Source organism: Sturnus vulgaris, chromosome 20 (genome assembly GCF_052056855.1).
Source record: "Sturnus vulgaris isolate bStuVul1 chromosome 20, bStuVul1.hap1, whole genome shotgun sequence".
Classification (NCBI taxonomy): Eukaryota; Metazoa; Chordata; class Aves; order Passeriformes; family Sturnidae; genus Sturnus; species Sturnus vulgaris.
Window position 1 is genome coordinate 8,497,650 of NC_142262.1, and position 572,865 is coordinate 9,070,514.

General features: G+C 43.4%; 13 protein-coding genes, 5 long non-coding RNA genes and 4 other non-coding genes across 38 annotated transcripts; 12 read left to right on the forward strand and 10 right to left on the reverse strand.

Moving 5' to 3' along the window:
* The first annotated feature begins 904 nt into the window (after positions 1-904).
* LOC106858414 (urotensin-2 receptor-like) lies at positions 905-22,367 on the forward strand. The gene is made up of 2 exons (XM_014885054.2): positions 905-2,061; positions 17,722-22,367. Exon 1 carries the CDS (start codon positions 905-907, stop codon positions 2,009-2,011), a length of 1,107 nt encoding a protein of 368 aa, XP_014740540.1. The 3' UTR covers positions 2,012-2,061; positions 17,722-22,367.
* Positions 10,982-17,412, reverse strand: LOC148221581 (uncharacterized). The gene is made up of 3 exons (XR_015807856.1): positions 17,378-17,412; positions 13,954-14,016; positions 10,982-11,082 (listed from the first exon to the last, which is right to left on the reverse strand). It is a non-coding gene; the product is annotated as an uncharacterized LOC148221581 (long non-coding RNA).
* A 95-nt stretch (positions 22,368-22,462) lies between the features above and the next one.
* OGFOD3 (2-oxoglutarate and iron dependent oxygenase domain containing 3) lies at positions 22,463-55,685 on the reverse strand. Its single transcript, XM_088176759.1, has 9 exons — positions 55,558-55,685; positions 54,946-55,229; positions 50,386-50,461; positions 49,756-49,798; positions 43,511-43,575; positions 42,875-42,931; positions 39,402-39,555; positions 33,467-33,590; positions 22,463-23,798 (listed from the first exon to the last, which is right to left on the reverse strand). Exons 1-9 carry the CDS (start codon positions 55,650-55,652, stop codon positions 23,656-23,658), a joined length of 1,041 nt encoding a protein of 346 aa, XP_088032885.1. The 5' UTR covers positions 55,653-55,685; the 3' UTR covers positions 22,463-23,655.
* Positions 55,686-55,724: 39 nt separating this feature from the next.
* On the forward strand, positions 55,725-65,266 carry HEXD (hexosaminidase D). Of its 3 annotated transcripts, none has more exons than XM_014885053.2 (12): positions 55,725-55,961; positions 56,238-56,347; positions 56,437-56,524; positions 57,213-57,377; positions 58,469-58,652; positions 59,924-59,995; positions 60,707-60,902; positions 61,621-61,703; positions 62,472-62,550; positions 62,630-62,731; positions 63,243-63,332; positions 64,172-65,266. In XM_014885053.2, the coding sequence occupies exons 1-12, from the start codon at positions 55,896-55,898 to the stop codon at positions 64,338-64,340; spliced, it is 1,404 nt and encodes a 467-aa protein (XP_014740539.2). In that variant the 5' UTR covers positions 55,725-55,895; the 3' UTR covers positions 64,341-65,266. The 3 variants fall into 3 exon arrangements, with proteins under 3 accessions (XP_014740539.2, XP_088032686.1, XP_088032687.1); XM_088176560.1 differs by having other exon boundaries at positions 60,712-60,877; XM_088176561.1 differs by lacking the exon at positions 61,621-61,703 and having other exon boundaries at positions 60,707-60,877.
* Positions 65,267-65,512: 246 nt separating this feature from the next.
* On the reverse strand, positions 65,513-77,430 carry CYBC1 (cytochrome b-245 chaperone 1). 2 transcript variants are annotated; one of them, XM_014885051.2, is made up of 7 exons: positions 77,323-77,430; positions 75,043-75,173; positions 73,900-73,941; positions 72,562-72,635; positions 71,561-71,657; positions 70,170-70,314; positions 65,513-69,671 (listed from the first exon to the last, which is right to left on the reverse strand). In XM_014885051.2, exons 2-7 carry the CDS (start codon positions 75,125-75,127, stop codon positions 69,542-69,544), a joined length of 573 nt encoding a protein of 190 aa, XP_014740537.1. In that variant the 5' UTR covers positions 75,128-75,173; positions 77,323-77,430; the 3' UTR covers positions 65,513-69,541. The 2 variants fall into 2 exon arrangements, with proteins under 2 accessions (XP_014740537.1, XP_014740538.1); XM_014885052.2 differs by having other exon boundaries at positions 69,578-69,671; positions 70,154-70,314; positions 77,323-77,428.
* Positions 77,431-77,451: 21 nt separating this feature from the next.
* NARF (nuclear prelamin A recognition factor) lies at positions 77,452-100,574 on the forward strand. 3 transcript variants are annotated; one of them, XM_088176562.1, is made up of 12 exons: positions 77,452-77,542; positions 83,532-83,584; positions 84,092-84,172; positions 85,038-85,181; positions 86,781-86,913; positions 88,457-88,591; positions 92,854-92,972; positions 93,824-93,953; positions 94,600-94,672; positions 97,042-97,179; positions 97,726-97,883; positions 98,438-100,574. In XM_088176562.1, the coding sequence occupies exons 2-12, from the start codon at positions 83,558-83,560 to the stop codon at positions 98,677-98,679; spliced, it is 1,380 nt and encodes a 459-aa protein (XP_088032688.1). In that variant the 5' UTR covers positions 77,452-77,542; positions 83,532-83,557; the 3' UTR covers positions 98,680-100,574. The 3 variants fall into 3 exon arrangements, with proteins under 3 accessions (XP_088032688.1, XP_014740548.2, XP_014740547.2); XM_014885062.2 differs by having other exon boundaries at positions 77,466-77,534; XM_014885061.2 differs by lacking the exon at positions 77,452-77,542 and adding an exon at positions 82,969-83,013.
* Positions 100,575-100,844: 270 nt separating this feature from the next.
* Positions 100,845-105,967, reverse strand: LOC148221582 (uncharacterized). The gene is made up of 3 exons (XM_088176563.1): positions 105,456-105,967; positions 105,292-105,388; positions 100,845-104,495 (listed from the first exon to the last, which is right to left on the reverse strand). The coding sequence occupies exons 1-3, from the start codon at positions 105,629-105,631 to the stop codon at positions 104,430-104,432; spliced, it is 339 nt and encodes a 112-aa protein (XP_088032689.1). The 5' UTR covers positions 105,632-105,967; the 3' UTR covers positions 100,845-104,429.
* On the reverse strand, positions 102,949-103,020 carry TRNAQ-UUG (transfer RNA glutamine (anticodon UUG)). Its single transcript has one exon. It is a non-coding gene; the product is annotated as a tRNA-Gln (tRNA).
* On the reverse strand, positions 103,931-104,002 carry TRNAQ-CUG (transfer RNA glutamine (anticodon CUG)). Its single transcript has one exon. It is a non-coding gene; the product is annotated as a tRNA-Gln (tRNA).
* TRNAM-CAU (transfer RNA methionine (anticodon CAU)) lies at positions 104,930-105,001 on the reverse strand. Its single transcript has one exon. It is a non-coding gene; the product is annotated as a tRNA-Met (tRNA).
* LOC148221586 (U6 spliceosomal RNA) lies at positions 105,834-105,940 on the forward strand. The gene has a single exon (XR_015807867.1). It is a non-coding gene; the product is annotated as a U6 spliceosomal RNA (small nuclear RNA).
* A 5,372-nt stretch (positions 105,968-111,339) lies between the features above and the next one.
* On the forward strand, positions 111,340-129,401 carry LOC106858411 (uncharacterized). 8 transcript variants are annotated; one of them, XR_015807829.1, is made up of 6 exons: positions 111,340-111,563; positions 112,290-112,489; positions 112,578-112,703; positions 112,901-114,126; positions 116,810-127,416; positions 128,275-129,401. It is a non-coding gene; the product is annotated as an uncharacterized LOC106858411 (long non-coding RNA). The 8 variants fall into 8 exon arrangements; XR_015807830.1 differs by lacking the exon at positions 128,275-129,401 and having other exon boundaries at positions 111,363-111,563; positions 116,810-122,002; positions 122,279-123,239; XR_015807832.1 differs by lacking the exon at positions 128,275-129,401 and having other exon boundaries at positions 111,378-111,563; positions 116,810-116,914; positions 117,525-123,239.
* A 3,410-nt stretch (positions 129,402-132,811) lies between these two features.
* FOXK2 (forkhead box K2) lies at positions 132,812-178,379 on the forward strand. The gene is made up of 9 exons (XM_014885027.2): positions 132,812-133,170; positions 164,075-164,269; positions 166,931-167,078; positions 167,520-167,666; positions 170,404-170,597; positions 171,390-171,565; positions 172,503-172,799; positions 173,182-173,391; positions 176,448-178,379. Exons 1-9 carry the CDS (start codon positions 132,827-132,829, stop codon positions 176,642-176,644), a joined length of 1,908 nt encoding a protein of 635 aa, XP_014740513.2. The 5' UTR covers positions 132,812-132,826; the 3' UTR covers positions 176,645-178,379.
* Positions 178,380-180,579: 2,200 nt separating this feature from the next.
* Positions 180,580-199,237, reverse strand: WDR45B (WD repeat domain 45B). 4 transcript variants are annotated; one of them, XM_088176451.1, is made up of 10 exons: positions 199,081-199,237; positions 190,263-190,337; positions 188,444-188,545; positions 187,740-187,827; positions 187,117-187,211; positions 185,594-185,784; positions 183,699-183,784; positions 182,960-183,061; positions 182,339-182,460; positions 180,580-182,060 (listed from the first exon to the last, which is right to left on the reverse strand). In XM_088176451.1, exons 2-10 carry the CDS (start codon positions 190,318-190,320, stop codon positions 181,954-181,956), a joined length of 951 nt encoding a protein of 316 aa, XP_088032577.1. In that variant the 5' UTR covers positions 190,321-190,337; positions 199,081-199,237; the 3' UTR covers positions 180,580-181,953. The 4 variants fall into 4 exon arrangements, with proteins under 4 accessions (XP_088032577.1, XP_088032578.1, XP_014740532.1 ...); XM_088176452.1 differs by lacking the exon at positions 199,081-199,237 and adding an exon at positions 195,632-195,681; XM_014885046.2 differs by lacking the exon at positions 199,081-199,237 and adding an exon at positions 194,748-195,084.
* LOC148221587 (uncharacterized) lies at positions 195,119-196,864 on the forward strand. The gene is made up of 2 exons (XR_015807781.1): positions 195,119-195,303; positions 196,041-196,864. It is a non-coding gene; the product is annotated as an uncharacterized LOC148221587 (long non-coding RNA).
* On the forward strand, positions 199,178-206,531 carry FN3K (fructosamine 3 kinase). Its single transcript, XM_014885049.2, has 6 exons — positions 199,178-199,318; positions 200,293-200,444; positions 201,690-201,781; positions 202,628-202,710; positions 203,524-203,646; positions 204,424-206,531. The coding sequence occupies exons 1-6, from the start codon at positions 199,178-199,180 to the stop codon at positions 204,760-204,762; spliced, it is 930 nt and encodes a 309-aa protein (XP_014740535.1). The 3' UTR covers positions 204,763-206,531.
* Positions 206,532-207,500: 969 nt separating this feature from the next.
* TBCD (tubulin folding cofactor D) lies at positions 207,501-322,502 on the forward strand. The gene is made up of 40 exons (XM_014885041.2): positions 207,501-207,550; positions 207,772-207,971; positions 210,720-210,770; positions 210,968-211,065; positions 211,568-211,669; positions 212,655-212,801; positions 213,636-213,691; positions 217,269-217,401; positions 224,667-224,712; positions 227,347-227,479; positions 228,632-228,774; positions 229,584-229,644; positions 230,129-230,203; positions 233,230-233,324; positions 255,494-255,650; positions 264,518-264,575; positions 268,937-268,966; positions 272,244-272,329; positions 275,753-275,833; positions 276,554-276,627; positions 277,473-277,590; positions 278,415-278,475; positions 279,780-279,802; positions 286,709-286,740; positions 288,786-288,848; positions 289,272-289,348; positions 291,519-291,600; positions 295,272-295,390; positions 295,799-295,890; positions 296,673-296,813; positions 301,290-301,373; positions 302,704-302,862; positions 303,575-303,713; positions 309,372-309,493; positions 310,340-310,417; positions 315,888-315,977; positions 316,339-316,426; positions 318,208-318,317; positions 320,697-320,781; positions 322,156-322,502. Exons 2-40 carry the CDS (start codon positions 207,788-207,790, stop codon positions 322,165-322,167), a joined length of 3,585 nt encoding a protein of 1,194 aa, XP_014740527.2. The 5' UTR covers positions 207,501-207,550; positions 207,772-207,787; the 3' UTR covers positions 322,168-322,502.
* ZNF750 (zinc finger protein 750) lies at positions 235,773-239,056 on the reverse strand. The gene is made up of 2 exons (XM_014885042.2): positions 237,636-239,056; positions 235,773-237,246 (listed from the first exon to the last, which is right to left on the reverse strand). Exons 1-2 carry the CDS (start codon positions 239,054-239,056, stop codon positions 236,529-236,531), a joined length of 2,139 nt encoding a protein of 712 aa, XP_014740528.2. The 3' UTR covers positions 235,773-236,528.
* Positions 319,123-425,335, reverse strand: QTGAL (queuosine-tRNA galactosyltransferase). 2 transcript variants are annotated; one of them, XM_014885043.2, is made up of 14 exons: positions 423,557-423,676; positions 422,358-422,478; positions 421,801-421,917; positions 421,586-421,685; positions 416,533-416,597; positions 408,341-408,406; positions 395,863-395,958; positions 353,104-353,199; positions 344,413-344,537; positions 336,567-336,702; positions 327,688-327,756; positions 326,447-326,521; positions 323,884-323,970; positions 319,123-321,066 (listed from the first exon to the last, which is right to left on the reverse strand). In XM_014885043.2, the coding sequence occupies exons 2-13, from the start codon at positions 422,373-422,375 to the stop codon at positions 323,890-323,892; spliced, it is 1,044 nt and encodes a 347-aa protein (XP_014740529.2). In that variant the 5' UTR covers positions 422,376-422,478; positions 423,557-423,676; the 3' UTR covers positions 319,123-321,066; positions 323,884-323,889. The 2 variants fall into 2 exon arrangements, with proteins under 2 accessions (XP_014740529.2, XP_088032579.1); XM_088176453.1 differs by lacking the exons at positions 422,358-422,478; positions 423,557-423,676 and adding an exon at positions 425,248-425,335.
* A 16,986-nt stretch (positions 425,336-442,321) lies between these two features.
* Positions 442,322-467,064, forward strand: METRNL (meteorin like, glial cell differentiation regulator). Its single transcript, XM_014885063.2, has 4 exons — positions 442,322-442,628; positions 448,248-448,636; positions 465,418-465,477; positions 466,110-467,064. The coding sequence occupies exons 1-4, from the start codon at positions 442,516-442,518 to the stop codon at positions 466,424-466,426; spliced, it is 879 nt and encodes a 292-aa protein (XP_014740549.1). The 5' UTR covers positions 442,322-442,515; the 3' UTR covers positions 466,427-467,064.
* A 69,068-nt stretch (positions 467,065-536,132) lies between these two features.
* On the forward strand, positions 536,133-550,704 carry LOC148221588 (uncharacterized). Its single transcript, XR_015807740.1, has 4 exons — positions 536,133-536,305; positions 538,053-538,118; positions 543,062-543,236; positions 550,595-550,704. It is a non-coding gene; the product is annotated as an uncharacterized LOC148221588 (long non-coding RNA).
* Positions 550,705-566,432: 15,728 nt separating this feature from the next.
* On the forward strand, positions 566,433-570,041 carry LOC148221589 (uncharacterized). Its single transcript, XR_015807782.1, has 3 exons — positions 566,433-566,995; positions 569,243-569,476; positions 569,581-570,041. It is a non-coding gene; the product is annotated as an uncharacterized LOC148221589 (long non-coding RNA).
* Positions 570,042-572,865: the final 2,824 nt, after the last annotated feature.

Genomic DNA, 572,865 nt, shown 5'->3' on the forward strand with positions numbered 1-572,865 from the left:
AATTCCAAATATGAGCAATTTGCAGGGAGAAAGGAAGCTGTTTCAGCTCGGGTTCGCTATCCACCTCCAGCTCAGCCTCTCTCCGAGCGCATCTGGAGCGCTCTGCGCGGGGCACCTGCGGAGCGCGGCTGCCGCTGGCTCTCCCCGCTCTGCCTGATCACCTGAAGCACAGCGCCGAGCCCCATCGCCAGCGGTGCCACCGCGGGAGGGAAGAGCCAAATTCCAGCCGAGTAGCCAGGAAAACTTTTCAGGCAGCTCCCGGAGGCTGAGGCTGCCCGGCGGGGCTCGTTCCGCGGGGGGCGCGGGGAGAGCTCCGGACACGCTCCCGGCTCGGGGAGCCCCGGTCCCGGCGGGGAGAGCCCGATCCTCAGAAGGGAGAGCCCGCTTCCCGGCAGGGAGAGCCCCGTTCTCAGTTCGGGGAGCCTCATTCACGGCTCGGGGAGCTCCATTTCTGGCTCGAGGTGCCCCATTCCCGGAGGGCAGAGCCCCGTTCCCGGCTCGGGGAGCCCCATTCCCGGAGGGCAGAGCCCCGTTCCCGGCTCAGGGAGCCCCGTTCCCGGCTCGGGGAGCCCCATTCCCGGAGAGCAGAGCCCCATTCCCGGCTCGGGGCACCGCTCTCCCCAGGGTCCCCGCTCGGGCTGAGCGCTGCCGGCTGCTCTCGCCCCGCGCCCCGGAGCGCTACCGGTCCCGGACGGCACGGCCGGGCCCGCACGGGCGGGGCTCGGGGGGTCCCCGCGGTCGCTGCGGGAGCCGAGCGGGGCAGCCCCGGCGGGGCGGGGGCGGCCCTTCCTTCCCCCGAGGGCAGCCCGGTACCGCCCTGCCTCCCGCGGGGGGCGGAGCGGCCGCCGCCGGGGCCGGGAGCTCCGGGGCCGGTGCGACCGTGCCGGGGCCGCCGCCGCCGCCCATGGAGCCCAACGGGACGGCGGCGGCGGGGGGAGACAACGGGACGGTGGCGGCGGCGGCGAGCGGCGGGGGTGCCCCCGGGGGAGGCCCCCTGCTCATCCCCTCGGCCTTCGGGACGGTGCTGTCGGTGATGTACGTGGCCGGGGTGGCCGGCAATGTCTACACGCTGGTGGTGATGTGCCACTCGGCGCGCTGCGCCGCCCCCATGTACAGCTCCATCGTCAGCCTGGCCCTGGCCGACCTGCTCTACCTCTCCACCATCCCCTTCATCGTCTGCACCTACCTGGCTCAGGACTGGTACTTCGGGGACCTGGGGTGCCGCATCCTGCTCAGCCTGGACCTGCTCACCATGCACGCCAGCATCTTCACCCTCACCCTCATGTGCACCGAGCGCTACCTGGCCGTCACCCGGCCCCTGGACACCCTGAAGCGGTCGCGGGGCTACCGGAAGGTCACGGCGGGGGCCGTCTGGTCCGTGTCGCTGCTGCTCACGCTGCCCATGATGCTGATGGTCACGCTGACCGAGGGGGGCAAGGCGGAGGGCAAGGTGAAGAGGATGTGTGCGCCCACCTGGAGCGTGGATGCCTACCGGACCTACCTGACCGTGCTCTTCAGCACCAGCATCATGGCCCCGGGCATCATCATCGGCTTCCTCTACACGCGCCTGGCCAGGACCTACCTGGAGTCCCAGAGGAACCCCCCCCACAAGGAGAAGAGCAAGCGATCCCCCCGGCAGAAGGTCCTCATCATGATTTTCAGCATCGTGCTGGTCTTCTGGGCCTGCTTCCTGCCCTTTTGGATCTGGCAGCTGGTGCGCCTGTACAGCAGCTCCCTGCAGCTCACCACCCAAACCCAGAAGTGCATTAACTACCTGGTGACCTGCCTGACCTACAGCAACAGCTGCATCAACCCCTTCCTCTACACCCTGCTCACCAAAAACTACCGGGAGTACCTGCGCAACAGGCACCGCAACTTCTACAGGTTCACGTCGTCCTTCCGCAAGAGGGGCTCCAACCTGCAGTGCTCCTGGGGCCGCTCCATGTCCTCCAGCAACCAGTACGACTACAGCTCGGAGGCGCTGGGCATGGCCACGCTCAAGGACAAGTGAGGAACAGGAGGCGCTCCCAGCACTCAGAACCAGCAGAGCGTCCGGCCAAGGTAGGGCTTTGGGACCCCCTAGCCCTGAAGGGTTCCAAAAACTCCTTTCTAGCCAGGGGCAAGAAGCCGTGTGAATCCAAATGCTGCGAGATGAGTCTGAATTTCCATCTGGCCGAGGGCTTGGGGGGGTCCTGCCGGGAGCCAGCAGCCCTTCGGGACAACTCCTGCAGGGTTTGGGGTGCAGAAGATGAGGTGGATGCTCTGTTCAGTGCTGTCACAAGCTGCTTTCATGCTTGGCTGAGTTTCGGCTCCAGCTCCGCACACCGATCCTCCCGTGTGGTTTCTCAGCGCTGCCTTGGGGCTACAGCTGGGTCAGAGCTGCAGAAATCTGAAATTGGCCCTGGTATCACTTAACTGAGCTGTCAGCCTTGGGCTCGCCCTGTGTGTTACCAATGTCTGGTTCTGGAGCGTGTAAAGAGACTTTTAAGCCCTTTTTCCTATTTCTTGTTACATTACGGTGCACTACGGTTCTATCAAGCTTAAAGTCTCTATTTTAAAATTCATTGCAGCAGCACTTTGAACTCCAAGCATTCAAAAACCACCAGGTAAGCTGTCAGAAACCACAGGATTACCTAAAAAAAAAAAAAAAACTTGTAATTTTTAAAAGTTTCTACCTAAGGTGGTTTGAAATTGCCAATGATTTTTTTTAAGGTTTGTTTTTTCTTAAAAGTCAACAGAGCTTGACAAACCTGAAAATTTACCTTGGAAGAAATAAAAAATTATTTATAATCCTATCACTCAAAGACCTGAGGCTCTAAGAAAAATGACTGAATCCTATATCATGAAACTCATTATAAAAGATACAATTTTTTTCATGACATTTGATCAAAACCGTTTTGCCTCAATGTATTCTGCTCATTTTCTCCCTGCTTGGCATCTCACAGTAAACCTTCACCACAGATCCTGGAGATGCCTGTAAGCACTTAAACAATTGTAAAGTGTCAGTTTATAAATAAACGCTTCTTAAAAATGGACCCTGCTCAGGTTTCCCCTTGCCTGGTCTCTTCCCCCAGCTCAGGGGGGTGGATTTATCAGGGCAGATGCTGCAGTTTCCAGCTGTGGGGATGAAGTTGGGGGTCAATATTCTTCTTTCTTGTTCTGGGACAGACTCTGGGGGTAAGAAAAGCACGGTATGAGTTTCACAAACTCTTGTCATCAGCTGGTGATGCCCAGGGAGTTCAGAAGCAGCAGCGGTGGAAGGAACTGGCATTTCCACGTTTTTATTACTTATTCCAACCCCATCTGCCTGAGCAGAGTCCCACTCCAGCCCTGCAGAGCTGCATTCCCATGTCCTTGGGTGATCCTCTGGTGTCCCACACCAACCTTCAGAGTGTGCTTGTGCTCCAGCAGAGACACAAAGTGCCACCAGCACAGACAGCGCTGAGAGCAGAGAACAGGCACAGGGACACAAAGTGCCACCAGCACAGACAGCGCTGAGAGCAGAGAACAGGCACAGGGACACAAAGTGCCACCAGCACAGACAGAAGTGAGAGCAGAGAACAGGCACAGAGATATGCTGGGTTTGTGCACTCAGCTAACTGAGGAATTCATGAGCTGGATGAAGGTGTTTCTGTGCTGGAGCCAGCATTCTCTTGGGATGCTTTCTGGGGAGCCAGGGAATGAGTAACTCACCTTGCCCATATTACTTTTAACCACAGGAGAGTCTTTGAAACACCAGTGATCACTTTGTCATATTCCAGTGTTGCCAGACTCCAAGCTGGGCATCATAATATTCCTAATGTTGTCCATTCCTTCTGGAGCAGGGGGACTAACACACAATTTATGTTGGGAATTGGCAGGGAGAGCAGGATTCAGCAGACTTTCAGAACAACTTTTCAGAAATTAATTGATTTTTAAATTATTAATTCTAAACTTGTTGTTACTTTTCCTTTCATTCCCATTTCTTAGGCTGGAGGTCGCTCCCATATAGGAATTCAAAAGATAAGACTGAACTCAGAAGGCATTTTGGGAAGGCTGGAGTATGAATGTCATGTGCAAAGGGTGTCTGGACAGAAGTCCTAGCAGAGTCAGGCATGACTGCGTCCCATGAGCTGGACAGGGATCAAAAAGAGTTTTAGGGACCTTGCTTTGTACTTAAAAAAAAAAAAATAAAAGCTGAACAGCCTAAACCCACAGTTATTAATAAGAGGGGGAAGCTGAAAAGGAGTTCTGCATAGAAAAAAAAAGAGTGAAAATGCAGAGCAGATGGGCTCTTCAGTTGTCAGCTAATGTGGGGATAAGCAAACAGAAGGGGCTCATTTGGGAAACACTTCCCAAGACACCTCTCAGCCCCCTGAAGGATTCTGTTACTCTGCTGTGTCACCAGCAGTGTGTAGTGGCTCTGCTTTCTGTGCCACTTGGTGGGAGCATTCAGCATCAGAGGGCTGGTGGAGGGGCATCCAGATGGAAGGCAAAAGGCTGGATATTTCAAAAACAGAGTGCCCAGCTGATTGTCCCCCTCTACTCCCCCCTGGTGAACCCAGCCTGCAGTGCTGCTTCCAAATGTGGGGTCTCCAACATCAGAGGGATGTGGAGCTGCTGGAGAGAGTCCAGAGGAGGACACAGAGATGCTCCAAGGGCTGGAGCCCCTCTGCCCTGGAGCCAGGCTGGCAGAGCTGGGGGTGCTCACCTGGAGAAGAGAAGGCTCCAGAGAGAGCTCAGAGCTCCTTCCAGGGCCTGAAGGGGCTCCAGGAGAGCTGGGGAGGGACTGGGGACAAGGGATGGAGGGACAGGACAAGGGAGAATAGCTTCCCACTGCCACAGGGCAGGGCTAGATGGGATATTTGGATTAAATTCTTCCCTGTGAGGTTGGTGAGGTGCTGGCACAGGTTGCCCAGAGAAGCTGTTGCTATTCCATCTCTGGACGTGTTCCAGACAAGGTTGGAAGGGGCTTGGAGCACCCTGGGGTAGTGGAAGGTGTCCCTGCCCATGGCAGGGGTGGAACTGGATGATCTTCAAGGCCCCTTCCAACCCAACCCATTCTGTGACTGCTCCTTTAGGCACTGCTCAGGTTTCTCAGCCGGGCTGGGCTTTATCCCAGCTCCATCCCAGCACTGCTCCTCTCTCCCCAGGCCCTGATAATCCCAGCCAAGGTCACTCCAAGCAGAGATGCTGTGAATTGGTGCCTGGGCCCAGGAGAGGCTGTGTCACACCCAGAAGAGCCCAGCAGTCAGAAGCTGCTGTGTGTGATCAGTGACAGCTCTGTGCAGACCTGCACAAACAGCACTCCCGGGGGCAGAGCTCCATTTAAAAGATGCATCACATAAACAGCATCCCTCTTGCTGTTCCCTCAGACCAGTTAAACTGCCAAAAGTCAGTAGCTTTGATCCACTTCACCAATATCCTGCTGGAGCAGAGGTTTTAGCTGAGTTCTTGCTGTCTATAACTGGGCAAGCCTCGACTCCTCTTGGGGTGCCCATGGTTTGGGAATGGGGGGTCTGTCCTCATGGGTTTTCATTTAACAACAAAAGCAAATTAATCTGGCAGCTCAGCCGGGAAGGGAATTGCTGCTGCCTGTCTGGAGCACAGAGCCCTGCCTGGGGCTGACACAACCTTCAGGTTCCCTGTGAGGGGTGGCTTTACCTGCTGCTCACCCAGAGGGTTTTGGGGAGGGTGTTGGTTTGGGGTTGGGATCTCAGCATTCCCAAGAACACCTACCTGCTGAAAAGCAGCTCAGGCTGTTTCCTACATGAGGGAGAGTTGTTACCTGTCCTCAGCACTGACAAGGAAGAGTTGGGATTCCCAAAGCCATGAGATTAAAAATATCTCGTGTGTCCCCAGGCACAGAGCTTACAGAAGTGTGTGAAAATTGACATAACTAGAATCTGAATGATGGGACTTTGCAAATTATATGATTGGTGTCACTTCAGGTAAATCTGAAGTATCTCAGGCCAGGGCCAAGTAACAACAGGGAAGTCAGTGGGGCTGTAACTGAAAAACAACATGTGGAGTGTTCCTTGAAAACTATTTTACTTTGGCTATTTTGCATTCCAGGAAATAAAGTTTTGTGTACCCTGGGGTCACTTGTCATACCTAAATCATTGTAATCCTGTGGTCCTTAATGCTTTGGGTGTATTTCATTATAACTGAAATGTTGCTGCAGATTCAGTGACACAGTTACCTCTTCAGAAACATGGGAAATGGGAATTTTAGGAAAGGCAGCATCCTTTTTCTTTTTGGGCCAGAGTGTGTCACTGCAAAACTCCATACATGCTGTACAAGAAAGAAAATAATTTAATCACTAGAGATTTTTTTTTCCAATGCCCCTTAGGATTTAGGGGTTTATAACAAAAAAACCCAACCCAGACTGGGAAAGCAAAGCAGTTTCATCCTGAGTGGTCTCTCCTTTATGGTGGGATCTCCTCAGATGGGAGCTGCTGCAGCAATGGCAATTTTTCCACTTTTACTTGAAAAGACAAAGACCACTCCTTTGTGGGGCAAATGAGAATTGTTGTTTTCATCAGGCACAGGAGGATCCATCTGAACCTTATGGAATTTTTCCAGGCCTTTACCTTCAGTCACTTTTTTTTAAATCATCTTTCTCTTCACTTTCAAAAAATAAATTTGCAATAAAAGCTCTAAAGCCCCACATTACAATTCCCTCATGAGTGCAAGCAAATTGTTTTAACTCCTATTTCAGCAGTCAGGTTTGGTGCTTGGAGAGTGACTGAACACCAGGGGAGCCACCAAAACAGAGGAGACTTGATGAGCATTTTGCACCTTGAGCTGCAAGATGCACAGTGAGATTAAGTGTGGGGAACGGGCAGGATGACAGAATTCATAATCTATTATAATCTATTATAATCTATTCATAATCTATTCTCAATCTATTCATAATCTATTCATAATCACCAGGATGATGGGAGAAGAAAGCACTTAAAGCTCATATCAGAGCCCAGCCCTCAAGCCCTGGGTGCAGAGAATGTAGAGAAATCCTCAGAGCAGCCCCAGGAAATCAGGAATCTTTGCCTGAAGTTTGTCTGGTTTGGGGACACTCGGCTTCTCTGTCGCATTTCAGAGTCCCTCTGGTGGCAGCAGAGCTCCCATCCCGAGGTCTCAGGAAGAAAATTTGCTTTTTATTTCTAGGCTTTATAAAGAGAGGTTGCCCCAAATCACAGCACAGCATAACTATATAAGAGCATTTTATTCCTTGAAATTAGAACATTACTTCAGCATCTAGAGGGGGAGAGGAGAGGAGAGGAGAGGAGAGGAGAGGAGAGGAGAGGAGAGGAGAGGAGAGGAGAGGAGAGGAGAGGAGAGGAGAGGAGAGGAGAGGAGAGGAGAGGAGAGGAGAGGAGAGGAGAGGAGAGGAGAGGAGAGGAGAGGAGAGGAGAGGAGAGGAGAGGAGAGGAGAGGAGAGGAGAGGAGAGGAGAGGAGAGGAGAGGAGAGGAGAGGAGAGGAGAGGAGAGGAGAGGAGAGGAGAGGAGAGGAGAGGAGAGGAGAGGAGAGGAGAGGAGAGGAGAGGAGAGGAGAGGAGAGGAGAGAAAGAAGAGAAGAGAAGAGAAGAGAAGAGAAGAGAAGAGAAGAGAAGAGAAGAGAAGAGAAGAGAAGAGAAGAGAAGAGAAGAGAAGAGAAGAGAAGAGAAGAGAAGAGAAGAAGCCACTTCCAAGAGTTAACTTTTCTCCCCTGTGTTCCTTCCTATGCCAAACCCAGACTAACTTCATTCCTGTCATTTTGCACAGCACCCTCCCAGCCAGCACCCACAGAAACACCCAGAGCTGGTGACTAACTCCAGTTGAGCCCAGCTGGGGTTTTTCTGCCTGATAATATTGGGGTTTGCTGTTAGTCTCTAGTTTTTCTAGGGAATAGAGAGACGTTGAGTTAATCAGTGTGGTTTATGAGAAATAAATTGCTTTGTCTTCAAAACAGTAGCCACAGTTTTGCAAGGTGTAAGTACCCTGTAAAGTTATTGTTATTACCATGATACAAGTTTTTTGCCCTTGTTTGGGAATGTGTCTAAAGCACAGCAGGGAGAAAGGATGGCAAAGTGTTGGGAGGGGTTGGATGGTTCGGGCTGAGCTTTGTGAAGGCAGATGGAGGAACTCCTCCCAGCCAAAGCTCTGGGATGCAACAAGCCTCTGTCAGACACCCAACACTGAAAAAAATTATTAATATAATAATATTGTACTACATATAGATATATTAAAATTTTAAATGGGACATATATCAAAATGGATTTTTTTAATCATAAATATTTCTGCTCAGTCATGCAGCTTTCTGCTCACACTGAGTTTCTGGTGTGGTATATATCATCTTTTGGGGAGAACTAATTTCAGTTTAATAAATGTGAATGGTCAAAACTGAGCTTTGTGATCTGTGGTCACAACTGGAGTCATCTCTCCCCTAAAGAAAATGTTCCCAATGGAATTTACCAAAGCAAAACTGCTGCATCATTTTATTTTGGTCACCCTCCCAAGAAAGGGAGAATTAAAAAAGGAAAGGGAGAAATGAATCCTGTAGAAGTCTTCTGGCATTTGTGCTCTGCTTTTCTAGTTGTCTCAATTTATAATACAAATTTTAATTTAAATGAAACATTTTGGTGAGCACTAGAAATGCTTCTACAGTGAGAGACGGGGTGAAAAGTTTAAAAGCATTCATAAAAACATTTTTTTAAAAGGCTGAACTTCAGTACTGTGGAAGATCCCACCCAGTCCCCTCCATTGAGATATGTGGAAGGAAAGTAGTAAATAAATTTGTGCACAATCAAACCACCAGCAGTACCAGCCACGCTTGGCAGAGGGAACAGTTCTAAAACCAAAGCCGTGCTAGTGCTGCAGAAGTCAAATCTGTCAAGTTTGTTCCAGCTTGTTTTGGCCAATCTCTCTCTGAGATGCTGTCAGTCTTTCCTTGTGCATTCCTGGTAGGATCTTGAATTCAGCTCCTGACTTCTTAACTAGAACCAAACATGATTCCATCCAAACAAAGCAGGGGAGATTCCTGAAGCTAAATGTGGTGTGTCCATAAACACAGCCTGGTAGAGACAGTTCATCTGTGTGCTCCTGCAAACTCACAGCCTTCTACCTCTGTTATTCTTTTAAATATCAGCTTGACATTTGAGAAGCACAAGGCTGCCTCTTGCAAGAAGCCTCTCAGGGAAAGGCACTACACAGAAATTATTCTCGGGTACATGGAGCCCATCTTTCAAAAACCTGCAAGCATGGAGCAGGTAAATGAATGTGGTAATGCTAAAAGGGGAGAGACAGCAGCACCCTGACCTGTGCAGAGAGGACACCCCAGCCTCTGGGACATGCAGGTGCCAGCAGGCAAGCTGGGCATGGCAGGAGGCAGCACCAGCTCCTGTGCCAGGCTCCCACAGCCTCCTCCTTTTGGGGAGCACAGGCTGGCAGCCAGCCCCCAGCACTGCACTGCTCAAAATCCCAGTCACCCCACAGGTTTAAATCGAGTTTCTCCTTTTTCTTTGTAACAGATGAGGTTTTTTCCTTCATTTAACACCTTGGAAGGCAATATTTTACAGAAATGGCATTATTGTAAAATCAGCTGGAGCCCCACATTTTGCAAGCAGCTTCCTGTCCCTGGGCAGTGTCCAGGTCAAGGGTTGGTAGCAGGAATACTGGAGGAGTCTGCAGCCCTGCCTGCCCTGTGCATTTATTTACCTTCCTTCACCTCATCTGCTGCTGGGGACTCTGAGGCTTCTGCCACAAAAGCAGGAGTGGTGTTGATAACTCAAGCAGGCTTAGAACAAGACAGTGAATAAAAGCCAGGATTCACCAGGGTTGGATGTTGGAGCTGAGCAGAGGAATTCACTGGAACAAGGGCAGCTCAGAAGTCCTGGATCCTCCTAGAAAATGACCTCGGGGGAGATCACTTGGTCTTGTGCTGCTGTTCCTTGCCTAGAAAATAGCAATGCTATTTCCAGTGTCTGTGCAGGTGTTTTAAGGTGTCACTGTTGTGTGTGACAGGTGTTGAGGTCTCTGGATGAGAGATGCTGTGTATGAAGGGGAAAAGGTCACCTTGTAGGGATAATTTAGGATTCAGGGTAGCTGTTCATGGTCAGACAGAGGAAATGTGTGTGGGCCAGAACCTCTCTGCTTTTATGGCAGTGAAGATGCTCCTTCATCCCCAGCCTTGGCAGCTGTGCCCTGCTGGGATCACAGCTGAAATGAGTCCCCTGATAAAAACACTTCAGTGCATCAGTCCCGCCTCTAAAGCCCTTCCTAAGTGAGAAAGGATAGGAGCAGATGGGTGGGGAAGCAAAATCCCTTCTTTACCTGCCGGGAGCCTCGTGCCCACCTTATGGGCTGGGAGCACTGGGAGCACTGGGATCACTGGGGGTAAGGGCAGAGCCTGCACAAAGAGCACCTTACCCTGCAGAGGAGGCTGGACAGAAAGATTTATCCCTACACTCATTACTGACTGCTGAACACAACAGAACCTCCCTGTCATTTTGCTGTTGGCATCCTTTTAGAATGATTAAATCTGTCGAGGAACCTCTGCCTGCCTGAGGCACAGCACAATTAATTCTCAACAACAGAAGCAGAGGAAATAATAACCAGCTAACTTTGCTTGGCTGCTTTCATGTGTTGGGCTTTTTAATGCAAAGGTGAGTTTATTATGGAAAATGGCCCTCAAACTTTAAAGCATTGCTTCAATCCCTGCAGCAGCTTCTTTCAGACCAGATGAGAAAGTGAAGCCCCACATCCTATGGTCAGTGTTAAAGCTCCTTGCAGATCTTGTTTAAGTGGGGAGGGATGGGGACAGGGCTGGAGCATCACTTGGGCTTTTACCTCCATCCATATAAGAGAATATTTTCTCTCCTGAGCACTGTGTGCTTGTGGGTATTTGGTAACTATCTCTGTTATTCAGAAAAAAAACAACAACCAAGTTTTGGGTTTAGCCCAATAAAAGACAAGAAAGATCTTTAATTCTATAACTTCATGGTATGGGGAAGGTGTTTGTATCCCCCAATTCCATTTCTTGTGTTCACAGTCCCAGAGGGGCCCGTGGAAGCAGCACCAGAGGGCTCTCAGGTGTGGGGAGAAGGGTTTTGACAGCCACACTCCCTGCAAAACACAGACATGAAACCCTCGATTGTCACCCTGAATTACTCATTAATGAGAGCCCCGAGAAACGGCCTCAGGCTGACAGGAGCCTGAGGAAGGCAATGCTGCCTTCATCCTCTCCAGGTTCCTCTGGAAATCTGGCTTTACCCGTGGTGTGGGGATGCAGGGGGAGGAGATGGGCACCCTTGGGGCTGTGGGGACATCTCCCCTCCTGCCAGCACCACCAGCCCTTGTCTGGCAGCCCCGTCCCAGGCACATTTCCTGCCAGCCCTCCTCCCTTCCTGCTCTCTACAGGAGCCCCCAGCTGCACCCCAAAGCCTCGGAGAGCAGGGTGGGGACTCACACAGGCAGCGTGGGGCAGCAGGAATGGGATGTCCCTGCCCCTCTGGGAGTGCCAGGGCACAGGAAGAAATAGAGAAGCTCGCTGGCACAAGCACGTTAGCTTGGAGTTCAGAAAAATCAGCATCTCAATAGACATTTTTGTCTTCTGTCCCATCTTCAGTAAACGTTTCTGTCAGGAGAGCTCTGAGGTGTGTCTGGGACTCAGCCTGTGTATAATTACAGACCCCATCCCAGGGCCTGCCTTTGCCATGGGCATCCCCCCTGCTCACCAAAGGTGGAACCCCCTGCCTGTGATGAGAAAAGCTTGAGCAGGAAGATCATGGATCAAACGTGATGTTTAGGTTTTATGTTCAGTGGAAACATGTTTGGTTTTACCGTGTTGCTGTCTTAGCTGCTCTTATTTAACCTTATGGGCTTTGTTTTCCTGTTCTGTCCCTTTCTTTGTGTCACATTTCCTCCTCAGCAATAAGCTGTAACTTCTCCCAGGGGCTCTGTTTCCACCCTGGCTTTGCTCCACAGCTAAAACCACCACAGTCTGTGATACCCCAGTGGGAGTTTGGGGCTTTGGGGATATTTCTCATCTCTTGGATTTCAGAGCTGTTTCAGGCTGCCCACAGAGAAGGCAGAAGCCTCTACTGGATTCCCACAACCTAATCAGAAATTGGGCATGTTCCTGCAAGTGGGACTCTGTGAGCAAATCCTTCAGCTCCTTTGGAGAAGTTATGTCTGCACAGACAGGAGGATGTCCTGGGGTAACAAAATCCTAAACCAGGATGCTTCAAGCAGCTTTTCCTTTGCTTTGTGCTCCACCTTCCACCTCCTCTGTCCCCTCACTGAGGCTGGTACATGTCTTTGCAGTTTTGTAGTTGTAAAAGATTAAGGCATTTTACTTCATAGGGTTGAGGGTTGGTTTTTTTCCCAGTCAAGACAAAAGGAATTATTTCTTGTCCTGATCAGGTTCCCCACCCACCCTCAGGCAGCTGAACTGATAAAACTGATGGGCCTGGAAAGGAGTGCATGTGAAGGATCTTAAAATCTGTTTTAAAAACCATTTTAAAATGATTCAGTGCAATTGAGCTCATTTCAGTTAAACTCAGGCCAGTAAATGACCAAATCCACAATCCCAGAAATTTTTACTATGCTGCAACTGGGAAAAACCTTGTGTTCTCAGAGGGTTTGGGCTTTACTTCTGCCTTCTCCTTTCTGGTCAGTGAGTCAGGCAGTGGCTTCTCCCTCTAGAGATGCCCAGGAGCCCCCAGGGAGGCTCCGTGAAGCCTCGTGAGGCAGAAGCAGCTGAGGAACATTTCCATGCTGCCAGAGCAGCCAGGAACACCGAGCCCTGCAGCTCCAGCCCACGCTCACCATCCTCCTGATGGATCTGCATGGGAGGGACACTCAGGGACTCAGCATGGGGCAAAAATTCTGTTTCCTGACAGTGCCTGGGGACCTGGGGAGGCTTTTTCCTGTTCAGTTTTCAATTATTTGACTCACACTTGATGAACTTAATTTCCCAGCACGTTAACAGCTGGTGGGTTCCAGGGCTGCAGTTGGCGAGGAGTGGAGAGTAATTACTTGCTGAGCTCGTTATAATTGTTCAGTTATTGAATAATTTGGAAAGGCAAGCAGGAGGAATATTTGGTTAATTAAGAGCTCATTTAATCACTGCTAAATTTAGCCTTCCAAAACTGTGCTCACCTTCCCCAAATTTGGAAACCTTTGCCATGGCTTTGGTCCTTGCTCCTTCCCATCTCAGACCCTCCCCACACTTGGTTCCAGTTGAATGAAGATCTCTCTGAAGCTTCCATCATTCTTCAGCAAAATGTTTAATTAAAAACAACTCACCTGTAGCTGCTCAGGTACTTTTGAGACCAAACTCTCATCCAGAGTTAAAAACAGCCATTACAGACAGAACAGCAAAGCCTGAGTGATTCACAGAGCCTGGGCAGTGTGAGCAGCAGAAAACCTGGTGAGCCCTTGATGGTTTTTGGGTTGCTGCTGGTCCAACACATTTGCTGGGCATGTGCTTCTTCTGTTTGAGGGGTTTGATAATTTAAGGTTTAGAAAGCAGCTTTAGTACCCAGAGGATGCTGTCTGGAGCCTGTTCTGATTTTCAGAAGCTATGGGGAGTTTTCAAGGCAGTGCTGGAGAAAAAAAGGGTTTCCAGCTTACTTTCATGTCTTCACTGTTTTCCAAAGAATGTGTGTGAATTCATGCAGGATTGGAATCAAAAAGGTTGTGTTTGAGAACTTTTGGGAAGAGTTTTGAAGGATGGACTTAAATGGGAAGCAGCATTTCACCCACAATGAGTACAACTTCATTTTAAGCAAAGAATTGATTTAAAATAATTATTTTGCTTTGGGCTTGTTGTTTAAGTGTTTTCATAGTTTGTTCTAGATTGTTTTAATACATTATATTCTTCATGCTCAGTCAGTGGGATGTAACTACAACTGGAAGTCAGTGGCAGATTCAAAAAGGAGAGAAAAGAAAAAGCAAAGCCCTGAAAGCCTTACAGACCATGGGCAGATTTACCTCCTTTGCACTTCCAAAGTGACAAATGTTCAAAGCCTCCAAGAGGTCACAGCTCCTCCAATCCTGTAGGAAGGAAGGAAGAGTCTGTTCTGAACCTCATCCTTCCCAACACACTTCAGAATGAAATAGATTTATTTTTTCTGCAAGGGAGAAGACATTAGAACAAGCCAGATCTTGTATCTCTGGCAACACACCAGTCTTTTGCAAAGGCATCCTTGAACTTTTTCTATCTTGCTTTCAGTTTAAATGCTGCAAAAAAATGGAAAGTAATTTTTAAACAGGTTTTTTCAGGGCAGCCTCCATAAGATAAATGATGCAGAACAGAAGAATCATCAAAGCAGGTTGGTTTTAAAACCTGACAACCTTGACAGCCTCCTTGCAGCAGTGCAGAGCCACGTCAGTTCTGCTGTTACCCATGGTTACAAAACTGGTGAATGAAATGAAATGAAATGGAACCCAAAGCTGGCCAGAGTTGTAGCTCTCACACAGGCAGGACAAATGACCTGAATGGTAACTCCTGGAGTACTCCACTGGGTCCTCAACTGAATATTTTGTCAAAGTGCTCTAAATTAACAAAGCTCACCCATTCTGAGTCTCAGCTGCTGAAAAGATGAAGCTCCTGCTGGGTTCTAGGTGATTTTAAATATCCCCTTTTTTTTTTTTAACAAGAGGACAAGGCATAAGGCAGATCTCCAAGAGTTCCTGTGATTTCAAGTAGAGAAGTGTTACGGGATAGTCTCTTGTTGCCCCAAAGGAAAAATAATCAAGGTAAAATACAAGCTAGAATTAGTCTCTTCAATCAGTAATGTCTTCTGAATTAATAAGGCAGAGGCAGCTGCTTTAGCAAAACAATTAAACAGCACCTCAATAAAGCAGCTGCTGCCTTACACTGGGCATCTCCCAGGTTTCTGTGGATGGAGGCCATGGAGCCACTGCCTCTGTCCCCCCTAGGTTTTCTGCTGGATTTTGGAGGTTTGTGCAGGGAAGAGGATGACAACAAAGCTGTCAGGATCCTTTCTGCCTGCTGAGTGTCCCTGCCAAAGCATCCTCCCATGGCACGCCAGGCCACTGCTTTCCCCCCAGCCTCCTTTCTTTCCCCAAGGAGCCACAAAAATCCACAACTCCAGAGGCAGCAGAGGATGGCTGGAGAAGTGCTGCAGGCTGATCTCAACCCTCAGAACCAGGTGAAATGTCTCAAACAGCCATTTCAGGCTCTGCTTGCAAAGGGATCCCACTCTCTGCTCAAGTCCCTGGGACAGCACTGCCCTTTCCCTTTCCCATGCTGTGTATCCACGTGCTTTCAATCCCCATCGTTTGGGATGTCAGACCTTGCCATCCAGCACTCAGTGCCACCCAGATTTGGCATTTGCTCCTCCCCAGCACCTCTTCAGCAGCAGGAAATCTCCTTCCCACCACCTGCAGTGTCTTGTCGAGTCCCACAAGGAGCCCAAACATCCCCTCCCAATCCCCCCATGGGGACTTTTCTTCTCCCACCACGTCCCTGGAGTGTCCAGATGTGTCCTCCCCATCCCAGCTGCTCACTGCCTTTTGGACTGAGAGCCAGAGCAAACCCTCCCAAAGCCCCCACCAAACCCCAAACCTCCTCCTAGGGTGGTCCCCACCACCCACCTTGTGTGGGGCTGGGGGACACCAGAGGCTCCTTGTCTGGAGTGGGTGCAGTCAGAATTCTTGTAAGCACCAGTTTTACTGTCTCTTTCCAACATAAACTGGACAAATTGATGGATAAACACCATCCCCAGTGTTTAGAGTAGCTGTCTGCAGAGAGGAGACAGGGCTGACACCCTGGGCTGGTGGCACCTCCCTGGCAGGAACCTTCCCCTGCTCTCACACGTGCACAGGCACAGTCCACAGGGAGGAGAAACATTAGAAAAACCTCAAGGATCATAATAACAACCAGAAAGTTATTTTACAGAAATACAGAGCATTTGTGGCACCTGAGGCTCTTGCACAGATTCTTGCCAAGGACTGGCTCCAGCCCATGCCCAGCCCAGAGGGAGCTCCCAGTTCCAACACACCAATGTTGGAAAATGTTCAGTTTTATGGAGTTTTCATATTTCTGATTAGTTTCAGCTTTTTTGCTGTTTAGGAATGGTAAATCCTCCTGTGGTTAGGAAGAATTCTTGGCTATTATCTCTGAAAAGAACCTCAGCATTTACAGTCAGGCTAGTACTTATGAAGGAGACTGAGATTAGATAAGCTCATTAAACCAAGCATTCTTTCCACACCTGTGTTCTTCCCAACAAAAATAACAATTTTTCAGTTTCAAGGCTGTTAATTTAGAGACAGATTTTACTTGTCACGCTGATGATGCAAACCTGAACCCCTGGCATGCTGCATGACTAAAGCTGGCTCAGATGTGCACAAGGCTGTCCTCCCCTTGCAGGGCCATGGACACAAGTGGAAAAATCCCTAAGTGACACAGTCTGGTGCAGCTGGACTACTCAGAATGCATTCAGCAAGCAGATGTTGCTATTAGACAATTAAAATCTTATTAATAGAAAAGATTTGGAATATCCTTTGTCTCCTCTGTAGTACAAACAAGCCCTCAGCAGCTCGTAGGGGGAGGCTGTGGATGGGTAGGGCTGGCAGTGACTGAACCTTCTCCCAGCTCCACATCCATCCACAGCCAGAGGAAATAAAACCAAGGGTCACTAACCCTGCTCAGGGACAGCAAGGGGACAGGCAGACAATGATATCTGCTTCTCAAGTTAATTGATCCACTGACTCATTTACTCAGTTTCATTCATTATAAACAAGGCTTTAAGGCTCCAAGATTTCTGATTTTTTTGTTCTGCTATGCAGTCTAACAAGAGGCTGTGTCTGTTCCTAATGACCCCATCACGTTTGTCAATTTAACACAGAAACCTTTATCAGTGCACCACAAGTACAGAATTATTACACCTCCCATTCCAGGGGAGCTGGGCCATCAAACACCTTCACTTCTGCCTTGCCCAGATCCTGCAAATCACAAACCTGGCCTGACCAGAGGACAGAATCATTAATTTAGACCTGAACATCTCAGAAATATCTCCCTGTACAACTCAGCTATGAAAAGGTTTTTGATTACTGCCCTTTTATGTGCATGCTTTATGGCTGAAGTATTTCATTTAAGGACAATGATTAGGAAGAGGACAAGTTTCAGCAGTCTGCTCCAAAGCCTTAAGTAAAAAATTAGCAATAGAGTTCAAAACGTGCTAAACTTGTATTGAACACGATAATTTTTGCAGCACACTGGAATTCACTGACTCACGGCCATCTGGAGGTGCTAAAGGCATTTAGAAAACAGAGTCAAGAGGTGTCAAGCTGCAGTCGTTGAGAGGAAAAGGCTCAGAGGCAGCTGCCAGGGGAAGGCTCCAGGGCAGAGCTGTGCTGGCAGCTCCAGCTGGGAACCCACAGCACTCACCTTGTGCTGGGCCACACAAAGGACACTTGTCCTGCTCCTGGTCTGAAGAGATCTCCAGCAAAATGGGTACCTAGAAAGGGAAAATGGGCAGGGAGAGGACTGGATTTCCTGATACTGTGCAAGTTTGGAAAAGAAGAGAACAGCCTCAGTGGAGAATACTGAGGAGCAGGTGCAGATTTCCTACAGCCCCACTAAAGGATTAAAAAATCTTTTTTTTTCTGTTTTATTCTTACAGTTCCAAAACCCACAAATATTTCAATCCTTTTTTTTTTTTCCCCAAGGGACACTTCTACATATTTATTAATTCAGTTTTAATTTCTTCTTGGATTATTTCTTATTTACAGGTCTAAACTCTGTCCAGTTCCAGCAAAGGTGCAATAGACACAAGCTATGTGTGGAGGACACCATCACTTTAAAAATGCCCATTTGATACACATGATAAATGCAGAAGAAAGTGTAATTCATCATTTTTTACATAGATGGATGCAGCATCACTTATTTTAGCATATTCACAGTTCATTATTAATTCCAACAGAGGATGGACAGGATAAACAGCTGAAACAAATGGTTGTCAAGGGGTCCTATTGAACATTTTATAAAAGGTTTGAACAGGAAGAACTTTGCTGCCTGAAAGGTCTGAGTTTCCAGTTGTCTGATGTAATGAAACAATAAAGCAGAGTGAGGAGGAGGAGGAGAAAACATCAGTTCACACTGACATGGACACATCAGAAGATGTGGGAGAAATCTCCTGGAGCTCTCTCTGCCTAACACCATCTTAAATTTAACTTCTCCCTGTGCTTGGCTGACTTCTGTAGTATTTCTTTTTCCCTGCTAGTCAAGGTTTATTTTGATCATATTCATCCCTGTGGAAAGGAATGACTCTCAAATTAATTCCTATTTTCCTTTAAAATAAAGAAACCAAGAAAACACACATTTATAGCCTGTAGCAAAGTAGAAATAATCCAAGTGCAAGATCACTTCTCTCATTTCTTTCGTGTTGAGAAGTGCAGGGACTAAATGAGCTCAGTGCTTGCCTTATTTTACAGCAGCCTTTTAAGTTTTGAATCACCTGGTAAAACGTGGCCTTCTTTTTATGAGGTTATTCAGTGAACCACAATTAAAGCCCCATTATGCAGGGAGGACTCCCAGAACACGTCTGCTCTTCAGTAACATAAATCAGAAATAAACACAATTCCCTGCTAGAGGGAGTGGAAGAAACCACCAGCCAGAGCCAAGACAAGCAGAATGACTCCATTAGGACCTGCCTTTGTTTATTCCCACAAGATTTAATGGTCTGGCTGGCAAGTTAATATGCTGAGGAGGTCACCTCCAAGGTAGGAATCCACCCAGAGACCTTCCCCTGACAGGGAAAAGCTCTCTCAAAGGAAAACAGCAAGATTTTTTTTCTGTGGAGTCAGCAGCAAAGTGTCCAGGCATCTGCATAAACAGCCTAGAATAATTGTATAAACTGAGGAACAAGAAAGAGACAAATCATCAAGGTGTCTGAACAGAAAAATCATGGCTCAGGAACCCAGTTGGTGCTTTTTTGGGGGGTGGAGGGGCTGCTGTGATTTGTTAATAAAAGAATAGGAAGGGTATCCCTGTCTAAAATGAGCTTTTTGAACACGGGAGGACTATTCCAAGAAATTGCCAGAAACATGGAACATGAACACTCCACAAATCTCAGCTTCTCCCTATAAATAAATATTTCCTTAAAAAAGGGGCAGGTTTCAGTGCAGTTCATTATGAACAATTAATCTGACCTGGCAGCTCGTGGGTTCACCCAGACCAGGTTCCTTGGACAGCCTCAGGATCATCCAGCAGGAAACCAAGATGTTTTTATTTAGATTCATTTAAATGCTACAAAAATAAAGGAGTTGGTACTTCCAGGCTGTTTTATTGATTCCAGAGTAAGAACTGCTCAAGCAAGGCATTTCTTGTTGTGACCCCAAGGGCTGACTCACTCTCTAATATCTGTTTCCAAATTCCTTACTCATTGTCCAGGAGGTATCAGGAAAGACAAGAATGTTCAACAGCAGGCAACACTGATCCACACCTTGTCATTATTTCAGCTTCACAGGAAAACAGGCAAGGTGGAAATAAATATTTCTGAAATAATTGGTCTGAACATGGGCAATGCCTCTGCTAGAAGAAAAATAAGAGGATTTGTGGGGGGGAAAAAAAAGGATGCTGAGGAATGAAAAAAGATTGAGTTAGAAATCCTTCATAAAGATTAATACTCCATGTGGAGTAAAAGGATCAGAGGAAAAAGGCAGCTCCTATGCAGTGCTAGCAAGCCAGTGAATAAATATTCAATGAATAAATAAAGCACTGAGCTCTATCCCTGGTCACTTCTTGCTACAGGTCAAGGCTGAGGTGAGCTGGGACAGAAGTGAGAGGTGAAATGAGTGATTTGAGGGGAGGTGATGGACACACTCAAAGATGTGAAACTGGACAAACCTGTGAAATTGGAGAGTTATTTATTCCCTTTACACAGCCCACCCTGAAAAACTTTAGTCCAAAGCCACCAACACTCACAAAAGATAAAAAATGGCCACACAGAGACTTTGGGCATAAATTAACAATGAGGAAGAGAGAGCTGAAAGCAGGGCTCAGGCCACGATGGAAAGTGAGCTTTCAGCTTCCCAGGAGCGCTGCAGGACCCCGGGCAAGGCAGAGCTGCAGCTCTGCAGGGAGGAGCACCCAGTGAGCAGAGGATTCCCATCCCTCCAGGACTCTGCCCCATCCTCCCAGGCTGAGACAATCCCTGAGTGCCAGAGCCACCTGCGCTTCAGAAAGGAAATAACTCTGCTGCTGCTCCTGGGATGGGTGCTTGGATTTCCACAAAAGAGACTCAAAAAAGGAAAGACAGGAATTGGGGGGTTTTTGTTGGGTTTTTTTTCCACTTTTTTTTTTTTTTTTCACTTGGAGAAGGTAGATTGGTTGTATTTATTCCTCCTCACTCAAAGAGCCCTGACCTCCAGCAGCATTTCCTGGTTTTATCCCTCGAATTTAGACAAGACAAAAATATTGCACAGAGCCCCCTATGAGCACGTTAGAGAGAACCAAATCCCCTGCAAACACTGTAAGCACATCTGGATGGAGAAGGAGCACCAGGAACTCTAACATTAAAAACAGCATCATCTTCATTTACTGGGGAAAGGAAAGCTGTGAAGGAGCAATTCAATACTAACAAATGCCATTGAATAAATAAAACCAGATTTCCTTGGCAGCACAGTCATCATCAATGCCTTTTCAGCTACATTTATTTAAATGTGCACTTTAGCAGGTGCTACAGCACCTAAAGCACCCAGCTGTTGACCTCAAAAATACGTAAGACATGAAGCTGAATTTCTGCTATAAACCCAAATTTAAATCATTTTGTAAATAGGGTATCCTTGTAAACATTTCTGGATTTGAAATTCAATAGGATAGAGCACAGAATATTTCAGGTGGAAGAGACATATTCAGGAAAACCTCAACATAAATGTACCTTCTTAAACCTTCAGTTGACTTACAAGGAACTAAAAGCCACGATTATTCCACACCTCCTTACACAATGAAAATGTTATACAGGAGAAGTGCCAAGAAGTCCATCCAGAGTTCCTGGAATCCCAGGGGATAAAAAAACCTAAAATTTAATGCATGCTACAGGACTGAAAGGTAGGTGTACATTAAAAACCTGACAATTTTTTCAAAAGTTCCTGATATTCCACAAATCATTTGAATGCAAATATGGTTTTTTAAGTAGTACAACTTCACAGAAATCATCGGGGGGCTTCACTCAGTCTCATTGTAGGGAGTCAAATCTGCTTTGCTCTCCTGCTGAATTTTCTTTTTTACTCTGGGACTTTTCACACCAGCAGCATTTGCCTTTCCTTACAGTAATTTCCTTTCAAAACACAAACCAGCATTCCCAGACACCTGTAACAAGTCTGATTTCAGGTGCAAAGCTGTAATTTTAACATCAGGACTCAGCCCCAACTCACAGTGCACCAGCACTGACCTTTCTTTACTTTGTTCTAAGTACAAGGGCTCTTCACAAAGGCCCTCACACCTCTGGGACACATCCAGCCACGTTCTGTCCTCACCTCTGCTCAGTCAAGAGCATTTCTCTGCAGCAGCCTGGCATCACACTCGTGCTGCTTGAAAAATCCTGCCTTTGGAATAGTCAAGAGTTCCAGGAATCAGAGCCCTGCAGCTCCCAGGAGTAACAGGCAGCTGAGCTTCAAAAAGGACAGAAATTAATATATTTCAAGTTCAGAGTTATATGTCATTATCTGGAGAGACCCTTAATAAAAAGCTATTCAGGGAATTTAGGTGGCCTAAAATAAATTAAACCAAGTTTGTTCCTATTAAGCAGTGAATTCAACTTCCACTGTGCCCCAGGAACACTTTGTAATTACTGCTTCCTGCTGGAGGCTACTTTCAGAAACTTTTACACTGCACTTTACTTCCTCATTTGCCTTTTAAATCCTCCTTACATCTAGCATTGCTTTTAACAGTCTGGATATTGAAATTCTAAATAGAAGAATCTCAGTGTTACTATAACACACAATATTTGGCTTTTTTCCAAATAAGAGCCCTCCTACCATGCAGAATGCACAATTTCCCAACAAATTACAGGTGACAGGTTTGGTCATCATATTGATCAGATTATTGAGGATTAAAGACTCCAAAAGAAAAATACCAGTTTGATTTTATTTCTGAACATCCAGCAGGAGATCCACCATGGGCAGCAGTTATTACCAGACACAGGATCTTCAAAAGGTGAAAATCCAAGAGGAGATGAGCTGAGATTGCCCCCAGGGCCTGAGATGATGGAGCTGAGCAGGATTTGACAGAGGCAGCTCCAGAAGTGCCACTCACAGCTGGCATGACAGGAGTAACCAGCAAACACAGCTCCATCCATGCTCAGATTCCTATCAGGTATTTTTGGGGAAAAGCCCTACATTGAAATCTCAGGGTAATGGCAGGAATCCAGTTCAATCCAGTGAAGCTGCTGGTGATCTTGGTCTGCCCTCCCATGGACTTAAAACTTGTGTAATGCAAATTCCTTGGAATAAACAGGCTTTAAATCAAGTATTTCAATATGGAACCCAAGTGACTTTATTTCCTTGCATCCAGCCATTTTAACAATTCTCCCTTGGAAGACTTTTTCAGGTTTCAGAACAAAGAAATGAAATTACAGAGGACTAATCTTGCTGGTGTGCCCAGTGAGAGCCCTCAGAAGTCCAAGTGTCCTCTTAGCATTTCTCTTTATATTGATCTTCAGTGTAATTCCCCCCCTGTAATTATTATTTCCATAAAAGGGCAAATTAATAAAGTCCAAACTGTATGCATAAAATTAAAAAAAAAAATTAAAAATCAAAGCACATTCCCAGATTTTCAGTTTCACAGAAATTATACATCCAGGTAATAAACCAGATCAGCATGGTTACTTCAGAATTTGATTGAGAAAAAAAAATTAGGTTTTCCTACCGTTCAGTTACCAACCTCCTGACCCACAGAAATCTTTGATTGCAGTAAAAAACCCAAAGTATTTGGCAAGATTATTCATGTGGTTGTTACAGTGCACACAGCTCCTCGTGGAAGTCCCTACAATTTAATATTCAGGGAACACCAGTGGTCCTCATTAACAGAAAAAGTCTTCACACTAAACTGGAAAAGAGAAGTCCAAAAAAAAGCCATTGAGAGACTACCTGAATATTGAATCAGTAGTAATTAAATTTAAAAAAAGTTCAAGTCCCATTAGCCAAACCCACGTGTATTCCCCAGAGGTCCCACACTCAGGAGAATCCATCCCTGTCAGCTGAAGGTGTTTTCTGGAGAATTAACACTCAACTGGCCCAATTAATTTAGGTCAGATTTTTTATATCACATTAGTGGTAGGGACTAAAGAACTGAATGAGTAACAGCAGCCTGGGGAGTCACATCAAGGCATGGCCCAAAACATTGTTTGTATCTTTCAAACTGAAGAATTAAAAAAAACACTAAAAAAATGAAGAGCCCACTTTCTGTTCTTGGTGGAGCCCAGAAATTCTCTCTTCTTTGCAGCCTGTGTCTCTGGCACATGAAGACAAATCATTTTCAGAATACATCACATTTAAGATGGTCCTTAGGCAACCATTTGCAGTATTTATGGAAAAGGAGACGTGAAAACAAGATGTGTGACAGCGTGTTCCCCCAGCTGGGCACTTCTAATTGCCTGTGGGGTTACAAGGGATGGTCTCTCCCTTTCTCTTGTCCTCTTGCAGGGTTTTGTGTCCCCCAGCCCATCAGGGCCAGCCCAGGAGCGGGTCTGCAATGCCGTGCTCGGGGTCGCAGCTGAAGGAGATGGTGATGGCAAAGCGAGTGCCCCACTGCACCTTCTCCACCCGGTGCAGGTTCTCTGATCCCGAGGTGAAAAACGACACCCGGCCTGCAAAGACAAAGGTTTGAAAGGCGTGAATGGAGCAGCACTGAGTGCAGCTCTCCCTGCACAGCCCAGCTGTCCCCGGCCAGCTGAGAGCACACAGGTGATCACAGGCACTGCTGCGAGCTGACACTGCCCTCGGACAGCTTTTACTGCTCAAAACATTCATCCTTTGTGCCACCACGCTGGAGATGGAATCCCACCAAAGCTAGTTTATAAAAGGCAGGAGGAAGCCAGGAACATGGAAGCCAATTCTTAGTTGTCTCAATTAAAAACAAAAAAAGCCCAACTCTAGTGGCTGTCAGCAAAGTGTACTGATGTCCTCCCTGCTCCCCTTCTAGTCCTGCCTCTGATTCTACACCAAAGAAGGAGGAAGCACCACGGAGGTGACAAAAAGCCTTCAGTGACAAAACCTCAGCAGGTTTACAAGCAGCTGTGGCAGCTTCTCAGCATTGCACCAAATGTTTGCTATTGCTTTCTGTGCCTGGTCTGACCACTCATCACTCAGGCAGGTTACAGTCACATATCAGCCATGTACAAATTCACTTTCCTCAGAAAGAGCCACTCCAGCCATGCAGGGGCTTGGCAGGTGTTTTACAGGTGCAAGTGCTCAGTGCTGTGCCTGCTCCTGCCCAAGCCTTGACCATCACTGTCCTGCTTGGGGACACTCCAAGGTGGCACCAGGTGAAGTGGAGATGCAGGCACACTGCCATCCCCTCGATGGGACAGCAGAATGGAGCCCTCTGCACTCCCAGGTCATTAAACTGTTCTGAGAATGCCCAAGTTTGATGTCCAGCAGGTAACTCTGAAGTGACAGGGCTCTGTGGGACTGCTCCAGCTCTCCTGAGGAAGCCAAGATTTCTCACCTGCACAGCTCCCTCACCCCCACAGCACGTGCTTTTCTACTCAGGCTTTTCCCCCACTGTTCAGTTTAGAGTTTGTTTAAAAGCTGATGCCTACCTAAAGTCTGTACAACAACAACATGAACTATTCCAACCCTTACCCATTCCTCCAAAATGGACACCAGGAATATTGCTGGATTTCTCTTCTCAAAGGGATCCCAAAGATGCAGAAGCTCCTTTGTTTGCATCCTCCTAAGCAGCACAAAGGGGGGATTTGGACAAAACTAGACTGGCTTTATGGGACTGGGTTTACCCACTAATCTCTGAGTTCCTTTCATGTAGCTCACATCTTAATCCTCAGAGTGCAGCTCAGAGCCTTTCATAACAATTTCATCCCCTTCTGCTGCAGCTCAGTAATGGCTGAAGTGACACACGTGTAAAGAAGAGATCCATTTGTACACACAGCTCATTCCCACATCACTGTCCTGCTTCTCTGGATTAAAGGCTGAATGAAGGCAACATGCTCCTGTCCTACCAGTGCTGCAATGGACAGTGCTGCCCTCGAGGATTCCATACAGAATCCCTGTGTCATGGGTTTTTTTCCCCTTTTAAATCATATTTCAACTTCATTAAAGTACATTATTATTAGTCTCTCACCTGCTCACCCTAAGCTTTGCCTTAAACTGACTTTCAAGCTGCTTTGTTTGATCTCTGGCTAGAAGTAGTAGTAATTCAGAGCTAGACAAGGTTCAGTGTGTTGTTCAAGCCAGTAAAATTGATTTTTTTTTGGCTATACTGAGTGTCTTTTAAGTTCTTTCTTTAATAAATATGTCTTCATATATATGGTATCAATCTGCTCCCATATGGCTCAGCTGGGGCCTCTGGGTAACTGAACAAGGCTATAGTCAGTTTTCAAAGATGCTTTTTCCTCACTTGGGAAGAATTTCTTTTAAACTTACCTCCTTTACAAAATATTTGAAGCAAAAGCATGCTCTTTCCATAGTACATTATTTTTATCAGTATAAATGTTCAAAAAGAGGGTAGAGAATGTTAATTCCCATCCCATCTGACAAAACCTTCAAGGGATATATGGCAATATCCTTCTCCAGATGATGGTCACTGGCAGTCACCAAGGCCAGGGAACTCCTAACAACCTCTTACAGGAAGCACGATCTTAATTATATTAGAGGTAACTTCTTCTCCTGACTTTTTGAGAATCCATTTCTGCACCTATCCACAGGAATCATTATTTAAGAAGACATGCAAGTGCCAGTCACAAGATCCACTGCTATGAATTCTATGTGACCCCAGTTTAGATGAAGCAACACTGTCATTTTAAGGAATAATATATTCAACAAGCAGCAAAAGCAACAGACATTTCACTATGCAGTAATTATGTAGCATTTAATTACACAAACAAAAACACTGAAGGAATAAATGTATTAAATACAATCCTTTGCTTTTCCCTACTTTTGCTTTCCCAGGTTTAATTCAGAACCACCCCTTAGCAGTGAATTCTTTTTAGATGTACTCAGAGCAATGTCACAGAAAAAGTCACTATTCCCAAAAGGCTTGCTCCCAGGAAATGTTATCCCTGCTGAATCTTCAGCTGCATTTCCATAAAAAAGCTGCCTTCAATTTGCTACCTAACCTCTGCCCTGAAAGGCAACACAGATTGGAGGCAAATACAAAGGAAACAATTCTCAGTGACACCTACGCCCCTGACTTGTAACTGTGACCTCAACAAAAGCACTTTGTCAATTTTTTCCTTGTCTAAAGGAAACAAAAGTAGTGCTGACCTATTCTAACAAGGTTTCTATGAAAATAAATTAGCAAGTAGCATTATAATACTTCACAGTTAACACATGCTCTGATTTAAAAGTATTATAAAAAATATATCTTCTCTTGTTCTTACTCTGGCAAGAGGAAAATTAGTAGGGCACACCATCTTAAATTATAACAAGATGTAGGGAATATATGACATAATTCTGAGAATCCTAATAAAACTAACAGATCACAATGCTCATAAGAAAAATTATTACATGATTATTCTATCTCTAATATTACATTTTCATTGCATAATAGGTTGAAAGAGCCCTTGGGAAGTTACCTGGTCCAATTCCCTTTCTCAAATCAAAGCTGACTTCTAAATTACATCCAACTCCTGAGTCCAGGAGTCCCAGGGTCACATCACTGACACAAACTCAGTCCCACCAGGGCCACATCACCGACACAAACTCAGTCCCACCAGGGCCACATCACTGACACAAACTCAGTCCCACCAGGGCCACATCACTGACACAAACTCAGTCCCACCAGGGCCATGTCATTGGCACAAACGAGTGCAGCATTCAGATGTTTCCCAGGGATGTCTCAGACATGATTTTTCTACCCCTGTGTCTCCAGTGCTTGATTTTTAAACAAGGGGCATGGAGAACATGATGTCCAGAGGTCCTTTCCAACCCCAATTATTCTGATTACACATGAAACTGGCCATCCACATCAATGGCAGCTTTGGCAATCACTTTGATTTGCAGCTTGCCTGTTTTGCCACTGGACTCTAAACCCCTTCATGCTCCCATCCTTCACATGGTATTTCCCTTTCTGCTTTTTTTGCAGCACCCTTCTGGCTCTTCTAGTTTAATTCACTGCCAAATTTCCACGTGAACTCCTTGGGTCGTGAGAACCTCAAGGAGAAAAAGCAAATTACCTGTCAGATTGTCTTGACCATCACTTGATTAAGTGAGGGAATGGTCCCTGTGCCCTCCCTCTGCTCCCTGCACAGCAGGGCTGGGGGAATGGCAAGGGTGTCCCCACCACCCACTGTCCATGGCAGCTGCCTGGGGGCACTGGGAAGACTGAGCTGCTGCTCAGGAGGAAAGGAAGCAACTCCTCTGTCTGGTTAAAAGGAAACAGGAACAGTTTATTTGGCACCACAGATCTATTCAGCATCTTTCATCTCATGCACTGACAGCTTCCACTGTCTGCCTAACATTTATCAGCTCTAAATGTTCCTCAGGAAAGAAGGAAAAACTGCATCTCATGTGCTGAATGACAGCCAGCCAGAAGCACTGCCAGGGAAAATGCACACCAGTTGTGTTCTCATCCTCATCATCTGTTTAGGATTAATCACCAATTCATTCTCATGTACAGTGTCCAAGAAAACCCATCATATCATTAGGCAAATAAATTGGTAATAATGTTTTCTGCAAGCACACAATAAAACTTATTTAACTAATTCAATTACTTATTTAAATATGTTGAATTGGGAGAATTTAACCAAGTGCTTTAAACAAATCCCACAAAGGGAACCTGGACTGACAATGTCTGCAAGTGCCCTGATCTGGGGTGAAGAGAGCACCCAGAGGAGAGGTCACAAGCTTCTCTGAACCATTTTGTTACATTTATGTCAAGCCCAGAAGAATAAAAAAAACCCTATGGCCTAAAAATAAAACCCCAAACAAAAAACTACCTGCAATGGGTATCAAATCCTAGCTACAAACTTGTCCCATATTTAGTTACTAGACAGAAATTTCTTGCTGTTACAAATAAAATCCCGTGTTCACATAGTGAAGTCTCCCACAGCCAGTTTGTAATTTGTAGTATTAACAATACTCTCGAAAAAGTAATTGCTTCTACTTTAAATTCAGAAGGGCCTGGAAATCTTCCAGATTACAGTTTTAAAAGAAAATTAATGAACTTATTTCCTGCTAAAAGTACATGAACATTTTTAGATATCAACTGTTAGATTTTTACAATCCTTGCCTGCCTCTCTTCTACCAGCACAGTTGGTTGCTCAAAATCTCAGCAGTTTCCACCCTGTCTGAAGGTGTGACAACCCCAGGCAGTGTTTAGAAGTGAAAAATGCTTATTTGCTCTCTCCAAATCAATTGTGAGTCTCTCCAAGGCCTTTTGGCTCAGAGAGCCAAGAGAAGGACACAGATGTCACCCCTGCCCTCCTCTCCCCTCCAGGGCTGAGCCTCACCCAGCCAGTGCTGCCAGCTCTGCTCGGGCTCACAACCTGACTCCTAAAAAAACTTCTCACTAAGAACAAAGTGCTGCAAATTCAACCACATTCAACAACCTCAGGATCACCTATTTGACTTTTCCTGACCTTGCCAAACATGGCATGTCCAGCAGAGCTGTGGTCAAACCACATGGATGCCCAGGTTCTGGGTTTTGGACTTCTGGAAAGAAATTCATCCTTACATTTAGTAAATCACTGAAGTAGAAGCACAAAGGTAAACTCTGCTGCTCAGTTATTCCAAAAATGGCCCCTAAAGAGGCTTCATCAGAGCATCTGTGGCCTGTGACATTCACACACAGCTTAGGAACCAAGAAATGAACTCTTCCTACTGAACCACAGTCTAACACAGCTGAACCTGCAGTTACTTTGGTATTTTGTTTTATTTCATCTGTTACAGTACCTGAATTTCATGGAGTAACTCTTTGAAGCTGATTTTCCACTTCAGCTTTGCTGCATATTTTCTTGACCAGTCTCAACTCAAATTCATGCAATATTGGCCTGCACACACATTACACAGAGGCACAAACAGGACATGCTGCACGTGGTCATTTAGAACCAAGTTTTCATGGCAGGGGAAAAGCCTCAGAGGCCAATTCTGAATACTGGCAGTGCTTCACAATGCTCTGTGCAACACTGACACAGGACAGCTCTTCCCCCAGCACTCCTCCATCCTTTCAGTGCCCCAGGCATTCTGGGGTGAGCACTGCTTCCCCCAGTACCAGCTGCCTCAAAAGGCAGTGGATTTATCAGAAGTCACTCACACAAACACCACATTAGAGGCAGCTCTGACCTGCACTCCCAGGTACCTACTGCTTTATGGGGCCAAATTAAACAGGGTTTCATTTCATGCCATCCTTAACCTGGCATCAAACACCATTGGAATGCAAAACCTGCCTAGAAAAACAGTTATACTTCCACGGAAAAGAAAATCAAAACCAAGTTCTACTGAGAAATAAGGAGCAATTTTCTGTTTTTTTGACATGACTGCCACATATCCTCCTTTTCTCACCACTTCTCTTTGCAATCCCCTCCCCAGTCCCTGGCACAATTTGTGATGAGTATTGCAAATCGGTAGGAATTGCTGTCCTTTGCATGGCTGCTGCTTTCTGCAGCTGCTCATGGTGGCTCCATTTGTTCCTCACCACAACTGAGCTTCACAGCTCCTTCTGTGGATTTTTTAAAAAATTATTCTCAGCTTTCAGCTGATACTGATTTAACTTCAAGATGTGCTCCATTTTTTCACTGACTGGAACAAAACCAAAGCTAGGATTGGCAGGAGATTACCATGATCTAGACTGAATCTGGATGATGTGGATTGAATACAGAGGCAGATGAGACTGAATATATGGGGGGGAAGTTCCCAAATATCTCATACCTTCAAATCAAATATTTTACACTTCCAGAAACACACCCTTCTGACAGCTGTGACAATACACTAAGTTTGAGATTAGAGAGTCACATTTCACTCTCCAATGTACAGAATTCATTTTGCTCCACAGATTAGTTTCTTCCAGAAATACACAGAAGTGATTGCAACCTTTTCTTCTGCCTTTGTATAATAAACTACTTGTATGAAGAACAAATTCCATTGTAAGTTGAAAATAAGTGCAGCAAAGCTTGACCTTCAAACCAAAAAATGCACACACAAATAAAGAACACAGAACCAGTTCTGGGATTTCATCCCAACACCAGTTTTATCTACACTTTATGACCAAGTGAAGTCTGTGACCTAATACTGCCAGACCCCAAATTCACATAAGACTCTGCAATATTATGAAATTTTAAAATACAAAACTTTATACACTGACAAGTTTAGCAGCAGCAGAAAGTGTATCAACTTTGTGACTGAAAAGGAAAGCCTTGATGTTTGTCATTTATTCTTATTCCTCCTGTATGTCTTGCAGATTACTAAAACTAAAGCACCAAAAAGAGTTAATATTGAAAGGGCTTCGTTTCATTCAAAATGTTGCTCTGTTTCTTACAGTCTCTCCAACAGAGCCAACCCTGGTACAAGGGGTGGAAAGAAATCCCAGTATGACAATTTTGGAAACAGAATTTCCACGTGTATTTAAAAGGAACAGAAACTACTTTGGATCTGTTTCTTTGTCACCAAAAAAAAAAAAAGTTTTCATTTCAAAGTCATATTTCCTTCTTCATGGTACAGTGAGTTCCTTGTGGCAGAGAGGTCCTAACTGAAGTCAGAAGACACATATTCACTCCTGAAGCCCATCAGAGCACAAGAAAGATGTGTTCCTTCATGCCACACCTGGTTATGAATTAGCCAAAGGTCTCTACACTGAACTGCTGCTGACTTGTTCATTTCTGTTTAAAAAAATAATCTCAAGAGCCTCAATGTTAATAAATTATAACTCCTTCTTAAAGCTAATGTTTGCTAACAACCAAACTCGGGGATGTTAAAAGATCATCCTACAAATTAGAACCATTCAGTCAACTGAGTGAGAGTCAGGACTTAGAGACTTCTTAAGTAATCTGCAAGTGATACACACGGAGAGAAGTGAAAAGCATTTTAATTTAGGCTGCCCTGCTAGCAGAACAGTTCTCCCTGTCCCCAGCTGCCTGGCTGGCACTGATCCTCAGCAGTAAAATGCTGCAAATGCCTCTGCAGCAGCACTGGGACTTGCCCAGGCAGCGCTTTCAAACACAGGACATCCCACAATGGTTTAATTGCTTTTTCTTGTATTTCCAATTACTGCTTTTCTGCTCTGCTGCATCACTAACAATGCCTTTCTGCTTCCCACTGACATTTGAGCAAATTGCTGCTCACAGGAGGGGAAACCTGCTCATTTTGGTACACAGAATCAGGTCCCCAAAAATGCAGGCTAAGTGTGAGACAAGTACCAGGTTTTAGGACTGTAGTGGCATTAACAATACAGAAAAGTAAATTAGTTGTCAAGCACGAAAAGTGAACCAGTGATTATGACAGTCATCTCTAAAAAAGCCTGGAGCTCCTAAATGAAAGCATGAAAGCTCATCAACATGTGGTTTTAAAAGTTGAGTTGGAGTGACAACAGAAGCACAAAGGATCAAAAGAAGCGTAAAACAAAGCAAACAAACAAAAGCCAAAAAAAAAAAAAAGACAGAAGGAAAGAAAAAACATTGCAGAGGAACAAAATACATCAACTTGTACCAGCAACAGAAAACAGCCTGGGGTCATTCCTTCACAAAACATTTTATCAGCAAGAGGAAAACCAAGTGCAAATGCCTTCATATTGTGCTTCACCTCTAAAGCTCTTCTCCTTTCTCAAACATTGTCAGTGGTGATTGTGCACCAGAGGCTGTGACACAATCACAGGACCCTGGACAACTGTGGCAACACAGAGATGTGTTAGAGAAGTGTAATTAATTCTCTCTCGTGTCCATGAAGGACATTTGTGCTATTCCTCAGGAGCTGTGCATTGTTTTGTTTCAGAAGGGGTGTCCCGGGCACACACGGCCCATACAATCCCCTGGCAAAGGAGCAGCCAAAAAGAAAATTCTGTATTTCATCAGCTTCCCCTTCTTCCCCCAAAATTACATCAAGAGCAAAGACTCTGCAGCAGAAAACCTGAAAGTTAATAGACGGGGCTGAATGGAAGCAATTTCACAGTTACAGAGTTTTGGAAATTAAGTCAGGGGCACATTGGACACTGCAGCCAGGCTGAGTGCCCCTGCACTGAGGAGACAGCTCTCCTCATATACCCAGAATTCAGCTGTGATTTCTACAGTTATAAACGTCTGGTAATCTTAGAACTGCATCTGGAAACAAAATAGTTTAATGTGCTCCCTTTCAAAACACTGGCAGCAGCATTTTGCAAAAGATGAAGCTTTCAGTTTAGGGTTTACTTCCAATCTTAAAACACAAAATAAACATACAGTTCTTGACAGCAAACCCAAAATGCAGGTAATCTCAGTTCTCTAAACCAGCATCACTGCAGGTGAGTGGATCACTATGATCCATAAGTCAAAAAACACCCATCCCAATTTGCAGGCAGCAATAGTCTGAAGTCAGTTCTGCTTGGGGTAACAATGTCAGCAGACAATTACTGAGGCTCTTTAAATGAGCAGATTTCCATCTTTTCAGTCTTGGAAAAAAAGACAGAACACAGCAGGAATATAAAGTTGTGCTTTTTTTTTTTTTTTTTCCCCTGCAGCAGTGTGGCTGACCTTGCATTCTGAAAGGTAACACTGCTGGAAGCTCAGCACTCACCTGGCAGACAGATGAGCTGAGCATGAGCTCCTCTCTAGGCAGCCCCAGAGTAATTCTAGCTTCAAATTATCCACATATTAGAAAAACCTCAAACCAGCCTTAAAGGTGTTTTATTTATTTATTTATCACTGACAGCCATCAGAAGGTTCATCCCTGTCAGACCTCCAGGAAGCAGGGATGGATTTATACCCAAGGAATCATGGTTCATCATGCTCCAGCAGGTCAGCAGAGCCATGGCAATCAATCACCTTCACACCCAGCCCTCAGCCATTACAGGGTATTAAGCCCTACCTTCAGCAAAGGCATTTCAGGTCTAAAATAAATTGCTTTAATTTGGATTTGCTGCACAGTGACTGCTAAGCTGTCAGGACTGGCCACCTCTAAGTCCTCCAGCTTTCAAGGAAGTCACTTATTGTGGCTTAACACCAGATATTACAAATTTTAACCTGTTTTAATCTTTACTTTCGATGTCATCAATCTGAACACAGAATGCTACATTACCCACATTATTCCTGCTGACACAAAGCACAGTCCCACACCACCTGCCAGCCCAGCAAGTGAACAAATGGCACAACCTGCAGCCAGCCTGGGCTCATACCTGCCCGGGGCTCCACTGTCTTGTTGGAATCTGCATCCATGAACACGAACCGTCCACCCCCGAAGTCTTTGGAGTAGTCAGAGAGATAGAGCAGAGAAGTGTAGTCAAATGAGCCATAAGTCACCTGTGGGGGAAGCCAAAAGTACCAAAAATTACCAAATTCTTTATATTATCTCTGCAGAGCACAGCTAATTGAGCAGATGGATCTGGTGGGTTTTTCCAATTTTCAAGTTTTCATGTATTTCATAAAGAGGTCTTTGAAAACCAAGAACATAATTTTCAAGAAATTATCCATGTTTATTAGTCTATTCTCACACACTACAAGACTAGCATGTCATGTTTATTACTTCTTTTGTTACAGTTTCCATAATTAGAGAAGGGCTCCTATAGATTTTTATCATCCAAGAGCAAAGAACAACATAGTGTCAGAAGTGCATTGCATCAAAAAGACAGGATTTATACTATTCCAAGATAAAATTTCACCAGAAGGTTAATAAGCAGAAGAACAGCCCTTGATTAATTATTTCCATCCATTATTTAATCTTGGTTATAAGGTTTCTGGATACCTCACTTCTATTCTTTCACCAGCTACCACACAGAAGATTCATGGAAACAATAAACAAGAACTTCCAAGTAAATACACATTTGTTGGAGGAGCTTCTACTCTTTTCCATACAGGTTTTGTTTAAAACCCTTCAAACTGAGCTTTGGAAGTTTCTGCTTCTTCTCAGCCTACAGACCAAACACCCCACTTTTAAGTATAATAAGGGATTTTTTCCTTCCTTTTAAAGCATTGTTTTTGGTCAATACATTCACTGAAGTTGGAGAAAAGAAATACTACATACTAATGCTCACAGTGAAGCCATCTAAATATTTAACACTGAGTTTAGCTGATCCTGGAAATATTTCCTTTCATATCTACATGTCATCAGCAATTTAAAAAATACCAATTTCTTTGTGTATCACGACTCCAAAGTTCAGCATTACACTGTCAAACAGTGAAATGTGCAGCACAGCAGTCCTGTATAAATACACAAAATCTGCAGAGTGTTTGGACTGACCTGGTGACTGTTAGAGGTAGGTGCTACTTCTAAACTTAGAAGTTTTCTAAATATTTTCAGTCATGTTTCAAGTTATATTCATTAGTGCCAGTTAAATTTTGGCTCAGGAGCAGTTGTACACATTTTTCTGTAAGGGCAGGACCAGAGAGAACATAACAGCAGATGGAAGAGGAAGACATTTCCATTCATACTCATGTTATTATTTTGACCATAAGGGCTTGAAGGAAAAAAAGCCAAATCTGGTGATATACTGCCCTACATGGTGTGAATCACAAAAAATGAGAGAAATGTTACAGTGATCCCCTTCTCTCCATATTTGCCCAAGCCTGGTAGTAATGCAAGGCAATAAATGGGAATTAATGAGCAAGTGCTGGTGCAGCACCTCAAAGCAGCCACCCTAGAGCCCTTCTCATGCAAATGAGCTTTGCAAAGCCATTTTCCACTTCACTGACTGGCTGACAAAAACTTCCAGTCAATTTAAGGAAGTCTCCAGCCAGTGGAGAAGTTCATCCAACTTGCACATTTAATGCATCACAATTGTTTTTATCAACTCTTCAGTGGAGCAGCAATCTTTGCTCCCTCATTCACTCCCTCCTCTCCAAGGTGGCTTCACCAATTCTAAACTTTTAAGAGCTGACTACCAACACTTCAGCCTAACCAAACTCACCTGATTTCTGCAGGTGACCAGTCTGGGGAATGAAGTGTACCAGGGAAAATGGCTTTTCTCATCCTGTCCTTATTCATTACTCACTCTCAGAAGAAACCAGGCCCGAGAAATGCAACACTATGGCAAGTAGGCACTAAATTATACTCAGTTATTTTAAATGCTTTAAGTCCCCCTATGTATATCAAATATATTTCTTACCCTGACAATTATTTCCTGTACCAGATTAATAATTGAACCAAAAGATCAAACAACGTGAGAAAAGCTGTCATGAAAAGCCACACAGCTGAAAATCAAATTTCTACAGCTCCTTGTAAACAACTCAAGAGAAAAAATGCAGATATTTCTATTCAGCCTGCTCTGTCATATGGTTAGTGTGGTCTTTTTGAACACTCCTTATCCAAAAAGTCAAACACAGATAATATTTAATGGTACATGCTCACAATGACATTTATCTGACACTTCTTTAAAGGCTATTATTATAAATAGAACTAATTACAAGAAATAGCCAGCCCCATTTTGCAGTGGGTTTTTTTGAGGGACACATTTCTATGCAAGAGGTCTGCAGTTACTGAGGATTCCTAGGACAGTATCCCCTGCTTTCCAGTGCAGAAGAAAATTCACTGTGCAATCAGTGTTGGTCTAGCAGGCAGAGTCAAAACTTCTCTTTTCCTGTAAGCCTTCACCTAATTCTGTGTAGATAAAACCAGAATAGCCTTGACAGCTGCTTCCAGTGTCCTGTTTATTGCAGTGGCTATTTAGCAGACAATGCAAGAGCAAAGAGCACATCTCTGAATTGCAAGGGGCTCTAGGTGAGCTGGGGTGATGGCTTTGAGCAGAAATGAGAATCAATTTTCAGAGATGATGCTGTCCCAGGGCAGAAATGGAATCTTTTGATGTGTTTTATTAAATACAGGGGAAAAAAAGAAGAGTTTTTGAAAAGGAAGAGACAGCAGCTGCTGTCAGTGACAGACCCAGCAGCCAGAGAGGGCTCAGGTCCAGGGAAGGGCTGGGGAGGTGCAGAGCACATTGCAGGTGAGGAGACTTCAAGGTGTGGCTGGTTCAGCTCGAGGAAATAAAGACTGAAAAGGGATATGATTCCTACCTATAAATACATGTAGAACTGGGAGGAGGAACACAAGCAGCTAAAAACTGATCATGGACATGTTTGGGCTAAAAAAAACCCCAGCCAATTTTGGGCAAACGTGCACTGAAGTGCTGGAGTAGCTCTGATAGAAGAAATTCAAGGAAAACAACCCCAAAACCATCTTATGGCAGAGCCTGACAATTGTGTGAAGGATGCCAGGATCTGTGCCCAGGATCTGCAAGTCCCAAAGTGCTTCTACCAGAGGATGTTGTAAGACTGCAGTGCTGACACTGTGAAGTGTGCAACAGCAACTCCATTATAAATCAGATATTTGTCATTTGGAAGCCTCAGTTCCAAACAAATTCCATCCAAGATGAGACTCCAGATCTTAAAACAACGCTCACTTCATTTGATTTAAATGCTTATAAATTCAACAAGATTAAATGAGTCATTCTGGTGATTTCAGGCTTTCCATTCCTATGTAACTACAAACCAAATAAACTTTGGGGGGAAAAGAACAAAGCCTCAGATAGACACAATAAATCTGGACTACTCCACTATGCTGTTAAAAGTCTTCAGGGAGATTTGGATTGAGAAATATAATTGCAGTAGACTCAGCAACATCAGGAAAAAGGCAAGAGGGGTTTTCATATGTTCCAAGAAGCCAGAACTTTTTAACAACAATGTCACTATGAAACAGAAAATGTAGTGAAATCCTTTTACTAAGGTTTCATTTTACCCTTCTTCTGGAAAGAGGCAAGGAAAAAATCATGATGTCTTCTAGGAGTAACTTTCACAGTTAAATTATGCAGAAATACCTAAAGTGACTTGCTCTGTTCCAAGGGGAAAGCATAAATAATGATCCACCATAAAAGCATCCAACAAACTGCCAAGTTTTATTGATCTTTCTTCAACTTCTCAGTATTCACACTTGCTTTGGAGGCCACAGAAGAACTCTACTGCTCTTTTCTGGGAAGAGCTTCTTCCCTCAGATCAATAGAAATGTATTTTTTTTTCCTTACTTTCAACTGCAGTCTGGAAGTGGAAAACTTTGCTGGAGGAAGTGAAATATAATCCAGGCTGACTGCACTGAAGGCAACTTGGGAAGCTGCACACCTTCATCCTGTTCAGTCTCTGCTCAGACTATTTATGATTATGAACAAACTGCCCCAACTGGGATAATTCTCTTCACAGACTCAGAATTATTTAGGTTGTGTGAAAGATCTCCAAGATCACTGACTCCAACCACTGTCATAAATCAGATAACCCAGTTATTCAGTATAGACACTCCTGAGGTCTAGATTATGCATTCCAAGTCTAAGAGAGCATTTTCCTGCTTGTTTTGGGTTTTTTTTTAAACCAGAGATGGGTTAGAAAAAGCCAAGGCAAATCAATTGATGTATCTGCTCCCTGAACAGACAGCCTGCAAGATAAATAAAACATGGACAAAAGAGAAGGATAAAAACAGGAAAACATTCAGCCTGCTGTCCATCACATTTAGGCACTCTCAGAACGACAGGATAGAAAAGTAGCTTCCACAAATTCTCTGCATGTAAATTTATTTGCATGTAAATGACAAAATAGCTTGTCCATTATAGGAGAAATTTAGGTGGAAACACTTAATTGAGAGGTTATCCAGCCACCTTATTCATTTCCCAGTGCAAAATACATGTAGAGAAAATAAAGAGAATACTGGCAAGCAGGGCTTGTGCAGACACAAATCTCATTATAGTAATAAACCAGAGTCTGAAATTCTAAAATAGGCTTTTTTGGGGATGAAATAAAAGAGTTGAGAAAATAGGCATCAGCTGTTGAAATACACTGCTTTTCTCACCCTTGTGGCAGTCAAATGTGATTCGCTGAAACTGTGGAAAAACTGTAAGAAACTGATGAATTCACTGCACTTCACACAACCAGAATCACCAGTTTCCTTCTTCCCAAGGGTCTCTTGGAATTGAGCACAACGTGATGGAATTTCTGTGAACCCCACCAGCACAAGTCTCTCCCTACAGCCATTTCCTACCAACACAAAACAATCTGGGCCTCAAAGCCATCCCTATTCACTGCTTACATCCTAACTTTTCAAACCAGAGGCATCCAAAACCTGGCAGATTCCACCCTACAGGACTTTCTGCTTCCAAACATAAGCTGTGTCATCACTACCACCACATTTTCTAAATCTAAGCTGCTTCTGCCCACATGAAAGAGGACACAGGAACTCACACCAACGTTGTACCAACAAAAGACACTTCCCTCAGAACTGGCTTTTTTCCAGGAAATACTTTAAGGCAAGGAATATTTCTGTTTGATTTTTTCATGTCTCAGGTCACAGACTTCAAGGTACACTGCCCACTTACAGACTTGAGCTCTGAGGAATAACTTGGATTTTGCTGTGATTATTTTATTTGGTTCTATTGTGGGTAATCCATGATTCCAGAGTGACTCATTTATAAGTTCTGAAGGCATGAAACGTGGCTATTGTGGAGGGGAGGGGCTACTTTTCTTTGTTGTGGAGCTTTTTATTCTTTGATTCTTCCACTGTTTGTATTCTGGTGTTCTGTACAGAATGCTTGAACTCAGCGAAATTCAGAAATAAACTCAATAGCAAATCATTTAAGTCCATTGAGAAATGCCAAGTATTAAGTTATAAGCCTAGAGATAAAAGTGTGCAGTTAAAAGGATCAAACATCAAGTTCTTGAAAGAGGGAACCAGGTACTACATCCCCACTGAAACACAAAAAAACCTTCAATTCACATATAGCTGAAATAGAAATATTAAGCCTTAGGTCAGTAACAACAGTGACCAACTGACCACTGTGAAAGAGCTCCTGCCAGATCTGGCTGAAAGAGCAATTCAGGTCATTTTAATTAATGTTTCTGACCAAAGAGATTCTTGAGTAGTCATTCTTACAGTTCACAAATTCTAGCAAAACTAAATTAGAGAAAATAAAACTGAATGGGATGTAACAGCCTGTGTTTCTAAAACTCACTGATCTCCCATTAGGTCCATCCCCTGAAGCACCAGCTTTCAAACCTGTTTGATGGACTGTTCAAGGTGATTTAATAATAATAATAATAATAATCACAGGAGATGTTTGCATCCCATCTCAGCCTCCTCCTCACCTTGTCCACGTGTGGGTGCCAGTACTCATCGTGTGTTGTCTTGGCTCCTGTGCTGTTCATCCTGGAGAAGAAGGTTGGCTTGGTCAGGTACATGGCAGAAGAGCTGATACCAAACACCTGAGCAATCCTTTGCTGAATCCTCTGCCTCACATCCCTGCAAAGATCACACAGAGCTCAGTCAGTGACACCTCTCCCCTGCTGCTCCTGTGTTCTTCAGTTACTGCTTCTTCCTCAGCTGAGAAACCATGGGCAACACACCCAGATCTTATTTTGCCTTAAGAAGAAAAGAGGGAGAGAAAAGGAGAGAAAGGAAAGGCTCCCAGAAAGCATTAAATGCAATTATTCATTTTGTGAATTGAGAGTTTTGAACAAGCCAGCTCAAGAATTCATAGCCACAAACACCAGAGCAGCTGATTCCTTGGCCCCTGGATCAGCCAGGAATAAATCCATAAATCCACTCCCAAGCACTCAGGCCACAGTCTTGACATAACTAAATCTCCAGCAGTTGTCCTGCTCTGCAAGAAGTCCTCCCTCTTCTTTCAGCCTGATTCATTTCCCACTTTTAAAAGCTTTCTATTAAGGTTTGCTGTCTGATGTTTATAAGGCTCTGTTAAAGCCCCACTCCTCTTGGAGACTGATGTGCTTTGGGCACAATGTGTGTTCTACAAACCAAACAGGATGCAAAGCCCTACTCAATAAGCCAAATACAGCATGCAGCTGGTTTGAAAAGTAGAAGAAGGTCACTTTTTAGCCTAGAAAAACTCTTCTGTGCAGTCTGTTTTCTGCTGGCCAGGCCATTTCAACATTTATCAATATCATGACTGTAGGTTTTTCATTCCATTCCCTGCTGTTCCAAACACAGTCTAATGGCAAAATACTTAAAGACAAAAACACTGTCCTTCATGTGTAAACCAAATGACAAGAGAAGCCAAATCTCAGTTCAGAAGGTGCAATCAAGGTAGGAATGAAGGACCCAGACCTGGGAGAGCCACATTGCTCCCTCAGCCTCTGTGACCCAGAAGCAGCAGGAGCCTCCCTTCCCTCACTGCTCCTGGCCCACTGGCCCTTCTAAACTGTTGGGAGAGTTCTGGTGGAGCTATGGCTACAAAGAAAATACTTCTTCATGCTGGAGAATACAAGCACTTGCTTCCACAAGCACAGCAACTCTTGGCTCATTCCCACTGCTGAGGTGTGTCCTGGCTCTGAGCATCTGCAACAACAGAGCTCTGCAGGGGCAATAAATGCCCAGAACAGCATCAGGACCAAATTAATGCTCCCCCCACATCTGTCAGCAGCAGTCCTTGTCCACTGGCACTGAGTCACTGGAAAATATCAAAATGCTCACACCAGGCTCAGGGAAAGGCAGAGCAGAACTCCCTGAAAGGAGCACATCACCACCAGATTCTGTAAAAGCAGTTACTGTTTTGGAGTTAGGATGATGAGGAAGAAAATTTTAAAAAGCCAATGAAGTAGCTGGAATCCAAGTAACACACAACTTGAGAGAAAGGAAGTTCAGCAGCTTGAAAAGCTGCAGCACAGACAGCTGAAAGTGCCACTGAAAACTTCTGTGAGACAGGCTCTGCCAGAGCAACACCAAAAAATGCAGTTAGGAGCCACTACAAAGTGTGATTCAATCACAGTGACAGGAACACTCAAAGCTCAATCCCACACAACTTCTGATTATCCCACTTGTCAGCACTGTCTCAGGGAGCTGACAAAGCAAAGGCCTCCTGCAGCCTGGGAGCTTTAACAGCAATCACACACAGGACAGAGGCAGAAAATAAACTCACAGCTCCTCCTCTCCCTGCCTTTATCACCTGTAAGGTTTTGGGAATAAATCTTTGATTGTGCTCTTTTCTGCTCAACTCACCCCTTCCACCAAGCATCCTGATTAAAGATCTCCCTTCTGAATAAGCATTTCATTTATTATGTGGAACAAGAGGGATTGCTGTAATGTGCTTGGCAGATGGTGGTTAAAGTATCAGCCTAGAAAGCATAATTGAGTCTGAAGCAATGTAATTTTGACAGAGACAGTTTAGAAATCAGCCCCCTGGCTCAGGATGCCTTCTCAGATTCATTATTGTTGCAATCAGTAATACTTAGACATGGATTACATTCAGTTATTTCTCTCAAGAGAGTATTTCTAAAGTGACCTTGGTAGGTAAGGGACAGTAATGAAGATAAATGCTCCCAAAAATAACATAAAATCATTCATTAAGGCCATAAAGTACCACAGTCCATGTTTAAGCACTGCCATTAATAGGAACAGAAGCATTTAATAATATATTTTGTATTAGCTTCATATCCAGCAGACTGAAACAACCCCTATATTGGCACAAAATCCCAATGGAATATTGACATTCCCTAGCAGCTGTCTCATCTCACTGCACAAAGTTATACAATTATTGAAAAATTAAATGCTTCTGTTCACATGAAACAAATTACACATTTTCTTTATGCAACGTTCAATAATAATCAAGGAATCATCTAATTTTGCAATACTGGGATCAGAAGTAAAAATATCTTAAAGAAGTTCATCTGTAAATACAATGACAACTAAAAACAGCTGCTAAATAGAAATAAGCTTAAAGTGATTAATGTTGTAGGATTATATTAATTCATTACTATTTTAATAAAACTAATAAATCCATCTGGCTACTTAACATTCCTTCCACCACTAGAGGGAGGTCAGATTCCTTCACATAGGCAAGGAAAATAAAAGACCAAAAAAAAGTTAAAATGTTCAAATCAAGGACAGTTTGAATTATGTGAAACCAACCAAAATGCCAAAAGAATTATTGTGTCTAGTCAACAAAGAATGCTTGTTGCTCAGCTTTGGCCACACACCTTCCCAGCCACATGGACCTCGTTAGGTTTGTTGTGTTTGTTAAGTGCATGAGCAGGGCTGCAGGAAAGCTGAGAGCATCCCTGCTCCCTGACAGAATTATTTCATCCTCTGGCTGCTTCTCCAGCCACAACATGACTCATCTCAACTCCTTCCACTTCCTGCTTTACCATTCTTAATGTTTTGCTACGCTCTGCCTCAAAAAACCCCAAATTCCTGATGTAATAACAGCTCAGGATTGTGTCCATCATGTCACAACCCCCTGGAAAATGTGTGAAAGAGGAGGTGATGAGGAAGGATTTTCCCTCCCAGCTCTCAGCTTCCAGCAGATCCCCACAGAGCTCAGAGGAGCAGCTGTGGTGCTGCCATCACCCTAAACACATTCACACCATAAAACTGTCCTGATGTGGCTGATGCAGCTCAAACATTATCTCTCAGTCATCAAAAAGTCTTTTTATTTCTCTTCCTCAAGCCATCTTAATTCTCAGATATTACTATTTTGAGCTGCAAAATCCAGTGTATGAATACAAAGGGCAATCCTCCCCTCCCAGCCTGCACTCTGTAAAAAACTCAAAACCATAAAAAGTTCTGGTTTGTGGCTCATTCAGCAGTTACTGAAAATCTTTACCGGTATAATGCAAAATCCTCTTCTGTGAAGATGTCTTGAATTTTGTCCCCAAAGTACCTGAAAAATTAAACAACAGTCTAAAAGAGGAGCTGGTGAATCAGACTGAGCAACAACAAGACACCTTCTCACCCCACCTGTGCTTTACCCACAATCCAAAAGTGAGAACACAACACAAAAATATCTTACAAATGCTTTTGAGAACAATGTCCAAAAGCAATGCTAAAAAATCAAATGTTAAAAGATTAAAGGATTGAAATGCTGCAATTGGTAATGGCATTCCTCAGGCATTAAAAAAGACCCCTCTCACATCATGAACTAAGCACATGGATTCACGTTTTTAAGGCTCCAAGCTATTTGATTTCATCCACTGATGAAAAACTAAACTGTAACTGTGAAAAATACTATGATCAACTGGTGCAAGAACATAACAATAAAGATAATGGCAGCTTTCAAAGTGCCCTGTTCAACAAAAGATCCATTTTCATGCCAGGAAAGCTCTTTAACTGGTCATGGACACTGTGGTGAATCCAGCCAATTTCCACAATTCCTCATCCCTGACCCTGGGGGCTCTGGCAGAGGCAGAGGGCAGGGAAGGGATGGGGTGACAGGAGGCAGGAAGCCACAGCCCCATTTTACCTGTACAGATTAACAAAATGCTTCCCCAGGGAAAGAGCTCCAGAGTGCAGGTCCAAAATTGATGCCTGGGAAAGGAAACAAAGAAGGAAAAATGAGCATGAAAAGGTTTTAGCATTATTTAACTATGACCTTTAATAGCTGTCCCAAGTTATTAAAGTTGCCTCTCACTTTCCACAGCCTCCCAAGTAAAAGTAGTTTCCAGCCTTTAGGTTCCCAATATAAGATTTATTTCACAATGACAAACCTCCCTCAGATCCCTGCAGAGATGCAGAGATGATTATTAAGGTACAATGAGAAAAACCCATGGTACTGCTATTTCTGAGGTTCAGTCCTGACAGGGAATTGCCAGAGTCTCCTCCCAGGGGCTGGGGGTAAATCACTGAGTGCCACAATCCCTTCTTGAAGACATTTCCCTTCCACACAAAGATGATTCATTTTCCAGTAGATGTGAAGTGCTCAAGTAGCAGCACTAATATTTATCTTGCCCTGCATTTGTTATTAAAATTTCTCCTTCACCATGAGATCCTGTGTACTTCTCATATTTAATACAGACATTAAAAAGTCTGTTTAAAAGTACAATTAGAATTCCAAGGCTTACTAGGGCCAAACTTTCTTTTCCTCAGTTTCTAAGCTGCTGTAAAAGAAAACCACACAGTGAAAAGTTTTTTCAAATAGAAAAATACATTTCTTCATCCAATTCAAGCCAAACTCTTCTGTTGAGCTCCCAACAAGCTGCAAAGAATTAGTATTCAGATTTGCCAGAAGAGAGAGCTACCTCTAAGGATTCTAAAATGTTTCTCTAAATTGAATAAAGTAAACTTTTTATGTCCCTTGCTGTCCACAAAATACAAGTTCGTTCTGCATCAGTTCAAAAGTATGAAAAAATACAACTGTCTGATAGAAGTCTCTTTGTCTTTTACACTGGAAATGTCAAAGAGCACCAGTTAATTAACCTGACTGCCACTGAAGTAATGACGTTTCTGATGTACAATATCTGGGCACTTATCTTGGAATTTGGCATTGTTTTACTGCACCACAGACCATTCACATTATTCTAACAAAATCCCAGCAGTAATAACACTGGTGACAGAGGAACACACCCATAACATTGTCCCTTAGAAAATCTCTGCAGTCTCAATTGCTCTGAGCTCCAGAGTTGAGCTCCACTAACAGCTCTCATTACAAGAGATAATAATTTTTTTTTTTTTTATAAACCTGCACAAATAACTTGATTTATCCCTTGAAAAATGCATAAACCAACAAGTTACTGGAATATGAGGTTTTCAGATCTTCCCTTCCCACTGTTCTCCAAAAGCTTCAGAGGACTCTTAAGGAAAAAGTGAATCTCATACTCTTGGAAAAGCAGCTCTTGTATCAAACTTTACTCAAGCTTCAGAAGCAAAATACTTTCATCTATTGGTTTCTGGTTCTGTACAAAAATCTAAGCCACAGCTAAAAGAAGTAAAACTGCTCCTATGTTGCTTCAAAAATATGTTTGTGACCATATTAAAGTAGATTATAAGAAGTAGCACAACACAGTTAAGAAGATGAATTTAACTTAAAAAACAAATTGTCTTTCTAACTCTTTCCATACCCTTTTCAAGCTTACACATTTCTTCTCACTCCCCAAGCTCCAAATGATCACAGTTGGGAAGATGCAAAATAACAAAATGAATTAATATAAGACAGCCCCAAGAACTGCAGTTATTCATAGCTGAGAAGGCAATAGCTACAACATAAAGCTTAGAAAAGCAGATAAAGGCTGAAGAGGGAACCTGGAAAAGAAAGAATATTCTGCAGGGCTGTTTCAGACAGGGGAAAACAACTGAATGCCAAGACAGAGACTGTCTTACACATGAGCACAGAGCTCTTTATTTAACAGATACCTGTGAAAGAAACAGGAACACATTTATTTTGGCCTCTGTCATTTCAGAATATGAAACATTTGCAGCATCATTTCTGACACTGAGAATAAAATCTTGATTACTTCAAGTCCTTCTCTCTGATCAAGGACCAGCCTGCAATTCAGGACAATGTTCCCAGGCTGAAAAGCCCACAAAGTCTGTCTAAAAATGGCAAACACACACCCACACCCCTATTTCTGAGAGACTGTTTGACAGAACTACCCTCATATCCTGGTTTACAGATCTCTCTATAGAAGGGAAATGGAACTTTTAAAAATTTGGAAATACAAACATGTTCTTCTGGACCTTCACCACTGTTAGTCCCATATTCTCCACCCTCTTACTACTAAAATAATATTCAAGTACCCAGCACTTCTCAGCTTATGGCAAAAAGGATCAATATTTCCATCTTGGAAAGCCTGGCAGGCCCTGCCTTTGCTCCTCACTAAAAGGGATTGATTGCCAGCCTCTAAAGACCTCTTCACATCCACACCAGTTCCTCCAGCCTCTAAAAGGTTTTAGGTGACACTTTGAAAGCAAAGCAGCAGCCAGACTACTCAAAGGAGGAAAATGAGAAAACCTTAATTCTACTTGTCTTTAGAAATAAATAAGAAGTTTTAGAGGAGCTGGCAGCTTCCAGCCCCTCCCCAGAGCTCCTGTGGGGATGCTCCCCCAGCCCAGCTGAGAAGAGGGATGAGAATGGAGGTGCTACCAAAGGTGGAGTCACTGCAGGCAGCCTTGCACACCCCTTTCAGAGCCACCCCACTCAAACACCCTTTCCTTCCTGGAGCACGGGCAGACAGACAAGGGTTGTGATCCTGGAGAAATGGCTTTTCCAATGACACACGAGGGTGAGCAGCCTGAGCTCCACCTCATCCAGCCTGGGGGAGCTTCAGGTCACTGCTGGGGAAGGTAAATGCAGCATTTGGCTGCAGAGTTCAGCACAAATTGACACCAGACACAGACTGGACACAACCAGCTCCTTCTCCAGCTTGCTGGAGCTCAGCCAAGGTAATCACAGCAACACAGAGCTGGAGGGAGGTGGAAGGTGCTGCCAAGTGCATTTTTCAGCCCTGAGTGTTCCCTGTGCATTACCAGGAGGCTCATCAGGGAGGAAGAGAACTCTGCAGCAGAGCTCTGACACAGGACAGGGATTCTGCACAGGGAAAGGCAGAGCTGGCAGCGTTTTGAGGATTTCAGATTTTGGCTGGGAGGGCTGAAAGCAGAACAAGGAGAAGTCTGCAGAATCACTGGGCTGCAGGGCCCACAGCAGAACCCCCTGTTTTGCATCACACAGTTTGTTTGTTTCTTCCAGTGACTAAACAATTTAATTTTCCCCTGCAAAGGGAGGTCTGGGTGCCTACTCTTGCCAGCTCTGCTGGAAGGCAGGACACAGACTGCAGCTGACAGCTCACCAAGGGATTTCTTTCCTGGGGCTTTGAAATAAATACAAATAAGTGTGATAGTGAATGAGTTGTCTCATTTACACCAGAGGATTGCTATGATGGCAACACCTGCAACACCTGAGAGAATGAGTCAGGACTGAAGTGTTCACACAAGTGGGGGTGATGTGCAGAAAAATATCAGGGATGGAAGAATTACAAAATAATAGAAGGTTGAAAAGGGAAATATCATCTATATGAAGAAGAAAAAAGCTGAGGCAAACATCAAGACAACTAATGCAATTCCCATTCTGTGAATAAGGAAGAGTATAAAATGACTTTACAGAGACAGATGTACAAGGGAAAGCAGCTTGCTGGTAGAGAAAATATTCCTGTTTGGATTCTGCTGCAAGTTACACCAGAAGATTACCATGGCCCCTCTAGCTTCACTCTGTGTGTGTCTGCATAAATAAATATAAACCCAGGAAAAGTTACAAAGGAAGATAAGAAAGCTCAGTATGACAACGGGGACATGACCCCTGGGAGCCTTCAATAATTCAGATGTTTGTCAAGACTTTCTCAACATAAAAAGATGGAATGGGAAACAAGTTTTTGGTGCTATGCTCCAGTACTCCAGGGAAGGGCAGCAAACTAAGGGAGGAGAGAACTGACAAAGTCACAAACTGCAAGTTTAGACCTTTAAATTAATAAATTATATCTAGATACACACACAAATCCACTTCTGAGAATTCAAAATATAACAATATGACAAAAACCCAGACATGCTGCTTACAAAGGGGTTAAGAGGAAATCCCAGGCAATGACAATGCAGTCTGAATCCCAATAGAAACCTGCAGAAGTTTTATTTCAAATAGCAAAGAGAACAAAGTGGCTAAAGTAAGAATTAAAAATAATTAAGCTGAAAAATTTTGAGGTATTTTAAAGGAAAAATTAGTCTTACAGCAGACATAATTGGACAGAATTATCCAAACACTCTAAAGCCAAAGAAATTTAAAGCAACAAGCCAGATGTACTCCAAGGGGCTGGAAGCCTGGGAGCACACAGACATAGCTGGATGGAGTAAGGATTGAAATATTCTTTATTCTCTGTGGCTAAGAGACTGGAAAAGATGAGAGGCTCACAGGAAGACACACAGTTTCATCTAAAGCCCATCCAGCAGGATCCAATGGTATCTGAGAGAGGCAGGATAGCACTGGCAGGACAAGATCTGCACCATGACAGCAGGAATATGGGCTGGCACATGGGGAAAGGAAGAGGAAAAAGGCAGGACAGGAGAAGGAGGTATAAAAGAAACTGGGTAAGGAGAGTGTGTTCCAAGGCTTCTCCTGAATATGATTGTTCCCTGGGAGGGTGGGCAGGGCTGGCACAGGGTGCCCAGAGCAGCTGTGGCTGCCCCTGGAGCCCTGGCAGTGCCCAAGGCCAGGCTGGAGCATCCTGGGACAGTGGAAGGTGTCCCTGCCCATGGCAGGAGCTGGAACCCAAACCATTCTGTGACTCACAATTTCCCAGAAACACTGGCCAGCTCTTGTTTCTAACATCTTTCAGTTTGTATCCATTATTTTGGTTAGGTGCTCAATACAACATTACACTTTCTTTTTGAACCTTTCCCCAAGAACTAAGAGCACACAAGAACTTCCTCACATTTACAGATGATGAGATGTGAGAAGGCTTGGCTCAGAGCCCAGACCTCTCCAGGGACATCAGATTTTTAACAGGTTTATTTTATAGCAGAGAGAGAGAGAGTATCATCTTTCCCTCTCATTTACCTCCTTTAAAAAAAAAAAAAAAAAAAAAAAAAAGAAAGGCAAAATGAAGCTTCCAAAGTAACAGAGATGATGGATTTTTATTTGTCTGTCACTCTGGCTTGTTGTCCAACTAAGCCAGCTCAGCAGCCCTGCCCAGCTCTGGGCTTTAGGCAGCAAGTTTACCTCCCCCTCTCATCTCCTCCCAGCTTTCTGTGCCTCAGTTTCCCCAGTTCCTGACCCCCAGCTGGCCAATGACTTTCTGTGGATCTCCAGAGCCCAGCTCTGTGTGTTCCAGCTCACCATTCTAATCCCTCTCTGCAGGAGTGTAATGAAAAATCCCACCTAGGTCCCAAAAGCAGAGGAGAGCAAACCCAGGTGACAGCCCCAGGAGCCACACTGGGGATCCCAACAGGCAGAGAAATCCAGGGAAAGGGGCAAATTCTGCAACCACAGGACTGAAAAAAAAAAATCTGGGAGATCCCAACAGAACTGAACACAAAAAGTTAAATCTTTTGAACAAATTGTTTGAGATGGGCAGCACTGCTTACATTTCTTGGTTTATATATTTTGCAGATCTTTCTCAGCAATCACATGGACAATAAATTATTTTTTTTTCCACTGAAACCCTTCTTTTTTTGCTAATATATGCCCTAATTCAGCAGAGGCTTAAAGAAGTGTCTGTTTACAAATACTCAAGAAACAGTTCCTGTTCATTCACAAAAACATTCTGAGAAAAAATATGGGGGAAAGAAATCAAAATAATGCTAGTTAAAGAGAAGTGGGATTCTTTCAATTTAAAGAATATTATTCCAACAGCTACCTAAGACATTGCATGTTTTTTTTTGTCATTACACAAGATCAATCCTTACATGATGCTGTGAATCACGGTAATTTACTTTCAGAAGACAAACCTGGGCAGTTCTGCTATAGCAACTGTTTCCAGATGAAGAAAAAATCAGTTCAAGAGAGGTGCTAGAAATAATTACACACAAGGAAATGGCAACTGTATTGCAGAAGTCAGGAGTTACACTGCTAGCAGAAGTATTAATGGGAAAGACCTTCCCAAAATCAATTTTTTTCCAAGTCTGAATGAAAGGAAAAATTCTCCATCTCCTCACTTCATCCCCAAAAAATGCATTTATAATCTTGCCTTGGCAGTAAAAGAATGTAGAAAATAACAAGACACTGCTCACCCCTCCATCAGATCCTCCCAAGGACAGTCCCCTCTCTGCTATTCTGCAGGCAAAACAATAATCTCAGATGAGAACCAAAGTCTGATTACTTTGTCCTTTAATATCCTTATTTACAACATGTAATTCCTCAGAGAGTGCTATTTGATGCATCAGGTATAACCCAATTGAGTTAACAGCAGCTCCCATTTATTTGAAGCTGAACATTCCAGCCTGGGATGAAAATAAAGTTTTTGGGTTGCAGAAGATTTCTGAACTTGCAGCTCCCGTCCACAAATCCCAAAAACATCCTAAAAACAGTCCCTTCACAGAGGACTAAGGGTCAGCAGCAGCTGCAATAAGGCTTCCATTGTTTTCTTCTGCTTTTCAAGGCCAAATGGAGGCCAAGTGAAAATCCATTAAAACTTAATTCATTCTCCTTGCTTGCTGTGAAGTGCTCATGCCCCTCAAAGCCAGGCAGATTCTGTGTGAAAGAACTGCCCTCACTACAGCAAAAATGGAAAATGGCTTTAATAACAAAAATTTCATGTTTTAATCAGTCTAACCCATCCTGCTCACCCATCCTACACCTCAGGTTGGCACAATGTCATTAAAGTCAGTGCTTTTAAAAGTTAGAGCTAAAAGAAAAATTACCTACGAATTCTTTCAGCTTCTTCCCTTGTGATTACAGCATCTGTCACACCTCTTCCACACTTCCTAGGAGTGCAACCTGCAACACAAAGAGGAGGAAAAGAACCCATTGAAACCACTTCAACCACCTGAAGGGCAGGTTTTTAAATGAAACTTTGCAAAAAAAGTCTCTCTTGAAGTCACTCTTGAAGCACACAGCCCGGATATGTAAGATTTAAAAAGTTCCCTAAAATTCATTGCTAAGAAATCTAACATTAAATTTTAAAAGCTCCTGGGAATAACAAGTCAGCAGCAAGAGTTCCAGGTGAAGAATACTTGAAAGCTCTTAGAAGTCTGGTTGACAACAATCTTCAGGCAAAAAGAAGAAATAAAATCAGTTTTGAGCCACCAGAGACCTTGGGATGTTACATTTGGCACTTTTCTGAGAAAAATCCATTTACAGATGTAAAGCCCCAGGAGAGATGGGCAACCTGCCAACACACTCAGTGCTCCTGAACTGAGTGTCACTTCAAGAACTATGTAGTCATCAGAACACAAAATTCCTGGAAAGAAATCAATCAATTCACCCATGGAGGACAAAAGCATCACTCTGCTCTGATCAAAAGAAACTCAGAACAATGACCAGGCTGACAGGAGAAGTTTTGCCAGGAATTCTGTAGGAATTTCCATTTCCTATTACTGGATATACCCCAGGTATGTCTCAGGTGGGATGCAAGATAAAGCTGATGTTCAAGTAGAGCTAAGAAGGAATAAACTTAAAGGAGAAATTCAATACTCCAGGACAAACCTGGCTATTGAGAGCTTCCTTTCCACAACATTCTGCAAAGATTTGTGATTTCAGATGAGATTTATTCCTTTTCCAGCTGCAAATATAGCTCTTACCCTTTTGGAAAGACCAGTGCTGGAGAGTCCAGGCTTGGTAAAACTACAGGGTTACCTCAGACAATGGCTGGGGCCTCTGACAGAGAATTGGCAGAGTACTGGAAACAGGAGGTGCTCTGAAAGCAACAGCATAAACTTTCCCAAATGGAGAAAAAAAAACCCTCCAGCTAACAGAAGAATGCCAGTGAGGTACCAACAGTACAGCACAAACACTGAGTGAATGCTAAGGAAAAATCAGAACAGTCTGTTTGAAAACGAGTTCAGCACTAAGAAAAGCATCCTCTGTCTCAGAAACCATGGCACATGTGAGCAAGGAAGTGTCAAAGGCATGCCTGGAGAATCTCAGGAGAAATTCAGATTAGTACTGTAAATACCTGGTAGCTTCCACAAATTTGTTCCCAGTAGACACAAAACCATCCCTTTATCTGATAAGGCACCATCAGCTTTGGCTATCAGGTAAATCAAGGTGAAGGAGGAACATACCAAAACATGTAAAACACAAGTACTGCCACTGGCCCCTGCTCTCATTCAGCACAAAAACCAGAATGTAACACAAAGGACCAAACACCCAAACTGCAGCTGTGTCTCCTACTTAGTGATATTTAGCCAAGAACCACTCACTGCTGAGACAGAGAGAATTCACAGGAGATAAAAGCTCTGTGAAGATTTTCCCCTGAGGCACAGGATCATAGAACAGCTTAGTTGGAAGGGACTTTGGAGATCATCTCATTCCACCTCCTGCCCTGTGCAGGGAACAATCCCTCTCCAAGCCAGACAAGAGCAAAGATTTACAGCTGCCATCCCCAGAGCAGTCTGAGTCAGACCTTTCCAGGCATCTCTGCTTTCCACATCCCCTGGCCTTGTCTCTGGAAAAGCACCTAAACTCTGTCTCCTGGGCAGTGATCACAGATGCTTTGTGCACTGACACAAAATGTCAACACACAGCAGAAATAAGATTTCACCATACACGGTGGCCACGGTAGGTTTAAGTAGTTAATAGTGCCTCAGGAGAGCAGAAATGGCCAAGATCTGCCCACGGAGTTTAGAATGCAGGTGCTATGTTCTCACATAACACCCTACCTTCTGCAAATATAGCAAGTTAAGTGCTTGGCCTCTGAAAAACAGCAAATTTTATTTGGTATGAAGCATGTTTACAGGCAGACAGTGCTATGGAAATAAATCCTGCTCTAACACCAGCTACCAAATCACTTGAAGCAAACTGGAAGCTCAGTTGCACCAAGTTCAGCTGGAAGCAGGGACAGGTGCATAAATAAAAAGCTCATTTTAGCTGTGGAAACTTCACAGCTGAGCATCAGACACTGAGTGGTGACAGGAATGTGCCTCCTCCTGACACAGAGCCTGCAGCTGTGGGTGCCAAACCAGGCTAAAGACTGAGAATGAAGAGCTATTGAGTGACAGAAACCCATTTCCCAAGTGCCTAGAGCTGCCACGCTGATCCATAATCCACATTTTCTGCCTCGCTGGGCTGTGGGGAATGGGACACACACAAACTCCTCTGCAGCTCATCACCACCCTCACGTGGGGAAAAGTTCAGGCAGAGCTCTTATCACAGCTCAGCTTTAATTAACCAACTAACAGCTCCATCCTCAGAAAGCAGGGTCACAACCTCTGCTAAAATCCCAACTCAATCACAGAATTCAAGCAGCAGCATCAAGCAAACACCTAATTAGAAAGGTGAGTCAATCATCCCCATCCAAGCCAAGAAGTGAGACCTCACCCTGCAGTCAGCACTTGCTGCTACTCCCCATGACACCCCCCAAAAATAAAGAACACGTTCATTCCTAATCCTAGAGAGATGTGCTTCAACTTCCTGCCTCCCTTGATGTTCCAACCTTCCTTACAGTGAAAAGAATAGCAGGAAAAAGGAGGAATAGAAAGCAAACAATGAAAAGGATAACTGATGGGATAGCCCAGACCACAAGGCCACAGCTGAAAAAATGGCTCTTGCAACCAGGGAAGGGAAAAGGAAGGTTTTGTTGGTTTGGGGGATTTCTTTTGGTAAGCAAACACCACAGTAGCAGAATCCAGAGACTTTTAGCCCCAGTTCAATCATAACCAAATCACCAGCTGCAGTTTTCTCTGGCCTTGTACTACACAAATACAGCCAGCAGAAGTTTCCCCTTATAGTAACTATGAAAAGTTAACACAGAACATGTGTTCTGTAAAAAAAAAAATTACCTTACTAAGACAGTTTTTTTGTTGGTAGTTTCCTGACATTGGTTTTCTTGGCCTAAATAACATTTGGGGCAAATCCTCAAAAAAAAAATGCTGCAGCAGCACTGAGGAAAAACTATGTGACCCCAGATTCCACATAAACTCCTCTTTTATGTTACAAGTTTTTTTAACCAATAACACCAGCAGGACCTGAAGAACACAGGGGGCTGCAATTTGTCAAACATTCTCTATCAGAACTGGCACAGGAGAAAGTTAAAATTTGCAGAATTACAGAAGGGCCCAGGTGGGAAAGGACCTATAAAGATCTGGTTCAGCTTTTTGTGGTCCAGAGAGCCTGGATAAGATTACAGTCACACCCTGGAAACCCTCAGTCACAGCATCCCTGGGGAGGCTGTTCCAGTGACTGAGTATTCTCTGTGTACAATTTTTTTTTATATCAAGGTGAAACCTTGCCCAATGCAACCTGTACCCACTGTGCTTTGTCTTCTCTGTGCAGCTCCTTGCAAAGACAGAGCTTCTGTCCTCTGTAGCTTCCATTTAAGCACTGACATGTGTTCTCCCTGAGCCTTCTCCAGGGAAAGCAGACCCAGCTCCCTGGGGCTTTCCTTACAGGACAGGATCTCTAGCCCTTTGATCACCTTTGCTTTTCCTTAGCTCACAGCAGCTTTCTCCAGCCTCCAGCTTTGTGTCAGCATTTTCTCAGCCACATCCTGAAGCAGATACAACCACCAATTTGGCTAAAAACTAATTCAGAAGTACTTTTTTTTTTTTTTTTTTAAGATTCAACAGCTTAATCAGTCAACATACAGCCAGAGATACTGACAAAAACCAAGAGCAGAGTTGCTCTCTGGCAGCTGTACCAACTAAAAACTTTCATCACAACACACTTTGCAAATCTGGAAGAGAACATCAGCACTGCTCATCCACAGAAGCTGCAGGTCAGACTCTCACTGCTCTTTGTCAGAGAAGATTAAAATCTTCCATGTCTCTTGAAGAATCAACCTCAACACTTCAAAGAAATAAGTGCCAGGGGGAACAGATACCAATTTGACAGAATTCAGCTGAAAGACACATAGACAGAAAAGTGCTTTGCAGGCACCCCCCTGGTGCCTGGCAGACACATCTCAGAACAAGAGTGTCAAAAGCTGGCACTTGTGCAGTCACCACACAGGACAATGTCCTGAATCAGTTCCACTCCATGCCCTGTATGGTACTGCCCAGCAGCAAACTCACTCACAGGAATCAGCTACAGGAATCAACAGAGTACGAAAAGAAACTAGAAACAGACTTAGCAAAATATTATTATTTCACAGAGCCTTTGCAAAAGGAGCTTCACAGGGGAAATTCTGGGCTGGCCTGAGGGGACATTTGGGGCTTTAGGCAAGAGACGGTGACCAGGAGATTGCTGGAAACAGGGAGTTCTGCAGCCCAGGTTTGGTGGCCCTGCCCTCTGAGCATCCACTGCACACAGCTCCCTCCAGTTACCTGCAAATCGCTTGTGGCTGTCGTAGTCCTCGGAGCAGGGGATCTCCACGAACTTGTCCCGCAGGTTGTCGCTGCGATGTGCCAGCACCTCGATGACCCCATCTTCAGGGACTGTACCCTCGGGGACCCCATTTTCAGGGATTCCACCTTCGGGGATCCCATCCTGGGTGCGGAGGCGGCTCCAGACCAGGAGGCCGCCACCGGCCGCGGCGGAGAGGAGGAGGAGGATCGCTGCCTTCAGCCACCTTCCCCGGGGATCCTGCTGGACTCTGCCCTTCCTGGCGCTGCGGAAGGAGCACAGAGCGGGCCCCGTGAGCGAGGGACGGTGAGAGCGGGGAGGGACCGCCCTGGCCGATACCGGGGAGCCCCGGACCCGCGGGGCCCTGGTCTGGAGCACAACACACGCGGTACAAACACACGCGGTTCCCTCCCGGATCCCTGGTTTGGAGCACAACACACGCGGTACAAACACACGCGGTTCCTGCCCGGGCCCGGCGCTGTGCGACCGCCTCCCCGCCGGGGCTCCCCCGGGAGTCGCAGCACCGCCGGGCCTGGGCACGCCGCCCCCGGGACAGCGGGCAGGAGGTGACGGCCAAGACCCCGCGCTGGTACCTGCTGTGCCGGCGGCCCCCGCGGCCCGGTCCCGGTCCCGGTCCCGGCCCGGCGCTGTCGGGGCCGCGGGGCAGCGGCCGCCGCTGCGGAGCCATCGCGCCTCTTCCGCCTCGAGCGATGCGCTCGGCGCGCCTCGGCCTGGCCTGCCGACCTGCCTGCTTGGGGAACGCCCTCGGCCGCCCAGAGGGACTGGGAGGATCCGCGCGGAGCCGGGAGCGGCGGAGGGACGGCACCGGGACACGGGGACAGCGGGACGACGGGGCAGGGACAGCGGGGCGCGGCCGGGCGGGCTGTGCTGGGACACTGCGGCGGCACGCCAAAGCAATCGAGGCCAGAGCATGCGGCGGCGCCTGGTGCACCTGGACCTGAAGGGCGCCGCGCCGCGCGCGCAGTACCTGGAGCAGGTGAGGGATCTATCTGGCACAAGTAAGGGATGTATTGGGTTCATGTGAGGGGGGTACCTGGTACGGGTGAAGGATGTCCCTGGCACAGGTGAGGGATCTTTTGGGTTCAGGTGAGGGATGTACCTGGTACGGGTGAAGGATGTGTTGGGCTCAGGTGAGGGGTGTACCTGGTACGGGTGAAGGATGTATTGGGCTCATGTGAGGGGTGTACCTGGTGTAGGTGGCAGCGGTCGCAGCCCAGCTGCGTCCGCAGTGTCCCCTCCCTCCCTCCCGCAGGTGCTGCCGCTACTCCGCGCCCTGGGTGCCACCGGGCTGCTGCTGGAATATGAGGACACCTTCCCGTACACGGGGCCGCTGGAGCGGCTGCAGGCCCCCCACGCCTACAGGTAGCACCATGAGCCCCGCAGGTAGCTGTGGGTGGCCGCAGGTGCCCCGGGGCCGTGCCCAGCGGGCACTGACTGTGGCTGTCCCGCAGCCCCGCGGAGCTCCGGGCGCTGCTGAGCCGGGCGCGGGCACAGGGCCTGGACGTGGTGCCGCTGGTGCAGAGCTTCGGGCACATGGAGGTGAGCTGGGAGCGCTGGGCTGGGCCAGAGCTGTGTGCTGAGCCAGCCGTGCCCGCGGGGATGTCGGGCTGCAGTAGGAAGAGCATTGCCAGCAGGGCAGGGAGTGATCCTGCCCCTCTGCTCACCCCTGGTGACATCTGGAGCACTGTGTCCAGTTCTGGGCAGAAATGATGGCCAGGAAGCTCCACCTGAATAATAAGAAGAACCTGCTTCCTGTGCAGTGCCCGAACCCTGAACAGGTTGTCCAGAGAGCGTGTGGAGTCTCCCTCCCTGGGGACATTCCAGAGCTCTCTGGACACAACTCTTTGCTCTGGGACAGCCCTGCTGGAACTGGGAGCTGGGATCAGATGATCCTGTGTGCTCCCTCCTAGCCTGACCCATTCTGGGATTCTCTGCTGGGACATTTCCAATCCAAGTCCTGGTGCTCTGGTTATGCAGCTTTGCCCGCTGCAGGATTTGACATCAGGGTCACACTGCAGTGACCTCCCCATTTCCTTCACCCACCCTGTGAGGTGCTTCATGGTCAGAGACCCCCCAGCAGCACGGAGCACCAGCTATGTCCCCAGCCTGTCCCTGGGGCTCAGTCAAGCCAAACCCAGGTTTAGCAGGACACCTGCCCTCAGAGCCTTGGGGACAGGAGGACACTGCTGGTGTGGCAGCTGTCCCCGAGCTCCCCTTTCCCTTGCAGTTTGTGCTGAAGCACAGGGAGTTTGCCCATCTGCGGGAGGTGAAGGCACTGCCCAATGCCCTGAACCCACACAAGGAGGAGTCACTGGCACTGGTCAAAGCCATGATTGACCAGGTCATGGCCCTGCACGGGGATTTACAGTGGTTTCACATCGGATGTGATGAGGTAGGACTTCTCTTCAGCTGGAAATGTTTCTTTTCTTTTAAGGAATGATAGCAATGGCTGAGGCTTCTGCATTTCAGTGGTGCCCAGTCCATGTTTGGGTGGGATTTTGGGGACAGAAAACACCACTTGAGCCAGTGTAGAAAAATCTTTTTGACAATAAATTATTCCAGTAGCACAGATTGTCATTTCCATAGATACAAGTGTAATATCAAAGTAATGAAAGCAGCTTCTCAAAGCTAACAGCATTTGGGTTTAGGTCAAGTGAGTATTTGAAGTGAGAGATCGATTAGAGCTGTTCATTAGGAATCCTGTAAGTTTAGTGTAAGATATTGGCTCATTGTTCTGGTCAAATTACTCAAAGCAAACTCTTCTGTGGTTGGAAGTGTTGGGTTTCTTACCTTGGTAGTTTGTCACCTTGAGAAGGAGAAAACTCAAGCTGCTCTTTCTCATAGTTTCTTAAAACCATCCTGATGGCACACAGATCCTTGGGATTCATTATGACCACTTAACTGTACTGATATTAGTTTAACATTTTGTAGCCTGTTGTGTTGAAACTGGTGGGAAGGTTAGACAGGGAGCTGTAGGCTTTTATAAAGCAACATACTATTTATGTAGAATAAATAAAATCTCCTCTAAACCAGCAAATTTTAATTCACTCTGCACGGGACCAAGTATGCTGGGCCACCCTTGGACATGGCCCCAGGTTGCTTCTAGGCTCATATTTGGATGATCTTCCCCAAGACAGGAACCTCATTTTATCTACCTCAGGTCCTGATGGGTTGCTGAATTTGAAGTGAATAAATGTGGTGAGAGCTACTTCCAAGGACAAACATTTAAAAGGCAAATATGGCATATAGATATTTTAGGAAATATCTGTAAGGATATAGATAAGATTCCCTCAAGTGATGCATGTAATCATGGCCACAATCTCCTGCAGACTGACAGAAATGCTTGCAGTGTCTTCAGCACTGAGAGGTGCTTTTGAGTATTTCCACTCAGTAGGTCACATCTGGATAAAGGTTTTGAATATTGTCTACCTCACTTTCTCTATTTCTGTACAAAAAGTCAACATTATTTGCTTGGTTTTTCAGGTCTACTACCTTGGCGAAGGAGAGGAGTCAAAGCAGTGGCTGCAGCAGCAAGACAACACTCCACAGAAGCTGTGCTTATCTCACATAAAGGCAGTTGCTACTTGTTTGGCCTCGTCCTACCCCATGGTGACACCCATCGTGTGGGATGACATGCTCAGGGGCATGAGTGAGGAGACACTGGCAGGTGTGTGACCAGCCATGGGGTGAGGCAGGTTTACACAGGCAGATAAAACAGATTGGTTGGCAGATGAATGTAACGAAAATAACAAATGTGGCAAGAGCTGAGGTGTGGTCTGTTTGACTGGAAAATAGAAGCACTCAGTCCCTGGCTGTCACACAGTCTCTGTGTGAGTGTGGCCAGTCTGAACACTTCAGTTTTCCATCACAAAACGCTCACCCTGCAGTGCTGCCATCAGTTCTACTTTCCTTATACATTAAAACAACAACCTGTTAACATCTGTGGTCCAAGTCTAAATCTCTGTGCCTTTCACCACATTCTAATGTTCGTTGCTGCCCTTTGCAGCACCTGATTCCAAGTGGTGCAAACACACAGAAGCTGCAGCCCTGTAAGCATCTTTGTGATCATCATGAGGATTTTGATACTGAATTGTGGGGTAGCTCTGAGAGCTTGATGTCACAAGTCTTGTTTGTGGAAAAATATCAAATCACTGCTAAAATTTGAGTAGTCTGAGCACAGATGGAGTTCCAGCTGTTTCAGAGCCACCTTACATGGCTGCTGTAAACAGATTTAGATGGTACCAGCAAGAGCTGTGCAGATCATCCAGCAGTGACTGACCTATTCAAGGCTTTGACAGTGGGAAATTATCCCCAAAAATGTATGTGGGACCCACAGAGTTTCCACAAGAACAGTATTTAATGCACTCTAAGTGTACTCTACTGCCACAATAACAGAATAAACGAATTAAAAAAGTGATGGAGTTAAAATACTGAGTTTCTGCAGTTCACTCCAGTTTCTCTAGGGGTCAGTTGCACATATTTAAAACTAGCTGAGGAGTTGATTATAACAGGAGATAAAGCTAAATTTGTATTTTTACTTGTACTCAAAAGCTACGTTTTGTGCAAACACAGCCCAGACACTGTGTAAGTGAAGGGGTATACATTCCAATTTAGCTAAATCTCCTGTGTAGAGCTTTCAGCTCTGCCAGGAGAATCCAGCTGGTGCACAGAGAGATGGAAGGAGCTAAGAATGAGGTGGGCTTGGGACAATGGGATCTCTGAGAAGTTGTCACTGCTCCTCCATGTTAATGGTTTCACGATGCCTGAGGACAGTGGCCCTGGGCATGTGCCAAGTCCTGGCTAGGCTGAAAATGCCCAGGGGCATGTCAGCTTAAGTGACAAGCCATAGTTGTCACATGTGGCTGCACCACTAACCTGTACTGAGTTCTCACTTAACCAGCTGTTTTCCATGGTTTAGAAGAGCTCTGTTCCTTTCAGAGTCCGGGGTCCCACAGCTGGTGCAGCCCATGATCTGGGACTATGCAGCAGACATCGACGTGGAGGGCAAAGGTTTGTACTTCCCTGCTGAGCTGTGTAGAAGCAAAATAGCCAAAGCAAAATTCTGTCATTAAAACCTACCTTAGCTGGATACAAAACATTCTGGTTGGTTTTGTTGAATTGGTTTCTTATTGCTTTAATAGCATAAAGATGGCCCTTGTTTCATTTCACATCATAGTTGCTATTACTTTTTTCTTCTTCTATTTATGTTTCCCCTATGAATGACTTGCATTGTAGGCTGCTTAATTCTTTTCAGCAGAGCTGTGGAATCACTGATAGGAGATTCAGAGGTTTTCCACAAGCAGTTACATTAATTCTCATTGCATTAACACCAGTAGGAGCACATAACTCTATTGAACAGCTCTGCAAAAGAAGCTTCAGGGCTTCATACATCTATAGAATTCAGAGAGAAGCTCTTAAAGGCTCCAGTGGGCATCTAACATTGATGCAAATACTTCTTTGTTGCAGGAACAATCAGCTGTCACATGTTGTGCATGCTTATTTCAATCTCACAGCTCTTAGCGTGGTAGCAATACAAGGGAGTGGAATACAGGAACTGGCACATGGAAATAGGAGGACAGCCACTCAAAAGGCTGCTCAGAGAGGGTGTCAAATCCCTAAGCCTGTTGGCTCTGGAGCTGTGTTCCCCTTCACTGCAGCATTGCAGTCGGGGCTCAAACTGGAGGAAGCTCATCCTGTGCATGTCCCTTTGTGTCTCTGCAGTGCAGCTCGTAGAAAAATACCGCAGGTGTGGCTTCTCCAAGGTGTGGTTTGCAAGTGCCTTCAAGGGAGCCACGGGAGTCAATCAGTCTCTGACACTGATTGGGCACCACCTCAGGAACCAGCTGGAGTGGCTGCAGGTGGCCAGCAGGAGCCCCGTGGATGTCCTCGAAGGTATTGCACTGACAGGCTGGCAGAGGTGAGGAACAGCCTTTTGTGCTTCCAAGGGTCACAGATAAGCAAATTTTCCCCCAAAACCCCCTGAGAGGTACAGGGAAGCTGGGGATTTAGAAGGCAACTTTACAACCCTGCAGCTCTTCCTGTCTGTCACTGCTGGGCTCAGCCCCAGACTATGAAGGGTGGATTTCAGAACTGCAGTTATCTGTACAGCACTAACCAGCAGGAACAATGAATGTGGGGACACCACAAACAGCAGATTGGGTTGGAAAGCTTGAATGGATTTTGTGCCACCTTGAACTCCTCATAGACACTGTAGTTCATGCATGGTGTGTCTGTCTGAATGTCTGATGGGAACTCAAAAACAATGAAATCACATTAGAGACGAGAATTTTTGAATGTAAAGAATATAATAATGTAATTAATTGAATAAAATATAATAAATGTAATAATGTAATGAATGAATAAAACATTTTTATGCAGTCAGGAGGTCTTAGGGAATACCAGAGAGCTGATGTCCAGTTTCTGACCCTAATGTGCCTTGAGAAGACAATTTGGTTTTTATCTGTTCTTATGAGTAAAACAGGAATATTTCACATTTCAGAGATAAGTGATCTCTGAGACAGAAACTGATGTTTCTAAAGCTCTTTGAATTTTAGTGACTGAAATATTAAAACTTCCCACTTGTTTAGTATGCTCTAACAGTAAAATGTGTAATTAATGGATATTTTCTTACATAGGTATGATCACTTCTCTGTTTTGTGTGAGCTTCTCCCTGTGGCAATTCCATCACTGGCCGTGTGTCTGCAGGCACTAAAGAATGGTACAATGACAACTTGATTCTCTCTCAGATAATGCCTAGCACAGGAGTGAAGTGACCTTGCCCTAAGATTGGCCCAGGCTTGTTAATTTTGAGGTGGTTTGCTGAATTGATCATGGCCTGACTTATGACCAGTAAGTTACAATTTGCAGTATGGGAAAAAAACCTCTTGGCCTAAGTATTTAAAATAGCCATTGTATACTCTTTATTGTGATCTAACATAAAAATGGTCAAAAACTACATGCTTATATTAAAAAATAAATTTAAGATGCAGAATTGCTTTTCAAACTGATTTGAAACAAATTAGTCTCAATAAATGAAATTAGTTTAGATTTAGAATGTGCTCATGTGTAAAAATTGTTTTAATTAATTGTTTTTCTTAAAATGGATCTAGGGAGGATACTGTCTGGTAAAATACCTCCTGTCATTTCTGCTTTCTTTACAGGAGTTGCCAACAGAATTTTTCTTATTTTCAAAATAAACCCCCACAACCCACTGATTTTTAATTAAGCACTAGAAATATTCAGCACCCTGAACAGAAAGCTCAGAGCTAGGAAGTGCTCACTTTGCACTAGACAATTGTGTGAAAGACAATGAGCTCCTCCTCCCACCCACAAATGCTTTTTCCTTCTTTTATTTCCCTTTTACCTTTTAAAAATTCTTCATCGAAGAGGAACTATTAAGCCAAGGCAGAATAATCCAGAAAACCCCTCTTGTATGAACATTTTGGTTCCTTAGGCTCCTTTACTCATTTCCATTGTCTTCTGCCAGGTGGCTATTCTGAAAAGGTTAAAGAAAATGTGGAAAATCTCCTGGGAATGTCTAACCTGGAAGTTGATACTTTCATGAGGTAAAATTCCAGCTGCAGAATTCAGGTGCACTTCTCCTTGTGTGGTAAGTTCAGAAACTAACAGATCCTCTTTGGACAGCACAAGTCTGGGCACCTTTCCTGGGAGCAATATCCTCACTCTTGTGACACAAGTTAGTTTCTACCTCAAGTCATCAGTGGATGAACTTCTGGAAAGGAACAGGTAATGACATTTCTGTTGATTCTCTGCCTGGCTGCAGGAGTGTTGGAGCTGTATCATCTCAAAGTGGGGAACAACTCCAGGAAAAGTGATTTAAATTTCAAGCTCTGCATTTCAGGTGTCACTGACACCTCAGCAGAACATAATATTTAGATCAAAACTTAAAATATTTTAGCAAAGTTCCTAAATACTGTATGCTGCCTTATTGGAAGCATCTAGCTCTTTCCTTAATTACATTTTACTGCTATTTAAAGTTAAAATGAAAATGTTGAATGGTGCAATTACAGAAGAAAGGAGCTTGAAATGAAACTTATACTGCAGCAGATGATCAGATGATCATCTGCCAGGAACACTTTCCCAAGCTAATTCCAAAGATCTATAGACTGAAATAAATTTAACTCCTTAAGCACCATGTCTGTGCAGGAGTTCACCTGAAGCCTTCCCCACCTCCCTGGCAGTGACAAACAGATGTTGCTGCTGTTTCCTCACTGCTCCCACCAACATCCATTTTCAGGTATGTCACAGGCTGGTTCAGCCCCTACCACAGGAAAAGGAAGATTGTTCATCCTATCATAATCCACCACTTCCAGCCAGATGCAGTCAGGTAACACCACTCGTTTTGCATTACAGGGGAAATAAAGTCTGGTAGATTTTGGGCACTCAGGTACAGAGAGTTATGAGCCCTTACCTCTTTCCATACTTGTCTCAGAAACATCAGTGGGAATCAGACAAAGTGTCCATAATATGTTTTTACACAACATGTTTGGGTTGGAACTAGATCATCTTCAAAGTTCCCTTCCAACCCAAACCATTCAATGATTCTGTCTTTGCCTTCTGTTGAATGAATTATTTGAGAACAAGTACAGAACTGGTTTCCAAAAGCCTCTCCCTTGCTGCTCCTGTACAGCCCTTAAGCTCCTTGGTGTAGGAGCTCACCCTGGGCCAGATTCTAGGCAGGGCTTGGAATAAAGCCAGGCCCTTCCCCTGCTCCCTGTCACCTTGGGCTTTTCAGAACTTGTCCTAGACATTTTGCCAATTCATACTAAAAGGTTCATTTATACTTTTTTTTTTTTTTTAATAAGGTCGATATCCAACCTCATCTACTCTTTCTGATGAAACCCAGAATTAAATTCCCTATAAGTCTCACAGCAGGTTTCAGTTACACTTAAAATGTGTATAGCGTTTTCTTGAGCTCACATTTTGGTACTTTAAAAGTCTTTGCATGAGGAAAGTGCCAGGATTAATGGAATTTAAACAGAAACAGCATCAAGCTTTTGCCCTCTGAACAAAATCAAGTCCTTTGGGCTCTTGTAATAGATGCTTCTTTTCCTGTCAAGTGGTTTTAAAGACATTACTCCCTTCCAAAGGCCAGTAAGCCAACCCTCCCCTGAGGCACAGCTCACCTGCAAATGTCATTGTTTCTTCCTTCTCATTTCTGCTCAGTCTCCTCTCCAAGTGGAATGCTGTGCTGCAAGACCTCCAAGCAGCCATGGAGCAAGTTTTCCACAGGAGTGCTATAGAGGAATGGATGGAGGAGAATGTCCACCCCAGCCTACAGAAGCTGCAGCAAGTGGTGGATGATTTAGACGAAGCAATAAAAGCACAAAATTAGGGGCATTTCAATTAGTCTGACTCATTGCCTGGTTAAAAATGACTAGTGAAAATCAGCAACTAGTCCTTGAGCTGGAGTTTGTCATCCTGAGAGTTGAAGCATGTACTGTGGTTAAACAAAAGTGGCCTGAAGGCATGAAGGAATTTATTAGCATAAAGCACTTCAACTCAATTTTCATGTCTTAACACATGCCGAGCCTTAATTCACCTGCCTGTAAGTCAGGTTTACTCCCCTTGGGTAACAGAATGCAGGAGTGAGTCACAGCTCACTGTCCTCCAAGGCAGGAGAAAAAAACCCCAGTTTCTTCTAAATTCAGAATTTGTAGCAACAGACTCTTACATAACAATGACCTGGGAAAGTTCTACCCTAATATTTAGGATACTTTTAAAATGTTTGGGTCATTGTGTTCTCTGCCATAACTCCTTGCCCTGTCAGCTCTGAATTGTGTCCTGGCATTCATGGGCAAGGGGGAGCTCCTGAGACAGTGACACCTGGGCTTGGAGGGAAAAATGTTGGTTTATTCTGCTTTAATGTCAAACTTGTCATGATGTATAGAAATGTATTTTGGGGACTTTAGTGGAGAATTGAGATAATCACCAAAATGGAAATAATTCAGAAGTATGGTAGTTAAGGATGTTATCCCACAATGAGTATTCAAAATATTTATTTTTGTGCTTCATTTATTCCTTCCTTTAAATTTTTTTGGAAGCACCAGTATTGAAATTTTCTTTGAACAAATCTTGACAGACAGAAAGTGAAACTTAAGACAAGCATAAGACAAGCTTCAGCTGACTCAATGAGAGCCTCAGTAACTAGGTCCACATGCAGATCTTTAGCTAAAAAGAACCAAGTGCTATGTATACTGTCACATAACTTGAACTAAACAAGATCATTATTTTACTTGAATAAAACCTTTGATACTCAAAGTGTTTGTAGAAGGGTGCTGCTTTTTTGTGTGTGTAACATGTTGGTTTGGTTTAAAGGAGGGAAAATGGAAATATTCACCAATAGAGAGTTGGATCTGTCAGCTTATATGGAATTAAAAGCTTGACTGTTATAGAAGAGTGTCAGCAGGGTCACTTCTAAGAGGTATTTGGACTTCTTCTAGTCTGTCCTCCCCCTCATTAACTCTACTTCAGTAGATGTGTTCCCAGAAATAAATTAGACAGCCATTAATATTTTAATAATTTTAATTAAAAACAATACAAAATACTACAGCGATGCGAAACAAGTTATCAAAGTTGATTTTATCAATAAACGTTTTTAAAAAAAGACAGTACAACAAGGCCTTGCTGAAATTCTACTTGCAATTTTAAAGTAAAAAAAAAAAAAGGCAATTTCTAAACATTTTCCAGAAGTATTTTTGCCTCCCAGCCATCTATGACACTGTCAGAACTAGCACTCTTTATTTATTATGTGAGCCAGCTGAAGTTTTGGTATCTGTGTAACTCCATAAATACAGCCTGATAGTCAGATCTCAACTACAAATATTTGGATTTTCTTTGAGACTTGCACAATTGATGCCAGGTATGGAATGTTTCACTGTGAAGTGCAGGAATATGAGGTTACACCTTACACAAAGCAGTGCTCTCCCTCTGCACAGATGCACTCTGGCTTTTGCTCACTGCAGCAGCCACAGCCCCAGTCCCATCCCACCACAGCCATGCCAGGAACTGCCACTGTGCTGCTCAAGCACGAGCTGGGGCATCTGCTAAGTGGCACTTACCATACAGTTATAGTCAAGGACATGACAAAAGGGCTTGGTTTTGGGGGTCAGGATGTTAGAGCTAACCTAAGGTCTGCTGTGCAGGTTTTTAAATCATTTTTAAGTCATGCAAACTACAGCTGTCCAGGCACAAGTCTCTAGCTGGCCTGAGATGCAAAAGTTAATGTAATAGTCTCCTAGGAGTACCTAATTTCCTAAGCAAAACTAGTCTTTCACATCATTCCTTTGAGTCCAAGTCACTTTATCCCAGGCACATGTTTACTCTGTTTACTACTTTGACTTTGCTGGGCCCAAGAGAAGTGAGGAAAACCATCCAGGAAAGGCTTCAGCACAATGGTGAGAAGTGGCAGAAAAGGAGGAGGAGAGAGGACTCAACAAAGAGGGAAGAGTGGACCCTGGCCTGAGCTGCACCTGCTTCCCACAGTTCTTCAGCTGATCCCACTGCTGAGGAGTGCACAGACATTGCCATTACCAAATCCATGTGAACAGCAATTGCAAGTTAATTGTACATGTACACAGTTACTGCATTGCATCTGGCCCGGGCTTGCAATTGAGGGCAAGAAGCTCCACATGTGGATCAAGAGAAACACAAGAGAAAACCCCAGCAGCCTGTGCTAACATCAGTGCAGTGTCCCATTGCCAAGCTCAGAGGCTCACAGAGATCAGTGCCACAGGAAGCTCCTGGGTGGATGAGCCAGCAGTGCCTGACACATCCCCACAGGCAGCACCCACAGCCTGGCACAATGTCCTCAGAGCCCCATCCTGTTAGCTCAGACTACAGAACACAGCTTCCCACTGAAACTGTACTTGTTGGTACAGTGACAACTGCCAAATGCAAAATAGAAATGGCACGAGAGAGGATGGCACCAGCTGCTCCGAGGGAAAGGCTGAGGAGTCAAAATATTCCTCTTAGACACAGTGCATGGCAGCAGCCATCCCTCTCCCACCTAACACAGCAGGATAAGGAATGAGGAGGATACTGGGAAACACCTCCTAAGAGGTGGTCACTGACATCAACCCAACATGCAATTTACTGCACAGGATGCATTTCAAGTTACACTGTATCTTACTATAGGTCATTCCCCTTTCCATAGATTGTGAATTTTCCTTGCATTATTTAGTCTTTGTATAAGATATTGCATAGTCTGCAAGTATAGACATGACTAACACCATGAATGCACAGCAAACTGGATGCACTACAGCTCAGCAGAAGCAGAACACAGGATGCAGAGCAGGGTCAGACCAACAGACGTACCTCTCAAAAGCTGATTTTTAACTGGAGAACTACAGCATGGTTTACAGAATGTCAGCTCTCATGGGAATACAAATGAAAGCCAGTAGAGCTAAGACTGAAGGCAGGCAGTTTTGTCTGTTTTATCCATGGTCCACTCCATGGGCTCAGAGTAAGTGCAATGCACACCATGAATGCCCTCTGAATATCCTTGATACAAAGCAGCAGCTACCACAGGCTGAGCCCTTGTGCTTACATTGTACCATTACACACTCTAGGACAGTACTGAAAGTCCTTAGAACACTCATCATTCTCATTTTACACTGTGGGAAAAAAAAAAAAAAAAAAAAAAAAGTTCTCCAAATTCCCAATCTCATTCTCCTCTCTCTACAATGAGCATCACCTAGGGGATACATTACAGTGGATTTAAATGAGGAACTCTACAAAGTGTTACACCCTGCAATATTTTTTAAACAGGTTTGATGATTATGCTTAGCTTACAGCTGTGCTTCAGAATAAAGGCAAATTTAGCTAATTGCCTGCAACCTGATTTTCCCACGTTCATACACAGCAGCTTCCCAGTTCCAGTGGGGTGGGGTAGGCACTGAAAGCCCCATGATCACCCCAACAACTCAGAGGACTTTCAGTAATGTGTACGGGCAGGGGTCTGTACTGATACCTGACTTGATTACAAGTTTTTTATCTCATTTAAAGAAAACAAACCAAGCTCTGTGCTGCAGGCAAACTACATCAACAGCCATGTCCCTGCAGTGTGAGTACCTTCCACTGACTGCAACAGCCTCTGCCTCCCAGCTCACATCCTAGCTCTGAATGGCAGGAAGGGAAATCTGTTCTTAGATGAGCAGGTGCTCAGCTTCAGACCAAACTGGAACACAAACAGCATGGAGCTTCTACCTAAACCTTTCCAAAGCCTTCTCTCTGTAGAGGTAGAGTGATTGGGAGCAAGAACACAGGCTCTTTTAAATCCTGAAGAAACTGCTGCCAGGAGACATTTGCTGCTGGCCAACCATGAAAACAGACAACACAGTTACCTCGTACCCTGTTCAGATCTCCTAGATGTAACTGTGTAAATATTTTCTAAGTCAGGTCTAAAGACCATAAGATTCCTAAATAAAACCTACTGAACTTCAGTATAAGCAGCTGAAGCATGCTGAAGGAACTTGCAGCTTTTTACAATTTTTTCTTGTACTGACATGTTAATATAAGCATGATGGAGTTCTAGTTCTAGACAGAATATGTTGATTAACAGAGGTAGCTTTTACTTCAGAAATACCTTGAAAAATTTTGTATTTTAACTATTTGTGAAACCATTGGTCAGAACAGAGGACACCACACACCTGGAGTAAAACACAGGTACAAGTTAAACATTTAATCTATGCCAGCTACCTTAGAAAAGTTATTATTTAGCACTTCGCTATCATTTCAAGTGATGAAATACTCAACAACTCTAGATACCACCTTGTTTGACATCAGTCTTTTCCCTTCCTGAAGTTACATATGTCCCTGCTTCCTTTCTAAATACACAGTTTAAACAGTAAACATTGAAGTCTACAAAAAGATTGTTCTGTCCTGCCCAGAAGTTAAGCAGAACAAGATTAAGGTAGAACATCCCAAAGACATTTCAATGTGATCATTTTTCCTCTGCTATTTATGGCTCCTTGGTGAGTCTGAGATAAGTTAAGACACCATTACAGGTTGATTAACCTGATGTTTAGAATTTCAAGAGAGGCACTCAGACTTTAATTTCCACAGATAGCCAATGGCAAGTCAGTAGTAGAGAACATAAAAGTGCCACTACTCTGCATCTCCTAATTGCATATATTAAAAAGGAAACCTCCAAGTATTGTGTTATGAGTTACAAATTCAACCTTCCTACATTGCATATACTGTACCTGCAGCAAATGTTTGCAGTAAGCAGAAGTTCACATCTGTATCTTCACTTCATTAATGGAAAAGCAATTATTTCAAACCAATTCATTAATAAATAACTATTCCTAGACAAGTTTGATGAGCTGACAAAGTTCAAAAGCCAGCAGTGTCCACATGCAGGGTCTTGAAGCAGTTTAGCACTAAACAATGTGCCCTAAGACAGATTCCACCCATTGTAAATGCACATGTTGAGGAATGCCCAGGTCAGGGTTGTGAGGGATTTCTTTTTCTGAAGAACAATCAGAATATTTTCCAGATGTGTGAAAACCTCTGCTTGCTTCAGTTCACAATCTATCAGTATTTAACCTGTGGTTCATCTGCATCACTTGCCTCTGTTTCGCTGCTCTGGGAGAAATCTTGTGGGGTCTCTACTCTGTCCAGTTCCAGAAAACTCGTAATGAGTTTGGCAACTGCTTCCACATCACTGTGGAAAAGAAGAAACAAGGAAGAGTTAGTGGAACTGTGGTGCTGACAAGACAAGAGCAGGCCTGCTAATTCCTGAGAATAACTCCCTAGAGGGAAAGTCATATGGGCAGTGAGGGTATAGCTGACAGCATGCCACACCAAGCCATTCCCTCCTCATCAGCCCTCTCCCCAGTCTCTGCTTAAGATAAATTTTCTGTTAACTAGTACACCAAATGTTTGCAAAGTAGAATTAATCCCCTCTGCCATTCCATAACTCAGGAAGGCAACTCCAGCAGACATGCAGCACTAAAGGGATCCTAGATACCTAAACATGATCCTGAGAGATGGTGTTACCCAAAGGTCTGAAAATGAAAACACGATGGGGTCTAAAAGTTTAAACACAAGCTCATACCAGCAAGTCTGAAAACAGCTCGGTTATAATAGCTGGCAATTACTGATCCCCACGATTGGCATTTCCCACCTAACACACTGTAATTTTACCAAGTGCACACTGCACCTTCTGCAGCCCAGCACGGCGCTCTGGGTGAGCGGGTGTGAGAATCCAGTGACGAAGCGCAGCACAACCAGGTAACCCTTCCCGAAATAGCGCACGCTCTCCTCCTCCACGTTCACATCGCGGATCTCGCTCAGCACGGCCACCACTGCGGACACGGGCGACACAAGGCAGCTGTGAGCACTCACTCCCTCACTGTGACTGCACACCCTCGGCACTGCCACTGCTCACGGGTGACAGGGACCCTGCTCTTGGCACCACTGCTGTGATCTCGCACAACCAGGGCAGTCCTGCATGAGCTGCTCAGGCAAAAGACACATGCACAGGGTGTGACTGCAGCACATTGCAGCTGGGACAGGCCCTAAGGAAAAAGATACAGCCAGGCACTAAACCCATTATTACGTGTGTTTCCCACTTGCTTTAATGGCAGTTTGAACTATTTTTCTGTACTGAGCAGGCAACAGGTGTTCACTTTACTGAGACTGAACAAATACTGAAATATTTAACTGCTCAGAGCATCAGCTGATCTCTGCATGAATGGTACCTAAACTAGACATTATCAAAGAGGAAGAGATCTCCTCAGCTCTCCATTGTAAACACATATCCCAAAGGAAAGTTCAGAATCATTAACATCTTTTATCTTCCATCTCAAAAATGAACTCTTTAAAACTAATTCAGCTTAAGGTCATTCCAAATTTGGCTACCCTTCTGAGCTTACTGAGAGCTAGTTCTATTTACATCAGGAAGTAAAACAAAAACTCTGCCATGGAAGAAGATCCTACTTTTGTAACAGAATAAAAGATCCTAGTTTGCAATAGAGCTACCAACTCATCATGACTCAATCAACTCACAGACTATATTGCAACTTTTGTTACTCCAACAGGGAGCTCAAAGGACATCAGATCCTGCATTAAACTGAGCCTCCTGAACAGGCTGCTTTAAATGCATATTCTATATGTGCAGAATGTAACATACCTGCTTGCATATGGTATCTAAACCTTTGCCTGTTCCCCAAAGCAGATGAGATTACAGGAATCTCAACTTCTGTATCCAAAACTGAAGTTTTTCCACCGGTCCCAGCTGCCAAGCAGGCTAGCCAAGGGCAAGGTAAACACATTAACATCCCAAAGGAATGGCTAAGATTATTATGGAAAGCAATGTGTAGGCCTACTTACCTTGGATTAAAATAATTAACAAGATGCATTCAGCACATTGAGAAAAAGCATTTGGGCCCAGAGAGGCAGATTGTTACATCTGCTGCTTGGGAACAAAGCAGATCTGGAAGCAGATGTGACTTAATTTGAGTACAGAGCTCCAGAGAAGCTATAAAATGGGCACATATCCATCTCTTCTGCTGCTCACCACATTTTCTACCACAGATGCTGCTTTCTCACCTTGTTCATTCCCTCCTTTTGACAAGGTCAGTATTTTTTTGTAGAGATTGAATGTTTTTAGGCAGATTGTTCCCTTGTTCTTATCAAATACAGCTTCCTGTAAAATTGAAAAATAAAAATTAAGATTTTCTTGAAAACACCATCACTAGCTATGCTTCAAAGTAAAATAAACATAGTTCTATGGGAAAATAATTTTGGTAACAGAAAAATGCACAGCTCATTTAGAGACATTCCTCTATTTCTAGATGATGAAAATCACAATCTTGCTCTTGGTTTTAAGAGAAACTTTACCACATCTCTTGTATGACTTCTAGGAGGGAGTTAAAAGTGGGTTCATTGTCCCTCTTGCCACATTCCTCACATAATAAAAACTCTGCCTGGAATCAAACTTGAACACTAACTTGTAACTCCTATAATTTTCATTTCTGGTGAAGTTGACAGTCCAGTGCTGTGCTCTATGGGCCAGGCTTACACAGACCTTAAATATCCTTGACAGTCAATGAAAAAAGAGGATCTCCTTCTCTTTAAGGGAGTTGCTCATTCTAACACAATTCAGATCAGCAGGGTGACAAGGTGACTTACTGCTCTCAAACCAACATCCACACAATTCTAAACCAGCTTGTCCCAGAGGAAAAAGGCTGAGCAGCCTGGAAGGTCAGAGCTCCCTTATTTAGTGGTTGCTCTGTCATTAGCTTGAAGGCTAAGTTCATGTTGAACAGCTGAATGTCCTGGTCATCCTCCCTCTTTTATATAAGAGACAACATTTTGGGCCAAGTCTCCCCTTAAAAACACCCATATGTTTAGCTTCACATTTTCATGCTTGTGTAGTCAAAGAATTATTGTCCTAATTCCAGTCCCAGTATAGAAACCCAGAGGGTTTCCTCAAAACCAAAACCATAACTTTTCTGTTTGGACTGAGCAAGTGCGTGGGGCTGCTGGAATCAGCATCTGCCAACTGCTTCCTACTCACAAACCCTAATTTCCTGAGTTCAGCATCTTACCTCCCACTGCTCCAGATTCTGGGCTGCCACAAAGAAACACCCAGCCATGTAGAAGAGCTTCCATGCCAAGCTGTCTGAACAATGCAAAAAATGCACAAATTTAGCTTTTTTCCCCCCCCTTCTTTGGTATTCAAACAATCCTAAAAGGAACATGCTCCATTTAAAAGTAAAAAAAGCAGAAAAGGTTTCTCTGATGGAACATTTCTGCCTCTAGTTGCACTAGAAGCTATTTTACAACTCTTTCCCAGGATGAAAATACAGAAAGTTTTCACACTTTTCAGAGACTTCATTGACACTGGGCTTCAATGCAGAATTATAAGCATATGTATTATTGGCAAGGTTGTAACATCACATCTTTCTCTTCTCTACAAGCAAAGGCATCTTAAATGGCATCCACAAGACTGCCAACCTGCTGTCAAACACCAAATATTTGTGTTGCAGAGGACAAGGATAAGGACAATGAAAATTCAATAAAGCAAACATGTTTCTGCATAAAAAGAAGCAGCTGGTCCTCTTGACAAACAAACATTTGCATTTCATGTACTGGAAATGTTTACATGTCACAGCCTGAACAATTTGCTCACTCAGGTTTTTAACTGAAGGCACAGTAGAACTATGCTGAGGTTTCAGAAAACTTTGTTGCAATGTCTTGAGCAAACAAGGCTGATTTAGATGATGGCTCAAGCAGCTTTCATTGCATTTTGCACTTTAAATAAAAATACGTGGGTTATATTGGCAGCACATTCCTACACACTATTAAGATTTAACATTTGATATTAACAGGATGCAGCACAAGAATCCCAGGGCAGCTTCCAGGATAAATCCCACGGATGGAAAGACAGCTGGCATTTGGTGCAGTGTGCTGTACTGCAGGGGGGGGGAGCAGCAGGAGCTGTCTGATCTCTAAAGGTGCTTGGATGAGTAATCTCTGCTAGTGATGATGTGACAGTTTCCAGAGAAACAGAGAACTTCCGTCAAAGGCAAAGTAATCATTTCATTATGATGTCAAATAATCATTACATGTCTTCCCAGGAGAGCTGAGAGGACCAGCTCATCACATTTATAAAACACTGAAAGTACAAAATGCCACAGAGTATCAGTATCATTATTAAAAATACTTGCAAATGGAAAAGGAAGCTGAGTAAGAAATAGAGTATTAAAGCACAGTAAGCCATAGAGGCAACAGTTATTACTGGTTTTAATATTCACATCACCAAGTGGGAAAGGAAACTCCACTGCCTTTGAAGGGCCAGACAGAATCTGCAGATGGATCATCAGCATGAAAACCACATCAACAGGAAAGAAACAATTCTCCCAAAAAATGAGAGAGGCCATTACCTGCACTATAATAAGCAGCAGCCAAACCAATGGAGGCTATTCCTAGGGGGAAAGAGGAAAGAATTAGGACAAATAAGCAGCTCAAAAAACATCTAAAATTCCCTAACGAAAAACATCACTTTTCAAAAAAAGGACATGATTGCAACATACATCATTATATGAAAGTCAAGTTATTTTTTTCTCTCAGTATTAAAAAAAACCTACTCTGAAAAGACATTAAAAGCACAGGGGCTGGGGTCAGGAATAAAAATTTTATGACACAACTGGGAACAGAACCTCAGAGGGACCCAATCCAACCATGACACCATATTTTCTCTCAGTACAGTACAATTTGGAGTGCTCACAGAAACCTTGCACTGGTTATTTTCCCCTTTAAGGGCTCTGTGGAGCGAAAAGAAAGATTTTGCACTAAAGTTGTGTCAGAAACTGCCAGCTCCTTTCTCTCAGGGAGGAGGAAGCAGCTGAAGAGTGCCCCCATGCCCCAGAGGCTGCTGCAACTGCAAAGATGATCTCAACATCTCTGAAAGCAATGACAACGTGGTGTTACTGCCGTGGGATCTGCTCAGCTAGAAAGCAGGATATGGCAGATTTTCCCCAGCAGCTCTCTCAGTACAACCCTAACAAGTTTACTTTTCCTGCATATTCAGTAGTGTTTATAAGGATGCCTTCAGAACATGCTGTATGATTTCCCATTTCATACAGTGTCCTTAGGAGCTCACCACCAAGCACACGAACAGTCCAACCCCAGCATGGCCACACTGCAGTTTTCCACTCCTGAAAATCGAGATGTTTTTCAACTTCACTATACAGCCCCTTCAGAAGCTTCACATTTCTATTGCTGCATGGCACATAATCAAACTTTCTGCTCTTGATCTTTCAGGATTTCCTTAGAATTCCATCTATGAGCTTCTGAGGTTCTCCAGATGAGACTGAAAGTCTCACAGTGAAACTGCCACGCTGAGGCTTCAGACTCATTTAGTGGCTTTGAGAAAGGAAGAGTTCAAAGTACAATCACTCCTCTTCTGGAAAGGAAAACGCCTGGAAGGCAGGCATTTCACTAGGGGCTCTTTCAGGAGTTTATTCAATGACCCTCTTTCCCTTAAAGCAAGCTCTGAAATAAGCTGAGGAATGCTGTGGTCTTACCAACACAGAGAGACCAGGATCGGATGCCAGGTGACCTCTTTAGATGAAGATGGGAATTCGTGCGTTTTTCAACCAACATATACATCTTCAAAAGAAACTCTCAACAGCCCAGTTTGACTCATGAAACCTCACTGGACCAAAAAAAAAAAAAATTAAACCATTGACAATTCCACTAGTTCCCCTTCCTAGCATTTTTCAGGACTTAGCAAGTCTTAGTCTAGACTATAAAAGATACTCCAGGATAAAAACACAGTCTTTTTGGACAGGAAGAGCAATATGTACACTGAAAACAACCACAAAGTAAAACTGTCATGTGAAAAGTTGCATAACAACAACAGGAATCTGAACTCTTGGAAGAAAGTTCTCATTTTAAGGGTAAAAGTCTCTTTCTATTATAATCAGATTCCAGAAGAAAAATGTGAGAAACAAGAACCTGGAACAATGTTGTTGCTAATTCATGCAGCCTTTCAAACAGATAAAACAGCAAGGGGAATGGAAATGTCTTTGCCAGCATTTTTCCTGTGAGCTCAAAGGGTTGTGTGAAGGGCTGGTCTGGGAGCTGGGGCAGGACAGTGCAGCCTTCTGCACCTCTGACATGGGGTCTCATCCCTGCTGACACAGCTGGAAGGGCTACAGCCAAGCACTGCCACCATCCCATAATGCCACAGATGGCATTCCCATCTTCCAAGCCACCTCAATAACACAACCAGGAGCTCCCAACCACAAGTGTGTTTGTCTGTCCTCAACCAGACCATGCCTTCAGCCTAGGCAGAAACAGTAGAGACTAAAAAGACAGGTACTAATTAAAACCAGTAAGAGCTGAATAATCCCATGCAGCATTTTCATGCCATTTTTGCTTCTTTACAGCATAGAATCAGCATCATTTAGGGTGAGAAAGACCTCTAAGATCATGAAGCCCAACCACTAATGCAGCACTGCCCAGTCCACCACTAAACCCTGTCCTTAAGCACCTCACCTACATGTTTTTTGAACACTCCCAGAGACGGTGACTCCACCACGTTCCTGGGCAGCCTGTCCCACAGAACCAGTTCAAGAAGGCTGGCATTAAGCTGCCCGTGATAACAGGTTTCCAGAAAATGCCAACATTCATCAGGTTTCGAATAACCATGAAAAACACGGAAAGAGCAAGTCTGAGCACATCCAAGTTCTTACAAAAGGCAAATATGTGATTTTCAGTCCTTTAGTTATCCAGTTGTTCTTGCATACAAGAAGACACTCCTGCAATTCTGGTAGTTTGCATACAAAGCTCTAGGGGAAGCAGATTTAGCCAGGTCTTTTCAGTTAAACAAAAAGCACCCACGACTTTGATTTTAATCTCTTAGCAACACATCTGAGAGCATCTGAAACCGAAAGAGCCAAAAGCACTTCTGTATAAGACACGCTCCATCTCCTCCGGATGTCAAGCATCAAATTTTAATTTTCAAATGACTCCTGTGAGTTGCTCTCAAATATACCGGAAAATACTTCTGCATGTATAATGCCTTCTCCTGCCTGTTATTAAATACAAGCTATAAAATACTTGGAAATCACTGCAGAAATCTCACTGTATTTAACAAATATTACACCCTACTTAGACCATAATTCTTACACCTATCAGCCAAGTCTGCATTAATGCAGACTTTGATATCTCCCCCCATAATAATTTAGTGAAGTTTAAGCAGGCAAATGCCAGTTTTGGATTAATGCTGGACACTCAGCATCAGTGCACTGTCTCTCAAAGGCAGTTGTTTGCAAGAGATGGACCTTGGAATAAAAAGCACCAAAGCAGCTTCAAAAGTTACATTTAATAAATAAATCATAAACGCGCCCTAAAGCAAATACAAAACTTTTACTACAACAATGTTACGATTACAAAGAAAGAGGTATTTTTGTGCGGCTCTCTCATTTCAAATTCCAAAACTCAAAACTTTGCTTGAATTTGTCCGGTTTGACACTGAACTGATCTCCAGCATCAAAATAACATTCTCATGCTTCCTCCAAGCTCTCGGTTGAGGGCGAGCCAGCAAAAGCCATTGGAAGGCACGCTTTGAAATCCTCACCACCAACAGCCATCAAGTCAGGACCACACATCAGGTGAATCTTTTCTAGAGCTCATTTTTCTTTACCTCCCAAGCCTGCACCTGCTCCCCCCTCAGGGAGGGGAAGACCCTCCCCAGCCAGGCTCCGGCCCTGCAAAACCCACCCGAGCGGCGCGTTCTGCTCCCCCGCGCCCGAGGCCTCCCTCCACCCTCACGGTCCCCAGCCCCGTGCCCGCCGTACCTGCCCGGGCTCCGGCCGTGTTCTAAAGGATCCGCGGCCGCCTCAGCGCTGGTCCCGCCTCAGGGATGGACGGACGCGCCCGCCGCCATTTTGGGTGAGGGCAGAGATGGGACGTGAACCTCCCTTCCCCTCCTGTGAGGGCGGCGCCGCGCCAAGATGGCGGCGCGCTGCCAGTACTCAGCATGGCGCCTGAGCCCGGGGATGCTGCTGAAGTAAGAGTGTCCATGTTTCCTTGGTTGTTTTACTTTAGCGGTGCTTTGAAAGAGCAGACACCTCGTGTGGCAAGAGGAGTGAACTGCTATAGGGTGAGGGTGGCTGTGGGGGAGAGCCTCAGTGGACCGACCCGCCATGGGTGAGGTGGACATGGCACCTTGCGTGAGGGGGTCGGGGAGGGCAGGGGAGCCCCTCGCTGGAACAGAGCTCCCCTGGGGGCTGTCCCCAGGCTCGGGCAGTCCCTGTGCAGGCCAGGAAACCTCTGGGTTCTCGATGGTTCACTTGGGGCACCGCTGCCATAAAAGCGCTGGTGCTGCGCCTCGGCTGCGGCACAATCACAGAGGAGCTGGGTTGGAAGGGCCCTGTGGAGATCACTCAGTGCAAGCCCTGCTGACACACCTTGAGCAGCTGACACAGAAACGCGGCCAGGTGCCTTTGGAATCTGCAGAGAGGTGGTGCCGATTGTAGGAGCTCTCTAAACACGGACACAGGATCTAGTTTAGGAAGGAGATTTTTTTTTTTTCTGCACGGGGTGCCAGGTGGAGGTTTCCACAGATCAAGCACACCAAAGCTGTTAACTACTTATCCATTTTAGCAAGCAAAGACATTAGTGTTCACTAGCTACAAGTTACACAGTTCTCTTACTGACCAGTATTCTGTCTTCTATTGGTTAATGATTGACTTCTCATGCTAATATGCATGCTCAGTCTTTCCTTCTTGTAGGTGAGTTTCTTATGTCAGTGGTTGCAGATTCCCCCTGCCAGAATTACCTTTTACCCAGTTGGAGCTGATTTCAGCACAGTTGCTGAGTTGGCTTTATTTCTTTCCTCCTTATCTTAGCAGTTCTTGCTGGATGGCCCCTAAATTCTTCATTCTGTATGTCCACTGCCAGTAGCCATCCTTTTTTCTCAGACTTTGTTAACCTCTGCTAGGTCTGAGATCATTAAAGCATGTCAAGCCCTAGACTTTAACAAGGCAATTTCACCAACAAATAACTTATTTTTTCTAACACGTGGACATCACTTGTATTTGAAAAGCAGAAATATCAGTGATAATCTTACAGGTCTAACACTGATGTTGTGAGTTTTGGGAACTGTACATCAGCTGAAGGCTTGGGTTTGAAAATCTGTTATTTGGGGAGGAAAGTTTCTAATTCACTCGAAATACAGAGTAATTTTCTTGTTGAGGACAAATAGGCTGCATTTGGAAAATCTCTTGTGTTTCATTCAAACATCATTCACATGGGAAAGTTGTTCCTGTTCAATCCATTAAAGCAACTGCCTATGTCAGGCAGGATGGGTGAAGTGCAGACATCTGTAGTTTAGCTTAACTTCTTAAATTGCCTTTATGTAAATCAGTGTGTAATTTCATCTACAAATGATATTTGGTCCTCTCTCAGTTGCACAGGAATGTCCTTCCTGAATGAAATCCTCAATTTCCGGCTTTTTTTCTGAACATGAATATATTCTGGTGTATTTGCTCAGGGCCATGACATGATGCAAGTTTGTTTAGCTGTTCTCAACACTATTCTGGTGAACTGAGATTTTGATCAGTGTTTTTTCATAACAATCCAGAGTGAAGATAGAGGGGAAAAAATCCCCAGAATCCATGGCACAGACATTTAAGTGTAAGTAGTGGAAAACACCAACTGATGTGCAGTTTCTGTGTAAGTGTCTTAATGGGAAAAGGCAGTGAGGAACTGCAAGAATGAGTTGGCTTGATTGTGAGTCACAAGGTACCAGCTGCTAGATTTGGATGAAAAATAGGAAGTAATAAGTATCACGTGTGCTCAACCCAAACAAGCAGCTGACTGAGTCTTCTGGGAAGAAATTTATGTCTAATTAGCTGTCAATCAGTTTTTATGAGCAACTGGTTTCTCTGGAAACCAAATGTTAAGCCGTTTTGATTGATATAAGACAAAAGATTTCTTGTGTCTAGAGCAGAGTGAAATAAGCAAGAAATTAATCTGTCCCCTCCACTCAGCATAAACCACACAGCATATGTTTTATTATGGTGTTACTAACTGCAAAAATAACAGCAACTCTGCTTCTTCAGAGGTCACACTAGGATAACCTGATATGACTTAATTTAATTATGAAGTTACAGAGAATTTTTTTCAACAATGGGAAATCGCATACATATACACACAATCAAAACAAATACAGCAAGGATCCTTGTAAGCTTCTGCTATCCATTAATGATTCTTACAGCATTTTTTTTCTAAAATCTGGGGATCTTACACCAGCTCTTTGGAGTAGGTGAGTGCTGTTATGCCTACCAAAAAGGAAAAGGAAGAAGGAACATTTTAAAAGCCTGATCCTGGACTTAAAGAACAAAATGAATTCCAAGCCACATTGCTGAAGAAACAAAAACTATTTTCCAAAGTAAACAATTCAGGAATATGTGATTGACTATTTGTAGATTTCTTCCTCAACAATGTAAAAATAGATTCTGTGGAAGTGTTTATGTTCTATTTGTGTAGTAAACACACTTGTAACTTTTAAGTCATTGATCTAAACCCAAGAACATGCAGAAAGAACAGATCTGGCCTTTATTTTGAATTAGTTTGACGTGTCTGACATTCTAGTGCTTTTACCTATTTCAGACCATTTTCTTAAATAGTCTTTTCTAACTCCTTATACTTTTTTTTTTCCACACTAAGGTCTTTAACTTAAGAATTAAGCTGTGCAATAAGCGTGTGATCTTACTAACATACCAAGATAAATTCCCAGAGTGCTTGGTTGGAAGCAGCACCAAATGCTTTGGCTGGACAGAATTGGCTGCAAGTCCTGTTAGAAATGAGCTCATCCCACAGAACCCCCTGACCTCGATGGGAACAGTGTGTGTGCAGCCTGCAGAGCACAGATTTCATGGAACACATGGTTACCAACTCTAGCCAAAATTTATTGCCCAATTCTGACAGCTGTGGAGTGACATGTGCTGTCACTATGGCAAGGAGGCATTTACAGCTGGCACTGCCCTGCAGGACTGATACAAAGCCTGTAACACTTTGCAGTTGTTTGCAGCACTCTGTTTTCACAGGAAACTTCTCATTTCTCCATTTCATTCAGGGTGTAAGTGCTTCAGGTGCAGGGATAAATGTTACATGGAGCCACAGTGGCCATAAAAGCAAGTGATGCCTTTAAGTGCTACCTACTGCTGGCATAGCAAAGCTTTCAGAGAGTGAGGTTTTTGGGAAGCAGCCCTGCAAAGGTGGTATCTTACCTCCCCGGGGCAGATTAAAGCAGGATGGTGCTTTCTGGTCTCAGGCTGTCAGGCCTGGTGTGATGGTTGATCAGAGATCCACTGTTCTGTGGGAAAATGGCATCCGTAGTTAATGGGAAGCAGAGAGTGCTCTTGGCAATAAAATAAATGAGACACCTAATTATCTAATGATTTCACAAATATAATCTTATACTATGCACTGAAACAGAGATTCCTTGCACACTCTTCAGTTTGTTTAAGTTTTAGCTCTTTTTGTTTGAATTTTTAAATTGAAATTAATTCAGTCTAAGTATTCCTAAGATGAAGAATGAAATAGGGATATTTAATGTATGTACCTAAGATGTCCCCAATATTTCTGCAAAATGCTTCAATTTCTATGCCGTTCTCTGGCGTTTTCATTGTGAATACAAGAAATATGGGGGGAAATTTAGTCTTGTGCCCTTTGATGACATGCAGAAGAATGTGTTTAATCCAGTCCTGTAACAGATGACTAACTTAGTTGACCAGAGATTCCCATCCCTGGAAACTTTCAAGGCCAGGCTGGATGGGGCTTGCAGCGACCTGGTCTAATGGAAGGGGGGTTTGCACTAGATGACCTTCAAAGGTCCATTCCAACCCAAACTACTCTGATTCTGTGAAATAAAAAATATTTAAAATATGATCTGTGCAGTTACTGAAATATCCAAAACTGACATGTCTTTTGAAGAATCACTATTATCAGTTTTGGATAATAAATGTAAGTATGATCAGAGTGTGAAACCGGATGATTTTAGCTGTGCCTTTAAGTGCAAATCTCAACATATTTCTGGTTTAGAACTTTTCATCCATCCTATCACTTTATGGGCCAGTGCAACTACAGCTGTTGTATCCTGGTGGAATAAGGAAGGAGGTTGGCACAACTTTTCTTGTATGAAAATACTCATCCCCAGGAACAAGAAAGATGTCAGATAATGCTTCATTCCAGCAAGTCTGTAGGAAATGCAGATTCTTAGGTCACATAGGAATTGCTCAGGAGTGCTTGTGGTGCTTTTAAAAAGCTTGGGCTAATATACTAGTATGAAATGTGAGAGCATTTTGAATGAAGAGAACAGAGGCACAGAAAATTATTACCAAAGCTATTACAATTTGTACCTCAAGCCAATATTAGTGATGTTTTTCCAGAATATATCTAAAATGGCATCAGCTTACTTTTCTTTAAGTGGTCAGTATGAAAACATTTCTGTTTGCTTCATCATGGTTAAGCTAAGGAATTCTTGATTTCTCTGACTTCAATGATAACTCACCTATAGTCTGCAATTTTTTTTAAAAAAAGCACTACATTCTTCTCTGGGGTTATCTTTAGTATCCTGAAAATGGAACAAGTGTTTAAAGTGGTGTCCTTGGTTACAAACCTCGCTGGCCGTGCCTGTCTCCAGCCGTTGTGCTCAAAAAACATCTGTGGCTTAAAGCATTACAGGTTACTGTAACGGGAGGGGATTTACCCAGTGTTACAGAAAAGTTGCGGTTTAGGCAGGAAATTGCACGTTTTTTGGAAGTTCTGTGGTTAATTTAGAAAATGTCATTTTACACTTGACAAACTTCTCTGTGTAGCTGTAGGCATTTGCTTGTATGTGTGTGTTCATGTGGCCCGGGGTTTTAAAAAGCAGCAAAATGTTGCTTGAACCTTTCTATCTAAATCCTACAACCTGAGGCTCAAAAAAATGAGGAAACATAAGCACCTTGATTAATACTCTGGGGCCTTTGAGACTGTAGAAGGTTGAGTCTATTTAATAATCCTGTTCATGAGGATTTGTGATTCCTGCCTGGGAACAGCATCGCTGGTACTTGTGTTTTGTTACAGAAATTTGAAATCGCAGCATATTGGTTAAATAAAATGGTGATGATGCTATATTTAGTAACTTGCAGAGTATCATTTCACTTTAAAGCCATCGGGAAAAAACAAAAATCGGGGGGGAGAAATCCGTTGGTACGCTATAACAGAGGAGCGCGTTGTAAAAAATACGCAGGGACGCTCCAGAGAAGCAGCCGGGCGCGGGGACAGCTGCCTGGGGGCTCGCAGCAGCCCGGGGGTCCCATCGGCACGGGGATCGGGACTGGAACTGGCACCGGCACGGGGGAGCCGCTCCGCGTACGTGCGGCGGCGCAGGTCCGCAATGAGCCCGGCGGGCGCGGCCGGGGACGTGCCGGGGAGGCGGCGGAGGAGGCGGGGCCGCTCCGCCCGCTCTGCGGCCACAGGCACAGCCCCGGCGGCAGGTACGGGACCGGCGCTGTGCCCCGCTACCCCCGCGATCGGCTGCGTTAGGGCTTGCGGGGGATTGCGGCGGTTGTTGTTTTTTTCGCTGTAGAGCTGATGAGGCGCGGCTCGTGCCCGCCCGCTCTCCCGTCGGCTCGGTGCGGGGGGCTCTGAAGAGCCGGGGGTGCTGCGGCGGCGGGGGCTCCGCTCCCCGTGCGGGGCCAGGGCCGTGCTGCGGGGGCAGCTTCCCCGCGGGGCTCGGCCAGCGCTGTCCGCCCCGCGTCTCCTCCGAGGCCGCTCGCCGCCGCCCGCAGCGCCGGGGGCCGGCGGCGTTTGCGGGGTAATTCCGGGCGAGGGAATTGCGGGACACGTGAGCGCGGCGGGGCCGCCCCCGCCCCGGGACCGCCCGGCGGGGCGGGCGCGGCAACAAAGGGCGGCGGGGACGGGCGCACGGCAGGGAGGGCAGCGGGAGCCGGGCTGGCGGCGGGCGCTGCTCGTGCGGGTCTCACCTCCTGCCCCGCTCTCTCCTGTCCCGCAGCCCCGGCGGCCAGGACCGCGCCGCAAATGAAGTGCGAGAACTGCACCAAAAAGGTGAGTGCGGCGGCCGGGTCCTGCCCGCCCCCTCGGCTTGCGGGGCGCACAGTCCCGGGGATGGGGGGATGCAGCCGGCGGGGACGGCCTCGTCCGGGAGCCCCGGCAGAGAGAGCGGCGCTGGCCGCCGGCCCCAAGGTCACCGAGCCCCGCGTCCTCAGCCGCGGCCCGGCCGTGACACCTCCCGAGGGAGCCCCGAGCGCCTTATCGCCGGGATGTGGCCGTGCCCGTGCCCGGGCGACACGGAGCGCCCTGGGCTCCTCCTGTGCCTGCGCGGGGCAGCCCCTCCGGTTAAACCGCCCGGAACTCTCAAACCCGTGAAGCAGGGGAATGCTTGGGAAATTATTTCCATCGTAGCAATTGCACTTTGAACACAGTCTTGCATGTGTTCCAAAACACTGTAAATAACTGTTTCAGTGGTTAACGACATGAGCATTTCTGTAAAAGTGTTCTTACAGAATAGTGAACAGGATTTGTGTAATCCACGCATTTTATGTTTTGTTTCAGGAATGCAGTAAAAAACAGAAAAATGATGATACCCAGAGTACGTCTGTTGATGCACTGAGTTCAAATGATGGCTCTGAAGAGGTAATATTCCTTCTAAAACCTGTAGTAGACTCTCTATTCTTTTGTTTTGTGCATCCCAAAGGAGGTTATAAGGAGAAAACTTTCAACTACTAAGTAAACAACAAGCAGTTGAAAACAATTATGAGCTCTTGTATACATCTCCTTAACATGTGAATCAAAATTCTTTTAAAAAGGTGAAATAAAAGCCCTTACTATGTAAACACAAAACAGAAATTCTGAGTTCTGAATATTTGGAGTGCTGAATGACTTATATCAAGTCTTCAGAACTGAGACAGAGCTTATATGAAGAAGAGTTTTGATAGTACAAGTGGACAAAATATCTACTTATTCTTTGTATCTAAGTATTCCTTTTTCTCAAGTGAGCTCCAGATAATGTTGTAGCCAGGAGTGTGAAACTCTTGATCTCACAGAATATTTCAATTCAATTGCAGGACTATGTTCTGTTTATTTTACCTCGTGGTACCAAGCCTAAGCCACCTTGCTGTGAGAGGGACATCTGACTGAAGAGCTTTAATAGTTCAAGGGAAAGTTTTCTCAGTTGCTTGCTGAGTTGATAGGGACTGTCAGCTCTGAAGCACAGTGCAAATTAAGTTACTAGCATATGGACTAAGGGCTAAATTTAGATCTTTGTTTACACTTAAACATTTTGCAGTTTCACAGTAATAGGAGGAGCAGAGCTATGATTGAGATGGAACATATTATTGTGTTTACCTGTAAATAATCTTGGATATGCAAGTGTCATGGATTGTCCTGCTTTAAACCAAATAGTGACACTGTGTTTGCTTTTCATCTGGCTCATTGCAGAGGTCTTGAAAATCATTTGATCATTATTAAATAATTGTTTACTTTTTTTTTTTGCCACCAGAAAAATGAGTTTGATACATTGGCTAATTCTAAAGTACTCCTTAGTGACTGCCTAGCTTGTGACAGTTGCATGACATTGGAAGAAGGAGCCAGAGTTTTCCAACAGAATCAGAAGGAGTTCTTTCGTATTCTCAACCTTAATAAGGTAAAGTGACCCAAACAGTGACCTGCTGTTTTCTGTGAGGAGAAGGCAGTTACAGAATGACTAAGCAGCTTGGTTTCCCAAGGCAGATAATGTGAAGATTTGTCAGGATATGCTTTTTCCAAAGAGGAAGTGAAAACTCCAAGCAACACTTAAAATAATTTTGTACTGGAGTTGCAAGGTCACAGCACTTAATGTAAACACCAGAGGGAAGTTACTGCACCTGCAAAAGGAAAATTTATTGGCAATGTGATGATTTAATTACTGCACTAACAAATCATTCTGTAGTTCAGTGTTTGTAGATATTCATACCTTCATTGCTAGGACTGTTCTGGATGGTTTTTGGTGCTAATGTACCGACATTATACAAACCTATGTTTTTGAAGTTAGAATTCTTCTTAATATATATTCAACCTGACTACATTTTGTCCATATTCTTAGCAAACCTTGTAAGTGGTCTATTGCTGTCTTATTTTCTGCTGAGTTCTGTTTTTTCTGGAAGTTAGTTGCTATGTGTAGTACTCAGATCTTTAGAACCTGATTATTTTAGTTCTGCTCCAGACTTTTGTGCAAAAGCTACTAGAATTGAAACTTCTTGATCTGTACATGTTAAAAATATGGCTAATTACATAGCACTTAAATTTTCTTAGAAGGAGTTTAACTCTCCATACAGAATGATGTTGTCATATATGAGAAAATTAGAAGAGAAGGGAGGGAAATAATCTTTAGGGTCACATGGGTCCTGTTAAAAGGGCCTGAATCCTACAACAGCAAGGCAGTCAGGTACCTTCATCACAACTACAAGGGTCCAAATGCAGACAGTGAGCAAAGGACAGTCAGGAGCTCTCCTTGAAGGGTCACTGTCCAGCATGTGGATCAGTACAGACTGTGGGCTCTGACCTTTGCAGGGTGACACTTGTCTGTAGCACAGTCCTGCTCTGTCTTCCAAGGGTTCCACTGGTGTGGAAAATGTCCCAGCTAAAGCACAAGATTAATCTTCAGCTAAATGCCACAGTCATTAGAGCTGCACGGTTCCACACCATACACTGGGTATTTTCATAGGATTCCTCAGAGCCTACAAATGCTGATTTGTTGAGAGTCCCATCTTGCCACTTTCCCTCAACAACTGCAGTGATAAAGACACAGGAGCCTTAACAAAAAATCAGATGTGTAATTTGCCGAATTGTATTTATAGCTTCAAACGCCCCTGCTTCTGTAAACATTATTTCTTAATGTTTAAACATACAGCTCTTTTCATATTTGCTAGAATATTTCATCCTACTAGATCATCAGAGGTGCTGAGTGTCCCTTAACTTTCCTTAAGCCATGTGGAAACCAGCCACAGAATTGTCCTGGAAGGGTTGGATTGCCTCTGAGTTATATAAAAGAAACATGGACAGATGATTGGAGATGAGCACTGTCAGGATCAGAGGAACATCCTGTCCTGCTGCAACTTCAGGGTTGTTTCACAGGGTTTTTAATGATATGGCCCACTGAAGCAGAAGACTCTTAAGGAATAACTCCAGGAATGGGAAAGGAAGGGAAAGCAAGGAGCCTTATCCTGTTGTAATGACTTTTTTTTCCCTTTGTTTCATTTGCCAGAAATGTGATACCTCAAAACACAAAGTGTTGGCAGTGTCTCTATGCCCTCAGTCATTGCCTTATTTTGCTGCTAAATTCAATCTCTCTGTGAATGAAGCAGCCAAGAGACTCTGTGGTTTCCTCAAAAGTCTTGGTAAGTTTGTGTTTGTTATGGTGGTGAAGCAGAAAGGGAGGGATTGTTTTGCTTTCTCAGCAGCCTTCCAGTACCTGAAGGGGCTGCAGGAGAGCTGGAGAGGCCTTTAGACACAAGCATGGAGTGAAACAGGGCAGGGTTAGTATAGAAGAAATATAGGAAGAAATGAGGCTGGTGAGGCCCTGGCACAGGTTCCCAGAGAAGCTGTGGCTGCCTCATCCCTGGAAGTGTCCAAGGCAGCTTGGACAGGGCTTGGAGCAGCCTGGGATCATGGAAGGTGTCCCTGCAGGGGCTGGAACTGGATGAACTTGAAGGTTCCTCCCAAGGAAAAGCAATGGTGGGATTCCATTCCATGATATTTTGTTATGCAGTCCTAAGGTGCTGTTGCACAACCTTGTTCAGAGTTTGAACTGCATGCTCTGTGAAGGTACAGCCAGGCACCAGTGCCACACACACCAGGGTGACAAATGGACTGGAGACATTCGCTGCTCACAGTAAAGGTCACAGAACAGAAGGACATTGTAGAGCTGGCTCCAAAACTTTTGCTACCAAGTAATCAGGGAGGGCTTAGTTACAAGCTTCCCATTATTTTATAACTTGAGGGAGAAGATAATTCTAATTCTAAGTTCCTTTCAGTCCTTTTGACACATTGTATCTCTAGAAAATTCTCAGTTCTGTTTTTTTCCTGTAATTTGAAATTACAAGAACTGTAGTATCTGCCTGTCTTATGTTAACAAACATAAATTTCCTTTCCTGTATTTCCTTTGCTCATTATATACAAAGTTTTAAATAAAAAGCAAAAGCCACATTCCTTATAAGTTTGGGTTTTTTCTTTTTATTTACTTGAAGGAAGAAAAAGGGCAATAATAAACCTATAAACTGTTTCCTCCCATCTCTATCTATATAGACTCATTTTTCATGTTTTTTTCTCTGTACCCAGTGTATATTCCTCATCTCAAAGCATTCCTAAGTTCTGGTGGGCCCCAGTTTTCCTAGAATGCATTCATTATCTACACTCACTTCTGTGGGGATGTGCTCAGTGTTACGTAGGCTTATAGGGAGTGTGTTGCTACATGAGCAGCCAGAAGGTGTGTGCTGTGTTGGTGATATGCTCCTGTCCCTCTGCACACGACTGGAGCAGTGGCAGATATGCCTCTTAGCTGGGTATCATTTTTTGTGACTTCAGCATGTGTTTAAAAGAAAATTGAGTCAATGCAAGAGTCACTGCATGTCACCCAGGAGTCGTGACATCCTGTTCAATTGAACTAAAAGTGATAGATGCAAAGTGCTCAGAAGGAAGCAGAGAATGTTTGCAGTGCTGCTTGCAGCATTAGCCCCTTGGTGGTCCTTTTAAACTCAGGATGTAGAAGATGTTTTTCCAGTATGTGGCTTTTATTTATGACTGCTGTTTGTGAAAATTTGCAGAGGGGAAGGAATATACCCATTGATCCTTCAAGATTTTTCATAGACCTGGAACTCTGAAAGGGCTTTGTGAGGTGGAAACATTCTAATGATTGCCTGTTCTTTCTGCTTGCTTCCCTAGGGGTGCATTATGTATTTGACACCACTATAGCTGCAGATTTCAGTATCCTGGAAAGCCAGAGGGAATTTGTGCAGCGGTACCAACGGAGGAACCAGGAGGAACATGCCTTACCAATGTTTGCCTCTGCCTGCCCTGGTGAGAACTGATTTATCCATCCTTCCTGCCCCTCAACCTGCTCTCATATGGAGGAATGAGCCCTTTGGGAGCCTTACATAACTTAGAGCAGTTTTGATTTGTTTTTGAGGGACACCAAGCACACAGTATTTGTTCCCAGTATCACTGGTCATCCTCAGTACATTTCAGTGCTTGCAACTGAAAACCAGAGCTGGAATGGAGGAGTTGAGTGGGTGTTGCTTGTGTGTTCAGACCACAGAGTGTAACAGGGCGTTTCCTCATTGAAAAGAATCTTAAAGGAGCTTTGATATAATTAAACCACAACCTCCATTACTTAAGCAAAGTTCAGAACTTGCTATTTAAGCCTAGGGGAAAGTAGCAAGTGCCATTCATTGTGGTGATTGTGAGATGGCCATGTCTGATACTTGGAAAGTAATTCTCACGTTAAATGTCACAGACTTGACTCGCTAATGTCTCACTTCTGGGAACCTGGCACCTGAGTGTTCTGTTGTAAGCAGAACCTGCACGTGTAAGAGCTGAAAAGATGCAGAACATGCAGTCACTGTTTACTTTTTCCATGGTTAGCACAGCACCATCTCAATTCAAGTAAAAAGTCACATTCCTAAAAATGAAGTATCAAAAAGAAGGTAGAAGTAACTCCTTTGCCTAACACCCTCCTCAACTCCACCTTAAAGTTCAGTGTTGCTTTTCAAAAGACTGATAAAAATACCAATATATTTCTTGCTAGCTTTGAAATAAGTGTATTGCATTTATTAAAGACATGTTAAAGTGATGATGAATTGCAGTTGGTGACCCCAGAATCTGCTGTTGTCATTGATTAGAAGTTTAAATACTGCTGTTTGAATCATACTTGTTTGTTTGAATTATTTTTGTTTGTTCTGTGTATTTTGTAGTGGAAGTATCTGGGTTATGCTTTAAGTACTACATATATGTATAAAAAACATGTCTGTTTTTTACTGTTATCTTAGTGTAACCTCTTATCTTCAGGAGCAGACATACCATATATTGCTCTTTTTCATATAAAACCTGTGCAGTTGAAACACCCCTGGAACTTCATTTTGTTGTCTTGTACGTGCTTTAGGTAAAAATCAAAATCCGAGGATTTCTTTTAGAAATTCTGAGATAATTTTAATTTTCTTCATCTGGAAACAGAGCTGAGATTATCTGCTGCTCTCAGTGGAAATACTTTAAAATAGTTACTGGAGCACTTTTCTTGTCCTTGTGTGATGTGCACAAGATAGTTTCTGGTGTCAGTGCTGATTTTGGTGTCAGCTCCCTGTTGTGATAGAGGTGATAACAGAAGCATGGGTGCTTTCCATTTCTGGGAAACTAATCCAGAATATCACTGTAAATTCATTTTGAAAACATGGTGTGTTTCTCTGTTAGCAATTAGAGAAAGCAAAAATCCTGATTAATCATCTTTAAAGTGAGGTTGTTCACTGTATTTCCTGACCTTATTTGTCTGAGTGCATTTTCTGTTCCTTTTCCTCCTTCCTTTTTCTAGCCTCAGATTACATAAATTTGTCCCAGAGATGTTGTTTACTGAGTTTATTTAGCACAAAATGGTTTTTAAATAGCTCTGTAGATGCAAGGTCAATGTGAACTCAAGTATAAATGCTTTACTCTTTTTTTATCTTGGTGTGTGACTGCACAGACCTCTCACCCTCTGCAGCAGTCTGGGGTGTAACATCTACCACGAACAAAGAGCAGAACCTGGACAGTCCAGAACCTGAGAAAAGCTCATTTTTGTCCCTGTCTTAATTGTCTACCTCCTGCTACTCTCTGGGGGAAAGTGAGCTCATTTTTGGTTTGTTTCCTGTTGAAAGAACAGAAGTGTTACTACTGACAGTATATGTAATATCTCAAAAGAATCAGTTCCCTTCCTTAATGTACCAAGCTGGTGAGCAACATGAAGCACTTGCTGGAAAATCCAGTGTTTTTAAGGCACTGCCAATCTCTGAGTCCTCCCAGAAAAGCCAGTGGGGCAGACTTGCAGCAGCAGTAGGAAGATCATTAGTATTGAGGATTCTAATGCTTTTGTCTCAGTCAATCAATTGCCTTTTCCAGGAATGGGGTTTTACAGTAGTAAAAGTTTGCTTTGTTTTTTTGCAATTCCTACAGATAAATACATGCATCTTCATGATCTCACAATAAACCAACCAAAAATAACATGTTCTGAGCTACATATGCAAGAACTTATATGCTGATTTGTAGTGCCTACTGCTCTTTGGTGCCAACACAAGCCAAAAAATGACCAAGAATCCAAATGATTTTATGAAGGGTGTAGGTTCTGGATGAGTGCAGGTGTACCCTGATATAAGAATGGGGTGTCTGAGGTTTTCCCTAAATGTGGCTCTGCAATTCAGCCCTGTGATGAGTGGGCAGAAGCAGCAGTGTGTGTGTGGTGTGCAGATAAATGCTCACTCACACAGGCTGCCTGTACAATTAACCAGTGACTAATGAGAATAATGATCTTTGGGAGATGCTGCTGTGAGACACTTGTTCCATCCACTACAAGGACAGAAACAATTTAAGGAATTGCTTCAGACAATACCTCTCAGAAATCTCTTAGGATTTAGTGAAATTTCCTTGTAGGTCATGACTACAATATCAAAAACATTCCAATTATAAGAACCATCCTCATAGCAGGAGTGCTGGGGTGATTAATGGTGAGTACAAGTGTTTTACAAACTGTCCTTGTTTTGTTTTAAGCCATTTTTGTTCTATTTGGGCAGCATTTGAGGCTAAAGCCATTTAAGCAGTAGGCTGTACCTATCATGCAGAATATGCTAATACAGCTTTTTATCAGCACCAATAAATTCAGTGCTTTGTTGTAGGTAATGTCTTGGACTTCAAGTCCCAGTTGAAGGTGGACATGAGGTTAACTTCCAGTTCAGAGTCTCAAAATCCTGCACAGTCCTGATGGATAAATCCATGGTCCTCAGTTTTTCCTATGGCAGAAATGAGTGCTTGTTGAAGATGATGTGTGCCTTCAAGGTTTTTCATGGAAACCAGCTTGAAGTCTGTACATTAACAAGACTTGGGAATATTTAAACAGCTGGAGATTCCTGGGGTTTTCCTAATATTTAGCACCTTCTCATTTCCATCACTAAAAGATTTTATTACACTGGGAAAACTTTTTCTGCTACAGAGAGACATTGTCTGAACACTGCTCTGCATCCCAGTTTTGTGCTGCTGTTGGCATTTGTGGTATTGTTCCGACTTAAACAGTACCAGGTGTTTTTACATAATTTCAAGCTTAAAAATTAACCTCCAGGTTTTCCCCTTCCTGGGCAGCATGTACTGCACAGCAGTTTCTCTCTTTTATGTAATCACTAATGTGCTTGAAGACAAAGTGTGATTTTATTTTTTTCACCATTTCTTAGCACTAAAAGCAGCACACCTGCCTCGAAGGCTGGGCCTAACTCTCCTGCACAGTGTAGGGATCATGTAGATGAAAAAAGCTCCAAAACCTTGCTGTGAAGGATTCTGGGCTTTTCAGTAAGAGCTACAGAGCTCAAGAAAGAACTGCACACCCTAAATAGCTTGATTTGTTCATGTACTAGGGGAATAATACAACAGCTGTGGATGTTGGGGTGCTGTGAGTATCCACAGCTTGCCCCAGCTGGAATGCTGAAGGGATCTGGTGGAAGAGAGGCAGATTCCTGAGAAACTAAGGACAGAGTGTTGCATACAGAGAGATTTCCTGTGAGTTCCTGTGAGTGTGGGGGGTGTTTCTGAACGTGTGGCTACTCTAACAATAATAAAAGAAGCCATTTTTTCCTAGGCTTAATCCATGTGCACCTTGTAATAATGCTTTCATGTGACTCTTCTGTTCTAGGGGAGGCAGGCTGGGTGCAGGGATATTAAATCTCAGGAAACACCAGGTTACAGTTAAGCAGCCAAACTGCATTTGTTGTAGTATGTGGTGATCTAGGGGCTGAGGTCCAGAAGGTCAAATTCTGTTAGCTGGGGTCTTGTTCTTTCTGCTTTGTTAAATCTGTGCATGAAGAAAGGGGTAACAGGTCATGAAGTTCACAGTGGACCTTGGTCTAGAATTAATGATACAGTGAATTATTGATTAAAGCATTATTAACAGAGCCTTGAGGTTTCCTATGTTTCCCAAGGGGGGCTTCCAGCCTACACAGAAGTGTCCTCCCTGTTGTAAAGTGTCATCATTTTCAGGATTTTTTCTGTGACTGCTGCCACTTACTGTGCTTATGGGTAACTTCTCTGTACCTGTAATTTTTCTGTGCTTCCAGGCTGGATCCGATATGCTGAAAGGGTCCTCACCAACCTGGTGACCTCTCACATTTGCACTGCAAAGTCTCCACAGCAGATCATGGGCTCCCTAGTGAAGGGCTACTTTGCCAGGCAGCAAGTAAGTAATTCTGGGCTTTTTTTACCATTATATTCCTCTAAATAGAGAAGATGGGCTTTACTACTGAGCTACAGATCTTAGTGTATTATGTTTGTCTTTTACTTGAAGAAGAAGTGGTGCTCTGCTGCTGTACAAGTGCCCATGATGAGAAGAATGTACAAAGAATCTCATTTCATGCAGTGCAGTGTGAGCTGGCAGCAATCCTTGCACCCCCAGTGCAACATGGATTTAGATATTTATGGGTTAAAGTTAAATCCATAGCAGTTAAAGGTTTTGTTGTGAAATGCTGCCTGTGTAGTTCTACAGCACAACTGAAACAGGAGTGGAGGAGAATAATGTGGAAATTGCCCTGTTATCTGAGATCAATAAAAGCATTGTATCCTAGGAAGTAACCTTTCTATCTCTTCAATTTTGTATGTTGAAAAACTTGCTGTTCTTTATATATCATATCTAAATGGAACTACAGGCACATCCTGTAGGGAAGGGCTGCTGTCTGCACATGGACAGACAAATTCTGAGGGGCTTGCTGTGGGTGACAGTGAGTGAGTGACAGCCAGAAACCAGAACTCTGAACTCCTGACTTGTATTCACCTTCTAAGGCAATCAAAAAGCTGCAGAAAATGTGAGGGAATATAATATGGTCCAGCCAGGAGACTGACTGGAAGTTTGCTGATGCTTTGTGACTTCTGGCAAATCATTATCTGTGTGCAACATTCTTTAAATGTAATGGGTAGGGGCTTATTCCTGGTATTGCCTGCATGAGTTTATGTCACTACTTGTGCCCCTGTCATCCTTCAAGCTGTCTTTTGCTCTTCATGGAGTTCACATGTGCTCCCTTCTATGTTCCACAGAACTTGTCTCCTGATAAAATCTTCCATGTAGTTGTGGCACCTTGTTATGACAAAAAGCTGGAAGCCTTGAGAGAAGATTTCTACACTGCCTTGTATAATTCACCAGAAGTTGATTGTGTCCTGACATCAGGTTAACTTTTTTTAAATTACCATCTATAAATATATAAGTGAATCACAATTTTTAGAATAACCTTTATGCCAGAGTTTGCTTTTTTCAAGTCTGCCTTAGTCATAAGGTTGGCTTTTTTCTGCTTTAAAGATTAGTACATATTTTTGTGCTCCTGGTAGTACAGGTACTGCACAGGGAAGGCAATGGCACATCCTTTCCTTTTGCAGTTCGTCTAAAAACTCAGCTATTTTGTCAGCCTGTTAAAGAAGGTCAAAGTTATGGAAATCCATGTTTAAAAGGATTGTCTGACTTGTCTGTGGTCATTGTTTTATTAGGAATTATTCCTAATTCATGGCATCAGTTGCCTTTTGGTGAGGATATTGTCTTTAGCCTTAGTGTCCTAACATTCTGCAATGTAGGTTGGATATTTCCAAACTTGGCCTAACAGAAAGACTGAGGATTTAAGCAGAGTTTGGGCAAGCTGAAGGCCCCTCTTTTTCGGGGCTGGAAGTGTCAGGCTTCCCAGTTAGTGGAGGGAAGTGACTTTAGGAAGAGCTGGAGAATGTGACATAAAGCACATGCAAGTGTTGGGATGTTGATCTCTGAAACAGAGGCACAGTGTGTGTTGTGCTTTGTGCTGAAAGTAAAATGTCGTGTTTTCCCACAGGTGAAATTGTCCAAATAATGGAACAGAAAAATGTGTCTATGAAAGATGTGTCTGAAGTAGCTGTTGATACTTTGTAAGTAGTTTTGTTGTGGATTGCTTCCTTACTTTGATGACAAATGACATATTGGAACATCTTCAACATAAATGTAAAACTGCTTAGAATAATGGTTTTTCTTTTTAGAGAAAAAAAGTGCATCGAAGCCTGAGTATTAAAGCATTCAGCTTCTTTATATAGTGGAAGATATTCTCTTTTTCATTGCTATATATAGAAGTAGTATGAAATAGATAATATAAACCTGCATGTACTGTCTAAATGCAAAGCAGATAATTTGAGGTAATGACCCTTATACAGTAACTCCTTTAAAATTTATGACTTGCAGATTTGTGTAGCTCCTGATTTGTATTTCAATGCAGTAATAACAGATTTGACTGTATGAAGTTCCAGCCTTGCTAGTAAGTGTGTCTGGCTGGGGTTGCTGACCCTGTTCAGAGCTTTCCTGTGCTTTGTGTAGAGCCCAGCAGTCTGATCTGCCTCCCACAAAGCTGTAGGGACACAGTCCTGGGGCTCACCATCTGCTCTGGGCTCCCCTCTCTTTCACAGCAGCATCCTGACAGCAAATTTCCACTTCTCCAATCTGTTCATGTAGATTGCTAGAAGCAGCACCCTTTCAGGAAATGGTAATTAATTGGTTTTTATACTGAGGACAGCAGTCAGTTTTTCAAGATTAGGTCAAACTAAACCGTGCTTTAGATGAGAAGCACACAAAGCATTGGAGAGGTTTTGTTTCCATCCCTTATGCTTGGCTCAGGGGGCAGCATGTGTGGTGTTTAATTCTCAGACTTAGTTACAGAGGCTGCTCTCCCTGATCTTTGTTCAGCTGTGACAGATGTTCCTTGGTATCTTTCCAAAGGGTTGCTAGTGGAGCAATAAATGTGCTGTCTTGCACAAAACAGAAAGCTCTGGAAGTTTGGAAAAATCCTTTTCAGTTCCAGCTAGTATCCTGCTTGGACCTAGAGGGGAGAAATTAGAGTGGGTCCATGGGAACATGTTCAGAGCTGTAGTGCAGCTCCTATGATTGCCTCTGCCTGAGATTGTCACACAGAATGAGAATGAATAGAGTTCTAGCAGGAATAACCACAGAGACAGTCCTGTAATTCTGTATCAGAATCACACAGACAGTCTTTTAATTCTCTATCAGCCTGGCCAATGAAAGGACAAGCTGGTACTCAGAATGTGCCTGGTTCATTAGCTCAATTTACAGAATCACAGAATATCCTGAGCTGGAAGGGACCCACCAGGATCAGGCAGTGCAGCCCCTGGCCCTGCACAGACCCCCAGCAATGCTGTGCAATCCTGGCAGAGCTGTCCAAGCTCTCCTGGAGCTCTGGCAGCCTCGGGGCTGTGCCCATTCCCTGGGGAGCCTGGGCAGGGCCAGCATCCTCTGGGGAAGAACCTTTCCTGATATCCAACCCAAAGCTGCCCTGGCACAGCTCCAGCCATGCCAGGGGTCCTGTCACTGTCACACAGCAGAGCTCAGAGCTGTCCCTCAGGAGGAGCTGCAGATCCTGGTGACATCTGACCTCAATCTCCTCCAGGCTGAACAATCCAAGTGCCCTCAATTTATGTTGGAAAATAATGTTAATTTTTAAAAGGACTAGTCTGATTATACTGGTTTAAATGTGAGACCTAATGACATAAATTTTTGCTCTTCTGGGGTCTTAAAAATAGATCTTGCAGAGAAATTTAAACAACTTGAAGTCATCCTCTTAAAACAAGTCCCAGCACAGCAGCAATCTGTGATAAAGTGTTGGGTATTAAAACAGTTGTATGAATGTGGGCTCTCCAGAGCTGCTTTTAATTGGAGGAGGGGTGAGCTTCCAGGAGATGCCCTTGGGATATGATCTCCCATTTTCTCTCCTGAACCATAGTGTAGCACTTACTTTCAGTGTACACCATTCTAACCTGGTTGCAGCTGTACTGATTTGGTGTGGTTTTATTGGCACAGTGTTACAGACTGTGACAAACAGTTCCTAAAGCAGGAGAATTGCCAGCAAAGATGTGCAACTTCTGAAGTAGTTTTGTATTCTCACAGACAAAGAATGATCATTTATTGAAATAATTGTATTTAAATAATTTTTCCCCAAAATAGCTCTGGAATTACAAAATCTTCAGGTTGTGATGAAGGTGCATTCTTATTAATTACTGTTGCTTGATATTTTTCAACATGGAAAGCCCTGCATCTTTTTTATTAATTTTTTTCATCATCTCACTGGTGTCCTGAATAATTTACATTTTTTTAAGCTGTAATAAATAAAAATGTGATGTGTTCTCAGTGCTACAAAACTTTTTGGTGTTTTGTACAGAGACAGGGAGAGGGAGAAACTATTGAAGTGAAAGAATGGCATTTTTGGAGTTGATCTTCCATTTTGTTGTTTCCTAAGGTTTGATGACCTGAAGGAGGGAGATGTAGTAAGGCATGATGGGAAGAGATCTGATGGTTACCTGGAGCACATTTTTAAACATGCTGCAAAGGAGCTTTTTGGCATGGATGTGAAGGAGATAACCTACAAAGCATTGAAGTAAGTTCGAGTTCTGTGTCCTTGTTATGTAGAATGGGTGAGCTAGAACACAGGAGGGTATTTTCAGCTGGAAGGTTTCAGTTTGGGCTGGCCAAAAGTTAAAGCATGTTATTGAGGGCTTTGTCCAAATGCCCCTGAGACACTGAGAGCCTTGGGGCATTGGCCACCTCCCTGGGAGGCCTGTGCTGGGTTTGGCCACCCTCTTGCAAGGAACTGGTTCCTGAAGCCCAGGAACTTCCCCTGCTTTGGTTGGTGCTGCAGTAAAAGCAGTTCCAGGCTATAAACCTGCAAGTCTCAGTGGAAAGCAGCTCCTGCTGGTACTCATTTTATTAAAACCTTACCTGCACTTAAAAATTAGGTCGAATTTTACTTATGAAGATTCCACCCCAGCTTCTCCTTAACTCAGTTTAGAAAGTGGAAGAGTTCACCTTGGTCTCACTGCTGTACTTGTTCTGTTCCTTTTGGAGCATCAGAACACAAAGTGGCACAGTTGGATTGTTCCTCTGGGAATGCAGGGGTTAAAATGTTGTCTCTGTGTCTTGACAGGAACAAGGACTTTCAAGAAGTTACCCTTGAAAAGGATGGGGAGACAGTGCTGCGTTTTGCAGCAGCTTATGGCTTTAGAAATATCCAAAACATGGTCCTGAAGTTGAAAAAAGGAAAGTTTTTATATCATTTTGTAGAAGTCCTTGCCTGCCCAGGAGGTAAGAATAATTGTGGATCTGCAGTTGTTCTGCACATAAATCTTAAATCTCAAAGGAAAACTGCCTTACAGGCAGGCACTTCATTCCCTCTTAATTCTCTTCTTAATAATCTAAAATCTCACTATTTATTGAAGAGTCCAAAACACCAATTACAGGTGTAGTGTTGGCTCAAAAAATGATTGAGTTTTCTAAAATTAGTCACGATGCTATTTGTTCTCTTCTGACCTATAAATAAGTGCCAGCACTGCACTGCCAAACCTCAGAGGATACTCTGAAATGGTTGTTGTCAAGGGCAAGAGAAGACAAGGAACATAATTAGGATCATAAAACCATGGAGAATGCAGAGAAAGATTTGTGATATGGAAACCTCATTTCCATTAAGATGAAGTTGATATCAGAGTCACTTTAGGTAAATAAAAATTGTAACAGCGTGGGGGGAAGTTTAAAAAAAAAATCCTTTAGAGAAGTGTGAAAAAATGAATTCTGAGTTAACACTTTCTTTTCATATCAACTCTCCATCACCTTCTATCTTTTTAATTTATTTTTTCCCTAAGGGTGCCTCAATGGAAAGGGCCAGGCCCAGACTGAGGATGGCAAACCAGACAGAGCCCTGCTTGCCCAGATGGAAGAGATGTACACTGCAATTCCTGTCAGGCTGCCAGAAACCAACCTGCACGTGCAGAGGATGTACCAGGACTGGCTGGAGGGCATGGACTCCAAGAAGGTCCAGGACACTTTGCACACCACGTACAGTGCAGTCAGTCAAAGCACGAGCAGTCTGGATATCAAATGGTAATGGCTGCAGGTGCGGAGCCGAGGCTCTGTGTGGCAGCACTGCAACCCTCCGTGCACCGCTGGGGTGGGAGCGAGGCTCTGCCCAGCTCGGGACTGTTCTCGGGAAGAACCTTTGCTTTGCAAAACCAGACAAGTCTCCAAAAGCCCTGGTTCCTGCCACTGTCATTTAACTTTTACTGTTTGTCATTTCCTGCCTACAACGAATTTCTCCATTCTAAAGCCTGATCTTGCAAGGTACATAAGCCCTTTCTGCCAGGGACAGGGAGTGTAATTCCTGATCCAGTTACTCCCTGAAGTGAAGGGTTCACTGCATGAAATGGGCTCCTCCAAAAGGGTGAAAGATGATTTTACTTCTAGGTCTGCACAGGAGAACAGTCAACAGGAATTTCAGTATTGATGCAGTTGGTGTGAAGTAACTTGGGATTTACTTACTTTGTTAAGGAAAAGGCCCTTTTAAAGGACAAGTGAGTATATGGAGAGATGTAATGAATTTCTATAATCCTTGTATCCATAATTCAGCAAAAAATACTCAGCACCAAACTAGCTGCCATTTCTTACTGATGTAGTGTCACAGAATGCTTCACAGAAACTGGATCTGAGAAGCTAATGCTAAAAGGTTCATTTAAAATAGTTGCAAATAGTTTGGTTGGTACAAAAAGAGAACTTTCTTTCCATTTAAGTTTTCAGCCAAGCTTGCAGCCAGGAGGAGTGGGGCTGCTTGCTTTGCCTTCTGAGAGTGGAACATGCCCAGATTGTTCTTTCATTTGTCTCCATGTTGAAAGACCTGCAAAAAATAACTTCCTGGGGTGCCTCTGAGAAAAAATACTGAGCAATGCTTGTGAGCTCATCTGTTACAATACTCTGGCATCAGGAATTTTGATGCACTTATTTTTATAAATATGCTCTAGAGGTTCATTTAACAGACATTGTGAAGTGGTACTGCCATGCAGCTTGTCTGCAACTTCCTAGTTGTCAGAGTTATTCAAGAATGTGATGGACAAAAGAAATTGACTCCTGCCAGACTTGTGCAGGTTTTCCTGGTAGCATCAGATCTGTTTAAGATTAATGGCTGTTTGAAGCTAGCAAAGGTCTAGCTTTCCTTAGGCAGCCTGAAAGTGTAGATGTGCTTTTTTAACCATTTCATGCAGTTTGAATGAATATTCTTGCAAATTTCTTCAATGTTACAACTGCTTGTGTAAGAAATCCTGCAAAAACCTGTGAGTGCTTAAAATATACATTTAACCTGGACACAGTGGAATGGGATGAAGCATCAGGGAAAGCAGGGTAAGACCTGGCATTGGCTAGACCAGGGAGGCAGAAAAGGAGAGACAGTGAAGGGTTACCCTGCTGACAAGAAATAGCTCTCTTAATGTGGGGCTGTTAAAAATTGCAGTTTTCAATTGGACCTCCACCTAAATAACAAACCATTGCACTTGGAGGGAGGTTTTCTTTGAAGTGCAAATGAATTTGATTTCCTGCACTACCTGAATGCCCACAATGAGATTATGCCCATGAATTACATTAATTAGCCTCTGCAAGTTGTTCCTTGTGATAAGAAGGATAGTTAACGTGGTGCAATATCAGAACACCGACAGAAATCTACCTCTGTATGGGAAGGGAGTCCAGGAGTCGTGGGAAGAGCTGTGTGTAGCTGGAACTGTAATAGATGTCTGCTAGAGAAAGGTGGGGGTGTTTGTGTGACATTTCAGAACAGATTACTTTCAAAAGCAACATACACCTCCTTCGGTCTGATGATCTGCCATCATTTCCCCCAGAAACTCCACCAGAATTCTGATGTAATAAAGTGCTCCTGTTCTGTTTGTACAGGCCTGTTTCTCTGTATATATGGTTTGTAGCTGGATGCATGTTTAAATTATATTGCTGCTGCTCTTTGTACAGTGTGCTTATTTTTTTATGTGTGTATACTGGGTGAAATGGTACAAAACCAGTTTGCTTTTCTGAGGAGATCTTCAGGAAACTACACAAGAGCTGCCTTGCTGTTCTGAAAGCAGAGCCCTGAACAGTTTGTACAAAGTGCTGGCTCCTCCCCAGGGCTGGGTGGCACTTTGGCCTGCTGCACTGAGGGGCCTCACTCCCTGTGCTGCTGGGGGAGCCCAGGAATGGGCTGGGCAGTGGGGGGAACCAATCTGCTCTGCTCCCACTGCAAGGGAAATCCATGGCTCAGTGTCTAAAGTAACCTGTTTCAGCTGGATCCTGCATTTCTTCCATCTGCTCAAGGGTTTGAACCTATTGAGGTAGTCACAGTGCAGAGCTGTTGATGATTTGTCTGCTGCAGAATTCTTTTTCAAAGGCATCTAACTGAGCCTGTAGTGGCTACACAGAATGTATTATCATTAGTGACCTAAGTAACTGAGACTTGGTTTGGGGTGGTTTTTTTGGTCAGTTTTTGTTTTATAAGACTTTTTGGAGTAAAATGTTGTCATTTTTTAAAGGCCTTTTCTTTAAAGTGTCAGTTTAAAAGGAAAGAAAAGTTCTACCCTGTAAATCTTTCCTCCTTCACCTGCTTCCATTGAAATTCAACAGTTTCACATATAGTGAAATACTTGCCTAAGGTTTGATTCTGGCTTTAAATCTGCAGTTGGAAAGCCCACTAATGTTGACAACACATGTTTGTAGCCACACTTCTGAAGTTACAGCACTATTTAATTCACTGATTCCCTAATAATTTTTATTGCTACTGCCTTTTCAGCAACAGGAAAAGCTCCTAATGTGGCCACAGCCATAGTGCTTTACCTCTCCCTTGAATGTTGTGCTGAGACAAGGGGATTTTTAGAAAATTATAAACTGGAGGGATTGTGGGAAAGGAATTGGACAGAGTAAACGAATTAATAAAATTGTCTTGGAATGTTCTTGACTTGAGCATGTCAAGTGCTGGATTCTTGGGGTTATGGTACTTTGCTCTGAGACTGCTCCTGTGTGTTGTGAATTCCCTTTGCCTGGTGCAGGAGGATTCCCTCAGCCACAGCACCTGTGAGTGTCCCCCGTGGCCAAGGACCTGCAGCCCTGGGCTGTGCTGGCCCCCAGAGTAATGCAGATATCCAAATGCAGCAGTCTCAGCTGGGTTATACTTAGATAATGTTCAGTTACCCAGATTTTGGTGCTTTGTTTTCAATTGCAGCATGACCATGAATTGTGAATAAATCTCAGTACTCAATTCTGTGCTGATTCTGTCTCATTGCATGTAAAAGTTTAACTCTTGAAGTACACGTGGTTTTACTGCATACTGCATCAGCACTTTATGGGACTTTTGGATTACAGCTCTGCACCTCAAACTCTGCTAAATGGAAGGAGGAAGTTGCCAGATTGCTGTAGGAAATGGTAATTTGCTCTCTAGAATTGTCAATTAATATATTGATTCCTTGCAAGGCAGACAAGGCCCTGTGGCTTTAAAGCTCTTGTGCTGGGGAGAATGATGTTGGTGCCTGAAGCCAGCCTGTGAGAGGGGCTGGTTGTGCTGAGGTTACTGGATAGAGTAACCTAAAACACTGGTGCACAGGAAAAGATCTTTCTTTGTGTGTGACCTGACCCAACAGTTGAAGAAAGGGCTGATTTTCATCTTCACGTAGATAAGGCATTTTTTTCATCAGTAGGTTGTATGAAAATTTAATGAATTGAGCAAGCATTTCCACATGTTCTCTGGATTTCTACTAAATAATAAATCGATTTGAAGGTGTTCTGTCGTTTTTTTTCAAGGGCCAGCAAGGCAGAGTTACCTGGCCAGAGGAGGAGGAGGAGCTGTTGAACAGAGCAGGCTTGTTCCTGTTGCTGTGTAAACAAGTCACTCGTAGGACAGGTTTGGAGGAGGGGAGCCAAGGTGTTAAAATGTCCTTAGCTGCTCTGAAAATGAAAAATAACTACTGAGGGTTTGTGTCAATGAAGCAGAGGGAATATCCATTTAAATTGTGCAGAGATGATCCAAAACCACTGTGTTTCTGCCCTTATTTTCCAAGTGAGTAGTTGGGTGCATCTAAAAAAAAAAGTCCAAATTCTGCACATCTGCCTGATGAAATTTTCCACAGTGTAAATGCCTTTTTTCCCCTCCCCACAAAAGTATTTAATGTAAAACAGCAGTAACATACAACGAAACACCTAATTAAAAAGTAGTAAGAATTATATAAAGTCTTTTGTGGAATTCGTTGCACTGAAGAAAAGTGGGAAGAGCGTGGCACAGCTGGGGTCCAGGACACGCTGGGGCTCCGTCCCCTCTGTCCCTGCCGCGCTGCGAGGCACAAAAACAGAGACCTGGGACAGGTTCTACCGAGATTTGAACTCGGATCGCTGGATTCAAAGTCCAGAGTGCTGACCATTACACCATAGAACCGGGCGGTGCCTCTGCCCTCCGCCAGCCCCCACAATTAATCCACAGCAAACAAATCCCGCTGGGAAATCCCTGCCCGTGTACCTGGGATGACCGACGGGAACTTAACACGACCTAAATCTTCGTGTCTGTTCCGAGTTTCTGCGATATTCGTTGTCTTCACAGAATCACAGAATGGTTTGGGTTGGAAGGGACTTTAAAGATCATCCAGGCCCAGCCCCATGCCATGGGCAGGGACACGTTTCACTAGCCCGGCTTGCCCCGAGCCCGGTCCAACGTGGCCTTGAATGCTGCCAGTGATGGAGCACGGCTCGAGTTTCTCTGGGCACCCTAAGCCAGGGCCTGCCCACCCTCACAGAGAAGAATTGCTTCCCAATATCCCAGCTAATCCTCCCTTCCAGCAGAAGTGAAGCCCTTCCCCCTTGTCCTGTCACTCCAGTCCCTTGTCCCAAATCCCTCTCCAGCTCCCCTGGAACCCTTTTGGGCACCAGAAGGCCAAAATAAGGTCACCTCTGGTATAATGAGGGCAGAAAGCAAACATCTGCTGTCAGAGACACCCCAAAAGCTCATCCCTGCAGAGCTCAGCAGCTGCCACCAGCTTTGCTGATGCAGAATTTAGAACTTGTTTCCACATAGGCAATCCAAAGCACAAAAAGAAAAGGAAACAATATGCTGTGACGTGTGAGATTCTTCAGATAATTTGTCAGACAGTACTATCCTGGCTGCAATAAACAATAGATACAGGGGAGAAACCCCAGAAAAACTCTCTGAGTGGTTATTCTTCTACTTTAGATACGTTTTCCACGAGGCATGGGACGCTTACAGCATTCTAACAGACCATGAAAAACGCCTTAAAGTCATTTTTCATGGCTCTGAGCAGGAAAGAAATAATGTGTTTGCGGCAAAAATGTTCAGGTTCCACCGAGATTTGAACTCGGATCGCTGGATTCAGAGTCCAGAGTGCTAACCATTACACCATGGAACCACACAACACGGCCCCCCGAGCCGCGCCATCTGAGCCAAAGGCAGGGAAGCGAACCCTACCATTCCCATAGATCCATTAATAAAATCCCTGCTTTGCTGGTTTTCCACGTGTTCCGCACGTACTCATCCCATGTAGAAATTCCACTGTTCATTTCCCACATTCTGCAGCCCTGAAAAGAACGCCCACTGAGAAGCACGGTGGCATTAAGTAAGTTCACGGAGTCTTTTCCTCAGATCCAGAGGCTGAATACAGACTTCCAATACCATGCGCACTGACTTCTACGTTTTCATGTTTGTTTTTTTTTTATTTTGCTTTCCTGCTGTTTGACATTGTTTGGCATTCAATCCGGCAAGATGGGGAGAAACTGTAAATGTGTGTAAGGAGTTTTTGATGCCTGGAGTGTGTCCAGACGAAGGCATGAAGATGCTCAGAGGAGCAGTTCTTCTGTGAGGAAATGCTGAGAGAGCTGCAGCAGAGAAGGCTCCCGGGGGATCTTTCAATACATGAGAGCTTTTTAATGACAGATAAAGAAGAAACTTTTCACCATAAGGGTTCTTGAGGCACCAGCACAGGGTGCCCAGAGATGGGCGGTGGCAGATGCCCCATCCTTGGAAACATTCAAAGCCAGGTCAGACGGGGCTCTGAGTAACTTGTGCGTCCCTAACCATGCCACGGGGTGGGACTAAAGGGTCTGAAAGGGTTCCTTCCCACCCAAACCATCCTGGGACTGTACGAGACCTTCAAATGACACTAAAAGGGCCGTAGGCATCCCACTGCGCAGCGTTCTGTCCGTCCTTCGCACTGCATGTCTCCAAGATTTTAGGAAAAACAACTGTCCTCGCACCAGCCACACCACTGTCGCTCACACCCAAAAACAACCGGCAGAGAGCATGGGGAGATTAAAGGAAACGGAAAAAAAACGCAGGCTAGCAGAGGATGGTTTCGATCCATCGACCTCTGGGTTATGGGCCCAGCACGCTTCCGCTGCGCCACTCTGCTGCTCGCACCAGCCCTTCCTCCCAGCCCAGCTTAGAACGGACAGCGCCGAGCAGCGCACAGAGCGCTCCGCATGGACACACCACACTCCCTGCCCGTCCCTGAGCCACAGGCCCGCACAGCTGCCGGTCCCGGAGATACACTCCAAATATATAAGGAGTAAAGGTCATAAACTAAACACAAGAAGTTTCGCCTCGGCAAGAGGAAGAGCCTCTTCACACTGAGGGTGGCAGAGCAGTGGAACGGCTGCGCAGGGAGCGGTGGTGTCCCTCTCTGCGGACATTGAAACCCACCTGGATGCGCTCCTGTGTCACCTGCTCCAGCTGACCCTGCCTTGGCAGGGCGCTTTGATCTCCAGACGGGCCTTCCAACCCGAACGACTCTGTGACTCTGTGAAACGACAAACGGCTTCAGCCAGCCGCATATCGCCACAGGCCAGCAATATTAACTAACTTACGTCCAAATCACCCATGTGTCACCACAGAAAAGCGCCACATTCCCAGCTGCGCGCAGCCCAACGCGCCCCTGAGCCCGCCGAGGGTTATTGACACAGAGCGGCCCCGTGAGGAGCCCCGGTACCGCCCCGCCCCAGAGTGCTTTGCGCATATTTGCATACTGCAGTGCTATTTGCATAACCCGTCTTAGGCCCGATTTGGGGTCTGTCCCCCCGCTTTTCCGCCGTTTCCTGCCCGCCGAACGCTCGGAATGGTCGGGGAGCTGTGTCCGACCGCTGCTGATCCCGCCGGCACCGCCGCGCTGTCCCACCCGGGTCACCCTGACCTTGCGGAGAGCGGCTTCTGCGGGTACAAATAGAGGCGGGAAGGCAGGCTCGTTCGTGCTCGCTTCGGCAGCACATATACTAAAATTGGAACGATACAGAGAAGATTAGCATGGCCCCTGCGCAAGGATGACACGCAAATTCGTGAAGCGTTCCATATTTTTCCCTCCCTCTCATCCAGCCCTCCAAGCCTGGAAAGGGAAGTTTGGGGGGTGACCACGCTTTTCCTGACATGTGAGGGTCAGGCTTGCGACAGGAGACAGCTGGAGCCGCACCAGGGGACGTTGAGGTTGCACATCAGGACGATTTTATTCGTGAAAAGGGTGATTAAACATCAGAATGGGCTGCCCAGGGTGGAGACACATCCCTGGACGTGTTCAACAACCAGCTGGACATTGCAGTCAGTGCCTTGCTCTGGTTGACAAGGTGGCGTTTGGTCCCAGGTCGGACGTGATGGACTCGGAGGTTTTTCCAGTGTGACCGATTCTGTGATGCTGGGAGCCCCCTGTGGCACCGCAGCAGCTCCCGGGACCCCCAGAGACACAGCCAGGAGAACAGAGGGTCCCTTGCTCCTTTCCCTCTGCCCCCGTGCCAAGGCCCCGCTGGCCCTGAAGGCACGAGGATGGGCACTGTGAAAAACGAGGTTTACTTTTTTGGTAACATTTAAAAAGTTTAATAAAAGACAATACAAGATAAATAATAAAGTAAAAGGTTTTAATGGCCGGGTGCTTGGTATTCAGTTAAGAGCACACTTGTTTAGGAAGCACCTTTTAAATTTATTAGCTTGTTGCATATTTACAGATTCATTATACATTTTCAAATTTTTTTACAAACTATTTTTTATGTTTTAAGAACCGTTTTACATGTCTACTTTTTGAGTTTGCTTTTTTAGAGTATGTGTGTTTTTTGGCTGTGGTTTTAATTTATTTTTCTTATTACTCTAAATTTGGGTTGTGGTTTTTAATTTTTGTAGATGGTTGGTGTTGGTAATTGGTATATTAGTAGCAGGTGTTTTTATTGGGTGTTATTTAACTAAGTAGGTAGTTTACTTATTACAAAGACATTTTCTTAGCTTATATAACTTTTAAAGAAAACTATATCTTAAAAACTATTTTAACACTACACATAGAGTATCCACTTTAATATTTTCACAAAGCCAATACCATAATATGTATTTATGACAGGCACAGAGGTGCCAGTGCCTTGAGAAGTTTTCTGACCTGGCTCAGCTCCTCAGTGCCCTGCACAGAACATTTCTCCCCAAGAGATCCAGAGGCTCAGGGCTGCACCCCGGCTGGGCACAGAAGTTTTCCTTAGCCCATGCACTGACTGCAGTAATAAATTCACCGTGGTTGCTGCAGAGAATTGACTCACAAATGAGAGCGTTTGTCCTGACCTTTCTGGACTTGCCTGCTGACCCGGACTGTGGTGCTGCTACAGGTTAGTGCCTTTTTGTATTTCATCTTCTCCTCGTTATCCTTGGCTTCCCCTGCACGCAGCACAGTGCAGGCTGTGGCACTGCCAGGCTCTCCTGGCCCTGCATGGCACACATGTCAAAGATGGGCATTCTCTATTTCTCACCTTTCCCGTCTGAGGATTGTCTCCCCAAAATGGTTTTATTTTCATGCAGAGTGCCTTAAGCAAAGCAGTGGGACTCTGCTCCACAGAACAGCAAACCCCCCTGGGCATTGCTCCTTCCATGATGGAAGGAGTAGTTCTTGCTGCAGGTTCTCTAATTCACCTTCCTTCTCCACACTAAAGGATCTCACTCCTGTGGGATTCAGTGCTGGCTACCAAAAGAACAGGGCAAGATCTGGAGAAAAGAGCAACACTGAAGGCACAGGAACAGCCCAGAGTTACCAGGGGCCAAAAAGCTCCAATTCTCTTGCCTAGAAAGTGTGTAGCAAAGCACTGAATCAAGATAGACTGCTTCTCTTAAAGACCTACAGCTACTGTAAGGAAAAGGAAAATTATTTTTAGAAGGTCTTTTATGAAGACATACAGCTTTTTTGGCTTTGGCATTGGGGATTTTGTTTTAATTCAGCCTGAATCCTGTGATGAGGTGAGTGAAGCTAAATAAGGTGGATGCTTTTGAAAGAAAAAATCAGAACAGAGGCAGATGGTGAGGGGGAGAAAGTAAAAATAGGAAACATGAAATAAATATATTGTTAGAGATGCCATTTTTCTGTAGTAAGAATGCTTCAGCTTCTTGGTTTGATTGACTGTTTCTTTTTTATTTTTTTACTTCATGTTTTCTGCATGTTTTATTGTATATTAGGTACCACACAGCATAGTTCAGGGTTTTTTTTCAGATAAAAAATTATTAATACTTTTCAGATATGATGATAACAGATAAAAGAAGGAAGTTAGGAAGCTCATGTGAAAGAATTTAAATGTGATGCATCATCCAACCTCAGCAGTGAACAAATGTGAGGAATTCTACTTTGGATTTTACTTGGATTTTTATTTGGATTACACAGCTCAAGGTGCAGTTAGAGTGCAGGTCTTGTCTTCACTTTCTTTAAAATCTCTTAGAATAAAGTAGTTCCTGTGTTGTATCTTGAAGGCCCAAATGACCAGGAGCTCAGTTTGGAAATGACTGTGCTCCCCCTTAACTGAATGTCAATTTATCTTTTATATTCTGTTCTTAACAATTTGAGGTGATCTGAAAGCCCTAAGGACAAGCAAAGTCTCCTGCTGGAATGAATCATGTGGTGATAAACCTTGTGGTTTTCAGTTTTCAGCTTTATTCTTATTTCTAATTTTTAAATAGCTGCTTTGATTCTGTTTTGGGTTAGAAACAGCCTGGTTACAGGATGAGAGATGGTCTTTGAGGGGCTGATTTATGTTACTGCTGTGCTGTGTCCTTTAATGAGGTGTCAGTATTGCACTGGAACATGGAAATAAATGGCTTTGTGCCAGTGTCATACCTCCCTTTCTATCTAGAAATAACAATTATGTAACAAATGCAAAAAGCTAAGTAAAGACTCCCTAAAGTAGGACATCATGAAGTCCAAAATATTAAGAGGGGTCTAAAAGGGATTTTGTTCCTGAGCTGTAGGTCTTCACACACCTGCTTAATGAAATGGTTTGGAGTCCCCCTCATCTTCCCAGTCCTTAAATCATGGATAATTGGAATCTGGGAGAAAATCCAGTGAAAGGGCTGAGCTTCCCATGCGTCCTGGAAACAGGATACTTGGCTAGATCAACTTGGTCTCTTTATCCCTTTACACAACAGATACATTAATTCCTGTATGAAGAAGTTTGCATTGGCATTTCCAGGGAGCAGTTTCTCAAACCCATCTCACAAATACTCATAAAACACAAGATCAGTGGGGTACTTAGACATGTTCCTGGGTTAAATGATGGCCCTTGTAGCAACACAGGGCATTTTGAAATGAAAATTACACTTTAGATGGGCTTCTGGGGTTTGTAAGGTGCATTATTGCCACGCTTACAGCTGGGAGCTAAACAAGATGTTTGCTCTGGAAATTACTGAGCACAGTGAGATATTCACCAACAGAAAGGTGATAGTACAGCCAGGATTTTCAGCTGATGGAAGGGGAGAGAGTGAGTTGATGTAGCTATGAGACTGCCATACAAACCTCTATAAATATTGATGTAAATATATATATATAAACTTCTGGAATTCCTTCCTGAGTGGCTGCAGTTTGGGATTGGGAGGAGGCAGCTTCTGCACCTGGTGCCCTCAGTTGCATGTCTGTGCATTGCTGTGAACAAACCCTAACCTTTGGGGCCTGGGGAATTGCCTTTGGAATTTCATTCCTGAGTAGCAGCTGCTGCTTTGTAAGACACAATTCCATGTACCAGGAATGCTGCTCATTTCGGGACCTGTGTGAAACCACTCAGGGGAAAAATACTCACCTTGCTGACAGAGATGTCCAGGTGGTAAAACCAACATGAATACAAATATTGGTGGCACTGAAAGCATTCCTTTCATTCATTTGTCACACAGGCAGGATCGGCTCAAGCAGCTGAAATTAACACTGGCTGGCAGATCCTAATGAGATGAAAAAAAAAACAAAACCCCTCACAAAAATGGCAAATATACATTAACTTAATTGCTTTGAAATTTTTTCTTATGTAGTAATTAATTTTTGAGGACGCTGATACAGTCCTCTGTTTTTACATGCTATTTTTAACTTTATTAGCATGCATAACAGCAGTAGCTTGCTTAACTTAGTGGGCATAAAAGTGTTGCATAACTGCTTTTGTTTCCAAATTAATGGGTAGAACTAAATGTTGTTTGTACCCTCTTGCTTCTCTCACTAGCTTTGTGATTTCAAAATAAACAGGAACCTTAAGCACACAACAGGTTTTGGTATTAACACAATTCTGTTCTATGTGGATCTAGTTATACAAACAATAATTATATTTGTGAAAGCAATCAGAAGAACTAAATATGAAAAGCCTCTAAAACAGTCCTATTTACTTGGAAACAGTATCACCAAGTAGATATTTTACAGAAATAATGGTGAATTATGAGAAATTATATCCAAATTATGTGGGTAAAGTACAAGGGATTATCTTCATATATATGTATCACTGAGAAATTGGGCTATTTGAGCAAAAGTGTAATTAAGCTACAATAATTATTCTAAATTTTACTTCTATGCTAACTCACATAGTAAAATATATTATGAAAATCTTCTCACAGGCTGAAGACGTAAACAATAAAAGACAAAGACGGATTTCAGGAACTGATGCTCTTTTCTCCAGTTCTTTATTTTGAAGTTATGTAAATATTAGACAAACCAAAAAAAAATGTTTTGGTTATTCAGCTGATTCAGAAAATGCAAATCAATATTTTATAAGCCTTCAGTCACCTACTAGTTCTTGAGCCAACTACCGAAGCTGACAGCAAAAATGATAAAAAATAAACTGCTTATCTTGCTTAGATAAAATTATCCCAATATTTCTGGCTAACTTGGTCTGAGATTTTAGTTATTTATTTTAAAAAGCAGGCTGTCAGCAGGAGCGTGTGGAGGTGCCAAGGTGTAATGCAGGTTTTGTACATGTCACTCTTAGCAGACACTGTGACAACAGGGATTGCAAATTCTCACTGCATTTTCTATCTCTTGGTGTCACTGATTTAGCATTTTAACAGGTAGGTGGCATTTCAAACAATTTTTGCTCCTCAGAGCAAAATTCTAGTTTTGTCTCTGAATCTGGCCTTTCAGAAGGTAAGATAACCACACAATATTTTGGGTATTCTTCCTGGGAATTGCTGCTTGGGAAAACAGTAGACTTTTTTTTTTTTTTTTTTTTAAATCATGCATAACGCACGTAATTTAAGTTTGTTATTAATTAAATATTAAGAAAAAAAAACAAAACAAAACAAAAAACATGCCGGGTCACTTCTTCCTCTGGGCTTCAGTGAAGGGCTGAGAGCAGTTTTTACCTGAGCGCCACTGGCTGCTCTCTCAGGACAATTTTGGAGCCACTGCCCCGGGTTTAACACTTAAAAGCCATTTTTTAGCGTTTTTCCTTAAACCCATTTTTTAGCGTTTTTTCCTTAAAGCCGAGCCGAGCCCCGCCCCTCCCCGCCCTGACGTCATCCTCGCGCCATCGGCGCGCGCCGCCGGTCACGTGTCCCTTGTTTACCTCCGTCCGCTGCGGTGGCGGCGCCGCAGCGAGTGAGGGACGGACAGACAGACAGACCCCGACAGACAGACCGACCCCAGCCGGGACAGCGGCGTGCGGGAAAAGGGCGGACCCCGCAGGGCGCTGTGAGGGCTTGTCCTCCCTCAGGAGCGGCATGAGGTGGTAGGTAATGTATGCCTCTGTGTGAGTGTGTATGTGTGTGTGTGTGTCTATCCCGGCAGCGGTGCGAGGCCCCTCCCCTCAGGAATGGCCCCCCCTCAGGAGCGGCGAGAGGGGCTGGTGTCCCCTCAGGAGTGTCATGAGGTGGGAATGTGTGCGTCTGTCCCAGCAGAAATGTGAGGCGGGAATGGCAGCTCCTCTCCCTTCAGCTGCGGCGTGAGATGGGAATGGCCCTCCCCCAAGTGCGGCGAGAGGGGCTGGTGTCCCCTCAGGAGCGGCATGGGGCGGGAATGTGTGTGTCTGTCCCAGGAGCGGCGTGAGGCGGGAATGTCCCCTCCCCTCAGGAGCAGCATGAGGTGGGAATGGCCCGTTCTTTCCCCTCAGGTGCGGCGTGAGGCAGTAATGTCCCTTCCCCTTCGGAGCAGTATTAGATGGGAATGGCCCCTCCTCTCCCCTCAGGTGCGATATGAGGCAGGAATGGCCTCTCCTCTCCCCTCGGTGCGGTATGAAGCGCTGTCCCGCAGGCCTTCACCGTGTTCCAACTCGAAGCGGCCCCGTTTTCAGCCGCTGCTGCCGCGGGGAGATGCTGAGGGGGAAGAACCGGGCAGGTGGGGCTGCAGCGGAGGAGCCAAAGGTGTTCGGCCATCAGTCCTCGCTGTGCTGGCACAGGGCACTGAGGTACCACCTGTTCCGAGCTGCCTCTCAATAAAACCTCTCCTTTAATTCCAGGTTCACCATGTCCCTGCCAGCAAAAAGGTGTGGAAGGCCCCCAGCGTTGTCTTTTCTGGAAAAGAAAAAGAGAAGGCAAAGTCTTGATAGGAGAAGGGATAAAACAAGGATTTATGCAGGAAACCACATTGGCTGGTGACTGACAAGGAAAAGTTGGATTTGAGAAACGACACAAGAATTACAGGATTTTTACTGGACATGTGAGTAGCTTGTCGTGATACTCCTCATTTTGCTAATACCAAGTAAATAATTCTGAGTGTTGATACCAATTGTGTCTTTTCTTTCTAGGTATGACAGCTACGACCCATTGTCAAAAGTTCTGCTCTATTCTCTCTCTGAGGGTGTGAGAAGGATCACTGGGAAGAAAGAAAAAGGAGTGCTGGCTGACAGTGCTCTAATAGCAGCAGATGGAATGTTAGTGCTGTCCTGATCTTACTTGGCAAGGGTGGATTAAATATTTTTATTGGTACCACTTGCAAGACTGTAGCTGACATTGAAAAATGAGATAAAAGTTATATATAAAAAGGAAATTATATAGCTTATTTTAGTTAAATTGAAGAGTTAAAATATTTCATAGAAGATTTTCTGTCTTTGTTTTCTTGTTCGTATAGCTGAACATATGACACTACTGCAGATGAAACAGAGGCACAACTTTTTTGCAGAAGTGTTTCAGTAAACAGCCTGGGTTGTTTTTATGACAATGATGAGCAGCTGCCTAAAGAATCTGCTTGTTCTGGATTCAGAGATGTGAGAATTGTAACTGTGAAAGAGGAGCAGGAGATGCTGAAGGACTGCACCTTTACAAGGACAGATGGCACGTTAGTGATGCTGTGGCTTTTTGCATGTTTCTCATTTGAAAGTATTTTGAATTGATTTTATTATCACATTAATTTCGTTTATTAGAAACTCATTCATGCTCTGCTTCATTATCTAAAAGCATCTTGGTACATAATCAGTGTACTTCAATCAATGTACTACAATGTCCTTCTGAGGCAAGAATCTGAAAAAGATATTGGAAAAGTTGTAAAATACCTAAGAGTACAAGCAGTGAACCCAGTGACTGCCTTCCTTAGTTGTGTGCAGGGTTCATGAGTGAACAGGGAAATAGCCAGTGCTTTACACGTGTCCCCTTCAGCAGTACTGCAGTGTCCAGGCAAGTGCAACTGCATGTGCTTTAGCCTTTCTCAAAAGAAAGATGTTTTATCATTTTCATGATGTTGCACACCAAGTGATGTGTTAAACTATGTAAAAATAGTGCTGTGCTCAGCGAGGCCACCCCACCATGGCTGCTGGTGTCTGTTACTGCAGTGTCTTCAGTAACTGGGGCATTCCCAGTTGAGATCAGAGGAGCCTCCAATAGGTGTGCTTGTCTATTACTTTTTCTTTAGGTTTGGTTTATCCACAACAGTCTTACTGAATAGTTCATCCATGTCTTAATTTTCTGACCTTTAAAAAATTGTATCTTTTAATGTGTACAGGGAGACAGAGAGACCATAGGACAGTGCACTGGCATTGCATGATGTGTCCAAACCCCTCGCCAATATGGTGAAGTGTGTCAAGTACCATATTTGTCTGAGTCTCCTCATTCACTGTGGTTTTCCTTGTGACTTTCCTAATTCTTCTAACTCTCGATTTCAGTAGGTGAACGAGTTGGGGTTCGGAAAGCCATTCTATGGCAGAGAAGAATCCTTGGAAGCTGGGTCAGGAGCAAATAAATGCCAGTGCTGATGAAGCTGGAAAATTGAAGTACATTCTTCAAAATAGTATTTTTTTCTGGCACTATAATTTTAGTTTGGAGTGCATCAGTAACTGAATTCCTGGGACTAATTTGATACAGGTGAGACAGAGGGTTTGTGTTTGATTGCTTCCTTCAGCCTTCTGAGATGTGAGAAATATTGTGGAATATTGTTTGGTATGAAAACTACTTTGTTGCCTTAAAAGGTAAGGCAGTGAGGCTTTGGGACAGTCTCAGGATATCAGTATGTCAGTTCTAAATCCCACCAAGTATGTAAAATGCTGGACAAATGATCAGGTACATACACAGTGGTAATTGTACAAGGCTAAGGAGCAACAGCTGCCTGAGGATAAGGAGAGTCAAAAATAAGAGGGATTTAATGAGACAGGCATCCTAGGGCATGCTGTGTTATTCCAGGGAATATTTACCTACCTGGAGTAGTTGTATAACGTCACTATGAGGAAAGTGGTTTGTGTTTTAGTGTCTAAACACCACATCAGTGGGCTTGTCTTTCCTTCACAGGAGAGCAGTGAGGTAGAGTGCTCATGTCACTGAGGTTCTTACTGGCTGTGGGATGTACATACAGGGGTCAGGTCAGTTGCTCAAAGTCCTGTTGGTAGCTGAATTTGCATCTTAAAAGTAAGACTAAACTCCATTGCTAACTCAGTGTTTTTAGAAATCTGGGCAAATATGAAATAGAGAGTTTTCTTCTGAAAGGAACAGTGCTTCTTTCTTGTTTTCAAAGGTGTGGTACTGCACTCCCTTTTGAAGGGAGGTGATGCAGGTGGGTATTTCCTGCTTTGCAGGCACTTGGCTGTCACGTTTTCCTGTTGTTGTTTTGGGCCGTACCAAGTATGTCTTTTCATTCTGTGCTTGTAAGGGTCAGGAAAAGAACAGGGTCTTATTATAGGTGCTTTATTAGCACATTCAGAATTAATAATCATAAAGTAGCTGTTGTATTCTTGGCTTTTTTACTCTGGAGTCTAGTTTTAGGTTGGCTAAACACTGGCTGTTAAGGATCTGCACACATCAAAGGCAGTGGAGGAAGAACGCTTATATTCAGCTTCATTGGTGGCTTAATGTTTGGTTTCTGGCTTGGTTTTGGAGCCTGATGACATTGGCTTTCAGCAGCTGTAGAGAATTAAGTTGATAGACAAACAGTGAGAGAGTCAAGTGACTTCAAAATTCTTGCCAGGTGGAATGGAATGGCTTTTTGAGTTGTCACTGTTGTGAGGAGATGGCAGATTGATATAACAGGAAGGAAAGAATGCACAGAAATTCTGATTTTAAGGGACATTAGCAGGGCAAAGCCAAATGGAAGGGTTACCAACCCACATGCAATAAGGTTTCTGAAGACAATCAGTCCTCCTCCAATACTTCTGTTATTAGCATCTAACTTTAACATTTGGAATTTAACCAAGCTAATTTAAAGTTCTTTTTCCAGTTTACGTGTAACAATTACAAAGCTGTCAAAGCAAATAATAATATTTTTAAAAATACATATTATTTGCTCTAACATTGAAAAATGATGAATCAAAATAGTTGAACAGGGTTTTTTGAGAAAGTTTTGGGGAATTTGAGATTCTTTCACTGTTGTAGTAGTTGAATGATTGTCATGATAGAACTATTCCAGGGGGTTGGAACAAGATCATCTTTAAGGTGCCTTCCAACCCAAACCTTTCTGTGATTCTATGAACTAACTTTCTTGGGATTTGATTATGGACTGTATCTTCTTCCCCCCTCAATTCAGTCAAAATGAAACAGAATACAAACACAAAATAGATACTCAGGAGTGTTGCAGCAGTTCAGTGAGGAACATGAAGCGTGCAGTAGGATGAGTTGGTGTTAATCAGTAACAAATACTGAGTTGGGAAGCCCCAGCTTCAGCCTGTCCCTGTCCCTCCTAAAATGGCACTGGAAGCACCTTTTGTAATGATTTTTGCTGCACAGCTTTCCTCATAGCTGTGGGAATTTGTAAGACTCTGTATTGCAGAACTTCTCTTCATCTTGAGTAATATGTTCTCTGAAAAGCCATGTGATTCCTGTCCAGACAAGGCAGTTGTAAAGTGCAATGCCCTTGGAAAGTAAATAATCTCCAGAGAAAGTCCTGCAAGCTGTTCATGCTGAAGACTTACCATGACAGAGGTGAACAGCTGAGGAGTTTCCTAGCAAGCAGGAAAGTAAAAGTTAAATTAAAAATAAAAAGGAAAAAAATAAGCTTGATAAATATAACCTGCTTGGTAGGACAGCTTCCTGTGCTCTCCAAACAAATCAGTTTTCAGTGCCTTGTTTTGACTAGTTGCAATTTTTAATTGGCCTAAAAGATTCTGTGTGTACTGTTTTTCATCTTTAGTGATCGTAGTTTGTTTTTAATTAAAGAAAAAGAAAAAAAAAACAAAAACAACTACCCCCCACCCCTGACAAACCACAGCCTGTGGTTGTTTCACTAGTGTGACTTCAAAGAGACTGTGACACAGCTTTTCCTTACAGACAATTGAGTGGTTAGTTTCAGACAAATAATTTTTTGTAATGCTGAATGTTGGTCTGTATTTCACTATAGTGAAACCTCTGTTTATATATCATAAAACACAAGATGTTGGTCTCTTCATGTGTATTGCACATAGAAAAGCACAAATGCATTTATTGTGATATTTCTTCTTATTTCCAAGTTAGAAGCTTGTATTAAAGGAATGCACTTCCTTAGACATAGTGAAACAATACCAGCTTATTTCATGTTTAGGTATTTGAATGTCATATTGTAACTTATTACTGTGTTGCTTTTCAGGATGAGCAGCAAGAAGAAAATCAAGCTCTTGCATAAGAATACAGGGGCAGTTCTTACTCCATTTTGATTTTGCTATGAGGTTATTGTGAACTGTAAAGAATTACTGTAAGTTGTGTGAAATTCTGTGTTGTGTTGAATAGCACATTAAACTTAGTTACCTAAAGTTTTACTGTGTCATTTTAATGTTAATAAAGTGTGTAGAGTGGATTATTTCCCTGGGAGAGTCTGTACAGAGTTCTCTGATGGGCAGCAAAAAAGGACAAGCCAAAGTGCTCGTGGTATTGCTAAACTTAGTCAGAATTTAGTAACTTTTTGTAGGTTTTCTTAATGACTGAATTCTTTACGTTTTATTTAAAACTCAAAAGGGTTAAAAAAGAAACAATATTCTAGTGTCAGTTGCACCATCAAGTGTGCTTCCATCTGAATGTGTTTCTTGGAATGCTTTTCTTTAGGGAACAAATTTAACATATCCCATATATTGGAAGGCATTTGTGCAGTTGGCTGATGCCCTAAAAAATAATGGGGGAAAAATGCTGGACTTTAGATTGCATTGTGTTGGTGCCTTTGAAAAAATGAGTAACTGAGGTCAGCTAATCAGCTTATCTAAAATCTTCTGTGATTGAAGCATTTGATATCTTGCTTTGGCTTTTGATAGTACAAAAGCTGATACATGAGCTGATACGTGACACATGTAAATTATTTTCTTCTGTACCAGAGATGAAGTAAGTGGAGTACTTTCAGTAACTGAAGTTCTACAGAACGGTGTTGGCGGTTCTGAACCTGTTTTGTAGTTACCGAGTGTGAGTAATCCTGGGAAGGTTTTGAACCGAGAAGCTGAGGTTGGTGCAGTACTCAGGGTATTCAGTGTATGGTTGTCAGAAGCACAGAAACTTCCAGTTCTTTGCTTTTAACACTTTTTTTTCTTTAACCGCACACTTGAATAAGCTTTCAGGTCTTGATCTTAGAGTGTTCAAGCCAGCTGGGCTTTCCCACCAACTTACACTAGAACAGCCTCTCTGTGGGGAGAAATTCCCCTAATTAGATCTTTATACTCTGCATTCAGTTCTTTAAATGAGCTGTTTCACTGGCTGTAAGAAATTGCTGTTGCCCTTAAATATTATATTGATGAAGTATCTGAATTCAATGTTACTTTATGAACAATAGATTTTTCTCTAAATGTTGTGCAGATCTTTAAAAAAAAAGTTGAGGAGGCAGTTTTTTGAGACTTTGTCAAAATGAAAATGCCAATTCCTCTGTATTTGTGTTCTCTCTTTGCTCTGCACCTTTCAGATTTTTCTTTGACTACCAAACATTGAGTCATGTAAATAACTCAGTTTGGCTCACGGAAGAAGGGTGACTGGTGACACTTATTGTCAGTGAAGTGTCTTCCAGTGCTCTCAGATTTGATTGTTGGTGTCATTACAGTGAGAAGGAAAGAGGACTCAGCCTTCCATTACATTTCCCTCCAAAATCTTCAAGATCAGAAGAATCCACAACTGTGCCACATTCTCAGCCAGTTTAACCTCGTTCTTATGCCTTTTTAAATCCACACTGCAAATATTTTTATTATTTAATGACTTACTGTTATGCCAGTAGAATAATACTGCTGTACCTGATATGTTGAGTTGCACTCATTATGTAAATTACTGGGAGAATGATTATTCTTGTTCATAGTACTGGAATATAGTACCATTCATCCCAAACCTCCCATTACACTGCTGCTTCATGCTGAAGAAAAATCGAGAGAAAGTAGACTTCTAAACATTTCCTTTTGTAATGTTACAGTGTGACAGATGATATATTTGAGTTGCTACATGAGCATATGCTTTTGAGTATCTGACTTCTGTAGAGCAGAATATTATCATTGTTATTTTCCAGTAAAGTTAGAATGGCAAAGAGAAATGATTATGAAACAAATTTGTTTCTTCTGATGGATATGATGAGCAGTGGCTCTGCTTTAATCAAAATTGCCAAGTGAGGCTTTCTGCTCCTGTGGGTCTGTGGGAATTGTGGAATTTGACTATGTTCAGATGTCAAAACTAAACATATAAGAATTACTTACCCTCTTATTCCCGTGGTACATTAAATATGTAGGTTTAAGAGAATTCCTTTAAGCAGAACTGTAAGTTGTGCTGTTGGCAGTACTGAATACTTAGGGCATAACCTGTAATGTTAAATGAGAAAATTTTTGTAGAGATTTACAGTGGAAGACAAATAGTAGCTATAAAAACCGCTGACTTTTGGTTTTGTTTTGTGTTTATAAAGTGGACTTACTGTGCCAGTTGGTTTCCTTAGAACTGTGGATCTGTCGAATCTTTTAAAATGTGAGTATTTACGTATATAAACCAGGAAACTTCATCCAAGTAAGGGCTGTTCTGTGTTGAACTTAAATTTCAAACCATTAGCTAAAGCATTGAAGTTACAATGCACTGAATTTTACAGTACTAACTTAATTTTCCATTACTTTGCCTTCACAAGAAGCTATTTTCTAAAATCACAATAACTACAATTGTGCTTTTAGCTCACATAATGTAGTATCACCTGAAAATTTTGTGTGTCTTGCTGGGGAAAGGTAGTTTGACCTATATTGTGATTTAATTTTGTAGTAAAAACCACCTACAAGATAGGAGGAAAAATTGTTTAAAATAGCTCTTGCAGATTTCTTGGAGTTTTGCAGATCATCACAGACCCACTGGAGAGGAGTAGAAACTGAGGTGAGATACTGGAACAGGTTACTTAAAGAAACAATGTTTCAATGCCCTGTTTTCTTGCCATTTCAAATTGCTGTTTAATTCTCTTTTCCTACTCTGAATGCTTACAAGTCTGTAAAGCTTGATCAGACAGTCAAGAGGAATGCTGCACTGAGGCACATTATTTAAGAATGTATTAGGGATGCAGGAAACTGGTTTTGTTCTGAATTCTTCAGGCTTTGTAGATCATCACAGGTTTTATCTTGTGCTAAAATTGAAATAAATTTGAAATACAACTTACATAAGCCATGATCATTTTCCTGATTTAATAGTATGAAATACTATCATTGGTGTGATGATGCTTGTTACTACTTTTGCAAGAGGCTTTCATGACCTGTCTTTGCTAGTGAGGAGTCTTGGGCTTCTAAATCAAGACCCCCTAAACAAGTTTCAGCTTGTGTGTCGTGTTAAGCATGTTCTCATGAGTCACTGCTGGAAATACTGATCAGTGGATAGCAGGAAGGAGAATGCATCAAAGGAGGAATTCCAGAGGTAGGAGAACTGGGGTTTCAGTTTGAGATGTGTAAATGAAATGTGGGTCAAAGAGGAATGGAGAACCTGAGCACTGTTTGTGGTTTGAGTGTCCTGTGCCAGGACAAGCCTGCTTCCTTTCTTTTCCCCTGTCTGAGCAAAAGGATTAATTTCATTTATAATTCCAGAGAGATTCCTCACCACTACAGCACTCAGAGCCCTGGCAGTGAGGATTGTGGTTTCACAATGCTGAGGATTCAACAGATAAATTGAACATTTCTAAGATCAAATGGGCCTGATAAGTGAGAGAAGTTACATCTTCACCACCCCACTTAGAGCAATACTTCTTTCTGCAGTTCCTGTGCATAAATGTCAAGCTGATGTCTAAGATGGCAAAATCAATCTGCTCTACTCAGTGCTGTGTGTAATCATGCTCTGTGTGCAGTGTTCAGTGGAGCTGTATCCAGAGACTGCCCAGGGTATCTAGAAATAAAGAGGGCAAGTGTATGTGTACACACACAACCCCACATTCCAGTTTATTTTATGAAATCTTAAACTAACATGGATTGAAAGGGACTTCTGAAGGTCATCTCCTCCACCCTGCTCCAAGCAGGGCTGACTTCAGGTTTGGATCAGGTTACTCAGAGCCTTGGCCTTCTGAGAACCTGGGTGTTTTATAGAATTTTGAAATGTTGTTTCATAAAACATAGGATCCAGAATAGTTTCATCTTGCACTGCTGTTTTCCACTTTTCTTTTTACTCTTACTGTAGTAGTCAAAAGTCCTGATCCATGGCGTTTAAGATATGTGACCTGAAAGTATGAGAACCCTTAAAATACATTAATGAGGGCAACTTAATACAGCTGCAGACAATTTCTGATTTGAATAGCTTTATCTGTGCTAGGTAACAGTGTGTGCACATGGAGATGTTTTAAGATATAGCACAAAACCTTTTCTTTCTCTGGCTTCAAGAGAGGATATGGTCAGAAGTGAGATGACCCACAGGCACTGTGTTAAGTAATCTTTTTATGTGATTACTATTGTATGTAATTGTATTGTATGTAATGCAATGTAAACATCCCCTGTCTATAGTAGCAAAAATACTGTGGTAAGTGTGTATGCAGTAAGCAGAAACAGTGAAAAATCAGGGGCTCTTGTATGGACATATGTTGCTGTTTAACTTAGTTACACTGGTTCTTTGGCTTCTGTCAGGTTAAGTGACAAACTGCATATGCTTTCCTAAAAAATGTTTGGGTTAGGTATTTTAAATCTAACTAAAGAAGTAATTTTTTTTAAGATAGGCTATTCTTTTCTGAAGTTAGTGTGTATTCCTATTCTTCATCTCCCCATCCTTGGAATATCTGTTAAATCTCATCCTTGTTCTTCCTGGTTCTCTGCACGAATTTCTTTCCTCTCCTGTTTGCTCCATCTTCGTTGGTCAGCCTTGGTGCAGACATCAGAAGACATTTCCGCACGAGAATTTCATCAGTGTTTGTAATCTTTGTTTAAATAATCATTTCAAAGTGGTTTTTGACATGACCTATTTTTCAAATGAACACAGTAACACTAAGACAAGAAGTGCTGTCTTCATTGGCAAAAAATAAAATTCTGTTGTAGTAGGATTTTTTTGAATTTAAAAATTCTCTCATAGGATAAACTCGACCTGGCTTTGAGTATGGTACAATAGTGTTTAGCTTGTGATTCAGCTGCTGATCTGTGGTGACTTAAAGTGAGTCTCTACAGAGCAGCTCTGATAATTCTTGTGCTGCTTTAAATCCAAAATTAGATAAAAGTACTTGGGGGTAATAGAGTGCAACATATTAAATATGTCCCAGTGACTTGCCTTTCCTTTTCTTTTCCAGAAGTGCAGATGAAAGTACAGGATACAGCAGATAATTCTCATAGGTGAAAATTAATATTGTCTGTAGCATCCTGATTCAGTGTGTTGTGTGGGCTTGCAGATATGACCTGGGGTAAGATTTGGGCAAAAATACCTCACCAGGTTGTGTTTTGGTTGGGAACTTTGCTGTAAATTAAGACTTGTAGGTGTGCTTTGTGAACACGTAGAAAAAATAACTGTTCCTGTAATTCATACAGCTGTTGTCTCCCTGTATCTAAAATAGTCCTAAATCAGCACTTTTTAAAAGTCTGGTCATAGGATTAAGATTTGCATAACTTAATTTCAAGATTGATGAATTATAAATAAATATAGGAAATGCAGGAATAAGGTACTTTTTCTTCTTTTTTAGGATAGCTTCTAAAAGCCATAGCCAGAAGAGGATCTCTGATGGAAGTCTAGAAATTCTCTAGTGAGTGTGCACAGTGTTCCTGTCAGACCCCATTGCAGGCTCTGCAGGGCTGCCAGGCTGTTCAGGGGAACGGTGGCTCTGGGGTGGAGCAGGGCCTGGGCTCGTATTGCAGCTCCCACAGCTGCTGCTGCTCTCCCCTTTCCCAGTCTCCTCACAGCCTCTGAGACACGTTGAGTCCATGTGGTAACCTGGAGACAGGAATTCACCTAAATACACACTCAGAAGGGTGATATCTTTGATTGGGTTTTTTTTATTCCTGTCATTTCTTTCATGTGGTTTGTTCTCAGTCACAGCAGGGAGGTGCTGTGAGGCTGGCAGCCAGTGGCAAGCCCAGGAAATGACACTAGCACTGCAGGCTTGGGATTGAACTGTGGGCTAAACATTGATCTGTGACATGAAACACCTCTTCACCTTGGAGTCATGCATAAAAGCACTGAGGAAAAAGCTGATCCAGCTATTCAGATTATTATGTCAAGTTATTCTTGGATCTTAGGCAAATAATACTTATTTTTGGTGACAAATTTAAAGCCTAATAAGCATTAGAAATAGGGTATTAAGTGTTTAATGTAAAATTGTGAGCTACCAGAATGCTGATTTTAAGAACTTTTTTCCTTATTTCCCTATTCTGCCTCATGCCTTCTTAATAAAAAAAATGGTGTTAAGAGGAAAAAGACGTTTGTGAGGATACTTAGTAGATGTTTTAAATTCACTTGTTTCAAGTTTGATTACTCTTTGACATCAGATCTTTGTGGTGTGAAATGGCAAAGGTGAGTTCCAAACTGCAGGGCAGTATTGATGTATTTAATGGTGAGGTGACAGCGGGTGTTCTCAAAGAGGGTGAGTTTTGTGTTTAAAATTCTGTATTGAGAATTGAAATAAAAAAATATTATTAGATAGAAAATTGTCTCTTTTGGATGTCCAGTGATCCTCTTTCCTTTCCTGCTTCCATCCACCCTAATCTTGGTTTATTCAGTTACAGCTGTGAGTGATGTTTTTCTTCCCCTCTTGTGTACCAAAATCCTGCTTCTGCAATTACTGCAACTCTTTTATTGGGGAAAAATAGCCTTTCAGTCTTTTCTTACAAAGGAAGAAAATTAATGGAGTGAGATTTTCAGCTGTATTTACGTATCTGGGTTTGTGTAAAGACTGAACAGAATCACAGGTGTCTGATTTTCAAAAAAAAGTTGATAAACTGAATGAAAAATGTTATCGGTGGAAGAAATTGAAGACTGTTACTGGTGTTAATTATAGGAAGCATGTTCTTACCTGTATTTGCTTTTTTTTTAACCAAAATGGAGCAGAAATCAAACGATGAGAATGCATAAATCATGTGACATTACAAAACACATTTTGTTCTCCAAAGGCTATTAGAGTAAGAGACTCAAAAAGCCTTTGAGGTAGTTGGCTACCAGTGCTGTACTTGGGGTGTTGTCATACTGACACCAACTCAATTCATGATGCTGCCTTCAAAGCTTGGCCAACCTGAGAGGGGGCCAAAGACCCCTGCTTTGAAATTAAGAAACATACCTTTATATTGAGCAACATTTCTCTTAAAAGCTGCAGAAAGTAAGACACACACAAAAAGGTCAAGCCCAAAGATCAGGCAGGAAGACCATCACTGGCCCCAAACTTGGAAATAAAATAATTTCTGGAGAGGTCTGTACCAGTAGGTGACAAGAAATGCATTGAATGATGTGTCAAAGGTCAGTTTGCAGAATTGTGCTTACATCAATAATCAATATGATTCCTGCAAATAACTCCTTACTAAGTGTTTTCTGGGGAGGAAAAACAGCCTTATTAAGTAAAATAAAGGCAATTTGAGTGAAAAGTGCCATTAGGGATGTGATGAGGGAAAATACAAATAGTCCCTTGAAACTGATTAGTAGAAGGTTAAAAATTCATTAGAATCCTGGAGCCTGCCAACACACTAATTAATTAAGTTGTTGAGTTGCTGAGCTTCTCAAGTCATCCCCAGCACTGACCAGCCCCAGGGCAGTGACTGTAGTCTGCTGGGCAGGGCGTGTGTAGCTGCTCTATTTACAGATAGGTTCTACATTTAATAGTGTTTTACAAATATATTTTGGGTTAGAAACGTCAATAATGATGTGAGAAAGTTGACTGATTTTAAGTGTCCTGGGGAGAAAGGGCAATGTGTATGTGAGCTGCAACCTACTAATATTTTAACTCTATTTTAAACTCAGTTTCTGGTTTTATTTATAACTAAGAATCCTCTTAAAAAATGGCTGGATTTTATCTGCATAGTTTTTGCACTTGGCAAGTTTCAGGTGGCATAAACTGCTTATCATAAGTCAAAAAAGTCCTGTAGTCCCATAGCTGATGCTGTGGAATGTGTTCTGCTGTGCAGTTGGTGCATGTTGCTGTTTTCCCTGGTGCTGCAGTCTATCCTCAGAAAAGCTTTAAATGCATTTTAAAATTATTATTTATACTAGTTTGTATATTTAATACACATATATAAATACTTTCCTTCGTGTTAGCTTTTCATGATTTCTACTTAGCAAACTTTGCTCTTCTGTTGTTTTGGGGTTTTTTTTCTGAGCCACATGTTCAGGGGAAGTTTAGGTTGGACATTAGGAACAGATTCTTCCTGCAGAGGTTGGGAGTCTGTTGGGCACGGCCCCAAGGCTGCCAGAGCTCCAGGAGAGTTGGGAAATGCTCTCAGGGATGCCCAGGGTGGGATTGTTGGGGTGTCCTGGGCAGGACCAGGAGTTGGCTCTGTGACCTCTGTGGGTCTCTTCCAGCTCAGGATATTCTGGATTCCTTATCCCAGTTTTGCACCTCACTCAGTGATTTAATAACAGGCAGTGAAGAACTGTGTGTTGCTTACTGTAGTAACTGTAAAAATTACAGGCAAATTGTTGCACATTCCTCTTGTGTTGAGCTCTGCCACTACTCAAACAGGCAGTTCCCATTCAGCAGGGATGCCCCACAGAATGCACTGGAATAGAGGGCACTTGGGAACACTGGTGAGAAACTCTGGATCCTCATCACGAGGTGGGTTGTTTATTTGGTGGTTGGAATACAGTCTACTGCATCATTCCTTTTCTGAGACTGAAACAAAAATAGAATATCATCTTCAATTACCCACAGGCCAATTCAATTAGCAAAATAAACTGAGGTGGAGGAGATGGGCTTTGAAGAACCCAAGTCCTGAGCAGAGAGATTTATTCCTCTGTTGAACATCTGTCAGTAATTACTGTCTCTGAGCATCAGTAGCTTCTGGTCACAGACTCTCTGCTAGCTGTTCCTAACACAGCCCCGTGGTGGCCTTTGACTGATGAGACTCAGCTTTATTTTTCTGCTCCTGATGGAGGTATTGTAGTGCCCGTGTGTGATATTCTGAGTATCTGCTGCAGGGAACTGTTTTCATGTGTGGTTCTGTTTCCCCCAAGGGACTCACCTTTACAGTGCTTATTATGCATCACCCGGGTGAACATGTAGAAGTAAGTGACATCTTTCTGCCTCAATATTCTATATTTGCAATAGATATAAATTGGTTTTCATTGATTTTTTTTTTTCTCCCTGTGTCAAAAAGGCTTTGGTATTGATATTTGGGTAATTTTTTTTAAAGGTAATCTCAGACCTGTCTGTGCTGTCCATTTTGTATTGCAAGGCATATTAACATGAGTCTGAATCTTGAAAAGATTCCTGTTTCTCCTGTCAGAAATGTTTGTATTCTCCCCTTGCCCTTCTGGAGGTTGCTTGAACACCTTGTGATTTGCACAGGATTCTGTCCAGCACAGCATCTTTTTGGGGTTTTTTCCTAAATAATTTTAAACATTAATTTGTTGTTCAAGTGTTTGTGACATCTCTTTTATCAGAACTTTAAATGCTTTATGTTTTAAACATTAGGTGTAAACTTAAGGAAGTTTCATAGAAAAAAGCAATTAAATATGACAACCATTCTGAATATGTTGAGATTTATTAGGAAAATGAGACTCTATTGGGCCAAACCTGAGACTGAATGTACTTCAGTATCTTTTGTCTTCAGGAAGGACATTCCCAAGCAGCTCCATCTGTCAGTGTTACAAATGCAGTTTGCAAGACTGGTTCTTGGTAGATTTTGGTATAAACAGAGAACAGAGGTTGGAGGATTGTGTCCTCTTGTGTTGGAAGATTCCTAACAGGGATGGAAAATGTCCTATTTTAAGTTGTTCAGGCTTTGGCTACACATTAAAAATACCAATGCTAAATACTTTATATGGATATGAAAAGCAGTGCTGCTGTCATCATATTCCTTATAGGATCTTTCTTTGTGTGCTTTGAATTCTGCCTGTTTCCTTATAGGCATCTTAACAATATCTGTTTATGGAACATGAGGTTGTTCTCACAGTGCTTTTGCCTTATTACATGATTTCAGTAACATTTGTCTCTAGTGAAAACAATTGCAAGTTCTTAACCTTTGTGTAATAGTTTTTTTAGTATCTCAGTAACTTTTCTGAAGTTTGCTTTGTTCTGCAGTTATCCTGTTGGACAGAGTAAGAAATATTTCAAAGACAAACATAAAGAAAAATATGTCTTTACTTTTCACTGTTCCTTTCTTTTTGGCTTTCTGTTGACTGAGGAAAAGACATTGATTTTAAAACAATTAAACCCAAACCTGATTTTGATAAAAGCTTCATTTCTTTCACCCTGAAACGACAATTTCAATTAGAAAGCTTTATCATGAAAAGAATATTTTAAAGCCTGTTTTTCTTATTGACTCTTGTTAGTTTACACTTGGTACTGGTTTTGATTTACCTTTGGTTATATTTCATGTAATTAATTCACATTTCTGTAATTCCTCTCTGGTATTGATTAGTGTAAATTATTTATTTATCATTTCTTGTCCTACTTTGTCCTACAGTTTCCACTTCTTCTGACCTGCCTTTTTTTGCCAATCGAACTACAACTCCTATTCCTGTTTTTGTAGACCCACCCTGTATCTACCAGGTGTCAACTGCAGTCACCTCCTTCAGATGCCTGAAACATCTCTGCTAGATAAGCTGGACCTTGGCCACTCAGTCTGCTGCTATTTTTTTTTTTTTGCAACACTTTGTTTATGATACCATATCATAAAGGTATGTGATGTCATGGTGCTAAAAGGAGACTGAAAAAAAACCAGCTCAAGATTAAGGAAGAGTAAAAATTTAATCATGGTGAATAAACTCAATGAGTCCTAGTGGGGCTGTTCCTCTAAAATCAAAGTGCCAGCCATTCTTAGTTTTTGTGGGAAATTACAGCATTTTATCAAGATGCCTGCACCTGGGTATGTGTAGAAAATATTCTGTACAATCTGAGCTCTCAAGGAATTAAGGAGCCACAAAGATGCTTTTCATGTCAAAGTCACAGGACTGACCGATTGTGAGAGCAGAAATAGGAAAAGTGTCAGTTTGGTCTCAGGTGTGTTTTGACAGGGGCTACTAAGTGTTTACTTCAAACATGTTTGCTGTGCATTTCTTGATCCAACAAAGAGATAGGATGAACATTCTGTGGCAGAAGAAAAGGCAAAATAACTTGGAGAAAATTCTTACCGAGTAATTGTGGCTCTGATAACAGATAGCAGTTTCTAATGATCAACAATAAATCCAATGAGTGCTGCACTGATGAGATCTGGTCCTGATTATGCTTCAGGACTTCATTGTGTAGAACTCTTGGTTAGAAGTGGGTAACAAAACTTCAATGCATTTGAATGATCATGTTCAATTTTAAACATAAAATAGAAGCCTGAACAATAATTAACTATTTCTTTGACAAAGGTCTGGGTCATGCAAGGTTGATTGCAAAGCAAGGGGGGTTTGCATTTCCAGTTCACCACCACTGCTGCTGCTGCAGCTTCTAGATCGTGTTGGGGTGTAGAGTTCCTTTCTGAGTGATTACCTGGGAGAGTGGAACGGATGCTCTCTGTTCAACACATTTGAGTTTTCATTGTCTCACAGCACATGGAGGATTTGGGGCTGCAGCTTTATCCTCTTGGTCACTATGAAGTTACTCCATTCCAGCATGGCTGAATCGACTACTTACCTCCTCGAACTGCTTGAGGTCAGTTATGTAATTGCTCTTTGCAGATAAGAATTAATTAGCCTGATTATTTTTCATAGCTTTTGGATGGGTTCCCCACCTGGAGAGGAGCAATTCCTCTGTGCCAGTGATTGATTGCTGAGCCAGAAGCTTTCTGCCTTGCACTTGTAAGAAATGCTGACTGGTTCTTTGGGTCGTGTTAGGGAAGCAGGCAGCCTGTGGTTAGAATGCAAAGGATAATAAAGCAGTTCTACAAACGAGCTGGCCAGCCCAGCGAGCTGCTGGGTGGCTTTGGTTTGTGCACTCCTTACTTCCCTTCTCTCTGAGGTCAATAGCACGTTAACAAGTGGCAGGTCAGGTAGCTGTGTTTGCCCTCCTCACTGTTCCTCCTACAAAAAAAAAAAATAATGCGTTCTTCTGGATGTCTTATGTTTTTTATTGTATTGCACTTTACAGCTTTATTACTTAAAGAGGTGTGAAAGTCATCCATAAAGGAAAAAGTGCTAACATTTGAGGTATAGCTGTTTATTTTCTCCTGTTAGTAGTAAAGTTGCTTCAGGAATGGCTGGGTGTATCTAGGGAGCTTCCCACCATCCTGACCATTTGCTGTTTTCAGTATTTTGCAGTAATTACAAAGTGCTTTTTTAACACTTCCCCTTGGCCAAAATGCATTTGTGGAAAAAATGACTAAATCACAGCATGAGTCCTGCTAAATTTTACACACGCTGTTAAATTTAAGCATGTGAAGAGCTCCAGGACAGTTATTTGGATTACTCAAAAATGTGGCTGTGGGTTTGAGGCTGTGTTGGAGGAAGCTGTAACTGCTTACAAGGGGTTTCTCACGTAGGGAAAGGAAAAAAATGTGCCTGTCAGGTTCAGGGTTATGTGAGAAGTCTTTCTTCATTCAGTTGTGCAGGGTCTGGTATTTGAAGGACTTATTTTGTTACATCACACATGAATGTTACTGAGGTGGTTCTGACAATTATCTTTGTAGGATTTTGTTTAATAAAAATCAAATCTCACTGGAAGCTTGGGACACTTGCTGTAATAAAAAGATTATGGATAACTCCTGATAGCTTTTAAAAGCTGTTTAATTGCTGGTTGTGTCAAAGTAAGCAATTAAGGTCACTTAATCTATTTGATTATTCATCATATTCCTCCAGTAGTACTCTGTGCTTTGGATCTGTGAAAATGTGCATCTTGAGAAGCTGCTGCACTCATTCAGCCCTCAGTACAGGACACATGTAATAAACCCCAAGAAAGAAAATTTCATTCTATGGCAGTGCTAGCCTCAACACAAGCAGCTGTAAATGAATGTCCTTGTGTTGCTACAGTGTGAGCTTCAAGGTAAAACGAAAAAGTCTAAAAATGTGTAGTCATTTAAAGGCAGGTTGGCCAAGTAAAACAGTATTGATGGATTAATCTTAGATGGTCCTTGCACATTTGTGTTACACTCGGGCCAGATTGTTTTAAAATTCGATGATACAGGTTCTTCATTTCTGTTATGCAGTCAGATGCTGCTGCATAATGTGATGGGGACTGGATAACATTGGGTTACTTGGCATGAAGCAGAAAAATGTAAGAAGCTTTGAGAGCTTGTTTAGTGACAGTGGCCATTGCAGAAGTTTGTTGAGATGATTAAATTTTGGTCAGTAGCTTCATTCTGTCCTGAATAGTTACGGTGGATGTAAGGCAGACAGAGAAAAAGGCCTTTTGCTTTCAGTCAGCTGGCAGGGGAAAAAAAGTGTGAAAGAGGATTATCTGCAGTGCAGCTCTGACATCAGGGCCAGGTTTTGTTCAACTAGTGGGTTTTTGGGGAACCCAGAACAGCACTGGAGAGTGATCTGTGTGAGCTGTTCCCCACATGTACCTGCTCTGATTCCTGCTCTGTGCAGCACAGACCAGACCTGCACATGGGTAGGTCGGGGTGACCTGTACCTGTGCTGTTGTGATCACAAAGTGACTAAATCTGCTCCAGTTTAGAGAAACATGGACAGAAAGATCTCAGCTGTCTTCTTGAAATGAATGGAGCTTCTGACAATGGGGTCTGGTGTTTGCTCTGCAGTTCTGGTCATGCAAAAGCAAACAGCCCTTCTACTGATGTTCAGTTCCTTTTCACAGAGCAGCTTAGTGATGGTGGGACCCTTGAAAAGAAATTTCAGTGCAGACAGACTGCAAAACTTCAGCATTCCGTGTCAATGGCTCTGTTCTCTGTGCTGTTCTGTATGATCAGGACAGGATTTATATCAGCTTTGTGAAATCAGTAATGCTTGTTAGTAATGAATTAATACAAATTAAGAAAGCTGTGATTCACAGAACGGAAAATGGTGAAGTAGTGCCTTTAACTTCTGCAAACTGAGCAACCATCAGGGTAGTGAAAAGTGCTGCTGGCCTGATAGAAATTCACCTGGCTGCTCTCCCATTCTGCCAGTTTTCTCCCTCTGCAGGCAGTGGGGGTGTGTTAGGAGATGGCAATCCATGGGTAATTCCAGCCAGCAGGGCCCTCAGGATCTCAAACCAATTGTTAGCAAAGCAGGCACAACATTTCTGTAGCCAGCAGAGCCAAGGGATAAAAACAAGCTGAGAATCAGGGAGTCATAACTGGCTCTCTGATGCTCCACATTTTCTGTGCCAAACATATGTTGGTATAGAAGAAAGTCTGATTCTAAATACCAAAGTGTGGGCAAGATTTAACTAAAGTTTTCTGTAAAAGAAACCAAAGCTCTAAACTGTTGCTATATTTTACTGCATCTGCTGTGCATATAAGACTGTATAAATGGACTGAACCAATATGGAATTATGTTGTTGCTGCCTATAAGAAGCGCTGATACAATCCTAAGGGTAAAACTAAGGTTTGCCATCACTTTGCAGGTAGCAGGTACCGTGTTCTGTTCCTAAGCATTCACAAAATAATTCTACAGTCGAAGATCTGTTGAGTCAAATGTGCAAACCCAAAAGTTTCAATTCCAACTTTACTGCTGGATGTTTGTTAGCAGGCTGACTGGTTTTTGTCTGAAGACTAAAAATGTTTAATGTCTTCTGAATTCACAGAATGGTTTGGGTTGGAAGGGACCTAAAGTGCATGCCCTTCCCACCCCCTGCCATGGGCAGGAACACCTTCCACCAGACCAGGCTGCTCCCAACCTTGTCCAACCTGGCCTTGAACACATCGGGGGATGGGGCAGCCACAGCTTCTCTGGGCAGTAATTTTTATTAATAAATAATAGTGAGCTTCAATACTGTAAAAAAAACCCCAAACAACACAACCCTCTTCTCAACAAACTGTGGTGAGGTTATGGAACTGTTACAGTGACGTTTGCAGTAGCTATGTTGGTAAATAAGTTGGTGCATGCTTTTTAGCACCCTCTTAGCAGTTTATAGCCCAAAGTGCTAAATTGTTTACTTTTCCGTTTTGACAGCGCCTGGTCCTGTGAGTATTTGAATCAGGTAAAACATTTTCATTGCAGATGCTGTGTTTGACAAACTGTGTACAATTAATGCCATCTTTTTTTGGTAGCCGTGACATTTTCAAGTCAAACCCACGGCTGTGGATTCTCAGTGTTTCCATGCTGTTACCTGTGCCATTCCCTCCTGCTGCCATGCCCTTGGATCAGTGGCACTCAGCACTCGCTGTCTGGCTGTTCGTGTCAGGTCACTCGCTCACTCCTTGTGCCCTAGTTCCTCTGAGAAAACTGGGACTGAGCCGAGGTGTGTGCACAAATACAGCCTGGCTTACCTGCAACTTGTACATTTGAAGCACTCTACTGCTTCTCCATGGATATTACAAAACTCTGATAATGCGGAGTTACCTTTAGGTGTAACGTGACCCTCAAAGGCTGTCAGAAGCGTATGAGGGATCAAACTTAGAGTTTTATTTTTATTATTTGTTAATCATACGGTATTTTGAGGCACTCTCCAAGTGCTTCTTGCTCACTCCCTAGCACTATTTATCTACCTGTATTAATTCTATTCTCGATTCTTCCCCCTCTGCCCCCTGCCCGCGGTGCCGTTCCTGCGGGCGCTGCCGGCGGCCGGCAGGTGCGGAGCCCGAGTCCCCGCCGCAGGTGGCCGGGAGGGCGCGAAGGGGTCGCGGGGCCCGCGGGCGAGCAGGGGCGGCTGTCCCGGAGCCGCCTCCGTCCCGTCCCGTCCCGTCCCTGCCCTCGCTGCCGGCGGGCGGGAGGTGCTGCCCGGGCAGCTCCGCCCCGCTCCCCGCGCGCGGCTCCGCTCCGCGTTTTCCGGGCCGCGCCCCTGCGCTCGTGCGCCGACACTCGGACGTGCGGGGCCGGCGCCGCTCGCCATTGGCCGCGCCGCCGTAGCCCCATGGGCGTGCGGGCCGCGCATTGGCCCCGCGCGCTGTCACTCAGCGCGTGGCTGCGTCAGGGCCGGGTGCGCGGCCCCGTTCCCTGCTGTGTGCGGGGCCGGCGCGGGGCCGGTGCGGGCGGGGCCGCGCCTCGCTCGTCCCTCGCTAAGATGGCGGCGGCGGCGGCGGCGGCGGCCGTGGCGCGGCTCGAGGGCCGGGAGTTCGAGTACCTCATGAAGAAGCGCTCGGTGACCATCGGCCGCAACTCGTCGCAGGGCTCGGTGGACGTGAGCATGGGCCACTCCAGCTTCATCTCCCGCCGCCACCTCGAGATCTTCACCGCCGCGCCCCCGCCGCCGCCGGCCGGCGCGGACGGGCCGCCGCCCCCGCCGCAGGGGGACCCCGCGGGCGGAGCGGGGGGCGACTTCTACCTGCGCTGCCTCGGCAAGAACGGCGTGTTCGTGGACGGCGTGTTCCAGCGGCGCGGGGCGCCGCCGCTGCAGCTGCCGCGAGTGTGAGTACGCGGGGCCGGCGCTCCGGGGCCCGCCGGAGGCCGCGGGTGCACATGGCGTGTGACAGGCGAGAGCGGCCCCGTCCTGCCCGCGCCTCCGCCGGCACCGCCCGGCACCGCCGCCGTGCCCTCCGCCGTGTCCTTCCCCCGCGCGCCCGCTCCGCCGCAGCCCCGCACGGAGCGCCCGGTGCGCGCTGGCCCCGGCGCTGGCCAACAGAACCCGGTGCACCCCGAGCCCTGCTCGCGGGTGTCAGAGGAAGCCGGCCGGGCGGTTCTGCACGGCTCTGGGCTGTGCGGGCTGTGGATCAGCGCTGGGGGAATCCTGTAGCCCCCTCGGTGCTTTGGCAGAACCTGGGGGTTGTTCTCCCTCGGTGCTCTGGGGCTTGCTCTGGTTTTGGTGGTAGTTTCTGCTGCTTTGCCTAATTTTAACGTTTATTCTTATGGGTAAACTGAATCATCCACGTGAAATGCTTCTGCTGGCCTTAGCGTTTTAAAATGTTTTCCTTACGTGACAACAAATGTATTAAGAGGTTTTAAACGGTAATACATTCCTTTGCCATTACCAAACATTAACTGTCTGTGCAAAATGATTTTCTAGGGCAATACGTGAGGCCTGCCCACGACATTTAAGGATGTGTTGAACTGTAAATAAGTGATCTGTGCTCTGAGGAGTCACATGTAGGAAAAGTGAAAGTGTTTTGGTTTACTGTATTTTAGCTGCCTTGACTAAGAAATACCTAAAGCGTTACGAGTGCAGTACCTTTGTAAAGCACATGCCGTCAGTGACACAGCCTTAATGCTTGCTCTACGAGTCTTTAAACTGTGTTTAGGACCTTGATGGTGTATATTTTCTGCTGTGTCGGCCTAATGTTGGTTTACTCACCTGGTTTCTCTGGGAAAATCAAATTGTCTTACCTTGCTGCTTTCTAGGAAATGCTCATTCTGAAGGGCTTTAACAGTGCCAGTGTGTAATCCTGAATATAGTTGGAGGACTTGTTTGACCTTTAACTGTCACTTCTATTTTTGCTTTCTGCTTTTAATATTAATAATCATTTGGCATGTAGTTAATCTATATTTTAATCTAACACATTTATGAAATGTAGATCAAATACTTTGTACTGTGATATAATATACTGATTGTAAGCACAATTGTGCATGATCTGTGTTGATTTCAAACAGTCTGGTATTAGTTGGAGTAACTGAGTCAGTAACATTCTGTTAAATGCTTAAGACCTGAGGAAAAAAGAAGTACTTCTCCATGCTGTCCACTGATTTGTAACTTATTCTAGTTCTTCCCACCAGTGTCACTTTTCAAGTGAAAAGAAGATTCAGAAGGATTTTTTGTCATGTTTTTTTATTGAACAATGATGAAAATTTGTGTGTAGTTAAAATTTCTTCACCAGTGAACGTGGGTGGTGGTGCAGGAACCGGCATTTGCTGTGTTCAGAGGTGACACCATTCCTTGGGCTGTGCACACACGGCCCTCGGTTTCCAGAGCCCTGAGCTGGTGGAAGTGGTTATCTCCTGGTTACAAACTGTAGGTGTAGCCTAGGAAATAAAAGGTGGCCCTGGCCAGGAGCTGGAGCCACCATGCAGGGGAGTGAGCGTCACCTTGAAGGGCAGGAACGTTAAGATCAAATGCTACTTTGTTGCTTTTTAAAAAATAAACCTCTTTCTAAAACACAAGTCTTACTGGGGTTGAATGGGGAAATAGTTGTTTCATTATTTGCAAAGCTTTTTTTTTTAACAGTAGTCTTCAGGCAAATTCAAAATACTGTCTGCTTCTAGGAAGTCCTTACTGTGACTTGCAGATGACTAATATTGTTTGTAGTCCTGTTCTTGAGTTTTGTTGTAGATTTAACTGGTCACGCTGAAGGTTGTCTCCTGGATTTAAAGAGTCAAACTTACTTACTTCAGTATAATGTAAACATTAATTAATGGTTGAAGTGTGATGAGAAAGAAAGTAGTTTTGGTGTGAGCTCAAGATTGATGATTGCCAGCCTCCAGCTCAAGTAATCACCAGATCTATTTTTGTTGTTGTTTAATCCTACTCTGTTGCCAGTAATAAATATGCTTTGCCTGTGACTACACAATCATCGGAAATTTTAATGGCAGGTGAAGTTTGAAAAATTCAGGGTGGCCTGTTCCTTCTGTTTGTTTTTAAGTGATCCTGGAAACCAAGAATGGAGGGTTGATCTCTGTTTTGTCTGATTCATAGTGACTTAAAAAGGTGCCAAGTACAATACTCTTACAGACCTGAAATATCTTATTTGCTTGTCACTAATAATTGTATGGAGTTCCAGTGTCCTCGGCCTTTTTTTTGTTTCAGCACAATGTTTAAATTTGAATGCATTAATAATGTTACTGAACTCCCTGTTTTTGGAAGGAAAAAACAGAAATACACCTCAGTAGTCCCCTGTAAAACATACATTTTAAATAGCTGGGGAAATTAAATTATTAATGTTAGAGTATACACTTACCTGTAATAAAGGCATCTTTTTTTTACAGATAGAAATGTCATGAAACATGGAATTACTGTGCATTAAGATAAGTGTTCTGGTTGCTATTTTTAATGCTTCCCTGGAAGCCTCACTGGCAATTCAAATGTTGAAGTTATCAAGCAGGAGGTAATAGCAGTGGGAAGTGTGTTTTTGTTTTTACAGTTCTTGACAGACTCCCATCCCTACTTGTGTATGTACAAACCAGCTGTCGTCTTGTGAGATGAATCGAGTGGGGGTGGGGAGAAAAGAGCCATTTTTGAGTGTGTCCAGCAAGGAGCTCTCCTGTCAATGTCATGGCACACGTGGGATGAAAGAGGTTTCAGAGGCTCCTGCTCAAGACACCCAGATCAAAGCAGTGCAATTATTCTTCTACAACTCCCTTTGAGATGCACAGACTGTCCCTCTCCGGTTCGTAAAGTTCATGTTTTTTAATTGGTTTCACTTGCTGCTTGTGGAATTTCCCCTGCCTTCAGTGAAAGCATTGATTGGATATATTGCTAGGTAAATCATAACATCAATATTTGCTTTTGAGGTACTTGGCTGGAAAAATACCTTTTGTGCTGGGCAGAGCAGCGGTTGTTGCTGGAGCTGTTGTGTACAGCTTTTGGAGAGGCAGGATTTCAGACAGATGTAACTGATACAGCTGGAAAAACAGACAGACTTCTGGGTACAACTTTGCTCTGAAGGAGTGCTTTTGTTTTGTTTTGATTTTTGGGTTTCTTGGATGTGTTTTGTGTGTTGGCCTTTCAATTCACAGAACTCTGGACATTTTGGACTTCACTGTTCCGAGGCAGCCTTACTCATTTTGACAAACCCATCGATTTTGTATTTTAGTCATTACTTTTGGTTTTGCTTTTGTGGAAGTAATTTGTGATTCATAAACAAGATACCATGAACATGCTAAGAGCAGCGTTTTAAAGTCAGATCAGAGATAGATTTAGTCCATGACCTGCCTTCAGGAGTGGTCAGTAGCAGATGCCCGAGAAGGAGCATAAAAATGGATTAATACAAATAATTGTGTTTCCCCTGGCTTTTTCTTTTGGACCCAAAGTCAGAGTTCAGTTCTTTTCGAGTGAAAATAATTTACCGTTTGCATTTTCTCTCTCTCTTTTTTTAGTAGTTGAGTTTGGGTAAACCTCTTCTGTCCGCAGTGTCTTAGGGTAGTGAAATCTGCAATGTAATTGGAGCCCATGTTGGGAAAAAGACCTCTTTTTGCTGAGTTTTTGGAACTTGATGCCTGGTAATTTCATTTGATCCAGCTGAAGCTCTTTTATAGTAAGAGACAGTAAATAACTCTCCCATTCTGTCATTCATTCTGCAGACTTCTTTACATTACTAAGTGTGGGCGCTCTTACAGTAAATGACATCAAGTATGTTTTACTTTAGCTTAACATTTACTGACTAATCCTAAATTAAGCCTGTGTAGCTGAAAACTAAAATTTAATTTGTTTGTATTTTTCTGCTTTTCCTCCTGGTAATACAGAGGGCTGAACCAATACTTTTAGCTTGGTCTTGTAGTCTGGAGCTACAGGCTGGGGTTATTGCTGCTTTTAAGCAGAAGAAATTCTCCTGCTGATGAAAGCTGGTCAGTTCTGAACAAGGATCAAGCATATCTATTCCCTGAAAAAAATTTATTATGTTCAGTGTTACCTGCCCAGGAAACAGATTGTAAAGAGCCTCAGATGTATGAGTGCACTTTTTTCTGTCATCTAATTGCAGTTACTTAAATGATGTGTAAAGTTGTGATGCCTGTGTGGTTGGAGCTGTGACTGTACATGTGCTCCATGGAAACATCTGTGGTTTGGCTTAAGAGTGGAGGTGAAAGGATCATAACATTTCCTTGGGTAGTGTTCAGTGGTAGCTAAGGAAGAACGTGCATTGCTTGGGTTTGGGTTATGTATGGTTTATGTTCTAAAAGTTTTCTTATGAATATAACTGTTAGATACTTGGAGCAATCAAACAAAGCACATGCTTCAAGGAATTTGTGTTAATATATTCTTGCAGTCTATACTTACAGTGTGCTGGAAGTCCCTCAGGCTGTGTGGGCACCTGCTTTCTCCCTTCCTTGACACCACTTTTGACAGAGACAGGGGCTCGTCAGGGCAGCAGCTGCCTGAAAGTTCAGGAGACCTTGTGATTGATTTGTGTTCAGAGGTTCCATACTGGCTGTATTAAAACTATCAATTGCAAATTACCTCAGAGCATAAAACTAAGGAACATTGGACTTGGCTGTGACTTGACAGAATCAGACTCCAGAAACGTTTATTTACTGTCTCTGGCAGATGCTGATCCTGTGCCATAGTGACTAATAAGGTCAATGGGGCTGTGTTTATAGGTGGGTTTTTGGCTACTTTAAAGTAGAATTTGCAAATGTCAAGCTCAGTAGAAGTAGTGTTCTCACTTAAGCAGATCTGATTGAAAAGGAGCGTAGGAGGAAGGTAGAGCACATATGATTTGAAATGAAAATAGAGATGAGCGGGAAGTTTCTATAGTAATAATTTGTGTTACAGTTGTTTCTGTCAGCTCTTTTTTTCCCATATTTACCTCTCAATTACATATACCTTCTGAGTGATTTTTTTGGGTGTTAATAAAGCAGTGTTGCAGTTTGTCAGACACCAATCAGGTGATTGAGGTAAAGTTTAAACAGTTTATATTTGGATTAATTCACACTTGATATGCTTTTCTCTTGATATGATTGATATGTATATGAAACGTCCTTGCCCAATTCTACTGATCCTACAAATGTTCTTACATCTGTAGTTAGGTGTAGGAGTAAGTAGATTCTTTGTGTAATTATATGAAATATCACAAACTGGAAAATCATCTTTATAGTTCTTAATAGTTTGTAAAGTTGCAGTTCTAGGACAGAAACAAGATTGGTGTCATTTTGGTTTAAAGGTGCAAAGTTAGTATTGAAGCTATCTGTTCCGAGAATCGGCAGTTGAAAGAGAGTTTTGAGATTCTTGCTTCAGTTATAATAATGAGATAGGAGATATGCAAATTAAATTATTCTTTGCATTGATTAAATCAAAATACCAAGGTGCCATGTTTGAGTAGGATGATACACTTAATCAATAGCAAAAGTAGTAAGTTAAATGAGCTAATAAAGAAAGTAAGTTAATTTTTATCCCTGGCTTTGCTTATAATTAGGTAAGGGTATTGTCTTACAAATATTATTCCTTCATGAAGGGAGATGTGTTTTAGAGAATAATTCTGCTGTGGAGGAGTTCTGCTGTTGTTAGGTTTTTCTTTTTATTCTTTTGAGCATGTGCAATTATCATGGACAAAGCGAAAGTTTTTTTTATAGTCATGCCTGAACTATTCAAAATAAGATTATACTTCTCATTTGCTGTATTTTTCAGTAAATGCAACAACTCTTCAAGACACCTCAAGTCCCATTAACTTATATAAAATCATGTAAAATACAGGAAAAAGTATGATTTCAAAGAAAACCATGTATTTGTCATGTGGTGTGAGGCCGTGGCTTTTGCAGTTCTAAGGAGTTTTCACAACAGTTCACCAATAAGCTGCTGTCTGTGCTGAAATCCTGGGAAGGTGGTGGGTTTATCTGCTGCCTTGCTTGTTTTCATGATAAAAAGTTGATGTGTAGTGACATTTGTTTCCTGCGACTTCCTGCCTTTAAGGAGTTTTTTGACCTAGATAAAGCAGTCGGAGGGGAGGAACCATATTTATTCTGCAGCTATTCCACACTGGGTGGTGTAGGAATAAATGCCCCATTCTCCACTTCAGATTTTATCACTGAAGGGAGCTGAGGCTTCAGTGAGTTACACTCAGTGAGCGCTTGCAGAGCTGGTGCTCATTTTTTGACACATTATTTTTTAAAGGGCAAGACAAGGTCTGTGCATGGTTGGAATCTGTTCCTTCACGTTTATGTGTGTGTGTGATTCTGCTGCAGCCCCTGCCCGTGCTGCTCTGTCCTCCTAAGGATTGCCCAGCAGAAGCCTGGACACAGCATGGTCTCTGTGTGTGCTGGAGTACTGGTGAGAGGAAAATTTTCAGTAGTCCAAATTTCAGAGTGTCTTAATGAATATTAATATGAACACACCACCTTTGTGTTTGTCCATGTGCACCAAATGAAATGAGAACCGTGAGGAGATTGGAAAGCAGCTCTGTCCAAGCTGATCCAAACGTTCTGGTGACCTCAGCAAGGAAGCTCCTGTGGATAAGGATGCACATGGAATTGAGAGTTTGGAGAGCTGGAGCAGTACAGTGAAAAAGCCAGAGTCCTGTCATTGTCAGAATGTTATGAAATGGAACAAAATTAGTGTAAAGTTGACTGGAATTAATTTTAATTCAGTGCTGGTTTAAGAATTACAGAAGGAAGCTCCAGCCAAAGCCTTGCTGAAAGCAGAAGTGACTTCAGTGTTGGATCAGACTGCTCAGCATCTTGTCCATTTGGATTCTCTGGGGATGGGGATAGTTACAACTATATGAAGTGCTTCATGTAACTACAATCCCATATTGAAAAAAAGTCTGTATTCCCAACAGCAGAATTTATGGAGTGCACAGGCTGGTTAGAATAATGGGATGCACAGGCTGGTTAGAATAATGTTCAGCTTAGTGCAAATCATGCTAAGAAATACCTGATCACTACTGGATTTTGTGTGGTGATTTGGAATAAATGCAATTACTGATAAATAGTTACAGTATTGTGAACATTGTCCTCGCAAATAATGAGGACAAAAAAAATAGAACTAATCAATTTTTAAAACCCCAAAATATGTCATCCGGAAAAGTACACAGGGCAGAACTATAGGGTGAAAAACTGTTCTGCAAAGTAGCAGTAGAGTGAAAACCATGACTGCAGAGATCATGAGATGCCTGTTCTGAGATGATGTGTCAAGGCACTGATGTGATGACTGGGGAAACTGGGGAGTGGCAACCAGTGCTGCAGCTTCACATCATTCTGGAATCAAATCTATGTTAAAGAATCTTGCAAAACTGAAGGATTTAAGTGGAGGATTGCTAAAAAGAATTGAAGGCTGGATGAAGTCCCAAAGAGTGGGGAACATAAGGGGTTCAGTATGTTTGTTTTATTCAAAGGGAGTGTGAGGTGGCTGGGTTGGTATAGGCCCATTTTCATGGGGCTGAATGAGAGTTCTGATGGATCACACACAGGTGTGAAACCAGAGGCTGTAAACTAAATTGTCAAGGTTTGAATTAAGCTGTGTTGCAATAGTTTTCTTTCAAGAGTGGTGGGATATCTATCTCACCATCTTCCACTGATCAACAAAACAAGGACCCTTGCTGTAGTCAGCCCTGGTGAGAGGTGCAGAGCAGCTATGGCTGGGTGACATATCATGGCTTAGGGTTACAGGAGGTAAAGTTGAAGCTTCTTCACTTCATCTGCAAGTGTTTTTAAATAAACTGTCATGGGGTTATAGCAAGAGACCATTTTATTATGTGTTTTAACAAAGAGTCAATATTTGTCTTGGTTTTAAATTGAAATTACTTCTAAAGCATCAAACATCCAGTTGAGTATTTATTTATTTGCACTTGCCAGTAGTGTGCTCACACTGGTGTTGATGTTTTTGTTCACTGTGTCATACTCTTCATATTGGAGGACATTGTACTGTTTCAGAGATAATTTTTGTGTAATATAAAGTGATTCTGTGAAAACTTTTGTTCTTCAAGTAAGTCTTTGATACAGCTCATGAGGTCTAGGCTGCTTAATTCTTGTCATGATAAGAAATCAGGCTAGTGTATAATGGAAAAGGTCTTTACACCTTGTACTTAAATTCAAGTTTTTAGATCACTTAAATGAAGATTAAATGTATGGTTCTGCTTCAGAAATGATGTGGACAAATTAATTTATTGATAGAAGTTACTTTTAAATTCTGATTTTTGCTGATGTGTTCCAGTATGCAAGCAGGTATTTTGCCTACCCTTTTCCTTCTTTGCTTCCTTTTTTCCCATCACAGCTGGGAAGAAGTAGTTTAACTTCCTTTGAAGCATCAGTTTCCTCAGAAAGCTGTAGCTGAAATGTTGGTGTCTTAGCACAGTGTACACTACATGTTTTACTACTTGAAAGGTAGAAGTCTGATGGTGTATGAAGATAGAAACACAATTATCTAACTTTTGTTTGTTTGTTTTGATGTTCTCTTTGTTGTTTTTTAAGACTGAATACAGGAAAAAAAAATCATTTATCAGTTTGCATTGTCCTCTGGACATATTTGGATGTTCTAGGCAGAATATAACTTGAGCAGACAAGGCCTAGATGTGGTTCATACACTCCTGTAATAGTCAAGCTTGTTGGTTACAATCAGTGCAGTAAACACAAAAGGGAGCTGGTTGGGAAGGATGAACGATGGAAGCTGGCCCTTACAGAAAAAAATTTCCCTCCTTGGGTGATTCTGCAATCTTCTGGCCTTTCTAGGCAGGTGAAGAAGGCCTGCAGAGCAATGAAGGAGACAGAGAAACGAGATTTTAAAATGAGTGGGGCCTAGAGAAGAGAAGGGTAAAATTACTTACATGAAATACCCTGTGGGAATAAGTTTAAATTTGAATCAGAGCAAACTGATTATTTAAGTAAGTAAAAATAATGGTAAAGAGGATAAATGCTGTCAGGCACATGATGGGATTCTTGGGGTTGCCTTGTGCAGGGCTGGGAGTTGGACTCTGTGTCCAACTGATCTGTGTAGGTCCCTTCCAATTCAGGATATTCTGTGATGGATTTTAGCATCATACCCCATAGAAATTAGAAAAATGGGAGGGGAATTCAGTTAATACATGGGAAAGATGAGGACATGGGCCCAAGGTGTTTTGCTTTAGAATATGGGCAGGAATATTCTGGGGTTTGTAGTTGTGTGAACAAAAGTGAAAGGGTGTGCTGGGAGGATTGAAGAAAGGTGGAAGGTTAAGATCATCTCAAGTTTAAGGGCTAAGCTACAATTGTTAGTGTTACAGAGTGTAAAGTCTCTGATTTGGATATTTAACTGGGGAGATGTGATTCAAAAGGATCTGGGGTCTCACTTTTTGGGCACATGGGCTGTGCTTTGGTGACCATCTGAGCTAATCCAAGGTTTCAGTGGTGCTGCAGTGGAGCACGGGAGGGAAGGTCCTGTTTTCTGCTCCTGACTGCAGGTTGGGCTGGCCTTGGAGCTCCTCAGATGTTCAGATGCTGCTGCTCTCTGCTCTTTTTGCTATTTTTGGGTGCTTTGCTGTTGCATTGAAGTGAGGTCTGGCAAGCAGTGGAGTACATGGTGGGCCTGCACAGACTTTGGGCAGCAGTCAGCTGGCTGGAACTTGTGGAATTGTACATTAAGGAGTTGCAGTTATAAGGGCTGTTTATGCTATATGAAACAAAAATGGAAAGGAAAAGAAAAATTCAAAACAGTATAAGACCAAAACTAATTTTATTATACTAAAAAAGCACTTGCAATGTAATGTAAAAATGTTGAAATCCTAAAAGTTCTTGTGGCAGCATGCTTTTTGGTAAAGGGGTATGTTAAATTTAAAAAAAATTTTAAAGGTGAACCCTGAGAAGATAAGATGCTTGCTTGCATGACTTGATGGCCTCATACCTTGGGTTAATTTGTGCTTTCTGGCTCTCTGTTTTTATCTGTCTGTAAATGTGAATACACTGAGAAAACATGAGAGAAAAAGGGGAATGAGTTCCTTGGCTGTGCAAGATGTTCCTCCTGCATTCCATAGACTAAATCAGCCTGGCTCCTGCCTAAATCCAGGCTTTGCTCCACAGGCCATTAGTCCAGTTGGTGGTATGTTGTGCAGTAGTGGAGTTACAAGCTATAGGGAAAATTGAACGTTAAGGATATAGTGGAGGTAAATGGTATTTTAAAAAAATTTATATGTGATTTTTGTTTGTAGTGTGGGTCCCAAAAAAAGCCTTTTAATCTCAGAAAGACTTCTCTATCTGTAAGGCAGGCAGGTGAGTGATTAGAGTTTGTGCAGCATTCTATGAACTGCCTGAAAGGAAAGCATTATTTTGAAGATGATTGTAAAAACTCCACTGATTTTTACACGTCTTTCATTTCAGGGGCTGCATATATGGATAGTGCTTTTTCAGGCAATACATAAATCTGCTGAAGTTGACAATGCAGGTAGATCACACGTGATTTGGATTTCCTGTGGTGTCTTTTGAGGGCCTCAGCTTGACAGGTTGTAGAAACATCTCAAACAAAGTGTGAAGAGAGCTTTTGCTTTTTTATGCAGGACAGCAAATGCAGAGTGCCATCAAAGGGAAGGGTGCTCGTAGTAATTCAGTCAGTGAGTTGATCCAGCCTTCCAAAACTACTTGGGTAGCAGGCTTGGAAATATCTGTGCATTTCTTCCTGCTCTGATGGAACTGACTGCTCACCTTCACTCTGAACCTTCTTCCAGGGGAGGTGAGGTGCAGCATTTCAGGAAAACCATCCCTTGGAGGAGGAGGAGATGATAACAAATGTCACCTTTCGTTTCTGTGCATGTTTGGTGGGCTTGGATGCTGACAGAGGTTAGTAAGAGGGAGTTACTTAAACAATCATCAATCAAAACCCTATTTATCACTTCCACAGATGAAAGCAGTAAATAATGCATTAAGCAAAGAGGCGTTTAGGGAAGTGAGTTGTTTTCTTTCCTTAGGTGTGTGAATGTCCTGGGTGTGGCTGGGTTAGGCACATAAGGTTCTAGAGGTGTTTCTGTCTGATCTGCCTGACATGGTCCTCACTGGAGACACTTATTTTGGAGAAATCAGCCAAAGCACTTGTGTGATCTGACCCAGGAGGTTTTTTTTTTATCAGGTAGAGAGGTGGTTTGGTCCTCTGCCCTTTCAGATTACTGAACATTTTGCTTTTAGTAGCATTAGGGGCTGTAAGGCAAACACCGACGTTGTGTTCAAATGCTATAAAAATCCTGCTTTGAAGAACGTGCAATACATTCTGAAGTAACTTTATTAAAATTACTAGATGGGGTGGTAAGATTGTCATAGAATGATGAAATGCATTCTCCTGCAGCCCTGCTCTCAGTGATACTATCAAGATCCTGCACCACTTTTGCAGCTGCATCTCTGAGTGGAAGAGCAAATGCAGCAGTTTGAGGTGGTTCCTGTCTGCTGGGAATGCAGGTTCTGAAATGAATGCGGGGCTCAAGTCTGAGTGTAGGGTGGGCTCTACAGTTTGTGGTTGGGTACAGTATTATTCATTCAGCTTTCTAGATATTGATAATTGACACAGAAATGTTGGGCCTGGAAACCACAGTGTTTCAGTTAAAATGTTCACGTGACAGGCGCGTGTGGCAACACCGGAAAGAGACGCAATAGGTAAAAACCACAGGAGGAGTTCAGTTGTTTGTTTATCCTCTTAAATTGAAATTCAGGCCTTTGTTTTTAAAACCTTTCCCTGGTGTTGGTCTGCCCATAAAGCTGAGAAATGCAACTAGTCTCTGAATATTCACCCTTTCTGTAACAAAACTTCATTAGAAGTGAGATTCTGCCAGAACTCTGTTAGAACTTTTAAAAATATACCATTTTCTTTATTTCCTCCTCTGTTTTTTATTGGGCTAGGTTTTTTTGTTGTTTTGTTCTGTTTGGTTTGGGGGTTTTTTTGTGTGTTTTTGTTTGTTGGGGTTTTTTTGTTTTTTTTTTCTTTCTTTTTTTTTTTTTTTTTTTTTTTTTTTTTTGTTGTTGGTTGGTTTTTTTGATGGCCTAAGATGTTATTTTCTCATATAGTAATTTTCCTTAACTGCATCATAGGATACAGGGAATATACCTCAGATAGAAAAAAAATTGACACTAATTGTTAAACCGTCACAAGATAAAATTTAAAACCTCATTCACAGTTGGGAGGAGAACTCAGATCCTTCCACCTTTCTCTATTTAAACATACAAGTTATATTCAAAGCAACTCCTGATGAAGATTTAAAATTTCCTTCATGAATTTTGGCCTGTTATGAATGGCTTTTGCTGTCTCCTGCAGTGCAGGCAGAGCACTCATCTGCCAGCACACCCTCGTACACAGATGTTGACTCTCCTGTCAGGAGTGAAATAGCCTTGCTTGTTTTATGGGGTGGTTATTCTGAGGTTGGAAGATTGTTGAGCCTGAAAGAGATCACTAACCCCAGCTTGCTACTTAGCTATAAATAAGTTTGGTCTGCTGTAGACTAGTAAGTACTCAAGATTCTTACGTGAGGTTATTCACTCTTATCTAGGGCTACCAGCAAACTGGGTGTTTTGAAGCCTTTAAAGAAAAGAAGCATACAAGCCTTGCAAAAGAGTCAAAGAAGCATCTGAATATAAATAATTCAACCCTCAGCCAGAAGGATAGAATAAAAATTTGTAAAAGTTTTCAGTTTGGGAGTAGTGTTTTAAAGTTATTTTGGTTTAATAGTAGCTGAAGGAAAGATTATTTGTATTTGTCTATGTGCATTCTTTGAGTTAGCTGCAGCGTTGCTGAAAATTGTACCATAAAATAATGGAACTTTACCTGGAGAGCTGGGAAGCATGGTTACATAGGATACAAAATAACCATAGTGTGGGAGAGTGTGATCTTGACTACAGGCAGAAGAAACTGAGGTGGTTTAATCAAAAATGTTGTTTGTAAAAATCAGGCTTCTCCATAGTTTTTGAAATTAAAAAAAGAAAAATCCTGGCGTTGTGGAACTGTACCTGAGAGATGGCAATGTGTGGTCTGGGTCTCTTTGTTTGGGAGGCTCGAGGAGGCAGGGTGTGTTTTTGGTAATTCTCACAATACTCAGCCTCTGACTCCATTCTTCTACTGAAAGGTGTTGATGTGCCTCATCCCCAAGGAAAGTCTTGTTTCTACAACTTGTTCTTTTTGCAACAACATTTTATATTACAGCTCTTGGTGGTTTTCTTTTCTTCCAGTAAAATTCCTTATCTGGAAGGTCAAAATAGTTTAGGGTTAATTACTGTCAGATAAATGTAGGTAAGGCCCGGGGGGTTGGGAGCCTGTTGCAGTGACATTACACTTGAGCTGGGACATCCCTGGGCTCCCGTTAGGGCAGCATTGGTTACTGGGTACAGTTTTGTCCTTCTTGTGACTGTTTTGTTCTTATGGGAGCAGCTTGTTCCAACTTTTCCCAGGAGATGCAAAGAAGAGAATATATACAACTGCCCTATGTTTTTATAGGGATGTTTTGTGGTAAATAAATTGCTGACTGAGGGCATACTGACAGTATCTGACACAGAGCAAGGAGCTGGACTCACCAAGTTCTTCACTGAATGAAGGAGACTTTTATTTTTAAATCCGAAAGGTCCTTAGATACTTGTGATGGTTCACACCATCTTTAAGTCATTAGAATAACCCTCTTAAAGATGTTCTAAATGGAGATGGGATTTGACTTGTGCAGGTAACGATTTAATACAAAAATACAAAGGAAAGAACAATCACTCTGAGGGATTTAAAAGGAAAATACTACATTATAGGTATTAAAAAGGAAATAAATAGATCTAATAGTAGGTACTGGTGTGGGTGCAGAAGGGGCTGATTTGGGCAGCAGAAGGGCTGATCCTTCCCCAAAGCACTGGTGTGTCAGCAGCAGAAGCAGCATTCTCGTTCAGCTTTGACAGGAGTGGAAATGACTGGAGTGGGGAGGCAGAGCAGGCTGCTGCAGACTGCAGGTGTTTGAAGTTGCACATTTGAGCTCCATCTCAACCTGGGTTTTCCACCCCTCTGTTCTGGAGTCTTAAACATCACCGTTGCATTTCAGTGTCACCTGGGCCAGGGGTGGTGCCGTGTTGTGTGTTGCTGTGTGAATGCACACGGGAGCTGTGCACAGCTTCAGAGGCTGCTGAGCAGCTGAGATGTGTGCCTGCATCGAGCACCACAGACACTACAGTAGTCATTTTATGTAATCTTGGATAAACTGAGTCTGCTGCTTTTAAAGGTAGCTTCATGCTACCACTGGTTATATTTAATATAAGCTCTTGAAGCGAGTTAGTGCCAAGCAAAGCATTGTTTGCAGTATGGAGAAATAACCTGTGAGCCAAAATTAGCCCGTGTTCGTGTGGAGTGGTGTGTGTTTCGTCAGGGCTGCCCAGATCATGTCGTCCCTGAAGGCAGCACATTTCAGCTGGGAATGTTTCAGCTATTACAACATGGAACATGCTGGTGAGTGGTGCCAGTAACATACGCTGAACATATGACCAGCACATGCCCCCACTTCAGCCCAGGCCATGAATTATTTACTTTTTGTTACAAGCTGTTTATTTTTGAGAGGTTTTCTCCCCTCTGTCAGTATCAAGCACTAAGCCTTTTGTTTCTTTTTTTAGTTTTTTTTTGTCTTTGTTTGTTTGTTTTTTTAAATCTTCTTTTCTACTCTTGCTGTTGATTCTGTATTTCTAAAATTCTCTGCTGTGTTTACCACCACCACCCCTATACTGTTTGTGCTCATTCTCTTAGGATGTCATCCCAGGTAATTCCTGTGGTAATGTCATTGAAACTGTGGAGACCAGTGTGACTATTTTCAACTTGTAATTGAGAGATAAAATGACCTTACACTTAATCTTTTGGGACTTGGTCTATATTCATTAGCTAGCTGTGATACCTCTTCTCTGTATCAATTTTTCACTGTTATGTTTCAGTTCTGTGAAATGGCAGGGTTTCTCCCTCATCCCTTGTCATCTTTGGTTAGATAAATGATGTGAAGCAGACACTCCATAGGCATTTTCTGATTTTAAACTGATTTTTGATGACAGCTCTAGTTCCCAGGCTGCTTGTGACTCTTCATTTGCAGCAACTCTGGGCTGTGGATTCTGGTACAAAATGAGTGAGCACCGACCCAGACTGATGGGCTGGGGAGCTCTGGAGAGCAACAGTAGATAAAACTTTAATGTACATACAAATATACTTCATCTTTGCTGTGTGTTTCGTAACATTTTAGGGAGTGTTACCTCTTGGATGGGATCAGGCTTGACACAAAATTAATTGGACTTGGTGAGCTTTTCAGAATGAATCATCTCGTAGTTATTTGTGTGCACTGTAGGTAACAGGCTTAGCATTGCATACTCTTTATATAGATTATTCTTTTAAATTCAGTTTTCTCCTGGAAGCACATTGACTTAAAGGATACACTGTTACAGAAGACTTTTGCTTCTCATTTTAAGTACGTTGGTAAACTTGATTTTTGCAGTAATTAAAAGTATTCTTATGATTCCTGTTTTTAGAAGCCTTTTTTTTTAACATTCACATTAGATCTCTACACTAGTACAAGTTCATTAAAACAACATTTTCTCCTGTTTTAACTATACCTTTCAATAAAATTCAAGCCCTGCAGATAAACTGTAACTAACTCTTCGGTTTCTAGGTTAGTTAAACTAATTGGGAGTTAAAGCTGAAAGAACAGTCCTGTCCTGCCCTGTGTCAGAGCTCTGGTGTTCACATTGTGTGCTCAGGTCAGATTAGTTTACTGGTGGGCCTGAAAAACAATCCCTGGGAAGAGAAGGGGAGAGGCTTGGGATTAGTTTTCTGTCAAGTCAGAAGTGCAACTTTTTCCATTGCCAGATGGGAAGATATTAATATAAGATTGATAATGTGGTTTTATTAGCATTTCGTAGAATCATAGAATTTTTAGTTGGAAGTGATCCTCAAGGTCACTGAGTCCCACCACTGACCCAGCACTGCCAAGGCCACCACTAACCCATGTCCCTAAGTGCCACAACCACACGTCATTTAATTCCCTCCAGGGATAGTGACTCCACCACTGCCCTCAGCAGCCTGTGCTGGGGACTGACCACCCTTTCTGTGAGGAAATTTGTCCTCATATCCAACTTAACCCTCCCATGGCACAGCTTCATTTCCTCTTGTCCTGTCCCTTGTTCCCTGGGGCAGAGCCCAGCCCCCACCTGGCTGCAGGTGCCCCCTGAGCCTCCTTTTCTCCAGGGTGAGCCCCCCCAGCTCCTCAGCTGCTCTTGGTGCTCCAGCTCCTTCCAGAGCTCCCTTCCCTTTCCTGGACATGTGTCAGCCCCTCAATGTGTTTTTTGTAGTGAGGGGCCAAAACTGGTCACAGGATTGGAGGTGTGCCCAGCAGTGGGGACAGGCACTGGCTGGTACAGGCCAAGTGCCATTTGCCTTCTTGGCTACTTGGGCTGATGTTCAGCTGCTGTTGACCACCACCCCCAGGCCCTTTTCCAGCCACTCTGCCCCAGCCAGGATCACTGCAGGACCCAGCACCGGGCCTGCTTAAACCTCACAACCATTGCTCCCAGCCCATGGATCCAGCCTGTGCAGATCCCTCTGCAAAACCTTGCTGCCCTCCAGCAGAACAGCATCCCCACCCAGCTTGGCATCACCTGCAGAATGACTCAGTACCCTCAGTCCCCTTGACCATGGATCAAGGTGTTAAATATGGGCCAGTGGGAAAGTTGTCTCCTCTTGGAAGATCTTACTCTTTGTGATTCCTGATCCTGTCTGCAGGGTCTACCACTGTCCTGGGCAGCCTGTGCCAGGCACTGATCACCCTTTCTGTGAAGGTGTTTTTCCTCATATCCGGCCTAAACCTCCCTGGTACACCTTGAGGCCATTTCTTATTGTCCTGTCCCTCATTCCCTGGGAGCAGAGCCCGACTCCCACCTGGCTGCAGGTCCCCCCTGAGCCTCCTTTTCTCCAGGGTGAGCCTGGAGCACTCCTTAGGCTGGCTCTGGCACCAGATCCCTTGTGGGCAGGTTGTCACACTGACCCCAAAGTCCACTATTTTCATATTAAACATTGATCCCTTTGGTCACTTGGTGCTGGTTTGATTAGTTCTGTCACTGAGGGGTTTGACGAGCAGAGACATTCCTGGCCACCTTCTCCCCAGGCAGGAGATCCTCAGTGCTTCTGGTCCTGGGTTCACAGTCACACATGTGAGCCACAAACCCTGGAGTAAGAAAAACAAAGGAGACCACTGTGGACAATGAAGCTGGACTGGAAAAACAACAAAGCTGTGCTGCTGCTATTTTTAGTAGGTCCAAACTCTTTGTGTGGTTGATGGTTCTCGTTTTGGGCTTCACCACAGGCAGTATCTTCAAACACAGATATTTGATAAGCAGTTTCTGTAGTCTCTGTTAAAGTGTTTTGTTTTCTGAATGGTGATGAAGAATTCAAGGTTCTTGTTGTCTTTCAGGCTCTCTGTATGAGGTGAAGGTGTCATGTCTTGTTACCTTTGCAGTTCCTGGGGAAAAGTCACTAATTCTCATGGCACTTTGATACGACTGGTGTTTTCTGAGGAGAGTAAGCAAAACTGAGTGAAAGATGTAATTTATAAATGAACTAATTAATGCTCATAAGGTCTTCCTGATGTGATTCCTGGTGATGATTAAAGGAGTGGTAATTTAAAAATACCTAATGTATCTTTTTGACTCTCTAAGAACCATAACAAACAAACCTGTGTGTTAAAGTTAACATATAATGAGCAATTTGTAAAAAATCCTGATGATTTCTTATTTTGAGAAAGAATGTTGAAAAAATGCAGGTTTATGCAGACTGGTTTTAATCATTTAAGGTGTCTGTTTTTAGCTTTTCTGGCTTAAAGCCTGCATGTTGTTGTGTACTGGGGAGGTGTACATATTATTAAAATGCTGGGTAAGGCCATGGTCATGCCCTCCAGAATTGTTAAAAAGTCTCTCAGATTCGTTTTTTTAGTTATCATCTCCATTTTTGCTTTGCTTTTCCTTAATAGGATTTAGAATATTAGTCTTTTAGTTTTCCAGATGGGTGTTTCCAAGTGTCTTGGTCACTCTAGGACACTAAGATTATAAAATAATTAGATATGAGTTAAAAACAAGGGAAATGGACTCCACATCTCTAGTAGTATTTGCTGCTACTTCAGTATTTATGGTAAGTTTAACTTTGGAGTCACCTTGGTGATTATGAGAAATGCCACTTTTTCTTGGTAGTAGTTCCTATACTGACACAGGGATTGAAAAAAACATATATTCTCAGGATAAAAGTTTTTTGTCATTATTGACAGAAGTGTAGTATAATGCTGTACACATATAGGAAAATAAGAAACATTTTCTGTAACTAGGGATTAACATTTCATTTCACCACAGCACATCTTTCTGAAAATTTAAATCTTTCAAATATCAGTTGGTTCTTAAGTGTAAATGGAAACATGTTAATTTAAGTGCTGTGAAAATTATTGTTTGCAGTTCTCTTTGTGCAGCAGCATATGCATTGAACTCATTTGCATCTCTTCAGCTTTGCCAGACAAGGAGATTCTGCAGTGGAATTTTGAAGTAATCCTATGACTGCTGAAATTGTTAAATATGCAATCCTGGGTTGTAATTTCACTACAAAAAAAAATTTATGAATTTGTAGCAATCAATATTTGTGCATGACAGAAATGTAATTTTAACAGCAAATGGTATTCTGCTAGAGGAAGGATCCAGCTTACAGATGTGTGGGGAGTTTATCATTGATAATTTGAAGGATTTTTTGTTATGTGACTGTTTTGACAGTTCCATTGAGGGAAGATGCTCAGTTGGTAAACTGGGGAAGCCTGACTTGGACAAATGTCACTTGCTTTTCCAGGGAGGGTGGAAATAACACACCTTTATTTATTTATCTCTATCTCTGGGTAGGAAAGCTTTGCAAGTTCCTGCTCATCCAGGGAAGTTGAATTGTTGGAGCAGTTTGGCAGGATCTTTCTCTGCCTAATAACCTTTCTGGAGTTGATTGCAGCTCGCTTTTTCCAGCATTTCAATCGTTTTATAAACTTAACTACATCAATTTGCGTGCTGGAAGGAAGTATCAACTCGATATTAATTTTTATTCTGGAAGTCTTTAACTGATACTGTGTCAGTTATTGCCTACAAAGCTGCTTTGGCTGTGGCATGTCTCACAGAATGACCCGAGGTTAAAAAAGAATGAAACAGTGTATTATGTACCGGGACCATTTTTGTTATTTTAGATATTCTGTTTCTAGAAAATTCAATGGTCTGGAAGAGCTAAAATAAAATAACAAAATAATAATAACAATGAAAAAAGGTTGGAATTTGAAGCTAAATCAAAAGAAGCTGCTTTCAAGACATGGTTGGTTTATTCTCAGCAAACACTGATTGGGTTTGGTTCACACAACCTAAGGAGATGCTTTTGTCATCACCCTCCATCCCGTGTCCTTTGTTGTGTGGGATTGATCTGGTCTTTGTGGATTCCAGCCCTGCAGGAATGCAGTTAGAATAAACCCAGGCTGGAGAGTGTACAGCAGTGTCCTTGGTTTACATAGGAGAAGAAATAAAACGTGAAAACAGTGCTTTCATCACTAAAACAGTTTGGTTATTGCAAAAAAAAAAAAAAAAAAAAAAAAAAAAAAAAAAAAAAAAAAAATCTGGCCAGTGAAAGATTTTTCATTCTGTTGGTGTAGGGCAGAGTAGGAGTACGATTAATTAAAAACAATATATATATATAACACAGATAAACAAAATAAGTCCTTGAGTATCACCAGGGCTAGGATGTGCCCTTGTTGTTGAGCACCTCCAGGTGTGCATTGTGGGGATATTTTGGGGTGACTCTGCACAGGACAGGTTACAGGAGTGAGTTACACCTGTGGTAACCTGACAGCTCTTTGTCACCTGGATGAGGAACTCCTTGGTACTAAAGGAAAGCAAATGAAGAATCTTTTCTCTCCCCACACGTTTCATTATTAAGATATAAATTTTAGCTTTTTTTTCTTTATTTTTTTAATTACTTGAAATATTGCTTTAATTTTCTTCTTTTCAGTAATAGGGAAAAAAGTCCTGCTTCTCACAGATACACAGGAAATGAGGTTTGTGTCATTTAGCATCCTCAAACCCTTCAGTATTTAACTGTATAGATTTTAATTAGAATGTGTGCATTTAATAAGCAGTTTTCATGTGTAATAATAAAGTACTGATGAAATGAAAGTTTCTTTAGCTCTGTTTGGGAGAATGTGCTATATGTCTTAAGATGTGTGTGTGTGTGTTACTTTTTGCCATGTAGGCTGCACAGCCACTACCGTGCTCCTTAAACAGCTCCTCTTGTGCAACAAACTGTGATTGAGCTACTTAAGTCTAATTTAATGAACTAATCTCCCTTTTCCTGAAGACATGTCTGTCACCTGACATTGTGCCTCTTAAAGAGGTTGTAGGAAAAGGAAGAACTGGGGGATGATCCAATGGTTTAAACAAAAACTGGGTGGTGGGAAAAATATGTTCTGTTCCCAACTCTGTTGCACACTTGCCAAAATGGCTTGGCCAAGTCACAAATCCGTTTAATCTGTTTTTGAAAATGGGAATAATACTTCATGGGCAGGCAGATGATGAAATTTCAGTGCTCTTTTCCAGCAGTTTTATCAGGAAAGAGCTTTGCCTTGTCTTTTAAAACCAGTCCCTTGGGTTTTGAAAGGGATTACTTGGTGTGCAGGATGAACTCTAACTCCCTCCCTGCTCCCTGTTTTTGAAGGCTGTTGGTGCTGTTTTTCCTTCAGGCTTTCTTACATACACTATTCCCATGTGAATGCTGCTGTCCCTAAACTTTGGTGTGCCTCAGAGTTCAAAACCCACTGGATCTACCAAGCTGACCTGTGTGCAGTGTGTCAGTGTTTTCTAATGAAACACTAAGCAGTGGCTTAGTTATAGTTAAGACCTTGAAAGTAGCACAGAAATTAGTTTTGGAAGCTTATCTTTCCATACAAATCTCAAGCTTTCAAAGAGAATGGCTAGAACAGCTGCATATTGGGAGTGCTGTCTTGTGTAATATAGTACAGCACAGCTCTTAAATTCGGGTCTCATGATGTCTTTTCGAATCAAAATTAGACTATGAGGTGGCTTAAACTTACTAAAGCATCAGCAGACTTCTACATTTCAGCTTGAGTAGTTTCCTGCTGAATCACTTTATATCACTGGAGATAGCAGTGGCTCCTGGCAGCAGGGAACTGGAGCTGAGGTGGCTGGAGCAGAGCTGGTGCAGGGGGCCAGGGAGAGCACAGAGCTGTCACATCCCTGTATCCCATGAATCATCCCCGAGCTCAGGCTTTTATTGCAGAGAACCTGTGCTTCAGGAATCTTGGTTTGTGTTGTTCATGCATTTAGTAGGTGCTGTTTGGAGTGGGTTTCATGTTGAAGACGTGTGAGTGCATGTGTGTGTGTGCACCTGAACTCCCTTTAAAGCAGTGCAGCACAGCCATCTGTAGCCCTGATCCAAACCACTTTCAGCTTTTCCCTGCTGTGGCAAAGGCATCATGAAGTGTCTGCCCATTTTTACTCACTCTAGAGACAGGTGACAAACACGATCCCAGGTTTATGCTTGGAGACGTTCATCCCTTGCCTCTGTGGCCGTGCTGTACCCCCTGCTTCTCTGTGCTGGTGTTCCCTCAGTACATGACAATGATTGGCCTGTGTTCTCATGAAAACTTTTATTGAGTCTATTTTTTTTTTTAATTCCTGGACAGATTCCTACTTGCGTGACTCTCTGACTGGTTAAATCATGTCTGTTGTTTTTATTTGCTTTTATCCTTCTGTACTTTGCTGCTGCCCCTTACACAGCCCACGATTTGAGAATTTGGCGTGGTCTCAGAACAGCTCAGGAGGAGGAGGAGTGCTTCTTGAAGGATATTTTCCAATAACAACGTGCTTGTTGTAGATTAGTTTCTTTACTTTGTTGCTTTTCAGACTTTTTGGCATCTTGATTGGTTCTTGAGCGTCCACACAAGTGACAAAGCAGCCTAAATTTATGTCACACGGTGGAGCAGTCAGTGCATAGAACATTTCTAGAGGGCCTGCACACTCAGGAGAGAAGTTTTAGGAATTTGCAAATAGAAGGAAAATTGAAAAGGTGTTCAAACAAATATTCTGGAGAGCATGCTTGGTTTATAAAAAAAAACCTCAGAGTGTAATTCAAAATTTTGATTTCTGTTAAGATTCCCAGCTCAGCAGTATCACCACAGTGAAGCAAATATGGAATGGCTCTTGACCATCAGACATCTTTAGGTAGGCAACTGTGAAATCTAATTCATGCCCATAGCTGTGTGAGAGGAGGCTGAAAAAAGCCTGTTCTTTGACCAGACAGGCAGATTTAGGGGAGAAATTAAAGACTGCTGTCTACTCAAAGTTCGAGTTAGTAGGAAGCACTTTTTGTCATTCTTCAATGGCCTGAGTTAGTCATGGATTTCTGTGTCAAATAAAGGATTGTGCTGCTCTTGGAAGCAGAGTTCTGCCTTGAAAAGCCCACCTAAAATAAACTTTGCTTCCTTGCATTGGGAATGATCATTGTGCAGCCCTGCCTCAGTGGGTAGCTGCTCTCTTGGTAGCGATTAGGAAGTTTGGGCATAATTTTGCAATGGAATGCAGGTCTCAGATGAGGTAATAAATGAATGAAGGCTTTTGTTACTAAAGTAATGTATGAGTCACAAGTGCTTTTTTTATGATTACACTTGCGTCAAAACACATCATGACAGCACTTGTTCACTGTACTCCTCCTACTGCTTTAATTGTAAGGAATGTGAGATGCCAGGAGCTGTCTGTTTGGCTCCCAGCACTTTGCTTTGCTTTGCTGATAGCTTTTATTTAACATTGATTGATATTATTAGAACTTCAGTGTTTCCATCTGAACTTTTGCACCCCCACAAGTACCCTGAGGCTGAGGTGCCAGGCACTTCCAAGCAGCCAACTCGGTGCTAAAGGATGGAGCGGGTTTGGTTTGTCAGCTTTGGCTCAGCTGTGCTTGTAAATCCTGTGCTTTATGGCAAGTTTTGGAATGGCATTTACAGTCACGGAGAAAGTTGGAGCTTGCATATTTATGGTTAAATGCAGTTATGTGGAAGGAAGAAAAAATGATAATTGATTTCTGTTTTCCTGTTGCAAGTGTTTTGTTTGTGTTTTTTAAGCAGGAAGCTGTTGTGTTGTAGAGGGATGTATGTAGGCTTTGTTGAGACTGTTTGCAATTTGGCAAAGGTAGAGGCACTCAAGCTTTTGGACAAATGTTAAATTGTTTTTATAGTTTAGTAGGAAATGTAGAGATTGAGACCACACAACCTGGCTCTGCATACAGCTTTTGTGTACAGAGATGCTAAACACCCGAAAATGCAGTGTTTCCATAGGCGGAGTTTCTTTTGTATTCACAGGCTGGGGAGCCTCAAATTCCAGAGGCATTACATGAGCAGTTTTAATGAATTAGTGTCTGGTTTTCCTGCAGCAGATGTGACAAGCAGCTTTATAAGCTGCTTCCCATCGATCGCTGTTTTCCAGCTCTTTTGTGTCTTTCTTTTGCTCAGAGAAAAGCAGGGAAGAGCTCGGTTTCTACAGTAACTGCTGCCTACACTCCTGCCTGCAGGCCAAGTGCTTTCTCAGTCCTGCAGCCTGTGCAGGGCTACTGCATTGAATTTCTGGAGGTTTTGTTTGGGTTTCTGTTCTTTTTTTCTTCTTGCTGGTTTAAATATTTTACCCTTTAAGAAAAGAGGAGAATGCAGTGGAAATTTGCAATTTTGAGATCAGTAGTTTTAATTAACCACAGCATATTGCCATGATTGTAAGATAACCTAAATGTTTTTGCTGCTGATCTGTACCAGTGTTGTGTGGTTGGTACGGGAAGAAAAGAGATCCTGGCTGCTGAAACAAGAGCCTTTGAAAATCTGTGATGCACTGTGAACACGCATTTCTGTAGCGTAATAATGCAGGGGAGGAGTGAGATCAGCTCCAAGTTGTTAATAGAATCCTTTACGTTTGCAGCAAAATTTGCTGTAGTGGAACAACTTCAGCACACTTCAGTCTAAAGTCTCAAATAGCCTTAGAGAAGCTGCTGTGAATGCAGGGTTAAAAATGCCCAGTTTGTCATGACGTCAGCTCTGTGAGTGGGAACGGGCTGAGCACCATTTCAGATGGGTCATGTGTTCATTACTCTGTGTTTGCTGCTGCTGGTTCAGGAATGTTCCTGTTGTCGTCATCAATATTCTGCTGTCATAGGATCGTTTTTTGACGCAGACAGGCTTGTTCCAGACCCTTCTGAGGCAGGTCAGCACTGTTCCTGTAAGGAATATCAACCACCAGCTCTACATACTTCTTATGCACTTGCTAAAACATGAGCAGGGAAGTCTGTATCCGGGGTTTCCCATGGGGGAGCCAGTAATTTACAGCTAGATTGTATTTCCAGCCTTTGCTTACAATTTGCTACAAGTGTTTTATTGGCCAACTTGAATTAACATGAGGCTACAGCAATATTTCATCACTTCTGATGCTGCATAGATCTTTGCTTTTGAATCTTAAGAAGTCAGAAAAGAAGATAGATGAATCAGTGATCTTGCTCTTTAGAGTGTTTTCCATCCTATTAGATGGTACTGTGTAGAGAGTGATGGCACATCTGAAAAAATACCCAAATTCTTGTGAGGAGAATGCCCAGCGCTCAGAATAAAAATTCTAATTGCTGGTTTAAAAATCTGCCAGTGTTTTGTTCCTTATGGCTTTAGAGGTCGAGTCTGCCTCGAGCCTTCCCAGTCTGTGTGTGGAGGACATGCTGTGCAAAGATTGATCTTTGGGCCAAGAAATCAATTGCAAAGGATACAGGGAATTAAGGGGAACACGTGTGAGGTCAGGATTCAGTCCCCAGAGGAAAAAGCTGCCACTCTTTAAAGGGCAATTGCTTTTTGGGTAACCTCTAGAAGTGTCCTGACTAGTAATGGCCAAGCATAATTGAATGTAAATTTCTGATGAATTAGCCACATCAGGACTTAGTTTCAAAGCAGGGAGGAGGAAGAGGAGGAGGAGGAATCCATCCCACCACAAGGGATGTGGATATGGCCCTGTAGGAAGTGATGCTGTGTTCTAGCTGGGGTGGTTTCCCACAGCCTGTGGTCAGCTGCAAGCAGGAGGGCATCAAAAATGTCCTTTTTAACAATCTATTAAAGGAGGTGGGCTTTGTGTTACATTAATATAAATCATTTTTTTTCATCACCAGTCCCCCATCAATAGAGAAAACCAGACACTCCTATTGCCTACAATGGAGAAAAGTTGACAAATGCCATGTTGAAGCTAAAATCTCTGACAGGAGCACAAGGTGGCACCTCATGTAGGTGAACAAGCACCTACATGAACAAATTACCCATTGAGAAAGTTATCCCTGTTTAGCATTATAAGAAAATAATCCAGTTTTATACTGGATCACTCTTTTTCAGTGTATCCATGATAACTTTTCCTATACTCTCAGTGATGGTAAAGTGTTAGAACACTTCTTTAATGTAATCCTAGAAAAGACTTTGTAAAACAAATATCTGAACAGTTATTTCTGTTGAAAGAGTCAAGACAATGCCTACTGTAAAAATTGTTTTCAGGTGGCTATTCAGTATGTGACTATTTGGATGGATTTATATGTCACCTTTGTTCTTAGCTTGGAAGCCCAGACTTCAAACTGTTGGGTACTTTTAGATTATCTTGAAATAAAAACAGCAGTTCAGTTCAATTTGTCTTCCTAATAAGTTTTGGGTTTGTTGATTCTTTTAGCTCTAAAGGTGATGACTCTATTCCAGAAATGGACTGTGGTATTGACTTCCAGTTCAATTAAACACAGCCCAAAGTCTTAAAAATAAATTCTGGATGTGAATAATTCAGTATGCCTGCTCTTGGGGTTGAGCAGTCAGAAACCTTTTGGTAGAAAATTCAGACACTGAAATATGTAATCATACTTCAACTTGTTGAGCTTTTTTCACTTCCATGTATTTCTAGTTGTATTTATTAAGACTCATATTTTAAGTCTTGTTTATTTAAAAACCAGTTAAAAATCACAGCCACATATTGTTTAATCTATAATTAATATCCTATTAATCCACTGTGATGGAATCAATAATAAATGAAGCAGCAAATGGAGAAAAGATGAAATTGAGGTCCTTGTGCTTTCAAACTGAAATTTCCCCATTAGGAAGTCAATCAAATTGTAATTTCCTAGCACCACGTTCCAGTGGGCCCTTACTTAAATGGACTCTGTGCTGGAGAGAGGCTAAAGGACTTCAATGTAATTTAATTTTTTTTTCCTGGAGAAGCCCAAGGATGGATCCTAGTGCAGCCTTCCCCTGTCTAAGGAGTGGCTGTAGGCAGCCTGGGGCCAGGCTGTGCCAGCAGGGGCACTCACAGTTTGGACACAAGCAGCTGTAGAAGTTAAAGTGAAGGATTTGTATCTGCACAAATGAGAAAACTCTTCATTGGTTGAGGGTGTAATTGGAGGAAATGAGTTGTCCAACTCTGTGTTTGGAAGGCTTCAAAATTTGGAAAGACAAGGCCCTGAGCAACCTGGTCTAAGTTGGAAGTTACCCTGCTTTGAGCAGGAGATGGGGCTGGACACTTTCAGAGGTCCCTTCCAAACTCGATTTCTCTCTAGTTGTGTGTGAAAGACGTAAAAACTCCATTTTTGCTTGCCTTTCAAAATACAGGTATTTCCAAGGTGGGCCTGGGAGTGTGCACTGTAGTGATTAAGTGTCAGTGTGCACATCTTCTACCAAAAATATAGATAAATGAATTGGCTGTGAAAGTCATTTTTACTGCAGCAAGGGGAAAGTTGGGAAATAGATCACAAGTAGGTAGGTAAGAGGAATTAGAAAATGGATTAGTTTCAAATCTCCCCTCTATGGAAAGGAGACCATAGCTAGAAGTATGGTGATTTCCATGTTTTGTTGTTATTTCACTGATCAAAATAGCAGAAGAAAGTACAAATAGTATCATCATCATCTCAGGCTGCTGTAGAGTCAGAGAAAACTGAAGTGGAAAAGCTGTGTTTGATGGTGCAGATGTTGATAATGACCTCTGCTTCTCTTTGGGGAGAGTTGAGCTGCCTGTGTTCACCTTGAAAGTATTTGAAGTCAAAAATCGACACAAGCAATCTCCCAGATGCTGACTGAGTTGTTTTTTGAGTCTTGGCTTTTTAATGTGAAAAGTTGAAACTGTCCTTGGCTCTCAGTAAATCAACAAGAGTTCAAAACCAGGCATCTTGTTATTCTTTTAGATCTGTTAAAATCTCAGGGAATCTTTAAGTTAACAGGGGTTCAGTATCACAGTCAGTGTGAGGGAATTGAGCTGTGCAGTTGTAACTACTGTGACTTCAGGGGTTATCACTGCTGAACCCTTATAATCTATTAGAATGTAAAATCTGGAGGTGCTGATAAAAGAGCCTGCTGATCAAAGTGCCATGGCAGCTTCTGTCTGATTTTGGTCCTGGTTCTTAGAAGGCAATTAAACTGGAATAATTCAAAGGATACTGAGGCACTGGGTGTCACAGCAGGGCTTATGTACAGGGAAGAAATTGAATTCTTCTGCTGTGTTTTGGTTTCCCAGATAAAGACAGGACGAAATTCTTCCTTCCCAGTCAGGTGGATTTTCACACAGGCAGAACTACAAGTGTATCATCAGCTTTTCCCTGCAGTATGGACAGAACTGCTGTGGAGAAGTGAGAAAATATTGGAAATACAGATGTGACAAAACTAGACTTTTTACATTTTATCCTGAGACACTTCTCTGGCACCCTGCAAAGTTCCTAAATTCTGTAGAGGTCCTGCTTGGATCAGCATCGCTGTGTTTGACTGGGACCTGCAGATACAGAGGAGTTGTCTATGGAATAGTTTGAAATTGTGTGATGCTTGTTGTCTGTTTTCCAGTAGTCAACCCACAATGAGCTTTTTTTTAATTGAAAGAAGAATAATTGAGGTAATGAGTTGCATTTTAGTTGTGACACCTCCTTTGTGGTGCCCTGGGTCATGCAGTGTCTCCATTGTTGTGCTCACCTGGACTTGTCATCAATAAATGTACAAAATAGCTTACAAAACTGCTTTATTTCTCTGGGATTTCTATGTAAGTGGGTTGTCTAGATGAGTTTCTCCTCCAGCAGCCATGTATGGTAGTGTGTTATGAAACTGTTGTAAGCTTTTGAACAGTGAGTAAAACCCAATTCAGCTTGTTGAGGACTAAATGTTTGATGAGGTCTCTCCCTGTGGGTGTTTCTGTGGTTTCTGTTTAGTTCATTGTATAACTAAAGAATATGCCAAAACCAGCTTGATTTTGATCAAATTAGAACATGTTCTGTACTTTGATTTTGGATGTAAATATAATATATTTGCATAACTGCAATTTATTCAGGAATTCTGTTGGTTAGTATACACCCTTGATTCTGCTTTTTGGCCGAATTCCAGCTATAAAAATATCCTTCCATTAAAAAAACTGTTTGCAAATATGAATCAATTGACAGATGTGGTCTTTTGATAATATTCAAGTGTTTACTGCTCTAACCAATTTGTAAGGAAGTTGTATCTTCCTTTCTTACACTGGCCTTTCAGGTTGCCTTGTTTGCCAGAGATGCCCACAGGGAGATGATGCATTCAGGGCTGCAGTAGGTTAAGAAGGGAGGTCTTGTAATATGTGTGTGCCTCCATGGAATATCAAAGGCACTGCTGAGTATTCCTTTTTCTGCCTTTCCATGCTCCTGGTACTCGTGTCTGAAGTTGTGGGATCCACCTCTTCCCCATGTGCCCACTGCCCATCCTCACCCTGCTGTGGCACAGGAGGATTCTGGTTCCTCAGTGCTGTGCAAGAAGGACTCTAACCTGGGAATTAGCACCTAAAACCATGTCCAGTTCTTCCCATATCTTTCTTGAGTTGAAATAAATTTGGTCCATAAAGCATTTAAGGTAAACTTGCAGGTAGGGAATAGCCTCATGAAATGTATAGGAAAGATGACAAAATTTAAATCTGCATCTGTGTCAAACAAGATGTCGTTGGTCACTTTCTCACTGGGATTTTTACTTAGTATTTGGCTGTCTTTGCATACACTTGAGTATTGTTTAAAAGAAATGCTTGGAAAATATCTTTATTAGCAAAACATCCAAGACCCCTTTCCATTGGCACTAAAACGATACAAGCACAAAATACTTTCTACTGGAAAAAGCGAAGAAATGAGTTGTTACTGAATATATTAAAAAAATTCAACCCAGAAATTGGTCCATTTAACTTCCTTGCTGAAATGCATGTGCAGTTTTTTGGCATAGATTCTGTTCCTAATTTAGTACATTGAGCATGTTTCAGAAATAGGTCGTCTGTTAAATGCGGACACGGTCCGGACTCAGAAGTAAGACAGAGAGAAAAGGAAGGTCACTGTCAATTCTTGCCTTTTTTCTTGATCCTTGAATGTGGATTGTAGGGAAAAAGAACCACTGTGGTGCATGTGGCAAGGGACATAGTGAAAATCAAATGCTGCCTTTGTTCTATAAACATCCTTAGATTCATTTTAAGATATGAAAGCCAAAACACATGAGAGTTCATTTCTAAGGCTACTCTGCAGCTGAGTGTTCCTGCCAATTCTTACATCACTTTTATGTTTAATATATTTTTCCAGAGAAATGATCACTTTTATTTACAGTCTGTATTTTGCATTCATAGCTCATTTCTTACCCCTTGTTCCAGCATGCTCTTGTTTCCTTTCTGTAGAAAACTAGATCTGCCTAGAAGCACTTAAAAGCAAAACAAACCCAAAGCCCAACATTTAGTGAGGTTTGTTTCTGGGTATAGTGTCTTGGAAAGTCCTTTTCATCATGTGGGAGATGTGTAAATGTCATCGTGGGTTTAGTGCTCAGTGTAGTCTAACAACTTAAGGACGAGGAGGTAGTAAAGTTATTTGAACTGTATTTTTATAGATGCTTTTGTCGAGACAAAATGAAGTTTCTTATTTGCTCAAGATTGAGCAAATTTATTTATTGAGAAGTTAGAAACGAGTGTGTTCTGTTTAATTGGGTCCGATTCGAAATGCTGTGCACAGGGATGTAGAAAGGGGATTATCCTAAGGTACATTCATTGTATTTTATTTTTCAAATTTTTAAACTGTTGCACATTGTTAATTTACTGTTTGTTATTAAATTTAGGCATGTAATCCTTGGTAATACATGAAAATGGGCAGTTCACTGAAATTGGGTCTTAAATTCAGCCCTGAAAAAAGGTATTTGAATGTAGTACTAAAGCAGCAGTATACTCTGTAAATGAGCAGAATTAGAATTGATATATGTTTAATTTAATAGGTGTTTTAAGAGAAAAGAACCCAAATCTCTTGGACCAGTCTATGAAACTGGTTAGACCTCAAATTGGCCAATGTTCATGCTTCTGATTAATTCTGCTACCGTGGACCATCTTGTTCATTTGCTGAAGCTGTTCCTTGGCATCATAAAATAATGAGGTTTTGTTTTTTAAATAGCTCTGCTTTGGTGCTAGTGCAGGATGAACCTGGAGAAATTTAGAGACAATGCACTAACTGCCCTTGTTAGAAAGAATTGCTTTTGCTTGTATTCCTTCACAAATGTCAGTTTCTTACCTGGGGATCTGTAAAATGAAGATGGTCGTGGGTAATTACATAAATATTGTAGCTTATAAATTCTAAATGAGCTTAGGTGCTAATGTGCAAGTTATTCAGAAAGTCTTACATTCTGTAAACAAGTGGCTCATATATTTGTTTTTGTTTTTTTTTTTTATTTTTCAGCTGTACTTTCAGGTTTCCCAGCACAAACATCAAGATAACATTCACAGCTCTGTCCAATGAAAAGAGAGAAAAACAGGAGGCCCCGGAGTCCCCAGTGAAGCCTGTGCAACCCCAGATCTCTCCCTTAACAATAAACATTCCAGACAACATGGCTCACCTGATCAGCCCTCTCCCGTCTCCCACAGGAACTATCAGGTATTTAAACCCTGCAGGTGGGAGCAGGCTCATGTTCAGTCAGGCTCAGCACAACTTGCTCATTCAGTATTTTGATTTTGAAGCCAAAATTCAGCTGAAGCTCAGCCTTACCTGCTGAGAACCCCCCCTTTCTGCTGACATCATTGCATGAACAGTCTGTGATACTCTGGTTTAACATGTTCAATGTGTAATAGTCTGCTCAGGAACTTGCCATTTTTCTTACATTCCAATATTTTAAATTGCTTTTTGCCCTTGCATGCTTGTTCCAGCTCTTCAAATGAGACAATTCTAAATTACACTATTTTAAAACGTCCTAATTTGCTACTCTCCTCCTGAAGTTCACCATCAGGAAAAATGGTGGTTTGGGTTATTATTGGTGTGGAAAATTGACTGATCTCTTACTGCAGAAGATTTGTTGTTGGTTAGTCACTGCTGAAGGGAGCAGACCTTTTACTGAAAGCACAGGCTGAGGTGCAGATCCCAGGCAGGGTGATCCAGGATTTTCCTTGCCCTGCTGCTCCTTTGGTAATTGCAGCCCTTGCCCCACCTGTTACTTGAGACCAAACTCAATTAAACACAAGCAACCCATCCTCACAAACAGGTAAAATTACTTCAGATGGAATTTTTCACAGTCTTGGAAAGATCAGGAGCAAAACTTGCAGGTCAAGGCACTGAAAGTTGTTTCAGTCATTTACATGGTTTTGAAAGATTTTTTGTCCCCTCTCACTTCCTGCATCTTCACTTGAGTGAAGAACTGTCCATGCCTGCTTTTTAAAAAGGTCCAACTTGTTAATGAGATTTGAATGGAAGAATAATTGACTTCTTGCATGCTTGCCAAGCTCTTGGTCACTGTCTGGGAGTGTTTAATGACACCCGCCTAAATGATGGAAGCAGAGAGAAAAGATATCTAGACTTGTCTGTGTAACAGGTTTGCTTTCTTATAAGAATTCAGGGAAAACACATCTTGCCAATGACAGAGCAGCTCACAAATATTTCAGATAATATCCCATCTATCACCACTGTCTTTGCCTTGCTATGAATTTTGTAATTCTCTTCAGGGCTTTCATGCACCTGTTGAGTAGTTTATTACAGAAAAAAAAAGAGATGACAGTTTTGAGTCTATTTTGAGAGCAAAGCCTGACAGTTTCTCTGCAAATCATCCTGTTTTGTGGAAGACTTGTAAACTTGCTTTGATTATACCATATGTGTCTCTTTGTCAATATATGCTGAAGTGAGCAGAGCAGAGGGATCTTGTCAGCTGATATGTGAAAACACAGAGCAGGAGTGACCTATATCTAAAAAAGTAAATTAGCTACACATTTTGGCTCTAACCAAAGATTCTTCTGTACAACACTTAAAAAATGCCATCTCTCTCTTATAGTAAGTATATCACTAGTAACAAATCATGGGTGGATTTCTTGGGAAGTGAAGCTTTGCTCCTTTCAGTATTAATATATATTGCTCAATCTGTAGTGTTTGCCTCCTTCTGTACAAAATAAAGGAGGTAGCAAAAAACTTGAGGGGCCAGGCAGACAAACAAACCTTGACAGATTAAAATTGTTAAAGCTTTAGTGTGTAGATCTAAATAACATTGTCTAGATTTATTTGTTGTTGATGTTTTGAAAAACAGATTCAAAGATTAAAGATTGTCTTTGGAGATAAGACTGGTTCTGGGGGCACAGCAGGTGCAGCTATTGAGATTTCTAGGTTTTTGGAATTTCTGAGGGCTGCCTTGAAATCAGCTGCAGTATGAATTGCAGAGTGTGTGTCCTTGCAAGAGAGCTGCCAAAATTATTTTGGGGAAGGGGATAAACCTCACCTGCTGACTTTCTCTTTCCTCTTGGCTAAAAGGAGATCATAGAAGAAAATTGGCATGGTGCAGCTGCAGTTCCTGTGGACTCTGCAAGGCAGGGGGTTGCTGGTAGAAAGATGTTCCAGTGGAATTATACAGTTTTACCTGATTTTCTGTGATGGATGGCAAAATATGAAGTGTTAGGAGATACTCTTTCAGTGTTTGGCACCATCTCTTGCTTTCTAACAATATATCTGCTCTGTTGGCCTAATACTGCATTAAATCAGCTGAGTCACTGCTGATTCATCCCATTTGTAGATAAGTTTATGATTTTTATACACATACCTGTGTGTAAGTATGTGCACACACCTGTAAACACTTAAAATAATACTGCTTTCGATATAAATGAGAATCAAAGCTTTTTTTACCTCACTGCTTTCTATATTTTCTCAAATGTGCAGAAACACTGCACAGGAGAGATGATTTTTTTGGGGGCAGACTGAACACAAGCATATGGCAGAAATTCCATGCAAGATGTGTGTCTTGTTTCCAACGAGTGTCTGAAAATTTGTGGTTGCTGATGCAGCTGAGGTGGACTTAAGGTGGCAAATCTTACAGAAATACATTACAGGCTGATCAATCAGCTGATCCTTGTCTTGAGGAGGAAAGCCTGAGCAAGGTTTCTTCTGATTCCGTGGCTGGGTTAGCAAGGCATGGAAGGTGGTTTGGAATGGAAGCCCTGACAGCCCTTTAGCTGCAGCCTCACAACTCTGGTAGTGGCTTTGCTGCAGTAAGAGCTTTTTGATGAGACATAATGTGGTGATATACTGTATAACAAAATAGTAGGATCTTCTTTTTATGCTCTACAGTGCTGCAAATTCCTGCCCATCGAGCCCCCGCGGCGCAGGCTCTTCAGGGTACAAAATGAGTCGTGGAATAGCATCTGACCTACATTTGATGGCTGACAATTCACAGTCAGAAAACGACAAGGAAGCTTCAGGGGGAGACAGCCCAAAGGTAAACACAGCTTGAAACCAATCCCAGAAATTACACCTGAACTGAATGGAAGATTTGGGATGTTCTGTTTGCTAAGGTGTATCATTGATAATAACCTGCTTTAGAAGCAATGTGTAGGGTTTTGTGATCAGATGTGAGATTGATTGATGGATTGATTTATCCCTGTCCCCTTTAGGAGAGGGTCTCTGTGCAGTCTTAGTTATAGATCTGTTTGGAAGCTATTGAAAATTCTTTGTTTCTTATACATATCTGCAAAATTTATGTTATCCTAAAATTGCTAATCAGAAAAACAAATCTTTCTTAGTTGCTTTTCTGCCTCGAGATTTTGGACGTCCAAAAGTGCCCTAAGTCAAGTTAATGATGTTTTATGACTTTTGATCTAGTAAGCAGTGTGTATGTCTTCAAAGTTTGTTGATGCATACTTTTCTTGTTTTTGTCCAGGATGACTCTAAGCCACCCTACTCCTATGCACAGTTAATAGTCCAAGCAATTACAATGGCCCCGGATAAGCAGCTTACACTAAATGGAATTTATACGCACATAACTAAAAATTATCCCTACTACAGGACAGCAGACAAGGGCTGGCAGGTAATTTTGATTTCTGGAATTTATTCTTTTTGTTACATGTGAGCAATACTGGCAGCTGTAAATGGTCATAAGCAGGCAGTTGGTAAGCCTCATAACCCTTCAGAAATAGAATTTGTCAAATGAGTGTGTTGTCGTTCTTCTGATTGTATGTTTTCCAACAAAGTGAGCAATTTACATTAGTCTGTATTTGAAACACTGTTTTGTTGATGGAATGGTGTTCCCTAAACCTCTAGTAGGGATGCAGACAGACTTTGGGGAAAGCAAAGTGCATTTGGCACTGGATTTGAGTCCTGTATGCTATCTAGGAATGGTGTCTTGTTCTGTAACTTACAGTTGTGTAAACATCCGTGTTGCTATCTTGAGATAAAATTGAGATATTAAATGCTCCAAGTTCAGTTCTGTTTGAAAACAGTGATCTTGCCCATGCAGCAGGTGAAGGAACCAAGTGTGTTATCTGTCATTATCTCACCCTAGTTCATGCACTGTTTGATTTGTGAACTTGCCCATTCCTGCACCGGGTTGGACCAAACCTTTCAACTCTGCAGAATTAATTTCTGCTTGCTTTTCGTTTTCACAAGACTAGCCTCAGCTTTTGCCAGGATGACTAACCGAGTACTAATCAGTCTGGCAGAGCCTTCCCAGACACACGTGAAGGCTCTGGTGCTGCTTTGGATGTGTCAGAGGCCAAGGAGCACAGTTTGCAGGGCCTGCAACACCTGGAGCACACGGTCCAGAGTGTGCTCACTCTGCAGCTAGTGTCAGGGAGGTAAAACCACAGAGACTGGGTGAGGGGGAAAGTGAGGAAGTGCTAACGTTGGCTGCACAATGGAAGACTGAAGAATACAAGCTTTCCCTGTAAAGATTTTTAAGTATTAACCACATACTTATTTGTCATACAGCCTAAATGAAAGCTGGATCCCTCTCCCAAGGTTAGTGGGGAGTGTAGCTGTTCCTGGCTGTTTGCTAAGGGTTTGGTTGGTTAGTCAAGGACTTGGCTGTTGTGGCTGGGAAGTCTCTTTTGTTTCCCTTTCCCACATAACAGTGCAGTATCCTGGCTGCAGTCATGTTGTTTTAGCAACAAGACTCTGTTTATAAAATGTTGATGTGTGTTTTGCTTCCTATTTTGCAGTACCTTGAGTATCTATGTAGATGATGTTGCTTTGTGAGCATCATGAACCCAACACACACACACACAGAGCTGTGCTGAGGTGAAGAGCTCTGCCATAGAACAGGGTGTGAATTTGGGGGTGTCATGCTTCCTAAAGCCAAGGTGATAGGCACAGCAGACAGTGTGTTCTGGAGTCATTAATCAGCAGCTATTCATAGAAACAGTTGGAAAAGCTGAAAATCAGATGCTGTTCAGGCACTGCTCTGCCAGCTTCTACACATTAGGAGCTGGATTGCAGCTCGGGTGACTTAGGATAGATGCTTCAAATCATATTTGAGGCTATTTATGCACATATTATTCAAAACATAGAGTACAAACACATGTAGAGTGTCCCAGTCCCATACTTTAAGGAACAGAGGTATTTATATCCTTTAGCATACAGTGGTCTCATTTTGATAAGCATTTGAAGACTCCTCTCTGTGAACTTATTTTAGCAGGTACTTTTGGATCTACTCCTTTATTCCAGCATATGGAGAAATAAATACAATTATAAATATGTTCTTGGCATCTTTCTAGTACTGTTTCCATTTTTGGCAGGGAAAAAACCATCTCTGGTTTCATCAGTTTGCATTCAAGAAATCATATGTGGTTATCACTGCTTTAACTTTTCCAAACTTACCATCAGGGTCATGAACTCAGATATTTGAGCAAGTTTTACATTCGCTTTGCAAATTTTTGAGAGCTTTTGTTAACATAAAGCTTTTTTCCCATTTACCTCTGTTCCCCATCAAGTGTTCAGGGTGAAGGCTAAGCATCAGTCTCTTGTTAAGTGATAATATTGAGAGAGATTTTGGGGTTTTTATCTATGTTAAAAAATAAATTAAAAAGGAATTCTGTGTGCACAGCCAAGCACAGATAGAGCCACTGGAGAGTGTCAGCAGTTCTGTGCATGGCTCTGATGGAGGAGTGGGGGGATGTTGCAGTAAATTGAGGATGTGGGAATGTGCAAGGGGACTGTGGTGACAAAGATCTGGAGGAGCTGGTTCCGGACCTGCTGCCACTTGGTGTTTTAATTGACACATTAAATTCTTGGCTCTGTTATTGAGACAAGCTGGACTGCGTGAATTCACAACAATCCAGCTGCCCTTGGAACTTGTGTAATTCAGCCTTTTCTTTCTGAATGTGGAACAGTAACAAATTACCACATAGGATCAGAATCAGTATATGCTGTGTTCTGCTGGCCCTCCTGGAAGGAGCTGGGACACCTGGGGAAGGGTGGTGTACAAGCACTGATCATTTTTATTTTTGTTTTTAACACTGCATTCTGCACAAGTGTTTGTAGTGTTCTAAACATTGGTTTCAATCTCCTTGTTTCTCATGAGAGAATGAAATAAATGGGATTCCTGTTATTTCCAATTAGCATACTGGGTTTTTATTTATTGGGAAAGATTTGACAAATGCAAGAGTCCTTTCAGGTTTACAGCACTGCTTGGTAGTGCTCTGAGTTCTGTTAAATTAAGGAATTAAAGAGCTGCACCCCGAGTCTCCTATAGTACAAACTGCTGCAGTAGGCCACATTCTGACTTGGAAAAGTTATATGAATTCTACATATTTTTTTATGTTCCATAGAATTCAATACGTCACAATCTCTCTCTGAATCGTTATTTCATCAAAGTACCACGTTCCCAGGAAGAACCAGGCAAAGGCTCATTCTGGAGGATAGACCCTGCCTCTGAAAGCAAATTAATAGAGCAGGCTTTTAGGAAAAGGCGGCCTAGGGGAGTACCTTGCTTTAGAACCCCTCTGGGACCACTCTCTTCTAGGTAAGGAAAACCAGATGAACAAAAAGACTATGGCTGTTGTTTAATCTTCAGGCTGCTACAGACTTGATAGCTTCGGATACAGTCACAAGTTTAGTAATTTAATTTCATCCAGACTCAGTGTTTGAATTCTGTGTGTTTCATTAGGAGGCTGCCCCATACACCAGGCTTGTGTTAATTGCTCGTTTTTAGTGTTAAAGAGCTCTGTTTGCATAACTAGCTATCAGATTGTTAATGTATGCAAGCCTTGCTGTACCTTTGATGGGTTTTGCAGAATTATAATTTTAATTTCTAACTGCCATCTACTGGATTTTAAAACTGTTTACAAAGAAAATTCTCAGATACCGGCTACCATTTTATTGACCTTAGAGATGACAATTGTGTATTCAGTTTAATAATGTTGAGCAGAATTTGTGATGGGGAAATACCTGGGTTTAAATTATTCCCTCTCTAAAGTTATGGCCTTTCTGCTGGTGCAGATCTTTTTCTGCTTGCCATGTAGCCTCAGATTTGCTCATTGTTCTTCTCCACCAGAAGAAATGTTCATGTTTCACAGATTTAGAGTCTCCCTAAGAAGGCATCCAGCCACTTCTTCTCCTTTAACTGTACCTGGAGTTTGCTTTTAAATGCTGTCCCTGTTTAACAGAAGCTTTTTAAAAGATCCTGAGCTCTGGGTTGTAGCTGTGCCCTCCCCTGCTGTGGGCAGTGTGTTACGGTCTCATTAGAGGAAGGTCATGGGCTTTCACAGTTCAGAAGTTAAAACACATCAGCTGCTGCTTTCATTTCTAACTACAGAAGTGCCCCAGCTTCTCCTAACCACTCTGGAGTGTTGTCTGCACACTCCAGTGGTGTCCAGACCCCCGAGAGCCTGTCCAGGGAAGGATCCCCTGTCCCGATGGAGCCTGAGCCCAGCGCCATCCAGCCAAAACTCGCCGTCATCCAAGAAGCGCGATTTGCACAGAGTGCCCCAGGTGAGGAGCCCTGAGCTCAGCACTGGGGCTGGGGGCAGAGGGCTGACACCAAAACATTGCCAAGACTTAATATGCACACCAAAAATGAGTGAATATTTCACCTCTTCACATTCGGAGCAGATCTGTGAGAAACTCAGAAACAGCCAGGAAGGGTCTGTTTGAACACATGGGGCTGTTGTTACCTGGGGCTGCTCCAGAGCCTTGGGTCATTCAGTTGTTACTGAGGAGAGCCTGGGCCTCTGTCCTGTGTAGGACTGGGCTGTCACAGTAGGACTATGTAACAGTTCTCTTGAAAAAAACCAAAATGTAAGGTTGTGTGTGTTAGAGAAATAAGGAAATGCCTTTCACACCTCTGTGGTCATGTCATCCTTCCAGAGTGGGGGGGGGAAAGAATGGAAAGGATAAAGAGAGATAAGAAATGTCCTATTTAAAACAAAGAGAGCATAAGGTGTGATGGGATAAGGATGTGTTTGTTTAATTACCTTCTTTGATAGACATTTACCATCCAGTTTCTAGGTGGGGATGTGGCACTACAGAGGGCAGACATAGTCCTGAGCCTTCCTCAGGATTCCCAGTGCAGCACACAGAGCATTCCCAGTGCAGGCATGCTGCACACACCTGCAGCACACACGTGTTCCCATCTGTGCAAAGGGCTTTGCTTAAATAAGTGCTAACCACAGCTTTGTCTGGGGGCAGAGCTGGGGTGCCCAAATGGTGTGTGGGTCTTGCTGAGCCACTACAGCCCTTACCTTGAGCCTGGAGCTGGGAATAACCACTTGGCCTAACCTGCATTGTCCAGTGTTACCTTCTGGCTCATTCAGCCACCAGTGAAGGAGCTTGTTAATTCTCTGAGGTTTTAATGTGAAGTTTAAAAGAATGAGTGGCTTAAAAGAAGTAATGAGAATTGTCAGTCTAATTTTGATCTCTTTCTTGGTAGGATCACCTCTCTCTAGCCAGCCAGTTTTAATTACTGTACAACGGCAGCTACCACAAGCTATCAAACCCGTCACCTACACTGTTGCAACTCCCGTGACCACCTCGACCTCCCAGCAGCCTGTAGTTCAGACAGTTCATGTTGTGCACCAGATCCCAGCTGTGTCAGTCACCAACGTGACTGGGTTAGCACCAGCAAACACTTACACTGTCGCGGGACAGGCGGTCGTCACACAAGCTGCTATGGTCACCCAGCCCAAGGTAGAACCTCAAGAGAATGGAGACCACAAGGAGGTCAAAGGTGAGAACCTGTGGGGTTGTTTTGGCACCTCTTTGAACAGGAGGATCAGTATTTGAAATGTAGAATCATAGAACCATAGAACAGTTTGGTTTGGAAGGACCTTAAAGCCCATCTCGTTCCACCCCTTGCTGTGGGCAGAGATGCCTTCCACCATCCCAGGCTGCTGCAAGCCTCGTTCAGGGAGGGGCAGGGATGGGGCATCAATACTTGCAGGGCAATGCTTGAAGTGTTTGGCTAAAACTGGAGATTGGAATCGTGATTTCTCAGATGTGTTGGGGCGAGTAATAAAACAACACACTTCCACTGAGGGCTGCTTGAGTGAAACCAAGTGGTTCCTGAGCACTTTGTTAATTTTAACCAGATTTTCTCTTCTGTTTTCCAGTGAAAGTGGAGCCTCTCCCTGCTATTAGCCATGCTGCAATAGGAGCTGCTGGTCGCATCATCCAGACATCGCAGCCCACCCCCTTACAGACAGTTACCATAGTGCAACAGGCGCCGCTGGGGCAGCACCAGCTGCCCATCAAAGCTGTCACACAGAACGGAACGCACATCGTGCCCCTGAGCGCCGCTGTGGCGGGGCAGGGCAGTGCAGGTACATCCCTCTCTCCTCTCCTCTCCTCTCCTCTCCTCTCCTCTCCTCTCCTCTCCTCTCCTCTCCTCTCCTCTCCTCTCCTCTCCTCTCCTCTCCTCTCCTCTCCTCTCCTCTCCTCTCCTCTCCTCTCCTCTCCTCTCCTCTCCTCTCCTCTCCTCTCCTCTCCTCTCCTCTCCTCTCCTCTCCTCTCCTCTCCTCTCCTCTCCTCTCCTCTCCTCTCCTCTCCTCTCCTCTCCTCTCCTCTCCTCTCCTCTCCTCTTCCTCTTCATTTCTTTTCTTTGCTTTGAACATCTCTTTATTCTCTTTGTGGTTGTTATGGGGATGTTCTTAGTGGTGACAACCTGTCCTCTCTCCTCATTAAACTGGGATAGAAACAAGTTTTAAAAGAAGTTCCTGTAAATCAGAGCTCTTAAAATGGTGCCTTCTCCCAGGTGGTTTGTTGGAAGCCATCAACAGGAAAACCAGAACTTGCATGTGGGTTGGCTCTTTGAACTGTTACTTTTTATTATGATTTTATTGAACCTGTACTGAAAAGACCAAAATTCTGTAAGGTTTTGAGGTGGTTCATGTCTAAATCCATCATTCCTCTCTGGGCCTTGGCAGGCTGAGTGGGCAGCAGTGCTTTGTCATCATTGCACACATTCCCTCTTGCTCCTAGCACAGGCAGATTTGCTCTGCTGGCAGGTCCCCACAGCTTGTTTTAACAGTTTTGCTTTATGTATTATCTGATACTGAAGTGGAGGGTTTTTGTCATATGTTTACAGAAATACTTTTTGGGCTGTCTTATATCAATTTATTACCTGCATTTCTGCTCGAAAGTCTTTCTAATGGAGTGAATTATCTGCTTCATTTCCTTTTTACTCCTTTGCCATCCAGTGACATTTATAGGTCAGTGTTCTGGCTGCTGCCACTTCACTTCCAGCTTAAGAGCAGCAAAAGCATCAGAGTCAGACTTGAGGTGCACTTTCTGTGTCAGAAGGGATGTGTGAATAGAGCTGAGAGCCATGTGAAATATACTGAAAAGCTATTTTGAAAAGTAAGGAATAATTCTTACTCTCTTTTTCCTGGATTCTGAAAACTCAGCTGATTTCAGTATGTTCCCTGACACAGCAGCCAAGGGCTGCAAGGTGTGCAGGGAATGTGGCTGCACACAGGAGCACAGATGTGATGATCCCCTCTGTGTGTGTGATGGGTGTGGAGTGAGGTGTGCTCCAGGTCCTGGTCTCTGGTTACAGTAACTCCTAAACCAGCAAGAAACCAGGTAATTCTCAGGCAAATCATCTGAAGGGCGAGCTGGGAAACATGGATTTGTTTGTTTGCCTGAGTGCTGTGTAACACACAGAGCTGTGTTCACACTCACATTTGTGTGTTTGCTTTTGGTAAAAGAAGGTTTGTGCCATCTGAGAAGAAAGAAATGCAGAGCAAATCCTGTTCCATTTTTCACGTGTAGTAAAGCAGGTGCTTTCAGATCCTGCTCTCTGCAGAACAGCTTGGTAGCATTGCTTGGTCCCTGTGAGTCAGCTGAGAGCTCTGGGGTCCCTAAGAAACTCACGTTTCTTATTGTACAATAAAATTTCCTCACTCAGTATTCTGTTTCTCAGCTTTCAGTGTAGATTTCAAACATCATCATTCTTTTGTGTGTTTCCTACTCCTGCATACCAGCCAGAGAGTCTCTGGGTACCCACCAGACCCTGGAGTGAAGAATCACAGAAGGGTTTGGGTCGGGAGGGACAGGAAAGCTCATCTCATTCCATGCCCCTGCCATGGCAGGGACACCTTCTCCTGGAAGAATGCAACAGAACAGTGCAGTGATTGTCTTAATGTGTGTTTGAAGGTGAAGGGTGTTCCTGTTTTTTATTTAAGCAACACGAAATTTGCAGGAAGGCAAATTTTATTCAGAAGTTCCATCTCCATGGCTCCTATTCAGAAATGGTACAAGGAGTATCTTTTCTAATGGCAGCTGAATGACTGCTGAGATTCCAGAACAAATTCATTTACAGTGTGGTTTGTGCAGAGGTGATACTCTCTAGGATAGCTCACTAATAACAAACTCCAAGTTTAGCAAGTAATAATTTCTCATGGACTTGATGTTTCATCTGCACTAGCAGGGAATGCCATGGTAATGTCAGTGAAGTGATGCTGAGGGGAAGGAAGCAGGAAAAAAGCAAGTGACTTGATAATGTCTAGATAAAGTTTCATGAAATGCAATGAACAAGGAAATCTGTAATTATCATTTTGCATTCTTTGCAAAGACATTTGAATAGTGAATTAAATCAGGGTTAGTGTTGAGGAAGGGGCTGCTCATGGGCAGAGGGAGGGAGGGACCTCAGGGGTCTCAAGGTTTGTGTTCACCCATGGGTGGTGACTTGTGCTGCCTCATGCAAGGAAGGAGAAAGATTCAAGTCTTTTATGGGATGTTTGAACTGTACCTCTCCTGCTGTGATTCACTTGTGCACTTGCATTTTGTCACCTGGGTCATTGCTGACCACTGGGACTTGTTCCAGCCCTGCCTTCTTAGTTTTGGCAAATACCTCGTTACCCATTGCAGGGGAATTGCTGCTCTTGTCATGTGCCTCTCCTGGCTCTGTGACTCCCAGAACTTCCCTGCAGTAACCAACAGCCCTAGCTGGGTCTGGCATGGTCCTGCCCTCCTTCCAGGCCACATCCCACACCTGCAGGGATCAGAGATCTGGCCAGAACCTACCAGAGGGGACTGTGAATCCACTTCTGTCCTGTCACAAGTTATGGTGTGGATTTGCTAAATCTTCAGTCATCAAATCTTTCCCTGTCTTGAGCTTCTCAGTGACTAAAGGGAGCTGCTTCCCTGTTCTCCCATCTGGGTGCAAATCTGTGTGAATGTTGAGTGATTTGAGAAAATGTCCTTAGTCTGCACAACAGGTTTAGATTAAACACTCACACAGAATCTCACTTGGGCCTGCCAGTACCCCACGTGGTACCAATAAAGGAACTGATCACTCAGTGATGGAGCAGGTTTGCTCCTTGTATCTGATTAGACAAGGATCAGGCTGCTGAAGTTTGTATTCTCTTTTTTGCAGCTGCTGCAAGTCCTTTGCATATGTTAGCAACCCACGCGTCCGCATCGGCATCGCTTCCCACCAAGCGCCAGAACGGAGACCAGTCGGAACAGCAGGAACTCAAACGTATCAAAACAGAGGATGGAGAGAGCATAGTCATAGCTGTGAACGTGGACACCCCACCCGTGGCAGTGAGTGACAAAGGCAGCCAGAACTAGAAACTTAGGGGAGTTTTCCTTTTTTTTTTTAAAAAAAAAAAACAAAAAAACAAAAAACAAACACAAAAAAACCAACAAAAACAAACTCCGTGGTGCCAAAAGGAGACACTTAAATCTAACACCTAAAATGTTGGAACATGTTCTCACGCAGTGGGGAAAGGGGCCCTGTGAATCAGACTTCAACTTTCAGCACTGAAACAAAACCCAACACAGGTGGCCTTAAAACTTGGTAATTTAAAGTCAAACTGCAGAACCATGTTGTTGTAGAGGCTGTGCCCCCGCCCCTCCTGCCCCACGGACTGTGTGTGCTGGGAGGGCTGCAGCTTTAACAGGATCTGTCAGATTATTCCCAGGACTGAGGATCTCAGTGTAACGGCAGCATGATAGCGCTTAGTGTGACTGGTTTCAAACGATTGTATATTCCTAAAGGGAACAGAGGCAGGAGCCATTCCGACACCGTGGCAGCTAAGCCTTTCCGAACCACCCACCCATGCAGTTGTTGATAGATATGCAGTATTTTGTTGTTCACATGTGGAATTAGAAATTTTTGAGGTGTATTTTCATTTCTTTGCAAAACAATGGGGTCTTTGACATTTCAAATCACTCCATTTCTACTCCGGAAACTTTGGAATCACACAACTACTTTTCATGTGAAATTTTGTTTGGTAAAAAACTGAATGTAGGGTTTTTTTAACCAACGGAATGATTTACTTTTGTCTGTCCTGTTCAAGTTCAGATAAAGCTACTTTATTACATCTGCAAATTTTCATATTTTAGCAGTTGCCTGATAAATTTAATCAAATTTTATTACCATGTGTAGTGATCAAACGCTTCTTTGGGCTTGCATGTAACTGATTAGAAACTCTGATGTAAATGAGCCGTTAACTGACGTAAAGAACTGCTATGGATTTGACCAGAGCTGCACTTACCTGTTTCTCTCTCTGCTACCTTTTGCTGTTTGTTACTTTGTGTTGACTTTGACTGTCCCTGGCATATTTTTCCAGTCTAAAGTAAAACAAGAGTCTCGCTTAATATTGTGTATGTTTAAGATAACAGACTGTTCTTCATTTAGAAAGATAAAATTCTCTATCACGAGTCCTTTTAAAAAGAGTAAAATTATCTTGTCAGAGGTATATTCGATATTTTTAAGCTTAAGCACCCTTCAGTAGAAATTAATCTGCCCCGTTTCTCTGTAACACTTTGATGTCAGACACTGACCTCGGGGTCTCCATGACCAGTAGCTGTTGTGGTTTTCTAACAGTGGCTACCAGATTATGGTAATAATTTTTTTTTTTTTTTTAAGTGTGTGTTCTGCAGTTGAACATTTTAAAATGTATCGGTAATTTCTCACTTTAATGTGGTAATAGATTCCACTTTACATTTCAAAATTCAATTGAAACAAGGCTGCTGTTCAGTCTTCAACTCACACAACGTCTTAGTTCCTCCTGCAGCCAGGTGAGTGGGAGCCGCAGTTGGCTCCATCGGAATCTGGTTTTTGTCCTGTTCTGTAATAAAGATGCATTATTTATATTTCCTTTCCTGCTACGAAAGGAAAAAACTGTATTTTCATGATGGACTGAACAGTTTGGAGTGGTTATTTTAGGCAGCTTTTGGAAACTATTTACCTAAAGACCAAATATGAGAAATCTGTACAAGTTTTGTGTTCATCCACACAATGGAACTGTTACAATGTCTCTGCAGATAATACATTAAAAAACTATGAAAAAAAACTCTACACAAGCTGGATTTATAACAGGCATTTAAAAAAAAGCATAACCTGAAAAGAAGCATTTCTGTACAATTGCAACGTTTTCTTTAGAGGTTTTAAAAATAAAAAAAAAAGTAAAGTTTTAACATACTTTTTTTAAGAAAAAAAATCCAGTACTAGTAATTTAATTTGGTGTTGAATGAATTGACTAGAATGTGGTTTATTTTCAGAAGTGAGAATCTGTTCACAACTAGGGCTAGGTGAATAATAGTGTATAAGATTTTTTTAAATAAAATTAAATTTTATTCAGCAAATTAACTAAGTTGAAATTACTCAACAAGTGTGTTTGGAATATCAATGTATATTTGGGGTCAATGCAGCTTCTGTGTCAGCCCCACCAAGCCAAGGGTGCCCCTTCCAGCCCGCTGTGTCCCAGGAACCACGGGCATGGAGGGGCCTGGGGCTGGACCCTGCCAGTGCTTTGCACAGTTTGGGGCACAGGAACGTGTCTGCCCTAGATGGATCAGTATTGCTGTAAGAAAGTTTAGGAGATGTCGCTTTCTGGAATCACTGTTATGACTGTGGGTTTGGTGTCTGATCTCCTTTTTCCTGCATTGGTTACAGTCTCTGTTTCTCAGCAGTTGGGGAAATGCTTTCAAGGACCAGGAAGACTTTCCTGGAAGTTGGGTCAGGATTTCATGGTAATGCTTTCAGGAACTGGGGAGAAACCCAACTCCACAAGCCTTGGATGTGGAACTGCTGGGATGGGCAGAACCTGCTCCTTGAACAGAAAGCCTGGTCTGAATGGTCTGAACAAACAGAACTCTTGGGGAAGAAGAAGAAAATAGCTTAACATGAAGGCAGTGAGTGGTGTAATTGTTCCTCTGCCCCAGAGGCAGGCAGAGAGTGTGACCCAGCCCCAGCCTGGTGCCATTCTGTGGCTGCTGTGTCCAACACAGCCCTTCTGCCCTGTGTCTGTAAGAACTGGTTGTGTCTCACTGATTAATCTTTTATTTTCTCCTTTATTGTGACTACCTAAAGGTTCTGAAAGCAATCCTCGGATTCCAGTTTCTGCTGGCAGATACCTGGAATTACTGTAGAATTTAGTTCACTGACTCATTATTTCCTGTCAGGATTCTGAACTGTGACACAGGTACTGTGGAGAGAGATGGCAAAATGAGGAGAGAAGGCGTCGAGTTACTTTTTAATACAAAAGAAACTGCTAATCCCTGTGTTTAAGAGCAGCTGCTGCTGGGAATAGGTTGTGTTCCAGGAACAGTCGTGTTCTAGACTTGCTGTGCCAGCTCTCTGCTTTCCTGGTGGCTGAGGGTGATCCCGTGGCTGTGTGCTACCACCAGTCCATCAGTGCCAGGTACAGGGCCCACAATCCTCAAAGCACCATTCCTTTTCCCAAAAAGTGACTGACTGAGCACTGTTCCATTTGATTGTAGAGCTGTGCAAACGCTGGGTCAATTCCTCCAGGGAGGCAGTGCAGCAGTGAGCAGTGAAGCACTGGCAGAACCTGGAGCCAGAGCCAGCTGGGAGGACTCAATCCTGTGTTGGATCTGATCACTGTACAACAATTGTACCTAATCACAGCCATTTGCAGGTAGCACGAGGAGTCTGAAGTGTATTAGGGCATTCAGGCTTAGTGCAGCCTGGCTGCCTGCACAGGTGTGTTATTTTCATTCCTGCTGCCACGTTGGAGCAGAGGTTTAGGGAAAATTTTACACATTTAGCAGAGTTTAAATCTTCCCCAGAAATGTGTTTGTAGTCTGTCAGCTGTAGGATAACTGGACAGGAGGGCAGGGGGTTGGTGCAGCAGCAGCTGAGGCCCAGCAGAGCTGTTGGAACAGGGATTGGATGGGGGAGTGGAGGATTTCCATCAGCCTTGGGGAGCCAGGCTCCAGCGCTTCTCCATCACATCCTCCTCTGGGAAATGACACTTCCAGGCCCTTCTGCTGGTCCAGCTGTTCCGAGCAGAGGAGCCTCAGCCCAGCACTGGGGGGAATGGCAAGGTAAGTGCTGCACAAGAACAGGTCTGCACTGGGAAGTTGGACTTGTTTTGGGACAGACAAGAAGGTGCATGTCCCAGGCAGTGGCTCACGTGCTCCTGTCCCCTCTTCATGCAGCAGGTTCAGTTCCTGTCCTTCACCAGCCACCACTATTGCCTCCCATGTTTGTTCCCCCAGCCTGGAGCAATGGAAACCATGGCTGTGACCATCAGTGAATACAGCAAAGTTAGTCACTTTTATTTAAAAGAAATAACATATTACAAATAAGTGTGCAAAACAATTCCTGTGGTTAAATACGCATAAAAGCAACATGCAACCTTGACATCAGCATGGTAAGTTAGTCCTTAGTAGGTTACATGACACTAAAGGGACTTGTCAAAGTTAGAGTTTGCAACTGAAGTCACAGAGTGTCAGGGCTGAAGCATCTGTGAAATTAGCTTTCAGAAGAGCAAGACCTCCCTGCCCCAGTGTTTAGTGCCACAGATGCTGAACTTGGGGCTATCTCAGGTTCTGGGTTAGGAGCTTGTGCCTTAGGTCAGCAGGAAATAGGGTAACAATTTTTGGGGAAGAGTGTACAAGTCGTGGGTTCAGTCTAACCTACCTGCCCCCGGGCCAGCAGCAATAGTATGCGACAGCTCAAAGGAAGAAAAAAAAAAAAAAAAAGACAAGTTTGCAAGTTTAAAGCCATTGCAGACATGGAATTTCCTGCCACCTTGTTCAGTTTTTGTGCTGGATATGGGCATGGCCTCTCCAGCCTCCCAGCTGCAGCAGTTTGGCAGTAGTTTGGCAGCAGTTTCACAGCTGTCACACCAGTACCGACTGTGGGATTATGGAAGGAATCAGCTCTACCACTACAGGAGTCCTGGGTGCTTGTTGTGCTCACACAGGAGAGGGGAGTTGGGTCAGCCCTTGCCCAAAGGTGCCTCCAGCTGCTTCAGTTTGGGACCTTGGACAGGTAATGCTGATCCCTCACCTGAAGCAGCACTGGCAGGGCCACACGACCCTCACCACCCAGCCCCAGGCACTAGGTCAGAGGACAAGCAGGACTTGATCTACACGTGTCCCTTGCTCCATACTTGTCACCTTTTTTGTTCCCTCAGCTGTGCCAGGGGAGGGGGGAGGCAGGACTCCTGGTGGAAAAGGCATGACCCAGTGTTCCCCCGCTCCCAGCCATGCAGTGGAAGTAAAGCAATGCCTAAAATCTGCTTTCACATCCCTTTTCCTAAGGCCAGCCGAAGGTGTGGACAGCCCCTGCAGAGCTTTCCCTGTGGCACTCTTGTTGGAGCTACAGTCATGTCACAGTTTAGACTAAAGAGAAACCCAATAGGCACAAGCTTGTTGAAAGCCACATCTTGAAAACTTGAGTTGGTGACAGTAACTCAAAGAGATTTTAATGATGAATACTTGCAGAAATGAGAACAAACATATGTAGTCCACTACTTCAGAGCTGCTTGTGATTACGTTGAGCCAGGCTTCTCCATGAGCTCTGCTGAACTTCTGGATCAGTACTGGACACTCAGATCTGTCCCTCAAAGATGCAGGGGGGCCAAGGCAGTGCTTTGAGCCGTGTACTCCCCTCCCCTCAGTCAAAGCTTGTCGTCTGTCATTTCTAGGAACTGAGCGTACACATCCCTTGAGCATTCCCCTTTTTGGTTGAATAAGAACTTGTAGTAGCTGCCATCTGCACATATTGCTGCAACACAAACAAGCAGAGTCAGTGGGGCGGTGCCAGAGGTGCCCTCCTTTTCTCCAGTTCCAGTGTGAGCTGCCCTTCAGACTCACCGAGGAGTCTGGAGGGACCCTGGGCCAGCAGCCTGTGCTGTGCCAGCCCCGTGCCTCCCTCCGTGGGCAGTGGGAGCAGCCAGAGCTCTGGGATGACAGGGACACTCAGCGCTGTCTCAGCAGAGCATTCCCTCCCTCCAAGCCAGCACAGTTCAAAGCCTGGTTCTCCAGCCACAACCTGGGACTCACCTATGACAGCATTTGGCTCTGTTCCAAAGGCACAAATGCACGGAGAGCCTGAGGGAACCTGGAATTTGGAAAAACTCCATTTGGAACTGAAGTATTTGGGGAGAAAGGTGGCAGAGGCCAAACTGAAAGAGAAAACAAAGACATTAAGAGGTTGGTAAGATTTTGACTAGGGTGGATTCAGAGCTGCTGGAGCGATTGAACAAGATGCAAGTTCACATGATTTTTCACTGGCTTTTTATTTTCTTTAACTATCAGATAACCTGAGTAATTCCCCTTCTCAGGAAGGGAGACACTACAACTACCTTGCTGGCTTTAAGTGACTGCAAAAACTGCCAGAAGGAATGATTTTTAGTACAGGAAAGCATCCACAACGTATGTTCATCCTGAAGTCCACTAAAACCTCCACTGACCTTCTACAGAAATGCTACAGCCCTGCAAAGGACAGCAGGAACTTGGCAATTACCAGAGAGTTCTAAATCTGCAGCTTCATGCCAGCCCAGCAGATAAATTTTTCCACCTTCAGCAGTGTAGATTTTGCTACTGATTAACATGGACAGTGTTTTAAATGCAATTCAAAGCTCAAGGACTTTCCCCAGGGCTTCAGAACAGCTCCATTCCTACCTTGACTGCTTATTTCTTTTTGGGTCTTCTGCAGCAAAAATGTGGACTGTGCCATGGTCACTGGAGACGCAGATGAGGGAAGCATCCTGGTTGAAGTTAATACTGCAGAGAACACAGACAGCTGCAGGATTTCTCCTGGGATAGACCCTCAGCCCTGGCACAGACAGGGCTGCTTTGTGATGAACAGGTAGCACTCAGAACAGGGCCTGCAGGGGCAGCAGCAGCCCTGACATGGACACCACCGGTGTGGGTCACTGACACTGCTGCAGGGAAATGCACGAGCTCTGCTCTGAGGAGTGGGCAGAACTCTCAGCTGCTACCCTGGAATCACAGGAATGGAGTTTCCATGGGGAATGGGCAGAGGGTTTCCCTGCTCCTGGGACAGTCACACCTCTGCCCTGGCTGCTCCCCTGCACAGCAGGATGTGGGGATCAAGCTCCCCTTGCCCCTGAGCAGGGGGGCCAAGGGCATCAGGGCACTCCCTGGGTGTCAGTGGGAAGTTCAGCATCACCCAGCTCCCACCTGGGCTGAGCAGAGTCATGGCCTGGCAACAGCCACAGCTCTGTCCCTGATCCTGTAGCCTGTGCCAGGCTTCACACAGCTCCAGCTCCTGCCTTCCCCTCCCAGCAGTGAGCCCAGAGGGAGATGCAGAGGCCCAGGGGTGCCACAGCCATCCTGTGCTGGCTGGGGGGCTCAGCACAGCCAGACCCACGGGTGGCACAAAAGCAGCTGGACATACCAGTATATATTGGCTGCCTGTGATCCTCGACGTAGCTCCTGGATTAAATGCCCTGATGAAGTATCAAATATTCTTATGAGGGTCCCCTTGAAAAGGAATCAAGCATTGTATTAGCAAAGGTAGAAGACTGTCTTTACATCTGTGAATGCATCCTAAAATTTTGTCTGACCACCATGCCCCTCCACACACTCCTTCTTTGGGGTTTTCTTCTTGGTAGAGTTGCAAACCTCTTATAATTTTGGGGAAGAACACTGGTTTCCCCACACACCATCACCACAATGTTATAATGCCTTAAGGTACAATCTTGTCACGTAGTGACTCAGGAAGTCTCTTTCAGTGCAGTTCTAAGGCACTGCTGCAGCCCTGGCCCTGATTTTCAGACCCTGGCTGGTGTAGGGTGTGCCCAGGATCTGTGGGTCACTTCTGCCATGCTCCCCTCAGTACTACTGCATTTTTCATTGCTACTGAGCAATTCCTTCCCACTATGTATAATCAAGTTGTGGCTGGTCTTGTCTTAATATTGGTTCAGCTGACATAACCTAGAAGAATCAATTACTACACACGCATGATCTGTATTGATCCAAATCTGAGGCACCACCCAGTCAGGTGATAGAACACTGCACTGGGCAACTGTCCTTCACCTGGAGCAAACCCAGTCTGACAGCAGAGCTGCACAACGAGCCAGTGTGTCTCAAATAAGGTGGTCAACAAATCAGTGATGCTTTCCTCTGATGAAGACTGGGTGTACATTGGGCTGTGCATCACCACCTGCAGCTCCTGTTACACACTGCTTAACAGAGGCAGCTCTCCAGTCACACAGCAGGAAGTAACAACCCAGCAGAGAAAGACTTGGTGAACTCAGTTTAGTTTTGATTTAAGAGACAGGCTTGAGATGTTTGCTGACTGTGCTCAGACTCCTAGTTCAGTTGGAAAATAAAAGCTGCTTGAACTTCTTCTCTATGCTAAACAAGGAATGTTTAATACAAACGCAGCAGATAATGGCTCTATTTAGCAATGGAGTTGGCAGCTTTTAGAACTCTGTTTAGAAGACATGCAGTCATTAAGCTTAAGAGAGACTCCGGATACATTTTCTTTTTTTAAACTCTTTGAGTGACAGGCTGGGCAGTGAAACCTATGTAGAACAGAGACTCGTTGGATTAATTTGGCTTGTCCTTAAGAAACTGATTTCAGCTGAGTGGAAGAGCAGCAAGAGCTGTGCTTGGCTCAGGGAGATGGGTCCATCTGCCTGACATTCCCTGGGGAGATGAATGCCCTGGCAGCTCTGTGCTTCCCAGGGAGAAGGCAGCTCTGTCACGTTGGCCTCTCTCTGCACTGCACCCTAACTTCAGTTCTTGTCAGTGTCTTGTCTCTTCAGCCCCACGTGGCCACTTTCTGTGTGAGGGGGGCAGCCCACCCTGGCCTGCTCTGTAACAGGGGCTAAGCCAGAGCAGAACAACCAGTACAAGCCAGTACAACTGAACTATTTACAAGTATTTCTTTAGCCAGTGGGTTTGGAGTGAATTTAAACAGAAAATAATAAAGGTGAAAGAAGGCAAATATGCTTCCCCCCACCGCTTTTTTTCTAATTAACAGTATCTGTTGAAGAACACATCAAAGAAGTTAACTACTTGGGCCAAGCTGTGTTCAAATGTCACTGAGGAATCACTGCTACAGCCAGCTAAAACAAAGAGTACCTCAGGCACAGCCCTTGGCTGTCGGCTGTTTGGGCATCCCAGAGGAGCAGGGAAGATAAAGAAAGACTGAGAGCGCACAGTTCAGTGGCTGATTTTCCCAGTAGGTATTTCTCTGAATTTCCTCCAAACGATGTGACTTGCTGTTTTATCTCACTACACTAGAACACACAGTACATCAGAGGCAGGGGACATAATTCTTACTTTTTCTGATGCTGTTGCAATTCTTGTTCCCTGCAGGTTTAAAGCGATACAGCTCAAGACTCCTTCGTGAGCTGGGATGTCCACAGGAGGCTTCTCTGTGTTAGCCAGATCCACGATCTGCACGTGGCCAGTGTGTGTTCCAGGAAATGCAAGAAGAGAATTATTACTATTTGGACAAAGGACACAGAGACCTGAAAGACAAAAAAGAAAAAAAAAAAAAAAAAACAAAACAACAAAAAAACCCAATTGGATCATTTCCATAACCTAATCAACTTTTCAAATGTAAGTTTCTAAAATATTGATAATTTCAGGATAAGCAAACACCCATGGAGCAAATCAGAATCTCATTTTAATGGCTAGTGCCATTACATTAATTGCTAGTCCCAAAACATTATCTGTCCATGAGTGCAGAGCATAGTTAAACAGAGGAATAGCATAATTTTAATTTTAACTTGCTCTCATCACTTTATTCCAGTGTAATCCAGCTGTGTTATCCAGAATCTGAGTGGTTTTTTCAGATTAGCCCAGTCAGTCCACTACATTAAAGCTATTTTAAGAAGAAGTTAAAAGGTCTCCTTCACTGCTCCATCTGTGAAACTATTATTAATTTGTGTTTGAACTTGGTTCTTACAGCACTGACACTTTTTTCTTTGTAATGTTTTGTGGTACATTTAAGGTAAATCACACCAATCTCAGGTGTTCTGCTGATGCCAAGTGAATTCCTGAAACCTCGGTGCAAGAGAAAATCTCCTCCTCCTCCTGCATCCCCTGCCTGTCAGTCAGGCTGCTGGAGCTGCATCCAGGCTGGGATTCCATGACAGCAATTCCACGTTTGCTCCATGCAGGCACGGAAACTCAGAGATGGGGATTCCAATCCTGTATAACCTAGTGGAGAAAACCCTCCTGACATCCCAGCTGATCCTCTTCCACCAATCAAGCTCTGCCTGCACCCTTTGTTTCACCTGCAGCATTATCAACAAGTGTTTGCTCCACCCTTCCTGACACTCCTCCAAGCCACTGCCAGCCCTGCAGAGCCCTTCACCAGCTCCTTCTGCCATCACTGAATGAGCCTCAGCCCCTCCCCTTGGTTCAACAACAGCCACAGCCAGGCCTTGCTATTTAAAAAGAACAGTATCAGTTTGCTAATTAGGCTCTTTTAAACAGGAGAGAAGAGTTTGCTCAACACCTCCACCTCTATTAGGAAAGAAAAATGATGCACTTTACTAGAGTTTGTGTTTGTAATTAACCTTCCAGCAAAAATACAGGCTCTTTACAGAAGAAAGCATACAGCTCTTACAGAAATCACATCTATAACATGAGCACAGGAAGCAGCTTCTCTGGGCCAAGTATTTATAAATTCTAATAACCATTCTATAAACACAAAAGCATCTCCAAAGGACACGACTGCAGTGCAGTAAGTGTTTAATGACTTCTAAAGAACTGACTGAGGCAGCTGAAGAAAAATGGCATGTCAAGATCACAATAAACTTACTTCCATTCCCCAGCCCACAAGTTCAACTAACCTTTAGGGTTGTAGCAGGTTTCAAAGACGTGCAGCTGGTGGGGATTGTGTGTGAACGTGAAAACTTTAATCATCGAGTCCAAGACTACCACAATTCTGAAACAGACCAGAAGTTCTGGTGACTCGGGGAGGGTAAAACAGGGACACAAACATTCATTCAGATCTGCAAAGGCTTTCAACTGATTTAACAGCCACATTCTTCGTGCCCTCCCTCGCAGGAGACTCCCAGCCTTGCAGCAGCCACGCAATGATAAGCCTGCAAAGCACTTTTATCCAGCCCCTCCACCCACGCACACACAGACTCCAGCTGTTCACAGCTGCTCTTGCTCCAGGGATCTGCTGGAATTTTCTTCACACTCCTCCATACCTAGAAAACCAGCAGGAGCCACAGGAGAGTATTTCCCTACATCAGGGGGCCAGGAAGTCTTGTAGGCTTTTCACCACGGCTTCACATAGCAGTATACTTAAACTGTGGTCTGTTTGCACCTAACACTCTGGCCCCAAAAGCCTGTTTCACCTGCAATTGCTGGTGTTACAGCTGGATCTTTTTCTTTTTACAAGCAGCTGGAAATGAGTAGGAGCACCAAGCCAAGCTGGGTGTCTGGACCCCTCTGCTGTACCTACCTATCTCTTCGCAGCTTCACTGCTTTGACTTCTGTGGAAAACTCTATCTCAATGACAGTCTTCTTCTTCAGGTCATCCCAGATCATGACTAGAACAGTGCAGAGATTGCATTAGACCATCAAGGCATATTCAAAGATCCACAGCTCCCTTGTAACAACTTGCAGTTCCCCAGCAGTCTGATCAAGAGGTTCATCCAATGGTTAAGCAGCTGCAGACAGGTATTTAACCAGACATGCAAAGCAGAAGGCACTGAGCCACCACATATCAACCCCCTAATTGCCACTATAACTTGTGCAGGCAGGAGCTGGTCAACTCCAACCACCAAAACTGATAATAAAAATATATTTTTCTAAAGGAAAGCAACTTTTTTTGTTTGCCCTGAGGGTTATGAAAGAACTAATGCAGCAGTTGAAAAGAGTGGTACATTTTCCTACAAAGCTTGCCAGGCAGGGAGCTTCCTGCTCCTTGCAGAGTTCACTGTGAGAAGGTCAGCAGGCCTTGGAGAGCAGTCCCTGCAGGTACCAGCCTGTTAGCACTGCACCAGCAGTGATGCAACTCACTGCACCACAGTGACTAAAACCTGCTGCAGCATGCCCTTCACCCGACCTTCAGGACATCAGCTCACAGCCCTGGCTGTGGGAGCTCTCTGGGCACTGTCACACAGGGGCAAGGCAGGCTTTGCAGGCTCCACCCCTCAAGCTCACCTTTGTTGGGTGGGTACTTCGGCTTTTTTCCTCCACCTACTAGTGCTAAATAGTTGCAACGAAATAACATTTCGACGTGGCCAACACCACCTTCTAGAAACTCTGAAAGACAAATATTTTAATTAAAAGTGTCAGAACTGGTTAAATTGCCATCTAATTTTTACCACTGTTATAAGAAAAGCTCGTGTTATCCAGCACATTTCTCAGGCACCTGAGAAGAAGAGCATCTTCCTATCCTGGCTGCCCTTAAAAACCAGAGAATGTGGATTCCTTGAAAGTTCTTCATACTGGAGCAGTAAAGCTCTGGATTTCATACAAGCCCTTGTGGTTTCTGCAACAGCACTTCTGAGTGCCATGTTTCCTTCCTGAACAGTTGTACTTGAACACCACCCCTTTCTGCACCAGATCCCTCTCTTGACTCCATTAAAGCATTTAAAGCAGGACAGAACATTCTGCTATGAAGAGGTGTTATCACTGTGACAAAAAGGTCTACAATATTTACAAGGGATAACCTGAAACAATTGAAGAATGTGTAATGTGTTCTGATTCTGTGTTAGAGCACTGAATCATTGCTTGGATGTGTATTTCTTGGAACTCCTGGATGTAAGACAGACAAGCTGGGGTTGCAACAAGATTTGATTTTATACTGAGTTACAGAGAAGAGCAAATGGACAGGCTCCAGCTGGGAGAGTCTTGGGCAGGTTTAAACCTACAGGAACAATGAACAGGATCTCTGTGTACCTACACAGCCAGTTCAGTGAGAGCTCTCAGAATCCACAGCCAATCTGACTCATAAGAAACTTTTCACCACAGGAGTCCTGAAATATTGCCATGCAGAGCTACTGGCAGGGAGAGTTTTGACAAGGAGCTCCACAGGACTTCAGGCTGAATCCTGACTCTTTGAGCACACTGTCACAAATGACAGTCCCAAGGCACATTGCTTACAGAATTTGCCATTAAGAGCAGAAAATAGTTTGTCATCTTTGACCATGTGAACAGTGACTAAAATCCTTACAGTGGTAGCAAATGAAAGTGTGCCTGATTTTGTAGGAATTGCTACTTTAAGTGCATTTTTTCTCTTATTAAATCCCTTTTCTCACCACAGGCTGAAAGTGCTGGGAAACCTGTTTAGCAGCTCACTTCCTATATTTAGAGTTAGAATGACATGGCTCAGTTTCAGTTTCCCATATTTTGACTCAGTTTTGTTTGCCTTCTGATAAAAGGCTCCACTGTTAACACAGCTCATCTACTGACTTCTATGAAGACACAGGAGTAGCTTTACCACATTAAGATCCTCCCCAATTTTTAAAGCATACCTAGAAGGTAAGATTTAGAGCATCAAAGGTCTGAGCTCTCGGTGCTCTTGCAGACAATACTCTCGAGTATGAGAAATGCTACATTGAGATCTCCAGGAAAAAGCCTGGAGTCTTACTGCCACACTGGATCATCCAGATCAGCACACAAGAACAGAACAACTTCTGATGGCTGCAGGGAGCTACTCCTCCTGCTTGTAAAAAAACCCAGGAAACACCTCTCCTACTCAGGCTACAAACATTAGCAACAACAAACACAACTCTGCCAGGAGCTGAGACAAATTCCTCATCAGCCAACTGTGCAAATTAACAGCACAGAGACTTTTGAGCAGGCAATGGCACGAGTGAGAGTCCCCGTGGGACCAGCAGGAGCTGCCTTTCCTGAGGCTTTATTCAAAGCCTTCCAGGGATGGAAAAGTGAAAGCTGAGCAAGAATCAGTCAGGAAAAAATGAGAAGGCTGAGCTTCCAACACAGAGCAGCATGGTGTAATAAGTAAGTGTTTTACCTTGTTTCTCTTTTTCTTTGAGTGGATCTGCATTATAAACTCGGAATCCATTTTCCATTCCACATGCAAAGCATCCTGTGGTAAAAAGCACATATACATACACATATAGTAATTGCCAGATACACTCAAGAAGGAAGCAAGAGCCAGAGGGTTAGGAAAGCACTGCTCAACAACTGCATGGTTACACTCAAGCTGAAGAGCACCCACAGGCTCTGTTAGTGATGGCAAGTGAAAATCTTCCAGAGAAATTGTCCTCTACTCTGGCCTGGTGGAAATGCCTTGGTTTTGGTTTTAGGTAGGTAAGAAAACAATAGAAGGCAAGGAAACCAATTCCCAACCCACCTGGATCCTGTGCCATGCACTAGAGTGCAGGAAACCAGCATTTTAGTGTTTATGGTCCAACAGTTATGAAGCGAGCTCCCTCCTTTCTTAATAGATCCAAATTCACCTCATGATTACGACTCTGCTGTGGATGTTTCCAGAGCACAGTGCTCATCAAATAGCTTTTCCAACTGTGCTAATGAGAGCTGACTGCTGTACCATGCCAATAATTATATGAAGTCTAACCCAGGACATAAGCAGAAGCCAGATTAAAACTCTCTGGTAAATAATAGTAGTTACTTTTTCATATAGAAGTATGCATGTGCTTCTTTAGTGGAAGCATTAAACTGCCAGTCCCTTGTCCTGCTCCTTGCCCTGCTGACAGGTGAACACAGGCACTGGTACAAAGAAATGCCACTGTGAAGTCAGAGCAATGACAAGTCACCAAGAAGCTGCTGTCACTGGCAGCAGCCTGATGGCAGGTTAGTTGCTCACAATTCGTGTGTACTGTACCAAAAATCCAGTTAAAGATCTCTGAGGTACTGGAATGTAAGTTCCAGTTACTCTGGTTCTATTCGAATTTATGTACTGCAATGATTTGAACCCCACAAATAAAAGCTGAGGAACTCTGTCTAAACACAACCCTTTCCCAAACTCAATACTCCAACAATCACAGGGGGTGTGGGGGAAGAAAACAAAACACAAAAACCTATGCCCTTAACCCCAAAGACTCCCAGGTACAACATCACCCTGTCCAAGATATTGTCATAAATTAAGTGCACAAAGTTCTTGTTTACATTCATAAACACACACACGAAGTGGCTAATGTGAATGTAGTAATTATAGCAGGATTAACAACCATATTGCAATAGGCTTTGATATGAAGCCTGTTCACTTTCTCTCCTCCCCTCTCAGTGTTGGTTTGCTCTGGCAGCCAGGTCAAACTGCAATGGAAACCTCCCCCTCTACATAAAGCACTGCTGTACAGGATGAGAACTGATCTGTTCCTCACAACTGAGCCATATAATTATTTTCCAGCAACAGTTTTCTAATCCCATATTGTATTTCCAGGAAAGTCAAAGGGAAGGGATGCAGAAGCTGTTCTGTAGTAAGAAAGTGCTGTAAGGTTTGAGTTGTGCTGATCACAGCAGCTCCTAACAACCCAAATGGAGCATTCCCTGATGCAATCAAACACACACTTTACACTTCCTGCAGCACCACTAGAGCTTTCTGCAGGACCAACCTCATGAGTAAGACGTGGGCTGCTTTAATGCCTTGGGAATATCCACATTTTTAACTGAAGAGAACACACAAGAATGTGGGGATGTGAGTAATGGTGAAATTCCCCATGTGGTCCATCACTACCCACAGAGATATGAAGCTCTCAGGCACAGCAACCCCTGAGTCAAAGAAGAGAAGAAAACCCTACAGGAAGATTCCTGTCCCTGCTTCAAGTCCACGTTACAGGGCAGCTTTGAAGCTTGGTGATTCCCATCTGACTGATTTCTGTTTCACTGGAACCACAAATTTGATGGCTACAGCTTGTAAGCCCTTCCATGTGAGAGCCAGAAGGGGCTGGCAGAGGAAGGAACACTTCCTTAGGTTCACTTCCTTCCACAAGAAGTGCACCTCTCTTTCCAAGAAGGGACACATGGGCTGCAAAGCCACTGACAAAAGATAACTCGATACTTTTTCCAAAAACTGTAATGATGACAGAGTTGTTGCCCTGACCCACAGTTGTGCTTGTTCCTACAGTAAAAGTGCTATTTGCCACCAGTGCTAGTGAGCCCAGAGTGAGTTTTGTTCCTCCAGATCTGCAGAAAAAGAAGGGTTAAATTAACGACCAGCCTAGAAGACACCACATACTGAAGGGGACACGTTGGCACAGAGAAACCTGCAGGCTCCAGGGCCTGAGGTCCTGCAGCGGCAGTAGTGGAGTCCAGGGAAGTGATGATGTCCAGTGCAGTTTCTGCACTGTGGTTTTCCTTGGCATCATAAATGCTGTGTAAAGCCAACAGCACAGGACTCTACCAATTTTGCAGGGTCGTACAAAGCATTCCAGCCCACTGAAGAAGAGTAAATACCTAAGTCAAGTGTTTCCATACCAAAACAAACCCACACCTCAGTTTTCAAACCAGCATCTGTCAGCAATTTATAGGTATGGCCATTTATTATGATGTTTTGTCTCTTCATTTCTGAAAAGTACTTTAGTGTCCTTCTCAAAGCATTAGGAAAGGATCTGAAATCAGGAGCTCACAGTCTCTAAATTAACATGATAAAATCAGAATATTCTGACTTCAAACAACTGACAACTTTAATTTCCTTGTGTTACACTGCTTCTTTGTTTTTTAATTTAAAGCCCAAAAGTAGCAAAGGCACCTGATATAAAACCAGCATCACTCAAGTCAGAGTGAGGGAGGATCATGGCAGAACAACCACAGTTGCTTTATCACTTGCCAGTCAGGGAGATTCAGCCCCAGAGAGACTTCTTGGATGATTCCTCCTATTCTCCCACCCTTGTGGGATTGGCCAGTCTTAAATTACTAAGAAATTAGGTTATTGTGACAGTACACCCACACTTGTGAGCTTCAGCACTCCAGTGACTCACGTTCTATTCCCAGCAGAAAGAAGGAAAGAGGGAGCTTTCCCTTCTCTCTGCTCACCTTCAGGTGACCAAACATCACCTGCCCTTCAGCACTTCACAAGAGCCATAAACTCATAAAAGGTCGCTGTGTTACCTGCAGTGCAGCGTCATCATTCCCAACAGGAATAGCTCCAGGAACTCCCAAACAGAAGTCAGTTTGTTTTTTCTCCATGATTTTTGTCATCACTCAATTTCCTGGCCAGGTGAGGTCAGATGGGACATGAATACTGCCAGCTCACAGATTCCCAAGACAAATTCCTTAAGGTGCTTCAGATGTGACATTATTCAAAAAAGGGGGATGTTTTGCATTTATTGCTATGAAACTTCAGGACGCCTTTGCAACAAACAAGTTTTACACTAATATGATGATCTAAAGGCATTTTGCACTAAAAGAGAAACTTTTCTTCTTACACAGCTCTACAGGCCAAGCACCAAATATCCCTGCTCTATTACAGACCCTGCAGATCTGAAATTAAGCTCATCCTCAAAAATCTTTTTCCATCTCAGTTGGAGAGACAAGATGAAATAAGTGCAGAGTTGCTGAGAAATAGACTATTCTTTTCAAGTGTATAGGGGACAGCAGGAAGAGAGCTGCCAAGATGCTCACACCTCATTACCTGCTTGATGTGCTATTGCCAAGATATCATCAGAGGCGTTTGACTAAAATCAACAGAATAATTCGTGTTTACACACGACTTCAACAGCGTCAGCAACAGGTACATGAACTGCAGGCTACAACGACAGAAGCTGCAAGAGTGTCTTAAGCAAGAATATTATTTGTAAAGGCAAAAGGGTGTTACAAAATTATGAGCTTCTACTCCTTCTTACACAAAAATGACTCTTACTCATAAGACTGGTGCTATTTTTGTCTTGCCAAAGCAGGATGAGGCACATGCATCCCCTTTCTGGAGCAGGCCTTCCCCTCTAACAAAGAGAAAAGATAAGCCAAGGATACACAGGGGAGAACTGTTTTATCAGCGCGTCCCTGCCACTGTGATTAGTAGCGTTAACCACAATTTTTAAAACACAAACCAGGTAAAAAGAAAGAAAAAAGCAGTTACACCACTCATTTTGTACGTGGAGTACTTAAACTAAGAAAGGGCTGAACTGTAGGCAGTTCCCAAAGAAGCCCCTGAAGCACAGGCTTTGCGGAGCCTGACGGAGCACACACGCTGAGCAGCCCAAGCCCCAAGAAGCCTGGTCCTGGTCCTGTTCCTTGTCCTCTCCCCCACCCACCCATTCAACTCTCCGAAGCGCTGGGCGCACACACGACCGCACCAGCGCTAAAACAACGGGAGAAGCACTAAATCCTCCCGCGGCCTTCCCGGCTCCTTCCAGCAGCTGCAGCCGCCACACCTCGGGCTTCCCCTAAGGCAGCAGCAGCAGCCTCGGGACGCAAGCGGGACCCCGCAGTGATGGGTCGGGAGCCGTAGCAGCCCCAGGCCCAGCCCAGCCCGGCCCCGGCGCTGCACCGCCGCCCCTCCGCGCCACCACCCGGCTCCGCGGGCCCGCAGCCTCACCGTGGTCCTGGTTGAAGCCCGCGTAGAGCAGCCCGTTGCCGTGCGGGTTGGCCGGGAGCAGGTTCATGGCTCCGGCTCGGCCCCTTCGCCCCCGCCCCTCACACCATGGCGGCGCCCGCCCGCCTCAGCCCCGCCGCGGGAGCCCGAGCCGAGCCCGCCCGAGTCGGGCCCAGTCCAGCGAGCCCGCCGGAGCCGAGCCGGACCGAGCCCGGCCGGGCCGAGCTAAGCCGAACCCGCCCGAGCGGGGCTGAGCGGAGCCGAGTCCGGCCGAGTCCCGCCGGGCCGAGGCGGACAGGCCGGCGGCTGCTTCCGGCCCTGCCAGGCACCGCTGCCGAGCGCAGAGCCGATCCAGCCGCCGGCGGGAGGAGCGCCGAGTAGTCGAGCGCCGCGGGAATGGCGGAGGGAACGCCGGGGATGCACCGGGACTGACCGCCGGGAGGGACCGGCAGTGATCGACACTGACCGCCCGGACTGACCAGGACGAACCGGGACTAACCGCCGGGCCAGAGGGGAAGACGGGTGGCCCGGGCCCCTCCCAGCTCCAAAGGACTATTTGGTAAAAGCTTTCACATCAAACTAGTAAAAACACAGGAGCTGTGGTTGGAATATGCTAAAATAGTGATTCCCTGACTTGACAAAATCCCAAACGAAACCAACCCCCAAACCCAACCACCAACACCACAAATACTTCTTGAAAATGTGGAAGTTCTCGGGGCCCAAGGCCCTGAGTGTCCTAACTGGACTTAAATAGTAATTTTACTTCAAGCAAGGACCCGGCAGCCCCTTCCAACCCGGAGTATTCCATGGCTGTATGATGAGCTGGAGCCCAGATTGTGTGTGCTCACACCAACACCAGCTATTCCCCATCCCTCCTGTGCGTTCACCTCCTTTTCCGTGCTCGCTGGCTCTCTGCCTTCCGCTGATGTCGCATCTCGGATTTGTGACCAGCTCTGTTGGGAGGTGACCTCAGCTTTTCAGTGCACAACAGCTGAGTGCAGCCCTGGAGCTCTGCATAGCGCAGCTGCCTTATATATATATATATGTATATATACACACACACATATATATATATAAAATAGAATAATCACATTGCATCTTTATGAGATTTTGTTTCCTCAGGCAGCCAAGAGACTGGGTAATGTGAAATAACAAACCCTTGTTTGCCTTTTCTAAAGCTTCTGCCCAGCTAGGGCCCCAGGCTTTACTTAATCCACGTGGGATTGCTGCAGGCATTTCCAGGAGAGAGGAATCCTGCTCCAGCCTCTCTTTACCTTGTGTTTATGTGGCTGACAGGACGAACACAGCCTCTGGCCTTGGGGATGGACACACAGCCGCGGAGATGCTCCCTCCAGCCAGACATTCCTCCTGCATATCACAGAGAGGGACCAGACTGGTGATTGAGGAGGCCAAGGGTATAATTTGGAAGAAATAAACCAACATAGCCGTGTGCATGGGACAGAACTGCTCATCCTGCACCCGGACTTTGGGTGGGCATATGCAGAGCACTGCCGAAGTCTGGGTGTCTCCGATTCAGGTTTAATCCCTCGGAGCTGCAGGCAGCCCTGTCCGTGTCCGTGTCCGTGTCCGGCTGCAGTGGATGCAATTTCACCATCCCGACAGCTCCATCCCGCAGCGTTTCCCGGAGCTCCCCCAGCACACACAGCCCAGCAGGAGGAGCCTGTTCATCCCCCGGAGACAGAGCCCACAGGAATTCTTCCACCGAACAGGGTTTGCCGGCTGGGATTTCACTGGGAGAAGACTTGTTCTGATGACACTTTGCTTTAAGCTGATGCACTGATTGCTCCAGGTCCCGGCACCACTCTCGCATTTTACTGGCCGGAATTTTGGCACCCACAAGCATGTCAGTGCTGATCCAGAAGGAGCACCACAGACTCTTGGTGGTATCTCACACCAGTGGAGACACTGATAGGAAACTGGGATGAAGGTACACGAAACGATTGTTATTACTGAGGAGAAGGAGTCACACAGTCCCTTCACACATGAAAGACTTGGCTTGAATTATTCTTCCACATTTCAGGTAACAATTTTGTAGACAGATGTTGTATCAGAAGCCTTATATGATACTTAAAGGCTGAGTTCACATTTCTGGTATCTAATCCAGGTATATTGTTCTTCAAATTCTTCTAAAGGAAGATAAAGCCAACCCTCCCCAGTTAAAGAAACCATTTCTAAAGAATCTGAAAAAGGATTTATTTTTCATAAACATTCAATTTATTTATTTTTTGAAATAGTGTTCTTCAAGTCGTGTTTCTTTTACCACAGCCTCTTGTGGCATTTTTCTCTGAGAACTTTCTTATAGAGTGATGTGAAATGTAATTTATTCATACAGAAAAGTATTTAACCTACAAATTAATTCCCCAAAGTATTAAAAAACCATACAAAAACATTTATCAAATTAATTACATGCAGTAATGAGACAAAACCTTCTTGTGCATGTGCACAATAATTATAGATCCATTTTTAGCTTAGTGAAGTTTGTCCTTTAAAGTTACTGAGGGAACTTCACAAGAAATCCAAATACACAATTGTAGCACTACAGAATTTGTCACACTATTGGTAGAATTTAACAATGGCAAATACTTTAAGTATATTTAATACATTTTATTGTATCGAACACATTTTAATTGTGTTTAATATATATTTATTGTGTTTAATGCATTTTAAGTACCTCTGCCTGAATATGCAGACCCATTACTCATTTTTATATTTTTAATCGTTTGCAAAAAAGACTGGATTTTCTTTTCTTTTTATTAATAAGTCACTTTCCAGATTTCATGAAATTAAGAATTGAATCTAATGGCATTTATCCCCTTTTTAAAAACAGACAAAGTAGTGAAACCAATGTTGTGCACATCAGAAACTAAAACGCAGTACGAAAATCCAGCAGCAGAATGTCATGTCCTTTCGGTGGCATTGGATGTCATTCATCCCAAAGCACCATTTCTGTGCTGAGCAAGAACTAAAACAAGACTTCACGTTGTAATTTTTGGTGTGGTACGTACATGGAGCGTGAGCTGCCATTGAACAGGAATCCATGTGTTCGCGTCCGGCGGGCCACCGGGCGCTTGTGCGGAGCGGAGAACAGTGTCATAGTGCCGTCACACCGGGAAATGTCCCTCATAACACCGAGAACTGCCCCTCGTAACACCGGGAACAGCTCCTCATATCACCGGGAACTGCCCCTCATAACACCGGGAACTGCCCCTCATATCACCGGGAACTGCCCCTCATAACACCGAGAACTGCCCCTCATAACACCGGGAACTGCCCCTCGTAACACCAGGAACAGCCCCTCATAACACCGGGAACAGCATGCCCTCACACCGGGAACTCTTGTTCCCATAACAGCGGGAACAGTGCCCCGTTACACCGGGAGCAGCCTCCCCTCACACCGGCACAGCCCTCCATCATTGCAGGAGCTGTTCCCTCAGACCGGGACAGCTTCCCCCCCTCACACCGGGAACAGCCTTCCATCACTGCAGGACCAAGTCCCCCTCACACCGGACCAGCCCTCCATCACTCCAGGAACTGTTCCCTCACACCAGGACCAGCCGCCCCTCATGCAGGAGCAGCTGCCCCTCACACCGGGAGCACTCCCCCCTCACACCGGGAGCAGTCCCCCCTCACACCGGGAGCAGTCCCCCATCACACCGGGAGCAGCACCCCATCACTAAAGGATCTGTTCTCTCACACCGGGACCAGCCTCTCAACACTGCAGGAGCTGTTCCCTCACACCGGGACCCGGGGGTGCCGCTCACCCTTTCCAGTCCCGCAGGTTCCCGTCCCGCAGCCCGGCCGGGATCTCCCCCATCCCCACGGCACTGTCCCGCCCCGGCAGGAATATCCGCAGGGAACCGCGGGCTCCAGCCGGGCTCCTCGCCCGGCTCATCCTCCTCCCCGCACCTCACCCGGCCGATTAGCGGATTTAATCACATCCTTTTGGGCTGCAGCCTTGGATTTCACACCAAATGCCCCCGACACAGAGCCTGTGGCCATTCCTGGGCTGCCTTCAGCTTCCCTCTAGTGGATTGGCCTGACACCACCCTTCCGCAGGCGATCCCGGAGCTTTAGCGCAGCTCCAAACTACAAATACCAGCAGCTCCAGCACCGCTGAGAGGCCCCAGGACCCACCTCTCCTAGAATTAATCTCTCCAGTTTATTCTAGCAAATATTTATAAAGAATTTTATTTTTCAAGTATAGCTGTAAAAGCCCACGGCAAGCACAGGATTTTGAAACATTCCTTCTCGCTGATCTATTTTTTAGCTGCTTTTTTAATTTTTTTTTTTTTCTGTGGTGGGTGGCCCTTCCTACCTCATCGCAGAGTGACAGTGGCAGAAGGACCCAGACCTTTAATCTTGTTTCGCAGCAGGTTTAGCAGAGGAGCGGCTGCAGCAGCCTGGAAATAACCATGGAGAAGATCCTGAAGGCAGAGCTGAACACCAACATTCTGAAGGCACTGGGCAGCACTGGGGGAGGATGCATCAGCCAAGGCCAAACGTATGAGACAGACAGAGGACGGGTATTTGTGAAAATCAACCACAAACCTCAGGTCAATGCCAACAGATCTTATGATTGAATAGAGATAGCTTTTTATTTTAAAAGCAGCTTATCGTTAATAACACATAATTATTCCAGTTCTTAGTATTCTTTTTAAAGAGGTGTCTATTTTATATCCAGAATTAATGTAGCAGATTTGGTTTGTGTGAAATGCAGTGTAATGCAATGTGATAACCCTGAACAGCAGGAATGAGCTGTGATCCTGTAAAAAGGAGGCCAAGCACAAAGCTGTTATTGTGATACTTGGAGTTTGGAAAAGCCCAGAGCTGACTTTGCATTCACTGCATTCCTTTTCATGTTTCAGTTGGGAGGATCGATAATGGGAGGGCGCAAACAGGGGCCAGTGCTAAAACTCACGTATTATCCTTAAAGCTACAGAAGTTTCAAACATTGCCGTTGCTTTTTGCATTTCTAAAACTAAAACTCTTGCAGCTTCTCAGGCCAAACTCTTGACTTTTCTATTACTAAATGAACACTCAATTGCTTTTTCTAACACCACAGTGCATCAGAAATTTGCTTTATCAATATCAAACCCATCTTAAACTGTCATGAAAGACAGCACCTTTGCTTCAAAAATGCAGAACATATGCTGAATATTTGTACTGTCGTGTCCATCCAGTGGACTGTGGGGAAAGAAGAGCAGTTTAAAGGCTCAATGTCACCTCATTTAGCAGTGGCCACATTATTCTCAGGGGTGCTGTTGCATCCAGGTAGTTTGGTGTCTTCATAAGCAGCTGGAAATCACGGTGAAATGTGACGTATCCTGCAACCCTGGAATGAATTTAGGAAAAAAAAGAAGTTAGAGTTAAGGCCTTAAGTCTTCCTGTGTGGATTGAAGCCTTGCTGCAGCTTTCTCCTTTTATCAAGAGAAATTAACTCCTTTTGCCACTTTGTCAAGTCTGTTTTTCCCAAAGTACTTCTTGTAAACATACATAGTTTAGCAAGGATATTCTTATTCCTTGACAGGCAAGAAAAATGTTTGAAGGGGAAATGGCAAGTTTGGAAGCAATTCAGAAAACCAATATTGTGAGAGTACCTCAGCCCATCAAAGTGATTGACCTGCCTGGAGGAGGAGCCATGTTTGCCATGGAGTACCTAAAGATGAAGCACCTCAACAAGTATGTCCATGCATCTCTTTTTACTGTGTTTTGGGGCTCATTTTTTTAATGTCTTACAATCAGCCAGGAAACTTCATGAGCAGAGTTGCTTTATTCTCTCAGAGGTAGAGCTTCTCTCTGTTGAGATCTGTGTTTCTCTGTGTACATATTAAAAACAAAAGTATATATGTATGTATGTATCTATATGTGTGTACACACTCCTTGTCCATATTTTGCCTTTCCTGCACTAGAAATGACTGTCACTGCTCATTTGTGTGCTGCTCCATGTGTGCTGAGATGCTGCTGCAGTGAATGTAATCACAGCTGAGTTTGGCTCATCATTCTCTCATGAGTTTGTTTTCCCAGCCCAACAGATTTCTTTAACCTTACAGGCTGCTTAGGTCTTTGAAACCTCTGCTTCTCTAAGTAGAATCTTCCAGCATGATTTAAGCCATTATTAAGTTGACATAAATTTGCATTTCATCTGTCATCTGACTTGAACATGGAATTCAAGAGTCACGTGTTGCTGAAAACAGATTTTCAGGAATCCTGCTGTGTTCCAGGTCTCCATATGGGAACAGTGCCATGCCTATGGCTCTTCTGGCAGCTGCTTGTCCAACGCATCTGTTTTATTTGGGACAATAATGGCAATTCCACAGCCTCCACCGTTTATTCTAATCCACCCCTCTGTTCTAGAAAGGATTTTCCAATGTCTAACCTTAGTCCTTCTAGTTGCAATTTTAAATCCATCATTTTCCCCCCGTTCTGGGCATGGAAAAGAAATTAGTTTCCGTCCTTGAACCTCCTGTTAAGATACCCATGGAATATTTAACTGGTTTTTAGTTGCCTGCCTTCAGCATTAGGCAGCCTTGATTCAATCCCTGCCTATGGTTTCTTTTCAGATTTACCCTTTCAACTGCTGTTCAGCTGATTTGGAAGGGTAAAGCCCAACAGGAGATATGGTGTTCTGTTCTCTGCTGATAGTGGGGCTGCTAAGGAGGAGCACATGATCCTCCTGCCCTTTCTGCTCCTGTTTATACCACCTTGTGTTCTCTTTACCTTTCTTGCAAGAGCATTTAGACTGTTTGTTGTATTATCTGTGTCTTCAGAGCTGTTAGCAAGTAATTTGCTCCCTGTTAGGTTCTTGTGAAATTAAGGTTCTATGTTTGCCAAAAATAGCCTTGGTCATATTGAACCAAAGGTCTTTTTTCTGTGTAGTATTTGTTCAATTGTTTCAGTTTTATTTTGGTTTATTTGATCCTACAGATACTCTTCAAAGCTGGGAGAGCAGATAGCAGAGCTTCATCTTTACAACCAGAAACTTGGAGAGAAGCTGAGGACTGAGGGAAGCACAATTGGTAAAGCATTGATGTAATGTACTAAACCAAAAAGGAAGCAATTCCTTTGGCTGTGGTGCAGCGTTGCTTTCAATTTTCCTAAGTCAAACTGATAATTTGGACTCTTCTTCAGTGTCAGTGAAACCTTTCAGCCTCATGCACTCTCACTCTTAAAATGTTCTTGAGCTTACAGAAATCCCATTTTTTACTTACTGTTGGTTTAGATAATTAACTGATTACAGAATATTGTCTCTTAGTAAATGCAGAATTAAGCTCCCCTTTAAAGATTTTGGGAATGACATTTTTGAACTCAAATAAGTGTCAAAATACTCTAAAATTACTTGTCCTCAAAGTAAGTTAAAGCATCCCTGAAAAAAAACCAGCTATATAAAGAATTTTTTTTTTAGTTGTTGTTATTAAAATCTGAAGTACAGTCTATCTGTATTGTTCCCATGACTTCAGAGGTGGGCTGAGTCTGACTCAGTGGTGGACAAATTATAATCCATTATTTTTGAGTGAAGGCCAAATTACTGGCAGGTCCCAAATAATCTATGAATCAAACCCAAGCCACATTTAATGGCAACACTTCCAAGTGCCAGAACAGCAGACTGTGGCTGTAATTGGGCTTCTTTCCTGAATGTCCAACTCCTTCATCCAAAGCAAACTCACTGACTGTGACTGACTATGCCTCCATCTCTATTCAGCATCTTCAAGTCCAAAAGATTTCTTTCCAGCTTTAGAAAGGATTGTGACCATGAAATAAGTGTAACTTATTGCTTAAAGTTATTTCTTCTGCCTTAAGTTCTGTGTTTGCAAACTTTACCATGTAAAGATCTCAAATCCCCTAATATTCATTTTGTTTCATAGGAAAAGGAGCTGGTCATTCTGAGGCCCAGTTTGTGGATAAGTTTGGATTCCACACAGCCACTTGCTGTGGTTATATCCCCCAGGTATGGTCTGTTCCACAGCTGTGAAAGCCAACAGGCACTTGTACAGGTCTGTAAACTCCTCATACCTGAGTTTGCTCCATTTGTCTGCAGTTTTCTGACCTCAGCTTTGCTTTCCTTGTTCCACCCCTGTTCCCTGGTACTGTGTGTGTGGCCAGCAGGAATGCTGGATTAAGTATGAATTTGGAATGATGTGCTGGTTCTTTAGCTTGGTGATACTTTAAAAAATCAGTGTCCCTTCACATACCATGTCTTGGTTTTATTAACCCCTACTATATGGATCTCTCCACTGTTTTTGGAGAGCCTTATCATGTAATGTCTCATGAGACATTGGAAAGGGCTCTTGGAGATAATTCCACCATTTTCTGGCTCTGCACATGTCAAGATTTCATTCTACAACTTAACTGAATTAACCTCCAGTATCTCAAACTCTTTGCTAAGTACAACTTTTCATCAAATTAGAAACGTGTTACTCAGTAAACATGAATGAATACTTCTGCAATTTCTGAAAGATTTGAAACATGACCTTGAACAACTGAAATGATCTCACCAGAAACTCTCCCTCTAAAATACATTAAAAGCATGGGAATGAATGAAAATAGCCAGAACCTCAACTTACATTAAAGAGATCCCCACCAAAGCATGGTGGAGAGCAGCACTCCCAAAGCACAACATCTGATGTTGCTGTGCATTGGTCACACTGACATTGTCCAGGCCATTGTGCCAGCACTGAATGTTTTAACTGGATCTCTGTTATTAACTCTGAGTGCACATATGTTAAAGCTGTGTGTGACAAACTTGTGCTGTATTTTGCAGGTGAATGAGTGGCAGAGTGACTGGCCTTCCTTCTTCATCCGTCACCGACTCCAGGCTCAGCTGGATTTGATTGAAAAAGATTATGGAGACAGAGAAGCCAGAGAACTCTGGTCACAGCTAAAAGTATGAACCATGCTTTAAATCTACTTTCTAGAATTTCAGAAAATGTGTATCAGTGGGGTTGTAAAGGTGTTTTATAAGGGATTTACCCAGCTTGGAATGAAGAGCAGGGTCTGGATGAGCTTCACAGTGAGTCCAGCGACACTGTCAGCTGAACAGAATTCCTGTTACTCTTTCAGTTTTTATAGATAGTGGGAAAAAAACCCCAGTAATTCAGCATTAACATTTATTTCTGAGAGTACAGCTAATAATAATAGTAATATGGTAAATCCTAAGAGCTTGGTGCTATGAAGTGGGTGAAATTCTGCTGCCTGGACAGATTTGACCAGGCTTACAGCTGAGGCTGTTCAGGCCATGCTCCTTGCAGCACTCAGGGAACAACAGGGATGTGTTCCTCTCTTCTGTTCATTGGTCCAGATGCCTTCTGCAGTCCTTTTTGCTATGGAAACTTTTTAGTTTAAATGAAATTATTTTATATTTCTCATGACAGCAAGAGTATCCATAAGTATCCAAAAGTATCCATGTCTAGAAACAATACATCAATACCTGGTGTTGATTCACTAGACTGTAAAATAAGTGCTTTGCTAAACTCTGTTAAGAAAAATCCAGAACATTTATCACTGGCTTGTTCTTGTTGCCCTCAGTGTCCAAAGCATTCCATGAGGGCTGAACACAGGCAGCATTTGGCCAGCTCAGGCTCTAACATGCTACAGAGCTTTATTTTATTTAGTATTTCCTTCAAACTCTTTAATTGTTGCATGTCTATTTCTGCTTTTTCAGCCAAAGATTCCTGAAATGTTCTGTGATGTAGAAATTGTTCCTGCTCTCCTGCACGGGGACCTGTGGGCAGGGAATGTGGCTGAGGACGACTCTGGGCCGATTATATTTGACCCTGCCTCCTTCTATGGCCATTCAGAATTTGAACTGGCCATTGCTGGAATGTTTGGGGGGTTCAGCAGCTCTTTTTTCTCTGCCTATCACAGTAAAATACCCAAAGCTCCAGGATTTGAGAAACGGAACAAGTTATATCAGCTCTTTAATTACATAAACCACTGGAACCATTTTGGGACAGGGTACAGGGGCTCTACCCTTAACATGATGAAGAAACTTTTAAAGTAACCAGGTATATTTGAGAAATTCTGACACAGTCCCTTAGGAATGAGCAGCCCCTGCTCATCCCTAGTACCACAAACTTGGAATTGATCTATATCAGGTAAAACACCTGATATGGAGAAGGCTTAGTGCACTTTTGAGTCTCACTAAGTAAGACCAATTTGTGTAATCTTTAACTTGGGCACTAGTTTCCCTGCACAAATTCCTCCCCTGCTGAAGGAAAGGGCTGCACTTTTTGTCAAGGCTCCCCTGGCTTGGAGAGCAGCCTGACAGTCAGCCTGTCCTTGCTCTCTCACCTTGTAGCTTCTGTGCTCCCACAGCTGTTCCACAGCAGCATCTCCCCAGTCCTGCTGCTGCTCCATCAGCAGTTTGTTATGGAGAGCTGCAGTTGTGGGACAGTGGTGCTGGAAGTAATAGCAAGTTCTATGTCTGCCCTTGTTAGTTCTGGTTTAGTTTTCTGTCTGTTCCTAGCCCTTTTCCCATGAGTATTTCCATGGTCTTCTGTTTTCCTTTCCTTTCCTTTCCTTTCCTTTCCTTTCCTTTCCTTTCCTTTCCTTTCCTTTCCTTTCCTTTCCTTTCCTTTCCTTTCCTTTCCTTTCCTTTCCTTTCCTTTCCTTTCCTTTCCTTTCCTTTCCGTGAATCTGAAAACATCCTCTTTTTAATTTAATGAGCAGACAAGGCCTTTTGGCTGCATTTGACAAACATGTGTAATTAATAACATTTCTAATATTTATTTTAATTTAATGTAATTTACTCACATTTGTTTTCCTCTTGCTATAAGAACTGAAATTCCAGTGTTTTTTTCTGGAAGGATGTCTAGTTCCTGTAATTAACTGTACAGTCAGAAGTAGGTTATTACCACTCAAAGTTAATAACAGCATTTCATCATTTTAGTGTGATATTTCAATGTGTTGTACTACAATAGTAACATATTTAAATAACTTTGTTAAAAGACAGCAAAATGTGGGAGGGAGGCTCTGTGGTTGAGTGAGAAGAAGCACCTCTGGCTGCTGGATTGTTTGGTGCTTGATGTATTTTCAATTTTAGAAAATGAGTGCAGTGGGCAAAGCTGGTCTGTTGTGCCACCACTGGGTTATGGAAGGAACAGTGTCATATCTGATGGATTTGTAAGGGGTTTTATTGTTCCTTACTGCTTTATTTTTACAGAAAACATGGGCAGTGGGAATTTGAGGAGAAAAGTGTTCAGCAAAGATACTGGTGTACAAGCTGAGCTAGAGTACATTAGTGACTCTGAGGGGTTTTAATGGAAGAAAGTGGCAAGGAGAGTAAAAGTAAGTGCAGTCCCACAAATATTAATTATGACCTGAGTATTCAGGCTCAGATGGTTGGCATGACTAATAGTAAAATATTATATTCAAAATTGCTCACATATGTTTAGACTTTTCAAGTTTAAATGGTTGTGCTATAATGATATAATAAAGTTTAAAATTTGATGTTTTAATTGGTTTAAAACCATACACTTTGCTCTCTTTAAATATGATACAAATAGTGAAAAATTTTAATTTCCTTTGAATCGAGGGACTCTATCACGGTTGGTTATAAAACTTAACAGAACTAAATCAGTGGAAAAGTGGAACAGTAGAGTTAGAACACAATTGGGATTGCAGCTGATGGCTGGAAGGTCTAGGTCTGAGGAAAGAGCAAAGTGCTCGTGCACTGGTGTTTATGGGTGTGAACAAACCAACCTGTATCACACTGGGAATTACTTGTGAACTCAAACTTCTCAAATAAAACACTTGCCTTGCAGAAACCCAGCACTCAGTGTACATGTGTTTTGTGACTGTGGTTTGATTGAATGGATTTGAGCCTGAAGAGAAAATATTTGGGAGCTGCTGGATAGCAGGAAAGAGCAACTACCTGTTCTGACATCCTGGCTGGGCTGAAGTGCCTCCTTGAATTTCCTGTATAATCAGTGGAGCTGTAGTTGTAGCTTTCAGGGTTCGAATGTTGTTTCCAGAATTGATGAGGTTTAGATAATGTGTTGTGATATTAACCATGTAATGCAGTGTTTTGGTGTGGGTAAGGAATGGAGGTCATTGATATCAGCATCATCCAGCTGTCTCCCACACACCTTGTGCAACTGAGGCTGTCCCCATCCTTGTCCTTTTCCCCTGGGGTCCCCGTGCCCAGGTCCCCATCACTGTTCCCTTCTCTGGGGGTCCCCATCTCCATCCTCACCCAGTGCTTGGCTGCCCATGCCTGTGTCCCCATCTTTGTCCCATCCCCAGGACACCACAGTTGGGTGTCCCCAGCGTGGATGTCCCCATCCCCTGTGGATGTCCCTGTCCCTGGTGAGCATCCCTATCCCCAGTAGATCTTCTTGTCTCTGCTATGTGTCCCCAGGCTGGATGTCCCAATCCCTAGTAGGTATTCCTATCTCCAGTGGGTGACCCGTCCCTGGTGGGTGTCCCCAGGGTGGGTGTCCCCATCCCCAGTGGGTGTCCCCATCCCCAATGAGTGTCCCCATCCCCAGTGGGTGTTCCTATCTCCAGTGGGTGTCCTCGTCCGTGTTCTCATCCCCGGTGGGTGTCCCCAGGGTGGGTATCCCCAAGCTGGGTGTCCCCATCCCCGGTGTGTGTCCCCAGGGCGTGTCCGTCCCTCATCTCCCGCCGCCCGCGGAGGGGCCGTGCCCGCTCGGAGGCGGTGCCGCTGCTTTTGGTCCCTGCTGGCGGCCCGTAGCAGGGCGGGAGCGGCGGCGGCGCGGGGCGGGCCCGGCGCGGTACCGGGCGCTTGTCGGAGGTGTTCGCTCGTTCCGGGTAGTTCCTTGTCCCAGGTAGTCTCTTGTCCCGGGTGGTCCCTTGTCCCGGGTGGTCGGAGGGGTGAGGGCGGCGGCCCCAGGAGCCTCGCGGTGCTGGCCGGAGGCACAGGCCGGTAGGGCCGGGCGGGGCCGCGGGAGGGGCTGCGGGAGGGGCGCGGCGGCCGCATGGCGGGGCCGGGAGGGGTGTGAGGGGCGTGAGGGGCGGTGGAACTGACCCTGCCTTGTGTCACTGCCAGCGCTGGGCCAGCCGGGATGGACGGAGCGGGCCGGGAGCCGGAGAAGGGCGAGGAGCGGGAGCCGGAGCCGGGTGCCATCAGCGACAGGAACATCCTGGACAGCTTCAGCGAGAGCCGGGAGGTCGCCGAGCTCATCGGGAACCTGAGGGAAGTCTTCGGGGAGCTGGTGACGAGGGAAATGGCCATGGAACGGTTCATAGGTACGCACCTATGCCAAAGGGAGTGGTCCTGCTATTGCTTAATACAAACATTCTATTGTGTGTTATTCATTTTATTATTGCTGATTACCAAAAAGGGACCAAATCGCTATTTTTTGGGTCAGTGATAATGCTGGGACTTTATCAATAGGTAGTTCAGATTTGTTTTTTTTGCACATTTTGTTTTCCATATAGATATTCCTTTATTATAGAAATTCCTGGTATTTAACTACTGTAAATGAAAACTTAGGTCTTAGATTCCAGAAATCTGAATTTTGACTCATGTTGGGCCTCCAGTTTCCTATTCAAATTCAGGCCGTAATTTAGTTAAAAGTTTGTATGTCTGTCAAATAAAGCAACTTTTTTACCTAATCACTTATTGAAACACACTCACTTTGTGCTCCAAAGTGTCAGTTTCCTATTTTTACTTTTTCATTTCATGGGAAATGTGAAGAGTGGCTGAATCCATACAGATCATGTATGTTTTTCCAAGTGGAGGTGACTTGGTTTGACTGTTGTTCCACCTAAGGAAAGCTGTCCTGCCCCTGGGCCTCAGCTGAATCTGGAAGGGCTGTAGTGAGGTGCATGTAGCAGTGTCCTGGGTGACCAGCCTACTTCAAGGCACATCTGTGTGTTGGCTCAATATTGTGATGAGGTGATTTGAAAAAGTTCATTCAATGCTTCATGTATTTGCAAACTGAATTTAGCAGACTGGCATTTTGCAAGTATATTTGCAAAGGATGGAGGAATTGCAAAACTCACAATCAAAATATTGACCTAGCAGCTTTGTTTTTGACAGCAAGAAATGAAGTGGGCAGACAATCAAGCAGACCCTCCCAAATTTGGAGATGTGACCCTGTAGAGGCTTCAGTAGCATTATTGTGGTTGACTGAACTGACTGTTCCATCTGAGTGATGGACATGTAACTGCTCAGACAGAAGTCCCAGGAACTCACATTGGTGAGGTTGTTCTGCATCACAGAGGAAATGTCAGATTTCAGGGACAGGAAAAACCATTGCTGGCAAAATCACCTTACTGTGCCTCTCTGTCTGTCACATCATGTGGAATGTTTCTGTGCATTTAAATGGTATTTATGAGCTTTCTGCCTGTATATTGTTGCCCAGTAAACACAGGCTCCATGTACTTAAAAAAAGGTACTGTGTATGTGGTTCAGTATTGGGTTATAACATTTAGTGTACTCAGGTGTCATTGATCCTTCTTGGACAAAATGTCTCAAATCTGCCAAGAGGCTCAATGTGTGGGTTAGAACACTGAAACTTAGGGAATACCATTTATCTGGGAACAGAGAACACAGTAATCAACTGTTCCAGAGGATTTTAATGAAAGTTTCCAAAGAGTTCAGAAAAACTCATGATATTAATTTTTTGATGAACCATTAGAAACAGAAGTTTGGGAAACAGTTTAATCTGCAACTACAGTTTTGTAGGAAAATATAGGAAGATCTTTTTTGAAAGAATAGTTTGGAGGATCTGGGTTAGATTCATTTTCTTCAGCTTTTATATTTGAGGTTTTATTTTATCTTTGCCAGGCTGTGACCTGGGAAAAGAATTTGCTTTTCAATTCTACTTCTTCTGGAAATCTTTGGTGTTGGAATTCGTGTTCACTGGTTCTACTGTTTGTATGCAGCTTAAGGCATCATTAATTAAGGTGGGAAGTCAGTGATGATTAGGAGCTCAAATTTCCCTCTTGATGGCATTCTGGTATCCCAGTGGAATTGCACAAGGATACTCTTGATGGTCTGGTGTCTGAAAGTGGTTGTGCAGTGTCATCCACTGGTCAACTGCAGCACTGTTGGCTTTGAGTCACGTCTTAAATGTAAGTGTTGATGTGTCAAGCAGAGAAAAAGGACAGAGAGTGAAGTCGTTTGTGGGAGAAACAAATGCAGAAAAGGGGAGCTTAAGGAGGTTTTAGTTTTCTAATTCAAAAGCTGTTTTCTGACCAAATAGCTAAAATAAGCCAGGCAATCTCCAGTGCCACATTGGATCACTTAATGATCTTGAGAATCCAGCTTCCATTTCTGTAGCTGCTTTTTGTTGATTCTGGGTTTAAATTGAAAAGCTTTTGTGTCTGAAAGCTCTGGCAAGTTGCTCTTACTTTTTTTTTCAATATTCAATTTCAATTTGTCCTTTCTTGAGTCAGTATCCAAAAGGAAGAGACAGTGTTACTGGCAGCAGAATAGAGTAAGGGATGTGAACAGTTTTGAGGAGCACAGTGGTAACAGCTGCAGTTTGTGTTTGTTGAGGTTAAAATTTGTTAAGGATTCATTGTTCTTTGCTGAAGAATTCCCTGTATTCTATTTGAAAATAGGAAACTAGCTCTGAGTATTGTGGGGAGCACCCTCATTGCAAAGTGTTATTGTGGGAGGTTTGTCCAAGGAAACTGGAGAGACTCCTGGGAGTGGGTTGATGGTTCAGTGTAGGTAAATGAGTGCAGTGTGAGGGGGACAGACTGTGCTGGTACTGTTACTTGGAATTATAGACTGCTCTGGGTTGGAAGAGACCTTAAAGGTCATCTCATTCCACCCTCCCTGCCATGAGCAGGGACACCTTCCACTATACTAGGTTGCTCCAGGCTCCATCCACTTAGTGGTTTTCTCATCTTCTGACCTCTCTTACAGGTGGTGGTGGCTCAGGAATGCAGGAATCTGAAGTTAAAACTGTTCAGAATCAGAGGGTATCTCACAATTAAGGCTTTTTGAGCAGTTTATTACAGATACCTTTTCATTTTCAGGTATAATGGACAAGTACCAGGAGCAGCCTCACCTTTTGGATCACCACTTAGGTAGGAATGTCATCCTTAAATAATTTTTGTGTCTGTACTGAAAAATCTATTACTCTGGGAGATCTGGGTTTGCATTACAAGATTGCTGTGGCTGATAGTAGTTCCATGATATAACTGCTGTCTCCCTCTGTTCTATCAGAAGTACAAGAAACTGTGAACTGCATGTAGTCTCACTGGTTTTCCTCTCCTTTCACTAGAGGGGATGATGAATTCCTTGTTGGAGATAGTACGGGACAGTGGATCTCCTCCCCCACTAGTTCACCTGGCTTTTAAATTTCTCTACATCATTACAAAGGTAAAAAAATCCTAAATTTAATGTACTTTAACTGAAGTTTGTAAGTTACAAATATTTTCTTCATTATTTTCAAAAATATTAAAGAAGTGTCTAATGTGGTTAAATATTTTAAACTGTACTATGTAAGATTAGTTTTCTTGTTTCCCATTTTCATGACAGCTTATGTTATTTAATGATCCAGATTAGTAAAGATCGAGGTCTGAATGCAAAACAAATTGCAGACATGGAGATACTGGGTAATAAAACATGAGCTATAATGTTGAAAAGTAAAGTGTGATGAACAATTAGATGAATGTGGAATTTACATTTGAGCACAATAAAATATTTTTGGACTGTAAGAACTGAGCCCTAGAATAGGTGGCTCAGAGAGGTGGTGGAGTCTCCATCCCTGGGATACTGGACACCCTATGGATGTGGTCCTGGGCACCTCCAAGGGTCTTTCCTTTCCCCTCAGTGTGTGCTGGTGTTGGTTGGGGGACTGAATTCTGAAACTCTGCTTTAGGTGAGAGGCTACAAACGTTTCCTGCCACGGTTCCCTCACGAGGTCCGGGACCTGCAGCCTGTTCTGGATATGCTTGCAAAGCAGAACCCAAGAGACCCTGAGGTGAGGACTTGCTGTACTTTTTGTTTAACCTTAATGTCTCCAGTGGAAAAAGCTGAAGGAAAAAATTTGGGAAAAAGTATATAAAGCAGTGACAGACCCTGTCTGGTGTTAACACCTGGATTTGGTGTGAAAATCATCATCTTGTCACAGGAGAAATGCCCTCCCCATGGAGGGGTCTTGGTTTTCTTCCATGGGATTTGTTCCAAGGATTTAGAAGCAGTGGCAGTAGAGGTGCAAGTAGAACCTTTAACCACTCATGTAAGAAACAAATTGATTGTCACAAGACTAAGAGGAAGGGCAGTGAAATACATTGAAGCTCTAAAAGGAGTAACTGAAAAATCATCCAGTCTGACTCCAGTATACTGTAGTTTATATTCCTTCTTTTTTTAAATAAGGAAAAAGAAGGAACTCCAGAGAGCTGCTTAAGGTAGATGATTTTAAAAGAGATCATTATCAATTATAAGTAACAAAAATAATGGATTTGAAGACAATAATTTTATTGCTGCTCTAAATTAAAGCTTTCTTTTTTTAAATAAACATCAGTTCTGACACTTTGCTGCTGTAGGTGCACAGCTTTAAAGCTTGAAAAACTTCCTTCTTTCTTCTGAAGTTGTTTCAGTTCACCTATGAAAGCAATACATAAAAAAATAAGGACAAAAACATACTTCTATTATATTTGTTATATTTGTGAGTGGAGGCACAGATAGGCCGAGGGAAGGAAAAAACAGGAAAATTAGAAGGTGCAGTTTTCCTTTGGGAAGGAAACAAGGATGTCTAGATTTCTGGTTAGGAGGGAGGGTCCATTAATTTTGTTGCAGTTTTGCTCTTTGGGATCGCTTGTAGTTCTGTCTCCTCTGGAGTTTCAGGGCAGTTTTCTCTTGCTCATCTTTGAAAGTTCTTTGGAGCCAGGAGGTTGTTCGTGCTCTCAGCACTTCACGTTGCAGAAAATGAAGTGAAAACCCTTTTTTTTACCATTCCTTTCCAGACTTGGGAAACTCGCTACATGCTCTTGTTGTGGCTGTCCATGATCTGCCTGATTCCTTTTGATCTGGCCCGCTTTGATGGAAACCTCGCTTCCCTGGAAGGGCAGGCTCGGCAGCCAACCATGGATCGCATCCTGGAAATAGCAAAGGTGAGGAAAACACATCCTGGAATGCTTTCACACCTGGGGTATTTGGCTCAGTCATTCAGTATGTGATAAATATTAACATATTCTGTACATTCCTCAGTTATGTTCTTTTCTGCGTGTTATTTAAGCCAATATTTTTGTGTCTCATCTGTGAAGAATTTTTTTGTGCTTCTGGATCTTCAGTCTGTTATTTGCTGCTTTAGAGTCAGGTGAGACTGGAACTTGTTTCCTCTGATGCAATAAACTATTTTATCTGAGGTGAACCCCTGCCTTTGAATATGGTACAGGCTTTCAACACTTGAAAGTGTCAGAGAGCTTCTTCTGAAAGCCAGATCTGAGGATTTCTAGAGGAAATCAGTGTTTGATCAGAGGGAGCAACTTTGGAAGCTGTGACTGTGTGAAGATTTTTAAACAAATACATCAAGTTCCAGTGGGTGTCAGCCCAGGTGGCTGACTTGTCACACTACTGTGATAAAAATAAACCACTCCCCTTCCCCACAGGTAGCCCAGGAGCTCAGGCTTTTGACACTTTCAGCACTAAGGGACTTACTGCTTACAGGCCAATGTGTCTGTGAGTTAAGGCTTCAGCAAATAAACCTTCAGTAATAAACCTGCTTTGAAATGCACACGAAGGGAGACTCTGCCTCAGATACAGTTTGTTAAATGGGAAAATGAGCTCTCTGCTGTCTTTAAGCTCAGTTTGTAATCACAATAATTACATAATGTGTATAATCATCATAATATTTATCATGTAAGTATTCAGTAGTGTATTATGGACAGAGTTGTTACATAGTTGATTTTCTATCTCTTTTACAGTCAGTTTTCTTTTCCCTTTAGTGTTACCTGGTTGTCAGTGACAAGGCTCGGGATGCAGCTGCTGTGCTGGTGTCCAAGTAAGTCTTTTTTGTGCATCTTGGCAGAAAGGCTCCCTTTCCTCCTGCTGTTTCTTTATCTGACATGGCAGTATTGGGAGGGCTGGAAGTTGCCAGCTGTCTATGGGTTATTACTGTTGCTTGAAATGGATGCAGTAGTGTTTGTTGGGAATGCTGCCTCCTCTGCACATGAAAATAAATTACAAAGACCATAAACAGAGACAGTACACACATGTCTCTTGTTTCAGTATCTATTCCAGTCCACATTCCTGGATATTCTAGTGGACGATGCCTTCAGTCAGCTCAGGTTGTGACTGATTTGGGTTTTTTCTCTTTCCTTTTAAAGCAGTAAAAGCTCCGGCTCTGCACTGCCGCTTGTGCTCAGCAGGGGGCGCTGCCCGCGCAGCTTTGGCGCTGTCCATGGGGAGGCAGCGGGGACAGAGGGACATGGGGACAGAGGGACAAGGGGATGAGGATAGAGGGGATGGGGACAGAGGGACGTGGGGACAGAGGGACAAGGGGATGGGGACAGTGGGACTGGGGAACTCAGGGACAAGGGAATGGGGACAGGGATGTGGGGACAGAGGGATGTGGGGATGAGGGGACACAGTGGGATACGGGGACAGCAGCACCTGGGAACATGGGGACAAATGGGACATGGGGATGAGGGGACAGAGGGACAGTGGGAGATGGGGGCAATGGGTGTGGGAGAGTCACAGCCTTAACACCTGCATTCATGTTCTCTGGGTTAAGATGCACTAAATTTATGAGATTAAACAAAATAGTTGTTAAAAACATTTAGTAAAGCAGACCTTGTCTTTTTAAGAGGTAACTGTCTGTGTGCTTACTTTAAATTTATTCTGAGCTTCAGTCACAGGACTCAAGGCTTTAGAAGTTTATATTTAATGAGTATAATGCTACAGGTCTGAATCTAATGGCAAATCAAACACTTTTTTGGTTTAGAATGTACAGTGTCATGCAGAAAATTCATGAAGGACTTGGGACCAGACTCACCCTCTGGTGACTCATCCTGTGTTTTTCTGGTTTATTCTGAAATAGAGCAAAATTCAAGAGACTGCATGAATTACTTGTGCAGTCTTGAAAAAGTCTTGCCAGTTACATACTTATTTTCACAAGGTTTGTCTCCTTGCCCTTCCCTGTGAGGCTGGTGGGGCCCTGGCACAGGGTTCCCAGAGAAGCTGTGGCTGCCCTGTCCCTGGCACTGTTCAATGCCAGGCTGCACTGGGCTTGGAGCAACCCGGGATAGTGGATGGTGTTCCTGTACATGACAGGGGGTGGAACTTGATGAGCTTTAAGATCCTTGTCAACCCAAACCATTCTATGATTGTATAATTCTGTGATCCTAATTAGTTTTTGTAGTAATTTTGGAATCAATAATTAGAAATTGCTGTTTATATATTTGTATGGGTAATCTGCCTTGTCACAGATTGACAAACCCAGAGGATTTGAGATGACAGTGTGACACAGTGAATTATTCTTGAGCATTCATATAGGCCTTCTTCCTAAAATCCCAGAAAGTACCCAAATTCACCAAGAGTAATAGATTCTTGAAAGTACACCCAGTATTCAGAAGCCTTCTCAAGTAAGGATGACAGTAATTTTAAAAGATTCTTTCATCACATTATGTTAATTGAATTTGCACTTCAGTTGTACTCCAGAGTGTCTGTAAAACTAAATTTTGAGTGGGAGCTTGCATACAGCAGCTTTATTGACTGCAGCTTTGTGCTCAGCAAAGCTTTGTGCTCATGCAGTGCTCAGGCCTTGGTTTCAGGGGGATTTCACCAGTGCCCTGCACCCTGACACTGGGTCCTATGCATGCACCTTGTTAGTTGTCTTATCTTCTCTTCACCTCTGTTTATTGGCTGAACTAATTTTAATTAGGAGTTCAGAACATGTTCAGAACAAATATGGTGATATAGAGTAAGCTGATGCTAGGACCAAGTGTGCAAGGCAGTAATGGTATTGTATAGTGGACTTATAATTATTTAATTTATTATGAAAACACAATTTTCAAAGCAGCGTGGTGATTAAAACACTTCACCAGAAATTAGAATGCTGACTCCAAGGCCTTTCACTGTTCTCACATCCCCAGAGACAGTTGTGAGTATAATCATTCTGACATGAGGTCTCTGTGCCATCTCCCTGGAGCTGAACTGTTATTGGGTAGGCTGGAGCACAACGGTCCTGGGACAGATGGACAGAGAAGATACAGGAGTCTGACTCTATAGCACACCCTGGCAAAGTCCCTGGGCAGGAAGAGAAAGTCTGGACCCTGGTGCTCCAAGGAGTTTATGAATTTCCAGTGAAGTTTAGAAACATCAGGATTCAAGACCTCCTGTTTTCCAAAGTGAGCTGTTTCTTACAGGGCAAAGGAGCTGGAGTATATTCATGAGTTCTCCTTTCTGCCTGCTCACTGAATGGTTGCAGTAGGAGGAGATGAGGCTGATCCTTATCCTGCTCTTAGTCTGGAGGTTAGGACACTCCTTTGGGAAAGAAGGATTTAAACTCCTTGGGGCTGAGGAAGGGTCTAGGAACCAGCTCAGCCACTTCACAGGTCACTTCTCTCACGTGTGCCCTTGGGCCAAAGGTGGCTTCATCCTTCAACCCAAAACAACCCTCCTGCAGCTCAGCCCAGGTCCTCATTGTTCTGCTGCTGAGCACCTCTGGCTGGGAAGCCAGTCCATCCCATCAGCTCACTGTTGAGGTGTTCTCAGTATTTAATGTATTTAATACCCCCATCAGTGAGCTCTTGGTGCTGTTCCCCTGTTATCTGTAGGTGTAGGAAGGATCCAGGTCCTGGCTCTGGGGCACATCCTCTTTGAATTCTGGGAGTTGTGCTGGGTGGGCTTCCCCATGAGCCTTGTTTCCACTGGATGAGTTGAGAACAAATGTAGTCTGAATCCCTGCTGGAACAGGACCTGGTTTGTAGGTGCCAGGACACTGAAGTGATGCCCTGACTGCATCACTTGGCTGCTCAGGGGAGGGCTGAGTAGGTTTACTGTAGTTTAGCCATGATAAACCTCTTTTCCCTTTTCTAAGATGGCTAAAATCACAACTCTTGACCCATAATAACAGGTGCTTGACCTTTTCAAATACCTGAAACCCCATATGTGGCCCTGCTGGTTGCTTGTTCTGGGCCTGACTGCTGACAGACAGTGCAAAAGGGACCCAGTGCTGATTTCCACTGATTTTCAGATTTGCAGAATGGCTGGTTTTGGTGAGAGAGGTGAAAAATCTTCTTATTTGTTTCAGCTTTTCACTAATTCTAATAGCTTTCCGATTTCTTAAAAGCTCTGGAAATTTTGTTGCTTTACAATTAAGACAAGAAATTTCTAGAATCAAGTTTTAGCTGGGTTTGAAGTGAATTCCAGATCAGAGCCTCGCTCAGAAACAGCTGGGCTAAACATAGAATGGTTGGGAGTGTTGCCATCCTCTGTGATTTGGGAAACATACATTGAAGAATTGTTTCCAGGAACTACAACCAGTTTGGATAGGACGAAAAATAATTTTTCACTGGGTGTCATAAAGTCAATGGCTGCATTGTTATTTTTTTGTTTTTGTTTGTTTTTTGTGACAGGTTTATTGTCCGCCCTGATGTCAGACAAAGCAGGATGGCAGATTTCCTGGACTGGGTGCTCTCCATGTTATCCAAATCCTCCTCCCAGACCATGGAGGGCACTGTCATTGTGAATGGCATGCTCCAGGCCCTGGTAAATATTGGTTTTCCCTTAAAAGATAGACAGTTGGGTTTATGGCCATCCCATAATGCTACAGGAGACCTTTGATAACAAATGTGCAGAGGGATTGAGGGATTTTCATTGGCAATGAAAAAAGGAGAATTTCCTCCTTAGCAGTTTAGACAATATAACTTCCCATGCATGTGTATTTTCTTTTTTTGTCATCCCCAAATGAAAGGCAGATACTCATCAATAACTCTCAAGGTAGCAGTCATTTCAGTAGGTTTGGGTTTGTTTGTTAATCTGAGTGAATTTTTTGTTTAACGCCCTTTCCTTGTGAATTGATAATGGTGTGACTCGAAAGAGCTGAATTCTTAGTTTGGGACATAAAAATGGACATACCATGCATGGGAAAAAATCTGCAGTACCTGAACTGCTGTTCAAGGGCAGTGCTCCTCTTGTACATCCTAAGAAGGGCTATTTATAAAAGCTTTGTTGTAGTTTTACACCCTTAAAAGTGCTGGGATGTTTTTTTAAATCCTGGGGTAGCACTTCTGGTGTCTATGCCAGTTTTGATGTCCGAATGTATTTGGGCAGAATGGAGGCATTTGTGTGGGTGGAGGAGTTGTTGTTCCTTCTTGGTTTGGTTGTTGACCAAGGCAGTGCAGGTGAAGACAGATCATGAGCCCTTGTGCAGTCTTTGCAGTTGCACAGGTTTGAGGATTTGCTGGTGTTTGTACAAGTTTTGATGATTTACATAAATTTGCTACTCTTTTTAACCTAGTCACTAAGAGGACTTGTGTGCAGTGTAGTACTAAACATCAAAGGAGAGGTCTGGAGCAAGTGTGTGGGGTGTGGGTTTTTTTTTTTTGGTTGTTTCTTTTTCCTCCCGAGTTCTTCCAAATCAGAAGGGAGAAAAAATGATCTATATTTAGAATAACTGAGGACCTGCTACTTAAGCAGGAGGAAGCGTTATTTGTGTGCATTGCAGCGTTTCAAAAGACAGAATGATGTTTCATCATTTTATTGTCAGATCTGGAAAGGGAGACTGACTGTTTGCCATTCCCAGGGCATGATGAGACCTGCAGGATGTATAATGCATTAGTGTTTTGTCATAATTCCTTTGAGTTTGGCTTTGGCTCCATCCACCTGTTCATTAGTGCGCACTAAGCGAAACAGGTGAATACTCAACAAGTAGAATCGAAACCAGAAAGTGATACAATAGACCTGGGAGCAGAGCCTGCTGCTTTGCTTTTCTGTGATTTTTTTTTTTTTTCCTCTCCACAGCTCATAACTCCTGTTCCAATTGGTAGATATGGTTGTAAAGCCTTTTCTTGCATTTAGTCTGCAATTTCTCCTTTCAGTCACTACAATGGATTGTATCATTAGGGAGTAAAGGTTTTCAGAATGGTATGTGTGTGTAGGTGCTTAAGGGGAGCAGGAAATATTTATTTCAAGAGTTAAATTTATAAATATTATATTTATATATAATTACATATATTCTTAATATTTTAATATTAAGAATTTTGTCTTACACTTGTGCAACACTATGTTGTCAAAAATATCAGCTGAAAGTAAGTGTTCAAATAAGTAAACACTTCTCTTTAACATGTAAGATTCTAACTTTATATAGTACATAAAATACTCTGTTTATTCTATAAATAAATACAATATATTTTAACATAGTAAGTAATCACTAAATGTGTAAAGCAGAGCACATCCTCATGAGGGGCAACTGAAGTTGTGGCAACAAGCTTCAGAATTCTTTGCCCTTGGATTCCTCTAGCACTTTGTTACTTTAAGAGTCAAACTGCAGCTGCTTGGCCATCTCTCTGAACAAGCAGGAGAAAAAAGACCATTTTTCGGTTTCTGATCAGTACAGCAAGGTGGGCTTTGGGATTGTGGCAGGTTTTGGGAATGATGTAACCCACCAGAGTGGGGATAAAAAGTCTGTCCACATGGGAGCAGAGTGGGGCTGTCCTCAACAGGGTGGGTTTTAGTTGGGTTAGGATTTTGTGCCTCTCACGGTCTGCATTTACTGAGCAGCTCCGAGCGAGGCTGGCACGGAAAAATTGCTCAGAAAAGACACGAAACTCCTGCATTTCAATGAAGTGAAACTGCAAGTCAGGGACGCAGTGAGTAGTTGGCCGTGGCTGCACTTTGATCTGCCTCCTCGTGGCCGTGAGCCTGGCTGATCAGGTGTGTGCTGCTGTTTCATCTCGCTCAGCGTTCTGTGCAGAACGAGTCCGGCTGTTCCGCGGCTCCTGTCGGAACACGCACCCGGCCTTGCATATTGTAATTGCACTGGGGCCTTTGGCTCTCTGCTCCCTTCCACCTGTCCTCTGTAACTCTCCATTTCCCAATGGGGGGCACCAGCAGGCGCCTCTGCTGACACTATTTCAAATTCAGTGTTTCAAGCTGCCCTCCTTTGTTGAAACTTGTGTTGCGCTGTGGCATTTAAGTCGCTTTTGTGCTCTTGTTCTTTGGCATTTGAAAGACTGAAAATGTTGGATTATTAAGAAATTGCTACCTTTTTGTAACATTTGTTTACTTGAAGGAAACTTTTAGCCTGTTTCAAGAATCTGCATTTTAAATTCTCTTGGTCTGGAGGTTTGCTTTTAAACCTGCCATTATATCAAACAGCTTTTTAGTTATCGCTGCAGGGCGCAGCACTCCCAGTTCTTGCGTGACAGAGATGTCATCACGTTGAGGTAGCCTTGGGCATTGAAACTTATTAAACCTTATTTGTTTTATAAGTGATTCAGTATACAAGTGTGAGTAATAATTAAAAAAAATAAAACGCCCTACACAGTGATCTGATGAAACTCGAGAGTCTTAAGAACGAGGCATTTCCCTGAGCTGTCTCTAATGCAAAGGTTATTTAGCAATAGCTACATGCTTATGTAAATTTGGCTCCAGGGAAGAAAGAACTCTCTAACTCCATTCTTTCAGACCCAGAGGCACAAAAATAGAGTATTTCCAAATAGAATGTTTCCCAAGTCTCTGTATTTTTTACATTCTCAAAGAATTGGCTGTATTAGGATTGTCTATTGGCGTTATTTTTTTAAAAAAGGGGTTGTTGCTCAGTGGTTTGGTGATAAAAGTGTAGAAAAAGCAGTGTTGGTGAGAGGTACAAACGTTCCTATGTCTGCAGGTACCAAGGGCATTGACTGCTTTCTTCTCATGCTATTTCTTTCCTGACTGTCACAGACATTTTCTTTTAATGTGGCCTTGTCTGGTACTGCTGGGTTTTTCTCTTCTCACCAGAAGTTTTTGGTTAATTCAAGCTTCTGAAGTTCTGTTATCATAAAGCTGTTTCTTTTTCTTGTTAGAATGTAGTACTATCTCAAGCTGCTAATTTTTTTTTCTTCTGAGTATTTAAAATCCGTGGGTTTTTGTAATCTCAAGATGGAAAGGAGATACTCTGTCAGCTCTCCATGTGTTAGTCTAAACATTTCAGATGTTCAGCTGATAAATAACTGGGATCACATGAAAGCTGCCATCACTGTGTTGGTGTCTGTCAGCGTTCATGTCATGTTGATGCTCAACACCCAAACACGTGCAACCCACAGCAGGAATGCTGCTTGTGTGGAGGCACAGTGAGAACAAGGCCTTTAACTAAGCCATTTTACCATCAGCTGCACATAGAATGCATTAAATATTCCCTTCTTCCAAGTGAACTTCAGTTCTGCCAGCGTGCTCTCCCTGCCTGCAGCTGGCCGGGAGGCAGGGGTGGCTGCTGGCATTCCCGGGGTGTTGTGTGGCTACCAGGGGGTGCTCCAGAGCAGTGCAAGGCATCATTTCCTGCTCTTCCCAGCGACTGGAATTATCCTCCCAGTCCTCCTCTGGTTACAACCAGAGGGTAGATCCAGACTTGTGTCTCCTGCTCAGCAGGAAGATCCACTCACTCCCCACCAGCCAGGCCACCCCTCGTGGTGATTTGTGTAGCTTGGGGAACAAGTCCTGGAGATGATCCCGACTGATGGATCTGCTGCAGGTCGGGCCCAAAGTGGGTTATGCAGACAATTGGCAGGTGTGGTGTCTCTGCTGGGATTATTAAGAAACTGGGCTTTGTTTGCCTTGCCCTGTGCTGTTTCTAAAGCAGAACCAGACTTGACAGTCGTCATTGCTTGCACACCACTGATTTTCTCTTAATTTGTAGGTGGCTTAATTATTTATAAGAGAGGGAGTCACATACTTTTCAACAGTTCAGCAGGTTGGGTAGGTTGCTGTGTGCTCTGTGCCCTGGTTCCTGAGGAGCCTGTGGCGTAAGCACGACTCCCGGGATGCTCCGACAGGCAGGCTCCTGGTGCTCAGCACTGCTCACACCAGAATGCCTGTGCAGGTGGCAAACCAAGCTTATTAATTGCTTTGTTTGGATCAGATTTTTGGAAATGGTGTGCCTTGGATGTATTTCTTCCTTCAAGGCAGGAAGTTTAAGCTGGGTACTGTAATGCTGATTTGCCCTTTTTGCTGCCTTTTTTTTGGGGTCACATTTTCATTTATGCATCATGAATATTTCTTTTTTCATATGACCCCTGTAAGCTCCAGGTTTACAATATTTTTCTGAAGGAGCAACTTTGCTGTACCTGCCTGACTGTTTGTAGCATGTGCTGGAAGAAAATATTTTTTCTGCTTTCCCAAAAGCCAGCATTGGTTAAAGTGCTCTTTTATTTCCTTTGAGCAAAATATATCTATTACACTCAAAAGTTGTTGAGATTTGGACTTGGGGATGCTTTTGCATGCTTTGACTCATAAATAAATAATGAACACTTCTCTTCTGTCTTCTCTACACTCAGAAAAAAACCCCAGACACTGGATTTCCTGCTGTGTTGAGTATCTGCAGAATAATTCTCCACAGTTCGGCTGTTACCTATTTACTTCTGTAAAATTTATTTTAAAAACAGCTGTTAAACTTCTCTGACACAGTGAAATACCCAATATATCATTTGTAGAAATGCCAGGAACCTGCTCCAAGGTTGTATCTGACACTCAGTGCACCTCAATGGGTGCAGAAAGAACCTTCTTCCCTTTCAAATATTTGGCATTTTCAGCTGTGTTTATTCCTAAACCATTGGAATACTATATAATATTTTATTTCAATCAATATTTTATTGATTGAAAGCCATGTAAATATTACTAACCTTTTTAAAAAGTTTAGTTATTAATTCAAATTAATAATTATTTATTAATTAGCTGTGGTGTCCTTTGGGCAATTTGTACTTTCCCTAAAAACTCATATCAATAAAATAAAATTCCACAATGCACATCTCAGTTGATTTATAGCTGTTGCCACAATGATTTTATTACAAAATGTATATTATAAATCCCCATTGTAGGAGTTATAGGATTCAACCCATGTTCTGTTTTGAAAATAGTTTGTTATTTAAGTTTTAGTGAAATTACTACAGGGGGAAAATGTGTCTTTCACTTTTTTGTTCAGAAAATAATAGAAATGGTTATGAAATGGAATCTGCCAAGGTTGCTGTTCTAAACTGCTTTATAGGTGTGTGAGGAAAAGCATTTAAAAATATACTGTGCAATTTGAGTTTTTCTCATTTCCTGCTTGTATCTTGGTTGATTCCTTCCCATATCTCTCTCAGAGGTGGCACCTTCCAATTGTTGTTGTTCCTGAGGAGTCAGGACTTAATTCAGACTTGGACTCCAGGGTGTGAAAACATGTGGAGAAGCTTGGAGAAAGGTGCCAGAATTTTAAGAACTGCAGACTGAAAATGGGCTGGTGTTTTGAGGGTTCTGTTCCACCTCCCCAGCTGAGAGCACGAATCTGAAGGTGTTTATCCAGGAGCATTCCCAAGGATCTGTTAAAAAGCTGCTTCTCCACATTATCAGTGCTTGAGGAATTACACTGTGCTTTGTTTGAATCTGCTTGAGAATAATAATAATAATTAGGAGGCAGCCTGTATGTGCCTTAAAAACAAAGTTTGCTGTTAACTTAGGCAGAAAGGAGAAGGAATTGTGAGGATGCAGGGGAGGGATGGTGAGGATGCAGGGGAGGGATGGTGAGGATGCAGGGATGCTGCTGTGTCTCAGCATCCACAGCAAAGTGTGTGGAGAAACCAGTGATGGGGTTTTAAAGCAGAACACAGGAACAAAGTGATGAATGAGTTTCTAGATGTATCAACAAAGATAGAGAAATTTTAGAGGAGCTCTAGATTTGTTATACCAAAGATTTGCAGGTCTTCTGATATTTTTTTTGGCTTTTTAGTACAAGCAGAGTTTTGTCGTATGTCAGTGAGAAATATTTGTATTGTTTTTAACACTGACTTCATACATTGCTAAAAGCTGTGCCAATTTATACCTTTAAAGTGATACTTATTTTTGTTGACTGGGCCCAAAGTCGTTCTCTTGCATTGCTGCTTTGTAAATGTCATTTTTAAGGGAGCCCTCACGCTTACCTGCATTAGAAACTCAAATACTTTGATATATAGTATGATATTGTCATATATAGCTTGCAGTGGAGCTGATCAGCAGTGCTAATGTGGGATCCTGAAATGCAATTTAGTAACAAACCAAAGCAGGCTGGGTTCACAGCCCCAAGGTGTTTTTCTTGCCTCTGTTGCTCGCAGCCACGCCTGCAGCGCGGGAGGCATGTGTGTGTGTTCGGTATGTGTGAGAAAATTCCTCTTTTTCGGGGAAGTCTGTTCTTGTTTAACTCCCAGGCATATTTATTGAGGAAGATTTTGCTTCTGGTGCGTGCCAGAGCAAGGACAAACAAGTGCCTGGCCAGTTTTGATGCAAGGAGAGCTGAGGAAGCTTTTAATGTGTAACGTTCATGTGTTAATAGTCCCTTTGTCTCACTGCAGTGCTGGGGCTTCATCTCGCTGGGATATTCAGCTGCAGATAAAATTCCCTGGGCACAGGAATTGCACTTGGCCTGCTGGAGGTGTATTTGCAGGTGTCTGTAGATGGTTTAGTCTCTCATAAGCTGTGGTTGCACCTCACTGAGCTTGTGTGACCCAGCACTGAGCCTGATGGGTCAGGGACCTGAGCTAGCCCAAAACTGGTGGCCTTTTATTTTCTCATTTTTTTATTCTTTTTTTTTTCTGTTGTTGTTGTTGTTGTTGGTTCTTTTTCGTTTTGCATGTCTTTTGGCCACCTCAGTCCCCTGAGCAGTTAGCAAGAGCTGCACCCTGAGATACTTCCTTTTATGCTATTTAAATCAGCAAACATTACACATTATTGTAAGAACATCAAAAATATTTTAGAGCTAAATGTTTGATATATTGTGTTACAGAATCTCTGTATTCTCATGTCTGTGTTCCCTATTTTAATTGCAGGCACAGCTGTTTAAACATGGCAAGAGAGAAGACTGTTTACCATATGGTAAGTTTGTAATAGTCTGGGTTCACTTTTTCAAGCCGTTGCAGTAGAAAAAGGAAATGAAGATTCAGCTGGTGAGGAGTGGTACTGTAAGGAGTGAAATGCACAGGGCAGTGATAAAGAAGGGAAAACGAGGGGAGCAAAAGCAGAAATGAGTGTGAGGGAGGAGCAGATGCCACCAGGGAATGTTGTGTTGGAACAGCACATCAGAGGATTTGGCAGGTGATCACACTGGCCATTGCTGTAATACAGGAGCTGAACACAGAACATATGAACTGTTAGATGTGGAAAATATTTGTTTGAAATTCAGTTGAGCATAAACTGGTTTTGTACATATTACTACTGGAAGTTTTGCAGGGAGTCTTCAAGTTTTAATATAAGCACAGGATTTCAGAAAACCAAAGTTTTAAGAACCAGCTGTGTACAGGATACAGCTGGAATCATAATGGGATAATGTTGGAATAAGAAAAGTATTTTAGTGAAAAGAGATTATACTGGGAGCAATTAGGGATCAGCAGGAAGCCAAAAAGAAAAAAAGAGAGTATGGAGATTTCTGAATAGTGTAGCTGCATTTTGGAATTATGTTTGCCTTGGGGTGAATCCTGAAATATGATCAGAACTGACTGCAGTGTGATCTTGGCCCTTGTTGATAGCAATAAAGGGAGGCAGGGAAAGATGGGGGCTAATTCCAAAACACTACAAAACACCTCTCAGTTTTGTGGAGCTTATCCAAGTACCAGAAATGGGGTTTGTGCTGTTCACAAGAACCAAGCATGGATATAAACTCACTTTAGAGTGTTTGTGATTTCACTCATTGGATTATTTTGGCCCTGAGAAGAAGCTTTTTAGCTGTGGTGCTGGAAAATCCCATTCTCTCAGTTCCTAAGGCTGAGATGCAGACACTTCCTTAGAAGATGCCTGGGAGATGGGTAATGATGGAGATAAGATAGTGGAGACAAACAGCATGGAATGACACAGGTGCAAATACTGGGAATGCCATTGCACAGGAATAGCAGAATCCACTGGGGAAGCTGCCAGAGAAATAGAAAAATAAACAGGCTGAGAAAATTACAGTGTAACAGAAAATGACAGAATTGAGAAAATACCATTGAATAACACAATAATCTTAATCAGTATGGAAGGAGCATATTGAGCTCACAGCATTAACCCTGCTGGTAAAGTCAGAAGCTTTGGTTCATGGCATAGAAGGAATAATAAATAGTTATGAATCTAGTAATAAGAGAAAAATCAGGGGCATATAAATGAGTGAATTTACTCTAGAAAATCTAGAAGGCTCACAGCTGAGAAGCAAATATTCAGATGGGAACTGTTCAGGATAAGAAAATGTGAGAGACAAAAAATACCTAAGATTTTTAATTATAACAGATCTGAGGATGAAATAGGAAAAAAAATAGGCAAATGTCAAAGCAAGATACTGTTTGAAGTCACATGTGACATAGAAGTTGAATTAAAACCAAACACTAGCCCTGAAGTAATTTACATGGGTCTGTGGATATTTTAGTGATTCAAGAGCTGGCAGGACTTGGAAGAGGCCTTTATTTATATATTCTTAATTTATTTTCTGTCTGTGAATGATGATGTTTCTGCAGCCTCTTCCTCCTAAACTATCAGTCTCTTGGGCTGTTTTAACTGCAAGAAATCCAGGTTACTGCAAGGTACTGAAGTAATAATAATCATCACTTGTTGTCTGCATGGATGGTTTCATTTGTGTTTTAGTTCATCAAGATGCATCACCAGTCTTTTTAAAGACTTGAGGAGATTTCTAAGTCATGTCTTACAGTGTCTCAGACTTTGAAATAATTGCACTTTCTTTGATCTCTTTGTATTTTGAAACGCCTGATAGGAGACTGGGGAAGGAGGTTGCAGAGTTTTTGGCTGCTGTGGTTCCATCTGTGCAGAGCCTGAGTCATTAGTCTCTATTAGCTAATGGTCAACTTCTGAAGAATTATTTTTACCCTAATGAAATTGCAAAAGGGCTTTTTTATTTGTAACAGCCATGACTTCCTTGTGAAAATTTTGAATCCTGGAACTTTATCCTCATTAACCCAAGATTCTCCTTTCTCTGTGTTTTTTTACTTGCTGGACAAATAACTTCGTTACCTTTGATGTGCCCAAATGAGAGGTTTTGTGGATGATTGTTTACACATCCACAGTGTTTTTCATGTCCAAATGTTTCTGGACATCCATCATCATAAAAATTTCAGTGTCAGGATTTGGTGCTGCCTGAAAATACTGAATGAGGAAAGGGAAAGCTTCCTCAGTGTGCAGGAAATTTTCTGAGTAAATGAATTACATTTTTAGCTCCTGCTTCTGTTAGTTCACTGAAAATTCTTAGACCCTGAGAGACATTTGGATGTGTTGCTTCCAGTGAGAATCAGAGGCATAAACATGCTGAGGATGTAGATTATAGTTTTCATCATCTCCTCTGTTTGGGCAGTGAAGGATATTGCCACTTTGTGACCAGTGTCATCTTCTACATAGTAGGTAACCAGACATTTGTATTTCACTAATGCCTTTCAAAAGATAAACCTCCTAAAAAACGTTCAAAACTTTAAAATGTTCATACCAAGGTGTTTTTAAAAGCAGTTTTTCTGGTGTGTTTGTTTTCTTTTCCAGCTGCTACTGTTCTGGAGTGTCTTGATAAGTGCAAGCTGTCAGAAAGCAATCAGATGGTTCTGCGCAAGCTGGGCATGAAACTGGTCCAGCGACTTGGACTGACATTTGTGAAACCAAAGGTAGCAAAGTGGAGGTCAGTTTAAAGCTGAAAAGTTAAAAAAAAAAATACAAAAGCGTGAAACACACTACAAATACATAAATCCATACATTTGCCTTCTGCCTCTCTTAACCTTCCCTTAAAGAAAAAGAAATCCCTGTGGGAATGAACATATTCTTCATTTGCATTATTTGGAAAAAGGAGGATTCTTCCACTGTGTTTGGTTTCCTGTGTTTTTTTTTCAATTTTGATACATTAGTGAGTGCTGGGACAAGCCAAATCTGACTTTGCACGTTGCACAAGCAGAAGCCTGTTCCAATATAATGCATAACTCACTAAACATGGGAAGACAGCGACCTTTGTTCCTGAAGCTGATTTAGTACAATTTTCTACGAGTGAACATAACTTTTTCCATTACCTGGTCCTAGCCTGATTCGATAGAAAGTTCACAGGGGAAAAGTGGTTTGCAATCCTGCTCTGGTTTTGCATATTAGTCAGGTTTTGGTGTCTGGTTTTACGTACTGCCAGAGGGCAAACTCTTTTTTAGATTTCTCGCACTGATATTTTAAAATTGCAGGCTCCCTTGGTGACTATTTTTATTGTATTTATTTTACCAGCTTTTGAGAACATCCTTAGGCATAGAAAATTCTTTTTAGGTGGAGAATGTACCTTGCCCGATGGCAAAAGTCAGTTTAGCATGTAAAGTCTATCTTTTGTAAGCATGCATCTACACCACGGGCTAAATATTTGAGTACAGCTTGGTCAGAAAGTACTGAGCTGGCTTTGAGATTTAAAAAGCAATTTTTAATAAGCTGATTTTATTATTTTTTTTATTTTTCTTTTTTTTTGGTTGTTTTTTTTTTTCTAGTTTTGAAGAGACTTTTAGGGCATGGGAATTTTGTCTCTCTTTGTTGTTAGCAGTGGAAAATAGGCTAGAGTGGAACAGGAAAAGGAGGGATAATGAAAAGGAACTATTCGAATAGTCTGGCTCTTCTCACCTTGGAAAATAGACAACTGGGTCAGGAGTAAACAGAATGGGATATTTCTCCTTTTAAAGCAGCTGCTAAATAACTGGAGAGCTGTGCCCTGGGAGGGGTAGGAAGGTGGCACACAGACTTTGTGGCAGTGTGGCCCTGCTGCAGCTGAAGTTAAACCAGAGAATGACTGAGGTGTGTGTTTGCTGTGCAGGTACCAGCGGGGCTGTCGGTCTCTGGCTGCCAACCTGCAGGCTCAGGGTGCTCCTGTGCAGAACCAAAAGAGAGAAGTTGTTCCTGCTGAAGCTGATGATGATGAGGAGTATGACATTCCAGGAGAGATTGAAAATGTTGTAGGTGTGTTAAAGCTGGGGAGAAATTGTTGCAATGCTGCAAGTTAAACATACCATGGAGAATGAGCTGCTTGGGGCTAAAAAAGTAATGTGCTAAAAAATCTAAAAATGCTAAAAATGCTAGAGTGAACAGCTGGAAAGACTAAAACTTTGGTCTGTGCAGCTGATTGAAATAGATGGTATTTTGTCAAATGGTTTGGGTTTCAGCATCTCAATCACAAACTCAGTACTGGAGTGTTTGCTGTGGAGTTGGCCATGGAGGTATAAACATACTGAAATATGTTTTACCAGTTTTACCCAGCTATATAAAAGAGATGCCCTGAACCTTTCACAAATGGAAGGGTGAATTAAAATTTATAATGAAATACACAACAAAAAATATGTCACATGAAAGCTGAAGAATGAAGGTTTAATTTTTAGACTGTGGTAGTATCAAAGGAGCAGCATTTGTTTCTTAATATGCAGTTGTACAGCATGTCCTTTGCTAGCTGGCTGGTGGATATTCTGTAAATAAATAAGCAAAAATTGCATCAGAAGACTTTTATAATTGAATAATCTAATGAACCTCTGTAAAAAGCACCATGGCTTCCATTTTGAATCTTTTACAGCACTTAAAATTGCAATTGCTTTCCATAAACAATTGTGACATATTTCTTGTTTTTTAATTTCAAGTCATACTTGTGTGACAGATAGAATAAATCTAGGTACAAGGATTTTTATACAATGGAGGCAAATGAATTTTGAACATCTTAAGAATTTTTTCTGTTGTTAAATAAGAATAATCTTTTTTTTTTTTAATAAAATTATTTGCAGAACAATTGTTGGTTGGCCTGAAAGACAAAGACACCATTGTCAGGTGGTCTGCAGCCAAAGGGTGAGTTTGTTATGATGACTCTGCTGAGGTGTGAACAATATAAGAATACATTGTAATCCATGATTGATAATTTGGGTGTATTGCCAATATTTACTGTTGTTGCAAATGGTTTTAGCACAGCCTGTGGTGGGAGGGTCCACAGACACATTTGTGTTTTTCTAATGAAATATTGGGTTGGTTTTCAGGGAATTTCAGGTGGGTTTGGAAATAGATGTTCTGGGTAAGACAAGATTTGAAGGGTGCAAAGAAACATTTCCTCAAAATGCTTTTTTTCTCTTTTTCTCTTAAAATGTATTTCTGTGAGAGTTTCACTGCTGTGTAGTTTTTTTTAAAGTTTGAGATTGTTGTTTAAGGGTATCAGTATTAGGGCAGTGGGGTGGCATCTTGAAGGCAGGAAGATTCCAGTAACTAATTTTTTTTATAATTTACCAGTCAGCTGTAGTACTAACGATCCATTACATGCTTTTTTCTTCTTCTTCTGTAGAATTGGTCGAATAACTGGAAGACTTCCAAAAGAATTAGCAGATGATGTGATTGGGTCTCTCTTGGATTGTTTTAGGTAAAAATCTTATTTCACACTTTACACACACATCTAAAACATGTCTGCTTGTGGAACAGGGGGACAACAGTTAGGAAGATAGATCTAAATATCTGTAAATTTTATTGCTGTCCTTCTCCCAGATTTCAAAATCTTTGAAGGCACAGATGGGCTAAGGGTATTCAATAAAGAAATTATTTCTGATTAGTCCTCTTGACCTCATACTATGATAATGTGCAAGGACTGAAGTTGATTTTAGGAAAGATTAAAAAATGCTCATTAACTTGCTGCTTTAGAGACTCCTGGTGTGCTCAGGACTCTTGTCTTGAGTTTAGTGTCCATCCTTAGAAACCCACTAGAACTGGAAATGATGGTCTGGGGTTCACCAGAGGTGAGAAACAATCTGTGTGAGGGGAGCTGAAACATGTAGAGAGAATGAGGAATAAATAGGATATAATAGAGATTTATGCACTTGGGAATGGTGTGGATGTGGTTGCCCTCTAGGTTTTGTGTTACTAGAACCAAACTCAAGCATCAGGTGGCAGGTTTAGAATGAAGACATAGTGGTGTTATTCACACAGTTAAACTGTATAAACTTCTTGCCATAGGACTTTGTGGATACTGAGGATATTTACCTGAACAAGAAGTGTGCTTCTTGTCTGCAAACTTTCCCATGATCTGCCAGAGTTGGGAAATGTTTTGGAGAGTGTTGCAGGGTGCTGGTTCTTAGACTCTGGCCAAGGGATGTGCAGTTGGCTGTGTCAGAGAGGATTTGGGGCCGGTGGAAACTCCAGTTGGGGCACACAGGGCTGTGGGATGTTCTTTTGGTGCACTTTAGTGTTGGATGTCATGGCTTTGCATTCATGTAGAGCATGTAAAGGACAAAATCATTAAACAAGTATCATGTGCTTTTGTTTAATACCAAATTGCTCATCACGCCTGCATTGAGTACCTGAAATCTAAACGAGTGGTTTAGAGCAAGCCAATAACAAAAAGAGTTTCTTTATTGGCAAGAAATGCTGGTCATGTGCACTTTGTCACTCATATGTCCCTAGTTTTAAAAAGTATTTTCACATTGGTTGTGAGTACAAATAAAAGATCCCAGCTCAAAGGATAACACATTAGGAAAAAAAGAAGGTATAAAGTCTGAAAGACTTGCAAGGAAAGTATCCACTTAGATGATCCCTCCACTGTGTTGCTGTGATTAATTTAAGAGGTGCTGCTGATCTCAATTATCCCCGGAGCTTCAAAGACCTGTACTCGTTGTGTTTTCTTTCCTTGTTTTTCAAGTCATAGGGATGAGTAATTCAAGTAGTAATTGAGTGACCTGCTTTCTTCAGAAACACCTGGGAACAAATGTAGGCAAGGACAGAGAGAATCTCTCTTGGATTCTTTGCATTAAATAACTAGTGACCAAAATAGGAATAAATCAGTTGCTCATCAAAGGCACTCTGTTGTCTCTCTTGAGATAAGAAGAAAGGATTTGTTATATGTAGACATATCAAAAGACAAGAGTCAGAGAAGAAATAAGTGATGATTTTTTACAGTGTAGTGAGATTGTCAGCACAGTTCCACTGGGGCATGAGCCTTGTGTTGTTCAACATAGACATAAAGAATCCTGGAAAAAAGAGGAATGAAAGGCTGAGGCAACCAGCTGATACTTAAAGTTGATTTAATGTAGTGAGAGCTAAAAGTGACAGAAAGAAAAGTGTTACAGGAGCCCAAGTGAAGTACTACAACAGTAAATGTCATATAAAATATGATGTCTAATGCATGCAAACTGATGCACTTGGGGCAAAACGCTGCTCACTGTCAAACAACCCCTGGAAGCCACTGATCTGTCAGAGTGTGTCAGGGGAGTGCTCAGCAGCTGGCAGGGAAGACAAGACAAATGTAATGCTGGAAATTATAAGGAAAGGAAGAGATAAAACTAAATCACTGAAAAGTGGTGTAACTGATGGGAAGGAAAAGTGGAGGGATGTGATTTGCTGTGTCTCCATTGTAAATAGGCCAGAAGGAGGGAGAGCAGGAGGCTGTTTACCATTCACTCTCTCCCTAGTGCCAGAGCAGGGAAGCAGCAGGAAGTGCATTTCCACACAATTATAATTAACCAGTGGAAGTCATTGCCACGGGATGTTATGGGAGCCAAAAGTGTAAAGGGAGTTCAAAAAGGGATTATACAAATTAATGGAAGAGAGTCCCTTCAGAGGTTATTAAATAATGAATCTGGCTCCAGCCTCTGGTTGAGCTGTCTCTGTTGCTGATTGCCAAAGCCAGGAGGGCAGGATGGGGATGGTCCTCCATGCTGGTCTTTGGCTGAGCCCCTGTCTCAGGCCATGGCAGAGATGGTGATGGGAGAGATGAAGCTTTGATAGGACCTAGCCTGGCTGTCCAGCATTTTATTCTCAGATTCCTACTCCTAGTGTAATACAAAATGAACTCTGTTCAGATTTAATCTTGCAGCTTGCCACCTTACCTCTTTTCACTCCATTATCTGCAAGCCTACTAAAAGTTATTTACCATTTGGGGAATTTTTTGCTGTTTTCACTGCAAGTTTCTCTGGTTTATGTTTTCCAGAGGTGGATAAAAACCACTATTTGCTTACTTCATGAACTCTTGTAATGGGTTTGCTGGGAATTGCCATTTGAACCTCTTTGGCAAGTTAAGGGCTGCATTTGGTACTAAACTCATTAGTTATTTCGGGTATGTTCTGCAAACCTGAATCTTTTCCCCATCTACTATGAAGTTATTTTCCTTTTCTGTATGAGTTTCAGGTTTGAATCTTCTATATTGAGTTACATTTATAGTCATAAATGAGTTTTTTGCTTATTTAATCATATTTATAGCAGTATTTATGTTGCATAAATGGGAAAGAAAACATGTTCAACTTGTCATTCTTCTATTTTACAACTCCAGTGGCATCAATAACACAATAAGAACATGCTGGTTTGGATTAGGGATCTTTTAAAATGTTAGGAATTCACCAGAAGAAATGAAATCCTGAGAAGGAGGGCCAGCTTTAACAAATCTTGTTGTTCTGACATTAGTTTCCAGGAAACAGACAACGCGTGGCACGGTGGGTGCCTGGCCCTGGCCGAGCTGGGCAGGAGAGGATTGCTGCTCCCTTCCCGAATTTCAGATGGTGAGTTGTACTTGCTTGAATGTAAGTTCATGGAATAAAAATTTACATTATTAGGTACCAAATGTGTGGCAATAGACTGGGATTTGCTGATGTGTGTGTGTGTGCTGGCTGATGACTGAAGTACTGAGTTCTGCAGTAAAACATTCGCCCATGGGGATATTTCAGTACTTCTGTCTAAAGCATTGGCTTGGGTGTGCCTTTTTTTGTACTTAATAAATATTTCTTTCCAAAATGGAATTAAATTCTTGGGGTTTTCTTCTTTCTTCTTCCCTCCCATGTTTCTTTGTACAGTTGTATAAAACAATTCTGCATGTCTCCATATTGTGTCAGTGTCATTATTTAAGCAGAATATATTAAATAATTGATGACTAACTTGCACTTTAAAGCCAGTAGCTTCTGCTGTTTGTTTATGGTTAAATTTCAAAGGCCAGTTTAATGTAATTTATACATGAATTGTTTATATTTTAAATGGGTTTTTGAAATAGCAGGATGGAAAGCTAAAGAACAGGGCACAGGAATTGTTTCTTTGTGTGTTCTGTAGTTATCAACATACATTGAATGACAGAGATATTAATGTAATTTTGGTCAATGCCATACACAGTGGGAATGACAGAAGCACAGTGTAGCAGTTGACATCCCCCCTTGGGTGCTTTTACAGCAGCATCTTGTTCTAGATGGTTGTTTGGATCCCATCTGGTGCTCCTGTGTTGAACAGAGAAGCTGAACACTAAATTTAAAAGATGTTTTAAAACTGGTGTTTCATACTAGTAAGCCAGGGTGCTAAATCTTGTCTAGTTTGAAGATGTGCTGTAAAATGTGGCATTTAAAACAGTTTATTACTCTGTGCCCATTGAATGAGTTCATGTCCATTGTAGCATGTGAGAACGTTTGAAGGCAGTGAGCCTTCACTTGGTTTCCCTTTTTTCTTTACTTTTGCCCTTGCATGATAAAGATGAAACAGTTAAAAACCTTCCAGCTTACAGCTGGGGAATCATGAAAGGAAAATCCTCCAAAGGTAAATCTGTGTTTCAGTTCTGACAAAACCAAAACTGTGCACCTCTCTCAGGGAATCTGGATAACCTCATGTCATGGATTTTTATTTTATTTGAAGAAGGCACATCAGGTAGACTTCACCACTAGATCTGGCTTTTATAAATAATATTTGTATGGAGATGGGGGAGAATAAATACTTGAATTCTATGGAAGAAACACCAGAAAGTTTTTCTTTGTTCACTTGAAAGAAATTCAAATTACCAAGTAAAGAGGTGCACGATATTTTTTAAAAATTGTGGATAATGAAAGCTTTCTGTTTTCAGAGATGAGTGAGGCAGATAGCTTAAGGTAGTGTGAAGAGTGGCAGTGGTGACACGACTGTAATTTCATGTTTGGAAATTAGGGATTTAGCAGCAACTGACCCTAAGATTGAAGCTTTAATCTTGGATTGGAAGCAGCTCTGTCTCTTTGTTCCCTCACGTGCTGATGTGCAGCTCAGTCCCTCACCCTCACTGACTGCCCTGCTGTTGTCATTTCAGTTGTTTGGGCTTTTTCTGTTACTGCATTGCCTTTTTTCAAACTCACATTGATATCCTTGCCTTTTGATAATATGAGAGAAGCTTTTCTCTATAAAATATAAAAGTATCTCTTTTTTTTTTTCCTTACCTCAGAAACTAAGGTCTGTCATTTACTGTTTAATTACAAAATGTTTTACAATGCTCTGAGTTGTCTCAAAGCAGCAGAGCACTAAACACGAGTCAAAAAATTCTGGGAATTCTGCATTGTGTTGAATGCAGCTCCACTTCCTTAAGTAGTTTTACACCTATTAGTGATGTTCAGGTAGGTGAGGATGTCCCTCACCTGAGTAATGATCAGTGAGAAATGTATACCTGCAGCTTTATGTGAATAGTGCTTGTTCTGGGTTTGTTCTCCTTACACTGTGTAAATTTACACAGGGATCAGCCTTATTTTAGTTGAACTTCTGTAGCAGTTTGGACAAGCTGGACAGCAGCTTTAAGGCAGAGGGAATTCTGAGCTTCATTATTTGGAATTAAAGTATGGATGAATTAATCTGCATAATGAATTTCCATCACTGAAGAAAGCTCCTTTTTTTTTGGAATTGATTTGGTCCCAAAAGTCTGATTGCCAGTTGAAAATACAGCTAGCAATTTCTTGCTAACTGTTCTTCAATATAGATAGTGTAGTAAATGTATTTGTGTTCATGAATGACTTTCCATATATTTTCAGTACAGATAACAAGATTTATTTGAAAAATTGCCAGTTTATGTACACAGATATAGAAGTAGGAAATAGTTTATGGCTGTAGAAGGACACAGAAGCTGATAGTGAGTGATACACATCTACTGAAACAAGACCTTCACCAGGAGAGTTTGCATCAGGTGAAATAAATTATATAAATAACTTTTTAGGCCTGGAGTTTGAAGGCTGCCCAGTGTCTGTCTAACCTCAGCAAAGCAGGCACCTGGATTGCTTAATTCTTCATATTTTCAGTGTTGTTTTCATAGTGATTTACTTAAAGTTGAACATAAACTGCATTTATTAAACCTGTGCAGGCTTTCTTTGGTTTGACTTGAATCTTGTTCTGAGTCAGTGCAAGAAGAGGTCGCTTACACAGGGTTTGGGGCAGTTTATTTCAAGTGGCATCTGCCTCTGAGTAACTAAATTTGATCTGTCTTAGGGCAGAATGGCAAAGTGCATCCATACACGGAGCAGTTTTTACAGTACATTCTAAAAAGCCAGTTTTAATCTTAAGCTTGTTTAAACTACTGCACAGTGACATAAAAAGGTTTTCAAAGGAAAAAAAAGACCAAAAAAAACCCCTATTAGATGAAGTTAAGGCTGAAAAAAGACTATGAGAGCATGTTATTGAGCAATATTGTTTCTAGAGCTTAAACATCTTTCAAGAAAAGAAGTTGTAAAAGTTATTTTACATCATACAATTGCAAAAACCCCTTGAAGATTCTTCTGATTTACTTTGGCTTTAGTAATGAATGTAAAAATTCACTCATCAAAACCTGAGCTTGTACAAGACAAAGTTCAATTACTTAAAAATATTAATATAAAATTATGAACATTATTTACAATGGAGAGATTTGAATGTATGTTGTCACGGGCCAAGCCCAAGGAGTGAGGGTTTGTAGAAATTTCATGATCATGCTGGTCACCAGAAGCTCACTGGAAGGAGGAGGATTAGGACACTCTTGTTCTCTTCCTTAAAGTGAAGACTCTGCTGCAGTCATTGGGCCTGACCCTCTTAGCACCTTGCTGGGATTTCACGGATTCTTTTTGGTTTGTCCTTTTTTGTCCTTTCCCCTTGGGGTTGCAGGGGGTGTCCTGGGCGTCGGCGGCGTTGGCGGCGGCCCGGGCGGGCTCCGCGGGCGCGCCGTGCCCGTCCTGCGCTCCGTGCCCGTCGCCGTCCAGGCGGGCCGTGCTGGGGCTGTAGGCAGCCAGCTGGCACAGAGCCACGGCCGCCGTCTGCTTCTGCTCGTCACAGCCCTCCATGAGCCCCAAGTCCGCGGCCTGGCCGCGCTGCGCCGCCGAGCCTTTGTCACAGGCGCTGCTGCCGGCGCTCCTGGGCTCCGCCGCGCAGCTCTCCTTGGCGCTGTTGGGAGAAGGAGCAGCGCTGCTGTCGTGGGATGGGCTGTGGAAGGACGTTTTCAGGCTGGCTGTGTTACAGGAATCCTTCACTGAGAGGTTCAGGGGCATGTCCTGCATTTCCAGGAAGCTCTGCCTGTCTGTTTTGGATGGGGTTTTGTACACGTGCTCGTGAGTAGGTCCTGTGCTCGTGTCGGCCTTTTTTGAAAGATTGAGGGGAGCTATCCCAGTGTCTTCTTCTGTGTTGGACGGTGAGCCCGTGTTGTTCTGGCCGTCAATCTGTGTGTGTGAGTCTTCATCAGTGACATTGATGCTGAAAGAAACGAGGAGAAAAGAGAATTCACTATCAGTTGCTCCTTTAAACTGGGAAAATCTACACTTCTAGGCTAGAAGTCTGACAATTCTGTTGTTTCTCCTCTAAATCCCCCAAGTCCCTTGCACCATACCCATTACTGTAATAGAAGTAATTCCCTGAAACACAAAGTACACAAGTACACAAACACTACAGAAATTCTTGGTACATTTAAAGAGTATGAATGGTGTGCTCACTGTAGCACCTGTGTGCTTTGCACAGTCAGATGTATTGAGATTTACAGCAGTGACTTAATATGTTCTGTACTAACAGGCATTGCATGAAATGTGCCCATCTGTCTTTGCATGTCCCTGGCAAACGTGATGAGAATTTGCAGAGTGTTATTTTACCTGTTGGGTGAATCCCCTCTCTCCTGCTGTGCCTGCACACCTTGAAGGGAAGGCTGTTGGTCAGTGCTTTTTCTCACAGGTCTGAAGGCTGTGAAGTTTTCTTCTGACTGGTCATACTTGCCCAGGGATGTGGATGATGACTTGTTGGAGAGGTCAAACAAACCCTCACACGTGTGGCTTGTCTGGGTGAAGTTGGTGGGGCTGGGCCTGCCGGGGGATCCTGTTGCCGCACTTCCCGCGAGAGGGCTCATTTTGGCATTCTCTCGTTCATTTTGGTCATCCTTAGGGTTACCTTTGGCATGCAATAACGTCATTTCTTTTTCATAATCTGCTTGTTTTTTATGTGAACTTAGAGGGTATTGTTGGGAAGGGCTTAAAGAAGCTGGGTAGAGCAAGGTAGTTTCTTCCATCAGATGAGAGTTTTGATCCCTGTTAATACCAGCTACGTGTGAAAATCTGTAAAATGGAGGATCTGTTGGCCTACAAAATCCATATGGTATTGGTGGAGTGGAGTGGTATTGTTGGAACAATCGATAGTGTTCATATGCTGATGGATTTAGGGGTTTTGGAAGTGGCCCAGGGTGGGGAAGAAAGTGTCTTTGGTCTGTTCCATAGACAGAGAGAGCAGAGCTTTCACACTCTGAGTTACCTGGGAGCAGGTAAGGTGTGTAGATAGCAAGCCGATGCTCATAGAAATGGGGCGAGTACTCGGGAATCATTGGTTGCATGTAAGGTGAAATGGAACCAAAGCCTTTTGTGGGAGCAACTTTATGTGGAAATTCTGGAAGGAAAGAACTTGCCTTCCACGGGTGAGCTGGTGCGTGAAACGCAGACTTGGTGTGAAAAGGAGAACTTTTGTTGGAGAGGGAGAGGATTTCAGATGCCTCAGTGATTTCTGGGCCTTTGCTGTCTCGGTGTTCCCCAACAGGAACGAAGGCCGAGGGCCTCACCATGCCCTCCATCAGGGGCTGCACGCTGATGGCACCTTCTGCTGCGGAGCTGGCAGGGCTCAGTTCCTTCGGAATCGCAGGTTTTTGTCCTTGGATTGCTGCGTTTGTTGCCTGGTTTTGTAACTCAACGTTTTCCTTGGCATCTTCTTTTGTAAAAGGATATTGAGGTTTTGAATCCAGGCTTGACAGTCCGTTTGTGACAGATTTAGAAGAAGTTGGTTTGACGGTAGAATCGAGCTGGTTGATCTGTTTGGGCTCCAGGGAACTGCTCTTTGGACACTTGATCACACGATCCTGCTCTGACACCAAAGTGATGGAGTTTTTGCAGAGGCCATACTTCATGTGGTTAAAGAGATGGGATTTCTCATTGCAAGTGAAGGGGCACTGGAAGCACTTGTACTTGAACGGCTTTCCCGGTGGTCTTGGGATGTAATGAGGCTTCTTGGGTTTACGTTCTTTGAGGAGACTCATCTTTTTTTCTGCTTTAAACAATTAAATGTAATGGTTCTTTATAAAAACTTTCTTGTGGTTGGCTTCCCTCAGTTTTAGCCTCGTGATGTTTCCGGTTTTTCAGGTTTCTAGAATCCTTCTTCCCAGGTGAGGAGAAGCAGCCAGCTCCTACGGTGTCTCAGGGAAGAGGGTGACGGAAAGCAAGGCTTTTGCCACTGGCAGTGCAGGAACTGAAACACAAAGTTTAAAATGAGCTGTAGTGGAACATTGGAACTAAACACAAAGGAGTTGTGTTAAGAGCATTCCCTCTTATACTGCATATGTTGTGTTGTTTGGGTTTTTTAAAACAGAGTAAAAAAGCTGGATGTCAGACCCGAGTTACATGGGCATTGACCTTTGGCATCCTCCCACACCCAAACAGCCACACAAGTGGCCTAATTTCCAGTAGCAGCACTTGTCACCTGCCCGTGCTGCCAGCTCAGGGGAGTTCTCTTTGAAAGCTGGAGGAACATTCATTCAGAAGATGAAAGTAGAAATCCAGGAGGAGCTGTTGAGAGAGGAGTGGAGTGGGTGGGATGGGAAGAGGCAGGTCCTGGCAGGGGCTGGATGTGGGGTGAGCCTGTCGGGCCGGTCCGGGAGAGCGAGGAGGGAATTTCCTGCTGTGGTGACACAAGGGTGGGGTGCACGGGTCGCTCCTGGGCGGCTGACTGGGCTCTTTCTGAGACTGACCAACTCTCTTCATTGGTGTGGCATTTCCCAACAGCCCAATCTCAATGGATGCCTCAAAAGTGCCCAATCTCTCGAAGGATAAAACCACACCGATTTTCTTCCTCTTCCTAATTCAATTAAGAGAAATGAGCACTGCAGTGTCTGACTAATGGAGTCCTCTGCCTGATAAACACGTCTGCCATCCTCACAGATTGCACATAGTTAACACGGGCACCCCAGTGTATTAACTCGGGGGAAAAAGTGTCTGACAGTAATTGATTTATAGGGGGAGGATCTATCTGCCTTTCTTTGGAAAAAAACGAAGGTTGTGGATACTTTATCCAGCCCAGTGATTTGCTGGGTAGATAAGTCAGGAGGGCTTGTACTGGCTTGTTCCATTATGTTCACTGATTCTGAAGGCGTGAGAAACTCTCAGAGTCAAGTTCTCATGATTTTATAGGATGTGTTATGGCAGAGATCTAAAAACTGATGATTTCATCATGAACTACAAGCATCATTATCAAAATGATGACTGTTGCAAAACCACGTACTGTATCTATTGTGTTACCCGAAACTACAGGAATACTAATTGGAAGGGTGACGAGATAGCTCCATTTTTTTTTTTTTTAAAAAGCTTTTTACATAGAAGTCTGAATTAGTAGTATTAAAATACTAAGTTTATGAAAAGAATTGCTGGTAATTATGTGCTGTGAGATTTTTTAGTTCAAGTAGAGATGTTTTGCATTTCTTAAATCAGAGATTATTTAACAGAAAATGACAGGCAACACATGATGAAAACTGAAGGGAAAGCTACAGAATTGCTGCTTGGCTCATCAGGTATAGTAATTCTAGCAAATTGTATTAAATGTTGTTTCTGATGTCATAGAAGTATTAACTTTGTTAAGATAGTTATTGTGAAGGCACTCTTAAAAATGCAAAGCTGCTTTGCAAGTCGAAAAAAATAATCAAGCTTTTTCCTAAAATTAACAAGTGATTACATGTGCTTCAGATTATTGAAAAAGGAATTTCTAGAGAAGTAGCTTTTTGTTTTTCAGGTTTTAATGAGGTTGTTTGAGTTGGATACTGATACTGTAAGAGCAACAAGGAAAAATGCAGCAGCATGTTAAAGTCTCATGATTGGAGTATGGTTGAAATGATAGTCCAATACATTTTAAAAAATCATATATGGTATTTTAAAATATTTTAAATAACAATAGCTAGAAATCCTTTGAAATATTAAAAATAATATTTTTAAATAAGTAAAATTAAAATATTAAACATTTAAAAAAAAGTAAATGAAATATTGAGACATAGGAGGAGAGGTCAAGATAGGGAACTGAGCTTTTTCTTCTGCCTTAAGTGAGCTTGTTGCACTTACTTTAACTAGTGATGTGTAACTAACATGGGAAGTTTGTAATGGACTCGGTCAAGTCAGTTTGTACCTGTTATTCTTTATATCGTCTTGGAAGTGCTTGTACTAATTATTCTTGAAAAAAAAAAGATATTGTTGTCAAAACCCCATGGCTTTCTTCAGTGAAGCATTTATGATAACGTCCGAATCTGCATTCAGGTGCAGCATTTATAATAAAGGGATGGTAATTAGATTTCCTTGTTCTTCCAGCTTTCCTTTGCTTCATAATGAAAATTCCTGTGTGTCCTGTCCTCCCCCCTCTGACTTTGTACTTGGTATTTAACTTTGATTCAAGTTATTCCTGTTGGACAGAGTATTAACTATCATTTCTTAACAAGATAAAATGCGTTGTTGCAGTTTTAATGTTAGAAATGTCAAGCCTTGGAGCTCCTCTGCCGTGGGTACAGCAGGAGAGCATTCCAACAGCTTTTTATTTCTTCCTATTTAATTTGTTTTGATGGCTCCAGAACCTGCTGCTCTGACTTGTGAGGTGCAGAGAGCAGCTCATTTTAAAGGGTGTTTACCTTTCCTAAACTTAGGTCAGTGCCAGCCAGGTGAACGTTTTCTTTCTCGCTTTTACTATTTAATCCTTTTCTTTTCTCTTGGTTTAAAAATGCCAGTAATAAAATATTTCTAAAGTTAGACAAGTAGGACAATTCCTCCTCTGGTCTCTTAAGACACAGGAGTATCTGGAAGAGGGACATATTTTATTATTAAAAACACTAAAACTATTTGATCACACAGTCCAAAGGGACATTAATGATTTAAAATAGGTGTAACCAATTAAAACTCTCCCTATATAAATAATGTTATTTACAGCTGTGCAATGTATGTTTTGTGCTGCCAAAGTTAGAATTTAATATTGGAAAGAAAAAATCAAAATAAGTAGTTGCTTTTTCCTTTAAATTCAATGCCATCACTTGTGATACCCTTTAAAAAGGGGAAAAAATCTTCAGTAGCAGGATAATTTTTATGTAACTTTTTTTTTTTAGATTGAGAATCTATTTCCTGTAGACCTGTGTGTAGAAATGCAGATGGTTATATATTACTCTAATTTTCTAGTTTTGAAATGCAATAGTATTATTTATTTATATTTTTACTGAAAGCAGGTTATTCAGATAATCTTGATTAAACTTGAGGTTATCTTAGTTGTTTGTTTTTGTCACTGGTAACCTCCTCATGGCTTTCCAACCTGTCGCCCTTTCCAGCCTGACACTGACTGCTCCAAGTTTCCTTCCTTCTATTTTTAAAAGCAGGTTGTTGCTCCCTCCTTGCCTTTAACCTGTTGGCAGGTTCAGAAAACAGGAATGTAGTTGAACATTGTGTGTAAATATATAAACAAAAATTGTCCGTGGGGATAAGTGTATACACACATATGCACATGTGTATTCATACACACACATAGATATGTGCATATATATCTGTCCAGGTTGTTTTTTTAGGGTTTTAAGTAGTTTAAATTGTTTAAGATGCCCAGTTGATCAAAGAGGAAATTTCAGAATGTCTTTTATTACAAGCAGGGACAGTAATTACATTTCTTTTTAGGACACTGCTTCAGCAAAGTACGTAACAGCAGCTCATGCCCACCCCATTATTATTGCAGGCTCCTTCTGGTGATGTGGATCTCTCTGACCAGGAGGACTCACTGGGGTGGAACATTTTGAAGGACATGCTATAATTAAAATATTGTGATGTGGCATTATTGCATAACCCAAGGACATGCCATTGTCACCTACCCAGGGTGTTGCAAGAACAAGATTTGTGAGTTTTTATTCTAGCTGAGATTTTTCAGCGATTAACCACCCCTCCCTTCTAAACTTCCAGGTCCTTGAAACTGAAAGATAAATTTTAACACAACTGTTTGTTAATTAGGAGGAAACAGGGGTGAGAGGAGTGGGCTGGGAGGGCAGTGTGTGTGTGTGTGTGTGTGTGTGTGTGTGAGGTCCAGACCCACGGGCACTGCTGTGTGTGTGTCCCTGTGCGTCCGAGCGTGCGAGAGGAAGCTCAGGAACACAGATTAAATGATTCGCTTAGGCAGCGTGGATAAGAAATAAAAATCTTTCTACATACCAAGTTAATAAATCAATGTCATACTACACTTTAATTGACTAGGAAATAGAGAACAGTCTGATTTTCTGCTAAATTTTTAGAAGCTGTAAAAATTAATAAATCAAAACTGGAGCACATTATTTTCATACAAGCTTTTCAGATGAACCCGACACAACTCGAGGAAGCAGAGCTGGCAGAGCAAATATAACAATTTTAAGCAATACAGCTTTTTGTCATACTTCAATATATTAACTCCCTGAATTAAAAATAAATAAATTTAAAAAGGTGCTGAAAACCCTTTGCACCAACGAGAGTTAATTATTGTAAAAACTTGCAGGAGTCAGATTTTCTCTCAGACTGAAATATTCCCCTCTCCTGTTGAAACTTTCTGCTGAAAGCTGAAACTGGTGCCGTGAGTGCACCTGCTGGAGTAACCCTGGCTGCTGGGACAGCTGCGAGCTGAGCACCTCACATTTACTCCTTAACACGAGCGGGTTTTATTGAAAGAAATGCTGGGAAGCAATGTACTCACCGGGCACTGCGGTGTCCGAGAGCTGCCGGCCGGCCGCTGGGCTGGAGCTGTCACTGCTGGGAGAGCAGTACCTGTTCTCTGCCTGAGCCCTGAGTGAAACTGCAGGAGGCTGTTCCAGGGGAGGGACCTGAGCGTGTAGGAGTAGGAGTTGAGCCCTCGGGGTGTAGAGATGCACCTGATATTACTCCAGCCTGCAGCTACGATTCATTTGTTTGCGTCCACCGCTCTCATTGAGCATTACCTCAGCATCTCGGCTATCGGAGACAGCTCCCGTCGCTCCGTGCCCTCCAACAACCAAGTTCTGCTCTCAGCTCTGGTGGCTGCTCCTGTGGCAGGCAGTTTGCAGTGTGGGGTCAGAAATGGCTCGGTTAACACTGAGGATATTGAAGTTTTATACAAGTGACTCGTGGGCAACAGAACTGACTGTACGCAAGGGGTAGCAAAGCTTGAAAAACAATTTTGCTCATTTATTAGAGACTGACTTTTTTATTGAATGCCTTTGTAGCTTTAATATTCTTGCTCTTTCTTTTTTTTCCTCCCCCCTCTTCGTTTTTATTTAAATTTTTGTCCTTCATGAGTCTCCTTTCTGAAGGCGGGACTGAACTAACTCCAAGCTTGCTTGCCACAGGAACCTGCCAAAGCTTGTCTATAATCGACAGCCAAATGTACAGGTCCTGGAAAGTGAAAGGAGTCACTGCAGCAAGGATTGATTGGCATGGCTGTGTGTTTGCTCAGGACCTTGAAATCCAACAGTGAAATGGGAAAGTCAACTGCTCACCCACTGATAAGTGTTGGGACTGGCTTTTAAGTTGTTTTTTTTTGTTAGAGTTTGTAAATGACAAATTTCTCGGTGCGTGGTGATATGGCTGAGCTGTTCAGTGAAATGATTTCCTCTCACATACAGGCTAGAAGGAGGAAAATATTTTGATACTTGTAGCTCTGTATAAAAGACACTCCTGTTAATGCATAAGCAAAGGAGCTTTTGGCTACTAATTCCAGTGTTACAGAGATGTTAAAACTTCTATTCAAAACTGAATGTAAGAACCGTCTTGTTTCATCCACTGCTGTGTAGCTAAGACAGCTGCAGAATACTGAAACTTTCAAATGTATGATGGATTTTATAGTTGGCAAAAGCAGCATTTTTTGGAATTAAAATTGTTAAGGAAATTGTCACTACAAAACCTGTTTAGAATGGATAAAAGTTGTTTCAAAGTCAGTGTTTAAAGCAGTGTCTTAAAAATAATTTTAAAGGTTTGGTGGAATTATTTACAGCCATCTACTTCCCTATGTGGGTATGCAGGTCACCATGCTTCCTCTTTCTGGGCTGGTGTAACTTCTTGGAAAAAATATCAAATTATAAGCAATCACTAATTTTAAGGTAGAAGAGTGGCTCTTGTGGTATGTTTTATTTTTTCCCTTAATTATTTTTTTTATTATTATGTTTCTGTAATGCAGTGTAGCAGTATGGAAGGTGTAATGTTACTGCCACATTACTGTCGAGTTATTTGTTTGTAAATCCTTTGGATTAAGATGGGATAAATTCTTCCATTTAGTCGTAAAATATTTTCAATAAAAATTTGTGTGTTAGAAATTTCTAAGGGAAAAAGGTAGAAATGCCTTTCAGTGTCTGTATTCAGAAATGTCTCTGTAAGAAAATTTCAATTTGTGGCATCTAGAGGAAGCTGTTGGACTCTCTAAATAGAGCTGACTGAACTGGGATAACAGTCACTCAGAACTGGAACTTTGATTTTATTTTCCCTTTTGTCCCCGTTGCCTGACCTTGTATTTGGAGGGGAAATGTAATGTCCAGTTGCTGCATTGACCCACAGAAAATGTTTTAAACCCAGCTGTTTCCTGGAAGCTGCTGTTATCAGTCAGGTCAGTGAAATCAGCTGCAAGTGAAGTGGAACTGGAAGACAAAGAACAGCTCATGTAAATTCTCCTTTGCTTGGGGTGATATTAAAAATCCAGATCTGGGGGAGAAGATTCATTGGTGGACCCCAGAACAGGACCATGAGAACTCCTGTTTGTGCAGACTTGCAGAAATAAGAAATCATGATTGCAGTGATGTTGTTTCCACACTTTATTTTTAACTCACTCAGTCACATCCTGAGTGTCCTGTCAGTCACCCCAGTCCCTTGTTGGTGGCACCTTTTTCATTTACCTGAGCACAGGTCAGATTAATTAAGAACACCAGAACTGCCGTAGTTAAATTTGGATTTATTGATATGTTTCTGCCAAGTTGCCTTTAAAAAAAAATATGGTTATTTTTGTACCTCTGTGGGGCTGAAGCTTTGTGTTATGCTCTTTGGTGTAGAATATACTTCTTTATTCTAAATTATTTTTAAAATTCAGTTATAAGTAAGTGTTGTTTAGCTGTAGCTGAATTTCATGGGTTTAATTACTGTAGCATAATTCTGTCATTCTCTAAATGTTACAAACTTCTTTGTACGTGCTTTTATATGAATTTTCTGGCTCAGCTTTAGCACTAAACAGAAACCAAAATGTCAGTTGCAGAAACTCGGCATCCAAATGGGGTAAATTTACCCTGATCTGGACACACCTCTCATCTCATTTCTGTTTTCCCCTTCAGAATTCCATTCCCTGGATGTATCAGTGTGTGCCAGGTGTTGCTCCAGTTGTCACCTCCACTTTAGTCACAGAGTTCTTGCCCATGTGCTCTGATGCCAGGACTGGCCCTGCTGGTTGCACTCAGGACTCCAGTGCTGCTCCCAGGGGATGGCCCCTGGTTTTCCATCAGCAGTCGTTTTTCCAGGTCTTTGCAGAGGTTCTTTATCCATCTGTGAGCTCACTGGTTATTCCAGGAGAGCAGCAGGTAAATGTGGACACTGGTGGACATGGAGCTGGTGGAGCATACAGGAAACACCTTGGAACTGCAGTGTCCATTGTGTCACCTCAGTTGTGTCTGGATATGTGGCTTTCAGCTAACAAAGACCTTTTTTTCTTTCTGGGATCACTTGAAATGAAGTTATTGAGGGATTTGGCTCTCAGCATCAGCACATTTGGGCTGGGTTGTTCCACCCCGTTCCCAGAAGGGGGCAAATGGATGTGACTGTAATTGTGTAACTCACACCATGCCCTGAAACATGACGTGATTCTCGTACAGTATTCTCATAATTATTTTTTTCTATCCCATATGAATAGTTATTAGTCTTAATGCATTTTGAATAACACCTTTGAAATGTGCCTTTGTTTTTTGTAACTATCCAGACCCTGACTCCAGAGATACGTCTGGGCAGATTACTGTGCTGGTGTTTGGGAGCCACTTGTTCAGGATTACTGGAGCAAATTACCTGTATGGGAAAAGAATAAAAGCTCAGCAGTTAATAGCAACTGCAGATCCCATTTTTAGATATTTATTGTGGCCTGTGCTGTTTGGTCTAGAGCTAGGATGATCTTTCTTTGTGTTCCCATCCTTGCCCTTGGGCAGTGAAACATCTTGGGGGAAGTGGGAAACAGCAGGAATTGGGACTGTAGGCAAAGGGATGAACTGTTTATAAGGGAGGGTTTTTAATGGTGACTCTTTTCCCTGTCAGTCATTCTCACAGGGATGAAAAATGCACCTTCAGCTTCTGCTTGACACACTTTACAGTTCTTTCCAAATGTATTCTTTCAAAAGTGATTTTCGTGCTGAATATTTTTTCCTTTTCTGCTTTAATTTCAAAACTTACACCAGAGATTCTGAGCCAGTTTTCTTGTCTCCATGATAGTTTTTCTGATGGAATCCAGTAGCAGGACCTGAGCTGTGCCATGTGCAGTTCCAGGCTATATAAACTCACTTTTCTTTGAGCCATACCTGGTGTGGGGTGCTATGATGGTGCTCTCAGCAGAGAGCAGAGAGGTGTAGAACAAATACTCTCAGACACAATATATTTTTAGCTTGTAGTTCTTTTCTGAAACATGTCAGATTTTATAAATATTTATATGATTAATATATGGTTTTTACTATTTCAATACATTTTTAAAGTGGCGAATATAAACCAGAAAATGCAATGCAATGTTTGATTTTATTTCATTGAAAAATCCTGATGCTGCAGTTCATGAGCTGCAGTTTGGCTGTTACAGTTTTGCATTCAAATTTACATGTTACTATTTAGCTGTAAAATTTCAGTTGTTATTAGAAGGGATCATGCAGCTTAATTTGCATGTGGGAGAAACTTTTTTAGCAAAATAGCCCAGAGTTAACTAAAATCTCATGATCTAATGATGGATTTGTGTGTCAGTCTACATTTGGAATTGCAGCACCCCAGAATGAAATATTTCTTACTCCACAGTGCGTGCTAGAACCAAAAACTTGCATTTCAGTGTGGTTTCAGTATGATTTCACAGCTTTTGTTTTGTGCTGTATTTGTGGTTTTGTAGGCTTCAGACTATTATTTATAGGGGCTTTTTTTTATTTAATTGGGTGGGGATAAATACTAAATAAACAAGAGAATCCTAGTTTACTTGAATTTCTGGTTTGCTTGTGAAAGGACGTTATTAAAATTTCTCTTGATGACAGCACAGTATAAACTTTCTAGCTAATAAGGTGTGTCATGTAGAGGAACATGAACCTTCCTGGGCGTTCTTAACGTCTTGGTGGTGAGCTGAAGAATGTTCTGGTGTCACTCTCAAGGACTTCCTGAGCTCTGAGTAGTCCCAGCTGTCTGTGCTGAAAACCAGGGACAATCTCTCAAATATCATCTGTATTAGTGTTTCACCAGGAAATAATGCTCACTGTGCATTGTGTGATCCTGTTTCTGCTATAAAATCATGTGTGTGTAAAGTTAAGGTTGAAAACATTTGCATCACTGAAGAGTAAGAAAAGGAAGCCAGGGCAAGCAGATTGGAAGAGCCCTGTGGTTACACTTTCAGTGAAGCTGTGCTTATTTTGGGAGGATTCCAGCCAGGAAGATGTTACTTTTAATCTTGCTGCTTTCTTAAATACCCTTACCCATTAATGGGGAGTAGACTGGGATAGTCCAGCAGTGCCTTACTCCTTTTTAAACTGTGGCAACAATGAAAGCAGCATTTGAACAGAAGGAAACAATGCTGATAGGATCCTGAATTTCCTAATGGGAAATTCAGGAGTCTGGTACTGGTGGGTTGGTACAACTGATCTGAATCTGGAATTTGATTTTTTTTTTAATGTCAGAATAAATGAAAAGTAGTGATAAAGAGTGAAAAATGTGCAGAACCAGCCTTAACTTTTTCTGTTTATAAGTTACCTTCAGAATAAAAGGACCATCAAAAAACTGTAAGAAGGAAATAGGGAGTGTTGAAGGTCTCTTAGTGAGGGACTCGGGGCACATTTGAGAGGGGACCTGCCAGGTTATGATATCATGGTATTCCATGACAAAATCATGATGCTTTTTACATTTTCAGACAGGTCACACACAACTCTACCAGTATCCAAAAAGGGCCTGGCTTAGGGACATATTTGTGAACTATTTCTGCTGAATGGTAAATTTTTAGTTTAAATAGAAAACACTGGTTCTCTCAGTTGATGTTTGTTCCCTGTTTTAAAGATATCCCATTGTTGAGTGTATTTTTGGTGAAAAGTTTGTATGAAATGAAGTCTCTGGTGCTGTCAGAGGATTTCAAAGGAATTTGGCCAGTCTCAATAGCAGATGGTACAGCTTTGAAGGAATATTTGTGTACATGTGACTGCTGTGTCTGTGATTTTAAAATTCCCACAGCTTCTGGTGCGAATACCTTGTTGATTTTGTATTGTTAATTTTTTCTTTTTAATTTGGTTAGAATGGATATGTGCTCTGGGGCAGTACCCAGTTGTCTGTTCCTGGTACAGAAAAGGCTTGATCATGTGCTGTTATGGAGAAAAGATTGGATTCCTATGTATTTTTTCTTTTTTATTTGAGAGTAGAGTGGTGCTTACTGATAATTATATATAACTATATATACTTAAAAAAAGCCCTGAAGTCTCCTTTGTATAGAAACACTCTACACACAGTGGACAAAAGGGACATTTTTGCTTGTCCAATCTCACTGTGCCATTCATGGGGGAAAAAAAAAGTGACCCCTGCTTTTCAGTGCATTTTAGAAGGAGGTTTAACTGAGACAAATATATGAATAGTCTTATGGAATGTATTATACAGCTTCTGAAAGTTGTTTACATTCTCTGTTTTTAAGGATTACCTTCTGTGTTTTCATATTCCAGAGTAAGTTGTTTGTTATGGATTTGCTGCAGCCGGGGTTGGAGGAGAGGGACAAGAATCAGGCTGCTGCACTCTGTTGGTTTGTTCTGTAGTGGTGGTTAATTGTGAAGCTTTTGGCAAAACTCCAGGTGCTTTTCATCAGAGATACAGGAAGGAGTGAAAAAAAAAAAAAAAAAAAAAAAGATCTACCTGTCTTAGGTGGACTCTTTAAAAAATCGAGAACACCCAAACCTGAAAGGCTGGTTATGGAGGAATTCCTTCTCTAACACGCAGGTGAACTTTAAAAGTGATGCATGGTCTTGAAAAGAGCCTTTTAAAAAGTTATAATGCCTATGTCACCGTAATAGTTTTCAAATTAGCAAGGAAGCATTATAAATAGTGCAGATTTATTTTTTTTTTCACTAGCCAGCAGGTATGAGCAGGAAGAAATGCAGTGTCTGGAGCCACAGCAGGAAAGGTCCCTCCCCCAGCGCCACTGGGAGATGGAGTAAACACCGAGCAGGGAATAAATGACAGTGAATTGCTTCTGGCTTTTTCACCATGGGGTTTATCTCGGTATTGCACAACTTTAGCCTTAAGGCTGGGCTTTCTTGGGTGATACTTCTTTTCTGACATGCAGTGTTATGAGTTTATAGAATTTTTATACTGCTTTAGAGCAAGTAATTCATTTGCTCAGTAGGATTTCTCCACCAGCCTGTTCCTTCATGTCTTTAGGTGCAGTTTGCTGTTGGTTCAGTCAGAGCAGAGCTCTGTCAGCTGTACACCTGTGTGAAGGTCTCTGGGCTGGCCTTGGGTGTGAGTGGGTAGGAGTGTCCCCAAAACACGGAGTGCTCTGTGTTTCAGAACTGTCCTGGGTCAGATGCTGCTCTGAGTGCAAGCCAGGCAGGGGGCTTTGAGCTTTTAGGGCTGTGTTAGGTAAGAATGTTGGGATGGACTGGCTGGAATCCAGATCTGTCTGCTTCCTGTTGGCCCCTGGCCACAGTCCAGAGCCCACACTGCTGTCAGCACCAGGGCACTGTGCAAGACACAGGGACTGGCAGCCAGAGCCAGTGTCCAGCTCCTAAAGAGCATTAAAGAGCCATGACTGGTATCAAACAGTCTTTGGGGCAACATCCAGCTCAACCAGCACCCCGTTCTCTGAGTCTGAGAGCCAGCCTTGGCATTCCATGCTTTCCACCCTCAGCAGCCAGGCAGACAACAACCTCCTCTGCTGCCCTGCTGTGATTCACCGCTGGAGCAGGTCTGTCCTGTGGGCTGGCTCAGGTAGCTCCATGGAAAAACCACCACGTGACCATATAATTAAAGACTCTTTGAATTCATTACGTGGTGAGAGGCTGGAGGGAGATTGCAGGCAGACAGACACAGCCCTGCAGTCGCAGGGCACAGAGCCCTGCTGGGCTTTGTGCAGGTGCCTCTGCCCTGAGTGTGTGGGCTCAGTGCTGGGGGCCACCGGGAGCTCACAGCAGCTCCAGGGACTTGAGCTTCCCACTCCTCACATCCCCCTGGGCCTGCAGGAGCTGTGCTGCTCTTCCTCCTTCCCTGGCAGATTCCTAATGGGGCCAGCCCTGGGGGCAGCAATGGCAGAGGAGAGGTCACCTGGGGGAGGTTTTTAGGCTCTTGCCCTTGGGGATGTGATGTGGGAGCATCTCACAGGAACACAGAGAACTTCCCACAGCCAAAACAGCAATGCATTTTCTGATCCCCACTGGAGGCTCCATCCTCTCCATGAAAGAGCCCTTTAAGAGCAGATCCTGGAGTCAGCAACTTCTATGGAAAATGAGAACAATTCAAAGATGTTTGGCAGAATTTTAAACAAGTATTTATTTCTGGTAATGGGCCTAACCTGAACGTTCTGGTGTTTGCATCTGTGTTAATCCAGGAAATATTGGTACAGGAGCCCTAACAAAGTTCCAGTTAGGAGCTGCCTCTTTCCAGAGCCTGTGGTGCCATGCAGGAGTGAGTGGCCTCAAACCTGATTTTCTGTACATGGGGGAGCCAGAGTTGTGTTTTTAGGAAACAACACACTGCAAGAATGTCTGCACCAGTTTTTTTCATCCTGAGGCTCACAAAGAGGCTGAACCTTCACTTCTGTACTGAGCTGGTTTTCATTCAAGAAGAATTTGAAGAACAAAATTGCTATCCTTTGTGTTGAATTTCTAAGTTTAAGCTTCATCATTCATTAATTGTAGTATTTGTAGCTGCTCCTGCTGTGACATGGTGCAAAAACACCCTTCAGGAATAGCAAATGTCCATTTTGTAGTACTTTTTCTTATATAATTTTAAAATAGAAGGATTTGCAATATATTTTTAATGGATTGAAACAGCTTCTCTGCCTAAACAGTCCCTATAAAAACATAATGCTTGTCTAAGAAAACATTGACTTAATCTGTTTTCAGTTGCATATTTTAGTTTGAAACTAAATGTAGACAATTCTTGTTTAACCCCAGATCCAGTGAAAATCTGTTTCAAATTAAATAAAGTCGACTTGACTTTTTGCAATTTTCTTGTGGAGCCAAGGCCTAGGGCTAAGGAACAGGTTTTTGTTGTTTGTTTGACTGGTGTATTTGTATATTTTGTATGATAAACATTGCATTAAATAAAAAAAAATACATTTACTGTGTGGAGTTGAAGTGACAAAGGGCTCTGGACAGCACAGCTTATAGTCGAGGTTGGTGTAAAGTATGTTTTTACAGGGATCATTCATTTAAATATATTGAACCTTCCAGTATCCAATGTCTTCCACAAGCTCCTTCACCAGATTTTATTGTCCCTCACCTGCACTGAGCATCTGACTGTGTAAAATCTGTTTAAAAAGCAGAATATCTCTGCAAGCTGTCTCCAGCATGAGGAAAAAAACCAACCCAACCCTGTTGTTTGTAATGCCAGAAGTTATTTCTTTATTTTAAGGCTTGAGCTGCAACGGCAGTGACGCTCTCGGGCATGGCAGGGTGGGGTGAAGCAGGTGCTTATTGATACCTCCAGGCTACAGCTAAAGGTGACTGGGTTTTCTTGAGCATTCACAGACCTGCACAGGTGGATTTTGTTTTAACAACCAGCTGGAGAATGGGCACTATTTATCCTCTAGTTTTGGTGGCACACATTTTGAAAAAAATGGTACGTCTGTGAAAGAAATGGGAACTTGTAAAATTCAAGCTGAACTTTTAAAGTTAAACCTGTAAAGTTAAGGAACAGTTCCCTGTTGCTTCTTCCAACCTCCTACTTTTCAATAAAAGAGACATGTTCAGAATTTCAAAAATCAAAGAGTTTTACCTCCACCCTACCAAACTAAAATAAGTTTCTTCTGGAAGATTTTTTTCCTAAGGTTTTTGGATTTTTAAATCTGTGATTTTTTGGGTAAAGTGATTTTAGGTTAAGATTTGACATGGTGTTTGAGGAACTCTGGGCAAGAAATTAAGTTAAACCTGGAATTTTGGGTAGTGTTTCTTTTGGGGTTTTATAACTCTTAAAAACCAACAAGAAATGTAATGCTGGACCTGCTTTTTTGAACACACACACACACACACACACACACACACACACACACACGTGTCAGGAGCAGTTTTTATTCAGCATTTCCCATTATGGTTCACCAGTTAATACTCAACCAGTGATAGCACAAAACCAGATGCTCCCTAGATCAGTATTTGCTATTTTATTCTTGTGTTTCTAATTAGCAGTGCTGCCCACTTCACCTTGTTTCCCCTGTTAGTCCCACCTCCCAGTGCCCCCTGTTGCTTCCTTCCTTTTCTGTGTCTCCAGACTTTGCAGTCACACAGAGCAGTGCTGTGAGTCCCAGATGTAGGAAAAGGACACAAAAGGTGTGAGAGCTGGAGCTGCCCTGGCCAGCAGCCCCTGGAGCATCACCACTGTCCCTGACCCTGACCAACCATTGGTGGCTGTGCCCAGCATTTCCGACATTAAACTGCACAAATACATTTTTTATTTCACAGAGACAATCCAAATGTGAGGAGGTGCTGCAGGGGCCTCCTTCCCCCCTTTTCCTTCCCCCCTTTTCCTTCCCCCCTTTTCCTTCCCCCTTTTCCTTCCCTGCCCAGAGGTGGGAGTGTTCTCCCAGCTGTTGGAAGGAGCTGCAGTGGTCACTTGCACTGAGGGAAACGTGCTGCAGCTTTGCAAAATTGCCTTTGGCGCCTGCTTGAGTGTTCCTGTAGAACCAGCAAATTCCATTTTTCTCATCAGTTGATGCAGCAATTTTCAAAACAAGCTAGGCAGCATTTTTAAATACTTTCATTGCAGTTTCTTTAGGAACTGGGAAATGTCCAACAATCCATCCATCTCTGCTGTATTGTTGTTCCAGAATGGGAATTGCACTTTCTCACTTGTAGTGTTTATGCTCCCATTAACCAAATCTCACCCATCCCTATATCTACTCCTTGATTTTCTTTAGCAGCTTAAAATGAATTTAAACAGCCTTTTAACACTTCACTTCTTCAGTCATGATATCTATCTTTTTGTTTAAAGCAGCAGTACCCAGTGATGAACAGCACATGGAAGTTTTAATTATTTTGTCATTATATCCACTCAAGGATATCCAGGCACAGATTGCTAATGAAACACAGCTCAGTGATCCCATTTCTTGCTAATGGGATCACCTTGTGCCAAGTATTTTCTAAGGAAAAAAGATGCATTTGATGATACAAGAAAGAAAACCGAGAGAGAAATTGTTTCTTTTATTTTAGAGGCTGTTGTTTCTGCAGACATCAGTCATTTAATAAAGCTGTGCCATTGTGGACACACACATTTAGAGAGCTGGGGAACTACAGCTTGGAAATTCTTTTCAGGCCTGGATTTCTCCTGACTCTCAGCTCCATTCCCAGGCTGACAAGCTGACTGCAGCTTCAGTTAGGGAGGAGTCTCCCAGGGTGAGAACACGGTGACAAACAGAGTGGAATTCATCAACATTAACCCCTGGTGTCTTTCCCGTGGGACACATCCTGAGGTGCTGTCCCAAGGATGTTTTTCCCAATTGTCCAATGAGCTCCTGTCCTGTCCTGGCTGCACTGACACACTTTAAATCCGGGCTGTCTGTACAATAAATTGGCCTTTTTTCCCCAAAGAGCTCCGTGTGTATTGCTGTCCTTTCTCTCTCTTTTTAGTGCAGTAACCACATGCCATCTAGAGAGAGGTGTGCTCAGATTTGCTGTCTGGATATGCAGATACCAAATGAAGGCCCTCTGGGGAGCTCTGCATTCGTATTTCTTGAACTGTGGCAATGTGTTTCTAGAACGGTGTAAAAGAATTATCCTTACAGCTTCTGGAAGCTCTTTTATCTGCAGAAAAATGATACTGGCATATAGTGACTGGACAAGGGGGAATGGATTTAAATCAAAGAGAGTAGGTTTAGGTCAGATATCAGGAAGAAATTGTTCCCTGGGAGGGTGGGCAGGCCCTGGCACAGGGTGCCCAGATCCTGGATCCCTGGCAGTGCCCAAGGCCGGGTTGGACACTGGGGCTTGGAGCACCTGGGACAGTGGAAGGTGTTTCTACCCATGGCAGGGGGGGGTGGCACGAGATGATCCTGAATGCCCTAACTTGCTTCGTGTGGATTGTTTTTGCTGTGGCAGTGGTTCCTGTGATGCTGAGGGCGCTGACGTACGACGAGAAGAGGGGCGCGTGCAGCGTGGGCTCCAACGTGCGCGACGCCGCCTGCTACGTGTGCTGGGCCTTCGCGCGCGCCTACGAGCCCGCCGAGCTCATCCCCTTCATCAGCCACATCTCCAGGTGAGCCGGGCCCTCGGGGATTCACACAGCTCGTTCTTGTGGCTCTTCAACCCGGGGTGTCTGCTAATGTGTGTGCTGAATAGATTAACAAGGGAGGAATGGCATGTGGGGGGGATGGCAGTGATGTAAACATGTCTAAGTATTTCCTTATCGTGTGATGACTTCGTTTCCCTCTGTTCACATATTTTGCAAAGGAAAATCCAAAGAAATTCACAGTAAGGATGAGAGAAATCAGTGCAGGCTTTGGCAGGGTGTCATCTTTTGTCTGCTTGATCCACCTTCTCTGGGGGGAGCTCAGTGACATCAACTCAGGAGTTTAAGGGGAGAAGTTTAAGAGAGAGAAGGTTTGGAGCCTTACTTTAGTAGAGGTAGAAATAACAAACCATTCTAAAATGGAGGAGTTGCCTTATGGAGTAATAAAGGGCTGGAAATATTAGGAGAAAACTTAAGGAAGAGGTTGTTTCTTACTTTTTCAAGTGTGTCTAGTTCCTAACAATCCAAGATTCCTAGCACTTTGTCAGATGAGTATTGTGCAAAGAATAAAGCATATTTTTATTGACCAGCTTACAGCTTGCAAATTGAGCAGGTTAAGTCTAAAAGAGTAAAGTACACCTCAGCTCTCCTTCAGTACAAATCATACTTTTGAAGTGTTCCAATTCAAAGATTATTTTGAATTAAAAAGAAAACCACTTCCAGTTTCTGAAAGGGGTAAGAACCTTATGTGGCAATACTGAATTCTTAGTAACACAGTACTTTTGAATAGTGGAGATTTTGTTGCTAAGAAGATGTTTGAGTTAAAGTTAACAAATACCTGAGAGAATTTTTCCTCTTTTGATACTTTGTGGTTTTATAGAGCAGAGCAGAATCCAGGATCTCACTTAGCAGTGAATGGAAATGCCTGTGTAATTATTTTTCAATCCATGGTTTCTGTTTCAAAAGACTTTCAAAAGTAAAATCTTGAAGAGATTTCCAAATCTGTGCTACTGCAGTGGCAGACTAGAAGTTGCTGCAACTTTTCACTTTTGCAGATACAAACTGGTTTTACCTTTTTTCTTTTGTTTTATTTTCTCCCTCCTCCTTGGCTGTGGGATTGTCTCTTTATTGTTTGGTCTTTTTGTTGGCCACACACTGGCTGACATTTCAAGGTTTCTTAACGGGTGACTTGCACTGCAAACACACAGGTGGCTTCTCACAGTTTCTTGGCACACTTTTAGTGCAACCATTGATAGCAGCAACTCAGGCAGCTTTGTCTCCATCAGAAGGGTTTGATCAGTGGTCATTTTGTATTTTCTCTATCAAAACAATAGAAGTTTGGACTGTACAGTGATCTGTGGTTCTGGATATCTGCTTTAATTTTTAGGGACTTCTTTGCATCTAAATTAATGGCAGAATTATTTCAATCTCATCCAAAAAGCCTACTTGGCCAACATAGGGCTACATGCTGAGCTCAGCAAGTTCCCAAAGAATGTATGACTATTTCTTTCTTTTTTTGAAGAAGAAGTTTTTAAAGTTCTTTGAGACAATCTGTAAATCAATCCATTTTTTTTTCTTTGCCCCAGTGTCCTGGCTGGTCTCTGCTGTTTTTCACCCCTGTACCTTCAGCTTTCAGTGCTGGTCCTTCAGTGCAGGGTCCCCCAGCAGGTCTCTGTCCTGTGTTACTTGCTTCTGGTGTTTTTTGAGATAAAACCTTCCTGTCTAAGAACCTGCTGTCCATCTTCTTAAGGCTCAGCACCATTTTTCTTCCATTTCTTCCATAGTGAGCAGACAAGAAATGCTGGGACATTTTATCCTTGTTTCTCTCATAAGTGTTTCATGGTGTTCTGATGATGTTTCATCTACATTGGCATAGACTGTAAAGGAGAGGAGCCTGGTAAATCCAAGCTGTGCTAGGATGTGATGCCATCCACTGTTGTGGGATAACTTTTGGAAAGGAAATGTGGAGCTCCAGGATAGCCCTGGTTCACTTTGGCATGCTAGCAACAGTGACATTTGCCACAGTAAGTTATTAATGAGATATTATATTTTATTTCGAAGTGTCATATTGAATTCACTTCTAGCTGAGCTCATGGTAAATTATATGTAGGATGAAATTGTTAACTGAGGGTACCTGAAGATGTATTTGAGTGCAATCTTGTATTCTAGTTTTTCATCTAACCAGCAGTGGTGGTAGCAGTGGAGGCACACTGTCACCCCTGACCAGAGTGGTAACAAATGGCTCTGGCAGGGTGGGAACAGCTCTGCAGAGTTCCATTCATGTTCTCACTGCCAGCACATCTTTAGTCTTGGTATGGCCAAGTCTGAAGTCCTGAAGTCTGGTTCAAATCTGGTAATTTTTCTAGATTTGGTCAACAGTTTAATGAAAATCAAACCTGTGCTTCCATCTCCTAGCTGAAAAACTTTAAAGATTTGAGGTCAGGCAAAACTTGTTGCTTGTAGAAACTTAAGAAAGTTTCTTTGAGTGTTCAAGCCTTCCCTTTATCAGAATTCTGATCTGTTCTGTTTATCAGAACTTTTCCTCTGCTCATGATGCTTCGAGCAATATATTTCATATTTCATTTCCTCCTTTCCCCCTGCCATACTGCAGTGCTGGTCTCCATAGGTTGATGCAGGTTTACTCTTGTGATTTTTCAGGGTTTGTGGTATTTAGTTTTATGGTCACAAAGCTGTTGGTGGGACCTCTGGAACAGGTATTTATACCAGGAAGTTGTGTTTCTGAAGAAGTTTGTGTCCTTCACCTTCCAGCCTCTTCTGGAAACAAATTATTTTCTTTTTAGGGAAGTATCAAATGACAATACTTGAGATCTCTCTGCCTGTGGTAGTAAAACCAATGAGTGCTGTGGCAGTGCCACAGTGACAACTTCAGATGTTGGGAATAAATTGGTGGGATGGAGAGAAACAGGGGGTGGAAGCTGAAAATTGCTAATGAACAGCTGTAAGGTGGTTTGTAATATCTTAGTTTTCCAACAAAGCTGCAAAGTATTTTAGAAAGTATTAATGCAATACAAGGCTTTACTTAAAAATCTTTGTTGTTATAGTGGCCATTCCTTTTCTAAATCAGCTCTCAAAGGTAGAATTGCCACTCCAAAGAGAAATGGTGAAAAAAAAATTCAAATAAAGTATGACACACAGTTTCACCTATTGTGTCAGCAAGCTGATAATTACACACGGCTTTTTTTTAAATCTAGCCTTAGGTGTGTCACTGTTTTACTTAAAGAAGAGTCATACTTCTAGCCACAAGCAAATTGTTGCTACCCTTGAAAAATGCAGCACTCAGCATCTTGAAACAAAGTGCATAATGTCCATTGTGAGCTGAATTACACAGCAAAAACATCTGCCTGGATAGAAATACACACTATGAGAGAAAAATAGTAAACACCTTCCAAAAGTGTGATGAGTGATTGCAGTCCTGAACTGCTGCCTTTGCTTCGTGCTGGGAATTGCACAAGGTTTATCCTGCACTCAGTGTGCAGCTGCTGGAAGCACATGGGGCCCACTCAGGTACCAAAATGCATAAACTGGTCCTGCCCTACGTGCCCTTAACAGCAGTTACAGATTAAAGCAGAGGGTCATTTGCAGGGGATCCTTTTTTTCATTTCTTGTATCATTATGTAATTGAAAGACATTGTGTTTTCAGCAGTCAAGAAACATAAATATTTCACTTTGGACCAGTGAAAAATCACTTTAAACTGCATGAAGTCAGATTTTTTTTTTTAGTAGAATTTTTGACCGTGCTTTAAAATAAATCCTTCTCTCCATATTCAGTGTCAGCTGATTCTTCCCTGTTTATGTTTTAATGAATGTTCTGTTCAGTGATGAAATTGGCAGAATATTGAAGTTGCAAACTTAGATTGCTGTAGTTCATAGCTCAGTCCTTCTCCTTCCTGACATTACCACTCTTTAAAAAAAAAGAAATATAAGAAAGAAAAAAGATAGAGAAGACTTATTGGAAATACATGCCCAAGAGTACTTGGACTAGCACTTGCTTTTATGTTTCAATGTCAGGTTTTTTTCCCAATCCATATTTTAACAAGATACACTTGCTCACATCTGCTTAATGGTTTGTTAAAGTCTAGTAAAACTGGTTTCTAAAATCTTGCCTCATCTATTCAAACTACAGGACCACAAAAAGAAAAATTCTTGGCAGTGTAGATGAAACTTCACTTCTTTTGCAGGACAGTGTTGCTCTTTTTTGAGATGCACACACTGAAGTTGCTGTTCAAGCATATCATTATAAAAGCACTACTTGACTGAGCTTTGTTTCTCTCCCAGTCTCTACATGCAGCCTCTCTTTTTAAGCTTACCTATGAGGAAAGTGAAACAGAATTTAATGACTTGGAAATGCAGGTAATTTGATTCCTGCCCCCTTGGGTGTGGAAGTTGCTGTCTGTGAAGTGGCAGGTGCACAGCAAGGAGCTGAACTGTTTTGTTTAAAACCTAAACAAAAAATAAAAAGGAAAACATACTTGCACTCTGTAATGCAATTAGAGTGATTAAATGGTTGCTGGCTATCTGAACTGTGTGGAGCTGTGAGGGTGCAGGTTCCTTTGCCTTTTGTGCCTGGTGTGGGGGGCTCAGGAGCTGGGATCTGTTGGGATTTGGGATCTGCTGGGAGCTAGGATCTGTTGGGTGCTGGGATTGGTTGGGATTTGGGATCTGTTGGGATTTGGGATCTGCTGGGATCTGGGATGTGTTGGGCTCTGGGATCTGATGGGAGCTGGTCTCTGTTGAGATTTGGGATGTGTTGGGAGCTGGGCTCTGTTGGGATCTGGGATGTGTTGGGCTCTGGGATCTGCGGGGAGCTGGGCTCTGTTGGGATCTGGGATGTGTTGGGCTCTGGGCTCTGTTGGGATCTGGGATGTGTTGGGCTCTGGGATCTGCTGGGAGCTGGGCTCTGTTGGGATTTGGGATGTGCTGGGAGCTGGGCTCTGTTGGGATGTGCTGGGAGCTGGGCTCTGTTGGGATCTGGGATGTGCTGGGAGCTGGGCTCTGTCTCCGTGCAGCAGAGCACGGGCTCAGCTGTGGGTGCAGGGCACGAGGGCGGGCAGCCGTGCCTTCCCTGGGGTGCTGCCTGGCTTAGGGAGGGGGGAACAGGCAGGTGTGGCTCAGGATGGATGATGGAGCTCGCTCCAGGGCAGGATTGTCCTGCAGAACTGGGGAAATCTGAAGGATTGCTTTGAGCTATGTCTTGTACTGTGATGAAATATGGAGAGCAGCTTTCTGCTGTTATGTACCTGCAGAGGAAAGCTGGAGCTGAAGGCACCTGGCTCCAGTGACCTCCTGCAGGGGTATCACAGACCCTTGTTCCTTTTTCCTTCTTCTTTTTGCAGGATTTGTAACTCCTGTTCTAAGCATTTTTCTCATTGCTTTTTTCCACATGTGTATTTCTTACACTTTCACCATTTACTTCAGATTTTTGGGTTGGAATAACCCACAGAGCAGCACAGGAGGGTGGGTGGCCAGCAGGACGTGTGAGCTGGGTTAGAGGGACTGCAAAAGTAGGCAGTGTGGAAATGGGGGTGGTCACAGCCTTTCTCCTTCTCCTTAGACCTTCTCCTAGATAAACAGGAGGAATTAAATCTGAGTCAACTGCTCCAGGGTGGCTGGAAGAGGCCCTTGTGCTTGCTCCTTCCCCTGTGTGGCTCCTGCAGTGGTGTAACACAGCTCCATGGGATAAAGTGAACAGGGGAACTGCTGTGGTCTTAAAAATTAAAAAGAACCCTGAGTCTAGATGTGTTTTCATCACCCAGCTCGCTGTGTAGCCCTCCCAGGTGGGCAGTGGCATGACTGGAGAGGTGCAGAAGAGTTTGCAGCAGCAGTGCTCAGCAGACCCGAGTCTGACTGGGCTCACCTCCTTTTCTTAACTTCCTTGGATTGTTCAAACCCACTTGGCTTGTGGTGGTTATTGTGCCTTTCCCTTTCCTAATGTACAGCAGGGAGGAAAGTTTGCTGTCCTATTACCACTTCATCGTTTTAGGGCTCAGGAAGGAAATTTTGGTTTTGTACCAAACAGGCAAGAGGTTTGAGAGTCTATTTTTCTCCTCCCACAGCTTCAGGGTGGCACACTGGAATTGGTGGTAGCAGATTCCCAGGGGATAGCAGTAGGATCAGCTTCTTGCTGCTTGTGGTTAGTGGAGACTGGAAGTGCCTGCTACAGGTGGTAAAGAGTTCAGGTTTATTGCCTGGTATACCTGGTGCTTGTAAGTTGAGGGCAACTGGTGTTTGTGCTTATTTCTGTGTTTTGATATCTGTCACCTGGCCCTCCTCTGCTCCCTGGTTCTTCCCATCTTGTCAGGGGAAGGATTGAGATCCACATGGGCTGGGAGTGCCCACTGACATACTTGAGTCCTTCTGACTTTCCCTGAAGCCAGTTAGGTGAGTCCTCGGGGGAGTGAGGAAAAGATAATGAGGAAAGGGAGAATTATTAGTTCACTGGTAAAATTGCAACTTACTTTTTAAAGTCTGTTTGTGTTTATTGTGCACTTAACTGCTGTCGTGCATGCAGGCTCCATATCCCTCAAGGAGCCAGGAAAGGGGTTCCATAGGAGCCAGGAAAGGGGTCCCATAGGAGCCAGGAAAGGGGTCCCATAGGAGCCAGGAAAGGGGTTCCATAGGAGCCAGGGAAGGTGTTCCATAGCGATTGGAGGTGCAGAGGAGCCAGGGAAGGTGTTCCATACAAGCCAAGGAAGGTGTTCCATAGGGACTGGAGGTGCAAAGCCATCCTCTGCTCTGCCTGGCAGCAGGCAGGTGTGGTGCACTTGAGGCAAGTCAAGACATGATCCTTTGAGTAGCTTAAAAAAATATCCCACTTGGTTTGACATAAACAGTTTCTTTATGTTAGGAAATCCTGGTGCAGTATCACATAAACTCCCACGACAAAGCAGACAGGTGAAGACACCTTAGAGGTGTTCCACCCTCTAAGCCCCGCCTTGTGGAGGATGTGACTGTGCTTCCAAGTGAGAATTAGCCTGAAAAGAGTATTTGTGGAGTTTGATAAGTTGGAATACTTCATTAAGAGGATTAACATGAAACAGTGACTGCAGTAGGATTTAGGAATATAATGGGGCAATGATAGAATTCCTGGGGTTTTTTTGTTTTTTTCACCCAGTGTTTGGTTGCAGCACTGAGTGACTCGGGTGGCAGCACAGACAAGGTGTTGCTTTGCTGGCTTTACTTACACAGCTTTGTCTTAAGGTAACAAAAGAGTTAAAAAAAATGGAAAAGTACAGTGTGATTATAAGATGAGCTCTTGTTTGATGCAGTGAGGGCAGCACTCAGGATTCTGAGCTTCTTGGTGTGGTGAAGGGTTTTTTGTCGTTGGATTTTTTTTTCCTCTCCAGAAAAGACCGATATTGAAATACTGCATAACTGACAAATTACTGTTCTAGCTTCTAGTCTGTATAACCAGAAATGTCAGGCAGAAATTTGCTTCTTTTTGGTTTCAAGGATCATTTTCCTCCAATTCCTTTAGTCTTGAAAGTTCTATAATTAAAACATTTATGGGAGCTAGTCATATCATTAAAACTATATACTTCTTAAGTGTCCTTTAAAAATAATTTTTAAGTCTCTCTGTGTGCCAGAGAATTAGCAAGCATGGTATGAAGAGTGTATCTGACCCAGCAGTTTTAAAAGTGATTCTTGTGTGCTGCTTCCTGATGGAATGCTTCCTGAACATTTGCTCTTCCAGGCTCTGTTTGGATGATCTCCTCTTTCCTCTTGTCTTCTTGGCAGAGAGAGGTATTGCTCCTGCAGGTAGCAATAAGAAAGCATTGACTGTCTTTAGAACACTTTATTGGGGTTTGTTTTCATTTCATTCTGGTTTTCTGTCTCTTCCCTAATGGAGATAAACTGAAATTACAGATGCCAAGCTGACTGTGCATTTCAGAGAATTGGAACAACACAGTATTCATCACTGTAGGGAACTGATAGCCACTACCCAGGGAAGTTTGATATTATCAGTGTAATTAATATCCTTATGCTGAAGCAAAGCTATCTTGAATTTACTTTTCAGCCAGTATTTATTTCCGGTTTTGCCTGGAGTCAATAAATCATGTAATGAAGAGTTTCAGGCTTTGAAAGGAATAATTTTCTGCTTAAATGATTCTCCTGAAGTGATGTTTATTTGTTGCTGAAGTTAATTGAATGCTGGAGGTGGATTTCTGAAGCTGCAGACTGCATGTCCTGGGATATATTGTCTCTCCTGTGTTGTGTGGCACATCTTTGAACAGCAGTTCTTTTGAGGCAGAAGAATTACCCCGTGCAGGGTCACCAGATTTCATGCATGAAGAAATTGTTTCGTATAATCATCCTTCTGTCTCTACTGGTCACCCTAAAAAGAACTGCTTTGCAGTTCATCTTGCAGGTTACTTTTTATCAGGATTTACATATTGTTGGATTTTTGTGCCTTACAGGATGTGACTGTTCTTGTGGAGAAAACACAAAGTGAAGCAATGGAAACCTGCAGTTGTGTTTAAGCCTTACACAAGACTTGCTGTACATTTGGCTATTGAGAAACTGTATTTCCAAGTTTTCATTTAAAATTGCACTGAATCTCACATTAGACATGGTTATGTCCAGGTTTTAAACTCCTGCTCTGTTTAAGACAGAAAACCTTTCTGTGTTTGTGTATTCCATAAATTCCTTTGATGCAGTGGGGTGGCCATTGTGCTGTGGGAAATCCACAGCAAACTAGAGAAACAAAGTACAAGGTTACTTCAACTCAGATTTTAGTTCAGGCTTGTATTTCTAAATAATAAGCTCCTTAGAGGACATGCTGCCTGTTCTGCTTAGAAGGCTAAATGTTGAAATGATGGCATTGCACATTCCTTTTCATGTATTTGGTACTAATGCTCAATGTTTTATTTCCTCAGTGCATTGGTTATTGCTGCAGTATTTGATCGTGATGTTAATTGCAGAAGAGCTGCTTCTGTAAGTTACCACATTCCAGCTTCCATGCCTTTGTTATTTTTTGGTTTTATTTAATGATTTGTAGACTTAACTATGTAGAACTACAGTAGAGAAGCAAAATATTATGATAGGAGCAAAAAAAGTGTTTTTTTAAATGCTTAAAAGTATCATATGAATTTAGATGTTAAATTATATAATCTACAGATGCACTTCTTGATTTAGGGCCTCAGTTAACAGTTTGCTGTAATGTTGTCATGATGATGAACATGAAGTATCTAAAAAAGAATTATTTAGCATTTTTTAGTCACAAGATCACAGACAAAAGGGTCCTACATAATACACAGCTATTGGCTCTCTTGTAAGTCTCTAAGCTGGAGAGTTTTGTGAGGTTACACTTTCCTGATTGTGCATCAGCTGTTACTCTTTAAGTTGAAAATTCAAATAATCTCTCTCCTTCAAACATATTTTTAGTTGTTATATAAAACTCTTTCCATAGAACTGGGAATTTTTAAGAGTGACAAATCCATTAGTCAGATACTGTTAGGCAGTGAACAGAACTGACACTAAAGTATATTCTGTGGAAACTTTTTCTAGAAAATGTTTATGCTGTTGAGAGTTGAGTGTGTTCTTAAGAGAATAGAAATGACAGAAAATTACAGATTTCTATAGTTACAGAATTTGAGAAGAAAAATGAACATCTTATCTATGAGAATTTAAGTCTGTGTGCTGTAGATATTGAACTTGCTTTCTTTAAAAAAAAAAAAATTGTATCTTTTAACAGATAAACCAAATTATCTTATGCAAATGTAAAAAACTCCACCCTATAACTGTGTGAGCTCAAACCAGGACCAAAGAGTGTCTGCCAAAGAACCAGATGTCTCTGTTCCTGACAAGAAATGTCACTGTGAATGTGTTAGAATAAAATAAAATTTTAAAGAAGACAGTCTTTGCAATATGCACATTACCGGGTCTGTCTGACGTTTTTGACTGCAATTTTGGAAGCTGATGTGTTTGTAACATCAGCAGGGTATCTCAGGGATACCTGCATAGCATCCTTCCTTTTTGTAGCCACACCTCTGCTGGTGTTGAAGCTGCTGAATGAAGCTGCAGCCTAATTGCTGGGGAAGTGAGTCAGTGCTTGAGCAACCCCAGCGGGGCTCCTGGGTCTGAAAGTGCTCAGACCTGAGCAGGCCAAATGCTGCAGCTTGCTGAGCAGTGCTAGAGCCCTTCCCATGCTGGGCAGCTAATGAGTATCAGCACTGCTGCTTCCCCCACACTTCAACTCCTACGGTTTTGAAACTGTAGAATTTGTTATTCTTGGCTAATTTAAGTCCCTTTATTCAAATAAATTCCTTAGAGGAATTTCTTTTCTTGAGAGATGAACAAAACATTAGGGAGCATAGGAAAGTGAATTATTTGTGTGTTCCCTAGGAATTGTCCTCAGAATCAGGGTTTGTATAGACACCAAGGAGAAATCTTTAGAACACAATTGCTGCTACAAATGTGCTGCTTACCTGTGGTGGCTTGATTCAATTGTCCTGTGTGATCATCAGTGTGTTTCTACACTTAAACTGATTGTTTGACCATGAGCTGTGTGCTGGACCAGCCAGACAAAAGCTGAGATCTTAGTGCAGCCTCAGTATCTGTATTTCTAATTCCAAAACCCAGCACATTTCTCCTCACTTTCCTCTTCTGCTGTAGCCCAGGCCCTGAGCTGTCTGCAAGTGAGCTGCCTCCAGTCTCATTCGTTGTTTCACTAGTACTTTCTAATTTGGAGCCAGTCAAAATTTGGAATAGCTGTTTGATAGACATTTATGAAATAACTGAAGCCTTTTCTCTTACTTTAGAAAGGCAAAGAAACATTTTGTGTTTACCAGCCATTATTACAATTTTGAAGAAAAATACCTGGGAGTGCTAAATATTTCCAATCATTACTACAGTTAAACACATATTTAAATAAACAACAGGTTTTACTAGAGTTTCCATCTCTTACAATATGCAATATATTATAATGCAGAGCACAAATAAAATGGTGAATAGAGACATTTTGAACCCTGAGGTTAGAGAGAATAGAACAAGACTCTGCTTTTGAAGCTCCAGAAGCATTCTGGGCTGGCTTGTGCAACTCTTTCATGAATAATCAGTATAAGGGATAATCAGATGAATAAGTGATGTTGAATTGGACTCTATTCAGCTCTGATATCTCAAAGAGAGGGTTTTTTGGTTTTTTTTCTCTTCTTGTTTGTCTGATAGTGCTTAAAGTACCTAGTTTTAAACTAAATATTTTTGGAGACTGTTGTAATATTTTTTTTCAGTTTTTGTGGGAGTGTTCAGGTTACCAGACTAGCTGGTCACCTTGGTTCTGATCTCACAGAATCTTTAGATTAGTATATTTTATCTAGTTTTTCCACCTCCAGAAGGGGATTGTAGAAAAACTGAGAAATTTCTCTCACAAAACACTTGATGTATTTGGAATCTCTTAGGAATTTGGCATCTCTTAGGAATTTCAGGGCTTTACAGATTTTGTATCATTTAGGGGCTTGACTGAGCAGCACATTTTTAAATGACATTGTAATGAAGTGGTTAAACTATGAAATCCCTTGGATATGATAGAAAATGTCATCCTCACTGAAATGTGCCTGTGCTGAGTAAAAAAGGGTCTTAGTATCATAAAATACAGAATCATCTAAGTGGGAAAAGACCTTTAAGATCATCAAGTCCAACTGTTAACCCAGCAGTGCCCAGTGTGCCACTAACCCCATTAAATTGGGATTCTGGATACACCAGAGCTACCAGAGAATACACTCTGCATCCCAAACATGCCTTTTTTATGGAATGGGCTAAAAGATGATCTCCTAATTGCCTCCTTTTCACCAAGGGGGAGCTCAGAGCTGCACAAATAACTGCTACAGGTTAATGAGGTCTGCTTGATCTCCAGAGGGTGCATAGCATCAAATACAGCCTATGCCTGCAGTAATGCATGGAGGGGGGCAAAAAACAGGACATAGAGCTGGAAGTAGGAAGAAAGGAATTCTGCAGTGTGACAGGCACTGCTGTCCTGGCTTGGGAGCGAGGAGAGGAGGGGAAAGGCCCGAGGAGAGAAGGGGAAAGGCCCGAGGAGAGGAAGGGAAAGGCTGGTGTCAGCAGCTGGGCTGTGCAGCATCCAGCAAGGAGCAGCCCCAGGGCACCGCTGCAGCCCCAGCTCCTGCTCCATCCCGGCTGGATGTGCTGCCCGGGGGCACTGCTGGCACTGCTGGCAGCGAGGGGCTCCCAGGCTGTGCTCCTTGCCCTGCAGTGCCCGGAGCTGCCCGGGCAGGTCTGCAGGAGGAGCCTGAGCTGGCGGCAGCACCGGGAGCGCTCCGGGACGCTCCGGCTCCATCCCGGCTGGCACAGCCCTTGCTCCACCTGCACTGTGTGATCCTCGGGGAGCCAGCTGAACCTGTTGTTGTCACAGGTGGATTACCACAGGCTGCTGGACTTGTGGAGGAAATACAGAAGCTCTGGCTGTCCAAATTCTTGTGGCATTTCAGTAAACGTTAGGAACCTCCCCACTGTCCGTGAAATATCAGCTAACACGTGTTGTCCATCACTGGAAAGCTGTGTGTGCAGAGAGAGCAGCAGCTCCATGGAGAAGTGTCCAGATAATGAGATCTCCCTTCTCTTAAGAGTTAAAATTTACAGCAGCTTCTATTAGTTCTTAGGATTTTATGGCCCTTAAAGGGATAAAAAAAAAAAAAATGGGCTTTTTTGCGAGAGAGAGAAAATTCAAGTAGGGAATCAAGTAGGTTATATGCACACAAGTAGACAGATTAACTATATGGTTGTTTTCATTGCATCTTTGCAAGATTTTGAGTTTATTTAGTGCAAAATACAAGAGAGATACATTAATTTTGTCTTCCAATTGTATAAGCCCGCTGTTTCAGTGTGCTTTCAGACACATACTCTACAGATTAAGTATTGCAGCCTCAATGGTTTTTGCCCAGAGTTTTCACTGACAAAGAATTAAACTTTGCCCACTCTTAGCAAATGGTGCTGAAGTCAGACAAGAGTGAGTTACCTCAGTTGCTGTTGTCTACAGGCACTGACTTTCCATCCAGGGCCAAGCCTCATGTCACTACTCCCAAGCACTTGTGTGGGTGTGACGAGTTTAATAAACTGCATTCTCAAACTGCTGCTGGGCAACACAGGGCTCCAGGAACAGCACAACGTGGAGATGCACAAACAGAAAAGCCCTGTGGGCTTGTTCTACTGACAAAGTTTACTTTATTTAAAACAGAAAAGCCATGGGTCATTTATATTGTTGTGTGTTTTGAATTCATCATCTGGTGTTTATCAAAAAGCAAACCTGACTCGTTTTGGTGTGTTTGTTCTCTGTTCCTCAGGCTGCCTTCCAGGAGAATGTTGGGAGACAGGTATGGTGACTTCCCTGCATCTTCATTCATTTGTGCCTTGCAGGTTACTGTAAGCATGGAGTGCTTAAAATCAAAATTAAACACCATGGCTTTGGAAAAATTAAGTGAAAGAATGTCACAAAATAATTGTTTTCATTACGAGCAGCAAGTTCTTGTGGAATATTTTTCCGAGGTGTGAGTTTATCTGTGAATATTCCAGTTTGGGAAGAAAATGAGCTTACTGGTAATTTCCAGTCCTTCAGAAAAGCAAAACCAGCATTTGAGCTGGTCATTGTATACTCTGGAAGCTACAGTGCTTTTAAAGAAGGAAAAGTGCAGGTTTTTGGTTTTGTCTTTTGTTTCATTGGTCTTCTAGTTTTCAATAGAAGCAGAGCAACTGAAGTGGGCTGTGCAATCATTGCTGTAGTTGGTGGTTCCACAGTCAACAAGGCTCAAGAGTCTTCAACTCAGTTTTTGGGCTTGTCTCTTGTACCATCTAGATATTTTGAGAAATCTGGTACTTGTGGAGGTACCCAAATCCTTTGGTAAAAAGTATTGTGGTAGGTTCCTATGTAACTAAGCAACATTTAAGTAGTTAAAATCCTCAAGGTAACTTTGATTGTCAAACTTAGAGGAGAAGCAAATAGGGTAAAGCCTTGGATTTACTTGCATTTCTCACCAGGAGTTAATAAAGCTGAAAATACAACTAAGAGAGAGAGAAAGTGTGGGAAGGAATGGTTCAGTCAGTGTATTCCTGTGAACAGAGCAGGGCATGTGAGCATGATTAAAGCAGTTTTGTTACCAATAAGCTGCTCTTCAAGGGATCTTTGTTAAAATGCTGTCACCTGACAGCATTCCTGAAAATCTCTATGTTCTCAGCCAGAATATTACTCCTTTAGAACTCTGTCTGTTAAACCATCTGTTCAGTGTGTATTTCTAGACAGAAATAAGTTAATAGCAGAGAAAGGGTGCAAGAAGAGTAGGAAGAAGAGAGTAGGGATTTTTGGTGACCTGACCCAGCTGGTCTGTGATAAACAGAAGCCAGGGTGACTCTTCTGGGTCTGCAGTTCCTGCCCTGGAGAGGTTGGGCAGCCCAGCCTGATTCCTCTGTGTGAGGTGCTGAATGAGGTAAATAAAGCTCAGCCTGCCTTAGCTCCAGGGGAGAGAGGGCTCCTGGGTGCTGCAGGTTTAGAAGTGCTTCCATGCAGCAAAAATTCTCTCTTTTTAAAAATTTCTTAATCAGAGGAGTACAGTCCATGTTACTTTACAGCCAGATAGGTTCCTTACAGACTCTGCTTTGACCCACAACTCAAATGTGTCATCACATGATGATGATTTCAGCCTCTGTGTTGGCACATCAGCAGTGGAACAGTGAATTTTCATGGCATGGAGGAACTGCCAGGCTCCAGTTGGTTCTAGCAGAAGGTCAGAAGTTTTACTTGCTGAACCATTCCTTGGTGCCTAGGAAAATGGTTACTTAATGAGTGATCCACCCTCTGGAGTTCACAATGTGTTGAAAGAGACACCCTTTCTCTGAATTGGAAGGAGCTAAAACATATTCTCCACCTGAGGTAATGATGCTGCTACTAAATAGTTGGAGACAAAGGTAGTCCTTATTTGTTCCCTGGTTCCTGCCTCCTTCAGCTTTGTAATTCCACATGTCCCAAATCCAGGGCTTCCTGATGGCCACAGGAGAAGCCATGGTAAAAATGTCACTTGCACTGTGTGTAAATGGAAACTTTGAAAAATCTGAAGAATTTTTTGGAGCATAAATCATGAGAAATGCTCGTAGTTCTAATAGTACCAACTTGTATGTTGAAATCTGAAGTGTTCTGAGAGAACAGAAGCTGTTGGCTGTTCTGTAAAGCCTGACTCTCCCCCTGGCTGTGACCTCTGTGTTCCTGAAGTCAGGAATGATGCTGGCTCACTGACAGGCTTGGTGGCACTGTTCCCTTTGTGAGATGGCATCAAACTGACACACTCACAGCTGGGGAACAAACAGCCAGGTCCAGCTGGCAGCTAGAATTCAAATTGTTTGGCTGAGATTGTCCTTATGTAGTGTGCATCTTTCTATATTCCATTGTGTGTCTTGCTCTTTGGCCTTACATCATGCTGAGGTGTTTCTCATGTACTTTCTTTGCCCCTAATCAGGGTTTCATGAGGCTTTTGGACAGAGAATTCATTTTACCTTTGAGTCACCAAGACTTGCAGGCTTGGATAAGCCATAAATGTTCTGTCTCTCCTTGGTCCAGTCAGATTTCAGGCCTTGTTTTTTGGGAGCACTGGAATTCTGTTTCCCAAAGCAAGACCTTGGCAGCAGCTGGCAGCTCCCACTGCTTCCAGGGTAAACTGCTTCAGTGATTCAGGCTCAGATGGAGAGATACTCCCCACTAGTTTTGCATGGCTGGATCCTGATGTGGAAGGGATGAGTGAGCTGTAAACAAACCTGCATCACATCCCAAACCTGTACTTCAGGGAGCCTCATTGTTTTAATACCCTCTGAGTGTCCCTTTTGGAAGTGAGTGGAGCCAGTGTCAGCTGGCTCTTTTCCATTTGTTCTTCATCGTGGCTCGGGGGTGCTGTGCTGCCTCTGCTGATGCTCTGTTAAGCCAGCCAGAGCCAATAAAATTCTGAATACCTGAATTGTATTGCTTGCATACAGTTGTGCAGGTTTCTAAGTGGAAATCTCATACTTAGAAAGATAATCTATCTTCTAGAAACAGGCTGGTTTGAGAAGTGATGGCAGAAGTGGGATCCTTCAGTAGGCCTCAGTGTTTCAGGCTTTGCTGGGAACCAGAGTTCATTTTAAAAACAAACCAACCCCATTTTTTGCTTCATTGATGAGTCATAAAATACAAGTGTAAGTAGAAACTCCCATGTATTCTACACGTGATGCACCTCTTGGTGCCTCAATCTCTGACTTTATATTTCATTAAACTGACCTTGTGCCTTCACATAAACTGGAAACATGTTTATGTTTATCTAAATCCTTCTAGAGGAATCATCTTTTGGGTATATACATAGTCATGCATTAACCAAATATATGTTTTGGTATGACTGGGAGGTGTGAAGGGAGTTGTTGCATAGGTTACTGCCTGCTGCCATTTGCTTGGGCTGTTTATCATTGACTCACAAGCTGTTTATATATTCAATACCCTTTATGTCTCTAGTACAAGTGATTTTACTATAAATTAAATTGTATTTCTTCAGTGCTTGGGAGAGTAGCAGGAGTTTTGTTTTCAATCATGTTGCCTATTTGGAATGTATGATACATTTTAAAATAATATTTTGTTTGTAGGGCACTTTCCCCCATGGCATTGACATTCTCACTGCAGCTGATTATTTTGCTGTTGGTAACAGAGTTAACTGTTACTTGACTATAAGGTAAGTTTCCAATCATTAGTTTTCCTTAAATATGAGGAACTTCTTGTACCTGATGAAGTACTTGTCTGATTGCCTCACCTTACTGAATATTGTTTAATACTGATGGTTTTAAGTAAATCAAAATTTTGTTTTTATTTTGCACCGAACTGATCATCCTGTGTGAGGCAGAGTGAAAATGTGGCTGTGATTTCCTTGGCTATGAGGAGGAAGCAGCCAAGAGGTGTCACAAAACTGTCCAAGCAGCTCAGGGCTGGACAAGATGAAGGGATTTGGAGAGTTGTAGTCAAAGGAGAGGTTGTTATCATGGCAGATAGACTCTGATGTGGGTGAAAGAATCAAGTCATACCCATTTAAAAAAAAAAACAGTATGCACAAGTTGTTGAATCTGTGGTCTGTGCATAGACCTTTAACTCGAGTGCTTGTGTTAGCTCAGGGGAAAGCTGGCCACAGTGTGCAGTGGTGTTTGAAAACCAAACTGATCTGTGCAGTACAGCCTGCAAAGAGCAGATGAGAAATAACCAAACTGGAGTGGTGTGATTATAAACCAGGGCTTGTCCTGGAATACAGAGTCAGCTCTGGAAACACAGAGGTGCTGAAATCAGGGGAGTTGGGAGCCAAACTGGATGGCCAGAAGGAACAGAATATTGCATTTCCTCACGAGGAAATGACCATGAGCAAGGGCTGGAGTTGTCCCAGACAGTCTGGCCTGGAGTCCAGCCTGTGTCCAGAGCAGGGTGGGGAGAGCAGCACCCACGGAGGGTGACTCAGCCCTGCTTGAGACAGGGCAGGAAATCGCCCCGTGGGGCTGCTCAGGAGCCCAGCAGGTCAGAAAGGCTCGGGCAGGTGATGTCCCTGGGGAACAGAAACAGCACACAGGTACGGGATGGTGCACGCTCCACTGCCAGCTTTATCACTGCCACGGAGAGCTTTGGGACATCACTGGAACACTCTGTCTTCATCTCCACTATGTTTTAATTGCTCTGTCCACCTCTGTGGTGTCCCTTCTGTGCAGAATCATTTCAGTCTGTTCATGCCTTCACCTTTTACCGACTGTCAGCCCTGCTGGGGTCCCACCCTCCTCCCACAGCCTTCCCCGGAGCTCCCGCCTACGGGGATGGGGAAATGTCCCTGCTGCTCCACATCCACGTGTAGGGCAGCCATGGGAACTCTGGAACTCTGGGTTTTTGTACCTACAGAAAATTGAACACATTCCAAAGTGACAAAGCAGGTTTTATTTTCTCTCTTCTGTAATTCTGGCTTGGAGACTGATTCAGTTCTTCTGACTTTTCAAGAGCTGAATTGGTAATTTAATTTTTTTTTTTTTTTTTACTTCTTTCACTGTGATTTCCAGAGGTTTTGTACAAGTGCCACTTACCTAAATGAAAATATTTTTGCTACTGATTTCTTTCTTTCAGCAGGAGGAATTAATTTGTAAATCTTCTTATAAATAGCCTTATGCAATTAAAAGCTTGATTCTCTGAAACTATGATCAGTGCCATTAATCAATCTATTTTTGGTAAAATATTTGCCATCTCATTCATTCTATTATTTTCAAAAAATGACACTGCTCTTTAAGCAGGCTGTCATTATTCAGGTCAATACTTAAGTTACTTGGCTATTTCCTTATTTTTCCCTGAGTATCATTAAAGAAAAAAGCACCCAGGTATATATTTGGCTACTCAGAAAACGTACCATGATAATGTTGAGCAATAAAAGCTCAAAAAAAATTAAAAAGGTGTCAATTTCTACAGTTGAATTTGGTTCATAAATAGTGATAATATTCTGGTAAAGGGGCAGTATCATGTGTGTTTACAAATATTTCTGTGTGTATGTATATAAATAGTTGTTTAGAGCCTTTCAAATTAAATATTTTAACACAGATTTTTCATACTGAGTGCCCTTTTTGCTGATGGTATTTGGAGGATTCAGCTCAAATATCAAAATGCATTTCTGAGGATAGAAGGTTGAGGAAACCTATTTTATATGAACTGGCAGTAAGGAGATTATGTGATTCCAAGAGTTCTGAGCTTGCTACAAGCAGAGTTAAGGAAAAAGCTTCATAACCTGAGTGGGGACAAAAATCTAACCAGCACCATCATCAGGAAGCACAGGCTTGTATGCAAGGCTTCTTGCACTGAATTCTCAGGAGGGCAGAGAAGATGATATAAACTAAACCTAAAAGTGGGGTTTAGCTCCACCTGTGACTGATTTTTAGCTGGGTAAGGAAATTAAATTAAAGTGGTTGGCAAGAATGGTGGGTGCTAACACTGGGACTCAGAAAAAGCAACGACAAAGAAGAGAGGAGAGCTCAGACATGGCAGGGGAAATGTGTTTGGTTTTGTGTGTTCCTGCAGAACAGGGAAAGGACCTAGAGAGATGAATTTTATCCTTCCTTTGCTGGTGGCATCAACAATAATTTGAACCAACTATCAAATCCTTCTCTAGGGCTCAGTCGAGGGTGCTTCTGTGTCCAGTGTTGGTTCAAGTAACTGAGGTCTGGGCTGTGGATTTAAGGATTCCCTCTCTGATGAATTCCAGAGATATCAGGATGGGAACATGTGGCAGTATTTGGTTTTTCTCTTTGTTTGCTTCTGATTGCACACAGGTATAATAATGGAACCATTAAAGCTGCAAAGTTAATTACTCAAAAGATATGAAAAGGTGAAATGAAGGTAATCCATGAGTTTCTTTGTGCCCTTCTGACACAAACACATCCTGCTGATTGTTGGGCTTCCCAAGGTGATTAACACTCACCAGATGTACTGCAGAAACATTTCACTTCACTTGTGTTGACCTTGGCTTTCCATAGTTGATGCTTGTGAAGATTGGCAGTGTGGCTGTGAGTTAGGAAATTCAGGCTCCTTAGGTAATTAGTGCTGCTCTTCCCTTCCATCTGCTCCTGAACTCTGCAGCTTTCACAGCTTTTGTCACAATTAACTTTCTGCATATGTTTGATTATTAAAAAGGACAAATGGAAAACCCCTTTTCCATTTTGGACCATTTGGACCATTTATGAAGATTTAACACATTTCTGTACCTTATATTTCCTCTGTCTTGTAGTTATTATCAGTGATGTGTTTCTCCAATCTGAAATGGTTATTCAAGTTAATATACATATCTGGATTTTCTGGAATGTAACAATGGCATTGAATGTGAAGCTTGTGATATATTGAGCAGGTTTTAGAAACAATTTGAAAGTTTTGCAGAAGTGATTTTAAGTTTTTGCAAGAATTCAGCATATTTCTCATCCTGTCATTCAGCTGCATCTCATTAAGGAGAAGGCACATTTAAGTAATTTTTTTGTTAAAACCAGAGGATTTAAACCTTTGGAACAGGCTGTGCTAAAATGCACACAGATATTGGTTCTGTACTCTCTGTCTGGACTATATTTCTAACCTATATTTGGGTTTTTTTCTTTTTCAGTGTGTATATTGCTGGCTTTCCTGAGTATACACAGCCAATGATTGATCATTTAGTTAACTTGAAGATTAACCACTGGGATAGGTAAGTTCATAAAATCTAATTATTAATATCCAGGAATTCTGCATATTGCACATTTGTAGATTATTTTTGTGAATTTTACTCACACCTGGGTTTGCAGTAGCATTTGGCTGAAGGAAACCGAGCAAGTAGTAGGTGATACCATCTGTACCTCCCAAGCAGATTGTCACTTCAACAGGTTTATGAATTTTGTCTTTTGGCCATGACCTCAATCTGTTAATAGACTAATAAAACCCATTTATATGGTGTATAGTGTGTGTGAGGGGTAAACACTGTCACCATGCAATTATCCTAATTAAAGCAGATTTCATGCATAGAGATGGTGCTTACTCACATTCAGTGTTCAGGAAGATTGAAATGTGCACATATCACACAAGTGAGATTCTATCAGTGCTGATCATAGTTTGCATCATGAGAAATAATCACAGTTTACTGCTCTGTCCCTGCCAGTGCACAGAACGAGCCCTCAGGTTCCACCAGCCCCACTCGTGTTTTCCTTTGTCTCCTTCAGCTCTTTTCACTTCACTGGAAGCTGGCTGCAGGCTGGCTGCATTGGTGCCCTTTGGTTTTGTTGGTTTTTTTTACAAGGGGGAAGCACAGGATGCATAGAGACTACTGTAATTTTGAATATTTGCCTGGATTTTGGTTGGGGGCAGGGGTTCCTTCCTCCCATGATTTTTTTAACACATTGCTAACCCTCAGAAATGTTTTTAACCTCTGCAGTGTTATTCGAGAACTTGCAACCAAAGCTCTGCATAACATCACTCCCCAGGCTCCTGAGTACATGGCAAACATAGGTAGGTACCAGCTGAGCTCTGCTCAGCCAGGCTCAGCTTAGGCAGGACAAACCTACAAAGATCTAATGAATCTACTTACTAAAAATTAAGATTTCCCCTTGCCACTTAATACAGTGTAGTTACCCTGATGGCTTTACCCGTTTTCAGGTTTTATGTAAAAATTAGAAATGACTGTGGGGTTGGTTTTTATCTGGGGTGTGGGCCTTGGGTACCTGGCTGCACTGGACTCTGCTGGTTCTGAGGTGTGGGAACAACTCCAGCAGCTCCCCCTCCAATTCCCAGCTCTTGCTGGGAAGGCTTTGATGTTGCAAAGGGTGGGGAATCTGTTTTGTCTTGTCCAGCCTGGCATCTGCAGAATTCCTTTCTGACTGTGTGTGTAATCAGATGGTTTTTTAACCTGAGCCCAGGGTCCTTTGCTGAGCCCACTCAGATGCTGAGGCTGTGCTGGCAGATGTTTCCTGTGGCTGAAGGCAGTGCCCAGCCCCTGAGAGCCTGCAGTGCACACCTTGCCTGGGCTCCTGTCCTGCTCCAGGGAGGTGACATTTAACATGGAAATAAAACTCCATGGCAGTACAAGCCCCACTTCCCTGACTGCTCAGGCAGTTCAGTGCCCAGCAGCAATGTTATTTTATTTGCTGCAGCCAGGGAGGTGGTTGGGAGTGTAAAATAGCTCAGTGTGGTTTGTCAGAATTTACTTCATTAAAACTTGTTTTCCACAAAGTCGCCATACTTGACTTTACAGAAATGCTTTCCCAATGTTATTTCTAGGCAGGCAGAATTACATTTACAACTGTGATCTGTTTCTCTGCTTTGTTAAAAAAAAATAATTATTTAATCTCTTTCAGTTTTGCCAAGACTTCTGCCTTTATCAGTGGGCTCAGATCTGCACACACGCCATGGGGCAATCCTTGCCTGTGCTGAGATCACCCATGCTCTGTGTAAACTGGCACTAGAGAATAATAGGTATTAATGCAAGATTATCTAGACTATAAATTTTCCTTTCATGTCTGGTCTATTAAAAGCTTCCTGAGTATAATTATGGAAATCTTCATCTTACCAAACTACGTTTCCATTGAATTTTTGTTTGTTTTTATGAGTGATGCTGAGCTTTCACGTTTTATTCAGTGATTTAAGACCTCAGTCTTAAATTCATAATCAGTACAAAAGATCATTTGCTGCCTTACTTGGAGAATTGGATATGATCAGTTAAATACAGATTAATTCCTCTTTCCCTATGAGTATTCCTGGGTAGGGATAGTCTTTTGTCTTCAGGGTTGGTGAAAAATCTCCTTCAGCAGCTCATTGAGTGAGACTGATTTAATGCTGATCAGTGCTGCTGCAGGTATATATAAAAGTGTATCTGCATATTTACACACACATTTGCCAGTGGTGTCCATCAGAAGAATCTGTGTTCAAGTTCAAGAAAAACAGATCATTTTTAGTAGTAGGAAGTACTTGAAATAGATGGAAAAATCACAGGAGTGTTGAAGTCTAAACATACAACTGAACTGAGAAGGGTTATCAGTGTATGGGCAATGATAATGTTATCAGGAACTGACACTGATTTTTTTATTAGCCTTCTGGAATAGTTTTCTGTATGATAAGGAAAGAATTTCTGTTGTTATGTTTGCTGAACTATTTAAAAATAAATATTACATATTTCTGTGGAACATAATTTGAAAATCAAATGATTGGTTTTCTGTTTAAAGGCATAATGACTTTATGGAAAAAAAATATTTACAGCTTGATGAGGAAACCTGTATTAAATATTTTGTATACTTTTACAGATCTGTAACATACTATTTCAGTGAAAAATCATTGGAGGATCTCAAGCAAATTCACCAAGAGGTTTGTAGCCAGCATAAATCTATTTTTAATCTGGAATGTTGCATGATTTTTAACCAAGATTTACAATTAAGGCAGCTGTTCTTCACCTTCTTCAACCCTGTGGCAAGAGTGAACCTTGTCACAAAGAGTGGTTTGGACACCCCCAGACTGTGTGAGAGCTGGGTGTCCTGGACTCTTCTGCCTCTTGCTGAACCCCCAGCTCTGATGCTGGAAATTACATTTCAAAGGGCTGCTTTGGCTCCTTTCCCCCTGTCTGTGCTCCCCCTTCATCCTCCTGACTGGCCTTGGGATAACTGTGCTCAAGGGACATCTAGTGAGGCCATTCCTTGTCCCTGCATCCACAATTTCCTGTTTATAGACCTCAGAAGTCATATTCTGCATCTCAATTGATGCATTCTATCTCTGCTTCTGCTAAATGAAGCCTTGCCCTGCTCAGAGCACTTCCAAATACTTTTATGGAGATAATTTTACTTAATTTGTCCCTTTCATATTCAGTCATCCCATGTTGTTGGATTTTTTCACTCCAGCATTCAGGCAGGTTCCTGCAGGATCTGTGGGACCTGCAGTGCCAGCTCTGCTGTGCTGTCACACCTCACCCTTCACCCACCAAAGTCCACAGGTTCCTGTTTAATTCTGGGCACAGCTCAGAGCTGCTGCCACAGGTTGAAAAAGCACCTTTGTCCTCCTTTAACTTTCTCATCTGGAAATGCCTGAAAGCTTGGTCAGCACATCTTCACTTACAGTGGCCTTAAATTGTTATGATGCAGTTGCATAAACTCTCAATTTTAAATATTCTGGGGTTTTTGGCTTTTACTACATAGAAATGTGATAATCTCTGATTTTTTACGATATCTTGCTGTAAGATTAAGAATGAAGTAAAATTTTTCAGCCACATTTAAGCCTTTGTTTAAGTTTTTTCTGTTTGATCTGTAGCTTGCAAAGTTGTTTTCAGTGATCAGACAATGCAGATTATCATTATTCTAAACGGGCCAATGGTGGAAAGCAAATCTGTTTTAAAAAGCCAAACTGGCTTCCAGGGTATTTGCAGGAGCAGCTTGAGTTTGGAATTCAGGAAATTAGTGCTTTATGAATGTGTTAAATGGTTTTGTTTTGTAAACAAAGTTCAAATGGATGCAGAGAAGTTGTTTTAAAAAGGTTTTCCCTTTGAATTTTATTTTTAAAATTAGCTAAAGTTTTGCACAGCTCACAGTATATGGCATTGCATGTGAGGGGGAAAAATGAAAATACCTGGATCAAACAAAGTCAATTAATATTAATATATGTTGCTTTTTGTTCCCCCCCAGCTTTGCAGTCGTCAGTTGTACAGGTAAGAAAAAAAGATGCAAACCCATCATTTTTATCTTGAAAAATGTCAGTTAAAAGAAATTAAATCAGGACCTGGAAAGGGGGGGGAAGGTTTGTACAATTAGGGACACCCACCCCAGTCCCTCAGGTGCTTTCTCTGCACAGGGTTCATAAGAGGCTGCAGAACTGACCTTGAACTAATGAGCCCCAAATTCCTTTCCTTTCCTTTCCTTTCCTTTCCTTTCCTTTCCTTTCCTTTCCTTTCCTTTCCTTTCCTTTCCTTTCCTTTCCTTTCCTTTCCTTTCCTTTCCTTTCCTTTCCTTTCCTTTCCTTTCCTTTCCTTTCCTTTCCTTTCCTTTCCTTTCCTTTCCTTTCCATTCCATTTTTTTTCCTTATCCTGTGTGACAAGCAGGACAGGAGCATTGCAAAAGGTTCAGGGCAATTTTTCAACTCTTGCGACAAGGAAAATGTAAATGAGTTTTCACTAAGTTGTTTTTCACTTCCTGTGTGTTGAAGCTTCCAGGAAATTAAGGGATATTGCTTAAGGAACTGTTAAGTACATGTGAATTAAAACTGGTGTGTGACTTCAGAGTTTGCTTCTAGATTTAAGGAGATCAAATGATAATGACTTGTATTCCCTAATAACTGTGTGTGCAAGTGAGGGATTTTCCTCCTTTAACTGACAACATTTTTTTTGTCATTTTGAGTTCACTTCTTCACACGTGCCTTCCCTGAAAAGCAGTAAACCTGAACTAGTTTTTTATGTGATTCTTAATGATAGGTTAAAGAATTTTTATGCAAGTTTTTTTAATCATGAAACTTTCTGAAAAAAATGATAAAATTTACTTCTTGAGGAGTCATCCAGAGAAATGTGACACTTCCAACCCTGAGTGAGCTTGGGCTGGCAGATGATGGGCTTAGTGCTGATACTGTATATTCATGTCTTTGTGGGTGGCTCTCTTGGCTTCCATAAATTCTTTAATGTCAGGGTGGAGCTTGGGTGTAATTTGTTTTTGTCATAATGTGCACTTCTTGCACTTAATGGTATTTATAAGATGCCTACAGAAATGTTTTTGTTCTAGATAAGAGTTCTAATTCAACTCCAAGCAAGATTGATTCACTGCTGTTTGCTCTCATACTTAGCTGAGACAGAGATGTCTGCCCTAATCCATATTGTAAAATACCAGTATGCATAAAATATTTTAAAATGGGACAAGAAAAATAAACTGGGTTATAAAAACAAACCAACAATTTGAGTGTTGCTGGGCAAGCATTTAGTGAAACAAGCCAAACTCGTTTCATGATGAGTAATTATTGCATATAATATTCCAAAGATTTCCATTTGAGAAATTGCTACCAGGAATTTTCAGTGTTAACAACATCTTAGAGGAATGTTGAAAACCTGTGTTTTTTATTTGTGTTTCAGGTTTTTAAACTGTATTAACAAAGAGCATCTGGCCAAATGTCTCAACTGTTTATCAGATACTTTGCTTTCACTTCTGTCCACTAAACAGCCTTGTCAGGGACTGAAGGGATTTTAATGCTTTGATCTAACTGGTCTAGGGAATTTTTTGCCTCTAAGAAAGGGAAAAGGAAGTAAAGTGTAGAAATGCTGGATTTTGGAGTTTTTTAAAATATTTTTTTAACAAGTTGCAATTTATGGATTTTAAACTGGAAAAATGAGTCACGAGTTTCTTGACTGTCTGATTCTGTTGAATCCATAAGGACCTCAAGTCAAACAGGAGAAAGTCACAGTGCTGTAATGGAGACATTGATAGAGCTGCTCTACCATCTTACATTGTTCAGCAGTTCTTGCACCATCTTTAACCTGATTTACAAAAACGGCCATAAATTATCCTTTACACAGTCCTGTTTTGAGTTATACTGCAGTCAGCCTCAGTTCTCAATATACTTGTAGCATTCAAATTTTTTGATGCTAGCTGTAGAAAATCTCATCTTCTACCGTATTACTAATTTTTTTTTTAAATACAAGTATTTTTCTGTCCTCCTGCAGAAGTCCTTTCAGGGTTTACCATAGTACAAAGGAGCCTGCAAGTCCAGGCACATCAGTGTGTACTTCCTGCCATTAGCCTTGATCCTGACACATCTGATGCACTGGTTTGTCTGGAGGAGCTGGTTGGTTTGAGCATTTGCATGTGCACTTCCAGCTGTGGGTTGTGCAGGAGTTTCTGGGTTTCTGTGTGGGGGTTACACCAAGGCATATGCAAACCATGCCCTGTAGAGCCTCTGCCTCCTGTGCCTGTTTTGGGCTGTCCAGCTTATAAAGTTATAAAAATTGTGTTGTATTTTATTTGTTTTAAATGGCACTTATAGGTATAAAAACCTAAGATGAAAACTTGTGGCATCTGTTGCCTTCAGCTGTGTTACCTGGGTTAGGAAATCACTCTGCTGCTTTAAACCCAGGGTCAGTAGTCAGCCTGATTCCATTCTGCTTCCACTGCACCAGCATGGTTAGTAGCTGGGGTTTTTTTGTAGCAGATCTATTTCTGTTGTGCATCTGAGACCTTGGACTCATTCTCAACACTCCTTCTCCCAAATAACAAGTGATAGGGAAGAGGAAATGGCCCTAAGTTGCACAAAGGAATGTTTAACTTGATGTTGGGAAAAAATACTTCACTCAAAGATTTGTGAAGCCCTTGCATAGTCTACCCAGGGCAGTGGTGAAGTCACCATTGCTGGTTTTTACCATCTGTGAAAATCTGGATTTAAAAGATGTATGAAAAAGAGTTTAGTTTAAAAGGTTTTAGCACCTTTAAAAGGGTTAGATTGGTCTTGGCAGTGGTTGGACTCAATGATCTTAAAGGTCTTTTCTGACCTAAATAATTCTGTGATTCAATAATAGGAAAAGTCTTCAAGAAAAGACTTTTTAAAAGTAGAAGTATTTTAATAGTAGTTCTGTTAAGATTCTTTGAAACTGCCTCATCTGGTCTGAGGTTCTTGAGTGACTATTCAGCTGAACAGCTTTTCACAATATTTTTTAGCTTCCTTGCAGCCAGTTCTGAGTCTGATAGCACAAGCCTGAGTGTCCAGAAGATGAGCAATGGCAGTGGAGGTGCTGGGCTGCCTGCAGGTGGTTGCAGTGCTCTCTGTATCTCTGCACATGTTGTGTTTATTGGCCCTTGAGGCTTCCATCCCAGCTGCCTGTGTCGGGATGTTCGTCAGTGACTCCCACGCCGGGCAGTGCGGTGCCTGCGACGTGCAGCACACCCAGCCTTGCCATGAGCTCATCCCTGCAGCCTCTGGAGAGGCTGCCTGGCTGTGGAGCACGTCAGCTGTGGCAGCCCAGCAGATTTAGGAGCTTGGAGTAGCAGCCAGTGGCAGTTGAAGCAGCACCCTCCGAGTTTCGGCTTTTCCAGCAGAGTAAGGGAGCCCGCAGGTGTTGACAGGTGCTGGGCAAAAGAGAAACTCATTTCAAAGACCTTTAAGGTTGTAACTAATCTTGATGGTTTCAGGGCAAATGTGTTTCTTGGCATTCATCTGCCTAAAAGAGTTTTTTAGGCATATGAGCTTAATCAGCAGAGAATTCCAGCTTTGCAACAGTTCTTCCAAGTTCAAATGGTTTTATGCACCCAGGGCCTGGATGGCTCTGTGAGATTGTGCTGCACTGTCCTCTGAGGAGCTGTAAGGGAAATTCTTCTGCTACAAAGTGAAGTCACTGGGAAGGCTTTGACTTCCATAGAGCCAGGGTTTCACCTGTAGCACTCTGATGTTAAAATACAATGTGGCATGTGAATTTACAGTAGCCTAAACCTTGGTGGTTCTCATGTTAGTGGGGTTTATTCTGTGCATCTTGGTTGGCCATGAAAGCTTTGTTAATCTATTCAACTGTAAGGGGTTTCTCTTTGCCCCTTGTTGTGCCCTCTGACAAAGCCATTCTGTACCTGCAAAACCCAGGGAATGTGCAACCTGGACCTTTAAAGAATCCTCAGTTCTATTTAGGACAAAGAGTTCCTAAGGAAAATGCTTGGTTGCTGTTCATATGGAAGTGAAATTGTTCTCAGCTTTCCCAAAATCCAGTATTTACAACTGAATCTCTTCAGCTATTCCAGTACTTTTAGCTTCAGATTTGAATATCTGTGAAATAATAGATGCTTTTTAATTCTAAGCAGCTTCAGTTACTGTTATTTTTATTACCTTGAAGAGGAATTCTGGCCTTCTCACAAAAAGCAGCAGGCTTAAAATAATTAAAAAAAATAAATCCACAAAAGTACTTTGAACTTCTTTATGCCCTGAGAACAGCACTGTCACTGGTTCTGATTCAAGCCAATGTAATTATAAAATAGATACTGTCATTCTTAGGTCAGTAATGTTAATTCGTCAGTTCTGCAAGGGATTATATATTTTATTTTCAACACATTAATTGTGACTCACCCCAGGATGTTTCTAGGAGAGAAGCATTGCTGTAGAACTGCACACATGAAGGAATGCTTAGGAGCTTGTGGAACCTGGGCACTGCATCAGTCAATTTGCAAATTGAATTAATAATTAAAGCTTGAAACAGGTACATCTAATAATGTGATGCAACTTGTGGATGTGTCTTTGGAATAAAAAAGAAAGAATACTGACTGTACAGCAAAATTCAGAATCTCTGAATTAGGTAGATCCGTATCTTTTTAATTTAGTGAAATACTGTGGAGTGAGATAAAGTTAATAGAAAGATGGGCATCGTGTTTGACAAACCAAGCACTGACTGAGGAAAGATCTTGGGTTCCGATAGAATTCTTGGTTCTTAAAAGTGAAATATGCAGGAGCTGTGGATTTTAGCTGTATTGGTGGGCATCACAGTGTCTGGGCAACAACCAAGTGGGGAAGTTTGCAGAGGAGCACACACAGGTCATGGTGCCAGCCAAGAGGTTGGAGTTTGTGCCACGTGGAAGAGCTGCTATGCAAATCCCTGTCACCTTTCTGCATTCTTGCATGGGGACAGCAGTCCTCAGAGAGGCTCTAAACTCTGGAATTAAATGCAGTTGGTGAAACGCCAGAGGAAGGGATAGCACTCAAATTATTACCATCAGCACAGCTTGAAGTGGCCTGACTTCCTTCTTGGCAATGCAAGGAAATGGAGAAGAGCAGCCTTTGTGAGTCAGTTCTTGCTTTGTACTTGGAACAGAGCAGTCCATATCTGAATCCCTGCATCAGCAGACTCTGCTGCACACCAAACATATTTGCAAGGTGATTATTTTATACTCATTTGCAGTAAGGCTACAGACAAAAGGCAAGGAATGAGTGAAGGCAAAATAAAGGGGAAAAGAAGTATGGAAGAGGAAGCAAGGTTTGCCACATCAGTCACCTGTTTTTGCTGCTGTCTCGACTTCTTGCATCACTTTTTTTGTTTTCTAATTTAAATTTTTTAGAAGCTGGAGAGCAGACAGCATGGCAGGAAGGTGGGGTAGACAACACACAGACCTTATCAGCATGAGGATGTAGAATCTGTGCTTGCTTCCTACAATGATAAACTGAGTTGGGGATTATTAAATTAAGCCTAATTTATATTGATTGTGGAAAGCAAAAGTTTCTCAATTAAAGGAAGTGCTGACCTATGGCAAACGAGGATATTGTGGAGTTGGCATTTCTGCATTTCCTGAAAAACCAATGAAATTGTTGAGCAGTCAGAAACCCAGAGCATGTTACAGAAGGGACCTCCTTGTGTGGAATGGAAAAACGTGTTTCAAAAATGTTGAGGCTGTTGAAGCTCATACAAAGGGATAAATTGAAGAATGAAGTTGTAAGAGTTGTTAGGATTGCTAAGTTGATCTTCTGAGCACAGATTCTAATTTTATTGTGGGGAGGAAGGAGGAGAGGAGGGAAGAAAATGTTTAAAACAAACAACAACAAGCAAATAAACGAGTCTTTGTTGTTGCTCCCCTTGCTGGGAGTTTCTGCCAGAACATGGACATGCAAACAGGATTTAGGGTTTGGCACACCTCGGGGAGGAAATATTCCAGCAGAAGTGAAGGGAGACAATGAGGAGTCAAGGGAGGAAATATCCATAGGAAGGGGAGGTCAAAGGTTCACAAAATGGAGCAATGAAGCCACAGAGGGTAACACTTGGTGACACTGAGTGAGACACCTCAGGCCCTGCCCTGGGGAGGGTATCCAGACAAGCAGCAGACAGTGCTCAGTGGGGTGAGGAGAAGTCTCTGCCCACAGCCAGAAGCCAAAGAATGGAAACAGGCCCTGCCATTTCCAGGATGCTTTTCCCTCTCCCCACTTTCTGCCCAGTTCAAATTTTCTGTTCCCAGTGCTGTTCCCAGTGTGGCCAGGCTCACGTTCAGACAGAGGAACTGGGCTGAGGTCTGAGCTGGTGAAACCATCGTTTACCTCAGGAGGGTCTGAAGTAGCTTGAGCCATTTGTTTCTCTCTCTTTTCTGATGTGTTTCTTGTGGTGATAAACACAAAATCACCTGGAAGGGGCTTGGGCAGGAAAGGAGAAGGGTGATAAATCTCACTAAGAGAGGAAAGCAGTGAAAATGGGAACTGGGAAGGGAAATTTCTATTTAGTTTTACAAAGATAATGATTTTATTTAAAAATTGCATGTTGTTCCTATGGAAATCAGAAACTGTTAGAGACTGACTGGAAGGTCCTTTGGCCAGTCTCATGGGCTTGGAATGTTTCTGAAGCAAGTGGTAAGAAAAGCAGAATGAACTTGATGGTCTTTTTATTATTCATATTGAAGATTAGGAAGACTGGGAGTGCATTTTTATGAGAGGAAAGCCTAATATTGAGGAGAGGTTTGTATTAATCACACTGAAGTCAAGAAAAGTTGATATGAAAGGAAGCAAAGTTGATCAAATACAAAACCACGGGTATTTTGTGCTCTGCTTTCATTCTGAAATGGTTTGGAGGTGTTTTTGCCTCACTATGGGCACTACACTCAGGTTGCTGAAGGCTGGTTCTGTTTTGCAGGGGTTTAGGTGGAGAGCTGATGAGACCCGCTGGTGAGTACCACGGTGGGGTGGGACAGCACCAGAGGGGCCCTGAGGAGTTTGGCTGTTTCTGTGTTTCCAGTTCATTTTGCATATGATGTGTTGAATGTATAAGTAAAGTCTGCACAGTAATTAAAAAAATATGAACTTTGGAGGCCAGTCAGCAGATGGCTACACCAGGACATGGGGTGCCAATACATTTGGAATAACTCTGTGTAAGAGCTGGAGATGGTTCTGGGCTTTGTCCTTCTGTTGTTGCACACAACAGCAGAAGGTTGTGAAGGTTTTTCAGGGCTGAGCTGTCTTCCTCCAGTGATTTACTCAAGTTCTTCTCCAGAAGAAATAATCTGCACTTGGAGACAGAAGCCGTGGTGGAAATAATGATTTTATCATTACACGTGTGTGCACAGAAGTGAAGCATAAAGACCATACAAATAACAGACTGTGGGGAGTGTGGCATCACAGAAAAGATGGATTTTGAAGATTGTTATATGCTGTAAAAAGGAAGGGTGTTGCAGGAAGAAGTAGGCTGGGTGGATGAGGAAATGATGCCAACTTGGTTTCCTGCTTGTGAGTTGAATGAAGGAAGTGCTGCAGAGCAGATTCCAGCTTGGAAGATGTGAAGCCATCCAGACCTCAAGGGTAAAAGAGCTTCAGTAGTGAGGTGGAAGAGCAAGGGGATTTGAGTGAGATTACAGCTGTATGACATGAAAATGCAAGCTGGAGGAATAGGGTTTGTGTGATATGTTTTAGCTTTTAAACAGCTGAGCATTTCATGGTTTTGGAGAAGTACAAATGGCAGTATTTTGGCATGATACAACTGTGTAGGTGGAATAAGAGAAGAATTGAAAATGTTCCACAAATGGCCTGCATGTCTAATGAAGATGATGGTCTCAACCACAATAGAGCACAAAGAAGTGCAGAGAGCTAAGGAGGAACCCCAGGAGACTTGGGTTTAGTCACATTGCACTTAACCTTGTCTGTGAATAAATATTAGCACAGAGAAGCTGACACACGGTATTGAGAGGATTCTGTGTGGCATTGCCATAGTGAGGAGTGAGTTCAAGAGTAGATTTGGAGCCCAATAAGTTGATTGTAAATGAAGATGATGAGCTGTGTACAGAACCCAGAGGAAGAGTCAAAAATGAAGTTGTGGGAGGAGTGGAAAACAAAACAGTGGCATTACTTTATACAGCACCTTCTTCTGTCCTTTCCCTCCTCTCCACCAGCTCTGGAGCAGCCAGGCTGTGAGATGGAGTCACACCAATCTTGTTTATTTGAACTGAACTTCAGGAGGTGAAGGATAATGGTGTTCCCAAGTGCTGAGTTTTCATTTGAGCAGTACAGTCAATCTGTTGGACAGAAAATTTGCAGTGTTTACTTTGTTAATCTCCATTCCTCAAAAAAGCCTCAAAACATTAAAAAAATACAGTTCTCAAAGTGGGTTTGTAAGCATAGAACTCCTATAAATTCATGGATTAAAAATAATAAGGCCTTTATTATTACAAGGATGTCCTCATGTATTCCAAATATCAAAGGAAATAAAGCTGCATCCAGTTTCATAGCTCCCAGCTCTGTGCAGTGAACAAATGCCACTCCTTGGAGGTTCAAAAACAATGTGAATAAGAAGTAGGAAAACCTGTCATATGTATTTGAATAGCTTTTAGTGGCTGTAGTATTATCCTTGTCTCAGTTGGTTTGCTATCACTGATGCTACACTGCCATTTCCAGACTGTATAGCAAAAAAAAAGTGGCTGATATTTATGTGCATACCTTGCATGGCAGAGGGGGAAAACATCCCACCAAACAAGGGATTTACATGAATGGTTGGACTAACTCATGTCAGGGGACAGTTACTGCCTCGTAGTGATTTTTGTACAAATGTAATTTCCTTTCAGTGTTTAATTTCCCTTATTTTGAACATCTATTTTAAAATATTTTTCAATTTAAAATTAATGCTAATGTAACTTCCTGTGGTTGTCTCTTCAAAATTGCTACCATTTCCCTTTTCTGGGGGGGTGGATATTTACCTTGTTATCAAACTTATTTTCTTACAGTCTGCACTTTAATTGAGAAGTTGTCGCTCTCAAAAATGCCATTTAGAGGAGATCCAATAATCGGTATGTCCTATTTGAAATAACCTTCCATGACTCTAGTAACTGCTCATTAAACTGAAGTATTAACAAATTATGCTTTTCAAAGAAGCAGAAATAATGGGCTTGGGTGGCCTAACACATTAAAAAATACCAAAAGGACAAATACTGCAGCAGATGCTGATGCAATGTGGAGATTTGGGTTTTAGCTGTTAACTTGACAATAAATAGAATGTGCAGGGCTCAGCATCACCAGGCATGGGCTGCTCACTGTGGACATGGTGATCCAGTCTGGAGGAGCTGGACTGGGACTCACAGCCTTGCTTAGTTTGGAAAATCAAGGACACAGGTTGATCTGTATAATTGCTGGTCTGTGGAAAAATTAAATGAGAATGTTGAAATTCAGAAAGTAAGAAAAGTTAAAGCTGTTTGTGTTCCTTGCTGTTCCAGGTGGTTGGCAGTGGTTAATAAATGACAGTCTAAGACATCTCACTCTTGTTTCCAGTGCTGCACGACAGCATATAAAGGTACAATAATTTCTTCTCCTTCATGTAGTCACATTAAATACAGAAATAAAAATACTTTTGCTTTCCTTTGGTAGATTATCCTTGAGATGTTATTAGTTCTTGTTTCTTAGATGTGGAAGAAGGGGTGTTTAAAAAGTTTATTTTGAATTCCTCGAGATTCCAGTGGGCCTTTCTGATTAGTACTTGAGCAGTGATCCCAAAGGTTGTTCTTGTCTGCACCTCTGGACAGTCACTGATGGTGCTGGAAGCTGCTCCCTGCTGGCTCTGTGGTTACATTTACTGGGTGTTTTGCTTCTGTTCTGCTGTACCTGCAATGTGTGTGGTTTCAGAGAACTCTTGTGAGAATTAAAAATGCTCTGGATGATGTCCATAGGTACTGAGGGCATTTGGTAACTCTGTGAGCATTGGTGTGAGTTACCAGAATTATTCAGGACAAGGAACTTAAATTTTCCAATAAACTCTGCTGCAAATCCTTGTTCTCTGCTCTCAGACTGCTCTGATTCTGAATATTAAATCCATTGATGTATGTGTCTCATGCTGTTTTATTTACATCACCTTAACATCTCCAGTTATTCACTTTAATTTTCCCAAGAAATCCCATGGCAGTTTGATCTCGTGTTCTTAAATGTTCTGCTGAATTATAAAGGCAATTTCTGTCTGCCCTGCTAGAGCTTACAGACAATCTGAATTTAACATGCTGTGTTCATTGTGCTAGGTTTTAGTAATAAGATAAAAAGTACCTCACAGCTCATCTTTTAAAGTTGTCCTTGGGAGACAGAGGAGACTGCAGTGTATCCAAATCACTGAAGGAAATTTAAAAAAGAAATTTGAATTCTTAGGATATTCTTTTGGCATTAACAATTTATTCAAAGTGCTGGTATGTCTTATAACTGCAACTTCTGAACCAAAAGCTTAGAAGAATTAATTATAGGCTGTAGAGAATTTTGACTTGTTTGGTAAACATCAGGTCAAGCCAAGCAAAGTGTATTTAGTAAATGGCAATTCTCACTTATTTCTGTTTCTCTTTTAGAGAGAAATTATTTTAAGGGAAATGCTTAAGGTGTTGAAAAGTAATCTTTTTTCTGACATATACAGTATTCTCTTCCAGTTTAACTTCATACATTTAAGGTGAAAAACATTTAATTTAGAAAATGAAATATCTGAGCAATCTGCCCATGGCAGAGGTTGGATAATTAGGCCTTTAAAGGTCCCTGAGCTACAGCAGTTGGATAATTCTGCAGATTTTCCTACTATAATGCCTGTGGTAGTTAGAATATTGTTTAGGTGAGTGCTGGTTTTCTTTCAAATCTTTGACTTTGCATAGAGAACTTGTCTGAGGTGTCTTTGAGGGCAGAATGAATGAGCTGGGCAGGATTTCTGAGTTACATTTGAGATTTCTTGTACCTGGAGAACATGAGTGTTAATGAGTATTGTTGCTATTAACATGAAGTGAACAATGCAGAGCTTTTGTGTGCTTTCAAATTTATTATAATTTGGGGTAACATTATATTATCAGCTGAAAAGTATAATTCAGCCATAAATTTTATGAGAAAAACTATGATGTGCTTCTGAAATTGCAGCTGAGTGAGTTATTTTGTGTTCTGTATCAATAACTGAAACCACTTTAAAAATGAGGAGGCTCAGCTATAAAACACAACTATTAATTCTTTTCTAAACCAATTAAATCAGGACACAAGGCCTGTGATCCTGGATGTTTGGGCTTTTTTGTTTATAACCTTCAGTCCATGTTCTTTTCTGTGTTTCCTTTCTGTAGCTCCCTGGGGAAATAGGGTTTGGTTGTTGGCAGTCTGGCATCAGTATATGGAAGATGAAATGATGACTTGTGTGTTTTGTAATGCTGTGTCATCCTGGAGGTCTTTCATCTGAACTGAAAATATATTTCATTCATTACTGTTATTTTCTTAAATGCTAATTTAGCTTACTGGTCATATTGAAGGAATAAGATAAAAATCTGTTTTTTCTTTATATAAATTTCCTTACTAAACCAGTATTGGGAAGAAATAATAAGAAAGGAAATGCCAGCATCTGAAAGGAGTTTTTTTTGTTGTTGTTGGGTTTTTTTGTTTTTTTTTAAAATCCATTTTCTTTTTCCTTAAAAAATTCTAAGAACACATGAGGTGAGTGAATGTGTTTCTGTCCTGTGTTGCAGGAGTCTGCAGTGTCTGCACTGACTGCACTGTGCAATGAATTTTACATCAACGAGAGGGGAGAGGCTGATCCAGCTCTGCAGGGTAATGATTCATGTTTAACATAGAGACACAGAATACTGGGCTGGACCAAACTTGCACTTTGGAGGTATTGCACAGGATGGGGAGAGGCATCACTGCTTTTAAAGGAGCTTAAAATTCTTCAGGAGAAAATAACTGACAGCTGAAAATTGTCTGAAAAATGACAACTGGAAGTGTAGGAAGTGTCTCAGGGGTTTTGCTGGCTTTAGACTGGAGGGGAATAGAATAGAAGGTACCACCAGAATAATAGGAGGCAAATTTATGTTGCTTTCCTATTCCATACTCTAAAGCAAAGAAACAAAGATTATATGTTACTAAAATCTTAAATTTTAAGAAAGTGAATCATTTTCACATCCTATTTTGATAACCACTGCCAGAGGTCATGGCTGATTTACAGAAGAATTGCTAAGGGATAAGGAAAGGATAGAAAAGGATGGCCAGAGTTTTGGTAAATGTGCATGTGAAAGTTCATGTGTTTGTATTTTGATCAGTAGTACAGGAGGAGGTTTAAACTTCTCTTAGGGGCATATGAATCAGCATCTTTTTTTATACTGCTTTTCTTGTACTTGTCTTTGTTTCAGGGATCAGATTGTATCATGTCCATCAGAGACAAATTACTGGATTGTACAGATAAATATTTTAAAAATAACAACATTTATATTCTTGTTTTTTCTACATATGACAGTACATATACTTAATAAAAAATTGATTTATTTTTCTATTTTTTGCCATTATTAAATCAGGTAACAAAATACCTTATTATTTATTTGTCTTAGAGTTGTTCCCAAAATGAACTTGATATTGATCACGTGTATTTACATGCACTCCTTGCCCCAAAGACATTAGAGCTGAACTATAAAAGCAGCCTATCCTGATTTTAAAATACTTCATATAGTGCTAAATCTCTATGTTTTTGTAAAAAAAACCCCAAACAAACCCAAACCCCCATAGGACCCTTTCTCTCCTGGAGTTTGGCCCTGCCTGCCAGATTCTTTGTGGGCAGCATGGGAAGATGTGATAGGGTAGCAAGGCAGATAAAATCCCCACCACCTCAGGAAAGGGTCATGTGTAAAAGCAGAACGTGCTGGGCAGGAGGAGGCAATGCTGAGTCAAAGCAGACAAGCTAAAAACGAGTTGAAAAGTTGATTGGTCAAATTTTATATAAGGATGAAGTTACAAGTTTCTGTAAAAATGGACTGGAAAACTCAGGCAGGTGCCCAAGTCAGGAAGGAGAAGGGATCTGCTGGAAGTACAGGCTGCAGCTGTTGTTGCACTCATTTATATTATACTCATTTATATTATACTCATTCATATTATACTCATTCATATTATACTCATGTATACTCATTTAGGTCCCTCTGAAGCCTCCTTTTTTTTTCCTGGATTTTAGGTTAACTTTTCATCTGGCTTGTGCTTGAAGGGACCATGGCAATGTGGCTGTGATGGTCTAGGGACACAATTAGGTCAAATTTCTAGCTACAGACAAAATTTCTCATCAGACTTTCTGAAGAAGAATTGTGAATTGACAATATTTCTGTTCTAGAAAACTCTTTGGTCAGCTCCATCCTTAGTACCCTTTTATTTGCCTTTGCACTGGACCCTGCTCCACACATGATAACAGAAGTGCCATTACATGTGCAAGCATCTTTTAAAAACCAACAACAAAAAAAGGGTATTTTATCTCTGTACTGATAAAACTTCGACATTTCATGCCTGTCTGTTGTGGGATTGAAATCCAGTAGTGAAAGTTTTCCCCACAGTGTGTGATGGAAGTGGGGATGTGTGGAAGCTGCAGTGCAGGAGATTCTCAGCACAGTGCAGGTGCCTTAGATAATCAGTTAAAGCAGGCTGGGACATGATCAAGGGGATTAGGGGAAATTAAAAAAGAAGCTCTTGGTAAAATTTACCCAGTGTTTCACTGTTGCTTGATGATCAAAATGAGAACACCAATCAAAGATGCTTTAGCAATTTGACATTCTGAATCTGTCCTTATAAGGCTGCAGTTTTATTGAATCACTGCTTTTGCCTCTGTTTGTTTTGACCTTTTCTTTGTTTTTTCTTTTCCTGTCTTAATGTGTTCTGGTTTGGTTTTGCTGACTTTCTCTTTAATACTCTTTCAGGATGGGTTGTGTGGAATTAATATTGTAGACACTTCATAGGCCCTGTTGGTTTATGAAGCTGAAGGCTCTTAGAAGAATAATAACATTTACATTACATTTTCCACCATAATTACTGAGTGGTTAGAAGTCAAGAGCTGCTTGTTTGCTCGTTGCTGTGTCATTTGGCTGAAATGTCAATCCTAAATTTACATCCCTCAGAGTGGAGACTGTCACAGCCTGGCTGTTTAAGATCTTCTTGCTGTCACAGCAGCCTCTGCCTGTTCCCCTGGCCTGGGGACTCTGGGCAGCCCCAGGTCTGGGAGCTGCAATAACAGATGTGCTTATCTGGAGGAGCTGGGCCCTGATGGGAGGGACGAGCTGGGGCCTGTCCATTGCATTGGGGTTTGAAAGAAACATGAATTATGATGAATGGGGAGTTTCTTATGGCAGCTCTTCTTTCTTCCTCTAGCAAATATTGCTCAACCATTTCAACCTCAGATCACAGTAAGCAGTGGCACAATTATGTAATCTTCCCAGGATCTCTGGTTCTTTTTCTTTGAGGATTAAAAAGTGTCTCTCCAGTAAAGGGATTGATAAGACCACCTTGCTCCTGTGTGAATCAGAGCTGTGTTTATTGCAGCTGTCTTGGAGAAGCTTTTCTGGAGTACTTTAGTTTTTTTCTGTATTTTACAGGAGAGTTTAATGTGAAAAATAGGGTAAAGGAAATAATGTCTCAAAGTCTGAGTTCAGGGCTGCTGCAGAAATATGAACCTGTTCCTGACTTTTCCTTTTTATTTTTTGTACACCCTCATTTTCTCTTTGCTATCACTTTACATGTTTGGTGAAGCTCCTCCTTCCATGCCCAGCTGAATTTATTCTTGTGCCTTTTGACTCTGCTGCTGTTTGTGGGGCCACTGTCCCTGCTGGCTCCTGTGCCAGCACACAGAACCAAAGGGGCCATTTCTTCTTGAGCTTTCTCCTCCAAAACACCCAACTTCATTTATGTCTCCCTGTGAAAAATCAGCTGAAATTATCTTACTGTTCAGGTATGATCTGTGTGTGTGCCTAAACAAGACTCCAGTCAGGAGTTTTCTGAGGGAAAACTGGTAAAATAACTGAGCTTCACCAACCTGGGCATCTCCTGCCTAACATGGAACACTATCCAATGACAGAAAATAGTGACCTATAAATATAAAAAAAACTTGCTCCCCTGTGCTTACCCAGAAATTTGTGCTTATACTTATTATTTGAATGTCTAAAATTCGATAACTCTTTAAAATTGAGAAGTTTGTATTTTCTCTCTCTGAAACAGTAGGCTTAGTCTAAATACAAAGTCAGATTTTTAGACAGAAAATATGAATTCATTCATGTAAAAATGAACATCTTAACATTTTATCCTTTTCCTGTAGAAAATTAGGGTATTCTGCATTTTAGTTTAACAAATTACAAAATTTTCCAGCTGCTTTGTTTAGGAGATCTTTTCCTTTTTTTTTTTTTTTTTTTTTTTTCTTAGCCAAATACGAAATTATAACTACGTGGTGGTTGCTTTTCACTCTGCAATTGTATTTTTTCCAGATGAGCTGGTGACACAGTACATTTCAGAACTACAAAACACAGAGGAAATGATTCGTTGTGGCTTTTCACGAGCTCTTGGGGCCCTTCCAAGATTTCTGCTGAAGGGCAGGCTCCAGCAGGTGAGAAAATGGGATCATTGTAATGAGAAGAGGGCACAAGGCATTTTGAGTGAAACCTGTGACAGTAATCAAATAAATAATAATGATCATAATTAAAGGTCTTTGTCAAAGGGGTTTGAATGCTAATGTACAGAAAATCATCATGAGTTGAGCTTGCCATAGTTTGTGATAATTAATGTTTGGTCCTGCTTTAGTAGTGTTAATGGAAAAGCCAGAGGTTCAATTATCCCTTTGCTATGGGCCATTGGTCCAAGGGAGGGGAAAGGTGTGCAGGGCACTCCTGGGGAGGATCCAAACTCTGCTGCCTGCTTGGTTCTTCCAGATTGAACTCATTTTACTGTGCTATCTAAATTTCATGTAGTAAAAAATGCTTTGGATTTATATATCTCAATCTTGGTATTTTTTCAGGTTCTAGAAGGTCTAAGAAAAGTTACAGTAATTTCCTCTGCAGATGTGAGCTTTGCTGAATCCAGGAGAGATGCCTTAATAGCAATTGCAAAGTACGTTTCTCATCCCTGCTTTTGTCTAATGTTTAAATCTCTCTGTAGAAGTTTTCTCCTGTTCATTCTGCTGGGAGCATGGGTCTTGAAATCAGTTACACTGTTACACACACACACATCTGGACTGCATATCCATGACTCAATTTAGTTTTGATTACCACACACCTGACTATGGACTGATGGTGCTGTCAGTTTTTTATCAGTTAACTGACTACCTAGACTATATTTTAATATTTGCCCCTCTCATGGGCTGCAATTTAATGAGCTTTACTGAGAAGGAAATATATGTTTTTTCCACAATCTTAAAAAAATTGAATTGATTTGAAGAAATTGTGCCTTTTATTTAAAGGAATATTTTCTATGTTGAATGTCACAGTGCAGTTAATAGTGTACATTAATATTTTATGCTCTTAAACTGTTAAACTGCTAAAAACACTGTGTCTTCAAGGTAAAGAAGTTTAATATCAGGTTCAATGCACATTGTGTTGGCCCTTTGCTCTTCTTCCTGACTTCACTTTAAGGAGAGTTCAGAGACTGACAGGTACTGAGGCATGTTCCTTTTTGTGCTATAGATATGAAAGCAACCTTCCCTGCTGAGATCTGAGCTTTGCCAATGTTCCCTTAAACCTAAACGCTGCTCAGAAATCCTCAGGTCAAATACAGCACAGAAATATTCCTCATTCCATCTGCAGCAGATGTTACAGGTGTTGGGAATTTTATTAAGCAGCAAACAAACCTTGATCCTAATTGCTTCCCATCCCTTCTTTTCCTGTTTTTTGCAGGGTTTGCCAGACAGTGGGTGTGAAGGGGGATGGATCCCAGCAGGAATATGTCTGCAGGGATAACGTTGATCAGATTTATGCCACGCTGCTCACCGGTGTCACCGACTACACCACTGACAGCCGGGGTGATGTTGGAGGATGGTAAGGAGGGGCTAAAATCCAGGGCCAGGTTTAAGGTCTAGGGAAAAACTGATGTGTTTTCAAAACCTCTTAGAAACAAGAGCTCCAAGCCTTTGGAGATTTGAGCCTAGGTAGGAATTAGGAATGCACAGCAGGAAGAGAAGTGTAAAGTGAAAGGTGGAGCTGACAAGTTTTGGTTGTCCCACCTCAAATTGGGAACATGGGGACTGATGTGTTCAAAACTGAAGTTAAGCCTTTTTCTGGTTCTGTGGGTGACATTAGTTCCTTTTAGTGCATACCAGGAATGTGTTCAGTTGCAAACCAGGGATTGGAAACATTACTTCTCTTTATTTGAAACAACACATTTGGTCCTGCCTGATCTCTCCTGCTGCACATTCCTGTTGTGGGGATCTTTTGCCAGGAGAGGGAGCAGCTGCATAACGTGTTGAGAGGGATAAAAACTCAGTTGTGCTGCAGCATCACCAAATCTTTTGTACATTTAGAGTTTCAATGATTTCAGATATGAGACTGCAAGAATCAGTCATAAGTCTATAGGAATATGACTGCTGATGTGAAATCTGTAGCATAGGTCGATGAATAAATTTAGTAAACTTAATAAGATTAATAAGATCTTAGTAATAATAAATATTAGCAGTCTTACTTTCATGGCATTCCTCAGTCTTCAAGGTCCCCCTAATATACAAAGAAGTTTCAGTGTGTAAGACTGCATTCCTCTGAATGCTCTGTAGTCCTTCAATAACAGTGATCTGCAAAGGCAATTTCAAAATTCATGACTCTAAAGGCTCATGTCCTGCTTTGGCTTTGTGTTTCATTTCCAAAGAAGCTCTAATTGGAGATGTGTCAGCACTTAGTGAAGTTCCTTCAGCTTTGAATGGGAGAGATCATGAAGAGTTCATGTTATTGATGCCATCCTGTAGAATTGCACAGCACAGAAATAGGGATCTTACAAACCAAACATACTCCTGTCAGGGTACTTTTCTGCATCTGTTTATGAGCAAAATATGCCCAGCCTGAAGTAGTACTTGTTAATAAAATGCATTAAATTATCCTAATTCAGGAACAAGTCTAGTATCTGCAGATTTAAAATATTTTGATGCTATGTAGAAGCCTCATAGCAGTAAAACTCATAGAGAAGCCATGAATCTGGAAATGAATGTGATAGAGTAATTTTAGTTGTCTTTTATTTGTTGGCAGTTGATTTTGAGTAAAATGCTGGTTTTGAAAGGCTGCTTAATTTTATTGTCTGAATCCATAAGTTTAATTTGAAAGTGTGCAGATACATGTTGCTTTTAGATATGAAGAATCAGCCTTGTTTAACCTGAGGGTTAAACTGGATACTGTTTATGTGCTATGGTAATGAAGTGGTAAAATACATGTATTTGACCTGTCTGGCAGCTGCATGAAGTATCTCAGGGTACAGAGATGTGTGTTCAGGATTTTAAATTAACAACCTACTGATAGTTCATATCTAGTATTTGGTTCTGCTTTTGTTACATTCCAGGCAGGAAGGAGCAAGTGCTTGAAAAGTACTGGAAAGAAATAATTCTGCTGGTTGAAAACATTTTGTTTTTTTCCCAGTTTATTGAAGAAGTTCTTGTCCCCCAGCACTGAGTCACATGGAATGTTAGAGTGGATTGTGTCAGTCACATCTGTGCAGAGTGTTTGTATGAAATCAATGCTTCAGACAGTCACTGCCCTCCTCCTTGAAGGTGTTTCAGCAGTGAAGAGGAAAGTGGCTGTGCCCATCCCTGGCCAAGCCCAGCATGGTGACATGTGCTGGCAACTTTTTGGTTAGGCTCAGATTTGTTCTGTCCTGTTTAGAGCTCTGTCCTACTCAGTCTTAACTTCAGGGTCATTATTTCATTTGGTAGCCCCAGGTTTGCTTTAAAACAAGAAAAAAAAGTTAAATGACAGTGCCATACTGCTTTCCAGGATTCCTCCTTAGGCTTGAATGGAGGCAGATGCTGTAAAGTACATTTGTAATTACCATTATGGGACGGGATATGCAGCACAGCCTGTAGCCACCTCTTGTCTTATGGAGGGAGAAAAGCTGTGATTGTGCTTTCTTTCCCATGTGCCCTGTGCTGGATTGTTCCTTGCCAGTGATCCTGGGCCAGGAGCAGTCAAACCACAGTCAGACCTTGCTGGTTGTGCTCTGCCAGTCGCTGGCAGTGTCAGATCTCACCAGTTCCAGCTTGGGCTGCAATAATTATAAATAACTTCTCTGTCTTTGCACGGGAAGGGAAGGGTCAGTTGTGCAGCACAAAGCAGAAGAAAGGTGCCTTGTGCCATGTTATCACTGGGCACTTCTGTAACTGCTGAGCCTTGTCCCTTTAGCACTTCACTGCAATGTTTACAAATGTGCTGGAAAAGTTCATGGCAGAAATAATCCAGACTGCTCTCAGCCTCAGCTGAGGTTTGTGTGCTTGGATTTCCCATTTTGTGTAGTGGTATCCAGCTTCTCAGCTGGTAAAATTGTTGTACAGCAGGGAAATAGTAACACAAGGCATGAAATCAGAGCTCAGGAGGTGTCTGACATTTCCTTAGAAGAGGAAACAAGGATGCAAACTAGTGAGGATCAGGAGCAGGTCATTGCAGCTTGCACAAGGAAGGAGCTTGGCTTTCCCTGCTGTCAGAGGAGCAGGAGGGAGGTGAATGTGTCTCCAACACAAGACAGGGCTGGGAGCAGCTGACAGAATGCAAGAGCAATAATACAGGTGGGGAGGCAGAGAAAAGGAGGAGATACTGAGTTTTGTGTTTTCAAAGCCAGGTGAGATACTGAAGATGAGGACCTGGCTAAGTGTAATTAGGTATTCAACTTAACTTCCACATCTGAGAGCTCCCACTGCAGTACCCCACAGCTATTGTTTATCCTTCATCTGTGTCTTTATTTCAAAACAAAACATAGTGGAACTTCCAAAGAAATCCTGAGGAAATTAAATTCCCAACATCCATTAAAATACAAATGTGCTTTAAGCGCCAGATTTTTTTTTTTTTTTAGCTTCTTTGGCCAATTCCAGCCAAAATTAAGTCAAGAAACATGTAAATCAGTGGGGGAAAGGGGATCCTTTCTCATGGCAAACTCTTGGCTGCTGAAGGCTTTTGTGGCCTCCCAAATATCAGTGCTTTTTCATTCTATTTCTTCTAAACCAGTGAAGAAGATGGAAAGATATGGAGAGAAATGCTGTTTCTCTGGAGAGACCTTGTGTTTTTGGTGTAATTTTTGTGTTTCTTTAATAGAGCCATGGGAAAGTTTCACCAACTTTACTCTGCATATGCAAACTTTACCTTTCTTTTGACAGATTGTTTGCTGGGACATGTCTGATCTGTCTACAGGTGTTAGACATAAATATCTAAGTCAGATATGATACAAAAAACTAGTAAAACATAACCTTGATGAAAGACTGCCAGACTTGTTTTAAGCTGCTTTGGAAAAAATGATGTAATTTACCTTTTCTACCATTATAACAAATATCCCGCCCAGTTTTAGATTGCACCTGCAACTATTTTCAAGTTGTTTTGGAAATCAGCAAGAGGAATATTTCTTTTCATAGAAGGCTGCTGGGCCTTTTCAAATATTTTTTTTTTCTTTTTTAAAAAATTATTGCAGAGAAAGGATGACATTAGTCTGAGTTACTAATGTAGGGAACATGCTGGGCCAGGTCTTGTGCAGGGTCGTGTAATCCACTGAGGTATTGCCCTTGTCTTAAGAAAGGAACCACTTCAAGAAACTCATGGATTGACAAGACATGGTTTGAAACAAGCATACTGATTATTTTTTAATGGAAATTACATTTTTAAAAAAATTCTTTTTAGACATTTTGAAGGGAGCAGACCATTATCTAGGTAAGACTCACTTCAAGCACAACTTAGTGTTACTACGGTCAAACTTTTCATGAAATTAATTATTGTTTAGTATAGAGATTTAAGCTACTCTGAGTCAAAACTTGTTTTTAATGTTGGAAATAGTAAGCTTGAAAATTTACAAGAATATGACAGTCTTAACAGTGTTCAATATTTGGCTGTCAAAATGTGAGTTGGCCTTTTCAGAAAATAATTTGAAGCAGACAGAACATTTAAGTTTAAATACATGTACTTGCACATGAAATGTTACTAATCATTATCAGTTTTAACCTTCTTAAAATAGAGAACAAGCCTGATGACATCTGGCTGGAATAAAAGCCAGGCTGGTGAGGCAGGGGTGGCTGCTGGACCCTCAGTGCAGTGTGAGCTTTGTTTCACAGAGTGGGGCTGGGGGGACACTCCTTGTCCTCCCAAAACATGGGAGCTGCTCTCAGAGGTCATTGCTTTTGTTACTGAATTTTTGCTGGTGTCTTCACCTAACTGATGTATTTATTGAAATAAGTGCTGCTTATTTCAATATTATTTGTTTTATTAAGTGTTATCAATACTACTTTTAATAATACTTGATGAAGCATTAAGGTGAGCTCCTGTGGTGTGTCTGTGTCTCCACAGGGTGCGTGAAGCTGCCATGACCAGCCTGATGGAAGTGACACTGCTGCTGGTGCAGAACGAGGCAGAGCTGATAAATGCCAACATGTGAGAAATGTTCCTGTGTCTTAGCTCTTAGAGCTGCACCCAGGCCCTGCAGGAATGCAGAGCTTGGGCACTCTGGGCTCACTCCTTGATTGGGTGGGACAGAACTTTGACAGAAGTGCATCAAGCCCACACAGATGTGGAGGATGTTGCATCTGGTTTTCAGAGGGAAAACCTTCTAGAGAGAACCTGGGTGGCAATTCCACCTTGGAACTGCAGCACAGCTGTGGGATTTGGGCTCAACTGCCACCTCTGTGCTGCTTCCCAATAGTGTTCACTGAAAGCAAACCTGCCTGCTTATCCAGAGTGTCACATCATTAATTTGGAATGTGAACAAATGTGAGCATAAGTTTGGATTCATTTCTTTGCAGACTTATTAGTAAGAAATAAAGAAAAAATAATTTACACTGAACTCCTGATCTTTAATTTGATGATATGGTACTCATAATACTAAAAGAATTAGTAAGTACCATTTTTAAAACATAGCTTGAGCTGAAGCAAAACTTTCCTGATAGTGGTATTGGATTTTAGACAGAGTGGGCCAATGGTTAGGTGAACATATACATGGTTTGGGTTTAAATTAAAAAACTCTCAAATGTTGGAGGGCACCTAGAAGGAAAGTAGTGGATTCTCTAAGAGTACACTGCTCACTAGTGCCCATTTTCAGGGGCTTCCTCCTGTTCATCTGTTTATACACAGATTGTCCACATGGAACTGAGAAAAGCATTCCTGCCAGCTGGAATCCATTTTCTAAATATTCTGGGCCTTGGTGTAACTGAAGGAATTTTAGCTGGTTTACTGTCATTAGTGGCCCTTTCTGAAGGGGTAAAGGGCCTTGTGGGACACAGTATTGTAGCTGAAAGTTTAGTTGTGAACATAAACAAAATCGGATATTGTTAAAAATGAACCAGAAGTGCTTTACTTGGGATATATGAGACGTAGGAGAGACCTTGTCCTCTGCTACATGTGCAGTTCTCTACTTCAGAATGTGCTTTTCTCAAAATTGTGCTCTATTTCCAACTGAAATGCAGCAGTTCAGCCAAGCCATAAAGCACTTTATCTTTTTGGATGAAAGGTGGGGCAATATGTGTAAAAGGTGGATAAAATACTCTGTAACATTAATGTCATGCTGGTTTTTGATTGATTGATCTGTGGAAGATAAAGCCTCAAGATTGTGTCACCATATGGATGTCTTAAATCACTTGTATGTTCATTTTGAAGAGTTAATCCAGATTAGTTTCCTAGCAGGATCATTCTTATTCATTTAATTGAAACAATCTAAATACACATTCTACTGCTTAAATTTTCTGATTAATTGTTTTCTTCTTCATAGCTGCAAGCAGATTATGTGCTGGCTGGCTCAACAGTCAGCTGAAAAAATAGATAAATTCCGAGCTCATGCAGGATCTGTGTTCCTTACTCTTTTGCACTTTGACCATCCTCCAATTCCACACATCCCTCATCGAGAAGAGCTAGAGAGGATATTTCCAAGGTAAGGTATTGAAATATATCCTAAACCAATGAAAGTAAAAGATAAATGCACACAGTTCCACCTAAACCAAGCAACCTGATGTAATTTTTGTGCCAGATATATGTGTGGAGGAATATTTGGAGGTGTTTATCCTATGAATATGCACGAACATATTTTTTTCCACAAATGACAAATATAGATCACAATGATAGTTTTTAATGAATTGTATTGTTTTAACCAAGCTCTAGTTGCAGTAGTTTTCCAAGATGGACTTTTTAGTTAAAGCAAGAGTGAGAGCAGCTCATTCCTGAGTGGTGATTATGATACCTGATGGGAGTGAGGAGCATCCAGCTCTGTGTTTGGGGGAGCCTCAGCCTGCTGTGACTCCGTGTGCTCTGTCTGTGAGGCTGCTGTCATCAGCATCCTCAGTGCTGGCAGGCTGTGTTGGCCTCTCCTGGGCTCGGTCTGTCCTTGGGTCAGCTGTTGAATAACACAGAATGAAACTGCAGAAAGAAACTTGTTTTCTGAATGGAGGTAAAAGTGCATGGGGAAAGGAAGCTGCAGTTCAATCTTGCCTGGATCAGAACAAGGATTTGAAGATTCCTTCACTTTACTGGCATTGGCTGAAACTGTGATTTGTATTTTCCCCATATGCTCAAAGAGCAGTGTTTGATTTGATATTTAGGCGATTCAGAGCACCCACACGAGGTGATTCCTTCCCTTCCCGTTTCAGGTCGGAGAAGGAGGTGCTGAACTGGAACGCGGCGTCGGAGGCGTTTCCCAGGATCACGCAGCTGCTGGGGCTCTCAGCCTACCGGTACCACGTGCTGCTGGGGCTCTCCGTGTCCGTGGGGGGACTCACAGAGACCACGGTGAGATGGGAGCCCCGTGCTGCTGTCCAGCCTGCTGGGCTTCTTGCATTTCCTGAGTGTCGTTGTCTTGACTTGCTGAGTGTGCAGGGAACAAGGAGTGAGGGCTTTGTTTCTCCTCTCCTGGCCTGGCAGCACCTGAGAGTTCCAGCCCCACAAATCCCTGCCCTGTGCTGACTCTCCCAGCTGGGATCAGGAGCAGAGCCCTCAGCTCAGTGCCGGGGGATTGCTCTTGTCCAATGAGCTGAAAGCCAGTTCATCTGTCACCTGATGCAAGGTGTTAACTGTTGTCAGTAGGTGTTAACAGTATGCACAGGTTTCTTTTTTAAATTATTTTTGATACATTTTCTGCTAAAATACCAGTGAGATGTCAGAAGTTCCATTACAAAGAAGCATCATTCAAATGTCTGTCAGTCCTCTGAGCTTTGCAATCCTTATTTCATTCTTCTGGCATGAACAATCTCTTTATCACTGGCTTTACCAGTCTGCTATGCTGCCAGATTTTTTCCTACTTTCATACGATTTTAGTGTCCTTACATTACAACTTGCTTTGGTAGTTTCAGAATTCTTTGTTTCCAGATACCTGGTTTATAACATTTTTTTATTTGTTGTAGCCAAAGATGTAAAATATAAGAAAACAATTTTGGGGATAAGGACATGGTTCAGTATGACACCACAGAGAAATATCAGACCAGTAACAGAATATTTTGGATTGTCAGTTAAGTCTTTAAATCCCAGTGGTCCTGTAACATGAGGAGGAGGAGGCTGTGAGTCAGCACCCCAACAGTGGTTAAGAGTGTTTCTAATTAAGATTTCCATCTCAAATTAAGAAAACTGGTAGGAAAGTGAAAAGTGCTGGGAAGCAGAGTTTTTGTGTAGGGGGAGCAGCTCCTGCTGGGTCACAGAAAGGAGGAGCTGAAATCACCTGGAGCTTGTCTGCCATGGCTTCCCCTTGTCAGTCACAGCTTGCCCGGGTGATGTTGCTGTGCCTGGTGCTGTGGGTTCTGCTCTTGGGGTCCAGGGATGTCTGTGAGCCTTTGGGTCTGGTGGAGCAGAGTATTTGGTGTCTGTGCAGTCTCTTGTATTTAAACCGATTCTGAGCGTTTTAATGTTTCTAAAATGGCAACTAATTATATGGCAACATTTATTTTAAAGCTTTGAAAACATGTGTGTGTTGGTTTGTGACAGTAATTATCAGATAGACAATGTAACTCTTAACAGATTTCTTTAATAGCAAACATGCACACGAAATTCAGCTTTCAGTCAAACACAGTTAATTATAGGAGGCTCCACCAAAACCAAAGTTATTTGTCTAAGTATAAAAAGGAGGAAGGTTTTGGAGAAGCAGACATTCTGGCTGCTAGCTGGGGTCAGAGGAAAATTCTAATTCGATATTTTAACTTTTTTTTTTTTAAAGTCCTGGTTGCATTTAGTTATGAAAAGTTGGAACAGTTCAGTTACATGCAGCTCCCTTCCCTTGTCACCATCTGCCAGTGTGTTAAGGGAAACCTTCTGCAGTGTTTTCAAACTGTGATTGTGAAATGTTAACTTTTCTGTGACCCTCCAGTTTTCTTTAACACTGAAGGCTTGTTCTGGCTAAAATACTCTCCAGGGCTTTAGAAAGAAGATGACCTAATTCTCTCTTGAGTCAGCTAGAAAGGCAGGGGAGGGCACTTACACTTGGGAGTGTATGTGTGTGGTGAATTACTTTTAATATCTAAAATGTGATATAGAAATTAGAATTGATGTGTTTTACAATGGCTGGTATTCAAACTATTCTGTCAAAGGCTGTAGCATTCTTTGCTCAATATGCAGAGTCTGATTTAAAACATTAATAGAAAATTTTAAGAACAATTCTATTAAATCCATATGAAAGAAGCAGCTTTTTAAAATCTTGCATGGAAGGAAAAGGATTATTGGAATATGTGTTCTTGCAGTAATGTGTGTGTTCTTGTGACTGTCTTTCCTCTCTCACTTCAAAAATATCTGTGCACATACACACATGGACATGGAAGTTAGAAAGAAGATTCTTGTATATACTGCCAGATAATCTGAGTTCAAATGTCAGTTTGTCTTTTAGTCATCTCAGGGAATTAAGAGGAGAAAGGCTCTGTTGTAACTCCGTGGTCAGTGGCAGTTTGGCTGCAGCTAAAATTGCTCTGCAGTATATTTAGCAAGAGTAGTTCTTTGTTTGGCTTTTAAAAGAGATTTTCTGGAATGAGCCGTGTGGGGTCTCTGAAGTGTTTTGGTGGCAGTGGGGCTGCTGCAAGAATTGTAGCTCAAGCATTGGAAGTAATCTGGAAAAACAGAAGATGTCATTCCCTGTGGGATTTGGCACTCTGCTCCATCACCATGGTTCAAAGGGCACTTTCTCTGTGTAAAAGAATCTTCTAATTATACATCTGGCCCACAGTGATGCATATTTCTTATGGCTGCATAAAACCCCTCAGTCTGTGCAGATCAGATGTACAATGCTGGTCTTTTTCCAGTGCACAAACCCTGCAGTTGCAGGGGTCAGGATATAATTTTGATATAATTTCATTATTGTTGAACTACATTACATTCAAAATTTTATTGAAGCACAGAATGTCCCGTGATTCCCCTTCCCCCCTAAAGAGTGAAAGTTGCACTATAAAATGGTATAGAAATTGTAAGTAAAGCCTTTAAAAAAAAAAAAAGGAACAACATATAATGAACTCTTAAGGTTCCTGCCAGGCAGTACCAGAGCTGTGTTACTGTGTTAGATCTCACAAACAAAAATATTGGGATGTTAGCAGATGATATTCTAAAACATCTGATTACTGGGACAAATTGTATGTAAATCAGTGCATATTTGGTGGAAGTAACAGGCCCAAAATCCTCTCTTCTTGGTTGAGAGTTCTTGAGCAAAATACACTTGAGAATAATTCCAGGCATTATTTTCTTACAGAAAAAAAATAGTATGAATGATGATATTCCTACTTCATGTAAGGTATCACTGCTGCAAAGTACAAACCAGCCTGAGGATGTGGATCAGATGTCTTAATCACTGATGGGTAGCTGAGATTTTGGATGAAGCAGATGCTCTGTTACAGACTGGAAGCCAAAGCTAATTCTTTTTGACCATATCAGTCCCACCTGTTGCCTCCAAGCTGGTTTTAGAAGTGCTGTTGCTCTGTTTTGCAAAGCTGACGGGGTGCACTTTCATGAAGGTTTGTGTAGAAACCACAGCAGGCACCTGCCCAGAGCTGCAAGTGCCTCTCTGCTTGCTGGAGCTGCACTTCTCATTCTTGTGCCCTGGTGCACGAGGTGAAATCTCGAGGGTTTGAATTGTGTCCCCAGGTGCCTGGTGCCTCTGGGCACTGTTCTCTGCATCGAGCAGCTCCTGCTGCAGGATCTGCTCTTGGCTTCAGTGTTGGGCCAGTCACGCCTTGGCAAACCCAGGTTTTGCTGTTACATAAGAACAAACTCATTCTCAGGCCTCCTCTTAAATTTGTATCCAAACTTGTCCCAGTTCCAGCCCATTAACCTCCTAATTTCCTTTCCCAGTCTTTGTGGAACCCCTGGGAAAGGTGAATGTCACACGTTTGATGTAGGGTGGATTTGTGTTCTGCATCGATCAGGAAGACATTTGGAAATATTCTTCTCTGCAAATACTCAGGAGAAGTAAAGATTACAGCTCAGATACTGAGGCTGGGACAAAAGGAGTTCACCTGAGGAGAAAATTAGGATTTAACCTGTTCATGTCATGTTGTTATGCTGGAGTTTCTGCCAGTATTGGGAAAATGCCCCATTTTTCAATCTCCCAAGAAGTTACATGATGGATTACCCACACCTGTACTTTTCTATTGTTTAATTGCTTGTGCTGTGCTCATTCTCCAGTGTTTCTGATCTCCTGCTGCTCTGCCTTGGTTTGGTACAGCTCTGGAGCAGCCCACCTGGAGCTGTGCTTGTTGCCTTTTACTTTCATACCCTTTTTGCCTTTTCAAGGCATTTGGATCTGCAGAGAAAGCACTGAGTCATTCAGCTTCCTTCCAAAAAAAAGTGGTGTGAGATCTCTGAGGTAGTTTAAGAGACAAAAGAAATAGGAGAGAAAATGACACCACCTAAGATATTTTTTCTGAGATGGGATTTCTTCTGCTTGTTGATGTCTGCTCTTGGAAGATAAAATATTTCTTCTTTATTTATAGCAGTCTTAAATGCACAGAGTGTTTTAAAGGGTAGTATATAATAATTAGGCAGGTTTTGAATTTTCAGGAAATCTCTCTTACAGTTGTATATCGTGTGGAGAGCTTTCAGTGTCAGGACCCAGTTCATACTGGGCACACTGGGACACACACCAGTGTTTTTGGAGTATGAAAGAACCACCCTGGGTTCAGTTCAGTGTAGCTGCCTTGTACAGATGTTACTGAGATTTGGCTGTCATTCTGAAACTCAGAATAACTGAATAATTTCTCCAAATTGTTTGACCTTTTTCAAGAAATATTTCTGCTCCTGAGCTGCCCAGGATGTTTCAGTACAGAACAAAGTGTTAAGGTTGCAGACTGTGCTGTTTGCAGGCCAAAGCTTTGGGAAAATAGCTCAGAGTTTTGAGCCAAGGATAAAATGTTTCTTGTTCTTGGGTACTGATGCACCCATAAATGTTACTGATACTTGGTAGATAAAATGTTTAAATGGAGATTCCTCTCATTTGCTTTTGGGAAGGCACTTGTGATGTTTGTCATTCTCATCCAATATTTTATTTTCTCTCCTTGATAAAGTGGTCAGGCCTCTGGGGAGAAGGGGATTCCCACAGAGGCTGTGCCTGCTCCCATCCCACAGCAGGTCCAGGAGGGAGCAGCTGGCCTGGCAGGCTCCTGGAGATCGTGGAATCAGGGAGTGGTTTGAGCTGGAAGGGACCTTAAAACTCATCCCATTCCACTCCCTGCCATGGGCAGGGACATCTTCCACTGTCCCAGGGTGCTCCAAGCCCCATCCAGCCTGGCCTGGGACATTCCAGGGATCCAGGGGCAGCCACAGCTGCTCTGGGCACCCTGTGCCAGGGCCTGCCCACCCTCCCAGGGAACAATTCCTGCCCAGTATCCCATCTAAATGTGAGGAGCTGTTGAGTGATGCTGCAGCCCGTGATGGATGGCCCATGGCCAGTGTGAGCCCATGGACTGTGTCCAGCTGAGCCTGGAGCAGCAGCACTGACCCCTCCTCTGCCATCTTTGCCAGCTAAGCTGGCTGATGAGCTTAATGCAGTGAAACCAACAGTCAGTATTTCTTTATGACTTGTGTGTCATTTTTAACCTGATTTTGCTGGTGGTTTGTGTGGCCCAAGAGCTTGTCTGCATGGTTCAGTTCCATCAGCTGTTTAATAAATGCTACTTGGTGAGGTCCTGGTGTGCTCCTTCACCTCCTGTCATAACAGAATTATTATCTCAAGTGAAGCAGCATAATCACAGTGGTTTGAGGATGTTTCATTTTCAGAGAAAGAAAACAATGAGCCTTTAATGTGGTCTTTTGTCCTGCAGTGGCAAACTTAAAAAGATAAAAGCTCCCAGCTTTCCTTGGCAATGGGTTAGTGCAGGTGAAATGGGCATGGTGCTGTTGGGTGTTGTTCCTGATTTGTGCTGGAGGAATGTTCCCAGAGCAGCTGTGCTCTTCCCTGTCCTTCACTGGAGGTTCCTTCTGTTGCAGCTCAGATACTCTGCCCAGAGCCTGTTTGACTACATGAAGAAAATCCAGAGTGACCCCAGTGCTTTGGAGAGTTTCTGTGAGACACTGCTGAAGGTCTTTGAGGACAACCTGCGCAATGACCGGTAATGGCTTCATTGCCTTTTCCCTTTCACAGCTTTTGGTCAGCTGTGGCACACCCAGTGGATGCCCAAGGCACCTGCATTTGCTTTAATAGAGCTGTTTGGTACAGCAGGACCTGTGATAAAATACATAACCAAGAAGTGATGGCAAAATATTTTGTGTATTGAAGTTTTTAACTCGTAGAATGGTTTGGATTGCAGGGGACTCAAAGCTCATCCCATTCCAGTCCCCTGACGTGGGCAGGGACACCTTCCACTATCCCAGGTTACTCCAAGCCCCATCCAAGCTGGCCTTGGGCACTTCCAGGGATGGAGCAGCCACAGCTTCTCTGAGCACCTGTGCCAGGGCCTCCCCACCCTCACAGGGAAGGATTTTTTCCCAATATCCCATCTAAACCTACTCTTTTTCAGTTTGAAGCCATTCTCCCTGGTTCTGTCACTATTGTATTTTTATTTTGTTTCTTGTCTCAGGTGTTGAAAACGTGGCCATGGTTATTCCAACTGACATGTGTTGGTTCATTTGGTGCTGTAACTTCTGATACAGTCAGTGGAATACAGTGTTTATAGTCTAGAAAACAGATTAATATTTCCTAATACTGTCAACTGTGCTTTTGGGACCCTGCAAATGTAAAGCAAGTGTGTTGGTAATTAGGTTTTTTCCTTTTGGCTGGGAGAAAATGTCCCTGTTCAGCCAACACACACAAGGTACTGAGCAAAGCTCCTCTGTGTAAACCAGAGTTGTAATTAACCTATGTGTAGGAAGTTCCTTTCTTTGCTTCTCATTTAAAACAGTATATATCTATATGCCAAGAAGTGTATTTACCTTGTTGAATCATTTTCTTTCCTCAGGGTGTCTGTGCCTCTCCTGACAATGCTGGACCAGATGCTGGCAAATGGCTGTTTTGATATGTTCACTGAGCAAGAGAAGTAAGTTGCTGGAAGTCCCTTTGGTTTATTTGCCACTGTACAACAGGGCTCTTCAGTCCTGCCCTGGCTGCTGCTGGGTGTTGCTCTGGGGGGACACAGGGCTCCAAGTGTGAGTCTGTCTGTACTGCAGTGCTTTAACTTCCCTCAAGTGGGACAAGCAGCCTTGGAAGGCTCTTGTTAAAATCCTTGACTCTGGTGTCTGTGTAGAAGTTTGTTACTTGTTCATTGTTTGACAGCCAGGACATTAATCAAATGCAATTTGCATACTTCACCTGGCATTCTTGGCCCAATATCAGATCTGTTCTTTCATTTTCCAGCTTCCTAAACCCTGCTGGTTGGAGCCCATTCCTTGCTGTGCTGGCAGCCTTGAGCACTGGCAGTGTCCCTGTTGGTGCTGCAGAACCCTCTGTGCCTCCAAGCTATGGCTCCCCTAGTCCCACTGCTTTGGCCAGTGTGAATATCTCCAAAGATGTTAATTAAGATTCTAATAAGAATGATAAAAAAGGCATGTCCCAGCTCTTCCTTTCTGAGCTTGGTCTTGTGGAAAGTGTTCAGCTTAAGAATGGATAAATGTGAGTGACATATTCCAATGTGAAATCATATGGTTCTGCAGATGTTTCAGAAAAGAATTACTTTAATTTCAGTAATATTAAAATCTATTCCACAAGCTCTTCCAGGCAGCGTCTTGGCACATCTGCAAATATTCACAGAATTGTGCAACGTGGATCCTGCAAGCACAGATACTATATCAGGAACTTGTTGATTCAAGAATTGCTCACAGCAGATAGATTGAAAAGCCTTAATCATTCTGAAAGTTTTCATTGAGCCCACTCTTGTCCTGAAGTGTGGTTTTAGATAATATTTCTTAAATTGCATTTAGCAGTCCTTGTTTGAATGGGAATTTAAAGAGAGTCAAAGACAGATGGGGTGAATATTACTTGTTCAGTTTGGTAATCATGCCAGTGATCTGGGGCTTCCACACAGGTTCCAGTCATCCCTGCTGGGGAGGGTGAGAGATTATGGGTGGAAATTCCAGTCAAAGTCTTGTCTCCCAGGGCACTGAACAGAAACCAAGTGGTAGCAGCAATGCCTTTGCTGTGTGAGTGACTCAGACTCAACCCTGTGGTGCCATTGTGATGCTTTGTGTAAAAGACCTGAAATAAAATCCAGGGCTATTATGGGGGAAAAGATTTTGAAGCTGTTCCAGATGTATTTGATGATGAAAGCAAAAAAAGGAAAATCAATAATGAAGCAGCCAAGTGGATCATGCTCATGTCAAGGGAGTGAGATGCTGGCCTGGAGTGCAGAACTTTTTACCATCCAGAGCCCAGGAAGGACAGAGCAGTGGGGAGGTGGCAGGCAGTTAAAAGATGGAGAGTTTTGTTCCTGCATGTGTCAGGTTTGGGAATGTGGATTCCTCCTGGTGCAGGACTGACCAGGGGGGAGTTACTGTGGGCACTTCACAGGGTGCAAGGTGAATACCCAGGGCTCTGCCATGCTCTGTGTGGGGATCAGCACGTGATGGGTGAGCCCAAAATTCCATTTCATGCAATGTTTGTGTTTTGTTACTCTGGTAATTCCTTTGGGTGTAGTTAGGGATGGATCCACTGATCCTGGCTCCAAGGCCTGCCTGCCCCTGCTATTGGATGGCACCTGCTCCTTTTTGAACAGAAAAGGCTGGCCTTGGATCTGGGCTCTGGAATGGAACCATTTACTCCCTTTCCAGAGCAACCTCCATGAAAATGTGTAAGAACATCAGAGGGTGGGTGAGAAGATGGAGGCACTGCTTGGTGACATGGGAAGGCCACATGTGCCTGCAGTGTCAGGTGACTTTATGCAGAGTGTGCCTGAAATACAAGCTGAGATACATGAGATACATACTTGTATTTTTCCTTGGGATGTTCAACTCCTGTTTCATTTCCTTTCCTCATTATTTTTTTACCATGTCGGGCTGAATGGAGCTTTAGCAAGGGAATTGGCCTGTAGGATATCTGGCATCAGGATTGTACCTAAACCAGTCACCAAATAGGCAATTGTTGCATTGTCAAAAAGTGCTTCCAAATGCATTCTGGAGTTTGAAATGGAAACTGTGCTCTCCCACACATTTGTTTTCTAATAAAACATCCTCAGTCCAGAATGGGTAATATCCAACAGTGCTTAATTTAACCAGGATTAGGAGAGGATCAGTTTGACCCTTGTGGCTGCTCCAGTTAAAACCATTTGCCACAGGGTGTCACTCCTGCCCTGCACAGGTGGAACCCACCAGGCATTTTCCTGCCTTTTCACATCCTACAGCTTGTACAGTTTATATAAAGCTCGTACAGAATATAAAGCTCAACATTTCTGGTGTGGTTCTGCAGCTGAATCTCAGTGTTCAGGAAGCTCTGTGTGGTTGGTGTGTGATCTCTGTGCAAAAGGACAAGTGAGCCCTGGCTGTTCCTGCTGCACTGTCGTGGTTTGGATGCTCAGGGAAGGTGGATTTACCCTGTGTGGAGCTGGCCAGCAGGGATGGGGAGTGTGGGGTAAATACCTGTCCTGTGGGGTTGGAAATGAATCAGCTTTAGTGTCACCAGGATCATTAAAAGGCTTTCAGAACTGGCTCCTCTGTTATGCTTAGCTTAGGGAAAAGAACAGCTGTTAGGCATATTCCAGGCTGTTATTTCCTACCTGTCCTAAGGTGACATAAACCTGCTTGTCCAGCATGAGAGGTTCCCCCTCCCTCGTGCTGACAGGAGTGGGTTTGTATCACTGCATGATGAATGGCACTGCAGAACTGCTCTGGGTTTAAAGTGCCCTTCTCCCACTCAGCTTGAGGGGTTTCCTCAGTGTCCCAAGTTGTGCCAAACCAGGAAAGGAAGGGAGGGAAGTGGTTTTCTCCTGGCAGCAGGGCAGGTGGGTGCTAGGCTGGAATGTTGGTGGTGCTGCAGCATCACTGACCTGCTGCTCCCCCCACACAGGGCAGCAGAGCCCTCAGCTGTGTGTCACACAGCCCAAAGCCTCCTGATTCCATCCCAGAGCAGAGTTTGTGGAGCTGCTCCTGTGGCAGTGCAGGGGTGTTTGTGCCTGAGGACTGCTGGAGGCAGCAGGCACAGCTCAGAGCAGGGCTCTCAGAAATGCAGCAGCACAGACTGGGCTGCTGTGAGCTCACCAGTGGCTGCTCCTCCAGCACTGAGGTACCTGGCAGCTCCCTGCTGCTGGTGGGACCCTTAAGGACAGGCAGGACAAAGGAGGGTGAGCCCAGGCCACTGGCAAAGCTGGCATTGCAGTGTCCCTGGTCACAGCTCCTGTGGCTGCTCCAGCAGGTGAGGGATCCCCAGCACTGCTGGGGCTGCCCAGAGCCCTGGGGGCTGCTGGCTCCTGACAAGTGTGGTCAGATGGGTCCAGTCCTCAGTGCCAGCTAAACAGAACAGCCTGGGAGTGACAGTTCAGGATCTAGTGCTCTCTGGGGCACTAAGTGACATTTCTCCCTCTGATGTGTGTAGTTTACACATTCAACAGAAGCACCCATGTATTCTCTTTGTTTTTTTCTGGTGATCTTGCAGTGCTTTAGGAAAGTCTGTGTCCCCATTGATCTCCAGCTGATAATTTCCATGTATCCATGCTCCTGTGGATTTTTTTTAAGCAATTTCACTGCTCTTGCATAAACAGCAGTGCAGCAGAGAGCTGGCAGGGACTGGTGGCAGCTCCACCTTGGCACTGCTGAGACCCAGCTCAGCTGGGCAGGGACACCAGCACCTCTGGCATTGCCCAGTTCACAGAATGCAAAGAGAACTTCAGACTCGTCCCTTTTCCCCAGTGCTGATGCTGTTCCTGCTGGCACAGTGCCCACACAGGAGAAGGAATTTTCTCAATTTCCTTTACAGAGGCCAAGCTATTTGAGTCATTTGAGATCACACATAGGTTAGCTTTGGTTATTGCAAATGTAGAATTGGCAACCAACAGAAAGGAAAGTGCATCTGTTTTAAACACAAAATGCTGCTCATGAGGTTCCATGTTTTAGATTTATTCCAGATGCTCTCGTTCCAATTGGTCTCTTTGTTGCTCCCCTTCTCAGTGATGTCCCTGTTGTTCAACCAGTTTAAATCTCACCTAATTCACTGTATGGCCTGGCCTGTGCTGAGAGCCAGGCATGCACTGCAGGGATTGTAATTAGCTCTCTACACAAGGTCTTGGTAATTGGGGTGGGAGGAGGAGAAATTCCACCAAGGTAAGACAAAACATACCTGAGCATTCAGAGAGCTCTTCCCTCACCCACCCCGACAAATCCCTGCCTGTAGACACACACAGACTCATTCATGCAGATGTCTGTTCTCACCATGTGTAGAATTCTTTACTTCAGTTTACCGTGGTTGGTTGCTCAGATTTTTTAAACGGGTCACTATTTGCCAGTACGTGCCAGGATTTTGTTACAAATTTTTAAAAAGTCATTAAAAACCACTAACTCTTGTCTGGAAAACTCTACAGAACAAGGCACATTACCTTAACAAAACATCTTGGCACTCCTATAAACATCTTATTTTAAATGTTCTGCCCTTCAACAGATGACAGTACCCAGCTTTCTTCAGTAGTTTTTAGCTACAGCTTTGAATTGTGGTAGCAGAAAATGAATGTTACTATTTTTGCTTTCTGCTTTTCATACACAATGCAGTGAGGTTTCCAAAATACACAGCCTAGAAGTTATTGTGCTCACTAGACAAATATGAAATAGTTTCTTTTGCATCTATGGCACTTCAGCCTTGAGTGTGGCAAGTAAAAGATTAAATAATTTGAACTGAAATAAAAGCATTAGTCCCTCTTTCCTTCTCTTTAATAGATCCTTGGAATAACTAACAGTACTTGTGTTTGTACGAGTGTCTGGGAAAGAGCTGTGAGAATCACGTTTCCCAGACTGTGTGGAAAAAGAAAAGAATTTGCTAAATATATTTAAAGATGGCTTCATGGGCTGTACACGTAATAGAACTGGGAGCCCTGTGTTTAATTACGTTGTCTGGAATCGCTGAAGGAATTTGGGCTGTGAAATGGTGGAGTAGTTAAGAACAACATTCATCTCCTTTTATGTAAAGTTTGGTTGGAGACCTTAGGGAATGACCATGATGATACACAGACTGAGTAACTGTTATTTGGCTATAGGATAATGTAATTCCTGACATAGTATTTCTGATCATTCCTCACTGTTTAAACACAAGCCATGGCAAGCCACTTACCCTGCATGGACTGAACCTGTTTGCCTAAAAGGAGTTCACTGCTCAGCACACAGATAATAGCAGTGTAAATAATTAACAATAATTTCTTCCCTCTCTTGTTAAAAAACAAAAGGCCAAACTCTCCTGAGCTAGGGGGGAAGCACAAACCACCCTGCAGTGTGTCTTGCCTTGCCTTGGAATGTTAGTTTGGCATCCTGACCCTCATGAAATGTCTTTGAAATTCTGCTGAGACCTACTGCTCATGTTTTTTCCTTTCCCATTTTCAGCCATCCCTTCCCAGTGAAGTTGTTCACCCTCTGTAAAGAAGAGATCAGAAGGTCCAAAGACATCCGGAAGCTTCGCTCCAGCATAGGAGTGTGAGTCAATGGAATCGATCTTTTCTCTAGCAAGTGAAGAATATTTACCTGCCACATGTAGCAGTTAGGTCTGGTTCATGTGGAATTGAAATAGAAAATACACACAGATACATGTGAGTGAAGATTGTGAGAGTTTCATAGTTCTGGATGGTTGATGTGAAACATATGATCTGAGAAAGTTGAATAAGTTTAAAAATTGTTATAGTCCTAAAGATGCTTAAAGGGAATCATTCACTTTTTCTTTGAAAGAGAGCACAGCTTCCCCTCCCTGCCTTTTTCCTGATGTCCACCTTCATCCTAGTCCTCAAAATGTGCTTGGACAGTTATAACACAAGATCTGTTTTTTTCTGATATTTTCTAGATTTTGTGGCCTGATTCAATTTCAAGGAGACATGAAAGAGAAAGTTTTGTTCCAGTTGTTTCTCCTCCTTTGCCATCCATTTCCTATAGTAAGTACTGAAGGCTGCACATTATCAACTCTATTCTTTGCAATACTTTACAAATGAAAAATAATTCAAAGTGTATTAAAGCAGCATTCTCTTTAGAAGGTATTAATGTATAGAACAGGCTTTATTTCTCAAGGATCTGCTCCCTGAGCCAGGCTACTGGCTGCCAGCCATGTGCCTGGCTGTGCCCTTCCACCTCCTGGCCTTACTGGTTAAACTGGGAGCAATGCAGGTGCCTCAGCCATTTGTTTCTGGGAAGACCTGTTCACCATTCAGTGCTGAAAGCTGCAACTAGTTAAGATTATTCTCAGTTCTGTGACATTTCTGAGAGTAGCAAGACTGGAGTAGGGCTGATTCAAGAAAAATAAACATTTTTTGTCAGGTGTGACAAAAGGCTGGTGCAGTACAGGAAGGTTTAGAAAACGTTTTACCTTTCTCCTATAACTAACAGGACACAAAAATCTGAGTATGTACAAGAGATCATATGTGTGATATTATTTTAGTCCTTTAAAATCTGCATTGATTTAGGAAGGCTTGGGGTTAGGTTTTTTTTCATTGCAGAAACCTGGGAGCCCTGACCCTGCAAAGTTTGGTACTTCAGGTTTCTATTCCATTTCCATGTTGTGTGTACTTCCTTCATGAGGAATCCTTTGCAGGAGGGACACAACGTAAGAAATGGAGAGAGATCATTTCAGTTCTGTGGTTTTTTACATCACAAATGTGTTTCATTTTTACAGATGGGTCAGTTTGATTTGGGTCCAGAAATAACCCTGTAATTCCTTTGGCAAAGCTGAGCCCTTTCCAGTTGGGCCAGTCTCACATATTTGAATTCCTTCCCTGTGAGGGACAGAGGTGTGGCCTTCCAAAAGGGAAATACTGCACTGAGTGTAGGAGCAGGAATTCCCTGAGGCGCTGACATGAAATTCCCTGAGGTGCAGACATGAGGAAATCCCTGTCAGAGGAGTGGACTCAGTGTCCCCTCACCATGGCAGCAGCCAGTGTGAGGGAGCAGCACCAGGAGTAGCCCTGGGCTCTTCCCTGGGGATCAGAGCACCCAAAGGAGCCATGAGGATGCTGAAGGGCCTTGAGGGGAAGCTGTGGGAGGATCAGCTGAGGGCACTTGGGGTGTTCAGCTGGAGGGGCCTGAGGGGAGACCTTGGTGCAGTAAAGAGGAGGAGCAGACACTAATCTCTGCTCTGTGGTGACCACAGACAGGACTGGGGAAATGGCCTGGAGCTGTGCCAGGGGAGGTTTGGGTTGGATAACAGGAAAAGTTCTTCACCCAGAGGGTGCTGGCACTGCCCAGGCTCCCCAGGGAATGGGCACAGGCTGAGCCTGCCAGGGATGCACTGGCTGTGACTGCTGGGGATGGTCCTGGGCTGGGTGATCCCTGGGGGTCCCTTGCAGCTCAGTAGCCTCTGCCTGTGGTTCTGCCTGTGGCTCTGGCTGTGGTGCTGTGGCTCTGGCTGTGGTTCTGGCTGTGGCTCTGGCTCTGGCTGTGGTGCTGTGGCTCTGGCTGTGGTTCTGGCTGTGGCTCTGGCTGTGGTGCTGTGGCTCTGGCTGTGGTTCTGGCTGTGGTGCTGTGGCTCTGGCTGTGGCTCTGGCTGTGGTGCTGTGGCTCTGGCTGTGGCTCTGGCTGTGGCTCTGGCTGTGGTTCTGTGGTTCTGGCTGTGGTTCTGTGGCTCTGGCTGTGGTTCTGGCTGTGGTTCTGTGGTTCTGGCTGTGGCTCTGGCTGTGATTCTGGCTGTGGTTCTGTGGCTCTGCTGACTCTGCCCCTCCCACAGGTCCGGAAGACCACGGCCAGCCAGGTGTACGAGATGCTGCTCACCTACAGCGACGTGGGGGACCCGGCCATCGTGGAGCAGGCCATGGCCATCCTCAGTGACACCAACTGGTGAGTGCAGGGCCAGAACAGCCCCTGGGCCCTGGAGTTAACAACGTTCAGTGCTTGGAGAGCTGGGGGGAGGAAGTGTAAGAAGTGATAGCCTAGGTTCAGCTCTTTATTGCTTCCAGCCAGGAAAGCACTGCTGCAAGGAATTCCTCTGCTCTAAAGAACTCTCCAGGATACTGGCCCACTGGCAGGAGGGGGATGTATAAAATCACCATTAGATAAAGTAAAATACCCATATTTTTCTAACAACATAAAAAGGGAGGAAATCTTGGAAGTTTTCCATGAACCAGAGACTGGGCTGTGCAAACAGTCAAACTTCAACTGTACAGACAGTTTCTTGGCATTTATGAGCACTGGCAGGATTTGGGGAAAGGAAGGATCTCTGCAAGCTGGAAAACAACAGAATTAGCAGAACAGCTCAAATCTCCCATGAAATGTAATTACTCAACATGCTACAAGCGTTGTATTCAAGCAAAGATTTGGAATTGGAGCATTTTAGATGTTTCCCAGGCATAGGATGGCATGAATTAAACAACCACAGAATGCAATTCATTTTTTAACCTACTCTTACCTGTACTGTTACCTTCTTCCAGGGGCAGGGGGAGAGGGTCCTGTTCTGCATGAGACGATCCAGTGACTTTTAGAGCAAAGGAAACATTCCATGAGCACCTCTGCAGTGACAGGAGCAGGGAACCAGCATTTTGGCACTGGATTTTCCCCTTTTTGCAATTTCTAGCATTGGGCATTGTCATCACCTGGGCAGGTTGATAAAAGGCTGCATGCCTGGGAGATGTGAGAAAACACAGAATTTTAAGTTAATAATTAGTTTATTAGTTTTGCTGCCTTGTAAACATTTTTCCTTGTCACAGACCAGGGCCATGGGGCTGCTGCCGCAAACAGCAGTCACAGAGAACAGGCAAATATAGAAAAATATATAATTTATTTAGTCATTACATTAAATGTTTTTTTGTCTTCATTGACATTTCATGGAACTAAATTCATCCCAGACAAGCTCAAAGAACAAATACACCTTAAGGTACAGAGTTGCAGACTGCATGTTACACTGCTTGACTTTTATGGCGTTTCCAGTTTATTTCTGTGCTTGACCTTAAAGAACTTTGTATTTTTGAAAAGAAAGCTGAGTTTATCATTAGGAGGGGTGGCTGCTGCTCTTTTCCTGAATTTTCCGGTGCAAAATTAGAATAAGAGTCTCAGGTTTGAAGGAGTTCTGTGGTTACAATTCCTTGTTGAACTGCACGAGGAAGTTTAGGATTGGGTTGGGTGTGACTCAGAGCTCCATTAGGAACCTGCATTTAAGAGCAGCTTGCTCAGGAATTGCTTGAGGAATTTGTTAGCTGACACTGCAGCAGGATGAGCTGAGTGCTGTCACCAAGGGATGGTTCCAGGTTCCAGCACCACAGTGGTACAGGAAAAGCAGTTCAGCTCTGCTCATAAACTACTGGGTTCTTAAATCAAAGCAAAACACTTCCCCAGAAAAACGCTCCAGAAAAATGAATATTCTGTTTTCACCCTGTCATTTTTAGGGTGTGCCTGGCTTATTGTGGCTTGGAGCAAGCCCTGAGTACCCTGCTGCACTGTGGCCATTGCTCAGCATGAAAGACAAAGAGCTCGTTTACTCAAAACTTCATTGTTTTATCTTGGTAGATTTGAGCTGTTCACAGAAAAAGAGATTTCAAGTTGTTGCTGAGTGTCACAGTGAGCTGCTTGTTTTCCTCAAGCTCTCCCAGTGCTAAAATAATCAGTTTAAATTCTGGATTACCCTAAGTATTAGCAGCAGGAAGCCAAATGAGAATTTGAAGGAATATGGTAATTACTGCAATACACATATTTTCCTTGTTGGGACTCCAGAGACTTTATCATACAATTGTGTCATGTAGAGTTCAAGCAAATTGCTCTATAAATAATAAATTTTGTTTAGCCATAGGAAGGTTTCCAGTAGTAAATAAGGCAAATTGTCCAAGGTGTGGAAAAAAAAGATTGAAGTTATTTCTAACTCACCCTTTACTTGCTTTTTCTCTATGGAGGGGATGGGAGAATCTTCTCCAAATCCAGTAATTTTGGAGACTAAATTAAACGAACTTCTAATCAAATAAATGGGGGTTTTAAATATAAAACTCTATAAAAGAATAGTCTTGGACATTTTATTATCCACTGTGGCAGCTCTGGTGTGTAGTTGTGGTTTATCTGACTTAGGGTGGTACAAAAATGGTCCATTAGTCTTCAGATGTGACACAACAGAAACTCCTACAATTTGAAATGTGCATGAAAGGACACACCCACTGTGATGCAGGGGGCCATGGATCACTTAGGGACGTGTATGGATGTGTCTGAATTCACTGGAAACAACTTCTGCTCTCGCAGGGAAGCAGAGCTGCCCGTGGTGAGGGAGAGACGCAACTGCCTCTGTGACCTCATGAAAGTGCCCAGACCCCAGCTGGTGGCCAAGGTGAGGTGGGAATGTGCCCCACGGGTGCTTGGTTCATGGAGGTGTCCCTGAGGATGTTCCCAGCCAGCTGCAGAACATGTGGGATGGCTGGAGCTGCTGCCTGGGGCTCTTGCAGCCTCATTCCAGAGAGCATTCCAGGCTGGCAGCGCCACATTCCAGCCACAGATGTGCAGCCCCTGCTCCTCTGCCCTTCCTGGGGAAAGGGAAAAGACAGGAACTTCTCCATTTCAACAGCAGGATGATGACAGGAGGTGGTGTGCAAACCACAGGACTGCAGCACTGCCCCTGTGGATGAATAGCAGACAAAACCATAAAGTAGATATATTTATATGTATATATAATGTATATTTTTTAGATAGTTTGGACATGCCCACCCAGCTCAGTATTTCAGAAGTACAGAACTTTCTGCTTTGGTAGGGGTTCTAGAAGAGGTTTTTAGTATTTTAAAGAATATGTGTTGCTGTGTATATATAAATATTTATCTTTCTTTAAAGACTCATACTTAAGACACTGTGAATACCCTTCAAAGACCTCCTGCTGCCTTCATAGCAGTTTCTTCACTCATTTTTCAATTTTCACCATCTGCTTTTAGTACAATTTTAAGAAACCTCGGCTAACATTTCTTAATTCTGGAAAACAAGAGTCTGAACCTCCTGCCCAGGCAAGGACTTGGTTTTAGAATAAAAACAGACCTGAGTGTTGCTTTTAAAGGTTTTCTAATCAAGTAATAGAAAGATTATGCTTAAAATAAGAGCTCTTACAAAGTGAACTCTCTGATCTCAAAAAACTCCTTATTTTAATCCTTAGTTATTGAAGGTTGAGATAAGACTGATCCTTTAGGAGAAAACTGTTTCTAGGATAAACAAAATAAAGAGAAATATCCAAGTGCACATGCAGGTATCTCTGATGGAGCTGGTACAGGTGGGATCTGGATGTTTGGTGCTCAGTTTGGAACTTCACCTCCTGCTCCCCTGAACAAACAGTGAGTGTAAATCTGAGCACAGAGCTGAGCCTGCAGCTCAGGGTGCCACTGAAGGGGAGGGGCTGTCCCAGCTGTCCCCATGTCCCCAGTGCTGCTCCCAGCAGTGCCCAGCATTCAGCTTGGCACAAGTGGGAGATGCCAGAGAGGAGAGCAAGCATGGCAGGATAAAAAGGTGAATGAAGTTGGCTTGAGCTGAAATCAACACTTTGTACTCCTTTAAATTTTGTACAAAGGAAACTTGCAGGGTAGTTCAAATCTTGGTGTTAAAAGGACTAAATATTACAGCTTTGTATTTTCTTTTCTGCTCAGGTCAGTTAATTACATGGCTGGGACAGTGCCAGGGCAGTGATGCCTGCTCCATCTGACCTGTCCTTTTCCTTTCTGTCTGGCAGAGTTCAGCATGAGGAGGAGCAGGCCCTGGCTGCTGGGCTGTCCTGGAGCTCGTGGGTCCTGTGCTGCCAGGATGGGAGGAGGCTGAGCTGTGGCAGCCCCACGTGCTGGATCTCAGCAGAGCTGAGGACTGCACTGCTGCACAGGAGAGGCAGAGCCTGTCTGAAATCACAGATGTGCCACAGGAAGACAACCAAAATTCCTTGTTTTCAGTTTTTAATGTTGCTGTCTGGCAGGTTCTTGTCGTGCTCTGTCACACTGACCTGTCTGCTGTCAGTGGTTTGTACTTCCCTGGCTGAACAGAGCCTGTGCTTGTACACACACCAAGAAATAAACCTGACCTGCTGCACTGGGCTCTTCAAGATTTATTTTTCAGAGGTGAGAATGGCAACACTCAGTGATACTGAAATCATCCTGAGCATCAAGTGTCCCCATGGACAAGTCTGTCATTCCTGTGTTATAGTCAAACAAAAAACCCCAGGTTTCACTTCAACTGCTGTCAAAGCCTCTCATAACAACTCTTTATGTAACTAATTCAGACAAATTGGTTTTGTGGTAAACTCAGTTTTGAAGAAGATGAGTCAGTTCTTCAAGCAGCTGCCAGGAATCCAGCTCATTTCTTACCCCCTACAAAATGAAATAGCTCCAAAATTGATCTTTAGTGAGATCAATGCAATGGGGAGGCCAAATCATATTGTAATTACATTGTTATTTTATGGCTGTAATTAAATCCCACTATCCCAAGACTTGAACAGTGGCTATGTGTGTATATAGTCACAGCTCTACAAATTTGAAAGGAAGGAAAAATTCAGGCAGAGAAACTAAAACCAATCCAGTTTCTCTGTGAAGTAAATGCTGCAAACTGCAGGTGTTCACTTCCAATGCTCCAACCTGGCTGGCTCAGATTCTGTTTGGTTTTGAAGAAAGTAACTAAAATGAGATTATTCAATACTTTTAAGGATTCTTGCAAGCTGGACTGGCAGCTGGAATTAGTGGAGCTCAGGGCTCTTCACTGTTGATCCAGTATTTCTGAACTCCCACTGAGCAGAGTTGATATTGGCAGGAGCTGCACACACCCCAGGAGGAAATGCTCCTTCACCCACAGCCCCTGTGCTGCTACACTGCCACTCAAAGGGAGCTTTCTAGAACATTCTTGAGAGATTTGGGGTTGTAAAGTTACACCCTGATGCAAATACAGCACAAGCTGTGCTGGCACAGCCTGAGTATTCCAGCAGGGCAAGGTGCAGTGGAAAGGGTGAGGAGCTGCACGAGGGCTCACCTGGGTGCCAGGTGCTGCCACAGACACAGCCCCAAAGCTGAGGATGCTCCCAAAAACCAACCCTGGCCCTCTGCAGAGCCCTGGGAAACACCAGCAGCTCTCTGAGGGCTCCAAGCAGGGTGTGACACAAAACTCTCTGCACTTGCAGTGCTCCAGGCTTTGCCTGAGGCTTCCCTGTGCCAACACTGCTCTGGTAACCCAGTGGCCTGTGCTTGGTGGGTGTTTAAATCAGAAGCACAATTTAAAAGTCAAACTGAGTGATGTGCAACAGTGGAACTGAGCACACAGCATTACCCTGGTGTAACCATGACCTCCCTTACAGAGGGGTTACTCAGCCCAAAGATTAAATCAACAAAGCACAAATGATTGAAAAGTTCTAAACCCCTGAAGAATTTGGTCTTCCTGCACCCAGCTACACAGAGAGCAGCACTCTTCAGTAGCACTGCCTCACCTTGGTTTAGTTAAAGTGATAATAATCCATCCCTTCCTTCAGGTTCAGCGTGCTCAGGTTTGTTTCAAAGGCTCCACCTGTCAAGTCCTGCCAGGGAAGAACAACAAAATGAGATCAAACTAATTTCAGGATATAACAGATTTGGGTTACTGATTCTTTAGGCCACAGAGAAAGTCCCATCGGCAGAACTCAACAAATAAACAAAGGCTCAGGAACATTTTTACTCAAAAATTCAGGATATGTTGGAAAGTTAGTGTTCAAATAAGTGTGGGGGATATCAGAGAACTCCTCAGCTCTGGTCCTCAGCTCTTGTGCTTGCTAACTCAGACATTGGCAGAAAATGGACCAAGGGAGTGACTTGGACAAAAGAAGTGGTTTGGGTGGATTTTGGGCACTGATAAGGTTGTCTGATAAAACAAGCCCTTCACCAAGCAGATGGAGTACTGTGCAGAGTTAAAGGTGTTTCCTTTTGAGCCCCTGTCAAGTTACCAGGAGAGGAACTGGGGGCATTTGGTCCATGAGCAACCTCAGTGATGTCATTAAATAAACAGGGCAACTTCAGCATTCCTGAGCACTGGGGTCTTCCTGGAATCTTTAATTACTAATCCTAAGGAATGTCACAAAAAAAAACCCCAACCAAAATTAACACTGACAGCACCACAGGTGGGGGATAAAGTAGTTGTTCGTGTTTGTGTGGTTGGCCCAGAACAGCAGGAGTGAAGTTTTAACTGTGAATGTTTAGGATGGGAAGTTACAGAAATGAAGTCCCAGTGAAATTGGAATTGAAGGCGTTGGAGAAAAGAACCTGCTTAATAGAGGGGTTAAAAAAACCATAAGAGACCAGATGCTAAATTAAGTGGGAGAGTTAAAGACAAATCTTTCATTCCGGGAGCACAGGAAAAACCAGGCAGGGCTGTACAATAAGAGATCTAACCCCAAATTTTCTGAAAACTTCATACAATCAAACTAGTTTAATTACTGTGACAGAAAAATACAAATCCCTTTCATTTCCAGCCATTGGAATCCAAGCCAAGCCAGGGCACAATGCAGCATTTCTAAGCATTTTGCTTCTACCTCCAAGCGAGAGCAAACAGGGAGCACAAACCCTTGGGTGAAGTGGCCCTGCAGGGCCAGGCTGCTCTGAGCTGCTAAAGCCACACTTCCATTCTCTTCAGCAAAAACTCACACACAGAGCAGAATTCCAGCTCCAGCTGTCTGTGAAGCCATTATAAAATGCAAACTGAGCAAAGATCAGAGGATGCCTGCTTCTTGCAGAAGGATTTGCTCTGGTACCAAAGCTATGTCAGTGCTCACAAGGGAGGAACTGCCTGAAAAAATAAATGAGCCAAAGCTGCTCCAAAGTACATGGCCAACAGAGTCACTTCTTGTAAACAACCCACTTAATAAACACACCTAATCTCCAAAATCACCCTCTTAGAGCTGCACAGAAACATGCAGGTTTTGTCTGTATCAAAAGGAAGAATAATCCCCTACCATGAACAGCAAAATAAAAGCCAATAAAGCCCCTAAAAGCACACTTCCTTCTTCAGAAAATGGTGATGAACTTAGGCTGGTAAAGAATAAGCAAGCAGAAAATGCTCAGTGGCCATGAGGGGAAAAATAGACTGAAATCCCAACTGAAGTCAGAGACCAGAGTTTGCAGACAAGATGTTGTATAATAGTCTCATTGTAAGGGCTTCACAGATTAAATGTGCTTTAGAACAGGTTGCACAGATGTTTTGTCTGGGGACTTCCACCCACTGTTATATGCAGTATGAAAAATTAAATTAGTTGTAATAGTACTTGCTGATCCAAGAGTTTATCAACCAACAGTACACACTAATGCCCTGAGGCACTCTCAGTCTGGCTTTACAGCCCAGAGTTATGAGCTCAGAGCTGATCATGAAGTTGGGAGTGCCAAGTTAAAAGCAGACTGTACCAGAGGAGATTCAGCTGATCCATCTCTGGAGAGATCCAGCACAGTGTTAGAATGTCAGTGTTGTGTGGAGCTGCAGGCTTTAGTTGCTGTCAGAGGGGTTTTTATTTGTGTTCACCACTGCAATCTAGTTGCTGTTTTAAAGCTGCTGTGTTATAACAACAGAAGAACTGCTGGTTATCATCTTCTAATTATATTACCAGGGCAATTAAACCAGTTGAAATAAGTTGCCACAGTCAGATACAGAAGATGCTTCAGAACTGGCAGGGCCAAACAAAACGGCTTTTAAGGTCTGATGTAAAAACAAAGCCTTTGCCATACATGTGCTGCAAAATACTTGGCCCAAAGGAGGCTGAGTGCATGTGCTCATTGGGGTGTATTTGGTATTGGGCAAGGAAGTACAACAGATCCAGCTCCTTCACAGAAGCTGTCACTTTTCTTATTCTTAATTTTACCCAATACTGCTGATTTAAATCCCAAAATACCCTGCACAATCAATTTGATTAAAAAAAAGCCATTCAACTGTACAGGAAAAGCTTCTGGGGAAAGGCACTTACATGAAATAGAAACTCATTTTACTAAGGAGCAAATGCTGCTCCTGCAGATGGAGCCAAAGGTGGAACTCACCAGCTTCACACAGATCACAAAGGGCGGAGTCGCGTCCCTGAAGTGACACACAGGAATTTTTGGTTTTGGTCTCTCCTGCAGGGAGAAGGGGAGAAGTACAGAAGCACTCAGATTATTTGCTAGCTTGGTTTCACAGTTGCTAAACTCTAAAAGGGGAAAAAAATATGTTGAGCCATGATGCTAAAGAGACCTTGCTCATTCTCTGCCCGTTGTTTCTGTGCCTGTCACATTTCAGTGAATTGTGTGAAGTTACCCTAAATCTGAATTTGGAGCTCTCTGCTCCACTGCTTCCTCCTCACCTCCAAGTTCTGCTTCCAGCCCTTTCCCACACAATTCCCTCTTTGATCTGATGGCAAGCTTCAATAGCCTGTCCATAACAAACTATGTTCCTTCTCTTTTTTTGGTTAATTTTTTGCCGTTTTAGTGAGCTGCATCAGTTCCTGTGCCCTCAGACAGCATCAGAGCAGGCACAAGAGCAGGGACAGAGGAGGATCCTCCCCTCCTGCTGGGAGCTGTTAAAGGGCTTACACTCAACTGGGACTTCACCACGGATCCAAGCTGCAGGATTTTCTAAGGATTCAGAACAGTTGCAGTACAATCTTCTTTTACAACTGATCTGAGAAAATGGGTTTGTTTTAGGATCTGTGTCAATCATACTGACAGTATGACTGAACAGCTAGGCAGTGAGTCCTCAGTATTCCAGGCTGAAATGCTGAGTCCCAGCTGCTTTCATGCAGCTCAAAGCACTCAGTGTTTTCCCGGTGTAGAACTGTACAGCCACTCCAGGCTGTACCTGAGGAGGGGCCCTCCTGTCCCTCCTTCCCTCGGTCCCACTCCCATCAGATACAAGGATCTGGCAAACTCAAGGTAATCTGATTCACACAATAACTTGCTAGAAGACTTTTAATTTTGAGGGTTCCTTCCCATTATCCAGCATGAACTAAATTCTACTCCCATTTAGAAGACAAACCTGTAAGTGAAGACTGTTTTACCCCATCAACAGAATCCTTTCAGAATAAGTATTTTTGTCTTTCTAAACTGACTTCACTGAGTGTGAGGCTGACAGTCCTGGCTCCAGTTTGCATTCCAGTGTCCATTCCCAGCCCTCCCATCTTCTGTCACAGCCTCTTTACCAAAATGAGCTGCTACACAACATACAAGATCAGTGACAAATTCCTTCATCACATTCCCCAGGACACTTCTAGATCACAATAAAGAATGCAAGAGTGGTTATAACTCACCTCAGATTCCTCATAAGTGTAGAATCCTTTTCTTATTTTCTTTTCATCGACATCACAAAATGCAATTACCTGGAAAACAGAAGCAGAATATGGCTATGGACTTGAATTCTTCAACTGAAAAGTTCAGCAGATCTGATGTTTAAAGACAAATAATTACTGCTTTGCTTTGCTTATTCTTACTAGAGTTATGAAAGCATTATTTGCAGCCCTAGGTGCCAGATATTTCAGATGGGTTTTTATTTGCATTCCTCATAAATATGCAGGCAGAATAAATGCCTGCCATCTAAAATACACAGTGGCCTTATTTTTGAGCCACTAGGTTGCCAGGAACATTTTGGAAGACGTTTTAAAATAAACATGGCTATGTTTTCCTCTGACTTCCATTGGATCTATTAATATTATCTACATGGAGCTCTTATGCTGAAGCAGAACAGTTGAGATAGTTAAGGTTATACAGAAATCAATTATTCTGGTGAAAGCTGGATAGCAGCTTTCATATCTTTTTAATTGCTCCATTAAAAATTGATTAACAACACTTACTGCTGAGAAAATCTGAAAAGCCAAACAGCTGTTTATTAATTTATTAAGTTAGAGAAGGCTGAAAAGGCTGGCTGGCTCTCCGTGTCTAAAATCTCTCTCACACATTTTCTTCCTGTGATTAAGATGGTTTTCTTTTACCTAAAGTGACCTCATTCTATTTGTGCAGAGGGAAACACTGTTTTTCTAATACCATAATATCACTTCCTTCATTAAACAGCAATGTCAAGAGAATGCAAACAAAAGTATCAAGGGACTGCAAATAAACCCCAGTGTCCACAGCAATGAGGGAAATGAGCTGATAAACTGGAGAGGGGGGCAGGGACAGTCCTTGGAACCCCTTAGAGGGACACACTGAGACCTGGAGGAGAGGAAAACAGGCACCAAAGGAGGAGCAGAATGTTAAGGAAATGTGGAATTTCCACAGTGGGGCTGTGTGAGTGAGGAATCATCCTGGGCACATCCAGAATTTGCTCTGGGTGATCCTGATGCAGGGATTGCATTAAGGACATTCCCCCTGTGTAAGTATTGGAATGGAAATAGAAAGGAAGGAGGGAATTCAGGAAGGTCCTGGACATTGTACAAGGTGTTTGTGGCTGGTGCAGCTGGGTTAATCAGATTAACACACACAAGCAGCTCCTGCACACATTAATGCACTTTACACCCTATTTCCATGCCCACTGCAATGCTTTGTTGTAGCTGGAAAATCAGATGGTGTGGATGTATATAAATATGTGTGTGTGTATGAAGGGAACCAGTAGAAGTCACTGTGGGAAGAGAAGTTCCCTGGCTGTTTTTATTCTGTGCTAGCCACCTTTAAAATTCTCCAATATTCAGCAAATCTCAGTTCTATCACTTGTGATTTACTGTCCTGGAAGCTGTGATCATAATAAATATTTAGCAGGACATGCCTTCAATGTCAACCCAACAGAGTTCTAGGAACAAATGCAGTCCAATATGCTGACTTACCTTCCAGTGAATGAAGTTATTTTTGGAGCTGCTTATGCTCTTATAGATAATAAAAACCAAAATAAACCACCGAAACTTATGACACAAGGTAAAATGAAATTCTATTTACACTTCTCTGTCAGTAACTGAGAATTCAGCTGCAAGATCTGTGCTGGCAAGTCTCACTGTTCACCCTCAGTGTTTTATAACCCAGTTAACAGAAACCCCTGACTGGTGCCTGGACCTCTCAGCATGAATCAATCTCTCCCTAATAACCAAGCTCAACTTGTGTCAGTTTAAAACCATTTATTCTTGTCCTGTCACTACATCCCCTTGTAAACAGTCTCTCTCCAAAGACACTTCTTGTATCATTAAATTGCCATTAATTCTAATCCTCCCTCTCAACCTGGGCCATCACCCAAATTTCTGGGTGTAGAAAACTCTGCCCTTTTCCACAATGACTCCCCAGCCCCCAGAACACCTCCACACAAAACCCCTCTGTGGAAAAAATAACACAGGTGAGTTTGTGACAAATTTCCCTTGGAAGATGGAAAGAGCTCAAACCCTTTTTTGTTATCACTGAGGTATTTCCCTGTGTAATTCTCAATGGATTCAGGCAGCTCAGATCTGGTATTTACAGTAGTATAAAACAGGTCAGACTTGAATGGGCAATTTTTCTGCAGGCTGCACACCATGTGGGTGGCCAAAATGTAAGTCAACGATTTTTCTGACACACACTATTTATTTTCCAATTAAAGCAAAGCTATGTTTGGAGTCTAAATACAGGACTTAGGAATAGTTGTTTATCCTATAAGGAGAAGTCAGGGCATCAGGCTTATGGGAGTTATTTACTTTATACACTATCAGGATAAACCCAGAGACACCTATTTATTTTCCTGCATTAATGGGCTTCTTTCTTGTAGCTTTTATGAAGAACATCTATCCACACATGAACTCCTGCCTCCCTGTGAGAAACCATGAATTATAAAGCCATAAAGGAGTTTCAATTTGCTTTCCCCCCCCCCCCCCCCCCCCTTTTAGCAAAATTACTCTTTGGCAATACCTCTAACAGTATGACACCACTGAGTCCTCAGATCACATTTCAGTCTTACTAAAATACATTAATTATTACATGCTTTTGTTCTGAACATCACTTGTATAAAAATCTGTACAATTACAAAATCTCCAAAGGAAAGAACACTGCTAATTCTCTCAGCTCAAAACTGGAGGAGACAGCTGGGTATCTGCTAGAGGCAAGCTATGGAACTACTGTAAGTCATTTTTATAAATATAGATTGCAACTTCCATTAACAGTGGTGTAAGGGGAAAAGGAGAAATTGCCTTTTCCCTCGTAAGAGAAAGTTTACATAGCTCAAAAGATAAGAGATTTACTCAGAAACAACCTCTGCTGGGGAAGACACGTTTGAGGGAGATAAAAGCCCTTCTCTGGCTGGCTCTTCCTAATAAACACAGGGGCTCTGCAGAGCCAGGCTGGGGCTATCAGACCTCCCTGGGGAAAAGGAGATTAATGGGCAGCAAATCCTCCTCCAGGCACAACCTGGGAAGTCACTGAAGGACCAGGAATGACAGAAGAGTGCCTTGGGGTGCAGTTGGGAGTACCTGCCTGTTTGAGCTCTGCTGTGATTACACAACAATTCACTGTTTGTTTCCTGTGTGACTGGTGGCTACTGCAGAGAATGTTTCCTCACACTTCCCATTCCACTCAGATTTCATAATGGAAAAACTGAATGATTTCATAATGGAAAAACTGAATGATTTCATCAGCTTAATGATGTCCTTTTATGGTGAATGATCTTCATAGGATTTTATTTCCCCATCTTATTTTCACCTGTGGTTTGGTTTGGGTCTGTGTAATCAGCACATTCTCAAGGTCTGTTTGAGCTGGAAGGGCACGAGAGGAAAGTTTCACATGGGAGAGTGAATAACTGAGTAGGACCCGATAGAAAACTGGAAAACCCTTTCAATAAATGGTCATCTGCACACTGTGACTTTTCCCTCCTCATAACATCAGCTGATCTCCTCAGAGTCACCTTCAAAGAGACAACCTGCAAACCCAACAAAATCCTACTGAGCAGATCTTCCCTGCTGCATTCCCTCCACATCTCATGCAATCTCCCATCTGTTTTAAACTTCTAGTGAACCCTGTTAATTCTTCTATTTATAATTCTTTCATTGAAGCTTGTAGAAAGCCCTGGGAGCATGTTAATATACATCTCTGCAAAAGCAAAATCAATTTTGGCCATTCATGTCAAAACAAAGTAACTGAAAGCATTACAATGCAAGTTTAAAGAGATACAGCTAAAGGCAAACAGGACAAGAGACACACGGAGGCACAAACAGCTTCTGCCATGACAAGGAACCAGCGAGCACCAGTCATAATCTGAGTGATTTTCTGGATCAGGACCTGCTTTTATTTCACCTCTTTAGCACTACAGCCAGGACAGAAGCTGTGCATATCTTCAAGTGCCAAGAATGCTTTTCATTATTCTATTTAGATACCATTCCACTAAAAATAGCAGCAGCTTCCCCCTCTTGCACACATCCACAACAAAGTCACTGGAGAATTTTAACACCAGAACCCAACATGCAAAATAAGCTGCTAAACATTGGACATAAAATATTTCCCTTATTATGTACAACATACACCTGCCTTCATAGGTGTGGGACTCATCCCTACAGAGGAAATCTGAGTGATGCCAGGTTTTGGGTGTGCACTGCTCTGTGCTGACAAAACAGAGCTTGCAAAAAACCACATGGAAAGAGCAGGGAGATTTCCTGCCAAGAAGTAGTCACTACAGTCCAAAATGAAGCCTTGATTTAACACATGTCATTTTAGGGGGTTTTACACCTGGATTTAACTGAAACTTTCAAATTTCATCCCTCTCCTTGTTCTGGAGGCTAACTTGCTTTCACATTGCCATTCCACTGTTAAGGTGGATGCAATATTCTCCCCTATATTCATGTTTCTTTGCTTTCCATGTCCCTACTCTGGACTCTGATAACATTTAGAATGGTTAAAATGCTACAAAACTTGAACATTCCTTGGCTGTGAGAGTGAGCTGAAGGACCAGAGCTGCAACACAAGGTTTGGTGATGCTGCTCTTGGAAAAAGGCAAAGGGAAACCAAAGGATGACTTTGGAAACGGAAAAAAAGCCTTCAAAATACTTTTTTCTGTTTGCCACCATCAGACAGGGCTGTCACAGAGGAATGGCATGGCCTGGCTGTGCACAAGCACTGTTTCCAGCACTAATGAGCTGATGCTTCTTTGGTCCTTCCCCTGCTTTTCCATGAGCCACTGGAACGCTATTTGCAGCCATCGGAAATGACACAAAATGGAAATGCTTAAGTTCTCCTTTTAGCTCGAGTTTGATGGAGAATAAAAGAGCAGACAAGACAGCTCAGAAACCCTCCAGGCACATGGAGCATCCCAAAAACATTTGGTTTCCATCTTCAGCTGCAAATTATAGACACAACGGATGTGTTTTAAACAAAAAAAGGTCTGTTTGACTTCATTCTTGCAGAAATGCTAATAGTGAACCACTGTCAGCAGTGTGAATCAAGAAGGGGACAGCCAGGAAGCAGAATTTCCCTAAGAATACTGAGATCATGGTAATTAATTCATAAAAAACCCCTACTAGTGGAATAATTTTTTCGTGTGTTGCTGTTTAGCAAAAATACTGAGCCTTGGATTTTTGCCTGGCTCCTTTGGAGACAAAGCATCATTTTAATATTCACCATACAGATGGCTGAGGGAAGAGGCAGAATTGCTGAGGTGTCCTTTTCTTTTTTAACATAACCATAATTCACATTCACACTGTTTTCCAAACAAACTAAAGTAATAATTTGTTAGTGAGTATGAACATGGACAGACTGCTGCTTCCTGGAATTGCCTGGATTTTGTTTTCTAAGAAACAATGCTCTTTGGCACAGGCAGAGCTGGGCTTTTCAAACATCCCACAAAGACCCTGTCAGCATAAAAAATGCAATTGCTTTGTTTACCAGGTTCTAAAAATACTAGAAATATTCCTTTTTTTTTGAAAAAGATGTTTTCTTACACTCCCTAAGCCAAGACAGTTCAATTTATTTAATTATCTTCTTGAAGATTTAGTTGAGTCCAGGTTTGTTACAAAATTACAAAATACAAATTGTATGTGGTAGGGTTCTTTTTAGGGAAGGGTTATTATTTATCCTAGGAGTAAGTGTCCCAAATTTTCTACAGGTACTTGGTGCCAATTGAGAAAATATCCCTGGAGTGACTCCACAGTCCAGCCAAAGTCAGTCAGGACATCTGATGAAATTCTGCATCTCAATAAAAGTATGCAGTCAAACAGAGCATAGGTGAAATTTTCAGGAACCTAAACTGACTTTAAGTATAAAACCAATTAAAATTAAGTTTGGACAGCTATACTCTGTCTAAACTTAGTTTTAGTTGGTTTTACACTTTAATAGATTTTTATATATCTAAATAAAATATAATTGTCATTATGGTTATATATAATACAAAAATGAAATCATATATAGACTATAATTGTCATAATAAATTAATAAAGTATGCATATATTTAGTTAAATCTTAGTTAAATTATACAGCTGATTTTGGGAATGTTACCTGCATTTCAAGGGTATTGGACCTTTTAAGATCACACTGTTTTACACAACTGGACCTTCAAGAGGAGAAAATGGAAATTCTATAGAGGTAATACATCATCTTTTGCCCTAAGGGGCTTTTGGAATTGTGTTTTCAAGGCGTCTAATTTACATAATTGATGAACTCATTTCTCAGGGTCTCCATTTATTTACAAGACAACCTGAGATTCCACTTGTAGATTCAAACTGATACGAAATCTCTGGTGTTCTCATAATTAACAGAATATATGAAAGCTTAAATCTTGTTAAGTTGGTTGTAAAGAGCGAGACAGGAAAAGAATTTTATTTTTTTCAGGACTGGAAAGGATGAAGCAACAACTATTTACAACCTTTGTTCATGTGGGATTTTAGAGTCTTTGGCAAGAGTTGCAGATTAGTCACAAAATACCTGAAGGATTTTTGAGGAAAAGTAGAATATGGAGTTTCTCTACTGGCCTTTTACTGTTATTTGGAATAAAATGAAAATTGACATGAATTACCCACTGCAAATGACATTAATTTATTTTCTGAAACTCCAGCAGCATAATCCTTTGAATAGCTCTTGGAGAAGTGAGATGGTTTCCCTATTTCTAGAGCCTTTGCCAGTGACTGATATGAAACACAAGGATATTATTTAAGTTTTAGTCCTGGCTGACATGGATAGACTTGAGATCTCACTTTGGAAAAGCTAGGAAGTCACAATGCCAATCATAATGAGTCTGAACAGATACCTAAAAATAGTGTTTTAATCACTACAGAAAATACTGATTTAACCAGAAATCAACCATCCCAAAGCATCTATCTCACCTAGGATGACACAAGTCCTTTTCTGAAGTGATTTATCTTTCTTTCTTACTGAGAAGGCCCCTGAATGCTTCAGGTAACATCAGACTGAGGGGAGGGTTTGGTTCCTCTGTGTTAAGGAGCACTGTGCCCGCATTTTACAGCACTTTTCTGCAGCACATGTGCAAACTGAGCCACACTTGGCTTGTGCAATTGCACCTGGGTTTGCTGAACCCAGGAACTCAGGGGTTAGTGCTGGGTGCAGAATTTCAATATCCACCCGAAGCAGGCTGGAATGTGAGCAACTGCAACCTCGAGGGAAGCAGAAGTGTCCCAGGCTGGGCAGTGCCAAAGCAAACGCTCTGGGAAGGTCAGCAGGGCACGGAGCTCATTCCCCAGGAAAGGAGCTGGGCTTGGGGTCTTGGGCACGAAAGTGGCAGAACCCCAACAATATTATTTTTCTCTTGCCTTTTTTATCCCCTCTGCTGTGACATCTTTAAGCTGTCATTCTGTGTTGAATGGGATATGAAGTCCTGGAGGTGGCAGATGTACCCCAAAGCCAGGGAGAGGCTCTGTCTCCAATTCCAATTCTGTCACCAATTTCCATTTTGGCTTGGTACAAAAAAACGCTAGAAAACCAAACCAAACAAAATCCCAATACCTGAGATGGTGAGACACCACTGCAAAACCAACATGGTCTATTTTTTCTGCAACATCTCAAAAATCTACCAGACAAGCTGCCATCCCTTCCCCTGGAATTTACTTTCTAATTTTCCTAATTTTCAAGAGAGAGGTACAATGGTTGTTGGGTGTCAGCTCAGTGGCCATAGCCAGTCAGTGAAATTCCAAAGGTGTTCAGCAAAGAGTAATGAAAAAGAATATTTTCATAAACCACCCAAAATCTTGTACACACTGCACTGCATGACCAAGATAAAATCATATTTAATAGACAGGTCTGCCCTCTCTGAATGAAGCAACTGATTCATAGCATTTAATATATTTTCATATAGCTCACCCACTGCCATGTGATGGCAATGACTGAGGGATGGCACTGGAATGGCACTGGAATATCAAGCAGGAAATTAATTTCTGTTTTTGCTTTGTGCATTTACTGTCTGAGAGGCTCCCATGCCTATTCAGTAATTTTAACTATGTGTATACAAATGTCTTCTATTTTTTTTTATATGTGTGTGGTCTGAGGGGCACAACATTAATCAGGTTTTTATATGTATTTGTCATTCTGTCTTCCCATCCATATTCTTAAGAAAAGAAAAACACATGAAGCAATAAAATGAATGCTCTGTGGCTCTTTGTAAGAAACAGCCATTTGACATTAGCCCTAAAGCCTTTATCTAACACAAAGTTATTGCACACAAGAAAATGCTATAAAAATAAGGCATTTAGACTTGGACAAATCTGTCCTGAGAAATATCTGCCATTGCCAAATAGAAGCATTTTCAGCTGACTGTGAATGGGACAGTCACATTCAGTTTCTTCTCACTCATCAGCCCACACCAAACCCTTTTTTTTTGGCAATCAAGCTTTCCAAAGGGAGTCACAGTGACCAGGGACGTGTCCAGCATCCACTTTAGAGCTGGGGAAATATTACACAGGTATGGATGACCCTGGACAAGGCACCTCAGTACCCTACAACCCAAATCAAGAGTTGCTCTACTCACCTGAGCACCTGCCCACTAGAGCTGTGTCTCACCCACTGCTGTGGTCAGTAGGAACATGGTGCATTTCTTGCTCTCCATGCACACCATAAGCTCTACATAAAATATGGTGGCATTTTAAAAGAAGAAATACATCACACAGATTATTGAGAATTGCCCCAGTTTATCTTAATTATCAACTAGTACTTTGGGGACAAAATATCTTATGGAATTGAGCTGTGTTAGATGAGAAGCATCACGGGGGCATATGAAGAAGTGGGTTTGTACAAATGTTACTTTCCAGCTCACCTTTTTCTGATTAGCTGGTAACAAGCTTCTGTAGAGCTTCTTGCCTTGCTTGCCAGCATTCCAAATGGTGAATGATGTCCAGGAGCTCAGGACTCTGTCCTCAAGAAACCTGACTCGGTGATTCCAGATGGTTCCCCTGGAGAGGTGGAAAAAGGGCAGATTTTGACCCCCAAAACTTTTAGCATTATTATAGACCTATATGCACATGTACACACTCACCTACATGTAAACCTGACTAAAGTGATTCATACAATACAAAAAAATCACATCAAAACATTAGACTGGAAATTTCTGAGGGAAATACAGAAAAGAAATTCTGTGGAAGTTCTCAGACAAAAACCATTCGGATAGATCAGAAGCAGTAGCTAAACAACTCATATTTTCAAGAACCCTCCTAGATCAGAAGAATATGAAAAGCTGCAGCTGTGGTGATGAAATTCAACCCTTCCCATACCTGTATTCACCTGTGAACCCTGCAGTGACACAGGCAAAGAATCTCCTAAACCCAAGCTGAGCTCCTCCTGTTCCATCTGCCCATGGGATCATTCTCCTGGGCTGATGTGAAGTTGGAGTCTCATGGATTTAGAAGTCCAGCTTTCCCCCAGTGTGGCTCAAGCCTCCAGCACATCGGGTGTCAAAGCTGTGAATCAGTGACAGCCTCCAGCAGCAATCACTGAGCTGCACTCACACACAAACCATTTGTTACCATTCACACTGACCATCCTGCACACACATTTCAGACCAAATAAGAGAGATTTAACTGTAAAAGTTCCCAGGTATTATTTGGCAATGACACAGTGTGACTGTCCCTTTACTTGAAGGCAACTTTCATGAGAAACTGCATTTCTTGGGACAAAAAGCAGTAGGATTATTTTTCCTTCAAAAAAGCAGTATGCCTCATAGAACTCTTCTAAACATGCTTTAGGGAAAAAAGCAAACTGGCAGATGTCTGTGTGCAATTACACCTTTAAGTCTTCATCTTTGGGATCATTTCCACAACATAATTAAGCCAAGTGGTTGAGGTAAACAAGGGTGACACTAATACTAAATGACAAATCCCACAGCTCTGGAACCATCCACAGCAAGGGAGCAGCCAACAACTTAGATACTGAAGATCTGCTGACATCCTCAACAAGTTCAAGACAGGTTCTCAGAAAGAGAAGACAACATCAAGGAAAGCAGTTTGTTCATGGTCCATTTCTCCCTACTGGCAAATCCACTTGGACAACTACAGCTTTTTTTCATGTTTGAGTGTGTGTGTTCTACCCTATAATGTAATATCTAAGACTACAACATTTATCACGGATTAAAGAAAACTCCCTGCTGTTAAAAACATCTGCTTTATTTCCAGCGTTCATTTAATATTAATTATTTAGGAACCCACCTCAGACTTATTAAACGGTTTCCTAGAGAGAACAAATTGATTTCCTCAATTTGACAAATTAATCTTCCTAACCTACATCTCTTGAACAAGGCACCTTGAGCTGTAACTTTCTTTCCCAGGAAATTCTGATGAACCCCTAGTGATGTCTCCTTATTTAAGGCAATTTTCAAATGGGGTTTTCCATTTGCTTATTTGCATCATTCCTTCACATCCCCGAGTTATGTTCTGAAGACTCTCATAGGAACCAGTGACCCCACTTCACTTCAGCACAGCCAGATCCTGCTCAGCACTTCATCACTGAGCCTGGTGTGATAACTTGGAAAAGACCTCGTGCACAAATAAAATGTCCCCACAGTTTCAAGGATGATGGCTCTGCACCAGCATTTCAACTAATGGAGAAAAAGAAATTCTTGGATTTGATAAAAAATCTCTTCTAGTGCAACCACAAGATGCATTCCTGCTGCAAAGCTTTAACTGCTGCTGGCATCCTTTGACACTTGCCTTTTTCCACGTTCATGAAGCATACTGTATTCCCAAAAGGAAAGTTTAAGGAACAAAATATGAAGGCCAAGTACTTTTCCAGGATCACTTTACTAGACATTACAGAGCTCCTGCGTGCTTCTAAAAAGGAAGATTATTGCTTTGCACATAAATTGAAAGGTTTTTAAAGTGATTTTCCTTTGAAATGTGACTTCAGAAGGATAACACCACATTACATTCCAAAGGAACTTCAGAATCTGTTCTGTTGGCTTGAATGACACTGGCAAGTTTCTTTCCACTTGAGTTTGCAACATTAAGAAAGCTAAAGTAAAAAAAACAGGCAGCCTTACAAGGCATGAAAATAACTTCTAACTAATTTCTAGGTGCAGTGCAAACACTGCAATCTACCTCCAGGCTTCTAAAAGATGTTTTTATTTTCATGGAGATGGATGTCCCAGCACAGCAGGATTGGTTCATCCAGACAGTTCGAGGTTGCTGTCTGGGCCATGAGAGCCTCTGTGCCACAGGAATCCCTGCTGAGGTAAAATTCAATCAGACCAAATCTCAATGCTGTTAGTCACCCATGAAGATTTCAGACTGAAGCAGATTTACTGACTCATCTCATGTTATCCTGGAAAAGCAAGTGGGGAAAGCTTGTAAGAGAACTGCACTCTGAAATAGAAGGGTATGAAAAATATTAAACTCCAAATTAATTGAGTTGTTGTTCAACCACAAGAGTATTGTCAGAGAGCTTCATTTAACATCAGTACAAAACTTCCTAAAATACATACTGTGGGTTGTAAAAACAAAGCCAATATACCCAGCAGTTGGGATTTTTTGCTTGCATCACTACCAGGCATTCTTATGACAATGCCCAAAGGAAAACATTTGAAGCTCACACCTCCATATTGTGTGTTTCCAATGAAAAAATTAAGTTATATCAAACACTTTGAAGTCTTGAATTAACCCTGAAATATTTTTAACAGTGCTAGCTGAGATGTCAGATAAACACAGAACTGAGGGGAGAATTTGTGACTGAGCTTTCGAGTGACACTCAGAGGCTTCATCTTTGTGAGAACTCACTCTGCACAAACAATCCCACACGCTGAGGCAAAAGGAGCTTCCAGGTGTCAAAGGAGAGAGTTTCGGTTATTCCCTTCAGGTTTCCGCTTCACCTAATTTGCCACATTTTTTTGATGTTTCCAGAATAGATAACTGGGATTCCTGCCTCCAGGGATAAGGGAATGCCATTTTCCCATCCTTCACGAGCCAGTGCAGGTGCACCAGACAGGAGCTGTAGCAACGTGCAAAGGGTAATTAAAGAAAATGCCTGAAACGATCTAGAGGTTGCACAAACCACTACTCAGAGATGATTCTCACAGCTATTTTCAGATTATGCAGTATTACATATTCACAGCCACCAGCAAAACCTAGGAGGTATTATTGCTCTGCATCACCCCAAATCAAGATGGCTTTTCCTACCCATCTCAGAAAAGATTCGAGTAAGCAACTTGCAGCAGCCTTTAGCACCATGTCCAAGCCTGTATTCAGTTCAGATTTTTCTCAGCCAGAAGGTGGGACAAAATTCTTCTCACTGTACAACTTTGTTCCCATATCCTAACATTATTTCTTGACCCTAAGTCTTGAAAAATATTGTTTCTCCCATCCCTTTCGTTTTGTTGTCACAACTTTGCAAAAGAAATGTTAGAAGTATTTCCACTCAAAATATCATTCTTGAGGCTTACAGAATTTTCCTAAGATCTCACTTGCAATGGCCCCTCAATGCTCATCAGTCATGGAGCCTGGGAGGAAGAAGAGGAGCCAAAATTCTGCAGGAGTGAAACGAGGGTATTCATGCAGAGGGTGAGAATGACTATGCCGTGTGTTCCTCAGCCCCAAGTAGTTATTACCAGACCATCCACCCAAGAAATGCAACAATGGAGCTCTGTTAAAAATGTGTGGTGACCTACTGACTGAATTCAGGAGTCAAGAAACATCTGCTCTACTCCTATTTTGAAATGAAAGATAATGTGACAATAAAAGCAACATGATTTAATGTCTGAGCTCAGTCAAACCTCGCCATATTGCTGCACTGCCTTTCCCCTCCTTCCCCCAGTGAGGCCACATAAGTGAATCCACAGAGCAAAGACAGATGTACAAGTACTTGAGCAATGCAGAAATACAAGCCCAATATCCTGAGCAGTACTGGAATTTTAGGCATCGATTGCCATGCACAGAAATACTAGAGATCCATAAATCTGACCTTTTCTCCCTGTGCTGGCCCAGCACAGTGCTCAGGTAACACCAGGCAGGAAGAGGAGCTGCCCAAGTGAATGGCCTCTTCCAGGGCCTTCTTATTGATGGCAGGGTAAGAGAGTTCTGTATGACAGGTGACCCTCACCTGATCCATACACCAGAGATGGAGGAACACAGAACTTCATAATCACAGGGAGAGCTGAAAAAGCAGATCCCTTACAGCCAGTGTTGCATGCAGAATTCAAGGCCCTTACCATCCACAGGAAATTCAGAAATAAATCGTGTTTGAACCTTGGCCATACTGGTGAATAAACTGATTTTTTTTGCCGTTGTTGTTCTGTTGAACTTCATGTGAACTTATTAATTGCTGGACTATATCGTCCCACTGAGTTATTACATTTACAGTGTTAATAGGTTCTATTAATGTCTGAGTTCATCTTCAGGGCACGGGTCATTAGCTGAGGCATGGTTTGCATTGTGGCCTATTTTTCATGAAAGGCTTATTAAGAGAGACAGAGACTATCAATGTTAATGGCATTTACTTTTCAAGAATCTAATGAGGTCATTAGTTTCCATGTTTAATTGAAGTGCCAAATGCAAGCGTAGAAGATAAAACTGCAGTTGACCTCATCTTAATTTCAGCTCTGCAGGAATATGTTAGGCTATTCCTCTCTCCTGCCTATTTTTGGCCGTGTATGTTTGTGCAGGAAATGAAAGAGGCATTCCTGTGCTCACCACTGATCCAAGACCCGGCCTCAGAGCACCTCTGAAACAGCCAAATGTGTGTTTCACACTAATGCCTGTTCCTCTTCACTCACATGACACTGGAAGCTTCCAGTGCCTGAAACCAGATGTTTTCAATAGATTATGTAATTCTACTTATTTCTGCAGAGCAATATCATACTCATTCTGAGCACAGGGGATCTGGAATTACTGAAGGTGCACTTCACCTTCTCTGTGTAAAAGGGAATTGCCCCGATCTTAGACAGAATGTACAAACCTTATTTTCCACATGTATTAAATTTGTCTTGACTTAAAACCTGTAAACTGCTCCAAGGATTAGCTGCATGCCCCAAGCACCTGTCTTCACGAGCAGCACTACCTAAAGACAAGTGCAATGTTTTATTGCTCATCTCACTCCAAGCTCGCTTTCATCTTGCAGTGAGGTATTGTTGTATATACAGTTCCTTTCTCTCCCCTTTGGCAAGATAAAAATCTATGAATTTTAAAGTGTTTTTATTATTCATTAGACTTTCTCACTCTAGTATTCCTCACTCTAAAGCCAGCTCTGATATGGTCTCACATCAATTGAATGTGGCCGTGCAGCACTGAGTACACACAGCCCTAGGGTACAACACCAAATAAAGTTATTTAGATCCAAGAGATATGATATGTGGGAATTCGTGTTGTGAACTCCTAGCTGAAGAGAAGTTTCTCAAAATCCAGCAGGTATCCATCACTGACTTTGGATGAAATGACAGTGAGAACATTCATATTTCTGCATGCACCTCATGAAATCTAAATACAGACACTGAACTTCATGCAGATTCCGTCACGCACCCAAAACATTTAATAATGCAGACTGATGCCTCCAGGGTAAGGGAGAATGCAAATAAGATTTAGTTTCCTGCTTCACAGATATTCTCAACTCCAGATATTTGTTCCAGAAGGATACTAATCATAGGAAATGACCTAAAGCACATGAGTGTTTACAATTATACATACTAACTAGGAAAAAAAAAGAACCAAATGTCACTTGCCAAGCAGTTTTGCACATATTTTAGGAAGTCTGAAAGTGCAGTGAGGCTTCTTTCCCCCTGGAGGGTTCTGAAAGACACCCACATAAACTGAAGCCACCACAGGCTACGAGAGACTGTTGTCTTTGCTGGAAAGAATGAATGATGCACCTTTGTATAAAAATGTCCTGCTATGGTTTTTAAGACTGAAGCTAGGCCTATAGTGTTTAAAAAAAAAAAAAATCAACTTTCCTACAAACATCATTTTGATCTTAGACAAAATATTAATTTAGCTGATGAGTTACTATTTCCAAATCCAGGTCTAGGCTAACTCAAAATTAAAAGATGACCTGGCCAATGGCAAAAAGCAAAACACCCCAGAAAACTGCTCAACAAAACACACCATAAAAAGAAAAGAGCTTCTAGAAAAGCCAGAACATGCATTAAATAAAGCAGAATGACCAAGAGGCAAATTAGGCAAGAACCAATTTAAATTACAAACTGAAACCTTTGTGATGAGCCCATTAATCTCTTTTTGCTCAACGCACACTTCGGACTCCAGACACAAACACCGGGCAACCCTTCACAACTTGGGCAACAAACACTGCAATGAGCCAAGACAAGGAGCTGTTGCACAACCTCATATTTGGAAAATCACACCAAATCTCATCCCCAGTAGTACCAGCAGGAAGCCAAGAGGAAGAGCAGCTCGCCTGATTTCTTAGAATGAGACAAGAAAGGCGCCAATTTGGACCCGCAGCCTGCACATCTGAAACAGCTCACAGCATTTCCACATTCCCCCAGGATGCTGTCATTCAGGCTGCTTGTGCCACACAACCTTGGAGATCTGAATAAGCAACAGCTTGCAGTAAATTCAAAACAAATTAATTTCCAAGAATTAGATGCTTTCCCACAGATAGAAGCAAAAGGCTTCCAAGAGTTCTTAGCATCCCATAATGCGTGGCTGAAAAGTTGGTCACTAAGTGCCAAAAGGATCACACAGTAAAAGAGGGAAAAGAAAAAAATCCTTACATTTCAACATGAATGAAAAGGAAAATAATTTATCACATGCTTGTTTGCAAAATCAAAATCATATGTACTATTTGCTTGAATGATCTTTTCATAGTCAAATGATTTTATATAGAAATGCACATTTATATGTATTTCTAAAGATCTGCAGTGACATTAACCATGAGTGTGCTATTTATGGGACTTATTTTATCTTAAAACATTGTTTTACACTATGTACAGCAATACAACAATACAGGGATGGACAACAAAAATGCACACAGGAATGTTCAGTTTTACTGGTCAGCTCTACAGTGCCATAAAAACAGGACTGACTGAAAAGTGTATTTATATCATTAATCAGTAAGAAAACAGTTGACTTAATTACCACCGTGATTCTGACATGGGAGTCCTAAAGGACAGTACAACTCATGTAATTTTTTATTAATGTCACTGCATAAGAGAAAGGAACAGCTTTGGGTCAGCTTGCAGCATGTAGAGGAATCAGCAATTTAACACCTCCTTGAGGGGCTGAGCAGCCCAGGAAAGGCAGCAGGCAACAAAGGCAGCTTGACAAGGAAGCACCTGAGATAATGACTCCTAAACAACCTCAGGGATTTTTCAAACATCATTATCTGATTTAGGTGGTTTAGACCCTTTAAAATAAGAAAATAATATATGTAAAGGCAGCACATTATCAGATTAAAGGTTTGGTTTTGGTCTGGTTACTTTTTTTTTCAAAAGACCATTTTTGTTGGTATTACAAGTTTCTGTTTACTTCTTAAATATTGAGGCAGTTGATTTTGAAATGAAGCTGGAACATTTCAAAAATATATTTTTTTAAAATTATGGTTCATATGGCAAAAAACATGAGAATGAAACCCTTGTATATTACATATTCAAAATCCTAATTAAAAACCCCAATGCAATTTCAGCATGATCCAAGATAAAACTTTTCCATTCTCTGGAAAGCACAGCTTACTCCAGGACAGAGTGGGTGGCAGCCTGGGGATGGTAGCGGTAGAGCAGGAGGCAATGGTTCACTCGAAACACTCCACCACCCTTCTGGAGATGTTCATAGAAAAACAACAAATCCTCTGGGACACCCTGCAACACAAAACAGTTATTATTTCAGCATTCAGGTACATCTGAAGATGCTTTATTTTTCTGCCAAATGAATATGGTTGAATGGAATTGTTATTTATAAATACAGCTTTGCTGCTGCCCAGGGCAGGTGTGGACTCCCCATCCCTGGAAGTGTCCCAGGCCAGGCTGGATGGGGCTTGGAGCAACCTGCTTTAGTAGAAGGTGTCCTGCAGGTGAAACAAGAAGATCTTTAAGTTCCCTTCCAACCCAAGCCCATCTCTGATTCTATAATAATATTTGTGTATGTCCCAATGAAATAAATGCAGCTGAATGATCAGTGCTGTTTATAAATGAAGTGCAGCTGACTGCAAGGACAGAGGTGGCAAAATCAACATCATCTCATTTTGACAGGGATCTCAAGCTTGGTGCAAGTGAATCCAAATGAGAAAGAAACCCATCTGCTAAACAGTTTGTGCAGCTTAAAGTTCCATGTAACCAAAGAGTTTATACTGAAAAGGATCAGTGACTTGAGAAGGGTTTTTTCCTCATTTTACTGCAATTCTCCTCCTTTCTCTGGCTGTCATACAAATACTGGTCTCTACTTAGAAAAGGTGACTCAGGCCCCATAATGACAGACTTCAATAAAAACTGCAATAAAGGCAACCTCAAAATGAGGCAACATCTGAAAGTTTTTTGTTTTTTTTTTCTTGAAACTTTCTTCCATGGTACATTCATCCTTACAGGATTGCATCCACTGCTGCTGAAAACACTACAGGGATAAAAGCTCCTGCAACTGTGGATCTAGCAGGCTCTAGGAAAAATAAGGGATTTCACAATAATTTCAACATTTTCCACTTAAAAATCAGAGAATCTTCACGCAAGTGATGCAGTGTCAGAAGGGCAATTGTATGGCTCATAGCACTCCATTTCATCTTGTGACATATGAAAGAATAAACCCATCTTCAAAGTCCTACACAGAAGGTAAAAAAGGTAGCATTAATTTATATTTTGGAAAGCTACAACTTCTTGAAATACTAGAACATTTCATTTTTTCACGTTTAAATACAGATTTCTTACCTGCCATACAGTGTTTAAATGGTCACATGATTTTTACCAGACTAAAAATCTCCCTTTCATAAAATCAGGTGGGTCAAAGAAAATATTTAAGTTCAGCAACAAAAAAAAGCTGAAAGATAACATGATAAAACTGAGAAGGAAAAGAAGGTGAAGAGATTGAAATACATTTTTTTCTGTAGACAACATCACACAGGTCATAAACCTCAACCTCAATTTTAACCATTCTATCTCAACACAGAAAAATAATAAGAGTACAAGTTAAAAAAAAAAAGTTTCCCCTATTACTAAGCTTCTGAGTTTCTTCCATAATTAAGAAAATGAGATTCTCTAATTAAAGTGCTGGACTGGCCCTCTAGTTATGAGAGCAGTTCAGTGACTATTTCTCATACCCACCAGGCTGAGTAGCCAGAGGGGTGTGGGAGTGGAAGAGAAACAACACAAAAATATCTCTGAACCCTGGAAAACAACTCCAAAACACTCAGCTGAACGTTTGTATGCTGGGAGAAATCAGAATGCAATCAGAATCTGGACTCTGCAGCTCCAGCCCTCACTCTGACTCAGTGTGACACTGATTTGGGCCACACTCCCACATTCTGAATGAAATGGATTCTGCTCTGGCTGCTCATCTGCAGCTATTGGTTGTCTTTGTAGACATTTGTCCAACTTCTGGTTTAAGAGCTGCAATGCAGGAGAAAACTTTTAAAGAACCTAATACAATTTATGCTTTATGTGAACTTACTTTAAAGCCACAAAAACAAATCTGGGAGAAGTTGGAGTGGCAGCCAGCAACCACAGTCACCAAGAATACAAGAAAAACAGAAAATCAATTTCTTTCCATTTATCTTGCAGCCCTTTCTATATTTTCCTTACTGTGGACATCAAGGGAAATACTGAGCCAGCAGAAAAGTTTAAACCTTTTTCTCTTTTCTGGTCACACACTAAACCATGTCTCAGGGCACAAGTGCAGCAGATATCAGCTTGCTGCAGGAGTCAGATTTTGATTCAGATCTATGATTATGCCCCATCCATCTCAGCAATTCCTTCTCTTTTGGACAAGCATTTACATTATTCAAGACAACTGTTATTATGTATATTTAAAAAGAGTTACTGCAGAAGTAAAAGGATCTTTCAAAACACTGTTTGGTTCCAAGGGCTCTTTTGCTTTCCTTCAACTGGCAGAAATTCTCTGGAATAAAGTGCACTCAGCCCTAGGAAGGAGCAGGTGCCTTGTACTGCTCAGCAGTGGCCTCTCACATTACAAAGGAGCAGCACTGCCACGCATTTTTCAGAGGAAAGATGTTGACTGTGTTATGGATCCTGCAGGGATGGGACTTCCTACAGCTCTTGAGTGTGTAAGCTTGCTGCAATACAAGAGTTCCTTCCCAGTTGAGATCTATTATTGGATCCAGATGGCGTTTTAAACACCAGGAATCTTTGTGAAACAACACAGCTTTGAAAGAAGAAGCTGTTTAACCACTAAAGGGATATTTTAATGCATTTTTTGAAAATTAATATCCATAGCTAAAAGTATCAATTACTAACCCAGCATTTCAGCAATAGGCTACCACATCAATAGCTTTCAGCAATAATAAATACAATTAAATTGCACAGTTTATATGTTACTGGACTACATGCAGAATTTTCCACATTACAGGCAAAACCCAACCCCACATCCTCTGCTGCAAAAAAGGATAAACTAATTGCAGCTCCCAGAGCAAAGCACAGCCTGCCCCTGCTCTGCTCTACCAGCCAAAGGTAAAATCACAGTTCACTTTATCACATCCCCACTGAACAGGGGAAGGGTTTTTCTTGACCCAGTATTTTGGGCAGGTACTGCTTGCTGTGCTGATGTTGTGATTCCCCCCTTGTCTGAAGGGGGGAAATGATGCCTTAGGTTTCAGCTTTTATATTTTTTCAGAATCTCTGCTGCTTAATGTGTAACTCTGAAACTTCATATTAGGTGTTAGTGAGTTCTCTTCACAGGGTAGCTGGACAAAACAATCCCTTCCCAGTCAGAGAATCAAGGACACCCAGTAGCCAAAAATCAGAAACAACAGCGAGGGAAAGGGGCAAACCAGGGGGCTGAGACTTCATAGCCTGGGGCTGTGCTTGGATAACTAACCCCAATGTGTAAATGAACCAAAATTTATAAAAGTGTAAAACTCGTGACCAGGATCCATCTTGGGTTTGATTTGGGTGTAGCCCCGGCCAGGCTCTTGCACTACCCAAAGTGAATCCTTTCAATAAATTCCTATTTTATTTCTTTTGCTCTGTCTAGTCTCTGTTCCAGGTCAGCCTTTCCAGGCATCAGTTCTACAGATGAGGGGACTGATTTTTATACATCATGGGGTGTCAGGCAGAACCCTAACTTGAGTTAAAATAACTTCTTGTTCAAGGACCAAACTAAATTATCTATGACCTTTCTCTTGCCATTTTCTCATTTCTCGCTGCTCTCACTCCTGGCAGCTCCAACTACAGCGACCTCAACATTTTTCCAAGAGGTTCAAGCATCTCCCAACAAGCAGTTCTGGCTACAACCCTTGCACCTCCACCATCAGTAATGATGGGGAGCATCAGTAGGGACGATCAGCAATTTTTGGAGGAGTTTTAATGCAAGTGATGCCCTGTGCAATGCTGTAACCATTCACAGCTGGTGAGGTCATGCTGCAGCCCTGGGATGACCAACAGCAGCACTTCAGGCTGACAGCAGTCCTTTCATTTGGTCACTTGGACAGAAACCACCACGGGGCTGTAGAGGCACATACACAATATAAAATATATCTGCATTTTACTGCAAACCAAATAGATGAGGGTGATTGTGCCACAATCTGTCCCAGCTTCCTCATCCATCTCCATTCAGCCTTGTCTCAGTCACATTTGAGTCCCTGCCCTCTCCCAGCTCACAGGCACTCTGGCACAGGTGGCAGATCCTTGGGAGCCCAACCAGTGGAGATTTAGCCCGTGCAGAGAAGTCTGGCTGGAGAAAATGGGAGATCTGCTATTATTTCATGAATACACACACTTATAATAAACAGCAATGACAAACAAGACAGGAGAAGTACATCAATCCACATGGGAAAAAAAGCCTTCAGGGTTGGAAAAGCTTGGTCCTCCCTCTTGATCAGGGGCATCAAGGAAAACTGGGCTGTAACTTGGTACACATTTTGTAAATCAGTCAGGACCATTGGGGTAGCTGTCGGACAGAAAAAATCGCTTTAATTCCTCAGGGGAGCCTAAAATTGGTGAATGGAAAGAATTAAATAGCTATTAATAGCTTTTCAACAGGATTACCCAAGATATTCTTAAGTTTCCCTTTCTGCAGACCTGTCACTTCATTTCTTGGCTCTCATCCAGATCATGCCTTTCCATCATTTTGCCTTGATTACAGGACCTGGAGCCCACTAGCATTTATTTCATTGTTGGGAAAATAACAGGTTAAAGGAAACTCTAAAAGGTTGCTTTCATCCAAATGTCTTGGCACAGAGATGCAGTTAAACAAAGATGATGGGGAAGTCAAATGGAAGGGAGGTGGTAAATTGTAAATGATATTTAATAATAGACCAGGAGAAAATATAATTAGACATGGGGTATGGGGTGAATTTTCAAATAGCTTATAAAGTGTAATTAATCACTGGCTCCAGCACTTTTTCTCTGCTTTTTAGATCAAATATTGACCTCTGTTCAGCCTTAACTATATCAAGCCAAAAACAAACAAAAAACCCCCCAGTAGTGCCTGTATTTTATCCTGATTTTCCCCACAGCATCTTGATAGGTTATTTGACAGACTGACAGTATTTTAATTCATGTTCCAAAAAACCAAATTTCTACTTAGCCTTTTACCTCTCAGGCATTATTTTAACCACTTGCCTTTCTGAAGAGAATGACATTTGTGTGCTCTGGCAGAGAAACTTGGAAAATCACAGCAGTGAGTGCCCAGCAGCTACATTTACCTCAGAGCTTTACAGCATGGCCTACAGTCCCTGTGCTCTAAAGGATATTTTGACACCTCCTCAGTTCGTGTTTTTTGTGACCTTTTATCACAAAACCAGAATGAAACTGAGCCCCAGACACTTTGTTCAGGGGTACAGTTTGTATTCAGAAAAGCTGGTGGTTCTACAATGCACGATTCCATCTGGGGCTCATTAAGAATAATTTGCCCCTGTTTACACTTTGAGATTAGCTCAGAACTTTAAGGCTGTCACTCCGTTTTCAGTTTTCATACACTTAAAAAGGAAGGATAAACACAGGGGTGACAGGAAATTTGGAACCAAGTTGTGGTAAAATTCTAGAGAAAGAGACAAGTTTGGCAAGTAACAGTTGTGATGTCGAAGTAATTCTGCCTGGACAGAGCCAAGACTGCAATTTTCCACCCTTGCATGGAGTGGAGCCTGCAGGGCAGCAATGCTCATTTATTCAGCTCTCCTTGTACTCAGCATTTCTGTCAGACACATGAAAAAATAACTTTGCTTCACTTATAACAGGCACCTCATCTCCCACTGCACACAACTGGGGAGTTCCCCACTCTAACAGACAATCCAGCTTCAAAATCTGCTTTTCACATTAGACCACAACACGGGCATTTTTTCCTCAACACAATTTTTTGTGATGCTTTTGGACACGGTTATTACTTTTTAACAATGGTGCTACTTATTAGGAAACACCAAAAACTCCAGCAGCAAAGCTACCCATGGTAATGTCACACACTAAGTGACAAATGGGAGCTCTGAAGGTTTAGTGAAAGTGCTGCTACTTCTTCCAATAAGGAACTGCTGTACTCTTTATCCAAAATTGCTTAAAAGATTATTTTTCTTTCCCTAAAAAAAGTAGGTCAAAAGTATGGTTCATTGTGTGACTCTTCTTCCAGCAGGGGATACTATCTGAGTTACTTTATAGGTTTGTGACCACTTCCATTGTATTATCTCAGTCTCAGAACACCATCAGAGCTTGCTAAAATCTCTTCAGTACTCCTGCTTTAATCATCATTTAACAGTGATTACATAAATAAAATCTCTACCATTTTAGTTAATTAATATATAAAACAAACCTGTCAAGTTCTTAGAGACCATTTATGAAGATACTATTTTGTTTGGACCTGAAAGTAATACACTTCCAACAACTGCAAATCTTGATCAGAAAGAACTTCATTAAAAAAAAAAGAAAAAAACCTGTTTCATCTAAAGCCTAAATGGTTGCAGAGACATACATATCTACCTGGAATTAAAAAAAAGGATTACACCATAGCACATCTATTTGTATTTTACCAGTCCACCCACTCTGTTACCATAAACATCAAATCACAATTTCTCCCATGGAAGAATTACCCTCCATTTTTTTCCTAAGCACTGAAATATGAAGAACAGGTGTTGGGATTTAATTTCAGATGAGAAATGCAGCTTTTTGGCAAGAAACAGTTTCACAAATGGAGAAGGCCAAAGCATGGAGATTTGTTGGCCTGTTCCTGTGTTTACTTCCAGCAATTCTCACAAATACAGTAACTCAAAAACGAGATGGAAGTGATCAGATTAAACCGACCCCGGCTCAGGTCAGCACATACACACAGGGATGGGACCCTTCAGAGTGTGCTCAGCTCTGCTGATACACAAAAAAAAACTTTCTTTGCCTTTCTTTTCAAATGAAAATGAACGAGTTAGAGCAATGCTAAATGCTTTGTCACACTAAATGCTCAAGATTTAAGAACTTGATTTTGTGTCCTCTAAACCCACAGAAGACAAAGGTTTGACTTCACTGCTTGTGTCCATGGCTTTGTTCAGATCTGTCCTGTTCAGAGGGGATTTTTCTGAAGGCCTCTGCATCAGCCAAAGTCTGAGCTTGGACATGTTAGACACTTCACAACAGGGACAAACAATATCTTCAACTTACCACTAGTAATTCTTAAAACTAGAAGGACATATCATGCATTGTGGCTGAGAAATCATCAGGATTAAGATTGTCAGTGTACTACAGCTGAACAACCAGTGGCATAGTTCCTACACAATTACACACAGAGAGCTAAACAGAAAAAACCCAACTCATAAAAACAAAACAAGGAGAAAAAAAAAACCAAATTGAAAAGCAAAAAGCACAGAACAATAGTCTATTTAACCTAACCTCTTGAACTTCATCATTAGGCTTGCTGTTCTATTGTTGCTGCTGCTTTAACTTGCTTGCTTTCTTTCTGGAGCTTACTAACAACACCCAAGAAGTCAAACATCCTTCAGAGAGTGAAAATACAATGGTAAGAAATAATAATAAGAAAGAAATAAAGAGCATGGGTCAGCAAATGTAGATTGTATTGGGAGCCAGGCACCATTCCCAGCTCTTCCACTCACCCACCATGTAATTAAGGGCAAATCCTTTCACTGCTATAAACAATTCAGTTCTCTGTCTGCTGTCTCCTTATAATTATAATTTTTTGGCAGCTCAAAGAATAATATTTGTATATCCTCAAACATATATACACATGTATATATATACACACGCAGCATGGCACTGAAGGGCTTCATTTAAAAGCTATAAAAATAATCATCATCATCATATGTTGTAGTTTAAATAATAAAATAGGAAATAGCCTTAGCAGATTTTTTTAGAGTGCTAATAAATGAAGGCTTTCAAAAAAAGAAAAAAATCAGAACCACCCATTTTAGCCCTAAAATCTCACCAAAACCACTGGAAGCAAAACCTCTCAGAACCAAACCACACAAAATGGATCCAAATGTGTTTAAATTAGATCTATTTGTCAACATATTTCAGCTACCACAATAAATACTGCTAACAGACACCCATGGATTTTATTCCATAAACACAATGATGAGCTTAAAGCAATCAAAGTGAACTCAAACAGGAAATTCATAAAGGAAAGAACACCCAACTGTCAGGGAAGGACCAATTCTGAGACCACAGGTATTTAATTTGTAATCTCTCAGCCTTGACCCTTGAGGAGAAGCTACTTAAAATCTTCCAAGGACAAGCACAAGAACTAAGATTGACAGGAGCACACAGGAGGCAGGAGGATAAATGATTTTCAGTGGTAGCAGTTTTATGGCCCTTCTTTTTTCCTCTCAGGAATATAAATCTTCCCCCTAAGGTGAATGTAGTTTTAACTGTGCTATTCTGCACCTTTCTTCCCTCCCAACCTCTTCCAGCAGCCTACCTCACCTTGCAGGGATAGTTCATAACAGAACTGTGGGCTCTCTTGTTTTTAGCATCTATTCCAGGGACCAAAGAGGAGCTTGGATGTCTGAAACCTTTAATTTTTTCAGGTTTGCTGACATATCTGACAGATGTGTTACAATGTCCATCTCAGGTAGGTCCTTCCATCACCAGGGTTATTCCCAAACAACTTTAGTTGGTTGGAGACTATTTTTTTTTTACTTGCATGACCCAGGTTTTTTTAGAGCTCAGTTTTCATCTACACCCCTCCCCTATTGTTCCTTAATAACAGATAGGAGGCTTTCAGAGGATGTTAAACAAAGGGATGGCTCCTGGACTGCATTTCACCTGCACCACTCACCTTTCCACCCTCATCAAATCTTCCCACATGAAAAAACCACTCTCGAGAACAGAACCAGGTTGGCATGATCACAGTAGGCCCATGAGAGGTGAACACCTGGGAAAGAGGTAAAAAAATCCAGTCAGTGACCAAAATGTCAAACCCAGCAGCTGCTGAGGAGCAAAGCAGACCTGACACATTCACCTGAAATTATGCCTATGCACAACCTTCAGCTCAAGCACTGAGAAGAGCAAGTGCTGGAAATGGAGCAGCTGCTTAGTGTTGATGTGCAGTGTGCACCAGAATGTCCCAGGTGCCACAGCCCAAAAGCTGAGTCTGGGTCCTGCTCCATATTCCATGACCTTCTCTTCTCTCCTGAGCTGCAACACATGCAGAATACTTAAAACATTTTTCCAAGTTTAGAATACTATACTGGAGTTGGCACTTTATCAGTAATGGTGATGTTGATGTGGAAGTGAAGTAATTGAGAAGAATCACGGGAAGTTCAAGTTCTTAAACTGAACCCTACAATTGCTGAATGTTGATTTTTTCCCCCCCATTTTATATTCTTTATCCATATATTAAGTATGAACTTTCACTGATCTTCTATTTCTGCCAAAGACACTTAAATCCTAATCAAGTTTGGACAAGTAAAATGCCATTTGTTTTAAGCATTACCTGAGTACTGTGGATTTTCTACCCAGGGGTACCTACAATAAAAGGTTGCTGGAAAGGGAGAGCTTTAAGTAGAGAAAAGGGAGTACCTATTAAGTTCATCTCTTCATTTGTGACAGCCAAGACCTATACAAACGAGTCTTTGAAGCTTTAAACAAACTTGTTGTAAATACAACTGTGAAATAAACCAGAATGTGGATTACAGAAGGTAAACTGGTTCTTTCTTTTAGCACAAGATGAAATATCCAGGCAAAGAGGAGACTGAACTTGTCAAACACAACATGCAAAGTGAAGGCAGGAGCAGCAACACAGAAACTACAGAGCACACCCTGGGTCATGAAGGCAGAAGAAACCAACTTCACAACTCCAGTCAGTCAAATGGCAATGCTGATCCTGTAAGTGACAATTTCATGGCATGTTACAGTGGTAATATTAATATTCCTGTACATGTGAAGTTCTTCAATCAAGAGCATGAGTGCACATTTGTCACGTGCATCTCAGCATCTACATTTTAAAGGTGCTCCTCTTGATGTCAGCCTGAGGGAGCTCCACAAACTCTTGTCTGGCAACTTCCATTTTCACATGGATTGAAAACCAAATAAAAACACTTAAATCAATTGTCCAAATTAATTAAATTAGAAATCTAATCAAAACTTGACAGATGACCTACTGCCACTTTTCTCATGGGCATGTGCCCACACACAGGCAGCCACTTCAGGCTGAAGCACTCAGCATGCCAGCTCCAGCAGCACCATGACAGAACCTCACTGTCCCTAAAGGGATCCTAGGGTCACTCATTTTCATCCAGACACTTCAATTCTAGGCACTCATATTTAGTCAGAACAACCCTATCATCTAATGTGTCTTAACACATCAGCAGGTTGCCCAGAGCTGAAATACTCTAATTCAGAGGTGTTAAATGCAAAAATCTCCCCCCAAGAGCCAGCAGGATCTGAAAGAGTCAAAACAATCCCAGAAAAGCAGAGCAGCCAGTGATTACTCAGTACATGGTTATTAGCTCCACATTAATTACAAGGGCAATTGAGTATGGCCCGAACCAAACAATGACCAAACAGTAATCCCAAAAGAAAACAGCAGCAAAGAGAAAAGCCAGGCCAGAGGGCATTGCATTGAATCTCATTTCTGAAGGAAACAAAAACTTCAAAAGAAAGTCTTGAGCCCATTGGTACTTGTGAAATGTGTCTGGAGAGGCCAGAATGCCATTTCCTCAGAGCTGCCAGGGCCCTCAGAAAACAGAAATGCACTTCACCTTAGAGATGGAGCTCCATGCAATTAGCTGTGCTCAGTGCCAAGAGCATCCATCCCAAACGTCTGAGATAATGTGTGCTCCACTGACACAGACACTTCAGTGAAACCACACAGAACAGATGTGAAAAATCGGAGAGAATACATCCACAAGCCACCTATGTTAACACAGATGATGAGATGATGATTTTACATCACACACTGCACACACTGATGTCTCTCCTAAATCCAGCACTGTTCCATGGCTCACTGTCCCTCTCAGGAGAGACACCAGAGGAGAATCACATGGGCAAAACAGAGACTGATGATGCCACACGTGATTTCAGGATCTTATCCTCCAAGAAAGTCTTTAAACCTGCACAGCACAGCAAGCTGAGAGTCAATGAATTGGCAAATAAACTTTTTCGACATGAACACTCCCAGTGCAACATCAAAACTAACTTTAGGAAATTTATTTGTGCTGCTGTCACAAAGGACAAATTCACACTACCTTGTCACTTGCTATGTAAAAATAACTTTTGTGAAGCTGAAATTCTATTTGTTGTTGTTAGCTTAGTCTTCAGCTGAATCTCCTCATCCAACAAACCATAAATCAGTGGTGCTACCACAAAGGAGGATGTAGGAAAACAAGGCAGAGGGAACAAAACCCTTCTTTTCAGCAGCAGTAGAGCTAATCCAGAAATAATCTTTAACCTGATAAAACTGCTAGAAATCTACATTTGCATCACATGTACATTAATTGAAGAGTTCTCCCACTCATCCTGCCTCTGGCTACACATCCCAGTCACAGCACTGGCATTTGCCTGACCCCAGGATGGATCAGAGCTCGACATCAGTAAAAAGCCATTCTTTTCCTTGTTTTTAGTGGTAGTTTTCTACAGCCTTAGTTCTCTGAATCAGTTCACTGTGGGGTCAGAGTAGCAATACTGCTGACACACTGGAGAGGGAAGGAAAAGCTTTGGAGAGGAAAACAAACCCTCCCTTTTTGGTCACTGCCCACAGTTAATGAGTCCAGCTGTAACATAAAACTGCATCCTCTGAATACCCACTCTGATGGGAGGAGAACTGGCCAGGAAAAACACTAACTCCTGTTCTGAAACACTGAAGCATCTGCCAAACTTCTGAAAACCACCTTCCAGAGCTTTTGAAATTTTATCTTCAAGAGAAAAAAAAATAACCTCAACCCTCTGCACTTTGGAAATTCTATATTTCACCTTGGTTTAGTTTGATGGGAAAGTTTCCTCAGTGTTTCTTTTTTGTCTATTCTTGTCATAAACTCTTGCCAAGGTGTTAAAAAATAGTCAAATTGCCTTATTCTGTGATAAAAACTGCAATTTCTCACTTTGTGAAACTGACAGTCCAGATTTCATCCATAAATCTTTTAGATTGCATGGACTGGAACAAGAGAAACAAAGAGGACATGCTAACCTTGACTTGAAAATCAATCAAAAGCAGAATTTGAATGATGGTGCCATGAACTATGTTTAGTTTTCTTGAAAATGTTCTCCCACTGTGCTTAACAAATGCCTTGTGTCACCTTGGAACACCAGTGGGTTTCAGACCTCCTTGAGGCATTAATTCAGTATTCTGAGAGCAGGGTGGACCTGTGAACCTTTCACACACAGCTGGATTGAAAGATTAATGCTTATTAATAATACTTGTTATTAATTACAGTACAGTGCAAGCTGTAAAAAATAACTTCATGTTAAAAACCAGAAGATGAAGGTATAAATCTGTTCAGCTTTAGAATTCCTGAAGAAAAATGTTGTCATAAACCTAACTGGAATCCATCTCCAGATGCAGGGCACAAATTCCTATTTCAGCATCTTATTTACTAAATTATTTAGAACTTTTATAACTATCTGGGTTTATTCCAAGGATCAAGTAGCAAGTAATTGAAACTGGTTTGTTCTTGTTCACTGTTTGGCTATCAAATGACATTCAACTGTTACACAGATTCTCTGAAAATAAATCTAAAGAAAACAAAGAGTTGATAAAGTGACTTTCATTGTTGTGTTTCAAAGCTGTCAACAGCACATGGAACTCTGGTTCCCACTGATGCTCACTGCAGCTCATGTCAGCATTCAGTGCAAAATTTCAGTTCCAATACAGGAAAAGGCATTTGTGTGTTTACAGTAACTTCTCAAGGAAAGTTCTATTTCCTGGGGCAGCAAATCAAAGTCTAACTGCAGTGTGACAAAATCAGATATGCAGATGGTGAAAGCACCTCATCACATCAGATCCCACCGTGCCATGCAGGACACACAGGGGAAACCAGGCAGCTCACAGAAGCAACACATGGAATCACAGGCCCAGACTGCTTTCCAAAGCAATAAGCTAATTCCCCAAAATGCACCACACATTTAATTCTACTTATGCCACAGCATTGTTCAAAATTATATCCACACAAATCAGAGAATAGACACGATCTCCTCTGCTGAGATAAAGGAAGCTTTCTAATATCCAGGGGCATACATTGACACGTTAGAAGGTGAAAAAGAAAACAAATCCCATGGGGAAGGCCACAGTGATTCTGTAAGCAGACCATAGACTGAAGGGCAGAATCCCTCACTTGAAGCAATGATCTGTTAAGGTACTGGGCATTAATTGAGCAATGAATTAACCAGGACCTTGCTACTGAAGTGTAGCAGGTTTACATCCACAATCAGGTGTGTGTGTGTGTTAGTGTGAGAGAAGAGGTACAGAGGATAAAGAAGAAAAAAAAAAAAGAATTTTCCTACTTCAAAAAGTACTGGGCAAAGAAGATTTTTCAGAAGAAAATAACTACATCAAGTTTTATCAAGCTTTTAGGAACCTAAAGAGCCAGTGTGGTATGGATTGCATGCAGTTAGTTTATATTGTACTGAACTGCTGCTCCCTCTCCTAGGCCTGTACAAATAACTGCCTGTGTCACCTCATCACTGCAAGCTCTGACAGCAGCTGAAAATCCTGCTCTAAAGAAGCTGGAATCCAGCACAGTAAAAAGTAGATTATTGAAATAAACCATACCTTGCCTCTCTGTGCAGAAAAGCTGGTGTATACACAGTAATTCTGGTGCAGGCCTGACTGAAAAGCAGTGGTATTTAGCCTTCACAGTCCCAAACTCTACTAGGCAACAAAACTAATCCAAAAGAGTAAGAGAGTCCTGAGAACTGCTAATGCCAGTGAGAGCAGAGAGCATTCAGCACCTCCAAGAAGGTATTCCTGCTCCTGGAAAATTTATGACTTACAGCTCCCCATGATTTCCTCTGGATTTGAAGCCTGAATGAAGGCTGGAATGTCTCACAGTTTGCAGGAAACACAGAACAGAGCCAGTGAGAGGAGCTGTGAGATGCTTTCCCTTAATGCAAAGAGCACAGTAATAGGAGGAAAGCTGGGGGAGAAAAGTTGAATTTGGCTGAACTGCTGTAATAACCTCCCTGGTTCCTCACAGTTTATTGCACTTCTAGTGCTTTTCACCAGGCCATTCACTTTCAGAAAAACACAACAGTTGTCTTTATAGCTAAGCAATCATTATACCAAAATATAATTAAAAAAAAAAATAGTATTCCCTACATTAAATACAATTTTCATACCAAGTCTCTGCAGTGAAACCACCACCTGTAATGAAAACCAGGGCGTGCATCAGCAGGGCACCACCTCCTCCTGCCACCTCTGGCTCCAGCAGAGCCTCACAAAGAATGAAATGCTGGGTAAAGACTGCATAGAGCAGGTTACTCTGGACCTATGCTATTAGATATTCTTTACATTTGCAGCTGAAAGCAAAACTGTTTATAAACTTGCTACAAGTAAATATATTAACTTTGGGTTTCTAGTCCAATTCCTATGGATTGAATTGGCTGTGGCTTTGCTTTTTGTGAGCCAGCTCCTGCCAGCCCCATTGTGTGGGATAATTGAGGACCAACCATACTGCTGAATATCTCTGTTTTGTAGCTGAATGCCCAAGAGCAAGCACCATTCTTCTAGACATTTTTAGAGCTTTTCCCTACTAATGACGATGAATTAACCTACTGCTGAAGCCAAAACAATAGCTGCATGCAAAGGAAAGAGCCTCTATGATTTTAGCATGTCTTACAGCTTTTTTGGGGGTCTGTAGGCCACTAAAAGTGGTCTTTGCAAAAGATTTCTCTAATTCTTGGAGATTTTCCAGTGTTTAAAGAGTGAAGTATTTACAATGGAAGAATGACTCCATCCAGTAAAATAAAGCATTCTGCACCAAGAGGTTGTCTTCTTGGCTTGCTCTTTGTGCTGAGGTTTTACTACAAAAGAAAGGAAACAATCTGCTTAAAGTCATATTGGCAGGTCCTAAACTGTGATTAGAACAAACAAGAAATCTGCTAAGAAACAACACTGGCTAATGCTGATGTAACATAAGACAAAAAATTTACCTTTCCATTTGACTTGTGGACGTGCCATTCAGAATTTTCACGAGCTGCAAACTCAATTGATCTTTCATATTTGTGACTTATTAGATGGCATTTAACAGATGACAATATAGACAACAGAAGTATCTCCCTACATGGTGTGTAGCTAAAAACTAAAACTATTCTGCTCTTAAAGTGCATGATGCCCACAATCAACAAACTTCCTTAAATTGTGCTAGCAAAGAGGAAAACAAATTCCCATAAAATGCAACACATGAAACTTTTCTACATACCAGCTCCCAGAATTAATGTTCAGCTGAAATGTGAGTAAACCTCCTGGCAAATCACAGCTTCAGCAAATTTTAAAATGCAGGTATTTGGAGAGAGAAACATGAAATACTTCTGAGTGTTCAGGATTATCTGAGAGAGTAACATATCCTTCATACTAATGCTGACTGATTCTCTTTTTCAAATAAAAGCTCGTGCTATAAAAGTTTTATGCAATTTGGAAGTGGGGGACACATGACCTGCAGTTAAATGAAAGAAATACAAGCACCTTATAAACAAGCATCAAACTGTAGGGAAGGAGATCACTTCTGAATTTGAGAAGTTCAGCTGTGTGCTAATGTACATGCAAAAGACCCATACTAGAAATATTAAATATTCAAGCAAACTCGCTGTATTTATTCCAATAAAAATTATATTTCTTTTGTGGTTTTTTTCCCTCCTATAGACTTTTACCCTTTAGAGAAGACAAAAAGAGAAAACTTAGATCAGATCTTAAACTACAGATTCTGATTATCTGATTAACAGCTGCGATAGTAGAATGTTTTCTTTAGGAAATCAAAGCAAACTTTACCCTAAATCTCTCCCTCATGTCTTCCATCATATAGCAAGTCTTTGGGGAGTATCAAAGCACCAAATGCATTCCAGTGCCTTGAGAGTGTTTGATTTGAGTTCTGTAACCCTTCAAAACTGTGAATGGGAGAACAAGGAAAAGGCAAAAAATAAAAATGTATTTTAGAAAAATAAATGTCACAGCTAGAGTAGAAACAGTAAGAGCAGATTTTACAGGGGGAAAATGCAGGATCTCAGGGTCTTAGCCTTCTGCTCACTGTCTCTAATCTTCTACCCCACAATCATTTTCTCACAATGAAAGAGATACATACTGAGAGTAAAAAAAATCCTCTTACCTCAACAACAGTTTTTACACACATACACATTTTTGATGATGAAAGGAGCCCAATATATGTCCATAATTCAATGGTCTCTTACAAGAGTTTGTTTTTTAGCAGTGCAGAAGACACATTTGGAAAGACCTCAACCAACCCTGAGCATTTGCAGAGATAGAGAAGTGCCCATCAATCTGTAAAAGTCTGAGACAAACCAGAGCTGAGAGCACTACAAAGCTTCCCCCTCCTCTCTGCATTCTCCTGTTTCAGCCTCCCTAATAATTTGTTGATGGCTTTATATGTAGGATTTGATTTTGTAGGTTTTTTCCCTGCTTCCCAGCCAGAAACATGGCCAACATTTCATTCATTTGTGATTGACTGTAACCTCCAAACTCTCACAGCACGGGCAGTTGAAGTCACCCTGTACCTCTGAGTCTGGGCCCTGGGTGTGCAGCACTCCTGACATTCATTTCTATGGGAAATTCTGCCTGAATTTGGCATTTTCCATCCCTGCTTTGGACTAGTTACTGCTCAGTCATTCAATCTAGCCAGCACATTAAAAATTTTTAAAGAATTCAGGGATAAGAAAGAAGGTAATTAATAGCTTCAGATCTTCCAAGCAGAGGCTGGTGTGAGTTACCAGAGCACCCACACTGCACTGAGACAACATAAAATCAACAATGACAAGGATTGGAGCCCAGGTTCACCCCAAGTTGGAGATAAAAAGCAAGCAGCTCTCTCCACAAAGGAGAATTTCTGCCATGGGGCAGCTGAACCCCTGCAAGGTCTCTGGCAGCATCTCTAATGAACACAGAGCAGCTCCAGAGGGATTCTAAATTCACTAGTTCAGGTAGGCACCTTTGAAAGGCCTGCCTGAGCCTCATGTGGCTGTACATTCCTATAATCACACTATTATAATTATCCTCAAACTGATAGAATTATTTTTTCCACTAAGATTAAATAACATTTTTAAGAAGTCATCTCTAAAAAGTGGTTTTAGCACATAATATGAATCTGATGATAAGCGAAGTGCAGCTAAAATGTTCAAAGAATTAAGAGGAATCCAACTGTGCTAGACATATGAAAAAGATTTTTTACATTCTTTTATAATATCATCTTAATATCCTGTCCTGCAGAAATATTCACACCAAAAAGACAATAGATATTTACTATATGGCTCTCAGCACCTTCCATCAATAAGGCATCTCATAGTAAGGGCATCTACATTAAAGGGTCTTGCTATAATATCAAACTATTAATAACTATCTAAAGGAAACCAACTGAATTAGAAAAGAAAATGTTGATTTTTCATTTGCCAAGAAGCTGAAAATCAGTGGAGGAAGCAGATGCTACAATTGTACTTTATGTAATTTAAAATTGGAAAACAGAACAGCAGTTTTGGCTATAGTGAGACATGGTTGTAGCAGCAGCTGGGAAGGATCTGCTAAGCAGCTCTTGTGATTTATATCTTTGAGAGCTCCATGGGTCACTCAACATAAACACCCTTGTTTGTCTCACACATCCTGCTAAAAATGATTAAGGTTTAAATGAGGTTTCAGGTCTCTGAACTACAAATTCTGAGAAAAGGTAGTGTAACACAAAAAACCACAGCGTATCTTAGAAATAATGTGGCTAAAATATTTAATAATAGTTATTTCCCTGCCATTCCTTCACAGAATTTAGATAAAAGCTTAGGTAATTTTCCCCAAACTCCCCAAAATTAGAAACAAGAACTTTGTGTGTGCTACTTGTTTATCACGGTGACAAACAACTACAGCTTCCAAACTCAAGTACAATGTCAGCACAGGAAAAGTTCAAAAAGAGTGAAATCAGATTTCCCCTTAGGGCTTTACCCAACTGAGCTTTGTATTAAGTAAAATCAGTGTATCAACAATACTTATTCCTATTTCTTATTAAATATTTACTATAATCTCTTTTTGGAAATGGGGATCTCTGCCCTTTTCAAAACTGCATCACTTCACAAGCTGATCCTACATAAAAACAAATCATAGAACCAGAAGGATCCATGTATGGCAGTAATGAAGTCCCTGTTCCAAAAACAGCAAAATCTCAGAAATAATCTTTCAATCTGGTTCAGGAAGCCATTCCATCAGTAGCATGTATGCAGGCAAGCTGCAAATGTTTAAATATTTATCCAGGTTGAGACATTTATGAACAACAATTTTTCATACATGCACATGTGTTATTCTGCACCAGAAAAATAGTTTTGAGATTGGAAGGAGAAAAAAGCAGCTTTTTTTAAACGAAAAAATGGATGAAAAATGATGAGCCTCTTGAAAAACAGGCTAATTCATCTATAAAACATAGATATTTATATTGTGATGGTTACTCACATCACATCCACAGCATCAAGTCACCTCTTCTAATCTGAATTCAGAAGAGCAGCAAGCTGTGATCTCCCGAAACTGCCTGAAGCATTTTAGCCACACAGCCAATTTCATGATAATAAATATCACCTTCCTCTTCAAAACAAACAAACAAACAAACCCACAAAACCCACAAAAACAAAACAAAACAAAAAAATCCCAACCCAAAATAAAGAAACCCCACAAAACCCCCCCAAACAAACAAAAAACCCCCACCAAATAAAAAACAACTTCAAATAACGCCAAATACTGCCAAAAGATGATAAAACTAAAGAGGTATAATACCTTTATGACTTGTAAATTCAACTAACACTGTGAAAAATGACACCACTGGGCCTTTGAAAGCCTGTCTGTGTCAGTGTAGGGATGGTCACTGAGGAATCAGAGGAGGAATTCCAACAGCAGATCTCTGGTCTCAAACCTCCAAACTCAGTAACACCATTCCTAGACAGAAAAAACAGTGACTGGCAAGTCTTTCTTGCTAATGCAAATGAAGACATCACCACTTGAAAGCTCAAGGAACATGAAAAGTTGTCCTGCTCAGCCAAAATTTCAATTTGTTTTCCTACTTTATTGAAACACGAGAAAACTTAATTGTAGGAAGACGAAGAGAATATGGCACTCAGTGTTATTGCTGCTATTTGTACTGTACAAATACCATGGGGGTGAGAAAAGAAAATACCCTGCAGGCTGAGAAAAGCCTGCCTTTGATAGCAGACATCCCAGCACAGAGGAATCTGTGAGGTGAAGAGGGAAGAACATTTCCACGAGCCATCCACATGCTCTGGGTGCTTCCCTGCCCCAGGTGTGCTGAGATTGCAGCAAGTGTGACACCTCAGGCCCTTTGATGTGAATGGGGCCGTTTGTAAGAACCTCTTCACTTCCAAGGGAACTTCTCACATGTTTCATACTGTACCACAATGCTGTGTTTATACCAACTGCCACTTTGCAAAGACATAAGCCAGGTTTACACACAGTATCTGCAAAATGTAAAGTTAAGAGTGTTACCAAGCAGCTGGACAGTGTTTTAATTCAATGGAAGATGTTTCTGTTTCCACTTCCATCAGTGAAAATCTGGGCTACCTTCGCTGACTTCAGTGGAATTGCTGCATCCAGTGCATAACTGGATGGGGTATTTGTACTTGTGATCCATCCTAGACCTCTGCTGCACCTACAGGATCCCCTGCAGGCAGGCACAGGGCTCTGGGAGGGGTGGAGGTGCATTAGCTCAGCTCTGGTGTCCCCCCAAGCCACATCAGGCTGCCAGCAACGTTAATTCATCACTAGGATAAAACTCATCAAACATGCCAACACACCCAGAACAGAAACATTTCTGCTGCAATGGCCTGCCCAAACCCCGAGTCATTTGGGCACCAAGACCATACCTGAACGTTTTTAAGGAAGTGTAAATATTTTAAAGCACAGCTGAATTGAAAACCTCCCATTTTTATACACACTGAACAAAACAGAATAAATACACTGCTTCAGCTGGAGCAGACCTACAATGATCAACCACAGGCAGCCCTGAGGTGCTCAGGCAAAGTCAAAACATGGTTTTAGGGGCACTGTCCAAATGTCTCTTCAACACTGACAGAGGATCGACCACCACTTTGGGAAGCCTGGTCAAAAAATAACAGACACTTTACTTTTATCACCACCAAAAGAAGATTGGACAAGTTTTACTCAGACTCATCGTATTACTTTGGATATTTCTGTGACAGGCTGGGCTTATTCTCAATTTCCAAGTTGTAAAACTTCCAACTTGCAAGCTTTCAGCCCGGATACATTTCTGCACATCCTTTCCCTTGCCTCTTGCCCTGTTAATTCCACTGGGCCCCACTGGACATCCCAGCCCAGCCCCTGCTGTTCCCCAGGTGCCAGCTCCCACAGCAGTGGGACCATGGGTGAGATGGCACTGGGCAGTTTGCCTCTCACGTCACTTACAGTCAAATGCCTGAGACTTTCCTTCAGGTAACACAAAGCAAACCAGACATCCTTTGAAGGAAAAGGAATTTTACAAGATCTTCAAGAAAACAAAAAAGAATAAAAGAAAAAAAAAAAAGGAGAAGCCTTGAAACTTCTTCTGCTGTCACAGCTGCTCTGGGCTTTGAATTCTGTTTAAATATTGTTCAGAGTAAGAGTCAAACATTCAGAAGAACATACAGCTGGGCAACAACCACCACCCCTGGACTCTCTCATTTCTGCTGCATTGTGAGACCTCTCACCTCTTCACACAAATTGAAGTAAATAAATGAAAAGAAACTTTTAAGATCAGAGTCATGATCTAAGTATTTCTGGCAGAAATACACTAATACAAGCTGTAATACTATGGAATTAGTTAGCAAAGTTCTAGTTAAAGTAAAAACATTTGTACCTTAATGTGTTAGTTTATCTTTGGAGCTACAGAGAGTATTATCAGGAGAGCTATCAGTGATTTAAATCAGCTTATTCAAGTTAAAACCCATCATGCTTTCGTACTCAAACCCATGTTTTTGCTAATTATGGCACTTTACAGAAATTGCAAATTACTCCAGCTTCGGTAGTAGTTTACATAAAATGAATCTCAATGCTTACTGCATTGAATTATATATAGTTTAATAGTATAGTACATAGTTTATATATAGTTTAAATCAGAAGTGCTATGAAAGCAGAATGGGTACATAGAGAAAAGTTTCTTTTATACTGCAGTGTTTTAGCAGATGTTACTTTTAGAGGGAACCAGCTTTTAAATCTCAAATGAAGTTTTTCACTGATGAACACCGATACAAAAATTTGCTTTTCAAGCATATTTCATTCCTTTCATTTTTGGAAGAAATGTCTGGGTCAATGTTCTTTTTGATTAAATCAAACAATGCATATTTTTGATGAGCTTGGTGTTTCACTAATTTTTTCAGTCTTATCACCTGTTGTAACAATAGCCTTGTCATTCTATATTGTTTTAGACATAATTTCTTTTCTTACTAAGACAAACTTACTATTGCTAAGGCTAATAAGGTCAGTAATTGGTATTGTCCAATTCAACATCATTTCTCATTAGTCAGCTGCAAACTCAGGATACCCTCAGCACTGCAGCTGCTTCACAAATCCAACCATGATTCTAAACATCAACCTTTAAAAAAGCAGAAGAATTTAAAATCCAAATCCATTTCATATTAAAAAACATAATCTTGTCAGGAATGTCTCCATGCTCTAAATATTTCTGTTTAGCCAGAATAAACCATTCCCTGGACAAAACCAGGAAAGCAAAGGCTTTCTAAAGCAGGGCAGAATGAAAACATTTATGCTCTACTTTTGAAGCTATTTCTGAGCATGCAGTTTCAAAACCAGTCTCAACCAATGCAGTTAATGCCTCCCAGCTCCTGGATGAGCCCTCAGACCCCAGAGCTTTACAGTAATTGTGGAAATGTAGAAATGCATCCTCTGCTACTGTGTGGGCCTGAGCTGTAATTCATTTTCAACAGCTGGAGCAAAGCATTACTTTACCATTTTTGCTGCTTTTCATAAACAGGAGGAATTGTCCTGAAAGACACTGGCCTGTGTCCCACAGCTCCAAGGCTGTGCAGCCCTCGTGCAAAACTGACCCTGGTGCCCACCAAGCCACTCTCACCTCCCTCCTCAGCAGGATGGAGGAGAAACAAGATTAAAATCTCATTGGTCAAGATAAAGGCAGTTTAATTAAAAAAAAAAAAAGTGAAGGCTGAGCATGGAAGCAAATAAAAACATAGAAAAAAGATGATTTATTCTCCATTTCCCTGCAGCAGACAATATCTGGCTGCTTCCTGGGTTCTCAGTACACACAGAGGCTGCTGTGGAGAACAAAGGCCTTAAAAATGTCCAATGTCCCCCTTTCCTTCCTCTGGCTTTTCTCACTGAAGGTGACATCACACTGTGGGAACATCCCTGGGCTCAGCCAAGGTTGGGTGTCCTGTCCATGTCCCCTCCCAGCCCCGTGGGGCTGCAGGAGTGTGAGATCCCTGCTCAGCCCTGGCCAAACCACTGCTGTGGGACCCAAAGCTGCCCAGGTGTCAGAGCAGAGCAGCATTCTGTGAGGAAAGGTAACTGCAGCCCAGCCACACCAGCACACCTTGATTTGGACTTGACAAAACTTCTTAACCAAAGGGAAATACTCTGAGGCTGCTCTGTTTGCAAATATTTGAAGCTATTTTGTTAGCAGCTAATGTCACTGAAGAAAAGCTTGACTACACATTGTGTCCTCAGTTAAGAGGAGTAAATAGCTTCCCCCTAAATTCAGCAAAGGACACAACTTCGTGCTAAAAAACTCAAATAACTTGCATTGTGATGACAGATCACAAGCTTCAATACTGTAGGGAGAAAATTCTTTACTTAAAAGAAAGGCTCTTGGAACTCATGGATGATTTATGTCACCCTTGGGCATTTCTCTCAAAATTAAGAGGAATTGTTAACACAATCTCCTGATCAAAGAGCATCACTGGGTACCAGAACATAAATTTTGCTTTTTGTGTTTTAAAAGGTAAAACATCAGCGTCCTTTGGGAAGAAAAATAATCACAAGTAGGATTACAAAAGAAAAAGTCAAAGATAAAAGCAGACTAAAATTCAGCTCTGCTGGATGTGCCCTCAGATGCCCCAAACCAAAAATGCCCAGACACTGCTCAGGTGCAGATGGCCAAAATCTCCTCAAGATGACAATTGTGGTCATTGACCTGTATCCAGCAAAACCAAATTAAATTCAAGTTTCAGTATGGAACAGATAACTGAAGCAAAATGAGAAGAGATAAGGAGGGAAATGGAGCAGGGGGGAAGGTGATGGAAATTAAAGCACCCTGTGAAAGGCCTTTGGGCAGGACCCAAAAACTGTAGATAAGACTGAAAAATCTACAAGGCTGAGAACAGTAAGAAAAGCAATTGCTTAGCTTTGTTCCCTTTTATGCTTTATGTAGGAAAACCCCCAGATCTGGCATGGGTAAAGAAACTAGACCATGACAAGAAATATTTGCTGCTTTTATCAGCTTGTCCCATCACAGCAACAACTCAGAACACCCCAAACTTTGCCCATCTCCACAACCCAAAGGAGGTGATGTTGTGTGTATGCCTAATACCTTTCAACATGTTCTAACACATAACCTCACAAGTCTAATTCACACGAAGTAATTTTAAAGAAAACAAAAGTAACATGATATACTAATTTATTTTATAAATCTCTGCACTTACAGACTAAAACATGTGGATTTGCTTTAAATTTAACCTATGCTGTTTAATTGATGAATTTTCTAAATCCATCCTAAATGAGGCTACATCAAATAGAAACTTGTAAATACATTTTCTCACTCTTTGTCCAGCTGTAGAGGCCGTTGGAATGTATCAAAAATCTCCTTTACAGATTTCATCCAATACATGGAAGATGAAGACAATAATTTCAATCATTAATCAAAAATTACTTCTTGCCATTAACATTTGGCTTTTTTTTCTCTGAAAGTTTACATGTCACAAAAAGCAGAAAGTACAGATGAGTCAGGTTTCTATTTGTCTTCCCATAAACATTGCCTCTCAATGGAATTCTGCTCCAAGGTTAAGGATCAGCCTGGATTCCCCCAGTCCCCTGGCTGGAGGAACTGGGACACTGGTCTGATATAAGGGTCACAGTAGCAGTTTAGGAAGGGATCCCAGGGGATGCACTTGCACAGAATATCGATGTGGCATCTACCAAAAGAAATCCAAGCAAACAGAAAGCTTGTTCACAGTTCCGCCTCATTTCATATTTGAATATAGACCACATGTTTGGGGATTAAGCTGGTGAACCCAATCTGTCTCTTCCAGGAAACAGCAATGAAACAACTGGGCTATAGAACTGTCAATTATTTCATACACACCAGCTGTGCACCGAGCTGAGCTCCAAACACAGGCCCCACTACTGGAAGAACATCTTCTGTAACAAGAGCCCTAAACACAGAACACATTCACGTGTAACTGAACCAGTGATCTGTCCACAGGAAGAAAAATCCTACACATTAATACTGCAGAGAGGACCCACAACAATACCCCTTCAAATATCCTTTTTTTCATTTAATACTTTATTTACTTTACCATTTCATATAGGAAAGAATCTAAGATGGAGAAATTGCATTTGTCCTTGCTACATTGACTTTATTGCTGCCCAAATGATGTTTCAGCAGACAGCAAGCAGACCTCTGTGGAGAAAATAGCCTGCCAAATTCTAGAGTTACAGGTTAAAAACCAGACACAAGCAGCACAGGATCCATAAATCTCAGGCAACACTAAATTGAACTGAAGTTTATTTTCCCTTTTGATCTCACTCAGCAGATTAACCAGGCCTTTCCCAGTGATCAGTACCTAATACTTTGAAGAAAGACACACAGAAAAGCTGACAGGTTTTATAATTCATTTCCAGTACTGATGCCTTTTCCCAAGTCTTTTCAAGAGCTGACACTTGCACATGACTGCAGAGGTACACAGAAAAGATGGATAGTAAATCCTGATGGGGAAAAAGGCCCCCATCACTTCTTGTCTTGCACTTCTAAGAAAGTAAATGTTAATGTTATGAGTTATGTTAATGACTTATGTTAGTCATGTTTAATCATACATGTTTTGTAAAAGCTTCTGGGCAGCAACAGCTGGAATTGGAGCCACAATCTTGTTTTTGAGGGACAAACTTGTTAAATGAACTATACAAAGAAGTCAATGAACTCAGCCAGAAATCAGAACAGAGCGGGGGAAATTACCACCTGTACAATTCAGACACTTCCAACAGCCTGAAAGCAGAATACACTCACAAAGCTACTGAAAATGTGTCTTTTTACACAATCAAAAGCTGATCTCTGGATGTGTGTTCACTTCATTATTTGAAGAGTTTCCCTGTAAAACTTGCCCTGTGACAGCATCACAGGAGCAGGGCTCAGTTTCTGCAATCTCCTTAAAACTTGGCCAAGAAAAGGCTCTTGCAGAGGAGAAACCATTTGGTCCTTCAGATCACCTGACTGACCTATTGAAACAAACATGCATGAGGTCACATCATCTTGTGCTTAACTTATTGTGCCCTAATTGTCATTATCTAACACACATCCCACAGCCAAATGAATTTCTGACATTTCAGAAATGTCATCTGTGTTTCTGCATAGGAGAAGACCTGCAGCAATCAGACCCAATTGTTGAAGTTCTGTTCCAAGCTCACACTGTAAGAGTTTGAATCTAAACATCCAGTGGCCATGAGTGTTTTCACTTACTAGCAGTGTTGCTACCAATCAGATAGGTGCTTTTAAAAATCATAATAAATGCTTCAGGAATATGCTGCTGACAGAAAAAGTCAACAATAAAAGTGCACACCTCATGCTCCAAAATCTCACATTTTGTTTGCATTCATTGTGTATTTGCTAACCTATGACAAAAGTTTGTGATACAAGAATAGGACCTAAAAAGAGAGTATTTTAAGAGAGTATCACATCAAGAGATGAGGTAAATATTTGATTTCTCTTAGGAACACTGCCACGAGTGGTTGCAGTGCAATTCCAGCAGGTCAGAAGTCTGTCTGCTCTCAGTAATCAATACAGAGTTCTCCCTGTGGGCTTTGGCAGCTTCCCCGAGTCCCACTGTGGCAAGCATGATCTGAAAACTCTGAACATAATTCAGTATTGAGACAGGAAAAGAGATTAGAAATGAAAATCTTGTTCAAAGTTGATACTTATGCCAGACCCACCAAGTTGCTTAGAGAAAGCTTTATACAGAGAGTTAAAGCTGCTTTGTTAGGCAGCTTTAGAAATATTTTGAGCTGTGGGAATTTCTCCCCCAGTTTGCCCTTCTTCCCTCCCTTTTTAAAGTAAGAACTTGTATGAACCAGTATTCAAGGCCAAGCTTCAGAAATCATCCAGGGCCACTGGGTCATCTGCATTACAATGCCTGATTCAGCATGTATTTATATCATAAATTATGCTTCATTATAAGAAAATTATTTCCTGTCAAAATGGAAGTACACCATTTTGACAGTTAATTTATATGCCTGACCAAAAAACAGACCCCAGTAAAAAACTAATTAACTTAATTTTATTTAATGCATACCCATGTGGAGGCAGAGAGTACAATCAGAGAATCATAATTTTATTATCTGGATCAGAAGATCATTTTTGAATAAATGAAGAATGGTCCTACATAGCTATAAACATAAATGGTAAAGATCCTGGACTAGTAACCACATCTGGATTGGTTACATTGGTATTTTAGTAATAGTTTATTTTTTCCTTATGAAATCTACGATATTTACCTTAACAGTTATAAGCTGAAATTAATCACAATTTTTCTCTGAGAAAACTCTTGCTTGGAAAGAAATATTGTACATTACAAGTTATATTTTGTATTGTTCCCTTCCAAAGTAATAGATGGTTTCTAGGACCCTGCACTGCTCCTGCCAAAGCAAAGAAATGCAATGTGTGCATAAAACAAGTTACATTGGTACCATATCTGTGACTACAAATACATCTGTGCTGTCCAGTTTCATTTATGAAAATAACTATAATAGTTCATAATGATGGAACTTACAACACGGCCTTTCCAAAATGCAAATTATTTCTCAGCAAAAGAGTTTCTGTAATTATACAATCTAATCATACTACAAAGTATCTAAATTTGAGATATTAAAATTCAAATTTTTTGGTTTTTTTTTTTTAGGAATATTTCCTGATTTCTACAGGTCTTAACTTTGGTCTTAGATGCAAACAATAATGCTTCAGAATACCAGCACTTCCAAATAGCTTGAAAATATAAGCAACACTGATAGATTTCATTCAATAAAAATGACATTAACTGTCAACAAACCAAATACTATGAATGAATTAGAATTCCTCTTCTTTATTAAACTCTCCTAATCACACAATTACTGCTTGTTAGGACAAGTTCCCTACACAGTCCTTCTGTCAACAACAAATAATCAGCTTCACCCACCTGAAAATTCAGATAAACTCTTAGACCTAATAATGGGAAAGCTGCATAAGTCCACTCTTTGTCTCCATTCAAAGCATTTTCAAGCAGATGAAAAGCCCCAAGTGGACCCGACAAGACTGAACGGTGCTCTCATCTGCTCACTTATAAAACACACACATTGTGCCTAGGCAGCCACACAAACAATTCCCAGCTGAAAACGTGATCCATTTTCATCTGACAACCTTTTAAACTTGTCACAGGAACATCAGTGCTCTTACAGCCACTCACCCAGCAGGCAGAGGCAGGACTGGCAGTCATGAGCCTGTACCAGTCCTGGAGACTCAGAATTCTCCAGCACCAAGAACACGGCAGAGCTGGGGCTGCCCCATCCCTGCATGTGTCCAAGGCCAGGCTGGATGGGGCTCTGAGCTGTCTGCTCTACTGGAAGGTGTCCATGCCCCTTGGAACTGGATGAGCTTTAAGGTCCCTTCCAACCAAAGCCATCCCCAGGATTTGATGATTCTTTGGAAATTGCTCTCTACCCTTGACCAGCCATGGCAGTTCTGCACATTTTCTCCAGTTTCCCACAGTTTCTCACAGGTGATTGACCTGGGATTCACATACAGAGAATCTTCAAGTTCCTCACCTGGAGCTGTGTGTCTTGCCTTAACCCACCCTTAATTTTTGCTGCAATTGTGAACCCTGCAGAGGCATTATGCTCATCAATCTTCCTGCCACAGTTTAGTGATGGAAATCAGATCAGGCTCCATCATTTTCCCCAATACAAAACTGAAGAAGTCAGCTCAAATTAAAAATGGCATGCACAGAAATGCATTTCCAAGAGGCTAGCAGTGCTTTTTACAGAGGATTATGGAAAAAGGCACCACAAGCTGTGATGATATTAAAATAACTGCACACATCTGTAGGACAAGGGCTTTGCTGAAAATCTAACATAAGGGCAAATTCCCAAGATTAAAGGATTTAAACAATGAGCTGCCAAACAAGGCTAAGGGTATTTATAAGATGAATTACTATTTTAAAATCCATACAGAACTTTCCTGTACTGCCCCATGAAAGCCAATATGGCCATCACTCACTCTAACAGCCCAGTCAAGCCATGTCCCACGAACAACTCCAATATTTAATAGACCTCGAATGCAGAGGTGTCTCCTTCCTGTGGGAATGAGAAATCAGAAGGACATTAATGTAATGCCAGATCCTCCAGGCCTGGCTTTGGATTTTACATAGCTACAATCACAGAAACGACAGTTGGAATATGTGAAACTGTGGAGAAAATAAATTTACTGGAATAACCCAAAGTTTCTGTAGCAGAATAAACATATCCAGTAATTCTGATGTTCTGCTGCCTGCACAACATAATCAGAAGAATTTCATTAGAGAGCTGTTAGAAAGAAAGTAAACAAGAACCACATATCCACATAAGTGCTTTTGTCTTCTGCTCTAAACACACAGCATTTAAGAGGAAAAGGCATTATTTTGCATATTGCCAAAAATATGACAAGAGCTATTACCAGTAATCAGTGAGGTGACACACACAGTGTCAGTGTCTAAAGTTTCTATAATAGGAGTTCCTAACTGAAATTATTCTCTCCTGTCAGATTTAATACCTCCAAATCATCACCTATATTGCACAACTTCCTCCTATTTCTTTTCCAACTTTCTTCTTATTCTATCTGAATGAGAACAATTCTTTTCCCAATTTCCCAGTAAATATTTTCTGTAGCTTTGCTGTGTACCTGAAATGACACATATATATGTGCATGTATGTCCACAAACATCTGGAAAACACCCAGGGCTTGCAGGTGCACAGTTGCACATGCTGCAACCAGTTGTTTGGATTTTTTATCTTGGCACTGGGCTCACTACTACCCTGAATACAAATAGAAATATAATTTGCTTTTGATTTTTGAAGAGCTCTAAGAAAGTTAGGAAAGCTCTAAGAAACTTCAGTGTGCACCTCTAACTTTTGTTAGAGTCTTTGAAGCTCTCAGCAACCTTTAATTGATACATTTCCATCCAGTTCAGTAATTCAGAGGTTAAAGGGGAGAGACCAGAGGGAGGAGAGAGACTTCAGCAACTTCTTGTCATTACTGAATTGTAAATAAAGGTTTAAGCCACTCAAAATTCTATCTTTTGTGCAGATTTCATAAAGTCTTCACAGATATCAATTAGTATTATTCAAGGACTACAGGTGTCTCAAATTCCTTAGATGCCCTGGTGATTTTAAAGTGCTTTTAAATGCATGTTTCTATAACCACTGTTATGCTTCCTAAGCAAGCAAATTAAAATTCCATAGATTAGGAAGGCAGAGATTGGTTCACTTCATTAAAGTTTGATCCCTTCCATTTTCTGAAAATCCATTTTGTTAGGTAAGACTAAGCTTCTATTGCATGAAATACTTCACTTCCTCTTTTTTCCCCCAAATACTTACTTCAAATTAGCTCTAAAATTTCCCCAAGAAGCTTCTCAAAAGTATCTACTTTTGATTTAATCCAGGAGTATTGGTCTAATGGAGGGTACACTGAGCACAGACATCTTCTATATTCCCTAACAAAACTAAAGCCAAATTACAATTTATTTTCTAAAGGGAAAAATCACAGTAATCACTCCAATTTCCAGCTCTAAGTACTGATTTCCTAACAAGGAGCAATTAAATTCTTCTATGCCAAATAAGCATAAAGTAGAAATTGGTAGGAAATAAGCAGAATAGATTAAAAGGAATGTTAAGAGACTGTATGTGAATAAATCAATTAATGCCTAGAGGTATTTCAGTAACATGAAGGTGACCAATTTATTTGCGAGATAAAGTGATATTATGTATTTTATTCCTCTGCACCAGCAACAATCTCTGCTAGCAGTTAATAAAGATATCTGCCCTTTTAGAGGTGTTTTCTTCATACTGGCTTGTTCAAGAACTGAACCAGAACCAAAACTCATGGGGAAATGCCTGAGTTACAGCTAACATCAAGCTAGGATCAGCTCAGACTGCAGGAGGAAAAGAAAAGGAAAAATACTTGTGTGGGTGATGTCTTTGAAGTTTTTCAATAGACAAATGTCGTGTAGGTTTCACTCAAGTTTAACAATACTGTAAATTCACACACATCCCGACTGCCAGCTCCAAGTGTTCCACACACCAGAGCGAGAGGCTGAAAATGCTCTGTTAAATCATTGCTGCCCCATCTCACTCGTGAAAACGCCCCAGCTCCTGTGGCTAAAACTCCAGGCAGACATTTACCCCCAGCTCTGGATTCTGCCTTGTGCTGTTTGTCTTTCTCTGTGAAAGGGATGCTCGTGTCTGGCTGGAAGCCTTTAGAGAAATGTGATTGTGAAAGTGAAGCCAGAGCAACAGTTGGCATTGCAGGGAAATCTGTCCCCTAAGCAGGGGCCCAGCAAAGAAACACACCATGCTCTGTCCACCTACAACATATCTGTGATGTTTAGAAAAGACATTAAAAACCATTATCAGAGACTATGAAAGACTGGCTATACAGGAACTACTCCCCTGTGTTATCCTGAAACATATACACAGCCCCCAATCATTTTTTGTCTGGTACTTTGCTGTATAAACAGCCTGTTAGAAAAGTCACCAGCACCAGCAATCCTCCCCCAGTTCCATCTATTGGCTTTGCCAGACTGTCCTTTTAAACAGGAAGTTGAAACATACAGGTTATCTTTATTTTTTCTTTTTAAATCCTAGCTTGGTTTAAATTTTTTTTTAAATATGACTTTTAAGTCTTCCTCTGAACATACTGCAAACATCAAGATTAACCTTCACTTAACTGCTCCACTTCACATCACTAATACAATGCTAAAACAAAAGCAGAACTTTATATTCATATATCTGTGAATCAAGATAGAATTTTCTTCATTTTTGCTTCAAAATAATGTGCATAGACAATACAACAGATAAGATGCTATGGTCAAGTGTAACTTTAAGAACAAACTTGCTTTATTCTGATTCTTGTTGTATATCTAGGGTGAATATAAGAACTGAAAACCACTGTGTTAGAGGGTGAGAGTGACAGGACCTGGTGACATTAGACAACATATTGATGTGAGGAAGAGGTGCTGATCACTTTGACTATTCACCATGACAAAGCAGAGTGAAATTTGGATAAATAACTTCTGTCAGGCCGATTTGATTGAAAGTGCTGCACCATGAGTTGGACAGCAATGACCCACAGACAAAAGGGGAAGAGGTGACCCCATGTTCCCCATTCCTGGCCTCAAATGTCCAGCCCCTCCCTGGCACTGCTTTTGGCCCTCCTTCAGCTCCACGATGGACTGACTCAGCTTGCTAAGCTGGCAAAAAAGGAGAGAGAAAAAAGGAAGTGAGAGGAAGAGGAAGGGAGGGAGGATCTTGGCTGGATTGTTTGGTGGCAGCAGGCATGAGATCAGCTCTGCTGTGTTCTGTGGCTGCTCCACAACGTGAAGCTCTGCAAGGCTGCCAGAGCTGCTGGAGCTGCACCTGGGGCTCTGAGAGGGCTTTGCTGCTCTTCCCCTCCTGGCCACACATTCCCCTCGACTTCCCTTCTTACAGCCTCCTGTTTGAATCCTCAGCAGTTCAGTTCAGCTTCCTAGGCACGCAAAAAATATATTTGTTTTTCTCTCTTTATCTCCTACCAGCCCAGGAAGATCAAGCAGCTCCTTCAGGAGAAGACAAGCAAGAGAAATAGCTGCAGGGAGGGAGCTGGGCTCCTGCTGGAAGTCAAGTTTTTGGATGGGAGTGAGCTTTTAGACAAGCTCAACAGCTCCTCAGGAACCTTTGGCTGCAGCCCTACAACAATCTCATTAACACCTGCCCGGTTTCTGCCTCCTCCCACCTCTGTGCTGCACAGGTGCTCCTCCACACCTTGCCAGGAAACAAACAGAAAACCTTTTTCTCTGTTCTTTGTGGAGATCTGAACTGGCTCATCAAGAAGTCAGCTAAACCCTTGTACCAGCAAGGAAATGGGTGGGATCGTGAAGAAAGGAGAGAGAGAGTAGAACCTTTGTAAACCAAAATATCAAAAGAATCACAGCTTAAAAATGCAGTTGAGTGCATTTAAATACAGGAGCAAAGACCTTACAGAATTCAGTCTGAAGTAAGTATTTACTCTAAGATAAACTTTATGATGAATGATGCTTCATTACAAAATAAAAACATCACTGCTGCCTTGCTTAGACCAATGAAGAACAGAAATGAACACAAGTTTGCTTTACAATTGTATGAAAACAAAAAAGAGTTTGCAATGTTTTCTACTACTTCCAGTATCACTATTAACTAGAAATTTCCTATGCATTTATCTTTCTTATTTTCACAGTTTTTCTAGGTGATGCAACAGGTATTTTATAGGTAATGCAAAGTATCTGCATCACAGCCTTAAAGTTGTAATGAAAAACAACCTGTGGCCATGGTGTGTCCTGTTCTCTGCAGCACACACATAACAGCTCCTGAATGTCCTGAGAACATGAGATATCAGCCATGAGTCCTGAGAACTTCCACAGCAAGGACAGCTCTCAGGAATTCTCTACAAATATAGTTCTACACAATAACATGCAAAAATACTGGATAGCAAAGCTGCACTTGGCTCATGTGTAAACAGCAAATGACTTACTGATCACATGGCTTTTACTGCAGATTTCCAAGTGCAGCTGGGTACTGGTGCTCTAAGAGCCAGGCTAATCTGGAAACTATCTCTTATCTCAGCCCAGATCAGACTGATCATATTTTACTTTTAATCCCACATATAAAATATAGCAAGTGACTAAAGTGGAGGTTGTAATTCTAATTCCAATTTTGATTTTGCTGCAGATCTCATCATAGTCTTTATTTCCCCTGAAATCAAGGAGACAGGACTACTCTGCTTTGTGAGAACTAGCAATTTGGAAATGCTGCAATCCTGAATCCTGGTTGGATGCCAGAAACAAATTCTTAATCTGTTTCATAATTATTACCCTGGCCAAAAAGGTGGCCAACATTTACCACTGATAATCACCTTCATATATTGGGGTTTCTTCTTCTTTTTTTCGTGACACATAAAAATAAGGCTGACCACTTGCTTTACCAAAAAAAGGAACCCTAAAAATACCCCACTTCCTTCTGGTGTTCAAATTCACCACATCTATAGATTTGTTTTAAGTTTATGCAGCTGACCAAATTCAGGACAAACATTACTCCACAAAAAATGCTGACACATGGACTAAACCATAGAGCAGCTGATCTTATGTGCATCATAATGAACTCCCTGATGGAGTTTTCAACTTGGAAGACCTGATGTGTCTTCTATTTTAGATTCCTTTCAACAACTAAGGACCTCATTCATGAGGTAAATTTATCTTGGGAAATGCCCTGGAAGCACAGACTGTACTTTTCCTATGTACAGTGGCTCACTATTTTCTGAAGATTTATCACATACATTTGTCAGGAAGAGATTACATTTCATTATTTCCAAAACTGGTTGTACTATACATATAATGAAGCACTTTTACTAAAAAATAGAGGATTTTTTTTCACAATCCTTCTCTTCTGAATAGTCTTACCTATTTCTATAAACCTTATAATTAAGGGATTTAGGCTCCATCATTTTATCCTTGTTTTTTATTGTCCTGTGTTTATTTATTGTTACAGCAGCAGCTGAGGGAAACATTTGGAAAGATCTCACAAGGAAAAGTTCTTTTTGGCTTTTCACACTGTAAGTGTCCAGCCAGCTCCTGTATAATCACACAATAGTGAGTGAATTAGGAGTGTGGGGTTTAATTTATTGCAAAATTTCTTTTTTAGTTGGTTTGCTGGGGAGGTGTGTTTTTTTTTTTTTTGGCAATGCAGATCTACAATCCAAAAACCACATCCAAAGTGTAGATGGCACAGGATTCTGGTTTCAGTTCATTCTTTACTTTGGCCACGATGTAAAACATAAATCAACCCCCCAGTGGAATGTAGCTGAGGTTTGCTAACACTCCTGTGACACTGCCATGCAGGGATCTGCATGAGAAAGCCAAAGAACAAGGATATAGACACACAGGGTGAATATTTATGTAACTATTACACTTGTTGACAAATTGATCACACATTACTCCCTCCTCTTTATGCCATATACAAAAATTAAAGAAAAATAAAACCAAAAGCTAAGAACAGAGGAAAGAATTTGCAGGGCATCACAGGAGAAAAGAACAGAGGGGGAACACTACAGACATCTCAGGATACTGGGACAACTGCTCTCACCAAAGTATTTGCTTCAGTAAAAACGCCTAGAAATGAAACATTTTAACCTAATGTTCAAAGAGCAGACACAACACACACAGAACAAGCTAGAATTCATCCATCATTCCCCACCATGAAGACAGAGAAATACATAAATCTCATCTCATTTTGCTATTACTGCTCAAAGATACCAGACATGACAGAAAAGCCCAGTGACAAAAAGACAAGCCCATCTGCCTGTGGTTACCTCATCTTCTTGCCCTCTGCCTCTCGCTCAGTTCTTCTAGAAATACACATTATGGGGTTCTATAAACATCATTTTCATTGCCTTTTCAGGGACTTGTCTATCATCAGTCCTTATTAGTGTGTTTAACTATGCCAACTCCACAGAAAAGTTCCAACCTTCTCTCCAAACATCCCTCAGCTTCTTTCTCAATGGCCTAGGAAGAAACAGAAGCAAACACAATATAAAAGCACTGGAGCATATGCCTATACACTTTCCACCATCAAAACAGAAAAATCACTGACCCAGAAATACCCTGAAGTGTGTAAAGTTCTCTAAAGACCCTAAGCACTCAACAGAATATATCCTGGCTCTACACAAATCAGAATAGGATTTTTCTTTATCTTTTTTTCTTCCTTAGACAAGTGCAATGGTAACCTCTCATGGCATGTGATGAGGTCTGTGGTGAGAAGGCTGGAAGGAAGAGCAGAGTGCCCAGAGCCTGTGAAAAAACAGACACTGACTTACATGAAATTAGGACTCTAAGCTGTAAGCAAAAAGATTTGCATTAGGATGTGCCTTGATGAAAAACCTTCTAAAACCTCTGTCAAGTGTGGTATCCAACTGAGCAAAGTGGAAGAGGATTTTTCTCCAAAGCCCAGGCTGGTGTGATTCCCTAGCAGGTGGAAAGGAACAACAGAGGGGCATTCTGCCATGGCAGTAGGGGATGGGGCTACTTTGCTTTTCTGGTAAGAAAAAGTACTTTTTAATATTCCCTGTTCTTATGAAGCACATAGCACTTTGCAGCACATCCTCAAGGACTCTGTTTTTCTCCCTCTACTTCAACAACACTGATGGGATTTTTGTAGGGTTTTAATACTTCATCTCATTAAATAACTCAAAAAATGATGCTTTGATTATTTCTTAACACAACACCAGGAAACTAAGCACTTCCAGCTGCTGTCATGGAATGACCACCTTAAAGTGAAGCATGACTTCTCTAAAATTCTCTCAAACAACTCTTTACAATTGTTGCATCTGAGTAGCATCATGAATTTCCTTTGATTCTGATGTACAAAAAGAACTGCTTGGGACCCAATCCTCTGGTGGATCAAGGAAATGCAAACAAAGCAAGTCCATCCCTCTTTAAATGAATCAGAAAATATCCTGAGTTGGAAGAGACACATGAGGATCATCAAATCCTTACCTTACAGTACAGTCTGTTTAAATTAAGAATAAATCAGCATCCAGTAAGACAACATTTCCTAAAATCTCTAGCATACAAAATACTTGTTAATATTGCTACAACTCTCTTCCCAGAAAAAAAAAAAAAAGTCAAATAAACCCTCAATCTACTGGCTTCTAATAATAATCTTATGAGTCCTGTGTAAATATACTAGCTACTAAAATGCATGTCTTAAAATACAAAAACCTCCAGCTCTTCCATGATACTAGTCAGACTGATTCTGCAATAAGGACAGAGATGACATTAATTTGGACCTTAAGAGAAGCTCAAAAAGTAGGCAAAGCACTGAATAATCTTATTTTGATACATTTGAATTAATTAAAAATACCACTGAAATTCAGAAAACTTTGATTCATACTTTTAAAAAAATTGAAAAAAAAATTCCTTTGTTTAGTGTCAGTAATAACTTTGTAACAACACTGCATACACAGAATTCCAGGCTGCCTTTGGAAGTGCCCCCGTGGCAGTGAGGCTTTCAGAGCCAGTCCCTTTGAGCCACACACATGAGGAGCTCCTGCCCAAACACTCATTCAGTTTTCTTGCCTCAGCTCCCAGGGGACACAACTGCAGTCTGAGAGTCAGACTTGCTAAGCAAGAGCAGGAGAATAATCCAGAAACATTTGCAGTTTGTTAGTTCAACCTTAACCTGCATTTTTCATTGATGGTGTTTTACCATTACAACCAATGTCTGAGTGCTAATATTGCCCTTTTAATGGATCACCAAGTTCATGAATGCAAACTCTCAAAAGACTGGAAAATATTTAGCAATTTCCACTTCCAAGGTAGACAAACCAGTATTGTTCATTTTGCCTTCTCCCCTCAGCCTCGGGCATATCAATCACCTTTCCTGAACTCCTCTTGCTTCAGACTCTTCCCTCCTGTATCTCTCTGGACAATTTTCAAAACTCCAGTAACCTTCCCAATCCTTTTCTTTCTATGGATTCTCTGAAAACCAAGCCCCATTTCTTATGCCATTCCTGGCCTCTGGCAGCCTCACTCTCCGTTGGACAGAGCAAACCACTCCATTAAATCAGGATATGCTCTGAAGGTTCACAGCAAGCACCCAGGAATGCTGTGTGTGTGTGTGGAGAGCACTTGTGCAGCAAGGCTCAGAAATTGCATGCTGAGCTCACCAAAAAGACTGCTGGACCTTGCAACAGCATAAAGAAGCTGTCAGGATGAGAGAGGGAAAGCCATTCACACTTGGTGAAGTATTCAGGTTTAAAACTATTCATTTCTGATGGAAAACAATCACAGGCCAAGGAAAAAGAGGCATTTTGTTGTCCAACTGTATTCCAAAATATGCCTTTATTGATGGAACAGAGAATTCTGGCAGGGAGTGTGGCTGATGTGGATGAACGCAGGGGAAACAAAAAAAATCATCTGCCAAAGGAGGAAAACCCATGGACCAAATGGACCGGGAATGGCAGAGGGGCAGCAGCAGAGGCCAGCAAAACACGGAAATGATGGGACTGAACAGCAGCAGGGCTCCCCTGGTGTCAAAGGACCAAAAGGCCCATGGCACAAGCAGGGTCTACTGGAGCTGTTTATGCTCTGGGTGTGAAGGTCAGCTACTTATGGGCACTTAATGTCAAGGGACATTAACAGGATCTGCCTTCTAAACTGACACTTTGTTTTTACTGACTTCTAATTCGAAGGCCTTTAAGAGGGACAGGCAGCCAGAAGAATTTTTTATTCATCGAAGGGTGAGTAGATAACTGCAATTAGCAGTGGAGAGAAAGGGTTAAACCAATCAGTTTTGTGCTAAGACAAACAAACAAACAAACAAATAAATCTTTCTTCAATTCAGGCTTAAAGGTTCTCATTTCTTCCCTAACAGAGCACAGATGATTCACAGCTGTTTGGCATCTGCTGCACTTCTACCTAGAGAATGTGTTCTCTTTGTCATCAGATATTTCCCAACACATGGATGGGAGGACTCTCATCCCCTCCACTGCAGCCTGTGTGTTATTAAATGTTCCTTACACATTTCTGATGGTGCAAATCAAGAACTGGGCATCTGCAGGTAGGGAAATATGAAAGCAGGATCTGCTTATGTACACCCAAAAAATGACATTTTCATTTAGTACAGGTATTTAATTTGTGAAAGAATCTAAAAGCATCACCTTTCAATCTAAAGCAAGATTTTTATTATGCTCATTGGTAGTGAAAAAATTTTAAAATCCCAACCTGGCAGTTAGAAAGGGCAAACTGTGCCTGTTCCTCCTACTCATGATCAGGAAAGTCTCATGTTTACTGCATGATTCAGAAAACATCGTTGTTACTGAGATGCAAGTGCAAGATGAGCTAAACTTTTGATTATTTTGTTCCAAAATGCAGAAGTTTTTGACCACACGAAACTAATTTTATATATGCCACTGATTTTAAACCAATTAAAAATAAATTTATGTATTACTTTTGGCATCAAATTATTCTATAGAATCACATGGATGAAATAACTCTGTTAAAACAGCTGTGCAAAGTACTCAAACTGCCTTGCTTTCTTCCTTCCCAATAAACCTCTAGCCTGCCTGGAAAGTCCTATTTTTTCCAGACTTCAGTTTGGGAGGCTTATTTGGTAATCAGTCATTTTTCACAGGCACATGCTCTCTTTTCTAGCAGCTGTGTACATACAAATTTCCATAAAAACCTACACATATCCACTTAAAAGATCAAATTTAAAGGCTTGAGGACTGGTAAAGGAGGAAAGAATAACAGCAGAGCTCAAGTAGTAGTTGTCAAGATAAATTACAAATACGAAAGCAACATTTACGTATTTTCTCTTCAAAAACAAAACCCAAACATGCATTAAATTTTCATGCTAATATAAACACATCTACCAGGAGTGTATTTGAAATGAATCCGTGCCAGCCCTGTAACATTGCCCAAAAACATTAAGAAGAAGCGCTTTTCCTAAATGCAATATTTAAAAATTCATTAACAGCAACAAATGTAAAGTTGTGGTCAAAAGATGCCCAAAATTAAACCAGCTGGTGTGTAAACCACTATAAATGGCACAAGATTTGCATACACAGCCTATATGGGGACAGGTATAAAATCCAGAGCCCTCTTTATTAGTAAATTCCTGACAATGAGAAGCCCTGAAATAACAGCAAATATTTAACAGCACTTAATGGCAGTACAAACACACATCTGCCCAACAGAGCATGGCAAGACAATTCCTTGGTAAAGCATCCCAAATTCAGACAGGCAGAACTAAAATCCATTTTAGAAGGTAATTATGAAAAGTGTGCCTGAATAAGGCTCTGGTTTTTGTAAAAGGTAGAAAAGTTACTTCTCTTTGCCAGTTGCTCACACATGATTATGGATAGTCACAGATCTTGAGTCCAAATAAAATACTTCTGCTTTAAAAAAGGGTTTGACAGAAGTTAAAAAAAGCCAAAGCCTGTTATTTATATTATCATTAAAAACAGACAGTAAAAATTTTGGTTTGCTGATGGTGGTGACATTTCTACATTCTACAATCACCGAAGTAGCCAGGAAAAAAATTAACCAAATATTTCAAATCCCAAATGGAAATTCAAACAACTTTCAGAATATGTGAAGCAATAGCTTCACAGCTTGGTTTTAGAAAGAAGTTTATTTCCTTGTAAAATTTATTGGTTGTGTTTATGAAGCTCTCTGGTAAGAGGTCAGAGCTGAGAAAAGATTCTACTTCAGGCCGTTCATCCAAACTTCTACAGACAACAACAACAATAAGTCCAGTGTCACAGTGGGGGGAACATAAATCAGATTGCCTTCCTGCAAAACAACTCTTCAGCTTGGAATTCTACTTGTAATTTTGGAAAGATTCTCACTTGGCCAGCAAATACTTGGCTATTGAGACACGATCAGAGTGAAACAATGGACAGTTTTCAGGTAATTTGCAGGTAAATACCTCGGCATTACCCATTCTGAGTATGCGGTCTGACACAGGAAACTTTACACAGCAACTGTTAATTACCAATCCTTAATTGTCCTGCCTTTAGAGGGCTCAGTGTCAGTGCCCTGGCTGGGGCTGCTCCAAGAGTTCTTCACCAGGACTTCCAGTCCTGGATGCACTGGCATCTTTCAGACTAAAAATTTATTCTGAGCGCTTCTTAGATATGATTTCTACCAAATTAACACAAGCCCCGCCACAGCAGTGGCAGTTTGCCAGCAGGGCTGAAGCTGTGTTACAATTTTCACTGAAGAGAAAGTTGAATTGAGTTCTGTGTCTCACTGCTCGCACCTGGTATCCTGCTATAAAAGGCGATTTTGGACTTCACCTCTCCTCAATACAGAACTTGAAACTAAAGTATCAGAGAACACATGCTTGCTACTGAGGCATGTAATTTCTTCCTTCCTCTTTATTCTAAAATTATTCACGTTACCTACTTGATGAAAAAAAGAAAAAAAAAAAAAAAGCCAAGCAACCCAAGCTTTGAGCCACAGATTCTTATCACAGGGACCCAGTTCTCAGGCAGCAGTGAAATGCATGCTATCCTGTCAGACAGAAAATAATTTCTTGTTCCTGAATAACAAAACATGTATTTACTACAGATACTGTTTCAGCCATTTAAGAAATATTTTTATGCTTTGATTTTGTCATTTTATCAATGCTCTATTTGTGTTCAATAGCATCCTCCATTGTACAGAGCAGCAGGATGACAGACCCAATCACTGGAACTTGACATTAATGTGCTCACATTCCATGGCTACAGCTTGCTTATAAAAGCCATGAAAGAGTGAATTTAATATATGGCAGAACACCAGAATGTTTTTTTTTGTTTCAAATTCTACAAACCATCTCTCTGACCCTGAATAGCAACCAGGTCCACAAAGTTTCCTCTCCTTCCACTAAGCTGGCTTTGCTCATTCTCCTCTGACCATGGCCTCCCAAAGGACCAGGGAGGATTTCTCCAGCACTGCCTGCACCTGCTAAACTTGAAGATCAGAAGTTCTTCTTTGCAGACAAAAACGTTTCTAATTTCCCATCACTAATATATGATTATTTATACAGCTCTACCAGCAAAGAGGAAAATGGGAATTCATTGAATATGGCACCAACACCATCATTACTTCAACAAGCCCATTCAATTAAGAGACTAAATGAGCTACAGTGAAAATTCCTTTAACTGCTGGGAAATTCCTGTTTACACGAGTATGCCAAGCAGTGCTGTCAACAGCAGAAGTGCCCCATGTCACCTGCAACCATCAGAATTTTGTAGAAAAAAGTAAAGTAAAAGGCTAATACTGAAAGTAAAAGGCTAAAACTTCATCATTTTTAATTTGCAGGAAATTGGTCCCATTTAAGTTACTGTGTAAAAATACATTCAAATTTGGGAGGGATTGTGCTTTAAATATGGTTCAAGAAGCTAAAAGAATTGAAATGTGACATGACACAGTGGCAATTACTGCAGTAAATGAAAGGGTCAGCTGTTCTGCACTTGCTAAAAGGAGGAGGCAAACATCTAGTGAAGAAACACAAAATCCATAAAAAGCTTTCAAGCCGTAATTTTGTATCAATGGGCATAGATGTCTCAGACCAGAACACTGAGCCTTCTAGCACCATTATTGTTTCAGCCCAGGGACACAACCAAGGCCACACAAAAGTGACTTTGTACCCTTGGACTGGGCTGCAGCCCCCAGGACCTGCTCGTGCTGACAGGAAATCGCCGCTGCCTCGAGCCTTCATCTACCCACGTGAAACAGAGACCACAGACCAGCCTCTGTTCTCTCCTAATTGTCAACATCTGCTCTGCACAGCTATGAATAATTTTATGACACACACAAAAAATCTCTCCTACTGACTCCAAAGGCTGTTGGGTTTGTGTTTTTCTTTTTTTTTTTTTCTTTTTGAACGCGAAATCTGACGCTGAAGTTTGGCTTCTAGGTTACGATTTGCATTCTTCTGAAAGATGCCGTTAAAACAGAATTCGGGGTAGGTAGGAAAAACTGAGGGTGCTGGTTATTCCTTTCTAGTCAGGTGGCCAAATAAATGCTGGCAGTTGAGATAATACATTATTTTCAAATATTGGAGAGAAACTGGGCACCAGCCCACTGGTGGAGGTAGCAACCTCCCTGAGAGGTAGCTGTGATCCCTCTGACTGCTTGATTCATGCCAAGTACAACAAACCTCAACTCAAACATCTCGGCCCTAAAAAAGTGAGGATGCAGATGTACAAATGGACACATTCAGAACGACCTGAATTTCAGTTCAGAGAAGAAACACGTTTGAGGACAGCTTAGCAGCACTGCCACCTGAAACCTCCACTTCCCTGCTCTTTCAAGTGAGCCATCACAGGTTCTAAGACTGTCAAACATCTGAAGTGGTTTCCAATTTATTTTCATTTCACAATCACAGACTTATTTATTTATTTATAGTAGAAGAGTGCCAGTATGAAAGGTATGGCTAAAACTCTGGGGGGACAGCCACAATTTTAGATGGTCACTAGGCCTGGCTAAAAAGGGAGAGGAGAAAGGAAAAAGGGAGATGCACATCAGCCTGTCTGCAGCCCTCATTAGCAATGGGGCCCTTCCTGAGCAGGAGAAGCTGAAGAATGGAAGGAGAAATAATTAAAGAACAAATCACAAGGGCAGTCAGTCCTTGCCAGTGTAATTCCCAGACACTTTTCCAGGGCTGGAACACGATGTGGTAAGGCTTGCTCAACTGACTCTTGCACAAAGCAGAGGTTGACTGTTGGCTGCATACAGGACAACACTAGGGGATAAAAAAACCCCAACTTTTCTCCTTCAGCTGAAATACTCAGGAAATGCACAGAAGGAACAGAACACCCAGAACATAAAGCTAAACATGCCTCTTTTAGTGTCTACACTATATCCAGGGCCACAGCAATGACTTTATCTCTCCTTCTGGCTTCTGTGATAACAGAGCTGAGATTTCCCTGCAGTTTCCCAGCTGTAAATGCTGTGACAGTTCATTTGCTTCTTGCTAGCTTGGGTTCAGTATCACCTGGCAGTGCTCCAAAAGAAGTGTGTAAAAGTGTGTGAGCACTTGGGCAGTCTGGTTTCTCTCAGAAACATAAAAAACCCTTTTAAATGCAATTGCCAACCTGGTGAACACTTCCTCTAAGGCTTGATTGTGGGAGATTTCATGAACACAGAACTGTTTTCTCCTGAATATTAAGATTACTACTCCTCTGCTACTTTCTTATGGGTGGTTACACTTCAATTTCTTCATTAAAAACTGCTAAGCAATCTGCTCCTTGCAAAATGAATTGGCAATTAAGGTTGTGGTGAACTTGTGGCTCGTTTGTGAAGCATCAGGGAAAGACAAGATTATATGGGTGAAGAGATGAAACCAAGAATGAAGTGAGAAAGTGAAAGCTGTTCAGTGCTGTCACAGCCAGAATAACCCATTCCAAAAGTTGCAGTGGAAGAGCATGGCAAAAACGAAACATAACAGCAAAACACCCTAAAGAAAATACAGATTATAAGAGTGTAAGATCTGCCCATACAGTCCCAAAGTCCCCAAAATTACACAGTGTCAAACCAATGGGTTTCAGAAAAATAAAATTCTAGAATGCATGCTCAAAATAAATTTCAATTGTCAGTGAAACTATTAGGTGATATTAAGCACAAACTTGGATCTTGTTTTATTAGCTTTTAAAACAGAACATCAGATCATGGCAAAGGGGCTTTAAAATGTGTACACTAGATAAGACAAATTCAAACCAGAGACAGAAGCATTTGTATCCTATGTGAAATCCAATATAAAAAAATTTAAAATGCCCAAAAACCAACCAAAAAAGGAAAAAAAAAGTTTAAAAAGCAAGCTTAACAAGCTGCATTATTGACAGCACACTTATTTTGTCTTTTGTGGCTAGATAAATCCTCCAAAGTTATAAAGATTAAAACATTATTTTAAGTACAGCTTGAACCATTCACTAGACAGCAAGCAATTTCCAAAATTTGTCTTTTCTACTTCATAAAATAACCATAACCCTGAGATTCCTGATCATATGATTATATTTGTTTCATTCAGACATTATTACAAGTATAGGTATGCAAAGAATTATCCAAAATAAATATAGACCTCTTGGCATTCTCTGGAATTATACACCTGAAAAGAATAATTCCTTTTACTATACTAACTTTCTGAACACCTATCTTTTATGTTGACAGGCATGATTCAGATCCACTCCAGTAAACTCCACACCAAAAATGAATGGTACCAAATAGATCTAATAAAAAGCAGTCCAGTAACATCTGCTTTTTCTGTTTCTGTAGCTCTGAAGAAATCAAAGTAGTTTGCAGGAACTCCCAAGTCTTCCTACTCTGCTGACCAGCAGCATTTGCTTTTATATATTTGCTATATTCTTTGCATATGTATTTGCAGCTCTGTAGCCTATTATTGTATTTGTAGCTAACCCCAAAACTTCTCCCTACCCTGACAGGCAGAAAAAAATCCATTCCAGAGGCTCCAAGCTGGGGGTCCAAGGCTCCTTTCCTATCTTGGCTCTATGGGAGCCAAGGTTGAAACCAGCTCTTGGAGACACATTTTCATAAACAGAGCTCAGCTCCTATCTGAAGGGGGGGAGGATTCAGAAAAAAGTTGAACCAAGGAGGAATTACCTCATCACTTATGTCTCTAATTGGGAATTTCTGTCAGTTATGCTGATTTGCCAAACTTCTCAAACTGTATTCACCCCATGCAGGGGTGGGCATTTTCATATCTGCCCTTGGAGGCCTCCAATAAAGACCAGCCTTTATTCTACCTCCTATTCTGGTATTGTCTCCAAAGTGTGTTGTTTCATTTCATTTCTTTGAGGCATCAGTGGAACTGGGTGTGCTACTCACCTTTGGGATGATGGAATTGTTGTGAGTGCACAAATATCCATTCTTTATGAAAAAGGACAAGCTGTTCACTGCTGCATTGATCCAAGCTAATGCACTCAACAGCTCGCTGTAATTTATTTGCACAATTTCAGCTCAAGAATTTCTAATCACAGTCCATTTGGCCAAGATTGTAAAAACAGAATAAAAATCCCATGTCCCAGTTTGGCACACTTGTACTAAGGAAAAATACTCCAATGCTGTCAGATTAGACAATGAATCTGGCTTTTTTTACAACACAGAAAGGAAAAATATAAATTCAAACATAACAGTATAACATAGATTGTTAATAGAGGATATGGTGGATGTAAATATTTTAAAAGTCAGCTTCCTTAAGTAGTTAAAAAATCAGAAAAGCAACAACTACCATGAAGACAAATGTCAAATATGGCAGGGTGAAGTCAGTATAAAAAAATATTAAGGAACAAAATCTTGAGTGTGACAGATCAAATAGAATGTGCTTAACTCAGGCTCATACACAATTTTTATAACAGTGAAAAACTGTTCAGTGCACAGTTGCAAGAGACAAGGAAATGTTTTTGCCTATGTGTAAAGCTACAAGAGGGAGCTGCATTGCAGATAAAATATGTTTGAAGTCCATAATTTTTATTACAGTAGAAGCCACAGTAAAAATATTTCCCTTCTTTTTTGGAATCAGCATTTTGATTTTCAAATTCAAAGAAAGCAGATTACAGAAGCAAAGGGTGTATCAGCTCTGTGCTCTCACACATGGACAACCAACTGAAAAATAAACATCACTGAGTTGGAAATATCTATTTGGAGTGGGCTTTTTGTTTAGAAAGGAAAAAAAAAAGGCTACTTCAATATCTTATCTATTACTTTAAAGTAAAGAGTGGATTTTGTCCCTCAAAAAGCAGCAAAAGTATAGTTCAACTATAAAAGGCAATGATGTTGAAGCTCAAAGTGAAGCTTAAGGGCTGTTTATTTGGAAGTCAGCACAAGCACATCAACTGCATAAATATGGCAGATGAAACAAGAGTGAAGTGGAGCACTCAGAAACTGGAAGTCATTACTTAGTTCCATCCATGTCCTTAACTGCAGCTCTAAATTAACAAATGGGTCTTCAATTTATTTTAACATCTTGCCCTATTTTTCAAAGTAATTTTCAAGTGTATTGATGAGACATAAATGGCAATAATAACTTGGAAAGCCAATTATGCATTTCTGAAGATTCAATCCTGGACAGTTTTCCTTTACATTTTACCTGTCCGTTTCCTACATCAAATTTCTATAAAAATGGCATTTAGGATGCAAATCTGTTGCATTTCTTATTGGTATCATTAATTACTAAAAATACAAGAAAATACACTGGAACAAATTATAGCTCACACAGAAATGGCTGTTCTCTACCAGTTTTATTTCTATGTCCATCAAAGTCATATCAGGCTTTTTCTGCCATACAAGAATCTGTCATGCTGTAATGCTGCATTCATCAAGAACATTTTGGAAAAAAGTCAAACTTATTGTAATCACAAGTCCCTTTTATACTATATTACAATATTTCTGTTCCTTTTTAACATTAATATGTATTATGAGCCACATTCCAGCCTTGTTTAGTCATGCAAATTATCAAGCAAGATATGAAGAGGAAAAATACAAGTTATTTAACACTCCTTTCCCTATGGGACACCTTTAAACTCATGCAAAACTGCACACACACAAAGCACAAGCTGTATACATTTCTGAATTCCAGCAAACCTGTTTCTAAGTTCAAAATATGTGACCCTGAGCTGCCTTTTCATAAAGCCTCACTGGGAAGTTCTAATTGTGCTTTGAGTTCACAGATGTGGCTAAGCCACTTCTCATTAAACTTTCTAGAATTCCATGAACCCTTTGACATGCATTTTCACATGTAAATATAAACACTGTCAAGCTTGTGAAACTTTGGTTCATTCTCCTCCAGAAGAGAACAAGGATCAACCAACCACAAAAGGAAGCAGCCAGTTGGGTTTTTTTTTTTTATATGGTACAGGCTCAATCCCATACAAACTGCTGGAATCTGCTGTACCAACCAGTAACTTTGGCTGTTTCACTCAGCACAAAAACATCAGGACTTCACTATTAATGACACATTTTTAGATAATATGGGTGAAGGAAGAGGAAACAATGATCAAAAAAATCCCAAGGAAGTGTTGAGTATCCTTTTATTGAAAGACAACAAACACAAGTGAGCCATTAATAGTGGCAAAGATGGGGGGGAGGGAGGGGAGGTGGAGGGGATTTCAATCAGCCTTTTCATGTTTTATTCATTCTTAAGTAAGAAAGCCTTTCCCTCTGGCCAGTTTTTGCCTTTACTAACATAACCAGACAACAGGCATTGCATACATCCACTGTCAAATTGCTGTCTTGATTATTATTTCAGTTGTGACACATGGACAGCCAACCCAAGAACTAATAAAATGGAATTTTCTGTCTGCAGGTAGACAAAACAGCTGCTGTAAGCCAGAGATATTCAATCCGTGGCCCACCTGGAAAATTCATTGTACTTGCAATCTACTCCTACCAGCTTTTGACCACTAAAAAGTTCCCTATTGAGCCACATGATGATAATAGAATATTGAGTGCACTGAATTTATGGAAAAGGACCAGCCATGCAGTCAGGTCCTCCTTGCCTTGAAAATGAACTACATGCTCTGACTCCACCACAATGCTGGAACTATTTCCAAATTGAGCATTTATAGTAAATGCTGATTTGTAGCATGAAACTTTATCAAATATTAATTAAACTCTAATATAGAGAGGCTTAGTAAGTAGAAGAGCACAGCTTTTCAAGCTGTCAGTGAAATGTAAAAGGCATCTTTTAGAGAACAGAGGTGTGTGCTATGAAATGTTAATTATTGCTCTTCTGTCAGGTGGTTGGCAGAGATTATTGCTAAGAACTACAAATCACCTGTGACAATTTCCACATTTATCCAACACCAAGAGCTCCAAGATAACCTGCAAAGCCCAGCAGGTATGAGGGAGTCATACAGACAGAATGGCCAGAACCACTGTGCCTTTTTCACAGTTATTTATCCACACCAGGACAATCCAGCCTTATCATCCACGGGCCTTTCCTTTTGGCAGGAGTCTCCTCACAAGTCACTCTAAGTTTGCTGCCTGCTTCCTAAAACAACAAGCCACGTGAAGGGGTGCAAATGTCTTAGAGGAGGAAAAGATGGGATTGTGCTTCAGGCTGAACAGAACACTTCACAGGCTGAGAGACTAAACTAACCCAAAGCAGTGATTTAACAGATGTGGACATGAACTCAGCTCTCTCACCTACAGTCAGCAACAGTCCTTAAAAATGACTTGCATAAATATTTGTGCAATGAATCCAACCTTAAAGCCATTCAGAACTTTTCTTTTACACAGCCTAGTAAACATTTCCAGTGCAAAAGAAGAGCTGCACGATCAAACCTCAGTCACATTTACAAGCACAATTTGGACTCTGATATCCCAATTGGAATAGTTTTAATCTACATTTTTTTCCACTTACTTTAACATCAAAAGAGCCAGTTGTCTTAATTTGTTTGCTCATTTTCTTCCTGCACCTATCACTTACTGAACAGTTACAATTATCCTTTTTTATTTGTTTTTTTTTTTACTCTTGGCCAGAAAGAGCAAGTCTTCCAGAACACGGGTATTTAAGGTTTATATCAGTACACCCATAAAAGTGTGGTTTGATCATCTGTCATTTATGCAGAAGATAACATTGAAGAAGCAAATATTGATCTTTTAAAAAGTAGGTTTCTTTTCATTATCATGCTCTCTTTGTACTCTCTCACTCCCACCACACTCTCTGGGGTATATATTCTGAAATTTCACGCATACCATAAAGTATCTTTGGAATGTTACAGTATAATTGTTTAGAGAAACATTTAATGGATGAGTAAGCATCAAGAGGCCAGGGCTAAGGGAAAAGTTAAAATGCTGGCAGCATTTTGTATTGAAAGATCTTCTCAGCATGAGGACAGGGGATGGAGATTTGATCCAAAAATCTGGTATTGACTCAAGCAGTTTAAAGGCAGCATTCAGCACACAAGTGTCTGAAGGCACCTCCCCAAACATCTGCCTCCATCCACAGCTCCCAAACCTGGCTTTGGGCACTGCCCAGCACAGCAATCCAGGGCCACACGATATTATTTGATCAATAACATGAACATTATGATAGGGCATGGCAGGATCTTGACAATTGGCTCTTTTTCCTTTTTTAATTCGTTGCTTGGTTTCTCAATTTCCAGCACAAATAATTTGCATGTGCACGGTGTGGAAATGCAGAAGTGCCTGGAAAGAGCTGGGCACTGAGTACAGAGACAGCTAAAAAAAATGAAACATGCTTTCACTACAGGAATCTGCTGCAGACAACATGCTGTAAATGAAAGCAAATTTTCCTGAATTCCCTCAAAGACTGCTCCTCTCAGAGACTCTACAAATCCATTAGCACAGGCCCATCAATACAGTTTTTGGGGTTTATGTACTGAAGAGAGTTTAAAAAAAAATACACAAAATAAGCATAAGATACATTAGGGTAGGTGAGTGGAAAACCTTAAATAATTGATTCATACTCTGATTATTATGATTATAATAATGGCTTTTACTCCCAATTCCTCCTCTGCCCCTTACCGTTTTAAGTATGAAAAAGCAAAATATTTTTTTTGTTACTCCATCTGAATTTCTAATCAGAAGATTACAAAAGCAGAAGTGCCACATGCTCACAGAAACCAAGCAGCCCTTTTAGCTCCAAAGCTGGAAAAGCCAAAGTGGCCCAGGTTTGTGTGACAGCTGAAGTTTGTCTGATATCTGGGCACCTAAAATCTCCCTGCAAGGGGAATCTGTGGTGCTTAACAGCATGTGAATTGTAGCTGCTGCAGCACAATTTCTCCAAAACTTCAGACACTCACAGAATTCTCAGAAATCTACTGTCTTTGAGGAACTTCTGTTTCTGCATTAAACTTAGTGGAGAACAGGTAGCACGTTAAAAAATAATGAGGAACACATAAATAGTGTGAATCTATAAAGCTCATTTTGTTAAACCTCATGGGTAAGTACCACAAGTTCTGCTAGTTCCAACCCCAATGTATGATCCAAAATTGCTAATCTACCTGTAAATTGTGTGACTCTAAATTATATGTAAAAAAAAAAAAAAAGCATTTATTAAAGCTTTATAAGGTATTTGTAGCATGTAAGATTGCAAGGGACTTCCCAGGTTTTCATATTTGCATCCTACTGTTGGGAACACAATATTATATAATCTCTTCCAGAACACATTGATTCCCATCTTAATTAAAACGAGGGGGTTTTTCTTTGCATAATCTCAAAATCGGGATATTTGTTGTTCATTTTCCACTGAATTCATCAAAGATCCAGTGGCCATTTAGATGAAATGCTTCAGATTGTGCAGGACAAGCTTTTACACCCTCAAGCTTTTCTTTCTCTTCACCAGCACAGTGATCCAGATGCTGCTGTCAGATAAACACACTGGTTTAAATCTGTATTTTTTCTAATGCCACATTCACAAGCAAATCCAAATATTCCTTGGGCAACTTTTTCTGTAATTACTTTCTCTTGGTGAATTACAGGGAGCTGTAATACCACTGGTGGTTTTAAAACAAGGTTTGTAGATTATTCTTGTGTTACAATGACCATAGCAGGGCCTGTTACGAGTTTTTTTTTGGAGTTAGGGGAACACAACAGAGTTTATAATGAAGTCTAACAAATAAGGATATGTTAATCTTTTCAACCACTTAAATCCAGGGAAATCAAAACCAAATGTCTTTTAACATCCCAAAACCCAAGCCCAAATACTTGCATCTTAAAGCCTGCTGGGATGTTTTCTGCAAACCATCCATTAGATTTCTTATATTCTGTACAACATTCCTCCACAAACTGGATTGATTTCTTCCACAGCTTAACTTGTTTTTGCCAAAGTCTCTTTTAGTCTCTATTTTAGTTCAGCATTGGCTTCCTGCCTAATGAAACAACTGTTCTTTATGCCAAAGCTGTCATCTTCAGTTGCACAAGATGCATCTCACTTACAAACAATACATAATGAGCCCAATGTTTAATGCCTGAAGAACTGCTGGTTTAAAATGATCCTAAGCAAAATTTAAACAGATACAGGAGTGGTCACTACCTTGGGTGGGAGAAGAATCATTCTCCAGAAAGATTTTTTTTTCCCTTTTGTATTCAAATCCACTTTTTGAAAAGAAAACCATAATTTTAGAACATGAAAGCAAATATAGTTAACACAGACAGCAGTGAGACATGTAGGGCTCACTCCAAACCTGAAAGCTTCATTCTCACTCAGTGTGAGATCATTGTTCTGTAATGATCATGTGCACCATAACCTTGGCTTCTCTTGAACAAACCGTGTTTAAATATGAGAATCTTTAATAAACTATCAAGTGTTGCTTATGACTGAAAAAATCCATCCAAATAAAGCTCTTATTCTATTTTGCTGCTGTAATTTCAGACAGAGCTGAAATGAAGGTACCTGTGTAAGAAGTTGTTCCTGGGTCAGGTTATTGATCCAGCGAGTGTATCGCTCAGTGGAGTCCAGTGGCTCTCTTCTGACTTGGCAACCAATAATCTAAAGCAAAATGACATCAATCCCCCAGATTAAACTGCTGTACACCCACGTGGCAACAAAACACTATCACAAAATAAACATTCAAAACATGGCAACTCCAAGAATTAAGATTATCTATACAGTCCTCACTAGCCCCCTTATTCATAAGATAATATGGTACAGTTGTTCTGTTCAAATGTTAAATAGTTACAGACTTTAAAGGTCCCTGGAAAACTCTGAGGAACATCTTTCCAATTACCTCCTTCTTGAGAATATTTGAACCATTTTGGTTGAAATTTTCAAAGGAAATTTTCCATAGACAGACATCTAGAATGCAAAATTTCAACCAAAGTTTACTCCAGCAAACGAAAACTGGAACTTGAATAACACCAGACAATCCAGCCAACAGTTCCATAACCTATAATATACCCCATTACTTTTAATTAATACAAAATAAGCAAAATCCCCTGCATATTCTGATTTGTTTTGTTCTTGGCAGAACAGTATAGGCACCTCATTTTATTTGGTCACTGAAGCACTGTACAACCATTTGAGCAATATCTCCTTATCTAATACTGTTCTCTAGGTGGACAGGTTAAATATGAATTTTAATATTATTATGCCAGTAGGTGTCCAGAAATAGCTTCCATTATGTATCAGCAGGATTATATATTACCTGTATCTGCACAGACACATACTAATGCAATTTCACAGAAACACCAAAATGTTTACAAATCTGATTAGACAAGGAAAAAGCTGAGCTGTTTGCTCCTCCTGAAGTCTACACAAAACCCTGAGGGTACCACAGGACTTCATGATTTATGCAAAGTAAGCTGATACTGTTTATACCATTCCCATCATACTGTAACTCTCCATTTCTCCTCCTGATTTTGATGGTGCTTCCCACTGAGGATGTGTTTGTCCACTGAGAGCTAACACCACTGGGTTTTAGTGTTTCTGAACAGTTATTTCTGATAATCAAGTTGTGTTCAAGAACAGGTGAGAAACTTCCTTGGTTTATTTCCCAGCCTAAGCATTCATAAATCTTCCAGGTATCTGTGTTTGCAGAGCTTTAAACCACAGAGAGATGTGAGCAGTCAGGCCAGAGCTCTGCATGTGCAGTTGTTGAATACTTTTGATGTGGGAACAAAAACACCATGAGAAGATCTTGCTGGGGAACTGCTGGCAATGAAACATCACAATTTAGAGTATGATTAAATACCATCAAAATAACAAGCATGAAGAAGAAGAAAATGTTATTTTCTTATCCCATAAGAATAAACCAGAATGTCTCTGAACTAGGAAATGTTTCCTCAATGACAACAACAAATTACTGTGGAAAGCTTCAATCCTCATCCTAACTTAACCCTCATATTACAGCTAAGTAATGCTAAGATATTTTCAGAAGGTTAACCTAAAATTCTTTTAAACTGAATATCAATTAGAAGAGTTCACAGAAATGCTTTTACAGCACACCACAAAGATAAAAACTTGCAAAAGTCATGTCAGATGTACATCTATCCTGGGCTGCAAGGATGATTTTTATTTAAAAATAAAACTCTTTCTAGTATTCATTAATCAATCCCTCATTAGCCTTCTCCTGCAGATCCTAGGTTTTTCTAACTTACAAAGACACTTTTCAAAACTCTGCATAAAAGGTGAAAGAAAAATTACCTTTATTTTACATCTCAAGCTGTTCTATAACAGCACAAGAAGAAACTCAGTTTATTTCAAGAGTCACAGTGAAGCTGAACAGATACAGAATACAGAGCTTTCAAAAGGTGAGAGATTAAAAAGGAGAATTTCAAATTTGTTTTTCTGAAAACCTGGTTTTCAATTACAGCCAAGTAGGAAGTGCAGTCATCTCCTTCCTGGCAGCTTGAAATTTAAATTAGAAGCAGAGGACAGAGTTTCCCATTTTTATATTACTTTCTGAGCAGACTGATAATTTCATAAATGCTGTTGGTAATTCAAGAAAACGAAAGTAAATGTTGAATCCAGGTGCTTTGCTAAATGACTCACTCCCTGAAATGCAAAGAACAACTGCTTCAAATCCCAACTCCTCACACTTGAAGACAAAACTGAACAGGTCTGACCAATTATCTGTACACACACGAGGAGAGGTGAAGGCAGACAGAAGAAGTGTTATTAAATTGGATCCTGACAGCTCTTTTCTGGATTATACATCACTGTTTGTAATTTCTAGGGTTTGACTTCAAGTCTTAGCCAAAATTCCCTCCTTCTCCCATCTAGCCACACAGATAATTCCATTGCATGCTCCAATTTACTCCTCTGAATTTTGGCTCATAGCACTGGTTTTGTTCTTACTGTCTTGTAGGACATAAAATGCTTTGAGTCCTTCGGAATGGAAAAAAAAAAATATCATCAAATCAATTCATTATTTAGGAATTACTGGTATTTCAGTGAGAAAAATCAATGGGTTACATTGAATTTAGCCATAATTTGGAGCACAATCTCTGGAAATGTAACTTTGCAACACAACAGGAAAATAGCTGCAAACTCATTGACAAAGTTAAGGTGCTGTAGGAAGTGCTATGTTTGCACTCCCCTCTGCCCTAAGATCTGCTTTCTTTTCCTCTGTAGAACCAGCACCACTCAAGGCCACTTTCATCATCGTTTAAGAAGTTTGTTTTACAGACAAATGTGAAAATTGCCACGATGCAATCAAGTTTATTTCCAGATCCTGAGCCAAACAAATCCTACCCCTTTTGTGCACTTTAGCTGTGCCATTCCCCTCCCAATGGGACTCTGGCACGTGACTGGGATTTTTGACTTGTGGTTGCAAGATAAACACCACCAAGCTGAGCCTTTGATTCAGCATCTGTAAAGCCCAGCTCATGTAACCAGCTTCTTTCATACAATGAAAATCAGATTATTTAGAGTACAAACAGCTTCCTCCAGCTCCCCTGTGTAAGGTGTGGCAGCACAAACGACTGCACACTGGTTCCATTTTCTCCACGTCTCACAAAGGTTTTATATTCGCTGCACTGAATGTTTCCTTAGAGCTTTCAAACTGAAGTGAGAAGTTCTTCACTCTTGTTTCTCTCATAACATTTAAAGTACTTTGATCAAAATCTTTCTGGCCTATATTACACCCATTCAAACCTTCCAGAAAGTACAAGAAATTCTGCATTAGAAATATTCTTCTCAGTATTTTGAGTATCTGTTTCTCTGCAAAATAGAGTTCATCCAAGTTTCAACTCGTTGATCTAATTAGACAGGTTTGTTTTTATTATTACAAATGCTGTAGAGTGGCATATACCTGTAACTAGATTAAACTATGAAATATATACAATAAATGCAATAGGCTTCTTATTCCAACTGGAAACTTGCTGAAATGCCATATAAGTATTATTGGATAGGAAGCAGTAACATGAAGAATGAATAAAAAATTTCTGGCTCATAGCAAAGGACTATGGCAGTTCAGGAAAAAGTAAAACTCATCAGGAGAGAAAATCATGACAATCCTTTCTGCTACAACAGCAATGAGGTAATTTGCTTCCTAGCCAGACAATTACTTTTTTTTAATGTATTAAAGGTAACTTAGAGCTCATTCAGCTTTTTATTTAATTGCAATCAGCACTGGTGTCTCTGGAAAAAATACAAAAGAATTTATCCTTTATGGCAGCAAGAAACAGTAATAGGAAGAACAGTAAGAGCAGAAAATAGGGGGTTTATCTTAAGTACCAACAAATACCTACACTGGAAAAGCAACACAAGTAAATTTAAAAATAAAAATGAATTCAAATGAGCTTTGTGGGAAGCTCTCAGTTTGTGGCCCTACAGTCCTGCCTGGCTCCATCTACTGCTTCACCAAAAGCTCCAGTATCTGCCAGTCCTGCCTAGATGGTCTCAGACAGGACTCAAAATAACATTATATTATATTATATCAGTATTTAGGAACCTGAATCTCTCTTCTAACCCTACACTCCACACAATTAGAAGTGGAATTAATGATTTGTATCTAAATAACATTATCAGAATGAATGTCACAGACCTGTTATTTATACCACTGCATTGAAAACATCTTCAGGAGTTAGAGAACTATAAAGCCACTACAATACAATTATGATAAAACTAAAAACAAATAACAGATTCTCCAGGTAACAAAACCCTGGAAATAAAAATCCAATGAGCATATTCAATAAATTCAGAGTTATGCTCAGAGGAACTGGGCAGGATTACTACACACATGACCAAATTCTGTCACTGTCCTGTGAGGTACAAAACTGCTCCAATGAAAAATGAGTATTTCAGTCCCATATCTGCCATGTGCAAACCCCAGCTCTCCATACTGAAACCAGAATATTTCAGTCCCAGATCTGCCATGTATAAACCCCAGCTCTCTCCATACTGAAACCAGAATATTTCAGTCCCATATGTGCCATGTATAAACCCCAGCTCTCTCCATAGAAACCAGAATATTTCAGTCCCAGATCTGCCACGTGCAAACCCCAGCTCTCTACACCCACTCCCTGACATGTGAGAACTTGTTCCAACTTTCACTAGTGGTTTTGAAATACAGTATTAAGGTAGAGATGTTTTAAAATATTTTCATCATTTTAGAGTTTATGCTTTCCCTTGCAGGTTTAAATGGAAAAGGAAGTGAGTGAGAGGAAACTAAGTTTAAATGAGTTGGCAATAATTAAAACCAACACATTTTCTGCAGATGTGGTGTTTTGGAGTTTTTTAATCACTACAACTTCCTTTACCACAAACACTCTTCCTTATTCAGGAGGCAGCCTATGGGTCAGAACCCACCCGTTGTACTACAGAGGAAATGAGGATGAAAAAATAATTGGTCTTCAATTTTATCCCAGTATTTTCCACCCTTGTTTTAAATGAAGAGGAAATGAACAAAGACAGACAAAAGCATAAACTCTCCACGAGGCAGTCGGCACTGGATGTACAAACACACACAGGAATTCTTCATATAATGTATTTTCTCTCAAGGAACTTTATTATTGTAACAGGTATTGGAAAAATATACATTTTAGCATGAAAAAAAATCCAGTTCTTTGTACAGTTTTGTACAGTTCTTCTGTATAAAATAAATGCAACTTTCAAAGGTTATACAAAGTACAAAACTTCATTCTACACTCTTGAGGAAGAATGTGCAGTGTTGTGTTTCATTTTAGAAATATGACAGAATGATGTAAGCCTCCTTGAAGAGAATGTAATTAAGTACTTAGTGATACTTTAATTAGAAAAATCATAACATCTGATCCTAGATAATGTTCTGTGAAAAGAAAGATTATCCAAATAACAACTAAAATAGGGAGGATTATCTGTAGGGCATGACACCTTTTTCCCCAATATGCCTCTTTATGAGAGCCCACAGATGGAAAAATCCTAAAATAAAAAGCTAATAAGAGTTATTTACCTTATCCTGACTGTTTAAGAGCACTTTAGTTAATCAAGACCACATCTTTTGTGTTAAGGAGAGGTAGATGTCACCTCTGCTGTCTCCAAACCCTACTTCAATTATTTTTATTGTAGTAATTTCATGCAGTAATTTCCTTTAAGAAAGATTTCATGGTCACCATTTAATGCAATTTAAAAGGAAAAATAAACGAAAGAAATATTTTTATGTGGTTAAAATCTTTTCCAAAATTATATACTGCAGGAAGAAGGTAGTAAAATGTGTTTCCTCTCCCAATCATTTCCAAGGGAGGAAACTGTTCTTCAAAACATGACACCTGTGAGGTAATTTGCATTAGGTGTAAATATACAAAACACACCCTGGTGTATTTAAAGAATGTTTTAAAAATTATAAACTATGTTGATAGTGCTGAGTCCCCAAAGGAGCCTTTAGGTCAGATGAAAATCCATTTCCACAGGTGCTTCTATCTTGGAGTAATCCATATTTAAGACCACCTGTTAAACATTCTACTTGACACTAGTTCAAGTCCAAAGTCCACAAAAGGATGTTACACATTTATTTTCAGCATATAAAAAGAGTAAAAACTAAGGAAGTCTGAATTTTCCTTAGTGAATTGATATGAAAAACAAGAAGTCGAGGAGCTGTAATCAGAATGAGCCCAGCTGAGCATCACAACACAGAAAGATTTAAAAAGATGTTTCACACGTGTGAATTCGTGAAGTTTGAACATAACATTTTGGGGAAAACTTCAAGTAAATATCATTAAGAGATACCAATTTCTTTTGCCTGTAGCTTCACAAAGTCTGATTGGATTGCAATCATTATCACCTCAGCAAAATGTCTGAACACCAGGAGGAGGGAATCTTGATTTTCAAACATTTTATGCTTCAGACATAGTTTTAAAAATGAAATACGTTTATATGAATGAAATACATTCCAGGCAGACTTTGATGAATATCAAACTCGAGTAATCATGATCATTTGATGGGGTTATTGGCATGTGGAGGCCATTTTAAACACAAATTTAATTACAAAGTCCTGTCAGTTGGGCTGTTTCCCATTTGGGCTATTTGATTAAATGTAGAACAGACCTAGACTGACATCGTGACTTTGAAAATGCTCTGTGGTTTTTTCAGAAATACCAAATTAGAAAAAATCTTTAAGGAAGCTGCCTAATAAAAAGCAAAGACACAGCTGAATTCCAGCAGATCTGGATGCTACACATGGAAAGGCCTAATTACCAAAAATGTAAGACTAATACCATCTCACTGTCAAAGAAAGAATTTTCATATTCTTCAGTGCAAAAAAAGAAATAATATTTTTTCCTCTAAACATACTCCAATATCACCACTTCTGAACAAAACCTTCACACAACTGCTACTTTAGTTCCTGCCCTCCATACCAAGAGAAGATTATTGAAATATTATAAATTACTTTTAAAAGCCTCTAATGACAATTTCCTGAAGTGAAATCTAGAAATGTTTTTATAAGTATCTATACTGGATAGCCTTAATTCAGAGTTACATCTTCCATATGCTGGAGAGGAATGTAAAAGACTTGGTAGCTTGATAATAGAGCACAGTAAAAAGGAACTGAATATAAAAACATTTCTGCTGACCAGGATAATGAAAATATTCCTCTGGATATATTTTTCTCCCACATAAAAAAAAAAAAAAATCAGCTTATGTTGGATAATCAACAACTGCATGTAATCACCTCAGGAATATAAACTCATTTTCCCTTCTGTCTATACCAAAGATAGACCAGAGCCTCTTCAGATCTACTCAGCCCCTTTAGTGGAGCAAATTCCTGCTAACAGGTTTATGCAAACAAATTTGTCATTCAAGACATGACAGTACTCAATTAATGTCTTTTCAATAGCTGTTGTATGAATTAATTCTTGTATTAAAATGAACCTCTAGAGGCAGGGCTTGCTGGGACAGGCCCGGGCAGCACACACTGATGTGTCTCAAACATGCTGAGTAAGGGAGGCACAAGGAGAGCTCTGCAAATTAACTAAGGTGAAAAAAAATATTATTTAAGTTCGATGCAAAGATTTTAATCAACTCCATGTCCAAAATAAAAGCACTTATCAAGGGAAAATCTGCTAAGCTGTATGCCACAACTGGAGGACAAAGCATTTAAGGGGAGATGGTAAAACCTGGACTTCAGAATTAAAGACACAGAATGAGAGAAGATCACCAACAACCTCGCTGAACACGGGAAGGATGGAAATTAAAGAGGTAGAGAACTGAATTTAAATGGAGGACAGAGAAGTAAAATTCAGCATTCTGTAGTTATGCCTTATGGCAGTTTAATAAAACCTCACATACACTCATTGTCCTTTCACACCACAAAACTACAGAATCAAGTGGATCTGATCATTTTAGCCACAAGAAAAGAATGATATGACTCAAACTAGTGCTCTCTGTAAGCAGAGCACTCTCTAAGGAAGGGAGGAACAAACAGTTTTGCTACTTTCTAACACGTGGCAGAAAGGTGTGACAGGTTCTGACAAGCAGAACAGCACAGGGTACAGTGACATGAAAAAAAAAGTCTATTAAATTATGACTTTCAGAATTTACAAATGTATGTTTCCAGACCAAAAGAAAAAAAAAATCCTCTTAACTTCTAAATGTGGTTAATTTGTGAGGTTCAGTAGAGGTGGGAGGGAAACATCCAATGCCTTTGGCCTAGAGCCGTGCCTTAAAGAAAGGAGCAGCTCGGCTCTCATTCACTGCTGATTTCTCCAATTCATTGGCCGATTGTGCAATATTTATTTCAGCTCTCCCAGGGCAGGTGAACAGCTCTGTGAGCCACCAGCACCAGGCATCGTTCAAGTTCACTCAATCCCATCAACTGTCTTGGAGTCACATTAACCATCAAAGATATGCAGAATTCAGGCAGTTGGTTAACACAGGCAGATAATGCAACAGATAAAAATGGCTTTAGGCACTGCTGCTCTAGATCTAAAGCCAAGCTACAGAATATGCCAAAACTCTGCTTTAGAGATGCAAAATAGTGAGAATTGCTCATTGAAGAAATGCAAATGGTATATTCATGTTCTCTCACATGCCCAGGTATCCTACCTGTTGGAGACAGAGGATTGTAATTTCGTAACAAATAGAAAGGTGTTCCTTGTGACACTGCTACTGATTCACCTCCTATTGAGCCAGAGAAAACAAAAGGAAATTATGTTCTTTATTTCTATTGCCCACATTCTCACTGAGGTAGGAGACAGTGAGGAAAAGTTTAGCTATTTTATAAGCTCTTTGATGTTACTCAGTGTCTTCAAGATCATTCCCAGATCCAAGGATTTTCCTTCAGGATGCCCAGAGCAGGGCCTGCTGGAAGCTTCCAGCAACAAGACAACCAGGGAACAGACACAAGTGACATTCTCCTTGAAACAAAAAGCTTTGGGAGTCCTCAGAGATTAACACTCTGTTGAAATTAAATAACAGAATAAATGTGAGGCAGAGTGAAGGACTGCACAGTGTGTGTGGCTTGGGAAATAATTTCCTGAGCTACTCCAAACTTAGAAAGTTGTTCTATAAAATACTGCTACTTATACAAGCTTGCAGCTCCTCTAGAAGAACACAAGATAAGATATGAAGGCATGATTTTTTCAGAATTAAGGGAAATAGAATCTTGAATCTTCCTATTAATTAGCTGCCAACAAAGCATACATGTTTTGTGGTTGGTAAAAAAGCAACACCTGGCTTTTCCTGGATAAAAGAGATAGATGCAGCTTCTAGGGATAAACAAAACCAGTAGGATGTTCCTGAGCTTTACAACTGCTAAAAGTAGGGATTTGCACTGAGCCTTATATTTCTTAAGCAGAACTTAAGAATTTGTAGTATAAATACACAGAGCCTCAAAAACTTGTGTCTTCTGAGAGTGTCTATTTATAGAATTCATGTCAGGGGGACTTAGAGATGATGTAAAACAGTCACCAGAGGACAAAGTGACAGCAGTCGTGCTTTAACAAAAAGCACAATGTATGAGTGATTTGTATCTTGTGATCCAAAATCCTCCACTCTGAACATTTCCAAGGACAGAACAGTTCTACCCTACAAACCTCATTTTTAAAAAGTGTTCCAGATAAGAGCAGCTTAAGAGAACAGAAATTAACTTTCTCTTTAAAGCACAATTAAGGAGCCTGTGATCCAGGCTATGAGACACAGAGGCTGCTGCTGTTACCTCAGTTGTGCTCCAGTACCTGAACCTGGGGCAAGCTTCTCACCTTTCCAGAGATGGAGACACAGGTTTCTTTAAAGAATAACTTGTTAGGAAGATCCCAGGGGCATCTGATATCTTTGCTTCTGCTGTTTAGTAACCAGGCTTCAAGTCAGAGTAGGGCAATTTGCATTTAAGAGTAACACAAAGAGGAAGAACCTCAGGGATTAATTTGGAGATTTCTCTCGGTGGGCAAAGTTGGAGACTTTTCCTACCTGTAGATCTACAGTAACAACAACAGCAGACTGAAACCTTCACTATCAGGGCTCACTGTGAACACTGGTCTTCAAATCTGACTCCCAGTAACAATCAGAAGGACTAGGATGAGGAATAAAATTTCTGAAAGTATATTAAGAATGCATAAAGTCAAAAATCCAGGTCAGGAGAAGTTGCAAAACAGTGGAAAGTGCAAGTCTGCAAATTAGAATTTCAGGAACAAACCAAAAAAGCTCACTGCTTCACAGGCATTTCTCAACCTTCTGCTTTTTGCTTTTTTTTTTTTTTTTTGGCCCTCCACCTACTCTAGTTTATCAGACTGATTGAAGCCAGGCCAGAACTCCAAACACAGAACAAAACTTCATTCAAACATCCCCAAATATCTTCCAAGGGCAGAAAATTGAATGGCATGATTGTTCTGAGGACAGCAGAGATCATCCTTTTAAGAACAGAAGTCCACCCTGACAGTGGGCAGTGCATTTGTGACCAGGTGAACTTTTCTCAAAGTTGTGTGAGAACTATTGAGGAGCTCTGGACCAAAGGGATCTATTTGCTCACCAGAAACAGCTGGATGTGCTCCCCCTTCTCCTTCAGGCCTTGGAATTAGAGTTCTGTAAGATCCAACACTAACCCAGAATCTTACACCTCACACAGGCACCCCACACATTTTCTATACCTGTAACACAGAAAATGTGCTGGCTCTGGTGCAAATAGAGTTAATTTTGCCCATGCCAGCCCTCCCAGTGCTGTGTGCTGGTCACACCCCAGCTCTGGGCCCTGCTCCCACAGCACCAAGGCTCTGTCCAACATCTCCAGCAGGCTGGGGGTGGGCAAGTCAGGACAGCTGATCCAAACTGACCAAAGGACTGCTCTTTGCTTTTAATAAATTACCTTAATCTTGACCCATGGGTTTTTTCCACCTTCTCTTTCTCCCACCACCCCATCCTTCTGAGGAGTGACAGAACACAAGGTCAGGCCACATGTACCAGACTGAAACAGGACCATAAATTCACATGAATTTAGAACATGGCAGTAACAGGTTTGTGTCATAAAGACCCTTCAGTCTACTCAGGTCCTCTTTATTACTTGTTTGCTTGTCATTTAATAGTTCATACTGAGTGCTGTTGGGCATTAAAGTATAACAGAATATAAACAAAACAGTTGAAGTGCTATCTAAAAAGACTACAAACTGTTTAGTTGAATTTAGTCTAATTTAAAAAGTCTTCATTTACATCTTGGAAGCCATATAAGCATGAAATATAATACCTCTTAGCACTAATTTCCATAAAACAAGCATACTGGGTCAACTTGCCTTTCTGGTTTTTTGGCATCTGACTGCAGAATTACATTAACTGATTGATATCAGAACAAAACCAACTTTCGATTTATCATTTTATTGTGTTTGTAATGTGAGCTAGGTTAACTGCTACTCAGGTACTATTAAAGCTATAATTTAATAAATTCCACTGTAAGGATTATCAGATTTCAGAAGAGCCCTAATACAGGTGGTGTAAGAGCAGGTACCCATCCCACCACTAAGCAGCAGGTTGTTTGGCAGACATTCCTCACCTAAAAAAACTGCAATGAGCTCTACTTTGAAGCAAGCATGTTTTGGAGTTCCAAAAGTTCAAAGGTGTTTAGTTGACAGAGAGCAATAATCCCAAACCTGTGTGTTTTGTTCAGATACCTGCAGGAAACACCTTCATGACAGAGCAAGTCAACTGAGCTTTTTTTTTCCAGAAACCTCTCACACATTGAAATAAATATCACAAGAGAAAATGTCAGAGATGTCAGGAAACAATAAGGCTGATTTTGTTGAACATTGCTGACAGGAATACAAACCCAGTTTTCAAGTTTATAAAGGAATCTCTTTGTCAATCGTATTGACAAATCAACTAACTGCCATAACAAGTTATTAATATTATATATATGATCTTTGGATAAGTAGAACATATGCACAAACTCTCTCTTAAGAACACTGACCCTAATCACAGAAAATCATATAGATCAGAGAAAAAACTATCTCACAGAATATTCCCGACAGTTTATTTCACAGGAATAAAGAATGGAATTCTAACAATGTTTCATTTTACAGGCAGACATGGAGAGAAACATCAGCTGAACTGTAGGCCAGTTCATCAATGGTAACAACCCAAACATTCCCTATGGTTTACAGTTTCTTAATTATTAAAAGCAGATAAACCATAGCTGTAGCCAATCCTTTGCAGCTTTTCACATGACTTAGGCTACATAAGAAAGGCATTCTCCTTTAGATTACAGACATTAGCCAAACCTATATACTTATTTGCAAAAGAGCATCACTGTTGTAATGAGATCTGGTTTTCTGAACAGAGAAAATAAAAGGAAGAAAAGAAGTTCAGTCAAAGCTCCCATTCAGTGCAAGGATGAAAAATAAAGGAAAAGAATACACTGGTTATTGCTTTGCCTCCCCCAGCCCCACTGTGAAATTTTCATATCCTTTTAAAGATGTATCCGGAACTCTGTCAAAGAAAAACCCAGAAATACACACAAGAAAAAAGTACTCACACTGTTTGGGTGTTGAATGGCAACTTGGTGCTGCAGCCTAACCCGCTGTGGCATCATCACATCATCCTGGAATAAATAGCACACTGTTACTGAACATAAAAAGGGTCACAGTACAGTACTGACACACAGTAGAATATGTTGCTAAATTAACATCATTTTACTGGCTTGCAGTCAGAAATGCAAATGGAACAGATATTAGGAGACTTCACACTTTTTGTGGGTAAAACTCAAAGCTGTTCGAGCTGGAAGTGATCAAACTCCTACGTGACAATGGTGCTGTGATCTCAACACACATCCACAGGCACCCCCACATTCAACATTTATTTCTCAAGAAATTCTCCAACTCTTTCACATCTACCAGAGCAGCACTGGCAGCGTGAGGACAAGGAACCACCCTGAGTTCAAGCCACAAGATCTGAGCCACAGCAATATGAGGAAATGTTCTCTGTCATCTGGCTGTACCTTGTTCCACAGAAAATTAAAAGCCTTTGCTCTCTAGATCTAAAAATATTTCATGGGCACAAAAACTAGTACTTGTGAAATGAGAAAATTCTAAGGAAAAGGAAAACTAGGAATGTACACCCATAAAATGCATTAGCATTGACACTGGCTTTAAAACACACCACCTAGATTTAAATTTCATGTTAATACTTCTTCCACTTTTATTTACATACAAAAAGATTTTGTGAAAAGTCAGTAACTTTGCCATCATGCCTTGAACTGTTAGGAGAAATTCCCTACAAAATTATATTATTTCCTGTTTAAAATAAAATACTTTCTAGACAGTGATTTCTCAGTCTATAGGAACCATAGCACAATTTTTCTTCACTAAATTTAGGCCCCTGAATAAATTTTTTTATTCTTTATTCTTTTCCATGTTGGTATTTCCCCCCTTTTAAAGAATCAGTCTGTTTTAGATGCTGGTTAAAGCTAACACATAAACCTATTTCTTCTCAGAGTATTTCCAAATAAACTTAATCAGGCAAACATAATTCAGAGGAGTCCTGAATTCCTGTTTTACAGACACTCTTTTAACAGTTTCTCACACTGAAATCATTCTGAGATCCCTATTAAAGCACAAACCCTCAGTATTGAATTTCCAACCACTTTCACATTAAAACTTCTCATCAAGTCAACAGCAACAAAAAATAGATTAGTGCTTAAATATCTACAGCTTGAAGAGTTGAATGACCTTGCTATAAAGGTGCCACTATGGTTTTATCAAAACAATGCATGATAAAAAAAGTTTCAGAAGTAGGTCCAACTATTTAATACAATTCAAGGTTAAAGATAAAACAAAATCATAATAAAAAAATTACTCTTATCACACATAAGTCTGTAAAAGATGGGAGGACTATGTTGTCAACAGCATTTTTCTATATTTTGCATTTAGGATATGCTTAGTAATAAACATGACAGCTGTTCCTGATTTTCAAAGCCAACAGAGAAAAACAAAACCCTTCTGATTTCTCATGACTTCAAAACTACAACGATATTATTTACCACCTAATCCACTTTATCAATAGAGCACCAGAATTCCAGTATCAAGCAAGTGTTCCAATAAAACCTTTACCCCATTTCCCAGAAGAAGAACCATAGACCTGTTTCTTTATGCCAAATACAGAGTTGATTTTTGTAAATTAAAAACTGGATTTCATACAGGCAATAGGAGATATATTTTAACTGAACTTTGTTCACTCCTATACAAGTTGCTAATGATCCTTAGATGTTTTCTTGTTAAAAAAAAAAAGGCAGGAATTTCAGTGCTCAGAACAATGCTTTACAAGATACAACATTTGCTCTTGTGCTAAAAGATCTCACTGTTCATGATCCCACACAACAGAGAGAACTCTTACATTCACAAAGATGAAAAATAATAGACTTGATTTCAAAAGGTTAAATCAGCATGGAAAGTATTCAAACCAAATTAAAACAACCCATGCACCAAAGAGGTCGATGTCATGTTTTCACAAGCACCCAACTGGCCAGGAATGGCCCCGTTCCCCTAAGAAAACACTGTGTGAGTTTGATGCTATTGGCAAAACTCACACAAAAATCTCCACATCTGGGGCTTAGGCTATCAGAGAGCATCAGTATTCTGTCAACTCCAGCTAAAGAGGGGGCACTAGAGCCACAAAAACTTCTAAATGCCTCTTTTTATTAATACAGCTTTGTTCTCTAATGCTGGAAAACTCTATGAACTCTTACACTGGATGACCTTTATTTCTTTTAATAATTCTGTCTCTTGTTTTTATTAGCAGCTTTACACACACACTGCACTGCTGTATTGTTCTGTGATACCTTCAGAGTTCATGAAAGGAGAAAGAAAGATGGGGAAAAACAAGAATATAATAGTTAATATAAAATCCCAAATACTATAATAAAGCAATTGAGTGATGAGGAAGAACAACACAAAATATAAAACACACCCCAGAGAGAAGTGAGATACAATCATCACTCAGCTGGCTTGGATTCAGGTTGGTACCAGAAAAGTAACTGCAAAAACCAAACTTGGACAGATTCCTCACTATGGAGGACTAGAAAGGTAACCATGGAGTGGAAAACAGAATGTATTTATAGAGAAATAATCTTAGGGAACTCGGATGGATTTAAGGCTGGTAATTAAAAACCAAAATAAATTATAATGAGTAAAATCAAAAAGACTGTAGCACAAATTAAGAACATCTTTAAAAAATTATGGAATTTTAGCAACTATAGCATTAAACAACTAAGATGGTAAAATATTTTATCCAATTGTACATGATGCAATCACAAATTTTCTATCAAAGCTGTTGCACTTAGGATATTGAATTCAGCAAATGTGTTGCCAGATTTCAGTTTCCACAGGCAGTGTTTGGTCATCTCTTTTTTTGTTTAAAACTGAGAACAAAATCTCAGTAACCAGGCAAACACTTTCCAAATTATTTTTTGCTCATTTCAGACAAAAAAAAAAAGGGGTCTATACAAAAAAGGGAAGTATATTCAGTTTGTTTCTGTTTCCTAGGTGAGAGTAGGGAAGATAACAATAGTAGCAGTGACTTACATAGAAAAATAATTTTAACAAAACAGAAGTTTACAATGAAATCCAATTTTCTCTGTTCACATGGAAGTCTCTAATGGTTGTCCCCTAGCAGATATACAGCTGACAGGATGAATGAAATTTCCCCCATGGAAAGAATGGACAAAAGAAAAGAAATATAAAATAAATGCTAAAGAAATGCAGGCCTTCCCTAATCATATACTTGGAATACAAAAGTTGGCCTCTTCATCCAGGCTGTGTGGACCTCATTGGGCTCTACAGTGGTAACTTTATCATTTTCCCCTAAAAATTGGTGCTTCTGCACTTGAGAAAGTAAAACAAAATATACAATTCAATGCATAATACACATCTACTTTTTGCAACCAAGGGCAAGTTCACAGAAAACAAAACACTAATTATAGCTCAGTATTGAGGTGATTTCTTAAGCTCACATTACAGACTCAGCATCTCATGCTTTTCCAAAGTCCTTCATATTTGGCTGCTCAAAATAAATAAAAGGGTTGAGAGCTGATACACTCCACTCCCACAACAACAGCACCTTCTTTTCATTACAGCTATTAAATACAAAATACAACCAGCAGCAACAGCAGGAGGAATGTTTCACTCACTGAGCAACAATATGGCATCTCCAAAATCTTTCAATTCATCAAATGATCCATTCATTTATCCTGCACCTGCTCAGACTAGAGGGAAAATCTTTCTTTGCTATTGTTCAGTTCAACTCCTTGAACCAGGAAAGTGAAATGCCTGGGACCTCCAAAAACTGGCCTGTCAACAGCTCTAGTGAAGCAAATACCCTGATCCCAGGCCACTCTCCAGGGGCTGGTTTTTGAACAGCCCCACACTATCAAACTCATTAGAACCAGGCACTCAAATGGCACCCACAAATCACCTGAGACTAATGATCTGTCAGTACTTGCAAGATCAGAAGAAAAAAAATGCTACTTTTCTGTTTCTACTGCCAAATTACACTGAGAAAGAAGGGGACAACAAAGAAAACGCTTCAAATTTAAGAAGCTGACTGCATTGAGCACCTTGGTTTTTTGGAGCACATCAACAACCAGGTCCACATGGAAAGATCTGTGTGGTGTTCTTATGAGCCTGACAATCCTTCTACGGATTTTATTAATCCTTTTAATTAAACATTGCTATTAGATTGTCAGGAAATTTTTGCTGTAAAGCAGCTCCCACCACAGTGCATTCATTCAATAAATGCATACATATGCCTTTCCACATTTTGTTTTTCTGTGGTCATTGGAGATCACTTTTGATTTTTTCTCATAGTTAGGTCACTGAAAAAAATGATGTGTTTGCAGTCAAGTGAAGCAGGTAACTCACAAGGTGTTCAGCAGCAAAGCCAGTACACTCAGACAAGAGTAAAAGCTTCACCAGCAATTCCAAATGCCCTCCTTAACCACTGAATAGATGAAGACACATGCAGGGAGAGGTTATGGCAACCCAATTCTGAAGATTTGCTTCTTCATTTAATATTTCATACCAGACAGAGGATTTAATCTAGCTTTAATACAAGCACACCCTCACAAAACAATGATGGGAATGATGCCTACAAGCACTTGTATTTTGACTTTTTGGGCCTCATTAGTGATTAGGAAACATGGACAACTCTTCTGGTAATGGAGTTCACCACTATATCCACACACCTGCTATTTGTGTAACAGCTTAGTTCAGTTTTTAAATCAGAGGGTAAGTTCCCAAGGAACAGCATGTTAAACAACAACAGAAAGAAAATACATGAACTCTGCTCACATCTTCATTTTCTAAGAAATGCAGACAAATTTAAAAGAAAGGAGAGATATTTCAGAAGCACATTAGTGCCTCTCATGTATAACAGCAACTAAGAGGAAATCCATGCTTCCAAACCCAGCAAGTTACAGAGGCTGGAATAACAAAACTGTTTATAACTGAATGTGCCTGACACATCTACCACCATGTCTGGCTAGAGAAGGTCCAACCACCTTCCTCCAAGGCCTTTAGCAATATCCCTTAACGAGGTGGGCTTGAACTTGAACCTCAAGGAACAAATGCAATCTGCAATTAAGTGATTAAGCACACAGCAATTAAGAATTACCATTCCCAACTTAAATCATACAAACAAATCTCCCAAACCAAAAGGCACAGGTCAGCAGCTGCCAATTTCATCACAGGAATGAAATCTGGTGTGACTCACCCTCATTTTTGGTGAATAAAACTTATCTGGGTCCCCGTGGCAATTTTACTATTAGCAAGCAGTGACACTGTGGCAATATGGTTGAAAGTCATAACTTTGAATTGCCTGGGAATCTCTGAAATCGTGATACATTGCCAACAGAGCTTTTCAAAAGATGAAAACAAGCACGTTAAGTTCTCAAGTGATTATGACTGAGTTTGAAACACTGCAGGTCAAAAAAGGACACATTTTTATGTTTCTTCTTTAACAGTCAGGAACTCTCCAACAACACACTGAATAAACCTGAAATAATTGGAAACTACACAGATCATTAGGATGAAATGAAAGCATGATCCTTTTTAAAGAAATACCGTTTCAGACAAGTAGAGGCGTGTTTATGTGCATGTCAATGAAAACAGCAGTTCAAAGCAGAATTTTGAGTGTAAGAGTTCTGCTGTGCTACAAGTGGGTAAATGCTTCTAACAAAGATTGCACCGCCCCAGAGAAGTGACAAACTACAGCTAGAGTACAATGAAAGTGGCAGATAAAGTCAGAAGTGCAGACAGTTTGAAGAAGAAAAGCTAACAGTGAAATATATTTGCAAAATTAGCTCTCATTTTCCCATACTATAAATGTTAAATATGAAAAAATTGTTAAGTAGCTTCAATTTTTCTCCTTGTTTTCCCAGAGGAGAAAAAATGCCTCAGTAGCTTGGAGGTGAAATCTGTAACAACAGCCACAGTGAAAAAACTCCACAATAGCTATTAGTCAAACAGCTGCCACTTCACTAGAAAAGGCTGATCAAATTCTGACAGTTCTGAGATCTGTAACCTTTTTTTTCCACGTTTCTTCTCAGTTTGTTGTCCTCAGAAATCTGTGTTGAGAGACATAACACAAGCAGCTTGACTCCAGCTGGAATGGCAAGCAAAAACAGTTTTGCTGGAGGCAGAACTTCCAAAGATGCTCCCAAATATGCTCATCCACTCATTTCACTGCACAGAGAAAACAAAGGAATGCACAAAAAGCCTCGGATGTATTTCTCCACCTCATTGCAATGTGCACAAACTACAGCCCCAGCCCCGTTCCTCTCCACATCCACCTGCAGCAAACCTGAAATTGTGGCTGCACTTCTGAAGGTCAATTCCTTGGCATTACTGCAGCACATTCCAAAAAGCTGATATCAACATTCCTTCCTAGAGAGCTGGATACTGAATGAAGAAGGTAGGTGGTGTGTGGAAGCAGAGTTGTTAAACAGCTGGCAACATCTGTGTCCTAGCTATTATCACACAACATTTACTAACTACAGGCAAAACACTGAGCAATTTTTGGACTTGTAGCAGTTTCCACATCCATTTTATTTGCTCTGATCTGTTTTCAACAAAAAATGGTAGCCACAGGGAGAGACAGTAAAAAATACATTTATTAAGTAATGCCAGGCATTTAATATTTCTTTTGTAGCAAGATTAGGCTTCTGGTAGTCCAGAATGTCTGTTTTGAAGAAGCAATAGAAACACACAGAACAGAAAATCTTGGTAACTTCTCCTAAGCTTATAAAATCCTCAACTGACTTCGAGTAATTCTTGATAATATTAAACTTCTGCTAATGATAATATTGCAGAAATACAGAATCATTACCAGTTATATTCCTTAATAATTGTAATTTGCTTCCCTGATGTTTTGTTTTCCTGTAATAGTCAGCCAACAGAAACAACACAGCAGCAGGAAGATTATAGTACATGGTAAATAACAAATGGAGAATTCTGAAAAATTTCTATGAAAATATGAATTAACTTCATTTAGAGAATTTGATTTTCTAGCTTATTGCTAGTGATTTTCAAACAACTAGATCTGTCCGGATTGAAAAGAAAGACTAACCTATAATTTACTTCAGTACTTCATGCTATCCATATTTGAGACAGAGATATGAATCTCGATGCAACAAGAGTGGATTCATTTCTCATTTATGTACTCCTGGACTCAGGTAACTTCAGCCAGCTCAAGCACACACATTCCTCATCCTACAGACTCCCTATGCAATGTGGTATCTGTCCTCCAAGCCTGGAATACCCAAACTTTAGAAATCACATGTAAGTTCCCTTTTCTTCCCCCCATTTTATATATGTAAACAGCCTCACTGACTATTACAAAAATCACAAAATTTTAACATATGAACAAAAACCAATTTCTTCCATCTAGCTGATAACACATGGAGTTTGCTAACTGAAGGATTTCCCTAATTCAAACCTGAAATGGCTGTAGAGTTCACATACCTGCTCTCACAACACTTTCTAACAAGCACAGACAATCATAATATTGAGTTGAATTGTATCTGAAAACCGACTCTGTCAGCAGCCAGTTCATCCTGTACTACTCTAACCCATAGCTCAGTTGCAATTCAGAGGAAAAAAAAAAAAATCAATCTTCAGGTGAAATTACAGGAGATCAGTGAGCCTTGAAGGTCCTGCTCTTCTTGCCTGCTCCCAGCACACGGCCCCACTCCTCTGCTCAGCTGGGCACCTTTGTGAAACCATTCCTGCATATTCAGCTGCACGAAGTGAGATTCTTATCTGGGGGTTAGTGAGCTGAATGGCTTCACACAAGATATCCAACAAAGAACAGGAACAAAAAAATTCAAGTTGGAAGGTGAGACCTCTCCTATTTTACATCAGAAAGCCAGTAGATTAGCTCTTAGTTTCTCATCAATACCATTTTCTGAAGAATGTGGGAAAGAAAAATCCTCAAAACACCTAAATACCACCAACCTTGCCCAGCCCTGTTCACAACAGCTTGTGAAATCTGATATAATCAAAGAATGATGTAAGGCTTTCTACAGGTTGGAATATAACTTTACAGCCATAAATAGTAACCAGCACATTTAACAACCAAACACCTTGAAGCAGCTTGTCTTTCAGCAAATCAACAACTCCATTAAAAAGGAAAGGATTGTATTGACAAAACCAAATTAGACAAAAAGCATTAACTTACTGAATCCAGAAAGCAAAGATAGGTTCCTGAGCTCTGAATTACTGCTTGATTTTTAGCAAATCCAACTGTTGAGAAAGCAAAGATAAAAATATAGAGGAGATTTTACTGTTGCATCTTTTAAAATCTTAATGAAGTGAGGAACAAATGCAAAAAAAAGACAAAAATCAGTATCACATAAAGTACCAAATTTTTCCGAATTTAAAGCAAGGTAATTAGAGAATACTTAAATAGGATGCCCATGTCAGTCACCTTCTCTGAGTGAGTACCAGAATTCTACAATCAAGTAGAATAAGACTGCTTTTGCCAGCCCTCTCCAAGGCATAATGTGTAATGTGTTTCTTGAAGAGCACAGGTTTTATATCCAGAACCTCAGCTTGTAGAGTCACACAATGCCTTGGGCTGGAAGGGACCTTCAAAGGTGATCCAGGCCAACCCCTTGCAAAGAGCAGATGCTGAAAACCCTTGGCTGTACATACACTCACCTTTTCAGTCCAAAAAAATACCAGCAAATCATAAAAAAGGCAGAGAAGGACCAGAAACTGCTGCTCTTCGTATCAGAGTTCTCAGAAAGACTCAAAAATTCTGTTCCTTGATGCTTGTTAAGTATAAGGTTTGCAAACACAAAAACTTCATGTGCCATTGATGTAAAGGCACGTGTAATGCAGAGGGGAGGCAGAGCAGGCTTATTTATTAGACACACAGAGCACAAAGGTGCCTTATTTATATATTATATTTATATAACATGTTGTACCATCAGTGGAGACCAGTCTGAAATGTCACTTCACACAAATGCCAACATTGGTACCTAGGGTCTCTTAGCTTCTGACCTCCTGACACTTAGTGAATCCTTTTACCAACCCATTCATTTCAGGAAGCTGAACCAAAGAAGAAGATTTTTTTGTCAGCTTAATTTCTGAAGCAGATGACTGTTCTGGAGGAACAAACAAATGGCAGAACCAGAAAAATAGGAAGGAGCAGGAATTCACAGTTGAAGGTAAGGATGGGACTGCAGCAACCACTGAAATACACCCAAAGTGGGGAATGGGTACCTGGGATCATTTCTGCAGGTGGACAGGGTGTACCTAAGAACATTCTCATCTCTGAGTTCTTGCCCTGGGCAGCATTCTGAGAAAAGCCTACACTACATCCAGTGTTAGTCTGAAAAATGCTGTATGGATTCCACTTGGTCATATATGTAACACTCAAGCTTTGTTTGGAGCATTTATGGAACCAAATCAGGGAATCCAGCAAGGTCACCCTGACCTGCAAAATAAACATTGTGAAGACATGCAGTGCTGTAGGGGTTTTACTCTTTAGGAGAAAAACTGGAAATGTAAAGCCAAAAAATCTCAGCATGAAGTGGATCAGATTAATTTTAAAAATTATTACCCATAAAGTTTCTGATTTTGCATTTGAAAAAACAGAGTTCTGTAATTCTCTTATCTTTTTATGTGTTTCAAGTTTAAGTTTGCTCAGGAAACAGATTTAACTGGGCTCAAAGGTTCCCTTAGTTGTGATGCACGTGCTCCTTGGCTATTTTGCTGAGCTGTCCAAGTACAGAAAAAGACTTATGACTGCATTTCTTACTGCCTCCAAGGAACATGATGTCAACTACCACCAGAACACGACTAATAAAGGCCCTTCCTTATAACTGTGTTATTTTTTCTCATGTACTTTAATCCTCACCTTAACTTCTCTTCATTGTGGGTTTTTTGGGTTTATTATTTTACAGGATGTTTACATACTACCTTTTACAGACCTATGAATATCTAATTTCATCTATACGGTAACTCTCAGTGTCCTGGCAGCAGGAGCTGCCACAGCAGCAGAGCTGGGTCCTGGCACGAGCAGTTTTAGTGGGAAATAACTGATGCAAGTCAGCAGGTCTGGACATGCCAAAGCAGCAAACCCCCAGTTCTGTGGAGGTTCCTAGGAAAGCAAGAGATAAAAGAACAGCACAAAAACGAGGATAGAATTAAATTTACCCAATATCAAACACATCAGTGCTATCAGAAGCCATAGCAGCTGTAAAGCAGCCTGGACTTACATTTCAGTGCTGTCATTAACATACCCAAATATTTCAACTACCTTCAGTGGATAATAATGAATTACAAGGAATCAAAAAATGTAAGAAGAGAGTGAAGGAGTCTTCAAGGCAACTACAAGATGGCAATTATATTACTACATGAACTTTCTGAAGTATTTCAAAACTCATTTTCAAATAAACCACTTTAAATAAAATCACTAAATATCTAGTATTTATTATCAGAAAAAAATTAGAAAATATTTCTTGCTATGTTTAAGACAGAAATATCCTGATGTTTTTCATATACCAGATATCTTTCAAAGAAGAGAGAAGAACATACACATATTTTTCAAATTATTAAGAAGATAAATATAACTCCCCATAGAAGAAACTAGGTATTAAAAATTCTTTCACCACAACAAATTCTGTGTTTGGCACGAGTAAAAAAATTTCTTTAATATTACTCTACTGAACAAAATGAAATGTTTGTGCCAGGTCTGTGAGTTTTGTAAGGCTTGCTTACTTGGTGAAAAGAGCCTGTAACCATGGTTACAGCCGTAAAAACTTAAGCCTCAGTGAGATATTAACATTCCTCACTCTTGGAAAGAAAAAGGTTTCCTTTTTTTTAGGCAAGTGACCCTTTCTTTTTGCCTAGGTTCTCCCCCTTTCTTTTACATGTTGGAAAAGAATCAGAAATAAATCCTAATCTTGTGTAAATAGTTGAAGATGGGAAGCCTGACTCGTACATTGTTTCTGTACCAAAGCATCTTCTTTTAAAGGCAAGGCTCCTTCTACTTGTACCTAGTCCTTAACAAAATGAAAGTAAATCACCAAAAGCAAACAAATACTATGGATTTCAAGTAACCTGCTTCTAAAATGTAACCACCATGAAGTTAAGATGTCCTTGTTTTAATGGTGACCTGAGAGTATCTTCCTTCCACATGGAGAAGCCTGGGTTTGTTTTTTAGCAGCACCATGAATGTCACACTATTATTTAAATAGTGCACAGCTGTCCCTCCCACCCCCAATTTATTAAAGATCTGTTCAGTCTCCAGCTACCCCAACATTGACAAATGCATGCTAAACCAAAAAATAATCTGACATATCCCTAATGGCACAATGGAATTCACAACTGGAACTCAGTTTGAGGTTCAGTTTCCTGAAGTGCAAAGGTGAACAGACATCAGAAGTCTAAAAAAAACCCCAAAAAACAACAATGCAAAAACATTCTGCTTGTGTGTTCTGGCAAACTAAAATCTAGTTTATACACAATTGATACAACACTCTAGTAGGAACAAGACTTTAGACATAGCAAATGTTTATAAAAATGGAAAATATGTTACACAACACGATGGTATTAGCAAAAACATTACTAACTATCTTAAGTATCAGAATTAACAACCTCTGGGATTATTCTCTGCCTTAAGAAATTGTAACCTATTTAGCTTCTTGATCCTCAACTACTAGAAGAAGTCAGTTTTGAAAGGAGACTGATCACCCAATAGTGGAGAGGTGAGAAAAGAAGACAAAGTCACAGGATTATGAGTAATTCTTGACATTGCTCAACTCCAGCTGTATCGGTTGCCCAAAAGAGAAAAATTCCCTCTAAAAATTTTGTCTGCCTTTCATCATTACCAGCCCAATAGTTCTAATATTATGAGCTGCACTGTCAAAACAACACCAGTTCATGCTAGAGGTATTAAAATATCAAAAATATTTATAGTAAGGGTTATGCTGTGTTACTTCAGTATTGCTACGTCTGACAACTATGTAAAAACAGATGTAAAGCCTACAGCCAGGAGAAATGACAGTAAATAAAGCCAGGGGGCCTCTACCAGGTTGCAGATAAATTCAGTGCACAAACTCCCAATTTATTTGCATGTCTCAACAGGGGATGAAAATCAAACTTTCTGAAACAGACCTGGGCTTTTGCATAAGAAGATCATTTTGAGGAGATTTTAATAAGGCTGAGTTTCTTTCCACTTCAAACAGGATGTGTAGTGAAAAGGCAGAAACTGTCCACATTTTGTGTTACAGTGTTTCCAAAGTGTGACTTTTAAGAGATAACTTCAAAGACACAAACTTGGAAGCAACGTTTTAACAATTCCTACCTGTCTACTCATTAAAACAAAGTCCAGAATGACAGAAACATTGGTTACACAGCTCCAGTATAAAATGTGAGCACACTGTTCTTCCTTGGTCCTGCTGCTCCTCCTCAGAACACAGATGTCATCTTCCAACTTTACTGTCACTCAACAACAGCTTCTCCAAAAACCAACTGACTTTTATTTCTATTTTACACTTTAGGAAGATTTTGTGCTAGAGCCCCCTAAACATAAACCAACTAAAAGATGCAAAGGAAAATCTGTTTAGAGAGATTTGTCTGTAATCTTCTGCAGTGCTATAATTCATAGGAGCATGCAAATGAATAGGGGATCACATCATACACCTGTCTGACTGCTCACTAAACATTGCTTTAGCCCTTGGAGTGAATACTTGGGACTTTAGTGACAGTTTTTAGCTCACATCAAAACTTTTGAAACCTCTGTTTTGATTTGATCATTGAAGCAATATCAAAAAGGTATTTATTTTCTATTCCAGTGAATATTTTACTGGACTGAAAGATATGCATTTACTTTAAAAATCTTTATGTAAGATTTTTTTTTTTTTCTTAAAACTCATCTCCTGAAGAGAAATCAGATATCAGAAAGCCAGGGTAAAATTTTAAGCATTAACAACATTGTGTATACTACAATTAAACAAAATTCTTTCGCTTTTGCAGAGTAGAGCATGCAATTGCTAAGCCAAGTTCTTCTTTCCTTGAACATATAAACAAATTCTACAGAACCCAAAGCAACAGGGCCAAATTCAAACTGGAATGAGCTTTCAAACAGAGCTCTAGAAAATAACGTGGAGTTTTTTTCCATTGCAGTGCAAATGACTACAAAAACACTTTCCAAACCAAAAATCAGAAGGTGCCTGCAATAAGAACCAAACTCTCACAAAAAGCACTATTAAGCTACATACCACCTCGAGGCTGAGAGGAATCATTGGTCCCAATGACTACTGAAACACCAACTTCTTCCAACTTGATCTTCCATTTTTCAATTATTTCAGCTGAACCATCCTAAAAAAAATAATGACTCAGATGTAGCTATTTTAATTTGTATGGTGAAGCAAATCAAAAATTCTTGTTACAGACAATATTTACTTGGACAGCATTTTAAAGGTTTGAAACGCACCTTACTGGCATCATTAAAAATTGACAGCTCCATGGTTCCTTTAAAATCTTGTTCCCAAACTGACTTTAGGCATTCATCTAACCAGCATTCACTGTTGTGAACAGGCAGAATGATAGACTACAAAAAAACAAAGATCCACATGCATGTCAGGAAGCGTATTTTTGTTTACTTGCAGCATATTTATTAAAAAGGAGAAGTAGCAGATCCTTCTGAAACTAACTTTCACCAAAAAATGCATCTTAAAAATACAAAAGTAGGCGAAAAACTTTTCTTTTCATTACACATATATGATTTGCTTTCTTCTCTATCAAGCTTCTTTTTAAATTAAGTTCCATGGGATGGTTTTTGGTAGAAGTCCAAGGAAACAAGAGACCACTGAAGCAAACCCATTAAATGAAACATCTGTAACGCCACCCTAACCTTTTTTTAGTTTTTCTGCATTTCTTAAGACTCCTCACTTTTGTCTTCCATTAATACATCTTACTCATCAATTTCTCTTCAAGTCTAATTGGAGATGCTCACATATGCAGCAAATTTTTAAAAGTTATTCCACCTACAACTGCTCTAAAGCACATTGGAAGTTGATCTGTGATGCAGTTCCACACTCTGCCATTCCAGCTGCAGCTTTCCTCCTACAGCCCCTTGCTTCAGAGGTGCACACACAGCAGGAAAACATACCTGAAAGATTTTAAAAGTGGTTAGAAAGCAGAGAGGAGGGCTTTATCTGTTCAGCTACCACTGTTCTAATTGCCCTAAAAAGCCAACAATTCCCAAAACTCCTTCAGTGTCTCAGAACAAAACACATTTCCTTCACTTCATGCAAAGGCCTGAGAGATCAGCCCAGTGATACACTGGCTGTGTTTGCAAAGGGAGAGCCCAAGTCTGTTAAAATTACTTATAGATAGGGAACCTGTTAAAATTACTTATACATGGGGAACTTAAGGGCCTAAGAAACTCATAAAAAGTCTCATGGGACATTTCAAGAAGTCCCTAGAAACACAACTAAACTCCTCATTATGTGGGGTAACCACAGACACATGGTTGGAAGAAAGAGAGGATTTGTTCCTATTGTGAGCAGGAGAGAATCCTAAGAAAAAACACAAGGATACTGAAATGGAATTATTCATGACTGAGTGCCATGTGAACACAAGTACATCGTGCAAATACACACACAGGTGCACATATCAGATTTTTGGACACTGAAGGATCTACACACAGGTAGGACCCAGTCCTGTGTAGGGTACAATGCTTAACAACATTTCACAGCCAAATAAAATAGTGAACATCTAAAATGAATGAACTTCCTCATTTTTGGCAGGATGATGGAAGAGTTCTTAAAAGAAGTAGGACAAAAGCTCTCTAAAATTTTAAGCAAAGTAGGCCTTTGACTTGTTGTTTTAGAGAGAGAAATAAAATAGAAAGAAACAAACAAAAAAGTGAAACTGATTACCCAATAATTACAACATACAGACGAAAAAGATTATTCCAGAACTGTCTCAGATTAGTACTTTGAGACTAAAAAAAAAGCAAGAATCTGAGATTCCGAAGTACTATATTCAATTTACTCAAGATTTAAATATTGTTTATGTGGACATGGCAATTAAACCAACCAATCTAATATTTCATTCAGTAAAAAAGGGTCCCACAATTCTTCCAATGACAATATAAACTTATGCAGTTTTGCACATTCAGAAAAATCAGTTATTTTTCAATTTGTTTTCTGATTCACTTAGTAAAAATTTGACTAAGCCATTACCAACTAGCTTGCCATTGGTTTGAAAACTGGAACTTCTTTGCTTTTTTTTCCGTGGTGTATTCCTGTTTTAAGTCAGGGCAGCGGTGCAGATAGCAAGATGATGTTTGACCTCCCTGTTTAGTTTGAACTGAAAGCAGAAAAAAGTACTTTCAGCACAGCACATATAAAACAACCCATAAATACCTGATGGTACTGAGGTGCTCTGAACTGAACTGCTCATAACGATTAACGTGCTCCTAACACATTACTGTGAGCAAATTCTACTTCCATAGAACCACAACCACCACACACAACTGGACACCTGCCAAACTAAGGCCCAGAGCTGAACTGCTGATGATAATTCTGTGTAAAACCCGAAAAATTAACAAATCCACACAAATAACTGTAGTCAGCAATAGGATTAACACCTCAGAGTATTGCTGATGTTGTATACTAGAGTTTTCTCAGGTTCCACCATTCTTGCTCAGCCTCACTGGTTTTCTGTATTTACTTTTAGTTTGAGGATAAATCAAAAATCTAGACTTTCATTTCTCCCTCGTTCATTACTAGATTTGCACCCTGGCTTAAGAGTTGCAATTGGGCAGTCATAAATTGGCTTTTAATGTCATGTGGCTGTATCAGGATAATACAATCTCCTTGGACCATTTAAAGAGGGGAAAAACCATGAACCAGGCCACTATTCCACTTACAGGTGCAGTCTCATAGCAAAAATGCCAGCTGGTAGTCACCTCCAGAGACTGTGTCTGCTTCTTCTGTCCCAAAACAAGATCAGCTCCAGCTCTGCCATCGCTGACAAACCCTTTCTCCAGGGTCAAACACCAACTTTGCTAAAGCACTCACTAAAAGCAGGCATAAGGAGACTTAGAATGGTTTTCCCAGTGTCCTTTTGCTACAGTCTATGCCAAGTCCTACTTCCCAAGCCCAGCACAGATGATTATTGTGGTTCTCCTTGCAGCAGCCCTTCCCGTGTTTGAAGACTGCTACCAAACCAGTGAACTACAGAGAGCATAAAGCTCTCTCAAAGTGATTTTGAGTACGAAGGACATAAATTGTAAATAATTAATGTGCTTTTGGCATTACAAATCACGTGAGTGACAATGTGAGTGATGTGAGTCAGAATTACCATTTCATTAGCAGAGGCTGATTTACAGCAGCATCCAACAGAGAGGAGTTCCGTGGCCTATGAGCCAAATATGACTCTTAAAACAGAGCTATGAATCAAACCTGGATCTGAGCATTGTCACAGTGCCTGGTTTCCCCTGAACTCCACACATTCTAGACAAGGATTATATATTCCTGTATTTTTATATCTCTATTTATATAGCTATATCGGCACAGATAGAGATGTATATTTAACTTTATCTGTGTGTTTCATTTTTACATAAGTGTGCATATATAAAAAATTGTATATATGTACACACACTATACATATATATATACAGTATACAGATATGTATGTATAGGTATGGGAAGCAGCAAAAGCAGGAAGTGTTGTAGGAAGATTTTACGGCTTTCATTGCCAGCCCCGTGTACCCGAGCGCGCCGAGGCTGCCGTGCCGGCCCCGAGCCCTCCGGGAGAGCTCCGGGAGAGCCCCCCGGGCCAGCCCCGGCCCCGGCCCCGGCCCAGTGCCGTGTCCGCAGCGGGCACACCCGGCCCGGGGCAGCCCGGCCCGGCCCCGCCTGTCACGTACCACCTGCACGGGGCCCTCGGGGCTCCCGCCGGCTCTCCCCGGCTCCGCCATCGCCACCGCCCCTCAGGGAGGAGCGGGAGGAACAACCACAGAGACGGAGGCAGGAGCGGCCGGAAGAGGCTCTGCTGGAGGCGGCCGCCGAGCTCCGGCTCCGGCTCCGGCTCTGGCTACGGCTGCAGCCCCGGCCCCGGCTCCGGGCCGTGAGGGGATCCCCAGCCCCGGCCTCTGCCCCGGCTGTAGAGACACTCGTACGGAAAATCATGCTATGAAAAAAAACAGTGTCCACAAAGGAGACAGGGGAGTCCTGCAACTTTATCGAATAAAGGGAGAGAGGCCACCGGGGCACACTCTGGCAGGATTTTCTGTGTCGAGGTGTTGGAGGACGCAGGTTCCTTTTATCCCAAACTCCCGGCCGCGTGTTGTTCTCTTCCATTGCCAGTGCTGAGGCACTCGGAAGGTACAGCCTTCCCCAATCGCCTGCCACATATTCCACTCCTTAAACTTGTCATTTTCCCCCAAAGTTCGGAAGTTCAGGCTTGTGCCGACCCATTTGTCTGTTTCAGGACTCACGCTGCCTGGGCTCTGTAGCGAACCTGCTGCTTGAAGAAGTTAATAGAGCCATTAAGACCTATTTCAAAGACGTAAACACCCAATACCTTCACTCATCGAATTTTTTGTTAAGATACTAGCACACATCTTCCCTCTCACACTGATTCCTCAATAGATGCTCATCATCTTGCCCTCACTTGTTCTCTAAACTCAATCCTGTAAATTTTCAGCAATGTTACAATGCTTTTTCAAAGTTATTCCCCACACTGAGGTATGGCAGCAGGTAGTAGCCTGCTTGAACTGAAATTTGCGCAAATGAAAACAATTGTTTTGTCTTGGAGTTGTTCATTGTACATATTCCTGTAGAATGATAATGGTAATGCCAGTGTTCTCTAATCTCTCCAGTCTGGGCTTTTCTTGGTCTGAACTACTGTGTTTAGTGCTTTTTTAATACAAAAGTTTCTAATAACCTTTGAAAAGGGAAAATTGCTGTGGTAATGATGCCATTATCATAGAATCATGGAATATTAAAGGATTGGAATGGACGTTATAGCTCATCCCATTCCACACCCTTCTAAAATACTGTTTCCTTCATACAGAAAAAGATCTGGGGGATAGGGACACCTCCCACTCTCCCAGGCTGTTCCAAGCCCTGTCCAGCCTGGCCTTGGGCACTGCCAGGGATCCGGGACAGCCACAGCTGCTCTGGGCACCCTGTGCCAGCCCTGCCCACCTTCACAGGGAAAAATTTGTTCCTGATACCTTACCTGAGTTTCCTCTCTTTCTACTTGTACCCATTATTCCTTGTCCTGTCACTGCAGTTCCTAACAAGGAGTCCCTCTCCAACTTCCTTGTAGGCCCCTTCAGATACTGGAAGGCATTTCAAAATATACTGGAAAGTATTATTGATCATTTATTAACTGAAATTGTGGTTGTGCAACCACTTACTCCCTTGAAAATGTCCACAGCTAAAAGGGATTGCAGCACCAGGCCCTGTACAACAACCTATTCAGAATTTTTAAAATTTGCACAAAGCAACCTTTGTTAAGTGAAATCCTGAGATTATCCCTTGTTTATTTGAAGAGCCTGTTAAACAGCCAGACAATTCAAGGAGCAAACAGAGCAGAGTTATCTTAAAATGTTGGTTGGCACACAAATCTGAGAACTGAGGAGGTGAGGAGGACAGCCAAGCAGTAATTCACCCTTGGAATCTATTTCAAATTATCTGCACAGCTTCTCACCGTCCAGCCCGAGTTTAATCTCCCCATGAACAGCACTGTTAAATATGATCATTCCTGTTTCTGGCGACAAAGGCTGCTGGCACTGTTCTGTTGCCTGCATGCTTTGCTTTATCAAAGAAAGTGTAGCAGAGTATTGCTTTACTCACCCTAAACCAAACAAAAGTCTTAGTCAGGGACAGTGCCTCATTAAGTGAAGCAAAATGCAGAGCAAAGCCTTTGCTGCCTTCCCTGAGGAAAATACAGAACCAGTCAAACCCACCAGAAATGTTTTCTGAGTTATATTATGTAGCTGACCACAAAGAGTAATTAAATACAAACCTCTGCTTCGAATGTGATTTTTGTTTGGGGTGGGTTTGGAAAGACATTTAAAGGCCCACAAGCATGTGGAACCTATTCAGTGGGATTGTCAGGGCAACCTAGGCAGCTAACATCCATTGTGAGAGTTCTTACCTACTGGCTTTTGAAATTCCAGCAGGCATTTCTGTGTCCTTGGGCAACTTGAGAAATTAAATAGTTTCCAAAATATAGTCAACTGTTTCACTGCCCATTCTGCTTTCATGTGGGTCAGAATGGAAAGAGATCTTCCAACACTGTCGCAAGCAACTCATTAAGAAGCAAGCAAGGATGGTTTGGTCCTGGTTCTACTCCCAATTGCTCTACATTAAAGATTTTTCACAGTGGTAGGAGGCAGCTCACAAAGCAATCCTCACAGCTAATATCATTGCAAACTCAGACATTTCTCATCAATTTAATTTTTAGCTTTTATTTCTGACAAAATAACCTTTTGAGGAGTATTACTGTGAACCTTGTGATTTCTGGAGGCTTTAGCTATCAAACAGAAATTTTCCTCATTTTAATGGAGAAACACGATATCTAGAAAGTTAGTTTTGTTTTTTTACATTTAACTGTCATTTCTAAAATGACACAGACTCACAATATGAACAACATGGGCCTATTGACTTGTGAGGGCAGATCTCAGCTGATTTGACTGGAATTTAAAAGAAGATAAAGCAACATTGCTTGTGTAGGCTATCAGTGGGGTTATTGAGGCCAAGTAGTCTTGGGTTTAGTTTCTTTTTGAAAAGCTCAAACAGTAACTGGGGTGGTAAAAATGCATCTGTACAAACAAATCTGTTGTGTTGTGGAGCATGTGGGCAGCTTCATTTGGCTGTTTCTTTATTGGAAAGACAGAATGAGTGAGTATAGAGTGTTCTTTTAACACATTTATCACTGAAGTTACAAGCTCTAGTACTGAAGTATTTCCAGAACACACTGTTGAAAGGATCATTCAATAGAGTAGGTAAAAAATTCAGCTCAGCAAGTTTTGAAACTGTTTCTATTCAAAGAATGCTTTGAGCTTCCAAAAATGCTCTGTTATTTTCATAAAATGTCACAGTTGAGTGGCAAGAGAAGAGGGGGCCAATATGTCTCATTACAGTACAAAACAGTGCAAGGAGACTTGAGAATCTCATCTAGTCCTGGCATCCTGAGACAGGATCAACTCACAAACACCTACTGGTCTATGGGGCTTCATGACATCCTCAGCCACTTTATTGCAGTCCTTGCTGTCTTTGCCCATAGAAAGATTTCCTTAATATTCAGCTTAGATATTGCAGCATGTTCCAAGCCCCCTGAAGTTTGGCCAGCTAAGATCTTTTCCCTCTGGCTAAAAGATGCAGACTTCTGTGATCTCCCCAGTTTTAGAGCTGTTGAGGGTGAGCCTATAGCATAATTTACCCTTTTTATACAGATGCTTTTTCTCTCTCTGTCTCTTTCTCCCTCCATAGTGTTCAGCTCTCAAGGTACAGCTCCTTATTTTGAATTCTCTGTTAGCAGCTGCATCTTAATATTTTACCTCAGACAAGAATTATCCCACTTTGCTCCTACCTTAATAGATTTGGCACTTTGTCTGCATTTTAGACCAGATGTGAAAAGTTTTGCTGAGCTACTAAAAAAGAAAACAGGACACTCTACTCTGTTTTTTTGCAGGCCTAAAAAATATTTTATAATCAAACACCCTGACTAAATACTAACAAGGAGACCAGTAACCTGCCTAAAGATAAGAGTAGAATCTCTTAGAAAGGGCACAGCCCCCATCCCTTCAGCCTGTATGTCCACCCTAAGAGGCTGCTCAGCCCCTCCTTCAGGGGTCCCCTGATAGCCCTCTCCCAGTGGCTTTATCCCCTGCAGCTGTGTGCCTTCTCAGCTGCTTTCTTGCTAATGCCTATGTTAACCCTTTCTTTGCCTGAGAAGACTTGCAAATTCCATCACAAATCCTTTAGTCCTTCCCCAGCCTGCACGCATAAAGTCCCTTTATGAATTAATGATTTTCTGAATTTGCAAATTGCTGTTGAGCTTCCCTCCCATCCCATGCTCTCGTTTAGGTTATGGACATCTGATTTGATCAGTGGTGTTTTAGACCTTTGTTTATTCTCTTGGCACTGTTCTGGATGCTCTCTGGGCACTTTGCATCTCTGCTGGAGAATAAACCCCAGCACCAGTCCTGGTGCTCCTGCTGGGGCTGGACCAGAGCAGGATTACTTCCCATGTCTTGCAAGCCATACTCCTGTTTGCACAGCTTAGTGCAATGTTTGCCTTTTTCACAATGGCTTGACACTGTTAACTCCTAATCAGCTTGTGATCTATTATATCCCCTAGATCTTTTTCTGCATGAGGGAAACAGTATTTTAGCAGTTTTATTCCAGTCAGCCACATGAGAAGAAAATGACTGAAGTAGTGTGAGTGAGATTATCTGCTTTGAGCTTCAATACCAGGATTGTTTACTGGTTTCCAATTAGTTACATGTGTACACCCTGTTAAGGGAGTTGCACAATGCCTTCCTTTGGCCTTCAGAGCTTTATTACTAGCAGGGACTAGTACCTAATAGTTATTTGGGCCAATTTCCCTGTGTACTCAAGACTTCAAATGCTCAGCTGAAATTACAGGCCTAATTGCTCTTACAATTTAGACATATTGAGTTTGGGTAACCTCACTGAAAATGTTGCAGCTCCTTAGAGAAGAAACGTTGTGTGATGCATTTCTTTCTCTGAAACATTAGCTGTCCTTAGAAAGGATGTTACTTATTTCTTCTTTCTTCTTTTTAAATGAGTCAACCTGAAGAAGCCGGTGGTTGTTTTCATGAGGTGGCAAATACCACAAATATTCTGTTAGGTGGAGTACTGGATTTGGGTACCTTTGTGGGTGAATTAGAAAGATGCCATTCATTTCAGTACCAGCCCACATCTCCAAACATACACTCTCCTTTACCACCAGTCATCCCACCCCTGTGTGCTTCCACATCCTCCTCTCAGCCTGCTGGGCTGCAGCAGTGTGATGTTGTGCAGGTTCCCTGCTCTGCTCAAGCCATTCTCCTCGCTGCTCCAGCTTTGGAGTGCACCTTTATATTTATATTTAGTATGATTTTGTGGCATTGAGACTGCAAGAGGTGAGGCAGTGACAAGTGAGAGGCACAGTTCTTCCAAAGAACTGAAGCAGATTAGTGCAGGTTTTTCTTTGCCAAGGGCTTTAATATTTGAGCAATATTATGCAAAGTTAGACTTTAATTTGGTAATCTTTTCCTAAAGGAATGATTCTAAATAATGCAGCATTTTAAAAATAGAGTAAAAGAAACAAATTTACTTTTTAGCTGGTGAAATCTCCTGGAGGATCCAGTGATAGGCACGTGATTATGGTCTTACCACTTCAGTTAATACAGTTTGGGTTTGCTATTAACAAACCAATCTGGAACTCAGTAAAGTAATAAAGGCATTTTCCTTACATACCCAGAAAAAGCTTCAGTAAGTAAGTTATCTGGAGGGAAAGGTTCTTCTTTACAAAAGATAGCAAGATCCAGATAATGGAAAGAGATAAAGGGTAGCCTTGACTTCCCATTTTCCTGTGTGCCACCAGTGATAACCCTTGAGAATCAAAGTTTCTACTTGAAGAAGAGTAAACCTTTCTAGTGTTCAGTTTAGGTTGTTTGTTTTTCAAAACCACACCTCTGTTTGATCTTCTTGATAACTGAAGTATTAAACACTTGCAAAATCAAGTTATTCTGAAGAGCTGAGGAAAGTTGGAATTGTATATTTCCCAAAGATTCACTGGTAAGTTCATACTGTCCACAGACGGAATTTTGTTGAACTTCAGTACCTTTGGGAGCTTAAACTTCTTTGTACTAAATACAGGAAGCATCTGACATTTTAAGATGGGAAAGTGCTTAAAGAAATAAATCATATCCTTCCAAAAGAATGTATACATAATAGGAACTGGGATGTGTATAATAAAAGAGATCCACAGACCATGTATTGGATGCACATCTTTATATGACACACAGGAAGAGAAATGAGTAACATTTTGATTTATGAATTAGCCAAAGGCACGTGAAGAAAAGATACAGGAATTGTATAGCTCTAGAGAATACAGCAACATTTACTTAATATGTCTTCATTGAAAACAGAATTCAATAGCTTCTTTAAATCTTTATAATGCCCCAATAAAAACATTTTGTTATGTCTTATTATATCTTTTAATATCATCCTTAAAATGCTAACCTACTCTGAAAAGTGGGTCTTAAAGTACAGTTTATTGTGACTAATTCTATTTCAGTTTTGTTTAATTTTCAAGCCAAGACTGTTCTGCATTTTCCTGTAAATGCCAGTTCATCATACTCACCCTGGGTTATGAAATTAAAAGTTTTCTTGTTCATGCATCTTCAGTAAAATGGATTTAACAGCTTCATTAAAGCTAATAATAGTGCTGATAATACAAAAGGCAGTACAGAGAGCGGCTCTCTCCCTTGCAGTTGTACTGGCTGTGTGTTGTAAAAGAGTAGCAAAGATTTAATTCTTGTCAGAAAATTGACCAGATGTGAACAGAGCAGAGACGGGAAACTCTTCCCTTTCAGTGAAAAACTGTTACTCCATCTTTATATTCTTTCTTTGCTGAATGTAACTCTTCTCAAGGCCAGGAGGGCCTTTGAACAGCTGAGAAATGTGATGCTAACCTGAGGACATGCATCTCTCTGAGGAAAGGAGCCAATGAGCTGTGCAAAAGGTATCTGTGGTGCTTTGTTATTATCTTACCCAGCAGTGCCCACAGCTCCGGGCCAGTGGGAAGGGCAGGGGCACAGCCCCAGTGTGGGATCATGTGTCAATGGGGACTCACCGTGGGGACACGCTGCTGTGGGACCACTGGGGCCAGCTAGGGGAACAGGGGCTGCTGTGGGGAGCAGGGGGCTGAGACTGCACCAGGCCACTGGAACTGCTCAGCTCTGCTCCTTCTGCCTGCCTTCAGGGGAGCTGAGGAGGAGCTGGAGCTTTGTGCAGCATTGGGGACTGATGGGGCTGTGCAGCATTGGGGACTGATGGAGGCTGTGTAGCATTGGGGACTGATGGAGGCTGTACAGAATTAGGGACTGATGGAGGCTGTGCAGCACTGGGGACTGATGGAGGCTGTGCAGCATTGGGGACTGATGGAGGCTGTGCAGCACTGGGGACTGATGGAGGCTGTGCAGCATGGGGGATGATGGAGGCTGTGCAGCATTGGGGACTGATGGAGGCTGTGCAGCATTGGGGACTGATGGAGGCTGTGCAGCATGGGGGACTGATGGGGACTGTGCAGCATTGGGGACTGATGGGGACTGTGCAGCTTTAGGGACTGATGGGAGCAGTGGGACTGGGAGTGGAAGTAAAGGACTTCAGCAAATCTGTACAATGATCTTTTCAATGGACGTTATTAGGTCACAATAATTTTGTGTGAATAAACTTACAATTGTGTCAGGTTTAGAGGTTTTTTTAGGTAAGGTTATGGCATCTGTGACATTACAGATAGAATTTGGCTATCAAAATTGTTTTAGGAGCACGTCTATGGAGACTACATTGCTGTGCTAGCAGGATATAAGAGATGACAGTAAATTGTTTCATTGTGTAGAGGCTCCCTGGTAACGTCACCCTGATGCCATTAGAGCCTGCAATAAACCACCGTGCACAAAAGACCTTGCATCTCCCTCCATGGCACAAAATCCTTACTCATGTACTTCTTATTCTTTCCATAATAAACCCAGATACTTAACTTTCATCTGAACTTTCCCTTCCCAAATGAAGTACTATTTTTTTTTTTTTTTTACCACAAGAGAAAGAAATTTAATTTCACCAGCTGGGAAGTCAAGATCCTCATTTTGACTTCAAGTGAAAACAACTAAAAATACCTTATTGCTAACATTGCTGCTTGTGCTCTGCCCAATACAGTGCCTGCTAAGACAGAGTTCAAGGATAGCCAAGTGTCCAACTCCACTGAGAGCACTGGCCTAAAAGCAAACCCTTCAGGTATTTAAACACTGGGATATCTCTATATGCAAATGAGAAGTTTAATTTTGTTTTAAAACCTCCAACTGTAGGAAGTTGTGTTTGTCAGTGTTCTCATCTTGGGTTTTCAGATTATTTATGCAGCTGACAACCCATATGACCGTTGTGGTTATTGTGCACGTAAACTTGAACTTTGACATTTCATCCTGTTGCAGAGTCTTGCTATGTGCATTCCTTTATCTTCCCACCATGCCTGCAGTTGCTGTTCATTATTGTCAGTGCTTATTAGTTAGAAAAGTCCATTCCACTTTGTTTGGGCCAATTAACTGGTGGAGAGAGCAGCTCTTCGAGGGTCCTCACTAACTGTGTATCACCAGCTATCATCCACTGATTTATTAAATAAACCTGAGCTCTGATGCACTTTTTAAAGAAGGAAATTCTTGTTTCTCAGTTGACCAACTTACAAGAACTCTTCAGACTTTTGAATATTTCACGCTTTTATGACGAAGGGGAAAACAGACATTGTGTAGCAAAGTAAATGAGAACTGTTGTAGCTAATATTTATTGTTATAATTACTTTATATTCTTTTTCATGTGTTTAGGATAGTGTCTTCCTAAAAAATAGGGAAGAAGAATACCAGGAGAGGAAACAGTCCTCGTGCTGCTTCAATATTGTGACCTGCAGCCTGTCTGAAAGCATAACAAAGCCTTGATTGTGCAAGTGCCCAGCTGATCCAACAAGCAATGAATGAGTGAGCAATGGTCAACAAGAAAGAGTGGATATCAGAGGGCAATACAAAAAGGTTGTAGTCCTGTGAAGTGAGAGAGGCCTGAAATGAAATGAAATAGAACTAGAAATAAATAGATTGTCAACCATTTGGGTTGGTTCTACTTTTTTTTTTTTCCTTGAAATTGTCCAGCACAGAAAAAAAATGTTACTATAAATGGGAAAGAAATGTGTCTTCCAGTATGGAAGAAAATAATTTAATTCTTTCAATCTAAATGGATGATAATTTAAAACCAGAATCTGATCTAAATATGAATGAGATCTCCAGGAATCTGCTTGGGTCACACGTCAGGGAGTGTGAGACAAGTTGTGTTAGGGAAGCACAGCCTGTCAGATTTTCATGTGCATTCAAGCCTTTGGGCCCACAGAAGGCCCAACCAGACTTGTCAGCATAAGAGAGGATGAGAAAATCTGACATGTTACAAGAGATCTCCTCCAGTTCTTCTTAGGGGTACAAAATTCAACAGCAGGGAGGATTCTCTGTCCTTCAAAGTCTTACACTGGTCATTTTACTCTTGAATAGATTCAACTGGATCTTCAGTCAGAATTCAGCATGAGAAAGAAGAAGATACATATACAGATATATGACCAAGATGGCAGAATCCAGATTTGATCCTTAGGTACTCTTCAAGGACTTCTTTAAAAAGCATTAAAAAAAAAGAGTTTGGGTGACCATGGCATCTTCTAAAAATATTAGAATCTATTCTGGCTTTATGGTGTTTCTGAGTAAAAGCACTTCCTCATTTGCTAGTCATTATTGTTAGTTTTGATGGATCATTTTAGTTCTCATGGCTTGTCACTGTCCTTAGGACTTTTCAAATTAAGATATTTTTGCCTCAACAAGGCCTCTTACCACACCTTCAGGCTTTCATGTTGTTTTGGTTTTGTCACTGATCTCACAACAATAAATTGGCAGAGTACCATGAATTTTCAGAATTCCTCATCAACTAAATTCAGCATCATAATATAGACAAATTATTTTCAGAGGTCATGCAAGGAGCTGAGAGAGGACTTTGACAGAGAAGCTAGCTTTCCTTTTCCTCAGTCCAGCACTTACTCAGGGGAGCATCTCTGGTCAGATTTCTTGGCACCTAAATGAGAGTGTAATCTGACCTAATAAAGCCATGGTAGTCAACACATGCTTTGAACCAAAGGAAAAGGAAATAAATTAGAGTCTCTTTCAACAGAGTTTGCAAAATTGAGAGTCTCATTTGAGCTTTGGGTTTCTTTTGAGGAGTTTTCTTGTTTCTGGTGCTAAAAGGGAGGGGGTAAGCAGGGTCCTTTATCCCCTGCAGATTCATCTGCCCTGCAAATACTGGCACAAAGCAGCACAAAGGACCCTGCTTTGTGGAGCAGCACAGATCTCATTTCATCATCAGATCCATTGTTTTTCCTTAAGCAAATATGTAATAATGTCAGAATTTATGGATTAGTTGTACAATCCCGGATCTGCTTTAACCAGAGTTAGTGCTGTTCCTCCCAGAATGCTGCTGACAGGATCACTGTGCAGACAGACAGACAGACAGACAGACTGGGTATCTGCACAGAGCTCTTTGCATTTTTTCTCTGTTAATGCTGCAATATTTGGTAAGACATCACTCATTTAGTGAGTGATGGAATTTAGGAAGGAATGAAAATGCTTGTGCTGTTAATAACAACTGGACAAACCTCACTGCCTTTTTCCTACCAAAACTGTCATTGAATTTAGGGGTGAAACTTGACTTGTGAAAACTATTCCATGAACCAAATCTGCCTCATGGAAGCTTGTCAGCTCTAAAAAATCACTGTCATCAGATCTGAGGTTGATCTGGTCTCTGAAAAGGCCTGCTGTTGAAAATTAAGTGTGAAATTTGAAAATTATTAAGTTGAATTATTTACCTTGTTACTTCATCATGTCTGCAAAAATATTCTCTCTCCTTCTGGTAACCAAGCAATGAATGCACAGTTATTTTTTCACAATTTGTAGGAGAGTTGCATTAAAATGCATGTCAGTGTCTATTTCTTGACAGGCATTTAGCAAGTAACACTGCAAATGTTTGTTTATCCTGGCAGGGGCTGGAGTTGTTTAGTGTAACTCACACCAATTTTGTCCAAATTCTGAAGCAAAAAGGAAAAGATATTCTTGTTTTCAGATCAGTGTTACAAATATTCTCTTTAGCTTTGTTTTTATTAAGAGAAGTGACTGCTAATGGATTTGGACCTGTGTCCTCTGCTGTCATATTCTCCCTCCATGTACTGGAAATTGTTGAATACTTTTGAAGGACTGATTGCACAGGCTGAGCCTACAGGTTGCAGGAGCTGAAGGAGACAGGCTGGAGGAGCTGGAGAAAATGAAAAATTAAGCCAGCCAAGAGATATGCATCATGATTAATATCAGCTTCACCAGTGGCATAAACCATGTTTCCTAAAACAGGAAATTAATGTTCATTAAGTGGTAGAAACAAACAACGGGTTCTCTTGAAGAGTCCTCAGACTAAATGCTGTTTTCTGAGTACTTCTTGGCAGACATTTTAAATACCTAGGTTATTGTGAAATGAAAAGAAAACACTAATTCTTGTGGATGAAATGCACAGGACTATCCCCAAAACAACAATATGATGGGGCCTCTTCAGTGGTTTTTGGTTTTGACTTCAGCTTTATCCAGACTCAGGCATGCAAGCAGGAGTTACTGCTGCACCCCAGAGGGGTCTCTGGGCTTAGGCACTAAATCCTCTGCCTGGGTCCCCAGCCCTGGGACAGCCCTGCTGTGTGGGATGGCAATGAGCTGTTTCTTAGCCATCTTTTGTTCTTTGTGTTACCTTTTTGATCCTCTCAATAGGCTGCTTGGGCCCAGACATCATTCCCTTCATGGCTTTTGAGTTTGATGTGCAAAGAGTAAAATGCAAATTCCTGTCTGCACAGGCTGGGTTTGCTTAACAGTTCAAGGTGTTGGGAGCAGGGAAATGGTGAGAGAAAAGCACCAAAACCATTGCTACCATGATGCTGTGGCCTGTGGCTCGATCCAAACCAAGCTGTGTGCTTTGGGAGGCTGGTCCTCAATATTGCACAGCCATGGGTTTAGCACTATCACAAAGTGTAGGTTTAATCTTTACTCCACCTTAGACCTCTTGGCCAAAAATATGCCTCGCTCAGCCTCCCCAGTCGATGTATTTTACCTGGCTGAGGTATTTAAATCAGGAGTGCAGTGATGCTCTGCAGCCAGCATGGAGAGGCAGGGATGGCCCGGGCTGGGCTGAGTTACCCCATCCTGCAGAGGGGCTTTGCCCTGGGGGACAGGGCAGGACAGCACACCTGACCTCCCTGCTCAAAGCCTGGTGTTAGTCCTGGGTCTTATCCTGCTTTATACCTGGGAGATCAAAATGCAGTCCTTGAAGAGAAAAGGAAATGTATTATTTTATTAAAAAATAGAAGTTACACATTGGCCACACTATTGATTTGCCTCAAATGTTGAAGTACTCTTGGGAAGTGAACCTCTGCCTGCAGTGGTTCGTCCCTGTTTGCACAGTGCTGTGCAGAGAGGGCCGATAGGTGTAACTCTAGGTACACCTACTGGTTTGGCCACATCACAAGTCTGGGCATCTATGCCTTTTTTTTTTTTTTTTTTTGTTAATTTATTTTGCTGTTGCACTGTCCAAATAATGATTTTTTATTTATTCCCAAAGTTTTTCTATTTATCCGACAATTAAATACCTGACAATAATTAAGTAGGTATCTGACAATAAAGTACCTCAGTCTGTCTTTCATGCCTATGGCAAAATCCATTGATTTGGGTGGGAGCTGGTTGGGATCCCAAAGCAAACATCCAGAGGCGGAAGCTGGATTGTGTGTGCAGCAGGAGCTGCCAGTTCAGTGGGAGCTGTTTGTGTCAGAGCTGCCTGTGTGTGTCCAAGGCAGAGGGGCAGCTCTGCTCCCCGCCCCCTCTTCCAACTCTTCTTTAATGCTGCCTCACTCTTAAAAATGCGATCTTTAAATTAACACGATTTCATCAGAAATACTGCTGTCCTGCAGCTGGATTTCAGGCATGCTCTAACACCAGCTTCTTTTAGGAAAAATTTACTTATTTTTCTTTAAATGTCTGTTGTTTTCAGTTGCATTCCAAAGGCCAAAACTTTTCCCTTCAAAACAAAACAAGAAAAGCAAGATGTGAGCAGCAGTGGTTTAGGCATAGTAGGAATTGTGCTCGGATATTAGTGCTAAAGAAGTTCACAGGAACGAGCAGGAGGGTGCAATTATGGATGAGTGTATTTTCTTTACTGATTTTAATTTCATGAGAGCAAGTAACACGGTCCTCCCTCACCACACACAAAGGTTTCCCACTGTCCATTCAGCTGCTGAACCTCTCCCTGTTTTGTTACTCTGCTCACTCCTGTCTGTCCACTGGATTTACCTTACAAATTCTATTTATTTCCTATTGCTCCTGTATTCATTGTCTATTGTCCTCTCTGTGGCTTGTTTGAATTCTTAGACCACTCTCTTTCCCTCCTGCTTTGCCATGCATGCTATTTAGCTATGGCTTTGCCTTTCCAGAAAATACCCTGCTTCTCCTCCTTCCCCCTCCTCCTTCAAAGTTTCAGATTTCCCTTGCTGGCAGGCAGCGAGGGGCTGCACACCAGGCACCAGCCCTTGGGTCTGCTCTGTAACCACAGGACCCGATTCCCCTCCTGCAAACCGAGTAGCGTGACAATAAATCAGCTGAGAGGGGGCTGCTTGGAAATTGCAAAACAGGGACACGTAGTGAATCCAACACATGGCTGGGCAGTGACCAGCCCAGCTCTCGAGGAGTTCCCGGCTCTCCCATATATATTCCCTTGAGGACAGCCAGGCTGAGTGAGACCTTTCAACAGATTAGCTCTGCCCCACTGTTTAAAGCAGCTTTGAATGTTCAGCTGAGATGTGCTTAACCCCAAATCCAGCATCTGAAAGCGCCCTTCCTGTGCCTTCCGGCTGGGTCCCAACTTGGCAGGGGGGTTTGTCCCTAATAATGTAAACACAGCCGTGCTTTGAAGAAAATTTGAATCCAGACCTGAGCTTGAGCCCATCTGTAATCACTACTTGATTTTGCTTTCCTCAAATCTGCACTTTTGAGTACTGAGGAAAATGAGTCATCTCTCCTTCAATGGGTTCTTCTCCTGCAGCCGCCTGCTCTTTAAAATCCTTAAAAGTCCTTTAAAATCGCTGCTGTTTGTGCCTGGGTTGGTAGCCGTGACAAGCAAATATTTAAAGTGAATTTAGAAGGAAGTGTCTGAAGCGACTGTGTAGAGTCTCATCTTTGAGTTGCTCCTTGAGGAAGGCAGTGGAGCTTTATTGGGGTTCAAGTGTTTGAGTGTAGAGCGCTGTTTCCAGAACCTGTATCTCCAGTCCTGCCGCATTAGGTCAGAGTAGTTACTCAGTGACTTCTGTTTTCAGAGGAGTGTGAAACCTTTACTGCAGAAGATTTATGTTTCCATTCGACATTATACAATATTTTCATCACAAGATTTCAGTAAAGTTCTGGTCTTTCTGAATTGTAAATGAAAAAAAAAAAAAAAAAAAGAAAAAAATTACTGTTCAGAATGTTCTCTCTTGAAAAGATGTTTGCTTTTCACAGCTCAAACAGAAAACAGCTCAGTGCATCCAAAAGCTGCCTCACCCTTTGAGCGTGTTCCCAGATCTCAGCCAAGAGCACTACTATGGAATAGCTGTGAGTAGCCGGAAGAGCATTGTAGGGATTGAGATGCAAATGAGCAAAGCAGGCAGCCCCCTTCGCTGCAGAGGTTCCCTATCTCCTGCTGCCCCTCACTTTTGAACTGGGGGAGGCTTAACCTGGGCTTTGCTCCGCAGCCACGATCCCTGGCTCTGCACCCACAGTCCTTGGCTCTGCAGCCGCCAGCCCGGGCTTTGCTCACTTGTAAGGCTCAGCAGCTTGGGTAGGATGAAAACTGTGTCAGCATCAGGAAGGCGTGGAGGACAGGAGGGGCTTTCAAAGTCCCCGTGTTGCCATTACTTTTCTGGGTCCCGAGAACTAAATGCCACCTCTTTTTCTGAGTTAAAAGGGGGGGAATAAAAGCCAGAGGTAGTAGCCACTGCGAAATAGCACACTCTGTTCTCTATCTTAAAAGTTCACAGTTTTCAGGCAGTTTCAAAAGTTCCAGAGTGTAATGTGAGCTGCCTGGGCACTTGTTTGTTTTATCAAATGCAGGGAGTTCGAATATTGCAAAGGAAATCAGATACAGCAGGTTGGGGGGCATGCAGAGGGTTGCACATATAAACACTCTGAGGAAAAAAGCAATACGGTGTTTTCTCTGTATGCTTTTCTTTCCAGTGTGAGGGAAGGAAGCAAAACATTCTAACAAAACCTCCTTCTAAAGAAATAATCAAGGCTCTGAGCTCTAAAGCCTGTATCACTGCACATGACTGGGAGAAAAAAGCATTTTGCATTATTGCATGTTGTCATCACTTTGCTCAGTGTTGTACCTCCGTGCTAATTACATGTTTACATGCATTGCATCACTGGGCAGAATTACTGTAATTATGTTAATACTTCATAATCAACAGAACACAGTACCTGTAATTTACCAAACAAAAAGGACATGAAAAGCTAAACCCACAAATGGAAAGGGATACACTGCAAAGGATTTAATCCTCGGTGCAGCAGCAGGCAGAGGAAGCTTTCAGAGCTGGAATATCCTGCTGCAGCCATCAGATGCTCTCAGACAGCACCAGGGCACTTTGCAAGGTGTTTTAACAGGTACTAAGGAGGCTAACACACCAAACTGTGAACAGGGTGTAAATGTTTAATGCTCATTCATGAACCCTCACCTAGAAAAATCTGAGCAGTGCCCTTAATAAAACTTCGTGGCAGACTCTTGAAAGAACAACAGGAGACTAAGAAACTCGCTGATCTGGAAATATTTTAACCCCTCTCCTATCTGTGGATGTACAATATCAATCTCAACCCCTTGCCGCTTCTTTGAAAGAAATTATGCGGCACCTGGCATAGCAGAGCACAGTCTGTGTGCAGCTGGATCATTTTCCTCCTATCTCCATCCGGGTTTTTCCCCCCATTTATCTTGGCCTGGGTAGTTTGGGCTTTAGGCTGATTCACCCCCTGCACCTCCCTCAGTCCTAGAAGGCTTCTAAGGGTCTCTGTCACTAAGGGTTAAGTATTCGAAGTCAACAGCGGAATAACCCGGGACATTAAACAACACGAGGAGTTATCCCGAGTGGTCATTAAGTGCTGAAGAGTAATACAAATAAGATCGAGTCCCAAGTGCTTCCTGGTAAGTGGAGACACAAGAAAGCTGCAGCAAAATCATCAGTCTTCATCTACCAGGAACCGCGCCTTGGCGGAGGTCCTGCTGCAAACTGAGCGACCTGCTGCCAGCTGAGTGACCTGCTGCCAGCTGAGTGACCTGCTGCAAACTGAGTGACCTGCTGCAAACTGAGTGACCTGCTGCCAGCTGAGTGACCTGCTGCAGCGAAGGGCAGTGCCCGCAGCCGGGGCTGCACCGCGGGCATGGGCCGAGAGTCACTGCGGGCACCTGGGACTGCATCCCCGGGCACGGGCTGAGGGTCACTGCGGGCATCCCCGGGCACGGGCTGTGGGTCACTACGGCCATCCAGGGGCTGTACCTCCGGCACAGGCTGCGGGTCACTGAGGGCATCTCCGGGCACGGGCTGAGAGTCACTGCGGGCATCCCGGGCACGGGCTGCGGGTCACTGCGGGCACCCAGGGATGGGCTGTGGGTCACTACGGGCATCCCGGGCACGGGCTGCGGGGCACTGCGGGCACCCAGGGCACGGGCTGCAGGTCATTGCGGGTCACTGCGGGACCCAGGGATGGGCTGCGGGTCACTGCGGGCACCCCCCGGCATGGGCTGCGGGTCACTGCGGGCCGCCCCAGCACAGAAGCTGTGTCTCAGTAGCTTTCCCGGCAGAACGAAACCATTCGGTCCTGCCCGTCATCACCCCTTCCATAGACAGCGCAGCTTGGGGGGGCCAAGCAGGGCGGGGCAGGAGCAGAGCGGGCTCTCACCCCGGGCCGGGATCTCTGCCAAGGGGTCTCGGGGCAGCCCGGGCCGGGCCGTAGCCGCGGGCGATCGCTGTTCCCGATCCGGCGCCGCGTTTTGCCGGCGCAGCAAGTGCCGGCCTTGCCGGAGGAGGAGCGGCGGGAGGGGGAAGGGGGAGGAGGAGCCGGCCCTCGGCCGAGCCGCTCCCGCCCCTCAGCTGGGAGCCCGCAGCCAGCGGGTGCGAGCTGCAGAGCCGAGCGGCGCCGCGCCGAGCCGGGATGCGGGAGCCGGGCATGGGGTAGCCGCGCAGCCCTGCCGCGCTCCCCACCATGTAGGCGAGCCCCGGGCACCGCGCACATCGCTCCCCGCCGCCTGCACCGCGTTCGCCGGCCCGGGGGACCATGCGGAGCGCCCCGGTCTCCGGGCTCCTGCCGCTACTCCTGGGGCTGCGGCTGCTGCTGGGCGGCGGCGCCGCGGCTCAGTACTCCAGCGACCTGTGCAACTGGAAGGGGAGGTGAGGGGGCATCCCGCCCGGGCAGGGGGGAGCGGGGACTGCCACGTCCATCGCCGTCCCACCGGGGGAAGAAGTTGATGCCGCGCACAAAAGGGAGACCCTCCCGCCCTCCCGCTGCGGTGTCCAGCCGGGGCTCGGGGAGCGGGACGGCGGAGAGCCGGGGCTGGGGGCGGATCTGCCTCCCTCCCTCCTTCCCTCCCTGCCGGCGGGCTCGCCGCGAAGGGACGCGGGGCAGCAGCCCCGGGCAGAGAGGGATGGAGGAGCCGGGGCGAGCTGGGCTCCTCTCGGCGGGGTTGAGGGGCCGGGGCGGGCTGCGCTCCCCTGGGCGCTGTTCGGGGGGCTGGGAGAGGGAGGGCGGTGCCAAGTTCGCCGCGGAGAAGTTTCTCCCCGCGAACATCCTCGCTCGGTGGAGGCGGCGGGCGCGCCCGGGAGAGCAGCGAGGCAGCCCCGGCTCGGAGCGGCCCCGGGATGCGCTGCACCTGCGGAGCGCTCCCGCCGCAGCCAGCGCATCCCTCCCGGGGCTTTCGCTGGCTCCCGGCCGCTCCTTTCCCTTCCCTTCCCTCTCCTCTCCATGCGCGTCCCGCACTTGGCGCTCAGCCCCGCGGTCACTCCCTCGTCCCGCGGAGATGATGATGATGGTGATGATGAGCTCCGGGAGCAGGGGCTGGCTCAGCGGCCGCGCTCCTGATTTATTCTAATTGCGCTGGTTGAGAAACCTCTCCAGTTCTCAAGTGTTTATCTCCCAAATTATCTTTCCTTTAATTGCCTGTAATATGTTTAACGCGTGTGGTTGCGTCTGTGACCTTCTCTTCTCTTTATAGGTTTAAAAAAAGCAACTCTGCTCAACTAGCAAGTGTTGCTGGGTCAGACTTACTTGAAGGGTAAAATGGTTTAACTCTAATGTGCTCTTCAGAATGACTTTCTGACTTTAACATAAAAGTTTGGCTGGCCTGTATCAATGGGGTGTTTTGGAGCAGAAAGAATTCAAAGTGGGGAAACAACTGGATTGACTTTCAACATCATGATTTCTTATCTCTTACTGTCTGCAACATGGTGCTGCGTGTTTACTTTTTTTTTTTTGTTTTCTTGAGAGTTGATGCATAGTTAATAGCAGTGAATCCACTCGAAGATGAGTCTGCTTGATAGGGATCACACCTCTGGCAAACTCCTAATTTGTCATTTTTCTTTAAAAAAACAAGAAAGAAAAATAAAAAAAACCAACCAAACAAAAAAACTAAACAAAACCCCCCACCCACACCAAACAAAAAATCCCCCTGAAAATGCTGTACCAAAGCATCCCAGCTGTGGTACTTACCTGGACCTTACCACCTGGTATTGCAACAAGTATTTTAAAAGAATAGTGACAAACACCTGCAATTCTGTCCTGCTTTACTCTTATTTTTGTTCTGTTTTCTTAGAGCAAGCAGTGACCCCTAATGTCACCTGAGCAGGGTTGGAATAAGCAATGCCTTGAGTATAAGCTAAGGGGGTGATGCTGGGGTAGGGGGGAGTGAAATCTTGTAAGTTTGGGATGATCCTGGTGATGCCAGCTTGGATTTACTCACCTGTTGTTGTTCTGGTGAGCTGCAGTGGTGACAGCTTCGTGATGAAGCTGTTGGATGAGCAGGGAAGGAACAGCAAAGTTTAGTCTGGATGCTTTCATTTGGGGGAGCGTTTTGGAGTTCAGGTGGGCTGGAGTTTAGGGAGGGGATAAAGTGACTCAGGCTGGTTAGGTCTTACTGGTGGCAAACAGATGTTGTCAGAAACGCTGACAGTCTTAAGGCCATTCAGTATAATTTGATTTGTCCTAAAAACACAGTTAAGAAGGAAACTAAATAATTTGATGTACCAGTAAATATCATTAATTAAATATTTCAGTGTGGATACTAAGAGTTATATAGGTTGGAAAGAACTTTTTTTTTTATGCAGAAGATAATATTTTGAAATCGTGTGATGATTTTTACCTTGACTGTTAGGAAAAGTTATGAACTGGAATGTCAGACATAGTCTTTCCTCCTCACAGTCAAGTCATAGGCTGGCTTGTGCTGGTGGATTTGAGAGTCATGTCACGTTCTGTAGTAAACCTGAAGGTGTTTTCTCACCTTTATCTACATGTCTATATTAAAAACAAAATATTCTGGATATTTTTTTCCCCTGTTAGCTTGTGGAGAAGTGATGAGTTTATACCCCTGAGTAGGATGAAGAGCTTCATTAGGATTCCTCTGGATATCCCTCATGCTTCAAGGGGAATCTGATGCAATGCACAGCTTGACACCTGCAATTTAAGTACAAACTATAATAGCATCTTAATAAATAGCTTGTCAGAGAGCTTCCAGGAAAGCTTTGTCCAGGAGAAAGCAAAAACTCCACTATGACGTGTCCAGTTACTACTTTTGCTGTAACTTCAGGTTTTTGTGCTGCAATGACCTCTTGATGTTTTGGGCAAAAGTGCTTCAGTGACAGGCTGAGAGAATATGCTGGCCTGGCATGTTTACTGTAGGCTGTAGTATAGAGAATTCTGCTCTTATGTGGCTGCTTTTCTCCATCAGCCTTGTCCTCAGTATGGCAGATGCTCTGAGGAATTCTTAATGTTCTCTACACTGTTATCTCTTACTAAATTATCCAATTTAGGAGCAAAAGTTCCCTGTGTTCGTTGCAGGGTGCAAGGAGGACATGGGTGCTTGTAGGGCTCTTCAGCACATCTTTAATAGAATAAATAAATAACTGAAGTAGATAGTGTGAATATTCTTCTCGTTCCCTTTTTCTTTAAATAACACCTGTTCCCCATTGCAGCATAACAGCTCACTGCAGTGATATTGCAACAGGTTTTTCAGGGCAATCATAAGGGAATGGCTGAAGCCAGAAAGGGAGAAGAGCAAGGAGACAGATGCAGTGATTCAGGATGTCCTCATGGATTGGTATGAGGAAGCAGCTTGTAGAAGAAAGTCCCAATAAACAGCACACAGTTAAAATGTGTGATGGGTGGCTCATCCATCTCTGCAACAATGAAACACCTGCCCTATGTCCTCGCCCTATAATCAAAAAATCAAAACTCAGATGAGTTTGGAGAATAAAAAGGCTCCTGGGTCTCCATTACTGTGGACATGGTGTGTCTGATGAGTGGCTAGAGAGAGCTAAACCTGGTGTTAAACAGTCTCAGGGTGAGGACAAGTCATTCTGACTGAAAGCAAAGCGACAGGTTTTACTGGATGGTGATGGTTGCTGTTAAATAATGTGAACGTGTATTTTGAAATCTGCTTAACTTTTGAGTCATCCTTTATTATAAGGCTTAATGTGTGCAGGTACTTGTGCTTGATGTATCTGTCTAATGGCATCACTCTTGCCTGTGGGACATAATTGGCTTTCAGAAGATAATTTCGGAGTCCACCCTGTTTTTCGTTTGAACAGTGTGAATGTTTGAACAAAATTAACGTAGCTCTTTTTTTATTTTTTTTTTTCCTCTGGCAGAAATTCACTGCCTCAGTGTTGGGATCACTTGCAACAGAAGTTTCACTGCATGAGTTCAGAGTTTTGCCCCTGGTGTCTTCCTTCTGTTTAAGCACTCGGGCTGGAATGTTTTGCAGTATAAGTCCTGCAAAACCTCTGCAGCTTGTTTTGATGCCTTGAGTAGGGACAAGTGATGTGTGAGGATAACTTTCTGCCCCTTTGCTGAGGGATAGCCTTTACACTGTTTAATTTTGTTTATTCACTGCTTGCACATAAACAGACTTCTGTGTTTTCTGTTGAGTGGCATCATGTGTGTGCTGTGGTGAAAACTGATTTTGTGGACCAGATGTGGATTTACAGTCAACTTGAAATATCCCTTTGCAAGTAAAGTTTCCTGAATGTGTTAAGCACTACTGAATTTGAGGGCAAGAGACTAAAGGTTAAAAGCTTATCCCTCTTTCCTCCTCATCTGTGTTCTTGATGTGGCTTTCAAGATTCTTCAAAAGCACGTTTGGAGGCTCTATTGTTATTAAATATGACTTTTTTCTTTTTGAGCTTCCTCATGTAACCTCTATCAAGTGGGTCACACCGACACTCACAATAATGAGTCACGTCAACAGTAAATGCAAACCATATGGTTTGTTTTTTTTCCCTTTTACACATTGCTTGCAGTTACTTTCTAAGTGCTGACTTGAATTTAGACCCTGCTCAGTACCCCAATGTGTCTTTGGGATGGGGAGCTGTGTATTTGGAGGTTTCTGTTGAGGAACCAGGACTTGATGTCATCACTTGCACTACACTAAGATATGTTTTTGCCACAGATTTCCTGTGTAACCTCAGACTTAATAATTTTAAATTATTTTTTCCCCTGTCTGGATTCATCTGCCTACAAGTGGGAATGCTGTGAGGCTTCCCTAAAGTCCTGCAAAGCAGACCCATGAGGTGACAGAGAGTCTGTTTTTGGGTGGTCCTCTACAGGCACAGGATAAAAGATGCTTGTGTTTGGGAACAAGGTGCTCAGAGCACAGGAGGAGAAACAAACTTGGTGGTGAAGTGATTTGCTCATACTCGATAGGTTTGTGACAGCACAGAAACTGGGACCAAAGGATTTTTCCCTAATAGCCCAAATCCTGCAGCCAATAAATCAGGCTCCCCACAGTTTGTTCTTCCAGCTGCAGTGCTGCACTGTGCAGTGCTGTCTTAGGGCTTTGAGCCACTCTGGGTACAGGGCTGGTGGGGTTCATCCAGCATCAGTGAGAGGCAGCAGGGCTTGTTTGAGCTGCCCTCGGCTTGGGCTGTGGGCAAACAAGCCATGGGGATTTACTGCTCATTCTGCTTAGCAGCCAGCCCTGGCACCCTGTGCTGCTCTCCTTTCCCTTCCCTGTGGTCTCTGAAATGGTTGTTGGGGTGTTCATTTTTAGCCATAGTAAATGGCCACATGTTCTCTTTCTTGCTAAACACAGCTCTGTGTCTGCCTGTAGCCCATCAGTGAAAATGATAAACTGAGCTTAAACCTCATATTGGGTAGCAGTGGAGGAGCAAGCTCCTACCAAAAAAAAGCAGCACAGTTCAGTGCTTCCCCAGCTATGACAAGGGAGTGAGGTGTCTTCTCCTCTCCAAATGTGGAGGCTGGGGCTGCCCAGCTGGGCTGGAGGGTATCAGTAGCACGTAGAGCATTGCTTTTGCTGCAGTTTACGAGGTGAACTTGGCATCCCTCCCAGTTTCAGATCCATTGGGAATATAGACTTGGAAGGGGAACAAAGTACTTGGGAAAAGGTGGAGTCTGATCTGTGAAGCTGGAGAACATGCTGGATTGAGCCACCAGGAAGGGAGTTTGAGTACGTGTTTTACTCAGTATGCTCAGCTCAGCTGAGGGGCAGTAACTGTGCCTGCAGTAATTTAATTGCTTTTGATCATGTGCTTATATCCTACTTAATTTTAAAGCCTATTACTAGTGGTTTGATTTTTTTTCTGGAGGATGATTTAAAATTGTCCCATAATATTAAGGCTGAAATGTTGCAAGAGACCTGTGCTGCTGAGCTGGATGGGCCAACACCCAGTGATGTCCTGGGCTTCCTGCATTTCTTGCTGTGTGTTTTGGAAGGTTTGAGGTTGACATTCACATTGTTAGCTCTGTCATTTCTCTAACCTTCTCTTTCTTTCTTCCTGCAGTGGCTTAACCCACGAGTCTCACAGGAAGGATGTTGAACAGGTCTACCTCCGCTGTTCTGAAGGGTCCATAGAGTGGATGTACCCCACGGGAGCACTCATAGTCAACCTGCGACCCAATATTTCACCTGCCTCTTACAAACACTTGACTGTTTGCATAAAGCCCTTCAAAGACTCTGCAGGAGCAAATATTTATTTGGAAAAAACTGGAGAACTGAAACTCTTGGTCCGAGATGGAGACCGCAGCCCCAGCAGAGTGTATTGCTTTGGCTACGAGCAGGGGGGGCTGTTTGTGGAGGCCACTCCCCAGCAGGACATTAGCAGGAAGATTACAGGCTTCCAGTACGAATTGATGAGCAAGGGGATAGCAGCTGATTTGCACACAGCTTCTGGTGAGTGCCGGGGCATTGTCACACTTCCATGTCCTGTATTGGATGCTTAACAGATGGCTGAGAGTGAGTGAGTGGGAAAGTGGCTGGATGTGAGTTTGGTGTGCTTTTAAGGACATGTTTTATAAACAGAACTATTGCAGAAGAATTGATTGGTTTTTAGTTTGTTGTTGTATTTTGGAAGCTGGTGGCATGGGCTGAACTCCAGTGATTAGTTGAGGGCCACAGTGTGAAGGATTCTCTCTCCCCTGGCAGGGGCAGGGTGAGCTGGCTTTACCCTACACCGAGCTCCAGCATGAACTGAGCTTCCCCGCCTTGCTCTAACACTTCTCTAACTACTTTTTAACTCAGTTTTTAAGACCCCGCTGCATGTTTTGAATAATAAACATTTGAACAAGGAGGCACTCCTTTTCCTCAGTGGTTTTTTTTTCCCTTTGCAAGTAGTGCTACTTGCTGACCTAATTATTGCTTTTTCTGTTTTTTTTTTTTTTTTCCTTAATTCAAACAAGAAAAACGGTGTGTTCCTTCCTGAGCTCTCCTTATTACACTCTGCTGAGCATTACTGTGCCATGGCAGAGCTCTTCAACACCCTGACAATACTTTAACAGGACAGTGTTGTCTTCTCTCTCAACCATTATGAAAAGCAAGTTTTGTAGGGAGGAGTTTTACTCCAATGAAAAACTTATAGGAAAGAGGAGTGGACAAACGGAGAGATCTTACAAGCCTGTAAAGCCTGGGACTAAATAGCATTTGGAACAATGGCTGTAGGTGTGACCTAAGTGTGCTGAGCAATTAGACAGTTTGAGAAGAAAAACTGGCATTTGTGGAGGATGACAGGGTGGAAGGGGAATTCCCTTTAGATAGGTGGGATCTGGTTCATGCATCTTACCCATTCAGGATTGCCTCTAGCTTTTATCCCCAAAACCAAGGAGGGGAGATTTCCAGAACAGCCCAGGGAATTGCAGATGTAGGGTTGTTTGTCTCAAATGACTGCAAGGGTTTCACGGTTTAGGTATTTTAAGTGGGGAACTGGATTTATTTCAACCAGATTTCTTTTGAAACGTGGGCTGCCTTTGCTCTGTTGGATGAAGGCAAGGAGAAGAGTCCTCAGAGCACACTGGGGATGACTCAGCCCAGGGCAAACCCGATGTTCAGTGAGGCTGTGTGGCCCAAGAGCCGAGGGGAGGCTGGCCAGACTCTGCCGTGCTGATGCCACATGCTCTGCCTGAGATGCTGCTTGATAAGCAGTGGTGTGACTAATTAAACTGCAGCTATATCTTCCAGGGATATCTTCTCTGGGATAAGTGATTGCAGAACTTGTTCCATCCTCTCCCCTCCCCTGGCTCCTTTCCACACCAGGCTCTGGATTGTCTGTTTGTGTATTTGTGCAGCCCTGCCAGTGTTAAATGTTGGCGTGCCAGCTCGGATGGAGCTTTATTTTTGTGCAGCTCTGAGCTGGACTCAGCTCAGCTGAGCAGAGCTGGGCTCAGGGCTGATGCAGTAACCCTAGGAACTGACAGGTGGCAGCTTTGCCATTAAAACAAAAAAATATAAACACAAATATTCTAAATTCGAAGTCACTGCCTTTACTTTTGCCATGCTCACAAGTGGTAACTTATTATTGGGCATTCTGCATTTTAAGCAGACTGCTCTGCTACATCCAAAAAGTGCTACAGACAAGTGGGGAATCTCTGCAGAGCTGCTTTCCCAGTAAGATCATTTGTGCAAAGATGAATATGCTGTGCAGAATGTCAGCTATGTTGTAAAATTCCATTGCAGAAGACATTAAATACATTGTTTAATCAGTTATTTGGAGAATGTTCCCAGATTCAGTGCTGCTTTCTCTGTCAGGCTGTGAGGATGGAGACACAGACAGGCTAATGAGAAGTCACTTAAACTTACTAAGAGAAGTCCTGGGCTCTTTTTTTCCCTAAAAAAGTTGAAATTGCTTTTGCATATAGTAAAATAATATGACAGAAACACTGCTAATCACTGCTGGGTTTATTCTGCACTTTGGGCTTCTCCTGAGCTTTGCTAGCATTGAGGACTTGCTGCTGACATCTTTTACCACCACAAGCCAGCACAAACTGCTGTTGTTTTCAGAACTAAATGCTCTACTTTACACATAAAATCTTGAAGATTTTTAAAGCTAATGGGAGTATTTTTTCAGGGACGTTCAGAAGTCAAACTGAGGACTGAATCCAATTACAGCCTTCCTCTTTAATAGGCACATTAAATCACTTTTTCAGTGACTGCTGTATTTTCAGCTGTAACAGACACTGGTTGAATTTCAGTGCTGTCTTATGAAACAATGTGGTGGGGAATCTGCTCCATTCTCCAAGTGTCTTGTTTGGCTAGAAAAAGCTTTTTAATAGTTCATCAGCAGAGCCTTCAGGGCAAACTGGGGATCTCTATTGTATTTTGAATTATTTCTCTTGCCTTTTTTTGGATCCCCAGACTCTGGGGAGGGGCTGTGCAGGGTGAAAACACGATGAAAATGCCATACATGACTCTTTCCACTACTCACTTAGATGAGCACTTTTATTTTCCTATAAATATCTGTACGTCTGGGGGAACTGCCAAATAGCTGCTTGTGAGGCTTCCACAGAGCAATATATTTGAGGTTCTTTGCAGTTCGTGGACCTCCTTTCTTCTGGAGCTGCTTCTAAGTTTTTTTGTGACACCTCTGATGAAATGTGCTTTACTGAGCTGTTCATTTGGAGGGGAGTTTACAATCGCTGAGGATTTCTTCACTGGAGAGGAGGCTTAAGTCAGAGGCAAGTGCTGACCCTTAAAGGAGCTGAAAACTGAGTTTTAAGGTTCTGCATTTCCCACCACCCTTACATCTGTCCCTTGTTCACAAACGTGGCTGATTTTTGTTTGCAGTTTTTGGTTTACAGTTTTTGGCTGCTGCACTCTGGAAAAAGGAGGCTGCTCGTGTCTCAGTTGCAGTTTGACAGAGTTTAGCAGAGCTGCAGTAGGTGTGAAGAAGTGACAAAGATGTGAGATGCTGTTATAGATGGAGTCTGAGATGTGCTGGGCAGGGGAAGCTGCAGTGCTTCTTCTGATGGCAAAGAGCTGAAAATCACAAATATTGCATAATTTTCTTGCTGCTTCAGAGTGGGGAGATGACTATCATAAAAGACCCAGGTGTGGGCTCGGTAATCCAGCCCTTTCCTTGTGCAATAACTACTTGCTAACAACTTCTCCCCGCTTTCCCTAAGTGCTGTGTTTGTTTCCTGGTGATAATTGTTGTACTCTGCCCTTGAATTACTCTCTCTTCCTAACCTGGCATCCCAGCGCTGATTAAAGGGTGTAAGTCATCTGTTTAATACTTTAATGACCTGTTGTGTCCTTAGAGTCCTGACATTGCAGGGTGCATCAACAAATCAACAATGCTTGGCATGGTGCCTGTGGTTTAATTAGAAATCCTCAGGTTTTATTAGTTTACAGCCATTCTTTCCCACTTAATCAGAGTCTAGCAAATAATTCAGTAGAAGACATATGCAGTTTCTGCATTGGCCTTTCCCTTTTTTTAGAAGGTTGAATGACATAAGGCAGTCTTTAAAATTTTCTAGATTTTGGGGACTTAACCCTTTTCTTGGCTCTGACTCTGCCTTACCACATTCTCAAGATCTTCCTAACTGTAGGAAGAGTTTATACTGTACTGATAGATTTTAATTCAGGTTCCTGACATCTGGTATGGAAAGTTTTTTACTGTGATAGTAACAGTCAAAAAAAGTGCATTTCTGTGGCGTTGGAGTTTCTTAAGATGGGAAGAGGAGTGAAGGCAAACATGCCACAGTGCTTGACATCATTTAATGGGAGTAGTCCCTAAGAAGGGTCACCTTGACCATTCAGGCATCTTGATGGGTGTGTTCTCTCTTCATATCCAAAAGTGATGCTTGACTGAAAGTGCTTTTGATTTCAGATTAGGCTTTGGGTTGCACCCCTCTATCATTCCCATCCACACTGATGCTCCATTAACTCCAGCTCATGCTCTGCAGCCTTAGTGTTTGCCCAAATGAAGAACTGAGGCACTGTGACATTTTGGCCTGAGGCCATTGGAGAATCAGCAGAACCTGTTTAAGTTGTTGAATTCTGTTGATTCTAATCTTTTCTGCTTGTGCTGGAAGAAAATATTCCTCTGAGTAGCAGCTATGCTATTCTGGCAAGTAGATGGAGGTTTTGGCAAACACTGTTTGGCCTTACTCTCCCTGCAGCTTTTCTGAGGGTGCTGACCCACAGGAGCTGTGCCTGGTTTAGGTCTGCCTTGCACCACAGCACACTGCTTGCATTACATTTCTGTGAAAACTGTCAAGGGCCCTGGAGGGTGATTTACTTTTTGAGTACTTCAGCTTCTGATCAACTGGTCTGAAATAAGAATCTGTAGGTTTGACCAAAAGTTTTGGAGAGGAGTGTGAATCCTCTTCCCTGTCCCACCAAAGGAGCTTTATTTTGTTACTTAAAGTCTGTGTTTCAAGATGTCTCATCAAGCTCTGGGTCCAGCTTTTTTCATGCTGTGTAGTTTGCTTTTCCCATTGCACACCCTGGGGATGTCTGTAATTCAGTGTCAGAGCTCAGAGGGTATATTGAAAGCCCTTTCATTACCCACCTGCTTTTGTGCAGTAAAGAAGTCAAACTTTAACAAAAATGCCCCTTTATCTTGATGGCATCTACAGACTTAGTGCAGATTCTATTAACTGTTTTATATGTTTTCTTTATTAATGCTGGGTACCTGGCTGAGAATATTAATACATAGGAGGCACAACACTTACGTGGGTATCTGAAAAACAAGGCAAAACTAGATAAATCCAGTTAAGTAATTAACAGTATTCAGCTATTTCCTGTATGCTGTTCATTTACTGTCCTGAGAAAACAGATCAGAAATTCAGAAAGCTTAGAAGTATTCGGGCTATACCAGTGTTTCTGCTAGCAAATGGCTTTTTAAAGCACCCTTCTTAACTTCTGATCTTTAATGCAGTGTGTGTTTGGCAGAGGTGGGGCTCCAATCTGCCCTGTCCCTGCAGGTATCCTCCCAGGGCTCTATTGTCATTCCACCTGGTAGGCTCTTAGTCTCGTGTTTTCCTCTAGTTCCTCACAAATATCCAATCTTTAGGTTTTTTTTTTTTTCTTTCTCAGAGGCTGGATATGCTGCTTAGCTTTGTGACCTGAAGCAGCAGATCATGGAATCACAGAATGGTTTATATTGGAAGTGACCTTTAAATTCCATCCAGTCCAGCCCTGTGCAGTGTGCAGGGACATCTTCCATTGCTCACAGCCCCATCCACGCTGGCTTTGAATGTTTCCTTAGGGCATCTACCACTACTCTGTGCATCCTGTTCCAGTATTTCACCATCCTCTCACTGGTGTGTTTTTCACTTCTTGTCAGAGTGGAAACTTTCTGGTGTTTTGTGCCAAGGCTGGCGAGCAGGCAGTGCCTGCTGTGCCCACTCTTTGCCAGGGTAACCACGGCTGAGCTCCTCACTGCTGTGGGCAGAAGAGGTGATGGAAACTTGGAACACTTAAACTGAAAGTCCCCATGACCTTTAGGCCTAGCACAGGTTCTGCCTGAGTAATTGTGGCCATCTGAGGTGCTGGCACTGTGCTGTGTGCCAGAGGGGGAGCACCACTGGGTGCTGCATGGGGTGTGTTCCACTACACCCCATCAGATGAGAAAAATGCCTTGCTTTGTATTTCTCCCCTCCCTGCTCTCTGTCCATGTTAAAACTTTCTTACCTATTGGGGCTGAGGGGTTAGAGCTGGATGGTTTTTCAGGTCCCTTCCATGCCAGACCATCCTGTGACTCTATGAAGTGCACAGAACAGGTTGATACTGCATTCCTCCCGTTTGGGGTTTGCTGGAGAAAGGAATAACAAACAGCAAAGTTGAGGGATCTGCCCTATAAGCCTGAGCATACCTTGCTGGGTGGCTCACCTGTGCAACTAAAGCTTTTTATGATTTGTTTGGCTTTTCTCTAAAAGATCATTAACAAGTTTTAAGAGAAAAACATCAGAAAAAAGCCTTTATTGTAATTTCTCACAGTACAGTGCAGTTAGTGGCTGTGTAAGGGATCCTTCTGACACTCCTGCTCTAGGATACAATATTTTCAAATGGGGTTCTTTTTGATGTGTGTTCGCCCTCCTTGCAGAAGTGTCTACACTGTCTTTCCCATAGTAATGGCTGATCCAAAACTTGGTACAAAGTAACCGTGAAAATACAAACCTTAGGATTCTCGATCCCTAATGTGCAGAAAGCACGCTGAGAGTTGTTTTTTGAGGGCGTGTCACAGAGCAGCACCTAGCTGGATCAGGCTGGCTGCAGTGTAACACTGCCTGCAGTGGGATTAATTTTGAGAAGCTGGAAACCTGCTCCAGTTATTCGTGTGCCTGAAGTGGTCAGGTTTGCAGTGAATGATTGACTGGGTGGGAGAGTTTGAGAACAAAGTTTTGGATTTTTTTTTTCCCCTGTGTGGAATGGTTTCAAAGTGCTGTTCTGATGCTCAAGGAATGCACACGCTCACACACCATTGTGAACCAAGCAAAGGTGATATTTTGGGGACCTGAGTCTGAAAAATGTTGGACTAAGAAGCCTTCACTTAAAAGAAAGCCTCCACCAAAACTGGATGGATTCCCTAATTTAATCTCTCCTTCTCCCAATAAAATGGTTTTGGCAGCATCTTCTCTGGCCCTGCTTGCCCTTTGATGTTGTGGGACAGGAGTTGGTTTTGCAGTGGGCAGAGGAGGTGACAATGGGGCTGCAGTGATAAATACACAGCTGCAGGGGAGAGGGGGAGAGAAAATAGCTTATTTTTGCTAGACTGGCCACGAATGCCGTTAGCTTATTTCCCAACTCAGTGGGCAGTCAAAAGCAATAAGCAGTCAGGTGGATTGTGCGGGCAGCTGGGGCTCTGACCTTTGTGTACCACCAAAGATGGGCCCACAAACAGAGCTGCAATCCAGCCCAGTTGCTTGGCAGTCTTTAATAATGCTCTGTGCTTGCTCTGCAAAACTGTTTAGTTTGCTAATTCCTGAGGCTGTAGCTAAAGAAGGGATGAGAGGGCGGGGAAGCTGCATTCCTCTTCCCACTGACTGAAACATGGGCCAGATCTTTCCTACGTTGAAGTCTTGATTTGCAGGGCAGAAAATCTCTTACACCTCAATCTGTGCTAGAAGCCAGAAAATATTCATTGAAATATTGCACAGATACTTGGAAGATATGCTGGACCTAAAGCTCTGATAAGTTATGTCTGATTTTGGGAGGTTCAATCCTGGCTCAGAAAAGCTGCTGCCCTGTGACAGCCTTGGTCCAGTTAACCTTTGGAACCGGTTCAGATTTGTGGAAGGATTTTTTTGGTATGGGTTGTATGGGCGCCTCCTGACTCCTTTATGGGATTTGAGCATTAACTCCTGCAATGGGCATCACCTCTGGTGTTTGCCCATGTGCTTTCTGTAGTGAAGCCCTGGGAGAGCTGTAGTGATCAGAGGTGCTGGGAAATGCACACGGAGCTTGTCTGGCATTCCATTGCCCTGTTTGCCTCCCAGCATCATTCCTGTTTGCACAGGATGCACCTCTGCCCCACCACAACTGCTGGTAGCTTCACATCAATTTCTTCTATCTGCATGTGGATGTCAGAAATTTGAGAGAAAAAAGATGTTCCTATATAGAGCTGGTGACTGAGCTTGATATGACCAAGCACCATGTGATTTTAAGTAAGAAAAGGTGATCTATCTCAAAGCTTTTCCTGTTACGAATGAAAAGTTTTAAGTAGATTTTTTTTTTAAGGTTAGCTGAACAATGTTACAGCATTGAGAATCTATCTCTCTCTGTGTAGATGTAGCCCCTCCATAGCCCTTCTCAAGAATAGGGTGATCAAATAAACATGGTTTTATAATGAGAACTGGCCTTGTTCCTTCAGAGCTCTCCCACACACCAAAATGAATTTGATTTCTAGAAACAGGAAGGAGAAGGACCTGTGCGGAGCTAAGCGCACATATGCTCCATATGCTTTTTTGCTTTTCTTTTTATTTCTTTTTTTTTTTAAAAAAAACAACTCACTTAATCTTTGATCTGTCATTACTCTGCTCTAGGTTTAACTTTAACCAGCCACTTGTTTCTTAATTCTATTCCTCTGCTCCATCAGAGGCATTAATGGACCGGACCGAAGGGGAGGAGGGAGGGAACGCTTTTGTGTTGCTGGCAGGTTTCCAGCCTGGTAGTAGGTGCTGGCTCCAGCCTCTCCTAAAGCCCTGGCAGGGGCATGGAGAAGTGCTTGGCTGCACAATTTCCCCAGGGCATGGGAGTGAAAAACACCTTACTTGTTCATTTTCTGCTGTGCAAGCGCTGTGTGACAGCTGAGAACTGTGTGAGCCCAACAAGACACCAAAAACTTTCTAACTTCACCTTTTCCTAGATCTGACCTGTGAGAGATTTTACCAGGCATTGGCATGACGCTTGTTTTAGAAGAAAGAAGAAACATTTTCAGAGTGAATTTCGGGAGGGGATGAGCCAAGCCATAAGCCTTGGTGGGTTTAGAGTCAGGAAAGCATTTCCTTTGGTCTTGTGTGGCAGGTGGGCAGTGCAGGGGTGCAGCTGCCTGTGCTGGCACGTTGTCGTGGGGTGACAGTGAGGGACACTGCCCCAGCTCTTCTGCTGCAGGTCAGAGGGCATCAGAGCAGCCCCTCAACCATGCAGAGGCACCTCTGACTTCGTTTCTCCTCATGCTTCCCACTCCTAATCCCCCTTGGGCAGTAGTGATAGGTTTGAGGAAGGAGAGAGGTATTTTCTGTGAGATAGTCAAATAGAGCTGCTTTTTTATGGCTTTATAGTGGTGTCTTGTGCACGTAGAGCAGGAGAAATTCCCAGCAGTTATCTTGCTGCCATCTTTTCCCTCTAATTGCAGTTTGCAGTTAGGGAGGGAGAAGAGGAAAGCAAAAAAAAAAAAAAAAGGGGATGTGTACAGGTGCTGCTTGCACAGGAACATGGGCTGGGGTGGCTGCAGAGACACTTCTTGTTTGCTGGGATCTGCTGCACTGCAGACAGAGGAATTTGATTGGACATCTGATCTTCTGAGTGGGACTTTTTGGACACAGTGTCTTGCAGACTTGACTGTAACGGAGGGTTTTTATAGAGCTATGATGCAATGGGTAAGTGTAGGAGCTGGACTGGGATCTGGCACTGATCCAGTCACCATTCTGTCACTGCCCACCCCAGTGCTGGGGTTTGCCACAGAGGGGAAAGAGGAGTGACAGAAAGAAGTGACTGAAAGAAGTGTCTTGAAGCTATGACGCTTCTCATAATTTCTCCTGGGTTGATGCAACTCATGCATGGAGGTAGAGTTTAATAATGTTTAATGCTGCTTAAATAAAAACTGCTCTGTGGGTTTTTCATTCCTTTTGTTTTGTTTTGTTTCAAATTTTAAACAAATGGCTGTGTTTCTAGCTGACCTTTCAGCTCATTTGTTAGAATGGCTGCTGCATCTTGGAACAGCAAAAAGGCATCAATCCCAAAGGATCCTTACGTGCTCTGTATCTGCTGAGCCAAGTTTCAATTTGCAAGCTGTTGCAAATGGAGCTCGCCTAGTACCAAATCTCTTCCTCACATTGTTTACATAAATAGTTAATCTTTGGTGCTTAGGGACTTTAATACCCTCTTGTAAGACAGTTCTGTGAAAAGATAAATTTCTGGTTTATGATCTCTTGTCCTAACGTTTCTCAGAACACAAAGGTCATCACATCTCTAATGATGAGGTTTTACAATATGCTTTTTTTATCCTTTCTTTGCAGGAAGGAAGTGGTATTAACTTGATTCTCTTGTCACAGTCCATGCCACAGCCTGCAAAATCTGCATTTCATTAAATTTATTTGCAGGTTTAATTGTTCTTGGCCACTGTCTATATTTTCCAAGTTAATTCTGGAAACTTGTACATATGTGCAAATTTAACTGAGTGTTAGAAACGAGCTAAGGCAAGGAATGGGAGTTGACTCTTCCTTTTCTGGAGGGGTAAAATCACTGCTATCCCTTCTTCACACAGAGAGGTCAGGGAGGGTGTCCATTGCAGCATCATGATGTTGTTTCAGCTGCTCCATCACCACTTTGTCCTGTACCAAATCCTGGCTGTGTTGTGGCTGTTAGAAGAACGGAATCTTTGAGTTTTGTATCTGTGCTCATGATCCTTGTCCCAGGTTGCCTTTTCTGCTCAGCACAGGGGCTCAGATTAACCTTCTAGCAAACAGGGGGATGAAGAGTTCTGCCTTCAGAAGAGCACTAAATTATGTTACTCATAGCATTAACCTTGTATTCATCAAAGCACAGCCTCATTGTGGCCTTTCAGTGCTTAAAGGGGGCTAACAAAAAAAGAGTGTCTTTTTACATGGTCAGATAATGATAAGATAAGGGGTAACAGTTCTAAACTAAAGGAGGAGAGATTTAGATTAGATGTTAGGGAGAAGTTCTTTCCTCTGAGGATAGTGAGGTTAGTGGCACTGAGGTTGCACTGTGGCTCTCCCATCCCTGGCAGTGTTTAAACCCCACATTGGATGGGGCTTGGAGCAACCTGGGATAGTGGAAGGTGTCCCTGCCCATGGCAGGAGGTGGGAATGAGATGAGCTTCAAGGTCCCTTCTGTCCCAAGCTGTTCTGTGATTCTGTGGTCCTATGTCTGAGGTTTATTGATCCAGAGGGCTGGCAGCAGGGCAAATCCAACTCTCCTGTTTGTTCCCTGACTTGGTGTTTTCCTACTGACATGCTGGAAAAAGTGCAGTGCTTGCAGAAAGCCCTGTAATCCTATCCCATCCAAAGACAGGGAAACCTTGTAAAACAAAGGAGTGATGAGAGAGCTCCTCTGTGTGTTGTGACAGGGTGTCAGTAATTTCCAGCCCAGCTGTGGAGAGGCTCTGTGTCTCCTGGCCGTGTTTTCCCTGGCTGTGTGGCTGCAGGTATTATGTGAAATGCAGGTGTGCTGCATGCAGCTCTGCTGGCCTCAGCTCCAGCCAGCACGTTCCTTTCAAATACGAGATGCTCTGACAGTGCAGATGCATTGATGTAGTTTTAGGTGGCGTCTCGGTGTGGGGGTTGTGAGGGTTTTGAGGTTGAATGTTGTTTTGGCTTGCTCAGGAAGAGCTTTCTGAGGTGGTGAGGAAAGTTGAGTTGTATCAAGAAAGGAAAGGACTAGTCAGAGCCTGGTAAACCAGAGTGGTTATCAAATTCTTGTCCACCTGCACAGCAAAGCAAATCTTTTTGTTTGGGATATGAGCTGTGAGAGGTTTGCTTCATGGAAGAAATGCTCTTTCGGAGTGGAATTATTTCAGAAGAAATAATTACAAGGATTTATTTCACTTTATAATTAGTTAAAGTAGGATCAGGGTAAGATTTTTTTTTTTTTTTGCTCATATGATGTTTGTCTCTAAACTCTTGTCTCCCAGCTAAGTCACTGATCCAGTAAGCAGTTGAGACATAGGACTCAAAAAAATAACAGAGAAACACATCATTTTTAGAGAAACCACATCTCTATTTTTATAATCTGCTCTGGGAAGTCTGCACTCTTGTGTTTCCAGGAAGGAGACTCATCCTATGATGCCCTTTCCAGTCTGGGTGCTGCCAGCAAGAGCTGCCAGTTACAGAGCTGGCAGCAAGAGTTTGAAAGGTGTGGGTGGGTTTCTTTCTTTCATATGAACTGATGCTGATGTCAGGCTGAGGGAAGGGGGTCTGTGGCCCCACACGGGTGTGGCTGGAGGTGCTGCAGCACAGGGACTGCAGCAAGACCCATCTGAATGCCTTCAAGAGAAAAGACTTCTTGTTTTAATCGTAAGATTTAAACCTAAAACTAACAGAAAATAACTCTTCAACCCTGCCTGGACCTCCTTGGTAGCTTTTGATGCTTAAAAAGGTCTGATTGCTCATCAAAGGGTTGCTCAGAAGTACTGAGGTGTGGGTGATGTGTGCCATGGAAGCTCAGATAAAGAGCTCTGTGTTTTCCTCCCCCAGCGTCCACACCTTCACCACACGGCACGCGTGCACCCGCTGCTTCACAAAACCAAAGGGTATTCCTCGGTGAAGTGGTTTTCTGCAATTACTTTGTGTTCAACATTTTCACTTCTGCTTGAGATGTGTCTCTTCCTGTGCGTGCTGCCGGTGCAGGGGTGGATGCTCAGCACAGCCTGTGTGGGGACACAGGGTGGACGAGGTCTTTTGGGCTCACTAAGTGGAGTTTTGGGATGGTGTGTAGGGACCTGCAGCGTGGCTCGTCGTGTGTTCTGCTAGCTGGGACGTCCTGGAGTGTGTTGAGAAAAATCTGGACAGGCAGAGGAAACTTCTTTTTTGTGGGCTGGAAGCTGGTTTTGGGGTAAGGTCAGGTCAGTCAGACCCATGGGTGGCTGTTGAAACACAAATGTTTCAAAAGAGGAGCAGGCCCCTTCATGTGGTTTCCGTGACGCCTGCAGCCAGAGCCAGCACGTCGTGGTTGCCTGTGTCCTGCAGGGAGCTGTCATCCTCCACGATGGCCCCTCCATACCCCCAGCTCCTCTTTTCCAAGGAAAGAAGGGGTGTGAGCACACAGACCGAAGGAGGAAGGGCTGGAGCTGTGTGTGTGAGCTGAGACCACTGACACCCCCCTCCATCTTTGGGCAGAGTGCTAAACTGCAGCACTAAAGGGGCACTCAAACCCATCCACAGTATTGGGGACAATCCTTCCCAGGCCCATCCACAGTATTGGGGACAATCCTTCCCAGGCCCATCCACAGTATTGGGGACAGTCCTTCCCAGGCCCATCCACAATATTGGGGACAGTCCTTCCTAGGCCCATCCACAGTATTGGGGACAATCCTTCCTAGGCCCATCCACAATATTGGGGACAATCCTTCCTAGGCCCATCCACAGTATTGGGGACAATCCTTCCCAGGCCCATCCACAATATTGGGGACAATCCTTCCCAGGCCCATCCACAATATTGGGGACAGTCCTTCCTAGGCCCATCCACAATATTGGGGACAATCCTTCCTAGGCCGCCCAACTCCCTGGTGCTGGTGGAGCTGGGGACCACCTGAGGCTGGTGGCATCTCCTCAGGGCACATCCCTCCCTCTTACCGGGTTCTGCCTCCCTGTGGAGAGGTCCAGGAGAGGACCAGCAGCATGTTTGACAGAACTGTTGGCCAACAAGTGCAGTCTATTGTTAGCATTGCCTCGTCCTCCTCAGTAACACCAGGTTCAGAGGGCAAATGGCTCAAAGCAGCTGGGACATGACTGCTGCCTTGTGAGGAATGATGTAATTACATCTCCCTCTGTGGGGAGGTGAATGGAGAGGCCTTTGGGGGCACTGGGCTGGGGTGTTGGAGGCATTGGGCTGCCTCAGGTTACTTCAGGTCAGGATTCTGTCAAAATCCATCAAAGGCATCCCAGGAGAGCTGGCAGCCGACGTGCACAATGCAGGCTTTATGCCACTGCTGGTGGAGCTGAGTTATAGGCTTCTGGGCTTTGGAAGACTTCAATAAAATGTTGCTTTTCTATGTTTTTTTTTTTTCCCACCTTTCTCCTGCTGCTGTATGAATTAAGGCTCTATTGCTCATCGAGTTTAAAGGAATTGGAGCAGCTGACGTTGATATTGTTGTTGCAAGTTCCTAGGCTCGCTTTTGGATGTGAGAACCTGAGCAGCCCTTGAGACATCCCCAGGGAGTCAGGATCTGGCAAACACAGCTGCCTTGTTTAGTAACCAGGCCCAGTTCCCCAGAAAATGAACATCTTCACCTGCTGTGCATGAGTGGAGTGCTTTCTTGGCCATGTTTTTTTTTTTTTCTTTTATTTTTTTTTTAATAGTGATAAGGATGCTTCCTGTTCTAGAGGTGTGTGTGTTACTTTAACCTATGGATAGAGCAGAGCACCTGCTGCCCAATCCAAAGTGCTGAACTGCAGCTAAAGCCACAAACTTTTGTGTTAAACACACAGATTCCTTCATGGCTGTGATTCAAAAGAAAGTGTAGGCATTGCCACCTCCTAAGGATTTAGTTTCTTTTCTGAGCCTTTATAGGAATGAGGCTTTGGTTGTAGGCAGGGGATGTTATTTGCTTTTTAATGGTCCATTTACCTCAGCAGTAATCCTTCACAACTTGCTTTCCATCTGTGCTTTCATACCTTGTTTTTGCCACTTGCAAGCTCTATTTGATACTCTGTGAATGCAGATGTGGGAGTTGTCCCACAGAAGAGGATTTTTGGTCTTCATCTGTCTGGAGTTGCAGAGATGGGTGCTGGAAAATGGTTGTTAAAGCAGCTCACATGCCACCACACTGCTGTGAGTCAGCTGGACCTGAAGCAGGTTTTAAGTAACGATCTAGTGTGAGCAATGCTGAGCATTTTTAATTTCCTTTTGTATTTAAAAAGGCTTCAGGATTTTGCCTAGGGTCCACAATTAAAATGATTCGATTCTGTGTACACATGGAGATTTGTTCATTTGATTTATTACTGTGTCAGTCTATTTAAATGGAAGGAACCACTTTTGAAGCATTTTGTTTTTCATCTTTAATGCTGTTGCTTGTGTGGCACTCCTTTGGAGTACAGAAATGGCTTAGTCATTTCGGTGTTTCCAATTTTCTGACGGGTTTGGATGAACTACAGAGATGTCTGGTCTCAACCAAGACTTAAAAAGGCTGAGATGACTTTTTATTACAAGGTCTTTCCAGAATGGAATATCTGAAATCCAGCTGTGGGTTTAGAGGATGTCCTTCAGCTGTACTTTGTTTTGGAGCTTGTGTCCATGTAAAAATGCCATGGGATTTGTGCAAGTTCCCTCTGCTTGGTTGATCTAAGCCAGGTCCTCATTTGGACAGAGGGGCCTGGGGAAGAGGCACTTCTGCCCTGGATGGATCTGGGAGGTGCCATGAATGAAACAATTCCATAGTAGGATGTTTAGGGATTAACACAGTGAGACTTGCCCTGGGAAGTGGTGTCACCATTCCTGGATGTTCAAAATGTGTGTGGATGTGGCATTTGGGGACAGGGGTTAGTGGTGGGCATGGCAGTGCTGGGTTAGTGGTTGGACTCGGTGATTTTAGAAGTCTTTTCCAACCTGAATGACTCCATGATTCTGTTAAAATTTTCTTTGTCAGACGAAGCTTGTATATTTGGTCTAGCCACTGATCAAAATCTCTTTTGTCTAAAATATGAAATATCTTTAGCCTGGTTTATTCTAGTACTCCAGTTATGTCCAGGCTTCATCTGGTTCTGCATCTCTCATGGTATTAAACGTTTTCCTAACTTTTCCAAAAAAAAAAGAGCTGAAATAGTATGTGGGGAAAGAAGGGCAGAGAAAGCTGGCTTGTTTCTGAAAGCTTTGGAGGTATTCAAACTAAACAGAAATGTGATTGATCCAGATGCTATTTTGCCTATTCCTTGTCTCTTCTTTTGGAGCTTTTGAAGCTCCTTGAATTATTCCTTCAAATATCCCTGCCCAGAAATGTGCATTTTACATTTCCTTTAATCCTATTAAACAGTGTGTTACACTGTGTATGAATCATCTGACTGGAGCAAATCTGGTGGATTTGGTTCAATAATCCTTCTTTCTGGATCACTGCCTTTCTGGGTCTCTGGAAAAAAGAAGAGATTTGCCATGTCTTGTGTCAGACAGTGGCTTGTGCTGTCTGACAGGAGGGTGACAGAGCATCAGAGGCACCAGCTGCGTGTTGTGTGGACAAGCTTAAATCTACTTTCAAGTGCAATGGATAAACTTTGGGAAGCAGGCGGGGGGAGAGGAAGGCTGTGATTATTTGGGAATCTAAACTAAGTGTTTTCAGATGTTGAGGTTCAAAACCCGAATTTTTGGGGGTTGGGGAGAAGCGGGGTGGCTCCAGTTTGCAGTTTGGTGGTGACAGTGATGGAATCTCATCCTCCAGTCACCCCCAGCAGGAACCCTGCTTTGCTGGAGCCTGTGCCTGTGCTGAGCCAGGATTCCCATTTTTCTGGATGATGTGTTGAGGCGACACCAGGTGACAGACAGGGTTCTGATCCTTGTGCCACTGTAGACAGACTCACTGAGCATGGCCAGGCAGGGCAGATCCTGATAATAAGCAAATTCCTGAACTCAACAGGGTGTTATAGAAACATCTGTATTGCAACTATAGCACCTTCTCCTCAGAAATATCTGGCTGAGTACAAAGAGGAGCCACATTCTTGCATTGATTAGATTAGTGCAGATATCCAAGTGTTTCCAGCAGTACAGGAAATGGTCTTTGTGCTGCTTGAGCTCAAACAGATACGGGCTCGAGTTTCCGCTTTGCCTCAACGCCCTCCAACACATGCATTGGGGTTTTTTCCTCCCCTCTTTGCCTCCCCCACTCTGTAACCTCCTGGATCTTTGATGTGGTGATGACTACATGGCCCAACAACACTTGATAGAAATTGTAAGAGAGAAGCTTTGCCATCAGAGAATAAAAGACACACGATCTGAAAGCTTTTGAGTGAATTTACAGCAGAGCGCCCTGCAAACGCACCCAGTACCAAAACATATTTTGGATAAATGCAGTGAGCGTGTGCAGTGCTTGCTAGACAATATATCCAGGATTGGTAAAGAGATCTGTATTCCTCCTTGGGTACAAAAATCTCCTGGAGGCTCTAGGGTTAACTGGAGTTAGCCCCCACTTCTTGTAGAGACGGAGAAGTCAGACAAATCTTTGGAGTGATTGTGTCCATGTTGTGTGTGTTTGTCAGTCATGTTTTTGTTTAGTTTAAATGGTTTATTTATTTAAATTTACTTGTTTGCTGCTGTCTAGTCCTTTGCTAATTGTGACCCTTGCTGTGCAGCTCCCTGCCGACCCTGCAGTGACACTGAGGTCCTCCTGGCTGTCTGCACTAGTGATTTTGGTGAGTTGCTGTGACCCCAGTCCCTTCTCCTCCCAAAAACACCCACAGACACCTCCTCACACCTCCACCAGCAGTACATGTGGTCTAAGGGTGCTGGGCTCATGGGCACCTCAGAACTGTCTGCACCTCCCCAAGGTGGACAGAGTGACACAGCAACCATGGTAGAAGGTCAAGGATTTGGGTGCATCTAGGAGAGGCCATTACTTGTTGCCCTACAATGTTGGTTGACTTGACAAAAGACCAAAAGTTTCACTAATTGTCCATGCTTCCCTTTTTAAAAGGGAAATTAGGGTTAGCTTGAAGAACAGAAAGTGCATTTTCAGGGAGCATTTAGCACATATCTTCTTGTTAGAATTCTTCTTGATTAATGCTATTTTTGTGATGTAATTATTTTTCTGTTTAAATTTAGTGTGTGGGTGCCCTTTGCTGGACAGATTACAAACATAAACTACAAAAAATGCTAATATGTGCTGGAAGTTACTGGATAATCTTAACTCTCAGAATAACAAAGGACCAAAACTTGGGCTGCTGTAGTGAAGTCAGTTCCCCTGGTTGCACAGGCCTGAGTTTGGACCAGGGTGTTCCAGAGCATTTTTGAGTAATTAATCCTTAAAACCTTTTTCTGTTTCCAGTCATCAGAGGCTCCATTCAGAACGTAACGAACGAGGCAGAAGAGCAAGAATCCATAATTCACGTCGGTGTCAACAAACTGTACAGGCAGAAGAGCAAAGTCTTTCAGCTGACAGGGGAGACTGGGAACTGGAGAGGACAAATAAAGACCTTGCTCGAGTGTGGGGTGAAGCCAGGAGATGGAGACTTCCTTTTCACAGGACGTATGCACTTTGGGGAGGCCAGGTTAGGCTGTGCCCCTCGTTTCAAAGACTTCCAAAGGATGTACAAAGAGGCAAAAGACAAAGGGCTAAACCCGTGTGAGATTGGCCCAGATTGAAACCCCCTGTTTGGCCGAAGATCTCTTTTAGCATTTGGCCAGGAATATTTCCTGGCTGCAGTGGAAACTCTGAACAGACCTGGTAACTGAGGCTGCACAGAGCTGGAGGCTGAGTCCCCACAGCCTGCAGTGCTCACAGGCTCCTGGAAGCCACAGAGGTACGAGCTCAGAGGGCTGCCAAGCAAGAAAGGCTGGATTTTTAACCAATCTTGTCCTTATGAATTAAGTTATTATATTTTTTTAGTGACTTCCTTAGGAAAACAAACAAAGAAAACTCCCATGTCTTAATAAAAGAAAAACACAAATGAAAGCCAAGATGCCTTTGTATCTTTTTAATACTAATTTTTAAAAATGTCTTAAGCTGATGTAGCATTTGGTATGGCGTATTCTGTATAAATGGCCAAGAATGTGATAGAGCACAGTAAAACATCTTAACATTGATGCTTTGTAAAAAGCTTGGTGTACAATTCAAAGTTGTTTCTTATGACAGAAATTTATGGAGCCAAACTCTTATGTGTGTGTGTTGGTTTTTTTTTTTTTTTTTTATTTGAAAGAATGTACGATTGCTGCCTGCAATTTTTTGTCCAGGCTGGCAAATTCTTTCCATTCCAGAGAAATAAAGGTCCCTGGATTTGACACATGCTGTTTAAAATCTTTATTTTTTTTCTTTCTTCTTAAGGCTGATCTCAGCTAGTCCAGATGTGCTCATGGATCAGTTCTGGGCTGCTCACTTATTTTGTGGCTTCTCTGAGCAGAACCAGAGTTCCTGTGAGGCATTGGGAACCACAGTGTTTTTCAAAGGGGAAGCAAGAGCTATTTTTGGAGATTTTTAGACATGTGTGCAGGCAGGGCTTTGAGTGTTCTTCTCTCTGATGCCAGCAGCGTTATTTTGGGACCTGCTCCAAAGGCAGGCTGCTCTTTCATGTTTAGCTTGAAGCTTTTGAGTGTGCTGGCTGGTAGCTTGGCATGAAGGGACTGTTCATGCCTGTGAGTCCTGGGGGACATGACCAGGCCACCTTGTGAAGAGCAAACACTTGGATCAGGGTGTGCCACCTCTGCAGGTGCTGTCCTGGAGCAGGTACAGGAGCTCTCCCCTCTATTCTGCTGCTCCCACAGCCTGCAATGCATCACTGATGGTGCCTTCACAAGGATTTTAATCTCTTGCCCATGTTCATTCTTCAGCATTCTTTGCTGCTCCAACTTTTATTTTAGGCTTAAATAAAAAGTTTCTACTCAGTGTTGCTTTCTACCTGCTCCTCACCTCTCCCTGGTGTAACTTGGCTCTGAGGCCTGGGGAGGGCAGCTCAGGGGATGGTCTTGGGTGGGTGCAGGAGGTTCTGAGATGGAGGGCAAGGAGATGTCCCATGACCCTTATCAGGGCTAAAAGCCCCAGGGTTCTACCAAAATACTGGCCTGAAGTGAGACCAAAATCCCTCTGCAAGTATTGCTTGTGAACTCTTCTCAGCAGGATTCATTCTGTGGGCCAGAGGGAGAAGAAGAAATTATTTTAGCTGTGTTAAGGTCATCCTGAGAGGCTGCAGGGCACTGTGACTACTTCTGCAAAGACCTCTAAACCCCATCTAGCACCCACCTTTTTGCTGCTTTGTCCCCAGCTGCTTCCCAGCCTCCTGTAAGCCAAAGCCCCAAGCCCAGTGTTCCCTTCCGTGGGTCCAAGTTTCCTTCCAGCCTACTTGGAATTTTAAGAGAAATGGGCCAGGACCAGTAGAGGGGTAAAATGGTTCACTCCAACCTCTCTCTCTGGCCTGGCTTCCACTTTGGGGATCTCAACCCAGCCTTTTTCAGGCTTTTAAAAAAGTGATTTAGCACTGAGATAACTGCCAAGCACAGCTGAGTGGGTGTTTCAGAAGCCCTGTACCTCACCTCACCTCTCCCGTTGAGTTTCATGAAATTTTTCCAGCACAGAGTGACTGCTGGCAGGACGAGAAGAGAACAATATGTTCCTGGAATTATCTCCAACCTGCCCACTCTCATCTTCCTCTGCAAGGCTGCAGGAGCAAGGGGAAGAGCTGAATTAAGTGTTCAGCCAGTATTTTATGAGGACAGTGCAAGCAAAATGCAAACAGTTGGGGAGGCTTTGGCCCTGGAGCTCCACCTTTGGCTGCAGTTCAACTTTTATGGCAGTTTAAGTTGTTTGTAGAATTTTTTAAAAAAAATACGCTTTGCACCCTGTGCTTTTTACCGAGGGAGCTTAACACAGGGATTTCACTGACTGCCCTAAAATCCAGTTCCCAAATGCTCACCCTTAAGTCTTTGAAACATGATTATAGCTTGACTTGTCTGACAGTAGAGTCAGGAATGGAAAACATGGATTAAAAATGACAGTCTTTGCTCACAGGTGCTGACTCCAGGGTGCAATGAGGAGCAAATGCCATGTTGATGCTGTGCCACGTGGGGACATGCTCATTGCCACCTAATGACAGACCTGGGCTGAAGGTGACTCAGGACAGAGGTGGAGCAGGTGCTTGCAAAGGAGCATTGCTCTTCCTACCACTGCAACTCTCTGAAGATGAAGGGCTTCCTCTTGATTCCTAATTAGCATAATTGAGTTCCTCTTAAAAGCAACAGGCTGACTTATCTGTTCCTTAGGAAGCAGAACTAATGAACTTGAATTGCCTCTCTAAGAGCCCCCTCCAGTTGGGCAACACTGCCCGTAAATAGGCACAAGGCATGTGCTGAGTTCTTGTGTCTGAACTCTGGCAAGTGTGTGGTTTGTGTTGGTGAAAACAATTTCCATGGTAACCCTCAATTCCTCTGACTTTCCATGAGCCCATGGTGAGCTAAATCACCTCCTAGGTATGAGCCATGCAGAGCTTGCTGTGGTGACAAATGGGTTGGGAAACTCCTGTGGGTGTCTACAGGGTCTGTTTGAGGTTTATCAGATGCTGTTTGACTGGGGGAAGTCTTGTCCTTCATCCTGTGGGGGGACAGGGTCATCTCTTCTCCAAACACCACGGCTTCAGTGCCTCCATGGGGGGAAGCAGGGTCCCTGTGCTTGGTTTGCTGACAGCCAGGCCAGAGCAGCATGATCAGATCACCTGTTTGCTTCCCATCCAGGAGGAGCAGCCATTTCTACCCTGCTATGCTGATACTCTTTGGTTCTTGCATGTGAGGAACAGCCAGGTTGCAGGGAGGTGTGACTGTCACAGTTTGTCCCCAGTGATGTCCCAGCCCACCCTCAGACCAGCTGGCTGTAAGATCAGAGCTGCTTGTAGATACCTTTTCATCTTTTCATCAAACTCTTTGCTGGTGTTGCCACCTTCTCCCAGCTCTGCTGTCTCACTCCCATGGGTGATCCCAGTTTTCCTTCTGGGCAGCATCAGGCGTTGCTTTTGCTCCAGACCACTGCTGGTCTCTTCTGATAAAAGTCCTTTGTCATCAGCATGGCTCAGCCCCTTCTGGAGGAGGGAACTGTCCTGATTTCTCCCTGTGCTGGAGCATGCTGGCCTGTGGAACTGAGGACCTCATCCAAGGACACATCTGGGCTTTGGGGGGGACGCTTTGGCCACATTCAAGCTAAATAACAGCCAAGCTGTTTGCACCTTGAACACCAGCATGGCCGATTTCTTCAGCACAGACCTTGGTGCTGTGCTGTTTGAGAGGGGAAAGGCTGTGATTTGAGGTGAGTCAGCCTGGCAGGAGGCAGGAGACGTGATCTGGCTCTTGCATCAAGCTCAGAGGAGTCCAGGAGCGTTCACACCCGGGAGGAGGCACAGCCAGGGACTGCCATGGTGCAATTGCAGGTGTTTCCTGCAAACCTGCCCTTTGAAGTGTGATAGGGCTTGCATGAGCTCCAAGCCTGACCAGCTGATGTGGTGCAACACCTCCGAGGCAGATAGGAGTGCTCCTGCTCATCATTAACTTAATTAGACAATACTTATTTCTGGAACTGGAAAAGTCTCCTGGTGATGTGTGTCAGAGATGCTGGTTAAGTGGTAAATAAGGTTAGCAATATTGGGACCAGCTGTTCTAGGAGACAGCAAATTGAAAACCAAATTGGTTGAGAATTAAACCAGAAAAACATCAGGAGGGAGCTCTGTGTAATTCTCTGAGAGTGGTTAGAAGCAATACAGAGCCAAAGCAAAGAAATGTCTTGACAGCAGCAAGATTCAGGCCTAGAGGAGTGGGGCTGCTGGAGAGGAAGAAGAATCAAGTTTCTCCTTTCCTGCTTGACAGAAGTGATTCCCCTTTCTGCTGCAGGGGCAGCCCCACCTCAGCTGACTTTGAACCTCCTTTGAGTGAGGACCAGCTGGCCTTACTCTGGGATGGTCGATAAAGGAGGAGCCTTTTCCAGATAATCTTTTCTCCTTCACCATCAGTCTTGACCTCACAGCCTCACTTAGAGATGTTGAGGGGACCCAATGAACAACTGTGAGCACTCACTTCCTCCTCCCTTACCAAAAACGAGATGCCTGGTGACAGTGGAAAAAAACCCAGCCCTTGAAAGTTCATCTTGGGTGTCACACCCACCTATCTCAAAACCACGCCTTGATTTTGCCCCAGTCAGCATTTGGAAATCTCTAGCCAAGGCTGAGCAGGAAACATGGATTTCTGCCTGGTGTCCTTCCTCAGTGGTTCTCCTGGGCTGTGTGCTGGAGCTGAGCAAAGATGTGGGGCTGCCCATGGCAGCCACTGGCTGTACCTGTGCTTGCTGTGGCCAGCACCTGGCTGCTCACTCATGTTGGGGTAGGAGCATCCAGGGAGAACCTCAGCTAGAGCTCTGGGAGTGTTGGGGAGGGGGAAGACAAAAGAATGGGCAATTTTCAGTAGTTATTTCAATCTCACCTTGTTCAAGGAAACTTGCCTCATCTGTTACTCCTTTCCCCCTGGCCAGCAAAGGAGGTTCAGAAGTTTCAAAGACAATGAGGAAGCTGTGGCAGCAGTCTTTGCAGGCATGGAGATCTGCAGAGCCCCAGGTGGGTGCAGTTCAGAGGGCTCTGAAGAGGCAGGCAGCCCATTCTGCTGAGTGCCTGTCCATGGCCCTGAGCCACAGCAATGAGAACCCCAGCAGTGACTGCTGCTGGGGGGGCTTCAGCTGGGACCCCCAGGTGCCTCCTTTCCCCAGCTGAAGGGTGTTGAGCTGCAGGACAGGGGTGCTCTGTAGCCCATCCCACAGCTCTCCTCGTGGCCTCGCTCTGTGCTGTGCTACTGTGAGGTTTTCTAGAAGGTTTTGGGTGACCCCTTGGTCCTTGCACAGAATTATCTGGCCCTGAGCAGTAGCTGCTCCTGTGTTTGAGGTCTCCAGCCTGCAAAGCCTCACTCGTGTGCTTTGTGTGTGGGGCTGCCAGGGCATGGCTGGGGCTGCCAGCAGTGCTGAGAGGGGAGAGGACAGGGGGAGAGGAGTGTCCACTTGTGCTGGAAGCAGAGCTGACTCAGGGCTTTCTCCCCAGGGCTGGGTGCTGACTCAGCTGCTTTGCCTTTTCCTGGCTTCTCTGGAAACCAGAGGCATCTCCTGGGGCTCCGAGGCCGTAGCAGTGCAGCAGGAGTCAGCATTACTTGGTTTTGGGAGAGTCACGCCTTGACTGTTTTGGGGCAAGAGCCAAGAAGTTCAGTAAGAGCTTCAGGATTGCTTCTGGGTGTGTTTTGCACTCCTGCTGGGGACACGTGCTGCTCAGCCTGGGCTGATTCCTGGGGTGAATGTGTGCTGCAGCAAGGCTGCTTCTGCTGCTGTGTCCCCACTGCAGGGCTGCACTGGGGCAGGGAGGTTCTTCCTTTGACCTTACCAGGGTGTTATTTCATGCCATTACTCATGCTTGTGTCACAACACGCTCCCTGCTCTGGTGGAGGCTGGGTGAGGCTGAACTTCTGGGGTGGAAAACACAGCATGGAGGTTGTCCCAGCACCTGGGACACAGGGACTTGGCTCTGTCCTCTGCTGCCAGTGAGCAGTTTTAAGTGCTGAGGAACATCTTGTGCAAGTAATGAGGATTGACCTGAAGCTTGGGGTGGTGGGACTCTGCTGCAGCCAAAGGGATGCTGAGCCCAGCAGCTTTGCTGCCAATTCTGTGCTGTCCTGAAAGGAGGGTGGCTCTTTCCTGATGCTCCCAGCAGCCCAGTAGGCTCCTCTCCATATGGGAAAGTGGAGCCATGAGGCTGAATCCTGCTTGGTTCTGACTGCCCCTGTGATAAACATGTTTATACCACTTGAAATGAGCTGAGGGAGAAGGGCTTTGGGCCAAGCTGGAAGGAGAACCCTGCTGCCACAGACAGAGGTGAGGGCATTGTTGACTGCATGGAAACCTGATGGAATTCTTATAAAAATGGCAGAGATGATGCAGGTAGATGAGGTATGGATGTCACTGCCATCTCTGTGTCTGGGGGGCTGGGACAGGTGCCCACCCAGGCACCAGGGTAGCTGTGGAGTGGTTGCCCCATCACCAACCAGTTCCTCCAGTTCCTTTGGGTAGGCCAGATTGAGTTGGAGTCAGACTGGTTTGTGCAGAGCCTGTATTTGCCTGGAGAGAAAAAAAAAAAGTAATAATAATAAAAAAAAAAAATCAGTTCAGTCACCTCAGCCCAGAGTTGTGTTTTTAAAGGGAGTGGCGTGGGGAAGGTCCTGGGCACCCCCCACCCTGCTCTGGTGCTGTCGCCAGGCTGGAGCCTGCCCTGGGGCTGAATTACTCCGTGGTTTGTGGAGAGCACAAACGGGGACTTGAGCAGACACAAACAAACACATCTCGCATTGTGATGTGGATGGTGGCTGCTCTTGGAGAGCTGGAGGGGCTGGACAGAGGGCTGGTAACAGAGAGGGCCTGTGCATCGTTGGCTGAAGGGAGGAGGAATTCAGGCATGGACCAATCTCAGGAGCAGATTTCAGCGTGGACACAGAATCATTGCACTGCTGATAAGCAGCAGTGGCTGCAGCTCAAGCCCCGTGTTAGTTGTCTGGGGCAGCTGAGCCAAGCTTGCTTTGCCCTTGGGCTTTTTCCTTCTGACTGTGTAGTGTTACCACCCTTCACTGGGTTGTTCTTAATCTGCTTATTCCAGAGAAATCCTATCTGCCTATTATTGTGTCCCAAATGCAAAAAGACTTTGTCTTTCCTAGAGTGGAAAAAAAATATTTTCAAAATCCCCCACAAAACTCTTCAATCCCACAGAGGATGTTTTAATCTGAATTTTCCTCAGTGCTTCAGGGTGTCACAGGAACATCCTGAAGGCTGGTGGATACTGGTGAGCTGGGGATGAATGGTGGATTTTGGGCAAGGAAGACTGGAGCTGATTTCAGCCAGTGAGTGCCAGGGTTTGTGGAGATATGCCCTTGTCTGGGCTTGTCTATTCAAGTACCTGTTACTGGCCCATGGCTGCAAATGCCTCCTTATGCTATGGGTGTAAACCCTGCAGGACTGGCTCCCGAGGGTCAGAGGAGTTAAATCTATTGATCATGCTTAAAAAAAAATATATTTGGAAGTAGCCAAACCTTAGCTAAACCTTGGCCTTTATTTCACTTAGCTCTTTCCCCATGTTTCTGAAGCCCTTCAGAAGGGATGAGCTCAGCTCTGAGTCAGGCCAGCTGTGTCTGCCCACCTTTGCAGGGTTGTTTTTGCTCCCTGCCTTATCTCCCTTGTGACACCACATGCCCTTTCCTTCCTCCTTCATGCTGCAGGGCCCTCTCAGAGCAGGAATGGGTGATGATGTTAAGCAAGCCCTGTGTTAGCAGCCTGGCAATGGGGAACTGCTGCAGAGGCAGCAGAAGTGAAGCTGGGTGGAAAAACCCCTCTGTGTTTGTTGTTCAGCTTCCAAACCCCACGTAGTCTTGGCTTAGCATTCAGAATTAAATTAACATTTCCTTCAAAGCCAAAGGTACCAGAATGTCTGACACTTGGAATATCAAGGGGCAAATTTTGTCTGCTGTGACACTGTCCAGTGGCTACAGAGGTGGTCAGTGACTGCCACAACGTTCAGAGCTGATGGGTGCTCTGTTGTGGCAGCACTCAGTGCTGTTGGCTCTTTTGCCTCAGTTTCCTTCTTTGCACACCTGCAGGCTGGGGTCACTGCTGTGGGTGTGGACAGACACACCTGGGCTGATGGGCCCTGCCTGGGCTCCCTGTGGCTGCTCACCCCAGGCTTTTTGGGGCTCCCTTTGGCCATGTGTCCCTTCTTGGCAGGCAAGGCTGGGCAAGGGTGAGCAAAACTCAGGTATTTCATTTTTGTTTATCAGACTCCTTTGGGCCAGGTAACCTGATTCCAAAGCGCTGTGGGGCTGGTTCAGAGGGTCTGTGCTGTGCATCCCATGGCCTTCACACTGTGGACACACTTCATGCTGGGCTGGGTATGTGCTTGGAAGCTGAGGCTGCTCTTAATATACCCTGGCTGGATCCTTCTGGGTATGCTGGAGAACTCTCCTGGTTTCCATGTGCTATGGAAAGAAAAAAAAAAGTCAGAAAAATTCAGGCTATTTGATTCTCATTCAGAAATAAGCAGTAGCACAAGTGGAGCATGGACAGACAAGGGCACACCACTGACCCCAGGGCACAGCTCTCTGCACCCAGTCCAATCCTTGCTTCTCTTGGGGACACCAAGGACAAGCACAGGGGTGCTGATGGCCCCTGCTCTGGATCTCTTTAAACACTGGAAATTTAAGCAGATGGTCTGTCCATACAATGTGCTGATGTTTTAAGTTGTGAATGATGACTTAAGATTTTAGTCTTTATATTTTTCAGATCCTGCACTGCATTAGTGCATAACTCTGAACTCCATATGAAGTGTTAGCTAGTCTTCACATTTTGGTCAGAGAAAACAATCCCTCTGGGCCTGAAACTCAAGGACACAGCACAGCCTCAGGCCCCAGAAAGTATAAACAAAAGTGAATTGGGGAGAAGCACACTGGGGGAATATGACTTCATTACCTGAAGCTGTAATTGGACAATTAACCCCTGATATGTAAATGGACCAAACTTATTTCTGTCTGAAAAACTCATGACCACCATCAATTCTGGGTGTAGCCTCTGGGAGGCTTTGACTGCCCAAGGTGGATCTATTGAAGGCCTTTAGTAAATCCCCACTTCATTCTCTACACCTTGTCTGGCCTCTGTTCTAGGGAGCCACTCCAAGGCATCGTGAGGAGCTGCAGAGGATTGGGCTGGTGGGGAGCAGAACCTGCAGCTCCTTAATGTGGGATGACTGAAAATCACTTCCTGGGGGTGTTTGATGGCAGTAACTTGCTGATATGACCACATCCCAAAGTGCTGCTTATCCACCAGACAGAGCCTGGGCTGCCCCCAGTTGGCCCCTGGAAGGGGGGACTTGTGCTGCTGACATCCAGTGGAAAATCTTCTGGAGTAAATCCTGCAGGTTGCAAACTCGCTGTTGTTTAGATGGATGTGAGATAGTTCAGCCTGGAGCCAAGTTCAGCCCTGGGTTCTGCAAAATGCTGCTGAAGAGTTAATGGGAAACAGAGTGTGGAGCAAAACAAAGAAAGACCTTTTGAGGTCTCAGCTGCTCCGGGTAATATTTAGGTTTGGTGACTCTCTGTATCTTAGAGATGGGAATGCAGCAAAGCTCTTTCAGTCCAGAGTATACATGGAGCCCAACAAGACTGTGGGCTAATATCAACAAACCTTTTGGAAAAGCAGATCCTGTCTGCTTCAGCAAAGCCACAGTGTTATTTTTCTTTCAACAAATGTATTGAGACAATAATAATGCTGTGCAGATTGGTTGTCCCTGGCCTACATGATTTATTAGGAAGCAGAAACAATTGGAGTTGCTGAGAAAAAACAAGCTAAGGACACGGATATTTTTCTCCTCTTTTTATTTTCATTTGTCCCCTTAATTCCCTATGAACTAAAAAAGGGCCACCTAGTCTGGTCCCAGGAGAGAGGTTGCCTCCTTCCTTGCATTTCTTACTGGACCACCAACCCTGGGCTTGCTGCTTGGATGCTCCAGTGCTGGGGAGAAGGGGGGAGTGAAGCTGTGCTGGGGGGAGGAATGTGATACAGCCACAGAACAGCATTCCCAGGCAGGAAAGCAGAGCAGGTCTGGAGGAGGAGACCTGCAATCTGTTTCTAGCTCTTGGTGACTCAGGGACAAGTTGTTTCCTCTCTCTGAGCCTCCCTTTCCCCTTGTTTATCCTGTTTATTTACTGCTAAAGCCATTGGGAGTGGTGGTGCTGGCTGTGCCCCGGAGCTCTCCCAGCTCAGAGCTCCAGGAGCAATGGAAGCACAGGAGCTGATGTGGTGGCAGGTCCCAAACTGGTGGCCTTGAGCTGGCTGTGGTGGCAGGTCCCACTCTGGTGGCCTCAGCTCCTGCTCCTTGGCCTGAGCAGGGAACACGTTTGCTTTAGAGTGGTTTATTGGCTGTCCTCAGTCAGTAACACCCTGGGGAAGGTGGCTCTGCCACCACTTGTCCCCGGCTGCTCAGGTGGCCCTGCTGGTTACAGAGTGAGCACCACACCGTCTGTGGCAGGTGCTGGCTCTGCTCCCCTCGTCCCCTCTGTGCTGTTCCACACCTTCCCCCTGCCCTTGCATGTGGTGGGGTACAAGAGGCTTCTGCTGAAGGCTGGTTCTCCTCAGGACCGTGGGGGTGGATGCTTCTCCACCCAGGGGCACGGGGATCCTTTGTGTAGTGTGAGGTTTCCTGAGCTCCCTGACCTGCTGGCTGCCACCCAGAGCTCCTGGGGGCTCCTGGGGGCCGTGTCCTCCCTCCAGACCCAACTGCTGAGCGTGGCCATTGCTCCAGCTGCCCACAGAGGCAGTGGCCAGCCATGACCAGGGGGCTGGGGGCAGCTCTCCAGCCTTGAGGAGAGGCAGCTGGAGGACAAGGCTGTTCCTCCATCACAGAAACCCCGGTGAGTGGGGGATTCTGCTTGGGATGGGTGGGAGCATCTCCCTGAACACCCCACGAGGATGAAGGAGGGCTGAGCCTCACCATGGGGGGCTGAGCTGTGTCAGGTGGTCCTGCTTGCATCCACAGCCCTGCTCATCACCTACCCTGTGTTTTCCAGAAAGAAACCTGTGAGTGTGGTTCATCAAGTGCAAGGGGCTCCCTCGCAGGGTTTTGAGGCAGCAGGACCAGGTGCTGTGGCAGCAAAGCCGACTGAGTGTCTGCAGAGTAAGTGATAGCATCAGGCTTTGCTCTGCCTTCACAAATGACTAAACAGATTTTCTCTGGTTTCCAGCTGACCCCGTGGCTCCCTGTCGATGATGGGAGCAGGCTGTTTAGGTTTGGGTTAATGGTGCCGTGGCCAGCCCCCAATCAGCCTCAAAAGCTGGAGGTGGATTCAGCAGGTAGAGAGAGGGGGAAAAGCTGCACCCACTGCACCCAGCCCTTGCTGTTATTAATTCAGGGATTGCTGAGAATCATCTCTGATTCATGCTCCAGCTGAAACACAAGTATTTCACATTTGTCTGAAGGGATTAAGTTTTTAAAGCTCCTGCCCTTCTGGCTGTGTGTTTTCCTCCTACGGGTTAGTTAGCCCCAGCTCCCAATTTTTGAGAAAGACTGGAGAATTGGGGGGTAATTTTCCTTTGTGATCTTTTTCTTCCATGCCTGGAGTCAGCACAAAAAAGAGTCAGTGCAAATTAGCTATATTTGATTATTGCAGGGGGCTGGAGGAGCCCTGGGTAATTGCTACGTTTGGTTCCTTTTCTCTTGGGTTTCACTGACATTTCAGATAGTAAATGAATGGTTCCTTCCCCCTACAGATGTTTTCTGTTGGTTATAGCTGGAAAGAGACCATAGATGATAAATCCATGTGCTTCTTTTGTGTTTTTCCTAGGCTTGCTGAAATCAGAGTGGGGCACAGGGCTTGCTCAGCTCTGGATGCTCCTGCCACCGGGGTGAGCAACAGCAGGACCTCCTTCCCTTTCTGCCAACCCTGTTTGCATAAGAGAAGAGGAAGAAAAAAAGTGGATTCTGGTAGCCTGACCCTCCCAATACTTTTTTGCTTCACCCGTGGATCAATGTTAAACATCAGCCACACCTGTGTTCCAGACTGAGGGAAGGGAAATTTAGTTCTTTTTTGTTGCCCCATGGCAATTCTTCTCTTAATTCAGGCACAAGCACGTGTTTTGGGCATATCACAGGGCATTTCTGGCTCCTGTTCTTTCCTGAGCTTCTGCCAGCTGTCTCCATGGAGCATCCATGCTTAAGGATATGGACGAATTTGGAGGGAGCATTGCTGGCATTTTTGGGGAAAGGTTATGTCAAAATTGCCTACAGGTTTGTCTTGGCTCCATGGAGAAGGGAGCTGAGACACACTGCCACCTTTACTGGTGCTCTCTGGAGACAGAGGACCAACCAAAAGCACACAAAGCATAAATGCTCTCTAAGTAAGGTCTGGTTTCCTCTGCACCAGAATACAAAGGAAAATGAGAATCCACAAGATCTTAAAAATCTCTAAACAGTGAAGTTTTATAGTAAATAAAGCCTAGATTTTTATTAACTACCTCAAAGTGATAAAGCCTTACTTTGCCTCTGACAATATAATTGGAAGGGAGAGTAGCTGTCAGGCTATTGCAGCCATTTGATGGTTTGCCCAAAGCCAGGAGCCTCCCCAGGCTGCAGCCATGCTCAGCCCCACTCTCACACACATTTTTATGAGAAGGCAGCAGCCTGCAGAGGCTCCATGACCCAGGGCTGGGGGTGCTGTACAGCTTTGAGACCCTCAGCCAGACTGGAGGGGCCTTAAACCCCAAAACAGCCCAGTGGGGAGACAAGGAGTCTTTGAAGCTTCTCCAATCTGCCCAAGCTGCAGAGTGGGGTTGTGAACCTTGTCTGTCCCTCTCTATGAGAATGTTGCTTTTACAATTAAAACCCACGCAAACCCCCAGCCTTTGCTACTGCTTGTTACCCCAGTGAAATATCTGACATTTGAGACATAATGGGAAGTCAAAGAATGTGAGGAATTCGGTGACTCAACATAGAGTTTATTATACCAGCCCCACCGTTTAAGCCCATGTAATGTAAAATTGTTTTACAGCATGTGGCACAGTTCTGTGGGCTAATTTATAAGCAAACAATTACTATTCAAATAGGGATTTTTTTTCTGTGCCTACATAAACTTGTTATCTGTTTGGCAGTGGGGGATGCTGCGAAGAAATGCACATTTACATTTTTTGCTTTGATGAGATTTGCTTTTCCTGGAGCAGCTCAATGGTGCATTGATGACCAGGGCTCACTGCTGAACTTGACCTGGGAGTGGCGTGGAGATAAGCCAAATGTTAAGAGAAAAGGAGCCCTTTGTGTGAAGATGCCAGGATATTAGGTCTCACTTTTAGGTCACACACTTGTTAGGGGTTCCTTCAAAGTGATGGATTCTTCTGCTAAAATTTAATGATGTCCGTTAAATCACAGGGTCATGAACTAATGCATGTGCTGAAAATGGTTTGCCAAGGGACCATGAAGACAAGGCCTTGTGTCAGGAGACTTCCAAAGCAAATTGGATTTTCCACACAGCAATGGATGCGTTTGAAGGTCTGTCAGTGGCCTGTAAAATTCTCCACCAGTGATAACAAGACAGAATTGCCAAGCACTGAGGCAGTGCCATGAGCATTATAGAACAAATCACTGCCCTCTCAGGACATAATAGCTTCTTGATCATCAGTCAAAGAAAGAATTATCCCAACCAGCAAATGGGCTGGAGGAAGCTGCTCCTGCTCTTCCAGGAGATTATCCCAGAGCTCCTGGGTTGAATCTGCTGCAGAGAGCCTGGGGTTTGTGAGAACATCAGTCTGGAGCTGAGCAGTTGGGTAGGTGGATTTTAGGCTGGGTGCACAGAAAAGGATGGAACAACTCGATGCTGACTCATATGGAGCCACCAGCTGACCTTGCTGGTGACCAGCCCCAGGACAAACCCTGCCCTGACGTGTCTGTGCTGAAGGAAAGGTGAACCAGTTGGGAGATGCTGTGTTTCTCTCCCTGCCTGCACTTCATAGGGAAGTTCATTTTCATCCCATTTCACATTCCATTGACTTGAATTGATTTTACAGGTAATCAAGCTAAGGCAAGCTGTTGGGAAAGCAGCCTGGATCACTCCTACTGAATCCACAGAATTCAGTAGGTACATTATTGCTACTGGTGTCAAGGCTGGTTTCTATCCAGTCTCTCATTGGTTTAGCTGAACTGGCTTAAAAAGCAGTTTGGGGTTAAAGTGCCCATGCTGACAGTGTTCTGCACATGCCCTCCCTGAGCTGCAGCTTGTCTTGCCACCTCTGAAAGCAGAGGGAAGTTAAACCCCATGGTCTGGCCCTGGCCTTTCAGCTGAGATCACCGTGGAGAGGGGCAGGTCCTGATTTCTCACCAAGGGGAGATGCAGGCAGACAAGTATCAGAGCATTTAGACAAATGAATGGCAGCTCTCTCATTGCAATGTTAGGTTTAGGAAAGCCAAGAGCTCCCTCCTGGACTGTCCACGTGGGCAGTGCTGCTCTTGGACCAATGCTGGGCCAGGGAATGCATTGGTCAGGACATGCTGACCATTGGCTTCTCCAGCCTGAGCCTGGGCTGAGTGATGGAGGAGGCAGTTCTGGTTCCACCCAGTCTCTGAAGGATTTGATTTATTGTACTGCCAAAAGAAAACAGCATAGATCATCCTGGAGAGCAGAGCTATCTGGCACCCTTGGAAGGAAAGTGCAGTGAGGGTGGAGCAAGAGCACACGAGGGTGAATGCTGCCTCAGACTGGAGTGGTACAAAAATCCCCCCCAAGCTGCCTTCAGAGCTTCTGAGGTGGGTGGCTCTGTCATGGCCACCAAGTGATTTTTTGGAAGAGAAGGTGCCTGGGGAGTGATGCTGCATAGAGCCCAGGATGGCCCAGGGGTTCATCCTGCTTCCAGTGAGATGTGTGCGTGTTTATGAAATCTAACTCCCTGGGTGATGTCATGACATGATGAGAAACTGGGTTATAAATTAAAGGAAGAAAAAAAGTAGACCCCACTGTGGGTCAGATGATGGCAATAAATTCAGATAACAGCTCATCAGTGCCTTTTCCCTTGTTCTTGTATGTGTTTGCAATTTTTTTTCCAGTTGGGAGAAGATCTGGTGAGAAGCAGCTGTTTTTTATTTGTTCTCCATCCACATCTGATTAGAAAGTCCTCCTGCCCACTGAGACGTGCTCGGGAACTCTCCCAGCCCCTCTGCTCACTCAGTTTCTGGGGCACTGAGGAGTTTTTTGGGACTTTGTTTCACAAGCTCACAGCATTTCAGAGGTACAAAGGGCTCCTTCATGATCACGGGGCTCAGGTCCCACCGGGCCAAAGGGCATGGCCAGATCCTGCAGTGGGGCTGCTTATGAGGTGTTGTGGGTTTGTGCCTGGCAAGGCAGCACTGGGGACGTGTTTCTCTCCCTGATATTAAGCTATTAATTTGGTTTTAGGCAGTTCTGGGGCTCTGCAGCCCAAGAGGAGAAACATATCTCTGCAAGGTCTGTGAATGTGTTCACCACTGGCTGGTGGGGAGGGAGCTGTGCTGCAAGGAACAAAGTGGGCTGTGGTTTTGGACCAGTGGGAGAGGACAACCTAATGGTGAGGTGGGAGCAGGGAGAGACCCAGGTGAAGGTGAGGGCATGCATCCCCCTCAATGCATGGCTTCCTGATGGCTGAACAAGAACATGGGGAGCTTCTGGCTTGTTGAAGCCAACATGGAAACTCCATCAGCTCCACTGAACTCCAAAGCAAAGCTCTCCAGGCCAAGCCTGCAATGTTTCCTCACGCAGGAGGGCTCCCACCAAAGCATTCTGCAGGCAGTTGTCTTCTCTCAGGAGACAGGTGTGAGTGTTCCACTCAGGGCAGGGAGATTGCTCTGGTCCTGTCCTGCCTTTGCCTTCCCTTGCCCTCACCACACAACTGCTTGGCAGGATTTAAGTGCCTGATGCTTCTCTCTCCCTCTTGGTGTCCAGACCCTTAGTGCAGACACAAACATTAGCAAGAGTGGTTGGCCATGGGATGGGTGAGCTCTTCACTAACAGAACCAGAGCTTCTCTTCTCACAGGGGAGCCTCAGAACTTTTCCTCCTCCTTTTCTGGGTGGGAAGGGATCTCCCATGGCAGGTCTGAGGAAATGGTGTTGAGCTCTCAGTGCTGTGCCCGGGCAAGTCCCAGCCAGGCTCCCATCATGTGCTGAGCAGGGAACTGCAGCTCACAGAACCTCACCTGTTCACCCAGGGGGTGGTGGGCTCTGCCACTTTTTCAGGTTCCCAAGTGAATTTCTGGGAGCCCCAGGTGAGTTGGGTGTTACAATTGAGTGGGGATTACAGAGCCCCCCAAGCCGAGGTTCCTGGATAAGAAGGGGATGTGCCTCTCCTGGATGTCAGAGGCAAACATGGAAATAATAGGGTGGGAAACGTTCTTGAACTCATCTCAGAAATTACTTTTCTGTGGGTCAGCTTAAATTTCTGGCAAAAATTCACAGCTGATTTTATTCCAAACTTGTTTCCCCATTCCCTTTAATCCATGCAGCTCACATGCTAAAAGCCACAGAGACAACTGGAGCCCGTGCAAAGGTCAGCAGTGTCCTTGTGTCCCTCGGTGTCCGTGTGTCCCTCGGTGTCCCTGTGCCCCTGGGGTGTGCTGAGCCCTGGGGGTTCCCAGCAATGGGAGGACAAGGGGTGCTGGGGATGACACAGAACCTGGCCATGCTGCTGCTGCTGCTCTGGCCTGCAGTGACCACGCTGATGCAGAATCTCCATCTGACTCCGTATCAACAAGTCCAGTTTCAGAAAGAAGGAGGATTTGTTTTATTTTACCAAAGCTTTGTGAGATAGGGAGGTTTCCGGATAGGCTCTGCAGTGCTCAGGTATCAGTTGCATAATTTCCTGTGTTGTTTCAACACTCTTGTCTTTTTCCTTTTTTTTTGTCTTTTTTTTTTTTGTCTTTTTTTTTTTTTTTTTTTCCCTTCTTCTTTGCATACTGGAGAAGTCTTATATAAGCATATGTTGGGCTGGAAATTTTTTTTTTCTGAGTATTTTTTTTGGCACAGAGCTCCTGGCACATGATACAGAACTCAGAGCCATCAACTGTAGCTGTGATACAGATGTTCATTGCCTGCATAATCTTTCTCATATCAAGCAATTACTCTGAGCCAATTTCTTTATTTTAAGCACCTTGTTGTGGGAACAGAGCTGTAAATGCATGAATTGCTGAGTTCCCTTATACCTTTCTACAGTATACAAACAAAAAGATCAGCGAAGGGCCTCAGTGAAAATCAAACATGAGGGCTGTTCTAGATAAGAAAAGACAGACACTAACTGAGAGTAAAAAAAAAATCCCTCTCAAAAGATACTCTGGAGAAGTGCCAATAGCACATAGCTGCATGGAGACTAAATAAAACCAGGTGAGTTTCCTGCCATTGTGGAGTATCAAATGTGATTTCCATTTGTGATGGACGTGCTGTTTCTGCCAAGATCATCTGGAGATTTTCATTTTAGGACTTATTATTTTTGTTGGCCTAATATAGAGCTACAGCCCAGAGTGCTAAAAGGGAACGTTGCAGCAATGACATTCACAGCAGATGAGGAAAATGCCATTATCAGACTGAAAGGATCTTCCTGGGAGAAGATTTTTCTATCTCAAGTGTAGATTTTAGGATTGCTTTGAATGCAGAACAAATGGAAGAATATGATGAGAGGAAGCATTAGCACTGATCTCACTGCAGAGGCACCAGGTAACTTCCTTTCCAATTAAGAATCTGGCTCACTCCAAAAATATCATTGAAAAACTAGGTGTGAACCAGAGATGTAGATCAGGTTGTTTTGCACTTCTGAAGGGATTACAGGGAGGCTGGCAAGCCGCCCTACAACATCAACAACAGCAACAAAAACCCAGTCGGGGAGGGTTTCACTGTCCCAGAGTGATGTGCAGGCTGGAGCAGGGCTGGCTGGGACACCCATCCATGTCCCTGCCCTGGGTCCAGAGGAGGGCAGCAAGGCTGGTGAAGGGCCTGGAGCACAGACCCTGTGAAGAACAGCTGAGGGAGCTGGGATTGTTTAGCCTGGAAAAAAGAGGCTCAGGGGGGACCTCATCACTCCCTACAACTCCCTGAAAGGTGGCTGTGGTCAGGTGGGGTCAGTCTCTTCTCCCAGGCAGCACTGACAGAAACAGAGGACACAGCCTTAAGCTGCACCAGGGGAAGTTTAGGTTGGACATCAGGAAAAAATTCTTCACTGAGTGATTGGCACCAGAATCGTCTGTCCAGGGAGGAGCTGGAGTCACCATCCCTGGAGGTGCTTAAGAAAAGCCTGGATGTGGCACTCAGGGCTTAGTTGGTGAGGAGGTGATCTCAAAGGTCTTTTCCAGCCTGGTTCATTGTGTGATTCTGTGATTCTGTGGGCCAGCAGAGCTGCCATGGCAGGTGTGTGTCCTCCTGGCCATGCTCAGTCCCTGTCTGCTGATGCCAGCGCCTGCTCCATTCTCCAGCTCAGGAGCCCCAGGATCTCTGTGTGATGCCTTTAGGTTTTAGCTTTTATATTTTCCAGACTCTGCACTGCATTGGTGTGTGACTCTGAACTCCATCCAAAGTGTCAGCAAGTTCTCCTCCCAGCTCAGGCACACAAAACAATCCTTTGCCAGCCCCACAACCAAGGACAGCGCTGCAGCTTCAGCCCCAAAAAGTGCAAAGAGCAGCGACTGGAGGAGAGAATGTGGGAGGATGGCACTGCAGAAGCTGGAGCTGCAATTGGACAATGAAGGCCAAGATGGAAATGGAGCCCAAGTGATCCAAGTGTGAGAACTCGTGACTCGGATCCATCTTGGCTCCATCTTGGCTGGAGCCACGGCCGGGCTCTTGCAGTGCCCAAGGTGAATCCTTGGAAGGGCTTGGAATAAATCCCTGCTTTATTCCTTCAGCACTGCCCAGCCTCTGCTCCAGGTCAGCATCACTGCAGCCACACCCTGAGGCTGTGCCCAGGGCTCTGTGCTCAGGGAAGTCACCCAGTCCAGCTGTGGAGCTCGTGCTGAGTGAGCATCACTCTCGGGAAGTTTGGGATCAGCCCTTTGCTGTGGCTTGGAGCACACTGAGTTCCCTTGAGCAAGTGCTCAGGGGCTTGCCTGGAGCCAGGCCCAAAGGGGATCCACTTCCATGAATAACAGGAATATGCAGTAAAAATAGTTAATGCTAATGATGTTCTGTAAGGGGCACTAGACTTCCTGCTTCAGGGCTCGGCAATCTGGCTCTAAGAGGCCAGAATTCAACATAATTTGCTGGAAAATGAGTGCAGATTTGCTACTGGGTCAGGTGGTGGGAGCCCTGAGACATAATATTCTCCTGGAATCATGAATTTGGCATTTTTCAGGCTTTTGCAGATGGACTGGAGCTGATTTCTAAGCAGCAGTTGTTTACTTGTAAAAATGTCACATAACTGAATGACAACTTTCTTATAAGAGATGTCTTAGAGCAGAGAGCTCAAAAGAAAGGCAGCCTCCTGCAAAATCCATACCCCTTTTGGAAAATGTACAAGCATTTACATACTCTGTTCCTGCTGTTTGAGGTATGAATTTCTCCTCTTATAAAATAATCCATTAAAATCAGATTTGGATGCTCATGGAGCAGAGAAGAAAGACAGGGAAGGAAATGCAGACATGACAAAAAAAAAAAACATCACGGTTTTTCCAGCTGTCCAGGATGTGTCCTCTTACTGCAGAGTGGCCACAGCAAGCAGCCCTTGCATCTCCTGGGGTAGGAGTTGTGGGCTGGAGGGGAAAAAAACATAGAGGAGAATCCACTTCTTCTTTTCAGGTAGCTGAATGCTCTTGTTATTTGATCCTGTGCCTCACAGTGAGTGTGAGGCACCTGAGCCAGACCCAGCCACATTCCCAGGTATGACCTGAGATGCTGGGATTGTCTGTGCCTAGGGAGCATGGGCCTGGGGTGTGTGGTGTGTGTTGTGCTGGGCTCAGCAGGAGCTCCAGGGGCTTGGATTTGCCTCTGTTGCTGCAAAGGACCCGAACATTTCTGAGATGTTCTCATCCTGTCATGTTCTCATCCTGTCACTGGGGTTTTTGCTGAGGCCAAGGTCATGCCATGTGGAAGTGGCACTGTCACTGACGTCCTGCTGGGCAGTTCCTTTCCCCAGAAAGCCAAATTCCCTGACTGATTCATGTCCACATGCCAATGCTTGACTCCAGCAGAAGAAGCTCTGACTGGCCCATCCCATCTGCTCACCATGTCTGCCTTCTGGGAGTCACTGCCTTGGATCCATGATTTGCTCCATTTTCCCCATCCCATTCTGGATTAAACTGGAGGAAATTATTAGAAATAAGAAAAGATTAAAGCACACTTTATATGTGGAGAAAGGGGTGATGACAGATAGAAGGAAAGATGAGTTAGTGGGGCAGTGATTTCTGGAAGAGGTTGAGGGGAGCACTCACATACCTGGCACCCCAAAAGTGTGTGTGTGTCTGCTCTGTGTCTCCAGGTGTTGTCCTATTCCCACTGTAATGGCTCGACAGGAGTGAAAGCACTTTCTTTAGCAAAGCCTTTAGCATCTCATCACTGCAGACCTGCTTGTCTCCCTGACCCAGAGCAGAGGCAGCAGCTGCAGGGACAAGGACAGGAATGGTGCCAGAGCAGATTTAGAGGGACACTGGTGCTGGCCAGGGGGAAAGGGATCATTCCAGGAGAGCTGTGCTTGCAGCAGCGTGCTCTGTACCCAGCCCAGCACATCTGGGCTCTCAGCACCCTCCCATCAGCTATTGCTGGGCCCAGGATCAGGAGGGATTATTTAGGCATTTGCTCGCTGTTCTGAAGTGGTTCAATTGTTTCTGGAATAGCTGAGTCGGAGCTGGGATTTTGTAGGGATTTTGCAAGAGCCTCTGTAATGGACAGAAAGTCTCAAAAGGTGCAGAGAAAGTTGTGTCAACCATTGTTGATGGTGTTGGTTGGCACCACTTCTTCCCTTTAAGTCGTGCTACTCTCTTCCAGAATTTCCATTTACAGGAGACTCTGGCAGCCTGCTGCTTCCTAGATAGAAAATCCAACAAGCAGCCTGTTCCATCTCCTCACCAGATTCATAATGTCATTTCTTCAGAGGCAGGATATCATCTGTTGCTTGATCTTGGAGTAAGTTTGCAGACTTCTTTCTGCATTTCTTCACTAAACCATTATTTTCTGCACTTATTGTTGGGAGGTGTGTAAAGATTCACTCTGCTTCTCTCCTAAAGAGATGGTAGGAAATAGATACACTTGGAAATGTGGGTCTGATGGGTCTTATTTTGATTTTGTTTTCTTTCCCCTGAAAGGAAAGAACTACAAGGCAGGCTGGAAGCCAGAGGCAGGCTCAAAGCAAGCTGAACCTGCTGGAAGCCAAAGGTAAAATATCCATAGCCCTCCCTCAGAGAGGCAAAATTAATTTAAGGAGAGAAATGAATGGAACAAGTATGAATTTGGCTTCTTGTTTCATAGGAATGCAAGAAATCACACAGCTTAACAAAGCCAGACAATGCAAACCTCACATAAATCTGGGAAAAAATTTAACCCCAAATACTTGCTGACCTTCACTGATGCTCTCCTTCATCTCACCAGTATTTTATGCTTCTGAAACCCAGCCCCACCACTGGCAAATCTTCAGAGGAGTCAGTTCTTGCACAAACAGGAAAGCAGAACTCCCTGCCCACTAATTTAGGTGGTGTTTGCAGTCCATGGCCAGAGCACACAGGGGCAGGGAGGTGTGTTTGCCTTCAGGACAGGCTTGAGGCTGGTCTGGAATAAATTAATTTCTCAGGTGGGTAGATCTAGCCCTTCCTGTGTGTCAAATTCAGAGCCAGAGCAGGGGTGAATTCAGAAATTTCATCTGGTTGTCCTATGGGGAACTGATTTCTTCACTCCATGCCACATCCCAAGGGCTGGACCTTGCCACTGACCCTCCTGACTGGATTTCTCAGAGACTGTCTGGATGTAACTCAATCCCATTTCAACTGAATGAGGTGAAATTAAACACATTTATATCTGGGACCATCCACCCTCAGTCTTCTCCTTCTCTTGTGACTGTCACAACTCCTGCAGCATCATCTGAGATGATCAAAGCTCGGGGATCACTGCTGCCTTTCATTTTTTGCTGCTCAGCCAAGATGTAAATTGGTGGAGGCCACACCAGGAAAAGTTGAACTTATTTCACTTCTGAAAGTTGGACGAGCGGGACAAGAAGGTGATTTTAGGCAAATAAATAATCTGTAGGGATGGGGTGAGGGCAAGGGCTGGCAGCTGCTGGTTGGGACTGAAGTGGGATGGTAGTGGGGTGAGAGGGGTTGGGGGAACCCTTTCCAGGAGCAGCCAAGGTGTCTGATGTGCTTCTACAGCACTTTGCCAAAGGGGCAAAAAGGAGCCAAAGCAAAAAGGAGCATCTGCTGCCCTCACAGTCAAACTGGCAACCTGGGCAAGCTGGTGTGGAAGTCACAGGGGTGTCTTGGAGACCCATTTTTACCTAAAGCCAGGACACTTAGACTGTGCAATCCCATTTCTGTGGAGAGGCAGAAAGCAGAGCTTGGGCCCAGGAAATGGGCTGGAAAAGCTGAAAAAGGGACCAGTAGTGCCAGCTTGTTAATCTGAGGTGAGCTCAAATAGAGGGTGGTGAAGGGGGCCTGGCACAGGAGCTGGGGACTGGGGTAGGGAGCTACACTGCAGAGCAGGGTCTGATAGGGGATGGTGGGAAAGAGCCCCTTCCAATGTGGCTGATCTTGACCAGTGAGAGTAAGCACTGGAATCACAGCAAAGAATTATTCCTGATGGACCAGAAGAGCCTTTGGACATGTGTTTTTCCATGGAAGGCCAGCTTGTTCCCATTATAACCCACAGTACTTTAGGCACAGGGCTTGCTGGTAATGTGCAGGTGCATTATTCCTTTAATAAAGGCAAATGAACACAAGGAATGAATCTGTTTAATCTTCAGCTTGTATAACCTGCAAAGAATGAAATGGAAAAATGCTCAGCTGATGTTCCAGACATCAGACAACAGATTTTCTCCACGTGGATCTGCTGCACACACCCAGCCCTGATGTGCTTCCAAGAATCCCTGTCTGAGTCCTGGAACAAAACCCCAACCACTTTGTGCTGGGAGAGGCCAATTGAAGACCCAGGGCACTCAGCCTGTGCTGTTCACATTTCCAGGTTCTGAATAATTTCCTCCATTCTGGGGCCATCTCTCCCCATCTGGGTTTGGGTCTGTCCAGCTCTCTGATCCCTTCACTTCCTGAGCCACACAGCCTTCCAGTGCTGCTGTGGCTGGAGATGAGTCCTTGGTGGCCTGCCAGCAGAAGCATCCCTGGCTTTAGGGGAAGTTGCCTGTCCTGGCTGGATGCCAGGGGCAGGGCTGGTGGAGGGTCTCCAGGGGGACACCCCATCATGCACAGCCCCATCTGGGAGAGCAGACAAACCTCTCCCCCAGTGCTGGGTTTATCCCAAGGTGACCCCTCCAACTGTGTGTAAAATCTCCCTGATCCTGGGGTATCTCTGCCTGTACCCATGAGATGGACAAAGCTCTGAGTGCAGAGCTGGGACAAGGTGGTGAATCCCCCAACAAGGGCTGAGTGCTGGCCTGGCTCTGGAATTGGGGCTGTCCCCGGCCCTTGCATGGCTCTGAATAAATGTTCCTGCTGCTGGAATACAGGCTACAAGTGACTTGGGCTGGGATTTATCTGCTTCCTTCCAAGTCCTTTCCTCTGCTCACACCCTGGAGTGCTGTGAGGGCAGTACATTGACACATCCTGCAGCCCCAAAAATACTCTGGCTGATGCCTGGAGGAAGAACTATTTTTTACAATTGATCAGCTGCCAGAAATCATCTTCAGCTTCTCTGGCCTCTCCCTCTGTTGTCCAACATACCAGATGCATTTTGGAGCATCTGGGTCTTCATTAGACATAAACAATCAGACCTTTGAGAACTGAGGTATCTCAGGAGCCAACCTGTCCTTGGCTGAGAAGAAAATGTTTGCACAAGGGGAAGTGAAAACAACATGTAAAAAGGTGAGATCACAGCCTTTGGGGAAATTTGTCATTAATATCTTTGGGCTGCCTGGCAGTAATTAGCAAAGTAGCGCAATCACTGGGGTGATAGCTCTGCTGTGTTGGAGGTGGAAAACAGGCTGGCTGGGGTAAACTGAAAGGCACTAATTTCTTCAAATCATTGGGTGATGTGTGCAGCAGGAGATGCCCTCACCCACCTGGCAGGACCTGCCCCACCAGGCTTATCACCCTGAGCAGCCACAGCACCACCAGCCCCCGGGCCAAGGGCCATTTTGGCCGGGCCAAAACAAATGGCAGCTTCCCCTCTCTTTGTGAGTTTTAAAACATAGGTTGTCATGCAAAGGAAATGGTGCACGAGGATGATGAATGGTTGTGAAATGCCATTTGCCAGAAATATTTCTGGATTCTGCAATTGAGCTGCAAATTATAGAACAACGAGCGCAGCCTTATGGGGAGCATAAAACCAAACCTTCCCCTGCTGTGCTGGGAGAATATTTATGACTACACCCCTCTCTTCCTTCTCCCACCTCACTCCACAAAGACACTTTTAGCTCGGAGGCATTTCCAGAAGACACCATGCAGCCTCCAGCAGCGTGGCCGGGTGCTGGCTGGGATGAGCTGTGACAGCTCACATCTGCCGGCGGGCTGGCCCCACGCCCCTCTGAGCCATTCCAAGATGAGCAAAACGGAGTGGTTGGAAACTGTGGGTTTGTTCAGCAGCCTTGGCTATCACGCTGGATGGTGCTGAAGTAGGCATAGCAACAGGAAAGGAATCCTGTAAAAAGATAACCGTGCTTTGCCGAGGACGTGGAACAGTAAAGTTTGTTAAAGCAATCAGTATGTGTCATAATGTTTATTTAACTGAGAGCAGGGACGATGGAAAAGCGTTGCAGCTGTGGAGAAGCTCAAGAGTGCTGAGAGGGATGGGGAGCATAGATTTAATGGCTGTCTCCCCTCGGAAAAAAGAAAACAAGCTGTGCTATCAGGCAATCGATGGGGCAGATAGGGGAGAGCACGCAAGGTAGCTCCTGACTGCTGGCTCTTCTGCAGGGGTGAGGTTAGAGTTTTATTATCTGAAGTTCACTTTCAGGTTAACAGCTTTGAGGATGTGGTTGTAACTCTAAAGAGAACGAATTTTAATTCTTTTCTAAACATAAGCTATTTCTGTTTGAGGCAGATAACCTCCTTGGCTGTGCTATTTGCCAGTGGTAGATAGAAAGATTGGAGCAGCAGAGTGATGCTTGAATTCCTCCAGCAAATGAAAGGGGAGAACTTGACACCACAGAGTCAATGTGGGGCCAAATTCTGTTTTAGCCCATTTCCTGGGGAGCTCTTGTAAAGAGCAGCTCTGGTGTGAGTCCTTCTGCAGAAGGCCAGAGCAGGGGAGAAACAGGACGTTTGGTAATTGGTACAGCAATAGATGAAATCAAATACCAGGCCACTGCTCTGGCAATGGGATCTGTTAAGCTGCAGAGCAGTGCCAGGGGATCTGGCAAACTCACTGGACTTGCTGCAAGAGATTGACTTCCCTTGCTCCACCACACTCCAAAAGAGAAGCAAAAAAATTTCGTGCCCTTTTTTCTAACAAAAGTTAGAATTGTTTTGGTCAAAATTGGAAATTTTGTGCGTGTGGGGGTTTTGTTTTTCTTACAAAAATTTAAACCTGTTTTGGGGAACACAAGCCTTTCCTTCACTCTGAAAACTGAATTTTAATTGAAGAGGAATCAATGAGGGGAAAAGTTTGCCTCAGTTCTTCTCAGGACAGCTAAGCCTCAGTGAGGTGAACACTTGCAATATGCTGAGCAGAAATTAGCCTGCACTGGCTGCCCTGGCATGAGCCACCCTCTTCCCACCCAGCTCTCCACATCAGTGATGAATGGAGCCTTGCAGGGACCCCCATTCCAGAGGCAGGACAGTGGCTCCTTCCAAACCTTCTCTCCTCCTTCCTCAAAACACACAGCCCCTCACCACTCAGCTCTGCCATCCTGGAGGAGCTGGCATGGTTGTGTTTCCTCCAGGGATCTTCTGGAACAGCTCTGTAACCTTCACTGCTTTCCTCCTGCTCCTCTGCTGGCTCAACCACTCTCTCTGTAACAAACTCCAGGCTTCCCGGGTCACCCAGCAGAAAAAAACCCATAAAATCCATTTCAGAGACCAAATTGCCCATAATTTACATGCCTCTCCTCACTTTGAAACGCAAGAGGGCTGATGATAATATCGGGAGTGACAGAAGTGGTATCTGTTGCTAATTACAAGCTGACATTATGGTCAAGCAGAGCCATGGGCCCCATCAAAAGCTTATTCAAAGTTGCTTTTTTCCCACTTCAAACACAGGCTGGACACAATGCCCGGCATTTTCCACCTTTGGAAAGAGCAATCCCTCTGAATTGGCCTGGCAGCTCCTTCTTCAGGAGAAAAATTGCTCAGAGAAGGAGCAAAGGTTACGACAACCGTGACGAAGCCCGATCCTCTAATGGTGAAATTTGTTCATCTTTCATGGAGAAAAAGTCACCACTTTGATTTCTAAAACACCTTCCCCCTCACAGGTCCTTCCAAGGTGTCCTAAGGGCTCACCTGGAAATGGTCACCACATCCAGGTGGTGACCTGAGGCGTGAAAGTGCAGAGGGGACCTGAGGCTGCTCCGTGCTGGAGCTGCACAGAGTCCTGCAGTGACAACACAGGGAGCTCCAGTTTGCTCCTTTCCTTGGGTAAAAAGTGACAGAACAAGAGAAGGTGGCTTTAAACTGCACCAGAGGAGGTTTAGATTTGATGTTAGGAAAAGCTTCTTCATGGAAAGAGCTGTCAAGCACTGGAAAAGGCTGCCCAGGGAAGTGGTGGAGTCATTATCCCTGGAGGGATTTAAAAGCAGAGTAGATGTGGCACTTGGGGACATGATTTAGTTGTGGGCCTGGCAGTGCTGGGTCAATGGTTGGACTTGATCTTAAGGGTCTTTTCAGGCCTTAATGATTCTATGAATCCTCTGCCCTGCAGGACCTGTAGCAAATCCCATTAAAAGTGGTGATTAAATTCTCATTAAATCTCCCCACTGTGCTTTCTGGGCTTTGCCACAGTCCAAACTGTTTTCCTTTTTTCATCCTAAAGACAAACCCACAATTGTCCCACCAGGCTCAGTGGCACTGGTATAACCTTCTGTGTTTTTCTTGCAGCCACTGGCCATGGCTGGATGCTGCTGTGTAGGCAGCAAAAATTCATCCTGGCCATATTTTCACAGTGCCATTAATGGTGTTCCATGGAGCTCCCCTTTGGGACTTCTCTGTTACCTACCATGGAAAAAGTGTCTTCACCCTCAGCCTTTGAAATGTGGGTCCAAAAATAAGGTTTAGGAGACACAGCAGTCAATGGGCAAACAGATCCTGCACTGCAAATCTGGTTCTTGTAAAAACTAAAGGAGTTTCCAACCAAAATGTTCCCCTGCCCCAACTACCCCGTGGGGAGCACAGAGAGCTCTCTGCACCCTGCCTGGTTGGGGTAAATAAAACTCCTCGTGGAAAGACTGATGGATTTTAATGCACTCATCTGTTTCTAAGATTCCTTGAGAACAGAAGCTGATACAATTTGCAGAGCAGAGCTACTACAGCAGAGGTTTAACTGGAGTAATCAGGTTTATTTGGCCTGAGAGCAGCCAGGCTGGGCAGGAGCCCTGGGGCTGCCCTCTTAGAGGGTGCTGATTTCAAAGATGCAATTTAATCCACGTGAAAGCTGTGGGGAGGGGCAGAGTGATGCTGGGGGTGAAACTGGCACAGTGGAATAACTTTCCTGTGCCTATAGGCTTGTTTCCCTGAAGCTGTGGGATAAAAGGGAGAATTCAGGCAGATAAGGACAAAGTAGCTTAGTGCTTTGTTTTGGTTTTTATGCTTTGTTTACTTGCTGCTTGAACTTGGGACTTGCCAAGTATTGAAAACGCTGAGATTTTCCTAGAATGTGGCCAGTGTGAAGCAATTCTTGCTGTCCTTTCTCTTACCCAGAGCCCTGCTGTGGGTAATGGGAAGAGGCAGGAGCAGCAAATAAAGGTTCGTGGTTATCTCTTACCTGGTTGAGGACAGTCAGCTTTGTGAGGGAGCAGCTGCCCTTGGCTTTGTCCTTGTCCCCAGGTGCTGCAGACCCTCACAGGGTACAAAGCAAACAGGCTGAGACCTACAGACACCACTGGGACACAGAGTAAAAGTGATCAGTGTTTGCTCCCTTCTGATGCCACTCTTCTGGGTGATCTCTGGAAGCAATTCCCCTCTTTTTCTGCCTCTAAAGCATTATTAGCAAGTAGCAAACTTGTGTTCCCTCTATTCCTTTCAGGAGACCAATGATGAACTTCAGCAGAGATTCTGGAGTGTCTAAAGAAGGGCAACAAAAATGGTGAAGGCTCTAGAGAACAAATTGTGTGAGGAGACTCTGAGGCAGCTGGGCTTGTTTATCTTGGAGAATGGGAGGCTATCTGAAAGGTTATAATGAGGTGGGACTGATGCCTTTTCCCAGGCAGCAAGCTATAGGACAAGAAGAAACAACATCAAGTTACTCCAGGGAAGGTTTAGGTTGTTTATTATGGAAAAAGGTCTCCAGAGAAAGGGCTGTCAGCATTAGAACAGGCTGCCCAGCAAGGGATGGAGCCACCATCCATGGGGGGATGTAAAAGACAGGTAGATGTGGCATTTAGGGACATGGCTTAGTGGGAGGTTGGCAGTGCTGGGTTAATGCTTGGACTCCATGACCTTGAGGGTCTTTGCCAACCTAACTGATCTGGGATTCTAAAGGGAAATGCTAATGATGTTTGCTGTCCTGGGCTTTGGGAGCTCCCACCACAAAGCACCCCACTGCCTGTGGGAGAACTGGGGGATGTTTTTTGTTTTATGTACAACACCTGCTGAGTGATCAGTGTCCAGCCCCACAGTGGAGGTGGTCTGTGCAGGTCTGGTGGGTGCTCAGAAAACCCCCCAGGCAGAGGGATGTGCTTGTCTGGGGCACCCAGGGATGGTCATTCCTGGTGTGGGCAGAGCTGCCAGGGAGCTCCTGCTGCACCAGGTCCCCCTGGGCTGGCTGGGCTCTGCAGTTGGCTTCATGGCAGGGCTCTGGTGCAGGTCCCTGCACGTCGTTCCCTCTCCGTGACCACAAAAGCAGTTCTCAGGCAGCCCTGGCCCCCGTGGCAGCTCACCCATGAGTGAGCACATGCTGTACCCCAGAGCAGAGCTGGAAGCTCAGCAGGGGCTGCAGATCCTGTGATGGGACACTGCCCTGCCTGGGGAGGGCTGGCCCAGGCTTGAGCTGCTTGTGCAGCAGTGCAGAGATGCAACAGCTTGGCAAGGAGAGAGGTGCAAAGTGTAAAACCCAGTGACACCCTGAGCGAGGGGAGATGCTGCAGCCAGCTCAGGCAACTGGGAGCTGAGAAAAGCTCTTCTCAGCTCTGGTTTTGACTCAGTGGCTGAGCCAGAGAGGCAGGCTGGGCCTTGGTTGTCCTGTTTTTAGAATGGGGGAGATGCCACCCAGCAAAAGGAAGTGTCAGTCCCTTTCTTGCAGGCTGTGGAGCCTCTGCCTCAGGATACTTTGAGAAGTGTGGTGCATTTCACAGGCTGGGGAGGGGGGCTGCTGCAGAGCAGGGTGGGTCCCTTCCAGTCCAGGTGATCTGAATGGCTCTGCTTTATGTCCTGAAAGGTATCTCTGGCTGTGGTTTATCCTTTCCCTGCCCTAACCCCATCCGGCTTGTCAGGCTGGGAATTTTGCTCTGTGAACATCTCTCTGCTGGATGTTTGAGAAAGCTGAAATGTCAGATTGACCTTTTGAGGTTTTTCTTTTCTCAAGGAAGAAGTTTCTATACAATTCATGTCATGAATCAATCCAAAGGGATGCATTTTTCTGCACCAGTTAAATAAAAGATCATTAAACCTAACAAATGTTTCCCAGCCTGCCTGCACTTTCACGGAGTGTTCAGCTATAAATATGACCTGTGCTTATAACAACATAAACAATATGCTCCTCAAAAGCAGGACAGACTATATACCTCTTCTTTTTATTTTTAAGCTGCCCAAGAAATATATACACACATTCCTAATATGCTTACTTTAGCAGGAAGCAGACGAATAGTTTAAGATAATGTTTCAGCCTATTGTGAGTTATATGTGCCCCAAAGATTGTTTCCTTTATGTAGTAATTTTTCAAACAGAGAGAAAAAGCTGAAAAATCTTGTCAATTCCTTAACTGTAGGCAAGATTTGCAGGAATTTCCACTGCATTTCCCTCTCAAAGGGATATTTGAGACCACTGATAAGGGGAAAAGGAGATTAAATAGTCCTAATTCTTTTCATGTACTATGGAGACTAATTCCTCTTGCTCTCACCACCAGCAGCCTGGCTAGCTGCTGATTTCCTCTGCTTGTGGGGAGATCTGAGGGGTGATATGAGTTTGAAGGCCTGGAGAAGAAGGGGATCAGCCTAAAGAAGGAAGATGCTTCATTTGTATGCAAAGTTTATTCTGGATTTGATCACACCATAAGCTTCTGCTGGGCTATTTCCCCCTCCTCTGCTGAAATATCTTTTGGCTGACATCACCAGCAGAACGAGACATCAGAGTGGGTTGAAAATGCTGCAGAACTTGAGTGCTGGCAGCTGATGCAGCCTCATCCCTGGCAGGGTGATCAGTGGTGTGCAGGCACAGAGGGACACCGAGGGAACCTTCCTGTGCATGTGGAGATGGGCTGGTTGAAGCTTCTGTACCTTTGGAAACCACCCCAGACTGGAGATCTGCTCTGTTCAAGGCAGCCTGCAGGGGAGAGGTGACAGGAGTTTCCCATATGTGCTTGTCCCTGGCCAGAGGGATGAGTCTCCACTGCCACGTCCTTCCCATGGTCTGGAGAAATCCTCCTCCCGTGCCTCCCGAGAGCTCTTTTGTGTCCTGTGCTTCCCAGGGTTGGAGAAATTCCCCCCATGGGTTTCTGCTGCACCCCAGCCCTGGGCACAAATCCTTGCCCTACCCCTGCCTGCAGCAAGGGCCAAGGTGAGGACTTCATGCCAAAAACTGCAAAATGAAAACCAGCCAACAGGCAGCTCATTGGAGCCAAATTCTGCCCTTGGCCACGCTTGAGCACCCATGTTGAATTTTATTTTTGTCTCCAGGTCAGTCAGGACAATTATTTGGCCTTTTGTGCACTGTGAGTGCTGCCCTGGCGGGTGGGGGAGCCCCCTGAGCTGGATGGGTGCTGGGAGCAGGGGGAAGAAAGACAAACTGTTTAACTTGTGAGATGCTCAGATGGGCCACAAATAGCCTGGCTGGTGTGTATTCTCCCCTCTCACCAGCACTGCATGTCTGGCCTGGTGCCATGGGAACCCAGAGGGACAATGGGCTGTGCCCATGGCAACGCTCCTCGGGTGTCACTCGCCCTCAGCCCCTGGTGCTGAGCTGGGGTGGTGGCTGGAGACCACAATGAAGGCAGAGAGGAGACGCTTGGGACTCCCGGTGTCAGGAGTAAATTAAAGCTGAGTGAAGAATGAGGATCTGATGGTGGTTTCCACAGCCTGGGATCCTGTCCTGAGTCAATGGGGACACTCAAAGCCTGAGGAGAAGCTTTGTGGGGTGTCCTAAATCTGACAGACAGCTCTCTGATAGGCAGATAAAAGGCAAGGATATATAAGGATATAATTGCAATGGAGCTGGAGGCTAATTAAAATGGTGGTTGCTGGTTAAAAGTGAAAAGAAAAACGCAGCCTGAGAAAAGGCACATGTGAGCAAACAGGCAGGAGGAACTCAGATCCTCCAGCTGAGAGGCAAAAGGGGATGATGGCCATCTCTGCCCCCTTCCAGGACCCTGCGGCTGGGGAGGTCCTGGAGGCAGCACCATGCAACCTACAGCTCCTGCTTTGGGAGCAGGGTCTGCCCTGGGGTCTGCCCTGGGGTCTGCCTTCAGCAGCCTGTGGGGATGCCTGCTCACACCTCTCTCTGGTGAGCAGGGAAAGAGAGGCTTTGGGAAAGCGCTGCAGTGCCCAGCATGGTCCAGGGGATGCAGACGCTGTGACTGAGGTCAGTGGGATTAGTGATGCTCCAAATGACTGCAGGCTTGCCTGCCCAGCTCTGTGGATGGAGCTCTTTAAGGCTGCTGCTCTTACCCCTTCCTTAGGACATGCTGATCCCTCAGGGTAGGGACAGCTGAAGTGTAGGTGTGGAGACCCAGAAAGGCACTCCCTAGTCAGGGAACACAAGAGGCCTCTCTCAGCTGTCCTCTCTGATAACAAATCCTGTTCCATCAGGCCAAAGCAGCCCCTGTTCTGTTCCTTGGGTCAGCCTCTCACCCTTTCCCTGTCCCTCAGCCTTTTGGTCACTCCCACCCTGTTTCTCTGTTGGCTCCTTGCCCTGCCACCCCTGTGTCACCCCCATGTCCCTGGTAATTGGTCCCTGATAATTCTTCCCCTGCCCCAGAGCCCCCATGAACTTAAAACCTGGACCCTCAGACCAAGCCTTGCCTTTGCCTCTGAACCCTGGACTGTGCTCATGTGTGGCTGAAATAAATATTTCTGTGAAACCCCTGCCAAGGCCCTTCCTGCTTCTTTACCTGCACCATCTCAACAGTCACCAACAACAGCATGTAGGGACATCTGAACCCAGCCTGAGGCACTTCATGGAATTCCCCAGGCTTGTCCTCCCATCCAAGCACCATCTAAAGTTAGAACACATCTTCCTCTGCGTCCTGGCACCCCACCACTCTGGAGGCAAAGTCAGGCAGCATCACTTCTGCAGCCTTTGATGTGGTGTAAGCACAGCAGTGAGCCCAGCTCCACTGGAGTCTCAGCAGCTTTGGCACATGCACTGTCCCCAGCGAGGAGGGTGTGCTGGGAGCTGCAGGGGATGTGGGACATGGGGACATATGGGGACATGTCCTGCTCCCCATTTCCCTGGCACTGACCCTGCTGAGGAGCCGAGGGGCTGACACAGGGAGCAGCCACTCTCATTAGGGCTGTTTGCTTTCACAGTGAACTGTGTGTCACACTGAAAACTGACACTGCACAGGGAAAACAGTGTCCTCTCTTCCCCCACCCCCTCACGAAGGGACAGCTTATATTTACTTGTAAAGAGATACGGGTGATTTGGTGAAATAATAAAGGAGTCATTAAAGAAGCAGAAACTCCCAAGTAGGGAGAAAAAGTAGAGGCTTTGCTTTCTCCATGACATTTTGTTTTCACTAAGCACAAATATAAGCCTATATATATATATATATATATATGTATCTATAGCCCCCAGCAGTAAGGGACTTGTCCCTGAGGTGCCTGAAGGGTCTCATGTCTGAGACAGGAGGTGCACAGGCAGCACAGAGCTGAGCCTGGCCATGCTGGTGTGTGGAAAAGTAACCCACACTGAGTAACAACTCAGCTCTAATCCCTTTGGAATTGCCAGTGAGTGGACAGAGAAACCTTGAGATGTGGTTAGGATAGTCATCCAAATTTCCTGATCCTTACAGGGACATTAGAGCTGGTAAAAAGAAGTTTAGCAAGGAATGGGCCGACTTGGGAGGTTTCTGATGCCTTATGCTACTCCTCTGACTGCTGCAGGAAAGGGCAGGGGTTGTGACACTGGAAACCACTGGCAGCTCTGTTTGCATTTCATTCTTCACTTGGAAATGCACTCCACAGAGCTTTGCTTGCAACCCTGCTACATTCAAGCCAAATTTTGTACAACAGAGGTACGAGGACAAATTGAGATAAAGCTAAACACAAGAGTGACCTACAGCAAGCTGAAATGACTTTGCTGAGCTGCACTTTTCCTAAAGGATAGGTGTGCCCAGCAGCCTGGCACAGTGAGACAGGGCAGTGTGTGTGTCTGTATACACCTATGTCTCTTTTTGCACTCATGTTATTCCCGTGCTTGCCTTGTGCCAACATCCTTTGGGTTAAGTGCAGTGTCTGCAGTCAGCAGCAAAGCTCAACGGGAGCTCTAAGCCCTCTGTCCTTGTTTTGGCTCAGTCTAATTCACTCTAAAAGGATATTTTGGTAGAATTTCCCTCTCCATGCCCTGCCTACCCTCCCCTCTGCTGCTTCTGTCTGCTGTGCTCAGAGGTGCCGCCAGTGCTATCTCGGGAAGGAGCTGGAGTCAGTGCTCTGGTAAATTATCTCATGTTTGTTCAGTGTGAAGCACTGCACTCTTTCCAGCTGTATTGTTGTTCTTGGCTTGAAGGTTTCTTGCTGTTTTTAATTTGAAGCCCAGGCCTGGTTCCCTGGACTGGAGAGGTCTGTCTGTGCACAGCCCAGCGTGTGCCAGCCCCATGGGCACCTTGGTCCTGGCCAGGGGCTGCTCTTCAGTCTTTGGGGACACATGGGCTTGGTCAGATGGCTGAGTTACAGTGGCAGGGGGCTGGTGGATGAGGTTTTGTTCATGTGGTCTTGGCTCTGCAATGGACATCCTGCATGTGTGTGCTGTGCTGCTGTGCCTGTGGTGTAAGGCAGCATGAGGATAAGCCTGATCTGTATGTAGGAACCATGCAGTGCTGAGGGATTATTTCTCAGCAGTGATAGAAATTTTTCATTTTCCATTGACTTTTCTTTTAATTTCCCCCCCAGATCTTCTACATAAATACACAGAGAACACATTTAAATACTGGGCTCTGCAGCTCTCTAAGCAAACCATAAATCCACACCTCGACGTGGAATCAATGTTAGTCAGATGGATTTTAAACATATTTTGAAACTTAGTAAAAGAAAAAATTGTAGGAAAATTGTGCTGCCTTCAGTGGTGACACCTGCCAGCCCATGGGATGGACACAGCAGTGCCCAGCAGAGCTCTGCATAGGGAGGGGTTCAGGGAAGGAAAACTGCTTGGTTTTTCACATCCAGCACCTAAATATAATGCACTTGGCATGATTCTCCTACTGGGCTTTACAGACACAGGAATGAGAGCCCAAATGAGAAAAACATTGGGCTGGGGAGGTGATGGGGAATGCTTGGCTCAGGTTTAGTGAGGGAGAGCTCTGGAATAAGAAAGGACTGGGCCATTGGAGCAGCAGAGTCAGCCTGGTATCCAGCCTGGAAGAGACTGTGGGTTGATTCCAGTACCTGGTTGTTAAAATGACAGATTTTCCCATGGAAACTGTGGCTCCTGACTGTCACATTTACAGTTTGTTTTACTCAGTCATCAGTTCCAGGTGAACATAGGTTTTTCCATAGTAGCTGGCTGGAATGGATTTTCTGAAGTCTGGTCGAGATGATTTGGTGTGAAGAAAACTGGATGTGGCTCCAACTGAAAGCAAGTGGTACTATTATTATTATTATTATTATTATTATTATTACTATTATTATTATTATTATTACTATTATTACTTTATTTTGATGGAGAAAACGAGCAAAAACGACAGGTGTCTACAGTCACAGACAGATTCATTAAATCTTCTCAATTTGTATAAACACACCAAACTATTGGGATTTCAGAGGTTCTTGAATTCATGTTGAATGCAAATCAATGTTATCTCTGGAAAATAAATTCAGCTTTGACTGTGGAGCAGAGTAATCATGGGGTACAAGTTAGGCATGAGTGTTAATATTTTAAAAAATATTTCATGTTTTAGGAGCTCTTTGTTTCTGTTCTGGAAATGTGCTTGTCCTGTGCTGTCTGCAGGACAGCCCTGGAGTGAACCTGTCCCCTCTGACATCTGTTTATCCTGGGTGACCTGCATGTCAGAACCAACCCCAGGCCTTCCTGCAGCTTCCCAAAGTTCACTCTGGATTTATTCCAGAAAGATGCATGTAATCCTTTGATTTCATTGGGGTTTCTAGTCAAGGCAGTGATGAATCCAGGCATGTAGAGCTAATATTTATGCACTGGGGTGTCAACCCTGATTAAAAACAATGAAACTACCACGAAGGTATATCTGATTTTATATGAAATAAAAAGGTATTTTAAGTCTTAGTGTTAAATGGCACAGGGGTGGGGGTGAAATTTATAAAGTAATTTATATAAATCACCATTTGGCTTTTCTGTGGCCTCTGCAACCAGTGCTTGTGAGCAGCCACTGCTCCCACAGCTCTGCTGTGTCACTGCTGTTGCAGATACAAGGACACAGCAAAAGGCAATTGAGGATGAATTCCACCCGAGGACACAGCCAGAGCTGTGCCTGCCAACCAGGGGATGAGGTCATTGCAGGAATTCTTTACATTCTGCCTTCTGCACAGGGTGCCCGAGCAACGGGAGTAAAACTATAACAATAACCAACACATGGGAAGCTCTAAATGGTGCTGGGGTGGTTTTTACTCCCCCTGATCTGCTCCCCAGAAGAAAATGGAGAGAATAAACTGTTAAATTAGGTCCTGTCTTGATGGAGACTGTATAACCCCTGCAGAAAGCTCTGTTGCTCATTAGGAGTGAGTACACAGGGGGCTGCAGGGGCTCTGGCCCCAGCCCATCCACACTCCCTGTGGTATCCACACTGCAGGCTGTGTGATGGAGGGGCTTGTGAACTGCTTTGAAGCTCTGCCATCCGTGCTGTGGCTTATTAACCATAAATAAAAGTAATTCTGTGAGTTCTGAAACTCCTAGAGCTCAGTTTACCGTTGATTGGTGTCTTGTGGCTCGTTCAAGTTTTATTAATTGTATTAAAGCTACAGCGTGAGCTCTGTTGTCCTTAGAAGTCAGAAAATCCAGCCCAATAAGAAATGTTGCTGGGGTAGGTTCCTCAGGGTCTGACAATCCTGACCAGAGGTTTTCCCTCCCCAAGGTGGGGGGCCTAACCCCTTCCCCTGCTCCAAGACGTTTTTCCTGGTGTGCAGAGGGTTGATTTTTATGCTACTGCCTTTCTTTCACTGGGGATATCAATCGAGCTCTCTTTCCTTCTACCCATTAACTTTCTTTTGCCAAAAGTGAAGTCAGTTAATATCCCAGACCTGCACTCCTTGTTGGACGTGGATGATGGGCTCAAACACTGGATAGGACAGAGTGAGTGTGCAGTGTAACTCCATAAATCCTGATTCATTTGGAAAGTGGGATAAAAGACCTCAGCAATGAATTTGAATCCTTGTGATTAATGAACAGAGCCAAAGAGCCTTCATTTTGTGTTCATGGTTATTCTGGGGTTGAAGGCTGTCTGTACTTGACAATTTTATTATTTGCTGCTGTTCATTCTTTTATTTCTAGTGCAAGAGGCTTCATAGCTCTTTCCATAGATTTTGGAACCAAAAGAGACTTTAAATCATGCAGGCTGTGACCTCCTGTATAGCACAGGCCAGAGAATTTCAACCCTTATTGAACCCAATAACTTGCATTTGACAAAAGCACATCTTCCAAAAATCCATCCAGCCTTGATTTAAAGGCAAGACATGGTAGCAGCTTTGGGAATTGCCTAGAAAAATATGGCTTCTGCAGCTGCCTTGGTGTTTAATGTAATTCTCAGGAGAGGAGGGGAGTGGGGGGAATAACAACCCTTGCTTGTTTTGATGCCTTGGCAGCTCTAGTTTATGACCTCGAGCTGCTGGTATTGTTCTCCAGCTTTTAGCAGTGTTTCCCTGACCAGCCTTTGCTCTGGGGGCTGTTATTCTGGGCACTGACATGTTTTGGGAGATGCTAGGGAGGTAAGAGCCTGGTGGGTCTGGATGGGCCCAGTGAAGGTCTGGCTTTTCTTTTAGTCCAGAGCAGGCACTGTAGGAGCTGTGTGAACACCTTCTCACTATGACATTCAAACCTACACAAACTCCACAGTTTCCCTTGTTCTCCAGGAAGCACTGAGGCATTTTCCTGCTCCTTGTCCTTGCAGGACTCTTATCTGCTTGGATCTGAGCTGAGGCCATGACTTTTTTAGGGAGGTTCCTCCAACAGCTGCCAGATAAAAATCACTTCAGTTCCTCCAATGGGGCTGGTTTTGAACCACCAACAGAAGGGTAATAACTGCATATTCCTATTCTTCCACCCAGCCAAACCCTGAGCTGGGCTTTCTTCCTTCCTTGTCCAAATGTTTGAATAAGTGAAGCCAAGTTTTCTCTTTTTTTTTGCCTTTTTTTTTTTTTTTTTTTTTTTTATGAAATAATATTGCCTTGATTCATGTAGATGTTAAATAAACACGTAAAATAAACGGACTGAAGCGGGAGTGGATGTAAAGCTGAATTCCCATGGTCCTTGGCTTCGAGGATCTGCTCTCCTGACCTTTATGGCAGGACAAGATGCCTTTGGTGCTCTGTGTATCTCAAATGGTCAGGCTGCTCTCTCTCTTTCCTTCTTCCATGATTTTACTGGGAAGGGGTTCAGGATAAGCAAGACCAAAAAAGAATTCCCAGGACTGGATAGGTCCTGAGGCCAAATGGTCCCATGTCATTCATGCTTTTGGACCTTTGCTTTTCAACACTGTAGAGGTAGAGATGCCTTTTCCAACATCCCTCTTCTGTCACCCCTGGAGCTTTTCCCCCTGTTGTTTGTCCCTTTTGGAATTAGTCCTTTTGTGCTTGTCACAGCTCTCTTATGATCGAGCACTTCCATGTTTCCCCTTGCTCTCTTCTCTCTTAAAACCAGGGAACCCAGGGAACAGTAATTTTTGGGAATTGCAGCTGATAAATATACAGAAGCTTGGAAAAACCTCTCTCACCTCTACTCCAGACCTTCCATGGTGACCCTGGCAGGTTCTTCCACCTCGGTTTGCCTCTTTCATTTTTGTCCACTGATCTGCTGTCTTGGTCTCTGGGATTCCTTCTCTGTGTGCTGGAATTTCCTCTCCAAGTAGGACATTTCATATTCTAATATGTAATTTTATTTTCTTTTCCCATTTTTTGGCACCACTCCCTTCTTCTCTCTGAACTCATAAACAAACCCTGCAAAGATGAAAGAGCCTGAGCTGACAGTGAAATAAGGAGCTGCATCACTTTTCCATGCAGGCCTGTTGTTCACCCCTCCTTCCTTGTACCTCTGCCTGCCCTCAGCTGGGATTTCATGGAGTGCTCTGCTCTCTTTCCTCTTTGGAGAAACATTCGTGTCTCCATGTGCTTCCCAAAGCCCCAGGCAGCGAGGGTGCTTTAAAAATAAATCATTCTATCACCCAATTGCTGTAGTGTTTAATTACCCCCTACTTGATGGCGACGTCTGGAAACATAAACAGAAGGGATTCCAGCAGCTCTCCTGGTGTCTGGATGTTGGAACCACATTGTTTCCCTCTCAGTGCTTTGCCACCCCTCCAACATCTGCTTGTCTCACTTGCAGCCCAGGATTGCTCTCTGCACGCTCAGCCTGGCTCTGTGGAGGGCCTGTGGGGCAGGAAGGTGCAGAGCACAAGGGGATTGTGTGCTCTGCTGGGCAGGGATGGGACTAGAAACCCCATCTAACCATGGGTGCCACCTCCAGGGGTAAGGGAGTTTCAAACTCTCAGCTATTTAGCTCCTCACACACTGAAATTTATTAATATCTTTTATCCTGATTAATGGGCTGCATGATACCTGAGTCTTTTCACCCTCACCTGTGCTGTGCAGGTATTGTTCTCTCCTGCAGCTGACTGTGCTTCAGGGGGTGGGCAGGAGCAGGCATGCTTCACTTCATGACCTCACACAAACCAATTACCCCATTTACAAGCAGCATTATGCTGTGCTGAGTCAAAAGCCAGTTTTACAGCATTTTAACACCAGGAGTTAATGTTTCTTTTCTTTCCCTTTTAAGAAAGGAGCTGTCATTCATCCTTTCTCTTCTTTAAACCTGATAGATAAATCTGTTTTGACTTTTCTGGTGTGCCGTGGTGAACTCCCCTGCAGGTTGAGGCTGGTATATAATGAGAGAATTGGGGTTGCCTTTCTTTCCCATAAGTTTAGTAACAAGGTGTGTGGGGGATTTTTTTCTTTCTCTTTTTTTTTCCAATTTCAATGAAAGTCATGGGCGTACAATGGTTATTGCATCTCTAATACTTGTGCTGATCCAGGAACACTGAACTCTGAAGCACCTTTCCAAGTTCCAAATAGTATATTTGATTCTGTTTTCCTCAGACATTTGAGAGTTCAGAGGATTATCCAGAGTTTATCCAAACTCATTAGAAGCTCTTGGTCCAGACTGAGTTTGGAAACTTCACAAAATTAGAAGCAACTTGTAAGAGGTTTCCACTGCTCCTTGGTTTTGCCAGAATGGAGCATGAAAAGATCAGCCTCTCGTGTAGCATTATGGCTTCAGGTACCTGCCAAAGCCAACAAAACAGAGATGTGCAAAAATGCTGAAATAAAGCATGACATAAAAAAGATGTTAGCTTGATGTTTTCTAACCTCAGAAGAGGGTTGGCTTGAGTCTGGCTGGTTCAGCTTTGGGCTGGTTGCTTTCTCTGCTGGATCCAAACCCAGGAGCCAAACCCTGGTTGCTGAGTGTGTGCTGTGAGCAGTGGTGGGGCCTCAGAAGCTGTGCTGAGGACATTGTTCTCCTCCTGTGAGGGAGGAACAGGACACAGCTTTGTCCAATTCATGAGGTCAGACCCAAACTTGGAGTTTGTTTTGTTTGGGTGTTTCTGCTTCCAGCCTTCCATCAGAAGGAGGGAGTGGGGCTGGTGCTGTGTCTGGGGTGCTTCACCCCTTTGTGGCAGCAGAGACCCCTCACACCTGCCCTTGCTTCCTTGGCCAAATGGGAGCACTCCCAGAGCAGCCTCGGGAAGCCCCAGCTGTTCCTGCAGCCTGAGGAATGTGTTCTGGTGAGCACTTGATCAAATGATTGTCCTTGGGCCAGGGGCTGTCATTCCAGTGCTCCTGCTCCTCCAGCCATCGTTCTTGGCGCGCTGCTAGCGGAGGCTGGAGGAGGAAGGAAAGGGATGCAGCAGAGAATCTCCTGGGATGTGTGGCAGGCCAAGGAAAACTTTGCTTTTTTTCCATGTGTAATATTGAAGGTGGATCATTAACCCATTAGCCCTTGGCTGGCAGCTGTGGAGCTGTCACTTCCTTCCCTCCTCTTTCGGATGAGAAGTCCACGTGCAGTGAGCATGAGTGGCTGAGAGGATTCCTCTGCTGGAGGTGGGGACTGGGCTCTCATCTTGGCCAAATGGCAAGCTATTTTTGACTCTGCCCTGCAATTTGAGTTTCTTTTCCATTTGATGGTGGGAGGATTTGGGTTTATGTAGCTATTCTCATTTCATTGCATTTTGTGTGATGGCCAATTATTCCCAGTTGGGAACAAACAGAATTTTTCTATGCAAACAGAAGAAGGACCATCAACTTGGGCCTGCCATCTTCTACAGTGCACTCTATTTTCCTCTTGCTCTCCATCTGGAGATTCCAAAAGTCTTTTCCCATCTACACAAGCTGTGTCTGAAGGGAGCTCCAAAAGGAGAATTGATGTGCATAAAGAGTTGAAGCTGCTCCAGATGCAAGGCCCAGTGTCCATGCACTGGAGAAGACAACCACACTCCACAGTGTGGAATGTCATGGTGGTAAGGGGGTTCTACCAAAAAGAAGGCAAAGCACCCATTAAAGCCAGTGGAAAATGTCATGGGGTATGGGCTTGCTGAGTTTGGCCTCATAAATATTTGTACTGTTGGCTTTGTGGTTTAATCCATGGGTCCTGTTTAAAAATTAGAACTTTCTTAAACAAGAGCTCCCTCTGTCCCTGCTCTGTTTGGTCTCTTCAGCTCCAGGGAATAACTCTTGGCTTGCCTGAGCCTTCCTCCCCACTGTGGCATGGCACAACTCCCCTGTCAGCAGCACACTGTTCTCATTGACTTTTATTATTCCATGGGCTCAATTACTGTGTGCTTTGATCTCCTGTTGGACTTGCTGCTTGGAAAGGGGGGGGAAGGTGGATTTTAATTTTTTTTTTTTTCACTCACGCAGAAAGGTCAGGCTACTGAAAGGGATATAATGCCAGGGAGAGGCATTATGTGTGCTTTTGGCAGTCTTTTTGTTGAGAAAATGCTATAGATATGTAAGTCTCAAGGAGGGATTAACTACCAGGTTTTGTCTGACCCCATGTCACAGCACCACACGTCCTTGTGAGCTGGATGCCACGGTGCTGACATGGGTGCTGTCAGTGCTGAGCAGAGGAGATAAATAAGATTTGGAAAGAGTCAAGGCTGTTTGTGGGTGGTAGGGGATGGACACCACTGTCACAGAATCCCAGAAGGATTTGGGTTGGAAGGGACCTTAAGGATCACCTTGTTCCACCCCCTGCCATGTGCAGGGACACCTTCCACCATCCCGTGCTGCTCCACCAGCCTGGCCCTGGAAACTTCCAGGGATCCAGGGGCAGCCACAGCTGCTCTGGGCACCCCGAGCCAGGGCCTGCCCACCCTCACATTCAGTAATTATTTCCTGATATCTAACCTAAAGCTACTGTCTGCCAGTTCGAAGCCATTCCCCTTGTCCTGTCACTTCAGGCCCCTGTAGAGTCTCTCTCCATCGCTCCTGCAGGCTCCCTTCACATGCTGGAAGGTTGCAATTTGGTCACCCCAAAGCCTTCCCCTCTCCAGGCTGCACAATCCCAGCTCTCCCAGCCTTTCCTCCCAGCAGAGCTGCTCCATCCCTGTGCTCATCCTGGTGCCTGCTCTGGATCTCTCCAGCAGCTCCAGCTCCTGCCTGTGCTGGGTCCCAGCGCTGGGGCAGCTCTGCAGGTGGGGTCTCACCTGAGCAGGGCACAATCCCTAGGGTGAGATTCACCCTGCCCTTAGACTGAAACTTGTCCTCTGGGATGTGCTGAGTTGCAGAAAGTCTGGCTTTGTTCTGGCAGAAAGAGGAAAAGAAAAAAAAGAAAAGAAAAGAAAAGGAAAGAAAAGAGAAAAGAAAAGAAAAGAAAAGAAAGAAAAGAAAAGAAAAGAAAAGAAAAGAAAAGAAAAGAAAAGAAAAGAAAAGAAAAGAAAAGAAAAGAAAAGAAAAGAAAAGAAAAGAAAAGAAAAGAAAAGAAAAGAAAAGAAAGAAAAGAGGAAAGAAAAAAGAAAAGAAAAGAAAAAAGAAAAGAAAATAAAAGAGAAAAAAGAAAAAAGAAAAGAAAAAAGAAAAGAAAAGAAAAGAAAAGAAAAGAAAAGAAAAGAAAAGAAAAGAAAAGAAAAGAAAAGAAAAGAAAAGAAAAGAAAAGAAAAGAAAAGAAAAGAAAAGAAAAGAAAAGAAAAGAAAAGAAAAGAAAAGAAAAGAAAAGAAAAGAAAAAGCATCTGGCTCTGCTCTGGCAGGTCCTTTTGAGCTCTGTCTTGTTTTTCTCCCACCCCTACACCTGTGTACAGGGTCTGCTCATAGATTTTGCTTCCTGAGGTTCTCAACAGGCAGGTGCCACCCCTTCCCTGTGCCATGCCTGGTGGCACTGGTGGTGGCGCAGCTGCCATGGCTGTTGTGCCAGTGCAAGAATGCAGCTGGGAAAGGCTTCACTGAGGTGATCCTTGGCAAAAGCAAAGCTGGGGATGGATGCTGCTGCCTCCAGCACAGGGATCATCTCTAAGCCTGGGAGCCATTCCCTTGGCCAGCTGAGAGAGTTTTTCACTGGAGGGACTGGCCAGGGGAGAAGTGGTGCAGGAGGGTTGGGAAAAGCACTTCACTTTCACACTTCCCTGATGCTGGAGGTGTAACATCCATATTGCCCTTGGGTGTTAACTTCTGTGGAACAACTGAGCTGCTGAGGCTGTGTAAAGCTGACAGTGCTTTTGGGGGAAGCTGTCTGAGCATGTGAGAGGAGGTGGTGTGTGTGTGTGTGTGTGTGTGTGTGTGTGTGTGTGCGTGTGTGAATAATGAGCTCTGCTCTTGGGACTGGTAAAATTCACATGTGGTACACATTGCCAAGGGCTCTGCCTGGAGAGCTCCCCAAATGCAGTCCTTGCACTGCTACTGCACTTCCCAAGACTCATGGGCAGTGCAGCTGGGGGCAGTGCTGCTCAGGAGGTTGGGAAATGGCTTTGGGCTTGGCCAGGAGCTGTAACGTGTCTTGGAGAAAGGAGAGGAAGGATAGACCCCAAAGGATGTGGTTTCTATGACCACAGCAACTTCCTCTGACCCCTGCCTGTTCATCAGCAGGCTAGGATGGTTTGAGCCAGTGAAAACCACTCCAGCACTGCACGTGATGGTAATGACCCCCCCAGAGGCTCAGCACCACTCAACACCCTTTTAATCTCCTGGCATCAGTACAGGAACAGAAAAGCTTGAAGAAAGCTTGTACATTATCACATTTTAGAGCAGCTCCTCAAAAGCTGAGGTCCTAAAAACTGTTAAGCCTTCCCAGGCTGCTCCAAAGGAGACATTTTTAAGCCTTAAATGAACTAAAGGGTCAGCACAGTAAGGTGTCCCTCAGTAACCTCTGGTGTCCTGATGCTGCTCCTTTGGAAGAGTGAACATGCTGTTCTTATTTCAGAGATCCCATCGCCCTCATCAGTCATGCCAAGCTTATCCTGACAGAGAAGTGGTAGTTACATAAAAGGAGATGGCACCTCTTACCTGATTTGGATTTCCTTATTTTAGGTCGAATTCCATGACCAAACCCCATGACAGAACTCCATGAAGTGTTTTGAAAACCGGTTCAAGAGTGGAAGTTAAACCAATCTCTGGACAGTGCAGGTGCTGTTGGCAGATCTGATCTCTGAAAGACCTACATTTTCTGTATAAAACCTGGATTTGTGCACCAGGCAAATGCATCTCCCTGCTCATTGTACAGCCCTCCAAGCAGCACCTGGGGCCATATCCACCAGAGCTGTCTCCATGCAAAGTTCCACCTCACCAGCAAGGAGAGATCCTGCATGTAGAGACATGAGCTGCTGTATGAGATCACTCTGAGTAAGGCCAATTAGAGAACTGACTGAGGTTTCACTTTTCATCAATCTCTGAGGGAATGGACGAGTACTGGAGGTGGGAGAGGGATTCTTGTACCTGGAGAACCAAGAAGGCAACGAATACATGCCCATTGTGTGGAAAACCCCTTTTCAGAGAATCCCTTGGTCTCGTGGCATCTCAACCAGCAGCTGAGGTCTTGGATTTCTTTTCACACAGTTTGTTGTCTTAGTGCAGTTACTCAGCAGATTTTACTTCTTCAAACTCCCGTGAGCAGTTTTCTACATGTTCAAGCACCTTTTTCATGTGAGAGAACTGATCACAGCCTCAAGCATGGGATTTACCCTGCTGTGGCACCTTCCCACGCTCGTGTCCTTGAAGAGGGCTTAGTGGAAAACTGTTCCTCTTCACTCTTGACTTTTCGTGCTCTTATTCTCTTCTTGTGTTACTGCCTGGTTGCTGCTCTCAGTGCTGCACTGCTGAAGTGTCTGACAAAGGAAATGACACTGATGTTCATGTTAACTCTCTGACAGTGTAAAAATAGATGGGTTGAAATTATGCCCCTGAGAGCAGCTCCTCTCCCAGTTTAGTGCACTCTTATTCTGGGGAGAAAAAACAGATAATAATTACAAAGAGAAAGAAAATGTTGTTTTCCTGGACGTTGAAAGCTTTTTGACCTTTGAGAAGAATGCTCTATTTATAACATCAGGACTGTGTATTTTTAAAAGCCTTGAGACACACGTGTGCTAAGGAGTCAGAGATGTTCTTTGGCTCCAGCTTGTTTTTTGACCTCTGCTAGATTAGTGAAGATATAATTTGCAACACAACCCCAAGAATCGAAAGTCTCTTTTTATTAAAAACTTCAGAAATAACCTCACTAGGGAGTTAGAACTGATGAATGTATAGATAAGAAACGCTCTACTGAAGTTCCTTTTGGAATTAATGCACAGAAGAGAGGAGGATGTGGATGTATTTGGGACAAAACTCATTCATTAGGCTGTACAGCTAGAAAACTAAAAAGAAATGAGTTATTGTTAATTTCTAAAAGATGTTTAAATAGTGTTATCCTTGTATCTGTCTAAATTAGAACTATTGAGCAAAGCATTTCAGCACATGTTTAAGTGAAAACCTGAGCATTTTCATAGTTTTGTGCAATTGTGGTCCAAAAGTACTTTTTCCAGTCACCTAATTATATTTGCTCCCAACATTGGCCAAAGAAATTTACCTCTTGGTTTTGGCATCTCCTACTGAAGTTTTAGCACATATAATAGAGAGACCCAGCCTTGGATGCTGAACATGGTGGTGCTGATAATTTTCCTGTTTTGAGCAGTTAGGGTCATACCAGCTAAAAAAATAATCACTAAAAATAATTGTTTTGTTGGTTTTTTTTTTCCTCTTTCTTCCCACACTTGTTGCTCTGTGCTGGGAAATTGTTTGGTAGCAAAGGGGAGTTGCTGATTCATTGCTTTTACTCCTGCAGCTGTACCTGACTTAATTAAGGTTCTAGTGCAGACAACTAAGTGGACAACCCTCACGGTGGAGGAGGGACAATATTTTGCTTGCTCCCACATTACCACAGGTCTGTTAGCACTGATGGGTTCAGCTGGTCCCCCCCGAGCACGTGGCACTGTGGTTTGCTGCAAGAAACCTTCAAGTGCCAAGGCAAAAGGGCAGAGTGATGCTTGCAAGAATCCAGAGAGCACCTGCAAAACCTAACAAGTTTGTGACCATTTACTGGAATGATGAAAATAGTGAGTCACTGTGTGGTAAGTCAGCAAATGCTTATTTTAGAGTCAAGTGCTGCTCCTTTGGAGCTTCTGAGGTTTTATAGGGAGCCAGGACTGAGCCTTGCTGTACAAAGGACAGCAATGGTGTGCATGTCACATCTGTGGATGTGTTCCAGGCCAGGCTGGACAGGCTTGGAGCAAACCAGTCTAGTGGGAGGTGTACCTGCCTATGGCTGGGGGATGGAACTGTATGATCTTTAAGGTTCCTTCCATCTCAAACCCTTCTATGAAAGAAATGAAATGCAAAATCTGGAGCTCACCTGAGTAATTTATGAAGCTTTGGCCACCTTGTCTTCAGATGAACAAGGAAATGTAGGAAAAAACTTTGAATGGGTCATATTTTTACTTTTCTATTAAGGAATGCTGTCAAATTAAGAATTTCTTGGTGCTAGCCACTTTGAACCAAACAGTCTTCCACTGGACCTCCAGGCCCTTTAAACAAGGCTGTGGGTTAGCCAAGACCATGTCCTAAATGAACAATTTGCAGTGTCAGAGGCAGTGCCTGTCCTAAATGAACAATTTGCAGTGTTAGAGGCAGTGCAGGTACCTGATGGTGATGGCTCCTGCTGAGCCCTTTTGCATGTCTGCCATGCAGCTGTTTGCCTTTCAAAAAAAAAAAAAAAAAAAAAAAAAAGAAAAAAAAAGAAAGAAAAACCCTGGTGCTGGAATGATGCTGCTGTTCAAGATGAGAACTTGGCAGCTGGGCATGCCACCCACTTGGAGAGCTGGATGTGCAGCCCTCGGAGCCCTGGGAAGTTGTGAAGGGCTGGGGCTGAAGCGCTTCCCTGCCCTGTGCTGATCCTCTCCTGGAGAGGAGAGTTTCACCGAAACTGGAAGGGGAGACAGAGCACCAGGAGCCTTGGCCACAGCAGCTTTTCCTGGCGGGATGTGCTCTCAGACTAAACTACCGGAGGCACCAGGGAGCAGTGAGTAATCCTGGGGGGAACCTGAGCTCCACAAACCCCGGGCACAGCGCGGAGCAGTTGCCAAGCGTGTAATCTCTCCTTATTATCTCCCTAATATGCATCATCTGATTCACTGCCAGCTCTCACTTCCGCCCCTCTGTCTCGCTGTGCCCCCCCTTCCTGCTTGTGCAGAGATAAAATGTGTTGTTATAACTGTGAACGGGGCCCCTGGGACTGCTCCTGAAACCTTGGCAGTAAATCGCCCTTCATCTCTGCAGATTGCCTTTGACATCCTCAGAGTTTAAAATGTAAAATAAATAAATTATATTTATCTTTTATATATATATATACACACACACACACACACACACACACACACACGTAAAATGTATAAAAATAATATAAATGTCACGTTGCAAATCCAAACAAAAGTATTAAATGTTTTATGTTGACCATATGGCTTAGCGACACCGCGTCAGGGTTTCCTGTGTGTGCTTTTTACTATTTCCTCTCCACACTTTCTGTAATCTCTCCAAGACCTCTGGAAGCTCACATAAATGGAGATTTATCTCCTGGGACAATGTCAGTTGGTCCAAATTTTTGTTTCTGTTGTGGGTCATAGTGGCAGAAATACTGAGTGGTTTTTTTGGGTGTTTTTTTAAAATTTATCTATTTTTCTCTCTCCCTCTTCAGACAGGTCTACAAGGATGGGGCTGTGTGTGCACAGCCCTTCCCTACTTCCATAATCCTGGAGAAGTGCTGGAAGTTGTGACTTGGATCCAGGAGGGAGGTTGTGAAAGCAGAAATGCTCATGAAATGCTGCAGGAATCCTGCCTGCTCCCTGGACACTGGGGGTGTCCTGGGTGGAGCTGGAAATGAACCTTACTGCTGAATGTCAAACTGCTGTCATCCTTCTGACCAAAGTGGGGAGAGCAATGCTGTGCTCCTGACAAAGCTGAAATGCTCTGACCGGGGGAGAAATTCTGAAACCCACACCCTGGTGAAAGGAACAGCTTCACCTCCCCGTGAGCATTCAGCATCACCACAGAAAGAGACCAAACCACGAGAGAACCGAGGGCACAATGAGCTGTCCCTGCCCTTTCTTTACTCCCTTTCTGCTGCTATGAGCCCCTAGAAACCACAGAAAGCTGCAGAAACAGAAAATCAGAAGTATTGTTAAGAGCTACGCCGCTGGTCCTGGTAGGTGGTGGCTGCTCTGCATTTCTCCGTGGGGCAGAGCAGCTCTGAGTGGTCCCTTTAGGGTTTGGTTTATGGCTCTGAGAACTCCCCACAGCCTGCACTGCAGGGCCTGTCTCTACTCGATAACGGGGCCCTGTGAAAGAGTCATAAATCAAACCTGAAATCTGGCAGGTTTAATAATAAATCCCAAACTTGTGCCAGGTCTGTGAACTTTCCAGTGTTACTGAGGTGCTCTGAGAGTGAACCTGAGAAGTCTGATGGTTGCAAGAGGAAAACAGGCAGAACTTGTCAGTTTTGACCCCAAATCAAGGAAAATGTTGTGGTTTTGGCTAAGTGGGGCTTTGTGGTTTTTATTAACCTGAGGCTCAAAGCAAATGTGTGTTTGGTAGAGGGTGAGGGGGGAAAAAGAGAATGAATTTAAATGGGAATGCTTTTTGGTCATGTTTCTCACTGCTCTCACTTGGAAGAGGGTAATGCAAGGAAGTGGTGGTTTATCTGTGCATCAGGAGTGTAAATAATGCCATGGAAAGCCTATTTTGTTACTGTGAATTCACATACAGATTCCAAATCCCACACAGCCCAACAGCTGATCCTTTCTGATCCCTTTTGCCTCCCTCCCCCAGAGTCCCTTTGCACCACATCTCTGCCAAAGAGAAACAACTGGTTCCATGGTGTGACTTCAGACAGGGGCTGGTGAGGAGCAGGAGGGCACCTTGATAGGTCTGGACTGATTTTGGGAAAAAGGCCATGTTTCCTGCTTGGACAGCACAAGTGCTTTTGGGTGCAAAGCTCCCAGGGAAAATGTGCTTTTTCCCTACCTCTAACAGCACTGCTGAACAAGCAGACACCCCCAGACTCATCCTGTGGGTCTAGCAGAAGCCCCACAGGTTAAAAGTTGAGGGGAAATTTGTTCCTCTGTTGTCTGATTTTTGATCTCTCAGAGCACAGCAACAGAGCCATAAAGTGGGATGTGGATTTTGCTGTCATGTCCATGGCAAGAAAGGGATTTAAGATAAAAAACTTCTCCTTTGGAGACCCCAATGTTACTATTGAGTTTTAGCAAAGAACTAGAGTCGTTGTTGTGACATTTAGTTGTTCTGGCCCCTGAGTTTCCCAGGTCTTACCCACAGGCTCTAGCTGGGAAATCACATGGACATTGTGTCTGACTGGTGTCTTGCTCCTGTGCTGCCTCAGACAGAGATTCAGGGTCTGATTCTGCTTCAGTCTTACTGGGAGTCAACATTTTTTTCGAAGATGTGTGTTCCTGAGTGAGATTTCCACTCAGGCAGGTGCTTAGTGGTAGTTTCAAAATGCCAAAATGCTTTGTTCAACACCCTGCTTGGAGGAAATCTCAGCAAGTTGCTTCTGATGAAAAATCTCACCAGGCATCTCTGTCTGTATCTATTAGATCTTGCATGGCTTTAAGAGTTATTAACTTTATTGTTTACTAGCTTTTTTTTTATTGCTCTTGCTCACAGGACATGATTGCTTGTGTAAGTAAATGCAAAATACAGACGTGAGCAAAATGTGCAGGGAAGTCCTTGGAATATGGGTCAGGGCAGAGGTGGCTAAAGGCTAAGGAGGAAACTTCCTGCTCCAGGGACAATAGGGTGATTGATGCACCCAAAGAGCTGATTTAATCCACTTGAATTATTTCATCATGAGGCATAGAGCTGCGATAAAGAGGCTTCCTCCTCTCTGGATTGATGCAGGGAGGCAGCAGATAACAGGATTAATGATCTGAGCCCGTGGCTCAGGTTTCATTCCCAGTCACAGTATGAATCAAATGTGACCCTGCTGCCTCGGCTGCAGTTATTCCAGAAGGGCAGGGGTTTAATGAAATGTGGAATTGAGCCTCCTGATCTCAAGGAGACTGGCTTTCTGGGCATGATTAATTTTTCCAAGTCAAACAGATCTTTTGGGCCAGTGAGCAAGTCTTTGTTCCCCACTGGCAGGGACGTGTTAGGAGGAGGAGACTTCCCTGTTCCCAGCTAGACCCCTTGGGGGCTGCTGGTCCCAAATTAGGATGTTGCTGTAGGTGATGAGAGGTTCATTTTGTCTGTGAGTTATATCCAATCTGCTGATGTTGGGCTGGGAGTGTTTATTAGGGTTGGAGCTGCACAATCTGGGCTGCATCCTTCATATTTGGGATTTAGTTTCTTGCTCTGCTCACTTTTTTTTTTTTTTTTTAAAAACTTGCAAGAAACACATGAAACAGGTGAGAAAGAGGGGAAAAATAATTTTATATTTCAGCCTAATTAGTTTTCTGACCCAGTGGGCTGTAGGGCTGCATGAAGAGAGGTCTGGAGCAGGGCTAGATGGAGCAGGGCTCTGGAGCAGGGATGTGGTGATGCAGGAGCTGCTCCTTTTTGGCAGTGGATGTGTCAGTGCAGAACTGAAATGTCTGCATGGCTGTATCCAGAGAGGTCCTGCTGCACAGAGATGCTCCAGAGGGCTCCTGCAGACACACCTGGGTTCCCTTTGCCCTCACCTCTCAGAGGTTTCTCCATCAGGGAGGACCCAAGGGGTGCAAACTGCTGCTCCCAGAGCCTGGAAGGGAGCCATGGCTGGCAGGCTCAAGCCCTGAAATATTTATGTGAATGTAAATACTGAACACCTCTGGCATGCAGGGCTGTTTGCATCCATGGCTCTGGCCTTGGCCTCCCTTCACCACGATCACAAAGTGGTGGAAAATATTTATACTAACAGATTGTGAGCAGCTGTTTTAATGAAGCATTTATGTACTAGGCAAACTTTAAATTGCCCCAAAATGGGACACATGTGTTTTATAAATACACTATTATGAAGAAGTGGGGAGTAAGAGATTCTGGATCCAGAAGGCCAATCCTCCTCCACTTATTTATTTTGATAAAGAGTTTATATGCTGGAAAGAAATGGTGTAGAAAGTAAGCGTGGGGCTTTCCAGAATGCAATCATGCTTCAAAACTGCAGCAGAGGAGAGTTAACCTCTCCAGATCCAGCACATTGCCTCCAGATTCTGCACATCTATTTAAAATAGCCTATTCAAAAGTGACTCCACCCCACCTGAGCAAGAAAACACCAATCAGGTATGGACCCCTTTCTGTAGGAAGATGTAATTTAGGAGGTGGATTTGGTTTTGCTTTGGATCCAAACCCAAGCTTTGAGTACATCCAGTTCTCTGCTTTCCTAGGAGATGATTAAAGATGAGGAGCCTGGCTCCTGAAGTGCTGTCATGTGTCAAATCCCAAGGTGAATTTCATAGGGAGAATGGTTGATTGTTTGATGCTGATGCAAATCTACTAGAAATCAAACTGAAGAAAGGTTTTGGGGCTAATATCCTCTTTATTTGCACATCATCTCTGTGGCAGGTAGGAATGCAAAATTCCACTTTGGAAAGACTTCCTTTTACCACTATCTTCTCCACATCTTAGGAGTCTTTAGTTCATAAACATGCTGGGAGAGCACATGTGTGTGCAAAAGTGACAATGTGCTCACTCTGCCAATTAAAACTGGAGGTCCTGCCTAGAAAGTTATTGAGAGTTAAACTTGCTCATTCAAACAGCATGTGGCCCTGCTGGTCTGGGGAGGTTGTCATGGTTATCCCACATCAGCTGATGTCATCTCCTTTTCTGTAGAAATAAGTGCTTTTCAGCTGACCAGTTCAGGGTAAAGCTGTTTAAAATGCTAAGGCAGCCAGGGCAGCTCGCTGGGGTCTCTGCTATCGGGGGAACATAAAAAAAAAGCTGTGAATCAGATGGCACTGCTAAATTGTGGGGGAATTGATGAGGAAACTGGTGTGGACATGCTTGGATGGGGCAGCCCCAAAGGTATTGTGGGTGCACAATGGTGGCACTGACACAAGGCCGAGATTGGGATTGCTGGGGGAGCTCATTGAAGCAGCTGAATAGACGGAGGAGAAAGGCAGTCAGAAATGTACAAAAGCACAGAAAAATGTTGTTTGCCTTGTGACTTGGGGATTTTAAACCAGGATAAGGATGCTGAGTGATAAATGGCTTTGGGATGTTAAATGTCAGGTCTGAGGGGCTGGCGTGTGAGTGTCCAGTGCTGGAGCCTGCCTTGAATGGCACTGCAGGGGAGGAAGAGCCCTTGGCCATGCACAGAACCTGGCACACACTTTCTGTCCTGCAGTGTGGCTGGGCACACAGCTCCCAGTGCAGCAAGTGGTGATGGCTGATGTGCAAAGGACGTGGAGCCCAAAGTTCATGGTAAAATTCAGGAAAAGACACAAGCAAGGAGTTTTAGAATCTTTCCTTTGAGCAGAGAATGCAAGTGGTGAGCAGGGGCTGCTAAAGGGGTGTTTTGGTGTGATTCCATGCACACTTGTGATAAGGGCATGTGGTTCCTCATGAGTTGAAAGCTCATTTTGCACCTGGGAATGACAGAACTGTTCTTCTTGTACAGCTCATGGAAGGAGCAGGTCTCATTGTTTTAGATTTAAGGTTGAACTTGATGCCTTAAGGGTCTTTTCCAACCTTTGTTTCTATTAATTAGTTGAAGATGCTACCCCAGAAAAGCACAGATTCTTGTATCTCTGTGCACCTGCTTCAGAGGCAGGAGAAGACCTTGAACAAACCACAGCAGAAAGCAGATCTGATGATTTCTAGGTTCTCTCTGGTAGTCACATGCAGGGATGGAAATGTGTTCAGAGCTGGAGCAGTGCAGCTGGAGCTCTCTGAGATCTGGGGGGGTTGAGGAGGCTGAAATGCTGCTTGGAGTGTCTGGAAACTACAGAGCTGGTGGAGTGTGAATATCCTGCTGATGCCTATTCCTTTATCAAACACGACTGGAAAGTGCCATGAGGTTCAAAGGTTCCAGACTAGCAGTAATGAGAGGAAGGGACAAAGAAACAGGCAGAGCTGCTGCACATGACTCATTTTCTTTGGAATCTTGGCTGTAGAAATAACAACCCTACTCATGGTTTTACAAATGCTTTTACAAACACTTAAACATGGGATGTTACTGCTAAGTGTTGACCAAAATGCTCTGAGCATGAAAGCTTCATTAATCTGGATGAAAACATGTAAAATGATAAGATAATCTGTGCTTCCAGTCACAGCGCTGTAAACCAATCACTTGCTTTCACACCAGTGTGAATGGGAGAAGAATATGCTTTTATCTTTATTTTTTTTCTTTTCCTTTTTCTTTTTTTTTTTTTTTTTTTTTTTTATTCTGTTATGGCTGAAGATCTATGTCCAAACTCACTCTTAAGGGCTGGAAGATATTTTTTCTGTTAAGTTAAAAAAAATGGAGACCCAGTCCCTGGAGGAAACCTGATCAGAGACAGGCTGGCTTCCACACACACTCCAGGCCTATTGATCTCCCCTGTCCCCTCTGCCCTCTCCATCTCCAGGTTATGGAAACAATGTCTGTCAGCAGCAGCTCTGCTTTCTGTGCTGGTTATTAACTTCTGGCACAGGGGAGTCTGCTCTCCCTTTATGGGGTCCCAAGACCCACAACGAACTCAACAACCCAAAGGGAATATCTGCAGATATTTTACACAAATCCCAGTGCTTTCTTAAAAAAGAATAAAGTCTCAGGACTCTTTAGTTGTACGAGGGTTGAACAAATGCAATGAGAGATTCACAAAATGTCTATTTGAGACATGTTTGGGCAGGTATCTAATGTGTTTTCTTGTTCAGAATGCAACCTGTTGTCTGTCACCCTTTGTTTCATGACTTTGCACAAAAGAATCATAATTTCATCTGCTGGGCAGGCAAATATTGAGAAAACTTTAACCTAATGAGACAAATTCGGTGAGAAACAAATTCTGGTGACTTTCTTTGCCCCCGAAGTTAAAGTTTGCTTTCACCAAAATCTGAACCCTGTGCCAATGGAATGAGTAGGAAATCACAGCAGCTCACTCTGTAGTTCTTCAAATTTCTGTAGGGGAGATGAGGGATATTGTCTGGGGGATTTTAGACCAAACTTTCAATCTCTGCCTCAAATATAAACTATTAGCTGTCTTTGCTCTCTTTTCTGGCATTGAACTGGTCTGTGTCCAAAGCTCTGACAGAGCCCCTCCAGCACTTCAGTCCACTCACACTTGTGCCTCAAAATAGAACATTATAGTTTTGTTTATTTGTGGGCAGCTCATCCTGCCCCTTCAATTCACACGCTGCTGCCATGTATTAATAACTTGCTCTTGATCTTAGAATAGTCACAGTGCTGGTGTAGCTTCAGAGAGCCCGAGGGTCTTATTTTGGGAAGGCAGTTGGGAGTCCTATAAAGCAATATATCATAAAACTGAGCTGAATCTAGGGCAGCCCTTGGAGAAATTCAGCAGAAATTTTGAGCAGTGTAACACACTGGTAAATTCCACTCTCTGCATCACCAAGATGTTTCAGAAAAATGCTCACTCGTTGTTTCCAGGTTCTTTGCTTCATCTGAGCCCTTTGTCTTGTGGACACAGCATGTTTGCAGAGCTGGTGTCCCATGGCATTTATTTGCCTGGTGAGTCCAGCAGCCAGTGCAGCATTGCTGGGATTGAGCTGGTCTCTGCTCTCAGCCTGGCTCTCCAGTTTCTTCCCCACTTGTTCTCATGTAAGGCATCCCGAGGAGAAATCCTGAGGTGCTTAAGGGAGATTATGAAAAGGGGGAGAGAGATTTATTACATGGACAGATAGTGAAAGGACAATGGGGAAACAGTTTTAACTGAAAAGAGAGAGATTTAGCTTAGATGTTAGGAGGAATTCTTTCCCTGGGAGGGTGGGCAGGCCCTGGCACAGGGTGCCCAGAGCAGCTGTGGCTGCCCCTGGATCCCTGGCAGTGCCCAAGGCCAGGCTGGACATTGGGGCTGGAGCAGCCTGGGACAGTGGGAGGTGTCCCTGCCATGGCAGGGGATGATCTTTAGGGTACCTTCCAACCCAAACCATTTCATGATTCTATGAAGTCAGCAGAAAGAACCCCACATTATTGGGGTCTGTGGTGTCATTTGAGCTTCCTGGCAGCAAAGGCACTGGGATGGGAATGGAGTGAGGGTGAGGAAGGCTGATGATGCTTTGCTGAAAGCTGTGAGCTGTGATTCCATTGCCATACCTGGGTTCAAGTTTGAATTCCTTACAGATTCCCTGGCTGATGCTTCAAAGGCTTCAAGTCCTCAGAGCAAATCTGGAAGCAGTTTTGTGCAGGACATTTGGTTTCAAGTAGGAACCAGGTGTAACTGTGAGCTGTTTACCAAACTTTTCTGGTTTTTGATCTCACCCAAACAAGCAGAAATGGAGAGAATGTCAATGTGAAACTCTGTGAGCCTGAACCTGAGCACAGCCTGAGTCTTCCTTGCTGTTGACTTCTGACATCAGTGCTGGGATCCCTCCATGGTGAATCGTGGTGCCTTCATGTTGTAACTGGGGATTCAGCTGGATCATCACATTTCAGACAGCATTAAATGGGGATTGGACTGGGGGCTTTGGGAAGGTGAAAGATTCCCTGTGCCTCTATTGGGACCCTTAAAATCTGGCTCCTCCTGCCAAAAAATGGGTCTAATATATTATCTGGCTCTCCATTTGGGAAGCTGCTCTTGGCTATCCTTCCTTTGCTACCCCTTCAGATGGAATATATGATATTCTCCCCACTCACTACACATGTGGAAATTCCTTTTACCATTCCTGCTTTCACTTGTCTGAAATATTCCAATTATGCACCATCAGTGACTTGGCAAAGCACAGCTTGTGGAAATTGTATTCCCTCTGCTTAGGCTCCTCTTCACAGTGTTTCCTAACTGCTGTGAAATCTCCCTCCCTGCATCTGTGTCAAAGCTGCTTTTCCATAAATTGCTGTGTGTGTCCCTGGGCCTCGTTGGGACACAAAGGTTGGGCTGTGCTCAGCCCCTGGGAGCTCCTTGGGCGTGCAGAGCATCTCCTGCTCCAGCACCTGCCCCTCCTGCAGGGCTCAGGGAATGCTCTCCTGACTTGCTGCCTGCTTGAGCTGAGGATTCATTAGCCTGTAGTCAGTGGTTTGGGTGTCTATTGCTCCTTCTTGGTTTTTGTACCTGCTGAAGAAATTAAGGCTGTTAATCTATCTCTTAATCTATCTGTTAACTATCTATTAATCTATCCCATCCAACCTGATTGCAAGTAAATTCAGGTACTGAAGGTAGTTCTCTCCTTTGCTGTGCAGATGTTCTTGAACTTTTTCTCTTGTTGAATTTCTTTTTGGGATTTTTTAAAAATTTCCTATTTACACTCCTAGCTAGACCTGTAGAGCAAATGATTTATTCACAGTGAAACTGACTTTGTTTTCATTTTTTTTAAAATGGATGTGAGCCAAGATCCCATGCATGGTTTAGCTGCCTAATTTCCCTGGTTTCACCGTGATGACATGGTCATTCGTGCTCTGCAATTGGAATCAGGAAGGGGGTGCTGACAGGTGACCCCAGGAGTGTCCCTTGCCGAGGTGTGCTGTCCCTGCTCTGCCCCTGCCCAGCTGTGTGACCCTGGGCAAGGCACAGGGCTGGATGGGCAATACTGGAAGTCATTCCTTTCCTCCAGAAAATTTTGCCCACAGAGTTTCAGACAACAAAGATGAGGCCTTGAGGCATGACTATAATCTCAGTAAATAAACAACCACAGAAATAGTTTGGGTGTTATGTGCTGTTGTGGAGCAGTTGCAGTGTGTTTATGCTGTCAGTGAAGGTGAAAATAAATGAAAGTGAGATTTTTTTCTGTTTTTTTTTTCTTTCTCTTTTGTTGTTATTTAAATGGTTGGCTCCCCCAAGCCTCTGAGTAAGGCAGTGCACAGTCCCAGAGCCATCCTGCTCCTGCTGGCTGGATATTGGTGAGGAAGAGGAAAGGAAGTGAAGAGTAACCCATACTCAGGGGAAAGTTTTCCCTTAATCCCTTAAAGGCTGGTTTATGGCTTGAAGGCTGCAGGCTCTGTGACCCTGACAAATGTCAGCCTGCCTGGTGTAACATTAGGTGCTGTCATCTTGACAAATATGAAAAATACTTCTTTGATTTCTGATAAGCAAAGGAACTGTGTGCCAGTGAGTAATCCAGATTGTCTGGTTGTTGTGCAAGGGCTGTGTGAGGAGATGCTGCTGCAGCAGCAGGGCTGTGTGGATGCTGAGTGGTGCTCAGGACTTGTTTGCTGACAGAAGAGAAGATCTGATGAGATAGGCAGGTATTGCAACAGTGTGTGGCATAAGAGCTGTTGGTCCACACAAACAACACTCCTACAGTGGTGTTTCGGTGAGATGTGGTGATTTTCAGAGGTGCTGCAAGTATTTTGTGAAAATGGCTTTGGAGAAGCAGGGTAGTTTTCCTCCTGGAAGCTGGATGTGTTTTCAGAGCATCCAGGCTGGGCCGGACTGAGGCTCAGGGCTAGAAAAGCAACAATTTAATCCTGGTGGATTTGGGGCAGAGGGTGGTGCTGCAAGTTAAACATGACTCATCAGACACAAAATACACTGGAGATCAGAAAAACCTCACAAGGTAGGTGCTCTGTAATTAATGTTCCTCCAAATCTCCCCTGTTATCGAGCCACCCTGGAAGTGCCTTCACCAGACTGTCACCTGAGGCAGGTGCTCTGCTGTGTGCCACCTCTGAGGAGCATCCCTGGCACCTGATTCAAGGGCAGTGTTGGGTCCCTGTGCCCGTCACCTGCAGCTGACCTGCTCTTTGTGCAAAGGGACAGCAAGGGGCTCCTCCCTTCCTCCTGACACAAGTCCAGCATCATTTCCTGCCACCACCTTCCAAGGGAGCTGGTGCCAGCCCTGTCTGTGCAGCCTTCAGGGAAGGTGCTCACAAAGGAGCTCCTTGGAGGAACAAATGCAGTGCTGAGCAGGAGTTGTTTGCTTGACAATACCCTACATAAAACCCAGACAAGAATTCTGCCCTTGTCTTCTGCTGTGGGGATATATCAGCTGTCTTTTCAGTCTCAAATATTTAAGGGAAAATCCTTGCTGTCCTTCCCCGTTTTGGCAAAGGCTGAGCTCAACTTCAAGCAGAAAAAAGCCCATTAAACAAAAAAGACAATTTGAGCTGATCTGGAGTATGATGTATATGCTTGACATATTCATCCTTGTATTTCTAACGTGTATGTTTTGACCAGCAGGAGAACTGAAGTTGAAGAGGATCACTGTAGGTATTAGGCTCCAGTGCAGAGGAAGAAGATAAATTTTGGCTTGGAGGAGCTGGTTGCACGGCTGGTTTAACAGCCTTCTGTAACCTGCAGAGCAAATGTATTTGCTTTGGCTCCTGAACAACCTAAACACTTGGAGAGCTTCAGCTGTGCTGCTCACAGTGGGTTTATCTGCATTTGTGTCAGAGCTGTGGCAGAGTCACAGCCAGTGGCTCCCCCAGCATAATCCCATCCCCATGTTGGAGCAGGCAGGCAAATCCACCTGGGTGCAGAGGGCCCCGAGGATGCTGCACATCCCTGCAGCTCCATGATTCAGCCTGGCTTACACAGCCCTCACCTGCTCTCTCTGCTGTAATTGCCCTTGGATACACCTGCAAAGGGATTGTAGGACTGGGATGCTGTGGTCCAGAGCTCCCAAAGCCCCTGGAGGCACTGCTGGTGTGTTGGTGCTCGATACCCAGCTCTGGAGCCCCTCTGGAGCTGAGGTTTGGCAGCTCCTGCTCTGGACAGTGCTGGACTGGGTAATTAAGGAGCTCCCATCCTGCCTGGACTGGGAGGCTGGGCTGGCCAGTGGTCCCTGCCATGCCCATTGGGAACACTCCAACCCGTGGTGTGCTACTAAAGCTGTCCTGTCCTGTGGTGAGCATTGCTTCTCTGCTCTCTTCTTTCCTCTTAAACAAATCCATGTACCACCACCTCTCCTCCACTTCGTTTTTCTGAGCATGCTGGAATATGGGCACCAAAGGCACGAGGCTTTTGGAGCAGCCCTGGGCTCCCTGCCTGCAGCCAAGGATGAAAGCACAACCAAGAGTGGAGTGTGTCGAGTGATGCTTTGAGTCGGGTTTGTGAGCAGCTTTCCAAGACAAACAGGGGCCTGCCTCCCTGCTGCCTCCTCCCTCCACATTCCCAGGGCACGACTCGCAGAGGGGTAGTGGATACCAAAAGGAAGTGCCAAAATTCATTATTTGACTTTGTCAGCTCGGTAAAACGGTCTGATGTTGGTAGGAGGTTATGTTTTCATAGAGAAAACCTTGAAGAAAATAAAACAAAACCAACTCCCCCTCCCATCCCAGGGCCTCCTGTCCCGGCATTCAGGTTGGGGCCAGGGCTGCTGACTCATCAAATGTGCAGGTGCTGGAGCCTTCCCGTGGGGAGCACCACCTCACCACCTGCCCTCTGGGACACTTTTAAAGCTTTTTTTTTTTAAGCTTTTGTTCTGGTTTTCAGAGCAGGTCAGATCCTGGATCACCTTATCCTTCTGGGTGCAGGTCCACCAGTTTGCAGAGTTGCTTTGCATCAGCCACATGTGTCTGCTCCAGCACACAATTTGGCCCCATGCCTCTCTCCTTTCCTTTTTCTGTACCACAGGAAGCAGCATTTATAAAATCCCTAATGATCCCGTCAGCTTTTATACATTTCCTGTCTTGCTTTATAAATGAAAGAGGAAAGCACAGCACTTTTGACCTGAATTACTTTGGATAGTGTTTGCTGGATGTGGCATTAGTCACTGGTCTGCTTTGCCTCTGTCATCTGTGATGCCAGGGTGGTTGTGTCTGCTTCCATGTCCTTATCAAAATCCTGGCAACTTCAACATTTCCATAACAACCCTTCTTTCCTCTTCTGATTCAGGGGGAATCTGAGGGAGGGAATTGCTTTACCTTTTGGAGTCATAGAGAAAACCTGGAAAGTGTGCATCTTTTTCACTCTACAGACTGAGTAGCTGCAGGCAAATAAATAGAATTTATGTTCTGGTACTAAAGATGAAAGACTCTTCATTTTAAAGCTAAGCTAGATTGGGTTTTTTGTAAATGTCTTATTTGAGACCACAGAGGTGACCTACCCAATGCACACACTGAATTGCCTCTTTGCAGGAGACTATCTGGTTTGACACATGCATTCTTGAGGCCATAAATGAATTTATTGGCGGATGCAAGAAGTCCTGAGAGCACTAACCACACACCTGGCAGCAGTTTGGAGCCCCACATTAGTGCTGTCTCTATTTTCTGTGCTGCAGTTTACAAAGAGCAGCCCCACCTCAGTTTTCCTCTGCCAACAGCCAGGGATTTCAGGGGTTTTCACAGGCAGCCCTCACCCACAAGGCAAATGGAGCTGGAGCTGTGCAAAACTCCTCACAGCCAAGGCTTGTAGAGGTTTCTTGATGGGTGCTGGTGTGTTCCAGCTATCCATGCTCACCCAAGGGACCATGTCCCACCAGTCCCACCAGTGCCCACAGTGATGGTCCCTGCAGCACCTTGCAGGCCATGGGGCAGGACAGGGGTTTTCTCCTTGGTGTGCATAAGAGCAGCAAATTTTGGACCACTTTGTGATTAAAGATGGGGAAGATTGGCTCTTGTATCCTCGTTACCTTGAACCTTCCTGATGTTATTTCCTGAACTGGTGAAAAACTTAAAACCCCAGACCAGACATTAACTGAGGTGAAAGATATTTTTTCCATTCTCTCTCTTTGCTGCCTTGCTTTTTTCCTTCAGAAGCTCTCTTGGAATACCATTCCTACCCATAACTTTGTGAAACATGGGGGCCAAGTGCCTGGAAACTGTATCAGGCCAGCTTCTAATCTGACTTGCATGCAGCAATGGAAATAAAAGTAATTCCTGTAGTCATTGGAGCTCAACCAGACTGAAAACTAGATTAAGTAGCAGAAAAATCCTGACTGCTATAAAGTCAATCTACTCTATAGCAGTTATGAAATGGCAATGCTATAACCAGGTGTCTCGAGCAAGGAACAAAGAGGTTGAAGTGATACATAAAAAATTTCAAGTTTACTTTCTTCATCGAAAATAGGGAGCAAACGGCCAAGGACATCACCAGTTAAACAGGCTGTTAAACCAGCTTTGGGGGGAGCTGGATGCAGTTTTGCAAGGGGAAGGAATCAGGAGGACCAGCTGTGAGCAGGACTGTTTGCAGCTGAGATGAGGTAATATGGTCAAATATGTGCCTCTGCGAGTGAGGTTAGTTATTTATTCCCTTCAAAGACTTTCCTATGTCTACACAGTCTGAAAATGATTTTTACAGCTAATATCAGCCTGGGCCAGGCTTGCTGTGCTGCTGTTGGTATTGCTGCAGCAGCAGAGGAGCAGCCAGAGCTGAACCCAGCCCGGGCATCCTTTGATCAGGCTCTGCAGGATCCCCAGTGAGGAGCCACGGGTGCAGATTATCCTGATCAGCACTTGAGGTCACAGCAAGCCAGTCAGAGAGCTGAGCTGATCCTGCTGTGTTTGACTCCCCCAAGAATGGGAGGTGTGGGGAGCTGTGCTGAGCTCACCAGGGAAGGGAATCCCCAGCCTGCCTTGTGCCCCAGCTCCGTGCAGCCTCCCTGGCAATCATGCCGTGTATGCACAGCCTGCTCTTTCTGTTGGTGTCCTCAGGTGCAGATTTTTGTCTTCAGGACCAAGTGGAAGTGATGCCTTGAGTTTTAGGTTTTATATTTTTCACATCAGTACTGCTTCAGTGTGTGACTCTAAAACTCCATAGCCTGTCAGCTACTGTTCTCCCATTTTATTCAGACAAAACAATTTCTCTCCAGGCCTGAAACTCAAGGACACCTTTCTGTCTCAGGCCCTGAAAAATGTCAACAACAGTGAATTAGGGAGGGCAAACCTGGAGTAAGTGACTTCATTACCTGAAGCTATAATTGGACAATTAATCCCTGATATGCAAATGGACCAAACTTATTTCTGTCTGAAAATCTCGTGACCATTGTCCATCTCGGGTGTAGCCTCTGGGAGGTTCTTGCACTGCCCAAGGTGTAAATATTGAAGGCCTTTAATAAATACCTATCCTTTATCTTTTAACTCTGTCTAGCCTCTGTTCCAGGGAGCCTCTCCAGAAGAACACCAGGCATCAGAAGAACACCTTGGTGCTTGTCCAGCCTGCTCAGCTGCCCTGACCTGGCTCCCGAGAGCCTGGAGCCCCAGAGTGCCCCAGCTCCAGGGGCTGCTGGTGTGAGCTGGAGCAGGGGATGGCCCTGTCCCACACCCCAGACAGCAGAGACTGCTCTAACAGCAGCCCCAGTCTGTGGCACAGCACGGAGCCCTGAGAGCCCAAACCTGCCTGTTGCCCCCAGCCCTTGCTGTGTTGCCCCCAGAGCTGGTGGGAGGCAGCTGAGGTGAGCTGAGGCCAGGTAAGTTACCTGGTCTCTGCTGCCAGTACAAGCTGTAGTGAACACTGCTGTGGACCAGGAATGAAATCACTTTAAAGGCTGCCCAGAAAGGGGTTTGACACCCACAGGAGCTGGGGAAAGCACCAGTGCTGTGTTTCTGTGGTGGTTAACAGCTCTGGTGCCATGGTCTGTGCCATTCCCCACATCCTGGTCTGGCTCTGTCACCCCTTTCAAAGAGTTTCACTGCTGTTGTTGGAGCTGGGCTCTGCCATTCATCGTGTCTGCTCCAGAAATAAGGGAGTAAAAGGATGCAAAAGTGCAGGAGATGGGCCTGCCTGCATCCCCAGTGAAGGGTTAGAGCAAAGATTATGTCTGTGGTCATCATGCCCATCCTCTGCACCCAGTGGACATCAGCTAATCTGAGTCTAGGCTTGGGTTTGCACCATGGAAAGATGGAAAAGACTGTTCTCCTGCTGCTGTGAGGGCTCTCTGGTGTTGGGAAATGTGCTCAGTACTCTGTAAGGAGCCATTCAGCAAATGTCAGACTTGGGTGAGGTGAAAAGAGACTTCCGAGAAGTCTGGCCAAAAAGAGGAGGAAAAAAAAGACAAGAATGTTTGCTTTGAGGTTCTGCTTTGAGAGACTTAGGGTTATCTGGGTTTGCAACATTCAAATTAAGGGAGGAGTCAAAGAAATAAAAGACATCACCAGGAAATTTTGATGCAAGGCGATTTCTTAACACACACAGATAATTCCTGACTTTGGGACGTTTACCCACACTGAGTTTAGAGGCTGGAATTGGGAAAAAAAACCCAGAGTGCTTAGGTTTCTTACCAGAAACTTTGGGTTTCAACCCCAGTCTTACACAACCCAACCTCTCCAGAGGCTCTGCTGAGCTTTCCATCACATGCTCCCCTCCTCCTGCTGTGCCTAACGCTTGTGTTACTCAATTTTGAGACCTCAAGAACACAGGGATCAATAATTCAATCCCATTTCCAATTCCTCCTGTGTTCTTCAGGACCTTTTCCTTCCAGGGCTCCTCACAAGGGAATCTCAGGCAGGTTGGTGCCTGTCTCTGGCTCTGCTGGTGCCATTGTCCCCTGCCAGCCCTGCCCCTTGTCACCAGCCTGCTGGCATTCAGTTTTGGGCTGCCTGGAACAACACATCAATGCCCTGGAAAGCAGTGGGAAAACAGCAAAGAACATGTTGGAGCTTTATTTTTCTTTCTTGTTTTGACAACCTCTGGCAAGAATCTAGATGAAAACAGAGGGGCTGCAGGAATGATTGAGGAGGGATTTTTCTGTGTGGTGTTTTTTTTTTTAAAGATATGATTTGCCAGGAAAGCCACCCACCTGTTCAGACAAGGCCTCAATTGTGGTAGTTGGTGGTGAACAACTGAGTGCCTGTGTTCCCTCCAAGAGCCACAATTCCTGGGTTATTTTTAGTAGATTTGCACACCTCTGTTTATTTGCTCTCCCTGGTGCACATTCCTCAGTCCCTGTGACTTCCTCCATAACGTGGCCAAAGCTGGAGGCAGAGGAGCTTTCTGTGAGTTCTGATGGGAAAGGATGGGTGCACTGAGCTTTATCCCAGCACCCATTCAATGGAAATCACAATTGTGGGCTTTACCTCTGGGGCTCCCTGAGTGCTGTCCTTTCACAGTGCAATTCCCTGCCACTTCTCCTGCCCCTCTGGATGTTTTTGGAGCTTATAAAAAACTGTATCTTCATCTGCTTTTCATTTCCTTAGATGCTGCTGGGCTATCAGCTTGTTTTGTCTTTAATGGCAATTTGCTGCTCCACAAAGTCTTTCAAGACAAGGGAGGTGTTTAGTCTGCTGTGGGTTTTTTTCTGTGCTCATAAAATAAAGGGAGACAGTAAATGATGTCTTGAGGGTGGAGGAAAGGGATTTATCAGTGGAGAAAATTGGACTGACCTGGAGGAATGTCATTACATGTGGATGAGTCCTTAAGTGGTAAAAATAATCAGCCATCTGCCTGAAGCCAAATGCTGGTGGCCTTGAGGGATGCTGTCACACAATCGGTGTGGTCTCCTCACCACAGGCCCCCAGAGCCTCGTTGGTGCTGCTGTGCATCCTCTCAGTGTGCCAGTGAGACAGGGAAGGAACGTCCTGTCCTTGTCCCTGGAAGGAGCAGAGCAGGGAGGGATTGTCTGTGTGGACATGCCAGGCTGCCAGGGCCACCCCCATCCAACAGCTCTGCCTCTCTGTGAGCTGCCAAGGTCGTGCAGGAAAGTCCATCTCAAAGTGCAGACTTTCAGTACAGGAATGTGAAATTCCTTCTGTTCCCTTCCCTTTGCTGCTGTTTTTGTTGCCTTGGTCCTTGGTTGGGTTCCCTCTTTTTTTTCTTTGTGCTTGGGACATTATTATTATTCCTTTGCACAGGTAGGAAGACTGTTGGACAACTCTATTTCCTTTCATTCTGTATTTTCTCTCCGGGTTTGTGTTAAGCCTTGATCTGACACACTTTCAGTGTGAGCCTGAACTCCTTACTTGGCTGCTGCAGTGTGGTCACTTGGGAAGGTTTAGCAGTTTGAGGATCAGGTTTGAAATATTCAGACTCATAAATGACAGCAGAAGTGGCTCAGCTCTTCCCTGTTTCCATCAGAGCCAGCCCTACTTGGTTACAGGGACACGGCCCCTGGGCTGGGCCAGGTCTGATCAAACCCAATGTGATTTTGGTGCCAATGGTCTGGGCACCTCCAGCTGATATTCACCTCTGTCACTGCACACTTCTGCCTCAACACCCTGAGCTGAATTTGCCCATCTCATTTTCCCTGTGCCCTCCAGCTGCTCCCACAGCTAGCAGTCGGGTTAGAGCTGTGTAAAAAGGGAATTTTTTACACATTAACTTTTGGGTGGAGCCAAAGTTCTTTGGGATGTAGTCAGGATGTAGATTGGCTGCCTAGGCCCAGCTTTGTTTGCAGGAAGGTTATAGGATCACAGGGATGCTTTTTTGGAAATGTACAGTTACACTGGCTCTAACATACATCTTGTGTGAGGGAATACATGGGGAAGAGAGTCAAGTCCTGGTAGAGCATCTCACTTGTTTCTTGTCCTCCTCTCAAGGCAAAAGCACCTTTTTTCTGGGCTGGCTGAGCCCTTAGTGGGCTTTGCACGTGGATGGGAACATCTGCTTGTGCTGAAATTGGAGACTATTTTCTGTTTTCATGAAGAAGTGATGATCTCTCTCATCCATCCCAACAGTTGGGTGATGATTACTGGGTGATTCAAGGCACAGGGTTGGTATCTAAACATGAAATGATGACAGTGATCCCGATGCTGCTGGGATTAGCTGTGCCTCTCCCCTCCTGCCATCTACCACCCCTTCCAGCAGTGGAGCTGGAAACAAAACAAAATTCTCCATCCTGCTTTAATGTGGCTTGGCCATGAAACTATGTACGTTAAACAAACAGGGAGACTCCTCATTGTAGTGAAAGCATAGCCATTAATAACTTTGTTTATAATGTGCTTATTTGCTGATTTGGAGGTCAAGCATGTTTGACATTCCCACTGCTGGAAGGGGGCTGGCTCGGCCAGGGCCTCTGCTTTACATTGGACACTTCTTTATTTTTGCAAACCACATCTACATGTTCCTGAGAAATGTTTATGGTTTGGAGGTCGCTGACATCGTTTTAAACATCTGCTCAGCTCAGAAAGGGAGATACTGCCATTGTTTTTGTTCTGGCCCTCCTAAATGTCAGTTTCTTTTGGTGCAGTGATTCATGTGTCACTCTCCTGCTTACTTCAAACATGCAAACAGTGAGCACTGCAGAGCCTGACAGCAAACAGCTCAGCACCTGCCACTGCCACTGTCCTGTGGCCTCACAGAGGGCTCCTGAAATTACATTTTCTGTGTGTGGATTCCAGGTCTGGATGAGGCAGGGCAAGGAGGTTTTGCCTTCATCCTGCAGTGCCAGTCTGGAACTGCTGAGCTCCATTCCTGCTCTGGAAGGACCAGCTGGGAGCTGGGGAGGTCACCTGGCAGGTGCTGTTTAACACTAACAGAGACACCTTTCCATAGCTGAGTGTGGCTGTTGGAGCAGCCTTGGTCTGTGCCTGTGGTTTGGCTGCCAGCTCATTTCTGTGGGATGCTGCTGAGGTCCCTGCACTGCTGCTCTGGCTCTGAGGGGCTCTGGCTCCATGGGAACAGATGGTGGCTGTTCAAAGCTTCAGTTTCTTACCTTGCTCCAGAAGCTGACAGCAGGAATATTGTGGACACACACGTTTAGAGAGCTGGGGAACTACAGCTTGGAAATTCTTTTCAGGCCTGGATTTCTCCTGACTCTCAGCTCCATTCCCAGGCTGCCAAGCTGACTGCAGCTTCAGTTAGGGAGGAGTCTCCCAGGGTGACAACATGGTGACAAACAGAGTGGAATTCATCACCAACATTAACCCCTGGTGTCTTTCCCGTGGGACACATCCTGAGGTGCTGTCCCAAGGATGTTTTTCCCAATTGTCCAATGAGCTCCTGTCCTGTCCTGGCTGCACTAACACACTTTAAATCCGGGCTGTCTGTACAATAAATTGGCCTTTTTTCCCCACAGAGCTCCGTGTGTGTTGCTGTCCTTTCTCTTTTTAGCACAGTAACCACAGAATATCTCCTGAAAACTGTGCCTGACCTAAACATGTTGGAAAGACACCCTGGTTTTTGTGTGCTGTGCCCTACAGCCTTCTCAGACACATAATGGAATTGTGCTATCATTCAAAGCCTGAAATGGACATGGAGTTTGATGTGATGATTTCTCTGGAAAATGGCTGATGTCAATGCCATGATGAGTGATTCACAGAAGGAGTTTCTATTTTTTGAGAACACCCTGTTTCTCTGCACACCATCAGACAAACAAGGCAAGGGAAGTGGATGCATTATCAAATCTATGAATCAAACTGGGCTGCTTTACAAATGTGAAAGAGATACCTAAGGGCTGCCAAAATGCATTTTGGTGAGGAAAACAAGATGACAAACTGCTTTTGCTGTAGAGAGAACATGCCAGGATTTAGAGTTGTGTATCTACCACCTCTAGAGGGGAGCACACAGAAATCTTTGTCTCAATTACCGTAATGAGCAAGAACAGACCCAAACATAAATATGGGGGGCTCTGTCCTTTGGAAATCCACCCCTCTTGTGGGTCCTGCACTCAGAAATTCCAGCTATGAAGTTTGCCATTTGAAAAATCTTTGTAGAGGTGGGTGTGGAGCTGTGTGTCAGCCCATACCTGTGTTGTGGCTGGGCAAGAGAAGCTTTTTCTGCTTTTCCTGCATTGTCAGGATTCTTCCTTTTACCCAGGTGCTGATTTTCCAAAAACCTGTGGTGACCCTGCCTGGGAGACTTCCACTCATGCCTTGCTGATCCCAGCCCCACAAACCTTTCTGGGGCTGTGGAGAGGCTTGCAGGGTGTGATCACAAAAGTTAACTAAAAATAGGAAATTATGTCGACTGCCATGGTGGATTTTCAAATTCTAAACAGTATTTAAATTTTATTTAAATCCTAGTTCCCTAAGGAGGAAAGGATGGTGTGCTCATATGGGGCTGTGTGTTTGTTTATCCATCCACATTCACTCCTACATGCTACTTTTTGAGCCCCAAATTTCAGCAAAAAACTGACATTTTGATAGTGTTCTTGGAATTTATAAATCTCTAAAATAGTATGAAATATGCAGCTCAAAAGATAAAAAAGCACTTCTATTAATAGTCACAATGAGAAGATTGACATCTAAGCTCAACCCTTCGTAGACTGCAGAGAATCCACACAGGGGATGCTATAAATGCTCCAACCACAGAAGGAGTTTCAATCACAGCACATCCTTTATTGTGCACCAGAGAATCCAACCACAATGCAGAAATCCCCAGGAAACTACCCTGTGTTATTTCTGCTGCTTATAGAAAAAAACTCATCTGCTCTGTTTGTTTATTTGTGTGTTGGGTGTTTTTAAAATTTTATGGAGAAGCCGCAGGGCATGACATTTTAAATTAAGATGAGATTGCTATAGGAAATGGTGAGAAAGGTCACAGAAATATCCCTCTCTTGGCAACAAAAAGCCTTTAAAACCACGTCCAGGCTGTGCTCTGCTGAGCAGGGTGTTGGAGATGTGCTCAGTCGAGGCGTGGGAATGGGGAGCAGTGTTCTGGGCAGCTTCTCAGGAGGGAATGGGAATTTTTGGGAGGTTCATGTGGCCTGGCAGCACTGTGTTATGTTCAGCTGCTGTGCTCCTACCATGCTCCTTCTCCTGAGGGAATGGGGCTTTAGGCTGTAATAGTACAGGGTCCAAGGAGGCACCAGCCTTTCATGTGGCAGTGACAGCAGGAGCCATCTCACCAAACCTACAAGATACCCAAGGCTAAGTTATCTTCTTTGTGATCAGAATAAATATGCAAAAACAGAGTAACTTCTCCCCAGGAGGTGCTTCATCCTAAGACAGGTGGGGGCTCATCCTCGGGGGTGGCTGCTTGTCTTCATGGACTTCCCCAGGGCTCAGGGTGACTTGTTTAGATTTGGTCACCTCATTTTTAGACACCCTGTTGAAGGCAGATGAGCCCCACTCAAGCTCTCCTCGTCCACAGTGATGGTTCCAAAAAGAGGTGTTTTAGTGCAGGGCTTTAGCCCAGCTCTACCACCAAGCTCAGCCTGAGACTGAGATCAACATGATGAGCAGATATTGCCACCAGCTCAGCAGTTGGGATCCCCACACTGCTCTGAAGCATCTGACAGGGTAGGACGGTGCCAGATGGATCTAAAATCTGAGCAGCCTTTGAAAATAAAGTGCAAATAACTTCTTGCATGGAAATTGTGATTAGGGCAGGCAGGTGGTTATGGGGGTGTGCTCTGAGCATTTTTGTGTCCTGCTCACTAAGGGAGGCTTCCAGGTGTGCTTGATGCTGCTGACTGTGAACAGTTCAGTGACTTCATAGTGACTGCAAGGACAGACATTGGAGACAATGAAATTCTACCTGGTAAGGGCTTTTCCGGTTCTGTTGACAATTAAAAATGATATTTTTCTTTATTTTTTTTTTCTTTGCTCTCTGCTGATATTCTCAGCACGATAAGCAAGGAAGAAGTTCCACTGCTGCTACTAATTGAGCCCAGCTGATTCTTTTGAAGGCTTTCTGCTTGGAATTACAGCATTTTTCTTGTGATTATATTACAAGAACGTGGCAGCCTCTAGTTGTCCTTTTGCCATTTCAATCTGTAGCTGTATATCCAAGTGTGGAGCTGTGGAACCGTGAGTACACTCACTCTTTTATGGATCCTCTGTCCTGGTCTGTTTTCACTGTTTCTGTTATTTCTGCACTCTGTAAAAGTTATGAAACTTGAAGGAAGAAGCCAGCAATGTGGCCAGCTCTAGGCAGAGATGCATTTTCTATGTGAAGACTGGGGTGTTGGAAAGACTGACACTTGTTTTTGTCATAAAAATTGCTTTTGCTAACTCCAGTCTGACTCAGTAATACCTCCACAAGATCCTTGGTGGTTCCAAACACCCTTTTGCTATGTTCTCTTAGTGCAATTGTTTATTTTATGGTGTCAACTACTTTGTATTGTTAGGACATCGTTGCATGCCAATATTTTACTTGGCAAAACTCTTTGAGTCACAAGCTCAGTCCCTCAGAATTTCCTAGTGTGAGTGATCAGTGAAAGCAAAGCATGCTCTGACATCTGTGAGGGGCTTGTGGGTAGAAGAGGGGGATTAGCAAAGAGGTGATCTCAGCTTTGTGCTTTGCATGCAGCACATGGGGTGACTGAACCACCATAAAGTGCTGCAAGATGATGCTTGTGACTCCTCCCCAGTGCCTGCAGCTGTGAAGTGCCAAAGCACTCCACGCTCTGCTTTATTGGAGCCTGGAGACCAAACCCCGCTGGAAATTTGGAATGAAGAATTCTCCCTCATTGAACTGGTGACCCCTGAGGGGTGCTGCAGCCCCTCGTGTGTGTACACACCCCCAGGGGCTCACAAAGCCAGCAGGGACAGGCATGGGTGCACAGGGAGCTTGGTCTGGTGGAGTTTCTTTTATTGCAAAGTTCTGAAACTCTCATCTGGAACATGATGAGTCAGGTGTCCTGCAGGTAGAGCTGTGTGTGCTATGAATTTGGAGAGGGAATTTGCTGAATGCTGAGGTGGCTCAGTCTGGATGTTTTATCACCATGCCCCTGTTCAGAGTTTGATATTGTAGGAATGATCACTCTATTGTTACTGGAGCCTTGGCATGTATCTTGTTTTTTGCTGTCAGTGTTGTCTCTGTTTGCTCTGTGTGAGCCCTGTACCTGCTGTTTTTCACAGAAATCATCACTTTCTGGTGAATTGGAGCAGAACTGTGCTGCAGTGAGTGGCAAAGTGGAGTTCACAGCAATCCTGGCAGTCTAAACCCCCTTCTTCCCCAACAGGCTACACTCCTCATGGTGCTCCTGCTTGTGGCAAACTCAGCTGGGCAAATCTCCTCCAGCTTCTCTGTTCCACTTAAGAGCTTCTTACCCAGGAAATGTGTTTTTGTTTTTGTTTTTTTTTTTTCTTCTGTCTTGCTAAACTGGTTGACCACCAGCACTGATACCTGTGGTGGTGCTGCTCCATCCTGCTTCAGGTGGTCTCCTGGCTGTAGGAGATCTCAGAGATGTAAAGGAACTTTCCCTGTGCTATGAGGTTTGAGGGCTGGAGACACCAATCCCCAGCAGATGATTCCTGATTCCTGATTGTAGGAACGAAGCACCAGAGCTCACAGTTTTGTTAGTCAGGAGCAGGATCTAAGCCCGGATTGCTCGAGCAGCAGAGAGTGGGTTGTTTCATCCCAGGAGAATTTTGTGGGTTATTTTGGCAGAGCACAATGGAAAAAGCATGGACTGTGGCTGCCTTTGCAACTCTTGGCTGTGTGGATGACAAAGTTTGCCTTCTGGCCTGCCAGGCCTTTTTGCCTTCGTTAGCACAAACTTATTTTGGAGACTTATTTTTTTTTTTAATTTTTATTTTTACTTTCTTTCAGTCTCTTCTGGCTGGTCTTTGTCCCTGAAGCCCACGCTGATGGAAGCATCCAGGAGATAAGAAAATGGTGAATTATGTTTTGCATCATCTATGGTTGGAATTTCAGTGCTGCAGGGTCAGTTTTAAATTATCCCTGAAGGGTTGGTTGTGTTTTATAAGCTGGATGGCTTGGCTTGCAGCCCTTTGATTTTTCCAAATAGTATAAATCTATAGACATTTGCCTTTGGCACAAAAAGCCTCCTCACTTCGAAGTCAAGAATAATTATTTTCCCAGAGACAAGGTCAGCAGCTGGATTCAAATAATGGGATGGAAAAAGCCACTCTTGTTGCTTTTCACATGATTTTTAATAAGTAATTTTCAAAAGCAACCTCAGTGCATCAGCATCTGGCCCTTGCTCCCATGGCAGCCCCAACAGGTCCTTAACCCAGGTACAGCTCCCAGTGTCCTCCAACAGGGCAGGAATTTCCTCCGAAGCTCCACCTGCAGCAACAAACACACAGAAAACCACAAGAAATGGTTCACATCCACTCTTCCCCTTTACTAATGGTGGCTGATTCCCTAAGATTTTCCAAAATACTCTAAACCCTTACTATTTCCTTTTAAAAAGAAAAAAAAAATATGGTTAACTGGAACCAATGTAATCCACATCAACTGAAATCTTTCATTTACGTTCCTACTTTTCCAGAAAGAAATACTCATTGTAAGTAACTTATACTAAAAATGCCAATTTCGGGATGGGTCCCTGGACAGCACTTTGCACCTGGCTCTGCAGGGAGGCCTTGGGATGCAGGAGGGAAGTGCCCCACCACTGGCCTGATGAGTGGTTTGGAGGAGAAAAATAGACACTGCATCTGTGCTGGACAGGAGCTGTATCCAGCCTGATTCTCCTTCTTGAAGCTATTGAGTTTATTAAGGATTATTATTTCAGGCACCCTTTCCCCTGCTACTGAAAGTCCATTAAGATGGAAAACAAACCCTTCTCTCTTTGAGCACGTGGATAATTCTGGTCTGGACCAACTTGTGTCAGAGTGACACAACCCAAAAAAACAGTAGGAACTGTTCGGCTGAAGTTCTGCTGCCAGAAATATTGAAGGTTAAAATAATCCTTGGCAGGGTCTCCATCCCTTGTGGATCCCAGGTGTTGGACACCAGATTCCAGCTCTGCCTTGGCTGCTTTGTGTGAAGTAATTCGTGGCAGAGGAGGGAGAGGGTGAAGGGCTGGGGCTCTGTGGCTCCCTGTGGCTCAGGATGGATTCATCCGTGTCCTGGTGCTGCTCTTGTGCCTGGGCTTCCAGGGCTTTTCCTGGGCTGCAGTGGGAGGCACCTTGGGCTCCTCCACAAGGCCAGGATGCAGCTCCTTGCTGTGCAAAATGAAGAAAGTGGGCAAAAACCAGATCAGACAGTGGTGGTGAGATACAAAAAGGTTCTGCACTGAAAACCACGGGTGATGGCTGAGGGGAGGAGGTGGGTGTTGCTTGGCAGTCCCAGGGATATCTCTGTGCTCTTTCTCTCCCTTTATATTATTGATGGTGGTACTGCAGGTGTTTGCTATCTTTGCTACACAGTTGATGTTTTTCCCCTTCAGCTTTTTCAGCACCAGTTACATTTCCTGGGTAAACATTGTTCACAATCTGTTGTTCCCCTGGTAAAAGCTGACCCCTGAGGCTGATGGGGCTGTCAGCCAACACAACAGGCTCGAGGGGATGGGTGACTGAGGTGGCTGATGGCCCTGGGGACCTCGGCAAAATAACCCCAACGTTCACCATGACCTTGAGTAACTCACTACTTCTTTCCTTGTCTCCCTTCCAATTCTGTTAAATAACTGAAAAATACCAAATACTCCTCCCTTCTAAGCCATGTCAAAGGCTGGGTGATCAGCCTAAATAGGGATTTTTGAAGAACAGGCCCATTTCTATGAAGCAGGCAGATTCCTGTCTGGTGTAAATCAGGACAGGGGTGTCACAGTCACTCAGAGCTGAGCTGGGCATGAGCCCCCAGACATCCACTTTGCAGCTTTACATGTGAGCAGATCACTTTGTAAAGTATGAATACAGTTTTCAAGTGAATGAAATCTCTTTGTGTTCAAAGAGAGGGAGCTTTCATATTAATGGATATATCATCTTCCATTCTAACTCTTAATAAAACTTTCCATCTTCAAAAGAATCCCTGAAGATTTCCTGATGAAGACTTGAATTTCCCCCCGGACACCAAGCAGGTTTCCTAAGCCCCATTTTACATGGAGGCAAACCAGCAGTGGGGTGAAGGCTGACATTTTGGAAAGGTGCTGGGATTCTGGGAGCACTCAGGTTTTATCCCATCCTCCCAAGTGCTGCTGTTATCCTGTCACATGCAGCTCATGCTCTGAAGAGTGGCAGAGTGATGGCAAAGCTGAGGGAGGAAATGCAGTTTGGGTGATGGATGCCCAGAGCCCTGCAGCTGTCCCTGGGATCATCACCCACCCCCAATTCCCAGCTCACCCCAGAGCCACCATCTCCAGCAGGGCAAGAGCACCAGATTTGGGGTTCTCCTCATTTGTTTCTACACTGGCCATTGTCCTTTGGGCTGTTCAGTGTAATTCCTGGGATCAGCTGAGGAACCTTTGCCCATGGGAGCGAGGCTGACTCTTTCCCTGTCCATTTCTCATCCCTCTGCACCTGGTGTTGCCATTCCTGCCTGTCCTGAGTGGGTGTATAATAGCTCCCACTCACATTTCACTGCCCTGGGTGAATAAACAAGGTGAGGGCTGGCTTGGTCTGGCTCAGAGAGCCGAGATGAACAAACCTTCCTGCAGAGCTGACACCAATCCCACAGTCTCTGTGGCACCCACGGGTCATTCCCTACCCAGACACCCACAGAGTTTCACTGTTTGTTTGAGTGCTGCAACAGAGCTGTGCAGAAAAGACTGCAGTAAAGAAATGCTTAGGAAAAGGGCAGCTCTCCCTCACCAGCCCTGAGCCCAGCAGGGCATTGATGGGTTTATTTAAGAGGCTGAGCAGGATATGTATTTTCCACACAGTAAGAAGGGTCTGCCAGGTCTGTTCACTTCAGGCTGCCCAAGGTGTGCTGGTTTGTGGTGTGAACCCCCCAGAACAAACAGGGCCAAGTCTTTTTTGCCTTACACAGTGTACACTTGGTGTGATCCTTCACTTTAAGCCTCATGCATTGGCAGCATTTCTTGGGAAACCCAAAGTTAGTAGCAAGTTTCTCTCTTGTGGACAATCACTTGTGATTTCCCCAGGCTGTTTACCTGTGTTGGACTGACAGAAGTGGAAACAGGAGCAGGTACAGTTCCACAGCCTCAGAGGAGTTTTGAAGAGAGACAACTGCAAAACCTCAGCCCTGCTGAAGCCACCTTGGCTTCAGGTGGTGCTGTGGATTCTGGTGTGTGGGTACAGAGCTCTCCTTCCAGCAGGCAGAGTGCAGCATGGGGGGGAACCGTGGTGGGAGGGGAGGAGGCAGGGCTGGGGAGACCTGGGCTGCATCAGCAAACCATGGCAGGGGTCCCAACTCTTCCATAAAGTGAAAAAACCCAAAGCTAAGTGTGGGAAGAAGGTGCAGATTAATAGAAGGATACTTTGGCAGACAGAGATTGGTCCAAGAATGGGGTAAATCAGGAGGCTCTCCCATCACTAAAGCCTGGATTCAATTCAGGGCGTGGGACTTGGTGAACAGGGGAGGCTACTGGCCAGGTCTGAGGCATCTTAGGGTTTCCAGGCAGAAGAAACCAGTTTCAAGCTGTGGATGTCAGTCTGTCATACTCACAGAGATGCCAGGATCCCTGGCATTGAGTTATCAGGAACAAACAGTTCTCTGAGCACTGTTTAATGTAGTGTCAGATATATCAGTATCTCTTTGAAATAGAATTTGATTTTTTTTAAGTGTTTTTTCTCCTCTGTGCTGTCAGTGCTGAAGCTTGTAGGACCAATTTATCTGTCCACTGGTGCAAACTTAAGTTTAGATACTGGTAGATCTCTTCTGCTCACAGCACCACCTTTTCCACCCTCATAAACACTTAAATAAATTTTCCTATGACAGAAAAGACCAAAGAGCTGCAGAAGAGGCAAACACTGGACTGGAATGACAGGAAGAAATGGTGTCACTCAGAATTAAGTCCAGCTTTGTTTGGCATTTTGGCCCCATGCAAATGAGTGGTAAAATTTGCATCAGCTTGGGCTGAGCTGAGATAAACCTTAATCCATTAGAGATGGTAACTCTTTGCTGCTCACACTGTGAGTAGTGTGGGTATGGGTTTCTAGGCTTCAGGCAAGTCTGGTCGTGGCTTGGATCACAGCTGCCTCACTGAAGCCAGTTGCAAAAGTCGTGTTGACTTCAGTGTGACCAGGTTTGGGCCCTGCAGCAAGGCTGGTCTTTTAGTCAGCCGAGATCAAGTGTGATATTAATTTAACACCTGATGAATCACCTTGTAGGATATAATTTTTCCCATTGAAGAGAAAGAGGTGTATTTGTCTACTCAATATGATCCCTCCCTCTTTAGCTGCTAATCCAACTAAATCTTCTGGCAGCAGACATCTGAAAAACACTGGAAACTGCCATCCCACAAACGTGGCGATGTGCTGTAAAAATAGCTTTATGCTGAAATGCAATTTTATTACAGCAGTTGCTATAGTTTCTGGATCTGGCAGAGATTTCATCTCCATAAACCCTGACTTTAAAGGGGGGGTGTTGTAAGTCAGCTGTTGTGATTCCCATTAGGCTGAAACTTGGCACCAAGTCCATCTGTACATTAAACTCATCCCCTGCAGGTCTTCTGAGCTTTCTCAAAGTGTTTGTGTGTGACTTGTGCACAGGAGAAACACCAGCCCAGATTCACTGGCTGCTCTAAAAGACTCATTTTTGGGTTCCTGAGAGGCAGGAGCAGCCCTAAGAGCAGCCAAGGCCAGGAGAGACCCGGCGTGGGCGCAGCCGAGTCAGATGAAATACCACGGTGAAGGTCAACTTCATTATTATTGTCTCCTCTGTTTTATATATTATACCTCACTCTTTCCAAGGTGACAAAGGAGAAAATGAGAAAACCCACATGTGTTCCTGGCTCTCTGCTTCTCTGCACAGCTTCCATCTGTTCTGAGCAGTGAGATGTGGAAGATGTGGAAAAGGTGAAAGCAAAGGAGGCTCCTCCCAGCCAGGTCTCAGCTCCGTTTGAGCCCCATGGCAGCAGGAGAGCAGGTGAGTGCAGAGAAATTCCCCACAGACATCCCAGCAATGCCAGGGAGAAGCTCAGAATGAAGCATTGGTGGATCTTCCACCTGCCATGAGCTTTCAGAGGACCAGTGCTGGCCTCTCTGTAGAAGGCAGATGTCCTCTTGGGGCTTATTCAGGAGAACCAGAGGCCAAGGTGTGGACAAGACAGCCAAATTGTTCATCCCCTGACAGCAGTTTGCACTTCTAGTTAGCAAGAGCCAACTAAGGGTTTGTGGGGTTTTCAGTTAGCAGGTCACCACTAGAAATCTTCCACCTGAAGGTGAAGATATGTCAGTGCATGATGTCAGGTGAACTAAAACCTGGGAGGGAATGGTTTGTTTGGAGTCACTGTCCAATGGAACTGAGCAGAAAATGCAGTTCTTTGGGTTATGACCTGTTGCTGTTAGTTTGGGTCCTGAACACAGCCTTGCTCATTGTCACAGCAAGGATGAGGGGCTGCAGAGAGCTGCTGGTGATGGAGGGGCTGGGCACCATCCCTCAGGGGATGTGCATCCACACACAGCTCTTGGGAATCTGCCATGTCAGAGCTGCAGGGGAGGCAAGGGGCAGGGATATCTTTAAAAATATCAAATAAATAAATAAATAGTCCTTTCCACCCCCTGGTGCCTCTGATCCCACGTTGTGTCAATGCTCAGGAGCCACCCACGTGGCACGGTCAGTGCTGTGGGTTCCTGCGGCCCCATTGCAGGCAGGTCACTCCACAGGCTTCCCTTTGATGTTTAGGCAAGGTCTGGATATTTCTTTTCTCTTTTCTTTTCTTCTCCCCTTGGAGGGACAAAGGCAGTGGTGTTGTCTCAGAGCCAGCTGTGCTCTATGCAAACCAGATGCCCATCTCAGGCAGCTGTCAGGTGTGGCTGCTTTGTGCCATGGGGGATCTGTGCTTGAGAGGTCATTTTGGGAAAGATGAAGCTCTGCTCCAGCCCAGTGCTCATCCCATGGCAGCACCATGTCCTTGCCAAGGCTCCACAGGACCCACGTCTGGGCAGCATCTCCCAAAGCTGCCCCAGGTGGGACCCACCTGAGCCTGACGTGACCGTGGGGGAACAGATGCTTTCAGGAAAAGGGAGTGCAGGGATAAGTTAGTGAGGGAGATGAGAGATGGCCTATGGAAATCACTTGCTCCTGCAGAGCCCTGAGCAGGCAGGGGACAGGAGGTGCCTTCCTCTCCCTCCTAAGCCAGGGTTTGCTTATGAAAAATGAACCACATGCCCCGGTCCTTGCCACCAACGCCTTTCCTTGTGGCTTTCTGTGTGCTGCAGTTGCATTTTGCAGACATCTGGATTCAATAACCCTGCTGATACAGCCCATAAAATTAGAAACCGAGCCCTGTGGAAGGCAGAGGTCAGGGAGTGATTCATCCCGATATAATGTGCTGGAGCTGGAGCGCTCCATGACTCAGGATGGGGCTCTGCGGGACCCCGGGGTGCAGGGGCAGCCCCTGCCCACGGCTCCCTGTGCTCTGTCAGCAGAGGTGGGAAAGCAGGGGGAGGCATTGGTTGCCTCCAGCACTTCCCTGACCTCAGAGGGACAGACCTGGCACCTCTCTCCTCCAAGAATCTCTGAGGAGGAATCTTGCAGAGGAAGTGCTGTGCATCCCTTATTGGGGGGATAATCAAGGATTTGGAAAAACTGGGCTGTTTCCTCTCCACAAACTTCTTGTGTAACTACAGACAAACCCCTGCGTTCCTACTGGCTGTAAACCCAGGACCTGAGCCTGCTGAGTCCTGTTTTGTGTGGAGAAGCTCCATGTGTCCTCAGCTTATCCCTGCAGAATTCGGGGCAGTGAGGCTGAGCTGCAGCCTGCAGCTGTTCTTCCCTGTCCTTGCAATGCTCTCCAAGCACCTGAGCCACCATCTCTGAGGAGGAGGAGGTGGCTGCAGTGTCCCCAGGCTGGACAAGGCCCTGGCTGGAGCCAGGTTCTGCTCAGTGCCCTGAGCCTTGGGTGGATGCTTTCACCCAAACTCCTTCCTGCTCCAGTGGCTCTGGGTCACCACAGTCTCGGGCCACGTGTGGGGAGGTGAGAAGTCTGATTCCCTCTTTGCAGCACCCTGGGACTCTTGTCTCTGTGGTGAGCAGAGCTGGAGCTGATGTTTTGTTCTGCAGGGACCAAGAGGCAGGTGTGGCTTAGAATGCCCATGGACGGGGACTAAAGCTCATGCTTTAATATATTTAAATAGATTATATATTAAAATAGAGAATGGAAGCAGAGAGAAGGGGATGGAAGAGGTCAGAGTGCAGAGAATAAATTTGATGCTGTAGCAGTGCACAAAAATTCAGAAAGCCCATGGAAGCCTCTTGCTGCAAGCACAGCCATGCTGGATGGTGTGGGCTCATCCCCTGGGATTTACCTCCTGATTTCCCAGCCTCAGTGGTACTTGTCCACTTTGGTTCTCTCTGCAGCCAAGAGAAACTGCCATCTTTTGGTGGTGACAGCATGCACCCCGCAGTGTGCAGGGATGAAGGGATGTTGTCACCATCCTGCACAAGGGCAGTGACTCACACAGGGACTGTGTGATGAGGGAGGGATTTCAAAGTCAGGAGGCTGAATCCTGCTGGCAGCCCTCACCAGCAGGGCTGCACACACTTTGGGATGGTGTTTGCTGCAGCAGAATGTCCCTTGTGACCTAGGATGGAGGGGCTTGGTACCACTGCTTTGGTTCTCACAGAACTCTCCAGGACCCAGTCTAGGTGAGAGGTTTTTACAACATTGGTTTTTTCATAACGATTCTCAGAATTTTCACTCCCATTTCTTGACCTCAACACATTGAGACCACCGGTCCTATTGGCCTGAAACCATATTTTCCTGCTACTCTGTAGCTAAAATGATAATCTCTGGAGCCACTGGGCAATTTTGGGGTGAAGAATATCTGTGGTTTCCTTTGTATTTGCACAAGTATTTCTATTTGCAAACATATAGAGAAACTCTCAGCCCCGGTACTGCAGAGAAGCATCTTACACTTCCAAGAGCTGATGTGTCAAAGACTTTTCCTTCCCCCAGACCTCCAGCTGGGGTGAAGCTGTTAATCTCTATCCTGAGACACACTCCTTCACACTCATTGTGCTAAATCCCTCACCTTGCTAGCAGGGAGCTTGCCTACAACCTGCAGGGTTTAGAGCCACCCAGGGGCTGTGGAACAGGGGCTTCTGCACCTCATGCCACTGCTCAGGGCTCTCAGGAGAGGAGCACAATTGCCTGGGGGCTGCCTTCCCCAGCTGTTCTTTGTGGAAATGGAGCCTTGTGGCATTGCATGAGCACAGCTGGAGCAGCAGCAGGGATAATGTGATCCAGGAGGTGGTTGTCTCCAGCCTGCAGGATCCATCCTGGTGTGAAGTCCTGGGCATGCTCCTCACCACCACTTCCACTGTTGGTAGTGTGAGTGGGATTCTTTAAGGGTAAGGTGTCATTATCCAGTGCTGGATAAATGAGTTGCCAAGAGAATGTTTTGCCATGAGGCTCTAGGCTGGACTCAGCAGACTGAGCAGGGCCCTGGAGGCAGAGAGACTCTTTGTGCTTCAGCTGATCATGGAATTTAATGGATTGGCAGGTGCTGCACTAGCCCAGACCTCAGCCAGGGCAGTGTAAATTTTGGCTGCCTGAAGTGGTGCTGATGTGTGCCCAGAATGTGCCAGGGAGCTTCCCTGTGCTGCCAGCTCAACACCCTCAGCTTCAAGGGACAGCTCTCCACCACCTCCCCACCCTGTGCAGATCTTGCTCCTTTTAAGGTGACTCTTAATCCCATCTAACTTTGCTGAAGGAAAACTGATATTCCCCGAGGAGGCACAGGCAGGATCAAAGAGCAAGATCTTTATTCTGGAAAGTTTGGCTGGATTAAGCTCAGCTTTTATAAATATGCAGATCAAGTACCATGACCTACATTTCACTTCAAGGATATTTTATTAACTTTATTTTTTTGACTTGTCATGGCTTGAGTGTGGCTTGGCTGAATGGCTTCAGATTGTTAACAGCCTTGGCCTGAGTTTGTGCTGTTAAGTAATTTGCAATGGGTTTCTTTAATTACAAATGCTCTTATTTTTCATATTGTCACAGTCTGCATGGCAGATACAAATTTTTAAAACCACGTGCCTCAGCCATGAGGGATTTGTAGAAGCTGAGGCTCAGCTGGGAATGCAGCCATGGGCCACACAGCCATCAGGACATCTGCAGGCAGAGCACCAGGCACTCACTGGGAGCACCAAAGAGAAAAGTGGGGTGCAGAGCTCTCAGCAAGAGGGTGGAAGCCCAGTACTGCTGAAAAATCACACTCAAGGAGTCCCAAACGATGCAGCCACAGTTGTGAGCTGCAGATGAAAAAGCCCCGTGTTTATCTGTGCTCAGCAGAGTTTCTGCTCTGCAATGACGGCTGTGAGTGTTTTGGAAGCTGCAGAGCCGTGCGGAGGCTGAGGCACCTTTGCAGGGCGGTGTCTGGGGAGGAAACGCCCAGCCAAGGAGGAAAAACAAATTAAATAAAAGCTCTTGCTATTTTCCTAATTGTTGCTGTTTCAAATCAAAACACAAACAAAGAAACCTCAGAGGAGTTCACGGTGGGACAGGAGCTCAGTTTGCTGTGCTGTAGCCCTGGCTGGCTCCAGTGGTGCTGCTCTAGGCACTGGGGCTGCTGCTGGTGCTTTTGGGGGAAAAGGGGCAAATGGAAGAGGCAGGCACTGAAACAAAAGGCTGTGCTGGCAGCTCAGTGGGATGGAGAGGCTGTGGAGCCCGGCTGTGAAGAAATCAGCCACAGAGGGAAGGAGAAGTGAATTAGCTGGAATAAATCATGTCAGTGTGTGCTGGAATCAGGGCCCAGGAAAGCTGTGGTGGCTGAGGGGCAGCTGTGCATGGGTCAGGCAGAGCATCCTTGTCTGGTCACAGTGTCCCAGAATTGGGACTGAGGGTGATCTGACTCCCTGGCACCAGGGCCATGTTCATCAGAGCCAGTGGAAGGCTTCAGGCAGGGCAGGTTTAGCCTCCAGGTGAGAGGAGAATGTTGAGATGTTTGGGATTTGGCAGCTCCAGCTCCCCTTCTCCTGCTGCACTTTCTGCTTGGTGTCCTCAGCACCAGCCCCCAGCAGGGGATGTGTGACAGGGTGGTGGCCCAAGCATGGCATGGGGCACTGCAGCCCCTGAGGTTATTCAGCCTGGAGGAGAGAAGGCTCCAGGGAGACCTGAGGTGCTAAAGGAGCTCCAGGAGGGCTGGAGAAGGACTTTGGACAAGGGATGGAGTGACAGGACAAAGGGGAATGATTCAAACTGACAGAGGGCAGGGTTAAATGGGATATTGGGAAGAAATTCTTCCCCATGAGGGTGGTGGCACATGTTGCCCAGAGAAGCTGTGGCTGCCCCATCCCTGGAAGTGTTCAAGGCCAGGTTGGATGGGCTTGGAACAGCCTGGGCTAGTGGAAAGTGTCCCTTGCCAAGATCTTTAAGGTCCCTTCCAACCCAAACCATTATGTGTTCCTGTGCCATGCAGGCACTGTGTGGCTGAGCCCAAGGGCTGCCTGCAGGCTGGCTCCTCCATGGGCACTGGGAATTCTGTTTTTGTGTCTTGGTCCAGTCCCATGGAGCAGCCTGGGTGTGGAGCACAGCAGGAGCTTCTTTATCCTGCTCTGGCTCTGCCTGGCCAAGCCACACATGCTCCAAAGCAGTGCAACTCTGACCTGAATAAATAAAAAGCTCTTCCAATTCCTCCCCATCCCTCCCTGGCTTCACCCCCATCTCTGAAGGAAAAAGGAGAGTTCAGGAGTTTCACACAGCATCCAGTTTCAGGCAAATGTTTTCTGTAAAGCTAATTGAAAATGTTCCTCTGAGCTGCTCCCACTCACACGAGGCTGTTGGGGAGGTCAGGGCTGTGGGGATGTTCTGGGGCTCAGTGGCCACAGTCCAGCACACGGTGCTGAGGAAGGTACTGAGTGATTACAGCAGGTACTGAGTGATTGCAGCAGGAGCTGGCAGGTTTTGTCAGATCCTCATGAACTGCTGGAGCTTTACAGCAACTGCCCAGCCCCAGAGAACCACCAGCCCAAAGAATTCATGATGCAAATATATGTTCCAGACTTGTCAGAGGCGAGCATGAAATGGCTCAGATCATTGAGATTTGCACAGCATGAGCTGATAGGGGTGTCTGGCCTCTGTCCCTTCTCTCTCTCATCTCTCAGGGATGCTCCCCTGGCTCAGCAAGGCCCTGAGAGTGCCCAGGCTGGGAGCCACCCCCAGGGACCCACACTGGACACAGCACAGGAGGCAGTGGCTGATGTCTGCATGTCCCCAAGGGTCCCTGGGCTGTTTGATGGGCTGGATGTGCCCACAGGCAGCGATGGGCTCCCCTGGCTGGGCGCAGCCCCATCCCTGCCTCCCCTGGTGCCAGGTTTGGGCACACACAGGGGCTGTGGCAGGAGCAAGGCTCCGTGCAAAGACTCAGGTTTAGGAGCTGGGCATTGACTTTTGGTGAATTACCTTCATATTCTTAGTTCTCCACTTGCTCATGAGTGTCACAACAAGAGAGCCTGGAAAGGCGCCCAAACACACCAGAAAGGAATCTAATTTCTTTTCGAGGGAGTTGCTGCAGAAAAACATTTGAGTTATTTGCTAAGCTCTAATAATGATACTTTACATTTGCATTGCAGCTTCCACCTAAGGGCATCTTGGCACAGCCAGTAATTAAACCTCCGAGTCCCTGTGAGGCAGACAAAGCCCTTTTCTAACATTTGACAGACAGCTAAACTTTGGGCCAGGGTCAGATTAAGTGGCTTGCTCGGAGATGTACATTGAGTGTGCAGCAAATCCAAAATCAAACAAGAGCCTTGCTCAGCCCGAGCAGACATTTGGGATTCTGCTCCCTCTGCTCTGCTCCAGTTGGCTTTTGTAAGGCTCTGTGGTTTGATGGCAGTTCTGAGACATCTCTGCTTGGTATTAAATGCAGGAAGGTCTTTTGTTGGATTTAGGCAACAAGGCAAGCTAATTGCAAATTCAATTTTGGTTAGAAATTGAAGCTCAGTCTCCATCACCTTAGCAGCCACAGAGTTATCTCTCAGGACTTTGCTCCAGCACTAGATTCATTTCATGTCTGTTTTCTTTAGAGCTTTATGGTCAGTAATTAATGGTATAATTACACGTTGACATAATGACGGCTCCTGACACGGCAAAGCTCAGGGGCAGGGCACTGAGTGTCGCTCATTGTTTGCTCCTGTTTCTTTATTTTGGAGGGTGAAAGCAGGCAGCTCTGGGCTCTGACAGCCCAGCTCTGTGGGGGAAGCCCTCCTGCACCAGTGCTGTGTCCAGAGGCACCAGCACCCCACAGAAACTCACATATTCCTGTCCTTTCCTACAGCTCATCATCATCCACTGGGAAAATCCTGAACGGGCCAAACCAGGGGGAATCCAGCACTCCTGGCCACCCACTGGGGACAGAGCTGGACGTGGCAGAGCTGTCTGAGCTGAGTGAGTTTCCTCTGTGCCACTGGGTTCTTCCTGGAGTTTCCAAATTTTCCCTCCATGCAGTGTCTTGGCTGAGCTCAGATGTGGGTGCTGGGTGCTGTTGGGTGCTCCCAGGAGGTTACAGTGTGCAGGTACAGACAAGCAGGGCCATGTGATGGGATCTCAGGGCTCTCTTTCCTGCCAGGAGCTGCACTTGGCCATAGTTTCACTGCAGTGGTGCTGCAGGCACCTGGACCTGGATCTGCTCTCTGGTCCCCTCTAGCATCCCTATCCAGCAGAGGGGACATCCATAGTGAGGACAGATCTCTCCAGCCTGGATTATCGGGGACAGGCAGATCCCAGGGACATCTGGTGGAGTTATTTTAGGGTTTATCCCTGCTCTTGCTGCCCTAGGGAGGACATTTAAATTTTAAGGTGTTTCCTCTGCTTCCAAGTCATGCCACCCCTGTCTGGCCCTGCACATGGCCAGGACAGGCACCAGTGCTCCCTGAGCCCTGACAACCATCAGGACACAGCCAGGCTGGAGGAGCACGGTTACCCATGGATCAGCCCTTGGCTGCTCTTCCATCCCCATCTACTGGCCAGCCTGGAAAAGATCTTCCTGGGGAAATTCCAGGTGGCTGCTCAGCTTGTGTCTGGGCATGCTGGGCACAGCAGCAGACCCGTGATCCCTGTGCCATCCCTGCTTGGCCCTGGTCAGGACCAGTGGTGGATTTCTCCATGAGGAGAAAGCAGTTCACGCTGATTTTTGGTGGCATCTTGCAAGACTCTGTGAAGTCTGTATGCCAAGAGGGAAACGGCTTTGTGCTCAGCTCTCAGCTCCCATCAATGTTGGGTCTCTAACTTTCTCTGGGAGTTTCTTGTCCTCTTTCCTTTGCTGTGTTTTAGAGGAGAAAGTAATGCTGGAGGGTCAGGATTGGGACAGTATCTCCACTGCCCTGGCTCATTGTGAACTCCACACATCCTTGGTCAAGTTCTCAGCTTTCTCTGTAGTTCTTTTAAAAAACAGGGTAGCAAAACCTCCCTGCCTCACTGAGAGGCTGCTGGGAACATGTGAGTGAATCTTGTTTTCTGGTCTCCTGGTTTGTCCCAGCTGGAATGAAAGTTATGCAAGCTGATGGCAGCGATGCTGTGAGGGTGTTTTCCTAGTGGAGCTTGTTCCCAGAGGTGGGGATGGGACAGGGATGCTGTGGGCACTGGGCAGGCAGCTCAGACTGGCAGTGTGGTGGTGGATGGTCTCTCCTTTGCAGGCAGAGGAGTTGAGTCAGGGGGATAAAGAGGGACAGCAGCTGCCTAGGGGCTTCCTGAAGAGAAATGTTCTTGGAGATGTCCTGGGGAAATGCCACCATCAGGCTCTGCAGGTTCCTGGCTTCAGAGCCTGAACCCCAGCCCTCCCTTGAAGGACTTGGCTCCCCAGAGCACAGCAGTGACCTCTGGTTTTAATTGTTTTTTCAATTTGATTGATCTCTCCATCTCAGAACTCGGGGAGAGAAAACTTCTGGCTCTTGCAGACATAGATATGAAAGGCAGAGAAAACCTGGCAGCTCTGGGGAAAGAAAATGGATAGGTTGCTCCAGCTAGTGCCAACCAGCAGATGCCCTGAGTAATTCTGAGATCCAGATGCCTGCATTTGCAGTGAGGTCAGCTTATCCCTGTGCTGATTACCAGGAAGCAAGAGCTGTGCTGAGAGGAGCCATCCCAAAGCCCAAACCAGCCACAGCCTTCCCTGTGCTCCAAGACAGAGCCACAGCCCAGGCTGGTTTGTTCACAGACCCATCTGTGCTGTCAGGGCCTGCTTGGCCTCAGTAAATTCCAATGATTGCACAGCGAAAGCACAACCACTCTGATCTTGGATCCAAGTTCAGCTTTCCATGCTTCAGAACAAAAAGGAAAATCCTCTGAAAGACCCAGCCAAAGCAGCAGTGGTGCAGGGCCCAGGGGTGGTTGTGTGGCTATGGATGCTGGCTGCAAAGCTTGCATGGATTATCCTAAATGGATGTTGTGCAGTTGTAAATGGGTTACCAAGCATCTACATATATCTACACTTAGAAAAAGTGATCAGAGATGGTTTCTGCTCCTTTCAGGGCCAATTCTCATATTCTCCTCCTGTTCATTATGCAAATGCTGCATCACCTGCAGTCTGCCCTTCTTCAAGGACACTTTCATTCATTTCTGAGACTGTGCTGCTCTCAACAGATGGTCAAACAGCCCCATCTTCAGTGTCCAGAGCTCATACCTGGCATCAGCCTGGAAAGCTGGAAGCCTTGCTGTGCTATCACAGCCTGTGGATTTTTTTCAAGATCCCTCAGATTGGCTTGAAGCAGGTGCTGAAGGTTTAACAAAAGGTGTTACCCAATACAACTTTGGAGGAATATTTAGGTGCTGGGAGAAATCATCTTAATCAGAACTATCTGTAGAGACCTGTGGTGTGGGATTTGGATGGCAGAGAAAGTTGTGGCTGCTGAGTTGCTCCCAAAGAGAGTTGGCTGCAGCAGCGTGGGGCTGTGACTGCATTTGTACAGAATGTCTGTGAGCATGGCAGCTATGGAAGTGCCTGGATTTGTCTGTGGAAAGAGAAAAGCGATGCTCCCAGGAGGAAGGTGCTTCCATCTGCTGAATGGGGAGACCCTCGGGGTCTCAGCAAGAGGGACTGGACCAGGGGGGACCATTGCTCTAGGAGGTCAGCACCTGAATAACTCTGTGTCTCTGGTCATTCACCTTGCTGGGACCAGAGATGGGCCAGAGCTTTCAGAAGTGTCTTTCCCCTTGCCAAGAGTGTGCCCATGTCCCCAAATCCTCCACAGTGGCTGCCCAAAATGTGTTTGGCCCTGCCTGCCACCCCAGAAGGATGAGGAGCCTGCATACCAAACGCAGGGTAGGGAGTGTTTGTGTGAGCTGCAGCAGTGGTGGGGAACCACACTGAGCCTGTGGTGAATCCCAGGGTACAGGCTGGCTATCTACCCCTGGATCTCTAAATGCACACTGAGACTGTCTGCCAGCTCTGTAACAGAGCCTATCTTTACAATTATCTGTGATCCCCAGTGATATGAGACATTTAATCTGTGTCTCCTGACTTCTTGTCAGATTAATTACCATCAGCAGGAGTGTTTTCTGCTGTTTTAAGGGGAATCCAGTCATGGGAAAGTGAAGAAACAGCTCTGCTTATTCCAGCAGGGCTGGGAGGAGGAGGGAGGGCACTGGGGGTGTTGTGGGGCTCCTGCAGGTCCCTGCAGCCCTGGGCTGGCCTGGTTGGACTCCATCACCTTAGAGGTCTTTTCCAGCCTTACTGATTCCATGATCCCATGGCTTTGCAGGCAATGTCAGGAGCGTGTGTGGCTCGCAAACACATCTCCATCCCTGCAGGACTCCTCCCGTGCCCGTGCGAGCCTTCCTGCTCCTGGGGCTGGCAGCGCTCAGCCTTGGCCAGGAGGGATGGCTGGGAAGGGAGGAAAGAGGGAATGGGAAAAAGTGTTTGGGCTCCCGGAGAACGGCACGAGGCTCTTCCCGCTTCGGTCTGTGGGCAGTGATAAATTTGGCAGCTGCCGCACTGAGTGCGTGGGCTGATTTCGTGTGTGCGCGACTCTTCCCGGTTTCTCAGGCTGCGGCCCCCTCTGAAAGTGAGCTGAGGGGTGGAAACCTAATCCCGAGTGTGGGCGGAGAGCCCGTCCAGAACTTTTGGAATGGCCTCTGGCCGGCTTCCTCCTCGGTAAACCCGAACGGATGCTCAGCACTGGGGGATGCTGCCCAGCACTGAGGATGCTGCTCAGCACTGGGGGATGCTGTGTGGATGCTCATGGTCCCCATCAGGCACCCGAGCTGTGCAAAGCAGCAGGGAAAGCAGGGAGATGCTGAGGCTGTGCAGAGCAGCAAGCAGAGCTGCCAAGCCCTGCTTCTCCCAGCTCTCCTGATGAGGAATCCAACGTGCTCTGAGCAAACAGCAGCAGGGGCTCATTGTCACAGTTGTCACTGGCTGCCTGGCCAGTGGCACCTTCTCAGTTGTGATGTGATGTTGTGATGTGATGTTGTGATATGATGATGTGATGTGATGTGATGTGATGTGATGTGATGTGATGATGTGATGATGTGATGATGTGATGATGTGATGTGCTGGCGTTCACCACTCCTCCTCCTCACAGCTGCAGCCAAGGGATGTGATGCCTCCAGCCAGCAGCATCACTTGGGATAGCAAACCCCGTTGGGATAGCAAACCCCCTTGTGGGCTCACCCCTGTGGGGTCCTGTGGTGTTCATAGCAGACCATGGCTGCAGGCAGGTCTGGATGGATCTGTTGGAGAGGAGAGACTGCAGCTCACAAAATACAACAAAAATCCACTGCTTTCTTAAGGTAGAGTCTTCCCTGAACAACTCCATGGAGATGCTGAGGGAGAGCAGTTAGCTCTGTTCCCTCCAGAGTGGGGGAAATGCCTGGCTGGGAAGCTCTTGAGTTCAGTATTGTGGTTGGAGCCACTTTACTCTTTTCCAAAAATTAGATAAAATCTAAGATATTTTCCCAGAAAACTCTCTGTCTCTTCGCCCTCTCCCTGACAGAGGCTGCAGAGCAGAAATGCATTTGGAGCCCCTTGGGCTTTTCCCATGGAGCACTTGGCTTGTTAAAATATTTGACATCAGGGTTCTTTATTACCTGCAATAAAAAGCCTCTGCTAATCTTTAACATGCAGTGTGTCAGAGAAAAAGGATTGCATTAAAAATCTGTTTATGGGAGTGTAACTAAAACTTGTAAAAAGGAGTAAAAGTGAATGATGATTGAAAAAACTTCACTTTGGAACAGCAAAGGTACTCCCAGCCAGGCAGTGCCCAGGGTAGTCCAGACCTGACCCCAAGGTTCAGTGCAAGGAGGAACTAGCATCTCTCTCCCTCTCCATCTCTGATTTGCAGAGATTCCCAAGCCTGCTGCTTTGCTCTCCAGCAGTCTTAATTCAAAATTTCTTCAGCAAACCACCCCAGACATGTCTGTGTTGAAGAGCACAACTTGTCTGGGGGCATGACTGGAGCTCCAGCAGTGCCCTGTCCCTTGGCACTTGGGTTCAGCATTTTATGACATCTTTCCCTCTTTTATGTAATTTGGAGAGGTTTGAATGTTACAAAATTAGGCTTTCCTGCAGCATTTAGGTTTTTATAATGCTGCCTTTTAGCACAATGCCTTAATGCCTTGTAGGTTTTGATATTTTCATCTGTTCTCCCCACTACAGGAGGGTGGAACAAAGCTGTGGGCTTTGGTCCTTGGGTGAGATGGCAGCACCATACCTGCTGCTTCAATAACCTGATAAAAACATTTCAGTCCTCTAGAAGGATAATTTCATCCCAGTTTCTGTTCAAGACAAGGTCTGGGAGTGTCTGAGTTGTAATCCCATGGACATGCCTGTTCCCAGAGCTCAGCTATTGGATTTCAGACAAGGGAGAAGAACAGCATCAGGTGTCAATTTTTTCCCCCTGCTCTTTCTACTCTACTATTTTTAATATTATTTTTATTGCATTGTAGATAAACAGCAAGTGGATGAGTTCCCATGAGAATCAGGATCTATCCACCATTCACAGCAATTTAGCCAAAGGGAAAGTACAGTTGCATGAGAGACTTCAGTTCTTTTGTGCTGAAATTTCCCCTCTTTTTATGATTTCATTATATTTACCAAAGCTGGTTCACATTAAGCCATGAAGCCAATGCTGCATCACCTCATGGTTGGGGGGAGGAGTGGGAAAGGGTTGTTTCAACAGCATTGTCACCCCAACTGCTGCTGACAGCAGCTCTCAGCAGGGCAGGGGGGTGAAGAGGCTGCAGGACCCTCTTCTGACACCCCCTGCATGATTGTACAGTGGGATCAGTGTGCTCTTGCTTTCCCCAATGCTTTGATCTGCAAGAGGCTGTTTGAAGTGGTCCAAAGCAGCAGATTTATGGTAGCACCGTGGCTCTGTGTCCCATAGCCCTGGAGAAAAAGTTCCAGTGCATGTGTTGTGCTCCCTTCCATCTGGGAGGGAAATGCCAGCTGCCTCAGATGCTTGTACAGGACAGGGATGTTGTTCACCTTGTTGGCCTGGGCCTGATTTGGGCACTCTTAGTCTGGTCATGAATTCAACAGATCAGCTGACCTGTGGATGTGCTGGTGAATTCCAGCAGGTCCCAGGTGGATACACTCTGGGAATGTGGTTTTTGAAGGACAGATGCTGTTGAGTGCTGGGACTGTGTGTGCTGGGGCAGGGAGGCTGAGCATGAGGTCAACAATAGGATGTGTGTGGCTCACAGGAAATCTCCATCCATGTGTGATGCTGATGAATTTGGTGACAGACCCAGCAAATAGCAGGGTAAGGAGTGGGAAGAAGATGTGGGAAAGAGCTGATGGATGCAAAAGGAGAGCTGGAGCATCTTCTGCAGCTGCAGTCAGGATAATGTCTGGAGGTGGGACTGGTGCCATCTGGGGAGATGAGTGATGTCAGACAGACCCAGAGGGGACCTTGCTCTATGCTACATCTATCTACCCCTGGCAGTTACAGCATTAGATCTGGTAGAATTTCTTGCTTTTAAGCTGAGACCTCAGAGCAAGGACCCTGCCAGATGAGGCTTGGAGAGAAAATTTCTTTTCTGTGGTTGCATTTTTGAGAAGCCAAAAGTCAGAGGGTGGTTCTTCAAAGGCAGGCCCTGCTCTGCAGATGGGCTGCCTCCCACTCCCAAGCATCTCCCTGTGCTGAGCACAGAGCAGGCTGGAGCTGCTCAGCTCTGAGCTGCCTCCTGCAGTCATATGTGAAACAGCTGTAGGAAATCTGGAGGTGAAGGGTTGGAAGTGGAGCTGGGATCTCTGTGAAGGTGTTCATACAGCGTTAGTGCAGGCTGTGGAGGATGAGGCTTTGGTTTGGGGAATCCCAGCAGGGTTCTGGGGGTGTTGCTCATCCCCTGTGTCCCTGGTGGGGGTGGCACAGCCCCTGATCTCCAAAGGTTTGTTACTGGGGCACCTTTTAATGGGATGGCAGCACTGCAGTCATAATGCTGTGTGACCCCACAATCACTGTGGTGCCTGGAGAGCTCTCTGGAGCAGAGGCTGGGCAGTGCTGAAGGAATAAAGCAGGGATTTATTCCAAGCCCTTCCAAGGATTCACCTTGGGCACTGCAAGAGCCCGGCCGTGGCTCCAGCCAAGATGGAGCCAAGATGGATCCGAGTCACGAGTTCTCACACTTGGATCACTTTGGCTCCATTTCCATCTTGGCCTTCATTGTCCAATTGCAGCTCCAGCTTCTGCAGTGCCATCCTCCCACATTCTCTCCTCCAGTCGCTGCTCTTTGCACTTTTTGGGGCTGAAGCTGCAGCGCTGTCCTTGGTTGTGGGGCTGGCAAAGGATTGTTTTGTGTGCCTGAGCTGGGAGGAGAACTTGGAACATTTTGTATGAAGTTCAGAATTATATACTAATGTAGTGTAGAGTGTGGAAAATATGAAAGCTGAAACTTAAGGCATCAACAGGAGTGCTCAGACTGTGCCCTCTGGGCCTGTTTCCAGTTGCTGACTTGGCCAATGTGTCACCCTTCCATGTGACCCAGGGTGACACAGGCTGGGTCCCTTCCCTGGGCACTGCCCTGCTCCAAGCTGTGTGCAGGAGCCAAAGCCCCAGGGATGAGCAGAGCCATGAACCTGCTCAGCAGGAAATGCAGGCTCCTGATGCACTGAAACCTGCTCCTGAAATCTGGCCCGAGGCTGGGGCCGGGCCTGGGGGGTGAACACACGGCAGTGCTGTCAGTGAGGAGTCAGGAGGTGAGATGGGAGCAGCCCTGGAGCTCTCACAGAGGAGTTTGTGAATGTCTCCCTCACTGCAGCATGGTGCCTGGCATGCTGCTGGAGCAGAGGGAAGGGTCCCGCATCGCAGCTCCTCCTCATGCCCCGCCAGAGCCAGGGGCTGTGGCACCGGGGCTGCGCTCTCCGTGTGTGGGTGTGCCAAGGCCCTGCGCTCCCCTTGCTGCCATGACAGCGCTGCAGGGCTGGAGGCCAGCCTGGCCCTGGGGACTGAGTGTCTGAGTCGCCATCTCCTGGCTTAACCCCAGCAGGTTTTGGCTCACACCTTGCAGCCTATCCCTGTTTTCTTGCTGCTCCCTCCAGCTGAGAGATGCTTAAAGGTGCCTCGCTGATCTGTCACAGAGGGGAGCAGAGATTTCCCCATTCCTGCCTCAATTCAACATGGGATTTGCTTCCTGGAGCAGGGCAGAGTGCTGGTACCCCCAAACCTGCTCTGGCAGGAATTTATGGCACCTGTTGGGAGCTCCCCACCACAGTGTCCTGCCTCAGGGGCCTCCTGGCATCTGCTGAGAGGGACCCAGCAGCACCCAGGGCCCAGGGGCTGAGGTGGAGCTGAATGGCTCCTTTGACACCACGAACCAGACCGAAACTATGTCAACGCAGAGAGCCAGGGAGGATTTTCCTGTTTTTCCTGTTGGAGGCTTTGAACTGTGTCCTGCAGGGTCAGTGCATGGGGAGACACCTTAGGCTGGGATGGGGAGGGTCTGAAATCCTAGACCCTGGGAAAGGAGAGACCAAATTGCCTGGGAGAGCCCTGAGAGCCCATCCATCTCCAGGGCATTAGCCAGGAAGAAGAATTTGGGGGCAAGTAGTGACCCCTGATTTATTCCAAAAGCTGCATCTACCCTACGTGCAATGCCATTTTGGCTGGCCCAGCTGCTGTAGGTCAGAGTGTGGTTTGGAAGGAAAACTTAGAATGCCCCAAAGCCTTGGGCATCTCCACACACTGGTGTAACTTGAAGGGGACCCCTGGGCTGCACTTAGCTCTGGATTTGGGAATCCCACGTGGATGTTCTGGGATGTGCTCTAAGATGCTCTCTGTCCAGACCAGGCAGGTGACCCCAAAACAGGAGTGCAGTGAAGGTACAGCTGAGTCTGTAGGGGCAAATCTTTGGAGTGGAGAGGTTTCCCAAGGCTCACTGATCCATTCTCCTGCTCTTGTACAAAGAGGCCAGCACAGGACCTCAAATCTCTCTGTTCTCAGTCCTGCCCAAAAGTGGGTAAGAGCTGCTGGGGAGGGTGACAGCCCAGCCCAGGACAAGCAGGTACAGCCTTGGGGTGGTTTATTGAGGGGACACTGACTGAGTCCCCTCTGCTGCAAGGGCTGCTCTGAGGTTATTGCTGCATGAACCACTAAAGCTGAAAGCACAGAACTTTTTCTCCTGGTGTAGAAAGGTGTTTTATGCTGTGGCTTGTTGTTCTGCTGGTGGAGCAAGGGGCAGGTTATACCTACAGGGCTCCTTCATAATCCCCAGCTCCAAAGGTGTCTGCAGGAGCAGCTGGAGAGCAGTCCTGGATGATTAAATCGGCTCTGCTAGAGATGGGCCAGCAGCAGATCCTCCACCACCACAAATGTGTGTGCAAATGAAATGCTGTTTTGGTGTCCCTGGGTGTCTCAGGACTCTGCTGACACAGGTGAGTCAGTCCAGGTTTGTGGCTTTCTCCATCCAGGACTTACAGAGACACCAAATCTCCCCCTGGGGGTTTTCCCTGCCACCCTTTGCCCAGTCTGGTTATTGCTGCAGCAAATGAATTTATTGGTGTCAGGTTGTGAGTTTTAGTGGCCCAATGGAAATCCCCACCAGATTTAAGCTGGAGCACCAGAGTGATTTTTATTCTTCTGCTGACATCTAGTGTGTGAAAACCTGCAGCACAGAATACTCAGTGGGCTGGGAAATCTGGATATGGGAAAACCAGGGCTGTTTCTTGCCATATTCATGGCCAAGCAGATACCAACCTCTTCCTCCAGTTCCTCTGTGGGAGCCTCAGTGAGCCAGTGACCACCAGCAAGGGGGGACCCTGCAGGCTGCTGCTGGCTGGCATTTCCAGGTAGAGCTGCTCAGATTAATCCTAACCCGAGCAGGAGGATGAATTAGAAAGGGATTGTGATCCAAGCCTCTTGCTTGAGGCACTGTGTTCAGTGGGTGATGAACGGGACAGTGGAGAGAAGGAGCTGCTGTTTATCAGGGAGATGTTCCTCTGCTCAGGGGTGGGATGGCAGCTTATCCAGGAGGCTCAGTGCTGGATGGGGAGAACAGGGAAAGGGAAAGGGAAAGGGAAAGGGAAAGGGAAAGGGAAAGGGAAAGGGAAAGGGAAAGGGAAAGGGAAAGGGAAAGGGAAAGGGAAAGGGAAAGGGAAAGGGAAAGGGAAAGGAAAGGGAGCAGTGACTACTTGGGTTTGGCTTTCTCCCCCTTATTCTGCTTCTGGCCTGGTTTCCAAAAGTTGTCTCAGGTCAGTGAGTTCTCCTGTTAATATAAATTCCTTTTAATGCCTGATGGTGAATGAGGCTTATTAATGCCAGCAAATATCCTGGCTTGGTATTCCTGCCATCTGACTCAATACACAGAATTCTGGAATCTGCAGGGTGCTGATGTGCCCTAGAGATGGGGTTGGGAACTTGGCTCCATCTCCTGATGCTGCACATGAGGGGCACAGTGTAACCTGTGGAGGTGACAGTACACTGCCTGCCCTTAGCACTGCCCCAGCACATTTCCCTCCCTGCTGGTTTAATTTTTTAAATTTCCTTGTGTTTCTCCTCTGCTGTGACAGGAGCCCAACTTCCAGCCTGCAGGGCTGTCACTACTGTATCACCTTTATCACCCTCCAGCATTCAACTTTTTGGTCTGGAGCACCCAGAATGACCCAGACTCGGGCTGGAGATGGGAAGCTTTGCACATCCCGAAGTGTCATCACGGATGGAGTGGACCTGCTCAGTGTCCTGCCTGGTCCTGTCCCTATGGCAGTGCTCACCCAGTGGGGCTCCTGCCCCAGAGGAGAGTGCTGGTCCCTTGTTCCAGCCTGGTAAATCCTCCTGACACTGTTATGGGACATCTGATGGCTTCAGGGCTCTGTCATGTCACATCCCAGGATGGAGCCAAGCACGTGCTCCCCTGTCCTCGCATGTAAAATGTGCTTTAAGGTACAGAGTGCTGTGGGAAATCTCATGCTGAAGCGTTTACACTGCTGTTCACATGCCTTTATTTTGTACAATACTTCTCAAATCTTGCCAGAAGTCAAGGTTTATTTCCCCACCTTGAGGGTATTTAATCCTCAACTCATTAACTTTGATTTTCATGTACAATTGCGGAGGAGAGAAAACAACCAAAATATTTTGTATTCGAGAACAGATCAGACATAAATTTATCCTGAAGCCATCCAAGATGCTTATCAGCATGTTCTTCTCTCTTCTCTAGCTGCATGAGCTTGCAGAAAAACTGGTTTTGCCTGGCTTTGGCTTTCTGAAAAAAGAAATTATTGCTGGAGAAATTCCTTGGGTAACACATCCCTGCTTAGGGTGGGTTGATGCTTTGAGATGGGATCAAATTGAGGTACCCTGGGCAATGGAAGGACTTGGATCTTGAAAAGGACAGAGTTTTTTTCCCAAGAGTTTATTCAATGACCTCTGAATGGAGTGTAACTTACTTCTGCAGTTAAAACCATCGGCTTCTTGCTTTCAGCCACAAGCAGCCCAGGTTTATAAAATCAAAAAGAGGTGTTAAATGTGATTATTAAGCCAAATCTCACACTCTCCCTCATATTCTGCTGAGGCTGGACGAGGCACAGGCTGTCTGGAGGCAGAGCACATCAGGGCATTCCAGCAGCCCAGTACTCAGCTTTGCTCTGAGCAATGGGTGAAAACCAACTCTGGTAAAATCACTGCTTTGCAAAGTTGGAATAAACTCTTCTTTAAAACTGCTTGAAAACCAAACTTCTGCCAAAAGGAATTTCGCCAAACATCATGCCAGCAAAAAATAATAGGAAAGGGCAGTTATTTCTTCCCATTTTGGTACTTTCCATCCACCATTCCCTGGCGATTCCTACTACATGTATGAGGCTAGAAAGGAGAAAATGCCCCCACTGTACACACAGAGAGGTGAGAGGGGGAAGGCAGAGATGGCTTGTGGGGAGGATTGGGCTGAGCAGGGGCATTCCCTGCAGAGCTGTCCTGCCATAATGAGGGTGGGGTTAAGCCACAACATTCCTGGGGGGTCTCAGGAGCTCAGGTGTGGCTCCCTTCTCCTGCCTGGCCTCCAGGATAACAGCACCAGGCTTTGGGGAGAACTTAGACAATGCCTCTCCCAGGAGAACTGCCCCAAACCTGAGGCTGAAGTGTCCATGCTTGGGGTGTGGGGACATGAGGGCAGCATCTCCCCTGGGGACAAAGCTGGCCCAGAGGATGTTGTTGGTGGGAAAGGCAAATGGTGCACCCAGATTTGCCCTGGGCAGGTTTTGAGCAGCTCAGAGGAAGCAGCCAGTATTTTCTGCTCATCCTGCCTGGCCAAAGCATTTTGGAGCTGCCCTGGGGAGCAGTGAGCTGTGGATCTGCTGGACCTGCAGCCCCTCCAAGGATACTGAGCTGACAGCCTGTGGATTGGAGCACTTAACACCCAGTAATCTGATCAAGAGTCATCAGCCCAAATGAAGAACAAATATTTTCAGTTACAGCCCCAGGAGCAGGTTTGATAGGCAAGTGGGAAAGAGTGAGGTTTGAGAAACCATGATCTTTGTCCTTTGCCTTTATGGATTTCCTTTCTCCCCTTGGGAGGAGCAGGTCTCCATTTCTAAGAAAAGTGGAGGAATGGAAAGTTTAATAAAACTTATGGTAAAAAGGGAGAACTTTGTGGTGCTATGCAATGGATATTCTGCCCTGTACCTTCCTGGCTACCTGGAAAACTCTTCACAGGTGAGGGCCACATGTGAGTCCAGGTGTGCAGAGGCCCCCATGGCCTTACCCTGCAGGGATCTCTGTGCCTGCTGTTCTCCACCTGGCCCGAGATGCTCTGGAGCAGCAGCTCTCAGGCTGGGCACTGACTGCTTGGCAGATCTTCTTCCACCACTCTCCAGATCTGAGGTGTGAATCTTTTCACCCAGGTAAGAGCTTGGATGGGATGGCTGTTTTATGCTCCTCTTCCAGAAGTTTTTAAAGTCATGGATGGCAGGATTTGCATTCTTATAAGGTGCATTGCCTGAGTCTATTTATTAACAAAAGTTTTTCCCTGCTGCTGCAGTGTGCCATACCTGCCTGCAAGCTGCCTCTGACACAAGCATTGTAGCCAAAAACAGGGGGACCTTTCTGTTTATTTTGTGGCCAGGAGTTCTGTGAACTCAGGAATTCCTCCAGGTGGATGCTGTTCCCAGAGTTTACATTGGGAAGGACAAACTGTCTCTAACCAGACGAGCTGTGGAGTCTGATATCTGTTTTTACTTATTTTTTGCAAAGTTGCATCTGAGGACTTATCTTGCTTATAAAGAGCTCGGTGCTGTCACCAAGTGGAGAAAAGCAAATCCCAGAAAACTGCATGTGAGCCAGGCTGGAACTCACCATAGCCCACCAGTACAACATTACCTTTCTGCATGGTAAGGCATCACTTTGGATTTGCAACATCACACTGGCTGCTGTGACAGCAAGCACAACAGACCAGCAAATTCATGGATTTTTTTAAAATTTGATTTGCTAAAAGCGGAACTTTCCAGAAGTCCTGATAAAACTTCCCTGGAGAACGGGGTTCATATCCAGGAGGGACTTTCTTGTCAGCCCAGAGAGAATGAGAAACAGCCAGATAAAAAGGGCATGAACCCACAGTGTGAGCAACAAAGACCAAGACAAGATGCATGAACTCAGCATCCTGGTGAGTCCCCCAAGACCAGGGTCAGGCTGGGAGCTACCTCTGCTTTATCTCCTGCTGAATAATTCCAGGTCTCATCTTGACAGGGAATGGGAAAACCGTGGTGATTACGAGATGTTTTCAGAGCTGCCGGCGCTGTTTCTTGCCCTGTTTTAGTGACAGGTCGTGATGAGGCGTTAGCAGGTTGTGGGATGATCAAAGGCAGGCGGGAGGAATTCCCTGTACCAAGAGGGGTGCTGGGTCTCACTCCAATGCCACCTTAGAGCAGAGGGCAAGAAAGACCGAGGTTTTATACTTCCCCACTTTGACTCTGTGCTGCTCTTTCTTCACAATGATAAACAGCAGCAGTCAGCCGACAGTGATTTAGTATGTGGAAAGCCTGAGCTTTATCCGTGTCCCTATCCCGGCTCCTTTTAAGTCTCCAGTAGAAATCTCAGCAAGATAAAAACTGTCTGAGTTTGTATCCACACAGGGTAATGTGGCTGAGCCTCATAAATCCCTGCAGTGTATAAATATCACCCCATTTTCCTCAGCAAAAGCCAAACTCCTGGGTGCCAGCAGTAATGAAGAGAAGGGCTTGTGCTGCCTGGGATCAGTGTTGGAAAGTGCTTTGTACCCCAAATGTCAGCAGAGATGGGACTCAAGCACTAATCCTGTGGTGTATTTAGGATGCTGAAGCCTCCTGAATCTCGCAGTTTCAGGCAGGAATAATTTCTCATTTAAATCAGAGTTGAGGCAGCCATGCAGAGCGTTCCTGATGCCTGTAGGCGGCATGAGAGCGTGTCTGATCCGAGCTGGACAGACAGCCCTGAGCTTGTGCAGCTCTGCAGGATAAAACAGACGCCACCTGCAGATCCTGGCTTCACAAAGACCCTTCTGGTCTCAGTCCCCCATCCCTGCGTGTGGCTGTGGCTTGGAGGATGCAGGGGTGCAGGGCAGAGCACCCCAAGCCCCAAAGTTCCCCAAAGCGCTGTGAGGCTGATGTGGGGTTGCCCAGCTGGAATCAGGCCCCACATCTGGATGTGCTCACCAAATCCTGCCTTTGGATGGAACCTCTGCAGCACTGGCCAGGAAATTCTCACCCTCTGGACACCACAAGGAGCTGTTCCTGCACAGCCAGGGTCCATTGTCCCAGTCCCCACACCGAGAGTGCCAGCTACCACAGCCCTGGTAGTGCTGGGGCAGCAATCATTGCTCCTTTCCCTCTTATTCCTGAAGACACCTGTGGGATCAAAATGATGGTGTTTGCCCATCCATCACCCATCCATCCACCACACCTCTGCCCCCCAAGCAAAGACAGAGAGTGATTTCCTCAAGTGGAGGTCCTAGGTTGGGTGTTTTTGTTACTGCCCTGCATTTTAGGGGGAGGTTGGTAAGAGATGCCCTGGAGATGCTGGCTGAAATGCCCCTCACCTGCCTTGGGCACACAGCTGTGCCAGCAGCACTGCAGCACGGTCCAGAGGCATCTGTCTCCTCACTGACTGCAGAGAGAGCCTCAGGTATTGGCTTAGGCTCATTAGGATACTTAGGAAAGAAAATCAAAATTAAACAAATGTTTATGGATTAAACTCCTGGGTAGGAGGCTCTTACAAGGGATTCTGTTTACTTTCATTCATTTAAGGAGAACTAAACTGAGTCATGGTCATTTTAATTCTGCTAAACACACTACAAAGAAGTAAAATGTGAGCTATCTTAATCCACTTGAAAAATCAATTCAGTTTAATTTTCTTGAGTGTCTTGCATAGCTTGCCTTTGATTTTTCATGTTAATTGGTTTCATTGTGGCTGACTGAAACCTAGCATGACCATAGATTTCCTCAGCCACAGAGAACTCCTGTGGCTGTGTGCAGAGTGAAAATGCAAAGCTCCTGTGCTGGGTGCCCAGGATGGAGGATGACCCTGTGCAGGTCCCATGAACAATTTACAGGATCACTGTGGTTACAGGGTACCTCTGGAAGGTTCAGATCCAGCCTCTCTGCTTAGAGAAGGGTCAGCTGGAATAAACTTCTCAGGACAATGCTCAGTTGGGTTTGAATATCTGCAAGGATGCAGAGTCCAAATCCTCTTTGGGCAAAATTTTCTCCCCCTAGAAATTCCCATCTGACCACCCTAACAGTAGGAAAAAAAGGTTTCTCTGATGTTTCAAACTTAATTTTTTTATTTTTCTGTTTCTTCCAGCATGTGGCACATAGCTGGAGACAACCAAAAAGTGACCATCACTGCAGGGGAACTGATACAACAGAGGGGACTGCTGTGAGAGGTGTGCTCTGGGGACCCAAAGTCACTTTTGCAGCCCCTCACACCCAAGGTCAGGACAGGAATGGGTGGGAAGATGAGAAAAATCCCTGCACACACCATGGCTCTTCAGCAGGATGGATCAAGCTGAGAGCAGAAATTGGTGGAGCTGCCACAGGCTGCTGAGAAATTCAAAATTTCCACCCCTGAGAAGTCAGCAGAGCCATAAGAAAAAGTGGCTTTTACAAAGCACTTTGCAGAGTAGGTGAATCCTTCATCTCTTCGTCCTGCAGGTGGGGAAAATGAAGCAGGAGTGAAAGAAATCATTTTCCAGTGGTTACCTGGCAGAGAAATGCATCCAGGTGCCAGCTCAGCGCTGGGCCAAGTGCAGTGTGAGTGCCAAGCCTCTGCCTTTATCCCAGGTACTTCCAGCCTTGGGGCTGTGATGGATAAATGCTTACTGTGCTCTCTGTACAAAACAAAACCAGCAGTGCCAAGATGGGGTAGAGGGAAAGAAAAAGTACCAAGGCATGGGAATCTGCTAATGGTTTTAAAAAGACCTGGATAAAAGCCAGATTTTAATTTTTGATGGTTTTCCTGGAAAGAAAAATAACAATTAAATGCCAAAAAAAGGCCAAAACAAAGCCATTGGCTGTTGAAATCCAGAAGTTTTAAGTTTATTCTCATTAAACCCCTATAGAAGCATGTGAAATGGAAAAAGAAATCTGCTTTCTTATGATCCAATAAGTCATGAATCATTAAGGTTGGAAAAGCCATCCAAATTCGTCAAGTCACAAAAAGGTCCAGCAGGATCCAGTGTCTTGGAGATGGAGCTGGGCAGGAGATGCCCATTTCCAAAATAATGGCAGTAACAACCAAATCCCCTCAGCAGCTCCGGGGTGTCTTCTCCACTGCCCAAGGCCAGGGGGCGAGGGGCTGTGCAGCTGCAGCAAAAGCTGCAGTGGAGCTGGGTGTGTCCCAGCTGCTGCTTGGAGAGGCTGCTTGGTCTGAGCTCTGAGAAATGCCAAATTACACAATTAAATCGGTCCCTGCTGGTTTTAAGCCTTATGGATCTGCATTCCCGAGGGTGGACTGATGGATTTACTGCTATTTCACCAGTGCTCATTACAAGAGTGTTTTGTTCCAATGGGCTGGAGAGGAGGGGCTGAACATTGCACCCCCATCAACCCCAGGAGAAGAGGATCTGATGCTGTGGAGGGTCCAAAGGGAACAGCGTGGATGAAGCAGAGGTTTCCCACTGGCTCTGTGGCCTCAGGGGGCTTTGAAATGGGGATTTGTGAAGCCTCCAGCAATCCCAGGCACAGGGCAGAGCTTCTCCTCTCCTCTCCTCTCCTCTCCTCTCCTCTCCTCTCCTCTCCTCTCCTCTCCTCTCCTCTCCTCTCCTCTCCTCTCCTCTCCTCTCCTCTCCTCTCCTCTCCTCTCCTCTCCTCTCCTCTCCTCTCCTCTCCTCTCCTCTCCTCTCCTCTCCTCTCCTCTCCTCTCCTCTCCTCTCCTCTCCTCTCCTCTCCTCTCCTCTCCTCTCCTCTCCTCTCCTCTCCTCTCCTCTCCTCTCCTCTCCTCTCCTCTCCCCAGCTGTGTCCAGGTTTGTGCTTGTCCTGCAAGAAATAAGATTTCAAGTAAGTGAGATGTGCTCCAGTTCACCGTGATGTGGATAAAAGAAGGAACAGACACAACTTGTGCATTTGAGCTGTTGCAGACATGGAACCATCCAGGGACTCAAATCCCATGTTCAGGTGCAAAACCAACTCCTGTACCCAGGCTCAGGCTCTCCATCCCCAGCAAGGCCACACCAAATTCCATCTCCCAGCACCTGTGTGTGGGTGCTGCAGGCTGCAGGAAGGGATGATGGTGGTGACACTGTGTGCACCCATGTCCCAGGGCCACAGCCACGGGCAGAGCTGCTGAAAACTCCCCCCAAGGCTGGCTCTGCTGCTCTGCTCAGCTCTCACTGAGCTTGGCAGCCCGTGCCTGGAAGTTACATATTTTATCCTGCATGCCAGGCTGCTCCATCCCCAGGCTTCACTCAGGGATTGCCATGCAAATAAGCCCACTGCTGCCTGAGACTGTGATAATTAAAAGTGAAGTTGTAAAACAAGCACCATCAATTTTTGGTGCACGTCCCCAGCAACACATGGTGATTGCACTGAGTTAGGAGACATTTCCAGCTACACAGCAAACTCTAAATAGCCTGGAGAGAATACATGGGAATTCAGCTTGTGCAGCGATTTCAGATGTCAAAACAAGTTTCCTTGTTAATATGAAACTATTTGGACTTTGCATTTTTAATTAAAGCTTTTAATTATCCAGTGGTATTTTATTAGCTTTTATGAAGACAGCTGCTTTAAATGCTATAAGCCAAATCTGTGCTCTGAAGCACTATTTGTCCAAGACAGGGTTTCAGATGCAAACAGCCTTCGTCTGACTAAATGGGGAAGTTTAATTTAAACTGGAGTTTACTGTCCCAGCTTGATTGAAACCTTTTTATGGCAGAAACAATAAACAGCCTCGGTGGGAGTGTTTGTGCACCCGTGGCTGGGAGGGGATGCTGTGCCTGTCAGCCCTTCCCAGGTGAGCATCAGCTGCCTCTGGAAGGGATTTCTCTGCCCACCCCACCTCCCTTCTCATGTTGTTTTGTCTTTGAGCACTAGATTGAGACTGGAAGGTCCTGGGTGGAAGCCTTTTGCACCCCTCTGATGGGTTTTGAGGTGCCAAGACCCCGGAGCTGGTGCTGCTGGTGGGTCCCCAGCACAGGAACTCAGGGGAGCTGAACTCTCTGGGCTCTGGTCTGCAGCTCCAGGCTCCAGAGATGTTTTGTGCTGGCTCTGCAGCTCTGTGATCACAGCCTTCACCCAGAAACAGGCAGCACCTGTTCATCACACGAGGTAATTGTTGTGCCCAAAAAAATGTATTCTGTCACCATCTTCATGAATTGTTAACCCAGCTGTTGCAGTGTTCTTTATCTTTTCCAAACCCATCCTCCCTCCAGGAGATCTCTCCTGTTCATGGCCATGCAGTCCCAGGGCAGGGCTGATAAAATTCCATCATCCCATTGGGAGATGCTCCACCCAGGGCCAGGGGCCAAGCATTTCCTACCCAGATAAAATCTGAGATCTGGAACACCAAGGCAGCCCTTACCCACTGGTTTCCAGGGGACAAGAGCTACCAGACCTTTCTACAGGATCACTGCTTCAACAAGATCACTTCATCTGGACTGCTGCCACCACCCTGACTAGTGGGGTGTCAGGTTGTGTTCTGACTCTGGCAGTGCTTTTCTTTTTCCTATTAAATTGTATTTCTGGCTTGGAGTCTCTCCTGTTTTGCTTTCAAACCAGTACAGTTGTTCATTGGGATTGTGTTGTTTACAGCTGAACGAGATGTAGGAGCCTTTATCCTGCCTGTGCAGGAGACCAGGCAAAGAACAGAACTCCTGAATACCATTGCAAGGGAAGAGCTGACAATCAGAGCAGGTTTCAGGCTGGAGCACAGCCCCGTGCTGAGCACAGCGCTCCGGCTGGAGACCTTACTCTTCATCATTGTCAAAAATCATCAGAATGTTCTAAATCATCTGTATTTTGCCAAGAAGAAAGGCAAAGCAGGCAGCTTTTGAGCAGTGAGCTGGCAGGATCAGGGGCTGAAGAGATGATAGCTGTGCCTGGAGCTGAAAGGGCAGCTCAAGACCCCCTGTCATTTGAAAAAAACCTAATCTTGCATGAAAAAAGTGTATTGTAATGGCTCAGAAAAGTTGGAAATGATGAACAAATGTGTCCAGTTCCACTTCAGGTGTTACAGCTGAGTCAGAAAAAAGTACCAGGAAAGCCTGAATTCTGAACACAGCAATGAGCCTGTTTCTATGCAGAAGTCTCTGTCAGGAGGAAGAAATGAGGATCAAGAAGTGGCACGTTGGGTGTTTGGTATAAAGCAGAGCATGTCAGGTTCAGGAGCACAGCGTGGTCACTCCCTGGATGTCCCTGCTGGGATATTTTAGGGGGAGAGATCCTTTTCCCTTGGACTAAAACCTTGCACATGGCCAGGGTGTGCTGTAGCACCAGCCGTGGTGGCTCCATCCTGCCTGGTCCCAGGGCTGCTGGCAGGGAAATTCCTGCATCAGAGCTGCTCTGAGACAGGGCAGATCTTGTCTAGATCATCCCTAACAGCACCACGGGTGCCAAGGAGACCCCAGGACTCACAATTCCCTTTCCAACAAGTAGATGTGTCCCAATACCAAACCACAGGGTTTTATTCACCCCTTGACTGCCCCTTTTTTGTTTCTTCTTCCCCATTGGGATCTCTAAGGGAAGGTTTCCAGAAAAAGATGCAGTATTCTGTGTCAGTACCCAGCCTTGCTGCAGTCTCTCAAGAGCTCGTAATGATGAAGATTTAATGCAAATCGAATGGACTTTTCATCTTAGCAGAAAAGTATTTACAGCCCATTAAGTAGATGGGAAAACTGGTCATTTTTTTTGGAGGGGAGCACAGGAAAAAAAAATAGCACTGTGTGTAAAAATGTGGCTACAAAAGGCTCTTAGCTGGAGAAACTTAGCCTGAGAAATTTATCAGCTTTGAGGATGGAAAACTCATCATTTATATATAAAAATATATCACTTTTAATTGCACAGCCAGCTTCAGCTTTACTCATTAGCTACTCATGCTACTTTGCCAAGTTACACAGTGGTGAGCTGGCTGGAATATTTTATTTCATATTTCATCCTGGACCAGAAAATTCAGCATATGGCTCCATCAGCCTTTGTGATCTTCGGCCACAGGACAGGGAAATGAATGCAGAAAAATGGAGAGAGGCTGGGAAGCAGGACAGGAAGAGGAAGGTGAGCCCCTGGGAATTCTCTAATGCCTCAGTCAGGGATGAGCAGCCCTGGCACTCTCGGGTGTCTTTGGGGCTGCAGGGCTCTGTGTACCAGGGCTGATGGTGAGGTATCAGACCCGGGAGCATCTTGGTGAGGGGGCTTTGAACCACCTTTAGGAGGTCTGACCCCTCTCCTTCCCCCAGGTCACACCTGCATGCCCTCCCAGCATGTGCTTACACCACCTCAAACACCTCTGATAAGGCCCTGACTCTGCTGGGATGGCCAATTTCTGCACCTAATCACTCTCACTCCTCAGACAGTTTTTCTTAATGCCTTGCCTGAAATATTTCCATTTGTAGCTCCTGGCCCTAGCTCTCCTTGTTTTACTGTTTCCAGATCATTTGAATAATCCCCCTTTTCCCTTTGATGGTATTTCCCTGGAGGTATTTATAGCATTATCACTCTCCCCATTTAATCTCCTTTCTTACAAGCCATATAAAATTAAATTTCCCATCTCCTCTCCTTTGCCTGCTGTGCTCCTTCAGCTCTGTGTGTTTGTGGCAGTTGGTTTGAGCTGTGTGCAGTTTGGGGTGACTCTCCTGGTACCCCCTGAGCCCACCCTGGGGAAGCAGTGCCCTGCTGTGCAGAGCCTTGGGGCTGTTCAGTGCCTTGGAGGGTCTGCAAAAGACCCCATGGAGTTCAGCATTTCCCCAGGCCAGGAGATCTCTGCTGGGAAGCCCAGGGTGCTGCCAGCAGTGTCTGTGCTGTTTGGAGTGTTTAGGTGACCCTAAAAGGTGCCCAGTGTGCAATGGGCAGCAGCTGCAGGGACTGGCAGGAGACTGGGGGGTGTTGGGAACCTGCAGAGAGATGCCAGCAATGAGGGGATGTGGAGAGGGTCTGCCTTTGAGATTTGGGGTATTTTCTGAGCACAGAAACCCCACCAAGCTGCTCTGAGCATGAGGGACACTGGCAGGGCAGCACAGCACCTCCAGTTGTGCTGTGAAACCACACGAACCCAACAAAGGCAAACCCCTGCCCTTCTTACCCACGGCAAGGATCAAACAGGGCACAGAGGATTGCTGCTGGAGTGTGAAAAACACAGTTTTTCTCTCAGAGTTCCTCAGAGAGAGATCAAAATGTAGGGTTTGAATTAAAAATTCAAATATATTAAGCCACACAGACATGAAATAGAGGTGTAAGCTTAAGTTTTAAGAAAGTTCAAGTAAGTAAGAATATATCTTAAGTGCCTTAAAGAGCAAAAGCTTTAGTGTAAAAAACAAACTTCATTGAGAGCTCAAAAACATAGTTCTAAACATTAGTGTAAAAACAAGCTTCAAAAACAAGCATCAGTGAGAGCTCAAAAACAGTTCTAGACAGAATAAAAATATAGTAAGAATATTGTTGACATTTTCCAGATAGAACAGATAGACCATATGCACAAATTATGTGTAAACGTTTGTATTATAAAA

Bases quoted from the DNA above. Each gene is read 5' to 3' on its own strand.
- LOC106858414 (XM_014885054.2), top strand. From the start codon at position 905: ATGGAGCCCAACGGGACGGCGGCGGCGGGGGGAGACAACGGGACGGTG.
- OGFOD3 (XM_088176759.1), bottom strand. From the start codon at position 55,652: ATGGCTCCGCAGCGGCGGCCGCTGCCCCGCGGCCCCGACAGCGCCGGG. The intron at 49,799-50,385 runs GTAATTTTTCTT...TTTTGCCTGCAG, and splicing joins GAAGCTGAAAGAATTCGTAG to AATAGCAGAGAGGGGACTGT. The intron at 33,591-39,401 runs GTGAGGAGGAGG...CTTCCCCCACAG, and splicing joins GGCACCCACACGTGGACAAG to GTGACTTATGGCTCATTTGA.
- HEXD (XM_014885053.2), top strand. From the start codon at position 55,896: ATGCGGCGGCGCCTGGTGCACCTGGACCTGAAGGGCGCCGCGCCGCGC. The intron at 59,996-60,706 runs GTTTGTACTTCC...GTGTCTCTGCAG, and splicing joins CATCGACGTGGAGGGCAAAG to TGCAGCTCGTAGAAAAATAC. The intron at 60,903-61,620 runs GTGAGGAACAGC...TTTCTTACATAG, and splicing joins GCACTGACAGGCTGGCAGAG to GTATGATCACTTCTCTGTTT.
- CYBC1 (XM_014885051.2), bottom strand. From the start codon at position 75,127: ATGTATATGTTGGTTGAAAAACGCACGAATTCCCATCTTCATCTAAAG. The intron at 73,942-75,042 runs GTAAGACCACAG...CTTTCCCCCTAG, and splicing joins ATCCTGGTCTCTCTGTGTTG to GAATAGCCTCCATTGGTTTG. The intron at 69,672-70,169 runs GTGCAGTGTGCA...TCTTTTCCACAG, and splicing joins GCCGTGCTGGGCTGCAGAAG to TGATGTGGAAGCAGTTGCCA.
- NARF (XM_088176562.1), top strand. From the start codon at position 83,558: ATGAAGTGCGAGAACTGCACCAAAAAG. The intron at 84,173-85,037 runs GTAATATTCCTT...TTTTGCCACCAG, and splicing joins CAAATGATGGCTCTGAAGAG to AAAAATGAGTTTGATACATT. The intron at 94,673-97,041 runs GTAAGTAGTTTT...TTGTTTCCTAAG, and splicing joins GAAGTAGCTGTTGATACTTT to GTTTGATGACCTGAAGGAGG.
- LOC148221582 (XM_088176563.1), bottom strand. From the start codon at position 105,631: ATGCAAATAGCACTGCAGTATGCAAATATGCGCAAAGCACTCTGGGGC. The intron at 105,389-105,455 runs GTAAGTTAGTTA...GTCGTTTCACAG, and splicing joins GACACATGGGTGATTTGGAC to AGTCACAGAGTCGTTCGGGT. The intron at 104,496-105,291 runs GTGGGTTTCAAT...ATGTATTGAAAG, and splicing joins TGACACAGGAGCGCATCCAG to ATCCCCCGGGAGCCTTCTCT.
- FOXK2 (XM_014885027.2), top strand. From the start codon at position 132,827: ATGGCGGCGGCGGCGGCGGCGGCGGCCGTGGCGCGGCTCGAGGGCCGG. The intron at 171,566-172,502 runs GTGAGGAGCCCT...CTTTCTTGGTAG, and splicing joins ATTTGCACAGAGTGCCCCAG to GATCACCTCTCTCTAGCCAG. The intron at 173,392-176,447 runs GTACATCCCTCT...TCTTTTTTGCAG, and splicing joins GGCGGGGCAGGGCAGTGCAG to CTGCTGCAAGTCCTTTGCAT.
- WDR45B (XM_014885046.2), bottom strand. From the start codon at position 194,814: ATGAACCTGCTCCCGGCCAACCCGCACGGCAACGGGCTGCTCTACGCG. The intron at 188,546-190,262 runs GTAAAACACTTA...TTTGTCTTTCAG, and splicing joins CAAAGAAAAAGAGAAACAAG to AGTTTCTAGAAGGTGGTGTT. The intron at 183,062-183,698 runs GTATGTCCAGCT...TGTTCTCTGCAG, and splicing joins CAGGCAGCCAATATATACTG to TATTAACTTCAACCAGGATG.
- FN3K (XM_014885049.2), top strand. From the start codon at position 199,178: ATGGAGAAGATCCTGAAGGCAGAGCTGAACACCAACATTCTGAAGGCA. The intron at 199,319-200,292 runs GTCAATGCCAAC...ATTCCTTGACAG, and splicing joins AAATCAACCACAAACCTCAG to GCAAGAAAAATGTTTGAAGG. The intron at 201,782-202,627 runs GTAAAGCATTGA...TTTGTTTCATAG, and splicing joins GACTGAGGGAAGCACAATTG to GAAAAGGAGCTGGTCATTCT.
- TBCD (XM_014885041.2), top strand. From the start codon at position 207,788: ATGGACGGAGCGGGCCGGGAGCCGGAGAAGGGCGAGGAGCGGGAGCCG. The intron at 272,330-275,752 runs GTAAGTTTCCAA...TTTCTTTTTCAG, and splicing joins AACTGTTACTTGACTATAAG to TGTGTATATTGCTGGCTTTC. The intron at 318,318-320,696 runs GTGAGTGCAGGG...CTGCTCTCGCAG, and splicing joins ATCCTCAGTGACACCAACTG to GGAAGCAGAGCTGCCCGTGG.
- ZNF750 (XM_014885042.2), bottom strand. From the start codon at position 239,056: ATGAGTCTCCTCAAAGAACGTAAACCCAAGAAGCCTCATTACATCCCA. The intron at 237,247-237,635 runs GTAAAATAACAC...CGTTTCTTTCAG, and splicing joins AGAGGGGATTCACCCAACAG to CATCAATGTCACTGATGAAG.
- QTGAL (XM_088176453.1), bottom strand. From the start codon at position 425,298: ATGGCGGAGCCGGGGAGAGCCGGCGGGAGCCCCGAGGGCCCCGTGCAG. The intron at 421,918-425,247 runs GTACGTGACAGG...GTTTTTTTGTAG, and splicing joins CCGAGGGCCCCGTGCAGGTG to TCTATCATTCTGCCTGTTCA. The intron at 408,407-416,532 runs GTAAGTTAATGC...TATTTATTCCAG, and splicing joins ATCTTTGCTTTCTGGATTCA to GATGATGTGATGATGCCACA.
- METRNL (XM_014885063.2), top strand. From the start codon at position 442,516: ATGCGGAGCGCCCCGGTCTCCGGGCTCCTGCCGCTACTCCTGGGGCTG. The intron at 448,637-465,417 runs GTGAGTGCCGGG...CTTGCTGTGCAG, and splicing joins TGATTTGCACACAGCTTCTG to CTCCCTGCCGACCCTGCAGT. The intron at 465,478-466,109 runs GTGAGTTGCTGT...TTCTGTTTCCAG, and splicing joins TGTCTGCACTAGTGATTTTG to TCATCAGAGGCTCCATTCAG.